At 43.6% G+C, this 576716-nt stretch overlaps 22 protein-coding genes, 1 long non-coding RNA gene, 15 pseudogenes and 3 gene segments (V, D, J or C); 26 read left to right on the top strand and 15 right to left on the bottom strand.

The window, feature by feature from the left end:
* The first annotated feature begins 8756 nt into the window (after positions 1-8756).
* LOC143331887 (Ig lambda-2 chain C region pseudogene) lies at positions 8757-13292 on the top strand (annotated as a pseudogene).
* A 4044-nt stretch (positions 13293-17336) lies between these two features.
* On the top strand, positions 17337-20602 carry LOC143331884 (Ig lambda-2 chain C region pseudogene; annotated as a pseudogene).
* Positions 20603-26995: 6393 nt separating this feature from the next.
* On the top strand, positions 26996-31619 carry LOC143331883 (Ig lambda-2 chain C region pseudogene; annotated as a pseudogene).
* Positions 31620-32244: 625 nt separating this feature from the next.
* LOC143331882 (Ig lambda-2 chain C region pseudogene) lies at positions 32245-34777 on the top strand (annotated as a pseudogene).
* A 693-nt stretch (positions 34778-35470) lies between these two features.
* LOC143331881 (Ig lambda-2 chain C region pseudogene) lies at positions 35471-38154 on the top strand (annotated as a pseudogene).
* A 6599-nt stretch (positions 38155-44753) lies between these two features.
* On the bottom strand, positions 44754-55851 carry LOC143331879 (Ig kappa chain V-III region PC 2154-like). The segment is given in 4 exon segments: positions 44754-44974; positions 48154-48232; positions 55619-55662; positions 55845-55851. Coding segments are annotated over 4 exon segments (351 nt in total).
* Positions 45702-47015, top strand: LOC143331838 (Ig lambda-2 chain C region pseudogene; annotated as a pseudogene).
* Positions 55852-58492: 2641 nt separating the features above from the next.
* Positions 58493-61206, top strand: LOC143331878 (Ig lambda-2 chain C region pseudogene; annotated as a pseudogene).
* Positions 61207-72023: 10817 nt separating this feature from the next.
* Positions 72024-76464, top strand: LOC143331876 (Ig lambda-2 chain C region pseudogene; annotated as a pseudogene).
* Positions 76465-87594: 11130 nt separating this feature from the next.
* Positions 87595-97499, top strand: LOC143331875 (Ig lambda-2 chain C region pseudogene; annotated as a pseudogene).
* A 1033-nt stretch (positions 97500-98532) lies between these two features.
* Positions 98533-106901, top strand: LOC143331874 (Ig lambda-2 chain C region-like). The segment is given in 4 exon segments: positions 98533-98605; positions 98695-98750; positions 105802-105853; positions 106582-106901. Coding segments are annotated over 4 exon segments (501 nt in total).
* Positions 106902-107421: 520 nt separating this feature from the next.
* Positions 107422-116668, top strand: LOC143331873 (Ig lambda-2 chain C region-like). The segment is given in 5 exon segments: positions 107422-107437; positions 107529-107663; positions 107753-107808; positions 115555-115606; positions 116349-116668. Coding segments are annotated over 5 exon segments (579 nt in total).
* Positions 116669-135014: 18346 nt separating this feature from the next.
* On the top strand, positions 135015-146133 carry LOC143331872 (Ig lambda-2 chain C region pseudogene; annotated as a pseudogene).
* A 2679-nt stretch (positions 146134-148812) lies between these two features.
* Positions 148813-152655, top strand: LOC143331871 (Ig lambda-2 chain C region pseudogene; annotated as a pseudogene). The gene is made up of 3 exons (XR_013078164.1): positions 148813-148845; positions 151101-151152; positions 152068-152655. The product of XR_013078164.1 is annotated as an Ig lambda-2 chain C region pseudogene (transcript).
* A 9765-nt stretch (positions 152656-162420) lies between these two features.
* LOC143331870 (Ig lambda-2 chain C region pseudogene) lies at positions 162421-165049 on the top strand (annotated as a pseudogene).
* A 10007-nt stretch (positions 165050-175056) lies between these two features.
* Positions 175057-190771, top strand: LOC143331867 (Ig lambda-2 chain C region pseudogene; annotated as a pseudogene).
* Positions 190772-198427: 7656 nt separating this feature from the next.
* Positions 198428-202252, top strand: LOC143331866 (Ig lambda-2 chain C region pseudogene; annotated as a pseudogene).
* A 3562-nt stretch (positions 202253-205814) lies between these two features.
* Positions 205815-209796, top strand: LOC143331865 (Ig lambda-2 chain C region pseudogene; annotated as a pseudogene).
* A 9214-nt stretch (positions 209797-219010) lies between these two features.
* Positions 219011-230872, bottom strand: LOC143331990 (serine/threonine-protein kinase PAK 2-like). Of its 8 annotated transcripts, none has more exons than XM_076749191.1 (16): positions 230625-230872; positions 230044-230163; positions 225699-225892; positions 225497-225603; positions 224812-224959; positions 224709-224725; positions 224495-224608; positions 224247-224370; positions 224082-224145; positions 223872-223920; positions 223475-223587; positions 223250-223367; positions 222204-222303; positions 221881-222077; positions 221440-221577; positions 219011-221291 (listed from the first exon to the last, which is right to left on the bottom strand). In XM_076749191.1, the coding sequence occupies exons 3-16, from the start codon at positions 225874-225876 to the stop codon at positions 221205-221207; spliced, it is 1554 nt and encodes a 517-aa protein (XP_076605306.1). In that variant the 5' UTR covers positions 225877-225892; positions 230044-230163; positions 230625-230872; the 3' UTR covers positions 219011-221204. The 8 variants fall into 8 exon arrangements, with proteins under 8 accessions (XP_076605306.1, XP_076605307.1, XP_076605305.1 ...); XM_076749192.1 differs by having other exon boundaries at positions 230052-230163; XM_076749190.1 differs by lacking the exon at positions 230044-230163 and having other exon boundaries at positions 230625-230871.
* A 954-nt stretch (positions 230873-231826) lies between these two features.
* Positions 231827-241622, top strand: hltf (helicase-like transcription factor). Of its 3 annotated transcripts, XR_013078132.1 has the most exons (26): positions 231827-231976; positions 232388-232453; positions 232960-233096; positions 233220-233386; positions 233571-233713; positions 233876-233961; positions 234115-234186; positions 235166-235357; positions 235508-235582; positions 235683-235743; positions 235949-236026; positions 236135-236182; positions 236357-236458; positions 236566-236657; positions 236903-237046; positions 237275-237407; positions 237528-237663; positions 238492-238671; positions 238824-238939; positions 239122-239303; positions 239466-239588; positions 240065-240177; positions 240342-240522; positions 240697-240777; positions 240882-241355; positions 241487-241622. XR_013078132.1 is itself a non-coding variant. In XM_076748304.1 (25 exons), exons 2-25 carry the CDS (start codon positions 232393-232395, stop codon positions 241023-241025), a joined length of 2847 nt encoding a protein of 948 aa, XP_076604419.1. In that variant the 5' UTR covers positions 231827-231976; positions 232388-232392; the 3' UTR covers positions 241026-241545. The 3 variants fall into 3 exon arrangements, 2 of the variants coding, with proteins under 2 accessions (XP_076604419.1, XP_076604418.1); XM_076748304.1 differs by having other exon boundaries at positions 240882-241545; XM_076748303.1 differs by lacking the exon at positions 231827-231976 and adding an exon at positions 232023-232101 and having other exon boundaries at positions 240882-241545.
* LOC143331440 (glycogenin-1-like) lies at positions 241613-251308 on the bottom strand. The gene is made up of 7 exons (XM_076748307.1): positions 251167-251308; positions 248375-248510; positions 248120-248294; positions 247736-247898; positions 245974-246100; positions 245151-245388; positions 241613-243701 (listed from the first exon to the last, which is right to left on the bottom strand). The coding sequence occupies exons 1-7, from the start codon at positions 251306-251308 to the stop codon at positions 243537-243539; spliced, it is 1146 nt and encodes a 381-aa protein (XP_076604422.1). The 3' UTR covers positions 241613-243536.
* Positions 251309-254897: 3589 nt separating this feature from the next.
* On the top strand, positions 254898-262873 carry pls1 (plastin 1 (I isoform)). Its single transcript, XM_076748305.1, has 15 exons — positions 254898-254985; positions 256106-256266; positions 256353-256482; positions 257392-257524; positions 257987-258068; positions 259041-259206; positions 259991-260133; positions 260216-260311; positions 260708-260894; positions 261084-261162; positions 261805-261919; positions 262025-262158; positions 262276-262399; positions 262500-262633; positions 262735-262873. The coding sequence occupies exons 1-15, from the start codon at positions 254916-254918 to the stop codon at positions 262871-262873; spliced, it is 1893 nt and encodes a 630-aa protein (XP_076604420.1). The 5' UTR covers positions 254898-254915.
* A 1107-nt stretch (positions 262874-263980) lies between these two features.
* Positions 263981-280441, top strand: atr (ATR checkpoint kinase). The gene is given in 48 exon segments (XM_076749495.1): positions 263981-264137; positions 264313-264404; positions 264940-265092; positions 265199-266112; positions 266202-266344; positions 266674-266844; positions 266929-267092; positions 267258-267410; positions 267540-267738; positions 267825-268081; positions 268195-268391; positions 268570-268670; positions 268828-268999; positions 269312-269467; positions 269621-269736; positions 269738-269804; positions 270238-270333; positions 270429-270518; positions 270627-270722; positions 270863-270993; positions 271115-271352; positions 271497-271622; positions 271746-271952; positions 272148-272261; positions 272370-272485; positions 272613-272733; positions 272898-273035; positions 273119-273290; positions 273453-273619; positions 273842-274006; positions 274184-274275; positions 274479-274570; positions 274690-274867; positions 274978-275163; positions 275420-275579; positions 275779-275958; positions 276123-276265; positions 276378-276475; positions 276646-276875; positions 277130-277264; positions 277752-277952; positions 278068-278211; positions 278495-278645; positions 278731-278887; positions 279137-279290; positions 279454-279605; positions 279702-279807; positions 279935-280441. Coding segments are annotated over 48 exon segments (7818 nt in total). The 5' UTR covers positions 263981-264084; the 3' UTR covers positions 280109-280441.
* A 710-nt stretch (positions 280442-281151) lies between these two features.
* LOC143331711 (endophilin-B1-like) lies at positions 281152-289022 on the top strand. The gene is made up of 10 exons (XM_076748837.1): positions 281152-281757; positions 281929-282070; positions 283212-283340; positions 283453-283586; positions 283753-283845; positions 284012-284095; positions 284200-284223; positions 284468-284557; positions 284823-284923; positions 285601-289022. The coding sequence occupies exons 1-10, from the start codon at positions 281701-281703 to the stop codon at positions 286196-286198; spliced, it is 1452 nt and encodes a 483-aa protein (XP_076604952.1). The 5' UTR covers positions 281152-281700; the 3' UTR covers positions 286199-289022.
* A 2119-nt stretch (positions 289023-291141) lies between these two features.
* On the top strand, positions 291142-293193 carry LOC143331712 (pentraxin-related protein PTX3-like). The gene is made up of 2 exons (XM_076748839.1): positions 291142-291360; positions 292426-293193. Exons 1-2 carry the CDS (start codon positions 291225-291227, stop codon positions 293058-293060), a joined length of 771 nt encoding a protein of 256 aa, XP_076604954.1. The 5' UTR covers positions 291142-291224; the 3' UTR covers positions 293061-293193.
* Positions 293194-295632: 2439 nt separating this feature from the next.
* slc35g2a (solute carrier family 35 member G2a) lies at positions 295633-301208 on the bottom strand. The gene is made up of 2 exons (XM_076749439.1): positions 300773-301208; positions 295633-297216 (listed from the first exon to the last, which is right to left on the bottom strand). Exon 2 carries the CDS (start codon positions 297188-297190, stop codon positions 295835-295837), a length of 1356 nt encoding a protein of 451 aa, XP_076605554.1. The 5' UTR covers positions 297191-297216; positions 300773-301208; the 3' UTR covers positions 295633-295834.
* Positions 301209-309238: 8030 nt separating this feature from the next.
* Positions 309239-350212, top strand: stag1a (STAG1 cohesin complex component a). Its single transcript, XM_076748346.1, has 32 exons — positions 309239-309409; positions 337158-337375; positions 337712-337832; positions 337940-338095; positions 338239-338335; positions 338432-338508; positions 339333-339537; positions 339667-339818; positions 339987-340060; positions 340183-340306; positions 340484-340582; positions 340706-340785; positions 340949-341056; positions 341186-341300; positions 341504-341621; positions 341894-341997; positions 342243-342335; positions 342841-343134; positions 343266-343336; positions 343451-343619; positions 344618-344710; positions 344853-345027; positions 345156-345295; positions 345704-345805; positions 345909-346057; positions 346367-346495; positions 346601-346803; positions 346881-347049; positions 347583-347699; positions 347809-347923; positions 348038-348118; positions 348597-350212. The coding sequence occupies exons 2-32, from the start codon at positions 337347-337349 to the stop codon at positions 348618-348620; spliced, it is 3783 nt and encodes a 1260-aa protein (XP_076604461.1). The 5' UTR covers positions 309239-309409; positions 337158-337346; the 3' UTR covers positions 348621-350212.
* A 350-nt stretch (positions 350213-350562) lies between these two features.
* pccb (propionyl-CoA carboxylase subunit beta) lies at positions 350563-357000 on the bottom strand. The gene is made up of 15 exons (XM_076748347.1): positions 356728-357000; positions 355726-355845; positions 355542-355610; positions 355402-355458; positions 355169-355282; positions 354860-354970; positions 354547-354655; positions 354134-354254; positions 353942-354023; positions 353714-353837; positions 353511-353618; positions 352975-353075; positions 352228-352326; positions 352033-352132; positions 350563-351934 (listed from the first exon to the last, which is right to left on the bottom strand). The coding sequence occupies exons 1-15, from the start codon at positions 356971-356973 to the stop codon at positions 351813-351815; spliced, it is 1683 nt and encodes a 560-aa protein (XP_076604462.1). The 5' UTR covers positions 356974-357000; the 3' UTR covers positions 350563-351812.
* Positions 357001-357932: 932 nt separating this feature from the next.
* On the bottom strand, positions 357933-362929 carry golga5 (golgin A5). The gene is made up of 13 exons (XM_076749549.1): positions 362747-362929; positions 361378-362040; positions 361066-361278; positions 360758-360977; positions 360544-360667; positions 360235-360438; positions 359885-360055; positions 359478-359606; positions 359282-359380; positions 358946-359165; positions 358647-358746; positions 358482-358545; positions 357933-358400 (listed from the first exon to the last, which is right to left on the bottom strand). The coding sequence occupies exons 2-13, from the start codon at positions 362030-362032 to the stop codon at positions 358320-358322; spliced, it is 2280 nt and encodes a 759-aa protein (XP_076605664.1). The 5' UTR covers positions 362033-362040; positions 362747-362929; the 3' UTR covers positions 357933-358319.
* Positions 362930-363327: 398 nt separating this feature from the next.
* On the bottom strand, positions 363328-372451 carry rtf1 (RTF1 homolog, Paf1/RNA polymerase II complex component). The gene is made up of 18 exons (XM_076749209.1): positions 372052-372451; positions 370425-370535; positions 370066-370216; positions 368827-369028; positions 368560-368677; positions 368286-368397; positions 368057-368195; positions 367786-367963; positions 367532-367614; positions 366784-366871; positions 366596-366703; positions 366423-366500; positions 366102-366223; positions 365884-365941; positions 365474-365551; positions 365283-365384; positions 364483-364597; positions 363328-364347 (listed from the first exon to the last, which is right to left on the bottom strand). The coding sequence occupies exons 1-18, from the start codon at positions 372133-372135 to the stop codon at positions 364241-364243; spliced, it is 2034 nt and encodes a 677-aa protein (XP_076605324.1). The 5' UTR covers positions 372136-372451; the 3' UTR covers positions 363328-364240.
* A 63-nt stretch (positions 372452-372514) lies between these two features.
* Positions 372515-375355, top strand: ndufaf1 (NADH:ubiquinone oxidoreductase complex assembly factor 1). Its single transcript, XM_076749211.1, has 5 exons — positions 372515-372779; positions 373417-373956; positions 374240-374425; positions 374565-374639; positions 374772-375355. The coding sequence occupies exons 2-5, from the start codon at positions 373441-373443 to the stop codon at positions 374910-374912; spliced, it is 918 nt and encodes a 305-aa protein (XP_076605326.1). The 5' UTR covers positions 372515-372779; positions 373417-373440; the 3' UTR covers positions 374913-375355.
* Positions 375356-375429: 74 nt separating this feature from the next.
* nusap1 (nucleolar and spindle associated protein 1) lies at positions 375430-378976 on the bottom strand. Its single transcript, XM_076749210.1, has 12 exons — positions 378831-378976; positions 378621-378689; positions 378312-378527; positions 377986-378121; positions 377604-377693; positions 377392-377504; positions 377224-377274; positions 376965-377137; positions 376416-376573; positions 376197-376313; positions 376002-376110; positions 375430-375908 (listed from the first exon to the last, which is right to left on the bottom strand). Exons 1-12 carry the CDS (start codon positions 378903-378905, stop codon positions 375821-375823), a joined length of 1395 nt encoding a protein of 464 aa, XP_076605325.1. The 5' UTR covers positions 378906-378976; the 3' UTR covers positions 375430-375820.
* A 395-nt stretch (positions 378977-379371) lies between these two features.
* Positions 379372-381890, top strand: oip5 (opa interacting protein 5). Its single transcript, XM_076749208.1, has 5 exons — positions 379372-379603; positions 380137-380203; positions 380467-380589; positions 380875-380956; positions 381509-381890. The coding sequence occupies exons 1-5, from the start codon at positions 379432-379434 to the stop codon at positions 381590-381592; spliced, it is 528 nt and encodes a 175-aa protein (XP_076605323.1). The 5' UTR covers positions 379372-379431; the 3' UTR covers positions 381593-381890.
* Positions 381891-382327: 437 nt separating this feature from the next.
* On the bottom strand, positions 382328-387194 carry LOC143331998 (uncharacterized). Its single transcript, XR_013078170.1, has 2 exons — positions 386883-387194; positions 382328-386324 (listed from the first exon to the last, which is right to left on the bottom strand). It is a non-coding gene; the product is annotated as an uncharacterized LOC143331998 (long non-coding RNA).
* Positions 387195-388018: 824 nt separating this feature from the next.
* On the bottom strand, positions 388019-393803 carry chp1 (calcineurin-like EF-hand protein 1). The gene is made up of 7 exons (XM_076748988.1): positions 393376-393803; positions 392928-393000; positions 391817-391897; positions 391085-391209; positions 390940-391001; positions 390094-390216; positions 388019-389621 (listed from the first exon to the last, which is right to left on the bottom strand). Exons 1-7 carry the CDS (start codon positions 393440-393442, stop codon positions 389568-389570), a joined length of 585 nt encoding a protein of 194 aa, XP_076605103.1. The 5' UTR covers positions 393443-393803; the 3' UTR covers positions 388019-389567.
* A 2252-nt stretch (positions 393804-396055) lies between these two features.
* lgmn (legumain) lies at positions 396056-406410 on the bottom strand. The gene is made up of 14 exons (XM_076749286.1): positions 406329-406410; positions 405868-406026; positions 405557-405654; positions 403223-403304; positions 403025-403107; positions 402864-402939; positions 402118-402180; positions 401860-401926; positions 401160-401278; positions 399910-399999; positions 399484-399687; positions 399117-399287; positions 397614-397681; positions 396056-396551 (listed from the first exon to the last, which is right to left on the bottom strand). The coding sequence occupies exons 2-14, from the start codon at positions 406003-406005 to the stop codon at positions 396509-396511; spliced, it is 1302 nt and encodes a 433-aa protein (XP_076605401.1). The 5' UTR covers positions 406006-406026; positions 406329-406410; the 3' UTR covers positions 396056-396508.
* Positions 406411-408441: 2031 nt separating this feature from the next.
* Positions 408442-441373, bottom strand: pcnx1 (pecanex 1). 2 transcript variants are annotated; one of them, XM_076748781.1, is made up of 36 exons: positions 441033-441373; positions 439360-439574; positions 436290-436395; positions 434418-434454; positions 433067-433132; positions 431238-432971; positions 428882-429011; positions 426610-426803; positions 424682-424775; positions 424094-424151; positions 423289-423521; positions 422566-422719; positions 422358-422390; positions 421077-421248; positions 420307-420417; positions 420015-420106; positions 419087-419196; positions 418523-418628; positions 418300-418392; positions 417968-418118; positions 417718-417859; positions 416760-416937; positions 416398-416506; positions 416037-416166; positions 415877-415935; positions 415543-415758; positions 414779-415032; positions 413476-413706; positions 413162-413262; positions 412759-412909; positions 412432-412662; positions 412060-412334; positions 411718-411896; positions 410864-411294; positions 410087-410227; positions 408442-409742 (listed from the first exon to the last, which is right to left on the bottom strand). In XM_076748781.1, exons 1-36 carry the CDS (start codon positions 441183-441185, stop codon positions 409602-409604), a joined length of 7011 nt encoding a protein of 2336 aa, XP_076604896.1. In that variant the 5' UTR covers positions 441186-441373; the 3' UTR covers positions 408442-409601. The 2 variants fall into 2 exon arrangements, with proteins under 2 accessions (XP_076604896.1, XP_076604897.1); XM_076748782.1 differs by having other exon boundaries at positions 423289-423506.
* A 1215-nt stretch (positions 441374-442588) lies between these two features.
* Positions 442589-445932, bottom strand: med6 (mediator complex subunit 6). Of its 2 annotated transcripts, XR_013078166.1 has the most exons (9): positions 445894-445922; positions 444917-445076; positions 444523-444614; positions 444119-444201; positions 443888-443996; positions 443631-443746; positions 443470-443497; positions 443100-443307; positions 442918-443026 (listed from the first exon to the last, which is right to left on the bottom strand). XR_013078166.1 is itself a non-coding variant. In XM_076749059.1 (8 exons), exons 1-8 carry the CDS (start codon positions 445913-445915, stop codon positions 443177-443179), a joined length of 741 nt encoding a protein of 246 aa, XP_076605174.1. In that variant the 5' UTR covers positions 445916-445932; the 3' UTR covers positions 442589-443176. The 2 variants fall into 2 exon arrangements, 1 of the variants encoding a protein (XP_076605174.1); XM_076749059.1 differs by having other exon boundaries at positions 442589-443307; positions 445894-445932.
* Positions 445933-447119: 1187 nt separating this feature from the next.
* On the top strand, positions 447120-451416 carry ttc9 (tetratricopeptide repeat domain 9). Its single transcript, XM_076749058.1, has 3 exons — positions 447120-448043; positions 448451-448633; positions 450537-451416. The coding sequence occupies exons 1-3, from the start codon at positions 447554-447556 to the stop codon at positions 450617-450619; spliced, it is 756 nt and encodes a 251-aa protein (XP_076605173.1). The 5' UTR covers positions 447120-447553; the 3' UTR covers positions 450620-451416.
* Positions 451417-452998: 1582 nt separating this feature from the next.
* On the bottom strand, positions 452999-467752 carry map3k9 (mitogen-activated protein kinase kinase kinase 9). Its single transcript, XM_076748897.1, has 11 exons — positions 467099-467752; positions 465345-465758; positions 461386-461566; positions 459479-459627; positions 459000-459175; positions 458619-458859; positions 458365-458487; positions 458084-458225; positions 457772-457884; positions 456597-457349; positions 452999-455906 (listed from the first exon to the last, which is right to left on the bottom strand). The coding sequence occupies exons 1-11, from the start codon at positions 467487-467489 to the stop codon at positions 455452-455454; spliced, it is 3138 nt and encodes a 1045-aa protein (XP_076605012.1). The 5' UTR covers positions 467490-467752; the 3' UTR covers positions 452999-455451.
* A 209-nt stretch (positions 467753-467961) lies between these two features.
* On the bottom strand, positions 467962-576177 carry slc8a3 (solute carrier family 8 member 3). Of its 2 annotated transcripts, XR_013078134.1 has the most exons (8): positions 575301-576163; positions 566263-568129; positions 506290-506396; positions 479223-479347; positions 478719-478818; positions 476355-476624; positions 473619-474385; positions 467962-473375 (listed from the first exon to the last, which is right to left on the bottom strand). XR_013078134.1 is itself a non-coding variant. In XM_076748368.1 (7 exons), exons 2-7 carry the CDS (start codon positions 568041-568043, stop codon positions 474009-474011), a joined length of 2760 nt encoding a protein of 919 aa, XP_076604483.1. In that variant the 5' UTR covers positions 568044-568129; positions 575301-576177; the 3' UTR covers positions 467962-474008. The 2 variants fall into 2 exon arrangements, 1 of the variants encoding a protein (XP_076604483.1); XM_076748368.1 differs by having other exon boundaries at positions 467962-474385; positions 575301-576177.
* Between the last annotated feature and the right edge of the window lie 539 nt (positions 576178-576716).

Below are 576716 nucleotides of genomic sequence, written 5' to 3'. Positions count from 1 at the left end.
GACTATGTGGAATGGTATAGAACTTTGGATTATCCCATAGACTGGGACAGTTTACAAAGGGTATGAAAAAATTTGGAAATGCCACTTTTTGTTCAAATGTAAATAAAAGTTAAGAAATATTTTTTGCCACGATGATGCCTCTTGTACATCGTCTTACTATCTTCGGGGAGACGCCTGTGTCATTTCAATCAAGAAAAACTTGCTGGTTGAATAAAAGTAACTTTAAGTCAAAGCAACATAACATACATGAGATGTTGGTTATAAAAACGATAGTATCACAATTATTAAAATAGGAAAAATATACGAGTGTGAATGTGTAGTTTGTGCTTGGTGAGGTTACTGTCAGCTCTGTGTTCAGTGGTCTGTGTCAGAGTCTCTTCCTCTTCAGCAGCTGCAGTCGGTTCCTGCTGTAACAGCTCAGTGTCTCTGCAGTCTGACTGAGGGAGGTTTTTGTACAGCTACAAATCACTGTGTGAACACTCGAGCACTGTTTATAACGTGGAAACTCTGACAGTAATAAACTGCTGCATCTTCAGTCTGAACTCCACTGATGGTCAAAGTGAAGTCGGACCTGCTTCCACTGCCACTAAACCGAGCTGGTGTTCCTGATTCTCGTGTGCTTGCATATCTTATTAGGAGCTTTGGAAGCTGTCCAGATTTCTGTTGATACCAGTGCATCCAGTCATCTCCATCACTGTCTCTGTAAACAGGTGTGCTGGTTTTACAGGTGACAGTGACAGTGGATCCTGCAGTCGATGTCACTACTGGAGGCTGAGTCACAGTCACCTGACCGCTGCATCCTGCAGACAAAAACAAATCATTCATTGATCAGCAGAAAGAAAAGAGAGAAAAGGCAGCACATCATGTTTGAAATGTTGCTGAGAGAATGAACCTGTGAAACAGCAGCAGGCCAGCGTCCAGATGAGGATGGTGATGAGAGTCATGGTGCTCGTGCTTTCTGCTGTGTTGACTGACAGATGTGAGTCCTGCAGTGTTGAACTCACAGGACTATAAACCTTCTCAGTTCACTGGAGGATCAGCTGACCATGCAAAGCCTCCTCTCTATGGAAATCATCTCTCTGCTCTCAACACGCTCAAGGCAACGTGGGACACAAAATCAGGAGAAATACTGTTTGGATTGACACCATCTATGATCTTAATGGAACACAAGGAAATATTTATATTACAAGTGCAGTTGAGGATTTAAGGAGAAGTTTGTGTCCACTGTGGTTGGTATGATGTGTCTGTTTGTCTGCCTTTCATTTACTGACAGGGTTCACTGCAGATAAATAATGGAATTCACTTCTGCTTATTGTGAGTTTGGAAATTATTATTTTTAAAAAGCATCATGTTCATTCAAACAAGTATCACCTGATAGAAAACTGTGAGAAAAATGACTTTATTACAAGAAGACTGTCGTCGTTTGTCTGTCAGGTGCAGAAAACTAAAGAAAAATGAAAGAAATAAGCTTCATTTATACAATAATTTTAATCCATATCACTTAAAATGCTTTGCAGATTCAGAAACATGTCATTTTATTTTCATCAGAGACTTTTTTCAGTGTATAGATGCTTGTTGACAGTGCAGGAGGTTTTTGTACGGCCACTTCATCAGTTTGTATCACTGTGGTACACTTTTGGTGGAGGAACCAAACTCATCATTGACTGTAAGTATCACAGATTTATCATTTCTACAACATGAAAGATCAAACTTAATTGTGGAAAATGAGCTAATTATATAAGAAATTACTGAAAGAGTTTGAAATGTGTATATTTATTGTTATTTATCAAACTTGTTTGAAATCGCAATTTGGCTTTCATTGTGCAAAGATTCACTTTATTATTGAATTTTTGATAATATTAAGGTTAAATAAATGCCAAATAAGTTACATTTTCTCATATTTTATTTTCAATGTAGTTTTTATTAGACAAAATGTGCTTGTGGAATTGGTCTGAGGAAAAGTTTAATGCTAAAAAATGACACCAAATTTCCTATTTTTTACATTCAAACTGTTATTAAAATGAAATGTAATCTGTTTATAAAACAAATAAGTCAGTTTATATGTTCATGCAGTCCAGCTGTAGTTTGTGTTCACAGTTCGTTAGTTTAAAGTGGTGAAAAGGAAGTGAAACAGACAGATGACAAAGTCTTTAACTGGATACAGACATTACATTTTGAAAAACAAGAAAATCATTGAAGGCATGAATTATTTACTGTCAAACATTATAAATTAGACATGAAGATTTAATTTCTTCATCATTATTCTGAATATTTCTTTATATTTACACTCACAGCTCGTCCACAGTCGTGTTAACCTCTGTCATGTGTGGTCAGTGTGTCGTGTTCAGCTGTGTGTCCTACAGTGGGAGTTAATCTGCTCCTGGTGTGTCTCTGCTCTCCCCTCCAGCTGGCTCCACGGTCAGGCCCTCGGTCTCTCTGCTTCCCCCCTCCTCTGAGCAGCTCTCCGGGGGCTCGGCCACGCTGGCCTGCCTGCTGAGCGGCTACTCTCCTGAGGGAGCCATGGTGAGCTGGGAGGTGGACGGCACGCAGGTGACAGAGGGGGTCCTGAGCAGCTCCGAGGAGGAGAAGAGCGGACGCTACAGCAGCAGCAGCACCCTGAGCCTGAGCAAGGAGCGCTGGATGCAAGGAGAGCTGTACTCCTGCAAGGTCCTCCATAAGGGCCACAGCCAGACCCAGTCCCTCCACAGGAGCCAGTGTCAGGCCTAGAGGGGCTGGCTGGAGCCCAGGACAGGAGCTCTGTGTGTGTGTGTTGGGGGCAGCAGGAGGAACACACCTGCTGCTCTCATCAATATGACTTTTAATGTTTGCAGAGGAAACTAAAGCTTTGTGTGACAGAGAACAACACTGCTGTAAAGTGTTGGACAACAACAACTTAGAGAGAAATGTGTGTAGCTCAGCAGCTGGATGTGAGTGTGCTTCATAACTGTCATGTTGATGGTTGATGTTTGTGCTAATAAAGCTTGAAGTGATGAACAACTTGATGAAGTGTTTGGTCTTTTATCTCATGAAGAGCAGCAAGAAATTAAATGCTTTTAGAACTTCAGCTGATTCCCTCTTGGACCTGTCCCCCCTGGCCTGACCGTCTGCTCAAATGATTGGATCTCTCACATTTGTCTGTGATACTCTGTTGGAAAGATCATTAATCTGATTAAACTCTTCATCACCTCCCACGTCTTTCTCTGAGTCACAGTGTTTGGGTCTGTTTCTTGACAAAAACCTCATAAATTCAGTGATTGTACAGGTTCAACAAACAAAATGCAACATGTGCGTCTCTGAGCTTTAGTGGTGATGTTCAGCTAATTTTTGTACCTTTGATGAAGTGTTTGGTCTTTTATCTCATGAAGAGCAGCAAGAAATTAAATGCTTTTATAACTTCAGCTGATTCTCCTCTCTGTGGAGAATGAAAAGTTTTGGACTGATCTTGTAAATATTCGTCTCTCTAATGTCATTTCTTTTAAATCATAATGAACTCTATACAGTGATAGAAAAATATCAAGAATGCTTGTTTTCATCTTGACAATAAACCCATGAACAACCGATTTTGTGAAAGTATGTTTGTGAAGATCCGTTCGATCTGTCTGCTCCTAGTGTTCTCTGTGTCCCTTTACCCCAGTGTTATGTGTCTGTCTGTCTCAGCTGGGTGTTTCCCTGCACCCAGCTGACTCCGCCTCTCAGGCAGCGCACCTGGAGCACATGAGCCTGATTGGACCTCAGGTACTAATGGAAGAGAAGGAGCTAGAGTGGTTGCCAGATTATCCTGATCTCTCCCATGAGTCATCCAGAACCGAGCTCAGTGAGTACTTCCAGTCTGTGCCCAGTTGCGATCTCTGTTTTCTGCCGGTGGTTTTTCTTGTGTTTCACCTGTGCTTTGTCTGTTCGCAGTGCCTACCAGCCACGTTCAGCCGTTGCCAGGCCTCAGCTTCCCACGTGGAGAAATTGTTCGTTCCTCTCATCGAGTGCACCTTTTGTTTGTTCTCTCCGCTCCTTATGAGTGTGTTTTCTGTTATGCTTATTGTTAATAAATTTGGTTTGGTTTTTTTACTCTTGTCTCCTGGTCTGTACTTTGAGTCCCGTAATTGATAATATGGGCCAGGCCTACCAATGTTGAGGCAACACTTGTCTGCTTTGTAGACAACAAAGCGATTTAATATACTTTTAAGAGAAAACAATTAATTTATGAGTGTGAATGTGTAGTTTGTGCTTGGTGAGGTTACTGTCAGCTCTGTGTTCAGTGGTCTGTGTCAGAGTCTCTTCCTCTTCAGCAACTGCAATCAGTTCCTGTTGTAACAGCTCAGTGTCTCTGCAGTCTGACTGAGGGAGGTTTTTGTACAGCTACAAATCACTGTGTGAACACCCAAGCACTGTTTATAATGTGTGCACTCTGACAGTAATAAACTGCTGCATCTTCAGTCTGAAATCCACTGATGGTCAAAGTGAAGTCGGAGCTGCTTCCACTGCCACTAAACCGAGCTGGTGTTCCTGAAAGTTGTGTGCTTACAAATCTTATTAGAAGCTTTGGAGGCTGTCCAGATTTCTGTTGATACCAGTGCATACCCTCATCACCATCAGACCATCTGTAAACAGGTTTGCTGACTTTACAGGTGACAGTGACAGTGGATCCTGCAGTCGATGTCACTACTGGAGGCTGAGTCACAGTCACCTGACCGCTGCATCCTGCAGACAAAAACAAATCATTCATTGATCAGCAGAAAGAAATGAGAGAAAAGGCAGCACATCATGTTTGAAATGTTGCTGAGAGAATGAACCTGTGAAACAGCAGCAGGCCAGCGTCCAGATGAGGATGGTGATGAGAGTCATGGTGCTCGTGCTTTCTGCTGTGTTGACTGACAGATGTGAGTCCTGCAGTGTTGAACTCACAGGACTATAAACCTTCTCAGTTCACTGGAGGATCAGCTGACCATGCAAAGCCTCCTCTCTATGGAAATCATCTCTCTGCTCTCAACACACTCAAGGCAACGTGGATTTGAATTATTTGAATGTAGATGTAAAAGCAGGTTTTTATGCTTCGTAAAATAAAACTTTTAGTGTCAATAGTGTTGAATGTTTGTGGCATTGAGTGATTATTTTCTAACAACTATTTTGTTGTTGAAATTTAATTCTACATATTTACTTAAAGCAGCATTTTAGAAACTGTCTGTGAGTTTGTTTCAGTTTTATTTAGATTCATTGTGGTTCTGCTTGATGACTTTTGTGTTGTGTTCACTGGACCAGTTATCCTCATCATCAGTCTCTTCATCAACCCTCTGCACCTGCAGCAGGCCGTTTCACTTCAGTCAAACTGAAGGAGGTTTTTGTACGGCTCTGAATCACTGTGTGAACGCTCCACTACCATGGTTGCCGAAACAGTAGTAATCTCCAACATCTTCAGCCTGAACACCACTGATGGTCAGAGTGTAGTGAGAACCAGATTTACTGCCACTGAATCGAGACGGAGTTCCTGAGAAGCGAGTTGAGGCTCTGTATATAAGAAGTTTGGGAGTCTGTCCAGGTTTCTGAAGGTACCAACTGAGATCAGCACCAATATCTGAACTCCCTGTGGCGCTGATGGTCACAGTCCCTCCAAGACTAACAGACTTGAATTTGTCAGTCTGAGTCAGAAAATTGTTGGCAGAAGACTCTGAAATGAGGAAAGAAGAACATGTTTAAAGTCATCTGAAGCAGCAGCTCAGGTTTTAAAAGAAGACAACAACAAACATGTTCAAAGCAAAAGTAAAGACGAGAGAAGCGACTGAATTTACTCTGAACATGTGGAAAATCTCTCACCCTGACTCAGAAAACCCAACATGACAATCAGAGTTATTGGCAACATCATCCTGATGCAGTTTTCAGTGTGAGTGCATGAAAACAGTTCAGACTCTCTGTGACACAAGAACTTAAAGCGTGAGGAGCAGTGATGCATCAAAGTCATGCAAATAAAGTGAAGAAGGCAAACACACATCTGTTCATGTGAAACAGAAAGAGCAGAGGTGAGGTGGAGCCACACTTCATCATCTTGACCATCATTCAGACATTAAAGGTCCATCTAGAAAATGTCGACTTTATTCTTTTCTTTGTGTTTCTTCATTGTTAACAATCTCATTGTCACTTCTTTAACATATCTATAGCACCCCCTGTTGGCAAACTGGATCAACACTAAACTCAATGTGAGATTTCAGTGATGATTTTAAATCTTCACTCAGTCAGTTTTTCTACTTCAGTAATCTCCCACTTCATATCAGGCTGAATGCTGTCTTTCGAGATTTGATTTTCTGCCTCGACTGCAATGATCATCTACCACAAATCAGGATTGACCAAAGAGCCAAAAGGCTAAACACCCCGTTTAAGGGATGGCGACCAATGTTAACTGGTCCTCACAAAGCAAACCTTACCTTTATTTCTCAAATACACTGAAGTGTGTAGAAGTAACTGCATTTCATTTGCACCTGTTTAAAAAAGGGTTTGATGCTGCATTAAGCACCTCAGCAACTCATCACAGCCTACATCTCTTCCTGCACTGATGTGAAACACACTGGTCCATACAGACCTGCTGTTGTGAATCAATTCATCCTGCAAGATGTGGAAGAAACCAATACTATCACAAAGTGGGGGTGTGACTTTTTGAGAAATGACCTATAAGATCAAAAGATATGATCATAACTACAAGCCCCACCCATTTGGATGGCCATGATATGCCTGATCATCTCATGTTTGTATAGTAAATACACTGAACAAAAATCTAAATGCAACACGTTTGTTTTTACTCCAATTTTTCACGAGCTGAACTCAAAGATCTAAAACATTTTCTATATACACACACAAAAAAACATTCCTCTCAAATATTGTTCACAAATCTGTCTCAATCTGTGTTTGTGAGCACTTCTCCTTTGCCAAGATGATCCATCCCACCTCACAGTGTGGCGTATCAAGATGCTGATTAGGCAGCATGATTATTATACAGGGGTGCCTTAGGCTGGCCTCAATAAAAGGCCACTCTGAAATGTTCAGTTTTGCTTTATTGGGGGGGGGGGTCTGGGGGGTCAGAAAACCAGTCAGTATCTGGTGTGACCACCATTTGCCTCACGCAGTGCGACACATCTCCATTGCAGAGAGTTGATCAGGTTGTTGATTGTGGCCTGTTGAATGTTGGTCCACTCCTCTTCAATGGCTGTGCCAAGTTGCTGGATTTTGGCAGGAACTGGAAAACGCTGTCGTATGCGCCCATCCAGAACATCCCAAACATGCTCAATGGGTGACATGTCCGGTGAGTATGCTGGCAATACAAGAACTTGGATGTTTTCAGCTTCCAGGAATTGTGTACAGATCCTTGCAACAGCATTATCGTGCTGCAACATGAGGTGATGGTCATGGATGAATGGCACAACAATGGGCCTCAGGATCTCGTCACGGTGTCTCTGCATTCAAAATGTCATTAATAAAATACACCTGTGTTCGTTGTCCATAACATACGCCTGCCCATACCATAACCCCACCGCCACCATGGGCCACTCCACCCACAACGTTGACATCAGCAAACCGCTCACCCACAAGACACCACACACGCTGTCTTCCATCTGCCCTGAACAGTGAAAACCTGGATTCATCCGTGAAGAGAACACCTCTCCAACGTGCCAGACGACATCGAATGTGAGCATTCGCCCACTCAAGTCGGTTACGACGACGAACTGCAGTCGGGTCGAGACCCCGATGAGGACGACAAACATGCAGACGAGCTTCCCTGAGACGGTTTCTGACAGTTTGTGCAGAAATTCTTTGGTTATGCAAACTGATTGTTGCAGCAGCTGTCCAGGTGGCTGGTCTCAGACGATGTTGGAGGTGAACACGCTGGATCTGAAGGTCTGGGCTGGTGTGGTTACACGTGGTCTGCGGTTTCTGAAACGCCTTTGGAGACGGCTTATGGTAGAGAAATGAACATTCAATTCACGGGCAACAGCTCTGGTGGACATTCCTGCAGTCAGCATGCCAATTGCACGCTCCCTCAGCATGGTGTGTGATAAATCTGAACACTTTAGAGTGGCCTTTTATTGTGTCCAGCCTAAGGCACACCTGTGCAATATTCATGCTGTCTAACCAGCATCTTGATATGCCACACCTGTGAGGTGGGATGGATTATCCCGGCAAAGTAAAAGTGCTCACTAACACAGATTGGCACTACGTTTACACGTAGCCGGCTATTTTCAGAAACGGACATTTCACCCTCTCCGTTTTCAGAATAACTGCGTGCACACGTGTCCGTTTTCAGAAAACTTTTCGTTTACACTAACCCGTGTATGCATGCCGTCGACGCTGTCGGTGACGCGGACTGGCTCTTCGTGTTGGTGGGGGGAGAAGTTGTTGCGAAATTGCTGACCTCCGAGCACTCATTCATCTCTGCTCCTTGATATAATAGAGCAGCTGTATTTACAAATGCAAACATACGAAAAGGGTTTGCACCAACATAAATGCGACTGCTACTCTGAATGCATCCATGATCACCACGGCCAAATGAAAATGTAAACATGGGTCGACCGTTTGGCACAGGTGCAAGTTCTGGCGTTTGATGTGACGTCGGCTACCTAAAACTCTGTTTTTCTCTGTTTTTCTCCGTTTACATGCAAACGTCCTCATCATCAGTCTCTTCATCAACCCTCTGCACCTGCAGCAGGCCGATTTCACTTCAGTCAAACTGAATTAGGTTTTTGTACGACTCTGAATCACTGTGTGAACACTCCACCACCATGGAAGCCAAGACAGTAGTCATCTCGAGCATCTTCAGCCTGAACACCACTGATGGTCAGAGTGTAGTCAGAACCAGATCTACTGCCACTGAATCGAGACGGAGTTCCTGAGACGTGATCTGAGGTTTCGTATATAAGAAGTTTGGGAGCCTGTCCAGGTTTCTGAAGGTACCAACTGAGATCATCACCAATATTTGAACTCCCTGTGGCGCTGATGGTCACAGTCCCTCCAAGACTAACAGACTTGAATTTGTCAGTCTGAGTCATAATCTTGTTGGCAGAAGACTCTGAAGTGAGTCTCATCCTCCTTTCCACCATGGACCCCACTGATTCCACCCTCCCACCCATCACAGAGGCACACCTACTGATCAGCTTATCCGATCTGTTACTGTCTCTAACAGCAATACTGTTCCCCCAACAGAAAGCACCACAGAGGAGAACACTGGCAACCACAGACTGGTAAAAAAAAAAAATGTGCAGCATTTCATTACATACGTCAAAGGACTTGAGTTTCTTTAGAAAGAAAAGTCTGTTCTGCCCTTTTTTGTACAGCGCACTCAAGTGTACAGACCAGTCCAGTTTGCTGTCGAGGTGCACTCCTAGATATCTGTACGAATGAACAACCTCAATGACCTGTCCATCAATTGTGACAGGCAGACGGGGGAGATTCTTCCTGCTGAAGTCCACAAACATCTCCTTGGTCTTTGATGTATTCCGAATGAGAACATTCCTCTTCCTCCAGTCAGTGGATGCAGTGATGAGTCTCCTGTATTCCCCTTCATCCCCCCCTTTCACACATGCCACAACTGCTGTATCATCAGAATATTTCTGAATGTGACACGATGCAGACTTTAGGCAATGTCAGCAGTGTGCAGGGTAAAGAGGAACGGGGATAACACCGTTCCCTGCGGGGCCCCAGTGTTGCTCACCAAAGTCCTGAAGACACTATCACCCGGTCTAACATACTGTGGTCGCTCTGTCAAATAGTTGTGAATCCAGGTGATGAGAATAGGATCCTCTCCCATCCTCTCAAGCTTGCCCTTCAGGATCAGAGGTTGGATGGTATGAAAAGTGCTTGAGAAGTCAAAAAACATCAGCCTCACATACCCACCAGGCCCATCCAAAAATGAAAGAGTCTGATGTAGCATGTACAGGACTGCATCATCCACTCCCATGTTCTCCTGATAGGCAAACTGCAATGGGTCAAGTACCTGCTGTAACTGCGGTCTAAGTAGCTGGAGTAACAGCCTCTCAAAGGTCTTCATAATGACGGATGTGAGGGCCACTGGTCTGTAGTCCTTAACCCCTGCTGGCCTCCCTACTGTAGGAACTGGCACAAGGCAAGATGTTTTCCACCGGACAGGAACCTGCCCAGTTTGAAGACTCCAGTTAAAAATGTTACGCAGAGGCACAGCCAACTCAGATGCACACTCTTTGAGAAGCTTATAGGTGAAATCCATCAGGACCCACTGACTTAGCAGGACGCAGCCTCCTCAGCTCAGCACGCAGCTCATTCTGATTTTCTAACCTCTGGACAGAGCCAGACTAGTTGTTTAACTCTGCTTCCAGTCTTATGACATTTTTAAGCACCAAGAAGCCTGAATGCTAAGCTAAACTAACAGACCACTGGCTGTAGCTTCATGTTTAACAGACTGTGGTGATCCACAGTTTTCCCTCCTTTTTCCCTCTCGTGTCTTGTGTTTGTCCTCTCCCTCTGTCTCCTGTCTGTCTGTCTGGTGTGAGTGTGTTTCCCTGCAGGGTGTGGCTGACAGGTTGGGCTCGGCCTCCTCCTCCCATGGATGCAGCAGCACTCAATCATTCAATCAAGACTCACCTGCAGCCACAGTGAATAAGCACCAGCTTTCCACTTGCTGAAGTGTCTGTTAATTCTTGTGGTAATGACTGAGACTCCTGAAGAAATGCCAAAGTAAATTTCTGCTGTCTTCCCTCACCTGCTTCTCTGCCATCCTGACTCCTGATGTTCCTATGTGCTCAGGTGCATTGCCCTCACCTGTCTCCATAATGCAAGTGATCCTGATGTATTTGGGAAATTAGCATAGTGGGTTCTTGGTAATAACAATGATTGTATCACAGGTCTTGAAATTGGGAAAATGTATGAGTGTGAATGTGTAGTTTGTGCTTGGTGAGGTTACTGTCAGCTCTGTGTTCAGTGGTCTGTGTCAGAGTCTCTTCCTCTTCAGCAGCTGCAGTCGGTTCCTGCTGTAACAGCTCAGTGTCTCTGCAGTCTGACTGAGGGAGGTTTTTGTACAGCTACAAATCACTGTGTGAACACTCGAGCATTGTTTATATAGTGGAGACTCTGACAGTAATAAACTGCTGCATCTTCAGTCTGAACTCCACTGATGGTCAAAGTGAAGTCGGAGCTGCTTCCACTGCCACTAAACCGAGCTGGTGTTCCTGAAAGTCGTGTGCTTGCAAATTTTATTAGGAGCTTTGGAGTCTGCCCAGATTTCTGTTGATACCAGTACATATAGTCTCCACTACTGGTGCTATAAACAGGTTTGCTGACTTTACAGGTGACAGTGACAGTGGATCCTGCAGTCGATGTCACTACTGGAGGCTGAGTCACAGTCACCTGACCGCTGCATCCTGCAGACAAAAACAAATCATTCATTGATCAGCAGAAAGAAATGAGAGAAAAGGCAGCACATCATGTTTGAAATGTTGCTGAGAGAATGAACCTGTGAAACAGCAGCAGGCCAGCGTCCAGATGAGGATGGTGATGAGAGTCATGGTGCTCGTGCTTTCTGCTGTGTCGACTGACAGATGTGAGTCCTGCAGTGTTGAACTCACAGGACTATAAACCTTCTCAGTTCACTGGAGGATCAGCTGACCATGCAAAGCCTCCTCTCTATGGAAATCATCTCTCTGCTCTCAACACGCTCAAGGCAACGTGGGACACAAAATCAGGAGAAATACTGATTGGATTGACACCATCTATGATCTTAATGGAACACAAGGAAATATTTATTTTACAAGTGCAGTTGAGGATTTAAGGAGAAGTTTGTGTCCACTGTGGTTGGTATGATGTGTCTGTTTGTCTGCCTTTCATTAATGACAGGGTTCACTGCAGATAAATAACATTATTCACTTCTGTTAATCAAGATTTTGTAAAAAATCAGAATTAAAAAGCATCATCGTCTTTTAACAAAGTATCAAATGATAGAAAACTGTGAGAAAAATGACTTTATTACAAGAGGACTGTCGTCGTTTGTCTGTCAGGTGCAGAAAACTAAAGAAAAATGAAAGAAATAACCTTCATTTATACAATAATTTCAATCCATATCACTTAAAATGCTTTGCAGATTCAGAAACATGTCATTTTATTTTCATCAGAGACTTTTTTCAGTGTATAGATGCTTGTTGACAGTGCAGGAGGTTTTTGTACGGCCACTTCATCAGTTTGTATCACTGTGGTGGACTTTCGGTGGAGGAACCAAACTCATCATTGACTGTAAGTATCACAGATTTATCATTTCTACAACATGAAAGATCAAACTTAATTGTGTAAAATTAACTAATTATAACAGAAATGATTGAAGGAGTTTGAAATGTGTGTATTTATTGTTATTTATCAAGCTTGGCTGAAATCGCAATTTTGCTTTCACTGTGCAAAGATTCACTTTATTATCGTGTTTCTGATAATATTAAGGTTAAATAAATGCCAAATAAGTTACATTTTGTCATATTTTATTTTCAGTTGGCTTTTTATTAGACAAAATGTGCTTGTGGAATTGGTCTGAGGAAAAGTTTAATGCTAAAAAATGACACCAAATTTCCTATTTTTTACATTAAAACTGTTATTAAAATGAAATGAAATCTGTTTATAAAACAAAAAAGTCAGTTTATATGTTCATGCAGTCCAGCTGTAGTTTGTGTTCACAGTTCGTTAGTTTAAAGTGGTGAAAAGGAAGTGAAACAGACAGATGACAAAGTCTTTAACTGGATACAGACATTACATTTTGAAAAACAAGAAAATCATTGAAGGCATGAATTATTTACTGTCAAACATTATAAATTAGACATGAAGATTTAATTTCTTCATCATTATTCTCAATATTTCTTCATATTTACACTCACAGCTCATCCACAGTCGTGTTAACCTCTGTCATGTGTGGTCAGTGTGTCGTGTTCAGCTGTGTGTCCTACAGTGGGAGTTAATCTGCTCCTGGTGTGTCTCTGCTCTCCCCTCCAGCTGGCTCCACGGTCAGGCCCTCGGTCTCTCTGCTTCCCCCCTCCTCTGAGCAGCTCTCCGGGGGCTCGGCCACGCTGGCCTGCCTGCTGAGCGGCTACTCTCCTGAGGGAGCCGTGGTGAGCTGGGAGGTGGACGGCACGCAGGTGACAGAGGGGGTCCTGAGCAGCTCCGAGGAGGAGAAGAGCGGACGCTACAGCAGCAGCAGCACCCTGAGCCTGAGCAAGGAGCGCTGGATGCAAGGAGAGCTGTACTCCTGCAAGGTCCTCCATAAGGGCCACAGCCAGACCCAGTCCCTCCACAGGAGCCAGTGTCAGGCCTAGAGGGGCTGGCCCAAGCCCAGGACAGGAGCTCTGTGTGTGTGTGTTGGGGTCGGGAGCAGGAGGAACACACCTGCTGCTCTCATCAATATGACTTTTAACGTTTGCAGAGGAAACTAAAGCTTTGTGTGACAGAGAACAACACTGCTGTAAAGTGTTGGACAACAACAACTTAGAGAGAAATGTGTGTAGCTCAGCAGCTGGATGTGAGTGTGCTTCATAACTGTCATGTTGATGGTTGATGTTTGTGCTAATAAAGCTTGAAGTGATCAACAACTTGATGAAGTGTTTGGTCTTTTATCTCCTGAAGAGCAGCAAGAAATTAGATGCTTTTATAACTTCAGCTGATTCCCTCTTGGACCTGTCCCCCCTGGCCTGACCGTCTGCTCAAATGATTGGATCTCTGGCATTTGTCTGTGTTACTCTGTTGGAAAGATCATTAAACTCATTAAACTCTTCATCATCTCCCACCTCTTTCTCTGAGTCACAGTGTTTGGGTCTGTTTCTTGACAAAAACCTCATAAATTCAGTGATTGTACAGGTTCAACAAACAAAATGCAACATGTGCGTCTCTGAGCTTTAGTGGTGATGTTCAGCTGATTTTTGTACCTTTGGATGGAGCCAGGCTCGATGGTTACCAAGACTCCAGTCATCACACAAAGCTAAGCTAAAAGGCCACTGGCTGTAGTCTCATGTTCAATGGTCAGAGATGACAGTGGCATCAGTCAGCAAAAATATGAACCTCTGACAAAGATAAATGTGTTTGTTCAAAGGAATAAATGACATGTTCAGAGTTATGTGGATTGCGGTGTCAGTGTGAAGTGACGGAAAAGCAAATGATACTAATGTGTGGAAAATAAACATGAGATGTTGGTGATTATAAAAATGTTAGTTTTACAGTTGTTGACATGAAACAAAAATGAAAGTATGTAAAAATATAAAACACACAAATGTATGAGTGTGAATGTGTAGTTTGTGCTTGGTGAGGTTACTGTCAGCTCTGTGTTCAGTGGTCTGTGTCAGAGTCTCTTCCTCTTCAGCAGCTGCAGTCGGTTCCTGCTGTAACAGCTCAGTGTCTCTGCAGTCTGACTGAGGGAGGTTTTTGTACAGCTACAAATCACTGTGTGAACACCCAAGCACTGTTTATTTGATGGAGACTCTGACAGTAATAAACTGCTGCATCTTCAGTCTGAAATCCACTGATGGTCAAAGTGAAGTCGGAGCTGCTTCCACTGCCACTAAACCGAGCTGGTATTCCTGATTCTCGTGTGCTTACATATTTTATTAGGAGCTTTGGAGGCTGTCCAGATTTATGTTGATACCAGAACATAGCCTCATCTCCATCATTGTATGTGTAAACAGGTTTGCTGGTTTTACAGGCGACAGTGACAGTGGATCCTGCAGTCGATGTCACTACTGGAGGCTGAGTCACAGTCACCTGACCGCTGCATCCTGCAGACAAAAACAAATCATTCATTGATCAGCAGAAAGAAATGAGAGAAAAGGCAGCACATCATGTTTGAAATGTTGCTGAGAGAATGAACCTGTGAAACAGCAGCAGGCCAGCGTCCAGATGAGGATGGTGATGAGAGTCATGGTGCTCGTGCTTTCTGCTGTGTTGACTGACAGATGTGAGTCCTGCAGTGTTGAACTCACAGGACTATAAACCTTCTCAGTTCACTGGAGGATCAGCTGACCATGCAAAGCCTCCTCTCTATGGAAATCATCTCTCTGCTCTCAGAACACTTTGAATGTTGGTGTTAGAGCAGATTTTTCATGCTGCTGAATGAAAAACTTTTCATGTTCATACTGTTGAATGTTGCTCTCAGTGGATATTTTCTGAACGCAGTTATTTTCTTGAAAAGATTAAATTTAATTCTGCATATTCAACTTAAGGCGGCATTTTGTAAAATGATGGTTTCAGAGGTGTTGTTATGCTTATTTTAGTTTTTTTTGTTTTTTTTTTAACCTCGGGACAGAGCCAGACTAGTTGTTTACCTCTGCTTCCAGTCTCAAGGCATTTTTAAGCACCAAGAAGCCTGAAATGCTAAGCTAATACAAAGTTAAGCTAACAGGCCACGGGCTGTAGCTTCATATTTAACAGACTGTGGTGATCCACAGTTTTCCCTCCTTTTTCCCTTCCATGTTCTGTGTTTGTCCTCTCCCTCTGTCTCCTGTCTGTCTGTCTGTCTGGTGTGAGTGTGTTTCCCTGCAGGGTGTGGCTGACAGGTTGGGCTCGGCCTCCTCCTCCCCTGAACGCAGCTGCACTCAATCATTCAATCAAGACTCACCTGCTGTCACAGTGAATAAACACCAGCTCTCCACTTGCTGAATTGTCTGTTAATCCATGTGGTAATGACTGAGACTCCTGACGATACACCAAATTATATTTCTGTTTTCTTCCCCTGCCTGCTTTCCCATGTTCTCAGGTGTGTTGTCCTCACTTGTCTCCTTAATGGAAATGCAAGTGATACTGATGTACAGTCAAGCCCACAATTATTCATACCCTTCTCAGTAATCAATGGAAAAGCCTTTATTGGCTATTCCAGAAATCAGAGGCTGTGACGAAGGCCTCGTCGCATGACAAAGGTGGCACATGGTGAAGCTAACACTCAGGCTTTCATACATCCCTGGTTCAGAAAACACATAGTTCCCCGCTGTTTCTGTGGTGAGTGCACACACCACATGGGCCTAAAGGTATTAACATCATATACACATTTCCTACAAAAGTATAAAAGAATTACACTACACATCAGCTTAGTTATCTTCAGTTTCTTTATTCAATCATAGGTTACCAGTGCTGCTGCTGCCATGCTGGTGCTCTCTTCCTCTGTGCCTGGGGTTGGAACCACAGCAGCTGAAGCAGCCGCCTTATGTGGTGGGGAAATGGTGCTGGCCATACCATGTTCCTCTGAGTGGAGGGGAGATTTGGGGTCAGAAGGAATATCAAGTTGTGTTGTGGTCAAATAGAGTCAGGGACAATGAGAATTTTTTTTGGCTGTGATGATTTGGGTGTTGGTATTGTGTTAGTGGGGTTAAGGTGGAACCTGTTTATGAATGTGTGGTGGCCAGAAACAGCAGTTTTGGGTGCTAATTGGAAATTGTTTGGGCTTGGGGAGGGGCTTAGTCCTTTTAATGCTCTGACCAACAAAGCACTCGAGGGAGAGGTGATGGGATGCCACACAGTGAACTGTGAAGGGTGCTGCGGTGCCACACGGGTCACTTTTTCTTGTATTTTTTTCCACTGTAAATAAAAGCACGGCTCTTCAGTCCTTGTGACTCCAGCCATCCTTTTTGTGTAATCTAAGAATCCCACATTATGTGACAGACGCTTCCTACAATTGCTGACCAGCTTGTTGCATGTCTCCACTGGTATTTTTGCCCATTCATCTTTAGTGATGAGCTCCATCTCTTTCAGGTTGGAGGGTCTCCTTGCCATCACCCTGATCTTTAGCTCCCTGCACAGATTCTCAATTGGGTTCAAGTCAGGACTCTGGCTGGGCCACTGCAACACGTTAATGGTTTTGTCAGCTAACCATTTCCTCAACACTTTTGCTGTGTGTTTTGGCTCGTTGTCGTGCTGAAATGTCCACAGGTGCCCAAGGCCAAGCTTCTCTGCAGACTGCCTGATGTTGTTGTTGAGATTCTTGATGTATTGCTCTTTTTTCATGGTGCCATTTACTTTGATTAGTTTCCCTGGTCCATTGACTGAAAAACACCCCCAAAGCATTCGGTTCCCACCACCATGTTTGACAGTGGGGATGGTGTTCTTGGGGTTGAAGGCTTCTCCTTTTTTGACGCCAAATGAAGGATACATCATTGCGGCCAAACAATTCAACTTTTGTTTCATCTGACCATAAAACAGAAGACCAGAAGTCTTCTTCATTGTCCAGATGAGCATTTGCAAAGGCCAAGCGGCCTTTTCTGTGCGTTATCTGGAGGAGTGGCGTCCCCCTTGGTCTGCGTCCGTGGAACCCAGCAGTGTGCAGTGTCCGTTGGGCTGTCTGCCTTGAGAAGTTGCCACCAGCAGAGCCCATATTCACCAGGATGGCCTTGGTGGTGATCCTTGGATCCTTTTTCACCTCTATCACTATCCTCCTGGCCAGCACAGGTGTCACTTTGGGCTTCGAACCACATCCTCAGAGATTTTTCACAGTGTGGAACAACATGTATTTTTTAATAATACTTTGCACTGCAGCCACTGGAACCTGAAAACATTTAGATATGGCCTTATAGCCCTTTCCTGACTTGTGAGCAGCCACACTGCGCAGCCGCAGGTCCTCAGTGAGCTCCATTGTCTCAGCCATGACTGTCCACAAACCAACTGCACAGAGCTGCTGTTTCTCACCTTTTGAGTGTATTAAAACAGCTGTTCCCAATGAATCAGGGTAATTCGGAGAGTTTAGAACAGCTTGGACTATGTGGAATGGTATAGAACTTTGGATTATCCCATAGACTGGGACAGTTTACAAAGGGTATGAAAAATTTGGAAATGCCACTTTTTGTTCAAATGTAAATAAAAGTTAAGAAATATTTTTTGCCACGATGATGCCTCTTGTACATCGTCTTACGATCTTCTGGGAGACGCCTGTGTCATTTCAATCAAGAAAAACTTGCTGGTTGAATAAAAGTAACTTTAAGTCAAAGCAACATAACATACATGAGATGTTGGTTATAAAAACGATAGTATCACAGTTTTTGAAAAAGGAAAAATGTACGAGTGTGAATGTGTAGTTTGTGCTTGGTGAGGTTACTGTCAGCTCTGTGTTCAGTGGTCTGTGTCAGAGTCTCTTCCTCTTCAGCAGCTGCAGTCGGTTCCTGCTGTAACAGCTCAGTGTCTCTGCAGTCTGACTGAGGGAGGTTTTTGTACAGCTACAAATCACTGTGTGAACAGAGGAGCACTGTTTATAAAGTGGAAACTCTGACAGTAATAAACTGCTGCGTCTTCAGTCTGAACTCCACTGATGGTCAAAGTGAAGTCAGAGCTGCTTCCACTGCCACTAAACCGAGCTGGTGTTCCTGAATGTCGTGTGCTTGCATATTTTATTAGGAGCTTTGGAGGCTGTCCAGATTTATGTTGATACCAGAACAGAAAGTCTCCATCACTGTTGCTAAAAACAGGTTCACTGGTTTTACAGGTGACAGTGACAGTGGATCCTGCAGTCGATGTCACTACTGGAGGCTGAGTCACAGTCACCTGACCGCTGCATCCTGCAGACAAAAACAAATCATTCATTGATCAGCGGAAAGAAATGAGAGAAAAGGCAGCACATCATGTTTGAAATGTTGCTGAGAGAATGAACCTGTGAAACAGCAGCAGGCCAGCGTCCAGATGAGGATGGTGATGAGAGTCATGGTGCTCGTGCTTTCTGCTGTGTTGACTGACAGATGTGAGTCCTGCAGTGTTGAACTCACAGGACTATAAACCTTCTCAGTTCACTGGAGGATCAGCTGACCATGCAAAGCCTCCTCTCTATGGAAATCATCTCTCTGCTCTCAACACACTCAAGGCAACGTGGGACACAAAATCAGGAGAAATACTGTTTGGATTGACACCATCTATGATCTTAATGGAACACAAGGAAATATTTATATTACAAGTGCAGTTGAGGATTTAAGGAGAAGTTTGTGTCCACTGTGGTTGGTATGATGTGTCTGTTTGTCTGCCTTTCATTTACTGACAGGGTTCACTGCAGATAAATAATGTAATTCACTTCTGCTTATTGTGAGTTTGGAAATTATTATTATTAAAAAGCATCATGTTCATTCAACCAAGTATCACCTGATAGAAAACTGTGAAAAAAAATGACTTTATTACAAGAAGACTGTCGTCGTTTGTCTGTCTGGTGCAGAAAACTAAAGAAAAATGAAAGAAATAAGCTTCATTTATACAATAATTTCAATCGAGATCACTTAAAATGCTTTGCAGATTCAGAAACATGTCATTTTATTTTCATCAGAGACTTTTTTCAGTGTATAGATGCTTGCTGACAGTGCAGGAGGTTTTTGTACGGCCACTTCATCAGTTTGTATCACTGTGGTTGACTTTTGGTGGAGGAACCAAACTCATCATTGACTGTAAGTATCACAGATTTATCATTTCTACAACATGAAAGATCAAACTTAATTGTGTAGATTGAGCTAATTATATAAGAAATTACTGAATGAGTTTGAAATGTGTATATTTATTGTTATTTATCAAACTTGTTTGAAATCGCAAGTTGGCTTTCATTGTGCAAAGATTCACTTTATTATTGTGTTTCTGATAATATTAAGGTTAAAAAAATGCCAAATAAGTTACATTTTGTCATATTTTATTTTCAATTGACTTTTAATTAGACAAAATGTGCTTGTGGAATTGGTCTGAGGAAAAGTTTAATGCTAAAAAATGACACCAAATTTCTTATTTTTTACATTCAAACTGTTATTAAAATGAAATGAAATCTGTCTATAAAACAAATAAGTCACTTTATATCTACAAGCAGTCCAGCTGTAGTTTGTGTTCACAGTTCGTTAGTTTAAAGTGGTGAAAAGGAAGTGAAACAGACAGATGACAAAGTCTTTAACTGGATACAGACATTACATTTTGAAAAACAAGAAAATCATTGAAGGCATGAATTATTTACTGTCAAACATTATAAATTAGACATGAAGATTAAATTTCATGATCATTATTCTCAATATTTCTTTATATTTACTCTTGTGTTGCATATGATTGTCTAATTCTGAGTGATTTGTGATGAGTGCCTCAGTCGAAGATTCATGAGTTTAAATGTCAGAATGAGATCAAGTTTGAGCATTTAGTTTTATTTGTTAGCGCCTCATTTGGTCCCATCTGTCACCTCCTCTCCTCTGTCTGATCACAGTATGGTGCACACAGCTCATCCACAGTCGTGTTAACCTCTGTCATGTGTGGTCAGTGTGTCGTGTTCAGCTGTGTGTCCTACAGTGGGAGTTAATCTGCTCCTGGTGTGTCTCTGCTCTCCCCTCCAGCTGGCTCCACGGTCAGGCCCTCGGTCTCTCTGCTTCCCCCCTCCTCTGAGCAGCTCTCCGGGGGCTCGGCCACGCTGGCCTGCCTGCTGAGCGGCTACTCTCCTGAGGGAGCCGTGGTGAGCTGGGAGGTGGACGGCACGCAGGTGACAGAGGGGGTCCTGAGCAGCTCCGAGGAGGAGAAGAGCGGACGCTACAGCAGCAGCAGCACCCTGAGCCTGAGCAAGGAGCGCTGGATGCAAGGAGAGCTGTACTCCTGCAAGGTCCTCCATAAGGGCCACAGCCAGACCCAGTCCCTCCACAGGAGCCAGTGTCAGGCCTAGAGGGGCTGGCTGGAGCCCACGACAGGAGCTCTGTGTGTGTGTGTTGGGGTCGGGAGCAGGAGGAACACACCTGCTGCTCTCATCAATATGACTTTTAATGTTTGCAGAGGAAACTAAAGCTTTGTGTGACAGAGAACAACACTGCTGTAAAGTGTTGGACAACGACAACTTAGAGAGAAATGTGTGTAGCTCAGCAGCTGGATGTGAGTGTGCTTCATAACTGTCATGTTGATGGTTGGTGTTTGTGCTAATAAAGCTTGAAGTGATGAACAACTTGATGAAGTGTTTGGTCTTTTATCTCATGAAGAGCAGCAAGAAATTAAATGCTTTTATAACTTCAGCTGATTCCCTCTTGGACCTGTCCCCCCTGGCCTGAACGTCTGCTCAAATGATTGGATCTCTGACATTTGTCTGTGTTACTCTGTTGGAAAGATCATTAAACTCATTAAACTCTTCGTCATCTCCCACCTCTTTCTCTGAGTCACAGTGTTTGGGTCTGTTTCTTGACAAAAACCTCACAACTTCAGTGATTGTACAGGTTCAACAAACAAAATGCAACATGTGCGTCTCTGAGCTTTAGTGGTGATGTTCAGCTGATTTTTGTGCCTTTGGATGGAGCCAGGCTCGATGGTTACCAAGACTCCAGTCATCAGATGTTGGTGGTCATACCAATGTTAGTTTCACAGTTGTTGACATGGAATAATAATAAAACTATGTAAAAATATAAATCACACAAATATTTCAGTGTGAATGTGTAGTTTGTGCTTGGTGAGGTTACTGTCAGCTCTGTGTTCAGTGGTCTGTGTCAGAGTCTCTTCCTCTTCAGCAGCTGCAGTCGGTTCCTGCTGTAACAGCTCAGTGTCTCTGCAGTCTGACTGAGGGAGGTTTTTGTACAGCTACAAATCACTGTGTGAACAGATTAGCACTGTTTATATAGTGGAAACTCTGACAGTAATAAACTGCTGCATCTTCAGTCTGAAATCCACTGATGGTCAAAGTGAAGTCGGAGCTGCTTCCACTGCCACTAAACCGAGCTGGTGTTCCTGAAACTCGTGTGCTTGCATATCTTATTAGGAGCTTTGGAGTCTGTCCAGATTTCTGTTGATACCACGACATACAGTCATCACTGCCGGATCTGTAAACAGGTTCACTGGTTTTACAGGTGACAGTGACAGTGGATCCAGCAGTCGTTGTCACTACTGGAGGCTGAGTCACAGTCACCTGACCGCTGCATCCTGCAGACAAAAACAAATCATTCATTGATCAGCAGAAAGAAATGAGAGAAAAGGCAGCACATCATGTTTGAAATGTTGCTGAGAGAATGAACCTGTGAAACAGCAGCAGGCCAGCGTCCAGATGAGGATGGTGATGAGAGTCATGGTGCTCGTGCTTTCTGCTGTGTCGACTGACAGATGTGAGTCCTGCAGTGTTGAACTCACAGGACTATAAACCTTCTCAGTTCACTGGAGGATCAGCTGACCATGCAAAGCCTCCTCTCTATGGAAATCATCTCTCTGCTCTCAACACAGTCAAGGCAACGTGGATTTGAATTATTTGAATGTACCTGTAAAAGCAGATTTTATCCTCTCAATATAAAACTGTTAGTATTAATACTGTTGAATGTTTGTGGCAATCAGTTATTACTTTCTGTTGTTGTTCAAATTTAAACCGCATTTTAACTTGAAGCTGCATCTGAGAAACTGTCTGTGAGTTTGTTTCAGTTTTATTTAGATTGATTGTGGTTCTGCTTGATGCAAGAACTTAAAGTGTGAGGAGCAGTGATGCATCAAAGTCATGCAAATACAGTGAAGGAGGCAAACACACACCTGTTCATGTGAAACAGAAAGAGCAGAGGTGAGGTGGAGCCACACTTCATCATCTTGACCATCATTTAGACATTAAAGGTCCATCTAGATAACGTCGACTTTTTTCTCTTCTTTATGTTTCGTCTTTTCATTGTCAACAATCTCCTTTCACTTCTTCATGTTTTATGTTATCTTCTCCTTCCCCATTAACATATCTATAGCACCCCCTGTTGGCAGACTGATTCTACACTAAACTCAATGTGAGCTGACTGGAGACTTGCGGTGATGATTTTAAAATTTCACTCAGTCAGTTTTTCTACCTCAGTAATCTCCCACTTTATATCAGGCTGAATGCTGTCTTTCGAGATTTTGATGTTTCTGCCTCGACTGCAATGATCATCTACCACAAATCAGGATTATCCAAAGAGCCAACAGGCAAAACACCTGGTTTGAGCGATGGTGACCAACTTTAAGATGTTGATTAGGCAGCATGTTTATTGCACAGTTGTGCCTTAGGCTGGCCTCAATAAAGGGCCACTCTGAAATGTACAGTTTTACTTTATTGGGGGGGGGGGGGGGGGGGGGGGGGGGGGGGCTGGGGGGTCAGAAAACCAGTCAGTATCTGGTGTGACCACCATTTGCCTCACGCAGTGCGACACATCTCCTTTGCATTGAGTTGATCAGGTTGTTGATTGTGGCCTGTTGAATGTTGGTCCACTCCTCTTCAATGGCTGTGCCAAGTTGCTGGATTTTGGCAGGAACTGGAACACGCTGTCGTCGTCGATACGCCGATCCAGAGCATCCCAAACATGCTCAATGGGTGACACGTCCGATGAGTATGCTGGCCATGCAAGAACTGGGATGTTTTCAGCTTCCAGGAATTGTGTACAGATCCTTGCAACAGCATTATCGTGCTGCAACATGAGGTGATGGTCATGGATGAATGGCACAACAATGGGCCTCAGGATCTCATCACGGTATCACTGTGCATTCAAAATGCCATCAATAAAATATACCTGTGTTCGTTGTCCATAACGTACGCCTGCCCATACCATAACCCCACCGCCATCATGGGCCACTCCATCCACAACGTTGACATCAGCAAACCGCTCACCCACAAGACGCCACACACGCTGTCTGCCATCTGCTCTGAACAGTGAAAGCCTGGATTCATCCGTGAAGAGAACACCTCTCCAACGTGCCAGACGACATCGAATGTGACCATTCGCCCACTCAAGTCGGTGATGACAACGAACTGCAGTCGGGTCGAGACCATGATGAGGACGACAAAAATGCAGACGAGCTTCCCTGAGACGGTTTCTGACAGTTTGTGCAGAAATTCTTTGGTTATGCAAACTGATTGTTGCAGCAGCTGTCCGGGTGGCTGGTCTCAGATGATCTTGGAGGTGAACACGCTGGATCTGAAGGTCTGGGCTGGTGTGGTTACACGTGGTCTGCGGTTGTGAGGCCGGTTGGATGTACTGCCAAATTGTCTGAAACGCCTTTGGAGACGGCTTATGGTAGAGAAATGAACATTCAATTCACGGGCAACAGCTCTGGTGGACATTCCTGCAGTCAGCATGACAATTGCACGCTCCCTCAGCATGGTGTGTGATAAAACTGAACATTCTAGAGGGGCCTTTTATTGAGGCCAGCCTAAGGCACACCTGTGCAATATTCATGCTGTCTAACCAGCATCTTGATATGCCACACCTGTGAGGTGGGATGGATTATCCCGGCAAAGTAAAAGTGCTCACTAACACAGATTGGCACTACGTTTACACGTAGCCGGCTATTTTCAGAAACGGACATTTCACCCTCTCCGTTTTCAGAATAACCACGTGCACACGTGTCCGTTTTCAGAAAACTTTTCGTTTACACTAACCCGTGTATGCATGCCGTCGACGCGGGCGGTGACGCGGACTGGCTCTTCATGTTGGTGGGGGGAGAAGTTGTTGCGAAATTGCTGACCTCCGAGCACTCATTCATCTCTGCTCCTTGATATAATAGAGCAGCTGTATTTACAAATGCAAACATACGAAAAGGGTTTGCACCAACATAAATGCGACTGCTACTCTGAATGCATCCATGATCACCACGGCCAAATGAAAATGTAAACATAAGTCGACCTTTTGGCACAGGTGCAAGTTCTGTCGTTTAATGTGACGTCGGCTACCTAAAACTCTGTTTTTCTCTGTTTTTCTCCGTTTACATGCAAACGTGCAACCGAAGTTTTCCAAAATCTCCACTCTGGCCAGAGTTTTGACAAGGCATCATTTTCATTGATTGCGTGTAAACAAAGGGCACAAAGGAAGGGAAACGTCTCCATTTTTCAAAATAACCGTGTGCATGTAAACAGGGCTTCAATAAGCACCAGCTCTCCACTTGCTGAAACGCCAAAGTATATTTCTGCTGCCTTCACTTGTCTGCCTTCCTGAATCTTGATTTTCCTATGAAAATGAACATAACGGGTTGTTGGTTATAACAATGATTGTATCACAGTTCTTGACATTGGAAAAATGCATGAGTGTGAATGTGTAGTTTGTGCTTGGTGAGGTTACTGTCAGCTCTGTGTTCAGTGGTCTGTGTCAGAGTCTCTTCCTCTTCAGCAGCTGCAGTCGGTTCCTGCTGTAACAGCTCAGTGTCTCTGCAGTCTGACTGAGGGAGGTTTTTGTACAGCTACAAATCACTGTGTGAACACCCAAGCACTGTTTATAATGTGTGCACTCTGACAGTAATAAACTGCTGCATCTTCAGTCTGAACTCCACTGATGGTCAAAGTGAAATCAGAGCTGCTTCCACTGCCACTAAACCGAGCTGGTGTTCCTGAAACTCGTGTGCTTGCATGTCTTATTAGGAGCTTTGGAGGCTGTCCAGATTTCTGTTGATACCAGAACATGTAGTTATTACTGTAAACAGGTGTGCTGGTTTTACAGGTGACAGTGACAGTGGATCCTGCAGTCGATGTCACTACTGGAGGCTGAGTCACAGTCACCTGACCGCTGCATCCTGCAGACAAAAACAAATCATTCATTGATCAGCAGAAAGAAATGAGAGAAAAGGCAGCACATCATGTTTGAAATGTTGCTGAGAGAATGAACCTGTGAAACAGCAGCAGGCCAGCGTCCAGATGAGGATGGTGATGAGAGTCATGGTGCTCGTGCTTTCTGCTGTGTTGACTGACAGATGTGAGTCCTGCAGTGTTGAACTCACAGGACTATAAACCTTCTCAGTTCACTGGAGGATCAGCTGACCATGCAAAGCCTCCTCTCTATGGAAATCATCTCTCTGCCCTCAACACACTCAAGACAACATGGATTTGAATTATTTGAATGTAGCTGTAAAAGCAGATTTTTATGCTTCTTAATATCAATATGTTAGTCTTACAGTTTTTCTTTATTGCTAAGACACATTTCTCGAAAGCTGCTCTCCTTTTCTCTAAACTGTGTAAGGGAAATTCTCCTTGTTGCTTGTTGAGAGTTGCTAATTCTCAGAAGAATTACAGACTCGGTGTGATGAATCAGGTCTCTTGAATACATGCAGCATGGAGGGAAGACTCATGCAGAGTGTTCTCTCTAGATCTCCACAATGTCTTGGCATTTATACTGTTCAACAAAAAGACAAATGGTTGTCACATGCACCTGGTAATGATAAAATCTTTCCTTCAAGAACAATGGCAATTTGGGGGAGTTCACTCATCCTGTTCCCTGAGGTTAATACTATACCATAAACTTCTCAGTTGCAATGGATCGCACCCTAAAAACTTCCCCCTTCATCCTGTTCCCCTATTGAATGCTCATCTCACCTTAGTGATCAAAGGCCACAAAGACTTTTACAATTCACAGACTGATTCCCGAGATTAGCAAGTCATCTAATTCCTACAACTGTGAACACAAAACCCAACTTTCAAGCTACATTCACAAAACCTCAGACTCCTCTTGCAAGACCAAACTTTCACCTCAAAACAGTTTAATCCATGTTCAAAACTGCAAAACAAAACAAAAAACCTGTGCATTCAGCACTTTTACATATTTAAAAAAAAAAAAAAAAGGTACAAAAAACAGAAATCTTGTACATTTAGCACTTGTATACAGTAAGCCTATGTAAAAATAAAGTACAAAAATATAGAAATGAGAAGTGCATTACTCAGCCACAGCATCATTTCTCCGTACTGGGTCAGGCCACAGGACTTCATCCACATCACAGGCCACATTTTGTCAACAGGGGAAACAAAGCCCCTGGCATGCCGTATCCAGGCTTGGCATGCCTCCACACCTGTGTCACCTCAGGCTCGTTCCATGGCTTGCACGAGATTCACCCTGGTGTAAGGTTGGCGTTTATATACCTTCCACCGCCAGGGGGAGAAGAATACTTCAATGGGGTTCAGGAAAGGGGAGTACGGTGGAAGGAAAAGATTGATAAAACCTTGGTTCATATTGAACCACTCTCTAACCTGGAGGGCTCTGTGAAAACTCACATTGTCCCAAACAACAACATAGATGGGATCCTGCTGCCCTAACAGAGCATCTCGCATGTGATTGAGGAAAATAGGGAGCTGGTGAGTGTTGTAGTGCCCCCGGTTGGCATGATGGTGGACAACCCCATGATTGCTGATGGCAGCACACAATGTGACATTACCAACATGCTGCCCAGGGACACCAACAATGGCCCGCTGGCCAATCACGCTATGGCGTCTCCTTCTCCTATTGGTGAGATTAAACCCAGCTTCATCCGTGTAGATGTATTCATGGAGTCTTTCCATTGCATCCAGTTGAAAAACTCTCTGTACAAATAGATACAGTTTTGTAAGTGATACAGAAAAAGTGATTTAGGCCGCTACAGTAAATCACTACTTACAGCAATCAACATTGAATGTGTCTGGATATATACCAACCTGTACATACTGGAATCTTTGACTCTGAGTCGCGATCAAAGGACTCTCTGTACAGCTGTTTCATGCGCAGTCTGTTGCGTTTGAGGACACGATCAACAGTAGAGAGGCTGACACTGCTGATACCCTCAAAATTTACATGGTCCTCAATGATCTTCTGCTGAATTTCACGCAGTTTAATGGTGTTGTTCTCACGGACCATATCGACAATTCGGGTCTCTTTGTGTGGGGAGAACATACCTGTCCTCCCACCCCCATGTGACAGTCTTTCAATTCTACAAAAAGAGAACATGCACCTACAAAAATATACATGGAATACTAGGCCTACAACAGTTAGCCTAACCCTCCATTACAATACTACAGTACATTGGCACAGTGATGTACTGAAACATATATTTACTTACAGCATACTGTGGTACAGTATATAGTATAGTCATACAGTAATTGCTGTCAACATTTACATACCATAATGTCAAAAAAGGTAATTACCTGTTCTCTTCTCTAAATCTTGGGATTACGGTGGACACAGTGAATCTACTGATGTTTGGTTGTACCCTTTGTCCGGCCTCCCTCATGCTGATACCATGGACAAGAACATGGTCAATCACAGTTGCTCTGATTTCATCAGATATTACTGTTCTTCGTCTTCACTGACCACCTCGACCTCCTCGACCACCTCTCACACAAACTCCTCCTCTCAGATTTCTATCCATTGTTTTGCCTCACAAATCAGTGCTCTCTGAACTGCCTTATATATGTTCCCTCACATCGTTAGCCACAAGTGTGATCAATGTTGAGTTGTTGTGTTCAACCAGTGACACCTGTGCTTTACTTGCGTTTGACTTTTGCCACCTGTGCTCACCATTATGCAACACAGGTGCATCACAAAAATGAAAATGTGTTGACAAGTTGTGTCTAAACAGGTGAAAAGTGCTTATGGTTTTGCCAAAAGAGTGACTGATTCAATCAGTGGGTTCAGGCAATGGAGCGTTTGGTTCAGACAATAGGGTTTAGTGTTTTAGCAATGGAGAAAAACTGTAAGTGGAACGAGATTATTTCTATCATTAGAATATTTTGGTGGTGTGTGCATGTACATGACAGTGTTTGGATACATTTGTGATTATCATAGATATTTTGTTTGTGAAACGATGAAATATAATGAGCTTCAGAGCTGTTGTTGTGCTTATATTTTTACCTCTGCTTCCAGTCCAAGAAGCCTGAATGCTAGGCTAAGCTAATGCCAAGCTAAGCTAACAGGCCACTGGCTGTAGCTTCATGTTTAACAGACTGTGGTGATCCACAGATTCCCCTACTTTTTCCTTTTTGTGTCTTGTGTTTGTCCTCTCCCTCTGTCTCCTGTCTGTCTGTCTGGTGTGAGTGTGTTTCCCTGCAGGGTGTGGCTGACAGGTTGGGCTCGGCCTCCTCCTCCCCTGAACACAGCTGCACTCAATCATTCAATCAAGACTCACCTGCAGCCACAGCACCAGCTCTCCACTTGCTGAAATGTCTGTTAATCCATGTGGCAATGACTGAGACTCCTGATGAAAGGCCAAAGTATATTTCTACTTTCGTCCCTTGCTTGCTTGCCATCCTGACTCTTGATGTTCCTCCGTTCTCATGTGCATTGCCTTCAACTGTCTCTGTAATGGAAATGCAAGTGATACTGATGTATATGGGAAATTAACAGCATGGGTTGGTGGTAAATTGGAAAAATATATGAGTTGAGTGTGAATATGTGTATTTTGTGCTTGGTGAGGTTACTGTCAGCTCTGTGTTCAGTGGTCTGTGTCAGAGTCTCTTCCTCTTCAGCAGCTGCAGTCGGTTCCTGCTGTAACAGCTCAGTGTCTCTGCAGTCTGACTGAGGGAGGTTTTTGTACAGCTACAAATCACTGTGTGAACACAGGAGCACTGTTTATGTAGTGGTAACTCTGACAGTAATAAACTGCTGCATCTTCAGTCTGAACTCCACTGATGGTCAAAGTGAAGTCGGACCTGCTTCCACTGCCACTAAACCGAGCTGGTGTTCCTGAAACTCGTGTGCTTGCATATGTTATTAGGAGCTTTGGAGGCTGTCCAGATTTCTGTTGATACCAGAACATACCCTCATCACCATCAGACCATCTGTAAACAGGTTTGCTGACTTTACAGGTGACAGTGACAGTGGATCCTGCAGTCGTTGTCACTACTGGAGGCTGAGTCACAGTCACCTGACCGCTGCATCCTGCAGACAAAAACAAATCATTCATTGATCAGCAGAAAGAAATGAGAGAAAAGGCAGCACATCATGTTTGAAATGTTGCTGAGAGAATGAACCTGTGAAACAGCAGCAGGCCAGCGTCCAGATGAGGATGGTGATGAGAGTCATGGTGCTCGTGCTTTCTGCTGTGTTGACTGACAGATGTGAGTCCTGCAGTGTTGAACTCACAGGATTATAAACCTTCTCAGTTCACTGGAGGATCAGCTGACCATGCAAAGCCTCCTCTCTATGGAAATCACCTCTCTGCTCTCAGCACACTCAAGGCAACGTGGGACCCAAAATAAGGAGAAATACTGTTTGGATTGACACCATCTATGATCTTAATGGAACACAAGGAAATATTTATATCACAAGTGCAGTTGAGGATTTAAGGAGAAGTTTGTGTCCACTGTGGTTGGTATGATGTGTCTGTTTGTCTGCCTTTCATTTACTGAGAGGGTTCACTGCAGATAAATAATGTAATTCACTTTTGCTTATTGTGAGTTTGGAAATTATTATTATTAAAAAGCATCATGTTCATTCAACCAAGTGTCAATTGATAGAAAACAGTCAAAGAAATGACTTTATTACAAGAAGACTGTCATCGTTTGTCTGTCAGGTGCAGAAAACTAAAGAAAAATGAAAGAAATAACCTTCATTTATACAATAATTTCAATCCATATCACTTAAAATGCTTTGCAGATTCAGAAACATGTCATTTTATTTTCGTCAGAGTCTTCTTTCAGTGTATAGATGTTTGTTGACAGTGCAGGAGGTTTTTGTACGGCCACTTCATCAGTTTGTATCACTGTGGTACACTTTCGGTGGAGGAACCAAACTCATCATTGACTGTAAGTATCACAGATTTATCATTTCTACAACATGAAAGATCAAACTTCATTGTGCAAAATGAGCTAATTTCATCAGAAATTATTGAAGGAGTTTGAAATGTGTATATTTATTGTTATTTATCAAAATTAGCTGAAATCGCAATTTGGCTTTCATTGTGAAAAGATTCACTTTATTATCGTGTTTCTGATCATATTAAGGTTAAATAAATGCCAAATAAGTTACATTTTCTCATATTTTATTTTCAAGTGACATTTTATTAGACAAAATGTACTTGTGGAATTGGTCTGAGGAAAAGTTTAACGCTAAAAAATGACACCAAATTTCTTATTTTTTACATTCAAACTGTTATTAAAATGAAATGAAATCTGTTTATAAAACAAATAAGTCAGTTTATATGTTCATGCAGTCCAGCTGTAGTTTGTGTTCACAGTTCGTTAGTTTAAAGTGGTGAAAAGGAAGTGAAACAGACAGATGACAAAGTCTTTAACTGGATACAGACATTACATTTTGAAAAACAAGAAAATCACTGAAGGCATGAATTATTTACTGTCAAACATTATAAATTAGACATGAGGTTAAATTTCATGATCATTATTCTGAATATTTCTTTATATTTACACTTGTGCTGCATATGATTTTCTAATTCTAAGTGATTTGTGATGAGTGCCTCAGTCGAAGACTCATTCGTTTAAATGTCAAAATGAGATTAAGTTTGAGCATTTAGTTTTATTTGTTAGCGCCTCATTTGGTCCCATCTGTCACCTCCTCTCCTCTGTCTGATCACAGTATGGTGCACACAGCTCGTCCACAGTCGTGTTAACCTCTGTCATGTGTGGTCAGTGTGTCGTGTTCAGCTGTGTGTCCTACAGTGGGAGTTAATCTGCTCCTGGTGTGTCTCTGCTCTCCCCTCCAGCTGGCTCCACGGTCAGGCCCTCGGTCTCTCTGCTTCCCCCCTCCTCTGAGCAGCTCTCCGGGGGCTCGGCCACGCTGGCCTGCCTGCTGAGCGGCTACTCTCCTGAGGGAGCCGTGGTGAGCTGGGAGGTGGACGGCACGCAGGTGACAGAGGGGGTCCTGAGCAGCTCCGAGGAGGAGAAGAGCGGACGCTACAGCAGCAGCAGCACCCTGAGCCTGAGCAAGGAGCGCTGGATGCAAGGAGAGCTGTACTCCTGCAAGGTCCTCCATAAGGGCCACAGCCAGACCCAGTCCCTCCACAGGAGCCAGTGTCAGGCCTAGAGGGGCTGGCTGGAGCCCACGACAGGAGCTCTGTGTGTGTGTGTTGGGGGGCAGCAGGAGGAACACATCTGCTGCTCTCATCAATATGACTTTTAATGTTTGCAGAGGAAACTAAAGCTTTGTGTGACAGAGAACAACACTGCTGTAAAGTGTTGGACAACAACAACTTAGAGAGAAATGTGTGTAGCTCAGCAGCTGGATGTGAGTGTGCTTCATAACTGTCATGTTGATGGTTGATGTTTGTGCAAATAAAGCTTGAAGTGATGAACAACTTGATGAAGTGTTTGGTCTTTATTCTCATGAAGAGCAGCAAGAAATTAAATGCTTTTAGAACTTCAGCTGATTCCCTCTTGGACCTGTCCCCCCTGGCCTGACCGTCTGCTCAAATGATTGGATCTCTCACATTTGTCTGTGTTACTCTGTTGGAAAGATCATTAAACTCATTAAACTCTTCATCATCTCCCACCTCTTTCTCTGAGTCACAGTGTTTGGGTCTGTTTCTTGACAAAAACCTCACGACTTCAGTGATTGTACAGGTTCAACAAACAAAATGCAACATGTGCGTCTCTGAGCTTTCGTGGTGATGTTCAGCTGATTTTTGTACCTTTGGATGGAGCCAGGCTCGATGGTTACCAAGACTCCAGTCATCAGATGTTGGTGATTATGACAATGTTAGTTTCACAGTTGCTGACATGAAATAACAATAAAACTATGTAAAAATATAAATCACACAAATATGAGTGTGAATGTGTAGTTTGTGCTTGGTGAGGTTACTGTCAGCTCTGTGTTCAGTGGTCTGTGTCAGAGTCTCTTCCTCTTCAGCAGCTGCAGTCGGTTCCTGCTGTAACAGCTCAGTGTCTCTGCAGTCTGACTGAGGGAGGTTTTTGTACAGCTACAAATCACTGTGTGAACAGATAAGCACTGTTTATATAGTGGAAACTCTGACAGTAATAAACTGCTGCATCTTCAGTCTGAACTCCACTGATGGTCAAAGTGAAGTCAGAGCTGCTTCCACTGCCACTAAACCGAGCTGGTGTTCCTGATTCCCGTGTGCTTACAAGTCTTACTAGGAGTTTTGGGGGCTGTCCAGATTTCTGTTGATACCAGAACATATAGTCATTACTACCGTATCTGTGAACAGGTTTGCTGGTTTTACAGGTGACAGTGACAGTGGATCCTGCAGTCGATGTCACTACTGGAGGCTGAGTCACAGTCACCTGACCGCTGCATCCTGCAGACAAAAACAAATCATTCATTGATCAGCAGAAAGAAATGAGAGAAAAGGCAGCACATCATGTTTGAAATGTTGCTGAGAGAATGAACCTGTGAAACAGCAGCAGGCCAGCGTCCAGATGAGGATGGTGATGAGAGTCATGGTGCTCGTGCTTTCTGCTGTGTTGACTGACAGATGTGAGTCCTGCAGTGTTGAACTCACAGGACTATAAACCTTCTCAGTTCACTGGAGGATCAGCTGACCATGCAAAGCCTCCTCTCTATGGAAATCATCTCTCTGCGCTCAACACGCTCAAGGCAACGTGGGACACAAAATCAGGAGAAATACTGTTTGGATTGACACCATCTATGATCTTAATGGAACACAAGGAAATATTTATATTACAAGTGCAGTTGAGGATTTAAGGAGAAGTTTGTGTCCACTGTGGTTGGTATGATGTGTCTGTTTGTCTGCCTTTCATTTACTGACAGGGTTCACTGCAGATAAGTAATGGAATTCACTTCTGTTAATCAAGATTTTGTAAAAAATCAGAATTAAAAAGCATCATGTTCGTTTAACAAAGTATCACCTGATAGAAAACTGTGAGAAAAATGACTTTACTACAAGAAGACTGTCATCGTTTGTCTGTCAGGTGCAGAAAACTAAAGAAAAATGAAAGAAATAACCTTCATTTATACAATAATTTCAATCCAGATCACTTAAAATGCTTTGCAGATTCAGAAACATGTCATTTTATTTTCATCAGAGACTTTTTTCAGTGTATAGATGCTTGTTGACAGTGCAGGAGGTTTTTGTACGGCCACTTCATCAGTTTGTATCACTGTGGTGGACTTTTGGTGGAGGAACCAAACTCATCATTGACTGTAAGTATCACAGATTTATCATTTCTACAACATGAAAGATCAAACTTAGTTGTGTAAAATGAGCTAATTATATAAGAAATGATTGAAGGAGTTTGAAATGTGTATATTTATTGTTATTTATCAAGCTTGGCTGAAATCGCAATTTGGCTTTCATTGTGCAAAGATTCACTTTATGATTGTGTTTCTGATAATATTAAGGTTAAATAAATGCCAAATAAGTTACATTTTGTCTTATTTTACTTGTAACTGAATTTTTATTAGACAAAATGTGCTTGTGGAATTGGTCTGAGGAAAAGTTTAATGCTAAAAAATGACACCAAATTTCTTATTTTTTACATTCAAACTGTTATTAAAATGAAATGAAATCTGTTTATAAAACAAAAAAGTCAGTTTTTATGTTCATGCAGTCCAGCTGTAGTTTGTGTTCACAGTTCGTTAGTTTAAAGTGGTGAAAAGGAAGTGAAACAGACAGATGACAAAGTCTTTAACTGGATACAGACATTACATTTTGAAAAACAAGAAAATCACTGAAGGCATGAATTATTTACTGTCACACATTATAAATTAGACATGAAGATTTAATTTCTTCCTCATTATTCTGAATATTTCTTCATATTTACACTCACAGCTCGTCCACAGTCGTGTTAACCTCTGTCATGTGTGGTCAGTGTGTCGTGTTCAGCTGTGTGTCCTACAGTGGGAGTTAATCTGCTCCTGGTGTGTCTCTGCTCTCCCCTCCAGCTGGCTCCACGGTCAGGCCCTCGGTCTCTCTGCTTCCCCCCTCCTCTGAGCAGCTCTCCGGGGGCTCGGCCACGCTGGCCTGCCTGCTGAGCGGCTACTCTCCTGAGGGAGCCGTGGTGAGCTGGGAGGTGGACGGCACGCAGGTGACAGAGGGGGTCCTGAGCAGCTCCGAGGAGGAGAAGAGCGGACGCTACAGCAGCAGCAGCACCCTGAGCCTGAGCAAGGAGCGCTGGATGCAAGGAGAGCTGTACTCCTGCAAGGTCCTCCATAAGGGCCACAGCCAGACCCAGTCCCTCCACAGGAGCCAGTGTCAGGCCTAGAGGGGCTGGCCCAAGCCCAGGACAGGAGCTCTGTGTGTGTGTGTGTGTTGGGGTCGGGAGCAGGAGGAACACACCTGCTGCTCTCATCAATATGACTTTTAATGTTTGCAGAGGAAACTAAAGCTTTGTGTGACAGAGAACAACACTGCTGTAAAGTGTTGGACAACGACAACTTAGAGAGAAATGTGTGTAGCTCAGCAGCTGGATGTGAGTGTGCTTCATAACTGTCATGTTGATGGTTGATGTTTGTGCTAATAAAGCTTGAAGTGATGAACAACTTGATGAAGTGTTTGGTCTTTTATCTCATGAAGAGCAGCAAGAAATTAAATGCTTTTATAACTTCAGCTGATTCCCTCTTGGACCTGTCCCCCCTGGCCTGACCGTCTGCTCAAATGATTGGATCTCTGGCATTTGTCTGTGTTACTCTGTTGGAAAGATCATTAAACTCATTAAACTCTTCATCATCTCCCACCTCTTTCTCTGAGTCACAGTGTTTGGGTCTGTTTCTTGACAAAAACCTCATAAATTCAGTGATTGTACAGGTTCAACAAACAAAATGCAACATGTGCGTCTCTGAGCTTTAGTGGTGATGTTCAGCTGATTTTTGTACCTTTGGATGGAGCCAGGCTCGATGGTTACCAAGACTGCAGTCATCACACAAAGCTAAGCTAAGAGGCCACTGGCTGTAGTCTCATGTTCAATGGTCAGAGATGAGAGTGGCATCAGTCAGCAAAAATATGAACCTCTGACAAAGATAAATGTGTTTGTTCAAAGGAATAAATGACATGTTCAGAGTTTTGTGGATTACGGTGTCAGTGGAAAGTGATGGAAAAGCAAATGATGCTAATGTGTGGAAAATGAACATGAAATGTTGGTGATTATAAAAATGTTAGTTTTACAGTTGTTGACATGAAACAAAAATAAAACTATGTAAAAATATAAAACACACAAATGTATGAGTGTGAATGTGTAGTTTGTGCTTGGTGAGGTTACTGTCAGCTCTGTGTTCAGTGGTCTGTGTCAGAGTCTCTTCCTCTTCAGCAGCTGCAGTCGGTTCCTGCTGTAACAGCTCAGTGTCTCTGCAGTCTGACTGAGGGAGGTTTTTGTACAGCTACAAATCACTGTGTGAACACCCAAACATTGTTTATATAGTGGAGACTCTGACAGTAATAAACTGCTGCATCTTCAGTCTGAAATCCACTGATGGTCAAAGTGAAGTCGGAGCTGCTTCCACTGCCACTAAACCGAGCTGGTGTTCCTGATTCTCGTGTGCTTACAAGTCTTATTAGGAGTTTTGGAGGCTGTCCAGATTTATGTTGATACCAGTGCAAATAGTCTCCATTACTGTCTCTGTAAACAGGTTTGCTGGTTTTACAGGTGACAGTGACAGTGGATCCTGCAGTCGATGTCACTACTGGAGGCTGAGTCACAGTCACCTGACCGCTGCATCCTGCAGACAAAAACAAATCATTCATTGATCAGCAGAAAGAAATGAGAGAAAAGGCAGCACATCATGTTTGAAATGTTGCTGAGAGAATGAACCTGTGAAACAGCAGCAGGCCAGCGTCCAGATGAGGATGGTGATGAGAGTCATGGTGCTCGTGCTTTCTGCTGTGTTGACTGACAGATGTGAGTCCTGCAGTGTTGAACTCACAGGACTATAAACCTTCTCAGTTCACTGGAGGATCAGCTGACCATGCAAAGCCTCCTCTCTATGGAAATCATCTCTCTGCTCTCAACACACTCAAGGCAACGTGGGACACAAAATCAGGAGAAATACTGTTTGGATTGACACCATCTATGATCTTAATGGAACACAAGGAAATATTTATATTACAAGTGCAGTTGAGGATTTAAGGAGAAGTTTGTGTCCACTGTGGTTGGTATGATGTGTCTGTTTGTCTGCCTTTCATTTACTGACAGGGTTCACTGCAGATAAATAATGTAATGCACTTCTGCTTATTGTGAGTTTGGAAATTATTAATATTAAAAAGCATCATGTTCATTCAAACAAGTATCACCTGATAGAAAACTGTGAGAGAAATGACTTTATTCCAAGAAGACTGTCGTCGTTTGTCTGTCTGGTACAGAAAACTAAAGAAAAATGAAAGAAATAACCTTCATTTATACAATAATTTCAATCCATATCACTTAAAATGCTTTGCAGATTCAGAAACATGTCATTTTATTTTCATCAGAGACTTTTTTCAGTGTATAGATGCTTGTTGACAGTGCAGGAGGTTTTTGTACGGCCACTTCATCAGTTTGTATCACTGTGGTGGACTTTTGGTGGAGGAACCAAACTCATCATTGACTGTAAGTATCACAGATTTATCATTTCTACAACATGAAAGATCAACTTTAATTGTGTAAAATAAACTAATTATAACAGAAATGATTGAAGGAGTTTGAAATGTGTATATTTATTGTTATTTATCAAGCTTGGCTGAAATCGCAATTTGGCTTTCATTGTGCAAAGATTCACTTTATTATTGTGTTTCTGATAATATTAAGGTTAAATAAATGCCAAATAAGTTACATTTTCTCATATTTTATTTTCAATTGACTTTTTATTAGACAAAATGTGCTTGTGGAATTGGTCTGAGGAAAAGTTTCATGTTAAAAAATGGCACTAAATTTCTTATTTTTTACATTCAAACTGTTATTAAAATGAAATGAAACCTGTTTATAAAACAAATAAGTGAGTTTATATGTTCATGCAGTCCAGCTGTAGTTTGTGTTCACAGTTCGTTAGTTTAAAGTGGTGAAAAGGAAGTGAAACAGACAGATGACAAAGTCTCTAACTGGATACAGACATTACATTTTGAAAAACAAGAAAATCATTGAAGGCATGAATTATTTACTGTCAAACATTATAAATTAGACATGAAGATTAAATTTCTTCATCATTATTCTCAATATTTCTTTATATTTACACTCACAGCTCGTCCACAGTCGTGTTAACCTCTGTCATGTGTGGTCAGTGTGTCGTGTTCAGCTGTGTGTCCTACAGTGGGAGTTAATCTGCTCCTGGTGTGTCTCTGCTCTCCCCTCCAGCTGGCTCCACGGTCAGGCCCTCGGTCTCTCTGCTTCCCCCCTCCTCTGAGCAGCTCTCCGGGGGCTCGGCCACGCTGGCCTGCCTGCTGAGCGGCTACTCTCCTGAGGGAGCCGTGGTGAGCTGGGAGGTGGACGGCACGCAGGTGACAGAGGGGGTCCTGAGCAGCTCCGAGGAGGAGAAGAGCGGACGCTACAGCAGCAGCAGCACCCTGAGCCTGAGCAAGGAGCGCTGGATGCAAGGAGAGCTGTACTCCTGCAAGGTCCTCCATAAGGGCCACAGCCAGACCCAGTCCCTCCACAGGAGCCAGTGTCAGGCCTAGAGGGGCTGGCCCAAGCCCAGGACAGGAGCTCTGTGTGTGTGTGTTGGGGGGCAGCAGGAGGAACACACCTGCTGCTCTCATCAATATGACTTTTAACGTTTGCAGAGGAAACTAAAGCTTTGTGTGACAGAGAACAACACTGCTGTAAAGTGTTGGACAACAACAACTTAGAGAGAAATGTGTGTAGCTCAGCAGCTGGATGTGAGTGTGCTTCATAACTGTCATGTTGATGGTTGATGTTTGTGCTAATAAAGCTTGAAGTGATGAACAACTTGATGAAGTGTTTGGTCTTTTATCTCATGAAGAGCAGCAAGAAATTAAATGCTTTTATAACTTCAGCTGATTCCCTCTTGGACCTGTCCCCCCTGGCCTGACCGTCTGCTCAAATGATTGGATCTCTGACATTTGTCTGTGTTACTCTGTTGGAAAGATCATTAATCTGATTAAACTCTTCATCATCACCCACCTCTTTCTCTGAGTCACAGTGTTTGGGTCTGATTCTTGACAAAAGCCTCATAAATTCAGTGATTGTACAGGTTCAACAAACAAAATGCAACATGTGCGTCTCTGAGCTTTAGTGGTGATGTTCAGCTGATTTTTGTACCTTTGGATGGAGCCAGGCTTGATGGTTACCAAGACTCCAGTCATCACACAAAGCTAAGCTAAGAGGCCACTGGCTGTAGTCTCATGTTCAATGGTCAGAGATGAGAGTGGCATCAGTCAGCAAAATATGAACCTCTGACAAAGATAAATGTGTTTGCTCAAAGGAATAAATGACATGTTCAGAGTTTTGTGGATTACGGTGTCAGTGGATAGTGACGGAAAAGCAAATGATACTAATGTGTGGAAAATAAATATGAGATGTTGGTGATCAAAACAATGTTAGTTTCACAGTTTTTGATATGGAATAAAAATAAAACTATGGAAAAATATAAATCACACAAATATATGAGTGTGAATGTGTAGTTTGTGCTTGGTGAGGTTACTGTCAGCTCTGTGTTCAGTGGTCTGTGTCAGAGTCTCTTCCTCTTCAGCAGCTGCAGTCGGTTCCTGCTGTAACAGCTCAGTGTCTCTGCAGTCTGACTGAGGGAGGTTTTTGTACAGCTACAAATCACTGTGTGAACACTCCACCACTGTGGTAACTCTGACAGTAATAAACTGCTGCATCTTCAGTCTGAACTCCACTGATGGTCAAAGTGAAGTCGGACCTGCTTCCACTGCCACTAAACCGAGCTGGTGTTCCTGATTCTCGTGTGCTTACAAATTTTATAAGGGGCTTTGGAGGCTGTCCAGATTTCTGTTGATACCAGAACATACCCTCGTTACCATCAGACCATCTGTGAACAGGTTTGCTGGTTTTACAGGTGACAGTGACAGTGGATCCTGCAGTCGTTGTCACTACTGGAGGCTGAGTCACAGTCACCTGACCGCTGCATCCTGCAGACAAAAACAAATCATTCATTGATCAGCAGAAAGAAATGAGAGAAAAGGCAGCACATCATGTTTGAAATGTTGCTGAGAGAATGAACCTGTGAAACAGCAGCAGGCCAGCGTCCAGATGAGGATGGTGATGAGAGTCATGGTGCTCGTGCTTTCTGCTGTGTTGACTGACAGATGTGAGTCCTGCAGTGTTGAACTCACAGGACTATAAACCTTCTCAGTTCACTGGAGGATCAGCTGACCATGCAAAGCCTCCTCTCTATGGAAATCATCTCTCTGCTCTCAACACACTCAAGGCAAAGTGGATTTGAATTATTTGAATGTAGCTGTAAAAGCAGATTTTATCCTCTTAATATAAAACTGTTAGTATTAATACTGTTGAAAGTTTGTGGCAATCAGAGATTATTTTCGAACAACTGTTTTGTTGTTGAAATTTAATTCTGCTTTTTTTCTCTCTGTGACACAAGAACGATGTTGCATTTCTGCCATCTTCTCGTTTCACTCTCCATCTTTATCCATGAAAGGCTGATACTGTGTCATGTCCCTAGATCCATCTGTCCAGTCCATCATTCTTTGACAACGGGAAATCCATTTCCTCCCCTGCTCAATGTCGCCACGCTCTAATATATTTCTAATGTTGTCCTCCACCTGCCCTATTGTCCATCACTGTGTCATCATAACTCGTCTCTCGTGTGTAAATTTCCTGCATGACCTGAAAATATGTTCTACAGTCTCAGCCTCGTGACACTGATTGCAAAGGCCTGTTGGATTTTTTTCCCATGATGAAAGTGTGCTGTTAAGGTTGCTTTTGACCAACTCTCAGTCTGCTTAGTGTGACTTGTTCCTTCCTCTTGTGTACTTCTTGTTATACTCACTCTGTTTTGTATTGCATGTCGATGTCTCCCTTTTGCTGCATTGTCTTGTTCTCTTGTTGAATCCTACTTTGTAACTGGGCACAGCAACCGCAGACCGTGTTGCGTTTGTTTGAGGATCCTTTGATCCATCTGGAAAAATCTGAACCCATTCTTTATATTTCTGGTCTGTGTAACTATAATATTCAACAATGAATTCGGATTACTGTGCTGAATCCTGAGCATTTCTAGGTCAACACAAGGGTTTTCTGATATCCAGACAGGTCTAACTGGCCACACAACAGTATCATCAATCTTCTGATCATACACTCCCCCATCTCTTTTGACTTGATTTCCCGTCGAGCTGAAACTTTCTTTGTATGTTGTGTCCTTCTCCAAACATATCTGCAGCATCTGTTTTGTAGGATGGCTCTCTCCATGTCCTCTCCCTCTGTCTCCTGTCTGTCTGTCTGGTGTGAGTGTGTTTCCCTGCAGGGTGTGGCTGACAGGTTGGGCTCGTCCTCCTCCTCCCCTTAACACAGCTGCACTCAATCATTCAATCAAGACTCACCTGCAGCCACAGTAAATGAGCAAGTAACTGAGACTCCAGAACAAACGACCAAGTGTAAATCAGCTGTCCTCCCTTTCCTGCTTGTCTGCCGTCCAGATTCTTGCTTTCCTTTGTGCTCAGGTGTGTTGCCCTGACTTGTCTCCGTCATGACCTGTTAGTCTGCATCCTTGGAAAGGACTGGATCTACATTTATCTTGTCTACTCCCCCTCAACTCCTCCCCAAGCTTGGAAACTCATTGACTCAATCAGTTTGCTTCTGTTCTCAGTCACAATGAAAGACTTTAAACCTTTCTAACCTCATGATGGAAATGCAAGTGATACTGATGTATGTGGAAAATGAACATAATGGGTTTTTGGTTATTACAATGATTGTATTATAGTTTTTGAAATAGGAAAAATGTATGAGTGTGAATGTGTAGTTTGTGCTTGGTGAGGTTACTGTCAGCTCTGTGTTCAGTGGTCTGTGTCAGAGTCTCTTCCTCTTCAGCAGCTGCAGTCGGTTCCTGCTGCAACAGCTCAGTGTCTCTGCAGTCTGACTGAGGGAGGTTTTTGTACAGCTACAAATCACTGTGTGAACACTCCACCACTGTGTGCACTCTGACAGTAATAAACTGCTGCATCTTCAGTCTGAAATCCACTGATGGTCAAAGTGAAGTCAGAGCTGCTTCCACTGCCACTAAACCGAGCTGGTGTTCCTGAAACTCGTGTGCTTGCAAATTTTATTAGGAGCTTTGGAGGCTGTCCAGATTTCTGTTGATACCAGAACAGAAAGTCTCCACTACTGGTGCTATAAACAGGTTTGCTGGTTTTGCAGGTGACAGTGACAGTGGATCCTGCAGTCGATGTCACTACTGGAGGCTGAGTCACAGTCACCTGACCGCTGCATCCTGCAGACAAAAACAAATCATTCATTGATCAGCAGAAAGGAATGAGAGAAAAGGCAGCACATCATGGTGCTCGTGCTTTCTGCTGTGTCGACTGACAGATGTGAGTCCTGCAGTGTTGAACTCACAGGACTATAAACCTTCTCAGTTCACTGGAGGATCAGCTGACCATGCAAAGCCTCCTCTCTATGGAAATCATCTCTCTGCTCTCAACACAGTCAGGGCAACATGGATTTGAATTATTTGAATGTAGATGTCAGAGCAAACTATATATATATACGAAGAACTATTTGTGTTAATACTGTTGAACATTTGTTGCAATCACTGATTATTTCCTAACAACTGTTTTGTTGTTGAACTTTAATTCTGCTTTTTTACTCTCTGTGACACAAGAACTTAAAGTGTGAGGAGCAGTAATGCATCAAAGTCATGCAAATATAGTGAAGAAGGCAAACACACACCTGTTCATGTGAAACAGAAAGAGCAGAGGTGAGGTGGAGCCACACTTCATCATCTTGCTGATCATTCAGACATTAAAGGTCTTGTCTCTTGTCTGTCTCTCCCTGTCAGTCAAGTCTGTGTCTGTGTGGCTGACAGGTTGGGCTCAGCCTCCTCCTCCCCTGAACAGCTGCACTCAATCATTCAATCAAGACTCATCTGCAGCCACAGTAAATAAGCACCAGCTCTCCACTCACTGAACTGTCTGTTTATCCATGTGGTAATGACTCAGACTCCAGGGGATTTTCCAGGTAGGAGGTTCAACAAACTCTGAGTCTATTGCTGAACTTACTCTGAGACGGGAAACTCTGAGTATCCGGTTCCAGAACAGCCGATCTGAGTTAGTTCAATCAACTCTGAGTATGTTCACCTTCAGTTGCGCGCGTGCACAACCACTATTAAAAAAAGCCATCATCAATGGAGTCCCGATACCACGAGTCACCATGACAACTGACAAAAAAAGATCAAGTTATTTTACCCCCGATGGAGTTGGAGTTCATATTGCAGTCCTATGGGGAGTATGAACATCATTCAAAAAGGTAAGGTATATTTTGCAAGGCCATGATTGTACCTCACATTGATTTTAATTTGATTTGTTTTAATTGACCGAGGCTATTAAACAAAGTAAATATTAATGCAGTGGCTACTTCAAGTAGTAATTTAAAGCCCTAACATGTTGTTTTAACACGTCATCTCATTCAATACCCCACTGAGTAGATTAACACTTGATACAATGTTTACACATTTTTATTTTACACGTATTGAAGTCATTTAAAATGTGACGATGTGTACACGAACACTCAATAAAATACTAATTTAAAAGAGATTAACATTTGAGTTCTGCACAGCCAACAGAAAGAAGGCAGAGGCCCGAAAAACGCGTGGAGGGCCACCTCCACCACCTCTGACAGAGGCGGAGGAGCTGGCCCTCAGCCAAAACCGTGACCGACGGTGGCTGAAGGCATCCGCAGGGGAAGCTCATCTGAGCCTGTCACCCCCAAGGACACAAGTGCTTCCATCAGATGCAAGTATTTGTGTCTTTTTAAAAAATAAAACTTACATATAAAACTTATTATATTCAAAACTATATAAAAAATAGGGTTAGGGTGAAATATGTTAATGGTTGGAACTATATTACAAATCCTAACTAATCCTAATAATCCTAAGAAATTATACCATTTGATGAAAAGCGGTAGCGTTCGAACAGATATTCCTCTGGAAATGACAGGACGTCTAATCTGGGTCGGAAGATTCTCTCGAGACGTAAAGCATTTCGAATCAGCTGGGCTTCGATATCAATCCGATTGGAAATGAACGAGCAATCGATGTCTAGCAGCTTTCTTCATGTGGGAGGAGACAGGTAGAAACTCAGGGTTTCTCATAGCAAACCTGTCAGCGAGCAGGTTATGTTGTTACCATGGTGACTGACTGAGAGTTTCAGTTAACTCTCTCTCCCTCATCTCAGGGTTAAGTTACTCTGAGTTTTCACATAACCTGCTTTCTGGATTACCCCCCAGAGGCTGTTGTCCTGGGCAAAGTGCTTCGTAGTTGATGGAGATTTTAATACAAGAGCCTCAAATGAGTTGAATTTGATATCAAGTTTGGAGGTTAAACTGAAAAAAGGCTTGAAGAATAAAGCGACACCTCAACTTGTTTAGTGGCTGCAGCATCATGGGCTTTGGTATAGTGAGGTGGCGAAGCTTCATTTAATGGTGAGAAAACATTTGATTTCATCCAGTTTGATATAAAACAGTCACATCCAGACCATGATGAAGAATCAGTGTTTGCTCAATTGTCTGTTCATCCATATTGTAGCGACTGAGACTCCTGAACAAATGGCAAAGTATGTTTCCGCTATCTTGCCTGCTTACCTGTTTTCCTCATTCTTGATTTTCCTATGTGCTCAGGTACCTTGTCCTCACCTGTCTCTGTCCATGCCCTGTCAGTCCACATCCTTGGAAAGGATGTGAAACAACAGTCGTCTGACTGACTCCCCCTCAAGTCCTCCTGAAGCTTGAAAACTCATTGACTCAAGTTACTCCTGTTCTCAGTCACAATGAAAGACTTTGAACCTTTCTGACCTCATGATGGAAAAGCAAGTGATACTGATGTAGGTGGAAAATGAACATAATGCGTTTTTAGGTTGAACAATGATTGTATCACAGTTCTTGAAACGGGGAAAAAATGCATGTATGAGTGTGAATGTGTAGTTTGTGCTTGGTGAGGTTACTGTCAGCTCTGTGCTCAGTGGTCTGTGTCAGAGTCTCTTCCTCTTCAGCAGCTGCAGTCGGTTCCTGCTGTAACAGCTCAGTGTCTCTGCAGTCTGACTGAGGGAGGTTTTTGTACAGCTACAAATCACTGTGTGAACACCCAAGCACTGTTTATTTGATGGAGACTCTGACAGTAATAAACTGCTGCATCTTCAGTCTGAACTCCACTGATGGTCAAAGTGAAGTCAGAGTCTTTTCCACTGCCACTAAACCGAGCTGGTGTTCCTGACTGAAGTTTTTTTGCATATCTTATTAGGAGCTTTGGAGGCTGTCCAGGTTTCTGTTGATACCAGTGCATCCAGTCATCTCCATCACTGTCTCTGTTAACAGCAGGGTTGATTTTACAGGTGACAGTGACAGTGGATCCTGCAGTCGATGTCACTACTGGAGGCTGAGTCACAGTCACCTGACCGCTGCATCCTGCAGACAAAAACAAATCATTGATTGATCAGCAGAAAGAAATGAGAGAAAAGGCAGCACATCATGTTTGAAATGTTGCTGAGAGAATGAACCTGTGAAACAGCAGCAGGCCAGCGTCCAGATGAGGATGGTGATGAGAGTCATGGTGCTCGTGCTTTCTGCTGTGTCGACTGACAGATGTGAGTCCTGCAGTGTTGAACTCACAGGACTATAAACCTTCTCAGTTCACTGGAGGATCAGCTGACCATGCAAAGCCTCCTCTCTATGGAAATCATCTCTCTGCTCTCAACACACTCAAGGCAACGTGGGACACAAAATCAGGAGAAATACTGTTTGGATTGACACCATCTATGATCTTAATGGAACACAAGGAAATATTTATATTACAAGTGCAGTTGAGGATTTAAGGAGAAGTTTGTGTCCACTGTGGTTGGTATGATGTGTCTGTTTGTCTGCCTTTCATTTACTGACAGGGTTCACTGCAGATCAATAATGTAATTCACTTCTGCTTACTGTGAGTTTGGAAATTATTATTATTAAAAAGCATCATGTTCATTCAAACAAGTATCACCTGAAAGAAAACTGTGAGAAAAATGACTTTATTACAAGAAGAATGTCGTCGTTTGTCTGTCAGGTGCAGAAAACTAAAGAAAAATGAAAGAAATAACCTTCATTTATACAATAATTTCAATCCATATCACTTAAAATGCTTTGCAGATTCAGAAACATGTCATTTTATTTTCATCAGAGACTTTTTTCAGTGTATAGATGCTTGTTGACAGTGCAGGAGGTTTTTGTACGGCCACTTCATCAGTTTGTATCACTGTGGTTGACTTTTGGTGGAGGAACCAAACTCATCATCGACTGTAAGTATCACAGATTTATCATTTCTACAACATGAAAGATCAAACTTAATTGCGTAAAGTCAGCTAATTTCATCAGAGATTATTGAAGGAGTTTCAAATGTGTGTATTTATTGTTATTTATCAAGCTTGGCTGAAATCGCAATTTGGCTTTCATTGTGCAAAGATTCACTTTATTATTGTGTTTCTGATAATATTAAGGTTAAATAAATGCCAAATAAGTTACATTTTGTCATATTTTATTTTAAATTGGCTTTTTATTAGACAAAATGTGCTTGTGGAATTGGTCTGAGGAAAAGTTTAATGCTAAAAAATGACACTAAATTTCTTATTTTTTACATTCAAACTGTTATTAAAATGAAATGTAATCTGTTTATAAAACAAAAAAGTCAGTTTATATGTTCATGCAGTCCAGCTGTAGTTTGTGTTCACAGTTCGTTAGTTTAAAGTGGTGAAAAGGAAGTGAAACAGACAGATGACAAAGTCTTTAACTGGATACAGACATTACATTTTGAAAAACAAGAAAATCACTGAAGGCATGAATTATTTGCTGTCAAACATTATAAATTAGACATGAAGATTAAATTTCTTCATCATTATTCTCAATATTTCTTTATATTTACACTCACAGCTCGTCCACAGTCGTGTTAACCTCTGTCGTGTGTGGTCAGTGTGTCGTGTTCAGCTGTGTGTCCTACAGTGGGAGTTAATCTGCTCCTGGTGTGTCTCTGCTCTCCCCTCCAGCTGGCTCCACGGTCAGGCCCTCGGTCTCTCTGCTTCCCCCCTCCTCTGAGCAGCTCTCCGGGGGCTCGGCCACGCTGGCCTGCCTGCTGAGCGGCTACTCTCCTGAGGGAGCCGTGGTGAGCTGGGAGGTGGACGGCACGCAGGTGACAGAGGGGGTCCTGAGCAGCTCCGAGGAGGAGAAGAGCGGACGCTACAGCAGCAGCAGCACCCTGAGCCTGAGCAAGGAGCGCTGGATGCAAGGAGAGCTGTACTCCTGCAAGGTCCTCCATAAGGGCCACAGCCAGACCCAGTCCCTCCACAGGAGCCAGTGTCAGGCCTAGAGGGGCTGGCTGGAGCCCACGACAGGAGCTCTGTGTGTGTGTGTGTGTGTTGGGGGGCAGCAGGAGGAACACACCTGCTGCTCTCATCAATATGACTTTTAATGTTTGCAGAGGAAACTAAAGCTTTGTGTGACAGAGAACAACACTGCTGTAAAGTGTTGGACAACAACAACTTAGAGAGAAATGTGTGTAGCTCAGCAGCTGGATGTGAGTGTGCTTCATAACTGTCATGTTGATGGTTGATGTTTGTGCTAATAAAGCTTGAAGTGATGAACAACTTGATGAAGTGTTTGGTCTTTTATCTCATAAAGAGCAGCAAGAAATTAAATGCTTTTAGAACTTCAGCTGATTCCCTCTTGGACCTGTCCCCCCTGGCCTGACCGTCTGCTCAAATGATTGGATCTCTGACATTTGTCTGTGTTACTCTGTTGGAAAGATCATTAAACTCATTAAACTCTTCATCATCTCCCACCTCTTTCTCTGAGTCACAGTGTTTGGGTCTGTATCTTGACAAAAACCTCATGAAGTCACTGATTGTACAGGTTCAACAAACAAAATGCAACATGTGCGTCTCTGAGCTTTAGTGGTGATGTTCAGCTGATTTTTGTACCTTTGGATGGAGCCAGGCTCGATGGTTACCAAGACTCCAGTCATCAGATGTTGGTGATCATACCAATGCTAGTCTAACAGTTGTTGACAAGGAATAAAAATAAAACTATGTAAAAATATAAATCACACAAATGTATGAGTGTGAATGTGTAGTTTGTGCTTGGTGAGGTTACTGTCAGCTCTGTGTTCAGTGGTCTGTGTCAGAGTCTCTTCCTCTTCAGCAGCTGCAGTCGGTTCCTGCTGTAACAGCTCAGTGTCTCTGCAGTCTGACTGAGGGAGGTTTTTGTACAGCTACAAATCATATGTGTGAACATATCAGCACTATTTATTTCGTGGAGACTCTGACAGTAATAAACTGCTGCATCTTCAGTCTGAACTCCACTGATGGTCAAAGTGAAGTCGGAGCTGCTTCCACTGCCACTAAACCGAGCTGGTGTTCCTGATTCTGGTGTGCTTACATATTTTATTAGGAGCTTTGGAGGCTGTCCAGATTTATGTTGATACCAGTGCATATAGTCATCTTCATCACTGTCTCTGTAAACAGGTTTGCTGACTTTACAGGTGACAGTGACAGTGGATCCTGCAGTCGATGTCACTACTGGAGGCTGAGTCACAGTCACCTGACCGCTGCATCCTGCAGACAAAAACAAATCATTCATTGATCAGCAGAAAGAAATGAGAGAAAAGGCAGCACATCATGTTTGAAATGTTGCTGAGAGAATGAACCTGTGAAACAGCAGCAGGCCAGCGTCCAGATGAGGATGGTGATGAGAGTCATGGTGCTCGTGCTTTCTGCTGTGTTGACTGACAGATGTGAGTCCTGCAGTGTTGAACTCACAGGACTATAAACCTTCTCAGTTCACTGGAGGATCAGCTGACCATGCAAAGCCTCCTCTCTATGGAAATCATCTCTCTGCTCTCAGCACACTCAAGGCAATGTGGATTTGAATTATTTGAATGGAGGTGTTACAGCAGATTTTTATGCTTTTTCATTTAAAACTGTTATTGTCAATACTGTTGAATGTTTGTGGCAATCAGTGATTACTTTCTAACAACTGTTTTGTTGTTTAAATTAAATTCTGCATTTTCACTTGAAGCTGCATTTTAGAAACTGTCTGTGAGTTTGTTTCAATTTTATTTAGATTCATTGTGATTCTGCTTGATGACTCTTGTGTTCACTGGACCAGTTATCCTCATCATCAGTCTCTTCATCAACCCTCTGCACCTGCAGCAGGCCGTTTTCACTTCAGTCAAACTGAAGGAGGTTTTTGTACGGCTCTGAATCACTGTGTGAACTCTCCACCACCATGGAAGCCAAGACAGTAGTAATCTCCAACATCTTCAGCCTGAACACCACTGATGGTCAGAGTGTAGTGAGATCCAGATCTACTGCCACTGAATCGAGACAGAGTCCCTGAGAAGCGAGTTGAGGCTTTGTATATAAGAAGTTTGGGAGCCTGTCCAGGTTTCTGAAGGTACCAACTGAGATCAGCGCCAACATCTGAACTCCCTGTGGCGCTGATGGTCACAGTCCCTCCAAGACTAACAGACTTGAATTTGTCAGTCTGAGTCAGAAAATTGTTGCAGAAGACTCTGAAGTGAGTCTCATCCTCCTTTCCACCATGGACCCCACTGATTCCACCCTCCCACCCATCACAGAGGCACACCTACTGATCAGCTTATCCGACCTGTTACTGTTTCTAACAGCCATACTGCTCCCCCAACAGACAGCACCACAGAGGAGAACACTAGCAACCACAGACTGGTAAAAAAAAAAAAAAAAAGTGCAGCATTTCATTACATACGTCAAAGGACTTGAGTTTCTTTAGAAAGAAAAGTCTGTTCTGCTCTTTTTTGTACAGCGCACTCAAGTGTACAGACCAGTCCAGTTTGCTGTCGAGGTGCACTCGTAGATATCTGTACGAGTGAACAACCTCAATGACCTGTCCATCAATTGTGACAGGCAGACGGGGGAGATTCTTCCTGCCGAAGTCCACAATCATCTCCTTGGTCTTTGATGTATTCTGAATGAGAACATTCCTCTTACTCCAGTCAGTGGATGCAGTGATGAGTCTCCTTTATTCCCCTTCATCCTCCCCTTTCACACATGCCACAACTGCTGTATCATCAGAATATTTCTGAATGTCACACGATGCAGACTTTAGGCAAAGTCAGCAGTGTGCAGGTTAAAGAGGAACGGGGATAACACCGTTCCCTGTGGGGCCCCATTGTTGCTCACCAAAGTCCTGAAGACACTATCACCCAGTCTAACATACTGTGGTCGCTCTGTCAAATAGTTGTGAATCCAGGTGATGAGAATAGGATCCACTCCCATCTTCTCAAGCTTGCCCCTCAGGATCAGAGGTTGGATGGTATGAAAAGTGCTTGAGAAGTCAAAAAACATCAGCCTCACATACCCACCAGGCCCATCCAAAAATGAAAGAGTCTGATGTAGCATGTACAGGACTGCATCATCCACTCCCATGTTCTCCTGATAGGCGAACTGCAATGGGTCAAGTACCTGCTGTAACTGTAGTCTAAGCAGCTGGAGTAACAGCCTCTCAAAGGTCTTCATAGTGACGGATGTGAGGGCCACTGGTCTGTAGTCCTTAACCCCTGCTGGCCTCCCTACTGTAGGAACTGGCACAAGGCAAGATGTTTTCCACCGGACAGGAACATGCCCAGTTTGAAGACTCCAGTTAAAAATGTTACGCAGAGGCACAGCCAACTCAGATGCACACTCTTTGAGAAGCTTATATGTGAAATTCCATCAGGACCCACTGACTTAGCAGGACGCAGCCTCCTCAGCTCAGCACGCACCACGTGCTGATTTTCTGACCTCTGGACAGAGCCAGACTAGTTGTTTACCTCTGCTTCCAGTCTTAAGGCATTTTTAAGAACCAAGAAGCCTGAATGCTAAGCTGAACTAACAGACCACTGGCTGTAGCTTCATATTTAACAGACTGTGGTGATCCACAGTTTCCCCTCCTTCTTCCCTCTTGAGTCTTGTGTTTGTCCTCTCCCTCTGTCTCCTGTCTGTCTGTCTGGTGTGAGTGTGTTTCCCTGCAGGGTGTGGCTGACAGGTTGGGCTCGGCCTCCTCCTCCCCTGAACGCAGCTGTACTCAATCATTCAATCAAGACTCGCCTGCAGCCACAGTGAATAAACACCAGCTCTCCACTTACTGAATTGTCTGTTAATCCACGAGGAAGTAACTGAGACTCCAGAAGAAACGGCAAAGTATATTTCAGCTTTCCTCCCTTTCCTGCTTACCTGCCGTCCTGATTCTTCCTGGTGTGTTGCCCTCACCTGTCTCCGTCCCTGCCCTGTCAGTCTGCGTCCATGGAAAGGGCTGGATCTACATTTATCTTGCCAACTCCCACTCAACTCCTCCTCATGCTTGAAAACGAATTCACTCAATCAGTTTGCGGCCAATGAACATACAGGGGTATTGGTTAAAACAATGATAGTATCACAATTTTTGAAATGGGGAAAATGAGTTGAATTTAATATCAAGTTTGGAGGTTAAACTGAAAAAAGACTTGAAGAATAAAGCAACACCTCAACTTGTTTAGTGGCTGCAGCATCATGGGCTTTGGTATAGTGAGGTGGCGAAGCTTCATTTAATGGCGAGAAAACATTTGATTGCTCAATTGTCTGTTCATCCATATTGTAATGACTGAGACTCCTGAAGAAATGGCAAAGTATGTTTCTGCCATCTTGCCTGCTTACCTGTTTTCCTCATTCTTGATTTTCCTATGTGCTCAGGTACCTTGTCCTCAACTGTCTCTGTCCATGCCCTGTCTGTCCACATCCTTGGAAAGGATGTGAACCAACATTCGTCTGACTGACTCCCCCTCAAGTCCTCCTGAAGCTTGAAAACTCATTGACTCAAGTTCCTCCTGTTCTCCTTCACAATGAAAGACTTTGAACCTTTCTGACCTCATGATGGAAAAGCAAGTGATACTGATGTAGGTGGAAAATGAACATAATGCGTTTTTAGTTTGAACAATGATTGTATCACAGTTCTTGAAACGGGGAAAAAATGCATGTATGAGTGTGAATGTGTAGTTTGTGCTTGGTGAGGTTACTGTCAGCTCTGTGTTCAGTGGTCTGTGTCAGAGTCTCTTCCTCTTCAGCAGCTGCAGTCGGTTCCTGCTGTAACAGCTCAGTGTCTCTGCAGTCTGACTGAGGGAGGTTTTTGTACAGCTACAAATCACTGTGTGAACACTCCACCACTGTGGTAACTCTGACAGTAATAAACTGCTGCATCTTCAGTCTGAACTCCACTGATGGCCAAAGTGAAGTCGGAGCTGCTTCCACTGCCACTAAACCGAGCTGGTGTTCCTGAAACTCGTGTGCTTGCATATGTTATTAGGAGCTTTGGAGGCTGTCCAGATTTATGTTGATACCAGAACATATTCTCATTGCCATTAGACCATCTGTTAACAGGTACACTGGTTTTACAGGTGACAGTGACAGTGGATCCTGCAGTCGATGTCACTACTGCAGGCTGAGTCACAGTCACCTGACCGCTGCATCCTGCAGACAAAAACAAATCATTCATTGATCAGCAGAAAGAAATGAGAGAAAAGGCAGCACATCATGTTTGAAATGTTGCTGAGAGAATGAACCTGTGAAACAGCAGCAGGCCAGCGTCCAGATGAGGATGGTGATGAGAGTCATGGTGCTCGTGCTTTCTGCTGTGTCGACTGACAGATGTGAGTCCTGCAGTGTTGAACTCACAGGACTATAAACCTTCTCAGTTCACTGGAGGATCAGCTGACCATGCAAAGCCTCCTCTCTATGGAAATCATCTCTCTGCTCTCAACACACTCAAGGCAACGTGGATTTGAATGATTTGAATGTAGATGTCAAACTATATATATATGAAGAAGTATTTGTGTTAATACTGTTGAACATTTGTTGCAATCACTGATTATTTTCTAACAACTGTTTTGTTGTTGAAATTTAATTCTGCTTTTTTACTCTCTGTGACACAAGAACTTAAAGTGTGAGGAGCATGATGCATCAAAGTCATGCAAATAAAGTGAAGAAGGTAAACAAACACCTGTTCATGTGAAACAGAAAGAGCAGAGGTGAGGTGGAGCCACACTTCAACATCTTGCTGATCATTCAGACATTAAAGGTCTTGTCTCTTGTCTGTCTGTCCCTTGTCGGTCAAGTCTGTGTCTGTGTTGCTGCAGGGCGTGGCCGGCAGGTTGGGTTCGGCCTCCTGAACACACCTGTACGCAATCATCAATCAAGACCCACCTGTTCACTCAGTATATAAGCACCCGGGTTCCAATCACTACTCTTCGTATCATCTGTCTTGCTGCGTGGTATCGACCAGCCTGAACATCATATTCTATACTCTTGTCACTGTTTTGTCTTGCCTTCCTGACTGTTTGTTGTCTGTTTGTGCTCAGGTGCCTGGCCCTCATCTGTTACCACTCTTGGACCTGTCGGCACTCAAGCTCAGGACAACAGACTCTGCCTCATCTGAACTCATTCTTTACTGAAGTTGTTTACCTCTGCTTCTAGTCTTAAGGCCTTTTCAAGCACCAAGGAGACTGAATGCTAAGCTAAACTAATGCAAAGCTAAACTAACAGGCCACGGGCTGTAGCTTCATATTTAACAGACTGTCGTGATCCACAGTTTTCCCTCCTTTTTCCCTCTCGTGTCTTGTGTTTGTCCTCTCCCTCTGTCTCCTGTCTGTCTGTCTGGTGTGAGTGTGTTTCCCTGCAGGGTGTGGCTGACAGGTTGGGCTCGGCCTCCTCCTCCCCTGAACGCAGCTGCACTCAATTATTCAATCAAGACTCACCTGCTGCCACAGTGAATAAGCACCAGCTCTGCACTTACTGAATTGTCACAGTTTTTGCCCATTGCTTGAACACTATTGACACATTCTTAGACCAAACAAACAAAACTTGAAGTTTTTCTCACTTTACTTTAAACACAGTGTGGCCATACCTTCAGCAGAAGTGCTGCTTTGCACTTTAGTTGCAATTCTGCAACACACTTGCTCCTGCACACTACACACTATTTCATACAACAGACACTTCGTTCATAAATGAAAACTCAGGGAACCATCGGGAAAACACATTTATTCAAAATACAAAACACATTGGTTAACTGGAAATACTATTGACACACACCTGAATGTACTTACTTACAAAACTGAACACCTATCAGCCACAAATAGGCCTCAGCTGAACAACAGTTGGCTAACGCTCCATTTGCAACAAAAATTGGTAATTCTGTGAAATATAAAGTACAGTATAGTACATAATACTGTACCATTGAGAAGTTACAGTACTGTGTAAGTATACAGTACAGTACTGTAAATACAATAAAGTTCTGTGAAACACGCAGTGATTCCATTGAGATGTTTCAGTACTGTGTATGGTATATACAGTAAAGTACAGTATATACATTACTGTAAAAAATAACCAAACCAATAACAATTCGTGGTTGTATTTTCCTACAGAATGGCGAGAAGACCTTGTGGGGGTGGACAGCAACGCCTGTTCACCCAACAGCAGAAACTTGCCATTGTAGAAATAGTCAGAGCAAACAATGCAATCCGTCTCCACCAGCTACGACCACAAATACTTGCAGAAAGGCAAGTGTTCATCAACATAAAGCGAGCGAACGTTATTAGGGTAAGGGTTACTGTTTTATTTTCTCTTTACTGAATGTACTGTACTGTAAAGTACAGTACTGTAATGCACATTATTGAGTTGATGTATTTGTGTCCTGACAGTAATTCTATTACATTACTTTCATTCTTGGTTGTTGTGAAAACCTTTGTTGGGAAAAAACTTAAGAACTGTGTAACAAACAGTGTTGCATTGAGCTTCAAAGAATGCTCTGAGAAACTGAATAAAAACATTGAAAATGAAACACTGCAGTGTTTTATATAAGGTACACTAGTGTGTTGCCTCTAATCTGAAAGTGTATTTGGATGATACAAGTATGCATCATTGTGTTATCAGAGTGACATTTTGACAAAGGATTGTTAGGTTTTGATAGCAGAGTGTCAGCTTGACATAGATGTGAATGCTTTATTTCCCAGTGTTGTGTCTTATTTGCTTGTGTGTAGAGTTTTGACACAGTGAGCCAAGTTTGGCAAAAAGTGTTCAAGCGACGAGCAAAAACTGTAATCCACGTGGTAATGATTGAGTCTCCTGAAGAAACGCCAAAGTATATTTCTGCTTTCTTCCCCTGTCTGCTTGCCTGACTCTTGATTTTCCTATGTGCTCAGGTGCGTTGCCCTCACCTGTCTCCACAATGGAAATGCAAGTGATACTGATTTATTTGGGAAATGAACATCATGGGTTGGTGGTTAAAACAATGATTGTATCACAGTTCTTGACATTGGAAAAATGTATGAGTGTGAATGTGTAGTTTGTGCTTGGTGAGGTTACTGTCAGCTCTGTGTTCAGTGGTCTGTGTCAGAGTCTCTTCCTCTTCAGCAGCTGCAGTCGGTTCCTGCTGTAACAGCTCAGTGTCTCTGCAGTCTGACTGAGGGAGGTTTTTGTACAGCTACAAATCACTGTGTGAACACTGGGCCACTGTGGACACTCTGACAGTAATAAACTGCTGCATCTTCAGTCTGAACTCCACTGATGGTCAAAGTGAAGTCGGAGCTGCTTCCACTGCCACTAAACCGAGCTGGTGTTCCTGAATTTCGTATGCTTGCATATATTATTAGGAGCTTTGGAGGCTGTCCAGATTTCTGTTGATACCAGAACATATACTCTCCAACACCATCTCTGTGAACAGGTTTGCTGGTTTTACAGGTGACAGTGACAGTGGATCCTGCAGTCGATGTCACTACTGGAGGCTGAGTCACAGTCACCTGACCGCTGCATCCTGCAGACAAAAACAAATCATTCATTGATCAGCAGAAAGAAATGAGAGAAAAGGCAGCACATCATGTTTGAAATGTTGCTGAGAGAATGAACCTGTGAAACAGCAGCAGGCCAGCGTCCAGATGAGGATGGTGATGAGAGTCATGGTGCTCGTGCCTTCTGCTGTGTTGACTGACAGATGTGAGTCCTGCAGTGTTGAACTCACAGGACTATAAACCTTCTCAGTTCACTGGAGGATCAGCTGACCATGCAAAGCCTCCTCTCTATGGAAATCATCTCTCTGCTCTCAACACACTTTGAATGTTGGTTTTAGAGCAGATTTTTTATGCTGCTGAATGAAAAACTTTTCATGTTCATACTGTTGAATGTTGCTCTCAGTGGATATTTTCTGAAAGCAGTTCTTTTCTGGAAAAGATTAAATTTAATTCTGCATATTCAACTTAAGACGGCATTTTGTAAAACGATGGAATATAATGAGCTTCAGAGGTGTTGTTATGCTTATTTTATTTTATTTTATTTATTATTTTTTTTTTAACCTCAGGAATAGAGCCAGACTAGTTGTTTACCTCTGCTTCCAGTCTAAAGGCATTTTTAAGCACCAAGAAGCCTGAAATGCTAAGCTAATGCAAAGCTAAGCTAACAGGCCACTGACTGTAGCTTCATATTTAACAGACTGTGGTGATCTGCAGTTTCCCCTCCTTTTCCCCTTACGTGTCTTATGTTTGTCCTCTCCCTCTGTCTCCTGTCTGTCTGTCTGGTGTGAGTGTGTTTCCCTGCAGGGTGTGGCTGACAGGTTGGGCTCGGCCTCCTCCTCCCCTGAACGCAGCTGCACTCAATCATTCAATCAAAACTCACCTGCAGCCAAAGTGAATAAACACCAGCTCTCCACTTGCTGAATTGTCTGTTAATCCATGTGGTAATGACTGAGACTCCTGACGATACACCAAATTATATTTCTGTTTTCTTCCCCTGCCTGCTTGCCTGCCTTCCTGACTCTTGATTTTCCCATGTTCTCAGGTGTGTTGTCCTCACTTGTCTCCTTAATGGAAATGCAAGTGATACTGATGTACAGTCAAGCCCACAATTATTCATACCCTTCTCAATAATCAATGGAAAAGCCTTTATTGGCTATTCCAGAAATCAGATGCTGTGACGAAGGCCTCGTCACATGACAAAGGTGGCACATGGTGAAGCTAACACTCAGGCTTTCATACATCCCCGGTTCAGAAAACACATAGTTCCCCGCTGTTTCTGTGGTGAGTGCACGCCCCACATGGGCCTAAAGGTATTAACATCATATACACATTTCCTACAAAAGTATAAAAGAATTACACTACACATCAGCTTAGTTATCTTCAGTTTCTTTATTCAATCATAGGTTACCAGTGCTGCTGCTGCCATGCTGGTGCTCTCTTCCTCTGTGCCTGGGGTTGGAACCAGAGCAGCTGAAGCAGCCGCCTTATGTGGTGGGGAAATGGTGCTGGCCATACCATGTTCCTCTGAGTGGAGGGGAGATTTGGGGTCAGAAGGAATATCAAGTTGTGTTGTGGTCAAATAGAGTCAGGGACAATGAGAATTTTTTTTGGCTGTGATGATTTGGGTGTTGGTATTTTGTTAGTGGGGTTAAGGTGGAACCTGTTTATGAATGTGTGGTGGCCAGAAATAGCAGTTTTGGGTGCTAATTGGAAATTGTTTGGACTTGGGGAGGGGCTTAGTCCATTTAATGCTCTGACCAACAAAGCACTCGAGGGAGAGGTGATGGGATGCCACACAGTGAACTGTGAAGGGTGCTGCGGTGCCACACGGGTCACTTTTTCTTGTTTTTTTTTTCCACTGTAAATAAAAGCACGGCTCTTCAGTCCTTGTGACTCCAGCCATCCTTTTTGTGTAATCGAAGAATCCCACATTTTGTGCCAGACGCTTCCTACAATTGCTGACCAGCTTTTTGCATGTCTCCACTGGTATTTTTGCCCATTCATCTTTAGCGATGAGCTCCATCTCTTTCAGGTTGGAGGGTCTCCTTGCCATCACCCTGATCTTTAGCTCCTTCCACAGATTCTCAATTGGGTTCAAGTCAGGACTCTGGCTGGGCCACTGCAACACGTTAATGTTTTTGTCAGCTAACCATTTCCTCAACACTTTTGCTGTGTGTTTTGGGTCGTTGTCGTGCTGAAATGTCCACAGGTGCCCAAGGCCAAGCTTCTCTGCAGACTGCCTGATGTTGTTGTTGAGAATCTTGATGTATTGCTCTTTTTTCATGGTGTCAGTTACTTTGATTAGTTTCCCTGGTCCATTGACTGAAAAACACCCCCAAAGCATTCGGTTCCCACCACCATGTTTGACAGTGGGGATGGTGTTCTTGGGTTGAAGGCTTCTCCTTTTTGACGCCAAATGAAGGATACATCATTGCGGCCAAACAATTCAACTTTTGTTCTTTGTTCTTTTGAAGTGTTCTTCATTGTCCAGATGAGCATTTGCAAAGGCCAAGCGGCCTTTTCTGTGCGTTATCTGGAGGAGTGGCGTCCTCCTTGGTCTGCGTCCGTGGAACCCAGCAGTGTGCAGTGTCCATTGGAATGTCTGCCTTGAGACGTTGCCACCAGCAGAGCCCATATTCACCAGGATGGCCTTGGTGGTGATCCTTGGATCCTTTTTCACCTCTATCACTATCCTCCTGGCCAGCACAGGTGTCACTTTGGGCTTCGAACCACATCCTCTGAGATTTTCCACAGTGTGGAACATCATGTATTCTTTAATAATACTTCGCACTGCAGCCACTGGAACCTGAAAACATTTAGATATGGCCTTATAGCCCTTTCCTGACTTGTGAGCAGCCACACTGCGCAGCCGCAGGTCCTCAGTGAGCTCCATTGTCTCAGCCATGACTGTCCACAAACCAACTGCAGAGAGCTGCTGTTTCTCACCTTTTGAATGTATTAAAACAGCTGTTCCCAATGAATCAGGGTAATTAGGATAGTTTAGAACAGCTTGGACTATGTGGAATGGTATAGAACTTTGGATTATCCCATAGACTGGGACAGTTTACAAAGGGTATGAAAAATTTGGAAATGCCACTTTTTGTTCAAATGTAAATACAAGTTAAGAAATATTTTTTGCCACGATGATGCCTCTTGTACATCGTCTTACTATCTTCTGGGAGACGCCTGTGTCATTTCAATCAAGAAAAACTTGCTGGTTGAATAAAAGTAACATTAAGTCAAAGCAACATAACATACATGAGATGTTGGTTATAAAAACGATAGTATCACAGTTATTAAAATAGGAAAAATATACGAGTGTGAATGTGTAGTTTGTGCTTGGTGAGGTTACTGTCAGCTCTGTGTTCAGTGGTCTGTGTCAGAGTCTCTTCCTCTTCAGCAGCTGCAGTCGGTTCCTGCTGTAACAGCTCAGTGTCTCTGCAGTCTGACTGAGGGAGGTTTTTGTACAGCTACAAATCACTGTGTGAACACCCAAGCACTGTTTATTAAATGTTGACTCTGACAGTAATAAACTGCTGCGTCTTCAGTCTGAACTCCACTGATGGTCAAAGTGAAGTCGGAGCTGCTTCCACTGCCACGAAACCGAGCTGGTGTTCCTGATTGTCGTGTGCTTGCATATCTTATTAGGAGCTTTGGAGACTGTCCAGATTTCTGTTGATACCAGAACATGAAGTTATTCCTGTAAACAGGTTTGGCTGGTTTTACAGGTGACAGTGACAGTGACAGTGGATCCTGCAGTCGATGTCACTACTGGAGGCTGAGTCACAGTCACCTGACCGCTGCATCCTGCAGACAAAAACAAATCATTCATTGATCAGCAGAGAGAAATGAGAGAAAAGGCAGCACATCATGTTTGAAATGTTGCTGAGAGAATGAACCTGTGAAACAGCAGCAGGCCAGCGTCCAGATGAGGATGGTGATGAGAGTCATGGTGCTCGTGCTTTCTGCTGTGTTGACTGACAGATGTGAGTCCTGCAGTGTTGAACTCACAGGACTATAAACCTTCTCAGTTCACTGGAGGATCAGCTGACCATGCAAAGCCTCCTCTCTATGGAAATCATCTCTCTGCTCTCAACACACTCAAGGCAACGTGGGACACAAAATCAGGAGAAATACTGTTTGGATTGACACCATCTATGATCTTAATGGAACACAAGGAAATATTTATATTACAAGTGCAGTTGAGGATTTAAGGAGAAGTTTGTGTCCACTGTGGTTGGTATGATGTGTCTGTTTGTCTGCCTTTCATTTACTGACAGGGTTCACTGCAGATAAATAATGTAATGCACTTCTGCTTATTGTGAGTTTGGAAATTATTATTATTAAAAAGCATCATATTCATTAAACAAAGTATCACCTGATAGAAAACTGTGAGAGAAATGACTTTATTCCAAGAAGACTGTCGTCGTTTGTCTGTCTGGTGCAGAAAACTAAAGAAAAATGAAAGAAATAAGCTTCATTTATACAATAATTTCAATCCATATCACTTAAAATGCTTTGCAGATTCAGAAACATGTCATTTTATTTTCATCAGAGACTTTTTTCAGTGTATAGATGCTTGTTGACAGTGCAGGAGGTTTTTGTACGGCCACTTCATCAGTTTGTATCACTGTGGAACACTTTTGGTGGAGGAACCAAACTCATCATTGACTGTAAGTATCACAGATTTATCATTTCTACAACATGAAAGATCAAACTTAATTGTGGAAAATGAGCTAAATACATGAGAAATTATTGACGGAGTTTCAAATGTGTATATTTATTGTTATTTATTGAGCTTGGCTGAAATCGCAATTTCGCTTTCACTGTGCAAAGATTCACTTTATTATTGTGTTTCTGATAATATTAAGGTTAAATAAATGCCAAATAAGTTACATTTTGTCATATTTTATTTTCAATTGGCTTTTTCTTAGACAAAATGTGCTTGTGGAATTGGTCTGAGGAAAAGTTTAATGCTAAAAAATAACATCAGATGTCTTATTTTTTTTACATTCAAACTGTTATTAAAATGAAATCTGTTTATAAAACAAATAAGTCAGTTTATATGTTCATGCAGTCCAGCTGTAGTTTGTGTTCACAGTTCGTTAGTTTAAAGTGGTGAAAAGGAAGTGAAACAGACAGATGACAAAGTCTTTAACTGGATACAGACATTACATTTTGAAAAACAAGAAAATCATTGAAGGCATGAATTATTTACTGTCACACATTATAAATTAGACATGAAGATTAAATTTCTTCATCATTATTCTCAATTTTTCTTTATATTTACACTCACAGCTGGTCCACAGTCGTGTTAACCTCTGTCATGTGTGGTCAGTGTGTCGTGTTCAGCTGTGTGTCCTACAGTGGGAGTTAATCTGCTCCTGGTGTGTCTCTGCTCTCCCCTCCAGCTGGCTCCACGGTCAGGCCCTCGGTCTCTCTGCTTCCCCCCTCCTCTGAGCAGCTCTCCGGGGGCTCGGCCACGCTGGCCTGCCTGCTGAGCGGCTACTCTCCTGAGGGAGCCGTGGTGAGCTGGGAGGTGGACGGCACGCAGGTGACAGAGGGGGTCCTGAGCAGCTCCGAGGAGGAGAAGAGCGGACGCTACAGCAGCAGCAGCACCCTGAGCCTGAGCAAGGAGCGCTGGATGCAAGGAGAGCTGTACTCCTGCAAGGTCCTCCATAAGGGCCACAGCCAGACCCAGTCCCTCCACAGGAGCCAGTGTCAGGCCTAGAGGGGCTGGCCCAAGCCCAGGACAGGAGCTCTGTGTGTGTGTGTGTGTTGGGGTCGGGAGCAGGAGGAACACACCTGCTGCTCTCATCAATATGACTTTTAATGTTTGCAGAGGAAACTAAAGCTTTGTGTGACAGAGAACAACACTGCTGTAAAGTGTTGGACAACAACAACTTAGAGAGAAATGTGTGTAGCTCAGCAGCTGGATGTGAGTGTGCTTCATAACTGTCATGTTGATGGTTGATGTTTGTGCTAATAAAGCTTGAAGTGATGAACAACTTGATGAAGTGTTTGGTCTTTTATCTCATGAAGAGCAGCAAGAAATTAAATGCTTTTAGAACTTCAGCTGATTCCCTCTTGGACCTGTCCCCCCTGGCCTGACCGTCTGCTCAAATGATTGGATCTCTGACATTTGTCTGTGTTACTCTGTTGGAAAGATCATTTAAATGATTAAACTCTTCATCATCTCCCACCTCTTTCTCTGAGTCACAGTGTTTGGGTCTGTTCCTTGACACGAAAGTAATAAATTCAGTGATTGTACAGGTTCAACAAACAAAATGCAACATGTGCATCTCTGAGCTTTAGTGGTGATGTTCAGCTGATTTTTGTACCTTTGGATGGAGCCAGGCTCGATGGTTACCAAGACTCCAGTCATCAGATGTTGGTGATCATACCAATGTTAGTCTAACAGTTGTTGACATGGAATAATAATAAAACTATGTAAAAATATAAATCACACAAATATTTGAGTGTGAATGTGTAGTTTGTGCTTGGTGAGGTTACTGTCAGCTCTGTGTTCAGTGGTCTGTGTCAGAGTCTCTTCCTCTTCAGCAGCTGCAGTCGGTTCCTGCTGTAACAGCTCAGTGTCTCTGCAGTCTGACTGAGGGAGGTTTTTGTACAGCTACAAATCACTGTGTGAACACTGGGCCACTGTGGAAACTCTGACAGTAATAAACTGCTGCATCTTCAGTCTGAAATCCACTGATGGTCAAAGTGAAGTCGGAGCTGCTTCCACTGCCACTAAACCGAGCTGGTGTTCCTGAAAGTCGTGTGCTTGCATATTTTATTAGGAGCTTTGGAGGCTGTCCAGATTTCTGTTGATACCAGAATATATAGTCTCCATTACTGTTGCTATAAACAGGTTCGCTGGTTTTACAGGTGACAGTGACAGTGGATCCTGCAGTCGATGTCACTACTGGAGGCTGAGTCACAGTCACCTGACCGCTGCATCCTGCAGACAAAAACAAATCATTCATTGATCAGCAGAAAGAAATGAGAGAAAAGGCAGCACATCATGTTTGAAATGTTGCTGAGAGAATGAACCTGTGAAACAGCAGCAGGCCAGCGTCCAGATGAGGATGGTGATGAGAGTCATGGTGCTCGTGCTTTCTGCTGTGTTGACTGACAGATGTGAGTCCTGCAGTGTTGAACTCACAGGACTATAAACCTTCTCAGTTCACTGGAGGATCAGCTGACCATGCAAAGCCTCCTCTCTATGGAAATCATCTCTCTGCTCTCAACACGCTCAAGGCAACGTGGATTTGAATTATTTGAATGTAGGTGTAAAAGCAGATTTTATCCTCTTCATATAAAACTGTTAGTATTAATACTGTTGAATGTTTGTGGCAATCAGTGATTACTTTCTTTTGTTGTTTAAATTTAATTCTGCATTTTAACTTGAAGCTGCGTCTGAGAAACTGTCTGTGAGTTTGTTTCAGTTTTATTTAGATTGATTGTGGTTCTGCTTGATACAAGAACTTAAAGTGTGAGGAGCAGTGATGCATCAAAGTCATGCAAATACAGTGAAGGAGGCAAACACACACCTGTTCATGTGAAACAGAAAGAGCAGAGGTGAGGTGGAGCCACACTTCATCATCTTGACCATCATTCAGACATTAAAGGTCTTGTCTCTTGTCTGTCTCTCCCTGTCGGTCAAGTCTGTGTCTGTGTGGCTGACAGGTTGGGCTCGGCCTCCTCCTCCCCTGAACGCAGCTGCACTCAATCATTCAATCAAGACTCACCTGCAGCCACAGTGAATAAACACCAGCTCTCCACTTGCTGAATTGTCTGTTAATCCATGTGGTGATGACTGAGACTCCTGACGATACACCAAATTATATTTCTGTTTTCTTCCCCTGCCTGCTTGCCTGCCTTCCTGACTCTTGATTTTCCTATGTGCTCAGGTGTGTTGTCCTCACTTGTCTCCTTAATGGAAATGCAAGTGATACTGATGTACAGTCAAGCCCACAATTATTCATACCCTTCTCAATAATCAATGGAAAAGCCTTTATTGGCTATTCCAGAAATCAGACGCTGTGACGAAGACCTCGTCGCATGACAAAGGTGGCACATGGTGAAGCTAACACTCAGGCTTTCATACATCCCCGGTTCAGAAAACACATAGTTCCCCGCTGTTTCTGTGGTGCGTGCACGCCCCACATTGGCCTAAAGGTATTAACATCATATACACATTTCCTACAAAAGTATAAAAGAATTACACTACACATCAGCTTAGTTATCTTCAGTTTCTTTATTCAATCATAGGTTACCAGTGCTGCTGGTGCCATGCTGGTGCTCTCTTCCTCTGTGCCTGGGGTTGGAACCAGAGCAGCTGAAGCAGCCGCCTTATGTGGTGGGGAAATGGTGCTGGCCATACCATGTTCCTCTGAGTGGAGGGGAGATTTGGGGTCAGAAGGAATATCAAGTTGTGTTGTGGTCAAATAGAGTCAGGGACAATGAGAATTTTTTTTGGCTGTGATGATTTGGGTGTTGGTATTGTGTTAGTGGGGTTAAGGTGGAACCTGTTTATGAATGTGTGGTGGCCAGAAACAGCAGTTTTGGGTGCTAATTGGAAATTGTTTGGGCTTGGGGAGGGGCTTAGTCCTTTTAATGCTCTGACCAAGAGGTGATGGGATGCCACACAGTGAACTGTGAAGGGTGCTGCGGTGCCACACGGGTCACTTTTTCTTGTTTTTTTTTCCACTGTAAATAAAAGCACGGCTCTTCACTCCTTGTGACTCCAGCCATCCTTTTTGTGTAATCGAAGAATCCCACATTTTGTGACAGACGCTTCCGATAATTGCTGACCAGCTTTTTGCATGTCTCCACTGGTATTTTTGCCCATTCATCTTTAGCGATGAGCTCCATCTCTTTCAGGTTGGAGGGTCTCCTTGCCATCACCCTGATCTTTAGCTCCTTCCACAGATTCTCAATTGGGTTCAAGTCAGGACTCTGGCTGGGCCACTGCAACACGTCAATGTTTTTGTCAGCTAACCATTTCCTCAACACTTTTGCTGTGTGTTTTGGGTCGTTGTCGTGCTGAAATGTCCACAGGTGCCCAAGGCCAAGCTTCTCTGCAGACTGCCTCATGTTGTTGTTGACAATCTTGATGTATTGCTCTTTTTTCATGGTGTCAGTTACTTTGATGAGTTTCCCTGGTCCATTGACTGAAAAACACCCCCAAAGCATTCGGTTCCCACCACCATGTTTGACAGTGGGGATGGTGTTCTTGGGGTTGAAGGCTTCTCCTTTTTGACGCCAAATGAAGGATACATCATTGTGGCCAAACAATTCAACTTTTGTTTCATCTGACCATAAAACTGAAGACCAGAAGTGTTCTTCATTGTCCAGATGAGCATTTGCAAAGTCCAAGCGGCCTTTTGTGTGCCTTATCTGGAGGAGTGGCGTCCTCCTTGGTCTGCGTCCGTGGAACCCAGCAGTGTGCAGTGTCCGTTGGACTGTCTGCCTTGAGACGTTGCCACCAGCAGAGCCCATATTCACCAGGATGGCCTTGGTGGTGATCCTTGAATCCTTTTTCACCTCTATCACTATCCTCCTGGCCAGCACAGGTGTCACTTTGGGCTTCGAACCACCTCCTCTGAGATTTTCCACAGTGTGGAACATCATGTATTTTTTAATAATACTTTGCACTGCAGCCACTGGAACCTGAAAACATTTAGATATGGCCTTATAGCCCTTTCCTGACTTGTGAGCAGCCACACTGCGCAGCCGCAGGTCCTCAGTGAGCTCCATTGTCTCAGCCATGACTGTCCACAAACCAGGTACACAGAGCTGCTGTTTCTCACCTTTTGAATATATTAAAACAGCTGTTCCCAATGAATCAGGGTAATTAGGATAGTTTAGAACAGCTTGGACTATGTGGAATGGTATAGAACTTTGCATTATCCCATAGACTGGGACAGTTTACAAAGGGTATGAAAAATTTGGAAATGCCACTTTTTGTTCAAATGTAAATAAAAGTTAAGAAATATTTTTTGCCACGATGATGCCTCTTGTACATCGTCTTACTCTCTTCTGGGAGACGCCTGTGTCATTTCAATCAAGAAAAACTTGCTGGTTGAATAAAAGTAACTTTAAGTCAAAGCAACATAACATACATAAGATGTTGGTTATAACAACGATAGTATCACAGTTATTGAAATAGGAAAAATATACAAGTGTGAATGTGTAGTTTGTGCTTGGTGAGGTTACTGTCAGCTCTGTGTTCAGTGGTCTGTGTCAGAGTCTCTTCCTCTTCAGCAGCTGCAGTTGGTTCCTGCTGTAACAGCTCAGTGTCTCTGCAGTCTGACTGAGGGAGGTTTTTGTACAGCTACAAATCACTGTGTGAACAGATAAGCACTGTTTATAGAGTGGAAACTCTGACAGTAATAAACTGCTGCATCTTCAGTCTGAAATCCACTGATGGTCAAAGTGAAGTCAGAGCTGCTTCCACTGCCACTAAACCGAGCTGGTGTTCCTGAATGTCGTGTGCTTACAGATTTAATTAAGAGCTTTGGAGGCTGTCCAGATTTCTGTTGATACCAGTGCAAACAATCACCATTACACCATGAAGTAACAGGTTTGCTGGTTTTACAGGTGACAGTGACAGTGGATCCTGCAGTCGATGTCACTGCTGGAGGCTGAGTCACAGTCACCTGACCGCTGCATCCTGCAGACAAAAACAAATCATTCATTGATCAGCAGAAAGAAATGAGAGAAAAGGCAGCACATCATGTTTGAAATGTTGCTGAGAGAATGAACCTGTGAAACAGCAGCAGGCCAGCGTCCAGATGAGGATGGTGATGAGAGTCATGGTGCTCGTGCTTTCTGCTGTGTTGACTGACAGATGTGAGTCCTGCAGTGTTGAACTCACAGGACTATAAACCTTCTCAGTTCACTGGAGGATCAGCTGACCATGCAAAGCCTCCTCTCTATGGAAATCATCTCTCTGCTCTCAACACACTCAAGGCAACGTGGATTTGAATTATTTGAATGTAGATGTAAAATCAGATTTTTATGCTTCTTAATATAAATCTGTTAGTATTCCAGTTTTTCTTGATTGCTAAGACACATTTCTTGAAAGCTGCTCTCCTTTTCTCTAAACTGTGAACACAAAACCCAATTTTCAAACTACATTCACAAAACCTCAGACTCCTCTTGCAAGACCAAACTTTCACCTCAAAACAGTTTAATCTGTGCTCAAAACCGAAACAAAGACAATTTCTAAAATGGTGCTACTGAGCAGTCACTAAACACTACATAGAAAACTCAATGCTCAGGACATGAAGCTGTAGAAAGAAATGTTTCTTGTTCACTGTAGACTAAATGTATGTTGCAAAACAAAAACCTGTACATTGAGCACTTTTACATAGTAAAAAAAAAAAAAAGAGCAAGAAACAGAAATCTTGAAATCAGACAAAAATAAAGCACAAAAATATTTAAATGAGAAGTGCATTACTCAGCCACAGCATCATTTCTCCGTACTGGGTCAGGCCACAGGACTTCATCCACATCACAGGCCACATTTTGTCTGGCCAGGCAACGGGGGAAAAAGTCCCTGGCATGCTGTATCCAGGCTTGGCATGCCTCCACACCTGTGTCACCACAGGCTCGTTCCATGGCTTGCAGGAGATTCACCCTGGTGTCAGGTTGGCGTTTATATACCTTTCACTGCCATGAGGAGAAGAATTCTTCAGTGGGGTTCAGGAAAGGGGAGTACGGTGGAAGGAAAAGCTACTGAGCAGTCACTAAACACTACATAGAAAACTCGGTGGAAGGAAAAGATTGATAAAACCTTGGTTCATATTGAACCACTCTCTAACCTGGAGGGCTCTGTGAAAACTCACATTGTCCCAAACAACAACATAGATGGGATCCTGCTGCCTTAACAGAGCCTCTCACATCTGACTGAGGAAAATAAGGAGCTGGTGAGTGTTGTAGGGCCCCAGGTTGGCATGATGGTGGACAACCCCATGACTGCTGATGGCAGCACACAATGTGACGTTGCCACCACGCTGCCCAGGGACACCAACAATGGCCCGCTGGCCAATCACGCCACGGCCTCTCTTTCTCCTATTGGTGAGATTAAACCCAGCTGCATCCGTGTAGATGTATTCATGGGGTCTTTCCATTGCATCCAGTTGAAAAACTCTCTGTACAAATAGATACAGTTTTGTAAGTGATACAGAAAAAGTGATTTAGGCCGCTACAGTAAATCACTACTTACAGCAATCAACATTGAATGTGTCTAGATATATACCAACCTGTACATACTGGAATCTTTGACTCTGTCTGAGTCGCGATCAAAGGGCTCTCTGTACAGCTGTTTCATGCGCAGTCTGTTGCGTTTGAGGACACGATCAACAGTAGAGAGGCTGACACTGCTGATACCCTCAACATTTACATGGTCCTCAATGATCTTCTGCTGAATTTCACGCAGTTTAATGGTGTTGTTCTCACGGACCATATCGACAATTAGGGTCTCTTTGTGTGGGGAGAACATACCTGTCCTCCCACCCCCATGTGACAGTCTTTCAATTCTCCAAAAAGAGAACTTGCACTCACAAAAATATACATGGAATACTAGGCCTACAAACAGTTCGCCTAACCCTCCATTACAATACTACAGTACATTGGCACAGTGATGTACTGAAACATATATTTACTTACAGCATACTGTGGTACAGTATATAGTATAGTCATACAGTAATTGCTGTCAACATTTACATACTATAATGTCAAAAAAGGTAATTACCTGTTCTCCTCTCTAAATCTTGGGATTACGGTGGACACAGTGAATCTACTGATGTTTGGTTGTACCCTTTGTCCGGCCTCCCTCATGCTGATACCATGGACAAGAACATGGTCCATCACAGTTGCTCTGAGTTCATCAGATATTACTGTTCTTTGTCTTCGCTGACCACCTCGACCACCTCGATCTCCTCGACCACCTCTCACACAAACTCCTCCTCTCAGATTTCTATCCATTGTAGTGCCTCACGAACCAGTGCTCTCTGAACTGGCTTATATATGTTCCCTCACATCGTTAGCCACAAGTGTGATCAATGTTGAGTTGTTGTGTTCAACCAGAGACACCTGTGCTTTACTTGCGTTTGACTTTTGCCACCTGTGCTCACCATTATGCAACACAGGTGCATCACAAAAATGAAAATGTGTCGACAAGTTGTGTCTAAACAGGTGAAAAGTGCTTATGGTTTTGCCAAAAGAGTGACTGATTCAATCAGTGGGTTCAGGCAATGGAGCGTTTGGTTCAGACAATAGGGTTTAGTGTTTTAGCAATGGAGAAAAACTGTAAGTGGAACGAGATTATTTCTATCATTAGAACATTTTGGTGGTGTGTACATGTACATGACAGTGTTTGGATACATTTGTGATTATCATAGATATTCATTCATTCATTCATTCATCTTCTATACCCGCGTATCCCTTTCGGGGTTGCGGGGGGCTGGAGCCTATCCCAGATGGCAATGGGCAAGAGGCGGGGTACACCCTGAACCGGTCGCCATCCGATTGCAGGGCAGCATAGACAGACATACAACCATTCACACTCACACTCACACCTATGGACAATTTAGAGTCACCAATTAACCTAATGAGCATGTTTTTGGTCTGTGGGAGGAAGCTGGAGTGCCCGGACAGAACCGACACATGCACGGGATGAACATGCAAACTTCACACAGAAAGGCCCTGCCCAACCCAGGGATCGGACCAGCCACCTCCTTGCTGTAAGGCACGCGCGCTACCTGCTGTGCCACCGTGCCGCCCCTATCATAGATATTTTGTTTGTGAAACGATGGAACATAATGAGCTTCAGAGCTGTTGTTGTGCTTATATTTTTACCTCTGGACAGGGTAGTTGTTTACCTCTGCTTCCAGTCCAAGAAGCCTGAATGCTAGGCTAAGCTAATGCTAAGCTAAGCTAACAGGCCACTGGCTGTAGCTTCATATTCAACAGACTGTGGTGATCCACAGATTCCCCTACTTTTTCCATTTCGTGTCTTGTGTTTGTCCTCTCCCTCTGTCTCCTGTCTGTCTGTCTGGTGTGAGTGTGTTTCCCTGCAGGGTGTGGCTGACAGGTTGGGCTCGGCCTCCTCCTCCCATGAACGCAGCTGCACTCAATCATTCAATCAAGACTCACCTGCTGCCACAGTAAATGAGCACCAGCTCTGCACTTGCTGAAGTGTCTGTTAATCCATGTGGTAATGACTGAGACACCTGAAGAAACACCAAAGTATATTTCAGCTTTCTTCCCTCGCTTGCTTGTCTGCCATCCTGAATGTTGATTTTCCTATGTGCTCACGTGCATTGCCCTCACCTGTCTCCGTAATGGAAATGCAAGTGATACTGATGTACATGGGAAATGAACATCATGGGTTGGTGGTTATAACGATGATAGTTTCTCAGTTTTTGAAATTGGAAAAATATATGAGTGTGAATGTGTAGTTTGTGCTTGGTGAGGTTACTGTCAGCTCTGTGTTCAGTGGTCTGTGTCAGAGTCTCTTCCTCTTCAGCAGTTGCAGTCGGTTCCTGCTGTAACAGCTCAGTGTCTCTGCAGTCTGACTGAGGGAGGTTTTTGTACAGCTACAAATCACTGTGTGAACACCCAAGCACTGTTTATAGAGTGGAAACTCTGACAGTAATAAACTGCTGCATCTTCAGTCTGAACTCCACTGATGGTCAAAGTGAAGTCGGAGCTGCTTCCACTGCCACTAAACCGAGCTGGTGTTCCTGATTCTCGTGTGCTTGCATATTTTATTAGGAGCTTCGGAGTCTGTCCAGATTTCTGTTGATACCAGAACAGAAAGTCTCCACGACTGTCTCTGTAAACAGGTTGGCTGGTTTTACAGGTGACAGTGACAGTGGATCCTGCAGTCGATGTCACTACTGGAGGCTGAGTCACAGTCACCTGACCGCTGCATCCTGCAGACAAAAACAAATCATTCATTGATCAGCAGAAAGAAAAGAGAGAAAAGGCAGCACATCATGTTTGAAATGTTGCTGAGAGAATGAACCTGTGAAACAGCAGCAGGCCAGCGTCCAGATGAGGATGGTGATGAGAGTCATGGTGCTCGTGCTTTCTGCTGTGTTGACTGACAGATGTGAGTCCTGCAGTGTTGAACTCACAGGACTATAAACCTTCTCAGTTCACTGGAGGATCAGCTGACCATGCAAAGCCTCCTCTCTATGGAAATCATCTCTCTGCCCTCAACACACTCAAGACAACGTGGATTTGAATTATTTGAATGTAGCTGTAAAAGCAGATTTTTATGCTTCTTAATATCAATATGTTAGTCTTACAGTTTTTCTTGATTGCTAAGACACATTTCTCGAAAGCTGCTCTCCTTTTCTCTAAACTGTGTAAGGGAAATTCTCCTTGTTGCTTGTTGAGAGTTGCTAATTCTCAGAAGAATTACAGACTCGGTGTGATGAATCAGGTCTCTTTAATACATGCAGCATGGAGGGAAGACTCATGCAGAGTGTTCTCTCTAGATCTCCACAATGTCTTGGCATTTATACTGTTCAACAAAAAGACAAATGGTTGTCACATGCACCTGGTAATGATAAAATCTTTCCTTCAAGAACAATGACAATTTGGGGGAGTTCACTCATCCTGTTCCCTGAGGTTAATACTATACCATAAACTTCTCAGTTGCAATGGATCGCACCCTAAAAACTTCCCCCTTCATCCTGTTCCCCTATTGAATGCTCATCTCACCTTAGTGATCAAAGGCCACAAAGACTTTTACAATTCACAGACTGATTCCCGAGATTAGCAAGTCATCTAATTCCTACAACTGTGAACACAAAACCCAACTTTCAAGCTACATTCACAAAACCTCAGACTCCTCTTGCAAGACCAAACTTTCACCTCAAAACAGTTTAATCCATGTTCAAAACTGCAAAACAAAACAAAAAACCTGTGCATTCAGCACTTTTACATATTTAAAAAAAAAAAAAAAAAAAAAAAAAAAAAGGTACAAAAAACAGAAATCTTGTACATTTAGCACTTGTATACAGTAAGCCTATGTAAAAAAAAAAAGCACAAAAATATAGAAATGAGAAGTGCATTACTCAGCCACAGCATCATTTCTCCGTACTGGGTCAGGCCACAGGACTTCATCCACATCACAGGCCACATTTTGTCAACAGGGGAAACAAAGCCCCTGGCATGCCGTATCCAGGCTTGGCATGCCTCCACACCTGTGTCACCTCAGGCTCGTTCCATGGCTTGCACGAGATTTACCCTGGTGTAAGGTTGGCGTTTATATACCTTCCACCGCCAGGGGGAGAAGAATACTTCAATGGGGTTCAGGAAAGGGGAGTACGGTGGAAGGAAAAGATTGATAAAACCTTGGTTCATATTGAACCACTCTCTAACCTGGAGGGCTCTGTGAAAACTCACATTGTCCCAAACAACAACATAGATGGGATGCTCATCCTGCTGCTCTAACAGAGCATCTCGCATGTGATTGAGGAAAATAGGGAGCTGGTGAGTGTTGTAGTGCCCCAGGTTGGCATGATGGTGGACAACCCCATGATTGCTGATGGCAGCACACAATGTGACATTACCAACACGCTGCCCAGGGACACCAACAATGGCCCGTTGGCCAATCACGCTACGGCGTCTCCTTCTCCTACTGGTGAGATTAAACCCAGCTTCATCCGTGTAGATGTATTCATGGAGTCTTTCCATTGCATCCAGTTGAAAAACTCTCTGTACAAATAGATACAGTTTTGTAAGTGATACAGAAAAAGTGATTTAGGCCGCTACAGTAAATCACTACTTACAGCAATCAACATTGAATGTGTCTGGATATATACCAACCTGTACATACTGGAATCTTTGACTCTGTCTGAGTTGCGATCAAAGGGCTCTCTGTACAGCTGTTTCATGCGCAGTCTGTTGCGTTTGAGGACACGATCAACAGTAGAGAGGCTGACACTGCTGATACCCTCAAAATTTACATGGTCCTCAATGATCTTCTGCTGAATTTCACGCAGTTTAATGGTGTTGTTCTCACGGACCATATCGACAATTAGGGTCTCTTTGTGTGGGGAGAACATACCTGTCCTCCCACCCCCATGTGACAGTCTTTCAATTCTCCAAAAAGAGAACATGCACCTACAAAAATATACATGGAATACTAGGCCTACAACAGTTAGCCTAACCCTCCATTACAATACTACAGTACATTGGCACAGTGATGTACTGAAACATATATTTACTTACAGCATACTGTGGTACAGTATATAGTATAGTCATACAGTAATTGCTGTCAACATTTACATACTATAATGTCAAAAAAGGTAATTACCTGTTCTCTTCTCTAAATCTTGGGATTACGGTGGACACAGTGAATCTACTGATGTTTGGTTGTACCCTTTGTCCGGCCTCCCTCATGCTGATACCATGGACAAGAACATGGTCCATCACAGTTGCTCTGATTTCATCAGATATTACTGTTCTTTGTCTTCGCTGACCACCTCGACCACCTCGATCTCCTCGACCTCCTCTCACACAAACTCCTCCTCTCAGATTTCTATCCATTGTAGTGCCTCACAAACCAGTGCTCTCTGAACTGCCTTATATATGTTCCCTCACATCGTTAGCCACAAGTGTGATCAATGTTGAGTTGTTGTGTTTAACCAGTGACACCTGTGCTTTGCTTGCGTTTGACTTTTGCCACCTGTGCTCACCGTTATGCAACACAGGTGCATCACAAAAATGAAAATGTGTCGGCAAGTTGTGTCTAAACAGGTGAAAAGTGCTTATGGTTTTGCCAAAAGAGTGACTGATTCAATCAGTGGGTTCAGGCAATGGAGCGTTTGGTTCAGACGATAGGGTTTAGTGTTTTAGCAATGGAGAAAAACTGTAAGTGGAACAAGATTATTTCTATCATTAGAATATTTTGGTGGTGTGTGCATGTACATGACAGTGTTTGGATACATTTGTGATTATCATAGATATTTTGTTTGTGAAACGATGGAATATAATGAGCTTCAAAGGTGTTGTTGTGCTTATATTTTTACCTCTGGACAGGATGGTTGTTTACCTCAGCTAAACTAATGCCAAGCTAAACAAACAGGCCACTGGCTGGAGCTTCATATTTAACAGACTGTGGTGATCCACAGTTTCCCCTCCTTTTTCCCTTTAGTGTCTTGTGTGAGTGTGTTTCCCTGCAGGGTGTGGCTGACAGTTTGGGCTCGGCCTCCTCCTCACCTGAACGCAGCTGCACTCAATCATTCAATCAAGACTCACCTGCAGCCACAGTAAATGAGCACCAGCTCTCCACTTGCTGAAATGTCTGTTAATCCATGTGGTAATGACTGAGACTCCTGATGAAACGCCAAAGTATATTTCAGCTTTCTTTCCTTACCTGCTTCTCTGCCATCCTGACTCCTGATTTTCCTATGTGCTCAGGTGCACTGCTCTCACCTGTCTCCACAATGGAAATGCAAGTGATACTGATGTACATGGGAAATGAACATCATGGGTTGGTGGTTATAACGATGATAGTTTCCCAGTTTTTGAAATTGGAAAAATGTATGAGTGTGAATGTGTAGTTTGTGCTTGGTGAGGTTACTGTCAGCTCTGTGTTCAGTGGTCTGTGTCAGAGTCTCTTCCTCTTCAGCAGCTGCAGTCGGTTCCTGCTGTAACAGCTCAGTGTCTCTGCAGTCTGACTGAGGGAGGTTTTTGTACAGCTACAAATCACTGTGTGAACACTGGGCCACTGTGTGCACTCTGACAGTAATAAACTGCTGCGTCTTCAGTCTGAACTCCACTGATGGTCAAAGTGAAGTCGGAGCTGCTTCCACTGCCACTAAACCGAGCTGGTGTTCCTGAATTTCGTGTGCTTACAAGTTGTATTAGGAGCTTTGGAGGCTGTCCAGATTTCTGTTGATACCAGTACATATCCTCAGCTCCACTACTGTATCTGTAAACAGGCTTGCTGGTTTTACAGGTGACAGTGACAGTGGATCCTGCAGTCGATGTCACTACTGGAGGCTGAGTCACAGTCACCTGACCGCTGCATCCTGCAGACAAAAACAAATCATTCATTGATCAGCAGAAAGAAATGAGAGAAAAGGCAGCACATCATGTTTGAAATGTTGCTGAGAGAATGAACCTGTGAAACAGCAGCAGGCCAGCGTCCAGATGAGGATGGTGATGAGAGTCATGGTGCTCGTGCTTTCTGCTGTGTTGACTGACAGATGTGAGTCCTGCAGTGTTGAACTCACAGGACTATAAACCTTCTCAGTTCACTGGAGGATCAGCTGACCATGCAAAGCCTCCTCTCTATGGAAATCATCTCTCTGCTCTCAACACGCTCAAGGCAACGTGGGACACAAAATCAGGAGAAATACTGTTTGGATTGACACCATCTATGATCTTAATGGAACACAAGGAAATATTTATATTACAAGTGCAGTTGAGGATTTAAGGAGAAGTTTGTGTCCACTGTGGTTGGTATGATGTGTCTGTTTGTCTGCCTTTCATTTACTGACAGGGTTCACTGCAGATAAATAATGGAACTGACTTCTGTTAATCAAGATTTTGTAAAAAATCATAATTAAACAGCATCATGTTCATTAAACCAAGTATCACCTGATCGAAAACTGTGAAAAAAAATGACTTTATTACAAGAAGACTGTCGTCGTTTGTCTGTCTGGTGCAGAAAACTAAAGAAAAATGAAAGAAATAACCTTCATTTATACAATAATTTCAATCCATACCATTTGAAGTGCTTTGCAGATTCAGAAACATGTCATTTTATTTTCATAAGAGACTTTTTTCAGTGTATAGATGCTTGTTGACAGTGCAGGAGGTTTTTGTACGGCCACTTCATCAGTTTGTATCACTGTGGTGGACTTTTGGTGGAGGAACCAAACTCATCATTGACTGTAAGTATCACAGATTTATCATTTCTACAACATGAAAGATCAAAAGTAATTGTATAAATTGAGCTAATTATATAAGAAATTATTTAAGGAGTTTGAAATGTGTATATTTATTGTTATTTATCAAACTTGGTTGAAATCGCAATTTGGCTTTCATTGTGCAAAGATTCACTTTATTATTGTGTTTCTGATAATATTAAGGTTAAATAAATGCCAAATAAGTTACATTTTGTCATTTTATTTTCAGTTGGCTTTTTCTTAGACAAAATGTGCTTGTGGAATTGGTCTGAGGAAAAGTTTAATGCTAAAAAATGACACCAAATTTCTTATTTTTTACATTCAAACTGTTATTAAAATGAAATGAAATCTGTTTATAAAACAAATAAGTCAGTTTATATGTTCATGCAGTCCAGCTGTAGTTTGTGTTCACAGTTCGTTAGTTTAAAGTGGTGAAAAGGAAGTGAAACAGACAGATGACAAAGTCTGTAACTGGATACAGACATTACATTTTGAAAAACAAGAAAATCATTGAAGGCATGAATTATTTACTGTCAAACATTATAAATTAGACATGAGGTTAAATTTCATGATCATTATTCTGAATATTTCTTTATATTTACACTCACAGCTCGTCCACAGTCGTGTTAACCTCTGTCATGTGTGGTCAGTGTGTCGTGTTCAGCTGTGTGTCCTACAGTGGGAGTTAATCTGCTCCTGGTGTGTCTCTGCTCTCCCCTCCAGCTGGCTCCACGGTCAGGCCCTCGGTCTCTCTGCTTCCCCCCTCCTCTGAGCAGCTCTCCGGGGGCTCGGCCACGCTGGCCTGCCTGCTGAGCGGCTACTCTCCTGAGGGAGCCGTGGTGAGCTGGGAGGTGGACGGCACGCAGGTGACAGAGGGGGTCCTGAGCAGCTCCGAGGAGGAGAAGAGCGGACGCTACAGCAGCAGCAGCACCCTGAGCCTGAGCAAGGAGCGCTGGATGCAAGGAGAGCTGTACTCCTGCAAGGTCCTCCATAAGGGCCACAGCCAGACCCAGTCCCTCCACAGGAGCCAGTGTCAGGCCTAGAGGGGCTGGCTGGAGCCCACGACAGGAGCTCTGTGTGTGTGTGTTGGGGGGCAGCAGGAGGAACACACCTGCTGCTCTCATCAATATGACTTTTAACGTTTGCAGAGGAAACTAAAGCTTTGTGTGACAGAGAACAACACTGCTGTAAAGTGTTGGACAACAACAACTTAGAGAGAAATGTGTGTAGCTCAGCAGCTGGATGTGAGTGTGCTTCATAACTGTCATGTTGATGGTTGATGTTTGTGCTAATAAAGCTTGAAGTGATGAACAACTTGATGAAGTGTTTGGTCTTTTATCTCATGAAGAGCAGCAAGAAATTAAATGCTTTTAGAACTTCAGCTGATTCCCTCTTGGACCTGTCCCCCCTGGTCTGACCGTCTGCTCAAATGATTGGATCTCTCACATTTGTCTGTGTTACTCTGTTGGAAAGATCATTAAACTCATTAAACTCTTCGTCATCTTCCACCTCTTTCTCTGAGTCACAGTGTTTGGGTCTGTTTCTTGACATAAACCTCATAAATTCAGTGATTGTACAGGTTCAACAAACAAAATGCAACATGTGCGTCTCTGAGCTTTAGTGGTGATGTTCAGTTGATTTTTGTACCTTTGGATGGAGCCAGGCTCGATGGTTATCAAGACTCCAGTCATCACACAAAGCTAAGCTAAGAGGCCACTGGCTGTAGTCTCATGTTCAATGGTCAGAGATGAGAGTGGCATCAGTCAGCAAAAATATGAACAACCTCTGACAAAGATAAATGTGTTTGCTCAAAGGAATAAATGACATATTCAGAGTTTTGTGGATTACGGTGTCAGTGGAAAGTGACGGAAAAGCAAATGATACTAATGTGTGGAAAATAAATATGAGATGTTGGTGATCATAACAATGTTAGTTTCACAGTTTTTGACATGGAATAAAAATAAAACTATGGAAAAATATAAATCACACAAATATATGAGTGTGATTGTATAGTTTGTGCTTGGTGAGGTTACTGTCAGCTCTGTGTTCAGTGGTCTGTGTCAGAGTCTCTTCCTCTTCAGCAGCTGCAGTCGGTTCCTGCTGTAACAGCTCAGTGTCTCTGCAGTCTGACTGAGGGAGGTTTTTGTACAGCTACAAATCACTGTGTGAACACTCCACCACTGTGGTAACTCTGACAGTAATAAACTGCTGCATCTTCAGTCTGAACTCCACTGATGGTCAAAGTGAAGTCGGAGCTGCTTCCACTGCCACTAAACCGAGCTGGTGTTCCTGAAACTTGTGTGCTTGCAAATTTTATTAGGAGCTTTGGAGGCTGTCCAGATTTCTGTTGATACCAGAACAGAAAGTCTCCAGCACTGTCTCTGTAAACAGGTTTGCTGACTTTACAGGTGACAGTGACAGTGGATCCTGCAGTCGATGTCACTACTGGAGGCTGAGTCACAGTCACCTGACCGCTGCATCCTGCAGACAAAAACAAATCATTCATTGATCAGCAGAAAGAAATGAGAGAAAAGGCAGCACATCATGTTTGAAATGTTGCTGAGAGAATGAACCTGTGAAACAGCAGCAGGCCAGCGTCCAGATGAGGATGGTGATGAGAGTCATGGTGCTCGTGCTTTCTGCTGTGTCGACTGACAGATGTGAGTCCTGCAGTGTTGAACTCACAGGACTATAAACCTTCTCAGTTCACTGGAGGATCAGCTGACCATGCAAAGCCTCCTCTCTATGGAAATCATCTCTCTGCTCTCAACACGCTCAAGGCAACGTGGATTTGAATGATTTGAATGTAGATGTCAGAGCAAACTATATATATACGAAGAAGTATTTGTGTTAATACTGTTGAACATTTGTTGCAATCACTGATTATTCTCTAACAAGTGTTTTGTTGTTGAAATTTAATTCTGCTTTTTTACTCTCTGTGACACAAGAACTTAAAGTGTGAGGAGCATGATGCATCAACACCTGTTCATGTGAAACAGAAAAAGCAGAGGTGAGGTGGAGCCACACTTCATCATCTTGACGATCATTCAGACATTAAAGGTCTTGTCTCTTGTCTGTCTGTCCCTTGTGGCTCAAGTCTGTGTCTGTGTTGCTGCAGGGCGTGGCCAGCAGGTTGGGCTCGGCCTCTTGAACACACCTGTATGCAATCATCAATCAAGACCCACCTGCTCACTCAGTATATAAGCACCTGGGTTCCAATCACTACTCTTCGTATCATCTGTCTTGCTGCGTGTTATCGATCGGACCTGAACATCGTGTTCAGTACTCCTGTCAGTGTTTTGTCTCGCCTTCCTGACTGTTTGTTTCCTGTTTGTGCTCAGGTGCCTGGCCCTCACCTGTTACCACCCTTGGACCTGTTCACACTCAAGCTCAGGACAACAGACTCTGCCTCATCTGAACTCATTCATTGACCTGAGGTGTTAACCGAAATGCAAATATGCTCATTTTGAGCTCAGCAGTCTGATGACCTGGGGGGAAAAAGCTGTTGCAGAACCTGGTGGTCCTGCACTGAATACTGCAGAACAGACCATGGTGGGGGTGTGGGGAGTCACTGATGATGTTTCTGCCACGGGACATGCAGCATTTAGGTGTGATGTCCTAAATGTAGGGGAGAGAAGACCCAATGATTGTTTCATTCCACCGCTATGCTGATGACACACAGCTCTATGTAAATGCCACAGCTGCAACCCCACCTTCACAGTCATCCCCATCAAAACTCACCACCTGTCTGGAGGAGATAAAGGTATGGATGGAGCACAACTTCCTCCAACTCAACAGCTCCAAAACCGAAGCCATTCTGGTTGGTACCCCTCACCAGACCAAATCATCATCCATAACCAGCATCTTTCTGGATCCAACATCCCCCTTTCATCAACAGTCACAAATCTTGGTGTAAAAATGGACTCCCAACTCACCTTTGAAGCTCATATAAATCACCTCTGCAAGACCTCCTTCTACCATCTCCGCAACATTTCCGAACTCCGCCCCATTCTCTCCCTCTCAGACGCTGAAAAGCTGGTTCATGCCTTTTTCTCCTCCAGGCCGGACTACCGTAACGCACTTCTCATTGGGATCCCTGCCAAGAGTCTCCAGAGGCTTCAGTATATCCAAAACTCTGCAGCTAGGATCCTGATGAGAGTGCAGAAACATGAGCACATTACCCCCATTCTCCACTCATTCCACTGGCTTTCCGACTCCACGAGGATTGAGTACAAGGTCTCCCTCCTCACGCACCAATGCATTAATGGACTTGGCCCCCTGCCCCCCCACCTCAAAGAACTTATCATCCCACAAAACACAACACACTCCCTCCGCTCCACTCACTCAAACCTCCTCCACATACCCAGAACCAGACTCAAGACCATGGGGGATAGAGCCTTCTGTGCTGCTGCTCCACATCTGTGGAATGCCCTCCCTGACACCTTGAGGCACCACAACCCACTGACTGTTTTAAAAAAGGTCTGAAAACATTTCTCTTTAGCAAAGATTTTGGCCCCTTTAAGAAGTTTTTTTTGTTTTTTAAGCAGCTCATCTTTTTTTCTTTTGTTTTTAATCTGTACCACTTTGAGATCGATGATGAAAAGGGCATTACAAATAAAATGTATTATTATTATTATTATTATTATTATTGTCCCTGAAGTTTCATCTATGTTACATCCATTAAAGTGGAATTGGCTGATTTAGGACCCCAGACCATGCTGAGGAATCAGGTCATTTTTCAGTACAGCTTTGGCCTGTAGAGTTACCAGTCGATGAAGTATTAAGTGGAACAAGATTATTTCTATCACTACAATATTTTGGTGGTCTGTGCATCTACATGACAGTGTTTGGATACATTTGAGATTATCATAGATATTTTGTTTGTGAAACAATGGAATATAATGAGCTGATTATATTTTTACCTCTGGACAGGGTAGTTGTTTAACTCTGCTTCCAGTCCAAAAAGCCTCAAGGCTAAGCTAAGCTAATGCCAAGCTAAGCTAACAGGCCACTGGCTGTAGCTTCATATTGAACAGACTGTGGTGATCCGCAGTTTCCACTCCTTTTCCCCTTTCGTGTCTTGTGTTTGTCCTCTCCCTCTGTCTCCTGTCTGTCTGTCTGGTCTGACTGTGTTTCCCTGCAGGGTGTGGCTGACAGGTTGGGCTCGGCCTCCTCCTCACCTGAACGCAGCTGCACTCAATCATTCAATCAAGACTCACCTGCAGCCACAGTAAATGAGCACCAGCTCTCCACTTGCTGAATTGTCTGTTAATCCATGTAGTAATGACTGAGACTCCTGAAGAAACGCCAAAGTATATTTCAGCTTTCTTCCCTCACTTGCTTGTCTGCCATCCTGAATCTTGATTTTCCTATGTGCTCAGGTGGGTTGCCCTCACCTGTCTCCGTAATGGAAATGTGATACTGATGTACATGGGAAATGAACATCATGGGTTGGTGGTTATAACGATGATAGTTTCACAGTTTTTGAAATTAGAAAAATGTATGATGTGAATGTGTAGTTTGTGCTTGGTGAGGTTACTGTCAGCTCTGTGTTCAGTGGTCTGTGTCAGAGTCTCTTCCTCTTCAGCAGCTGCAGTCGGTTCCTGCTGTAACAGCTCAGTGTCTCTGCAGTCTGACTGAGGGAGGTTTTTGTACGGCTACAAATCACTGTGTGAACACATCAGCACTGTTTATATCGTGGTAACTCTGACAGTAATAAACTGCTGCATCTTCAGTCTGAACTCCACTGATGGTCAAAGTGAAGTCGGAGCTGCTTCCACTGCCACTAAACCGAGCTAGTATTCCTGATTCTCATGTGCTTGCATATTTTATTAGGAGCTTTGGAGGCTGTCCAGATTTCTGTTGATACCAGAACATAGCCTCATCTCCATCATCGTATGTGTAAACAGGTTGGCTGGTTTTACAGGTGACAGTGACAGTGGATCCTGCAGTCGTTGTCACTACTGGAGGCTGAGTCACAGTCACCTGACCGCTGCATCCTGCAGACAAAAACAAATCATTCATTGATCAGCAGAAAGAAATGAGAGAAAAGGCAGCACATCATGTTTGAAATGTTGCTGAGAGAATGAACCTGTGAAACAGCAGCAGGCCAGCGTCCAGACGAGGATGGTGATGAGAGTCATGGTGCTCGTGCTTTCTGCTGTGTCGACTGACAGATGTGAGTCCTGCAGTGTTGAACTCACAGGACTATAAACCTTCTCAGTTCACTGGAGGATCAGCTGACCATGCAAAGCCTCCTCTCTATGGAAATCATCTCTCTGCTCTCAACACACTCAAGGCAACCTGGGACACAAAATCAGGAGAAATACTGTTTGGATTGACACCATCTATGATCTTAATGGAACACAAGGAAATATTTATATTACAAGTGCAGTTGAGGATTTAAGGAGAAGTTTGTGTCCACTGTGGTTGGTATGATGTGTCTGTATGTCTTCCTTTCATTTACTGACAGGGTTCACTGCAGATAAATAATGTAACTGACTTCTGTTAATCAAGATTTTGTAAAAAATCAGAATTAAAAAGCATCACCGACTTTTAACAAAGTATCAACTGATAGAAAACTGTGAAAAAAATGACTTTATTACAAGAAGACTGTCATCGTTTGTCTGTCAGGTGCAGAAAACTAGAGAAAAATGAAAGAAATAACCTTCATTTATACAATAATTTCAATCCATACCATTTGAAATGCTTTGCAGATTCAGAAACATGTCATTTTATTTTCATCAGAGACTTTTTTCAGTGTATAGATGCTTGTTGACAGTGCAGGAGGTTTTTGTACGGCCACTTCATCAGTTTGTATCACTGTGGAACACTTTTGGTGGAGGAACCAAACTCATCATTGACTGTAAGTATCACAGATTTATCATTTCTACAACATGAAAGATCAAACTTAATTGTGTAAAATGAGCTAATTTCATGAGAAATTATTGAAGGAGTTTGAAATGTGTATATTTATTGTTATTTATCAAGCTTGGCTGAAATCGCAATTTTGGCTTTCATTGTGCAAAGATTCACTTTATTATTGTGTTTCTGATAATATTAAGGTTAAATAAATGACAAATAATTTACATTTTGTCATATTTTATTTTCAATTGGCTTTTTATTAGACAAAATGTGCTTGTGGAATTGGTCTGAGGAAAAGTTTAATGCTAAAAAATGACACTAAATTTCTTATTTTTTACATTCAAACTGTTATTAAAATGAAATGTAATCTGTTTATAAAACAAAAAAGTCAGTTTATATGTTCATGCAGTCCAGCTGTAGTTTGTGTTCACAGTTCGTTAGTTTAAAGTGGTGAAAAGGAAGTGAAACAGACAGATGACAAAGTCTTTAACTGGATACAGACATTACATTTTGAAAAACAAGAAAATCATTGAAGGCATGAATTATTTACTGTCAAACATTATAAATTAGACATGAAGATTAAATTTCATCATCATTATTCTCAATATTTCTTTATATTTACACTCACGCTCATCCACAGTCGTGTTAACCTCTGTCATGTGTGGTCAGTGTGTCGTGTTCAGCTGTGTGTCCTACAGTGGGAGTTAATCTGCTCCTGGTGTGTCTCTGCTCTCCCCTCCAGCTGGCTCCACGGTCAGGCCCTCGGTCTCTCTGCTTCCCCCCTCCTCTGAGCAGCTCTCCGGGGGCTCGGCCACGCTGGCCTGCCTGCTGAGCGGCTACTCTCCTGAGGGAGCCGTGGTGAGCTGGGAGGTGGACGGCACGCAGGTGACAGAGGGGGTCCTGAGCAGCTCCGAGGAGGAGAAGAGCGGACGCTACAGCAGCAGCAGCACCCTGAGCCTGAGCAAGGAGCGCTGGATGCAAGGAGAGCTGTACTCCTGCAAGGTCCTCCATAAGGGCCACAGCCAGACCCAGTCCCTCCACAGGAGCCAGTGTCAGGCCTAGAGGGGCTGGCTGGAGCCCACGACAGGAGCTCTGTGTGTGTGTGTGTTGGGGGGCAGCAGGAGGAACACACCTGCTGCTCTCATCAATATGACTTTTAATGTTTGCAGAGGAAACTAAAGCTTTGTGTGACAGAGAACAACACTGCTGTAAAGTGTTGGACAACAACAACTTAGAGAGAAATGTGTGTAGCTCAGCAGCTGGATGTGAGTGTGCTTCATAACTGTCATGTTGATGGTTGATGTTTGTGCTAATAAAGCTTGAAGTGATGAACAACTTGATTAAGTGTTTGGTCTTTTATCTCATGAAGAGCAGCAAGAAATTAAATGCTTTTAGAACTTCAGCTGATTCCCTCTTGGACCTGTCCCCCCTGGCCTGACCGTCTGCTCAAATGATTGGATCTCTCACATTTGTCTGTGTTACTCTGTTGGAAAGATCATTAATCTGATGAAACTCTTCATCATCTCTCACCTCTTTCTCTGAGTCACAGTGTTTGGGTCTGTATCTTGACAAAAACCTCATAAATTCAGTGATTGTACAGGTTCAACAAACAAAATGCAACATGTGCGTCTCTGAGCTTTAGTGGTGATGTTCAGCTGATTTTTGTACCTTTGGATGGAGCCAGGCTCGATGGTTACCAAGACTCCAGTCATCAGATGTTGGTGATCATACCAATGTTAGTCTAACAGTTGTTGACATGGAATAAAAATAAAACTATGTAAAAATATAAATCACACAAATGTATGAGTGTGAATGTGTAGTTTGTGCTTGGTGAGGTTACTGTCAGCTCTGTGTTCAGTGGTCTGTGTCAGAGTCTCTTCCTCTTCAGCAGCTGCAGTCGGTTCCTGCTGTAACAGCTCAGTGTCTCTGCAGTCTGACTGAGGGAGGTTTTTGTACAGCTACAAATCACTGTGTGAACACCCAAGCACTGTTTATGTAATGTGCACTCTGACAGTAATAAACTGCTGCATCTTCAGTCTGAAATCCACTGATGGTCAAAGTGAAGTCGGAGCTGCTTCCACTGCCACTAAACCGAGCTGGTGTTCCTGATTCTCGTGTGCTTACAAGTCTTATTAGAAGCTTTGGAGGCTGTCCAGGTTTCTGTTGATACCAGGACATACGGTCTCCATAACTGTCTCTGTAAACAGGTTTGCTGGTTTTACAGGTGACAGTGACAGTGGATCCTGCAGTCGATGTCACTACTGGAGGCTGAGTCACAGTCACCTGACCGCTGCATCCTGCAGACAAAAACAAATCATTCATTGATCAGCAGAAAGAAATGAGAGAAAAGGCAGCACATCATGATTGAAATGTTGCTGAGAGAATGAACCTGTGAAACAGCAGCAGGCCAGCGTCCAGATGAGGATGGTGATGAGAGTCATGGTGCTCGTGCTTTCTGCTGTGTTGACTGACAGATGTGAGTCCTGCAGTGTTGAACTCACAGGACTATAAACCTTCTCAGTTCACTGGAGGATCAGCTGACCATGCAAAGCCTCCTCTCTATGGAAATCATCTCTCTGCTCTCAACACACTTTGAATGTAGGTGTTAGAGCAGATTTTTTATGCTGCTGAATGAAAAACTATTCATGTTAATACTGTTGAGTGTTGCTCTCAGTGGATATTTTCTGAAAGCAGTTTTTTTCTTGAAAAGATTAAATTTAATTCTGAATATTCAACTTAAAGCAGCATTTTGGAAAACGATGGAATATAATGAGTTTCAGAGGTGTTGTTATGCTTATTTTAGTTTTTTCTTTTTTCTTTTTTTTTTTTAATCTCAGGACAGAGCCAGTTTTTTACCTCTGCTTCCAGTCTAAAGGCATTTTTAAGCACCAAGAAGCCTGAAATGCTAAGCTAATGCAAAGCTAAGCTAACAGGCCACGGGCTGTAGCTTCATATTTAACAGACTGTGGTGATCCACAGTTTTCCCTCCTTTTTCCCTCTCGAGTCTTGTGTTTGTCCTCTCCCTCTGTCTCCTGTCTGTCTGTCTGGTCTGAGTGTGTTTCCCTGCAGGGTGTGGCTGACAGGTTGGGCTCGGCCTCCTCCTCCCCTGAACGCAGCTGCACTCAATCATTCAACAAAGACTCACCTGCAGCCACAGTGAATAAGCACCAGCTCTCCACTTACTGAATTGTCTGTTAATCCACGAGGAAGTAACTGAGACTCCAGAAGAAACGGCAAAGTATATTTCAGCTGTCCTCCCTTTTCTGCTTACCTGCCGTCCCGATTCTTCCTTTCCTTTGTGCTCAGGTGTGTTGCCCTCACCTGTCTCCGTCCCTGCCCTGTCAGTCTGCGTCCATGGAAAAGACTGGATCTACATTTATCTTGCCAACTCCCACTCAACTCCTCCTCAAGCTTGGACACTCATTGACTCAATCAGTTTGCGTGAAATGAAAGTGATACCGATGTATGTGGCCAATGAACATACAGGGGTTTTGGTTAAAACAATGATAGTATCACAATTTTTGAAATGGGGAAAATGAGTTGAATTTAATATCAAGTTTGGAGGTTAAACTGAAAAAAGACTTGAAGAATAAAGCGACACCTCAACTTGTTTAGTGGCTGCAGCATCATGGGCTTTGGTATAGTGAGGTGGCAAAGCTTCATTTAATGGCGAGAAAACATTTGATTTCATCCAGTTTGATATAAAACAGTCACATCCAGACCATGATGAAGAATCAGTGTTTGCTCAATTGTCTGTTCATCCATATTGTAATGACTGAGACTCCTGAAGAAATGGCAAAGTATGTTTCTGCTATCTTGCCTGCTTACCTGTTTTCCTCATTCTTGATTTTCCTATGTGCTCAGGTACATTGTTGTCAACTGTCTCTGTCCATGCCCTGTCAGTCCACATCCTTGGAAAGGATGTGAACCTACATTCGTCTGACCGACTCCCCCTCAACTCCTCCTCAAGCTTGGAAACTCATTGACTCAATCAGTTTGCTTCTGTTCTCAGTCACAATGAAATACTTTAAACCTTTCTGACCTCATGATGGAAATGCAAGTGATACTGATGTATGTGGAAAATGAACATAAAGGGGTTTTGGTTATAACAATGATAGTATCACAGCTTTGAAATAGGAAAAATGTGTGAGTGTGAATGTGTAGTTTGTGCTTGGTGAGGTTACTGTCAGCTCTGTGTTCAGTGGTCTGTGTCAGAGTCTCTTCCTCTTCAGCAGCTGCAGTCGGTTCCTGCTGTAACAGCTCAGTGTCTCTGCAGTCTGACTGAGGGAGGTTTTTGTACAGCTACAAATCACTGTGTGAACACATCAGCACTGTCTATAATGTGGAGACTCTTACAGTAATAAACCGCTGCGTCTTCAGTCTGAAATCCAATGATGGTCAAAGTGAAGTCGGAGCTGCTTCCACTGCCACTAAACCGAGCTGGTGTTCCTGAAACTCGTGTGCTTGCAAATTTTATTAGGAGCTTTGGAGGCTGTCCAGATTTCTGTTGATACCAGAATATATAGTCTCCATTACTGTTGCTATAAACAGGTTCGCTGGTTTTACAGGTGACAGTGACAGTGGATCCTGCAGTCGATGTCACTACTGGAGGCTGAGTCACAGTCACCTGACCGCTGCATCCTGCAGACAAAAACAAATCATTCATTGATCAGCAGAAAGAAATGAGAGAAAAGGCAGCACATCATGTTTGAAATGTTGCTGAGAGAATGAACCTGTGAAACAGCAGCAGGCCAGCGTCCAGATGAGGATGGTGATGAGAGTCATGGTGCTCGTGCTTTCTGCTGTGTCGACTGACAGATGTGAGTCCTGCAGTGTTGAACTCACAGGACTATAAACCTTCTCAGTTCACTGGAGGATCAGCTGACCATGCAAAGCCTCCTCTCTATGGAAATCACCTCTCTGCTCTCAGCACACTCAAGGCAACGTGGATTTGAATTATTTGAATGTAGTTGTAAAAGCAGATTTTTATGCTTCTTCATTTAAAACTGTTAGTATTAATACTGTTGAATGTTTGTGGCAATCAGTGATTACTTTCTAACAACTGTTTTGTTGTTTCAATTTAATTCAGCATATTAACATTAAGCTGCACTTCAGGAACTGGGAATTTGTTGGAGTTTATGTAGATTCATTGTGGTTCTGCTTGATGACTCTTGTGTTCACTGGACCAGTTATCCTCATCATCAGTCTCTTCATCATTCCTCTGCACCTGCAGCAGGCCGTTTTCACTTCACTCAAACTGAAGGAGGTTTTTGTACGGCTCTGAATCACTGTGTGAACACTCCACCACCATGGGCACCAAGACAGTAGTAATCTCCAGCATCTTCAGTCTGAACACCACTGATGGTCAGAGTGTAGTGAGAACCAGAACTACTGCCACTGAATCGAGACGGAGTTCCTGAGACGCGATTTGAGGTTGTGTATATAAGAAGTTTGGGAGTCTGTCCAGCTTTCTGAAGGTACCAACTGAGATCATCTTCAATATCTGAACTCCCTGTGGCGCTGATGGTCACAGTCCCTCCAAGAGTAACAGACTTGGATTTGTCAGTCTGAGTCAGAAAATTGTTTGCAGAAGACTCTGAAATGAGGAAAGAAAAACATGTTTAAAGTCATCTGAAGCAGCAGCTCAGGTTTTAAAAGAAGACAACGACAAACATGTTCAAAGCAAAAGTGAAGACGAGAGAAGCGACTGAATTTACTCTGAACATGTTGAAAATCTCTCACCCTGACTCAGAAAACCCAACATGACAATCAGAGTTATTGGCAACATCATCCTGATGCAGTTTTCAGTGTGAGTGCATGAAAACAGTTCAGACTCTCTGTGACACAAGAACTTAAAGTGTGAGGAGCAGTGATGCATCAAAGTCATGCAAATAAAGTGAAGAAGGCAAACACACACCTGTTCATGTGAAACAGAAAGAGCAGAGGTGAGGTGGAGCCACACTTCATCATCTTGACGATCATTCAGCCTTTTATTCAGACAAGGTCACTCCTAAAGTTTGGAATTCAGGACTTTTTAAGTTTTTTCTCTTCAATGTTCCTGTTTTACGTTTGTCCCACATGTCTTTGGGTTCATTAACAGACGAATGGCGTCCCCTGCTGGCAAACTGCATCAGTTCATCATCTTGGCCATCACTCAGACATTAAAGGTCTTGTCTCTTGTCTGTCTGTCCCTTGTGGGTCAAGTCTGTGGTCGTTTCTCAATACCAAGTACACCAAGTTCGGACTTACGAACTTGGCAGTTCGGACTTAGCAAGTTCGACCTGGGAGTACAGTCTCTCCAGGACGGGAGGACGCAGGACGGTCATTCTGCAATAGGGACGGCAGCGTACTTGATGACGTCACCATTGCAGCTCGTCTGCCAGTTATCTCCAAAAACTTTGGAGCAAATTTTAAACTACGCGCTATCGTAATGAATCGACCACAGATTTTAAGTTTTAACATCCACTTTCTCACATGAAATAATCTTAAAACCACATTCCGTACTACTAAAACAGTAGTATTTCGAAACTTGTAACTTTACAGTTGTGAGTCCTCTCCTCCGCTATCATTGCTACGAAATGCATTCTGGGATACGTGGCTGCCCCAAGTCCACGCAAGTCACCACCCGATGCATCCTGGATAAAATGGGAGGGGCAAGAACACATCCGGGTATTTGACTGTACTTGGCGAGATGCGGACTTTTGAATTGGAACAGTACTTGGACTGAGACTGATGACGTTTCTCAAGTACACAAGAACACAAGTACAGAGAAGAACGCATATTGAGAAAGGCCCTGTGTCTGTGTTGCTGCAGGGCGTGGTCGGCAGGTTGGGCTCGGCCTCTGGAACACACCTGTATGCAATCATCAATCAAGACCCACCTGCTCACTCAGTATATAAGCACCCGGGTTCCAATCACTAATCATCGTATCATCTGTCTTGCTGCGTGGTAATGAGCAGACCTGAACATCATGTTCTGTACTCTTGTCACTGTTCTTTCTTGCCTTCCTGACTGTTTGTTGTCTGTTTGTGCTCAGGTGCTTGGCCCTCATCTGTTACCACTCTTGGACCTGTTCACACTCAAGCTCAGGACAACAGACTCTACCTCGTCTGAACTCATTCTTTGCTCAAGTTGTTTACCTCTGCTTCTAGTCTTAAGGCCTTTTCAAGCACCAAGAAGCTTGAATGCTAAGCTAAGCTAATGCAAAGCTAAGCTAACAGGCCACAGGCTGTTGCTTCATGTTTAACAGACTGTGGTGATCCACAGTTTTCCCTCCTTTTTCCCTTTTGTGTCTTGTGTTTGTCCTCTCCCTCTGTCTCCTGTCTGTCTGTCTGTCTGGTGTGAGTGTGTTTCCCTGCAGGGTGTGGCTGACAGGTTGGGCTCGGCCTCCTCCTCCCCTGAACACAGCTGCACTCAATCATTCAATCAAGACTCACCTGCAGCCACAGTGAATAAGCACCAGCTCTCCGCTTGCTGAATTGTCACAGTTTTTGCACACTGCTTGAACACTATTGACACATGCTTAGACCAAACAAACAAAACTTGAAGTTTTTCTTACTTTACTTTAAACACAGTGTGGCCATACCTTCAACAGAAGTGCCGCTTTGCACTTTAGTTGCAATTCTGCAACACACTTGTTCCTGCACACTACACACTATTTCATACAACAGACACTTCGTTCATCAATGAAATCTCAGGGAACCATTGGGAAAACACATCCATTCAAAATACAAAACACATTGGTTAATTGGAAATACTGTGACACACACCTGAATATACTTACTTACAAAACTGAACACCTATCAGCCACAAATAGGCCTCAGCTGAACAATAGTTGGCTAACGCTCCATTTGCTACAAAAATTTTATATTTCTGTGAAATTTAGAGTACAGTATTGTACATAATACTGTACCATAGAGAAGTTACAGTACTGTGTAAGTATACAGTACAGTACTGTAAATACAATAAAGTTCTGTGAAACACGCAGTGATTACATTGAGATGTTTCAGTACTGTGTATGGTATATACAGTAAAGTACAGTATATACATTACTGTAAAAAATAACCAAACCAATAACAATTCGTGGTTGTATTTTCCTACAGAATGGCGAGAAGACCTTGTGGGGGTGGACAGCAACGCCTGTTCACCCAACAGCAGGAAACTGCCACTGTAGAAATAGTCAGAGCAAACAATGCAATCCGTCTCCACCAGCTACGACCACAAATACTTGCAGATAGGCAAGAGTTCATCAACACAAATCGAGCGAACGTTATTAGGGTAAAGGTTACTGTTTTAGTTTATCTTTACTGAATGTACTGTACTGTAAAGTACAGTACTGTAATGCACATTATTGAGTTGATGTAATTTGTATCCTGACAGTAATTCTATTACATTACTTTCATTCTTGGTTGTTGTGAAAACCTTCGTTGAGAAAAAACTTAAGAACTGTGTAACAAACAGTGTTGCATTGAGCTTCAAAGAATGCTCTGAGAAACTGAATAAAAACATTGAAAATGAAAGACTGCAGTGTTTTACATAAGGTACACTAGTGTGTTGCCTCTAATCTAAAAGTGTATTTGGATGATACAAGTATGCATCATTGTGTTATCAGAGTGACATTTTGACAAAGGATTGTTAGGTTTTGATAGCAGAGTGTCAGCTTGACATAGATGTGAATGCTTTATTTCCCAGTGTTGTGTCTTATTTGCTTGTGTGTAGAGTTTTGACACAGTGAGCCAAGTTTGGCAAAAAGTGTTCAAGCGACGAGCAAAAACTGTAATCCACGTGGTAATGATTGAGTCTCCTGAAGAAACGCCAAAGTATATTTCTGCTTTCTTCCCCTGTCTGCTTGCCTGACTCTTGATTTTCCTATGTGCTCAGGTTCGTTGCCCTCACCTGTGTCCACAATGGAAATGCAAGTGATACTGATTTATTTGGGAAATGAACATCATGGGTTGGTGGTTAAAACAACGATTGTATCACAGTTCTTGACATTGGAAAAATGTATGAGTGTGAATGTGTAGTTTGTGCTTGGTGAGGTTACTGTCAGCTCTGTGTTCAGTGGTCTGTGTCAGAGTCTCTTCCTCTTCAGCAGCTGCAGTCGGTTCCTGCTGTAACAGCTCAGTGTCTCTGCAGTCTGACTGAGGGAGGTTTTTGTACAGCTACAAATCACTGTGTGAACACTGGGTCACTGTGGACACTCTGACAGTAATAAACTGCTGCATCTTCAGTCTGAACTCCACTGATGGTCAAAGTGAAGTCGGAGCTGCTTCCACTGCCACTAAACCGAGCTGGTGTTCCTGAATTTCGTATGCTTGCATATATTATTAGGAGCTTTGGAGGCTGTCCAGATTTCTGTTGATACCAGAACATATACTCTCCAACACCATCTCTGTGAACAGGTTTGCTGGTTTTACAGGTGACAGTGACAGTGGATCCTGCAGTCGATGTCACTACTGGAGGCTGAGTCACAGTCACCTGACCGCTGCATCCTGCAGACAAAAACAAATCATTCATTGATCAGCAGAAAGAAATGAGAGAAAAGGCAGCACATCATGTTTGAAATGTTGCTGAGAGAATGAACCTGTGAAACAGCAGCAGGCCAGCGTCCAGATGAGGATGGTGATGAGAGTCATGGTGCTCGTGCTTTCTGCTGTGTTGACTGACAGATGTGAGTCCTGCAGTGTTGAACTCACAGGACTATAAACCTTCTCAGTTCACTGGAGGATCAGCTGACCATGCAAAGCCTCCTCTCTATGGAAATCATCTCTCTGCTCTCAACACACTTTGAATGTGGGTGTTAGAGCAGATCTTTTATGCTGCTGAATGAACAACTATTCATGTTAATACTGTTGAATGTTGCTCTCAGTGGATATTTTCTGAAAGCAGTTCTTTTCTGGAAAAGATTAAATTTAATTCTGCATATTCAACTTAAGGCGGCATTTTGTAAAACGATGGAATATAATGAGCTTCAGAGGTGTTGTTATACTTATTTTATTTTATTTTATTTTATTTTATTTTATTTTATTTTATTTTATTTTTTTAACCTCAGGAATAGAGCCAGACTAGTTGTTTACCTCTGCTTCCAGTCTAAAGGCATTTTTAAGCACCAAGAAGCCTGAAATGCTAAGCTAATGCAAAGCTAAGCTAACAGGCCACTGACTGTAGCTTCATATTTAACAGACTGTGGTGATCTGCAGTTTTCCCTCCTTTTTCTCTTCCATGTTCTGTGTTTGTCCTCTCCCTCTGTCTCCTGTCTGTCTGTCTGGTGTGAGTGTGTTTCCCTGCAGGGTGTGGCTGACAGGTTGGGCTCGGCCTCCTCCTCCCCTGAACGCAGCTGCACTCAATCATTCAATCAAAACTCACCTGCAGCCACAGTGAATAAGCACCAGCTCTCCACTTGCTGAATTGTCTGTTAATCCATGTGGTAATGACTGAGACTCCTGACGATACACCAAATTATATTTCTGTTTTCTTCCCCTGCCTGCTTGCCTGCCTTCCTGACTCTTGATTTTCCCATGTTCTCAGGTGTGTTGTCCTCACTTGTCTCCTTAATGGAAATGCAAGTGATACTGATGTACAGTCAAGCCCACAATTATTCATACCCTTCTCAATAATCAATGGAAAAGCCTTTATTGGCTATTCCAGAAATCAGATGCTGTGACGAAGGCCTCGTCACATGACAAAGGTGGCACATGGTGAAGCTAACACTCAGGCTTTCATACATCCCCGGTTCAGAAAACACATAGTTCCTCGCTGTTTCTGTGGTGAGTGCACACACCACATGGGCCTAAAGGTATTAACATCATATACACATTTCCTACAAAAGAATTACACTACACATCAGCTTAGTTATCTTCAGTTTCTTTATTCAATCATAGGTTACCAGTGCTGCTGGTGCCATGCTGGTGCTCTCTTCCTCTGTGCCTGGGGTTGGAACCAGAGCAGCTGAAGCAGCCGCCTTATGTGGTGGGGAAATGGTGCTGGCCATACCATGTTCCTCTGAGTGGAGGGGAGATTTGGGGTCAGAAGGAATATCAAGTTGTGTTGTGGTCAAATAGAGTCAGGGACAATGAGAATTTTTTTTTGCTGTGATGATTTGGGTGTTGGTATTGTGTTAGTGGGGTTAAGGTGGAACCTGTTTATGAATGTGTGGTGGCCAGAAATAGCAGTTTTGGGTGCTAATTGGAAATTGTTTGGGCTTGGGGAGGGGCTTAGTCCTTTTAATGCTCTGACCAACAAAGCACTCGAGGGAGAGGTGATGGGATGCCACACAGTGAACTGTGAAGGGTGCTGCGGTGCCACACGGGTCACTTTTTCTTGTTTTTTTTTTCACTGTAAATAAAAGCACGGCTCTTCAGTCCTTGTGACTCCAGCCATCCTTTTTGTGTAATCTAAGAATCCCACATTATGTGACAGACGCTTCCTATAATTGCTGACCAGCTTTTTGCATGTCTCCACTGGTATTTTTGACCATTCATCTTTAGCGATGAGCTCCATCTCTTTCAGGTTGGAGGGTCTCCTTGCCATCACCCTGATCTTTAGCTCCTTCCACAGATTCTCAATTGGGTTCAAGTCAGGACTCTGGCTGGGCCACTGCAACACGTTAATGTTTTTGTCAGCTAACCATTTCCTCAACACTTTTGCTGTGTGTTTTGGGTCGTTGTTGTGCTGAAATGTCCACAGGTGCCCAAGGCCAAGCTTCTCAGCAGACTGCCTGATGTTGTTGTTGAGAATCTTGATGTATTGCTCTTTTTTCATGGTGTCAGTTACTTTGATTAGTTTCCCTGCTCCATTGACTGAAAAACACCCCCAAAGCATTCGGTTCCCACCAATATGTTTGACAGTGGGGATGGTGTTCTTAGGGTTGAAGGCTTCTCCTTTTTGACATCAAATGAAGGATACATCATTGCGGCCAAACAATTCAACTTTTGTTTCATCTGACCATAAAGCAGAAGACCAGAAGTCTTCTTCATTGTCCAGATGAGCATTTGCAAAGGCCAAGCGGCCTTTTATGTGTGTTATCTGGAGGAGTGGCGTCCTCCTTGGTCTGCGTCCGTGAAACCCAGCAGTGTGCAGTGTCCGTTGGACTGTCTGCCTTGAGACGTTGCCACCAGCAGAGCCCATATTCACCAGGATGGCCTTGGTGGTGATCCTTGGATCCTTTTTCACCTCTATCACTATCCTCCTGGCCAGCACAGGTGTCACTTTGGGCTTCCGACCACGTCCTCAGAGATTTTTCACAGTGTGGAACAACATGTATTTTTTAATAATACTTTGCACTGCAGCCACTGGAACCTGAAAACATTTAGATATGGCCTTATAGCCCTTTCCTGACTTGTGAGGAGCCACACTGCATAGCCGCAGGTCCTCAGTGAGCTCCATTGTCTCAGCCATGACTGTCCACAAACCAACTGCAGAGAGCTGCTGTTTCTCACCTTTTGAGTGTATTAAAACAGCTGTTCCCAATGAATCAGGGTAATTAGGATAGTTTAGAACAGCTTGGACCATGTGGAATGGTATAGAACTTTGGATTATCCCATAGACTGGGACAGTTTACAAAGGGTATGAAAAATTTGGAAATGCCACTTTTTGTTCAAATGTAAATAAAAGTTAAGAAATATTTTTTGCCACGATGATGCCTCTTGTACATCGTCTTACTATCTTCTGGGAGACGCCTGTGTCATTTCAATCAAGAAAAACTTGCTGGTTGGATAAAAGTAATTTTAAGTCAAAGCAACATAACATACATGAGATGTTGGTTATAAAAACGATAGTATCACAGTTTTTGAAAAAGGAAAAATGTATGAGTGTGAATGTGTAGTTTGTGCTTGGTGAGGTTACTGTCAGCTCTGTGTTCAGTGGTCTGTGTCAGAGTCTCTTCCTCTTCAGCAGCTGCAGTCGGTTCCTGCTGTAACAGCTCAGTGTCTCTGCAGTCTGACTGAGGGAGGTTTTTGTACAACTACAAATCACTGTGTGAACAGAGCAGCACTGTTTATGGAGTGGAAACTCTGACAGTAATAAACTGCTGCATCTTCAGTCTGAAATCCACTGATGGTCAAAGTGAAGTCGGAGCTGCTTCCACTGCCACTAAACCGAGCTGGTGTTCCTGAATGTCGTGTGCTTGCATATCTTATTATGAGCTTTGGAGGTTGTCCAGATTTCTGTTGATACCAGGACATACAGTCATAACTACCGTATCTGTAAACAGGTTGGCTGGTTTTACAGGTGACAGTGACAGTGGATCCTGCAGTCGTTGTCACTACTGGAGGCTGAGTCACAGTCACCTGACCGCTGCATCCTGCAGACAAAAACAAATCATTCATTGATCAGCAGAAAGAAATGAGAGAAAAGGCAGCACATCATGTTTGAAATGTTGCTGAGAGAATGAACCTGTGAAACAGCAGCAGGCCAGCGTCCAGATGAGGATGGTGATGAGAGTCATGGTGCTCGTGCTTTCTGCTGTGTCGACTGACAGATGTGAGTCCTGCAGTGTTGAACTCACAGGACTATAAACCTTCTCAGTTCACTGGAGGATCAGCTGACCATGCAAAGCCTCCTCTCTATGGAAATCATCTCTCTGCTCTCAACACACTCAAGGCAACGTGGGACACAAAATCAGGAGAAATACTGTTTGGATTGACACCATCTATGATCTTAATGGAACACAAGGATATATTTATATGACAAGTGCAGTTGAGGATTTAAGGAGAAGTTTGTGTCCACTGTGGTTGGTATGATGTGTCTGTTTGTCTGCCTTTCATTTACTGACAGGGTTCACTGCAGATAACTTCAGCTTATTATGAATTTGAAAATGATCATAATTAAAAAGCATCATGTTCATTAAACCAAGTATCACCTGATAGAAAACTGTGAAAAAAATGACTTTATTACAAGAAGACTGTTGTCGTTTGTCTGTCAGGTGCAGAAAACTAAAGAAAAATGAAAGAAATAACTTTCATTTATACAATAATTTCAATCCATATCACTTAAAATGCTTTGCAGATTCAGAAACATGTCATTTTAGTTTCATCAGAGACTTTTTTCAGTGTATAGATGCTTGTTGACAGTGCAGGAGGTTTTTGTACGGCCACTTCATCAGTTTGTATCACTGTGGTACACTTTTGGTGGAGGAACCAAACTCATCATTGACTGTAAGTATCACAGATTTATCATTTCTACAACATGAAAGATCAAACTTAATTGTGGAAAATGAGCTAATTATATAAGAAATTACTGAAAGAGTTTGAAATGTGTATATTTATTGTTATTTATCAAACTTGTTTGAAATCGCAAGTTGGCTTTCATTGTGCAAAGATTCACTTTATTATTGTGTTTCTGATCATATTAAGGTTAAATAAATGCCAAATAAGTTACATTTTGTCATATTTTATTTTCAATTGACTTTTTATTAGACAAAATGTGCTTGTGGAATTGGTCTGAGGAAAAGTTTAATGCTAAAAAATCACACCAAATTTCTTATTTTTTACATTCAAACTGTTATTAAAATGAAATGAAATCTGTTTATAAAACAAATAAGTGAGTTTATATGTTCATGCAGTCCAGCTGTAGTTTGTGTTCACAGTTCGTTAGTTTAAAGTGGTGAAAAGGAAGTGAAACAGACAGATGACAAAGTCTTTAACTGGATACAGACATTACATTTTGAAAAACAAGAAAATCATTGAAGGCATGAATTATTTACTGTCACACATTATAAATTAGACATGAAGATTAAATCTCATGATCATTATTCTGAATATTTCTTTATATTTACACTCACAGCTCGTCCACAGTCGTGTTAACCTCTGTCATGTGTGGTCAGTGTGTCGTGTTCAGCTGTGTGTCCTACAGTGGGAGTTAATCTGCTCCTGGTGTGTCTCTGCTCTCCCCTCCAGCTGGCTCCACGGTCAGGCCCTCGGTCTCTCTGCTTCCCCCCTCCTCTGAGCAGCTCTCCGGGGGCTCGGCCACGCTGGCCTGCCTGCTGAGCGGCTACTCTCCTGAGGGAGCCGTGGTGAGCTGGGAGGTGGACGGCACGCAGGTGACAGAGGGGGTCCTGAGCAGCTCCGAGGAGGAGAAGAGCGGACGCTACAGCAGCAGCAGCACCCTGAGCCTGAGCAAGGAGCGCTGGATGCAAGGAGAGCTGTACTCCTGCAAGGTCCTCCATAAGGGCCACAGCCAGACCCAGTCCCTCCACAGGAGCCAGTGTCAGGCCTAGAGGGGCTGGCCCAAGCCCAGGACAGGAGCTCTGTGTGTGTGTGTGTGTGTGTGTGTGTGTGTTGGGGGGCAGCAGGAGGAACACACCTGCTGCTCTCATCAATATGACTTTTAATGTTTGCAGAGGAAACTAAAGCTTTGTGTGACAGAGAACAACACTGCTGTAAAGTGTTGGACAACAACAACTTAGAGAGAAATGTGTGTAGCTCAGCAGCTGGATGTGAGTGTGCTTCATAACTGTCATGTTGATGGTTGATGTTTGTGCTAATAAAGCTTGAAGTGATGAACAACTTGATGAAGTGTTTGGTCTTTTATCTCATGAAGAGCAGCAAGAAATTAAATGCTTTTATAACGTCAGCTGATTCCCTCTTGGACCTGTCCCCCCTGGCCTGACCGTCTGCTCAAATGATTGGATCTCTGACATTTGTCTGTGTTACTCTGTTGGAAAGATCATTAATCTGATTAAACTCTTCATCACCTCCCACGTCTTTCTCTGAGTCACAGTGTTTGGGTCTGTTTCTTGACAAAAACCTCATAAATTCAGTGATTGTACAGGTTCAACAAACAAAATGCAACATGTGCGTCTCTGAGCTTTAGTGGTGATGTTCAGCTAATTTTTGTACCTTTGATGAAGTGTTTGGTCTTTTATCTCATGAAGAGCAGCAAGAAATTAAATGCTTTTAGAACTTCAGCTGATTCTCCTCTCTGTGGAGAATGAAAAGTTTTGGACTGATCTTGTAAATATTCGTCTCTCTAATGTCATTTCTTTTAAATCATAATGAACACTATACAGTGATAGAAAAATATCAAAAATGCTTGTTTTCATCTTGACAATAAACCCATGAACAACCGATTTTGTGAAAGTATGTTTGTGAAGATCCGTTCGATCTGTCTGCTCCTAGTGTTCTCTGTGTCCCTTTACCCCAGTGTTATGTGTCTGTCTGTCTCAGCTGGGTGTTTCCCTGCACCCAGCTGACTCCGCCTCTCAGGCAGCGCACCTGGAGCACATGAGCCTGATTGGACCTCAGGTACTAATGGAAGAGAAGGAGCTAGAGTGGTTGCCCGATTATCCTGATCTCTCCCATGAGTCATCCAGAACCGAGCTCAGTGAGTACTTCCAGTCTGTGCCCAGTTGCGATCTCTGTCTTTTGCCGGTGGTTTTTCTTGTGTTTCACCTGTGCTTTGTCTGTTCGCAGTGCCTACCAGCCACGTTCAGCCGTTGCCAGGCCTCAGCTTCCCACGTGGAGAAATTGTTCGTTCCTCTCATCGAGTGCACCTTTTGTTTGTTCTCTCCGCTCCTTATGAGTGTGTTTTCTGTTATGCATATTGTTAATAAATTTGGTTTGGTTTTTTTACTCTTGTCTCCTGGTCTGTACTTTGAGTCCCGTAATTGATAATATGGGCCAGGCCTACCAATGTTGAGGCAACACTTGTCTGCTTTGTAGACAACAAAGCGATTTAAAATACTTTTAAGAGAAAACAATTAATTTATGAGTGTGAATGTGTAGTTTGTGCTTGGTGAGGTTACTGTCAGCTCTGTGTTCAGTGGTCTGTGTCAGAGTCTCTTCCTCTTCAGCAGCTGCAATCAGTTCCTGTTGTAACAGCTCAGTGTCTCTGCAGTCTGACTGAGGGAGGTTTTTGTACAGCTACAAATCACTGTGTGAACACCCAAGCACTGTTTATAATGTGTGCACTCTGACAGTAATAAACTGCTGCATCTTCAGTCTGAAATCCACTGATGGTCAAAGTGAAGTCGGAGCTGCTTCCACTGCCACTAAACCGAGCTGGTGTTCCTGAAAGTTGTGTGCTTACAAATCTTATTAGAAGCTTTGGAGGCTGTCCAGATTTCTGTTGATACCAGTGCATACCCTCATCACCATCAGACCATCTGTAAACAGGTTTGCTGACTTTACAGGTGACAGTGACAGTGGATCCTGCAGTCGATGTCACTACTGGAGGCTGAGTCACAGTCACCTGACCGCTGCATCCTGCAGACAAAAACAAATCATTCATTGATCAGCAGAAAGAAATGAGAGAAAAGGCAGCACATCATGTTTGAAATGTTGCTGAGAGAATGAACCTGTGAAACAGCAGCAGGCCAGCGTCCAGATGAGGATGGTGATGAGAGTCATGGTGCTCGTGCTTTCTGCTGTGTTGACTGACAGATGTGAGTCCTGCAGTGTTGAACTCACAGGACTATAAACCTTCTCAGTTCACTGGAGGATCAGCTGACCATGCAAAGCCTCCTCTCTATGGAAATCATCTCTCTGCTCTCAACACACTCAAGGAAACGTGGATTTGAATTATTTTAATGTAGATGTCAGAGCAAACTATATATATACTAAAAACTATTCATGTTAATACTGTTGAACATTTGTTGCAACCACTGATTATTTTCTAACAACTGTTTTGTTGTTGAAATTTAATTCTGCTTTTTTTACTCTCTGTAACACAAGAACTTAAAGTGTGAGGAGCAGTGATGCATCAAAGTCATGCAAATATAGTGAAGAAGGCAAACACACACCTGTTCATGTGAAACAGAAAGAGCAGAGGTGAGGTGGAGCCACACTTCATCATCTTGAAGATCATTCAGACTTTAATGGTCCATCTAGAAAATGTCGACTTTATTCTCTTCTTTATGTTTCGTCTCTTCGTTGTCAACAATCTCCTTGTCTCTTCTTTTTGTTCTCCTCATTAACATATCTATAGCACCCCCTGTTGGCGGACTGGACTGACACTTAACTCAATGTGAGCTGACTGGAGATTTGCGGTGATGATTTTAAAACTTCACTCTATCAGTTTTTCTACCTCAGTCATCTCCCATTTTATATTTGGCTGAATACCGTATTTCAAGACTTTGATGTTTCTGCTTCGACTGCAATGATCATCTACCACAGATCAGGATTAGCTGAGGTGCCAAAAGGCTAAACGCCTGGGGCCCGTTGCACAAAACTAGGATAAGGGATTAAGCCGGGATGTGTTGGTTATCCTGGCTCAACTTATCCGTGATCCGGTTCCACAAAAGCAGGATAGTGGAAAGTGGGACATGTTATGGGATAAATTACCATGGAGATTTAATCTGTGGAGCTAGCCTGCTCCAGACCAGGCTAAGTTCCAGGATCTATTTAATCTCATCCCTTATCTCAGTCAGCAGTCATCACAAACAGAAACCAATAGTTATTCCACTGCCCATCACACATTGTTATCACATTCAACTCGATCCACTGTCATTATTTAAACATTAACACAAAACATAAGCGTCATTAATTTCAATTTTAATTAATTTCAATCATTGTAGATAAATGATGATTTTAGATGATGTTGCAATCATTAGATAGACAGTTTCCCATAGACTACATATAAAATACACATCCAATAGAAATATAAATGCACATCAAAGAGTAACATGATGTTCCTTTATTGAATAAGGATAAATCAAAGCATCAGTTCCTTTCAAAACTGAAGTCACACAGTGACTCTGCAAGATAGAAAGCACAGAATCAAAGCATATTATACAACACAAGAATAAATACATATTCAATGGTCTGTATATAATACACCCCACATGTCTGCACACTGAAATAAATGCAGGACAAATCCGTACACAACAAATGAACAGACAAATGAATGGATGCAGTAGCCTCCCTGCAAGCTTGTATACACACAGTATACAGCAAAAACATAAGAGGCCAAATCAATCTAAATTAAAAAAAAAAAAAAAAAAAAAAACCACACAAATTCCTCTGCCAATGTGGTCCCTGACCAGCCGACCACTGTCGTCATCAGTGAAGATGGCAGGATTGTCCCAGTCCATGTGTGATGGCACTCTGGGGGCCCTCTCCTTCCTCAGGCAGGCCACATTGTGGAGGACAGCACAGGCCACAGTGATGTCACATGCCCTCAAAGGGCTGACCTGTAAGTCATGAAGACAATGAAAGTGTGCCTTCAGGAGGCCAAAGGTCATTTCAATCCTGGCCCTCGTCCTGGCATGGGGGTATGTGTACGGCGTCAGGAGAAAAGGCTGGCTGGTGTTGCCTTTCTTTTTAAATGGTCCTTCACCTCCTCATAAGCCTCCATGAGGATTTCTGCCTCCAACGGGGAAAAGTACGCCGCTCTAGTTGCCATGGTGAATCGGTGAATCTGTGATCGATGGTGGGGTCTATTTGAGGAAGCACATACTTATCCAGGATAGGTTTCACCTGGCTTGATGAATCCGTGTCTGATCATCCTGGCTTGGTCTTTGTGCAACCAATTAAGCCTGTGAGCTCATGTTTTGGATTGGTTGAGCTCAGCTCAGTCACTTATCCTGGATGTCTTAATCCTACTTTTGTGCAACGGGCCCCTGGTTTGAGGGATGGCGACCAACTTTAACTGGTCCTCACAAAACAAACATACCTGTATTCCTCAAATACACTGAGGTGTGTAGAAGTAACTGCATTTCATTTGCACCTGTTTGAAAAATGGTTTGATGCTGCATTAACCACCTCAACTCATCACAGCTTACATCTCTTCCTGCACTGATGTGAAACACACTGGTCCATACAGACCTGCTGTTGTGAATCATTCCATCCTGCAAGATGTAGAAGAAACCAATACTATCAGGAAGTGGGGGTGTGACTTTTTGAGAAATTACCTATAAGATCAAAAGATATGATCATAACTACAAGCCCCACCAGCTTGGATGGCCATGATCTGCCTGATCATCTCATGTTTGTATAGTAAATACACTGAACAAAAATCTAAATGCAATACATTTGTTCTTACTCCAATTTTTCATGAGCTGAACTCAAAGATCTAAAACATTTTCTATATACACACACAAAAAAACATTCCTCTCAAATATTGTTCACAAATCTGTCTCAATCTGTGTTTGTGAGCACTTCTCCTTTGCCGAGATGATCCATCCCACCTCACAGTGTGGCGTATCAAGATGCTGATTAGGCAGCATGATTATTATACAGGGGTGCCTTAGGCTGGCCTCAATAAAAGGCCACTCTGAAATGTTCAGTTTTGCTTTATTGGGGGGGGTCTGGGGGGTCAGAAAACCAGTCAGTACCCGGTGTGACCACCATTTGCCTCACGCAGTGCGACACATCTCCTTTGCAGAGAGTTGATCAGGTTGTTGATTGTGGCCTGTTGAATGTTGGTCCACTCCTCTTCAATGGCTGTGCCAAGTTGCTGGATTTTGGCAGGAACTGGAACACGCTGTCGTATGCGCCCATCCAGAACATCCCAAACATGCTCAATGGGTGACGCGTCCGATGAGTATGCTGGCCATACAAGTACTGGGATGTTTTCAGCTTCCAGGAATTGTGTACAGATCCTTGCAACAGCATTATCGTGCTGCAACATGAGGTGATGGTCATGGATGAATGGCACAACAATGGGCCTCAGGATCTCGTCACGGTGTCTCTGCATTCAAAATGCCATCAATAAAATACACCTGTGTTCATTGTCCATAAAGTACGCCTGCCCATATCAAAACCCCACCGCCACCATGGGCCACTCGATCCACAACGTTGACATCAGCAAACCGCTCACCCACAAGACGCCACACACGCTGTCTGCCATCTGCCCTGAACAGTGAAAACCTGGATTCATCCGTGAAGAGAACACCTCTCCAACGTGCCAGACGACATCGAATGTGAGCATTCGCCCACTCAAGTCAGTTGCAACGACGACGAACTCAAGACCCCGATGAGGACGACAAACATGCAGACGAGCTTCCCTGAGACGGTTTCTGACAGTTTGTGCAGAAATTCTTTGGTTATGCAAACCGACTGTTGCAGCAGCTGTCCAGGTGGCTGGTCTCAGATGATCTTGGAGGTGAACACGCTGGATCTGAAGGTCCTGGGCTGGTGTGGTTACACATGGTCTGCGGTTGTGAGGCCGGTTGGATGTACTGCCAAATTGTCTGAAACGCCTTTGGAGACGGCTTATGGCAGAGAAATGAACATTCAATTCACGGGCAACAGCTCTGGTGGACATTCCTGCAGTCAGCATGACAATTGCACGCTCCCTCAGCATGGTGTGTGATAAATCTGAACATTCTAGAGTGGCCTTTTATTGTGTCCAGCCTAAGGCACACCTGTGCAATGTTCATGCTGTCTAACCAGCATCTTGATATGCCACACCTGTGAGGTGGGATGGATTATCCCGGCAAAGTAAAAGTGCTCACTAACACAGGTTGGCACTACGTTTACACGTAGCCGGCTATTTTCAGAAACGGACATTTCACCCTCTCCGTGCACACGTGTCCGTTTTCAGAAAACTTTTCGTTTACACTAACCCGTGTATGCATGCCGTCGACGCTGGCGGTGACGCGGACTGGCTCTTCGTGTTGGTGGGGGGAGAAGTTGTTGCGAAATTGCTGACCTCCGAGCACTCATTCATCTCTGCTCCTTGATATAATAGAGCAGCTGTATTTACAAATGCAAACATACAAAAAGGGTTTGCACCAACATAAATGCGACTGATACTCTGAATGCATCCATGATCACCACAGCCAAATGAAAATGTAAACATAGGTCAACCTTTTGGCACAGGTGCAAGTTCTGGTGTATAATGTGACGTCGGCTACCTAAAACTCTGTTTTTCTCTGTTTTTCTCCGTTTACATGCAAACGTGCAACCAAAGTTTTCCAAAATCTCCACTCTGGCCAGAGTTTTGAGAGGGCATCGTTTTCATTGATTGCGTGTAAACGAAGGGCACAAAGGCAGGGAAATGTCTCCGTTCTTCAAAATAACCATGTACGTGTAAACAGGGCTTCAATAAGCACCAGCTCTCCACTTACTGAAACGCCAAAGTATATTTCTGCTGTTTTCACTTGCCTGCCATTCTGAATCTTGATTTTCCTACGTGCTCAGGTGCGTTGCCCTCACCTGTCTCTGTAATGGAAATGCAAGTGATACTGATGTATATGGGAAATGAACATCATGCGTTGGTGGTTCTAACAATGATTGTATCACAGTTCTTGACATTGGAAAAATGCATGAGTGTGAATGTGTAGTTTGTGCTTGGTGAGGTTACTGTCAGCTCTGTGTTCAGTGGTCTGTGTCAGAGTCTCTTCCTCTTCAGCAGCTGCAGTCGGTTCCTGCTGTAACAGCTCAGTGTCTCTGCAGTCTGACTGAGGGAGGTTTTTGTACAGCTACAAATCACTGTGTGAACAGAGGAGCACTGCTTATTTCATGGTAACTCTGACAGTAATAAACTGCTGCATCTTCAGTCTTTAATCCACTGATGGTCAAAGTGAAGTCAGAGCTGCTTCCACTGCCACTAAACCGAGCTGGTGTTCCTGATTCTCGTGTGCTTGCAAATTCTATTAGGAGCTTTGGAGGCTGTCCAGGTTTCTGTTGATACCAGAACATAGCCTCAGTTCCACTAAACCATCTGTAAACAGGTTGGCTGGTTTTACAGGTGACAGTGACAGTGGATCCTGCAGTCGATGTCACTACTGGAGGCTGAGTCACAGTCACCTGACCGCTGCATCCTGCAGACAAAAACAAATCATTCATTGATCAGCAGAAAGAAATGAGAGAAAAGGCAGCACATCATGTTTGAAATGTTGCTGAGAGAATGAACCTGTGAAACAGCAGCAGGCCAGCGTCCAGATGAGGATGGTGATGAGAGTCATGGTGCTCGTGCTTTCTGCTGTGTTGACTGACAGATGTGAGTCCTGCAGTGTTGAACTCACAGGACTATAAACCTTCTCAGTTCACTGGAGGATCAGCTGACCATGCAAAGCCTCCTCTCTATGGAAATCATCTCTCTGCCCTCAACACACTCAAGGCAACGTGGGACACAAAATCAGGAGAAATACTGTTTGGATTGACACCATCTATGATCTTAATGGAACACAAGGAAATATTTATATTACAAGTGCAGTTGAGGATTTAAGGAGAAGTTTGTGTCCACTGTGGTTGGTATGATGTGTCTGTTTGTCTGCCTTTCATTTACTGACAGGGTTCACTGCAGATAAATAATGGAATTCACTTTTGCTCATTGTGAGTTTGGAAATTATTATTTTTAAAAAGCATCATGTTCATTCAAACAAGTATCACCTGATAGAAAACTGTGAGAAAAATGACTTTATTCCAAGAAGACTGTCATCATTTGTCTGTCTGGTGCAGAAAACTAAAGAAAAATGAAAGAAATAACCTTCATTTATACAATAATTTCAATCCATACCATTTGAAATGCTTTGCAGATTCAGAAACATGTCATTTTATTTTCATCAGAGACTTTTTTCAGTGTATAGATGCTTGTTGACAGTGCAGGAGGTTTTTGTACGGCCACTTCATCAGTTTGTATCACTGTGGTGGACTTTTGGTGGAGGAACCAAACTCATCATTGACTGTAAGTATCACAGATTTATCATTTCTACAACATGAAAGATCAAACGGAATTGTGTAGATTGAGCTAATTATATAAGAAATTACTGAATGAGTTTGAAATGTGCATATTTATTGTTATTTATCAAACTTGTTGGCTTTCATTGTGCAAAGATTCACTTTATTATTGAATTTTTGATCATATTAAGGTTAAATAAATACCAAATAAGTTACATTTTGTCATATTTTATTTTCAATTGACTTTTTATTAGACAAAATGTGCTTGTGGAATTGGTCTGAGGAAAAGTTTAATGCTAAAAATGACATCAAATTCCTTATTTTTTTTACATTCAAACTGTTATTAAAATGAAATGAAATCTGTTTATAAAACAAATAAGTGAGTTTATATGTTCATGCAGTCCAGCTGTAGTTTGTGTTCACAGTTCGTTAGTTTAAAGTGGTGAAAAGGAAGTGAAACAGACAGATGACAAAGTCTTTAACTGGATACAGACATTACATTTTGAAAAACAAGAAAATCATTGAAGGCATGAATTATTTACTGTCAAACATTATAAATTAGACATGAAGATTAAATCTCATAATCATTATTCTGAAAATTTCTTTATATTTACACTCACAGCTCGTCCACAGTCGTGTTAACCTCTGTCATGTGTGGTCAGTGTGTCGTGTTCAGCTGTGTGTCCTACAGTGGGAGTTAATCTGCTCCTGGTGTGTCTCTGCTCTCCCCTCCAGCTGGCTCCACGGTCAGGCCCTCGGTCTCTCTGCTTCCCCCCTCCTCTGAGCAGCTCTCCGGGGGCTCGGCCACGCTGGCCTGCCTGCTGAGCGGCTACTCTCCTGAGGGAGCCGTGGTGAGCTGGGAGGTGGACGGCACGCAGGTGACAGAGGGGGTCCTGAGCAGCTCCGAGGAGGAGAAGAGCGGACGCTACAGCAGCAGCAGCACCCTGAGCCTGAGCAAGGAGCGCTGGATGCAAGGAGAGCTGTACTCCTGCAAGGTCCTCCATAAGGGCCACAGCCAGACCCAGTCCCTCCACAGGAGCCAGTGTCAGGCCTAGAGGGGCTGGCTGGAGCCCAGGACAGGAGCTCTGTGTGTGTGTGTGTGTGTGTTGGGGGGCAGCAGGAGGAACACACCTGCTGCTCTCATCAATATGACTTTTAATGTTTGCAGAGGAAACTAAAGCTTTGTGTGACAGAGAACAACACTGCTGTAAAGTGTTGGACAACAACAACTTAGAGAGAAATGTGTGTAGCTCAGCAGCTGGATGTGAGCGTGCTTCATAACTGACATGTTGATGGTTGATGTTTGTGCAAATAAAGCTTGAAGTGATGAACAACTTGATGAAGTGTTTGGTCTTTTATCTCATGAAGAGCAGCAAGAAATTAAATGCTTTTAGAACTTCAGCTGATTCTCCTCTCTGTGGAGAATGAAAAGTTTTGGACTGATCTTGTAAATATTCGTGTCTCTAATGTAATTTCTTTTAAATCATAATGAACGTGATACAGTGACAGAAAAATATCAAGAATGCTTGTTTTCATCTTGACAATAAACCCATGAACAACCGATTTTGTGAAAGTATGTTGGTGAAGATCGGTTCGATCTGTCTGCTCCTAGTGTTCTCTGTGTCCCTTTACCCCAGTGTTATGTGTCTGTCTGTCTCAGCTGGGTGTTTCTCTGCACCCAGCTGACTCCGCCTCTCAGGCAGTGCACCTGGAGCACATGAGCCTGATTCGAGTTCAGGTACTAATGGAAGAGGCGGAGCTAGAGTGGTTACCTGATTATCCTGATCTCTCCCACGAGTCATCCAGAACCGAGCTCAGTGAGTACTTCCAGTCTCTGCCTAGTTGCGATCTCTGTCTTTAGCTGGTGGTTTTTCTTGTGTTTCACCTGTGCTTTGTCTGTTCGCAGTGCCTACCAGCCACGTTCAGCCGTTGCCAGGCCTCAGCTTCCCACGTGGAGAAATTGTTTGTTCCTCTCATCGAGTGCACCTTTTGTTTGTTCTCTCCGCTCCTTATGAGTGTGTTTTCTGTTATGCTTATTGTTAATAAATTTGGTTTGGTTTCTTACTCTTGTCTCCTGGTCTGTACTTTGAGTCCCGTAATTGATAATATGGGCCAGGCCTACCAATGTTGAGGCAACACTTGTCTGCTTTGTAGACAACAAAGCGATTTAAAATACTTTTGAGAGAAAACAATTAATTTATGAGTGTGAATGTGTAGTTTGTGCTTGGTGAGGTTACTGTCAGCTCTGTGTTCAGTGGTCTGTGTCAGAGTCTCTTCCTCTTCAGCAGCTGCAGTCGGTTCCTGCTGTAACAGCTCAGTGTCTCTGCAGTCTGACTGAGGGAGGTTTTTGTACAGCTACAAATCACTGTGTGAACACTCCACCACTGTGGTAACTCTGACAGTAATAAACTGCTGCGTCTTCAGTCTGAACTCCACTGATGGTCAAAGTGAAGTCGGAGCTGCTTCCACTGCCACTAAACCGAGCTGGTATTCCTGAATTTCGTGTGCTTACAAGTTTTATTAGGAGCTTTGGAGGCTGTCCAGATTTCTGTTGATACCAGGACATATCCTCAGCTCCACTACTGTATCTGTAAACAGGCTTGCTGGTTTTACAGGTGACAGTGACAGTGGATCCTGCGGTCGATGTCACTACTGGAGGCTGAGTCACAGTCACCTGACCGCTGCATCCTGCAGACAAAAACAAATCATTCATTGATCAGCAGAAAGAAATGAGAGAAAAGGCAGCACATCATGTTTGAAATGTTGCTGAGAGAATGAACCTGTGAAACAGCAGCAGGCCAGCGTCCAGATGAGGATGGTGATGAGAGTCATGGTGCTCGTGCTTTCTGCTGTGTTGACTGACAGATGTGAGTCCTGCAGTGTTGAACTCACAGGACTATAAACCTTCTCAGTTCACTGGAGGATCAGCTGACCATGCAAAGCCTCCTCTCTATGGAAATCATCTCTCTGCTCTCAACACACTCAAGGCAACGTGGATTTGAATCTTTTCAATGTAGGTGTAAAAGCTAAATTTTTATGCTGCTAAATGTAAAACTATTAGTGTTAATACTGTTGAACATTTTTTGCAATCACTGTTTACTTTCTAACATATATTTCTGCATATTAATTTTCAGCTGCACTTCAGCAACTGGGAATTTGTTGGAGTTTATTAAGATTCATTGTGGTTCTGCTTGATGACTCTTGTGTTCACTGGACCAGTTATCCTCATCATCAGTCTCTTCATCAACCCTCTGCACCTGCAGCAGGCCGTTTCACTTCAGTCAAACTGAAGGAGGTTTTTGTACGGCTCTGAATCGCTGTGTGAACGTTCCATCAGTATGGTAGCCAGCACAGTAGTAATCTCCAGCATCTTCAGCCTGAACACCACTGATGGTCAGAGTGTAGTCAGAACCAGATCTACTGCCACTGAATCGAGACGGAGTTCCTGAGAAGCGATTTGAGGTTGTGTATAAAAGAAGTTTGGTAGCCTGTCCAGGTTTCTGAAGGTACCAACTGAGATCATCTTCAATATCTGAACTCCCTGTGGCGCTGATGGTCACAGTCCCTCCAAGACTGACAGACTTGAATTTGTCAGTCTGAGTCAGAAAATTGTTGGCAGAAGACTCTGAAATGAGGAAAGAAAAACATGTTTAAAGTCATCTGAAGCAGCAGCTCAGGCTTTAAAAGAAGACAACAACAAACATGTTCAAAGCAAAAGTCAAGACGAGGGAAGCGACTGAATTTACTCTGAACATGTTGAAAATCTCTCACCCTGACTCAGAAAACCCAACATGACGATCAGAGTTATTGGCAACATCATCCTGATCCAGTTTTCAGTGTGAGTGCATGAAAACAGTTCAGACTCTCTGTGACACAAGAACTTAAAGTGTGAGGAGCAGTGATGCATCAAAGTCATGCAAATAAAGTGAAGAAGGCAAACACACACCTGTTCATGTGAAACAGAAAGAGCAGAGTTGAGGTGGAGCCACACTTCATCATCTTGACCATCATTCAGCCTTTTATCCAGACAAGGTCGCTCCTTAAGTTTGGAATTCTCAAGTTGTTTCTCTTCAGCGTTCCTGTTTTACGTTTGTCCCACATGACTTTGGGTTCATTAACAGACAAATGGCGTCCCCTGCTGGCAAACTGCATCAGTTCATCATCTTGATCATCACTCAGACATTAAAGGTCTTGTCTCTTGTCTGTCTGTCCCTTGTGGGTCAAGTCTGTGTCTGTGTTGCTGCAGGGCGTGGCTGGCAGGTTGGGCTCGGCCTCTTGAACACACCTGTATGCAATCATCAATCAAGACCCACCTGCTCACTCAGTATATAAGCACCCGGGTTCCAATCACTACTCTTCGTACCATCTGTCTTGCTGCGTGGTATCGATCGGACCTGATCATCATGTTCTGTACTCTTGTCACTGTTTTGTCTTGCCTTCCTGACTGTTTGTTTCCTGTTTGTACTCAGGTGCCTGGCCCTCACCTGTTACCACCCTTGGACCTGTTCACACTCAAGCTCAGGACAACAGACTCTGCCTCATCTGAACTCATTCATTGACCTGAGGTGTTAACAGAAATGCAAATATGCTCATTTTGAGCTCAGCAGTCTGATGACCTGGGGGGAAAAAGCTGTTGCAGAACCTGGTGGTCCTGCACTGAATACTGCAGAACAGACCATGGTGGGGGTGTGGGGAGTCACTGATGATGTTTCTGGCACGGGACATGCAGCATTTAGGTGTGATGTCCTAAATGTAGGGGAGAGAAGACCCAATGATTGTTTCATTCCACCGCTATGCTGATGACACACAGCTCTATGTAAATGCCACAGCTGCAATCCCACCTTCACAGTCATCCCCATCAAAACTCACCACCTGTCTGGAGGAGATAAAGGTATGGATGGAGCACAACTTCCTCCAACTCAACAGCTCCAAAGCCGAAGCCATTCTGGTTGGTACCCCTCACCAGACCACATCATCATCCATAACCAGCATCTTTCTGGATCCAACATCCCCCTCTCATCAACAGTCACAAATCTTGGTGTAAAAATGGACTCCCAACTCACCTTTGAAGCTCATATAAATCAGAATCAGAATCAGAATCAGAATCAGAAAAAGCTTTATTGCCAAGAATGCTTTTACACATACGAGGAATTTTTTCTGGTGAAATTGGTGCATGACACATCTACTAAAATATGACACATCTACTAAAATAAGAGCATAAAAAATAACAATTTAAATATATATACACAAGTCTGTTATTGTTAGAAACACAGTTCTGTTTTTCAGAAAGAGTTCCAAGTTGAGCGTTAATGTAACGCATAGAGTTATATTTATATCACTCAATGTGACAGAATGAGTCCGAGGTGGAATGTGAAGAGTGTCAGGGGGGGTTCCGGGCCTTGTTGGTAAGGCTGACAGCAGACGGGAAAAAACTGTTCTTGTGGCGTGAGGTTTTGGTCCTGATGGACCGCAGCCTCCTGCCAGAGGGGAGTGGCTCAAAGAGTTTGTGTCCGGGGTGAGAGGGATCAGCCACAATCTTTTCTGCACGCCTCAGGGTCCTGGAGGCGTACAGGTCCTGAAGAGATGGTAGATTGCAGCCAATCACCTTCTCTGCAGACCGAATGACACGCTGCAGTCTGCCCTTGTCCTTGGCGGTGGCAGCAGCATACCAGATGGTGATGGAGGAGGTGAGGATGGACTCGATGATGGCTGTGTAGAAGTGCACCATCATTGTCTTTGGCAGGCTGAATTTCTTCAGCTGCCGTAGGAAGTACATCCTCTGCTGTGCTTTCCTGATGAGGGAGCTGATGTTCGGCTCCCACTTGAGGTCCTGGGAGATGATAGTTCCCAGGAAGCAGAAAGACTCCACAGTGTCAATAGTGGAGTCACAGAGGGTGATGGGGGCGGGTGAGGCTGAGTTCTTCCTGTAGTCCACAACCATCTCCACTGTCTTTAGAGCATTTAGCTCCAGGTTGTTCTGATTGCACCAGGTCACCAGATGGTCAACCTCCCACCTGTAGGCGGACTCGTCGCCATCAGAGATGAGTCCGATGAGGGTGGTGTCGTCCGCAAACTTCAGGAGCTTGACAGACTGGTGACTGGAGGTGCAGCTGTTCGTGTACAGGGAAAAGAGCAGAGGAGAAAGAACACAGCCCTGGGGGGATCCGGTGCTGATGGTCTTAGCGTCGGAGAGGTGTTTCCCCAGCTTCACGCACTGTTTCCTGTCAGACAGGAAGTCTGTGATCCACCTGCAGGTGGAGTCAGGCACGCTCAGCTGGGAGAGCTTCTCCTGAAGCAGAGTTGGGACGATGGTGTTGAAGGCAGAACTGAAATCCACAAACAGGATCCTAGCGTAGGTTCCTGCGGAGTCCAGGTGCTGGAGGATGAAGTGGAGGGCCAAGTTGACTGCATCGTCTACAGACCTGTTGGCTCTGTAGGCAAACTGCAGGGGGTCCAGGAGAGGGTCAGTGATGTCTCTGATGTGTGAGAGCACAAGGCGCTCAAAGGACTTCATGACCACAGAGGTCAGGGCGACGGGTCTGAAGTCATTAAGTCCCGTGGTCCTTGGCTTCTTGGGAACAGGGATGATGGTTGAAGACTTGAAGCAGGCTGGCACGTGACATGTCTCCAGTGAGGTGTTAAAAATGTCTGTGAACACTGGGGACAGCTGATCAGCGCAGTGCTTCAAGGCAGATGGGGAGACAGAATCCGGTCCAGCTGCTTTCCGGGGGTTCTGTCTCCTGAAGAGTCTGTTGACGTCCCTTTCATGGATGGAAAGAGTCGTCACTGAGGTGGGTGGGGAGGGGGAGGGGGGGCCTTTAAGGTGGGCATTGGTGGAGGTGACTGGAGCTGGAGCTGTTCAGAGGTGTCGTGGGGGATGGTTGCTGGACTGTCCCTTTGTCTTTCAAAGCGGCAGTAGAACTGGTTCAGGTCGTTGGCTAGGCGTCGATCGTTGATGGAGTGGGGGGCTTTAGGCTTGAAGTTAGTGATCTGCCTGAGCCCTTTCCAGACAGACGCAGAGTCGTTAGCTGAGAATTGGTGTTGGAGCTTCTCAGAGTACAGTCGTTTAGCCTCTTTCACCGCCTTGCTAAACTTGTACTTCGACTCTTTGTATCTGTCTTTGTCCCCACTCCTGAAGGTTTCTTCCTTTGCCAACCTTAGCTGCCTGAGTTGGGCTGTGAACCAGGGTTTGTCATTGTTGTAACTCACCCTGGTGCGTGATGGAACACAGCAGTCCTCACAGAAGCTGATGTAGGACGTCACAGTCTCCGTGTACTCATCCAGACTGTTGGTAGCAGTCCTGAACACATCCCAGTCAGTAGAGTCCAAACACGCCTGGAGATCCTCCACAGCCTCACTGGTCCACTTCCTTGATGTCCTCACTACAGGTTTGCAGAGCTTTAGTTTCTGCCTGTACGCAGGAATCACCTCTGCAAGACCTCCTTCTACCATCTCCGCAACATTTCCAAACTCCGCCCCATTCTCTCCCTCTCAGATGCCGAAAAGCTGTTTCATGCCTTTTTCTCCTCCAGGCCGGACTACCATAACACACTTCTCATTGGGATCCCTACCAAGAGTCTCCAGAGGCTTCAGTATATCCAAAACTCTGCAGCTAGGATCCTGATGAGAGTGCAGAAACATGAGCACATTACCCCCATTCTCCACTCACTCCACTGGCTTTCCGACTCCACTAGGATTGAGTACAAGGTCTCCCTCCTCACACACCAATGCATCCATGGACATTTGTGATTATCATAGATATTTTGTTTGTGAAACGATGGAATATAATGTGCTGATTATATTTTTACCTCTGGACAGGGTAGTTGTTTACCTCTGCTTCCAGTCCAAAAAGCCTGAATGCGAGGCTAAGCTAATGCCAAGCTAAGCTAACAGGCCACGGGCTGTAGCTTCATATTTAACAGACTGTGGTGATCCACAGTTTCCCCTCCTTTTCCCCTGATGTGTCCTGTGTTTGTCCTCTCCCTCTGTCTCCTGTCTGTCTGTCTGTCTGGTCTGAGTGTGTTTCCCTGCAGGGTGTGGCTGACAGGTTGGACTCGGCCTCCTCCTCCCCTGAACGCAGCTGCACTCAATCATTCAATCAAGACTCACCTGCAGCCACAGTGAATAAGCACCAGCTCTCCACTTGCTGAATTGTCCGTTAATCCATGTGGTAATGACTGAGACTCTTGAAGAAACGTCAAAGTATATTTCAGCTTTCTTCCCTCGCTTGCTTGTCTGCCATCCTGAATCTTGATTTTCCTATGTGCTCAGGTGCGTTGCCCTCACCTGTCTCTGTAATGGAAATGCAAGTGATACTGATGTACATGGGAAATGAACATCATGGGTTGGTGGTTATAACGATGATAGTTTCACAGTTTTTGACATCGGAAAAATATATGAGTGTGAATGTGTAGTTTGTGCTTGGTGAGGTTACTGTCAGCTCTGTGTTCAGTGGTCTGTGTCAGAGTCTCTTCCTCTTCAGCAGCTGCAGTCGGTTCCTGCTGTAACAGCTCAGTGTCTCTGCAGTCTGACTGAGGGAGGTTTTTGTACGGCTACAAATCACTGTGTGAACACCCAAGCACTGTTTATGTCATGTGTACTCTTACAGTAATAAACTGCTGCATCTTCAGTCTGAAATCCACTGATGGTCAAAGTGAAGTCGGAGCTGCTTCCACTGCCACTAAACCGAGCTGGTGTTCCTGATTCTCGTGTGCTTGCAAATGTTATCAGGAGCTTTGGTCGCTGTCCAGATTTCTGTTGATACCAGTGCATCTCCTCATTGCCATTACCCCATCTGTAAACAGGTTTGCTGGTTTTACAGGTGACAGTGACAGTGGATCCTGCAGTCGATGTCACTACTGGAGGCTGAGTCACAGTCACCTGACCGCTGCATCCTGCAGACAAAAACAAATCATTCATTGATCAGCAGAAAGAAATGAGAGAAAAGGCAGCACATCATGTTTGAAATGTTGCTGAGAGAATGAACCTGTGAAACAGCAGCAGGCCAGCGTCCAGATGAGGATGGTGATGAGAGTCATGGTGCTCGTGCTTTCTGCTGTGTTGACTGACAGATGTGAGTCCTGCAGTGTTGAACTCACAGGACTATAAACCTTCTCAGTTCACTGGAGGATCAGCTGACCATGCAAAGCCTCCTCTCTATGGAAATCATCTCTCTGCTCTCAACACACTCAAGGCAACGTGGGACACAAAATCAGGAGAAATACTGTTTGGATTGACACCATCTATGATCTTAATGGAACACAAGGAAATATTTATATTACAAGTGCAGTTGAGGATTTAAGGAGAAGTTTGTGTCCACTGTGGTTGGTATGATGTGTCTGTTTGTCTGCCTTTCATTTACTGACAGGGTTCACTGCAGATAAATAATGGAATTCACTTTTGCTCATTGTGAGTTTGGAAATTATTATTTTTAAAAAGCATCATGGTCATTAAACCAAGTATCACCTGATCGAAAACTGTGAGAAAAATGACTTTATTACAAGAAGACTGTCATCATTTGTCTGTCTGGTGCAGAAAACTAAAGAAAAATGAAAGAAATAACCTTCATTTATACAATAATTTCAATCCATATCATTTGAAATGCTTTGCAGATTCAGAAACATGTCATTTTATTTTCATCAGAGACTTTTTTCAGTGTATAGATGCTTGTTGACAGTGCAGGAGGTTTTTGTACGGCCACTTCATCAGTTTGTATCACTGTGGTGGACTTTTGGTGGAGGAACCAAACTCATCATTGACTGTAAGTATCACAGATTTATCATTTCTACAACATGAAAGATCAAACGTAATTGTGTAAAATGAGCTTATTACATAAGAAATGAATGAAGGAGTTTGAAATATTGTATATATTTATTGTTATTTCTTGAGCTCTGCTGAAATCACAATTTGGCTTTCATTGTGCAAAGATTCACTTTATTTTTGTGTTTCTGATAATATTAAGGTTAAATAAATGCCAAATAAGTTACATTTTGTCATGTTTTATTTTCAATTGGCTTTTTCTTAGACAAAATGTGCTTGTGGAATTGGTCTGAGGAAAAGTTTAATGCTAAAAAATAACATCAGATGTCTTATTTTTTTTACATTCAAACTGTTATTAAAATGAAATCTGTTTATAAAACAAATAAGTGAGTTTTATATGTTCATGCAGTCCAGCTGTAGTTTGTGTTCACAGTTCGTTAGTTTAAAGTGGTGAAAAGGAAGTGAAACAGACAGATGACAAAGTCTTTAACTGGATACAGACATTACATTTTGAAAAACAAGAAAATCATTGAAGGCATGAATTATTTACTGTCAAACATTATAAATTAGACATGAAGATTTAATTTCTTCATCATTATTCTCAATATTTCTTTATATTTACACTCACAGCTCGTCCACAGTCGTGTTAACCTCTGTCATGTGTGGTCAGTGTGTCGTGTTCAGCTGTGTGTCTTACAGTGGGAGTTAATCTGCTCCTGGTGTGTCTCTGCTCTCCCCTCCAGCTGGCTCCACGGTCAGGCCCTCGGTCTCTCTGCTTCCCCCCTCCTCTGAGCAGCTCTCCGGGGGCTCGGCCACGCTGGCCTGCTTGCTGAGCGGCTACTCTCCTGAGGGAGCCGTGGTGAGCTGGGAGGTGGACGGCACGCAGGTGACAGAGGGGGTCCTGAGCAGCTCCGAGGAGGAGAAGAGCGGACGCTACAGCAGCAGCAGCACCCTGAGCCTGAGCAAGGAGCGCTGGATGCAAGGAGAGCTGTACTCCTGCAAGGTCCTCCATAAGGGCCACAGCCAGACCCAGTCCCTCCACAGGAGCCAGTGTCAGGCCTAGAGGGGCTGGCTGGAGCCCACGACAGGAGCTCTGTGTGTGTGTGTGTGTGTGTTGGGGGGCAGCAGGAGGAACACACCTGCTGCTCTCATCAATATGACTTTTAATGTTTGCAGAGGAAACTAAAGCTTTGTGTGACAGAGAACAACACTGCTGTAAAGTGTTGGACAACAACAACTTAGAGAGAAATGTGTGTAGCTCAGCAGCTGGATGTGAGTGTGCTTCATAACTGTCATGTTGATGGTTGATGTTTGTGCTAATAAAGCTTGAAGTGATGAACAACTTGATGAAGTGTTTGGTCTTTTATCTCATGAAGAGCAGCAAGAAATTAAATGCTTTTATAACTTCAGCTGATTCCCTCTTGGACCTGTCCCCCCTGGCCTGACCGTCTGCTCAAATGATTGGATCTCTCACATTCGTCTGTGTTACTCTGTTGGAAAGATCATTAAACTCATTAAACTCAACAAACAAAATGCAACATGTGCGTCTCTGAGCTTTAGTGGTGATGTTCAGCTGATTTTTGTACCTTTGGATGGAGCCAGGCTCCATGGTTACCAAGACTCCAGTCATCACACAAAGCTAAGCTAAGAGGCCACTGGCTGTAGTCTCATGTTCAATGGTCAGAGATGAGAGTGGCATCAGTCAGCAACATATGAACAACCTCTGACAAAGATTAATGTGTTTGTTCAAAGGAATAAATGATATGTTCAGAGTTCAGAGTGGATTAGGATGTCAGTGGAAAGTGATGGAAAAGCAAATGATACTAATGTGTGGAAAATGAACATAAGATGTTGGTTATTATAACAATGTTAGTTTCACAGTTTTTGATATGGAATAAAAATAAAACTATGGAAAAATATAAATCACACAAATATATGAGTGTGATTGTATAGTTTGTGCTTGGTGAGGTTACTGTCAGCTCTGTGTTCAGTGGTCTGTGTCAGAGTCTCTTCCTCTTCAGCAGCTGCAGTCGGTTCCTGCTGTAACAGCTCAGTGTCTCTGCAGTCTGACTGAGGGAGGTTTTTGTACAGCTACAAATCACTGTGTGAACAGAGGAGCACTGTTTATGTAGTGGTAACTCTGACAGTAATAAACTGCTGCATCTTCAGTCTGAACTCCACTGATGGTCAAAGTGAAGTCGGAGCTGCTTCCACTGCCACTAAACCGAGCTGGTGTTCCTGAAACTCGTGTGCTTGCATATTTTATTAGGACCTTTGGAGTCTGTCCAGATTTCTGTTGATACCAGGAGAGAAGATGTAAATTACTGGTGCTATAAACAGGTTTGCTGGTTTTACAGGTGACAGTGACAGTGGATCCTGCAGTCGATGTCACTACTGGAGGCTGAGTCACAGTCACCTGACCGCTGCATCCTGCAGACAAAAACAAATCATTCATTGATCAGCAGAAAGAAATGAGAGAAAAGGCAGCACATCATGTTTGAAATGTTGCTGAGAGAATGAACCTGTGAAACAGCAGCAGGCCAGCGTCCAGATGAGGATGGTGATGAGAGTCATGGTGCTCGTGCTTTCTGCTGTGTTGACTGACAGATGTGAGTCCTGCAGTGTTGAACTCACAGGACTATAAACCTTCTCAGTTCACTGGAGGATCAGCTGACCATGCAAAGCCTCCTCTCTATGGAAATCATCTCTCTGCTCTCAACACACTCAAGGCAACGGTGATTTGAATTATTTGAATGTCGGTGTAAAAGCAGATTTTATCCTCTTAATATAAAACTGTTAGTATTAATCCTGTTGAATGTTTGTGGCAATCAGTGATTACTTTCTTTTGTTGTTTAAATTTAATTCTGCATTTTAATTTGAAGCTGCATCTGAGAAACTGTCTGTGAGTTTGTTTCAGTTTTATTTAGATTGATTGTGGTTCTGCTTGATACAAGAACTTAAAGTGTGAGGAGCAGTGATGCATCAAAGTCATGCAAATACAGTGAAGAAGGCAAACACACACCTGTTCATGTGAAACAGAAAGAGCAGAGGTGAGGTGGAGCCACACTTCATCATCTTGACCATCATTCAGACATTAAAGGTCCATCTAGATAACGTCGACTTTTTTCTCTTCTTTATGTTTTGTCTTTTCATTGCCAACAGTCTCCTTTCACTTCTTCATGTTTTATGTTATCTTCTCCTTCCCCATTAACATATCTATAGCACCCCCTGTTGGCAGACTGGTTCAACACTAAACTCAATGTGAGCTAACTGGAGATTTGCGGTGATGATTTTAAAATTTCACTCAATCAGTTTTTCTACCTCAGTAATCTCCCACTTTATATGAGGCTGAATGCTGTCTTTCGAGATTTTGATTTTCTGCCTCGACTGTAATGATCATCTCATCAGCAAATCAGCAAATCAGGATTATCCAAAGAGCCAACAGGCGAAACACTTGGTTTGAGGGATGGTGACCAACTTTAAGATGCTGATTAGACAACATGATTATTGCACAGGTGTGCCTTAGGCTGGCCTCAATAAAAGGTCACTCTGAAATGTGCAGTTTTGCTTTATTGGGGGGGGGGGGTCTAGGGGGTCAGAATACCAGTCAGTATCTGGTGTGACCACCATTTGCCTCACGCAGTGTGACACATCTCCTTCGCATGGAGTTGATCAGGTTGTTGATTGTGGCCTGTTGAATGTTGGTCCACTCCTCTTCAATGGCTGTGCCAAGTTGCTGGATTTTGGCAGGAACTGGAACACGCTGTCGTCGTCGATACGCCGATCCAGAGCATCCCAATGGGTGACATGTCTGGTGAGTATGCTGGCCATGCAAGAACTGGGATGTTTTCAGCTTCCAGGAATTGTGTACAGATCCTTGCATCATGGGGCCGTGCATTGTCATGCTGCAACATGAGGTGATGGTCATGGATGAATGGCACAACAATGGGCCTCAGGATCTCATCGTGGTATCTCTGTGCATTCAAAATGGCATGAATAAAATATACCTGTGTTCGTTGTCCATAACGTACGTCTGCCCATACCATAACCCCACCGCCACCATGGGCCACTCCACCCACAACGTTGACATCAGCAAACCGCTCACCCACAAGACACCACACACGCTGTCTGCCATCTGCTCTGAACAGTGAAAACCTGGATTCATCCGTGAAGAGAACACCTCTCCAACGTGCCAGACGACATCGAATGTGAGCATTCGCCCACTCAAGTCGGTGACGACGATGAACTGCAGTCGGGTCGAGACCCCGATGAGGACGACAAACATGCAGACGAGCTTCCCTGAGACGGTTTCTGACAGTTTGTGCAGAAATCCTTCGGTTATGCAAACTGATTGTTGCAGCAGCTGTCCGGGTAGCTGGTCTCAGACGATTTTGGAGGTGAACATGCTGGATCTGAAGGTCTGGGCTGGTGTGGTTACACATGGTCTGTGGTTGTGAGGCCGGTTGGATGTAGTGCCAAATTGTCTGAAACGCCTTTGGAGACGGCTTATGGTAGAGAAATGAACATTCAATTCACGGGCAACAGCTGTGGTGGACATTCCTGCAGTCAGCATGACAATTGCACGCTCCCTCAGCATGGTGTGTGATAAAACTGAACATTCTAGAGTGGCCTTTTATTGAGGCCAGCCTAAGGCACACCTATGCAATATTCTTCATATGCCACACCTGTGAGGTGGGATGGATTATCTTTGGAAAGGAGAAGTGCTCACTAACACAGACTTAGACAGATTTCTGAACAATATGTGAGAGAGAATGGTCTTTTATGTATATAGAAAATGTTTTAGATCTTTGAGTTCAGCTCATGACAAATGGGAGCAAAAACAAAAGTGTTGAGTTGATATTTTTGTTTAGTGTAGTTTGTGCTTGGTGAGGTTACTGTCAGCTCTGTGTTCAGTGGTCTGTGTCAGAGTCTCTTCCTCTTCAGCGGCTGCAGTCGGTTCCTGCTGTAACAGCTCAGTGTCTCTGCAGTCTGACTGAGGGAGGTTTTTGTACAGCTACAAATCACTGTGTGAACACTGCACCACTGTTTGTAATGTGGAGACTCTGACAGTAATAAACTGCTGCATCTTCAGTCTGAACTCCACTGATGGTCAAAGTGAAGTCGGAGCTGCTTCCACTGCCACTAAACCGAGCTGGTGTTCCTGATTCTCGTGTGCTTGCATATTTTATTAGCAGCTTTGGAGGCTGTCCAGATTTATGTTGATACCAGAACATATCGTCTCCATCACTGTCACTGTTAACAGGTTCGCTGGTTTTACAGGTGACAGTGACAGTGGATCCTGCAGTCGTTGTCACTACTGGAGGCTGAGTCACAGTCACCTGACCGCTGCATCCTGCAGACAAAAACAAATCATTCATTGATCAGCAGAAAGAAATGAGAGAAAAGGCAGCACATCATGTTTGAAATGTTGCTGAGAGAATGAACCTGTGAAACAGCAGCAGGCCAGCGTCCAGATGAGGATGGTGATGAGAGTCATGGTGCTCGTGCTTTCTGCTGTGTCGACTGACAGATGTGAGTCCTGCAGTGTTGAACTCACAGGACTATAAACCTTCTCAGTTCACTGGAGGATCAGCTGACCATGCAAAGCCTCCTCTCTATGGAAATCATCTCTCTGCTCTCAACACACTCAAGGCAACGTGGATTTGAATTATTTGAGTGTAGATGTCACAGCAAACTATATATATATGTACTAAGAACTATTTGTCTTAATACTGTTGAACATTTGTTGCAATCACTGATTATTTTCTAACAACTATTTTCTGATTGAAATTTAATTCTGTTTTTTTACTCTCTGTGACACAAGAACTTAAAGTGTGAGGAGCAGTGATGCATCAAAGTCATGCAAATATAGTGAAGAAGGCAAACACACACCTGTTCATGTGAAACAGAAAGAGTAGAGGTGAGGTGGAGCCACACTTAATCATCTTGACGATCATTTACTCCTTAAGTTTGGAATTCATACCATACTTGCATGACATGAAAATATGCTCTACAGCAGGGGTCACTAACAGGCGGACCGCGGTCCGAGTCCGGACCCAGACACCGTCCTATACGGACCCGGACCTATATCCAGTAAATTATTAAGGGACTTCAAATTTTGACGGGACACTTATATTTTAACCGGCGCAACTTTTCTAGTCTTTACGGCACCGGTTTAGCGGCTCAGGAAACGCACAAACCAATTGCATGCGAGTTAAGCCATCCCACGTGATGCTACCCAGCCAGTCGCATCTCTGCATTGCGGACGATAAACATAGCAACTCTGACTGCAGTCAGATGAGGAGTGAGAAGCGAACGGAGAAACGATAGAAAATTAGAAAGTTAGAAAGAACAACAAAAAGTGTGGAGAGTGGGAAAAGCGGGAAAGAAAGAGAAACTGTGTAACTGTTCAGCTGTTATTTTCAAATTCGTTGAGACTGTTAAGATGTGAAAGTTAACAAAGAAAAAGGAATATTCAAGCTGTTGCTTCACTTTTACTTTTTCTAAAATTAAACACTTTCTTTTATAATGCACAATTTTTCAAAAAACATTTTATTTTCTCTATTTCATTTTTAAATTCAAATCTGCCTGGTTTAATGTTAAGTGACAATAAATACTGTCGAAATGTTTTTGAATTGTACTTTCTTTATTTGATCAGATGTTGATTACATGCAGATGTTGATACAACTACTAGGCTACTTCAGTATATATATCACACATATCATAACGTTATGACATTATGATGTTCCGGACCTTTGCTTTAGGAAATTTTCTCTAACCGGACCTCTTTGAATTTTAGTTGAATACCCCTGCTCTACAGTCTCAGCCTCATGACACTGATCACAAAGGCCTGTTGGATTTTTTTTCCCATGATGAAAAGTGCGCTGTTAAGGTTGCTTTTGGCCAACTCTCAGTCTGCTTAGTGTGACTTGTTCCTTCCTCTTGTGTACTTCTTGTTATACTCACTCTGTTTTGTATTGCATGTAGATGTCTCCCTTTTGCTGCATTGTCTTGTTCTCTTGTTGAATCCTACTTTGTAACTGGGCACAGCAACCGCAGACCGTGTTGCGTTTGTTTGAGGATCCTTTGATCCATTTGTAAAAATCTGAACCCATTCTTTAATTTCTGGTCTGTGTAACTATAATATTCATCAATGAAATCAGCATTCTTATTACTGTGCTTAATTCTGAGCAGTTCAAGGTCAACACAAGGGTTTTCTGATATCCAGACAGGTCGAACTGGCCACACAACAGTATCGTCAATCTTCTGATCATACACTCCCCCATCTCTTGTAACTTGATTTCCCGTCTAGCTGAAACTTTCTTTGTATGTTGTGTCCTTGTCCAAACATATCTGCAGCATCTGTTTTGTAGGATGGCTCTCTCCATGTCCTCTCCCTCCGTCTCCTGTCTGTCTGTCTGGTGTGAGTGTGTTTCCCTGCAGGGTGTGGCTGACAGGTTGGGCTCGGCCTCCTCCTCCCCTGGACGCAGCTGCACCCAATCATTCAATCAAGACTCACCTGCAGCCACAGTGAATAAGCACCAGGTCTCCACTTGCTGAATTGTCTGTTAATCCACAAGGAAGTAACTGAGACTCCATAAGAAACGGCAAAGTATATTTCAGCTGTCCTCCCTTTCCTGCTTGCCTGCCGTCCTGGTTCTTGCTTTCCTTTGTGCTCAGGTGTGTTGCCCTCACTTGTCTCCGTCATGCCCTGTCAGTCTGCGTCCTTGGAAAGGACTGGATCTACATTTATCTTGCCTACTCCCCCTCAACTCCTCCTCAAGCTTGGAAACTCATTGGGCTCTATTGTCGTTTCCGCCACTGGCGCGGCGCAAAGTCAGGTGCGCTTCGCCGATGGGGCGTGGCGGCACACATTTTGGTATTTTCGTGCACTGCTGCAGGCGCATCTACTCCCCGTTCTCATCTCAGTCCCACGCAGCGGTGCAACTCGGAAGGGGGGAAGGGAGAAGGCGTGGAGTGGGTCTGACACCGCCCAGTCCAATCTTCATCAATCACATCAGCTCCTCGCCTCACCTTTATAAACGCTGCTAGCGAGGTGCATGGCAAGTTTCGAGGATGACTGAGCCCACGCAGGAAACTGTCCGTCGCCCAAACTTCTCCCAGGAGGAGACTGACATACTGGTCCGGAAGGTCCAGGCTCGCAGTGGCCTTTGTAGATAACTTTAAGCATTACAATGATAACATTTGTATTTGGAATGGAATGATGTGGGTCATAGCGGACAACGATCATCACTTCCATTTTCCTGTGTGTCTGTCTCTCTCTGTCTCTCGAGTGCTCTGAGATAGATGCGGAATATATGCTCTGTAGGATGTCAGGGCTGTTTCTGGTTGGCACAGCGACGTTAATTGATTAGTTTGCATCCCTGTTTCACCTGTGTACATTCGGTCAGGTTGAGTGACCATTACGCGTGCCGAAGGCGCTTGCGATGCGGTCAGATGAGATACTGATCATTCATTCATTCATTCATTCATCTTCTATACCCGCGTATCCCTTTCGGGGTTGTGGGGTGCTGGAGCCTATCCCAGCTGGCAATGGGCGAGAGGCGGGGTACACCCTGAACCGGTCGCCAGCCGATTGCAGGGCAACATAGACAGACAAACAACCATTCACACTCACACCTATGGACAATTTAGAGTCACCAATTAACCTAATGAGCATGTTTCTGGTCTGTGTGAGGAAGCCGGAGTGCCCGGAGAGAACCGACACATGCACGGGATGAACATGCAAACTTCACACAGAAAGGCCCTGACCCCGACCCGGGGATCGAACCAGCGACCATCTTGCTGTGCAGCACGTGATCAGTATCTGCGGCACGGTGGCGCCGCAGATACTGATCAAAATATAGAAATTTAGGTCTGACTGTATGTGCTGACTCCGACAATTGCTTGAATCGTGGCTGTTGCTAATTGTTGATCGCAGTGAAATGCCAGACACTGTGGACAATTGCATGTGAGGTATTGGTGGGCGAACGACTGCCAGTTTACGAAAATACACTTGCCCAGCAGCACGCCGCTTGCGCACAGAGTTGACCAAGTCTGGGGTGGCGAGCTTTCAGCGCACTTTTACACCGCCGGCGGGGACGGAAATGGAAAGCTGATCCTGCCGACACCTCCCCTTACTGCGCCACAACGCCCATTCTGGAGGACCTCTGTGCGCCTCGATTTACCAAAATACTTAATAAGTAATAAATACGTGCACCCCTCTGCGCGCCCCTCTGTGCTGAGCGAAAATACCACTGCGCAGGGTGCGCACCCTGTGCTTCTCCAGCGGCGGGGACGAAAGTAGAGCCCAATGACTCAATCAGTTTGCTTCTGTTCACAGTCACAATGAAAGACTTTAAACCTTTCTGATCTCATGATGGAAATGCAAATGTTACTGATTTATGTGGAAAATGAACATAATGGGGATTTGGTTATAACAATGATAGCGTGACAATTTTTGAAATGGGGGGGAAAAAATGCACGAGTGTGAATGTGTAGTTTGTGCTTGGTGAGGTTACTGTCAGCTCTGTGTTCAGTGGTCTGTGTCAGAGTCTCTTCCTCTTCAGCAGCTGCAGTCGGTTCCTGCTGTAACAGCTCAGTGTCTCTGCAGTCTGACTGAGGGAGGTTTTTGTACAGCTACAAATCACTGTGTGAACACTGGGTCACTGTGGTAACTCTGACAGTAATAAACTGCTGCATCTTCAGTCTGAACTCCACTGATGGTCAAAGTGAAGTCGGAGCTGCTTCCACTGCCACTAAACCGAGCTGGTGTTCCTGAATGAAGTTTGCTTGCATATTCTATTAGGAGCTTTGGAGGCTGTCCAGATTTCTGTTGATACCAGTGCATATAGTCTACATTACTGTATCTAAAAACAGGTGTGCTGGTTTTACAGGTGACAGTGACAGTGGATCCTGCAGTCGATGTCACTACTGGAGGCTGAGTCACAGTCACCTGACCGCTGCATCCTGCAGACAAAAACAAATCATTCATTGATCAGCAGAAAGAAATGAGAGAAAAGGCAGCACATCATGTTTGAAATGTTGCTGAGAGAATGAACCTGTGAAACAGCAGCAGGCCAGCGTCCAGATGAGGATGGTGATGAGAGTCATGGTGCTCGTGCTTTCTGCTGTGTTGACTGACAGATGTGAGTCCTGCAGTGTTGAACTCACAGGACTATAAACCTTCTCAGTTCACTGGAGGATCAGCTGACCATGCAAAGCCTCCTCTCTATGGAAATCACCTCTCTGCTCTCAACACACTTTGAATGTTGGTTTTAGAGCAGATTTTTTATGCTGCTGAATGAAAAACTTTTCATGTTCATACTGTTGAATGTTGCTCTCAGTGGATATTTTCTGAAAGCAGTTCTTTTCTTGAAAAGATTAAATTTAATTCTGCATATTCAACTTAAGGCGGCATTTTGTAAAACGATGGAATATAATGAGCTTCAGAGGTGTTGTTATGCTTATTTTAGTTTTTGTTTTTTTTTGTTTTTTTTTTAACCTCAGGAATAGAGCCAGACTAGTTGTTTACCTCTGCTTCCAGTCTAAAGGCATTTTTAAGCACCAAGAAGCCTGAAATGCTAAGCTAATGCCAAGCTAAGCTAACAGGCCACTGGCCGTAGCTTCATATTTAACAGACTGTGGTGATCTGCAGTTTTCCCTCCTTTTTCTCTTCCATGTTCTGTGTTTGTCCTCTCCCTCTGTCTCCTGTCTGTCTTTCTGGTGTGAGTGTGTTTCCCTGCAGGGTGTGGCTGACAGGTTGGGCTCGGCCTCCTCCTCCCCTGAACGCATCTGCACTCAATCATTCAATCAAGACTCACCTGCAGCCACAGTGAATAAACACCAGCTCTCCACTTGCTGAATTGTCTGTTAATCCATGTGGTAATGACTGAGACTCCTGACGATACACCAAATTGTATTTCTGTTTTCTTCCCCTGCCTGCTTTCCCATGTTCTCAGGTGTGTTGTCCTCACTTGTCTCCTTAATGGAAATGCAAGTGATACTGATGTATAGTCAAGCCCACAATTATTCATACCCTTCTCAATAATCAATGGAAAAGCCTTTATTGGCTATTCCAGAAATCAGACGCTGTGACGAAGGCCTCGTCGCATGACAAAGGTGGCACATGGTGAAGCTAACACTCAGGCTTTCATACATCCCCGGTTCAGAAAACACATAGTTCCCCGCTGTTTCTGTGGTGAGTGCACACACCACATGGGCCTAAAGGTATTAACATCATATACACATTTCCTACAAAAGTATAAAAGAATTACACTACACATCAGCTTAGTTATCTTCAGTTTCTTTATTCAATCATAGGTTACCAGTGCTGCTGCTGCCATGCTGGTGCTCTCTTCCTCTGTGCCTGGGGTTGGAACCAGAGCAGCTGAAGCAGCCGCCTTATGTGGTGGGGAAATGGTGCTGGCCATACCATGTTCCTCTGAGTGGAGGGGAGATTTGGGGTCAGAAGGAATATCAAGTTGTGTTGTGGTCAAATAGAGTCAGGGACAATGAGAATTTTTTTTTTTGGCTGTGATGATTTGGGTGTTGGTATTGTGTTAGTGGGGTTAAGGTGGAACCTGTTTATGAATGTGTGGTGGCCAGAAACAGCAGTTTTGGGTGCTAATTGGAAATTGTTTGGGCTTGGGGAGGGGCTTAGTCCTTTTAATGCTCTGACCAACAAAGCACTCGAGGGAGAGGTGATGGGATGCCACACAGTGAACTGTGAAGGGTGCTGCGGTGCCACACGGGTCACTTTTTCTTGTTTTTTTTTTCACTGTAAATAAAAGCACGGCTCTTCAGTCCTTGTGACTCCAGCCATCCTTTTTGTGTAATCTAAGAATCCCACATTATGTGACAGACACTTCCTACAATTGCTGACCAGCTTTTTGCATGTCTCCAATGGTATTTTTGCCCATTCATGTTTAGCGATGAGCTCCATCTCTTTCAGGTTGGAGGGTCTCCTTGCCATCACCCTGATCTTTAGCTCCCTGCACAGATTCTCAATTGGGTTCAAGTCAGGACTCTGGCTGGGCCACTGCAACACGTTAATGTTTTTGTCAGCTAACCATTTCCTCAACACTTTTGCTGTGTGTTTTGGCTCGTTGTCGTGCTGAAATGTCCACAGGTGCCCAAGGCCAAGCTTCTCTGCAGACTGCCTGATGTTGTTGTTGAGAATCTTGATGTATTGCTCTTTTTTCATGGTGTCATTTACTTTGATTAGTTTCCCTGGTCCATTGACTGAAAAACACCCCCAAAGCATTCGGTTCCCACCACCATGTTTGACAGTGGGGATGGTGTTCTTGGGGTTGAAGGCTTAACCCGTTTTGACATCAAATGAAGGATACATCATTGTGGCCAAACAATTCAATTTTTGTTTCATCTGACCATAAAAGAGAAGACCAGAAGTCTTCTTCATTGTCCAGATTAGCATTTGCAAAGGCCAAGCGGCCTTTTGTGTGCGTTATCTGGAGGAGTGGCGTCCTCCTTGGTCTGCGTCCGTGGAACCCAGCAGTGTGCAGTGTCCGTTGGACTGTCTGCCTTGAGACGTTGCCACCAGCAGAGCCCATATTCACCAGGATGGCCTTGGTGGTGATCCTTGGATCCTTTTTCACCTCTATCACTATCCTCCTGGCCAGCACAGGTGTCACTTTGGGCTTCCAACAACATCATCTGAGATTTTGCACAGTGCGGAACATCATGTATTTTTTAATAATACTTTGCACTGCAGCCACTGGAACCTGAAAACATTTAGATATGGCCTTATAGCCCTTTCCTGACTTGTGAGCAGCCACACTGCGCAGCCGCAGGTCCTCAGTGAGCTCCATTGTCTCATCCATGACTGTCCACAAACCAACTGCAGAGAGCTGCTGTTTCTCACCTTTTGAGTGTATTAAAACAGCTGTTCCCAATGAATCAGGGGAATTAGGATGCTTTAGAACAGCTTGGACTATGTGGAATGGTATAGAACTTTGGATTATCCCATAGACTGGGACAGTTTGCAAAGGGTGTAGATAATTTTGGAAATGCCACTTTTTGTTCAAATGTAAATAAAAGTTAAGAAATATTTTTTGCCACGATGATGCCTCTTGTACATCGTCTTACTATCTTCTGGGAGACGCCTGTGTCATTTCAATCAAGAACAACTTGCTGGTTGAATAAAAGTAACTTTAAGTCAAAACAACATAACATACATGAGATGTTGGTTATAAAAACGATAGTATCACAGTTATTAAAATAGGAAAAATATATGAGTGTGAATGTGTAGTTTGTGCTTGGTGAGGTTACTGTCAGCTCTGTGTTCAGTGGTCTGTGTCAGAGTCTCTTCCTCTTCAGCAGCTGCAGTCGGTTCCTGCTGTAACAGCTCAGTGTCTCTGCAGTCTGACTGAGGGAGGTTTTTGTACAGCTACAAATTACTGTGTGAACACATAACCACTGTGGTAACTCTGACAGTAATAAACTGCTGCATCTTCAGTCTGAAATCCACTGATGGTCAAAGTGAAGTCGGAGCTGCTTCCACTGCCACTAAACCGAGCTGGTGTTCCTGATTCTCGTGTGCTTGCATATCTTATTAGGAGCTTTGGAGGCTGTCCAGATTTCTGTTGATACCAGAACATGTAGTTATTACTGTAAACAGGTTTGCTGGTTTTACAGGTGACAGTGACAGTGGATCCTGCAGTCGATGTCACTACTGGAGGCTGAGTCACAGTCACCTGACCGCTGCATCCTGCAGACAAAAACAAATCATTCATTGATCAGCAGAAAGAAATGAGAGAAAAGGCAGCACATCATGTTTGAAATGTTGCTGAGAGAATGAACCTGTGAAACAGCAGCAGGCCAGCGTCCAGATGAGGATGGTGATGAGAGTCATGGTGCTCGTGCTTTCTGCTGTGTTGACTGACAGATGTGAGTCCTGCAGTGTTGAACTCACAGGACTATAAACCTTCTCAGTTCACTGGAGGATCAGCTGACCATGCAAAGCCTCCTCTCTATGGAAATCATCTCTCTGCTCTCAACACACTCAAGACAACGTGGATTTGAATTATTTGAATGGAGGTGTAAAATCACATTTTTATGCTTCTTAATATCAAACTGTCAATGTCAATATAGTTGAATGTTTGTGGCAATCAGTGATTACTTTCTTTTGTTGTTTAAATTTAATTCTGCATATTAACTTGAAGCTGCATTTTAGAAACTATCTGTATTTGTTTCAGTTTTATTTAGATTCATTGTGGTTCTGCTTGATGACTCTTGTGTTCACTGGACCAGTTATCCTCATCATCAGTCTCTTCATCAACCCTCTGCACCTGCAGCAGGCCGTTTTCATTTCAGTCAAACTGAAGGAGGTTTTTGTACGGCTCTGAATCACTGTGTGAACACTCCACCACCATGGTCGCCAAGACAGTAGTAAGCTCCAGCATCTTCAGCCTGAACACCACTGATGGTCAGAGTGTATTGAGAACCAGATCTGCTGCCTCTGAATCGAGACGGAGTTCCTGAGAAGCGATTTGAGGTTGTGTATATAAGAAGTTTCGTAGCCTGTCCAGGTTTCTGAAGGTACCAACTGAGATCAGCACCAATATTTGAACTCCCTGTGGCGCTGATGGTCACAGTCCCTCCAAGACTAACAGACTTGAATTTGTCAGTCTGAGTCAGAAAATTGTTGGCAGAAGACTCTGAAATGAGGAAAGAAGAACATGTTTAAAGTCATCTGAAGCAGCAGCTCAGGTTTTAAAAGAAGACAACAACAAACATGTTCAAAGCAAAAGTGAAGACGAGAGAAGCGACTGAATTTACTCTGAACATGTTGAAAATCTCTCACCCTGACTCAGAAAACCCAACATGACGATCAGAGTTATTGGCAACATCATCCTGATGCAGTTTTCAGTCTGAGTGCATGAAAACAGTTCAGACTCTCTGTGACACAAGAACTTAAAGTGTGAGGAGCAGTGATGCATCAAAGTCATGCAAATACAGTGAAGAAGGCAAACACACACCTGTTCATGTGAAACAGAAACAGCAGAGTTGAGGTGGAGCCACACTTCATCATCTTGACGATCATTCAGCCTTTTATTAAGACAAGGTCGCTCCTTAAGTTTGGAATTCAGGACTTTTAAGTTGTTTCTCTTCAACTTTCATGTTTTACGTTTGTCCCACATGACTTTGGGTTTATTAACAGACGAATGGCGTCCCCTGCTGGTAAACTGCATCAGTTCATCATCTTGACCATCACTCAGACATTAAAGGTCTTGTCTCTTGTCTGTCTGTCCCTTGTGGGTCAAGTCTGTGTCTGTGTTGCTGCAGGGCGTGGCCAGCAGGTTGGGCTCGGCCTCTTGAACACACCTGTATGCAATCATCAATCAAGACCCACCTGCTCACTCAGTATATAAGCACCTGGGTTCCAATCACTACTCTTCGTATCATCTGTCTTGCTGCGTGGTAACGACCGGACCTGAACATCGTGTTCAGTACTCCTGTCAGTGTTTTGTCTTGCCTTCCTGACTGTTTGTTTCCTGTTTGTGCTCAGGTGCCTGGCCCTCACCTGTTACCACCCTTGGACCTGTTCACACTCAAGCTCAGGACAACAGACTCTGCCTCATCTGAACTCATTCATTGACCTGAGGTGTTAACCGAAATGCAAATATGCTCATTTTGAGCTCAGCAGTCTGATGACCTGGGGGGAAAAAGCTGTTGCAGAACCTGGTGGTCCTGCACTGAATACTGCAGAACAGACCATGGTGGGGGTGTGGGGAGTCACTGATGATGTTTCTGGCACGGGACATGCAGCATTTAGGTGTGATGTCCTGAATGTAGGGGAGAGAAGACCCAATGATTGTTTCATTCCACTGCTATGCCGATGACACACAGCTCTATGTAAATGCCACAGCTGCAATCCCACCTTCACAGTCATCCCCATCAAAACTCACCACCTGTCTGGAGGAGATAAAGGTATGGATGGAGCACAACTTCCTCCAACTCAACAGCTCCAAAACCGAAGCCATTCTGGTTGGTACCCCTCACCAGACCAAATCATCATCCATAACCAGCATCTTTCTGGATCCAACATCCTCCTTTCATCAACAGTCACAAATCTTGGTGTAAAAATGGACTCCCAACTCACCTTTGAAGCTCATATAAATCACCTCCGCAAGACCTCCTTCTACCATCTCCGCAACATTTCCAAACTCCGCCCCATTCTCTCCCTCTCAGATGCTGAAAAGCTGGTTCATGCCTTTTTCTCCTCCAGGCCGGACTACCGTAACGCACTTCTCATTGGGATCCTTACCAAGAGTCTCCAGAGGCTTCAGTATATCCAAAACTCTGAAGCTAGGATCCTGATGAGAGTGCAGAAACATGAGCACATTACCCCCATTCTCCACTCACTCCACTGGCTTTCCGACTCCACTAGGATTGAGTACAAGGTCTCCCTCCTCACGCACCAATGCATCCATGGACTTGCCCCCCCCCCCACCCACCCACCCACCTCAAAGAACTTATCATCCCACAAAACACAAAACACTCCCTCCGCTCCACTCACTCAAACCTCCTCCACATACCCAGAACCAGACTCAAGACCATGGGGGATAGAGCCTTCTGTGCTGCTGCTCCACGTCTGTGGAATGCCCTCCCTGACACCTTGAGGCACCACAACCCAGTGACTGTTTTAAAAAAGGTCTGAAGACATTTCTTTTTAGCAAAGGTTTTGGCCCCTTTAAGAAATCTTTTTTTCTTTTGTTTTTAATCTGTAGCACTTTGAGATCGATGATGAAAAGGGCATTACAAATAAAATGTATGATTATTATTATTATAATTATTGTCCCTGATGTTTCTTCCATGTTATATCCATTAAAGTGGAATGGGCTGATTTAGGACCCCAGACCACGCTGAGGAATCAGGTCATTTTTCAGTACATCTTTGGCCTATAGAGTTACCAGTCGATGAAGTATTAAGTGGAACAAGATTATTTCTATCATTAGAATATTTTGGTGGTGTGCGCATCTACATGACAGTGTTTGGATACATTTGTGATTATCATAGATATTTTGTTTGTGAAACGATGGAATATAATGAGCTGATTATATTTTTACCTCTGGACAGGGTAGTTGTTTACCTCTGCTTCCAGTCCAAAAAGCCTGAATGCTAAGCTAAGCTAAAGCCAAGCTAAGCTAACAGGCCACTGGCTGTAGCTTCATATTGAACAGACTGGTGATCGACAGTTTCCCCTCCTTTTCCCCTTACGTGTCTTGTGTTTGTCCTCTCCCTCTGTCTCCTGTCTGTCTGTCTGGTGTGAGTGTGTTTCCCTGCAGGGTGTGGCTGACAGGTTGGGCTCGGCCTCCTCCTCCCATGAACGCAGCTGCACTCAATCATTCAATCAAGACTCACCTGCTGCCACAGTGAATAAACACCAGCTCTCCACTTGCTGAATTGTCTGTTAATCCATGTGGTAATGACTGAGACTCCTGAAGAAACGCCAAAGTAAATTACAGCTTTCTTCCCTCGCTTGCTTGTCTGCCATCCTGAATCTCGATTTTCCTATGTGCTCAGGTGCATTGCCCTCACCTGTCTCCATAATGGGAATGCAAGTGATACTGATGTACATGGGAAATGAACATCATGGGTTGGTGGTTATAACGATGATAGTTTCAAAGTTTTTGAAATTGGAAAAATTTATGAGTGTGAATGTGTAGTTTGTGCTTGGTGAGGTTACTGTCAGCTCTGTGTTCAGTGGTCTGTGTCAGAGTCTCTTCCTCTTCAGCAGCTGCAGTCGGTTCCTGCTGTAACAGCTCAGTGTCTCTGCAGTCTGACTGAGGGAGGTTTTTGTACAGCTACAAATCACTGTGTGAACACCCAAGCACTGTTTATGTAATGTGCACTCTGACAGTAATAAACTGCTGCATCTTCAGTCTGAACTCCACTGATGGATAAAGTGAAGTCGGAGCTGCTTCCACTGCCACTAAACCGAGCTGGTGTTCCTGAATGTCGTGAGCTTACAAGTGCTATGAGGAGCTTTGGAGGCTGTCCAGATTTATGTTGATACCAGGACAAAGCCTCAGCTCCACTACTGTATCTGTAAGCAGGTTTGCTGGTTTTACAGGTGACAGTGACAGTGGATCCTGCAGTCGATGTCACTACTGGAGGCTGAGTCACAGTCACCTGACCGCTGCATCCTGCAGACAAAAACAAATCATTCATTGGTCAGCAGAAAGAAATGAGAGAAAAGGCAGCACATCATGTTTGAAATGTTGCTGAGAGAATGAACCTGTGAAACAGCAGCAGGCCAGCGTCCAGATGAGGATGGTGATGAGAGTCATGGTGCTCGTGCTTTCTGCTGTGTTGACTGACAGATGTGAGTCCTGCAGTGTTGAACTCACAGGACTATAAACCTTCTCAGTTCACTGGAGGATCAGCTGACCATGCAAAGCCTCCTCTCTATGGAAATCATCTCTCTGCTCTCAACACACTCAAGGCAACGTGGATTTGAATTATTTGAATGTAGCTGTAAAAGCAGATTTTATCCTCTTAATATAAATCTGTTAGTATTACAGTTTTTTTTGATTGCTAAGACACATTTCTCGAAAGCTGCTCTCCTTTTCTTTTAACTGTGAACACAAAACCCAATTTTCAAGCTACATTCACAAAACCTCAGACTCCTCTTGCAAGACCAAACTTTCACCTCAAAACAGTTTAATCCGTGCTCAAAACCGAAACAAAGACAGACAGTTTCTAAAATGCTGCTACTGAGCAGTCACTAAACACTACATAGAAAACTCAATGCTCAGGACATGAAGCTGGAGAAATAAATGTTTATTGTTCACTGTAGACTAAATGTATGTTGCAAAACAAAAAAACTGTGCATTTAGCACTTATACATAGTAAACAAAAAAAAAGTGCAAGAAACAGAAATCTTGAAATCAGAAAAATATAAAGTACAAAAATATACAAATGAGAAGTGCATTACTCAGCCACAGCATCATTTCTCCGTACTGGGTCAGGCCACAGGACTTCATCCACATCACAGGCCACAGTTTGTCTGGCCAGGCAACGGGGGAAAAGTCCCTGGCATGCCGTATCCAGGCTTGGCATGCCTCCACACCTGTGTCACCACAGGCTCGTTCCATGGCTTGCACGAGATTTACCCTGGTGTAAGGTTGGCGTTTATATACCTTCCACCGCCATGAGGAGAAGAATTCTTCAATGGGGTTCAGGAAAGGGGAGTACGGTGGAAGGAAAAGATTGATAAAACCTTGGTTCATATTGAACCACTCTCTAACCTGGAGGGCTCTGTGAAAACTCACATTGTCCCAAACAACAACATAGATGGGATCCTGCTGTCCTAACAGAGTATCTCACATGTGATTGAGGAAAAGCAGGAGCTGGTGAGTGTTGTAGGGCCCCAGGTTGGCATGATGGTGGACAACCCCATCATTGCTGATGGCAGCACACAATGTGACATTGCCACCACGCTGCCCAGGGACACCAACAATGGCCCATTGGCCAATCACGCTACGGCGTCTCCTTCTCCTACTGGTGAGATTAAACCCAGCTGCATCCGTGTAGATGTATTCATGGGGTCTTTCCATTGCATCCAGTTGAAAAACTCTCTGTACAAATAGATACAGTTTTGTAAGTGATACAGAAAAAGTGATTTAGGCTGCTACAGTAAATCACTACTTACAGCAATCAACATTGAATGTGTCTGGATATATACCAACCTGTACATACTGGAATCTTTGACTCTGAGTTGCGATCAAAGGGCTCTTTGTACAGCTGTTTCATGCGCAGTCTGTTGCGCTTGAGGACACGATCAACAGTAGAGAGACTGACACTGTTGATCCCCTCAAAATTTACATGGTCCTCAATGATCTTAATGGTGTTGTTCTCACGGACCATATCGACAATTAGGGTCTCTTTGTGTGGGGAGAACATACCTGTCCTCCCACCCCCATGTGACAGTCTTTCAATTCTCCAAAAAGAGAACATGCACCTACAAAAATATACATGGAATACTAGGCCTACAAACAGTTCGCCTAACCCTCCATTACAATACTACAGTACATTGGCACAGTGATGTACTGAAACATATATTTACTTACAGCATACTGTGGTACAGTATATAGTATAGTCATACAGTAATTGCTGTCAACATTTACATACTATAATGTCAAAAAAGGTAATTACCTGTTGTCTTCTCTAAATCTTGGGATTACGGTGGACACAGTGAATCTGCTGATGTTTGGTTGTACCCTTTGTCCGGCCTCCCTCATGCTGATACCATGGACAAGAACATGGTCAATCACAGTTGCTCTGATTTCATCAGATATTACTGTTCTTCGTCTTCACTGACCACCTCGACCTTCTCGACCTCCTCGACCTCCTCTCACACGAACTCCTCCTCTCAGATTTCTATCCATTGTAGTGCCTCACAAACCAGTGCTCTCTGAACTGCCTTATATATGTTCCCTCACATCGTTAGCCACAAGTGTGATCAATGTTGAGTTGTTGTGTTCAACCAGTGACACCTGTGCTTTACTTGCGTTTGACTATTGCCACCTGTGCTCACCATTATGCAACACAGGTGCATCACAAAAATGAAAATGTGTTGGCAAGTTGTGTCTAAACAGGTGAAAAGTGCTTATGGTTTTGCCAAAAGAGTGACTGATTCAATCAGTGGGTTCAGGCAATGGAGCGTTTGGTTCAGACAATAGGGTTTAGTGTTTTAGCAATGGAGAAAAACTGTAAGTGGAACGAGATTATTTCTATCATTAGAACATTTTGGTGGTGTGTGCATGTACATGACAGTGTTTGGATACATTGTGATTATCATAGATATTCATTCATTCATTCATTCATCTTCTATACCCGCGTATCCCTTTCGGGGTTGCGGGGGGCTGGAGCCTATTCCAGCTGGCAATGGGCGAGAGGCGGGGTACACCCTGAACCGGTCGCCAGCCGATTGCAGGGCAACATACCCTGCTGAAAAAAGTCAGAGAAACCATTAGGCACATTCTATTGGTTTTGTAATGGTTTCTAATGGTTTCTAATGGCTACTTATGTTGCCCTAATGGTTCGGTTTGTTTTTCTAATGGGATTGTATTATCTCCTACACAAATCTACAGAACTTCAACTGGTCCCTCCTAATGGTTCCTACAGGAGTCTAATGGTTCCTACAGGAGTCTTAATGGTTCCCACAGGAGTCTAATGGTTCCTACAGGAGTCTAATGGTTCCTACAGGAGTCTTAATGGTTCCTACAGGAGTCTAATGGTCCCTACAGGAGTCTTAATGGTTCCCACAGGAGTCTAATGGTTCCTACAGGAGTCTTAATGGTTCCTACAGGAGTCTTAATGGTTCCCACAGGAGTCTAATGGTTCCTACAGGAGTCTTAATGGTTCCTACAGAAGTCTTAATGGTTCCTACAGGCGTTTCTATACCAGTCTAATGGTCACTATACAGTGGTCTAGTGGTCACTACAGGGTGTAGTGGTCTCTAATGGTTCCTAATGTGATGGAGGAACATGGATGTTATAGCGTTCTTTGGCGATCACATCTGTGATTTCTAGTGGGTCCTTGTGTAAGCTATACAGTATGTTTGTAGATTGCAGTGTTCAGTGATTTCATTTAATACATTCCAAGATCACCTTTGGCCTTTTGAGATTAAATTTGTGATTAAATCATATTTGGTCTTTTGTGATTAAATCACTGTTCATGACTCATCCATCCAAGAGGAGGGAAAAGAACACAACCTGATGGAGGTGCTAACTATGTCAAGAGAAAGATACTAGCACACTCCCAACTTCTTTAAAATGCAGGTTAGGTTAGGTTAGGTAAGAATCGCAGGGCTTGGAGTAACTGTCTGCTGTCCCTGCAGACTGTCAGATCTTCATCTCCCTCCAGGGACGCTGGAGGGTTTTTTAATGGGGTCGGGGTGCTTGTTTTAGTGCTGTGCTGTCTACACCCCAATTCCCGTGTCCCTGTCTCCTTCCCATATTTGTGTTTTTCTATTTGTTCAGTATGTTTTCAAGATTTTGCTTGGTTCATGTTCTGAAAAAAATGAATTAATATCACAAAGTGCAATGAGTTGTCATGCCCCATATGTCCTGTTCCCAATTCGGAGGGGAAAATATCCGAATACATACACAATTACACATATGTGTAGACACGTCTCGAGGGCCCAGTGTTAGGACTCTGCTATAATTTCTGTTGCAGCAGTAGGTTTCTAATTGTTTCCAAGTAGGTTTCTCAGTATGCTTTTCTAATAGTTTTAGATCCTAATGGGACCAGTTTTCTAATGGTTTTAGCTCCTAATGGAACCAGTAGCTTTCTAATGGTATTACGTTCTAATGGGACCACTAGGTTTCTAATGGTTTAACATCCTAATGGGACCATTAGGTTCCTAATGGTTTAACATCCTAATGGGACCATTAGGTTCCTAATGGTTTCTTCTAATGGTTCCTAATGGGGTTCCAATTCCCATTAGACCATTAGAAATGTTTTTTTTAAAAGGTATTCTACTGGATTTTTCAGCAGCGTAGACAGATAGACAACCATTCACACTCACACTCACACCTATGGACAATTTAGAGTCACCAATTAATCTAATGAGCATGTTTTTGGGAGGAAGCTGGAGTGCCCAGAGACGGGAAGAACATGCAAACTTCACACAGACAGAAAGGCCCCGACCCGGGGGATTGAACCAGCGACCTCCTTGCTGTGAGGCACGCACACTAACTGTTGCGCCACCGTGCCGCCCCTATCATAGATATTTTGTTTGTGAAACGATGGAACATAATGAGCTTCAGAGCTGTTGTTTTGCTCATATTTTTACCTCTGGACAGGGTAGTTGTTGACCTCTGCTTCCAGTCCAAGAAGCCTAAGCTAATGCCAAGCTAAGCTAACAGGCCACTGGCTGTAGCTTCATATTCAACAGACTGTGGTGATCCACAGATTCCCCTCCTTTTTCCATTTTGTGTCTTGTGTTTGTCCTCTCCCTCTGTCTCCTGTCTGTCTGTCTGGTGTGAGTGTGTTTCCCTGCAGGGTGTGGCTGACAGGTTGGACTCGGCCTCCTCCTCCCCTGAACAAAGCTGCACTCAATCATTCAATCAAGACTCACCTGCAGCCACAGTGAATGAGCACCAGCTCTGCACTTGCTGAATTGTCTGTTAATCCATGTGGTAATGACTGAGACTCCTGAAGAAACGCCAAAGTATATTTCAGCTTTCTTCCCTCGCTTGCTTGTCTGCCATCCTGAATCTTGATTTTCCTATGTGCTCAGGTGCATTGCCCTCACCTGTCTCTGTAATGGAAACACAAGTGATACTGATGTACATGGGAAATGAACATCATGGGTTGGTGGTTATAACGATGATAGTTTCACAGTTTTTGAAATGGGAAAAATGTATGATGTGAATGTGTAGTTTGTGCTTGGTGAGGTTACTGTCAGCTCTGTGTTCAGTGGTCTGTGTCAGAGTCTCTTCCTCTTCAGCAGCTGCAGTCGGTTCCTGCTGTAACAGCTCAGTGTCTCTGCAGTCTGACTGAGGGAGGTTTTTGTACAGCTACAAATCACTGTGTGAACACCCAAGCACTGTTTATGTAATGTGCACTCTGACAGTAATAAACTGCTGCATCTTCAGTCTGAAATCCACTGATGGTCAAAGTGAAGTCAGAGCTGCTTCCACTGCCACTAAACCGAGCTGGTGTTCCTGATTCTCGTGTGCTTACATATTTTATTAGGAGCTTTGGAGACTGTCCAGATTTCTGTTGATACCAATGCAAACAGTCTCCATAACTGCTGCTGCTATAAACAGGTTTGCTGGTTTTACAGGTGACAGTGACAGTGGATCCTGCAGTCGATGTCACTACTGGAGGCTGAGTCACAGTCACCTGACCGCTGCATCCTGCAGACAAAAACAAATCATTCATTGATCAGCAGAAAGAAATGAGAGAAAAGGCAGCACATCATGTTTGAAATGTTGCTGAGAGAATGAACCTGTGAAACAGCAGCAGGCCAGCGTCCAGATGAGGATGGTGATGAGAGTCATGGTGCTCGTGCTTTCTGCTGTGTTGACTGACAGATGTGAGTCCTGCAGTGTTGAACTCACAGGACTATAAACCTTCTCAGTTCACTGGAGGATCAGCTGACCATGCAAAGCCTCCTCTCTATGGAAATCATCTCTCTGCTCTCAACACACTCAAGGCAACGTGGATTTGAATCTTTTCAATGGAGGTGTAAAAGCTAAATTTTTATGCTGCTAAATGTAAAACTATTAGTGTCAATACTGTTGAACATTTGTTGCAATCACTGTTTACTTTCTAACATATATTTCTGCATATTAATTTTCAGCTGCACTTCAGCAACTGGGAATTTGTTGGAGTTTATTAAGATTCATTGTGGTTCTGCTTGATGACTCTTGTGTTCACTGGACCAGTTATCCTCATCATCAGTCTCTTCATCAACCCTTTGCACCTGCAGCAGGCCGTTTTCACTTCAGTCAAACTGAAGGAGGTTTTTGTACGGCTCTGAATCACTGTGTGAACGCTCCACCATGGTCGCCAAGACAGTAGTAATCTCCAGCATCTTCAGCCTGAACACCACTGATGGTCAGAGTGTAGTGAGAACCAGATTTACTGCCACTGAATCGAGACGGAGTCCCTGAGAAGCGATTTGAGGTTGTGTATATAAGAAGTTTGGGAGCTTGTCCAGGTTTCTGAAGGTACCAACTGAGATCATTGCCAATATTTGAACTCCCTGTGGCGCTGATGGTCACAGTCCCTCCAAGACTAACAGACTTGAATTTGTCAGTCTGAGTCAGAAAATTGTTGGCAGAAGACTCTGAAATGAGGAAAGAAAAACATGTTTAAAGTCATCTGAAGCAGCAGCTCAGGTTTTAAAAGAAGACAACAACAAACATGTTCAAAGCAGAAGTCAAGACGAGAGAAGTGACTGAATTTACTCTGAACATGTTGAAAAAACCCAACATGACAAACAGAGTTATTGGCAACATCATCCTGATGCAGTTTTCAGTGTGAGTGCACGAAAACAGTTCAGACTCTCTGTGACACAAGAACTTAAAGTGTGAGGAGCAGTGATGCATCAAAGTCATGCAAATATAGTGAAGAAGGCAAACACACACCTGTTCATGTGAAACAGAAAGAGCAGAGTTGAGGTGGAGCCACACTTCATCATCTTGACCATCATTCAGACATTAAAGGTCCATCTAGAAAATGTCGACTTTATTCTTTTCTTTATGTTTCTTCATTGTTAACAATCTCATTGTCACTTCTTTAACATATCTATAGCACCCCCTGTTGGCAAACTGGATCAACACTAAACTCAATGTGAGATTTGTGGTGATGATTTTAAATCTTCACTCAGTTTTTCTACTTCAGTAATCTCCCACTTCATATCAGGCTGAATGCTGTCTTTCGAGATTTGATTTCCTGCCTCGACTGCAATGATCATCTACCACAAATCAGGATTAACCAAAGAGCCAAAAGGCTAAACACCGCGTTTAAGGGATGGCGACCAATGTTAACTGGTCCTCACAAAACAAACCTTACCTTTATTTCTCAAATACACTGAAGTGTGTAGAAGTAACTGCATTTCATTTGCACCTGTTTAAAAAAAGGGTTTTATGTTGCATTAAGCACCTCAGCAACTCATCACAGCCTACATCTCCTCCTGCACTGATGTGAAACACACTGGTCCATACAGACCTGCTGTTGTGAATCATTTCATCCTGCAAGATGTAGAAGAAACCAATACTATCACAAAGTGGGGGTGTGACTTTTTGAGAAATGACCTATAAGATCAAAAGATATGATCATAACTACAAGCCCCACCAGCTTGGATGGCCATGATCTGTCTGATCATCTCATGTTTGTATAGTAAATACACTGAACAAAAATTTAAATGCAACACATTTGTTCTTACTCCAATTTTTCATGAGCTGAACTCAAAGATCTAAAACATTTTCTATATACACAAAAAAAAACATTCCTCTCAAATATTGTTCACAAATCTGTCTCAATCTGTGTTCGTGAGCACTTCTCCTTTGCCGAGATGATCCATCCCACCTCACAGTGTGGCGTATCAAGATGCTGATTAGACAGCATGATTATTACACAGGTGTGCCTTAGGCTGGCCTCAATAAAAGGCCACTCTGAAATGTTCAGTTTTGCTTTATTGGGGGGGTCTGGGGGGGTCAGAAAACCAGTCAGTACCTGGTGTGACCACCATTTGCCTCACGCAGTGCGACACATCTCCTTCGCATAGAGTCGATCAGGTTGTTGATTGTGGCCTGTTGAATGTTGGTCCACTCCTCTTCAATGGCTGTGCCAAGTTGCTGGATTTTGGCAGGAACTGGAACACGCTGTCGTCGTCGATACGCCGATCCAGAGCATCCCAATGGGTGACATGTCTGGTGAGTATGCTGGCCATGCAAGAACTGGGATGTTTTCAGCTTCCAGGAATTGTGTACAGATCCTTGCAACAGCATTATCGTGCTGCAACATGAGGTGATGGTCATGGATGAATGGCACAACAATGGGCCTCAGGATCTCGTCACGGTATCTCTGTGCATTCAAAATGCCATCAATAAAATACACCTGTGTTCGTTGTCCATAACATACGCCTGCCCATACCATAACCCCACCGCCACCATGGGCCACTCGATCCACAACGTTGACATCAGCAAACCGCTCACCCACAAGACGCCACACACGCTGCCATCTGCCCTGAACAGTGAAAACCTGGATTCATCCGTGAAGAGAACACCTCTCCAACGTGCCAGACGACATCGAATGTGAGCATTCGCCCACTCAAGTCGGTGACGACGACAAACTGCAGTCGGGTCGAGACCCCGATGAGGACGACAAACATGCAGACGAGCTTCCCTGAGACGGTTTCTGACAGTTTGTGCAGAAATTCTTTGGTTATGCAAGCCTGTTGCAGCAGCTGTCCAGGTAGCTGGTCGCAGACGATCTTGGAGGTGAACATGCTGGTTGTGGAGGTCCTGGGCTGGTGTGGTTACATGTGGTCTGCGGTTGTGAGGCCGGTTGGATGTACTGCCAAATTGTCTGAAACACCTTTGGAGACGGCTTATGGTAGAGAAATGAACATTCAATTCACGGGCAACAGCTCTGGTGGACATTCCTGCAGTCAGCATGACAATTGCACGCTCCCTCAGCATGGTGTGTGATAAAACTGAACATTCTAGAGTGGCCTTTTATTGTGTCCAGCCTAAGGCACACCTGTGCAATGTTCATGCTGTCTAACCAGCATCTTGATATGCCACACCTGTGAGGTGGGATGGATTATCCCGGCAAAGTAAAAGTGCTCACTAACACAGATTGGCACTACGTTTACACGTAGCCGGCTATTTTCAGAAACAGACATTTCACCCTCTCCGTTTTCAGAATAATCGCGTGCACACGTGTCCGTTTTCAGAAAACCTTTCGTTTACACGAACCCGTGGATGCATGCCGTCGACGCTGGCGGTGACGCGGACTGGCTCTTCATGTTGGTGGGGGGAGAAGTTGTTGCAAAATTGCTGACCTCCGAGCACTCATTCATCTCTGCTCCTTGATATAATAGAGCAGCTGTATTTACAAATGCAAACATACGAAAAGGGTTTGCACCAACATAAATGCGACTGCTACTCTGAATGCATCCATGATCACCACGGCCAAATGAAAATGTAAACATGGGTCGACCGTTTGGCACAGGTGCAAGTTCTGGCGTTTAATGTGACGTCGGCTACCTAAAACTCTGTTTTTCTCTGTTTTTCTCCGTTTACATGCAAACGTGCAACCGAAGTTTTCCAAAATCTCCACTCTGGCCAGAGTTTTGACAAGGCATCATTTTCATTGATTGCGTGTAAACAAAGGGCACAAAGGAAGGGAAACGTCTACATTTTTCAAAATAACCGTGTGCATGTAAACAGGGCTTCAATAAGCACCAGCTCTCCACTTGCTGAAACGCCAAAGTATATTTCTGCTGCCTTCACTTGTCTGCCTTCCTGAATCTTGATTTTCCTATGAAAATGAACATAACGGGTTGTTGGTTATAACAATGATTGTATCACAGTTCTTGACATTGGAAAAATGTATGAGTGTGAATGTGTAGTTTGTGCTTGGTGAGGTTACTGTCAGCTCTGTGTTCAGTGGTCTGTGTCAGAGTCTCTTCCTCTTCAGCAGCTGCAGTCGGTCCCTGCTGTAACAGCTCAGTGTCTCTGCAGTCTGACTGAGGGAGGTTTTTGTACAGCTACAAATCACTGTGTGAACACCCAAGCACTGTTTATAATGTGTGCACTCTGACAGTAATAAACTGCTGCATCTTCAGTCTGAACTCCACTGATGGTCAAAGTGAAATCAGAGCTGCTTCCACTGCCACTAAACCGAGCTGGTGTTCCTGAAACTTGTGTGCTTGCAAATTTTATTAGGAGCTTTGGAGGCTGTCCAGATTTCTGTTGATACCAGAACATACGGTCTCCATAACTGTCTGTGTAAACAGGTTGGCTGGTTTTACAGGTGACAGTGACAGTGGATCCAGCAGTCGTTGTCACTACTGGAGGCTGAGTCACAGTCACCTGACCGCTGCATCCTGCAGACAAAAACAAATCATTCATTGATCAGCAGAAAGAAATGAGAGAAAAGGCAGCACATCATGTTTGAAATGTTGCTGAGAGAATGAACCTGTGAAACAGCAGCAGGCCAGCGTCCAGATGAGGATGGTGATGAGAGTCATGGTGCTCGTGCTTTCTGCTGTGTTGACTGACAGATGTGAGTCCTGCAGTGTTGAACTCACAGGACTATAAACCTTCTCAGTTCACTGGAGGATCAGCTGACCATGCAAAGCCTCCTCTCTATGGAAATCATCTCTCTGCTCTCAACACAGTCAGGGCAACGTGGGACACAAAATCAGGAGAAATACTGTTTGGATTGACACCATCTATGATCTTAATGGAACACAAGGAAATATTTATTTTACAAGTGCAGTTGAGGATTTAAGGAGAAGTTTGTGTCCACTGTGGTTGGTATGATGTGTCTGTATGTCTTCCTTTCATTTACTGACAGGGTTCACTGCAGATAAATAATGTAACTGACTTCTGTTAATCAAGATTTTGTAAAAAATCAGAATTAAAAAGCATCACCGACTTTTAACAAAGTATCAACTGATAGAAAACTGTGAAAAAAATGACTTTATTACAAGAAGACTGTCATCGTTTGTCTGTCAGGTGCAGAAAACTAAAGAAAAATGAAAGAAATAACCTTCATTTATACAATAATTTCAATCCAGATCACTTAAAATGCTTTGCAGATTCAGAAACATGTCATTTTATTTTCATCAGAGACTTTTTTCAGTGTATAGATGCTTGTTGACAGTGCAGGAGGTTTTTGTACGGCCACTTCATCAGTTTGTATCACTGTGGTTGATTTTTGGTGGAGGAACCAAACTCATCATTGACTGTAAGTATCACAGATTTATCATTTCTACAACATGAAAGATCAAACTTAATTGTGTAAAATGAGCTAAATACATGAGAAATTATTGAAGGAGTTTGAAATGTGTATATTTATTGTTATTTATCAAGCTTGGCTGAAATCGCAATTTTGGCTTTCATTGTGCAAAGATTCACTTTATTATTGTGTTTCTGATAATATTAAGGTTAAATAAATGCCAAATAAGTTACATTTTGTCATATTTTATTTTCAATTGCCTTTTTCTTAGACAAAATGTGCTTGTGGAATTGGTCTGAGGAAAAGTTTAATGCTAAAAAATGACACCAAATTTCCTATTTTTTACATTCAAACTGTTATTAAAATCAAATGAAATCTGTTCATAAAACAATTAAGTGAGTTTATATGTTCATGCAGTCCAGCTGTAGTTTGTGTTCACAGTTCATTAGTTTAAAGTGGTGAAAAGGAAGTGAAACAGACAGATGACAAAGTCTTTAACTGGATACAGACATTACATTTTGAAAAACAAGAAAATCATTGAAGGCATGAATTATTTACTGTCAAACATTATAAATTTGACATGAAGATTAAATGTCATGATCGTTATTCTGAATATTTCTTTATATTTACACTCACAGCTCGTCCACAGTCGTGTTAACCTCTGTCATGTGTGGTCAGTGTGTCGTGTTCAGCTGTGTGTCCTACAGTGGGAGTTAATCTGCTCCTGGTGTGTCTCTGCTCTCCCCTCCAGCTGGCTCCACGGTCAGGCCCTCGGTCTCTCTGCTTCCCCCCTCCTCTGAGCAGCTCTCCGGGGGCTCGGCCACGCTGGCCTGCCTGCTGAGCGGCTACTCTCCTGAGGGAGCCGTGGTGAGCTGGGAGGTGGACGGCACGCAGGTGACAGAGGGGGTCCTGAGCAGCTCCGAGGAGGAGAAGAGCGGACGCTACAGCAGCAGCAGCACCCTGAGCCTGAGCAAGGAGCGCTGGATGCAAGGAGAGCTGTACTCCTGCAAGGTCCTCCATAAGGGCCACAGCCAGACCCAGTCCCTCCACAGGAGCCAGTGTCAGGCCTAGAGGGGCTGGCTGGAGCCCACGACAGGAGCTCTGTGTGTGTGTGTGTGTCGGGGGCAGCAGGAGGAACACACCTGCTGCTCTCATCAATATGACTTTTAATGTTTGCAGAGGAAACTAAAGCTTTGTGTGACAGAGAACAACACTGCTGTAAAGTGTTGGACAACAACAACTTAGAGAGAAATGTGTGTAGCTCAGCAGCTGGATGTGAGTGTGCTTCATAACTGTCATGTTGATGGTTGATGTTTGTGCTAATAAAGCTTGAAGTGATGAACAACTTGATGAAGTGTTTGGTCTTTTATCTCATGAAGAGCAGCAAGAAATTAAATGCTTTTATAACTTCAGCTGATTCCCTCTTGGACCTGTCCCCCCTGGCCTGACCGTCTGCTCAAATGATTGGATCTCTCACATTTGTCTGTGTTACTCTGTTGGAAAGATCATTAAACTCATTAAACTCTTCATCATCTCCCACCTCTTTCTCTGAGTCACAGTGTTTGGGTCTGTTTCTTGACAAAAAACTCACAACTTCAGTGATTGTACAGGTTCAACAAACAAAATGCAACATGTGCGTCTCTGAGCTTTAGTGGTGATGTTCAGCTGATTTTTGTACCTTTGGATGGAGCCAGGCTCGATGGTTACCAAGACTCCAGTCATCAGATGTTGGTGATCATACCAATGTTAGTTTAACAGGTGTTGACATGAAACAAAAATAAAACTATGTAAAAATATAAATCACACAAATATATGAGTGTGAATGTGTAGTTTGTGCTTGGTGAGGTTACTGTCAGCTCTGTGTTCAGTGGTCTGTGTCAGAGTCTCTTCCTCTTCAGCAGCTGCAGTCGGTTCCTGCTGTAACAGCTCAGTGTCTCTGCAGTCTGACTGAGGGAGGTTTTTGTACAGCTACAAATCACTGTGTGAACACTCCACCACTGTGGTAACTCTGACAGTAATAAACTGCTGCATCTTCAGTCTGAACTCCACTGATGGTCAAAGTGAAGTCGGAGCTGCTTCCACTGCCACTAAACCGAGCTGGTGTTCCTGATTCTCGTGTGCTTGCAAATTTTATTAGGAGCTTTGGAGGCTGTCCAGATTTCTGTTGATACCAATGCAAACAGTCTCCATAACTGCTGCTGCTATAAACAGGTTTGCTGGTTTTACAGGTGACAGTGACAGTGGATCCTGCAGTCGTTGTCACTACTGGAGGCTGAGTCACAGTCACCTGACCGCTGCATCCTGCAGACAAAAACAAATCATTCATTGATCAGCAGAAAGAAATGAGAGAAAAGGCAGCACATCATGTTTGAAATGTTGCTGAGAGAATGAACCTGTGAAACAGCAGCAGGCCAGCGTCCAGATGAGGATGGTGATGAGAGTCATGGTGCTCTTGCTTTCTGCTGTGTTGACTGACAGATGTGAGTCCTGCAGTGTTGAACTCACAGGACTATAAACCTTCTCAGTTCACTGGAGGATCAGCTGACCATGCAAAGCCTCCTCTCTATGGAAATCATCTCTCTGCTCTCAACACACTCAAGGCAACGTGGATTTGAATTATTTGAATGTAGCTGTAAAAGCAGATTTTTATGCTTCTTAATTTAAAACTGTTAGTATTAATCCTGTTGAATGTTTGTGGCAATCAGTGATTACTTTCTGTTGTTGTTCAAATTTAATTCTGCATTTTAACTTGAAGCTGCATCTGAGAAACTGTCTGTGAGTTTGTTTCAGTTTTATTTAGATTGATTGTGGTTCTGCTTGATGCAAGAACTTAAAGTGTGAGGAGCAGTGATGCATCAAAGTCATGCAAATACAGTGAAGGAGGCAAACACATACCTGTTCATGTGAAACAGAAAGAGCAGAGGTGAGGTGGAGCCACACTTCATCATCTTGACCATCATTCAGACATTAAAGGTCCATCTAGATAACGTCGACTTTTTTCTCTTCTTTGTGTTTCGTCTTTTCATTGTCAACAATCTCCTTTTACTTCTTCATGTTTTATGTTATCTTCTCCTTCCCCATTAACATATCTATGGCACCCCCTGTTGGCAGACTGGTTCAACACTAAACTCAATGTGAGCTGACTGGAGATTTGCGGTGATGATTTTAAAATTTCACTCAATCAGTTTTTCTACCTCAGTAATCTCCCACTTTATATGAGGCTGAATGCTGTCTTTCGAGATTTTGATGTTTCTGCCTCGACTGTAATGATCATCTACAGCAAATCAGGATTATCCAAAGAGCCAACAGGTGAAACACCTGGTTTGAGGGATGGTGACCAACTTTAAGATGCTGATTAGACAACATGATTATTGCACAGGTGTGCCTTAGGCTGGCCTCAATAAAAGGCCACTCTGAAATGTGCAGTTTTGCTTTATGGGGGGGGGGGGTCTGGGGGGGGGTCAGAAAACCAGTCAGTATCTGGTGTGACCACCATTTGCCTCACGCAGTGTGACACATCTCCTTCGCATGGAGTTGATCAGGTTGTTGATTGTGGCCTGTTGAATGTTGGTCCACTCCTCTTCAATGGCTGTGCCAAGTTGCTGGATTTTGGCAGGAACTGGAACACGCTGTCGTCGTCGATACGCCGATCCAGAGCATCCCAATGGGTGACATGTCTGGTGAGTATGCTGGCCATGCAAGAACTGGGATGTTTTCAGCTTCCAGGAATTGTGTACAGATCCTTGCATCATGGGGCCGTGCATTGTCATGCTGCAACATGAGGTGATGGTCATGGATGAATGGCACAACAATGGGCCTCAGGATCTCGTCACGGTATCTCTGTGCATTCAAAATGCCATCAATAAAATATACCTGTGTTCGTTGTCCATAACATATGCCTGCCCATACCATAACTCCACCGCCACCATGGGCCACTCCATCCACAACGCTGACATCAGCAAACCGCTCACCCACAAGACACCACACACGCTGTCTGCCATCTGCCCTGAACAGTGAAAACCTGGATTCATCCGTGAAGAGAACACCTCTCCAACGTGCCAGACGACATCGAATGTGAGCATTCGCCCACTCAAGTCGGTGACGACGACGAACTGCAGTCGGGTCGAGACCCCGATGAGGACGACAAACATGCAGACGAGCTTCCCTGAGACGGTTTCTGACAGTTTGTGCAGAAATTCTTTGGTTATGCAAACTGATTGTTGCAGCAGCTGTCCAGGTGGCTGGTCTCAGACGATCTTGGAGGTGAACATGCTGTATGTGGAGGTCCTGGGCTGCTGTGGTTACACGTGGTCTGTGGTTGTGAGGCCGGTTGGATGTACTGCCAAATTGTCTGAAACGCCTTTGGAGACGGCTTATGGTAGAGAAATGAACATTCAATTCACGGGCAACAGCTGTGGTGGACATTCCTGCAGTCAGCATGACAATTACACACTCCCTCAGCATGGTGTGTGATAAATCTGAACATTCTAGAGAGGCCTTTTATTGAGGCCAGCCTAAGGCACACCTGTGCAATATTCTTCATATGCCACACCTGTGAGGTGGGATGGATTATCTTTGGAAAGGAGAAGTGCTCACTAACACAGACTTAGACAGATTTGTGAACAATATGTGAGAGAAAATGGTCTTTTATGTATATAGAAAATGTTTTAGATCTTTGAGTTCAGCTCATGACAAATGGGAGCAAAAACAAAAGTGCTGAGTTGATATTTTTGTTTAGTGTAGTTTGTGCTTGGTGAGGTTACTGTCAGCTCTGTGTTCAGTGGTCTGTGTCAGAGTCTCTTCCTCTTCAGCAGCTGCAGTCGGTTCCTGCTGTAACAGCTCAGTGTCTCTGCAGTCTGACTGAGGGAGGTTTTTGTACAGCTACAAATCACTGTGTGAACACCCAAGCACTGTTTATAATGTGGGAACTCTGACAGTAATAAACTGCTGCATCTTCAGTCTGAACTCCACTGATGGTCAAAGTGAAGTCAGAGCTGCTTCCACTGCCACTAAACCGAGCTGGTGTTCCTGAAACTCGTGTGCTTGCATATTTTATTAGGAGCTTTGGAGGCTGTCCAGATTTCTGTTGATACCAGTGCATCTCCTCATTGCCATCTGACCATCTGTAAACAGGTTTGCTGGTTTTACAGGTGACAGTGACAGTGGATCCTGCAGTCGATGTCACTACTGGAGGCTGAGTCACAGTCACCTGACCGCTGCATCCTGCAGACAAAAACAAATCATTCATTGATCAGCAGAAAGAAATGAGAGAAAAGGCAGCACATCATGTTTGAAATGTTGCTGAGAGAATGAACCTGTGAAACAGCAGCAGGCCAGCGTCCAGATGAGGATGGTGATGAGAGTCATGGTGCTCGTGCTTTCTGCTGTGTTGACTGACAGATGTGAGTCCTGCAGTGTTGAACTCACAGGACTATAAACCTTCTCAGTTCACTGGAGGATCAGCTGACCATGCAAAGCCTCCTCTCTATGGAAATCATCTCTCTGCCCTCAACACACTCAAGGCAACGTGGGACACAAAATCAGGAGAAATACTGTTTGGATTGACACCATCTATGATCTTAATGGAACACAAGGAAATATTTATATTACAAGTGCAGTTGAGGATTTAAGGAGAAGTTTGTGTCCACTGTGGTTGGTATGATGTGTCTGTTTGTCTGCCTTTCATTTACTGACAGGGTTCACTGCAGATAAATAATGGAATTCACTTCAGCTTATTGTGAGTTTGGAAATTATTATTATTAAAAAGCATCATGTTCATTCAACCAAGTATCACCTGATAGAAAACTGTCAAAAAAAATGACTTTATTACAAGAAGACTGTCGTTGTTTGTCTGTCTGGTGCAGAAAACTAAAGAAAAATGAAAGAAATAAGCTTCATTTATACAATAATTTCAATCCATATCACTTAAAATGCTTTGCAGATTCAGAAACATGTCATTTTATTTTCGTCAGAGACTTTTTTCAGTGTATAGATGCTTGTTGACAGTGCAGGAGGTTTTTGTACGGCCACTTCATCAGTTTGTATCACTGTGGAACACTTTTGGTGGAGGAACCAAACTCATCATTGACTGTAAGTATCACAGATTTATCATTTCTACAACATGAAAGATCAAACTTAATTTCGTAAAGTCAACTAATTTAATCAGAAATTATTGAAGGAGTTTCAAATGTGTGTATTTATTGTTATTTATCAAGCTTGGCTGAAATCGCAATTTGGCTTTCATTGTGCAAAGATTCACTTTATTTTTGTGTTTCTGATAATATTAAGGTTAAATAAATGCCAAATAAGTTACATTTTCTCTTATTTTATTTTCAATTGACTTTTTATGAGACAAAATGTGCTTGTGGAATTGGTCTGAGGAAAAGTTTAATGCTAAAAAATGACACCAAATTTCTTATTTTTTACATTCAAACTGTTATTAAAATGAAATAAAATCTGTTTATAAAACAAATAAGTCAGTTTATATGTTCATGCAGTCCAGCTGTAGTTTGTGTTCACAGTTCGTTAGTTTAAAGTGGTGAAAAGGAAGTGAAACAGACAGATGACAAAGTCTTTAACTGGATACAGACATTACATTTTGACAAACAAGAAAATCATTGAAGGCATGAATTATTTACTGTCAAACATTATAAATTAGACATGAAGATTAAATTTCATGATCATTATTCTGAATATTTCTTTATATTTACACTCGTGTTGCATATGATTGTCTTGTTCTGAGTGATTTGTGATGAGTGCCTCAGTCGAAAATTCATGAGTTTAAATGTCAAAATGAGATTAAGTTTGAGCATTTAGTTTTATTTGTTAGCGCCTCATTTGGTCCCATCTGTCACCTCCTCTCCTCTGTCTGATCACAGTATGGTGCACACAGCTCGTCCACAGTCGTGTTAACCTCTGTCATGTGTGGTCAGTGTGTCGTGTTCAGCTGTGTGTCCTACAGTGGGAGTTAATCTGCTCCTGGTGTGTCTCTGCTCTCCCCTCCAGCTGGCTCCACGGTCAGGCCCTCGGTCTCTCTGCTTCCCCCCTCCTCTGAGCAGCTCTCCGGGGGCTCGGCCACGCTGGCCTGCCTGCTGAGCGGCTACTCTCCTGAGGGAGCCGTGGTGAGCTGGGAGGTGGACGGCACGCAGGTGACAGAGGGGGTCCTGAGCAGCTCCGAGGAGGAGAAGAGCGGACGCTACAGCAGCAGCAGCACCCTGAGCCTGAGCAAGGAGCGCTGGATGCAGGGAGAGCTGTACTCCTGCAAGGTCCTCCATAAGGGCCACAGCCAGACCCAGTCCCTCCACAGGAGCCAGTGTCAGGCCTAGAGGGGCTGGCTGGAGCCCAGGACAGGAGCTCTGTGTGTGTGTGTGTTGGGGGGCAGCAGGAGGAACACACCTGCTGCTCTCATCAATATGACTTTTAATGTTTGCAGAGGAAACTAAAGCTTTGTGTGACAGAGAACAACACTGCTGTAAAGTGTTGGACAACAACAACTTAGAGAGAAATGTGTGTAGCTCAGCAGCTGGATGTGAGTGTGCTTCATAACTGTCATGTTGATGGTTGATGTTTGTGCTAATAAAGCTTGAAGTGATGAACAACTTGATGAAGTGTTTGGTCTTTTATCTCATGAAGAGCAGCAAGAAATTAAATGCTTTTAGAACTTCAGCTGATTCTCCTCTCTGTGGAGAATGAAAAGTTTTGGACTGATGTTGTAAATATTCGTGTCTCTAATGTCATTTCTTTTAAATCATAATGAACTCTATTCAGTGATAGAAAAATATCAAAAATGCTTGTTTTCATCTTGACAATAAACCCATGAACAACCGATTTTGTGAAAGTATGTTGGTGAAGATCGGTTCAATCTGTCTGCTCCTAGTGTTCTCTGTGTCCCTTTACCCCAGTGTTATGTGTCTGTCTGTCTCAGCTGGGTGTTTCCCTGCACCCAGCTGACTCCGCCTCTCAGGCAGCACACCTGGAGCACATGAACCTGATTCGAGTTCAGGTACTAATGGAAGAGACGGAGCTAGAGTGGTTGCCAGATTATCCTGATCTCTCCCATGAGTCATCCAGAACCGAGCTCAGTGAGTACTTCCAGTCTGTGCCTAGTTGCGATCTCTGTCTTTTGCCGGTGGTTTTTCTTGTGTTTCACCTGTGCTTTGTCTGTTCGCAGTGCCTACCAGCCACGTTCAGCCGTTGCCAGGCCTCAGCTTCCCACGTGGAGAAATTGTTTGTTCCTCTCATCGAGTGCACCTTTTGTTTGTTCTCTCCGCTCCTTATGAGTGTGTTTTCTGTTATGCTTATTGTTAATAAATTTGGTTTGGTTTTTTTACTCTTGTCTCCTGGTCTGTACTTTGAGTCCCATAATTGATAATATGGGCCAGGCCTACCAATGTTGAGGCAACACTTGTCTGCTTTGTAGACAGCAGAGCGATTTAAAATACTTTTAAGAGAAAACAATTAATTTATGAGTGTGAATGTGTAGTTTGTGCTTGGTGAGGTTACTGTCAGCTCTGTGTTCAGTGGTCTGTGTCAGAGTCTCTTCCTCTTCAGCAGCTGCAGTCGGTTCCTGCTGTAACAGCTCAGTGTCTCTGCAGTCTGACTGAGGGAGGTTTTTGTACAGCTACAAATCACTGTGTGAACACCCAAGCACTGTTTATGTTATGTTCACTCTTACAGTAATAAACTGCTGCATCTTCAGTCTGAACTCCACTGATGGTCAAAGTGAAGTCGGAGCTGCTTCCACTGCCACTAAACCGAGCTGGTGTTCCTGATTCTCGTGTGCTTACATGTCTTATTAGGAGCTTTGGAGCCTGTCCAGATTTCTGTTGATACCAGAACATATAGTCATTACTACTGTATCTGTAAACAGGTTTGCTGGTTTTACAGGTGACAGTGACAGTGGATCCTGCAGTCGATGTCACTACTGGACGCTGAGTCACAGTCACCTGACCGCTGCATCCTGCAGACGAAAACAAATCATTCATTGATCAGCAGAAAGAAATGAGAGAAAAGGCAGCACATCATGTTTGAAATGTTGCTGAGAGAATGAACCTGTGAAACAGCAGCAGGCCAGCGTCCAGATGAGGATGGTGATGAGAGTCATGGTGCTCGTGCTTTCTGCTGTGTCGACTGACAGATGTGAGTCCTGCAGTGTTGAACTCACAGGACTATAAACCTTCTCAGTTCACTGGAGGATCAGCTGACCATGCAAAGCCTCCTCTCTATGGAAATCATCTCTCTGCTCTCAACACACTCAAGGCAATGGATTTGAATTATTTGAATGTAGCTGTAAAAGCAGATTTTTATGCTTCTTAATATAAATCTGTTAGTATTACAGTTTTTCTTGATTGCTAAGACACATTTCTTGAAAGCTGCTCTCCTTTTCTCTAAACTGTGAACACAAAACCCAATTTTCAAGCTACATTCACAAAACCTCAGACTCCTCTTGCAAGACCAAACTTTCACCTCAAAACAGTTTAATCTGTGCTCAAAACCGAAACAAAGACAGACAGTTTCTAAAATGCTGCTACTGAGCAGTCACTAAACATTACATAGAAAACTCAATGCTCAGGACATGAAGCTCGAGAAATAAATGTTTCTTGTTCATTGTAGGCTAAATGTATGTAGCAAAACAAAAAAACTGTGCATTTAGCACTTATACATAGTAAACAAAAAAAAAAGTGCAAGAAACAGAAATCTTGAAATCAGAAAAAAATAAAGCACAAAAATATTCAAATGAGAAGTGCATTACTCAGCCACAGCATCATTTCTCCGTACTGGGTCAGGCCACAGGACTTCATCCACATCACAGGCCACATTTTGTCTGGCCAGGCAACGGGGGAAAAAGTCCCTGGCATGCCGTATCCAGGCTTGGCATGCCTCCACACCTGTGTCACCACAGGCTCGTTCCATGGCTTGCAGGAGATTCACCCTGGTGTAAGGTTGGCGTTCATAAACCTTCCACCGCCATGAGGAGAAGAATTCTTCATTGGGGTTCAGGAAAGGGGAGGACAGTGGAAGGAAAAGATTGATAAAACCTTGGTTCATATTGAACCACTCTCTAACCTGGAGGGCTCTGTGAAAACTCACATTGTCCCAAACAACAACATAGATGGGATCCTGCTGCCCTAACAGAGCATCTTGCATGTGATTGAGGAACATAAGGAGCTGGTGAGTGTTGTAGGGCCCCAGGTTGGCATGATGGTGGACAACCCCATGATTGCTGATGGCAGCACACAATGTGACGTTGCCACCACGCTGCCCAGGGACACCAACAATGGCCCGCTGGCCAATCACGCTACAGCCTCTCTTTCTCCTATTGGTGAGATTAAACCCAGCTGCATCCGTGTAGATGTATTCATGGGGTCTTTCCATTGCATCCAGTTGAAAAACTCTCTGTACAAACAGAAACAGTTTTGTAAGTGATACAGAAAAAGTGATTTAGGTCGCTACAGTAAATCACTACTTACAGCAATCAACATTGAATGTGTCTGGATATATACCAACCTGTACATACTGGAATCTTTGACTCATTTGAATGTAGATGTAGAAGCAGATTTTTGCTTCTTCTTATAAAACTGTTAGTGTTAATACTGTTGAAAGTTTGTGGCAATCAGAGATTATTTTCGAACAACTGTTTTGTTGTTGAAATTTAATTCTGCTTTTTTTCTCTCTGTGACACAAGAACGATGTTTCATTACTGCCATCTTCTCGTTTCACTCTCCATCTTTATCCATGAAAGGCTGATGCTGTGGCATGTCCCTAGATCCATCTGTCCAGTCCAGTCATTCTTCGACAACGGGAAATCCATTTCCTCCCCTGCTCATTGTCACCACGCTCTAATATATTTCTAATGTTGTCCTCCACCTGCCCTATTGTCCATCACTGTGTCATCATAACTCGTCTCTCGTGTGTAAATTTCCTGCATGACCTGAAAATATGCTCTACAGTCTCAGCCTCATGACACTGATCGCAAAGGCCTGTTGGATTTTTTTCCCTTGATGAAAAGTGTGCTGTTAAGGTTGCTTTTGGCCAACTCTCAGTGTGCTTAGTGTGACTTGTTCCTTCCTCTTGTGTACTTCTTGTTATACTCACTCTGTTTTGTATTGCATGTAGATGTCTCCCTTTTGCTGCATTGTCTTGTTCTCTTGTTGAATCCTACTTTGTAACTGGGCACAGCAACCGCAGACCGTGTTGCGTCTGTTTGAGGATCCTTTGATCCATCTGTAAAAATCTGAACCCATAATTTATATTTCTGGTCTGTGTAACTATAATATTCAACAATGAAATCAGATTACTGTGCTGAATCCTGAGCAGTTCAAGGTCAACACAAGGGTTTTCTGATATCCAGACAGGTCTGACTGGCCACACAACAGTATTGTCAATTTTCTGATCATACACTCCCCCATCTCTTTTGACTTGATTTCCCATCTGGCTGAAACTTTCCTTGTATGTTGTGTCCTTCTCCAAACATATCTGCAGCATCCGTTTTGTAGGATGGCTCTCTCCATGTCCTCTCCCTCCGTCTCCCGTTCTGATTCTTGCTTTCGATTGTGCTAAGGTGTGTTGCCCTCACTTGTCTCCATCCCTGCCCTGTCAGTCTGCATCCTTGGAAAGGATTAGATCTACAGTCGTCTGAAGTACTCCTCGTCAACTCTTCCTCAAGCTTGGAAATTCATTGACTCAATCAGTTTGCTTCTGTTCTCAGTCACAATGAAAGACTTTAAACCTTTCTGATCTCATGATGGAAATATAAATGATACTGATGTATGTGGAAAATGAACATAGTGGGTTTTTGGTTGTAACAATGATTGCATTATAGTTTTTGAAATGGGGAAAAATGTATGAGTGTGAATGTGTAGTTTGTGCTTGGTGAGGTTACTGTCAGCTCTGTGTTCAGTGGTCTGTGTCAGAGTCTCTTCCTCTTCAGCAGCTGCAGTCGGTTCCTGCTGTAACAGCTCAGTGTCTCTGCAGTCTGACTGAGGGAGGTTTTTGTACAGCTACAAATCACTGTGTGAACACATAATCACTGTGTGCACTCTGACAGTAATAAACTGCTGCATCTTCAGTCTGAACTCCACTGATGGTCAAAGTGAAGTCAGAGCTGCTTCCACTGCCACTAAACCGAGCTGGTATTCCTGAATGTCGTGTGCTTGCAAATTGTATTAGGCGCTTTGGAGGCTGTCCAGATTTCTGTTGATACCAGTGCATACCCTCATCACCATTAGACCATCTGAAAACAGGTTTGCTGGTTTTACAGGTGACAGTGACAGTGGATCCTGCAGTCGATGTCACTACTGGAGGCTGAGTCACAGTCACCTGACCGCTGCATCCTGCAGACAAAAACAAATCATTCATTGATCAGCAGAAAGAAATGAGAGAAAAGGCAGCACATCATGTTTGAAATGTTGCTGAGAGAATGAACCTGTGAAACAGCAGCAGGCCAGCGTCCAGATGAGGATGGTGATGAGAGTCATGGTGCTCGTGCTTTCTGCTGTGTCGACTGACAGATGTGAGTCCTGCAGTGTTGAACTCACAGGACTATAAACCTTCTCAGTTCACTGGAGGATCAGCCGACCATGCAAAGCCTCCTCTCTATGGAAATCACCTCTCTGCTCTCAACACGCTCAAGACAACGTGGATTTGAATTATTTGAATGTAGGTCTAAAAGCAGATTTTTATGCTTCTTCATATAAAACTGTTAGAATTAATACTGTTGAATGTTTGTGGCAATGAGTGATTAACTGTTTTGTTGTTGAAATTTAATTCTGCATTTTAACTTAAAGCTGCATTTTAGAAACTGTCTGTGAGTTTGTTTCAGAGTTTCCAGAGTTGTTTTCCACAACCCCATTGAGTTCTTGATGAAGTGTCCTCTAAGTGTCCTGTCGATCTTATACAGGTCTAGGCACTCCAGTATCCGTTTGTGGCATCGAGTCATAGGCCTTCTTGTTGTCAATCCAGGCAGTGCACAGGTTTATACTTCTGGTCTTACAGTCCTGGGTGACTGCCCTGTCAGCCAGTAGTTGGTGTTTGGCTCCTCTGGTGATCCATGTGCCTACTCATCTTAGCTGCTACGATGCCTGACAGGAGCTTCCATGTTGTACTCAGGCAGGTTACAGGCCGGTACTTGGACGGTACCGGGCCCTTCTGTGGGTCCTTCATGATGAGGACTGTACGGCCTTGGGTCAGCCACTCTGGGTGGGTTCCTGATCTTAGCAGCTGATTCATCTGTGCTGCCAGTCGTTCAGTGCGGTTAGCTTTTTGAGCCAGTAGGGGTGGATCATGCTGGGCCCAGGTGCTGTCCAGCTCTTCATCGTGGACACTCTATCTTGGATGTCTGCAGGGGTAATTTCTACTGGTTCCTGTTCTGGGAGGCTACTGCGGTCTGCTTTCAATTCGAGCAACCACTGGGCTTTGGTGTTATGCGATGCCTCCTTCTCCCAGATACTCTTCCAATAGAGCTCATTTTCAGACTTTGGTGGGTCTATCTGGGTCTTCTTATTACCCTGCCATTGATAGTAGACCTTAGCTGGGTTTTTGGAGAACAGTCTATTTATTCTCCTGGTCTCGGCTTCTCTGCTGTATCTCTTAAGGCGGGTAGCCAGAGCTGTGAGCCTCTGCTTGGCAGTCTCCAGAGCTTCATCTATGGACAGCTTGTTGTATCTCCTTGGCACTTCCTTCCTGATCTTTACACCTTTCTGTAGTTCAGTTAGCAAGCTAACCTCCCTCCTTGTTGCCGTGATCTTGCTCTCGAGTCTCCTTTTCCATGGAGGGTTCCCCTGCTCCCTCCGGCCACTGCTGTTCATCTTGTAGCCTAGCATGCACAGGATGACTGTTGCCGCTGCATACATCAGCTGATTGGTCTCAGTGATGGTTTCTGTGGATATAGTCATCAGTGCCATGTTCACGTCTTCCAGTAGAGATTCATCTGGTACTTTGTCTCTTAGCCTTAGCCCTGCTCTATGTATGTCGTGTTCCAGTAGCCAACTTCTCATTAGGGTGTCCTGGTGGGCGTGTGGGGAGTCACTGATGATGTTTCTTCCATGTTATATCCATTAAAGTGGAATGGGCTGATTTAGGACCCCAGACCATGCTGAAGAATCAGGTCATTGTTCAGTACAGCTTTGGCCTGTAGACTTACCCATCGATGAAGTATTAAGTGGAACAAGATTATTTCTATCATTAAAAGAATATCTTGGTGGTCTGCGTATGTACACGACAGTGTTTGGATACATTCGTGATTATCATAGATATTTTGTTTATGAAACGATGGAATATAATGAGCTTCGGAGGTGTTGTTATGCTGATTTATTTTACCTCTGAACAGGCTAGTTGTTTACCTCTGTTTCCAGTCTTAAGGCCTTTTCAAGCACCAAGGAGCCTGAATGTAAAGCTAAGCTAATGCCAAGTTAAGCTAACAGGCCACTGGCTGTAGCTATACTTAACAGACTGGTGATCTACAGTTTCCCCCCCTTTTCCCCTTTCGTGTCTTGTGTTTGTCCTCTCCCTCTGTCTCCTGTCTGTCTGTCTGGTGTGAGTGTGTTTCCCTGCAGGGTGTGGCTGACAGGTTGGGCTCGGCCTCCTCCTCCCCTGAACACAGCTGCACTCAATCATTCATCAAGACTCACCTGCAGCCAAAATGAGCACCAGCTCTCCACTTGCTGAATTGTGCGTTCATCCATGCGGTAATGACTGAGTCTCCTGAAGAAATGCCAAAGTATATTTCTGCTTTCCTCCCTTGCCTGCCTTCCTCACTCTTGATTTTCCTATGTGCTCAGGTGCGTTGCCCTCACCTGTCTCCATAATGGAAATGCTAGTGATACTGATGTATATGGAAATCAACATAATGAGTTGTTGGTTATAACAATGATTGTATCACAGGTCTTGAAATTGGAAAAATGTATGAGTGTGAATGTGTAGTTTGTGCTTGGTGAGGTTACTGTCAGCTCTGTGTTCAGTGGTCTGTGTCAGAGTCTCTTCCTCTTCAGCAGCTGCAGTCAGTTCCTGCTGTAACAGCTCAGTGTCTCTGCAGTCTGACTGAGGGAGGTTTTTGTACAGCTACAAATCACTGTGTGAACACATCAGCACTGTTTATATAGTGGAAACTCTGACAGTAATAAACTGCTGCATCTTCAGTCTGAACTCCACTGATGGTCAAAGTGAAGTCGGACCTGCTTCCACTGCCACTAAACCGAGCTGGTGTTCCTGAAAGTCGTGTGCTTACAAATTTTATTAGGAGCTTTGGAGGCTGTCCAGATTTCTGTTGATACCAGAACATATCCTCAACTCCACTACTGGATCTAAAAACAGGTTTGCTTGTTTTACAGGTGACAGTGACAGTGGATCCTGCAGTCGATGTCACTACTGGAGGCTGAGTCACAGTCACCTGACCGCTGCATCCTGCAGACAAAAACAAATCATTCATTGATCAGCAGAAAGAAATGAGAGAAAAGGCAGCACATCATGTTTGAAATGTTGCCGAGAGAATGAACCTGTGAAACAGCAGCAGGCCAGCGTCCAGATGAGGATGGTGATGAGAGTCATGGTGCTCGTGCTTTCTGCTGTGTCGACTGACAGATGTGAGTCCTGCAGTGTTGAACTCACAGGACTATAAACCTTCTCAGTTCACTGGAGGATCAGCTGACCATGCAAAGCCTCCTCTCTATGGAAATCACCTCTCTGCTCTCAGCACACTCAAGGCAACGTGGATTTGAATCTTTTTTTAAATGTGACCGTTGCAGTGGATTATTTTCTGCTGCTAAATGTAAAACTATTCATGTTAATACTGTTGAATGTTTGTTACTCTCAGTGGATATTTTCTTAAGAAAGCTCTTTTCCAGAAAAGATGAAATTTAATTCTGCATATTTAACTTAAAGCAGCATTTTGTCAGCACTCAAGCTCAGGACAACAGACTCTGCCTCATCTGAACTCATTCTTTGGTTATTTTCATTAATCTGTTAAACTGTTTGCTGCCACTCTCCCTCTCATCTGCTCACCTGCTCAACCAGCACTCTTCACCATTCAACTAGACACACCTGTTCAATCACCTGATGCACACCTGGGATGCATCACCAATCAGTACAATACTTAAGCCGCTCTCTTCCACTCACACATGACTGAGCTCCTCTCCACCATGGAGACCTGGAAAGAGGACAGACTCACAGAGGGAGAGAGAGACAAGAGGACAGGCTGAAGCTCCTGGAGGATGAAGATCTGAATTTAATTAGAAACTGATCTGACACCACATGTGACAGGAGAGACAGTCAGATCAGAGGCTGTTGTCCAGGACAAAGCAAATCAGAGTTGATGGAGATGGTTTTAATACAAGAGCCTCAAATGAGTTGAATTTAATATCAAGTTTGGAGGTTAAACTGAAAAAAGTCTTGAAGAATAAAGCAACACCTCAACTTGTTTAGTAGCTGCAGCATCATGGGCTTTGGTATAGTCAGGTGGCGAAGCTTCATTTAATGGTGAAAAAACATTTGAATTCATCCAGTTTGATATAAAACAGTCACATCCAGACCATGTTGAAGAATCAGGTCATTTATCAGTTCAGCTTTGGTGCAGCAGACAGTGATCTGATGTTCACAAAAACTGAATTCACAGTCTTCCTGAGGCTTCAGTTTTCAGTTATACGGCCTGTAGAGTTACCAGTCGAAGTATTAAGTGGAAAGAGATTATTTCTATCATGAGAAGAATATATTTGTAATCTGCACACGTACACGACAGTGTTTGGATACATTTGTGATGATCACATATGTTGTTTTGTAAGACACTGAAATATAATGAGCTTCAGAGGTTTTGTTATGCTGATTTCTTTTAATTCTGGACAGAGTCAGGCGAGTTGTTTACCTCTACTTCCAGTCTTAAGGCATTTTTAAGTACCAAGAAGCCTGAATAAAAGCTGAGTTAATGCCATGCTAAGCTAACAGACCACTGGCTGTAACTTCATATCCAACAGACTGTGGTGCTCCACTGTTTCCCCTTTCGTGTCTTGTGTTTGTCCTCTCCCTCAGTCTCCTGTCTGTCTGTCTGGTGTGAGTGTGTTTCCCTGCAGGGTGTGGCTGACAGGTTGGGCTCTGCCTCCTCCTCCCCTGAACGCAGCTGCACTCAATCATTCAATCAAAACTCACCTGCAGCCACAGTGAATGAGCACCAGCTCTGCACTTGCTGAATTGTCTGTTAATCCATGTGGTAATGACTGAGACACCTGAAGAAACACCACAGTATATTTCAGCTTTCTTCCCTCGCTTGCTTGTCTGCCATCCTGAATCTTGATTTTCCTATGTGCTCACATGCATTGCCTGTCTCCGTAATGGAAATGCAAGTGATACTGATGTACATGGGAAATGAACATCATGGGTTGGTGGTTGTAACGATGATAGTTTCACAGTTTTTGAAATTAGAAAAATGTATGATGTGAATGTGTAGTTTGTGCTTGGTGAGGTTACTGTCAGCTCTGTGTTCAGTGGTCTGTGTCAGAGTCTCTTCCTCTTCAGCAGCTGCAGTCGGTTCCTGCTGTAACAGCTCAGTGTCTCTGCAGTCTGACTGAGGGAGGTTTTTGTACAGCTACAAATCACTGTGTGAACAGAGGAGCACTGTGGTAACTCTGACAGTAATAAACTGCCGCATCTTCAGTCTGAACTCCACTGATGGTCAAAGTGAAGTCGGAGCTGCTTCCACTGCCACTAAACCGAGCTGGTGTTCCTGAATGTCGTGTGCTTGCATATCTTATTAGGAGCTTTGGAGGCTGTCCAGATTTCTGTTGATACCAGAACATGAAGTTATTACTGTAAACAGGTTGGCTGGTTTTGCAGGTGACAGTGACAGTGGATCCCGCAGTCGATGTCACTACTGGAGGCTGAGTCACAGTCACCTGACCGCTGCATCCTGCAGACAAAAACAAATCATTCATTGATCAGCAGAAAGAAATGAGAGAAAAGGCAGCACATCATGTTTGAAATGTTGCTGAGAGAATGAACCTGTGAAACAGCAGCAGGCCAGCGTCCAGACGAGGATGGTGATGAGAGTCATGGTGCTCGTGCTTTCTGCTGTGTTGACTGACAGATGTGAGTCCTGCAGTGTTGAACTCACAGGACTATAAACCTTCTCAGTTCACTGGAGGATCAGCTGACCATGCAAAGCCTCCTCTCTATGGAAATCATCTCTCTGCTCTCAACACACTCAAGGCAACGTGGGACACAAAATCAGGAGAAATACTGTTTGGATTGACACCATCTATGATCTTAATGGAACACAAGGATATATTTATATGACAAGTGCAGTTGAGGATTTAAGGAGAAGTTTGTGTCCACTGTGGTTGGTATGATGTGTCTGTTTGTCTGCCTTTCATTTACTGACAGGGTTCACTGCAGATAAATAATGGAACTGACTTCTGTTAATCAAGATTTTGTAAAAAATCAGAATTAAACAGCATCATGTTCATTAAACCAAGTATCACCTGATAGAAAACTGTAAAAAAAAAATGACTTTATTACAAGAAGACTGTCATCGTTTGTCTGTCTGGTGCAGAAAACTAAAGAAAAATGAAAGAAATAACCTTCATTTATACAATAATTTCAATCCATATCACTTAAAATGCTTTACAGATTCAGAAACATGTCATTTTATTTTCATCAGAGACTTTTTTCAGTGTATAGATGCTTGTTGACAGTGCAGGAGGTTTTTGTACGGCCACTTCATCAGTTTGTATCACTGTGGTACACTTTCGGTGGAGGAACCAAACTCATCATTGACTGTAAGTATCACAGATTTATCATTTCTACAACATGAAAGATCAAACTTAATTGTGTAAAATGAGCTAATTACATAAGAAATTATTGAAGAAGTTTGAAATGTGTATATTTATTGTTGTTTATCAAACTTGGTTGAAATCGCAATTTGGCTTTCAATGTGCAAAGATTCACTTTATTATCGTGTTTCTGATAATATTAAGGTTAAATAAATGCCAAATAAGTTACATTTTGTCATATTTTATTTTCAATTGACTTTTTATCAGACAAAATGTGCTTGTGGAATTGGTCTGAGGAAATGTTTAATGCTAAAAAATGACACCAAATTTCTTATTTTTTACATTCAAACTGTTATTAAAATGAAATGTGTTTATAAAACAAATAAGTGAGTTGATATGTTCATGCAGTCCAGCTGTAGTTTGTGTTCACAGTTCGTTAGTTTAAAGTGGTGAAAAGGAAGTGAAACAGACAGATGACAAAGTCTTTAACTGGATACAGACATTACATTTTGAAAAACAAGAAAATCATTGAAGGCATGAATTATTTACTGTCAAACATTATAAATTAGACATGAGGTTAAATTTCATGATCATTATTCTGAATATTTCTTTATATTTACACTTGTGTTGCATATGATTTTCTAATTCTAAGTGATTTGTGATGAGTGCCTCAGTCGAAGACTCATTAGTTTAAATGTCAAAATGAGATTAAGTTTGAGCATTTAGTTTTATTTGTTAGCACCTCATTTGGTCCCATCTGTCACCTCCTCTCCTCTGTCTGATCACAGTATGGTGCACACAGCTCATCCACAGTCGTGTTAACCTCTGTCATGTGTGGTCAGTGTGTCGTGTTCAGCTGTGTGTCCTACAGTGGGAGTTAATCTGCTCCTGGTGTGTCTCTGCTCTCCCCTCCAGCTGGCTCCACGGTCAGGCCCTCGGTCTCTCTGCTTCCCCCCTCCTCTGAGCAGCTCTCCGGGGGCTCGGCCACGCTGGCCTGCCTGCTGAGCGGCTACTCTCCTGAGGGAGCCGTGGTGAGCTGGGAGGTGGACGGCACGCAGGTGACAGAGGGGGTCCTGAGCAGCTCCGAGGAGGAGAAGAGCGGACGCTACAGCAGCAGCAGCACCCTGAGCCTGAGCAAGGAGCGCTGGATGCAAGGAGAGCTGTACTCCTGCAAGGTCCTCCATAAGGGCCACAGCCAGACCCAGTCCCTCCACAGGAGCCAGTGTCAGGCCTAGAGGGGCTGGCCCAAGCCCAGGACAGGAGCTCTGTGTGTGTGTGTGTGTTGGGGGGCAGCAGGAGGAACACACCTGCTGCTCTCATCAATATGACTTTTAATGTTTGCAGAGGAAACTAAAGCTTTGTGTGACAGAGAACAACACTGCTGTAAAGTGTTGGACAACAACAACTTAGAGAGAAATGTGTGTAGCTCAGCAGCTGGATGTGAGTGTGCTTCATAACTGTCATGTTGATGGTTGATGTTTGTGCTAATAAAGCTTGAAGTGATGAACAACTTGATGAAGTGTTTGGTCTTTTATCTCATGAAGAGCAGCAAGAAATTAAATGCTTTTATAACTTCAGCTGATTCCCTCTTGGACCTGTCCCCCCTGGCCTGACCGTCTGCTCAAATGATTGGATCTCTGACATTTGTCTGTGTTACTCTGTTGGAAAGATCATTTAAATGATTAAACTCTTCATCATCTCCCACCTCTTTCTCTGAGTCACAGTGTTTGGGTCTGTATCTTGACAAAAACCTCATAAATTCAGTGATTGTACAGGTTCAACAAACAAAATGCAACATGTGCGTCTCTGAGCTTTAGTGGTGATGTTCAGCTGATTTTTGTACCTTTGGATGGAGCCAGGCTCGATGGTTACCAAGACTCCAGTCATCACACAAAGCTAAGCTAAGAGGCCACTGGCTGTAGTCTCATGTTCAATGGTCAGAGATGAGAGTGGCATCAGTCAGCAACATATGAACAACCTCTGACAAAGATAAATGTGTTTGTTCAAAGGAATAAATGACATGTACAGAGTTTTGTGGATTACGGTGTCAGTGGAAAGTGACGGAAAAGCAAATGATACTAATGTGTGGAAAATAAATATGAGATGTTGGTGATCATAACAATGTTAGTTTAACAGTTTTTGACATGGAATAAAAATAAAACTATGGAAAAATATAAATCACAAAAATGTATGAGTGTGAATGTGTAGTTTGTGCTTGGTGAGGTTACTGTCAGCTCTGTGTTCAGTGGTCTGTGTCAGAGTCTCTTCCTCTTCAGCAGCTGCAGTCGGTTCCTGCTGTAACAGCTCAGTGTCTCTGCAGTCTGACTGAGGGAGGTTTTTGTACAGCTACAAATCACTGTGTGAACCCTGAGCCACTGTGGTGACTCTGACAGTAATAAACTGCTGCATCTTCAGTCTGAATTCCACTGATGGTCAAAGTGAAGTCGGAGCTGCTTCCACTGCCACTAAACTGAGCTGGTGTTCCTGAAAGTCGTGTGCTTGCAAATTGTATTAGGAGCTTTGGAGGCTGTCCAGATTTATGTTGATACCAGAACATATATTCTCCATTACTGTTGCTAGTAACAGGTTTGCTGGTTTTACAGGCGACAGTGACAGTGGATCCTGCAGTCGATGTCACTACTGGAGGCTGAGTCACAGTCACCTGACCGCTGCATCCTGCAGACAAAAACAAATCATTCATTGATCAGCAGAAAGAAATGAGAGAAAAGGCAGCACATCATGTTTGAAATGTTGCTGAGAGAATGAACCTGTGAAACAGCAGCAGGCCAGCGTCCAGACGAGGATGGTGATGAGAGTCATGGTGCTCGTGCTTTCTGCTGTGTTGACTGACAGATGTGAGTCCTGCAGTGTTGAACTCACAGGACTATAAACCTTCTCAGTTCACTGGAGGATCAGCTGACCATGCAAAGCCTCCTCTCTATGGAAATCATCTCTCTGCTCTCAACACACTCAAGGCAACGTGGATTTGAATTATTTTAATGTAGATGTCAGAGCAAACTATATATATACTAAAAACTATTTGTGTTAATACTGTTGAACATTTGTTGCAATCACTGATTATTTTCTAACAACTGTTTTGTTGTTGAAATTTAATTCTGCTTTTTTTACTCTCTGTGACACAAGAACTTAAAGTGTGAGGAGCAGTGATGCATCAAAGTCATGCAAATATAGTGAAGAAGGCAAACACACACCTGTTCATGTGAAACAGAGAGAGCAGAGGTGAGGTGGAGCCACACTTCATCATCTTGACCATCATTCAGACATTAAAGGTCCATCTAGAAAATGTCGACTTTATTCTCTTCTTTATGTTTCGTCTCTTCATTGTCAACAACCTCCTTGTCTCTTCTTTATGTTCTCCTCATTAACATATCTATAGCACCCCCTGTTGGCGGACTGGACTGACACTTAACTCAATGTGAGCTGACTGGAGATTTGCGGTGATGATTTTAAAACTTCACTCAATCAGTTTTTCTACCTCAGTCATCTCCCACTTTATATTTGGCTGAATACTGTATTTCAAGACTTTGATGTTTCTGCTTCGACTGCAATGATCATCTACCACAGATCAGGATTAGCTGAGGTGCCAAAAGGCTAAACGCCTGGGGCCCGTTGCACAAAACTAGGATAAGGGATTAAGCCGGGATATGTTGGTTATCCTGGCTCAACTTATCCGTGATCCGGTTCCACAAAAGCAGGATAGTGGAAAGTGGGACATGTTATAGGATAAGTTACCGTGGAGATTTAATCTGTGGAGCTAGACTGCTCCAGACCAGGCTAAGTTCCAGGATCTATTTAATCTCATCCCTTATCTCAGTCAGCAGTCATCACAAACAGAAACCAATAGTTATTCCACTGCCCATCACACATTGTTATCACATTCAACTAGATCCACTGTCATTATTTAAACATTAACACAAAACATAAGCGTCATTAATTTCAATTTTAATTAATTTCAATCATTGTAGATAAATGATGATTTTAGATGATGTTGCAATCATTAGATAGACAGTTTCCCATAGACTATATATAAAATATACATCCAATATAAATATAAATGCACATCAAAGAGTAACATGATGTTCCTTTATTGAATAAGGATAAATCAAAGCATCAGTTCCTTTCAAAACTGAAGTCACACAGTGACTCTACAAGATAGAAAGCACAGAATCAAAGCATATTATACAACACAAGAATAAATACATATTCAATGGTCTGTATATAATACACCCCACGTGTCTGCACACTGAAATAAATGCAGGACAAATCCGTACACAACAAATGAACAGACAAATGAATGGATGCAGTAGCCTCCCTGCAAGCTTGTATACACACAGTATACAGCAAAAACATAAGAGGCCAAATCAATCTAAATTAAAAAAACAAAAAAAACAAATACACAAATTCCTCTGCCAATGTGGTCCCTGACCAGCCGACCACTGTCGTCATCAGTGAAGATGGCAGGATTGTCCCAGTCCATGTGTGATGGCACTCTGGGGGCCCTCTCCTTCCTCAGGCAGGCCACATTGTGGAGGACAGCACAGGCCACAGTGATGTCACATGCCCTCAAAGCGCTGACCCGTAAGTCATGAAGACAATGAAAGTGTGCCTTCAGGAGGCCAAAGGTCATTTCAATCCTGGCCCTCGTCCTGGCATGGGGGTACGTGTACGGCGTCAGGAGAAAAGGCTGGCCGGCATACCGCCTGTCCCTCAGCAAGACACCAGAGAATTCACCTGTCAATACAAAATCTCATCATCACAACCTCATAAACAGAGTGACATTCTTGACACAGTTATGATGTAAAAAGTGGTTATTGTGCATTCTAAAGTATGAGTCAGGGCACTCACCATTCTGCAAGATGTTCTTGTATTTAATCTTGACTTGCTGCCATGTCCCAGTCATGTTTATATACACACACACACACACTTTTACATATGCTAAAACAACATACATGAGATAAGATCAACTTTATTTATCCCAAAGGGAAATTATCAAGGAGTTATACAGTCTGATGGAGTTATATTTACACAATTTCACTCACATCTGCAGTCAATTCCACTTACAATTTCAACTGATTCATAATCAGAGTACAACTACGTTTTCGGAGGTGTTAATGAACTATTTGGATTGTAATTGTGATGGTTTCAGCGGAGCAGTGAGTGTGTATTTGTGCGCTTTTTACGCATTCAGGCAGTCTGCAATACTTTGCCACGCTTCCTCTCGTTGTTTTATAACTGTGGCGGTGTTGCCTTTCTTTTTAAATGGTCCTTCACCTCCTCATAAGCCTCCATGAGGATTTCTGCCTCCGACGGGGAAAAGTACGCCGCTCTAGTTGCCATGGTGAATCGGTGAATCTGTGATCGATGGTGGGGTCTATTTGAGGAAGCACATACTTATCCAGGATAGGTTTCACCTGGCTTGATGAATCCGTGTCTGTTCATCCTGGCTTGGTCTTTGTGCAACCAATTAAGCCTGTGAGCTCATGTTTTGGATTGGTTGAGCTCAGCTCAGTCACTTATCCTGGATGTCTTAATCCTACTTTTGTGCAACGGGCCCCTGGTTTGAGGGATGGCGACCAACTTTAACTGGTCCTCACAAAACAAACATACCTGTATTCCTCAAATACACTGAGGTGTGTAGAAGTAACTGCATTTCATTTGCACCTGTTTGAAAAATGGTTTGATGTTGCATTAAGCACCTCAACTCATCACAGCCTACATCTCTTCCTGCACTGATGTGAAACACACTGGTCCATACAGACCTGCTGTTGTGAATCATTCCATCCTGCAAGATGTGGAAGAAACCAATACCATCAGGAAGTGGGGGTGTGACTTTTTGAGGATTGATCTATAAGATCACAACATATGATCATAACTACAAGCCCCACCAGCTTGGATGACCATGATCTGTCTGATCATGTCATGTTTGTATGGTTAATATGAAGTCAAAGCCAGGAGCCAGTTAGCTTGTCTAAGCATAAAATCTGGAATCGGGGGAGAACAGCTGGCCTGTTGATGGGCAAGTAAATCATCCCATCAACAAATGTCAGTAATTAAGAGATTCCCATTGGGAAGAGTTTGTGACCATTGCACATAGCCAGTCTAGAAGTTTCCCCTTCAATTGATTATTTTACGCTAAACTAAGCTAACGGGTTATTGACTGTAACGTCACATGGAAAGTTTTGTTGTTAATAACGTCAACTGGTACAACAATCTGTGGCCTGCTGGTTATCAAAACAGTGATAACACTTGGTGACATGGAATAAAAATAAAACTATGTAAAAATATAAATCACACAAATGTTTGAGTGTGAATGTGTAGTTTGTGCTTGGTGAGGTTACTGTCAGCTCTGTGTTCAGTGGTCTGTGTCAGAGTCTCTTCCTCTTCAGCAGCTGCAGTCGGTTCCTGCTGTAACAGCTCAGTGTCTCTGCAGTCTGACTGAGGGAGGTTTTTGTACAGCTACAAATCACTGTGTGAACAGATAAGCACTGTTTATAACATGGAAACTCTGACAGTAATAAACTGCTGCATCTTCAGTCTGAAATCCACTGATGGTCAAAGTGAAGTCGGAGCCGCTTCCACTGCCACTAAACCGAGCTGGTGTTCCTGAAACTCGTGTGCTTACAAGTTTTATTAAGAGCTTTGGAGGCTGTCCAGATTTCTGTTGATACCAGTGCATACCCTCATTACCATCAGACCATCTGTGAACAGGTTTGCTGGTTTTACAGGTGACAGTGACAGTGGATCCTGCAGTCGATGTCACTACTGGAGGCTGAGTCACAGTCACCTGACCGCTGCATCCTGCAGACAAAAACAAATCATTCATTGATCAGCAGAAAGAAATGAGAGAAAAGGCAGCACATCATGTTTGAAATGTTGCTGAGAGAATGAACCTGTGAAACAGCAGCAGGCCAGCGTCCAGATGAGGATGGTGATGAGAGTCATGGTGCTCGTGCTTTCTGCTGTGTTGACTGACAGATGTGAGTCCTGCAGTGTTGAACTCACAGGACTATAAACCTTCTCAGTTCACTGGAGGATCAGCTGACCATGCAAAGCCTCCTCTCTATGGAAATCATCTCTCTGCTCTCAACACAGTCAGGGCAACATGGATTTGAATGATTTGAATGTAGATGTCAGAGCAAACTATATATATATGAAGAACTATTTGTGTTAATACTGTTGAACATTTGTTGCAATCACTGATTATTTCCTAACAACTGTTTTGTTGTTGAAATTTAATTCTGCTTTTTTTACTCTCTGTGACACAAGAACTTAAAGTGTGAGGAGCAGTAATGCATCAAAGTCATGCAATTATAGTGAAGAAGGCAAACACACACCTGTTCATGTGAAACAGAAAGAGCAGAGGTGAGGTGGAGCCACACTTCATCATCTTGCTGATCATTCAGACATTAAAGGTCTTGTCTCTTGTCTGTCTCTCCCTGTCGGTCAAGTCTGTGTCTGTGTGGCTGACAGGTTGGACTCGGCCTCCTCCTCCCCTGAACAGCTGCACTCAATCATTCAATCAAGACTCACCTGCAGCCACAGTAAATAAGCACCAGCTCTCCACTTGCTGAATTGTCTGTTAATCCATGTGGTAATGACTCAGACTCCAGGGGATTTTCCAGGTAGGAGGTTCAACAAACTCTGAGTCTATTGCTGAACTTACTCTGAGACGGGAAACTCTGAGTATCCGGTTCCAGAACAGCCGATCTGAGTTAGTTCAATCAACTCTGAGTATGTTCACCTTCAGTTGCGCGCGTGCACAACCACTATTAAAAAAAGCCATCATCAATGGAGTCCCGATACCACGAGTCACCATGACAACTGACAAAAAAAGATCAAGTTATTTTACCCCCGATGGAGTTGGAGTTCATATTGCAGTCCTATGGGGAGTATGAACATCATTCAAAAAGGTAAGGCATGTTTGCAAGGCCATGATTGTACCTCACATTGATTTTAATTTGATTTGTTTTCATTGACTGAGGCTATTAAACAAAGTAAATATTAATGCAGTGGCTACTTCAAGTAGTAATTTAAAGCCCTAACATGTTGTGTTAACACGTCATCTCATTCAATACCCCACTGAGTAGATTAACACTTTATACAATGTTTACACATTTTTATTTTATACGGTTTGAAGTCATTTAAAATGTGACGATGTGTACACGAACACTCAATGAAATACTAATTTAAAAGAGATTAACATTTGAGTTCTGCTCAGCCAACAGAAAGAAGGCAGGGGCCCGAAAAACGCGTGGAGGGCCACCTCCACCACCTCTGACAGAGGCGGAGGAGCTGGCCCTCAGCCAAAACCGTGACCGACGGTGGCTGAAGGCATCCGCAGGGGAAGCTCATCTGAGCCTGTCACCCCCAAGGACACAAGTGCTTCCATCAGATGCAAGTATTTGTGTCTTTTTAAAAAATAAAACTTATATATAAAACTTCTTATATTTAAAACTATATAAAAATAGGGTTAGGGTGAAATATGTTAATGGTTGGAACTATATTACAAATCCTAACTAATCCTAAGAAATTATACCATTTGATGAAAAGCGGTAGCGTTCGAACAGATATTCCTCTGGAAATGACAGGACGTCTAATCTGGGTCGGAAGATTCTCTCGAGACGTAAAGCATTTCGAATCAGCTGGGCTTCGATATCAATCTGATTGGAAATGAACGAGCAATCGATGTCTAACAGCTTTCTTCATGTGGGAGGAGACAGGTAGAAACTCAGGGTTTCTCATAGTAAACCTGTCAGAGCAGGTGATGTTGTTACCATGGTGACTGACTGAGAGTTTCAGTTAACTCTCTCTCCCTCATCTCAGGGTTAAGTTACTCTGAGTTTTCACATAACCTGCTTTCTGGATTACCCCCCAGAGGCTGTTGTCCTGGGCAAAGTGCTTCGTAGTTGATGGAGATTTTAATACAAGAGCCTCAAATGAGTTGAATTTAATATCAAGTTTGGAGGTTAAACTGAAAAAAGGCTTGAAGAATAAAGCGACACCTCAGCTTGTTTAGTGGCCGCAGCATCATGGGCTTTGGTATAGTGAGGTGGCGAAGCTTCATTTAATGGCGAGAAAACATTTGATTTCATCCGGTTTGATGTAAAACAGTCACATCAAGACCATGCTGAAGAATCAGTGTTTGCTCAATTGTCTGTTCATCCATATTGTAACGACTGAGACTCCTAAACAAATGGCAAAGTAAGTTTCTGCTATCTTGCCTGCTTACCTGTTTTCCTCATTCTTGATTTTCCTATGTGCTCAGGTACCTTGTCCTCACCTGTCTCTGTCCATGCCTTGTCAGTCCACATCCTTGGAAAGGATGTGAACCAACATTCGTCTGACCGACTCCCCCTCAAGTCCTCCTGAAGCTTGAAAACTCACTGACTCAAGTTACTCCTGTTCTCAGTCACAGTGAAAGACTTTGAACCATTCTGACCTCATGATGGAAAAGCAAGTGATACTGATGTAGGTGGAAAATGAACATAATGCATTTTCAGTTTGAACAATGATTGTATCACAGTTCTTGAAACGGGGAAAAAAATGCATGTATGAGTGTGAATGTGTAGTTTGTGCTTGGTGAGGTTACTGTCAGCTCTGTGTTCAGTGGTCTGTGTCAGAGTCTCTTCCTCTTCAGCAGCTGCAGTCGGTTCCTGCTGTAACAGCTCAGTGTCTCTGCAGTCTGACTGAGGGAGGTTTTTGTACAGCTACAAATCACTGTGTGAACACTGGGCCACTGTGTGCACTCTGACAGTAATAAACTGCTGCATCTTCAGTCTGAAATCCACTGATGGTCAAAGTGAAGTCGGAGCTGCTTCCACTGCCACTAAACCGAGCTGGTGTTCCTGATTCTCGTGTGCTTACATATTTTATTAGGAGCTTTGGAGGCTGTCCAGATTTATGTTGATACCAGAACATAGCCTCATCTCCATCATTGTATGTGTAAACAGGTTTGCTGGTTTTACAGGTGACAGTGACAGTGGATCCTGCAGTCGATGTCACTACTGGAGGCTGAGTCACAGTCACCTGACCGCTGCATCCTGCAGACAAAAACAAATCATTCATTGATCAGCAGAAAGAAATGAGAGAAAAGGCAGCACATCATGTTTGAAATGTTGCTGAGAGAATGAACCTGTGAAACAGCAGCAGGCCAGCGTCCAGATGAGGATGGTGATGAGAGTCATGGTGCTCGTGCTTTCTGCTGTGTCGACTGACAGATGTGAGTCCTGCAGTGTTGAACTCACAGGACTATAAACCTTCTCAGTTCACTGGAGGATCAGCTGACCATGCAAAGCCTCCTCTCTATGGAAATCATCTCTCTGCTCTCAACACACTCAAGGCAACGTGGATTTGAATTATTTGAATGTAGCTGTAAAAGCAGATTTTTATGCTTCTTAATATAAAACTGTTAGTGTTACAGTTTTCTCGATTGCTAAGACACATTTCTCGAAAACTGCTCTCCTTTTCTCTAAACTGTGAGCACAAACCCAGTTTTCCTCTTGCAAGACCAAACTTTCACCTCAAAACAGTTCAATCTGTGCTCAAAACTGAACTCTGTTGTCAAATTGTGCCCCGAGTCCATCAAAATTAAAAACACTACTGTGCAGTCACTAAACAGTACATAGAAAACTCAATGCTCAGGACATGAAGGTGTAGAAATAAATGTTTATTGTTCACTGCAGACTAAATGCATGTGTGCATTTAGCACTTGTAAACAGTAAGCCTATGTAAAAATAAAGCACAAAAATATTCAAATGAGAAGTGCATTACTCAGCCACAGCATCATTTCTCCATACTGGGTCAGGCCACAGGACTTCATCCACATCACAGGCCACATTTTGTCTGGCCAGGTAACAGGGGAAACAAAGCCCCTGGCATGCCGTATCCAGGCTTGGCATACCTCCACACCTGTGTCACCACAGACTCATTCCATGGCTTGCACGAGATTTACCCTGGTGTAAGGTTGGCGTTTATATATCCACCGCCATGAGAAGAATTCTTCAGTGGGGTTCAGGAAAGGGGAGTACGGTTGAAGGAAAAGATTGATAAAACCTTGGTTCATATTGAACCACTCTCTAACCTGGAGGGCTCTGTGAAAACTCACATTGTCCCAAACAACAACATAGATGAGATGCTCATCCTGCTGCCCTAACTGAGCGTCTCGCATGTGATTGAGGAACATAAGGAGCTGGTGAGTGTTGTAGGGCCCCAGGTTGGCATGATGGTGGACCACCCCATGATTGCTGATGGCAGCACACAATGTGACATTGCCACCACGCTGCCCAGGGACACCAACAATGGCCCGTTGGCCAATCACGCTACGGCGTCTCCTTCTCCTATTGGTGAGATTAAACCCAGCTTCATCCGTGTAGATGTATTCATGGAGTCTTTCCATTGCATCCAGTTGAAAAACTCTCTGTACAAATAGATACAGTTTTGTAAGTGATACAGAAAAAGTGATTTAGGCCGCTACAGTAAATCACAACTTACAGCAATCAACATTGAATGTGTCTGGATATATACCAACCTGTACATACTGGAATCTTTGACTCTGAGTCGCGATCAAAGGGCTCTCTGTACAGCTGTTTCATGCGCAGTCTGTTGCGTTTGAGGACACGATCAACAGTAGAGAGGCTGACACTGCTGATACCCTCACATGGTCCTCAATGATCTTCTGCTGAATTTCACGCAGTTTAATGGTGTTGTTCTCACGGACCATATCGACAATTAGGGTCTCTTTGTGTGGGGAGAACATACCTGTCCTCCCACCCCCATGTGACAGTCTTTTAATTCTCCAAAAAGAGAACATGCACCTACAAAAATATACATGGAATACTAGGCCTACAAACAGTTCGCCTAACCCTCCATTACAATACTACAGTACATTGGCACAGTGATGTACTGAAACATATATTTACTTACAGCATACTGTGGTACAGTATATAGTATAGTCATACAGTAATTGCTGTCAACATTTACATACTATAATGTCAAAAAAGGTAATTACCTGTTCTCCTCTCTAAATCTTGGGATTACGGTGGACACAGTGAATCTCCTGATGTTTGGTTGTACTCTTTGTCCGGCCTCCCTCATGCTGATACCATGGACAAGAACATGGTCAATCACAGTTGCTCTGAGTTCATCAGATATTACTGTTCTTTGTCTTCGCTGACCACCTCGACCACCTCGACCACCTCTCACACAAACTCCTCCACTCAGATTTCTATCCATTGTAGTGCCTCACAAATCAGTGCTCTCTGAACTGCCTTATATATGTTCCCTCACATCGTTAGCCACAAGTGTGATCAATGTTGAGTTGTTGTGTTCAACCAGTGACACCTGTGCTTTACTTGCGTTTGACTTTTGCCACCTGTGCTCACCATTATGCAACACAGGTGCATCACAAAAATGAAAATGTGTCGGCAAGTTGTGTCTAAACAGGTGAAAAGTGCTTATGGTTTTGCCAAAAGAGTGACTGATTCATTCAGTGGGTTCAGGCAATGGAGCGTTTGGTTCAGACAATAGGGTTTAGTGTTTTTAGCAATGGAGAAAAACTGTAAGTGAAACGAGATTATTTCTATCATTAGAATATTTTGGTGGTGTGTGCATGTACATGACAGTGATTGGATACATTTGTGATTATCATAGATATTTTGTTTGCAGAACGATGAAATATAATGAGCTTCAGAGCTGTTGTTGTGCTTATATTTTTACCTCTGCTTCCAGTCCAAGAAGCCTGAATGCTAGGCTAAGCTAATGCAAAGCTAAGCTAAGCTAACAGGCCACTGGCTGTAGCTTCATGTTTAACAGACTGTGGTGATCCACAGTTTTCCCTCCTTTTTCCCTTTCAAGTCTTGTGTTTGTCCTCTCCCTCTGTCTCCTGTCTGTCTGTCTGGTGTGAGTGTGTTTCCCTGCAGGGTGTGGCTGACAGGTTGGACTCGGCCTCCTCCTCCCATGAACAGCTGCACTCAATCATTCAATCAAGACTCACCTGCAGCCACAGCACCAGCTCTCCACTTGCTGAAATGTATGTTAATCCATGTGGTAATGACTGAGACTCCTGAAGAAACGCCAAAGTATATGTCTGCGTTCTTCCCTTGCTTGTTTGCCATCCTGACTCTTGATGTTCCTACGTTCTCATGTGCATTGCCCTCACCTGTCTCTGTAAAGGAAATGCAAGTGATCCTGATGTATATGGGAAATTAACATCATGGGTTGGTGGTAAATTGGAAAAAAAATATGAGTGTGAATGTGTAGTTTGTGCTTGGTGAGGTTACTGTCAGCTCTGTGTTCAGTGGTCTGTGTCAGAGTCTCTTCCTCTTCAGCAGCTGCAGTCGGTTCCTGCTGTAACAGCTCAGTGTCTCTGCAGTCTGACTGAGGGAGGTTTTTGTACAGCTACAAATCACTGTGTGAACACTCCACCACTGTGGTAACTCTGACAGTAATAAACTGCTGCATCTTCAGTCTGAAATCCACTGATGGTCAAAGTGAAGTCGGAGCTGCTTCCACTGCCACTAAACCGAGCTGGTGTTCCTGATTCTCGTGTGCTTACATATCTTATTAGGAGCTTTGGAGGCTGTCCAGATATATGTTGATACCAGAACATACCCTCCTCTCCACCACTGTATCTATAAACTGGTTTGCTGGTTTTACAGGTGACAGTGACAGTGGATCCTGCAGTCGTTGTCACTACTGGAGGCTGAGTCACAGTCACCTGACCGCTGCATCCTGCAGACAAGAACAAATCATTCATTGATCAGCAGAAAGAAATGAGAGAAAAGGCAGCACATCATGTTTGAAATGTTGCTGAGAGAATGAACCTGTGAAACAGCAGCAGGCCAGCGTCCAGATGAGGATGGTGATGAGAGTCATGGTGCTCGTGCTTTCTGCTGTGTTGACTGACAGATGTGAGTCCTGCAGTGTTGAACTCACAGGACTATAAACCTTCTCAGTTCACTGGAGGATCAGCTGACCATGCAAAGCCTCCTCTCTATGGAAATCATCTCTGCTCTCAACACACTCAAGGCAACGTGGATTTGAATTATTTGAATGGAGGTGTAAAAGCAGATTTTATCCTCTTCATATAAAACTGTTAGTATTAATACTGTTGAATGTTTGTGGCAATCAGTGATTACTTTCTTTTGTTGTTTAAATTTAATTCTGCATTTTAACTTGAGGCTGCGTCTGAGAAACTGTCTGTGAGTTTGTTTCAGTTTTATTTAGATTGATTGTGGTTCTGCTTGATACAAGAACTTAAAGTGTGAGGAGCAGTGATGCATCAAAGTCATGCAAATACAGTGAAGGAGGCAAACACACACCTGTTCATGTGAAACAGAGAGAGCAGAGGTGAGGTGGAGCCACACTTCATCATCTTGACCATCATTCAGACATTAAAGGTCTTGTCTCTAGTCTGTCTCTCCCTGTCGGTCAAGTCTGTGTCTGTGTGGCTGACAGGTTGGGCTCGGCCTCCTCCTCCCCTGAACAGCTGCACTCAATCATTCAATCAAGACTCACCTGCAGCCACAGTAAATAAGCACCAGCTCTCCACTTGCTGAATTGTCTGTTAATCCATGTGGTAATGACTCAGACTCCAGGGGATTTTCCAGGTAGGAGGTTCAACAAACTCTGAGTCTATTGCTGAACTTACTCTGAGACGGGAAACTCTGAGTATCCGGTTCCAGAACAGCCGATCTGAGTTAGTTCAATCAACTCTGAGTATGTTCACCTTCAGTTGCACGCGTGCACAACCACTATTAAAAAAAGCCATCATCAATGGAGCCCCGATACTACGAGTCACCATGACAACTGACAAAAAAAGATCAAGTTATTTTACCCCCGATGGAGTTGGAGTTCATATTGCAGTCCTATGGGGAGTATGAACATCATTCAAAAAGGTAAGGCATGTTTGCAAGGCCATGATTGTACCTCACATTTATTTTAATTTGATTTGTTTTCATTGACTGAGGCTATTAAACAAAGTAAATATTAATGCAGTGGCTACTTCAAGTAGTAATTTAAAGCCCTAACATGTTGTTTTAACACGTCATCTCATTCAATACCCCACTGAGTAGATTAACACGTGATACAATGTTTACACATTTTTATTTTACACGTATTGAAGTCATTTAAAATGTGATGATGTGTACACGAACACTCAATAAAATACTAATTTAAAAGAGATTAACATTTGAGTTCTTCTTAGCCAACAGAAAGAAGGCAGAGGCCCGAAAAACGCGTGGAGGGCCACCTCCACCACCTCTGACAGAGGCGGAGGAGCTGGCCCTCAGCCAAAACCGTGACCGACGGTGGCTGAAGGCATCCGCAGGGGAAGCTCATCTGAGCCTGTCACCCCCAAGGACACAAGTGCTTCCATCAGATGCAAGTATTTGTGTCTTTTTAAAAAATAAAACTTACATATAAAACTTATTATATTTAAAACTATATAAAAAATAGGGTTAGGGTGAAATATGTTAATGGTTGGAACTATATTACAAATCCTAACTAATCCTAAGAAATTATACCATTTGATGAAAAGTGGTAGCGTTCGAACAGATATTCCTCTGGAAATGACAGGACGTCTAATCTGGGTCGGAAGATTCTCTCGAGACGTAAAGCATTTCGAATCAGCTGGGCTTCAATATCAATCCGATTGGAAATGAATGAGCAATCGATGTCTAACAGCTTTCTTCATGTGGGAGGAGACAGGTAGAAACTCAGGGTTTCTCATAGTAAACCTGTCAGCGAGCAGGTTATGTTGTTACCATGGTGACTGACTGAGAGTTTCAGTTAACTCTCTTTCTGGAACGGAAAACTCAGAGTTTCCCTCATCTCAGGGTTAAGTTACTCTGAGTTTTCACATATCCTGCTTTCTGGATTACCCCCCAGAGGCTGTTGTCCTGGGCAAAGGAGCTGTACTCCTGCAAGGTCCTCCATAAGGGCCACAGCCAGACCCAGTCCCTCCACAGGAGCCAGTGTCAGGCCTAGAGGGGCTGGCTGGAGCCCACGACAGGAGCTCTGTGTGTGTGTGTTGGGGGGCAGCAGGAGGAACACACCTGCTGCTCTCATCAATATGACTTTTAATGTTTGCAGAGGAAACTAAAGCTTTGTGTGACAGAGAACAACACTGCTGTAAAGTGTTGGACAACAACAACTTAGAGAGAAATGTGTGTAGCTCAGCAGCTGGATGTGAGTGTGCTTCATAACTGTCATGTTGATGGTTGATGTTTGTGCTAATAAAGCTTGAAGTGATGAACAACTTGATGAAGTGTTTGGTCTTTTATCTCATGAAGAGCAGCAAGAAATTAAATGCTTTTATAACTTCAGCTGATTCCCTCTTGGACCTGTCCCCCCTGGCCTGACCGTCTGCTCAAATGATTGGATCTCTGACATTTGTCTGTGTTACTCTGTTGGAAAGATCATTAAACTCATTAAACTCTTCATCATCTCCCACCTCTTTCTCTGAGTCACAGTGTTTGGGTCTGTTTCTTCACACGAAAGTAATAAATTCAATGATTGTACAGGTTCAACAAACAAAATGCAACATGTGCGTCTCTGAGCTTTAGTGGTGATGTTCAGCTGATTTTTGTACCTTTGGATGGAGCCAGGCTCGATGGTTACCAAGACTCCAGTCATCAGATGTTGGTGATCATACCAATGCTAGTCTAACAGTTGTTGACAAGGAATAAAAATAAAACTATGTAAAAATATAAATCACACAAATGTATGAGTGTGAATGTGTAGTTTGTGCTTGGTGAGGTTACTGTCAGCTCTGTGTTCAGTGGTCTGTGTCAGAGTCTCTTCCTCTTCAGCAGCTGCAGTCGGTTCCTGCTGTAACAGCTCAGTGTCTCTGCAGTCTGACTGAGGGAGGTTTTTGTACAGCTACAAATCACTGTGTGAACATATCAGCACTGTTTATTTCGTGGAGACTCTGACAGTAATAAACTGCTGCATCTTCAGTCTGAACTCCACTGATGGTCAAAGTGAAGTCGGAGCTGCTTCCACTGCCACTAAACCGAGCTGGTGTTCCTGATTCTGGTGTGCTTACATATTTTATTAGGAGCTTTGGAGGCTGTCCAGATTTATGTTGATACCAGTGCATATAGTCATCTTCATCACTGTCTCTGTAAACAGGTTTGCTGACTTTACAGGTGACAGTGACAGTGGATCCTGCAGTCGATGTCACTACTGGAGGCTGAGTCACAGTCACCTGACCGCTGCATCCTGCAGACAAAAACAAATCATTCATTGATCAGCAGAAAGAAATGAGAGAAAAGGCAGCACATCATGTTTGAAATGTTGCTGAGAGAATGAACCTGTGAAACAGCAGCAGGCCAGCGTCCAGATGAGGATGGTGATGAGAGTCATGGTGCTCGTGCTTTCTGCTGTGTTGACTGACAGATGTGAGTCCTGCAGTGTTGAACTCACAGGACTATAAACCTTCTCAGTTCACTGGAGGATCAGCTGACCATGCAAAGCCTCCTCTCTATGGAAATCATCTCTCTGCTCTCAATACACTCAAGGAAACGTGGATTTGAATTATTTTAATGTAGATGTCAGAGCAAACTATATATATACTAAAAACTATTCATGTTAATACTGTTGAACATTTGTTGCAACCACTGATTATATTCTAACAACTGTTTTGTTGTTGAAATTTAATTCTGCTTTTTTTACTCTCTGTGACACAAGAACTTAAAGTGTGAGGAGCAGTGATGCATCAAAGTCATGCAAATATAGTGAAGAAGGCAAACACACACCTGTTCATATGAAACAGAAAGAGCAGAGGTGAGGTGGAGCCACACTTCATCATCTTGAAGATCATTCAGACTTTAATGGTCCATCTAGAAAATGTCGACTTTATTCTCTTCTTTATGTTTCGTCTCTTCGTTGTCAACAACCTCCTTGTCTCTTCTTTATGTTCTCCTCATTAACATATCTATAGCACCCCCTGTTGGCGGACTGGACTAACACTTAACTCAATGTGAGCTGACTGGAGATTTGCAGTGATGATTTTAAAACTTCACTCAATCACTTTTTCTACCTCAGTCATCTCCCACTTTATATTTGGCTGAATACTGTATTTCAAGACTTTGATGTTTCTGCCTCGACTGCAATGATCATCTACCACAGATCAGGATTAGCTGAGGTGCCAAAAGGCTAAACGCCTGGGGCCCGTTGCACAAATCTAGGATAAGGGATTAAGCCGGGATATGTTGGTTATCCTGGCTCAACTTATCCGTGATCCGGTTCCACAAAAGCAGGATAGTGGAAAGTGGGACATGTTATAGGATAAGTTACCGTGGAGATTTAATCTGTGGAGCTAGACTGCTCCAGACCAGGCTAAGTTCCAGGATCTACAGAAACCAATAGTTATTCCACTGCCCATCACACATTGTTATCACATTCAACTAGATCCACTGTCATTATTTAAACATTAACACAAAACATAAGCGTCATTAATTTCAATTTTAATTAATTTCAATCATTGTAGATAAATGATGATTTTAGATGATGTTGCAATCATTAGATAGACAGTTTCCCATAGACTATATATAAAATATACATCCAATATAAATATAAATGCACATCAAAGAGTAACATGATGTTCCTTTATTGAATAAGGATAAATCAAAGCATCAGTTCCTTTCAAAACTGAAGTCACACAGTGACTCTACAAGATAGAAAGCACAGAATCAAAGCATATTATACAACACAAGAATAAATACATATTCAATGGTCTGTATATAATACACCCCACGTGTCTGCACACTGAAATAAATGCAGGACAAATCCGTACACAACAAATGAACAGACAAATGAATGGATGCAGTAGCCTCCCTGCAAGCTTGTATACACACAGTATACAGCAAAAACATAAGAGGCCAAATCAATCTAAATTAAAAAAACAAAAAAAACAAATACACAAATTCCTCTGCCAATGTGGTCCCTGACCAGCCGACCACTGTCGTCATCAGTGAAGATGGCAGGATTGTCCCAGTCCATGTGTGATGGCACTCTGGGGGCCCTCTCCTTCCTCAGGCAGGCCACATTGTGGAGGACAGCACAGGCCACAGTGATGTCACATGCCCTCAAAGCGCTGACCCGTAAGTCATGAAGACAATGAAAGTGTGCCTTCAGGAGGCCAAAGGTCATTTCAATCCTGGCCCTCGTCCTGGCATGGGGGTACGTGTACGGCGTCAGGAGAAAAGGCTGGCCGGCATACCGCCTGTCCCTCAGCAAGACACCAGAGAATTCACCTGTCAATACAAAATCTCATCATCACAACCTCATAAACAGAGTGACATTCTTGACACAGTTATGATGTAAAAAGTGGTTATTGTGCATTCTAAAGTATGAGTCAGGGCACTCACCATTCTGCAAGATATTCTTGTATTTAATCTTGACTTGCTGCCATGTCCCAGTCATGTTTATATACACACACACACACACTTTTACATACGCTAAAACAACATACATGAGATAAGATCAACTTTATTTATCCCAAAGGGAAATTATCAAGGAGTTATACAGTCTGATGGAGTTATATTTACACAATTTCACTCACATCTGCAGTCAATTCCACTTACAATTTCAACTGATTCATAATCAGAGTACAACTACGTTTTCGGAGGTGTTAATGAACTATTTGGATTGTAATTGTGATGGTTTCAGCGGAGCAGTGAGTGTGTATTTGTGCGCTTTTTACGCATTCAGGCAGTCTGCAATACTTTGCCACGCTTCCTCTCGTTGTTTTATAACTGTGGCGGTGTTGCCTTTCTTTTTAAATGGTCCTTCACCTCCTCATAAGCCTCCATGAGGATTTCTGCCTCCGACGGGGAAAAGTACGCCGCTCGAGTTGCCATGGTGAATCGGTGAATCTGTGATCGATGGTGGGGTCTATTTGAGGAAGCACATACTTATCCAGGATAGGTTTCACCTGGCTTGATGAATCCGTGTCTGTTCATCCTGGCTTGGTCTTTGTGCAACCAATTAAGCCTGTGAGCTCATGTTTTGGATTGGTTGAGCTCAGCTCAGTCACTTATCCTGGATGTCTTAATCCTACTTTTGTGCAACGGGCCCCTGGTTTGAGGGATGGCGACCAACTTTAACTGGTCCTCACAAAACAAACATACCTGTATTCCTCAAATACACTGAGGTGTGTAGAAGTAACTGCATTTCATTTGCACCTGTTTGAAAAATGGTTTGATGTTGCATTAACCCCCTCAACTCATCACAGCCTACATCTCTTCCTGCACTGATGTGAAACACACTGGTCCATACAGACCTGCTGTTGTGAATCATTCCATCCTGCAAGATGTAGAAGAAACCAATACTATCAGGAAGTGGGGGTGTGACTTTTTGAGGATTGATCTATAAGATCACAACATATGATCATAACTACAAGCCCCACCAGCTTGGATGACCATGATCTGTCTGATCATGTCATGTTTGTATGGTTAATATGAAGCTAAAGCCAGGAGCCAGTTAGCTTGTCTAAGCATAAAATCTGGAATCGGGGGAGAACAGCTGGCCTGTTGATGGGCAAGTAAATCATCCCATCAACAAATGTCAGTAATTAAGAGATTCCCATTGGGAAGAGTTTGTGACCATTGCACATAGCCAGTCTAGAAGTTTCCCCTTCAATTGATTATTTTACGCTAAACTAAGCTAACGGGTTATTGACTGTAACGTCACATGGAAAGTTTTGTTGTTAATAACGTCAACTGGTACAACAATCTGTGGCCTGCTGGTTATCAAAACAGTGATAACACTTGGTGACATGGAATAAAAATAAAACTATGTAAAAATATAAATCACACAAATGTTTGAGTGTGAATGTGTAGTTTGTGCTTGGTGAGGTTACTGTCAGCTCTGTGTTCAGTGGTCTGTGTCAGAGTCTCTTCCTCTTCAGCAGCTGCAGTCGGTTCCTGCTGTAACAGCTCAGTGTCTCTGCAGTCTGACTGAGGGAGGTTTTTGTACAGCTACAAATCACTGTGTGAACAGATAAGCACTGTTTATAACATGGAAACTCTGACAGTAATAAACTGCTGCATCTTCAGTCTGAAATCCACTGATGGTCAAAGTGAAGTCGGAGCCGCTTCCACTGCCACTAAACCGAGCTGGTGTTCCTGAAACTCGTGTGCTTACAAGTTTTATTAAGAGCTTTGGAGGCTGTCCAGATTTCTGTTGATACCAGTGCATACCCTCATTACCATCAGACCATCTGTGAACAGGTTTGCTGGTTTTACATGTGACAGTGACAGTGGATCCTGCAGTCGATGTCACTACTGGAGGCTGAGTCACAGTCACCTGACCGCTGCATCCTGCAGACAAAAACAAATCATTCATTGATCAGCAGAAAGAAATGAGAGAAAAGGCAGCACATCATGTTTGAAATGTTGCTGAGAGAATGAACCTGTGAAACAGCAGCAGGCCAGCGTCCAGATGAGGATGGTGATGAGAGTCATGGTGCTCGTGCTTTCTGCTGTGTTGACTGACAGATGTGAGTCCTGCAGTGTTGAACTCACAGGACTATAAACCTTCTCAGTTCACTGGAGGATCAGCTGACCATGCAAAGCCTCCTCTCTATGGAAATCATCTCTCTGCTCTCAACACAGTCAGGGCAACATGGATTTGAATGATTTGAATGTAGATGTCAGAGCAAACTATATATATACGAAGAACTATTTGTGTTAATACTGTTGAACATTTGTTGCAATCACTGATTATTTCCTAACAACTGTTTTGTTGTTGAAATTTAATTCTGCTTTTTTTACTCTCTGTGACACAAGAACTTAAAGTGTGAGGAGCAGTGATGCATCAAAGTCATGCAAATATAGTGAAGAAGGCAAACACACACCTGTTCATGTGAAACAGAAAGAGCAGAGGTGAGGTGGAGCCACACTTCATCATCTTGCTGATCATTCAGACATTAAAAGTCTTGTCTCTTGTCTGTCTCTCCCTGTCGGTCAAGTCTGTGTCTGTGTGGCTGACAGGTTGGGCTCGGCCTCCTCCTCCCCTGAACAGCTGCACTCAATCATTCAATCAAGACTCACCTGCAGCCACAGTAAATAAGCACCAGCTCTCCACTTGCTGAATTGTCTGTTATTCCATGTGGTAATGACTCAGACTCCAGGGGATATTCCAGGTAGGAGGTTCAACAAACTCTGAGTCTATTGATGAACTTACTCTGAAATGGGAAACTCTGAGTATCCGGTTCCAGAACAGCCGATCTGAGTTAGTTCAATCAACTCTGAGTATGTTCACCTTCAGTTGCGCGCGTGCACAACCACTATTAAAAAAAGCCATCATCAATGGAGTCCCGATACCACGAGTCACCATGACAACTGACAAAAAAAGATCAAGTTGTTTTATCCCCGATGGAGTTGGAGTTCTTATTGCAGTCCTATGGGGAGTATGAACACATATTTCGGCATAAATGTATCACCGCTGCAGCAGCGAAGGAGAAAGAAACAGCATGGAAGAAAATAGCTACCCGAGTCAACGCGTGAGTTTGAATGCACTATTCCACTGACTGAACATTTAACCGTACTTAAGATCATAGCATACAGTTATGAATGGAAATGGGAATAAAATCTGATTTTCATTTCGGTTCAATCCAACAGGGGAGAAACGAACTTGGAAGTAGCTAAAAAGGAAAAATAAAAACATCAATCAAAAAGGTAAGGTATATTTTGCAAGGCCATGATTGTACCTCACCTTGATTTTAATTTGATTTGTTTTAATTGACTGAGGCTATTAAACAAAGTAAATATTAATGCAGTGGCTACTTCAAGTAGTAATTTAAAGCCCTAACATGTTGTTTTAACACGTCATCTCATTCAATACCCCACTGAGTAGATTAACACTTGATACAATGTTTACACATTTTTATTTTATACGGTTTGAAGTCATTTAAAATGTGATGATGTGTACACGAACACTCAATGAAATACTAATTTAAAAGAGATTAACATTTGAGTTCTGCTCAGCCAACAGAAAGAAGGCAGGGGCCCGAAAAACGCGTGGAGGGCCACCTCCACCACCTCTGACAGAGGCGGAGGAGCTGGCCCTCAGCCAAAACCGTGACCGACGGTGGCTGAAGGCATCCGCAGGGGAAGCTCATCTGAGCCTGTCACCCCCAAGGACACAAGTGCTTCCATCAGATGCAAGTATTTGTGTCTTTTTAAAAAATAAAACTTATATATTAAACTTATTATATTTAAAACTATATAAAAAATAGGGTTAGGGTGGAATATGTTAATGGTTGGAACTATATTACAAATCCTAACTAATCCTAATAATCCTAAGAAATTATACCATTTGATGAAAAGCGGTCGCGTTCGAACAGATATTCCTCTGAAAATGACAGGACGTCTAATCTGGGTCGGAAGATTCTCTCGAGACGTAAAGCATTTCGAATCAGCTGGGCTTCGATATCAATCCGATTGGAAATGAACGAGCAATCGATGTCTAGCAGCTTTCTTCATGTGGGAGGAGACAGGTAGAAACTCAGGGTTTCTCATAGCAAACCTGTCAGCGAGCAGGTGATGTTGTTACCATGGTGACTGACTGAGAGTTTCAGTTAACTCTCTCTCCCTCATCTCAGGGTTAAGTTACTCTGAGTTTTCACATAACCTGCTTTCTGGATTACCCCCCAGAGGCTGTTGTCCTGGGCAAAGTGCTTCGTAGTTGATGGAGATTTTAATACAAGAGCCTCAAATGAGTTGAATTTGATATCAAGTTTGGAGGTTAAACTGAAAAAAGACTTGAAGAATAAAGCGACACCTCAGCTTGTTTAGTGGCTGCAGCATCATGGGCTTTGGTATAGTGAGGTGGCGAAGCTTCATTTAATGGCGAGAAAACATTTGATTTCATCCGGTTTGATGTAAAACAGTCACATCCAGACCATGCTGAAGAATCAGTGTTTGCTCAATTGTCTGTTCATCCATATTGTAACGACTGAGACTCCTGAACAAATGGCAAAGTATGTTTCTGCTATCTTGCCTGCTTACCTGTTTTCCTCATTCTTGATTTTCCTATGTGCTCAGGTACCTTGTCCTCACCTGTCTCTGTCCATGCCTTGTCAGTCCACATCCTTGGAAAGGATTTGAACCAACATTCGTCTGACCGACTCCCCCTCAAGTCCTCCTGAAGCTTGAAAACTCATTGACTCAAGTTACTCCTGTTCTCAGTCACAGTGAAAGACTTTGAACCGTTCTGACCTCATGATGGAAAAGCAAGTGATACTGATGTAGGTGGAAAATGAACATAATGCGTTTTTAGTTTGAACAATGATTGTATCACAGTTCTTGAAACGGGGAAAAAAATGCATGTATGAGTGTGAATGTGTAGTTTGTGCTTGGTGAGGTTACTGTCAGCTCTGTGCTCAGTGGTCTGTGTCAGAGTCTCTTCCTCTTCAGCAGCTGCAGTCGGTTCCTGCTGTAACAGCTCAGTGTCTCTGCAGTCTGACTGAGGGAGGTTTTTGTACAGCTACAAATCACTGTGTGAACACCCAAGCACTGTTTATGTAATGTTCACTCTGACAGTAATAAACTGCTGCGTCTTCAGTCTGAACTCCACTGATGGTCAAAGTGAAGTCGGAGCTGCTTCCACTGCCACTAAACCGAGCTGGTGTTCCTGATTCTCGTGTGCTTACAAATTTTATAAGGGGCTTTGGAGGCTGTCCAGATTTCTGTTGATACCAGTGCAAATAGTCTCCATAACTGCTGCTGCTATAAACAGGTTGGCTGGTTTTACAGGTGACAGTGACAGTGGATCCTGCAGTCGATGTCACTACTGGAGGCTGAGTCACAGTCACCTGACCGCTGCATCCTGCAGACAAAAACAAATCATTCATTGATCAGCAGAAAGAAATGAGAGAAAAGGCAGCACATCATGTTTGAAATGTTGCTGAGAGAATGAACCTGTGAAACAGCAGCAGGCCAGCGTCCAGATGAGGATGGTGATGAGAGTCATGGTGCTCGTGCTTTCTGCTGTGTTGACTGACAGATGTGAGTCCTGCAGTGTTGAACTCACAGGACTATAAACCTTCTCAGTTCACTGGAGGATCAGCTGACCATGCAAAGCCTCCTCTCTATGGAAATCATCTCTCTGCTCTCAACACACTCAAGGCAACGTGGGACACAAAATCAGGAGAAATACTGTTTGGATTGACACCATCTATGATCTTAATGGAACACAAGGAAATATTTATATTACAAGTGCAGTTGAGGATTTAAGGAGAAGTTTGTGTCCACTGTGGTTGGTATGATGTGTCTGTTTGTCTGCCTTTCATTTACTGACAGGGTTCACTGCAGATAAATAATGTAATTCACTTCTGCTTATTGTGAGTTTGGAAATTATTATTATTAAAAAGCATCATGTTCATTCAACCAAGTATCACCTGATAGAAAACTGTGAAAAAAAATGACTTCATTACAAGAAGACTGTCGTCGTTTGTCTGTCAGGTGCAGAAAACTAAAGAAAAATGAAAGAAATAACCTTCATTTATACAATGATTTCAATCCAGATCACTTAAAATGCTTTGCAGATTCAGAAACATGTCATTTTATTTTCATCAGAGACTTTTTTCAGTGTATAGATGCTTGTTGACAGTGCAGGAGGTTTTTGTACGGCCACTTCATCAGTTTGTATCACTGTGGTGGACTTTTGGTGGAGGAACCAAACTCATCATTGACTGTAAGTATCACAGATTTATCATTTCTACAACATGAAAGATCAAACTTCATTGTGTAAAATGAGCTAAATACATGAGAAATTATTGAAGGAGTTTGAAATGTGTATATTTATTGTTATTTATCAAACTTGGCTGAAATCGCAATTTGGCTTTCATTGTGCAAAGATTCACTTTATTATTGTGTTTCTGATAATATTAAGGTTAAATAAATGCCAAATAAGTTACATTTTCTCATATTTTATTTTCAATGGAGTTTTTATTAGACAAAATGTGCTTGTGGAATTGGTCTGAGGAAAAGTTTAAAGCTAAAAAATGACATCAAATTTCTTATGATTTACATTCAAACTGTTATTAAAATGAAATGAAATCTGTTTATAAAACAAATAAGTGAGTTTATATGTTCATGCAGTCCAGCTGTAGTTTGTGTTCACAGTTCGTTAGTTTAAAGTGGTGAAAAGGAAGTGAAACAGACAGATGACAAAGTCTTTAACTGGATACAGACATTACATTTTGAAAAACAAGAAAATCATTGAAGGCATGAATTATTTACTGTCACACATTGTAAATTAGACATGAAGAATTAATTTCATGATCATTATTCTGAATATTTCTTTAGATTTACACTCGTGTTGCATATGATTGTCGAATTCTAAGTGATTTGTGATGAGTGCCTCAGTCGAAAATTCATGAGTTTAAATGTCAAAATGAGATTAAGTTTGAGCATTTAGTTTTATTTGTTAGCGCCTCATTTGGTCCCATCTGTCACCTCCTCTCCTCTGTCTGATCACAGTATGGTGCACACAGCTCGTCCACAGTCATGTTAACCTCTGTCATGTGTGGTCAGTGTGTCGTGTTCAGCTGTGTGTCCTACAGTGGGAGTTAATCTGCTCCTGGTGTGTCTCTGCTCTCCCCTCCAGCTGGCTCCACGGTCAGGCCCTCGGTCTCTCTGCTTCCCCCCTCCTCTGAGCAGCTCTCCGGGGGCTCGGCCACGCTGGCCTGCCTGCTGAGCGGCTACTCTCCTGAGGGAGCCGTGGTGAGCTGGGAGGTGGACGGCACGCAGGTGACAGAGGGGGTCCTGAGCAGCTCCGAGGAGGAGAAGAGCGGACGCTACAGCAGCAGCAGCACCCTGAGCCTGAGCAAGGAGCGCTGGATGCAAGGAGAGCTGTACTCCTGCAAGGTCCTCCATAAGGGCCACAGCCAGACCCAGTCCCTCCACAGGAGCCAGTGTCAGGCCTAGAGGGGCTGGCTGGAGCCCACGACAGGAGCTCTGTGTGTGTGTCGGGGGCAGCAGGAGGAACACACCTGCTGCTCTCATCAATATGACTTTTAATGTTTGCAGAGGAAACTAAAGCTTTGTGTGACAGAGAACAACACTGCTGTAAAGTGTTGGACAACAACAACTTAGAGAGAAATGTGTGTAGCTCAGCAGCTGGATGTGAGTGTGCTTCATAACTGTCATGTTGATGGTTGATGTTTGTGCTAATAAAGCTTGAAGTGATGAACAACTTGATGAAGTGTTTGGTCTTTTATCTCTTGAAGAGCAGCAAGAAATTAAATGCTTTTAGAACTTCAGCTGATTCCCTCTTGGACCTGTCCCCCCTGGCCTGACCGTCTGCTCAAATGATTGGATCTCTGACATTTGTCTGTGTTACTCTGTTGGAAAGATCATTAAACTCATTAAACTCTTCATCATCTCCCACCTCTTTCTCTGAGTCACAGTGTTTGGGTCTGTATCTTGACAAAAACCTCATGAAGTCACTGATTGTACAGGTTCAACAAACAAAATGCAACATGTGCGTCTCTGAGCTTTAGTGGTGATGTTCAGCTGATTTTTGTACCTTTGGATGGAGCCAGGCTCGATGGTTCCCAAGACTCCAGTCATCACACAAAGCTAAGGTGAGCGCCCACTGGCTGTAGTCTCATTTTCAATGGTCAGAGATGAGAGTGGCATCAGTCAGCAAAAATATGAACAACCTCTGACAAAGATAAATGTGTTTGTTCAAAGGAATAAATGACATGTTCAGAGTTATGTGGATTACTGTGTCAGTGTAAAGTGACGGAAAAGCAAATGATACTAATGTGTGGAAAATAAACATGAGATGTTGGTGATCATAACAATGTTAGTTTCACAGTTGTTGACATGGAATAAAAATAAAACTATATAAAAATATAAAACACACAAATATATGAGTGTGAATGTGTAGTTTGTGCTTGGTGAGGTTACTGTCAGCTCTGTGTTCAGTGGTCTGTGTCAGAGTCTCTTCCTCTTCAGCAGCTGCAGTCGGTTCCTGCTGTAACAGCTCAGTGTCTCTGCAGTCTGACTGAGGGAGGTTTTTGTACAGCTACAAATCACTGTGTGAACAGATAAGCACTGTTTATATAGTGGAAACTCTGACAGTAATAAACTGCTGCATCTTCAGTCTGAACTCCACTGATGGTCAAAGTGAAGTCGGAGCTGCTTCCACTGCCACTAAACCGAGCTGGTGTTCCTGAAACTCGTGTGCTTGCATATTTTATTAGGAGCTTCGGAGTCTGTCCAGATTTCTGTTGATACCAGAACATACATTCATCACTACCCCATCTATAAACAGGTTTGCTGGTTTTACAGGTGACAGTGACAGTGGATCCTGCAGTCGATGTCACTACTGGAGGCTGAGTCACAGTCACCTGACCGCTGCATCCTGCAGACAAAAACAAATCATTCATTGATCAGCAGAAAGAAATGAGAGAAAAGGCAGCACATCATGATTGAAATGTTGCTGAGAGAATGAACCTGTGAAACAGCAGCAGGCCAGCGTCCAGATGAGGATGGTGATGAGAGTCATGGTGCTCGTGCTTTCTGCTGTGTTGACTGACAGATGTGAGTCCTGCAGTGTTGAACTCACAGGACTATAAACCTTCTCAGTTCACTGGAGGATCAGCTGACCATGCAAAGCCTCCTCTCTATGGAAATCATCTCTCTGCTCTCAACACACTCAAGGCAACGTGGATTTGAATTATTTGAATGTAGATGTAAAAGCAGATTTTATCCTCTCAATATAAAACTGTTATTATTAATACTGTTGAATGTTTGTGGCAATCAGTGATTACTTTCTTTTGTTGTTCAAATTTAAACCGCATTTTAACTTGAAGCTGCATCTGAGAAACTGTGAGTTTGTTTCAGTTTTATTTAGATTGATTGTGGTTCTGCTTGATGCAAGAACTTAAAGTGTGAGGAGCAGTGATGCATCAAAGTCATGCAAATATAGTGAAGAAGGCAAACACACACCTGTTCATGTGAAACAGAAAGAGCAGAGGTGAGGTGGAGCCACACTTCATCATCTTGACCATCATTCAGACATTAAAGGTCCATCTATAAAATGTCGACTTTATTCTTTTCTTTATGTTTCGTCTCTTCATTGTCAACAATCTCCTTGTCACTTCTTTATGATCTCCTCATTAACATATCTATAGCACCCCCTGCTGGCAGACTGGATTAACACTTAACTCAATGTGAGCTGACTGGAGATTTGTGGTGATGATTTTAAAACTTCACTCAATCAGTTTTTCTCCCTCAGTCATCTCCCACTTTATATTCGGATGAACACTTTATTCAGAGATGTTGTTGTTAAGTATTTGTGCAGTTGTGAGTATTGAAAATGACCCAACTGTAATGACTGTATTGTCAAAGACAGCAGGGAGCAGCAAAAGAGACCGAGCTGACCTCACACAGCAGTGTCTCCTCCATTGTCAATAAACACTCAAACTGGGCAGCAGACGTGACTTGTTTTCCAAACTGCTCAGGCTCCTTGAAAGATACATCACCACCAGCCCAAGTACATAAAACCTTTAACCACTCATATAACCAGAGAGAGCAGTAATAGTCAAGGTCAAGATTTTTAATTCCACCTCAACATCTGCCTTCAAGACCACAAAACGAATCCATGACTCTCCTCCAGTTCTCCTCCAGAGTCCTTTCTGCCTCGACTGCAATGATCATCTACCACAAATCAGGATTATTTAAGGAGCCAAAAGGCTAAACACCTGGTTTGAGGGATGGTGACCAACTTTAACTGGTCCTCACAAAACAAACATACCTTTATTTCTCAAATACACTGAAGTGTGTAAAAGTAACTGCATTTCATTTGCACCTGTTTAAAAAAAGGGTTTGATGCTGCATTAAGCACCTCAGCAACTCATCACAGCCTACATCTCTTCCTGCACTGATGTGAAACACACTGGTCCATACAGACCTGCTGTTGTGAATCATTTCATCCTGCAAGATGTAGAAGAAACCAATACTATCACAAAGTGGGGGTGTGACTTTTTGAGAAATGACCTATAAGATCAAAAGATATGATCATAACTACAAGCCCCACCAGCTTGGATGGCCATGATCTGCCTGATCATCTCATGTTTGTATAGTAAATACACTGAACAAAAATCTAAATGCAACACGTTTGTTTTTACTCCAATTTTTCATGAGCTGAACTAAAGATCTAAAACATTTTCTATATACACACAAAAAAAAACATTCCTCTCAAATATTGTTCACAAATCTGTCTAAATGTGTGTTTGTGAGCACTTCTCCTTTGCCGAGATGATCCATCCCACCTCACAGTGTGGCGTATCAAGATGCTGATTAGGCAGCATGATTATTACACAGGTGTGCCTTAGGCTGGCCTCAATAAAAGGCCACTCTGAAATGTTCAGTTTTGCTTTATTGGGGGGGGTCTGGGGGTCAGAAAACCAGTCAGTACCTGGTGTGACCACCATTTGCCTCACGCAGTGTGACACATCTCCTTCGCATGGAGTTGATCAGGTTGTTGATTGTGGCCTGTTGAATGTTGGTCCACTCCTCTTCAATGGCTGTGCCAAGTTGCTGGATTTTGGCAGGAACTGGAACACGCTGTCGTATGCGCCCATCCAGAACATCCCAAACATGCTCAATGGGTGACATGTCCCATGAGTATGCTGGCCATGCAAGAACTAGGATGTTTTCAGCTTCCAGGAATTGTGTACAGATCCTTGCAACAGCATTATCGTGCTGCAACATGAGGTGATGGTCATGGATGAATGGCACAACAATGGGCCTCAGGATCTCGTCACGGTGTCTCTGCATTCAAAATGCCATCAATAAAATACACCTGTGTTCATTGTCCATAACATACGCCTGCCCATATCATAACCCCACCGCCACCATGGGCCACTCCATCCACAACGTTGACATCAGCAAACCGCTCACCCACAAGACGCCACACACGCTGTCTGCCATCTGCCCTGAACAGTGAAAACCTGGATTCATCCGTGAAGAGAACACCTCTCCAACGTGCCAGACGACATCGAATGTGAGCATTCGCCCACTCAAGTCAGTTACGACGACGAACTGCAGTCGGGTCGAGACCCCGATGAGGACGACAAAAATGCAGACGAGCTTCCCTGAGACGGTTTCTGACAGTTTGTGCAGAAATTCTTTGGTTATGCAAACTGATTGTTGCAGCAGCTGTCCGGGTAGCTGGTCTCAGACGATCTTGGAGGTGAACACGCTGGATCTGAAGGTCTGGGCTGGTGTGGTTACATGTGGTCTGCGGTTGTGAGGCCAGTTGGATGTACTGCCAAATTGTCTGAAACGCCTTTGGAGACGGCTTATGGTAGAGAAATGAACATTCAATTCACGGGCAACAGCTCTGGTGGACATTCCTGCAGTCAGCATGCCAATTGCACGCTCCCTCAGCATGGTGTGTGATAAAACTGAACATTCTAGAGGGGCCTTTTATTGAGGCCAGCCTAAGGCACACCTGTGCAATATTCATGCTGTCTAACCAGCATCTTGATATGCCACACCTGTGAGGTGGGATGGGTTATCCCGGCAAAGTAAAAGTGCTCACGAACACAAATTGGCACTACATTTACACGTAGCCGGCTATTTTCAGAAACGGACATTTCACCCTCTCCGTGCACACGTGTCCGTTTTCAGAAAACCTTTCGTTTACACTAACCCGTGGATGCATGCCGTCGACGCTGGCGGTGACGCGGACTGGCTCTTCGTGTTGGTGGGGGGAGAAGTTGTTGCGAAATTGCTGACCTCCGAGCACTCATTCATCTCTGCTCCTTGATATAATAGAGCAGCTGTATTTACAAATGCAAACATACAAAAAGGGTTTGCACCAACATAAATGCGACTGCTACTCTGAATGCATCCATGATCACCACGGCCAAATGAAAATGTAAACATGGGTCGACCTTTTGGCACAGGTGCAAGTTCTGGTGTATAATGTGACGTCGGCTACCTAAAACTCTGTTTTTCTCTGTTTTTCTCCATTTACATGCAAACGTGCAACCGAAGTTTTCCAAAATCTCCACTCTGGCTGGAGTTTTGAGAAGGCATCGTTTTCATTGATTGCGTGTAAACGAAGGGCACAAAGGAAGGGAAATGTCTCAGTTTTTCAAATTAACCGTGTAAACAGGGCTTCAATAAGCACCAGCTCTCCACATGCTGAAACACCAAAGTATATTTCTGCTTTCTTCACTTGTCTGCCATCCTGAATCTTGATTTGGTTATAACAATGATTGTATCACAGTTCTTGACATTGGAAAAATGTATGAGTGTGAATGTGTAGTTTGTGCTTGGTGAGGTTACTGTCAGCTCTGTGTTCAGTGGTCTGTGTCAGAGTCTCTTCCTCTTCAGCAGCTGCAGTCGGTTCCTGCTGTAACAGCTCAGTGTCTCTGCAGTCTGACTGAGGGAGGTTTTTGTACAGCTACAAATCACTGTGTGAACAGATTAGCACTGTTTATATAGTGGTAACTCTGACAGTAATAAACTGCTGCATCTTCAGTCTGAACTCCACTGATGGTCAAAGTGAAGTCGGAGCTGCTTCCACTGCCACTAAACCGAGCTGGTATTCCTGAAAGTCGTGTGCTTACATATTTTATTAGAAGCTTTGGAGGCTGTCCAGATTTCTGTTGATACCAGAACATACCCTCCTCTCCACTACCCCATCTGTAAACAGGTCTGCTGGTTTTACAGGTGACAGTGACAGTGGATCCTGCAGTCGATGTCACTACTGGAGGCTGAGTCACAGTCACCTGACCGCTGCATCCTGCAGACAAAAACAAATCATTCATTGATCAGCAGAAAGAAATGAGAGAAAAGGCAGCACATCATGTTTGAAATGTTGCTGAGAGAATGAACCTGTGAAACAGCAGCAGGCCAGCGTCCAGATGAGGATGGTGATGAGAGTCATGGTGCTCGTGCTTTCTGCTGTGTCGACTGACAGATGTGAGTCCTGCAGTGTTGAACTCACAGGACTATAAACCTTCTCAGTTCACTGGAGGATCAGCTGACCATGCAAAGCCTCCTCTCTATGGAAATCATCTCTCTGCTCTCAACACGCTCAAGGCAACATGGATTTGAATTATTTGAATGTAGATGTAGAAGCAGATTTTTGCTTCTTCATATAAAACTATTAGTGTTAATACTGTTGAAAGTTTGTGGCAATCAGAGATTATTTTCTAACAACTGTTTTGTTGTTGATTTTTAATTCTGCTTTTTTTCTCTCTGTGACACAAGAACGATGTTGCATTACTGCCATCTTCTTGTTTCACTCTCCATCTTTATCCATGAAAGGCTGATACTGTGTCATGTCCCGAGATCTATCTGTCCAGTCCATCATTCTTCGACAACGGGAAATCCATTTTTTTCCCATGATGAAAAGTGTGCTGTTAAGGTTGCTTTTGGCCAACTCTCAGTCTGCTTAGTGTGACTTGTTCCTTCCTCTTGTGTACTTCTTGTTATACTCACTCTGTTTTGTATTGCATGTTGATGTCTCCCTTTTGCTGCATTGTCTTGTTCTCTTGTTGAATCCTACTTTGTAACTGGGCACAGCAACCGCAGACCGTGTTGCGTTTGTTTGAGGATCCTTTGATCCATCTGTAAAAATCTGAACCAATTCTTTATATTTCTGGTTCTTGTAACTATAATATTCAACAATGAAATCAGCATTCTTATTACGGTGCTTAATTCTGAGCAGTTCAAGGTCAACACAAGGGTTTTCTGATATCCAGACAGGTCTAACTGGCCACACAACAGTATCGTCAATCTTCTGATCATACACTCCCCCATCTCTTGCAACTTGATTTCCCGTCTAGCTGAAACTTTCTTTGTATGTTGTGTCCTTGTCCAAACATATCTGCAGCATCTGTTTTGCAGGATGGCTCTCTTCATGTCCTCTCCCTCTGTCTCTCCTGTCTGTCTGTCTGGTGTGAGTGTGTTTCCCTGCAGGGTGTGGCTGACAGGTTGGGCTCGGCCTCCTCCTCCCCTGAACACAGCTGCACTCAATCATTCAATCAAAACTCACCTGCAGCCACAGTGAATAAGCACCAGCTCTCCACTTGCTGAATTGTCTATTAATCCACGAGGAAGTAACTGAGACTCCAGAAGAAACGGCAAAGTATATTTCAGCTTTCCTCCCTTTCCTGCTTGTCTGCCGTCCTGGTTCTTGCTTTCCTTTGTGCTCAGGTGTGTTGCCCTCACTTGTCTCCATCATGCCCTGTCAGTCTGCGTCCTTGGAAAGGACTGGATCTACATTTATCTCGTCTACTCCCCCTCAACTCCTCCTCAAGCTTGGAAACTCATTGGGCTCTATTGTCGTTTCCGCCACTGGCGCGGCGCAAAGTCAGGTGCGCTTCGCCGATGGGGCGTGGCGGCACACATTTTGGTATTTTCGTGCACTGCTGCAGGCGCATCTACTCCCCGTTCTCATCTCAGTCCCACCCAGCGGTGCAACTCGGAAGGGGGGAAGGGAGGAGGCGTGGAGTGGGTCTGACACTGCCCAGTCCAATCTTCACCAATCACATCAGCTCCTCGCCTCACCTTTATAAACGCTGCTAGCGAGGTGCATGGCAAGTTTCGAGGATGACTGAGCCCGCGCAGGAAACTGTCCGTCGCCCAAACTTCTCCCAGGAGGAGACTGACATACTGGTCCGGAAGGTCCAGGCTCGCAGTGGCCTTTGTAGATAACTTTAAGCATTACAATAATAACATTTGTATTTGGAATGGAATGATGTGGGTAATCGCGGACAACGATCATCACTTCCATTTTCCTGTGTGTCTGTCTCTCGAGTGCTCTGAGATAGATGCGGTATATATGCTCTGTAGGATGTCACGGCTGTTTCTGGTTGGCACAGCGACGTTAATTGATTAGTTTGCATCCCTGTTTCACCTGTGTACATTCGGTCAGGTTGAGTGACCATTACGCGTGCCGAAGGCGCTTGCGATGCGGTCAGATGAGATACTGATCATTGATTCATTCATTCATTCATCTTCTATACCCGCGTATCCCTTTCGGGGTTGTGGGGGGCTGGAGCCTATCCCAGCTGGCAATGGGCGAGAGGCAGGGTACACCCTGAACTGGTCGCCAGCCGATTGCAGGGCAACATAGACAGACAAACAACCATTCACACTCACACCTATGGACAATTTCGAGTCACCAATTAACCTAATGAGCATGTTTTTGGTCTGTGTGAGGAAGCCGGAGTGCCCGGAGAGAACCGACACATGCACGGGATGAACATGCAGACTTCACACAGAAAGGCCCTGACCCCGACCCGGGGATCGAACCAGCGACCATCTTGCTGTGCGGCACGTGATCAGTATCTGCGGCGCCACCGTGCCGCAGATACTGATCAAAATGTAGAAATTTAGGTCTGACTGTATGTGCTGACTCCAACAGTTGCTTGAATCGTGGCTGTTGCTAATTGTTGATCGCAGTGAAATGCCAGACACTGTGGACAATTGCATGTGAGGTATTGGTGGGCGCACGACTCTGCCAGTTTACGAAAATCCACTTGCCTAGCAGCGCGCCGCTTGCGTACAGAGTTGACCAGGTCTGGGGTGGCGAGCTTTCAGCGCACTTTTACACCACTGGTGGGGACGGAAATGAGCCGCTGATCCTGCCGACACCTCCCCCTACTGCGCCACAACGCCCATTCTGGAGTACCTCTGTGCGCCTCGATTTACCAAAATACTTAATAAGTAATAAATACGTGCACCCCTCTGCGCGCCCCTCTGCGCTGAGCGAAAATACCACTGCGCAGGGTGCGCACCCCATGCTTCTCCAGCGGCGGGGACGAAAGTAGAGCCCAATGACTCAATCAGTTTGCTTCTGTTCACAGTCACAGTGAAAGACTTTGAACCATTCTGACCTCATGATGGAAAAGCAAGTGATACTGATGGAGGTGGAAAATGAACATAATGCGTTTTTAGGTTGAACAATGATTGTATCACAGTTCTTGAAACGGGGAAAAAATGCATGTATGAGTGTGAATGTGTAGTTTGTGCTTGGTGAGGTTACTGTCAGCTCTGTGTTCAGTGGTCTGTGTCAGAGTCTCTTCCTCTTCAGCAGCTGCAGTCGGTTCCTGCTGTAACAGCTCAGTGTCTCTGCAGTCTGACTGAGGGAGGTTTTTGTACAGCTACAAATCACTGTGTGAACACATCAGCACTGTTTATTGCGTGGAGACTCTGACAGTAATAAACTGCTGCATCTTCAGTCTGAAATCCACTGATGGTCAAAGTGAAGTCGGAGCTGCTTCCACTGCCACTAAACCGAGCTGGTGTTCCTGAATGAAGTTTGCTTGCATATGTTATTAGGAGCTTTGGAGGCTGTCCAGATTTCTGTTGATACCAGAACATACCCTCATCACCATCAGACCATCTGTAAACAGGTTTGCTGACTTTACAGGTGACAGTGACAGTGGATCCTGCAGTCGATGTCACTACTGGAGGCTGAGTCACAGTCACCTGACCGCTGCATCCTGCAGGCAAAAACAATTCATTCATTGATCAGCAGAAAGAAATGAGAGAAAAGGCAGCACATCATGTTTGAAATGTTGCTGAGAGAATGAACCTGTGAAACAGCAGCAGGCCAGCGTCCAGATGAGGATGGTGATGAGAGTCATGGTGCTCGTGCTTTCTGCTGTGTCGACTGACAGATGTGAGTCCTGCAGTGTTGAACTCACAGGACTATAAACCTTCTCAGTTCACTGGAGGATCAGCTGACCATGCAAAGCCTCCTCTCTATGGAAATCATCTCTCTGCTCTCAACACACTCAAGGCAACGTGGGACGCAAAATCAGGAGAAATACTCTTTGGATTGACACCATCTATGATCTTAATTGAACACAAGGAAATATTTATATTACAAGTGCAGTTGAGGATTTAAGGAGAAGTTTGTGTCCACTGTGGTTGGTATGATGTGTCTGTTTGTCTGCCTTTCATTTACTGACAGGGTTCACTGCAGATCAATAATGTAATTCACTTCTGCTTATTGTGAGTTTGGAAATTATTATTATTAAAAAGCATCATGTTCATTCAAACAAGTATCACCTGATAGAAAACTGCGAGAAAAATGACTTTATTACAAGAAGACTGTTGTCGTTTGTCTATCAGGTGCAGAAAACTAAAGCAAAATGAAAGAAATAACCTTCATTTATACAATAATTTCAATCCATATCACTTAAAATGCTTTGCAGATTCAGAAACATGTCATTTTATTTTCATCAGAGACTTTCTTCAGTGTATAGATGCTTGTTGACAGTGCAGGAGGTTTTTGTACGGCCACTTCATCAGTTTGTATCACTGTGGTGGACTTTTGGTGGAGGAACCAAACTCATCATTGACTGTAAGTATCACAGATTTATCATTTCTACAACATGAAAGATCAAACTTAATTGTGGAAAATGAGCTAATTATATAAGAAATTACTGAAAGAGTTTGAAATGTGTATATTTATTGTTATTTATCAAACTTGTTTGAAATCGCAAGTTGGCTTTCATTGAGCAAAGATTCACTTTATTTTTGTGTTTCTGATAATATTAAGGTTAAATAAATGCCAAATAAGTTACATTTTGTCATATTTTATTTTCAATTGACTTTTTATTAGACAAAATGTGCTTGTGGAATTGGTCTGAGGAAAAGTTTAATGCTAAAAAATGACACCAAATTTCTTATTTTTTACATTCAAACTGTTATTAAAATGAAATGTAATCTGTTTATAAAACAAAAAAGTCAGTTTATATGTTCATGCAGTCCAGCTGTAGTTTGTGTTCACAGTTCGTTAGTTTAAAGTGGTGAAAAGGAAGTGAAACAGACAGATGACAAAGTCTTTAACTGGATACAGACATTACATTTTGAAAAACAAGAAAATCATTGAAGGCATGAATTATTCACTGTCAAACATTATAAATTAGACATGAAGATTAAATTTCTTCATCATTATTCTCAATATTTCTTTATATTTACACTCACAGCTCGTCCACAGTCGTGTTAACCTCTGTCATGTGTGGTCAGTGTGTCGTGTTCAGCTGTGTGTCCTACAGTGGGAGTTAATCTGCTCCTGGTGTGTCTCTGCTCTCCCCTCCAGCTGGCTCCACGGTCAGGCCCTCGGTCTCTCTGCTTCCCCCCTCCTCTGAGCAGCTCTCCGGGGGGTCGGCCACGCTGGCCTGCCTGCTGAGCGGCTACTCTCCTGAGGGAGCCGTGGTGAGCTGGGAGGTGGACGGCACGCAGGTGACAGAGGGGGTCCTGAGCAGCTCCGAGGAGGAGAAGAGCGGACGCTACAGCAGCAGCAGCACCCTGAGCCTGAGCAAGGAGCGCTGGATGCAAGGAGAGCTGTACTCCTGCAAGGTCCTCCATAAGGGCCACAGCCAGACCCAGTCCCTCCACAGGAGCCAGTGTCAGGCCTAGAGGGGCTGGCTGGAGCCCAGGACAGGAGCTCTGTGTGTGTGTGTGTGTGTGTGTGTGTGTTGGGGGGCAGCAGGAGGAACACACCTGCTGCTCTCATCAATATGACTTTTAATGTTTGCAGAGGAAACTAAAGCTTTGTGTGACAGAGAACAACACTGCTGTAAAGTGTTGGACAACAACAACTTAGAGAGAAATGTGTGTAGCTCAGCAGCTGGATGTGAGTGTGCTTCATAACTGTCATGTTGATGGTTGATGTTTGTGCTAATAAAGCTTGAAGTGATGAACAACTTGATGAAGTGTTTGGTCTTTTATCTCATGAAGAGCAGCAAGAAATTAAATGCTTTTATAACTTCAGCTGATTCTCCTCTCTGTGGAGAATGAAAAGTTTTGGACTGATGTTGTAAATATTCGTCTCTCTAATGTCATTTCTTTTAAATCATAATGAACTCGATACAGTGATAAAAAAAAATATAAAAAATGCTTGTTTTCATCTTGACAATAAACCCATGAACAACTGATTTTGTGAAAGTATGTTGGTGAAGATCGGTTCGATCTGTCTGCTCCTAGTGTTCTCTGTGTCCCTTTACCCCAGTGTTATGTGTCTGTCTGTCTCAGCTGGGTGTTTCCCTGCACCCAGCTGACTCCGCCTCTCAGGCAGTGCACCTGGAGCACATGAGCCTGATTAGACCTCAGGTACTAATGGAAGAGAAGGAGTTAGAGTGGTTGCCAGATTATCCTGATCTCTCTCATGAGTCATCCAGAACCGAGCTCAGTGAGTACTTCCAGTCTGTGCCCAGTTGCGATCTCTGTCTTTTGCCGGTGGTTTTTCTTGTTTCACCTGTGCTTTGTCTGTTCGCAGTGCCTACCAGCCACGTTCAGCCGTTGCCAGGCCTCAGCTTCCCACATGGAGAAATTGTTTGTTCCTCTCATCGAGTGCGCCTTTTGTTTGTTCTCTCCGCTCCTTATGAGTGTGTTTTCTGTTATGCTTATTGTTAATAAATTTGGTTTGGTTTCTTACTCTTGTCTCCTGGTCTGTACTTTGAGTCCCATAATTGATAATATGGGCCAGGCCTACCAATGTTGAGGCAACATTTGTCTGCTTTGTAGACAGCAGAGCGATTTAATATACTTTTAAGAGAAAACAATTAATGTATGAGTGTGAATGTGTAGTTTGTGCTTGGTGAGGTTACTGTCAGCTCTGTGTTCAGTGGTCTGTGTCAGAGTCTCTTCCTCTTCAGCAGCTGCAGTCGGTTCCTGCTGTAACAGCTCAGTGTCTCTGCAGTCTGACTGAGGGAGGTTTTTGTACAGCTACAAATCACTGTGTGAACAGAGGAGCACTGTTTATGTAGTGGTAACTCTGACAGTAATAAACTGCTGCATCTTCAGTCTGAACTCCACTGATGGTCAAAGTGAAGTCGGAGCTGCTTCCACTGCCACTAAACCGAGCTGGTGTTCCTGAAACTCGTGTGCTTGCATATGTTATTAGGAGCTTCGGAGTCTGTCCAGATTTCTGTTGATACCAGGAGAGAAGATGTAAATTACTGGTGCTATAAACAGGTTTGCTGGTTTTACAGGTGACAGTGACAGTGGATCCTGCAGTCGATGTCACTACTGGAGGCTGAGTCACAGTCACCTGACCGCTGCATCCTGCAGACAAAAACAAATCATTCATTGATCAGCAGAAAGAAATGAGAGAAAAGGCAGCACATCATGTTTGAAATGTTGCTGAGAGAATGAACCTGTGAAACAGCAGCAGGCCAGCGTCCAGATGAGGATGGTGATGAGAGTCATGGTGCTCGTGCTTTCTGCTGTGTCGACTGACAGATGTGAGTCCTGCAGTGTTGAACTCACAGGACTATAAACCTTCTCAGTTCACTGGAGGATCAGCTGACCATGCAAAGCCTCCTCTCTATGGAAATCATCTCTCTGCTCTCAACACACTCAAGGCAACGTGGATTTGAATTGAGTGTAGATGTCACAGCAAACTATATATATATGTACTAAGAACTATTTGTCTTAATACTGTTGAACATTTGCTGCAATCACTGATTATTTTCTAACAACTATTTTCTGATTGAAATTTAATTCTGCTTTTTTACTCTCTGTGACACAAGAACTTAAAGTGTGAGGAGCAGTGATGCATCAAAGTCATGCAAATATAGTGAAGAAGGCAAACACACACCTGTTCATGTGAAACAGAAAGAGTAGAGGTGAGGTGGAGCCACACTTAATCATCTTGACGATCATTTACTCCTTAAGTTTGGAATTCATACCATACTTGCATGACATGAAAATATGCTCTACAGTCTCAGCCTCATGACACTGATCGCAAAGGCCTGATGGATTTTTTTTCCCATGATGAAAAGTGCGCTGTTAAGGTTGCTTTTGGCCAACTCTCAGTCTGCTTAGTGTGACTTGTTCCTTCCTCTTGTGTACTTCTTGTTATACTCACTCTGTTTTGTATTGCATGTTGATGTCTCCCTTTTGCTGCATTGTCTTGTTCTCTTGTTGAATCCTACTTTGTAACTGGGCACAGCAACCACAGACCGTGTTGCGTTTGTTTGAGGATCCTTTGATCCATTTGTAAAAATCTGAACCCATTCTTTAATTTCTGGTCTGTGTAACTATAATATTCATCAATGAAATCAGCATTCTTATTACTGTGCTTAATTCTGAGCAGTTCAAGGTCAACACAAGGGTTTTCTGATATCCAGACAGGTCGAACTGGCCACACAACAGTATCGTCAATCTTCTGATCATACACTCCCCCATCTCTTGCAACTTGATTTCCTGTCTAGCTGAAACTTTCTTTGTATGTTGTGTCCTTGTCCAAACATATCTGCAGCATCTGTTTTGTAGGATGGCTCTCTCCATGTCCTCTCCCTCTGTCTCCTGTCTGTCTGTCTGGTGTGAGTGTGTTTCCCTGCAGGGTGTGGCTGACAGGTTGGACTCGGCCTCCTCCTCCCCTGGACGCAGCTGCACCCAATCATTCAATCAAGACTCACCTGCAGCCACAGTGAATAAGCACCAGCTCTCCACTTGCTGAATTGTCTGTTAATCCACAAGGAAGTAACTGAGACTCCATAAGAAACGGCAAAGTATATTTCAGCTGTCCTCCCTTTCCTGCTTGCCTGCCGTCCTGTTTCTTGCTTTCCTTTGTGCTCAGGTGTGTTGCCCTCACTTGTCTCCGTCATGCCCTGTCAGTCTGCGTCCTTGGAAAGGACTGGATCTACATTTATCTTGCCAACTCCCACTCAACTCCTCCTCAAGCTTGGAAACTCATTGGGCTCTATTGTCGTTTCCGCCACTGGCACGGCGCAAAGTCAGGTGCGCTTCGCCGATGGGGCGTGGCGGCACACATTTTGGTATTTTCGTGCACTGCTGCAGGCGCAACTACTCCCCGTTCTCATCTCAGTCCCACGCAGCGGTGCAACTCGGAAGGGGGGAAGGGAGAAGGCGTGGAGTGGGTCTGACACCGCCCAGTCCAATCTTCATCAATCACATCAGCTCCTCGCCTCACCTTTATAAACGCTGCTAGCGAGGTGCATGGCAAGTTTCGAGGATGACTGAGCCCACGCAGGAAACTGTCCGTCGCCCAAACTTCTCCCAGGAGGAGACTGACATACTGGTCCGGAAGGTCCAGGCTCGCAGTGGCCTTTGTAGATAACTTTAAGCATTACGATGATAACATTTGTATTTGGAATGGAATGATGTGGGTAATCGCGGACAACGATCATCACTTCCATTTTCCTGTGTGTCTGTCTCTCGAGTGCTCTGAGATAGATGCGGTATGTATGTTCTGTAGGATGTCACGGCTGTTTCTGGTTGGCACAGCAACGTTAATTGATCAGTTTGCATCCCTGTTTCACCTGTGTACATTCGGTCAGGTTGAGTGACCATTACGCGTGCCGAAGGCGCTTGCGATGCGGTCAGATGAGATACTGATCCTTCATTCATTCATTCATCTTCTATGCCCGCGTATCCCTTTCGGGGTTGTGGGGGGCTGGAGCCTATTCCAGCTGGCAATGGGCGAGAGGCGGGGTACACCCTGAACCGGTCGCCAGCCGATTGCAGGGCAGCATAGACGGACATACAACCATTCACACTCACACTCACACCTATGGACAATTTAGAGTCACCAATTAACCTAATGAGCATGTTTTTGGTCTGTGTGAGGAAGCCGGAGTGCCCGGAGAGAACCAACACATGCACGGGATGAACATGCAAACTTCACACAGAAAGGCCCTGACCCCGACCCAGGGATCGAACCAGCGACCGTCCTGCTGTGCGGCACGTGCACTATCTGCTGCGTCACCGTGCCGCAGATGCTGATCAAAATATAGAAATTTAGGTCTGACTGTATGTGCTGACTCCGACAGTTGCTTGAATCGTGGCTGTTGCTAATTATTGATCGCAGTGAAATGCCAGACACTGTGGACAATTGCATGTGAGGTATTGGTGGGCGCACGACTCCGCCGGTTTAGGAAAATCCACTTGCCCAGCAGCGCGCCGCTTGCGCACAGAGTTGAACAGGTCTGGGGTGGCGAGCTTTCAGTGCACTTTTACGTCGCGGGCGGGGACCGAACTGGACCGCTGATCCTGCCGACACCTCTCCGTACTGCGGCACAACGCCAATTCTGGCGCAGCTCTGTGCGCCTCGGTTTAGCAAAATACTTAATAAGTAATAAATACGTGCACCCCTCTGTGCGCCCCTCTGTGCTGCGCGAAAATACCACTGCGCAGGGTGCGCACCCCGTGCTTTTCCAGCGGCGGGGACGAAAATTGAGCCCAATGACTCAATCAGTTTGCTTCTGTTCTCGGTCACAATGAAAGACTTTAAACCTTTCTGATCTCATGATGGAAATGCAAGCGATACTGATGTATATAGAAATGAACATAATGGGTTGTTGTTTATAACAATGATAGTATCACAGTTTTTGAAATTGGGAAAAATGCGTGAATGTGAATGTGTAGTTTGTGCTTGGTGAGGTTACTGTCAGCTCTGTGTTCAGTGGTCTGTGTCAGAGTCTCTTCCTCTTCAGCAGCTGCAGTCGGTTCCTGCTGTAACAGCTCAGTGTCTCTGCAGTCTGACTGAGGGAGGTTTTTGTACAGCTACAAATCACTGTGTGAACAGAGGAGCACTGTGGTAACTCTGACAGTAATAAACTGCTGCATCTTCAGTCTGAAATCCACTGATGGTCAAAGTGAAGTCGGAGCTGCTTCCACTGCCACTAAACCGAGCTGGTGTTCCTGAATGTGGTGTCCTTGCAAATTTTATTAGGAGCTTCGGAGGCTGTCCAGATTTCTGTTGATACCAGAACATATAGTCTCCAAGACTGCCTCTATAAACAGGTGTGCTGGTTTTACAGGTGACAGTGACAGTGGATCCTGCAGTCGATGTCACTACTGGACGCTGAGTCACAGTCACCTGACCGCTGCATCCTGCAGACAAAAACAAATCATTCATTGATCAGCAGAAAGAAATGAGAGAAAAGGCAGCACATCATGTTTGAAATGTTGCTGAGAGAATGAACCTGTGAAACAGCAGCAGGCCAGCGTCCAGATGAGGATGGTGATGAGAGTCATGGTGCTCGTGCTTTCTGCTGTGTTGACTGACAGATGTGAGTCCTGCAGTGTTGAACTCACAGGACTATAAACCTTCTCAGTTCACTGGAGGATCAGCTGACCATGCAAAGCCTCCTCTCTATGGAAATCATCTCTCTGCTCTCAACACACTCAAGGCAACGTGGGACACAAAATCAGGAGAAATACTGTTTGGATTGACACCATCTATGATCTTAATGGAACACAAGGAAATATTTATTTTACAAGTGCAGTTGAGGATTTAAGGAGAAGTTTGTGTCCACTGTGGTTGGTATGATGTGTCTGTTTGTCTGCCTTTCATTTACTGACAGGGTTCACTGCAGATAAATAATGTAACTGACTTCTGTTAATCAAGATTTTGTAAAAAATCAGAGTTAAAAAGCATCATGGTCGTTTAACAAAGTATCACCTGATAGAAAACTGTGAGACAAAATGACTTCATTACAAGAAGACTGTCATCGTTTGTCTGTCAGGTGCAGAAAACTAAAGAAAAATGAAAGAAATAACCTTCATTTATACAATAATTTCAATCCAGATCACTTAAAATGCTTTGCAGATTCAGAAACATGTCATTTTATTTTCATCAGAGACTTTTTTCAGTGTATAGATGCTTGTTGACAGTGCAGGAGGTTTTTGTATGGCCACTTCATCAGTTTGTATCACTGTGGTGGACTTTTGGTGGAGGAACCAAACTCATCATTGACTGTAAGTATCACAGATTTATCATTTCTACAACATGAAAGATCAAACTTAATTGTGCAAAATGAGCTAAATACATGAGAAATTATTGAAGGAGTTTGAAATGTGTATATTTATGGTTATTTATCAAACTTGGCTGAAATCGCAATTTGGCTTTCACTGTGCAAAGATTCACTTTATTATTGTGTTTCTGATAATATTAAGGTTAAATAAATGCCAAATAAGTTACATTTTCTCTTATTTTATTTTCAATGTAGTTTTTATTAGACAAAATGTGCTTGTGGAATTGGTCTGAGGAAAAGTTTAATGCTAAAAAATGACACCAAATTTCTTATTTTTTACATTCAAACTGTTATTAAAATGAAATGAAATCTGTTTATAAAACAAATAAGTGAGTTTATATGTTCATGCAGTCCAGCTGCAGTTTGTGTTCACAGTTCGTTAGTTTAAAGTGGTGAAAAGGAAGTGAAACAGACAGATGACAAAGTCTTTAACTGGATACAGACATTACATTTTGAAAAACAAGAAAATCATTGAAGGCATGAATTATTTACTGTCACACATTGTAAATTAGACATGAAGATTAAATTTCATGATCATTATTCTCAATATTTCTTTATATTTACACTCATGTTGCATATGATTGTCTAATTCTGAGTGATTTGTGATGAGTGCCTCAGTCGAAGACTCATGAGTTGAAATGTCAAAATGAGATTAAGTTTGAGCATTTAGTTTTATTTGTTAGCGCCTCATTTGGTCCCATCTGTCACCTCCTCTCCTCTGTCTGATCACAGTATGGTGCACACAGCTCGTCCACAGTCGTGTTAACCTCTGTCATGTGTGGTCAGTGTGTCGTGTTCAGCTGTGTGTCCTACAGCGGGAGTTAATCTGCTCCTGGTGTGTCTCTGCTCTCCCCTCCAGCTGGCTCCACGGTCAGGCCCTCGGTCTCTCTGCTTCCCCCCTCCTCTGAGCAGCTCTCCGGGGGCTCGGCCACGCTGGCCTGCCTGCTGAGCGGCTACTCTCCTGAGGGAGCCGTGGTGAGCTGGGAGGTGGACGGCACGCAGGTGACAGAGGGGGTCCTGAGCAGCTCCGAGGAGGAGAAGAGCGGACGCTACAGCAGCAGCAGCACCCTGAGCCTGAGCAAGGAGCGCTGGATGCAAGGAGAGCTGTACTCCTGCAAGGTCCTCCATAAGGGCCACAGCCAGACCCAGTCCCTCCACAGGAGCCAGTGTCAGGCCTAGAGGGGCTGGCCCAAGCCCAGGACAGGAGCTCTGTGTGTGTGTGTGTGTGTGTTGGGGGGCAGCAGGAGGAACACACCTGCTGCTCTCATCAATATGACTTTTAATGTTTGCAGAGGAAACTAAAGCTTTGTGTGACAGAGAACAACACTGCTGTAAAGTGTTGGACAACAACAACTTAAAGAGAAATGTGTGTAGCTCAGCAGCTGGATGTGAGTGTGCTTCATAACTGTCATGTTGATGGTTGATGTTTGTGCAAATAAAGCTTGAAGTGATGAACAACTTGATGAAGTGTTTGGTCTTTTATCTCATGAAGAGCAGCAAGAAATTAAATGCTTTTATTACGTTAGCTGATTCTCCTCTCTGTGGAGAATGAAAAGTTTTGGACTGATCTTGTAAATATTCGTGTCTCTAATGTCATTTCTTTTGAATCATAATGAACGTGATACAGTGATAGAAAAATATCAAAAATGCTTGTTTTCATCTTGACAATAAACCCATGAACAACCGATTTTGTGAAAGTATGTTGGTGAAGATCCGTTCGATCTGTCTGCTCCTAGTGTTCTCTGTGTCCCTTTACCCCAGTGTTATGTGTCTGTCTGTCTCAGCTGGGTGTTTCCCTGCACCCAGCTGACTCCGCCTCTCAGGCAGCGCACCTGGAGCACATGAGCCTGATTCGAGTTCAGGTACTAATGGAAGAGAAGGAGCTAGAGTGGTTGCCAGATTATCCTGATCTCTCCCATGAGTCATCCAGAACCGAGCTCAGTGAGTACTTCCAGTCTGTGCCCAGTTGCGATCTCTGTCTTTTGCCGGTGGTTTTTCTTGTGTTTCACCTGTGCTTTGTCTGTTCGCAGTGCCTACCAGCCACGTTCAGCCGTTGCCCAGCCTCAGCTTCCCACGTGGAGAAATTGTTTGTTCCTCTCATCGAGTGCACCTTTTGTTTGTTCTCTCCGCTCCTTATGACTGTGTTTTCTGTTATGCTTATTGTTAATAAATTTGGTTTGGTTTCTTACTCTTGTCTCCTGGTCTGTACTTTGAGTCCCGTAATTGATAATATGGGCCAGGCCTACCAATGTTGAGGCAACACTTGTCTGCTTTGTAGACAACAAAGCGATTTAATATACTTTTAAGAGAAAACAATTAATTTATGAGTGTGAATGTGTAGTTTGTGCTTGGTGAGGTTACTGTCAGCTCTGTGTTCAGTGGTCTGTGTCAGAGTCTCTTCCTCTTCAGCAGCTGCAGTCAGTTCCTGTTGTAACAGCTCAGTGTCTCTGCAGTCTGACTGAGGGAGGTTTTTGTACAGCTACAAATTACTGTGTGAACACATCAGCACTGTTTATTGCGTGGAGACTCTGACAGTAATAAACTGCTGCATCTTCAGTCTGAACTCCACTGATGTTCAAAGTGAAGTCGGACCTGCTTCCACTGCCACTAAACCGAGCTGGTGTTCCTGAAACTCGTGTGCTTACATGTCTTATTAGGAGCTTTGGAGGCTGTCCAGATTTCTGTTGGTACCAGTGCAAATAGTCTCCATTACTGTCTCTGTAAACAGGTTTGCTGGTTTTACAGGTGACAGTGACAGTGGATCCTGCAGTCGATGTCACTACTGGAGGCTGAGTCACAGTCACCTGACCGCTGCATCCTGCAGACAAAAACAAATCATTCATTGATCAGCAGAAAGAAATGAGAGAAAAGGCAGCACATCATGTTTGAAATGTTGCTGAGAGAATGAACCTGTGAAACAGCAGCAGGCCAGCGTCCAGATGAGGATGGTGATGAGAGTCATGGTGCTCGTGCTTTCTGCTGTGTTGACTGACAGATGTGAGTCCTGCAGTGTTGAACTCACAGGACTATAAACCTTCTCAGTTCACTGGAGGATCAGCTGACCATGCAAAGCCTCCTCTCTATGGAAATCATCTCTCTGCTCTCAACACACTCAAGGCAACGTGGGACACAAAATCAGGAGAAATACTGTTTGGATTGACACCATCTATGATCTTAATGGAACACAAGGAAATATTTATATTACAAGTGCAGTTGAGGATTTAAGGAGAAGTTTGTGTCCACTGTGGTTGGTATGATGTGTCTGTTTGTCTGCCTTTCATTTACTGACAGGGTTCACTGCAGATAAATAATGTAATTCACTTCTGCTTATTGTGAGTTTGGAAATTATTATTATTAAAAAGCATCATGTTCATTAAACCAAGTATCACCTGATAGAAAACTGTGAAAAAAAATGACTTTATTACAAGAAGACTGTCGTCGTTTGTCTGTCTGGTGCAGAAAACTAAAGAAAAATGAAAGAAATAAGCTTCATTTATACAATAATTTCAATCCATATCACTTAAAATGCTTTGCAGATTCAGAAACATGTCATTTTATTTTCATCAGAGACTTTTTTCAGTGTATAGATGCTTGTTGACAGTGCAGGAGGTTTTTGTACGGCCACTTCATCAGTTTGTATCACTGTGGTGGACTTTCGGTGGAGGAACCAAACTCATCATTGACTGTAAGTCCATCCATCCATCCATTTCCACCCGCTTATCCGGGGCCGGGTCGTGGGGGCAGCAGTCTGAGCAGGGACGCCCAAACTTCCCTCTCCCCGGACACTTCCTCCAGCTCATCCGGGGGGACCCCGAGGCGTTCCCAGGCCAGCTGAGCGACATAGTCACTCCAGCGTGTCCTGGGTCTTCCCCGGGGCCTCCTCCCGGTGCGGCATGCCTGGAACACCTCCCTAGGGAGACGTCCAGGGGGCATCCGGTACAGATGCCCGAGCCACCTCAGCTGACTCCTCTCGATGTGGAGGAGCAGCAACTCTACTCTGAGCGGGTGACAGAGCTCCTCACCCTATCTCTAAGGGAGTGCCCCGCCACCCTGCGGAGGAAACTCATTTCAGCCGCTTGTATCCGGGACCTTGTTCTTTCGGTCATGACCCAAAGTTCATGACCATAGGTGAGGGTAGGAACGTAGATTGACCGGTAAATCGAGAGCTTCGCCTTTCAGCTCAGCTCCTTCTTCACCACGACGGACCGATACAGCGACCGCATTACTGCTGCCGCTGCACCGATCCGCCTGTCAATCTCACGCTCCATTCTTCCCTCACTCGTGAACAAGATCCCAAGATACTTAAACTCCTCCACTTGAGGCAGGATCTCTCCCCCAACCCGGAGGGAGCAAGCCACCTTTTTCCGCTCGAAAACCATGGCCTCGGACTTGGAGGTGCTGACTCTCATCCCAGCTGCTTCACACTCGGCTGCGAACCGTCCCAGTGCACGCTGAAGGTCCTGGCTCGATGGAGCCAACAAGACAACATCATCCGCAAAAAGCAGAGACGAAATCTGCCGGCTCCCGAACCGAATCCCCTCCGGTCCCTGGCTGCACCTAGAAATTCTGTCCATAAAAATAATGAACAGAACCGGTGACAAAGGGCAGCCCTGGCGGAGTCCAACATGCACCGGGAACAGGTCCGACTGCCGGCAGTGCGGACCAAGCTCCTGCTCCGGTTGTACAGGGACTGCACAGCCCTCAGCAGAGGGCCTGCAACCCCATACTCCCGGAGCACCTCCCACAGAATGACGCGAGGGACACGGTCGAATGCCTTATCCAAGTCCACAAAACACATGTGGACTGGTTGGGCAAACTCCCATGAACCCTCAAGCACCCTGTGGAGGGTATAGAGCTGGTCCAGTGTTCCACAGCCGGGACGAAAACCGCATTGTTCCTCCTTAATCCGAGGTTCGACTATCGGCTGGATTCTCCTCTCCAGTACCCTGGAATAGACTTTCCCAGGGAGGCTGAGGAGTGTGATCCCCCGATAGTTGGAACACACCCTCCGGTCCCCCTTTTTAAACAGAGGGACCACCACCCCGGTCTGCCAGTCCAAAGGCACCGTCCCCAACTGCCACGCGATGTTGCAGAGGCGTGTCAACCAGGACAGCCCTGCAACATCCAGTGACTTGAGGTACTCAGGGCGGATCTCGTCCACCCCCGGAGCTTTGCCACCAAGGAGCTTGCAGACTACCTCAGTGACTTCAGCCCGGGTGATGGACGAATCGACCTCCAAGTCCCCAGTCTCTGCTTCCTCTGCAGAAGACATGACAGTGGGATTGAGGAGATCCTCGAAGTATTCCTTCCACCGCCCGACAATATCCCCAGTCGAGGTCAGCAGCTCCCCACCTCCACTGTAAACAGTATTAATGGAGAGCTGCTTCCCCCTCCTGAGGCGCCGAACGGTTTGCCAGAATTTCTTCGAGGCCAACCGGTAGTCCTCCTCCATGGCCTCCCCGAACTCCTCCCAGACCCGAGTTTTTGCTTCTACAACCGCCCGAGCTGCTGCCCGCTTAGCCTGCCGGTACCCGTCAGCTGCCTCAGGAGTCCTATGAGCCAACCAAGCCCGATAGGACTCCTTCTTCAGCTTGACGGCATCCCTTACTTCCGGTGTCCACCACCGGGTTCGGGGATTGCCGCCACGACAGGCACCGGCGACTTTACGGCCACAGCTATGGACGGCTGCATCAACAATGGAAGTGGAGAACATAGTCCATTCAGACTCGATGTCTCCAACCTCCCTCAGAATCTGGTCGAAGCTCTCCCGGAGGTGGGAGTTGAAGACCTCCCTGACAGCGGGTTCCGCCAGACGTTCCCTACAGACCCTCACAGTACGTTTGGGTCTGCCAAGTCTGTCCCGCTTCCTCCCCTGCCAGCGGATCCAACTCACCACCAGGTGGTGATCAGTTGACAGCTCAGCCCCTCTCTTCACCCGAGTGTCCAAGACATACCACCGAAGGTCAGATGATACGACTACAAAGTTGATCATTGACCTCCGACCTAGGGTGTCCTGGTGCCACGTGCACTGATGGACACCCTTATGCTTGAACATGGTGTTCGTTATTGACAAACTATGACTAGCACAGAAGTCCAACAACAGAACACCACTCGGTTTCAGATCGGGGAGGCCGTTCCTCCCAATCACGCCCCTCCAGGTATCACTGTCGCTACCCACGTGGGCATTGAAGTCCCCCAGCAGAACGACGGAGTCCCCGGTTGGAGCACTTTCCAGTACCCCTCCCAGGGACTCCAAGAAGGCCGGGTACTCTGCACTGCCATTTGGCCCATAGGCCGAAACAACAGTGAGAGACCTGTCCCCGACCCGAAGGCGCAGGGAAGCGACCCTCTCGTTCAGCGAGAGGGTCGCTTCCTGGCTGGAGCCCAAGACAGGAGCTCTGTGTGTGTGTGTGTGTGTGTGTGTGTGTGTGTGTGTGTGTGTGTGTGTGTGTGTGTGTGTTGGGGGGCAGCAGGAGGAACACACCTGCTGCTCTCATCAATATGACTTTTAATGTTTGCAGAGGAAACTAAAGCTTTGTGTGACAGAGAACAACACTGCTGTAAAGTGTTGGACAACAACAACTTAGAGAGAAATGTGTGTAGCTCAGCAGCTGGATGTGAGTGTGCTTCATAACTGTCATGTTGATGGTTGATGTTTGTGCTAATAAAGCTTGAAGTGATGAACAACTTGATGAAGTGTTTGGTCTTTTATCTCATGAAGAGCAGCAAGAAATTAAATGCTTTTATAACTTCAGCTGATTCCCTCTTGGACCTGTCCCCCTGGCCTGACCGTCTGCTCAAATGATTGGATCTCTCACATTTGTCTGTGTTACTCTGTTGGAACGATCATTAATCTGATTAAACTCTTCATCATCTCCCACCTCTTTCTCTGAGTCGCAGTGTTTGGGTCTGTTCTTTGACACGAAAGTAATAAATTCAGTGATTGTACAGGTTCAACAAACAAAATGCAACATGTGCGTCTCTGAGCTTTAGTGGTGATGATCAGCTGATTTTTGTACCTTTGGATGGAGCCAGGCTCGATGGTTACCAAGACTGCAGTCATCAGATGTTGGTGATCATACCAATGTTAGTTTAACAGTTGTTGACATGGAATAAAAATAAAACTATGTAAAAATATAAATCACACTAATATATGAGTGTGAATGTGTAGTTTGTGCTTGGTGAGGTTACTGTCAGCTCTGTGTTCAGTGGTCTGTATCAGAGTCTCTTCCTCTTCAGCAGCTGCAGTCGGTTCCTGCTGTAACAGCTCAGTGTCTCTGCAGTCTGACTGAGGGAGGTTTTTGTACAGCTGCAAATCACTGTGTGAACACCCAAGCACTGTTTATGTAATGTTGACTCTGACAGTAATAAACTGCTGCATCTTCAGTCTGAACTCCACTGATGGTCAAAGTGAAGTCAGAGCTGCTTCCACTGCCACTAAACCGAGCTGGTGTTCCTGAAACTCGTGTGCTTGCATATCTTATTAGGAGCTTTGGAGGCTGTCCAGATTTCTGTTGATACCAGAAGAGAAAGTCTCCATTACTGTTGCTAAAAACAGGTTTGCTGGTTTTACAGGTGACAGTGACAGTGGATCCTGCAGTCGATGTCACTACTGGAGGCTGAGTCACAGTCACCTGACCGCTGCATCCTGCAGACAAAAACAAATCATTCATTGATCAGCAGAAAGAAATGAGAGAAAAGGCAGCACATCATGTTTGAAATGTTGCTGAGAGAATGAACCTGTGAAACAGCAGCAGGCCAGCGTCCAGATGAGGATGGTGATGAGAGTCATGGTGCTCGTGCTTTCTGCTGTGTTGACTGACAGATGTGAGTCCTGCAGTGTTGAACTCACAGGACTATAAACCTTCTCAGTTCACTGGAGGATCAGCTGACCATGCAAAGCCTCCTCTCTATGGAAATCATCTCTCTGCTCTCAACACACTCAAGGCAACGTGGATTTGAATCTTTTGAATGTAGCTCTAAAAGCAGATTTTTATGCTGCTTAATATAAAACTATTAATACTGTTGAATGTTTGTGGCAATCAGTGATTATTTTCTAACAACTGTTTTGTTGTTTAAATTTAATTCTGCATTTTAACATTAAGCTGCACTTAAGCAACCGGGAATTTGTTGAAGTTTATTTAGATTCAGTGTGATTCTGCTTGGTGACTCTTGTGTTCACTGGACCAGTTATCCTCATCATCAGTCTCTTCATCAACCCTCTGCACCTGCAGCAGGCCGTTTTCACTTCAGTCAAACTGAAGGAGGTTTTTGTACGGCTCTGAATCACTGTGTGAACGCTCCACCATGGAAGCCAAGACAGTAGTAATCTCCAACATCTTCAACCTGAACACCACTGATGGTCAGAGTGTAGTGAGAACCAGATCTACTGCCACTGAATCGAGACGGAGTTCCTGAGAAGCGAGTTGAGGCTCTGTATATAAGAAGTTTGGGAGTCTGTCCAGGTTTCTGAAGGTACCAACTGAGATCACCACCAATATTTGAACTCCCTGTGGCGCTGAGGGACTAACAGACTTGAATTTGTCAGTCTGAGTCAGAAATTTGTTGGCAGAAGACTCTGAAATGAGGAAAGAAAAACATGTTTAAAGTCATCTGAAGCAGCAGCTCAGGTTTTAAAAGAAGACAACATGTTCAAAGCAAAAGTGAAGACGAGGGAAGCGACTGAATTTACTCTGAACATGTTGAAAATCTCTCACCCTGACTCAGAAAACCCAACATGACAATCAGTTATTGGCAACATCATCCTGATGCAGTTTTCAGTGTGAGTGCATGAAAACAGTTCAGACTCTCTGTGACACAAGAACTTAAAGTTTGAGGAGCAGTGATGCATCAAAGTCATGCAAATATAGTGAAAGAGGCAAACACACACCTGTTCATGTGAAACAGAAACAGCAGAGGTGAGGTGGAGCAACAGTTCATCATCTTTTCAACGTTGTTTCCTTGCAAACTTTCCTCATTTTTACCTCTTGCCTCATCCACACCTCATTAATTGGTATATGGCGTCCCCTGCTGGCAAATGGATTTACACTGAACACAGAAACCGACACTGTTTGACTCAGTCTGATTTCCCTCCTTATTTTCAGAATTTGTTGTCCTGATAAAATGGTTCCAGGTGATACATTTATCAATAATAATAGTACAGTAGCACACAGGCGGGCATGTAAACCCATCTCAGTGTGTTATCTTGTCACATTCGTGGAGGCCTGCTCAGCTCCATCTGGTATAAATCATAGCCTACATGTTATACTGGTTATATTAGGTATTTTATTAAATATTTTATTAAGCCCAAATCCTTGAACCAGACCACTGAGCAGAGATACAAATGCACTACTGACGCACAACAAAGAGAAATCTAACATGCTGTATGTCTGCTCTGAGTCTTGATTTTTGTTAGAAATTTACCTTATTTTAGTATACCCCAGAAATACATCTACCACATCTGCTACATTCATTTCTGATCCAAGCCACCTTTTTTTTCTTTGTGAGAAAGACTGGGTGTATAACTGAACATCTGGATCTGTAAAAGGGAACCAAGCCTGACTGTCAGGGCCATGAGTTTCACTTCCCCTTTAACTGAAGATGAACTTCCTGAAGTCTCTGTAAGTTGCAGTTGTGCTTTGGGTGACTGTGCTGTGTTTAGATGAACAGTGGCACAGCTGAGAATCTCCTACAACAGGTCAGAGCTGCAGCACAGCAATCCATAAGCTGTCTAATTTGACGGAGGTGTTTGTGCAACTTTGTCATTGTTTTGTGTCCCTGTGAGGTCCTTTTAAAGTTGTTTTCTGCCTCTTTAGACTCATTTTGCATCTCTTTGTGGTTGTTTTGCATCTCTTCAACATTGTTTCGTGTCTCTTTGAAGTCTCTTTGGGGTCATTTTGCATCTGTTTGTTATTTTGTGTCTCTTTTTGGTTGTTTTGGTTTTCTCTGTTGCCAATTTGTATCAATTTGTTGTCATTTTGCATCGCAGTTTCATTGTTTTGTTTCTCTTTGAAGTTGTTTTGTCTCTGCAGTCATTCTGCTTCTCTTTGAATTTGTTTCTTGCTTCTGTCGTCGTTTTGCGTCTCTGAAGTTGTATCTCTGTTGTAATTTTGTCTCTCTGAAGTTGTTCTGTGTCTTTTTGTGGTTGTTTTATGTATCTGTGGCAGTTAACAAAGGAGAGAGAAAGCACTGCGTAGCTCTGATGGCTGATCCGATGGGCACTCTTTGGAGGTGCAGGTGTTGGTGATCAATAAAACAAGATCCGAGAAGTCTTGCCTAATATTAACTGGTGCAGACAACCAAAAACCTATGCACTGTGTCTTCAAGTGAAAACATATATATCTTTGATTTTCTGTCTCTTTGTAATAAGGCCCATTCAGTGATACACACACAAGCCTATTCATGTCAATCTTTAATAATAATTTACATACTATATGGCTTTTTTAACACCAGAAGTTTCATGATGAACAACACATTAATTTTGAACGGTGCAATCATCCATATTACACATATAACTGGAATGTGTGTTCTGATCAAAAGTCACGTAACAGTGTATTCCAGCCTGTTAATAGTATTTGCAAGTATTCAGTACTGCTGAGTACCATATGAGTGGGTTTTACTGCATCATATATCTGTTTAAGGCACATTTAATAAAGTTTTTTAACTGCTTTCCAGTGATTGTCTAAACTTGTTGGAGAATTAGGTGTAAACCAATCTCATTTGGTACTTAAAGCAGATTAAAACACACATTAATTTCTAAATACTGCTTGACTCAGGTCTGGCTTGAGTGTCTCAGGCTTATCAATACATTTTATGGTTGGAGTCCATAAATGCACAGTACAGGGAACTGAGGATGAACTGGTACACAAAAACAAGTTGAAAAATTTGTCTTCGGCTGTGTTAGTTACAAATATAAAACAATGATATACATAAAAGCCATTAAAAATACAGGGCATCACGAATACATAATATACAAAAAAATAAGTCTTCCTCCAGTTTAACACATTCAGACAGAAAAATTTATACAGTATTTGTGTTGTACTCGCACCAACACACCAAAAGGCACAGCTAAAGACAAACAGAACATTTAGAAGAAACATCATAGTCATAGAAATGAAGCTTTTAGGTACAGTAAGCAAGAATTCAAGGCAATTTTTGATGCAGAAAACATCAGTGTTCATTTAGGTTTGCATATTTTGCAGAAGAGCCTGCACAGAGAGGTTAACAGCAGAGTTGTATGAAGTGTGACTCAGATAAATGATTGTTTTTGCTGCCTTGTAAAACCCTAAACTTCCACCAGAGGGCTGAAACCCTTAACAGAAAATAGTCTGGAAGTTTTGATATACTGTTAAAAAGTAATTGAAAGTTTCATGTACAAAAACAGACTTAAATACCATTCCTTTGACTGGAATCCCTTAATTTTCAGTAATATAGGGTCAGACAAGGACACTGGTATGGCTTTTTCCACTTAACAAAGACTGTACTGTCTAGTGCTGGGCCACAGTACAGCACTGTACTGGTACACTTACGTCTTCCATGCCAGTTTCAAAACTGTTGGACCCTGTCAGGCTGCACATGTGTAACCATAGTAAATGGCTGGAAAGGTTCCAGTCTCTCCACACACCAAGATCCAAAAATCCTCACGATCTTCCTCTCTCAACATGATCACCTTTGCTCAATTCGTAAATCTTCTCTCTGACACACAAAATTAAAACTACTCAACGATTTCCTCATTTACAAAACATCGTGAGGCTGAAAGTGTCTCCATACTGGACAAGCTAGAACAAACTAAATCGCAGGCTTTGTCTAAAAGGGCTGTGTCTGCCCACACTTTTGCCTAACAGTAATTCACAGAGCAACTCAGCGCTAAAAGTAGCGCACAAGTCTGTGAGAAGTTAAGAGGCAGACCAGAAAACTCCTAAGTAACTACCTGTTGCAAATAATGCACCTTATTTTGATCCAATCAGCTCATCGACAAATCAAAACAATCCAGTAACATCAGAGATGATGGTCTGCATAAACTTGGAAGACCTTATCCTTAATATCTTATTTAACTGCCACAGACCAGTCAAATGTCAACCAATCACTGCAGAGAAAGTAAGTGAGTTCACTCATTAAACATGATGTCATCTATGTCAAAAGGGTCGACCACTGCCCAGCTCTCAGCAGCTTCGTGAACAGGTTTTAAGAGCAGATGCTTAGTTCGCTACTTTTAGTGCCTTTTATGCGGATTCCTGGAGGTAAGAGGAGATTCTCTGTGAATATTGTGTAAAGAGTCTCGAACCTTTGCAAGACCAATTCACCATGCCTGGTTTTCATACTGTGGTAGCCAATGTCAACATCAATAACACACACGTGCCATGACTGCAACAAACAGAAAACACATTATGGCTGTGTGAGGCTTTAGAAAAAGGCACAAAGGTAAGACAGACCAGTGCAGAGACACTGGGAGGAGTGGAGAGGCATTTTGTGGCCCTTTGAAAAAACACAAACACGAGCAGGTTGCTGATGGTCATCGTACGTAGACCGGTAGAAGGTGATGGCTGTTTTGGCTGCCTTTAGCACTTGTGGTCTTCAGAGGCTGGGATTTAGCGGTTGTTCCTCATGGCCTCCTTGGCTGCCAGGATGAGCGGGGTGAGGCTGGACAGAGGCTTGGCCAGCTTCAGGAATGGGTGCTACAGACAGACAGACAGACAGACAGACAGACAGATATATAGTAAGTTTAGGAATGAACCCCATTTTCAGGATCAACTTTGAAGAATATGTGCACATCAGGTTAAATTCCTATATTTGAGGCAGTATGAGTGTGTAGGCCTCTTCTACCTGCAGCAGTTCTCTGCCTGATCCTCGTTTCTCCACATCCATCTCCAGACAGCGGGACAAGAAGGACTTGAAGACAGGGGACAGCTTCTCTGGACTCTGCAGCTCAGGAGTCCCATTGGTGGCGATTAAATACAATGCCTAAGACCAGCACAGCAGCACGTCAGGAAATATAATCTTGAACTCCTCCAACCTGTAGACTCTTGCTACCATCTGATAACAAAACATGTCCAGTGATGTATTTTTTCATGAAACTTGGTCTAAAACGGTTTAGTTTCACATAGTACTGAGACGATTGATCGTTTAAGACATTTATCAAACCAAAAATGTATTTCAAATTACACGTCTCGAATATTGAAGATTTCCGATTCCAAAAATAATCATTACACACTCACAAACACCAAAATAGCTGCATGTCCATTCTGTATACCAGCACACACTCACCCTGAGAGGGTTCTCGTTGAGATATGGAGGCTCTCCTTCCACCATCTCGATGGCCATGATCCCCAGAGACCAAATGTCCACTTTGGGTCCGTAGGCCTTCCTGGTCACCACCTCTGGAGCCATCCAGTACGGGGTCCCCACCATGGTGCTGCGTTTACTCTGCTCTGGGGTGATCTGGGCACAGAAGCCAAAGTCAGCTGTAAAAGAGAGGAGGAAAAACCGGTTGAGATGAGTTTATTCATGGCAAATGAAAGCACGGTGAGGCATTCAGACAAAGTGTACAGTATGTGCCTGAGTGCATGTCTGCGTGTGCTCTCCCTCACTGAGTTTGACTGATCCGTCCATGCCCAGCAGTACGTTGTCACTCTTGATGTCCCTGTGGATGACCTGGTTGGCATGAAGAAACTCCAGAGCCTGGAGGACCTGGGCGCAGAAAGGGAGGAAGTTGAAGGTTAAAGGACTATGCAAACAAGAACTACAGACACATATTTGAAAAAATTGAACAATACACATAGATTTTTGATATTTTTAGATGTTTTGGTAAATGAAAAGAAGTGAGGGACTCAATTCATGGAATTTGTTCATTATAACAAATAGCGGGATGCTTATTCATCAGCTAGCCTGGCAATCAGTCCCTCTTATGTATGTCAGAATCCTTGGAGAGACTCCAGACCTTGGAGTAAAAAGATAAATCTATGAAACTCCTTTCATCTACATTACCACTTCAATAATTGCTGAAATTCAGAAAACAGCAATACTAATAATTGGTAACCTAGTTATACATGATATCCTGCACACGCAACAACTGTGTGCCAAAATTAATAAATAGCTTTAGAGATGCAATGATTAGCTGTTAAAACTAAGGTACTCTGTGGAGTTTTTGACCTGGAGCAGCGCTGTGGAACAACTCAGGCATGAGACCTACAGGTGGCAGTAATGCACAAGAGAACACAGCAATATGTCAACAAAGGCAGGGAGGATGAAAAAGGCTGCAAGCCAGCATTTATGGATGAACGTACACGATGCAGGTTTCAAACATTTAATAAAAATGGGCTTCGGCAGCCTGTGAAGCTGTGCATTATCTGAGCTGCTGCTTTTCTTACTGCTCAAACAGTGTTTATTTACACTCGAAATTCCAACATGTCCAGTCATTGGCCAAGACAATGAATGAAGAAAGTGCTTTTAATTCTACTACTAAACATAGGATGAAAAGTGTGAGTTTGGCCAGTTAAGCCCGTTTTCCGACTCCAACTCTGTGTTCCATTGTTCTATAAAACCACATGGGATCTGCTGAGGCCTTCGTTGGATGTGTGAGACTTGGACTGTGTGACACAGACTGTTTTTCTAAGGTTTTTTTGACTAGCCCTACCTCTCTGCAGACGGCAGCGATCTGAGCCTCGTCCATGCACGTCTCCGTCACAACGTCAGTCAGTGAGCCACCGGCCAGGTACTCCATCACCACGTAAAGCTCGTCTCCTACCAGGAAACTGAAAATGCACACGCACGCAGTCACATCAAAGCAGTCGACTCACAGCTGTTGCTGTGGATACAGACTGTACGTTTCTCTGTACAGTGAGCGTCAGGTCAGTGTTACCTATCTACAAAGTTGACAATGTTGGGGTTCTTCAGCTCCTTCATGACCAGGATCTCATTGATAATTAGCTCCTTCTTTGGCTGCTTCTGCAAGTTGATCTGTTTGATGGCCACCTGCAGAACACAACATCCTGTAAACGCGGTGCCGCCGATACGTGCAATCATCATTCTGGGTAATTACAAGACACAACTAATTAAGTTGCAGTGCTTCTTGTCTATGCTGTTGCATACTTTCAAGTCCCTTAAATTTGGACTGTTAACTTTGGGAGATGTACAGTTTCCAAGAGAAAACATTGATAATTAAATATATTTCAGAAATACTGGTATTGAAATTGACAATTCAGCCCAACCTCATCATAAAGTTGAGGTGGCAGAGACACAAGATGAAGAAACTTTACCTCTTGTCCTGTGGCAACATCTATGGCTGTGTAAACTGTGCCGGATGCCCTGAAAGTGGAAAAACGGTAACGTGAAATAAAGGGCTTTTCCTTATTTTTTGTACTATTGCAACTATTTTTTTTTCACTGTCCATTCTACACGATTAATTATCAGTTTGAACCGGCATCCTGCTGAACAGCCTCCGTCTAGTTCCCTGAATTCTGACTCACCCCTGGCCGATCTTCTCGTAGCGAGTGTATTTCTTCTTAGGATCTCCAATACTGACAATAGTTCCTAAGAGTCACAAAAAAAAACTGTTAAGTCAGCTCAACTGGAGCCAAAAATAGCTGTGGCTGTGCCCGCAATGTGTCACTTCCACTGTGTGTTTCACATACTGAGCTTCTCCATGATCTCCTCATCGGTCATCTTGCCTCCCTTCTTCTTCTGTCTGTCAGCTGCTTTAGAGGCGGCGTCTCCCTCTGGAGCGGGGAGTGGATCTATCACCGACCTCGTGTACACCTGACACATTGAAAAATTAAGTCTACAAGAGGCTAAAAGGAACAAGTAAATGCCTAAAATCATAGTTCCTCGCGCGTTTCCCTGGTTGACATCACACAAACACAGTATTGTTCTGTTGACTCACTGATTTTGTGTGTTCTGGCCGCGGTGCCACAACTGGAGGTGGCGTATCGTCATCGTCGTCATCGTCTCCATCCTTGCTGCCTGACGGGGAGGTCACCGTACCCTGCTTGCCTGGCTGCAACAGCGAGCATACATAGTTTAAACAGAATCTCAGTGAGAAAGTGTTGGATGTAATGTCATGAATGAGAGCAGAGGGGATGAATTAAACTACTCACCGACTGTGAGTCTTTATCTGAAAGAGAGTAAAGACAGAAAGTGTGAGCCTGTGCAGGTACAACATTGGCTTTTCATTTATCTGTTGGCCAAAAGAAAACTGACCCGAGGCAGAAAAACTGAGGTATTTCTGTTTTCCACTGGTGGAGTCGTAGAACTTGAGAATGTCGAGGACGGCCTGAGGATTCTGCTTCTGCTCTGATTTGCTGATGTTGGAGGTTTGAAGGAGACGTGCCCACTGCTCCGGCATGCCCTGGACGAACAAACGCACGCGCACACATTGAAAACATACACAAAGATCTATAAACCACACTCACATATGAAGCTCCTGTGGCTCTCTTATCTGAGAGTGCATCCAATATCCCAACATTAAAAACACATTTTTTAAATTAAAAGCTTTTTGAAGAATGAAACAAAGACTGGCATAAAAAGGGTAAAGCTGCACGTGTGAAAGAATCACAAATGTGTGCTCATGTTTCCTTTCTTGACTCACTAATACAACAGCTGCAATAATCTCATGGTAAAACTAGACCTGCCACTCACAATCAAACAAAAAAACATACATATTTTTTTTGTAAGTGACTCGAAAGTCATCTGAAACATGTTGCACCAGCTTTGCTTGAAGTCAAACTTAGCCGAATTATAACACAAGCGTTCACTAAGTGAAGATTTACACGTCACTACATTAAAACAAGTTGCAGCACACAAGCGAGACAAAACTGACAAAGCTAGCGTTAGCTTGCTAATATGAGACCTGTGAAGAGTGAAGAATAGAAGGTCAGACACTCACAGTGAACTCTCCAGTGACCGCATCAAAACCCACATGGATGGTGTGTTCAAAGTCAGAGGGGGAGGAGATCTCAGGCCTGTCCTTGTCCCGGTCCTTCTTCCTGCCTCCTGCAGGTAAAGGTGAGGGGTGGGTGTGTTGGTCAGCCAGTGTGATGCATGTGGAGGCTTTTTCTGTATGTGTGTCACTTCTTCACATCGCTCACCTTTCTCTGAGGCAAACATGGAGATGATCTTGTTTCTGGACTTTCTCTCCTCAGGTACAGACGGCAGCGGCCGAGAGCTGTGATTGGCTGACTGCGAGTCCTTGGGTCCTCCTCCTTGGCTGCTCATCCTGACAGGGGGGGCGGGGGGCTTGTCCTCACACACTCCGCTGTCACACATCTACACACACGTACACCTGCATGGACAGGATGAGACAAATCACAATGCACACAAGGAACCCAGTCAGTCTGCTGCATGCTCAATCACCGGTTCACTTCTTCCTGTTTTCTCACATTTCACAATGCTAGCCAAAGCTTACCATGTTAGCCAAAAACGCTACTGACTGCAGAGAGACGCAGAGAAGCAAACAACTCAACAACAAATTAAGAACAACTCACACGGACCTAAATAATCCACCCATGGCACAATCTGTGGATCAGCGGCGAGCGTTGGAGCGAAGGGAACAGAGAGTGTGAACAGGAAGCAGCGCTGAGCAGGCGAAGTGACGTGTTGAGTCTCGCTCAACGTTACAAATGAATGAGGAAGGAAAGGAGGCAGAGAGTCAGAGCGAGAGCATGTGAGTGGGTGACCGAGAGTGGTATGGTAACTGGAGTTAAAGGGAGAGAAGAGCCTCAGAAGGAGAAAGAAACCTCAGAGCCATGATTCAGAGTCAAGTACTGGACTGGAAAACACTCGACTTTTTAATGGACCAGATTTATCTGAAAGCTACCAGCTAGTTTTCACATTGTGATTCTCTGATATTTACATAAAAATGTATGGGAGGCTTATAATGTAAAATATATTGTTGTATTAAAGAAGTGGTTTCCAATCTCTCTGACCTGTGACGCCTTACAAAAAAGCACCATTCAGGGTCCCTTTGTCAACACTTCCAAAGACACATTATTTCATCTAGATAATTGTTTGAGGCCCAAAGAGATAAAATCGTCCAGTTTTTCCTAATAATAACAACAACAATTGTGTAGCAGAGCTTTTTCTTCTGTTCTGTTTCCATAAACCATCTCACAACCACTCAGACGTAACTTGTGACCCTTTGGAGGGGTCAGACCCCGAGGACGGGAACACTTTCATGTTACTTAGTTATCGATGCATCAGTATTAATAACCTCATAACACTACATCAATCATAGGATATACTTCTCTTTATATAAACTACTGTTTTTGGATTTGAGTACTTCCTCTACCACGGGATGACACTCTGACTGTTATCCATTACCCTAATATGGTGATAACTGAGATTGTAGACACACACACCAAACCCTCAACCACCAAAGCACCTTTTTGAGACTTGCAGAGCAAGCACTTCGATCGACTGCAGCCTGCATTGTTGGTGACATCACAGACAGGAAACAGGAAGCAAACAAAGGTTTCCTCACCTCCTGCGTCTGCCTGCTGATGACACAGCGCGCGTTAAACCCGGATGACAGACGTGGCTCAGGTAGGTATGCCCGTGACCTCTTTTTCACATACCTGCAACAGCTCTGCTGACCTGACTCAGCTCTCATCCAAAACACTGCTAAATGAATGAAACCAGGCCTGTGAAGATATCCTGACACAACGCGTGAACCAACACACGCAACATCAGTTTATGGAGAGAGCCACTTCACAGAGCCGATTTGTCCCATGTAATAGGGACACAAGCTGAAGACACATCGGCAGGAACTTGGCTCAATGCTGTATTTCCCCTCGACTGCATCATTTCTAAAACACCCACTGCGCTGTGTGTCTGACCCACTGTGATGGAAGCCATCCCAGCTATCACTGCCACTGACTTCACTGTGCATGTAGTTCAACACTGCAAACTGTCCCAATGTGACACCAGTCAGATCATTATCACAACGCAGCCCGATAAGCTAGTCCACCTCCAGAGAACGACACGCTCCTCCAACCCTCTTTGCACCCCCGAGCGCCTTTTCAAAGCCTTCGCCTCGTTCACGTAAGCTGCTAAGTACTCACCTGTTTGTTGCCTCTTCTGCGTCTCACAGAAGACCAGGTAAACAATGAAAACTGCCGTATTCCCAGCCAGTGCACGCAGCTCTCCTCTCCACAGCTCATCTATCCACTTAGCTCTCTCTGAGTCCTGACCCGTCTTTCTCTCTTTTCAGCCTTCTCGGGGCAGGTCTTAGCAGGCTGCCTCATTCCTCAGCAATTTTGGATGGGACAAGTGTATTCTTGCCCCGACAGGATAAAATTAGACCCAGTCCAGCCTTAATGTGCATTTTCAAAGTCGGTGTGTGTGTGTGTGTGTGTGTGTGTGTGTGTGTGTGTGTGTGAGTGTGTGTGTTGGGTGCAGGCTGGCCAAGCAGAGACAAGTTGTCTCTCAGTAGGAATTCCATAGCCACAGGGCTGCAGGGGTTGGGTGTGTTGGGCGTGTGCGCACACACACACACACACACACACACACACACACACACGGTTCTTCCACAAGAAGGCCCCATCACACACACACATTCCCCGGCCTAAAGCACACTCCCTTTGCCAACAGGGCTCCATTGTGAGCACTTGAACATCTTCTCCTGTAGCTTCAAGCCGCGCTAACTGAGCGCAGCAGAAAAAACACTGAGGTGAGCAGGCAGGTGCGCACATCAGCGCCGCCGGCTACACGCTTGTGTGTTTACAGAAGGGCACACTCCCTGTTACTGCTGAAACAATGTGCCCGCATCAACAGACAATTCTGATCGTGTAAGTCATTAATCAAGAACAAACACCAAAGATTTGCTGCAGTTCTTAATTTCATGTTTTTTACCAAGAAAGTGCTGAAAACCTTTACTCTCCCTGCGCAGCACCACATGGCAGACAGGTGCTGTGCTTATTTAGCATCAGAGGAGTCACTGGGGGTCAAAACAGAGCTAGCCGCAGATTTAATGTAGGGCTTACATTCGTCAGGTGGACGCAAACGTGAACTGAAACGAATGCCAATGAATGCATCAGATCTGCTGGACGTGTAAATAAACCAGTGTTTGCTAACAAGTTCACTGCGTCAGCTTTGTAAGGCGATAACGTCAGGTTTGTTTTTATAGCCTGCTGCACTGCCCCCAAGTGGCCAAAAACATCAATTCACGCAGGTTTAAATCCAAAGTAAAGCACACCTGCACGGCTGCTTGTGCGTGGACAGAATTTATCATTTGGGAGTTCCAGCTTTTGGTCTTGTGAAATGAAAAAAGGCGTCTGTGCAGAAATGTGCTGACGTTTCACAAAATAAGGTAACGAGTTAAGTACCATGGTATCAGATCCTAAATTTTTGGTATCCATACCCAACCCTGTTCAAGATTCAATCTGAACTGGGTGAAGGGGTCAAACGTCGACTTTACCTGACCCGAACCAAAAAGACTGAGAAGGACTTCATTATAAAAGAGAGCGAGCAAACATGAGACAATGCTTTTGTTCTGCTAACTTGTCGTGAGGAGAGACAACTAGTGGTTTTTGGCAAATATTTTTACGATTAATCAACTAACCCTTCAGTCCATAAAATTTCATACACAAAAATGCAGCTCACGGGTTCTTGGAGCTTGAGGAGCAACAAAGAAAATTGCTGCTGGTCATTTTCCTGTCAAACAACCAGTCGGCTTATTGACCAACACACTCAGATGTGGATTTCCTTTTCCCTCACATTCCTCACTCTATGCTTTTATTTTTTCTGATCTATTCCCTCCAACTCTGCGTGCCTGTTTACCACACACACTATTTTACATCCAGACGGCGTCAAACTTTCTCCCTCATCTGTTCTCCATTCACAGAGACTCTCTTGTCATGATGGCTGTCCCATCCCTCTCCGCCTCTCATGATTTCTATTCCTCATTCTCCTCGCTCGCTGCATCAGAGCACTTTCTATTCCCTGTGGCTGGCCGCCATCAAGGGAAACCCACTTCCTCATCCTGGAACTCCCCGAGTCCCAGAGGGTCACAGGACCAGGCCGGCCAACCAGAGCGCTGCAAACACAGCCGTCGAGCTGTTTACAGGAAGTGGACAGCAAGCCTTTTGTATTCAGCTTCTATAAAAGGAAATTCTGCGGAGGACTTCCTGGAAGGAGTGATGAAGCTGACACACACACACACACACACACACACACACACACACACTCTATCCCCTTTCACTCACTGACACAGGAACATACAGACACACACACAAACACACTCTGTGCTCTGTGTGTGCACACACACTCACTGGCTCGGCTCACCACCATCTAGTCACTTGACAGATTATTGGTGTGGTGGTGAACGAAGCGTAAACACACACTGCCCAGCTGCACGCCCCCACTGAACACCTTATCCTGTTATTCAAACAGCCGCCTCACCCCTGTGTCAACATTTGGACGAATCAAATCACCAACCTGCCGACCTGAAGTCCCAGAGGTTGACTCTACAGCTTGGACCAGGTACAAAACTCGCCTCGGGACTCACAGTCGAACTCTGTTAGTTCCAGGGTCTTGCGGATGAATGACTCAGTGTACCTGCAGGATTACCAGTCTGGTCTGTCAGAGATTCATGCAGTGATGTATTTACAGGCAAGGAGTCCAAACTCCCTCAATGAAACCAACATTGGCCCATCATATCATCTGCATACATGATGGTCTGCAGGCTTTTTAAAGCCTTTCGTGCTGCCAGGAATACAAATCTGGTGTCCTCATTGGCAGGTAAGCTTCTGCCTTCAGGTATTAGACATTTCTAAGGTAGCAAAAGTGGTTGGTACTTTGGTATAAATTAAAAAGAAGGCAGGCCACAAATCCCAGTAACACCAGGATCTGGATTTCTCCCCTGCTCTACTTTATTTGTATCCCTTTAAGAAACCAGCAGAGGATGTCACTCAGTCTGACTGCTTCCTGTGTCTATAAAAGTCATTAGTAGCCAAACTTTTACTAAATAAGCAACTTATATGTAAGACCGACTGCTGAATGAGCAACTCTAAACTCACCGGTTGCTGTCAACCGCAAAAATATCAACCGCACTCCGGCCAGACTCCCGAAACTCCGCCCCGTCTCCGCTGATATCCTCTCCGCTTAAAGCCCAGATTTGACGCTGAGATTTCACAAACTTCCCCGGAGATGCGAAAAAACGATATTGTCTTATATCATACACACTTTATTCCTCTCTCTTTCTCCGAGCAGCCTCTGTCTGGTTCTTTGCTTGACCCGGGGAGGAGCCTGGCGGAGAGGAAGCGGAACGTCGTAAAATTGAGCGGCGAGGATTCGGAACCTCGCGGCTTCCGTAGCGTTCATTGGGCAGAAGTTAGAAGGCGCGGAAAATGTAGTTGGCTAAAGCTGCAGTAGCTTGTGTGAGCTGCGCGAGCTGTGTATATAAAGGGACACAACACCGGAAACACGGTGACTTTGATTTCAGAATAAAATCAATCTAATCTATAGACCCTATAGTAGAGGATTCCGATAATAGTATTTTTTTTTTTTTTCAGTCAAGAGTAGTGGCAGCAGGTTGTTTTCATGATAAAGTGATTCTTTAATTTGTCAATAAAATGTCCAAAAATTGCCAAAAATACAGATCACAGTTTCCCCGAGTGCAGGATGACATATTCAGATTGCCTGTTTTGTCTGACTAACAGTCAAAAACACAGACATTCAGTTTACAGAGATGTAAACAGACAACAGTACATTTGAAAGCTGCATCCAGCAGCAACTCAAACAATACATCAATGAATTATTGCTAAGTAAGCTCGCCTTTGCTGAATTTTCTGTCGTTCAACTAATTAATAATTCAACAAACTGTAACTCTGTAAGTCGACTGTAGCTCTATAAAACACTAAACTGGTTGTGCAAAGCGCATACACCATGTGTCATCTGGGCTTAATTGTGTCAGTGAGAAATCAGATGATATATCAGCTATTGGACATTAGAATTGTAGTAACTGATTTTTCAACAGATATCAATTAGATATTAGTGTATATCTAATAAAATGTACTGGATACAAGTTGCAGTATAGGCAGCTGTTACATTGAAAAATGTTATAAATCCATATAAACATATACCGCAATTCACTTATTATTTATTTATTTATTTATTTATTCATTTCAAAGTAATAACATGTGTAGACAACAATTTGCTGTGGTGTTATAAAATGTCACAAAAATAAGAGTTTATTTTGGAGGGCACTACCAGAAGTTCTACACTTAGTGCAGCGAAATTGACACTTCCTGATTTACTAAACATCAGAAATAAACGTTAGCACAAACCCCAAAAACAGCAACGCAGGAGACAGTCCTCTCTGAAAAGTCGACAACCGCCGAGGAGAAGGAATTACGAACGTTTAATTACGGTAAATCACACATTATAGATTATATACACACATTACCCGACAAGATAGCGCACGACCAGCAGCTAGCAGTCGAATAATAAGTCAAACCAGCCGTTAGGATTCACGCCAAACAGGTAGCATGAACGGTAATGCTACTTAATTAGCTTTCTTTAACTGCCCAGCTAACATTAAAGTGCAGTGTCGTGTGTTGATGTTATGTAATGAAGTGAAGGGTAGTTTAGTCATTTGGCTAGCTTGCTTATTAGCAACATTTAGTTCAAACAACCTGCACTTCCTTCTCTGTGCACCCTAAGGACAGGGTCTTACGGCTTGTGTTGTCAGTCGAAGCTGTTCTGCACCATGTTAATTTATTTCCTTGTTGCCTGTGTGTGCATGTGTTTTTGCACGTCTCTGTCTGTGCGTGTGCTCCAGGTGCCATGTTTTCCCGCAGGTGGAGGTTCGGCTGGGACCGGTTCAGAGAGGTGAACCTCTTCTTAAGCTTGGTTTAGGCTTCTGCGTCGCGGCGACGCCGTACCTACGGCGTACACCCTACGCCGTCACTGAGCATTCGTAGTTCTGCGTCGACGGAACGCGTTGCTCCGCAATTCACCGCCAAGCCGCTAGGGGGGTGCGGCTGTGTCTTTGTATGGTTTCGGGGGCTCTTGCTGCCGCGAAGAGGAGTTGTAGAGGTGGTCGTACTTGCGTACCTCCTCGATAATTCTTTCTTCGGCTTGGTCCACTTTTTCTTGTAGCTCTCACCACAGAAACTTTGAAAATGGCGGTGTTGTTGTGCTGCGACCATAGGGCTGCGACTGAACCGAAAATTACGTTCTGAACGGACCAATCACAGTCCTCGACGTTCACGTCACTACGCGTCGACGCGACGCGTAGTCAGGATTTTTTGGAGGTGCGCGTCAGGCTACGGCGTAGGGTCCGCGTAGGGGTCTGCGTCGACGGCGTAGGTACGGCGTCGCCGCGACGCAGAAGCCTAAACCAAGCTTCAGACCTGAGTGAGACCAACGCAGAGACTCTCTCTCAGGCCATCCGAGCTGCAGCGTCTGAGGAGCCGGACGCAGACGGCAGCGTGCTGTTTGGCCAGCTGCAGGGCACTGTGGTCGGCCTCAGATATTACACCGGGGTGGTGAGCATCAGTCAGGGTCACCTTTACTCCCCCAGTACACTAATTCACAAAGGAGACATTACAGAACTGCCATGAATTGCTTGACAAAACCTTAAAATCATCTGTGTTTGTCTCTCTGGATAGGTGAATCAAGGGGAAATGGTCGGTTTGGTGCGAGAGCCCCAGAATCCATACGACCCCAACGCAGTGATGGTCGCCAACGTTTACGGCAACCAAGTGGGTCACATCAAGCGGGAGCTGGCATCAGCTATGGCCAGCATCATGGACAGAAATTTGGCTAAAGTAGAGGGGTGAGTACATTGTTATTGGCCTGTCAGAATGAATGTCAGAAAGGCAGAAATGGACGGTGAAGTGAAAGCTTTTCCCCATAAATATCTGTGTTTGATAGATGCATTCAGAGATGCACTCTAGCCCAGTGGGTTGAACGCGATGAGTGATTTTGTGTTTGTGTGTGTCGTCTCGTTCCTGTGTCAGGGTGGTACACTCAGGGACGAAAAACAAGTTCTCCATGCCAGTGATGCTGTCCTTCTGGGGGAAAGAAGAGAACAAAACTACTGTGATTCAGATCATGGCACGTCGCGGATATAAACTGAACACAGGTGGAAAGACAGCAACAGGTACAAACTCGGATGCGCTCAACTGTGTGATCTCACTCTCCTCATGATGGAAAAACTCATTCATCCATGTAGCCCACATTGTTGCATTAAAGAGTTAGTTTTCAGTCGCTAACCTCACTGTTTATGTTGTGCGTGTCTGCACCTGTGTGTGTTTCATTTCAGGCGCAAATCAGAAACCGTATGACCGTCAAGGCGCTTATTCATTGGCTTCTAAAAAAGGTTTAACCATCCCACTAACTCCAGAGGAGGTATATATATATATCTAAATATGTGTAATGTTGTACAATGTTTGTGAGCATGTTGTGGATAATTAATATTTTTATGCTAATTATGTTGAATGTGTACATGTTTGCGGTCATGTCATGCAGTCATTCTTAACCATATACTCTTCTGTCTTTCAGCTTAAGAATGCATTTGACAACCTTTTTGAAGGCTTGATGGAGAGTAAAGATGGAGAGAAAGAAGCAGCCAAGGTATGTATGTGAACTGTCTGTCTTTCTGTTTGTGGTCCACATTTTGTCTTCATGTGTATTTCTTACATCTCTCACAACAAGTATGTTAATAACTAGTGATTTTGCCAGCTGGGGAGTGGGTAAGTGTTTTTACGGCAGGGTTAATTGAATGTAGAAGTATGAAGTGGAGGTTTGTCTTGCAAGGATTTGGATGACTGATTGATTGATTGTTTTCCAGAATTGTCCCACCGGGTAGGCCTGTGGATTTGATGTGAGGTTTGTGTGGGTGGAGTTGTTTGCTTCACCAGCAAAGGGCGGAGATTGTTATTTGCAGCATGTTTATATGTGACTGGAAGGAAGTGATTGCACTGTTGATGTGTCAACAGTGCAATAATACCAATGCATGAGGTCAATGAGGCTCAAAGGCGGTTAAACTGATCAGCCTGGTTTTTTGTTATTGCTGTGAATCTTTTTGTTGTGATGTGTTCAGATAGTAGGTGAAGTCACTGGGATGCTGAGAGGTTTTTCCGGTTGAGTCGAAGTGTTTTGTTGGTGATTGTTAAGGCGATCAAAGGTGGTCGTTCGTAGCTGAGTGGTTGTGACAGAGGGGGAGACTGGAAAGCTGCAACCCCCAACTGCAATTTATGAGTAACAGTTCTCCAGCATGTTGTTTCTTATTGTTTGAATATTTCTTTCTGTCTGCTCAGTGGAGAACAGTGCCCAAAAGTCTGTTCCCCAAGAACATTATCGGAGCCCTTCAGCTTAGAGTCTTTGCTACTGGTCATTTGTAATACTGCTGATTTAGAGACTGAAGCTCATTCTAAAATTGGACTCACTGTCACTCACTGTGGGTTTAAACATCAGATAAAAGTATGTGGCATGAACCATGCCACTGCCCTCTTCATCTTGCGTCTTCTCACCTCTGAGTTGTCACCATCTTGCACTCCAAAAAACCAATGGTGCAGCTTCACGGTGAACACGCAGCCCTTTTTCTCTGCAGGCTGTGGGCACTCCTCTCCTGCCTCACCAGAAGCAGGCGCTGTCCTGGATGTGCGCTCGAGAAAACAAATCTGCGTTGCCGCCCTTCTGGGAGAAGAGAGGCGAGCTGTACTATAACAGCCTCACACACTTCTCTGCCAAAGAAATACCGGAGAGAGTTCGCGGGGGAATACTGGCGGACGACATGGGACTGGTGAGTAACACAGATACAGACTTATATTTTTACATCAGTAAAATGTCAGAACAAAGCTTTTTTTCTCTGTTTATGACAAAAACAGCCCTCACACTGATGTGATCTAAGTAGGTGTGAGTCAACACTAAAAGCCCTGTTTGTGTTTTCCAGGGAAAGACTCTGACAACCATCGCTCTGATCCTCACCAACTTTCACAAAGGAAAGCGTCTGCCCGTGGACAGAAGTGTAAGTGTGTGTGTGCCTGAATGTGGATTCTTCTCAATTGGTGTGTAGTCTGAATGACTCGTGTTCAACCACTATAAAGTGCTTGTTTACATGTGCACAGGAGGAGCAGACTTCACCTGTCAAAGCCAAAACTCAACCACAGGTGGCCTCCAAGCTGGAAGGTACTCTCAACTTTCGATGAAGCAACAGCTGCAGATCTGCTGATTTTTATTTTTCTCTCATGCCTCAGTTTTCCTTTAGTTCTCTTTGTGTGTGTGTGTGTGTGTGTGTGTGTGTGTGTGTGTTGATGGGAAGACCACACATGCTTGTATGCAAGAAAACAAAAAGAGCCGTAAGGGGAGAGGTGATGGGGTGTCTTTGTTTCAGGACACAGCAGTGCAGGACTGAGTGATGCAGCTGCTGATTTGCCAGAAGTAGTGGAGACTGTGGAGAAGTCAGACAAAAGTAAGATGATTGTCACCTCCATGCATATCATTTTTTAACTTCTTCTTCTTCCTCCATGCTTACATGCATTACTTTACATGCATTTTTACCTGACTTCTCCACTTACAGGTACGAGCAAAGGAAAGACGAAAGCCACTAAACGAAAGCCCAGTAAAGGTACAAGCCCAGTGAACTCTTTGTGTTTGCATGTTGAAGTGATTGTGCGACAGGCCACCTTCTTGAAAAGAGCAGTGATTGGTGTTTTGAATTTCATCGGGGTGGTACAACTCAGTGCTCTTGTTATTTGGCTTGTATCCACTAAATGAAGTCAATCATCAATTTTACCGCCAGTATTGCTGGAGGATCTGGACTTTGCTGCAGCGCTGGGTGGCTCAGCATCAGATACAGGATCAAAGAAGAAGAAAACTAGTAAGAAGCCCACTCCCACACTCGGTGAGTTCAAGCAGCACATGTTTGCCTGCTGGTTTCTGGTTGACATACTGTATTAATCTTTGCAGAAGCAATTTTTGAGATGTTTGTCAACCTTTTTGTATGTGCAGATGTGGAATCCCCCATCGCTGAAAGTGCAGAGGACTTATCAGCTAGAACGACCCTCATCATCTCCCCGCTCTCCGTGCTCAGCAACTGGCTGGTAGGAATACAGCGTTACACAACAAAACATACACAAAGACACATCCTGTCACTGAACTTCAGCTACATACTGCCCTGCTTATTAGCTTGATGGCTCTTTTTTCAACGTTTGTATATGCTGTGAGAGAACAAGCCATGTTGGTCATTTTCTAAACATTTGACAAAGGAGATGCCATATTCAGTGCTACCTTTCCATCCCTGGAGTCGGCATGTGTCACGTTTTCCTCCTCTCCTTTGTGTGCGCAGGAGCAGTTTGAGCAGCATGTGCACGCTAACGTGAAGCTAAACGTGTATCTCTATTATGGCTCAGATCGCAACAGGAACAAAGAGTTTCTGTCCTCTCAGGACGTGGTGATCACCACCTACAACGTCCTCTCAGCCGACTTTGGGGTGAGTGCACACGGGTCACATCTGTAGCTGCTAGGTGCGCCAAGGTGGTCTCACAGAAGAGGAACACTGGAGACAGAGTTAGTATGGTGGTGCAGGCTGTGTGGATGAGCAAAATCCTCTGATAGGAGCAAATGAATGTCTGTCCTGAACATGGACTCTATGTTCCATTCAGTTGAGAGATGTACACTTTGTAATTTTTTAGCTACAAAGTGTTTCTTTCATTTTCAGAATAAAAGTCCCCTCCATGGGATCAATTGGCTGAGGGTTGTGCTGGATGAAGGCCACATCATAAGAAACCCCAATGCACAGATGAGTAAGGCTGTCCTCGATCTAAAAGCTCAGCGGCGCTGGATTCTGTCAGGTATTACTGCACCTTATCACACACACACACAGATAGCAGCATATGAATATACAAACATATTTGGGCATGGTGATGAGTCCACCACAAATACTCGTTTTGACCGAGTATCCGTCCATCCAGGTACTCCCATCCAGAACAGTGTGAAGGACCTGTGGATGCTGCTGGCCTTCCTGCGCCTGAAGCCCTTCGATGTGAAGGAGTGGTGGAACAGAGTGATCCAGAGACCTGTTACTCAAGGAGACCGGGCCGGCCTGCAGTGAGTGCTCACAGATACAGTATCATTAACACTACTGCAGTGTCGTAATGATACACCAGAGGGTGCTGTTTGCTGTAAGTGAGCAGTGATGCAACCAGTCTGAGGGAAATTAGTGCTGAAGTGCAGTCATAAACGTACATATTCTTCATGTATACAGTTGTTGCTTTGTCTTATCTGTACATAGATACACCGAGTGCACTTCTCAGTGTTTTTTGTTCCGAATCGAGGGTCTACATTTTTGAGGGTGTAATATGTTGTGCACTCAAGAAAGCTCTGGCTGAACCCATTGTTATTAGGGTGACTTTACATTTTTCAGTGTGTAGGTTGCTATCTTGGAGGTTGTTGTTTCCCCATAGCCGCAGGGGTTTTGAAAACAGTAACACAGAGATAGCAGAGAAGAGGGGAATCCTGCCTGAAAGAGGCGGCCAATGACAGGCTTATTCACACAGTCAGCATCCAGTGAGTCAGACGAGGGCGACCTAAGTAAATCTGACTTGAAGTTAATCACAGTCTTTGGAGATGATGATAGATTTCTTGCTCGTTGCTGTTCCTGCTAACGAACAGAACCAGTTTTATAATCCAAAGTGACTGTGCTGGCTGCCTGTCTGTCAGTTCAGACCTCACAAAGTCTCTGTGCACACTTTCAAATTCTACTTCATATATATGAATAGATGATATGTCAGACATCTGAGTTTGTTGTTTTACAGGGTAACAAGATGTGTCCACAGACTATGCCCCCACTGTAGCAAGTTTGCCATTTTGGTCAATATGCAGGCATTTGTCATATTATACTATTTACAATCAGATATTAATAAATACTGCGTGCAGGAACCTTCAGACCCTGGTGAAGTGCATCACCCTGCGGCGGACCAAGAGCAGCGAGGTGAATGGGCGCCCCCTGGTGTCCCTGCCTGAGAAGATGGTGTGTGTGGAGCAGGTCGAGCTGAGCCAGTCAGAAAGAGAGGAATATGAGTTGGCACGAAAGGAGGGAAGAAACACAATCAGCAGGTATGTGCCATCGTGCGCAAGTACAAGTGCATGCATGTTTGAATGAATCGACAGATTAGGATTAGGACTCAGATCAACTGGGAGTTAGTCAATGATGTTCATAGGTGTCTGTTAGATGTAACAAGGATTTTTTTTTTTTTTTTACTGTTTAGATACGTAGCTGAAGGGACAGTCTTGAGGAATTACGCTGATGTGTTGGCCATCCTGATGAGGCTTCGACAGCACTGCTGCCACCCAGATCTGCTGGCGAAAACATCACCAGACCTGGGTATAGTATAGCTTCTGAACTCTGGGGTCACTTGAAATGCATGTGTTTGTTATGGCCAATTCATGACGAGCACAGAAGTCCAGTAACAACTTACCCTGATATTCTTACCCTAATCCTAACCAATCATTTTCACACTAAGGCATCATTTTCACATGTAATTTTATCAAATATTTTGTCTGTAGGTGCTGCAGCAACGCCTGCAGAGCTGCGGGAGCGTCTGATAGAGAAGCTTCGGTTGGTGTTGGCCAGCGGCTCTGATGAGGAGTGCTCGGTGTGTCTGGACTCTGTCCGCCTGCCAGTTATTACGCACTGCGCCCATGTTTACTGCCGGCCCTGCATCGCCCAGGTTATCAGCAATGAGCAGGTACATGTGCTGCCCACAGCAGGCAGCAGGGGTTTGCGATTTCATTCTCATTTGACAGTTAACTGAAAAGGCAAGTTTGCAATTCTATGTAATCAGTTATTTAGCTGCCACTTATTACAGATCCATTTTTTCTGCATGCTCTGTGTGCATGTCTGTGCATAGGAAGCAGCACGCTGTCCTCTCTGCCGAGCTGAGATCAAGACCAGTGAGCTGGTGGAGTTTCCACAGGAGGAAATCGAGGAGGAGAACGGTACCAGCTCTGAGAAGTGGAGGACAAGCTCGAAGGTACACGGCACGTACACAGGCTGCAGAATGAACCGGGAGATAAAAATAGTAAAAACTCTCTGCAGACCTCTGAAAAATGCACAACACTATTTTTCTAAACCTTAAAAGGAAATGTGCTTGAGTTGGACTTTTGCAAGATGTTCTGCAAAATCTTCCTCACAAATCATTTCAGTGTTCTGTTACATTCATACCTTTGAGTTCTCAATGGAAAATAAAATACACAAATACACAAATACTACCTTGAATTCCATCGTTCCTACTTCTCCCTCAAATGAATCAGGATAACCCCAAAAGGCTTCAAGCATGAGACCTACTGGAATCACTTTAAAGACTCTCAACTTATCTTCTGATCCTGGCGTTTGTGTGACTCTTTCCCTCATTCTTGAATCAGCGTCCTTCATACCGTGACAGTGATGGAAAATGGGCTTGTACGCGTCCACATGTTGGTCCTCTAAAGCTCGTGCTTGTCTCCTCAGGTGCAGGCGCTGATGGGAAACCTGCTCAGGCTGCGATGTGAGGACAGCAGCGTTAAGTGTTTGGTCGTCTCTCAGTTTACTCGCTTCCTCACCATACTGGAGACTCCACTCAGGTAATACACACATTCAAAGCATTCAGAGAGGTCCAGAGATCTGTCAGCACTGCAGCACCAGCAGCTCTTCAGCAGAGTTTTTCTAGATTGAATTCACTTCGTTGTCCGTTCTGTTATTTTGTGGCGTTCCTCTTGGCGTGACTGCCCTCCCTCCTCTTCACCAGGGAGCATGGTTTCCGCTTTGTGCGTTTGGACGGCACCATGAGCCAGAAGAGGAGGACTCAGGTCATCCAGGAGTTTCAGAGCTCTGCAGCAGACAGTCCCACCATCATGCTTCTGTCACTCAAAGCTGGAGGGGTGGGGCTCAACTTGACCGCTGCCTCTCATGTTTTCCTCATGGACCCTGTAAGTACTGATTTTGGCCAGAATCCTACATTCACGCATTCTGTTCGACCACGTGAAGAAACACGCAAACTAACGTTGATCATGAGACAGATGAAATCAAAAAGGGAGAACAGAGATGTTGAAAGATAAAATGTTTTCAGGACTCTCCTGAACTGTAATCACTGTGTGTTTTAGGCATGGAATCCTGCTACTGAGGAGCAGTGCATCGACCGCTGCCACCGTCTGGGACAGAAGAGGAAAGTCTTCGTCACCAAGGTCAGAAAATCAGGAAATCGTAATTGTACTGTTGTTAAAATGATTTTTCAACACTGTCGGGAATATTTTGCTTGTATTTTTATTTTATGTGTGTGTTTCTGCAGTTCATTGTGAAGGACTCCGTGGAGGAGAGCATGGTGAAGATCCAGAGGCAGAAGCAGGACCTGGTGGAGAAGGCCTTCGGCTCCACAGACACCAACAGAAAGACGTCTCGCATTGAAGACATCAAAGCTCTGATGGAGCTGTAGATGTCCGTCAGCGGACCTGCACTCATGCACTGGAAACTACACAAACACTTGAGCCGTCTTTGAACTGTTTTAACAGTTGAACGTTTCCTTTTTAGGCGGTCTCACAGCTCACATATGAAGCGTTACAGAGAATTTTTGTGCACATTGTCAATGTTTTGTTTGATTCCTGCAAAGTTCATATTTTTGTTCTGTAGTTTAATGTTGTAAATTCTGTTTTATTTCTACTTCTGTTAAACGCTTCATCATGAAGATGTTCTGAAAAGCAGGCTACTGACACACATCTATAGTGACTGTACACAGAGCAGCTTGCAGAACTTCAGAGGTTTTCTAGTTGAAGGGAAAAGTTGTCTGTTTATGTGACGATGTGCATCTACTGCAAGATCAGTCAGTTTTGATAAGCATTTGAGTGGTTTTAGAAAGGGCTTAAATGTGAGCATTTGCTGCTTTTCTGTTCGTCACAGGTTGGACAAAAAATGTTAAAAAGGTCTCTCTTTTTGTATTTCGAGACATTTCATTGACTAAATGATGTATTGCTGCCCTACATCCAGTCAGTATTACAGAGTAAAAAAAGTGAAACTCAAGACAGATGGGATGGATAAATGGTGATTTTTTTTTTTTTTTTCCCCCACCAGTTCTTTATTAGCACTTCAACAGGGATGTACAGTTAACAGCTGGGTCAAAGGATGGACCTGCATTAACCAGTGTCACTACGATTATGCTCCACTTCCACGCTCATGCATGTTCAGGATTCAGCAGGCTGACAAGATTAGAAATATTGCATATGGTCTTTTCTCTCAACCCCGTCAGCCTCTTATAGGAGTGTTTGATGGAATGAGGAGAGAATTATTATCATTGTTAGGAGCTATAGATCATAGTTTAAGGGCACACAGATGGAGTGAAGTAAAGGAGGTATTGGCAACAGGAAATGAGCGACTGAGTAAGGTTCAATTTGTGCTACTAGCAGCAGTTACAGTAAGTGAGGTTTTGTAAACAGTAAACGGCAATAAGGCAGCTGGTAACACTACAGACAGGAAGTGATGAAACAGGTCATGGCACAAAGATATACTGATGTGGGTCTGGCAGGAACGTAACATGCAGGGCACGAGTACAGAGAACATGTCTGGGGAGCACAAAAATACATACAAAACTGACTTATCAACATCACTTCAGGATGTGGATGGAAGTGCTTCATTACTGACCCACGTTTTAACTGTGCCATGCAAATACAACACAAAACAGGCCCTGACCCTAACACAATACCAGACGTTACGAAGCTGAAGTCACAGTAAGCTGGTGCATGTCAGAGGCACAGCTAGGGGACATTTATTTATGTACTCCAGTGAGGTGGACACTGATTAAAGCAAGGTTTTCACAACTGGCTGAAAAGAAGAGCAGGGATAGTAAGAGGGAAGTGAGCCAGTTGTTGCATATCAGCTTCAAAGTGGTTTAGAGAGTTATTGCAGGAAAGAAGCTGTGGTAACTGAAAACCCAGAAACAACTTCTAAACTTACTGACTGCCCTCCAGCCACAGGCTTTGCCCACAGCCATTTCCCCCAGTTTCATTGTTGCTAAAAGTTTCCACAGGTTAGGAAGACTGAAAACATGTCCATCAGGTGCACAAGAACACTTCAAGGAATAGTCTGAGATTTTGGGAAGTAACATTATGCTTATTCGCTTTCTCCCTGAGAGCTGGATGAAAAGATTATACCACCTGTGGTTTAAAATTTGCTGTTTTACATGTTTTTACACAAATGTTTTCCTTAGGATGGCGAAGTCATTACCTGCCCAGCTCTGCCTCTGATTGGTTAGTGCCCATTGCCTGTGTTGGTTGGGTTGGTTGGGTTGGTTGGGTTTAGGGGGGAGATTGGGTTCAATTAGGGTAAGAATATTAAGGTGAGCCAATCAGAGGCAGAGTAGGGCAGGTCAGGCCTTCACCATCCTGGTGAAAAAATTAAATATAAACTCAGGCCATTATGAACTTCCTGGCGGCTGAGACTAGTTGCTAAGCAATCATCAGACTCCAGGAAATTAACGTTTTTATTGTTCATACGAGAATCGAGTTGCTGGTGGGAATATTTTAATACCTTTGGCCAGTGCCAGCAAGCAGCTAGTTGGGGAGGGGGTGACCACTTTTATATCCAAGATTGATGGTTTCCAGTGTTTATGCTAAGCTAAATTAGCCAGCTGCTGGTGGTAGCTTCATACTGATCCACCAACATGTGAGTGGTATAGATCTTCTCATCCAACTCTTCAAGAAAGAAAATGAGCGCATTTCCGACAAACGTCAAACTTGTCATTTGAGCGTAGAAAGGTGAACGGTAAGAGAACGGGGGCATTGTGTTAAACTCTCCGTCATTCAAACACACACTGACAGGATGCAGAGAGTGAGGCATTCACCCAGTCACCTGCTAATCAAGCCCCTGCGATTGGCTGAGCAGTGCTTCGACACCCCCCCACACACACACACAGAGCTTCAGCTGGTGCTCTCTGTCACGCTCCCTCGCCTGGCCGCTACTTCAAGAAGGAGTCAAGCTTCCGCTCGATGTTGGCGAAGGAGTCGTCACCCATGTAGTCGATCTGGCCCTCTTCCCAGCGCTGCTTCCTCTCCTCTGATGAAACCTTCTGGGGAGGAGCACAAGGCGCCGGCTGCTCTCTCACCTCCTCATGAGGCTTACGCTGCGTGACAGACAGAGAGAGAATGAATGAATCATTATCACACGAGACAGGAGGAATACTTTATAAGGACAGGTTTCTCCACACCGGCCCTGCTCGGCTGAACACTCTTTTTCTATGCTTAAGACACAATCGGTACACGCAAGTGTTTCGTCAGAAGAGGCAAAGTACAAAGAAGGCATTTTGCAACACGTGGCAGATAAGAGCTGAGTGTGTTTCTAATGCAGAGTAAGAAAGGTTTGGCATCTAACAGTAGAGGTGCACTCAGTAAGACAATACCAGTCAAAACATAATGAGCGTAAGATGAACTAGAATAAAAAAATAAAAGATGCCAGACACACTAAATTCAAGATTAGGATTTTTTTCAGAAAAAGAAAATGTCTCATACTTCAGTGTACTGCAGACTTAAAGCTTCAACATTGCACGAATGAAACTAATGTAATCAGGCAACTGTGATGTCATGAAATCACTCCAACGCATACACGGCTTAAACTCAGATTTAAGGTGAACCAAGAGAAACTTGACGCAGATAAATGTGACTGAAATGAACAAAACCCTCTGCTACCACATGAAGATAAGATGGGATTAAAAAAAAGAAAAACTGAACTTCACAAGCAATAAAACACAAACTTATTTACTGCAGTAAATGCAAACTGCAGTTTGGGAATTTTTACTGCGACAGCCCAGCCTGGTCTAGTATGACCGGTAGCTTAGGGTGGCTACTGTTAGCAAACTTTGGGATGCTCAGCAGAAGTGGGACACTAAGAAATACAAAAAAGTCCTAAATTTCAGGGCTCATTTGGTTTGCAGATTGAAAAAACTTGGTCCAGTGCAAACGTCAGACGTGTCTCCATGAAACCAGGGTGCTGCCTGCATAAACTTGCCAGTGTGACACAACATGGCACGGCTTCAGGCAATTGAGCAAAGCTGCAGGTTTTGGCAGCCAAAACCCGTTTTTGACTGACTGTTTCACTGCCACCCTGTTACAACAGGCATCAAGGCAACTTCCTGCTACAATGTGGAGTTCTGAACAGTTGTTTGAGGCCTGGCACCCTGCAGGTTTCACTGACAACAGCTACTCATTCAGTCATGACACAACAGAAAGGACTGGAAATACCAGCCGCAACCAAGACAACTTCTGGCAACGGATTGGTGCTGAGGAATGTGGAACCAATCGACTTTTCCTCGTTACTGTGACAACTGAAACTTTTATCTGATGCTCAAGAGTCAAAGAAAAAGCTTTGACATGTGGCACTTCCACCACTTGGTAACAGCAAACCATGACAGATTCACGCATTTTAAATACGAGCCAGAGAAAGGAGAGGTCACCTTGTAATTGCAGGTTTTGACACAGTCAGGACTTGCAGATTATGCAACAGGCTAAACACACATTCACACACAGTCACAGCCACCCTCATTTATGTTTCGACACATGCACGGCGGCTGACATACGTCCTCGTTCGCCTCCACAAAGCCGCTGCTGAAGGGCGTGTCCCCGTAGGCCCGCTGCAGTAAGGGCAGCACAGATTTGGCGTACAGCTGCCACCACATGAGCAAGTAGTCGGGGTGCAGCTGGCCCTGGTCGGGTGACAAGGAGTGACCTTTGACCTCGCCCTTCTGAGCGTCGTAAGAGTGGTTCCATGGCTTCACCTTGCCCAGGAAGTGCACCACCTTGGCGTCATGGCCGTAACTGAAAATGCAGCAGACGAAGAGAAAGAGATATTAACTCCCACAGTACTTGCTGATTGCTGTTGCAGGCCACACTGATGCCTGGAGAACATGGTACTGCTAAGTATTCAAGTGTAGCTCCTCTGTTTTTGAGCCAGGCAGAATGTGTGTTGTGCTGTTGTGAGAGGTTTCAGCAGCTTCTTGAAATTCAACACCCAACCACACACAAATACACAACCTTTGAACTAACCCTGGATAAGCTTTATACCACCTAACACACAAGCACCCTGAAGTTTATCAAGGAAATCTACAGAATCGGGACAATAAGTCACCTACATGTGATTGTATGAAGAAACCGTGTGTGTGTATTTTTGTTTTTATATCCCAGCGGGGACTTTGACCTGACTTCACACTTATGAGGACCTTCTGTCCCTGTGGGGCCAAAGCTGAGGTCCTCACAGGTGCAGACTGCCCTTTACAGGGTGAAGACTTGGTTAGGGTTTAGGTTCATTTGTAATGGTTATGGTTAGAGTCTCTGTGTGTGTGTGTGTGTGTGTGTGTGTGTGTGTGTGTGTGTGTGTGTGTGCATGTGTGTGTGTGTACTGACTGTTTGAAAGCGGGCAGGTAGGAGTAGATGGCTATACTGCTGAGGTTGTAGATGAAGGGAAGGTGTTTGGAAATATCTGCCGTCGCCCAGGTGTTGAAGAAACTGTTGAGAACCCCCTGGTCTCCACCTGCAGACACGAACAGCGTGCTCAGAATCATAGTTTTACACATCACTTCCTGGTAAAGTGCATGCAAAGTGACAGACAGCCGAGAGCTCTGTTTTGGCATGTAAAAATAAACAAGGCCACATTCAGGACAGTAGTAGTCATGTGGGAATGATTCTGCGTTTTTGCTATGAGCAAAGGGTCGGGGGGGCAACAGGCTAGTGAATGAACTGAAATGTTATTTTTAATCCAGTTACATTTACCATATCTGGCGTCTCTTCTCTGGCACACTACAGTACATACCTGAATGGTCAACACCACACACACACACACACACACACACACACACACACACACACACACACACACACACACACACACATAGCGTACATTCCTTTCAGCCAAGTATAAATAGAAACTGAAAAGTGGCAACAACGTTGTGAGACGACGGCACAGAAAGTGAATGACGACATATCCAACCACAGCACCAACACCTAACAGCTAACAGCAGACAGTGAGCAGGGGTGAGCTAGCAGTGCAGGAACAAGGTTAGACCAAGTCAGTGTGTGTGGAGAGAGAGAGGAATGTTTGGTGTGGTCTTGTATTTAATTCATGTTCGCACTGTCCAGGGCTTATAAATAAAAGTGGAAGAAAGCCATATACTCAAGAATTCATGTATTCAAATGGCCACGGTCCAACCTCTTATCTTGCAAAGTTAGAGAGTAAAGTGGAAATCCAAGTCTCTGTAACTTTAGTAAAGGAAGATGAACTTTTAGCCATTCTGGTGTTCACATCAGTATTGATGTCAGTGAATTAGCACCTATGGTTCTACTAATGACCAACTATTGAGTCTAACTTCTCATGCAAAATAAGATTTTTAGCCATGACATTTCGTACACTTACACATGTTCCCCTCTGGATGGATTATGATAAAATCCCCTGACAAATTTGCCCAAAAATTTTGTTTATGACCCAACACCATGAAAACATCCCCATCAGCCTCATTTGTACTTTGTGTTTAGTGCTAATTAGCAAACACTAGTATGCTAACATGCTAAATCACAATCAGAAAACACGCATTTAGCAACATTTCTCTAAGTGTGCCAATGTTCTCAACTGCAGTCCCCTGGCGAAATGTTTTGAAACCTACATAGTCATAAATGCTAAATGCTAATGTTAGCATTTTGGGGCAGTGGTGGCTCTGAGGGTTCGATCCCCGGCTCCTCCAGTCTGCATGTGGAAGTGTCCTTGGGAAAGATCCTGAACCCCAAATGACATTAAGGTTCACAGAGGTGTGTGTTTGGAGGTGAGGCTGCCTTGATAGACCTACAAACAGCTTCAGCACTCAGTTGTGATGGTTGTTGCTTGGTTATGTCGAGCAAACAGCTCAAATTTAGACTCTCTTGCTTCTAAAAACTGAAGCTGGTGAGCAGTAAACTGAACCTGCATGCTTCTAAACTCCCTTCAGAAGTCTGTGGTTGCGGTCACACACCATGTTATGCAGATTATACTTGCAACAGTAAGAACCCATCATCACTCATGAAAACACTTCATTTTCCTATGTTTCAAAACTGATATCAGTATCTGTCTCCTATACTTATAAAACCTTTGCTCTCACTTTGAAGGACAGAAAAAAAAATAACAACACTCAGGTCTCACCGTCAAAGCTGCCGTTCTCACTGCAGAACGTGAGCAGCTTCTCGTGCGTTTCATTGGACGGCGTGAAGACGAACACGCCGGAGTTGAAACAGTCCGGCCAACCAGGATCTGGCGCTGCAGATAGTTCCTCTCTCTCAAAGAGTTCATCTATATTTGACAGCACCTGAATGCAGTCACATAAATGTTACTTACTCAGACATGTTGAGTTTCATCGATCATGCTTAAACAATAGTGATTTGAAACTTTGCAGAAGTCTGAGGTCAAAACGCAGCGGAAACATGCATCAGTGCTGAAACATTATATCACTGCATGATCGCAGGTTTACGGGTAAAACCTGGAATAAATGAGAAAAATGTTTTCTGCTATTGTCGGGGTTTTCCTCACCAAAGTGTCTGCGTCCATGAACACACACTTGCTGTAGTGTGTGAGCGTCCAGCAGTGCAGTTTGGTAAACGTCACTCCCAGGTCCGGACGCTTCATCAGGGACAGATGAGCCGCATCGCCCGAGTCCATAACGTCCACCACACACACCTCGTCAAAAATGGAGCGCAGCGCATCCCTACAACACACACACGGTATGACTTATGCGAGTGTGTGTGCTGGATATAATTTGTGCCTGATTAAAGGCTAAAGAGTTACCTGCAAGGTTCTGTAACATGAGGTCCTATGAGCGCGACCAGCTTCCTGGTTGTGTTGTGGTTGTGTAACGATTGGCCGAGAACCATCGCTCCCTTGGCGTAGTTGTCGTTTGTGGCCAGCGTCACAAAAGCCTGGTCTGCATGGAGAAAAACACACACAAACACACACACTCATCAGCCATCAGCACGTTCTCATATCAGTGTCATCACTTCATGCCTCTTCTGTCAAAAACCTTTTCAGGGCCTTTTAAGCCAAGTTTTAGATTTCATTTTGCTCACAAGGACCAGGGTTAATGATGTGTTTACTGATAGCGAGATACACCCGTCGGTTCATGTGCAAAAACCATTTAAGGGTTAATGAAAAGTTCATGGATGATAACTCCTGGTGCTTCCCCAACTCTCATGCACACTGCCTATTTCGTATCGGCTTATATTCTGCACAGTAGTGTTAAAGTAATGAGTGACCTACTAATCATGCTGGTGATTGAGATAAACAGAGTGACGGCAGTTGTGAAAATATTCAATTATCTGTGTATCTTAAAAGATACTGTGCAGCTTTTTTCAAGCATCAGCCGCTGCTCCAGCCCCAGCATGTCTAATCCATCTGCAGGCCTATTGTGTGAAGTTCAGTGTCTGATGAGTCCCCCCATGCATACATTAGCAACAGCAGGGGGCACACTGTGTTGCTCCAGTGAAAGTGGGCCCAGAGCCAGCAGATAGTATTCATCAAGCTGAATGTGTGCCTCGCAAGGGACTTTTGGGAAACTTGATCGGAGAGGCAGCGCTGTACGGTGGCTGAGGGCCGTTTCAAGGAACTTTAAAGTGACTATCAAAAGAGCGTAAGGCCGGTCACGCCTACAAGGCCGTACAGGAAGCATGTGCTGTGTTCCCACACAGTTATAGCATGTGGCTGCATATAAAACTACGACCCACACAGCTCAGGGTCTGACACCTCTCAGAATTAGAAATATTTTTCACATTTCACACATTCTGGCAAATCTGTTTAAAATGTCAGTCAGTGGTGGCAATGGTGAAAGGGTTTTAAAATATAAACGAGTACACTGATGAATAATGTGCAAAATACATTTGTTTATCTTCGTTAGATTTGTAGTTGTTTGCAAAAAAAATGCAGAGATGCATGTAAAGTGTATATTAGAGACATATAGACACCTTTCCTGTATGTAATTTCAGATTAATGTAGAACTCTATTTCATATCGTTACAGTTATCAAAGCTTATTATAAAGTGAGTTTTTTTTTTTCAAGGGGCCATAATAATAGTTAAACACTATAAAAGTGTGACACTATTAGACTTTTATACTATTAAAAAGGCCACACACTGTGCTGCACGTAGGCACCGAGAAACAACTAGTCAAGTTCGTCCAGGACCCCACATTGACCCAGGAAGTTCATAGTGTTTTCTTTAAAAAATAAAAGCATACATGAGTTATGGAATAAAGTTACGTTTGAAGAACTGGGGCAGGTTTAAGATATTTAGAGAACTGACAGAAGTTTTAGTTTTTCAACAGACCATAGCTGTGCATGGACTAGTTAGAGTGAGAAAAATGACAGTTGACATGTGACATCATATGTGGATAAGCAGGGCCTGACTAATCCTTTGGGGTTAAGGTGGCACGTTGAGATTGTCTGTTTCTGTCCAACAAGCTGTCTAAACCTAACAATGATCAATTAGTAACACAAAGGACAAAGAAAACCATCAAATGTTCACATTAGAGAAGCTAATTAATGTTTGACATTTTTTGATTAAGCGCACATTTATTTGGAGATTATGAACCAGCATTTAAGGAAATATGCTTATTCGCTTCCTTGCCAAGAGTGAGAAAATCAATCTCTCATGCAGCTCGCAGTCTTCATGCTAAGCTAAGCTAACCGGCTACAATTTACATGGAGAAATCATCAATGCTGGTAAAGCAATGTCAGTGATTTCCACTTACGCACTTTGTGACACCAGATGTTCAGTGTCACAATCTGCACTTCCACTTTAACCTCACTTTGACTGTGTAAACACTAACCAGACCTCAACATTAGTGCTCAGCCAATATTGTCTTTTTAGATAAACTGATGCTGCTGCAAATGTTGGCCAATAACACAATAGAATTAAATAATACAAGAATATGCAGCAGAGAGTCAGAGACCGACGTTCACCAACCAAGTTTATTTATCAAATGTAAAATGTTCCACCATCTTTGTCACAGTTTTTTTAATAACCACATTTATAGGCATCTTTATCAAAAATGTTTTTTGATGTGTTCGTTCTCAGATTCTTCAATCTATCCCATATTGATATCAGTATCAGCATTAGTTGGGCTAAAATCAAAACTCTCGCACAGAAATGACAAAAATCAATTAAAAATGCGACTTTAAGAGAATATTAAAGTCCTTCTCAACAGAATTCTCCTTCTTTTACATTTTGTGTACCAGCACGAGTTGCATTCAACAAGGTTTAATTTTGAAACATGGAACCGGATGTGCTCCTCTTGTTGATCGGCCGCTTTTCTTTGGTCCAAACCACTGCAGCAACTCATCAAATCAAACCCATCACAACCTTTCAAACATCCACAGCAGTGAGTGCACCATGATCACACCTCACTGCCTCATCTCCGTCCATATCGGTGCAGCAGTGAGCGTTACAGCAGACTTTTCTGCATCGTTTAATAAATTCGCGATATTTCGAGAGAAGAGGGTAGTTCGCGCAGCCCGTCCGGTCCGGAGTGGCCGTGTTCCGGTGTCAGTGTGGCGGCTGCGAGAGTCGGCGGAGCCCCCGAGTGTCTTACCTGACATGGCGCTCTGAGGAGGGTCCGCCGGGGCCGCGGGGGTCGTGATGGGGCAGACGGAGGGTTTGCACTGCGAAGGGCAGAGCTTCAGCAGCTGGGAGCAGTCCAATACAGGAATTAAGCCCCACATTTTCCGGGTCATGTGACCAGTGACAGCTGACACGCCCCCCTGCGTGCTCTCCCCCTCCTCCCCCAGAAATATATGAGTAAAGCCGTCTTTGTTTTGATTAAACTGTACGATATTTATCCACAGTATTTGTATTTATTTCACAGAGCTCCTCTATGTTTTCTTTTAGTTATCATTGCAAAGTTAATATGATCAAACGTGTTTAATCTCATTGTACGAAACTTGAATAAACCTCCAAAAATTCCAAGAAACAAAAGTGGAAAAAACAAGAGAATCATTTCAAATTGACAATAATCCACAAATTTAAATGAATAAATCTAAACATGCTTTACAGTTTGAAAATGCAACCTTTGTTTGTCTCTTTCCTGCACAGCTGCACTGAATTAAGAAATAAAGAGCATCCCAAGAAGAGGTCATGCAGACGACACAATGATACAAACAGTGGTCCTGTTAAGGAAGCTTACAAAGGGTGCGGAAACAAGTTGTTTGCAACAATTCAGCAGCAGGATGACCTTCACTTCTCTGGTCTGTTTTTTTAACAAAAAACCAAACAGGAGAATCCTCTTCACTCCACCATCTTGAGTCAGCACTGCCTCTGAGTGGTGATCACTTCACATTACAGCTCAATGAAGCATCGAGGATGGACGTGCAGGTGGGCGTCAGGGTGGAATCTGCTGAGTGTCACACTCATGTATACAAATGTGCAATCCAAGGAACAGTCCGTTGGAGTTCAGTCACACAAGTAGATCAAGCAAACCTTTCTTCCTGCTCTTATCACAGTGTTTATCATCATGCATTCACTAGCTGCTGCTGGCACTGCATTTTTGTTTATTATAGCACCCAGTAACTCATTCAGCATACATATAGGCATGTGAGTATAGTTTTAAGACAAACTTTAAAAAAAAGAAAAAAGAAAAAAAGGAAGCTTAAAATGACAAATGGATTGAAAAGAGGTCTGCAAAGACAGAGGGCTGCTGGTCTTGACTCCCAGTATTTCTCATATTTGGTCATTAAACATCTGGATTTCCTCTTTTTTTGTTAGCAGAAATTGTTTTAGCTCAACTGAAAAGCAACCTGTGCAACAAGTATTAAAACAATCCTTTATCAACATCATTAAATTGTATAAATTGAGACTATTTAGGCTGTTTTACAGTCTATTTGTGTGCTCGTGTGCTTGTGTGTGTGCTGCATGTCTGTGTTCCTGCGCATGTGCTCTGAGGAGCCACTGAATAATGCAGGAGGCTTATGAGAAAGTCTTTGGCCGGCTTCTAACACTTTTACACCGACAACTGATCCTGGCTCAGGGTCCACAACCCAAACCGCGGCTGGTGCATCAACAGCTGGAGGTGGAGCGCTTGCCTGAGACCGGCGATCAGGAGCAGAGGGTAACCGGAGAGCGCCTCAGACTCACAGAGTGAAACCAGGGTGATCAGGTGTCTGAGGAAGCCCTGGAGCTGTGTGGATTCGGACGCAAAATTAAGACTCTGTGTGACTTTGTAGTGCAAACAGAGAGATATTGCGCACATTGTGTCTTGGTTTCGGCCTGATTATGGGACTGTGTGTGTCTTTTTGAGCAGCACGACACGTGAAAGGAGAGACTGGCCGAGAAAAGAAGGGGAGGTGAAGAAAAGAAAGAGAGTGAAAGGGGTTAATAGAAAAGGAGAGAAATGAGAAAAAGGGCCCAAAAGTGATTCTGCAACAAGCTGATTTTCTGCTTTCGACTGGCCCTGCTCCGGACCGTAAGCTCTTCAGCCGGCCTGGAAGTGAATGTAAGCTCCTTACCTCTGTTGTTTCCTCACATTACATTACATTACATTACAGTTTGACTATTCTTAATTACAGATAAACTTTTCTGCACAGTGTAAAGTTGCCAACCACTACTATACTGTAGCTACAGACGGATGATGCCTGGATGTTTCTTCACTTAAACATACAGGTCAAACAGCACTGATTCAGGATGCAAATAGGGTTGGAGGCAAGAAAGCAAAAAAGCATAATTGCTATGGTTTTAAGGTAATGCCGTGTGTTGAAATAAGGAGTCAACGCTGCAGTAAAGCGTCAGCGTTGCTGTGGCGTGGAGCAGTTGGCTCCGTGCCTCAGGTTACAGGGCATTGTGTGGCAGTGAGGCAAACTATTCAGACCAACACTGGCCTCATGTTTTAAACATGTTTGACAGAGACGCAAAATGTGAACATGTGACCAAAGACTTCACGACACTGGAAAGATCCTTCATCCCAAATATGTTTTTTCTACACAATGCAGCAAGAGGAATGACACGAAAGTAGAGCCAAAGCAGCACCTGCTGCCACTGTACACTGTAGAGTGTGGATTTGCCACAAATGTTATTTAATTGCCCTTTGCTGTGTTTTTCTTTTACTTTATTTAGTAGCTTGATTTTTATTTTTGTCTTCTGTTCCCAGCTGTTTTCCCCACACAATATATTATGCAGCCATTATAGTAACCTAAATTTTCCATGCTGTCTCCACGAAGCCTGTGCACTTCAACTGCAAATCAGCAGCCAGAAGAGACAAACAGATGAAGCTCTCTCTATAGACAACAACACGATGACACAGCTGAGGTGTTAAATGTTAACTGTTAGATACGCCTATCCCAGGACAAAGGTCCACCGGCAGAAGAACTCTCCCGACTGACTCCTCCTCAGAGAGGTAATCAGCTCTCCAGACTCTCCGGGATCCAGCTTCCGCTCTGCCCCGGTCTGCAGCCTTGCGGAGCTCTGGAAGACTCAGGTCGCGTAGCCAGTCCAGCAGGATCTACACCGAGAGGCTCATAACCCAAGACAGGGCTAACAGCAACCACACAGACTCATCTGGAGGTACTTGTCTCTGTCTTGGTCTCATGCTGTCTTTTCTTTGTCTTTCCCAAAGAGATTCTAAGTGAATATGTGTGTTTACCGCATTAAAAGGAAGCCCGCAGGTCCTTTATGTGAGTACACGTAGTGATACAACAATGTGAAAATCAGTTATGATACTATGCAATCATACTTCAGTAAAAGTACAGATGTTTAAGCTGTAAAATGTACTCAAAGTATCAAAAGTAAAAGCACTTAATGTGCAGTAAAATCTCCTGTGTGCCTGATAAAGTGTTTATTATTGGATTGTTAGTACAGATGCATCAGTTTATAGGCATCATTTTACTGTTGTGGCTGTTTGAGGTGATTCCCAACCAAGAGGTCAGGTTTTGAGGTCGCAAACCAAAACGGTTGTGGACCACTGGTTGGTGTATTTTAAACATTTTTCTTATGGCTTTTAATTAACATTATTATTCTCATTCTGTAAAGTAACTAGTACAGCTGTCAGATAAAAGTGCTGGATGAAAAAGTACAATATTTGCCTCTGAAATGATGTGGAATAGAAGTACAAGTGAAATGAAATGGAGATACTCAAGTAAAGTACAAGTACCTCATAATTGTTCTGAAGCACAGTAACTTTCCATAACTTGCTTGCTTCCCTGTTTAGTCGACATATCGCTGAATCTTGCAAAATTCTGCTTTTACTTTGAGTCCTAATCGTGTGTGTCTGTGTGTCTGTGTGTGTGTGTGTGTGTGTGTGTGTGTTTCTGCTGGTGTGTGTCCATGTTTCAGGTATCCAAATCAGAAGCTACTATGTCGAATCATGTCACACATATTTCCCGAGAGGACCTGGATGATCTCAGAGAGGCCTTTAATAAAATTGGTCAGTTTCACACACGCACACACACACACACACACACACACACACACACACCTAACCACTTATATTGACAGGGATTTCTGAGCTCAGTAAGAGTTTTACAGCTGACCATAAAGTATGACTCTTATGTAAGAGATCTTTATGGCTCTGGCTGATGAGCACCGTATGTACTTTGTGTGTGAGGAATTTCCAAAGGTAATTATGAGACCGACAGATTTTATCAGTCAATCATGTGTGTATAATTACAAAAATACACCGATGATACGGAGCAATATAAATAATGTAATGGCCTCACATTTTCATATCACAGTATGATACAGCACAAGATACAAAAGATAAACAGTGGGTGAGATTTTGTTCGCTTTAAAACCATGTGCAACACTTTATTTTACTGGTCCCAGTTAATTTCAAATAAAAGGAAATTCAAAGAAAAGGTCTTTAGAGGCCTATGTAGTTTGCTACTAACTGTAAGTAAAATGAAGACGGGGTTTTATCATGTCATATGTAGTGTTGGGGGAGCAAAGATGGCAAAAATCAGTGAGAGAAATACAATCAAAGTATTTGCATGTGTGTACTACCATTTGTCATTTCTGTCCAGTTTAAATATTTCTGTTTTCACAAGTGTTTACTACTGTTACAACCTTCATTTGCCATTTTAACATGCTAACATTAGCTTATTAGCGCCATGCTAACATTAGCTTAAAAGCGCCATGCTAACATTAGCTTGTTGGCACCAGTATTTACTCATAAACCTGAACATGCGATCAGCTGAAAATTTGTCCACAAGAGTAGACAGAAGACCATGAATTGCGTGAAAATACATCCAATAATGGTCAAGATATTTCTACTGTAAGAAATTACATAAAGGAAAACAAAAAACTAATTAAAATCAAATATTTGTCTTTACTCTTTAATCCCTATTATCAACATCATATTACATATATGGGGAATTCTAAGGAAGTAAAAACCTGTTAATAAAACATTACTAGTCTTTTGTTTGTCCTTGCTTTTATCACCTGTGTATAATATTTACCCATAAATATTGAGCTCATGAGTTTTACACTGATATTTGTGAAGCATCTTGACTCACTGTATCTGTGTATGCACTGCTCTGTGTGTTCAGATATTGATAACAGCGGCTACGTGAGCGACTTTGAGCTCCAGGAGCTGTTCAGGGAGGCCAGCTTCTCCCTGCCGGGCTACAAGGTGCGAGAGATCATCGAGACTTTCGTCACCGGAGACGCCAACAAGGACGAGAAGATCAGCTTCGAGGAATTCGTGTCTGTGAGTTCTGATGCAAGATTGTGCTGCACATATATGAATGCACTCATGCAGCCATGCACGGAGTAACTCGGCCTGTCTGTGCTCAGATCTATCAGGAGCTGAAGAGCAAGGAGTTCAGCGAGACGTTTAGGAAGACCATCACCAGGAGAGATGGGATCCGCTCCTTTGGAGGAATGTCAGGGATCTCCAGCGAGGGAACGCAGCACTCCTACTCTGGTGAGAGAGAGCATGCATCGTGTGTGCTGGTGTGTGTTAGTAACAGGTTCATAATTACTGCCTCTGCAGCTGACACACGTGTGCATATATGACTAGTTTGTACCTTTTATCTGGGCAAAATATTCCATCTTTTGCACGTTTGCCAAGTTGTGTCTCTTTGTCTTGATCCAAACAAAACGCTCTGTGATCCATTAGACTGTGATCTGATTGGGATGTTCAGCGTCTTTGCCACTTCAAACATTTTTATCACTCGTGCTTTAGTTTGTTACCAAACATGATTCCCCCTTAGAATTGAGATTTTGATAGCTGTGATGTGGGTGAACCGAAATTTACGACCCAAACCTGATGACCCTGTTGGGACACTATTTGCCAGTAACTATCAAAATAAAGCATGTGATGAAAACTGCAGTGTTTACAGCAACAACACAGCTGGAGATCACAGAATCTGATGGGTCACAGCGCAGTGTAAGGCAGGCTACCTGGATAGGAAATATACAAGACTTGCAACTTTATTAAAACTTTATTCTGCATGAGGAGGGATATTTTTAAAGGTATTTGTTTTTTAGAAAATCATATGGTAGCTCTGACGCAGTTCACTCTGCACGTACTGTACATATGACAAATAATGAATATTCACTCTGGGGCAGCGCTTTACTTTAACTCCCTATATTTAGCATTCATAAGCAGCAAACATCCAATCAATCCAAACATTTAATAAGGTGTTATAATACAGTGTGATGCAGTTGTAAGCCTGCAGGCACCTGTAAGTGCTGCCTGCTGTATAAACAGATAATAAATGATAATACAGTAAAAAACACAGTTGTCATAATATAAGAAGTAATACTTGTTAACAAATACTGTTTGTGTGTGTGTGTGTGTGTGTGTGTGTGTGTGTGTGTGTGTGCTTAGATGAGGAGAAGGTGGCATTTGTCAACTGGATCAACAAAGCCTTGGCCAAAGATCCGGACTGCCAACATCTGCTGCCAATGAACCCCGACGATGACAGCCTCTTCACCTCTGTCCGTGATGGCATCCTGTTATGGTAACACACGCGCGCACACACACACACACACACACACACACACACACACACACACATTAAGTCCCCTTTCTCTTCTATTCTACTAATTCCTGTAATTCTTTGCAAATAAAAATAGAGAACACCTAAAATGTGACTGAGAAACGAGTAGATTCAAAGCTACTGGACCAGAAATGTAAATTAATTTGTCTTATCTTCTGAACATAACACATTATTGTTGTACACTGAAACATGGAATGACTATGATGGCAACGATTGGTTTAGTCTCTTCTGTGGCAGCAAAGGTTAAAGCAGGAATGCTGTGATTCAGTTTTATTGTGGTTTTTATAGTAGCTCAGGCCTCGTCATTGCTGTTTCACCGCGTGACGGACGGTATTTCACACAGACTGCTGCAGTGAGAATCTGGGGTTGCACACATTGGCCAACATGTTGATTCATCCACTCACACACCTTGTTCTCCAACAGCAAGATGATCAACCAGTCTCAGCCTGACACCATTGACGAAAGAGTCATCAACACTAAGAAACTTACCACCTTCAAAAAGACAGTGAGTAGTCGCATTTCGTAAGACACACACTGCAAATAAGAAGGAATTTCTTGTGCATTGTGCATTTATCTACCTGAAAGGACAGAAGCATCGCATGTGTAGGCTAATAGCCGTATCATCAACAAAAGGAACTGTTTGACATTTGGGTAGATATGCATATTTGTGTTCTCACTGCAGACTGCAAATGAGAAGATCAGCAGCTACTGAGGCAGCTGGTTAGCTTAGCTTAGCATGTACGCCGCAAACGAGGAAACAGTAAGAATGATTCTGTCCAATGGTCACATAATTCAAGGTGCTGGTAGATAGATTTGTATTTTACCTTTGGACAGAGACAGGCTAGCTTTTTCCAACCTGTTTCTTATCTTTATGCTAATATAAGCTACGCTAACTTGCTGCAGCCTCACTTTAAGCTGGCAGATATGAGAATGGTGTCCATCTCCTCATCAAACACTCTGCAAAAGAAGCAAAGCAGCGAATTTCCCCCCCAAATCTTGACCTTGAAACTATTCTCTCACTGAGGAAACTAGCTGACTGGTTGAAAGAGTGGAATTTATTTGGTTTTATTTAGCAGTTAGCCAAAAAATGCCGCGTAACCAATTCTAGTATACTCCACGTACATATGGATGTAAACTAAGACAGTATCAGTCATATGTGCAGATCTGTGCAACAAAATGTGTGGACTCTGCAAAAAGAGCTTGTAATATATTAACTTTTACTACATTTTTTCTCTTTTATATCACTTATGATTCTGTTGTTTGCTCCTCTGTAGAGAAGTAAAGAAAAAAAACCTCAAATCTTTAACCTTTTATTTTTCGGTGGTTGTTTATGCATCCAGTCATCCAGCCTCTAAGAGAAGCGCTCTGCATTTGATTTATTATTATTATTTGGGGGATTCAGATCACAGTCTGGCTGAGCTGTTGTTAAGATATTAAACTGCTGACACTGACCGAAAAATGAATGTGCGGTTTGTAGGAGAACCTGGTCCTCGCTCTGAACTCGGCCTCAGCCATCGGCTGCATGGTGGTGAGCATCGACGCCCATGATCTGATGGCTGGGAAACCCCATCTGGTCCTGGGACTGCTCTGGCAGATTATCAAGGTTGGCCTCTTTGCTGATATAGAAATCAGCAAGAACGAAGGTCAGCACACACACACACACACACACACACACACACACACACACACACACACAGACGCACACACACATTCACACTCACGTTAACCTCAGAGGTACACTATTCTAATCTAACTATCCAATCTAGACAGAATTAGATTCATGTTTTAAGAACTGTGTGTTTTAAGGCAGAATCAACACTTTTTTTAACTATCACTTATCACTCAGATAATAAAGATACTCACAAATAGTATCACTTTAATGCCAGTAATCATTAACTCCCTTTCTTCACTTGCACAACTTACCTTCACTTTGTGAGATTTGTCGCTGTGGGACAGAAATCAAGAAAAAGCATAATGACGCTACACAAAATTGTATAATTCGGGCCTTTATGTCAGACTGGCACATTCACACAAAACAGGAACATCTCACTTTAATCCAACTTCTCACTGATTTCTAGACATCCAACCTGTGAAGAGAGTTTGCAAGGTTGGGATTTGGGACATTTTTTCTTATTTTGGGTAAAACAGAACAAAATACGTGCGAACATGATCATTTGCATTTTGTATGGAAGCTTTTAAATCCAAACAAAAGGAGCAGAGGATGCAGCCACTTCCACACCACCGATGCTTTTTGCGCTTTTAACACATTTGAAACCCTGACAGTGTGTCTTTTTGTTCAGCCTCCACTCCTGTTTAACATATACGTATAACTGACTATTAAATTTCATTCCATTTAATCTGTGTATTCTTGAATATATTTAAAAACTTCAACATTTGATCCTAACATTCGGACACATGTGTCTTTAGGTCTGATTAACCTGCTGATAGACGGGGAACATCTGGACCGCCTGTTGGCTCTCTCCCCTGAAGAGATGCTGCTCCGCTGGGTCAACCATCATCTACAGAACGCAGGAACAGCGACCATCAGCAACTTCAGCCAAGATATTAAGGTCCCCTTCGATACACACTCACACATGAACACAGATACACAAACACATGAGCCTAACACCTTCTCGTACTCGGCCGCTGTAGGACTCGCGAGCCTACTTCCACCTGTTGGACCAGATCACTCTTCACGAAGAGAACGACTACAGCATGAGTGTCAAAATCGACATGAGCGGCCTCCACGTGAGTAGTTTTCACATTATATTCAGCAGAAGTGGAAGAAGTACTCAGATCTTGTACTTAAGTAAAATGTGATCATCAGTTTAATGCTGAAGCTGTTAAAGGTGGTTTAACTACCTTATATGGTTCATCTGCTGGGTAGCTAGTGAGTTTCTCCTCTGGGATCAATAAAGCTTTATCTTAATCTGCAGTATTACATCAGAATTTATTTATTTATTGCATTTTGTGTACTAAACTAAAGCTACAAAGTGACTTGTAGCTAAAGTCATCAAATTAATGTTGCAGCATTACTTGGCTCTGAATTGTAGTGGAGGACAAGTATGAGGTAACTGTACTTTGTGTACACGGAAGTCTGTCCCATGCATGTACATGTGCGTCTGTGTTCACGTGTCTGTGTAGGAGCAAGACTTGGACAACAGGGCTGAGCTGATGCTGCAGCAGGCGGCCCGGCTGGACTGCAGACAGTTTGTTTCTCCTCAAGACGTCACATCTGGAAACAGCAAACTCAACTTGGCCTTTGTGGCCAACCTGTTCAACATGCATCCCGCTCTGCAGAGGGTTCACATAGAGGGCGCACACATAGAGGGTGAGACGCAGACACAACCCAATAAAAAGCCCAGGAAATAAATGTTCCAGAGTGTGACAAGTTATGGCAGCCGTAAATCTGTATGTACTGCATGTGAGCTATAGCTGAAGCGGGAGGATTCGCATCAGCTGACAGTAACTATACAGGAACAGAGAAGCTGATCTTTATCACGTCTTCATGTCTGTCCAGCTGAGACCAAAGAAGAGAAGACATTTAGAAACTGGATGAACTCTCTGGGTGTCTCTCCATATGTCAACCACCTGTACAGGTATGTCATCAGTTACACATTAGACTGGTTAACCTTATCAGGGATCTTTATCATCACACAGCAAACCGTTTGTACTTCCGTGCCCTCTTTCTCCCTTTCTAAACTTGTTTCTGAAAGGTGCCACATAAAGATTATTGTTATTATTTCAATAGTAGTAGTAAAGTATTCTACTGGTAGACAGAGCAGGGTGCCTTGCTCAAGGGTTCAAGCTGAAATGGTATTACGAATTTACCGTTCATGTATTTTTAGATATAAAGCACCAAATCATAACAGAAGTTGTCTCTGGACACTTTCCACAGGGGACAGGTGACGACTCTCTTAATCTACAGAGACACAACATGAGCTAACGCCTGGCAACAGTTTTACAGCTTCTCTTATCAGCCTCCTAATCTACAACCGACCATCAGTTTACTTAAACGAACGGGTTTTTTTCTCTGTAGTAGTAGTGAAATACTGAGGCCATGAGTCTATGTTACCCTGGGAAATCAGATTCTATGTTAATTTATTGATTTTTTTGGCCCAATAGTAATCCAAGTTGAACATATGCCTATCGTAATGTAATCTAACTCTGTCGTGCTCCTTAGAGACGGACTCACTACATATTGCATGTTCCTCACTTTGTCTGTGTTCTGTCCTCTGCAGCGACCTGTGTGATGGTTTGGTGATCCTGCAGCTTTTTGAGAAGATTAATGTGCAGGTGAACTGGAAGAAAGTCAACAACCCGCCATATCCTGTCCTGGGGGCCAATATGAAGAAGGTGTGGATGCTTTGAATGCACAAAATAGGAAGTTAGTGAGCAGAAAATAAACATTTTGAATGGGAAAGTTAAAGCAACATAACACTGTTTTTCTTCACGCCGTAGCTGGAGAATTGTAACTACGCTGTGGAGCTGGGCAGGAATGTCGCTTACTTCTCTCTTGTCGGCATCGGAGGGGAAAACTTGAACGAGGGGAGTCAAATGCACACGCTGGCGCTGGTCTGGCAGCTGATGAGGAGGTACATGCACCATCAGCAGCTTTGGGACATGTCACCAGCTGTAGTTTGTTATTTGGGAAAGACAAAGTGTCCATTTTGAGTCGGTTTCAATTGCCTTTCCTGCTTGTGATCCTTCAGGTACATAGTGAGGGTTTTGTCAGATCTGGGTGATGGAGAGAAGGTTGGAGATCACATCATCCTCAGCTGGGTCAACACTACTTTGAGCCAGAAACACAAGGAGATGCAGATCAGCAGCTTCAAGGTGTGTGTGTGTGTGTGTGTGTGTGTGTCTGTGTGTGTGGTGTATTTGAGTGAACACAAGGCTGCATTTGTATTCTAACCTGTTTCCCTGTTTTCTGCAGGATGACTTGATCAGCACTGGTCTGCCAGTGATTTATCTGATCGACACCATTGCTCCCAGTACCGTCAGGTGGGACATGGTGAGGACAAGCGAGACAGGAGTCCTGAAGAGTGCCGATAAACTCAACAACGCCAAGTAAAAGACAAACTCTCAACGTTTTTACGCCTTCCTGCAGCCTTGTATTTGTCACTAAGTCATCATCTCCTCACTCCGCTTGCTTCCTGTTCCTCTTCCAGGTATGCTATCTCATTGGCTCGTAAGATCGGAGCTCGTGTCTACGCGCTGCCAGACGATTTGGTGGAAGTGAATCCCAAGATGGTGCTAACGCTGTTCGCCAGCCTCATGGGTCATGGTTTGAAAAAGGCCAACCAGTGAAAGAGACCCAAACATCTGGAAACCAAGCAGCGATACACTTTACATCTTTTTCTCATCACTGTAATTTCTTTTCTTTGACGTTTAACCTTTGTGTGATCACCAGGCAGAGCGGGACAAACTGTCATTCTCTGTTATTCATGAAAAGAAAAGCTGCCACTGCAGTTTTATGCTATCTGTGATTTTATGGAGCAATTTTTCTTTGCTATATTATATTTAAGAGGACACTACATCTATTTACTGCTTCTGCGACATGACCAGAAAAAGAGATACGGCAGAGGGAAAAGCAGAATCATACAGACACACTCACTCCTTATGTCTATAAATGTTGTGCATTGAATATTGCTATTTAATTCTTTAAAATTATCTATTAAATGCACTGAACAGGCTTGTGTGTGTTTGTTTTCTGTAGATACAAAGTCTGTTAGAACTTTCATATCTTTAAGCCAAGGAGATTATAACATCTGTCAGTCCACAAGAAGATCACTGAAGCCACTGATGAAGTGACTACACCGCACAATATTTACAAGGGAATTAGGCCATTATTTCCTGTTCAAGTACGAATACTTTAACAGTATTTTAATTTAGTATCAAAATCTACTTGAATGATAATAGACATGAGAATAAAACAAATGTTTATTTGCTTTTAGAAGGTTTGACTTAGACTTGTATGACTGTGTGAGTCATATGACAGTCAGTATCTACAACACACTGTAATGTGATTTTGATATGCTCAACCTTAGCAAAATAAACTTTTGTTTGTTGGCCATAAAAGAGAGTCATTGAATTAATTAATGCATCAATATTTTTTTAAAAAGTAGATTTTTATGATGGTACTTTTTCTATTTTTATTGAAGTAACTTTTTAAACGCATTATTTTGACTTGTAATATAGTATTTCAACACTGTGATACTGCTATGTTTACACAAGTAAAAGGACAGAGTACTGCCACCACTATGTACTGTATATATATGTGAAGAACAAATCCGTCGCCAGGGGGAGCAGTGTACAGTTCGAGTTTCCTCAGAGAGGTCTATTGATCCTTGTTGGCTGCCGTACCAAAACAACTACGTCATTTTGGAGCGAAAGTTTTCGAAAGACTTGATGGGATGGGCCGGGCGTGCAGACGTGTGCTGCTAAAAACTACTTGACAAATGCTTGATATTTTGTTTTGAAGAAATTGTTTAAAAAAACGACACCAAGCTTTTGTAAAAATGGAGGGACTGGAGATGTCTGCGATGATACCGGCTCTTCAGGAGCTAGCTAGGTGAGTTCCGGCTAAAGGTGGCTAAGCTAACCTGTTAGCGTAACTAATGTCAGAGTGAAACTGCTTTAGGTTGCACTAAGACTTTTCTTCTTACGTATAAGCTGCTCAGTGAATGAAAACCTTCGCTGTACGATGTCTCCATGATTAACGTTTAAAAACATGTTGGTATTGGCAGTGCCAGCGCGTCTGAGTACGACCAGGCGGTGCAGAAACCTCGACAGATCCTCTGTCAGTTCATTGACCGGATACTGACGGATGTGGATGTCGGTAAGTCTGACACCTGACAGACCTGCACAGTATAGTGGTAGTATAATTGTTGCTTTGTATCTTGACCTGTACTTAATAGGGCTGTTTCTTTGTTGTTGTTGGTTGTTTTTCTTATGCTCTGGACTCTCCGCAAAGTTCAGTTTATGCCTCCATACTTGACAATATAAGACCAGCAATCCGCTTGGGGTTGTGCCAGCAACTATCTGACACTCTGTTTTACATCTCTGAAATCCCTTGACTAGCATTTACAATCAGATTCTATGAGTTTAAACAATTCCTAGTACCTGCACATCATGTTTTTATATTGATTGACCTGACAAAGGCTCTATGCAGTTAGAGGTTAATGAAACTATTTATTACACCTTGAAGTGAAGTAAAGTAACAACGCAAGTAACGATTATGACCTTGAGCAGTTCAATTAAATAATGATGTTTGGCTCCTCAGATTGAATTGAGTAATTAGTGAGGCCTGAAGATAACAGCAAAGAAAGTTTTATTAATTGGTTAATCTAAGCTGTTGTCTGTGTGTCCTCCAGTTGCTCTTGGTCTGAATAAGAAGTCCAGCTCAGAGCCAGCCTGTGTGATGCTGCTGGACTTTGTACAGCATATAATCAAATCCTCGTCTCTGATGTTCGCCAACCCTGCCTGCCAGCCTGCCGAGTACCCGGACACCACACAGAGCTGCACTGGTACGAGTTGCTCTTCAAAAATCTGATGAAAATCTTAAAAACTCTTTTCCCATCTATATTGCGTGCTTCTCACATCTGATGTTTCCTCTCTCCTCCCTTGATTCAGACTTCAGTAAGTGGGTGGCGGTGCGTTTGCTTCGTGTGGCAGCAGCTCCAGACTGTGACGTCATCCACGGGCGAGTCTCCGCTGTGTTGTGCTCTTTACTTCACACTTTGAGAGCCAGAGCGCCATTCATCTGCAGCCGCCTCACTCAGGACCTCATTTTTTTGGCCGAGGACCTCAGCAACATCCTGTATGCACATATTTCCTCGCTGGCAGGAAAGGGACATAGTCTGGGCGTCAACACGCAGAGCCGATGGCCCGTGACACTCGAGTGCTTCAGGATCTCCCCTCTTTGTGCCGCCTCGTACCTCACCCCCTCTCCCCTTGTCCTCTCCTCACCTGCTGCCCTGGAGTCGCTGACCGCCGTGACCATCAGTGTCATAACTGATGCCCTGAGAGGAGTCGTCTCCCATCGTGACCTCAGTGTGGCCTGGGAGACGGCCTGCTCCTTCCTGGCCAATGGCAACACCAGGCTGAGGAAGATCTCAATGGTGATGCTGAGGCGCCTGGTGGAGCTGGGAGGGTTTCCTGAGATGCAGGGCCAAGAATTCTTCACGGCGTACCTCCATTTGCTGGAGACACACTCTGACACGCACACAGCAAACGCAAACCTAGTTGAGAAACATCCTTATGAAGGAGAGCTGCTCCGCTTGACTCGCTGCGTGTTTCAGTCGTCTGTTGTCTCCCACTCGCACTTTGAGCCCATCTATCTCTCGCAGATGTTCGAGTGTGTTTGTGCTCTTGGAGGGGCCGGTGTCAGGTTGGGGACGGAGGTAACCGAATCACTCTGCTTGCTGTTCGGGTTCTCGCTCTCTGTTGCCATAGTTTATGAAAGTACTGCATTTTTAAGACGGCAGCGAGTCACAGAGGTCTGCAGGACGCTGGCGCGCACCGTTGGAACAGAAAGTCAAGCTGAAGTACGATTCCCTTCTTTTCTTTTAAAAATCTCATAAAACCTTTTCTCTCTCACCCTCTTTATAATATCGGCGGTGCTTGTGTTTTGCAGTGCGCAGAAGGGTTTCTCAAGGCTGCGCTGAAGGCCGAGACTGCGGCGGTGATGCAGAAGTCAGGCGATGGAGAGACCGCTGCCAAGAAATCCTGCAAATCTGCCTCCAAGTCAGTCAGCAAAACAACAAAGACGTCATCAGAGTGAGTCCATAAACATTCACAACTGGGTTCTATTGTACAAGTAGTCCAGTGGTCTGATTTAGTGGTGTAAAAGATGCCTTAGTGCATTGTATCATATCATACAGTGAAATACAACACGGCACACATGATTATCTGTTTGTATTCTCTCATATGTGAAGAAATTCGCCACATAGCGTTGTGTTGAGAAAAGCTGAAGGAATCACGTGTCGTAGAAATGAAACGTTCACTTGCTCACACAGTGGTTTCTAGGAATTGATCGTAAATGTGTGTCATAAATCAATGCAGCAGATTTCCTGTATTGAAATGCTTGTGTGTCTCTGTGTCTTGAGTGAGGTGGACATGCGTGGTCGCAGTGAGGTTTGGGCTGTGGCGAACAGTCGGCTGGAGGAGCTGCTGACCGTTCTGGGCTCCGCTGAACCTGAAAACACACAGACTCTCTCTGCTCTGGAGGGTCTGGCCCTCATCCTCCACCTGGCAGCCCTCTGCTCCTCTCCCACCAGGTAACAGACTGTCACTCTCTTTCTTCAGTGCTTCTGTTTTGCATACTTACTCATTTCTTTGCCTTTCCCTGTCTTTGTTGACAGTCCCTCTCCTCTTCTCTGGGTGTCCACTGAGACTCTGGGCAGGGCCCTGAAGAGCTGTCAGTCAGTGTTAGAAGGAGGTGCTCAACCCGTCTCAAACCAGGACTACTTCCAGTCTGCTGTCAGGACCACTTTGGGGATCCTGGACTCTGTTCTCTACCTCACAAGTAAGGATATAAACACCCACAAAGACACATTATACACGCTCTTCCTGTGTTTTTGTATTTTTTGCTGTGTCATATATTTGCTGTCTGTTTTTCAGAAATCAACCCCAAAACACATCCCTCCACGTACAGTCTATTGATCACGTGTGTCTCTGTGTGAATGTCTAGTGAGCAGCTCCAGAGTGGACGGCCTCCAGCGACAAGTGTGTGCTCTGCTGTCTCTTCCCTGGGTGTGTGAGAACAAGTCTGTCTCAGCCTATCAGAGTGCAGGATTCCCCTCCTGGCTGCCTGCCTTCGCTCACAGACTCAGCTTCTGTTACTGTGAGTATCCTCTGCATCCTTTTTATGAACTCAGGGCCAAAAAAAAGTTTAATAATGGCTATAAAATGATTTTGAGGCCTTTTTCGTTGTGAAAACCTGATTGACATCAAGCTGTGTGTGTTTTCCCAGCACCTCAGATCCAGGCAGACTGCATGTCCCTGCTGGCCCTTCTGCATCGTGGTGTGTGTGAGACTTGGCGCGTGTGTGTGTTTTCTAAAACGCTGCAGAGTCCAGATGAGGTGGTGAGAGCGGCGACAGTCAGGGCCTTCCCTCTTCTTCTTCACCGCCTGGGAAACACACACCACAAGCTCATCGGCACTACTCTGCTGTACGTGCACATATACTTACAAACAGCATGCGCACGATCACAGTCCTTTGTCATCATGTTCATGGTGTGCATGTGACCGTTTGCAGTTCCAGGCTGGAGGACAGCTCGGAGCAGGTGAAGAAGGAGCTCGCCAGGATCATCGGCCAGCTGAGTTGCATCCAATCAGAGCTCTCCCAGCTCAGTGACACCCACGTAGAGTCCAGTTGTCTTCCTGAGATCCTCTGCCACCAACTCAGCCTTGCAGCAGAGCATGCTGGGAGCACTTTTCCATCCCTCAGGGCGACTGTTGTCAAACCCTTCCTGCCCCTGCTCACACAGCAAGCTCCAAGTAGTGTTAAACAAGGTCTTTTTTTTCTTTTTTTCTTTTGCTGCCTTGTTCCATTTTGAGCTTTTGCAACATGCAGACCCTAAAATAGACTGTTGCATTATTTCATCTTGTTTATTTCATGTTCTTAGCTTTTCTAGAAGCTCTGCCTCACCTCTGCCAGCATGTGAACCTGGTTGGTGGAGACAGCGACTCTAGGGCGGTTCTCTGTGCTCTGATTGGTCTAATGGAGGACTCAGATCCAGCGGTCAGAATACGCTTCAGCCAATCAGTGCGTTTCCTGCTTAGAGAGACCACCAGAAACTCAGAGCATAGCTCTCTGAGTGAGGTGAGCAGTTCGAACATCTAAAAACCAACATTTTCATTATAAATGTGTCATTATACGACAGAATGAGCATCAAGTATTCAATAGAGTTTTCTTTAGGTGATTACTGAGCAGAATGTGCATATTTATCTTTTTATAGTTTTTAATATGTCATTTTATATAATTTTATATGTCACCTAAGCTCCTGGTTGCCCGTCTTAAAGAGGCTTTCAACACTGCTAAACTCAGCAGAGATGACGAGCTGCGCAACACTCTCATCCTCACCACAGGAGAGATTGGCAGGTACAGGTGACCCATTGTGTCTTTAGCAAGACATAGATTCTTTTTAACTCACGTCTTTCATCTCTTATTGCCACTGAAATTTTCATGAATGAAGAAAGGTTGTAGAGTTTAGTAGAAAAAACAGTGTTTTGGTTGAAGTTCTCTCCTCTCCTGTCAGAGCGTCTCAGGGCAGTTTGGTGTCGTTCTCTCTGCTGCGGCTGCTCCACTGTCTGCTGTCCAAGTCGTCCCCGGTGTCTGTAGCTGCCTACACCCAGATCCGAGCCCTGGCCACTGCCAAGGGTCTTAAACTTCAGACCCTCTTTAGTCAGTACAAGAACCCTATTTGCCAGGTATAAAATCTTTAATGCTGCTGTAATAGACTTGGACTATAAGCCTATTCTCATTTTATTCTTTTTTATATCTGAGATGAAGAAATTTAGGATTCTGTGTCCATGATATTATGAATAAAAAAAGAAATGTTAACAATCCTCACAAATAAAAAATGTGCAGCATGGCTGTCTGTAATGTTTTAGTTTTCACCAGCAGTTCTGTTCATTGTCTCAAACGTCTCGTCTGGATTGCATTAAGATGAATATAGTTTTTAGGATTCAGTGACTTAAAGTCAAACTGGCTTTAATTTCTTCTTCCTTCTGTGTGTTTAGTTCCTGGTGGAGTCGCTGCACTCACGTCACGCGTCGGCCTTGCGGAGCACACCGGATCAGGGCAGCGAGTCAGCCAATCAGAGAGAGCTGGCCCTGGACATCCTGGCACAGATCGCGCACGCTTTTGATTTTCCAGACCTCCACCGCTTCCTCACTGTACGTCATACACGCAAGTACACAAAGCACATTCACACAGTACAGTACACAGTACACACAGTGTGCAGTATGAATGCACACTGAGGCTGTATTATGTTTATGTATGTGTGTCTTTCTAAGCATATACATTTCTGTGCATACTTGTATATGCAGAGGACCCTCCAGGTGCTCCTGCCGTACCTGGCAGCCAAGGCGAGCTCCACTGGCTCCGCCCTCATCCGTACCCTGGCCAATGAGCTGAAAGCAAACAGGAGAGAGATTCTGATCAATCATCTTCAGCCATCTGGTCTGCTCCTGCACCAAGGAGGAGCTGGAGAGAGCTTTCCACTACCTGCAGGTAATTATCATCTGCACATTCAAGCTACAGCAAAGACAACAGAGCAGTTAGCGTTGCACTGTCAACCTGTTTCAGCTCGTGGTTGTTGTGTTGAGCTGTGACCTTAGGTGTCATCATTTCTCAACACCAGCACATTTGCATCTCCAAGTGCTGTGATTCACCACAATCCAAAATAAATGATAGAAATAAAGACGTATTCCAGCCCTAAAGGTCGCCCTCACCAAACTGAATTTAATAACTTGTATGATTGAAAGCACTCAAGTCCATCCACATTGGTAAAAGCAACCTTTGGAGGAAACTGATATTAAGATTGGTTTAAAAAAGTCAGGAGTATTAATCAAATATGAAAACAGTTTGGCTGTGGGGTGATAAAGCGAGTGGCTTAAATGGCTTAGCAGACTGATTTACGTTTGTTTTTCTCATGTTCACCCAGAGCGAGACAGAGATTGAACTGGGCTCTCTGCTGAGGCTGGACTTCCAGGGTCTTCACAACGAGCTGCTGCTGCGCCTGGGAGAACACTACCAGCAGGTCGCCACACACACATTATCAGAAGTATATATCCTCGTTGTGCTTGAGTGCACACGTGTCAGAAATTAATTTGCTTCTGTGGTTTACCATTGTAGGTATTCAATGGTCTGGCAATCCTGGCTTCCTTTGCATCCAATGATGACCCGTACCAGGGTCCCAGAGACATCACCACTCCAGAACGAATGGTACGAGTCAGACTTACCATAGAGTGTAATATTCACCTGCACTGCCTCTAGTGGCACATCATTTTCTCTATTGTCAGATGATTAGCATGAATCTGTGTTTTTCCTCAGGCGGACTACCTGCAGCCGAAGCTGCTGGGAATACTCGCCTTCTTCAACATGCAGCTGCTCAGCTCCAGCGCAGGAGAGAAGGACCGCAAGAAGCTGGTGTGTGATCCACAGCTCAGAGCCCCTTTAATAACTGATATCTGAGGAAGTGTCCTGTCAGTGAGGGAGTTCACAGAGCTTCTGTTTTCAGTGTTACTCAGCATGCGTGGTGTAAAAGTGTCCCCCTGTTGTGTGTGCAGGCACTGATGAGTGTCATGGCTCTGATGCGACTGATGGGCTCCAAACACATCAGCTCCGTCAGGGTGAAGATGATGACGACGCTCCGCACAGGCCTCCGATACCGAGATGACTTCCCTCTGCTCTGCTGCCAGTCAGTGCTCACACTCACACCTTAAGCTCACACAGAAACTGCATGTCAGTGGTATGTTGCTTCTGCTAGCTCAGCCCCATCAATCTGATTCGGTATTAATTCCTTCTTCCTGTTTGGACAGGACGTGGGAGTGTTTTGTGAGGAGCGTGGAGCCGGCACACCTGGGCCCTCTGCTGAGTCATGTTATTGTTGCGCTCCTTCCTCTGATCCCACTGCAGCCCAAAGAGACTGCTGCTATCATACGCTTCCTGATATTGGACAACAGGGAAGAAGTGAACGACTACCTCCATGAGATTTACTTTCTGCCCGACCACCCTGAGCTGAAAGACATCCACACCGTGCTCCAGGACTACAAGAAGGTCAGTATGGTCAAGAGGATTGTCACGACGATGAAGTAAATGAAGCATGCAGATGGAAATGAGGGTCATTATTTGACATCAGCGGTGTTAAGGATAAAAAAAATTACCACTCAATGATAAAATACAACGTCTGGTTCCCCTCAGCTGACAGCCAGCAGCAGTGACCTTGCCGCAGCGCTGCAGCTCTCCATGAGAGCCGTTCAGCATGAAAACGTCGACGTCAGGATTCATGCGCTGACCAGCCTCAGGGACATGATGCACAGCAAGCAGGTACGCACACATTCCATGATAACTCAACTCTGAAAGGACCAGAGCTGTAGTTTACTGACTGTACTTTAACTCAGCACAATGTTCCCATGCGAGAAACATTTCTTTCCGTGCTGTGGACTGCAGGAGTGGCTGCTGCGGCAGGTGTGTGCGAGTGAGGCGGTGGAGCCGGTCATCTCCAGCCTGGTGTCAGTGCTGCTGAAGGGCTGCCAGGACTCGTCCCCAGAGGCCAGGCTCCTCTGCGGGGAGTGTCTGGGGGAGCTGGGGGCTGTGGATCCTGGACGTCTGGACCTGTCGCACACACACACCCATGGCGACCACAACACCTTCGTAGTAAGACAAAGCTGTACATGTATAAAATTATAAACAATATGTAGCTTATAACTATAGCAGTTTGCACACAACTGACAAATTCACAGTTTTAGGCTGAGTAAACACATTGTATTAATTTTACAAAGAAAGAATTGATCATATAAAGTTACTTGACTTCCTGTTTTTGAGGATAAAAGGACATTTTTCTGTGAACAGAGTGGAGTTGATGATCCTAACTTCGCCCATGACCTGCTGACTGAACTGACCAGAACATTTCTGGCTTACGCCGATGACGTGAGAGCGCAGGACTCTGCTGCATATGCAATACAGGTACACACACGTGCTACATACTCACGCTCAACACTGTGTGTGCCTTTCTCTCTTTTTGGCTCATGTCTCATATATAATGCTGTACATGTTTGTGCTGGTGCACCGTAGGAGCTGCTGTCCATCTTTGAGTGTCGTGAGGGTCGAACCGACTCACCAGGGCGCCGTCTGTGGAGGAGATTCCCGGAGCAGATTCAAGAGATACTGGAACCGCACCTCAACAGCAGGTACTCCGGCTTACACACACATACACTCGCAGCACACATATACTCTGATTCTGTCACATATAATTTAGAAGATCACCTCAAGTTATTTTTCTTCTCTCTTTCTTCTCCTGTCCCTCTTTATCTCCAGGTATAAGAGCAGTCAGAAGGAGGTTAACTGGTCGAAGCTGAAGAAGCCGGTGTACTTGAGTAAGAGAGGCAGCAAATTCTCTGATTGGTCAGCCACCTGGGCCGGATACCTCATCAGCAAGGTTAGCTGATTTATTTTTAGCTTTTGCAGAGCCAAACTGATGGATCATGCAAAGGTTTCAAGTAAACTGAGACCTTTCAAGGCAAAAGATGCATTTGGTCTTGACAGTGGTATTTATTTTTCTTTCAAATCAGAGGTTTTAGGTCCTGGTATTATGTGTTTTAGGTGAGACATGAGCTGGCCAGCAGAGTGTTTACCTGCTGCAGCTTCATCATCAAACATGACTACAAGGTCACCATCTACCTGCTGCCTCATATTCTGCTCTACATGCTGCTGGGCTGCACACCTGCAGAGCAACAGGAGGTGAGAACACATCTGCATCATTACACAAGGAGTCAATGCAGCTGTTTGGGGGTTTTTTCGGTAATAAAAACACCTGCTTCCAGGTAACGGAGGAGATGCTGGCCGTGCTAACGGAGGGTGATGGACGAGGAGGGGGGCCTTGTCAGGAGACGGCCTCCAGCCTATCACAGCTCAGCATTCAGACAGTGTTCAGCATGTTGTCTCATCTCACACAGTGGAGCCGCCACATCCTCTACTCCAAACCCAAAAGCAACGGTTAGTCAAAAGACAGTAGACAATTATTCACATGAACACGTATGACAGTTAATGATTCGTTTAGAAGTATTTACGCCTCAGTTTCACTTTAGTAAAGGCATGTATCCTTGTTGTTCAGTAACCTGCATGATTAACTGAGGCTTCTAACATGTCTCACTGCAGAGAGTGGGGACTATCAGCGTGTGGTGGCCTTCCTGAAGGGTATTCCACAGGACGTTCTGGCCAAGGCCTCTCTGCGATCCAGAGCGTACACTCGTGCCCTCATGCACTTTGAAGCATACATCTTAGAAAACAAAGAGAACATCCAGGACCATCTCACCTTCCTGCAGGTCACAATCGATCAATATGGCTGAAATCTAAACCACATTGTTATATTTTGTGTATTTCTTCTGATTTATCATTGATAATGCGGCAAATACAGTCAGACTGAAGTTCAGAGCAGTGGAATATGCTCCACATCACATTGTGATGCTGCTAAAAGTCAAGAAACAATAATATTGAATTACCACCTTGCCCTTGTCAAAGCTCTCTCTCGTGATTGGCTGTTGCAGACGCTGTACGCTGCGATGCATGAGCCCGATGGAGTGAGGGGGGTCAACGCCCTGAGGAGGGAGGAGCCGTCGCTACGGGAACAGATACTGGAGCATGAGAGCATCGGCCTGCTCCGAGACGCAACCGCCTGCTACGACCGGGCCATACAGCTGGAGTCAGACCAGGTCGACACACGCACACGCGCACACACACTATATAGAGCTTTGCTATATCTATGTACAAACAATGAAAACGTCTAAAACTATAAAAACTCTAGAAACTTATTAAAATCACTTTCCAAAATGTCCTCATGATTCATGTATAAACTGTAGAATGTTTCACCTTTGTCCCTGTGCATGTAGATCGGTCACTATCATGGGGTGATGACTTCAATGCTCGGTCTGGGACAGCTGTCAACAGTCATCACTCAGGTCAATGGAGTGCTGGCCAACAAGTGAGAGGCGCGCACACACACACACACACATTATGGTCCATCTCATTCTCACTAAAGGTGCTTTTTAATGTAAGATAAACACACTTTAACCAGAGCCGTAGAAGGAAGAAGACTTATACATGTTAATCTTATGATTTGAGCTCTGGATGTTTTCCTAAGTCAGTTATGGTCCACTGAACTTGACTTCATATGTGCTCACTCAGGCATCAGTGGAAGTCGGAGCTGAACACCTACAGAGTGGAGGCAGCCTGGAAGCTCGGACAGTGGGACCTGCTGGAAGATTACTTGAGCTCAGGTAATAAAATACACAGATGATCCTTGAAAGCTGCAACATCTTGAACCATTGGTGGTAAAATATGGCAGCAGTATATAACTGCTTAATGACTAAATTTTGCACTGCCGTCGTGTCTCCAGACCGTCAGTCCAGTACTTGGGGTGTGCGGCTCGGCCAGTTGCTGCTGTCGGCTAAGAAGCAGGATGCAGAGGCTTTCTACGAGAAGCTGAAGCTGGTGAGGAAGGAACAGGTCGTCCCTCTGTCTGCCGCCAGTTATGAGTGTGGAACCTACCAGAGAGGATATGAGTACATCGTCAGGTCTGTGTGTCTGCGTATTCTTGGATTTTTCTTTCTTTTGTTGGTACAGTTGATTCCTGCTTGTCAGTCGCAATAACTGTGAATCTGTGTGTCTGTGTCTGTCTGATTAGGCTCCACATGCTCAGCGAGCTGGAGCACACGTTCACTGAGCTGCAGAAACAGAGGGAATACTCCACCCCCAGCCTCAGCCAGCTGCCTCCTCATTGGTCAGATCGGCTGGAGATGACCCAGAATTCCTTCAGGGCCAAAGAGCCAATCCTGGCCCTCCGCCGGGCCCTTTTCAGCGTGGGACCACAGTAAGGATGCAGAAACACCCGCAGCCAAACAGCCACACACACAGTCTCACTATATTTTTATTAGTAACTTAATCTGAAATAGCTTCTGTGCACATTATCCCACCATGAAATCAGCGACAGTACAATGATCATCTCTCTCTAGTGCATTAATTCAGGCCACTGTGTTTGTCTGTTGTGTTTCCTGTTGATTAAAAGCCATCTGAGCTCCTGATTAAAATGCAAATCTGAAACAAAAGGCCTCGTGTTTGCTCTGCAGGCCTATGAGCAAGGAGCTGGTAGGGGAGTGCTGGCTGCAAAGTGCCCGGGTGGCCAGAAAGGCAGGACACCACCAGACTGCCTTCAATGCACTGCTGAACGCGGAGAACACACACCGGGCCGAGCTGGTCACAGAGAAGGCCAAGTGGCTTTGGTCCAAGGTAAAACCAACCTGTAAATTCAGCCAATGAATACCTATATGCAATGCATATGGATGTCAGCTGATGCACGTTGGAAATGCCAGATTATTCACCTTCACCTTCTCTTTAAAATACAGTTATTTTGGACGGAAACTATTATTTTTACACACACAAACACAAACAGCGACACCAGTAAAACCTTCTGTTGGTTCGTCATCAGGGCGACGTGCACCAGGCCCTCATCGTCCTGCAGAAGGGCGTCGCCCAGTGTTTCCCTGATGATCAGCCCCTGACGGACCCTCGCAGTCTGCAGACCAAAGGCAAGGCCATGCTGCTGGTGGGACGCTTCATGGAGGAGACAGCCAACTTCGAGTCCAACGCCATCATGAAGGCATACAAGGTAACCGCCCTGATTTCTGGAGAAGGAATAAACCACTGCAGGGAAATGAATGTTAACCTTAGTCTTTGTTTGTCACTGCCTTCAAAGTCGAGGTGAAAAGATTAGTCAGGCATGATCGGCTGTTAGCTGTAGCCCTGCTTTAAATGTGTGTGTGTGTTTTTTAGGACGTGACCAACCTTCTGCCTGAGTGGGAAGATGGAAACTTCTACCTGGCCAAGTACTACGACAAAGTGATGCCAATGGTGACAGATAACAAGCTGGAGAAACAGGGAAACCTCATCCGATACATTGTCACGTACTTTGGAAAGTAAGTTGTCTCTGCTGATATTCAGAGCTGAGATCGAGCTGCTTCACTCCACCAAAGACTCATTAGATTCATCATCTGCCATTTCAGCTAATTTTGGCTGTTTCCCTTCCAGAGCTTTGCAGTTTGGAAACCAGTACATCTACCAGGCCATGCCTCGCATGCTGTCTCTCTGGCTGGATTTTGGAGCCAAAGTGTGTGAGTGTGAGAAAGGTGGGTGGCCAGGAGTGTAAAATAAAGATGGGCACACACACGCACACACACACACTGGCCACTGGTGTTTGGCTAACTCACCAGTGGCTCAGCTTTTTATGAGTTGTTAACAGTAAAAAGGAAAACATGTAAACACAGTCAGATACTACGTACGTCTCCCTCCACCACAGCCGGGCGAGCAGACAGACAGATGCGACAGGAGCTGGGGAAAATCAACACGGCGGTGAGCGAGCACTGTGCCAACCTGGCACCGTACCAGTTCCTGACCGCCTTCTCCCAGCTCATCTCCAGGGTGTGTCACTCCAGCGACGAGGTCTTCGCCGTCCTCATGACCATCGTGGCCAAAGTCTTCCTTGCGTACCCCCAACAGGCCATGTGGCTGATGACTGCTGTCTCCAAGGTGTGTGCGTGGTGTGGTCAGTGACTCTCTCTAGCTAATCTACCGTGCAGGTTCATATACTGCATGTATGCCGCTGTGTGTGAACTCTGACTTATGTGTTTATTTCCTTCCCTTAACAGTGATTTTTGTTGTTTAACAGATCAGTTCCCTTTACAGACATTACAAATCCTTTCTACTATATTTTATGCGATTGAATGACCAGATGTCTTTTCAATGGTTCAGCCCTCCTCCTGACTGTTCTGTCTTGTTTTCAGTCTTCTTACCCCATGCGTATGAACCGCTGTAATCAGATCCTTAAGAAGGCCATCAGTCTTAAACAGTCTCTGGAGAAATTCATCGGCGATGCCAACAGGCTGACTGACAAGCTGCTGGAGCTCTGCAACAAGCCGGTACATGCAGACACACACACATTATATAACGTTATGTAACACATTATACATTACATGAAGTTTACAATTCCAGCCTCTAGTAATTTTACCCTTATCAAGGTTGCCTAAGATGACAAATCTTTTATAATTGTCAGTATGGATTACTCTTTATGAGTTCATCATGAAAGTAGAAAAGTGTGTGTTCTTCTGTATTTCATGGCACACTCAGTTTTATGGTCCTAACCTTTTGATGAATGCATGTTGTGTCATGATCAGTGGAGTGTGGAGCCATAACATAAAAAAATAGTGGTTCATATATATCAGAGGCTCGCTAGAAAATCCTCTGAAGTGAATCTGGACCAATACATTTTATTGCTAGGCAAGATTAGATTAGGTCAATTAAACAGTTATTGATCCCCTCAGGAGCAGCGGTGCTTGCAGTAGGGACACATAAAAAGAAAATAGCAGCAAGAAGGTAGCAGTCTGTGTGTGTTCATGTGTTTTTCAGGTGGATGGTAACAGCACCACCCTCAGCATGAGCGTTCACTTCAAGCAGCTGAAACGTCTGGTGGAGGAGCCCACCTTCAGCCAGATCCTGATCCCGCTGCAGTCCGTCCTCATTCCCACGCTCCCCTCTACTGGCGGGGCGAACACACAGCACGACGCCTTCCCCGGACACTGGGCGTACCTGGACGGCTTTGAAGACAGCGTAAGAGAAAAGAGAAAAAGGCGGATGATTGTTGCTTCTGTCTGTCATCTTGAGGTGGTACAAGCCTCGTAAGCCTAACCTGCATATGTGTGTGTGTGTGTGTATGTGTGTGTAGGTGGAGATCTTGGCCTCCTTACAGAAGCCTAAGAAGATAAGTCTGAAGGGTTCAGATGGGCGGAGTTACACCATGATGTGTAAACCTAAAGATGACCTGAGGAAGGACTGCAGACTCATGGAGTTCAACTGCCTCATCAACAAGGTGTGTGACGAGCCTGATTTATGGGAATACAGGGTGTATTTGAGGTCTTTCATTGGATTACACTACTGGTATATTGAGAGGAATCTGTTCCTTCATGCATATAATAGACATTTAATTTAATATTAGTAACCATGTCAGTATTATACAACACCACCAATTATTGTAGGCTCGTATTTACTATATAAACAACAATAATTCAACAATAATTAACAAAATGTATACATGCTTTCTCTTTGTGCATGTGTGTGTGTGTGTGTGTGTGTGTGCGTGTATGTGTGTGTAGTGCCTGCGTAAAGATGCTGAGTCAAGGCGGAGGGAGCTACATATCTGTACCTACGCTGTGATTCCCCTCAACGAGGAGTGCGGCATCATCGAATGGGTCAACAACACCTCCGGGCTTCGGCACATTCTCACCAAGCTGTATAAGGAGAGAGGTATCATCCAGACGAAGAGGAAACAAACTGACGGCTTAGTCAGTGTGGTGAAGTCATTTCATTTACTCATATTTGTGTGTTCAAGGTATCTACCTGTCGGGCAAAGAGCTCAGGAAGCTCATGCTGCCAAAGACGGCTCCCTTTGAGGAGAAGCTGCGAATCCACAAGGAGGTGCTGTGTGCTCGACACCCCCCTGTGTTCCACGAGTGGTTCCTCCGGACCTTCCCTGACCCCACATCATGGTACGACCCTACCTACAGCTCTCCTACAATTACATTTATGAGGCCACTGTCTCACGTGCAGTATCAGTAATCTAATGTTGTTCTCTGTGTGTGTGTGTGTGTGTGTGTGTGTGTGTGTTACTGCATGTGAGATTCATCTCTGGATTTAAAACGTTTCTGGATGGTTATGAAAATTTTAAAGTTGAGGTTTAAAGTTACTTTTATGGTGAAGTAATATTCACAGATGAGACTGTCATTGCGTGTTCACAGGTACAGCAGCCGCTCTGCGTACTGTCGCTCCACCGCCGTGATGTCCATGGTGGGCTACATCCTGGGTCTGGGAGACCGCCACGGAGAAAACATCCTCTTTGACTCTTTAACCGGAGAATGTGTTCATGTCGACTTCAACTGCCTCTTCAACAAGGTTTGTGTCACTTGTCTTAAAATATTAACTAATTAGGAGTAATTTATATTATAAACCTCCCAATAGAAATCATGGAAACTGTTCTGTATAATGTTTTCATGTACTATTTTTTCTCTCGCCCCCCTTTTCTCACACATTTGATCCTTCTGTCCCTCTCCACTAGGGGGAGACGTTTGATGTGCCTGAGGTGGTTCCCTTCCGCCTGACCCAGAATATGGTCCACGCCATGGGGCCCATGGGCACTGAGGGTCTCTTCAGACAGGCCTGTGAGGTCACCCTGAGACTAATGAGAGACCAGAGAGAACCGCTCATGAGGTACACGCACATAAATGCTTTATAGAGTAATGATTATATATCTGGTGACTGTGCTCGCAGGCAAATTCATATTGTGTTTTTCTCTGTTTGCAAAAGTGTCCTTAAGACTTTCCTTCATGACCCGCTGGTGGAGTGGAGCAAACAAGCCAAAGGACTTTGTAAAACTCAGGCCAACGAGACAGGGGAGATAGTTAATGAAAAGGTGTGTGCATCTCTTGGATTTCGCCTCTTGAAGTATATTTCCGTCCATTCGGAGCAGCAAACATGTCTAACACAAGCTATAAATGTCACATTTGATCATCTCGTCTTTCTCCCTCCCCCTCTGCCAGGCTAAAACCCACGTGTGCGACATCGAGCAGCGTCTGCTGGGAGTAATAAAGAGCAGGAATAAAGTGCTGGGTTTACCGCTGTCCATAGAGGGACACGTCCACTACCTCATACAGGAAGCCACAGACGACAAGTTGCTCTGTCAGATGTATCTGGGCTGGGGGCCTTACCTGTAGAACACACACCTGTGTTTTAAAAAGAAAGGCAGTCAGCTCGGGAGACTTTTACATGCTCTCCTGTGAAGAATACTTAAACAAGACAACTTCCAGTGCCCTGATGTGGTTCCAAGCATGGATGGCAAGTGCAAAGAAATATTTGCACGAGGCTGTAATAATGCAAAAACTTCTCCTTCACTGCTGGCTGTTTGTTGAAAAGCTCTTTGTAATGCCTTTTTTTTTTGTTCTAGCACTTCCATCATTGTTTAGTTTCCTGTTTTCTGGGAACACGAGATATTTATTGCATCGTTGCACATTCTCTTGTAATAAAGGAAGTGTTTTGATTTTGTAGGTAAATGTGTCTGTGTTAAGTGTGTCTTCTAATCTCTTAACCCTCCTTAGGTTGTTTTAATCCCTTCTGTGTGTGTTTGTCTCCTCGTGCACACATCCACTGGTCCAATCAGCTCACCTTTTTTCACAGGAGCACCAACTGGAGCAAAGTGTGCGCTTATGAAAGCCTTAAGAGGCTGAAGAAGACTGGGTGAGGATGGTAGTATGAAGTAAGTGAGCAACAGTTTTCTTGTCCAGTCATGCATTCAGACACTCAGAAGGTTACTGTGTTTTTCATCATTACTTTTCTCATTTTTGTCAATGCATGGCTGCTGTTGCAGCTTTTTTTGGATTCAAGCCTTTAATATTTCTTTGAAGTCAATAAGAGCTTTTCAAATCAGCATTGGATACCTGCATTTTTTTTGAGGACGTCTATGAGTGACTTTTGTATTTTTACATTATGCAGCATGGCAAGATTATCTCTGCAGGACTGTGCTGGAGCGTCTCTTTGGGAAAACAACAAGCAGACTGCAATGATTAGTGAACTGCACAGTGTTCATTTATGTCAAAATGAACTGCAATCGTTTTTTATTAGAATAGTTAGTACAGAAAAGAACCAAATGTTGAGTTCTATTTTGCGGTTAATGTCTTGTTTTTTTATGTGTGTTTAGTCATTGAGTCGCCTATGTGTGTTGAGATTATGCTTTTATTATGAAAGTCGCTACAGGAAGTATGTAACGGTATATTCTACCGTTATGATGCCTTCAGTTATATTTTTGTCCGTGTTTTCACCCGGTTAAAGATCGCTACCAAAGCCAGTATGTGCACAGCTAATTAGCTGTCTAACGGACTAGTATTTTCAGGTTTCCGTCACACGGTGCAGTGATGTTAGCGGTTGAGGCAGCAAATTCAAAACCCTTCAAGAAAACGGAGATAACCGCATAAATGAACACACGCTGATTTACTGAATGTCCGCCGTTACAGTCAAACCGAGGGTGTAACGTTAGACCAGCTGTACTTGTTGGAGGGAGCGCTCAGCATGGCCGGAGGATAGACTGTCAGCATCTCACGCAGGTGCTTCCGTCGTCTTCATGTGCTCGGCCGGTCGGTGTTAACGGACCGTAATCTGGCCAACAGAGTGGTGGTAAACAGTTGAGGCCATGACGAGGTTAGCTGGCTTTAGTTGGTCACTGTGCTTCTTCTAGCTAACGCTAACGTTAGCTTCGGACTGGTGACGTTCTGTCGGAGCAGCGGGGACAGCGCGCGACCTTGGAGACGTTGCCATGGATTTGACGCGGTTGGCTGTGGATGCCGGTCAGTTTATCAACCGGGCTGTTCAGGTAAAAAGACCACCAGAAAAACACATGCGATAAGTTAATTAGTCAAAAATCAACATGTCGTCAGCGATGTACTGTTATTGAACTGTACTGTACCGTAGTTCTTTCAGAAGATTATGAAGTAATAGCGGGGGGGTTTTTTTAAGTAGTTGTGGTGTTGTTCTTCCACGGCAGTACACGGAGGAGAGTCTTGGCCAGGCGGACAAGACAGAGTTGGACCCCGGGCTAGAGGAGCTCCTGGCCCGGGCAGACGCAACCAAGATCTGGACGGACAAGATAATCTCCCAGACTGAGGTTTTACTGCAGCCCAACCCCGGTGAGAGGCAGAAAATGGTTTATTTATTCGTACTTATTTGTAGAAGTGGTCCGCAAGTACCACATTTATGAAGTCTCAGTTTAGACATTACCACCAAATTGTACCCTGTTAATTGATAAAGTCACTAATACACAGTACATTCCTTACATCCCTGATAAAACGCGTGTTCTACCACAGGCAAACACAAGTCCATTATACTTACCTCTTTTGTACGTGGAGAGAAATGATCTACCTGTATTTATGTATAAGAAGTCATTAAATGTGTTGGTGTGATTTCAATGAGAACTCACGTCAGCTTCCTGCATGTGTTACTTGTACATTCAGTGCGTTGCACTGCACGTCCAGATAAACTGACGTCAACATTTTGTTCCGATAAAGCCACCATCATCATGTTCATCATCATCAAAACACAACCAGCTGCAGACATCAGCAACAAGTGGGCTCCAGGCCGGCCATTATGGTCTCCTTAAAAGCGCTGAATGATGACTGAGGCTTTACCTCTGGGACCCGGTGTTTCAGCTCCATTTGCCTTCCTACAGTCTGCGCTCTTCTGTTTGCTTTGACTGTAATTGGCCTGTTCAGATGAGTCGGGATGGTCTTTCTTTTGCCTGTTTGAATCCAATTACCTCGGATAATGGAATTACCAGTGGATGTGGTCTGTAACCTATCAAATAAAGGGGCCATTCAGCTGCCAGAAATAATAATCTCATATGTTTATTCGTCAGGAATATATTTGCAGATCATGTCATGTTTATGGACCTTTTAGGGCTTTTAGTCTCGTTGAAGAATAATTGCTGTTTTCCTGAGGTTTACCTCATGGGCTTATGGAAAGCAACTGCCTACTGATCAAGCAGCCTTTAGTGATATTTAACGGGGCGCTTTGACTGTTACTGTCCGTCTAAAGTGCCCTATCCTGACACCTGCTTTTGACACCAGTCGTAAGGGGTTTCATGAGGTTTTGTCACAGCCTGTTTACCCCTGGTATTAACATGCATCTTTTTCAGACATAGCATTTGCATTCACACCTGTACTTCAAGCTGTCCACTTGTGATCAGATCACTCAAGATGCAGGTTAATGTCAAGTGTAAACAGGGCCCCAAAACCCTGGAACCTGAATTGAGCTCTGATCCACGATGAACAGGAGCACGGTTAGAGGACCGGCTGTACGAGCATCTGGACTGGAGCGTCCCACCACGGCCTCGTGCACATGAGGTGCTGTGTGACCAAATGACCCAGGCTGGTCTGGAGATGGGGTCCAACACACCCTATGGTGAGTACACGTTAATGTGGACAGTGTTCGTCTGAATGATATGGTTTACATCACATCAGGGAATACGTTGCAGAGATGCTGGGTAACAATAATGCACAATTAATGTGTTCAGGAATGGCTCTGCTCAGGTGTGGAGAGGCTCATAAGCGGTTTGGCGAGGCGGAGAGGAACTTTGTCCAAAGCACTAACATCCACTTTCTCACCCCTCTGAGGAGTTTCACTGAGGAGGAGTACAGAACCATACAGGTAACACACACAAAACACATGTACACACCCTACACCACTGTGACTGAAGCTCTTAATTGCAGATTTTGGATGTCTCACTCTCAGTTGCTTCTTCTCGATTCTGTGTTTTAAATTGTTTGTATCCATGTTTTTTAATAAGTGTGTGTGTGTGTGTGTGTTGTCATAGAATGAGAGCCGGATGTTGGTGAATAAGCGTCTGGACTTGGACATAGCACAGACCAGACTGAGGAAAGCCCACGAGGCCGACAGAGAGGCCAGAGTGAGTTATCGTGTCTTGACCTTCACTTGATTAGAAACACAGGCTTTAAATACATATCAGTTATCTTCAGTGTGTTGATCATACCTGTACAATCCAAAAACACACCAAAAATCTAATATAATATCTGTTCATTGCACTTTCCTGCTTTTTCACATCACATCGTCAGAACCTGAATGCAAACCCACTGGACGATGACTACTTGTCTCAAGTCTCCTACATGTTCAGCTTCCTGCGTGTTAAATGGCTAAAGGTCAGTGATGCTAAAGGGACATGAACATTGATGAGCACAGCCAAGCTTTCAGTTTGGTCTTTGAGTAAGTAATTTGTCCTCTTCTGTCTCTCTCATCCAATCAGATATGGGCTCAGGAAATCTCTCAGGTAAGTTCATGTTAATCTTTGCATGCATGCAGGATCCAGCAGTTCTAGAATTATATAGCACATCGTGTTGTCCAATAGCAGTTTTCTCTCTATTGTTTAGTTCATTTAGACTTAAGCCCTTCAGGGATTTGGATTTTGCTAATGGGAAATCTTCGGGAAAAAAAGCTCAGCATAATTAGGAAGACCATAAAATGGTTATTTTGTGTGTGTGTGTGTGTGTGTGTGTGTGTGTGTGTGTGTGTAGGCAGAGATGGAGCTGAGGATCTTTCAGAGTCTGTTCGATCGGCAGTCAGAAATGACAAGACGAGTCGTGGAAGGAATCAGCAACACTCACGTATGTGTATAAATGTATATAATATAAATTATAACATAAGCTGTATACACGTACATTAAATACACAACAAAATAACCAGTGCTCAACAAAACTCTGTTGTTTTCTGTTTTAGGAAATAGAAATTCACTGTAGTGTGCCAATCAATATCTCCTCCTCACATAGAGAGAATCCGTTCTGTTAAAATGTCAGTTTCAACAGATTGTTTTAACTCTTCATGTCCATCATCTGTCTTGTTGTTTTTGTGTCTTGTGTTGTTGTTTTCCAGACCAACCACATGCGGAGCCTCATGGACTTTGTGGAGGCTCAGGCCTGTTACTTCGACCAGTGTAACCAACACGCTCAGGAGCTTCAGAGACAGCTGGCCAGGTCTGTACCGCTGGTTTTCAACCCGAGGACTAAATCTTTATATGGCAAAACTAAAGCGTGGAAGTCCCACGTTGCTTTGGAAACACCAACATGAGTTTAAAGTTTAGAAGTTTTCTAACAGTTTTTTCACACAACCCAGTGTAAACCATGTGCCTCCCATTATGAAGATTTTAATGAAGCATTCCTGAATGGGTCGAGAAAAAATATTATTTCTTAATCTTTATAAAAAGAAAATAATAATAATAATAATAATAATAATAATAAAAACCTTTTGGATCATCTGAGAAACTGCAAACATTGCTTTTTTCTGAAGCTCATAAAAGTTAATATTTTTGAGATATGGGGTTTTCATAGGGAACTGACAAACTGCACTCTGAATGAGCATTCATCAAGGTCTCAGGACAGAAGGAAAAGCTATTTTCAACAGAAACGGCCAATTCAGAAGCTAAATACCACTGCAAAATGTGCATCTTTAGTACAACATGGGGTGCAATCCGTTCTTTGTTTTATTGTTATTCAAAGCTGTAACCCAGTTGGCAAAGAAGATGCCCGACTTCGCTAGAAAGATGTATTTGCCGGAGCCAGGACATCTGGTCTCCCGAAGAACACAAGACTACTGAGAGTCATTTTTAAAGCAAATTCATTTTGGTTGCTTGTGATTTTGCTTCTCCTTACAGCATTCCAGCTGTCCTCTGCTCCAACAACTGGCAGTCAGCAGTCAGTAATGCAGTTAATCAGCCATCAGCAAGCAACCACGAAGCCAATGAGCCAGTCGGGTTAAATCAAGTCACTCCAGTTCCCGTAGTCGTCCACCAACTTCCAGAATTCGACCAGGACTCGTGGACCTTAAGTTCACCGCCCGGAACTGAAACCTCTGTGACCTCACAGCTCCCCCATCAGACAAATAACAACAATAACAACACCCTGTCCACTGCTGGTCAGGCAGCCGGCCAACGTTCAGTCATTGACCCAACAGACCAGATCTCGACACCCAGCAGAACGACTGACGGAGCAGCAGCTGCAGTGAGCAATGGTGCAGGTAGTCTGACAACAGCTGGCCCGCCTTCCGAACTCAGCGCAACCTCAGATGAGACTCACGCCGCAAACGCAGTAGCTAGTGAGACCTTAACAACCGACGAGGTGGTTGTAGAGACCCTGACAACCAATGGCATCGCAGCTGAGCCCCAAGCAACCAATGAAACAGTAGAGCTACCCGCCATTAATGGTGAAGATGTCCTGGAGTCATCATCAGACAGTCAGGCTGTGGTTCAGTAGAGACTGATGTCTAGCGGAGTGAGCTGGGATGGACTTTGATCAGGGCTCCAGCTGAGTTCGTCCGGCGGTAAATGGGATCGGAGATCCAAGAGTACGGACTGTGTTAGAAAGGAACAGATGCACAATCATTGTAACATGTGGTACGTTAAAACAAACTTTAATTAATCCCATAGGCAAGATTATGTGAAGTGGTTGTAAAAGTGCTTATTTTTCTAAACGTGATATAGTGCCACAATAATTGTAGCCTTTAGCCATAGTCATATATTATTCATGTTGTGTGAAAACGTTGACTGCCGAGTATCAGTCTCTCAGTGGATGTGTAATACTTCCTCGCCTCTGGCCGGGAGACGAGGTCTGACTGTTATATTTGTCGTGCGCGATTGTAAAACGTCAGTCTGTGAAACTAAATCCTCATTTTTTACATGTAGCTAAAATGAGAGAACTAACGACGCTTTGTGCCAAGTGTATGTGTGCGTCTCCACATGTGAGTGTCTCCGTGTCCACGTCTGCCAGTGACCCGTGTTTACGGCTTCCCCAAACCTGTGACACCTTTAAAGAGAGGTGTGTGTGTGTGTATACGTACGTGACTCGGCCACCTCCTGACTCATTTCGGTACAAGTTGAGGTCATTTTCCATACGAACCTTGTTACTTGTGCGTGTGTGTTGGGAAGTCCAGAGAGGTGACAAAACACCAAGCTGAACGGGACCTTTATGCTGCGGTATAAAATATTTTCCCTATACATAGTGTGGGTGCTTTCCCCCCCAACACACACGCTCAATCACATATTCACTTTTACCCCCTTAAATCCCTCACTAGGTGAAACGGGTAGAACTTTCCATGTCCAGATGTTGTTCATTTTCTTTGTGAGGGCAGGCTCGCTCTGCTGTGGTGTGGGTCTGCTCTGGGGACCCTGGATGGAAACACACCAAATGTAGCTCTGGTCCTACTGATGTAATCGCCCTCCAGCTCTAAGCTCTACGCTTTTGTCCCAATACGTAAAGATGTGTGTGTGTGTGTGTTTGTATGGATAGCTGCAGTATTCTCCATCCTAGCTGCTGCCAGTTTTGAAGCGTGTAAACGCAGTCGTAATTCAGTCACATGTACATCGAGCTGATGTCAGTGCGAGGCTGGAGTTTTCTCTTGATCCATGTGAAGCTGTGGAAATAAATATGCAAACTCTGAGGTCGCGTCAGTCAAAATCGAGTGTGTATCCTGTCTTTGTTCTGCTGTCGAGGTGTTTCTGTTGTTAAATCCCCGTTCAGATCTGCTGCTGGCCTCTCGCTCATGTATTCTGGTGCACCAGCCAAAGCTCTTGACCTACATTCACACATACACACACACACGGCCATGTCTAGGTTGAGGTCTTGATCAGGCCTCCCAGGGCAAGTCCAGTAATATTTCAAATCATGTTTACACACCATGAAGCTTGCAGTAATGCTTTGCTTGCTTCACTGACTGTAGTATTATTCAAAATTTTAACATGCACACACACACGCCAAAAACATGTGATGTGTATGTGCATCTATTTTGCTCCCTCTTCTTCACCTCTTTCCAGTCTGAGGCAGATAAGATCGATTAAGCTCAGGTTACGCGATATTGATCTGAGTACAGTCAGGAGGCCTGCAGTTCAATAACACCATAAAGACTTAGATTACAGCACTACATCAGCTCTGTATGTCCGAGGGGCCTCACAGGAGGCGCAGCCAGCACTTAAAAACAGATTCAATCGTGTTTTGGTCCTGCAGCTTTCCCATGACTCAGCACAAGGAGAGCAGAAGAGTGCTTTTCAGCCACACTGATACAGCAATTTCCTGGTACGTTTCCAGCTTGTTTTTATAATTTCCGGTATGAGCCCTGTTTGTCAGCACCTCTCTGATTTTCTGCTCGTGATACAGGAAGGAAGCGGACGCTGAAATGTTGTTTTGCAGGTCGGGTTAACATGAGTGAGTTATGAAATCAGATAAAGGAAATTGGGATGTTTCTAATTATATTTGGCTTGGGCCTTTCCTCTACCTGAGGAGCACAGACCGACTGTTTGTATGTAGAGTCGTGTACCATACACTTTTCACTACACTGGTTTTGAATTCTGTCAGAAATGCCAGATTTATCCATTTGAATTGTTTTTCCAGACTATTCCACGTGCCTGGAGCAGAACACAGGACGGCTTTGGTTGGTTTTGATTTGGTGACAAATCAAATGTGCTGCAATGTCCAGAGTCCAACATGCAGAAATACTGTGCTGATACATTCATGTACAACTAACGACTATAATTAAGAACCAGTAAAAGGATGATGGCAACCTGCTTCCTCTTAGCTTGAATTATTTATGTAAAGAAGAATTAAAAGTGGGCCAAGTACAACGTCTTGAGGTACTCCACTTCAGACAGTAAGCCAGTTTGAACTGTGCCCGTTGACTCTGACGCAGTCCTACCTGAGCGATCATATAACCCTGTGTGAAACAACCTCAGCCTCAGCAGGCCATGTTCCACAGTGTTAAAGGCTTGTTTTAGCTCAGATATCTAGTATTTTGAGTCCTAACCGTGTCTGTCACTGCACTGTTTTTAGAAATCATTAAGCTAGAACATAATCATCAACTAATACACTCCTTTTAACATTACTCATTATTATAAGTGGGCTATATTCATACAATGGCTCTATTGTTTTACAGCATACTGTATTTCAGTCATATCTCCATGGTTTCCTCTCCTTCCTACATATTGGGGATAAAAACAGGATACACCCAGTTCTCGTAAAACTGGCCTGTGTTGGCTGACTTTGCTGTTAGTCCGTGGTTTGTTCATCATTAAAGTCCTGCTGCTGTTTTAAACCGTCTGTTTTTAGCTAATGTGAGCTCTGCTGACACCACCCGTTGTCCCATTTTCCTCTGCATCTCTAGTTTTTGTCAGGACAACCCAGACGACAGGATCTGCTCCTCTTCCTCTTTAAATCCAACATGCATCGTCCGTCCCTCTGTCATTTTCCCTTTCCATCCTCTTCATCTCTCATCACTCCTCCCCCTCACTGCCAGCTGGGAGTGTTTTGTGTGACAGCTAAGCTGTAGGTGTGGTGTGCAGGTGGGGGTGGTAAGCAGCGTCTGGTGGCTGCTGATAAATGTAGCTCCCTCTTTTATGGAGTCATGATGACCTAAATAGAAAGATGACCTATAGAGAGAAATAAAAGGCGGAGGCCTCAGGTGGGCATCAACGGGGAGAAGATGACATCACCAGCTGATTCAGACATGTATACACACTGAGTTTCCAATCACATGTGTGAGGTCTAGCATATAAATTTAATGCTCTCCTGATGGGATCCTAATGACTTTCATTTTCATGAAACTGGGCCAGGGAAATGCACACCTTTGCTCACAGTGAGGTATTTTTGCTGCAATGAGGAAAGGAAAAATCCTACAAATTTCCTGTGTCCTTCTGTAGTTTTCCTCACCAACTGTCCACCTCTCGCTTTCTGTCCACCTCTTCCTCTGCAGGTTCTCTCTTTTCCTGAGATAAACCTGCCTGCTCCCACCCCAATTAGTCCCTCTGCTACAATTAGAGCCCACCAGACAGGGAAAATCAAACATAGCCACTGGCAGACATGCTGACATCTGCGGGGGGAGCTCAGTCTGGACGTCTGCAGAGAGTAGAGAGGTCAAGGCTTTTCCTCTGACCTTGACATGTCCTACTTCTGCTTCTTAACACCTGTTGACCAGAGCCCTCTGTCTTTAAGAGAGCGGTCATCTGGCCATGCCAAGAGTCCAATAACTCCTAATTCTTCCTCCTGCAATGTTTAATTGACAAAGTAACCAGGCAACAAAATGCAATCACAGCCAGTGTTGCTGAGCAGCAAAGTTTTATTTTAACTGGTAAAAACAAGCTAATTGAAAGCTTAAAATATAACACAGACTTTTTTTTGGTTAAGGGATTTGGTGTCAATGCACAGAGTGAGGAGTGAAAGAGGCCGACAGACCTTAGAGAGACAGCGAGGACTGAAATGTCCTGTGTGCACAGTGTAAATATGGCTGTAGAGGATTTAAGAATGAAGCCCATCATAATGGTGTCCTTCTTTTATTGATGAAAGATGATCTATTTTTAGGGATCATTAGATTTTGGTCAAGTTTGGCTACTGTAAAAGAAGAAATCAGTTCATATTGTACATATTGCCCGTTTTTAATGCAGGTATATACATAAATGGAAGTTTCCTTTAAAAATATAGTATTTTTTCTTTCATTATTACCACTGCTGAGGTGTTTCCTTCTATGTTCTCTACTTCTAATTAGATTTCTTAAGCCATTTATGCCATTTCTGAAGCATGAAGGAGGCAACACCTACATTTCAATGAATGACAATGAAGCTGAACCTCAACTGATTTGAAGACTCAAATCTTTAATAATATAGAAACATTGAAGTGAAGACACTTACATTTGTCTGAAAGAGATTTTACGTAGTACGATTATGACCTCACACAGGCAGCTTGAAAATGAAAATTGCAGGATAATGCTAAATGCTAAAACCCAGACCTGACCTCTACGTGAGGCTGTACAGTAGCAGGTGACGGATGTTCCTAAAATGTCATATAGTCTTGTTTTAAAGTTCTTTCAAGCATCTGAAACATACATGTTCAAACAGTTTTTCTTCTACCTGGTGGGTCTTCCTTTCACCCCGCTTCACTCCTCTGTTGCTCTCCTCCCTCCATCCTTTTCTTTTAAGCCTAGCATTCCCCACACTCCTGTAACTCCCCCTCTCTTTCCCCATAATGCCCCTATTTCCCACTCACTTTGACTTTTGACACATTACCTCCACTGAAGCATTACTCAACCCAACCTCCATAGCACCCCCCACCTCCGTCCCACCCTCCTTAACTCCCCTCCTTCCTCCCTGGCTATAAACTCAGCACCCGCAGCAGTTGGCTCAGTGCGGGGAGCTTTAAAGGGGGTGAAGAAAAGAGGAGAGAGAGCAGCTGGAAAACTGGGTGACAAACACCTGATCTTACCAGATATTTCTGTGAAAAGCAGCACGTTCAGAGCTGCATCATGCATGTGTCGACGACCTGGCGGGTGCTGTGTGTGCTTGGCCTCCTGGGTGCATCCTTGTGTGTGAATGAGGCTGAGTATGAAGGGAACTACGCTGACAACTACGACAACGAGATCTCTCAGGCCCAGCGGGAGGGTGAGTTCTGTTTATCTATCCTTTTGTTCCTTTCTTGTTTGGACAGATGGCTCATTGTGAAGAATTTGGTCCCCAGCTGCCGTGCCTGATTTCATTAAGCCAATAAAATCATTCTTAGGCGTTTTGATTAAAAATTCATCAACACACACTGATTTATTCGTCTAGATTAGCTAAGTAAACAAGTACTGCAAGGGTCTACTGTTGGTCCACTTCACTACATGCACTGACAAGAACATTCCTGTCAGTCCACATTATCATGTGCATTTTTATACAGATGATGCCATCTTTAGCCGTCATAGAAGAAGTGTAACGTCAGGTCGGTCACAGGTCATTCTGAGTTTAGCTTTCATGTGTTCAAACAGAGAGAAATCTGGTTCTAAACACTTATGTTAGAAATTGAAATCGCTCAATTTCTACCAACATTTAACATGTAATGTTTATGTAATTGTAACATGTAATGTTTCCTTTAATGTGGAACCACTGTGGTGTGTATGGAAATTGTATGTTTGGTCAGTAACACTTAGCAGCACAGCCAAATAACACAGTAAAACTGGTTCCTGGTACTTTAAGGATGGCACTGTGGGAGAAATCAACTGGGCGTGTTATAAGAGTGAAATTACAAAGTGCATTTTGTGTTCTTTATTGTTTATTGCAGCTGTATTGTGAGCATACATTAAAGCTGGTCGGGACTCTTCTTTTTAACAGCTATATCGCCGGCTTTTATCAGGTGGGCGCCCAATTTTCTGGCAGGGAAACCTCAACTAATAGCTGCCATAAGCAAAGGGCAAACCGGAGTTTAATGTACTTAATTCATAAGGAGCAGCACTTACGTGTAGTCAGTCCAAAAAACATAAGGCTTTGGACTGGGCAAGTGTTTAACCTTTTAAATCCACTATACTAAGCCATTGCACTTCATAAATGATTGACAGGTCCAAGTGGAACCAGATATAATAAATGAAATAAATGTTGATATTTTGGATGTGTTTGGTTCATGTTAATGTTAATAACTTATCAGCTGACAGTGGGGCTGTATACTTGATGCATCCCTGTGGTTGTTGTTTACAGGAGAAACTCCAACAACACCATGCCAGACTGCAGAGTTCTCTCGCTGGGACAAGCTTTTCATCGCTCTGGAGGACTCCCACATGAGGCAGACCATGCTGCTGGAGTCTCTGGAGCAGTGCTGTAGAGGAATGGTCTCTCTCAGGGCCCAGGTGGACAAGCTTGCTAAGGGGACAGGCCAGCAGTGTCTACCCAGCCTGGAGTCAGCATGCAGGGCGCAAGCAGAGCAGGTGAGAGTCAGGCTGCAACAAGGCTTGGCGGAGCTCGGGGAGGAGGAAGCAGAGAGGGAGAGGAGGTTAAACGCTACCTTGCAGCACCTCCTGCACAGCAGCCATGAGGGGAATGCCCGTCTGAAGCGGCTGGAGGAAGGTAGAGGCCACAGAGAGGTGCCATCAGGAGCAGCAGACAGCAGAATGGGGCAGCAACCAACATTTGAAGGTTTAGGAGCAGCATCTGGCTTGGGGATGAAGCCATCCCCATCTGTCCTGAAGGAACAGGAAGTGAGTCCACCTCTGGACATGGCCACAATGGAAAGAGCCCTGGTTGCCCTCGTAACGGAGCTGCAGAAGGTTCACCTGCAGCTGAACAGAGTGATAGAGCAGGAAGGAACATTGAGGAAGGACAGGGGAGACACATGAATTGTCCAGAGGGAAAGAAAAATACATGATTGACTGGGGACACTCCAGTGATGATGATTTTGCACATACTCGTTTTTTTTAATTCACTCTTAAAGCGCCTTTTCTACAATAAAGCTTGTTTATTTCTGGTGACAATGAATTTAAATGTACCATAAATGTTGTGGGTTGACTATAATGAATAAAAACGTATTAAACAACCTAATCAGCCTCATGGAAAGGTTTCCTCCCTCCTCCCACATAGTAATCAACTCATTTTCATGTGTTTATGCACATGCCTACACTTTCATTTGTCTGAGTCAGTGCATGCGCTCCATCCGGGCACGTGCCAGACTTTGCACCACTACCTCAGTGCTTGTGTAGTTGTGGCGATGTCTGCAAATACCCACAACCACAAAAAAGTGTGTGAAAGGTTTTGGATCGTGATTAATTCTGGGCAAACCTCACCCTCTCATTAGCTGCTTTAAGAGTCTGTATGCTAAGAGGCCGCGACTTAACGATGCTCCGAGTGTTTTTGATTTATGAAGCCTGCCACAGCTGTTACACTGCAGCCCATCCCTCCCGCAGCCGCACACACACACACACACACACACACACGTTCATTGTTTTATACCATGCAGTGGCTGGTGGTGACTGAAGGTACTTTCCATGTATTTTATAGTTTCGGTCTTTAATCCCAGATCACCTCTTCATTCATTTTTAAAATATTTATGCTTTAGTTTTGTGGATTTTTACTAGAGCTACAGAGGAAACTGAGCAAACAAGGAAGCAGAGAGAAAGGGCGAATACTTCTTCAGTGATGGAAGAAGTATTCAGATCCTTAACTTACAGCTCCAGTGTGTGGGATTTAGGAGAATCTATTTGCAGAAAAGGATTATATAAGTATGTTTTCATAAGCGTACCATTGCCTGAAAATCTGTTTTTGTAACCTCAGAATGAGCTCTTTATTTCTGCAGATGGAGCAGGTCTTCTTCCACGGAGTCCGCCATGTTTCTACAGTAGCCCAGAACGGACAGACCAAACACTGGCTCCTGAGAGGGCCTCGAGTTTCCACAAGTTTCATGGCCACCGCAGGTTCTCCTACAGGCTTGGAACAGGAGGGGCGAAGCGACAGGTAAATCTATTGCAATCTGCAACTTCACTGCGAGATGCCACTAAATCCTACATGCTGGTCCTTTAAGTAAAAGTAAAAAGTACCACAATGTCAAAATACTGCACTAAAAGTATTATCTGCAAAATTTGCCAAAGGTTTTCTGCAGTAGAAAGACTCCAGTCAGTGATATATTATTACATATCATGCAGATAGAATTATTATATTCACCTGTAAGCAGCATTTCAGTGTGCGAGCTAGTTTGAAATACTTTATTCAGTCTATATTTAGGGAGTTTAGCATCATACTTTACAAAATGGTAATAGATTGTTTGTAAAATCTTAACCAGCAGAGTAAAAAAAGTGCAATATTTTCCTCTAAAATGTAGTAGTAGTAGCAGTATGGAGTAGCATAAAATGAAAGTACACACGTTAGATACAAGTACTTGATGATTGTGTCACTAAATGTATGTAGTCACAGTCCAGCTCTGGGCAACAAAGAACATTTGAACCATATGTGCGTTTAATTAGGCCAGCAGGCTGACATCACATGAGTATTTTCACTAATGAAACGCTCACAACCGTGGCATGAATGCATACTTGTGTCTGTGCCCCTGTGTATGTGTGTGTGCGCGCACCTTTCCTTGTAAATCTGCAGCTTTGTGGAGAATACCAGGCAAGATCTTAAGCCTTTTTTTCTTCTGGCCTATTTCTTAAACATCACAACTGGCAAAAATCAGAGGAGCGTCAAGGTGGAGTAACAAGGATAGCAGTTATACCTCATGTCCAGACCTGTTCCAGCATCATATCCAGCATTCACACACACACACACGGGTCTGTTCAGTGCAGCGGCACTTGTTGTCATTAAAAGTCTTCTTCTGTGTGGTTTGTGTGGGGATTTCAGTGAATGGAAGATTTGTCATATTTCATGTTGCAGCTTCATTCATCTGGAAAACAGAGAAAAAGAGACACAGGGGGAAAAAAGGAAAGCAGGAGGCTGATGATGAGGGAAGAAAAGCAGAGTGACGGTGCTTGAGTGTCTGACAGGTCGCTCTTAGACATAACAACTGTTCCTCACTCATAGACCAATGTTTTTATCAGCCAGCTGGCCAGACACAGCACAATACCCAGCCGCCATCAGCCTCGCTCTCTGCCCTGGCTTCCTTCTCTTTCATCTCCGTTTCGTCATCTGCCGTCACTCTCCTTTCTCTCCTGCTTCTTATCTGTATGCCAATCCCATCATCCTGTCCCTCTCTACCCCCCATTTATCTTCTCGCACTTCTCTCTTCCCTCCCATTTCCTGTCTTTTCTCTCTCTCTCTCTTGCCAGCAGCCAAATAAATGGCATCAGTCCTTGGCTACCCCTCAGCTGGCTGGTAAAAGCGACTGACATTACAGTCTTGTGAAATGTAGCCAATATACGCAAACACACACGCAAACACTCTTAAGGAGGCGAGATACTGATTACAAGGGGCTTCAGGAATGGGTTGTGTTCATCAGAGAGATTTTAATGTCACGTCACATAGTCACTATAACACACAACACAATATTGGCACTTTCCCAAAAGCAAAAAGGACAATACAAAATAGATAAAGCTCCGATAAACATTTAACAGTCTCTTATGTACAACGGAACTGATGTCATGAAGGAGGGAGTGAGGGGAAGAGACGGTGTGCAGAGGAGAGTTGTCTATTTGATGGGTGAGTCCAGAATCTCCTCGTACTCCTCCCTTTGGCGGCGCCCTCCCCCGCGAGAGGGTAGCAGCTTCATCGCCACCAGCCAACCGACGCTCAGTATGACCATCACGTTCCCAACGACTTCTGGCGCAGTGGGAGCCAATGGCAGCACGGCCAGATGCAGCAGCATGGCAACAGGTACCTCCAGGCTCTGAGAGGCGGAAACCAGAGCCGGGTGGAGTCGGGTGAGGGCGTGCGTCATTCCCAGAAAAGCTGCCACCGAGCAGGCGACCAGGCCCAGGACCACGCCCCAGGCCGGTGCGCTCACAGGCCAGGACCATCCCTCCTGGAGCAGAACCAAGGAGGCCGGGGCAAGCAGGCAGCCCGTCCAGCTTACGGTGAACAAAGCTGTGCCCACTCCCACCCTCTCCTTCAGGGACCGATACCCGACCAGCGCCAGAGCCATCCACAGCCCCGCGAGGGCCGACAGAGACCAGCCGAACGCACCCCGCCAGAACGCAACCGGGTCAGTCGGTGCATCTGAGTTGCTCTCGTCGTCTGTGGGAAGCAACACAAGCCCCAAACCACACAGTCCTGCAGCTATGGTGATCCCGTCAGCCAGTCCCAGCCTCTCCTCCAGGAGCAGGAAGGCCAGGGTCGCCGACAGCGCCGTGGTCGCCAGACGCCAGGTCGTCATGCCGTTTCCAGGAGAGACGAAGGTCAGGGAGGAGTAGGCGCAGCAGAGAGAGAGAGAGTAGGCGATGCCGTAGCAGAGCAGACGCAGACGATACCCCTCCGGTCCGAATGGGTTCTCCTCCCTGTGCAGTGGTACAGCCACAGAGAGCAGCTGGACGATGGACCGAACCAAGAGCAGAAACAGGGGGCCCAGGCTGAAGTGTTCGGAGGCCAGGCGGGTCAGAACGATCAAACAGCCGTGAGCCAGCGCCGCACCGACCAGCCCCACCCAGGTGAGCCGAGACGCAGACACAGAAGCCTCCCCAAAACTGGCCAGCTGTTCCCCTACCCCTCTCCCTGACCCCTTTGCTGCTCTGGCTCCCCCCTCGCTCCCATCTCCTCCCCCAGCAGCCTGAGGTTTGGTGGTGGCGTCTCTGTCTTTGGAGCCAAACAGAGTCAAAGGCCACCTCTTGCCCTCCGTCAGCTGCTTCCTGTCGGACGTCTCTTCCAGAAAAGAGCCAAAGTCCTCAAAAGACGGTGCATCATCGTAGCCTTCATCCCCGGGCTGGGGGAAGTGTGTGTGTACCCCAGGTTGAGGCGAGTAGGGGGTGTGCGTGGCGTATTTGGCTGTGACAGTGTGAGGGTGGATCTTTACTCTCTTCTTAGAGCTGCCCAGGAGGTGAGTGGACTCCATTTTAAAACTTTAATGAAGACAGACACCTACGAGAGAAGAGAAAGGACACATTTAGAGTCACATAAAATATATTTACACACACGCACTCGTTTTTCTCCCTCATGCTGCCTCTCCCCGGGATACGGCATGATATCTCATATATCTTTAATATCCCGGATAACCATAGCAGTGACTCACATCTTCCCATGTGCCCCCCGTGTTTGGCAGCGAATGTACGTAAGCTCTGCCCGTCTGAGCAATCACCACTTTAATTGTTTTTCCTGTGTGATTAGAGTTCACATAAAGTTCATATTAGCAGAATCGTGCAGCACCATAATGGCAGATTAGCACAGCTATTATCGCTCCTTTTAGTCTTCTTGGACGACATGACCTTCAAGGGTAGTTAGAGATTGTTGCCAATGACAGTTACGTAAGCAAGTGCTTCTTGTCTCATTTGTCTTTTATCTCTCTCTGTCTACTTTTTCTGTCTCTCTCTTTCCCTTCCCCACATGCAGGGGAAATATAGAAGTATTGTTCACATCAGTTCTCTGTCTGTAAAAATATTAGATGCGCCAGATTTTACAGAAATAACAGGCATACAAATCATGCATCCCATGCCTCACCCCCCTTTCTTTTCTCCGTCTCTGTAACTTTTCCCTTCAAGGTCCTGCTCCACGGGTGATTAACCTATAACTGATGTAGTAATATGTCTCTGCAGCAGAACAATACAGTCATGCAGGTGCTGTACAGCACATACCCACTGCTGCATTTCAGGTTGTAAAATGCTCAGCAGCCCCCTGGTTTCATTGGAAACGTGGAATATTTGTTCATGCAGAGGCATATGGAGCATAGAGCACAGTTTCCTGGAGTTGCAAAGTATTAATCAAAAATAATTTGGCTTCTTGTCTTCGTTGTATACAAAGGAATTTCATACATGTGCAAGTATACAAGCATGTACACCGCCAGTACTTCTTGCACTCTGTAGAACTGCTATTAAAAAAACATGTTACATAAACAATATTCAGATGAATAAAGCAGAATAATAAAAAAAGTGCTGTTTTTCTTGTGATATTTCTTATGAAGAGTTTACAAGCTGTTATTTGCAATGAACTGAATGTCACATTATCGCAGCAAGTGAAACACACCTTCACTGTGCACACACTCAACCTAAGTGGCAATTCAGTCACAACATGTGATTTAGCAACAAGGCTAACCGTCTGCAGCCATGCTCTCTGTGTGGCTCCACTTAGGCACAGCGGTGATTTGAGCTAAATGCTAATGTTTACCAGGTATAATGTTTACCATGTTCGCTATCTTACTTTAAAATGTTAGCATGCTAAATTAGGACAGCGCCAAACACTTAAAAGAATACATGAGAATAGTGGCAATGTGCAACATGGATAAAATCCTTGATCACTGTGTAGAAAATGTTACAAATGATATTGATGTTTATCATGAACATTTTCTGGAAACGGTTTATGGATAAAATGACTCAACATAAAGGTCTGTTTGTGGCTAATCTATTGAAGCAAATTAAACAGCTGACAAACTAGGCTAGGTCATCACATTAATTGAAAAATCATAAATATAAAGATAAAAAACAAACATCGCCACAGGCAGTCCTGTACACTGATTGCCCGCAATGACCTTATGCATGCTACCATAGAACCTGTATGACCAAATCTCTGACAGAAAAATGTATAACCCCTCTTCACGTCACCCAATCCTAACCACTACCACACTGTGCACTGTGCATCAGGCTCTTAACAGCATTTCAGTTTCATTGTATTCTCCTGAGTTTAAAGGTCAGGATGAATGATCTGGCTGCAGCAGGCAGAGTAAAGCCAGCAGTTCTGGCAGCTTGCTGCTGTTGCTCACACCCTTGGTGTTGCAGTCCTTTTGATTTGGTAGTAGCATGGGGAGCCGGTGAATTTGTGGCTGCCTGCAAGGCCTTTACTCTCCCTGGAGATATTGAGCTTTCCCACGGATCAGCCTGAACTGCCCTGTTACAAATTACAACAGCTCGGAGGGTCATGGTGCGAGTGCTGGCTTCAGCTGTGTGCTTCTCTCTGGCTGATGGCAAAAATTGCTCTGAAATATGAGTTTTGAGGAAATGGTACTACAGACTTGAAAGTGAATTATTCTTCCAACTGTTCAGCCTCAATTAACTCTGTCTCAAATCAGCTCAACTTGTAAATCTGCTCTGCACTAAAATGATGGTGCTTCAGTCTGGATTGACTGAAACTGTGGCTTGGTTTCACAACTCCACAGCCCGCTGAATAAAGTAAAAAAAATAACCACAGGGATGAGTTTTCACTGATGACACTCGAGGAGATGTCATCATTTACTCTCACTGAATGGTAGATAGAAAGATGGAAACCTGATCTGCTGCTCTGTGAAACCACAAAGAGCCAAAAGAGATCAGGATGTTCCTGTCTGACTCTTCTCAGTCAGTAATATTTACTGTTCTGGATGATGCAGCCTACCTCTGCAGTGCTGCTGCTGCTGCTGCTGCTGCCGCCGCCACTGCTGCTGCTCTCCAAAGCTTGTTTCACACCTTACACAACCCTAAACTGAGCCGCTACGAGCCGACACCAAACCTGCACAAAGTGCGACCGGCAGCAGGTAAAGCTTTGATTGCTGAATCAGACAGGAAAAAAAAAAAACAGTTCACTGTCCTCCTGGTGTGTTTATGTGCATCTTCTATAGTCTTACACGCTTTTAAAAGCAATAACATCTTTGATATGGACTATTAATAGGACAATCACTTTATGAATGGCCCTCCAACATTAATAGTTGAACAGCCTGAAAGCATGATGCAGATGTCATTGCTTATTCATTCAAAGTAAGACTGATGACATCTAATATATTGCATAACATATCACTTGATGTAAATATATATGTAATATATGTGGGTGTGTGTCCTTTGCTTAAGGCTATTATATTTATTGTGTAAATCCATGTGTATATGTGTTTTTAAGTGAGTGGGTGTGTATAGTTAACATCTCTCTCTAAGAGAGACGTTATTCTCAAGGTTATCTCGGTTCCTCGGTGATGCGCCCCTGTGACGCCAGAGGGTTGACACACACACACACACTCACAGAGACACGCGCACACACACGCTCACAGACACACATGCACGCGCACACACACGGTGGGGAACAGGAGCGTTGTGCTGTATGTGTTGTGAGTCAATTTAACAGTGGTTTAACATCGACAAAACATCACATCTCTGCTGGAGCCGACTGTTCGGCTGTTCGATCCCGCCGCTGGCACACTATGAGGGGTTTTTTTTTCAGCATCCATCAAACAGCATGTCTGTATTATGTTGTGACCGGCAATGACAGCCCGACCCGTGACCCATGACGAATTCTTGAATGGCGAGAAGCGCGCGCTCGCTCACGCTCTGCATGCGCCCGCAGATTGGCACGCGGCAGCTCGGTCAATCAATGGACCCCGGCGGAGTCCGCAGATTGTTTCCCAATTAGTGTTCTGCTGCAATTTCGCGTTATTGCATAACGTGGTCCGATCAATAAACCAGCAGGTGGGTTATTTACAGCGTTCACTCAGTGTTTTAAAAAAAAATGCCTCATCTAAACTCACCTGCTCTCCCGCAAACCAGCGGATCCCGCCGGGTTCAACTTCAATCTCGGTCAGCCTCAGTCATTCACCGAGCATCTCCATCTCCATCACCTCTCCTCGGCCATTTGTTCTTCCTCTTCTCTTGCCACCACCCTCTCCTCCTCTCTGTCCTGCGGCAAGTCTCCTCAAGGGCACCGCGACGCGACTCAGCCCGGCCAGACCGCGGCACCTGCGGCCACCTTCACTTCACTCTGCGGGGGGGAAATGTGGGTTTTGTGGCGACCTGCTGCCGCACGTCCATCCCTCTGAGCGCTGATACAGATGCTCCTCCTCGGCTTGGTCAAAGAGCGAGCGAGAGAGAGAGAGAGAGAGAGAGAGAGAGAGAGAGAAGGGGGGGGACTAATCATAACGTCTGAGCATGCGTGACACCAGCACTATATCTTCCTGATCTTTGTATATTATCTGTCATCCCACTCTGTGTGTGTGTGTCAGAGAGAGAGAGAGAGACCCGTATTTGTATGTGTTGAAGCTGGAGGGGCCCATAGACCATAAGCACTCAACACTACTTTGTAACTTGTGCGTGTGTGTGTTTTAAGAACAGAAATAGATTTTTTCTTATCTCCCCCTTATTCAAATGAGGTATTTTTTTTGGCATCCTGCCTTGGGACTCTTATATCAGCTCTCCCAAAAGTCCAGTTTTTTAATGTGTATGTATGTGGCAATTTGATTAATTGTTAATTAGTTCGGGAATATGCACCATTAAATCACAATAGCGGGGCCTTTACACCCTTTACACACAGGCCCATATTTGCAGAGAGGCCAAACACTCATTATTTAAGACTGCACTGTGCTCAAATGGATATTATAAGCAGATTTCTAGACAACAGTGTGCTTCCAGCTTTGGTGACAGCCTTTGGGATGGCAGAAGTTCAGTGAATTGGGACTTGCCTTGGCACTTGGAAATGTAGGGTGGGTTAGGGTTCACCTCCTGGGTACTGCTGAGGTGCTGCTGATCTCAATCTGACATCTCTCCATACATTAATGCATGTGCATAAATCCTGTTAGTGTATGTGTGTATGTCAGGCCTGTGTGTGTAAAAATAAAACTGAATTTCCCCTTGAGGGATTAATAAAATATGCCTCCTTCTTCTTCAGAGAAGAATGCGTCTTATTTCTTGTTCCACCTTGATAATGCCCTTGCACACAAAGCCAGATCCATATGGAAACCAATTTGCTGTGGAACAACTTGACTGGCCTGCACAGAGCCCTGACCTCAACCCCATCCAGCACCTTTGGGATATGACGACTGCAAGCCGGCCTTATCATCATTGGACGACCTCGCTTATGCTCTTATGGCTGAATGGGAGCAAATCCCTGCAGCCATGTTCCAAAATCTTGTGGAAAGCCTTCACAGAAATAAGACTGGAATAACACATCAACATTTACAGGTGGGTGTAAAGTTTGGGTGTCTGTCTGCATAATCAGCTGTACATTGTAGTTTAAATCTGAATGTAACGCAACTGCAGTGTGCATGTTATCATGTCTCTCTCTCCCTCTGAGGGTGAAAGCTGTGCTGCCTCCTCTGTGTTTGTGTGTCCTCCTTCCTCCTTCGAGGTCCCCGTGGTTGGGAGGAGGTCTCGTGGCTCAGGTTCTGCTTGGTGACACCTCAAGCCGCTCAGTCTTCCTCCTGGATCCACGTTCTTCACATAGGAACACATAGATTTGTGATTTTGGGCTAAATAAATAAAATTTGACTTGACTCTGTAATGCCGTAGCAGTGGTGAGAAGAGATTAGATAAAGAGGAGGCAGATCTTGAAGGAGCTCAGTGCAGTTTCTTTCCTCCACTTGACCCACAAACACTGCAGAACCTCACGCACTTTCATCTATTTGCAAGCTGACAGTAATTGCTTTGACATTCTGCTGCCGCAACACCTGCGCGCACCGCTTCGTTTCGAGCTGTATTAACCTTTGCCAAATGCAGCTGTGTTCACTCTCAGGTTGGACCATCATTCTGTAAGAAGCCTCCAGCTGCTGCTACTCTTTTCGCTGGCCGACTTCTCCACTGGGATGATGGGAGATGCACAGCGGTCAGTATCAAGATCAAATACAGTGTGCACCCAGCAAATGATGGGAAGTCAAATATGTCTCTCCATCTTCACTAATTGCCGCAGATATTTGGATTGTGGAGGTAACACAGCCAATAAATATCAGCAGCGATTGATGGAACAAAGTCTCTGTGCGACATGCTTTGATTTTTCTGTATCTGCAGTGTCCATCGGTGTGTCCAATTACTGGTGATTTCACTAAGCTTGCTCTTTCGTCCATGATGAGGATATAACATAGATATCATTGTCAACAGCGCCATTTGATATTTAAAACAATTAATGGATCATCTGTACTGCAAACTAGTGACTACTGCTGCAATTAAGTACAATTAAGTACTAAGTAGACATAAAACAATACCAGAATTCATCAAATCACGTCTGTGGCCAACCAACAAATGAAAGTCCGATATTAATTTCCCTCTGCTGAGCAGGTAGGGCAAAGCAGAGACTGCATTAAACATGGACATACTGTCTATAATGTCCCCCATAGGTTTCTGAAGAGCCACTGTTAACCTCAGCATCAGTGGCTCCAGCCATCGCCATCTTGGCACCCCCGACCTCGCCAAACTCCCAGCTAATCCAAGAAATGGGCGAAGAGGTGGAGCCCATGAGTAGAGACCAAAACAGTTTTTTATGTACCGAGCTGTAAACGTGTTTATTTCTGCTGTATGGTTGAGCATTTTAAAATGGGGGTCTATGGGAATTGACTCACTTTTGGAGCCATTCTCAAATGGCCATTCGAAGAACTGCACTTTTTGGTGTTGTCTTCATTTTTCAGCCCTGGATTTTGCCCTTTGGTGCACAGTGGGTTTTTTTTTTGGTTTCTTTATAACTTTCACCCTAAACACAGCTGCCTGTTGCTGCTGAAAATGAGGTTGACAAATGTGGTGAGACAGGACCCAAAGAGTTACATTGGCGGGCCATAAAACCAAAACAATGAGCTGATGTTAGAGTTGCTAAAATGCTCCATATAGAGATATATGGTAGATAGATCAACCCCACCCACATTACTCATAATCATTTGAACCATTATTGATTTTTTTAAAAAGCGCACCGTTAAGTCGCATAAGCATGCAAGGATGCCATTTTTAAATCAGTTCCATGTCATTGAGAAATGCCAGTTTCATTGCAGTGCAGCTTTGAAACTTGGATTTTCTCTTCAAAGGTTCACTGCAACTCTGTAAACACTGATCTCATCTTAATTAGATGACACCTCCAATTTAAAGACCATTACCAACGTTTTACCTTGCAGCAGTGCTTCCAGAATCTGGGCTCTTGTTGGAATAGAACAGGGATCATGGATGCTCATAAACTACCCTGCCTCATCTCATTCAGAAGACAGCATTCGAGTTTACTCCCAGGAGCCCTGTTCTCCTTAAAAATCACAAACAGCATTATGTAAATCAGGGATGTCAGACTCTAAACTTGGACTCTTTTATTTGTCTAACACAGCTGGCATGATGTTTTCACATAGCTGCCCCTGAAATGCTGTCTCGACTGGTGAAATGACTTCAATATAGACAAATGGAGCGCAGGTAGAAGAAGTTTATTTACTTGTGTGCTGCTCCTGGGCCTATTTCTGTAGTGGCAAGGCTCCTCAGAGAGATGCATGGTGGTCCAGAATTTAACTGACATTTCTTTATCTTTCTTTCCTTTTCTCCTCCATGGATTTGCTTTCAGCTGTTTCTCTGAGGATGAGGAGGAATATCTAGTGTTTCCATGGTTACAGTGAATAAGAGACACATCGGACCCAGCTATTTAGGGCACTGTTCAAATTCAATCGACTGCTCCGCGGCCAGGTTTTTGGGAATAGGTTCATCATATACGCACTCGGAGGTGCAGGCTTCGGGGAGGGGATGGCGACTTGCTGTGATAAGAATATGCTAAGTGAGGCTGAGATGAGCTGACAGCAGGGAGGCAGTGGAGAGGGAGGGAGGGAGGGAGGGGAGATGAGGGAGGCGATGGAGGGATGCAGAGAGGCAGGATCCAGCAGCTCTCTGTGCTGTCTGCCTCTCTTGCTCCATGCCTGGTCATGATGAAATGAATTATAGAGCATGGTGGAGGACAGAGTGGCAGCTGGAAGAGAGACTTTGAGTGCGCTAAATTTGGGTTTTTCATTTAGTGTCTCTGCTGCAACCTCAGCTATGTGGGACTCTTTCCTCCTCAGTCTTCCTCTCGAACAAACATCCATGTCTGCTTCTCACTTCAGCACACGTAGGCTGGGACGTTTCTCTGCCAGTTTCACACTTTTTGGACGCATCATGATTCTCAGTCTGTCAGTCAGATCACTCAAGGACATTAAAATTATTATTTATTTGACAGTTTAATTAACAGTCTGGTGCTTTCTATGACAAATAAACAATCACTGGTGTAGATTTTAAATCAGCATCAGTCAATATTCCTCACGGTACTACCCTTCACTCTGTCTCGGGGGAATTAAGTGGGTCTGCATGTGGTGTTGATGAACAATAAACAGGATGTCATTATTCAAAGCCAGGGTCCTTGGATGTCTGAACGCTTGTTCTCATTACAGCAGGACCTGATGAGAGCAGAAATAAGCGAACCGCAACCAAAGACAGGACACATTCATCACCGGGCCTCCACGGTGGAGGTGAGGAACGAGGGAGGTAAGAAAGAAAAGTGGACAAAACACCCCTGATGAGATTAAGATGGGGATTAAAATGAGGCTTTATGGAAATTAGGAGCCTGGGCAGGTGTTGTACGACACAAACACACACAAAGCAGCAAAGACAAACAAACCCTCGGCTCTGTCCGTGATATGTGTGTGTCCAGTGAGGGAGGCGGACGTGACGGCCCGGTTCACGAGTGAGGTTTGTGATAGACTGTAATGTTTTTTCCAGCTAATATAGCACTCTGCCTCTCATACATTTTGCATTACCACAGCGGTGAAAGGAAGAGAGAGGGGATGTGGAAGGAGGGTAAGAGCAGGAAGAGGCAGAGGGGAGGCAAAATGTGAAGAGAGTCAGAAACAGGGTGTCAGAGAGGTTGCAGGCAAAAAAAAAAAAGCCTCAGGAGTAAAAACGCTGCGGGCGAGGTCAGAGGAAATTAAAAATAGAGCAGGCGCACCGACGTAAAGCAGCCACGTAAATCTTCTGTTAGTCAGCAGCCCCAGCAGAGATGAGACAGAGCCGAGAATAAAACAGGCCTTTATTACAAAGCTCTCAATGCGTCAAATGAGCGAGTTTCAGCATCAGTGAAGAGGGAAGGTTTGAAATGAGACGTCACATGTTTGGAGATGTCAGTCCTCTTGGCTGCCGGAGTGATAACCTGCGATTACCTTGACGGTCTAAAAGCCTCTGCTGCGCCGATGCCGCACCAGACAGCCTCTGTTGCCATGGTTACAGCCCTGAGATAAGTTTTTGGACTGTGGAGGACGCTCTCGTTGAGCGCGTTGCGTGTGTGCAGTCCAAGCACGGCCATGTTTGCCACAGTTTCTCAAAAATCTGCGTCAAAACTCAAAACTGGGGCAAAGGGATCCAGACGTTGTGATGCAGGCGCCGTGGAAGTCTGCTGGTTATGTGACTCAACACTGCACCATAAAGTGCTTAAAAAGTAAGGCGTAGTCTGAGTGAAACACCTACAAAGGCTAAAATACTGAGAGGATTTGAATCAGATTAAGCTGGGAAAGTGTCTGCAGAACAAGTTGAACTGTTGAGGATTTTGCCCGAAGGAAAACCAGCGCAATGCACTGCAACACCCCGCACAGACAGCATCCTCTCGTCTGACTTTGTCTGAGCATGAACTGAAAAAACAAAATGTACAAGACAAGAGGATAATCAGCCAGACAAGTGGTGTATGCAGTGTTTGTGTGCTCAGTGCCTGTTCTGAGCCATGATTGTGTAATCCAGTGGAAATATAACTGCTTACATGTGGACATCTTTAAATCAGTGTACGCAATTACAGCAGCCAGAGGGTACAATAATGTTACTGCTGGGGTCAAAATATATATGATATGTTACCATAGAGGTACATGCATTAATGTATGTTCAGAGATTTGAACCAAGGTCGAGAAAAAATTTCTGCACCTGCTGTATAATATTGGCAGAATTGCATGCAAAGGATTGCTGCAGATCACAGATGATACAAAGATATTTTGCCGTCCCTCCAGCGATGCTCTGACATGCAGCTGATCCTTCTCCTGCTTTACAATATGGCACTGATGTCATTCATGTTCGTGTTTTTTTTTTTTTCATGGACAAAGACATCATGGCAACCCCTGCTGTTCTGACCCACTTCTTACGTCTTTGACTAATGCTGGTGATGTCTGAACAGACTGTACCTTTGCTCCAGAGAAGGACAACAGAAGCATTTGAGTATTAGAGAAGAATCATTTTGAATATTTTCCAGCTTTAATGAATTGTATAACCTGATAAATAAACGTAAACAGGCTACGGGTAAGCAGATCATCCACCATGAAAGACTCAGACCTGCTGAAGCGCTCAGGGATCAAAAACACTGAATACCTGCATTGGTGCTTTTCTGCAGCTGACCTTTGACCTCTCGGTAAAACAGGGGAATGAGAGAAGATTTTCTTTATCAACACACATGTGAGTCATTCCACTGGTTTGGGTCTCCCGAACAGCTGAGGAGACGCAGATGAGGCGTTCCCTGAAGTGGCCTTCAGCGAGGCGCTCGTGTGGAACTACACAAAAAATGATGATTATTATATTCATATATCGTTCACACACTGACAGACTTTAAATGTTAATTCATTCATGTGTAGGGTTATTGGAAATAACATAAACAATGAAGGTTTTACATCTTTTTTTTCCCATTCGGTTTGTCAGAGCGCACACATAATGTGACAAAATGTTTCACGGAGGATTATTTCAAAGGAATTACGAAAAGGGCGGCTTCATTAGTGCTTTTCACTCTTTTCAGTGCATTTGGCACCTGTGGAATGCCTCGCCACACCAACCATGAGACAATAATAATGTCTGAATATGTGTGTGTGTGAGAGAGAGAGTGTGTGTGTTTGTGTTTGTGAAATAACCCTGAGGGGTGGATCTGGCTGCAGCTTTTATGAGGAAGACGTGCTGTTGCTATGGCAAACAACAGGGCGTCCGTCAAATGAAACACTGCATTTGCGTGTGTATTTGTGTGTTTGTGTGTGTGAGACACTGCCTCATGTATTGCTAGGGTTTAAAAAAAAAAAAAATCCTCTCTATTTGTCTCAGGCGCGCACACACACTCACACATATATACGTAATGCAGGTGTTTGATATCCACTTAATGACTCTCAAATGGGACTAATATAATTAAGTGAAGTCTCCATCTCTGCCTTTGTGGCAGTATCAGGCCATAGTGAGCAGGAGTGAGCGATGTGCACGCATCCAGGCTCTGTAATTGGGTTTACGTTCATCCAATTCCAGCAAAAAGACCTCGCGGAGACAAATGGCATAGAAGTTAAGCCGCTGGCACACCCTCTCCTTTCTCTCTCTCCATCTGAGGTGGAGAGGCAGAGGTGGAAAAACACAGAGACAGAAGTGGAGAAGGCGTCAAACGTAACCCCAGGTCAAAGGTCATTAATGCGCCGACGTGTGCTTTTCAAGCTGGGTGATTTTGGTGCTGTTTTGCTCAATTTTGGAAACATCCCCCTTAATGTCTTGGTGCACACATGTGCTCCGCAGCGCATTTAGCTGGAAGGATTACCCGATCGCAAATTAAAAATTAATCTGCAACTCTTTTGATGAATAATACATCGTTTCAGTCATTTTCAAGCAAAAATACCAAACGTTTACTGGTTCCAGCTCCTCCTGTGTGATGCCTTGCTGCTTTTCTTTGTCACAGATGACGGTAAATTACATTTCTCTGGGTTTTGTATTGTTGGTCAGACAAAACAAGACATTTGAAGACCACATGTTGGGCTCTGGGGAAACGTGACAGGTGTTTTTCACTACTTTTTGGCATTTCATACAGTAAATGATGAAAATTGACAGTTATCATTATTTAAGTCACATGGGCTCCATCGTATTATATCAGTATATCTCCTATGATATTCATCAGTGATCCTGTGATGTTTTTATAATCATGGTCGTTGTAAATATTAATATCTTGCTGTAATGTGTGTTTACAAACAAATCATTAATATCTGTGAGTTGTCTTGGGGGATTCCCGCCCTTTATAGAGTGCTTTATATGTGGTAATTTAATTAGACAGTTTTGTCAAATTAATCATTGAACTAAGAGAAAAAGGGGAGTCTCTGTGCTCCAGTGCGCGTCCCCGTGAGTGTTGTGTTGGCGGGGTCTTGCGGTCCCTCCCTTCCCATGCTCGCCCTCCCGGAGGCGCGTGTCCGCCGCGGCCCGGTGTGTCCGCCAGGGGGCAGCTGTGTCTCGGTCTGAGGCTGCGCCGCTCCCGCTGCATCACAGAGAGGAAAATACCACCAGATGGCGGTTTAGGATTGCTGCTCTTCTCTCAAGGCGCGGTTCCGCTCGCACGGCCAATTTTCAATATTAAAATACGCACAATATTAAAACGAAAATCGATTTATTATTTCGGAAGGCGATAATCGATTCGGGGATGGTCGCTAAAGGTGAGTGTCTTGTGTTTTTGTCGTGTTTTGTGCGGTGGGAAGGGAGACGGAGCACAGATTAAAGATGGTGGACACAGACAGGGAAGACTGGTTGGTTGGGGGATGGGCGTTAGCGGCTAACGGAGGTGAATGTGCTTTCTCTCTCTTCCTCAGTTACATTATAGCCTAGCAGAGCCGTTAGCTTGCGAGCTAGCCCCCAAAATTTCGGCAAGACAACTTGCTAGAGGGGCAAGTGGTTGCCGCAGCGCCGGCCTGTTTTGCCACCAATTTCCACCCGGCGCTGGAGTTTGGCTTGTCAACAAATAAAGAGCCATGCGGTGTGACGTGCTTTCGTGCTCTTTACAGGCAGGATTCAGAGCATCACCTTCCCTCATTTGCTCAGCCGTATTATGATTGTACGTTACAGTATTGCCCTCCTGCCGTGCGGTGCTTTGGTTTGTCATCAACGCCACGTTGTCGGTGACTTAGTTGTCACCGACCTCTGGCAGTTTTGCTTTTTGCATACTCAGATGTGAACAATGTGAGATATGAACGTTTTTCCTTGTTGGTACTTTTTTTTCCCCCCTTGTGTCAACCTCAGCATCCCAGCTCCCTTCCTGCCTTCAAGTTTTCAGAGTAGTGGTGACTTTCCACGCGGCTGATAAACATGTTGCTTTTTTTTAATGAATGACAGCACGTGATTGCTCTTAAATGTAGTGTTTGCAGGCTGGACTCGCGCATGTTTCACAACATTATTATGGCGCTTCTCTCCCCTTCCCGCCCCCTTCTGTGCGGGAAGCAGGCAACACTGAGCGGGGAAACATGAGTCACATTAGGGGGGATGGGTTCCACCAGCCGTCCCCTCAGGTCTGAATGGGCTCCACTGGCCGTCCCTCCCCTCCCACGCTGACCTGTGTGCGGCTCACCCTGTGCAGTGCAGCTAGGGATAGTTCACAGTGGGTCAGAGTGCCTGCTGGCAGCCTGCATAAATCTCAGATTGTTGCATAACTGCTTTGTTTACAGTCAGCCATGTGATTTTTTTCTCATCCAAGCTGTCTTGGATTGCTATCTGGGACCGGCTTGCCTGCCAACTTGTCTTCCATTATGGCTCAGTGTTTCCACCCCTTACTGCACAAGCCATATTTCACTTATCCTGCAGAACAAGTTGAGCAGTACATGTCAAACAGTGTAATACCGCATTTGTATATTTTGATGAGATAAATGATGCCCCTCGTACACAGCGCTGCTCTCTGGATACAGTTTTCGTGCTGTTTTTGACATTTATTTTTTTCAAATGAATGGCAGGCAGATGAAAATATAATATGAATGAGTGTCGTCTGCAAGGTACAATTATTGGTAGCAAACATCTCCATATCCACATTCTGAATGTGCATGTGAAATGTAATCTTTCTATGATTGTATGGCATGAAATAGTTGCTTAGCAGAGTCATGATATATGGAACTGATATCACGATATAATATCACGATAAAGATATTCTTTGCTTCATCACTTGAGGAAATAAATGTCAGTTTTTGATAATTTAAATACCTAACTGATGACTTAATGAGCTGTTGAAGGGAAAATAGCTACCATGGACTAAACGGTATGGCAAAATGTTTGAGGGTTGATACATTTATACTGTCTTTCATTTGAAATGATCATATTTCCCAGCCTGCGGGAAGTGGAAGTGAATGTAAGTCGAAACTGTTGAATGGCTGAAAACATCCTGGGAGCTCTTTCATTGCGTCATCAGGATCCTTTGGTGTGATACTTATAATTTTGAGGTCCTCCCCTCCCACACACAACACACACTGTGACCTTTGCTCCTCTTCCATGTGCAGCAGGCCTCATGTTTTGATCTCTAGAGCAAGTAGTAATCAGATTACACCGCAGAGGTTTTTTACTTTTTCAGCAAAGAACACACATGGGCTGTTGTCTGTTGCTGTAGTGCTTGGACTCACTAAAACACACCATTACACTTGTATTATAGACAGCGACCATTAAGGAATACACACATTATTTGGCTCCTAAATTGTTGGTTTAGACGTATCAGCAATAAGAGTAGTGCTCTGTGCTTTGGCTTGATAAAACAACATAATCATAACTGGCTTTTATCCCTGAAGATTAAAAGCACAGCGCCTCAGAACATCCACACAGTTTTCATTTCAGATTGTGGAAGAACGTGATAAATATTCAGTCGAACACCTGCCTGTCATTGCCTCTGATTTGGGAATGGAACTGTTTGAAGCTGACATTCAGTGTCTGATGTGAAGAGCATGTCATTGTATAAACCTTTAGATAACATTGAGGGTTAACAGAAATAGTGACTAATCCCTCCTCCTTCCTCTTTCCCTTGAATTGCTTGGCTCTTTGCCCTGGCCTATAAAAGACAGATCCCCATAATGGTTGTTATCAGTTGTATATACACATACTGGAGTTTGTTGTTGTCGTGTAAATGGTAATAGTGGGTTGTAGGGAATATGTAATGGGTATTTGTTTTGAAGAGAATTGGTTCAGGCAGCTGCTGTTAAGAAAAGCAAATGGCTTGTACATATGCCACAAAGAAAATGGAGTTCGAAGCTCTAGAGCTTCGTTCATAAAGTTAACATTTTAAATCAACATTTCACTGCTGCAGGCTTTTTTATTATTATTATTTTACTTGTATTCATTCTGTTTAAAGCCGGTATTCCTGCACAGTTGCAGATAAAGATGAGGCTGCACTAATATTATTAACATTGCACTTTTTGCAGTTTTAGATTCCAGTGGTGGTCATGTAAGATTGTTTCTGACTCGTGTGATCCAATTTCCAATAACTCCAGAGCGCTGTGAAGTCCAGAAGTCAAAATCTGTTGAAAAAGCATTCAGTCATTTCCAAAGTTCACAACATCTTTTTATGTCATGAAATTGAATGCTTGAATCCACGCTTGTTGGCATTTAGCCGTTCAAAAACAACATTTTCACCGCAGTTAAAAAAGTGCCTGCTCTCCCTCTTGCTGCACACAAAGGGAGGCAGGCGCCTGTGTTAACGTGGCGGTCCAGCAGCAATCTAACGGCAGCATAATTACATTTACACAGAAAGAAAAATCTCTTTCAGGTCTAACGCTATTCAAGTAAATTACTTCCGTTGTTACCAAAACAAGATATTAGGTGTCTGCATTATTGCCATTTCTTTACTGTTTCATCATTATTTTCTGCCTTTATTGGATTAGCCTGCAGCCTGCTTGCGTTTATGATGATGAATCTGACAAGTTATAGTCATTAAACAAAGCTGATTTCATAAGAAAAGAATCTCATTTAATCTGATGAATCACTTTATTCAAACTGAGCATTGTTTTTATTTGTATGACGTCATAAGATATGACAAAGCTTCATTTGAAAACCTCAGTAGACGCCTCAAATGTAGAAAAATTATTAACAGTTATTACCGAGTATTGTTAAAGACAATGAATCAAATTGAATGGAGCAGGCCTGGCTTCCTTCTAATGAGTTGAGCCACATAATAGTTACCAAGCCAGAGGCTCCCACCACTCAACTGCAGTGCACTTTTTGTGCGAGCCATATGCTTATAATGACACAGCTGAGTAGTGTGTGTAACGGGTTTGACATTTGTCAGAGCCTATTACACGGTGACCTCAATTCAAGATGTTGGCTATAGAAAGAACAGTACTTCCTGCTCCTATTGTCCAGCCTTTGGCGCTTTTTAGCACAGTCAGAGGAATGTCAAAGAAAAACCTATTATTGCTGCCATCATACAACACATCTTTAACCAGTGACTGAGAAGAAGCACACCGATTTTAGATAGTTGCACTCAATATGATACAGTTTTCTTCATAATTATGTGTGATAATAATACAAAAAGGCTTATATACAATACTTAGGTGCATTGGTTCAGTGTTATAGAAGCATTTAACATAACAGGAAGCCCAGAGGTCTCTCTGTAATTCAGTGCTTTGATGGTGATGGTGCATACATTGTATGCTAGAATGACACAAGCATATGCATTTTACAGCTTATTTTCTAACTGATGTGATGGTGCTACATGAGTGTGAGTATTATAAGCCCTGAAGTCTGCTCATGTCAATGTGAAAACACACCTGTGTGAAGCTTTCTAAAATAGTTTTGTCACCCCTGGCTGGTTTGAGGCGTTCCTTGTTGTGTGGTTTCCTGTTATGTAATTAGCTGCGTTACTGTTGTCTGTCACTTTTTTCTTTTTTTTGTGTGTGTGCAGAGCAGCTCAGGTCAAGTCAGCAGTAAGATAGCTTTAAAGCCAAGATGAATTTGTTTTCTTAACTTTAAGCAACTGAAATGAGGTCCAGGCAGCAGGAGTTCGGAGCATTTTCTCCTTTTATATTCATCCCTAGTTGTAGAGAAGCAGCATCATAGGCAAAATGAAAAATCTTATTAGATGGATTATATAAAAAATGAATGAAAATGCCAACTTCTTTTTGAACACCAAGCCTAACTTGCACATGCAGAAGCTGGACAGATTGAATTGCTGCCATTAATAATGGTAATATCTTTAACAGCAGCAGGTTTCTGTGGGTTAACTTAATAGTTTCTGTATGTTTTCACACTTATTGCCTCAACAGAATTTGTAGATTCATTGGCTTCACATCCATAGCCTCATTACACAGACATTAGAGCGATGTCACCTATTTGCGCTGACCTTTTTAAAGCCATTACACAGAAAACTCAAGCACCATTAAGTTAAATATTGATTGTTTGGAAATGTTATGCGCCGCAGATTGCCATCGTCAATGCCAAAATGTAAAGAGCTTCTGGCCAAGAAATGCATTTCATTAAGTGCCTATTTGTGGGTGTGATCTTTGGCAACATATGGCATTAATTGTTCATACACAAGTGCTTATCTGTCGTAGTGATCGCCTCGATTAGTCTGTCAGTGCTCATGCACAGGGTGGACGCATATATATATAAAAAAAGCTGCATTTAAGTACAGTTATCAAGCCCTCCGTAACTCAAAAAAGGACAACAAGGTTACAGAAGCAGCTGGTGACCACAGCGTGCGCACTGGCTGGGAAGGTTTCCCCTGTAGATGTTTACGCACACATCAAAATGCATTACATGGATTTCTGGCTTGTATTCAAAGCGATAATGCTGTGCTGTGCAGATGGCCGCAGCTCGTCTTTAACCACACTACCAGTGGTGTAATAATGCAAAGCACCACTAAGTCAACTTTGCTGGGCCGATCGGGAAGGAAATTGTTGTATTGTCTGACAGCGCAGTAATGCAGTGTTGACATAATGACGGGTCAGATAACCAGATGACAGCCGGCTCTATTTCAGCGCCATAAGAGAGGTAGACTCTGTAGTCAGGGGGGTGTTTGTTAAGGTAATCCCATTCAGCTGTCAGGTTGAGCAGTAATGAGATGAGGTGCGTCATGTCATGTGTGGATATGTGTGCGTGTGTGTTTCAGAGGTGTGTGATGTCTCCCTGGTGTTCCTCCATGGCTCAGTGGTTGCTAGGCTGAGCAAGCTGCTTTTACCTGCAGCTAAAGCACAAGTGTGTTTGCTGATGCAGGCAAGCTACCAGCTGGCACTGGCTATTACTAGATGTATAAAGAGTCAAAGATGGGAAAACAATACCAAGGCCTCACTTTCTGACGTCAGCTTGTTTCTTTTTAAGTCCATATTAAAAAAAAAAAACCCATCCTTTGACTGAAATACTTGCAGTTAGCTTCATAAGTGGATTCTTGGTTTCTTGTACAGCTTCTTTTCATGTATAATATTGCAAACTTCAATACTGAGTCTGATTTAAGTTGTTTTTTCTTTGAACAAATCCTCCTACTTTGGCTGATCTAACTCCCCTGACCTTGAAAATCTGTGCGTTAGCCAGCTTCACTCTGATCTCTCTTAATAGATGTGAAGATGTAAAGTAACACTTCAAGTCCAACTTGAATTGCATTTTATTTTGTCTGCTACAGCATACATATCTCATCTCATAGGTTTGCATCCATTCAGGATGAATTTAGCTCTCTGTCTACATAGATGGAGACCTTTTATTTCAGTACAGCCAGTGAAATCTTGCCGACAGCAGCAGCATCAGCGTTCTATCATAGGCAGATTAGACAGTCACAGTGAGCCAGACAGCAGCTACACAGACTCTGAACAACAAGCCACATTAGCTCTCCTGCTAAAGTCTTAACTAATTAGTCTTAACCACTGTCAGTTCGCAGGCTAGATGGCTCATTAGCTGCTCAGCTGCAAGATGCTCAACAGCATGTAAGTGCAGCAAATGTGGAAATGTCACGATTGTCCGGTTAGGTTCCTGATATTATTCAAAAGCTGCAACCTATGCTCATAAACGAGGTGCTGTTGGAGGTTAAACTGCAGCGGTAGTTCTGAAGTGAAAAGTATTTGCATATTCATAGAGTCTGGGGTTTTCAGCGAAGGAGAAACAGAGGACTAAATGTAATTTAAGAATTTTAAACCAGATAATTCATCTTTTTTTTGTGGAAAACCCACGTCAGCCACAAGTTACTACTCACAGCAGAGTATTTTTAGACAAAATTTTGGACTTTTACAGTTATTGCAGTAAGTAGCTTATCAGTGGAGTTTTGCTACTTGTGTTTAGGTACATGTATTTTCTCCACCGTTGTCTGTGCACTCACAGCAGCCTCCAACTCCATGGTAACACAACACAAAAATAAACATTATAATTGCTGTAATTTTGAATGGTGCGAACACGATAATGTGTTAATTCGGTGTCTTTTGATCTCGTTCAAGCACAAACTTTCCTCTCATCGGCAGCATAATCCGTGAAACATTTCCATCACTTGAAAAACATCCAATTAAAATACCAAAGCAGTGGTTTGTTTCCCATTACAGTTCAGTGTATATGAAAGGGTGAAATCAGAGCTACTGTTAGCCCAGGAGCGTCAGAAATGTGAAGGTGAAAACAGGTAGTGCAGAAATATTCATCAGCTAATATTTGATGACATAAAATAAATCACATCAGATGGTGAAATGATTGACAATGAAGTATTTTGGCTTTCATAGGGAAAAAAGTCTAGTTCCCCACTTTGAAACAGGATGTTTAGATGGATGTTTTGGTTTGTCTCATCTGCCTTCTGCTGCTAGGACGGCGAGGAAGTGTTGCGCCCGCCTGTGTTTGGATTGCCTGCTCTGTTGAGACTGACAGCAGTTCATTTTTACATCAGCGCTGTAAAGTGGAGCTTTGTAGACTGGAACACCTTATTAAAGACTGAGCCTCAGACAGATGGCTCAAAGAAAAGGCTGCCACCAGTGCTTCACTCACACTGAACGCTGGGTAGAGTTTAAGGTGGTGCGAACAGGGAGCCTTTGTGTGGAGACGCAAGTCTGTGTACATGATGTTCAGTGTAATACTTTTAATGCAGTAAGAAATGCACAAGATTACAGACATTGAGCATAAAAATGTCAATATTCAGCATTTATAAGATGATGGTTCAGAACACATAACGTGGTTGAAAATGTTTATTAATGTCTTTATGGCATCCACGAGTGGAGCTGGTGTCTGAATGAATCATGAATGATAATATGGTAAAACACAGCTGTAGTTGGGTTTTGGAGGATATGTTAAAATGTTCCAGATATTGCAGATATATTCGAACATTATGGACCTATTCACACCCCCCAACCCCCTCAGCTTCAGTTGGAGATGTGTGCGAGCGTTGAGTTTGCTATATTCAAATAAAATAAACTCACAAAAACCTCAATAAGGAAATATTCATGTACCTGTTTTTGTTATTAAACTCGTTCTTTGGAGGCGTTAACCAAATTACCAAAGTAAAACGACAGAAGTTGCCCAAAACAAAACAATCAGCGATGAGCCCAGCCATATTTTACCAATCGTCCAAGGATGCAGAGTCTTTATAGGAGCTACGCTTGCTGATAAATACTATAGAACTCCATTATAGTGCATTATTAAATGTTAATATAATCCTTATCTATGCTCAAATGGGAGGGGTGTTAATGCATTTTGGTTATCACTGACGTCTGAAGTAGCATATTCAGTCAATCAAACTATATTTGTATAGCACCTTTAATACAGGTTAGTGTCTTTCCAAGCGCTAAACTGCAAAGTAATATGAGTTTACTGCACACATCACATATAGTGATAAAAATAAAATAGTAAAATAGGTAAAAGTAACAAATAAGACGGAAAAGAGGGAATACGAAGCATGAATACAAGTTAAAGAGCTGCTCTCAGAGCATCTGGCAGGCTGTTCCAGCATGAAAACCGAACGCCAGCTCACCAAATACTGTTCATTTGTCAGTTTCCTAATTCCTGGGTGGAAAGAATTTATTTTGGAGCTCTGGCCAGCAGCATGGTCATGAAGAGAAAGTCCTGGATTTGCATAAACATTGATTGAGATATGTGAGTTGTGTCTGTAATCCTAGGGGAGAACAGTCCTTAATAAATATGTGTATATATAAATGGAAAAGCGAGGTTATGATACACTATTGATCTCTCTGTGGGTCATTGACGAGTGCCTCCGCATTCAAAGACAGTTTGACACGTTGCACGCTGCATACAAACATGATGTTTCAGGGGCTAAGTCAAGTTCTCACCTTGAGTTTTGGAGGGTTTTGTCTTTGGACTTTGCATTTACGTTTGTCAGAGCAGCCAGATCTAAATTTGGCAACGGACCAGACCCGCAAATCCTCCATGTGTCATTTATACAGGCGAGGTTAACAAGCAGCTTCAAGCACCAGCGAATACCACCTCCTCAGCATCAGCTGTGGCAGTGTGTGTCTCAGCGGTCAGTGTTATTTGTACACACTCTTATTTAATATTGATTCACTGGTCTGTGCCAAGCCAGTTCTGTGGTTGCACAGAGTGGAAATGAAGTGGTTGCAAGAAGAATGGAAATTTCAGCAAAGTGAGCTTCAAGGCAGAGTTTTCTCACAGGTCTGGAAACTGTAATGTTACAGTTAAATACACATTTTCATTGGTATTGCAGACAGACGTCGTGAAACCTGGTCACATGAGTCTCTGCAGAGGAGCTGAGGTCTGGGAAAGTAATTTAGAGAAGAAAAAGGGACTCAAGGCTCGAAAGTTGGTTTGATTTTGGGACTGTGCCATCAAAACTGTGTTGTCTAGTGTACACATTTCCGTGGATTTAAGATGAATCCCTTTGAGGTCTCATGCCAGTGGCTGGATTTCCTCACAGCACTGCCCTGAGACATCACTACTTTGCATCAGTCAGACCCCATCTGCTCTTTCAGCCTGTGTACAGAGGATTAAGGGGTTTCCCTGCCCATACTGGCTGACTCCAACAGATTATTTACCCGTAAACCTCCTTCCTTATTCCCCACTGACTCACTGACTGCATATTATCCTGCCAGCATTGTCCAAGTGTAAACCAAACAGTCTGACACAGTAGCAGACAAACCTGCTGCAAACAGCTTCCAGTAGCAGTTGACAGTTGCAGATGCTGGCCTTGTGCACAGTGTCTGATCTACACCAAGAGTGTCCAGACATAATTACTAATTGACTAATGTGATACATTTAGTCATCTGTGCAGTTTTTGTCAGATTTGTAGTAGATAAAGTCAAAACATTCAATGACCAGTTCCTTCCTCTCTCATAGATGATGAGTGCATGTTCATCATGGTACCACTGATACTGTAGACTAGGATTGCATCTAAAAATCATCATGCATGAAGCCTATGAAATGTCAAATAAATTGCCCCGAGGAGACGTGGGGACACCTTGAAATGTCTTGTTTTGTCTGACCAGCAGTCTGAAACTAAAAGTTATTGAATATAAAACACGGACATGCAGCAAATCTTCACATTTAAGACTATTCTTGTTTGATTAACAATTAATCGATGATCAGGATCATTGTGGGATTTCTGTCCCTCAACTAAGTGTTGCATCTTTATCATGGACACGGTGTTATGATAGCATCTTATCGTGATTCACATCGCTCATCTGCAGTCATGATTTACCTGCAGTACATACTAATTTTCTGCTCGGGATTGACTGATTGGTCTCTCCTGCTCGACTCTCTGTGCTCGTAGCCCAGCCAGGCCTGTCAACCCCCAAAAAACTGCCAAGGTCTCAATGGTGCAAGCTGTAGGGCTGCAGCTAACAATAATTTCAATACCGTTTCATACTGTTAACGTGCTTATTATTAGGATTAATGAACTAGATTAATCACTAAGTTTGTAAAATTGTGGAAAAAAGCCCAAGGCGACATGTTCAAACAGCTAGTTTTGAACTAACAAACCCAAAGATATTCAATTTAGAAATGACTCAAACGATTAATCACTGATCAGAATATGCGCCTGCTGATTTCATGTCGATCGACTAATTAAATTTCCTTATCCTTCAGCTCTAGGTCAAACTGTCCATGATTTATTAATGTAATGTCTCTCTTTATCTCTTTGTTGTGTCTGAAGCGCTCAGATAGCAGGCAAAACTGTTGCGTGTCCCTCAGCGTGAAGAGACGTTCATCTGAAGACATTACGGCTGTGAATCCAACATGTTGCTGCTGTCTTTGCTCCTTCTCCTGCTCTTTGTGTCACACACCTGCCGGGGATTTACATAGTCGACCTCCTTGAAGCATTGTTTTAAATCAGCCATCTGGTTCATTCAGAGCTCGCTAACAGCATTTTCATTTCATTTATTTTTCTCTGCTTTGACGTCTGCCGGCTCAGATTAGCAGGCTTCTCCCGCTCCTGTGAAATCTTCGACGTGCCGCTAGATCATTTGGAAGTAATAATGGGTGTGAGGACTAATGGCCTCCGCGAGGGCTGTGTGTGAGTCTGTGTGTGAGTCTGTGTGTGTGTTTATGAGTGTGTGTTCGTAGCCCCCCCCCCCCCCCCCCCCTCTCCCCCTCTATTAGAAGTGAATGCGAGGCAGACTCAGAATCAGGGCCAAGGTGAGAGAGGGAGCCCAGACAGATGAGAGAAGAACAAATGAGTCTGTTTCTCTTTTTCTGCTCGACACTCTCTCCTGCTGCTCTTCCCCTCTGTGCTGCTGTCACACTTTCTCCCTCTCTTTCCCCACCTTACCCCTCCTCCCATTTGCCCCTTCACTCTCCATACCCCCCCCCCCCCACCCCCCGTCCCTCCTTGCTCTTGCGGCTCCATTTTGCGTCAGCTGCAGCCAAGCAGGCAGCCATTGCACAGAGAGGGGTGGGGGGGGGACATCCGTTGCCTCTTCTGTCTCTTTTATGTCGTTCCATAGCCTTGCACTTTTTTTTTCCCTCTTATGATCTATTTATCCTTTATTCACAGAGGTAGTTCTCAGGAGATTGGAGGGGAAAAAAAATCTATTTTTCAGCAGAGATCTTATCAGTTTGTGCAGTTCACAGAGCATCCTTCCCCTCCCCTCCTCTTTGCTAAGATCAGGCTTTGTGTGCTGCAGAGAATGAGCATACAGTAGTTTGTGGCAATAACAGATGGCTGTGCATTGCTTGTGTGTGTGCGTGCATGTGTGTGTGTGTGTGTGTGTGCGTGCAGGAACATGACGATGTGTCTGAGTCCGTGACTCTCTGTGTCGGATGGGTAATCTCCCGTGTGACATAATCATAATCTGGTTAAACCAGACGGCCACAGTTGGCCTCAAGGCTGTTCCACATTATAAGGCCAAGGCTCTTTGGTCTCCCTATGTATGAAGGCTGGCAGCATGATAAAGTGCAATTATTGTCTTGGTGGTTCAGCTCGTAGCAGTGGCCCAGAGGGACCGACCGTGGTTCAAGCTCTCAAGTCAGGCTCTGGTCGGCCTTCATTGTGCGAGGTTTCAGAAGCATGACCGCTTGCTGATTATTTTTATTCTTTCTTTGTAGCAGTTCAGGGTTTTATGACCGTCCTGCGGTTTGTTTTCACTTCGGCTTGAGATTCCAGGTGGTTTCACGCTTCGGTTCATCACAAGAAGAAATTGACTTGGTATATTCACCAGGGCTGCAAACGATTATTTTATCTGTCGTTTAATCTTACTTTCTTGATAATTGCTTGGACAAGGGGTCCAAATGGACGTTTTTTAAGTACCATGATCTAATTCTCATAGCAGTGTTTTTGGCTGCAGCAGACAGCTGTTTTCATTGAAAAACCCACTATACGCTACTTGCTCAGCACCAAAGGGCAGAAAGACAGAAAGTCAGCAACTGGATGCTGAATATAGTGCAGCATTTAGTAGCTAAGTAGCCAGATATTTCCCTGAGGAGTTTATGGAGACCAAAAACAGCTAAAATGAGAGTTAAAATTGGACTTAACATTTGCTAGGTGGCAAGCAAACACAACGCCAAACAAATACAAATGTTGCTCTGCTATATGCTCGCTTTGTAAAGAAGCTACTGTTTGCTAGCAGGTTAGCCATATCAACTGCTGCCCAACTGCTGTGACTTTGTGTCTTCACATGTTTCTCGGCCTTGTAAGTGATGTACATTCTTGTTTTTCACTCTTTAAATGCCTGAAGATCAGTGATGGCACGCTCTCCGCTTCCAGCTTCACACGTCCGGCTGTAAACACATTGAGTGTTACATATTTTCCAGGGATGAGCAGAGAGCAGAATGCATTTGTGGCAGCACGGACATTTCAGTACTGTCTTTAATGTGACATTTACTGAGGCACCCTTAATGAGAAACACTGAGTGCATACCATATAATTTAAAAGCAGTATGGATGATTGACAGTAGTAGCCATTACCTTATGTTTGCCTTGTACCAGCTTTAACTGCATGTTTTTGAATTAAGCAGAAGTGAAGGACACGTTTTTCAATTATTTGCCCTGGGTTGTGAAGGCTTTAACATCGCTTTATTACCATTTTAATTTGAGCTGGCAGGTGCGAGATTGAATGCATCGCCAGACCAAGCTGGAGCTCTGCCTGTCTGCAGTTGACAGCACTTAATTTCTGCAACCTCAGAGAGCCTTGGTGAGAAAGTATGCAAGGCGTCATGCAGTTTAGGTTGAGAAGTGCGTATGAATTAAAGGTATTTCTAGTGTGTGACATATGCCTTTGGTCTGCTGAATTGCACAGGAGAACTTCCTGTTTGTAGTTGGTTATTGGTGCAGCATACAGATCATGCAGGTTACTCCCTGCTGTTGTCATCTTCTGCTTCTGCTCCTTTTTCACAGGTTGTCTGATCTTTCAGTGTATCTATACCTGTTTGTGTCACATCTGCCTCGATATTTCTTACCTGGTTGCTTCTCTGTCTCTGCCTGGAATGCTTTGTGCTTACTGATCTGAAGCAGTTTTCCAGTTGTTGTCCACACATTGACAGTGGCCAGTGAGCACAAAGGGGTATGAGCTCAAAGCCTGTTTCAGACATGCACCCCTGGACATTATTTTGATGGCAATTTAACATGTTTGTCTCATGTCTAAAAAAAACATCCTGGCCACATTCATATAGAAGTCACGATGGCAGTCTTACTACACTGTCCACATGGCACAAGTCAGAACTGAATGCAGTTAGATGAACGTAAATCCTGCAGCAGCACAAGGTAAAGCATGCAGAGAGAGATGAAAAGCACGTCTTGTGCCGCTTTGTAAAATGACTGTAATAACGGTATTATCTCAATTGTCTCTTATCTATAAAAGCAGTGGAATAAACCAGAAAACACAGTGAAAAGGGCCAATTTTAAGGAGTTGAGGAGATCGATCTTCCCTATCGATCTACAGTTTTCTGCTCATGGTGGAGTAACTGGAGTAGCAGAGGTTAAAAACCCTCTCACAATAATAATCAGACCAGCAGTCTGTCGATGTATCTACAGGTTTATCCACGCAAACACACAGACGCTTTACGTACAGCAAATGGGAACAAATTAACGCCCTGTCATATGATGCTTGAGTACTGTCGGCTATTTTAAAAGAGGCGGCAGAATTCACTGCGAAATAACATCAAATGAGGCATCAGCTGATTTGATTTTTAATGTTAAAGTTTTGATAAACCTACGCAGTCAGTTGAGTGGTTTTCAAGAAAGCTGCAACAGCGGAGGCCAAGCAATTGACCTGTTCTGAACGAGCACATTTTGAACGGGCGCTGCACTAATTCATTACGGCTTTAACTGCAAAATAATGTTTTCTCAGTCAGTGAGGCGGCCTGTGAGGGAACAGTGATGTGTGTGTGTGGATGACACAATCACTTTATGAAGAGGAAGCCAGCAATGTAGCATATTCCATGTCTGAAAAGGGCTCAAGGCATGGCGTACTATACATTACAAGATGCAGTTGGACTGATGGTGCATATGTAAAAATCATGTGTGTTCTGCACACTTCCTGTCAGACGCAAAGTAGGATTTTGAAAGCATTTAATTTAGTCAAGAAAATATTACACAACATTACGCATCTTCCCCAGTCTTTAGTTGCTCCTGTCCCAACCTGTTTGAAACGTGTTGCTGCATCAAATTCAGAATAGGCAGATATATACAAAAATCAGTGAAGTTGATGAGGTCAAACATTAAATATATTAGAGCTGCAACAGTTAATCGATTAGATGTCAACTGCTAAATTGAATTGAAAATGAAAAAGAATGGTTTGTGTAATTTTTTAAGACAAACAAAATCAAAATTCTTTGATTCCAACTTCTTAAATGTGAATATTTTGTGGTTTCTTTACTCCTCTGTGACAGTGAATGGAATATTTTTGGGTTGTGGACAGAAAGGCATTTGAGCCTAAACCAAATGTACATTCAGACTTGAAACCTGACGTAAACCAGTCCTTTCTGCCCACAGTCAGTTTGCTTCATTTCCACTGTTGAATCTGTGATAATTAAATTAAGGCTCTGCTCTGGCTATAAAAAGCATTGCTCCATTAACACGTTTAGGATGTTGGGGTTTTTTTTCTCTAGTTTCATGCTGTGGTTTGAATTCACACACATGCTCCAGAAAGGTCAGTCAAGCCTTCTCCCACCACTCCACCTAATAGGACTTGTGTTAAACACTGTGTATATTCATCACCATGAACAAAGACTCTGCTCTTTCGATTTCCTTCTCTTACTTTGTAGTCGAAATGAGGCTTTTCTTGCAGACTGCCACACACCTTTAACCCAAACTGTACCATGGATCAAGGCTGAGTCTTTTGGCCTTTGCTGCACGTCATCCCCTCTTTCTTTCCCCCCTTCCTTTCCTGTCTCTTTCCAGCTGTCACCATCACAAATGCAGCAGAAAAGCCAGGAATCTTTAAAAACCCCCCAACAAATCATGTAATATCAGGCAGTTGGAGAAATTAGGGTGCTGTGAACCATAAAGGCTTTAATCGCACTATGATCTGTGTGTGGTTAGTCATTATGTCCGGGTGCGTGTCAGCTGGCTCAGTTATCACTGAACGTTAAACAATAAAAAGCAGTTAGTGAAAATGTCTTTATCTCGCTAATTTGTTCCCTCTGAGAGTATTACAGTCTCTTTCCGCACATTTGAAAGAGGCTCACGCTCTTCTATCAGTATTTGTCCCACTGTTAGAGCGCCATGAAGTCTCTTTTAATTTTTGTGCTGTGGAAAAAAAAAAATGCTTTTAAAGGTTGTGAAACCCTGATGCTTCTAAATTATATGCACATTTTGGAAAATTTCCACAATATTCTGCATTTTTCACTTGAGTCCTGCGATTTTGTCCGTGTTTTCTGCCTTTGTGGACTCATAGGGCCCCGCATGATTTTTTTCCCCTTTGATGTATTTTGCAGATCTGAACTGTGGAACCGGCGCTCTGTTGCAATCAGATACCAACATGTAGAATGAGCGCTACCCTATCTGATGCAGCAGGACTCCTGGCTGAAGCATTTTCAGTAAAAAAAAAAAAACGTAGCCAGTGCTCAGTATGACAAGCAGAACGGGGCTGGGATGACTGAAATATTTAAAGGTGGCATGTTTTACTAATCACACCGTTTCGTGGACCTCGTCGGCCCTGCAGCCCCAGAATGTTAAAACTGAGCAGCGGCTTATTCAGAGTCGAACTGCTGACTGGATGTTGGCGTCTCGCCAGAGTTTCTGTAGCACAGAAAAGTCCTCAGATTTACCAGTTTTCCCCAGGTGGTTTGCGATGACAGGCACTATACTATGATATTTAATTGCAGAAGTACATCATATGGCAGTTACAGCCACTGGGCGCCTAGTCACCTGCGAGTGCTTCTGCTTTAATTTATGTAGCACCTCAAAGCTTCTCACTGAGTCTTGCAGGGACGATGCATACGACCTTGGCCAGTTTATCTCATGAAAGCTATAATATACAGTATGACCTGAGTCTACTGTAGCTGTTGCAAGCAGGCAGAAAAATTAGTTTTTGATGTGATTTTTGAATTTTTTGGCAGCGATGTACCAGCTTTTGTACGCCCATGAAACCGATTAATTTCAATTCTGTCATTGGCACGGACTCATCTTTGATTACATGGGCTGCTTGATGTAATTAATGATCAGCCAATGCAATTACTCAATGGCCTTTGACTAGAGTTTGGTATTTATTATCAGTCCTTTGTTAAATATTGCGAGTACATGTACAAGTACATGCACTTGCATCTGCTGGAAACATTGCATGACCCCAACAACTGGAAGCTGAAATGTGTATTGAATACAACATTAAGATTAAAATTCACTGGAGAGATATATCAGAATAACAGTGCCCTAAGTAGCGTGAAGTTTGATGGCAGATGTTTCGCTCTAAGAACAATCGCCCTTTTTGCCGTTACATGCAAAAAATGTGAGGTGGCTCAGTGTTTTATTGTCAGAGGCAGTGGTACAGTGGTGAAATTGTCTGTTCCTGTTCTGCAGCTCAGAATTACACATGCAGCTGTCGGGCGTGATTGCAGGCTATTTGTCTTACTTTCAGCTGCTGTGATGTATTTTACAACACATGCTGAAGATGTCTGGAGGGCTGTGTGACAACTAGCCAGGTGGCTCCTCTGGCATTTGTAGGAAACAACTCATTCAGCTCTGGCAGACAGCATTTTATTCACTTAAATAGATTGATGATTTCCTCCTTTATCATTTCCTCTTTTTTTCCATCACCTTCTATCATTTCATGCAGTCTTATTATCCTTGAAACTCAAGAACACTTACACAAACGTATACCATGCATACCGTCAGATGGTCAAAGCACGGCGTGAGGCTTTGCTGCGTTCTTGGTGCTTTCAGGGCGCTGTGTCACTTGGACCTGCTGTCTGGTGGATTGACCCTCTCATTTTCCAGTAATGGGATGATCCCTCAGGCCAGCAGGTCAGCCAAGATTCAAGTGAGTTGAATCCGTTCAAATCCATCCTGGTTAAACTAGTCCACTGGCCTCGAGCGCCCAGCGTTCACCCCTGACACCGCTGCACTTCTCGTCAGGGATAAACCCCACATGAGTAGGGACACCTGACTCGGCCTCTTCCCCCTTACAACACGTTAACGCCGTCACAAAGTGGTGGTGGTGAAAGTACATGGAGGAGACCACAGTGTGAGGCGATAACGCAGCGCAGTTTACAGTTACAGGTAACAGCCCAGGCTGATTTAGGTTCAATTCTCCGCAAGCCGAAGGTGTCAAGATAGACCGATTTTGAGAAAATAATGGAAGTGGTAAACGGCCATCGAGCAGAAACTGACTTGAGGTCTGTTCTGACTATGTTGCTACGGAAACCAACCTTGTGAAGATGAGTGCTTTGCAAAGGGTTAACATCCAACATCCGTTCAATCTTTTTTTTTTTTTTAAACAAATGAGTGGGCCAAATTACGGCACAGATGACGTTCGAATGTCGAGCGAGAGAAAGAGGCATAAAAGTTAATCCTCGTCAGCTGGGTGTAACATCAGCTCAGCAAGCGAGCAGCAGCTGTATGGAGAGACAAAGTTAAGCAGCTTTAGTCCGTTTGAGCTCTACGTCTGCTGGGCCTATGGCTGTGATACGATGACAGAATAAAACCGTCTCAGTGTCTTCAACTTGAATTGTCTTCAGTCTGACCCATCAGCAGTTCATTAAGTAATGAAGTGGGTACTTTCCTCTTAAGTGGCCTTTACTCTTGCCAGGCTTCTGCTTCCTTAAAGGACACTGATATGACTCTGATACTGAATATTTGTCTGGAGTCATGCTTTATAATCTCCCTAAATATCTTTTTTAATGGCACATTAACTTTACCCTTTTGCCTGCCTGTGTGAGGAGCTGAGGAGGTATTGAGGAAACACACTTCCCTGTGGCATTCAGTTGTGCTGCTATCTGTGTGTGACTGTGCTCTTTACTTTAAGAGGCCCGTAGGAGTAGAATTATTTTGCAGATATGTTGAGTAGTGGAAGCAATGATGCATGGCATTGTGGTAGAAGGGGAATTGCTTCTTAGCTGTACGGAAATGTTTTTTTTTTCGTCCGTTACACAAGCATCTGAGAAATCGTTAAAGGAATAAGTGTGGGGTTTAAGTTTGAGTATGGGACACCGATTGAGTAAAAAGAGTGTGCCTCTGCGAAGGGTTACTAAAACAGACAATAATGTCATGTCATGTGGGAACCAGTCAAGAATGTACCTGGTTTTGGACCATCTGATCTCACGTGGATGCGTCACAGATGATCGTTTTCAGCGAATTTTTAGCCACCTTGCTTGAAGTGATCAGGTCCATTCCTGGAGAAACCCAGACTCTGAGAGCACTCCTGTCCTGCCCTGCAACTCTGCAGCTGGTTGTCATTTGGTTTTTGGGGAATCTTTTTTTTTTTAATCAAGGAAAACCAATTTTTCACCAGTCTGAGTCATTACATGAGCTGGACAGACACAGAATGACATGTGAAAATGATTATGACTTCCTTCCTAATCCTGATTTACGAATGTCGTTCGCTCTTCTTCAGTTTCAAGTTCCTCTGCAGCATTTGTTTCCGCTGAAATGTCTGTATGTCTCTGTATGTTAGTTATGTGCGCCTCCTGCATTTGTACTGAACTTGTTGAGAGTCCTGTTGACACCTCTTGTGGAGCTTGAATCTCTTTGTGCTTTCAGCGGTGGCACACTTTAATGTTTTGCTTTGTTCCAGCTACCTACCTTAGGCCACACAAACACTGGAAAAAACAGGCAAATTATGTATTGTAGCTTAATTACCATGACAATAAATGCAGTGACTTGGAAAAAAGCTGGTAACTGTGTGACACAACACAACAAGCAAGCTTTTCTGTTTGGCCTTTACGTGCCAGCACAGTGAATGAGATGAATATTTCTTTGTGGATTTCACAGCATTAGGATGCATTTATCTCTGTCAGTTTGTTTTGAGTCGTTTTGCAAGTCATTTCCATATAAATGACCAACATATTACACAAAGATTACATTTGTTCTGGCTTATTCTCCAAAATAATTTGTTCAGTTTCCCATTATTTGTTGGTTTCATTTTGCCTGCTGTTCTGCTCTAATCGTGTTTCATAATTGCACATGTTCCCCTCATAGGTGGCCCCGGTGGGAAGTGTTATTGCCGAGCTTTACTCACCAATGCAGGATCACAGTCTCACAAAAACAACAATAGAAAATCTGATTTATAATCACACTGTCATTAAGACAAAAAGATTTTAATGATACTTGTATGAGCCTCTCACACACATTAGCACGTAAAGAACAATGTAAAGCTGATCTGGCAGCTCTGCACTGTAAAATGTAAAGTTTGTGTTCGATGCAGCACTCCAGGTGTGACAGAACCAGAGGGCATATACAGAACATTTCCCTGAAATAGCAATGTCCTTTCCCATCTTGGAGACAGTCTAATCAATCTGGTCAAGCCAAGACACTAAGTTATCTCATTTAAAACCCAGTGAGTTGGTTTTAGTGAGCTTCTCAACTAATATCCCATTGATGGTTGAGTGCAGTGGCATCAGTTGGCTTCATTGGTACACATACAGGCCAACATGTACAGAGTGCTTTTTTTTTTTTATTAGTGGTGAATCCAGTCTTGGGTTTTTCTTTCTCAAACGCAGAACAATTGTAGCCCACAGTGCTGGAAACAGGGGCTCCGTCTCTAGAGATAACGGCCAATTATAGCAGATGCAGTGCAGGTTATAGCTGTCAGAAGAATCGGCCAGCAGGGACCATGACAGCAAGGAGGTGTGTGTGCGCGCGTGTGTGTGTGTGTGTTAACTGAGATTTCAGAGAGATATTTGCAAGATCAGCTATTTCCACAATCACCACCTTATTGTTATGACCTGTTAAGCCTCATTTGTGGCGCTTTAAGACATTTAAATAGTTAAAGGGAACGGTTAGTATCAAGTGCAGCTCAGTGCTTCAAGTATTTTATGTCAGACTGCGAATCTACCTGTAATGAAAATGTTGAGCCCCCACCGCTACTGGCATCCACCTTGCTGAAGTGTCACCGTTACAAGTGATGCTGTGTCGTTAAAAGCTGCTGTAGCACTGTAGTGCAATTGACCCTGCACTCTGTGATCTGCCTGCAGAAGGAGGGAGATAAGTTTCCTTTGGGGATCAGTGAAATAACACAAAATGATAAGCTGTGCACTCTTTTCTTCCCTGTTGCCATAATGGCGTAGCTGTTGTTACAGTACAGAGCTGTTACTATGTGCTGTGAAAGTGCCATTTCGCTAATTGCTATATTGCCTTTATGCTGTTTTTATATTTGCCTAGAAGCATGAGTGGTATTTTACAGGTAAGAAATGATAAAGCCAGATTATTCAATACTATTTCCAGTCCAAAAAAAAGAAAATCTCTTCCTCAGTTGAGGGATGTGACAATGAAAGACATTAGCTGTGGTGAGAAGCACTTTGTAAAACCAGATTTATGACTTTCCGTCAAGGTCTTTTGGCTGCGTCACCGTACAAGCCTCTGGCACTCGAATTGATATATTACTTTGAGTAGGATTTCACCCGTTTACTGTCACAGCACCACCGCATTGCTGGCTGGATGCGTCATACATAATCAGGTTGTGTCATGCATTTATTATACCCGTAGCATATTTCTGTAAGCTCTATCATTAGCTTAGCGGTGAAGCCTGAGGGCAGAGGTTTGCCTCGGGAAATTATTTTGCCTACTTGAACACAAACTGTAAGTTTGGCTGGCTGTTAGAAAAGGATCCTGTTGCCATGCAGTCATTCTATAGCCAAAGTAATCCTGTTTCTTACTTCGTTTCTTAATGCTGGCACAGCTGATGAAAAACTCTGCACTGGAAATGGCTTTGCAGGATCACATAATACGAATATGTGCAGCGTCGCTGAGCCTATTTTCAACTTGCTCCTTGTCTTGTGCGCCATCAATAACTTTTTCTCCTTCTGCTCATACCTTAGCGGAGCTATCGAGCTTATCCACATAGCCATTGAAACACCCTGATGCAGAAGTTGTTCAGAAAATAGTCCTGCATTGAAGAAATACAAAGGGCTGCATTGATTGGGGGGGCTGTTGTTTCAGGTACTGGCGACAGGATGATATACACTCGAGGAAGGCGGGTGTGAGTAATAGATCTATTGGTTGGAAGGCTTATCACATGCCAAAACCAAGGCTCTGTTACTTTATTCTCTTGCACCCTCTATGAACCCTCTGCGTCGAGGCCTCATTGAAATTAATGAGGGAGCTGTGTGGTTATTTGCAATGAAACTGTGTTTACTGACACAGTTATACAAAGTGTTCCAGAGCTCATGTATTAATCTCCTTTATACAATCATGTGTTCACAAAGTGGTGAACCTCGCTCCAACCTCGCTTGTGAGCGACTGAGCCTTTCCAGGATGCCCCTTTCATACCCAATCACGATACTATCACCTGTTACCAATGGACCTGTTTACCTGAGGAATGTTCCAAACAGGTGTTTTTGGAGCATTCCACATCTTTCCCAGCCTTTAGATGCTCCTGTCCCAACGTGTTTGAAACATTTTGCTGCATCAGATTCAGGATAAGCAGATATTTACAAAATGAATTAAAAAATGAATGCATAATTATTAGCAGTATTAGCAAATGATCACATTCTGTTTCACACAACCTCCCAGCTGTTTTTGGAAGACGAGTTTGAGTAATAGATGATTGAGTTTGAAGGTGGTCACGGTGGTTTTGAATGTGCACTGCTTACGTTACAAAGTAATCTACCAGAAATGTGCACTTCAGTGACATTGGCCACGTTGCACTGAGGCAAAAGTTTTTTCGTTGGGGCAGTTCTTTTGGGGTTTTTTTGGCCCTTTTTTTGACGCGCCTGTTTTCATTTTACCGATAAATCTCCTCCATGGATTGTGTGACTGCGCTGTTTTGAGGCAAAGATTTCTTGCAAAGGTTTAACTGTGTCATGAATGGTGTCTGTAAGGAAGTGAACAGCAGGCTAACTCAAGTTAGCTGTGTGTGAACATCTTCAGATTTGTTTCATGGAGAGAGAAACTCATCTGAAATAACTTTCCGCAGCACTGGAGGAGTCCTGTAAGTCAGATTTCATGGAGTGCTGATTGGATCTGTAACTGGTCCCGTTCTGTCCCCCCCCCCCCCACCATGGTCCCTCCTGTCTCCACTCAGCCAATCAAATATGCCGTCACCGCCGGGCTTATGACCCACACCAGTTGCTATAGCAACGCCGGCCTGCCTCCCAGAGAACATGTCACGCATGTTAAGTGGTTCAGATGCTCGCTCGTTGTCTCTCTGTCTTACACTCTCGTCTCTCATAAACACACACGCGCGCGCACACACACACACACACACACACACACACACACACACAGATTATGAAGTGACTGCAGACCACAGATAGTTAACATGAGGGTTTGTTTTAGTGCCTCTGAAGCAGCACTTATAACTGCACCGCCTAACCCCCAGTGTTTCTCTTTAAGCATGAGTGGCTCCAGCTTAGTGCTGAATATCTCAACGCTAAATTAATTTCTTACCATGAAAAAGATACAGTGCTATAAAAGTTTAGTGTATAAAACTGGACTGAAACTTGCTTGACGTGTGCAGGTGTCAGTCGTGCAGCATTTGTTGCGCACTGTTTAAAAGTTTGCACTGTTCTTGAACATCTCAGCAAAATACTTGAACTGCTTTACCGTCTGTGTCAACCTAAAGCCTGTGAAGCAAATGTGTTCAGTTTTTGGACTCGCTCGCACCTCAGCGTCAAAGCACACTTCATGACTTGCTCCAAAGTCCATATTACATTTTATAAGGCTATTAGCTCCTAATGTTTCCCCGTAAACTGTACCTGCTGACCTGGTTTTGTGGTTGAAGTGGCTGCGTGAAGTTTTATTACTCTAACCGGGCTGTGATTTATGTTATTTATTTTGGGGTTTGTAGTAGCTTTAGTCCAGGTGAGGTTACTGGGGACTTTTCAAGCTCCCCTGATCCTCTTTGACACTCCTTGAGAAGAAATGTGCAGACACAAACACAGTCTGTCACACCACCTGGTACGTCGGGGCAAATGTTTTGACCAACCAGCGACCAGCCGTACGTCTGTCTGCATTCCTGTGGCCAGACCTAAAATCCTCTACTGGCAGGGTTTTAAGTCACTGTGTGTGCCTTTTTTGCACTATTTGATATAAATTGTTAAGTTTTCTTCATTCCTTAATGCTGCATGTCAAGGCATTTGGGATATCTACGAGCAGCACGAGTGGTTTTTAATATTGCAGGATGTGCACGTCCTCAGACATCAAGGCTACATTTACGCAAGATACAGTTTGCACACGATCGATGGGGGCAGTGTGGGGATGGAAGCAGATGGCCGTTAAAGCGGATGGTAATGGCGAGCCGCCCTGCTGAACCGACCGACTCACTGTGTGTGTTGTGTGTCCATTAGAAAATACTGGCGGAGTTTCTCATTGTCAGTTTCTCGCATCTTTGCCACGATGTGCTTGATACCTGTCCGTTTTTCTGCCACGAGCTCCCAAAAGAGTAACCTCCTTGAGTTTTGTAATTTTTATTGTTTACATCATGCAAATATGGAAGTGAATCTGAGTTCTCTGCTTCGCCCTCTAGTGGTGTCCTCCAGTAACGGTCCTGCATAGGCAAGTATGTGAACAGTTGCGGTCACGGCAAAGGCTACATGTCTGTGGTTAAAAAGGAAGCATATCTCTGGCCTTATTATTCTATGATAATAAATTACACCTTGAGGGTTTTGGGCAGCAAGTCTGACAAAACAAGACATCTGAACTAGGATTTCCCCTCTAAGCTTGCGTGACCACATGTTGATCAGTTAACAGAGACAAACAAAGCTCAGCTCAGGGCCGGGACTGTCACAGCGCCGCCAAAACGTACTTAACAGAGTGAAGTAGAAAGTGGCTTTACATGTATTATTCATTATTCTCCTCTGGTAGTAACCGTTATTTTAAAATTAGGGTTTATTTATTGGGAGAGTTTGTTTGCATCCATGCCATTAGAGTCAATGATATTGAACGGATAAAAAGGGCGAGGGGTGCAGAGTGAATGCACATTATAGCTTCCATCCTGTCCTCTGAAATTGAGGAACAGTTCAGGAGACTCACTGCAAATTATTCATAGCCTCCTGTTGAAAGCTGCTACAGTCTCTGTGTGTGTGTGTGTGTGTGTGTGTGTGTGTGTGTGTGTGTGTGTGTGTTTGTTTGTGCGGGTGTGAGGAAGCCAGAGAGAGTAACAGCGTGGTGAGAAAATGAGGAAAACCAATGTGCATCGAGGATTATTTAGTTGTTGGTCGATAATGGGTCAGGCAGGCTCTCTCTCTCTCTCTCTCTCTCTCTCTCTCTCTCTCTCTCTCTCTCTCTCTCTCTCTCTCTCTCTCACACACACACACACACGCACACACACCCTTTCCCAGTTCCTCTAATTCTGTGTATTTCAGGGCCGAGGAAATAACGTGACACAAGGACTGACTCAAATGAAGTGTGCTTCTGTCCCTTCGGAGAACGATAATCTGATGATGAAAGGGACTCGGAGGAACGTCGGGGTAAAAAAATAAGAGCAAGCAGCTGAGATACAACAGTCTGAAGTAGAGAGGGATGAGGGTGGAGGTGGGGGTGGGGGTGGGGGTGGCGTCTCCGGCAGTGGAGGGAAGAGTTAGCAGATGGGACAGTGGTGAAATTACATAATAAGAGCAGGCCCGCCTTGGCTGTTTCGTGCTCTGAAGCTGCACGTCTGCGGCTTTAAACCAGTTGTGCCTCATTATTAATTAGTTCTAACCAGTCTCAAGTGTGTGTGATTGGAGGAGAGATGGCATTTCACTGTGCGTGTGCTGTCTTGTATCTACATCTTGATTACTTCCAGCCACAGCTGCCTCTCTTATTGATGTGCGAAGTGTTTTAGTGGGATTCACTCGCAAATCAAAATCACTCAAGGTGATTAGATGAGATTAAATGAGGTGATGATTCATTAACGGCAGCGTGTTCGGTCATTGCTCCGTCAACTGCAGACAGACACGGATAGTCTAGACCCTCAGGTGTTTCCTGTGTGTCGCTTTCTCCACTTTGTTTACCTCCGCCGGGCACAGTTGACACATGGTTTTTAGCAGCCATGTGAGTTTTGTTTTCTCATGTGTTCAGGTGGGATATCTGTTATCTAAATGAAGGGTCTCGCTGTCTGTTAGCATATTTTAATTCTTAAATTTAGTGTTGAAAATATTGTAGTGTTTGACGAGTATGAAAACTTATATCGTATACAGTGTTTTATTAAAGGTTAATGGTCGTTTTACTTTCTTTTAAAATGTTTTATAGTCAATTAGGGGCTTGTTATTCTTTCTTAGGGGTCATTTAAACAAGTTTTTAAAAGTTTTAAATCTGTTTGAATATAAAAAGGAGAGAAAAAAGCTTTGCACGCTGCATGTACTTCAGGGTCGGAGGTGTAAGATGAACACAGCACTGAGGGGTTTTTTTCCTCTTTATTCGCCTGTTTATATGCTGATGAATCTTGTACTTTTATTCCAGTATTCTGTGTCTGTTTCTCTGCCCCTTTTTCTCTGATCACGTCAGCATCTAAATAAAATTTTGCACCAAAGACTTTTACTGAAAACTCAGCTGACTTGCAGGATCGCCTCCGAGTTTTCATTTTATTCAGTTTGTTTTCCCAGATGTCAGCCTTTGCACATTTCATGCTCCCTAACATATCATTAAGTATCCTCATAATGCTGACACAGAGCTGATGTGTGCGGAGGGAGAAACACGCTCGGGTAACACACACTGATTTTAGAAAGCAGGTGGATTTGTCATCTCTGTTATGGCATTTTATGCAAAGTGACTCGTCCATCCAAGTTTTTGCATGCTGTGCCTCAGACGGCCGCGATTATTTCCCTCAACATTTATGTGTGCAGCCGTGTCAGCAGATTCGGTCCCCTTTATCCTTTTGTAGGTTTAATATCAGTGCAGCAGGAATATTAAACACCAAAATCGATCGAAGGCTTACGTGCATGCGAGCAGGTCAAACCCCAGCCTGTGGGCCCGGCCTGTTGAAGTCTGAAAAAGGCCATATTTGATTTTATTAAATATTAACTAGACGCCACACTGGAGTAGTGACTTTACGAACAGATTCTGTGGTTGTAAAGATTAAAATCCTGTCTTCACCTTCACTGTGACTCTCACTGCGTTGCTGATCAGATGACAGCCTGACTGTGTGAGAACAGTGAGCCAGACAGATGACTGTGTGTGTGTGTGTGTGTGTGTGTGTGTGTGTGTGTGTGTGTGTGTGTGTGTGTGTGTGAGTGTGTGCAGTTCAGTGTGGTGAAACAGAGGGCTCTCCTGCCAATGCTATTCCTCAGTACAAACACTGTGTGGAAGACTGTATTTAAATACACACTCTCTTAGCCTGCCCCCTACTGTTGCCCAGACCTACTTTCAAACACACATGTATACACTCACACACACTCTGGGGAAAATAATACCCTTAAAACACTTTGCAGATGACCAGAACTGGACTGGAACTGAGCTGTGAGTTAAATGAGTGTTAAATGATTTTTCGAAGCCCACTTGTCCCAGTTAAAACTCTATTAAGCACTTTGGAGATAGACTTTGGGCAGAGGACTTTGTGGATCATACTGCCTCTTGTGGTGAAGAGCGGCATTACTCCTCCTTTGCTCTTTGCTCTCATTAGCATATGAACAGGTCAATAACTAATATTATAATTAACTTCGCCGTCAGTCTTCTGGATGGGAATTTACCCTCACTGTTAGCTGTGGCTGCAAGACATTTTGGGGTGGTTTCATTGAGTTTGCATTGTTTGTGGCACCTTTCACAAATTTTCACAACTAACTAATAGGACTCCTGGAAATTATATTTATCTCCAACTTTTGTCTAACAAAGGCTTATTTTATTATTATTTATATTTTTATATATGACAAGGATTTGATTGTACTTTCACAGAGTTTAAAATGGTGTAATGTCACACTTTAAGCTCATCTTACTCTTAATTTGATAAAGGAAACTTGCTTAGTTTCTGCATTCTGGTAAAATTCTAACACTTTTCAGGCGTATTTCTCAGATTGTTGAACAACAACACCCCTGTGTACAATTCCTCACTATATCCAGCAATATTTTGCAGTTGTAGTTCTCAAAGTGGCCAGTTGGTGTCCTCCTCTCCCCATTTCCACCTCCCCAGCCTCATCGACCAGAGTGAAAGATTGGACTGTCTCTGCTTTCAGTGACATTTTACAGTTTTAACACCGTAGACGTTCAGCCTTCACACATCACAGAACCTGTCAGGTGTTAACTAATGTTAAAAACAACTCGAAGCAGCTATTTGTCACAGTTTCCTTTTAGAAATCATCAGTGATTTGAGGCAGTCACTTCATTACCTCCTTAAAAACTCAACTCCTTTAATATCTAAATCAGGTTTCTGTTGATGAGCACATGTTTCTCTGTTGTGCAGGCATATCTGCAACAGAGCGCATGTACCATTCATGGTTATTACTGGTTGCATTTGTTTTGAAATGAATGGTTAAATAATCATTTTCTCTCTTTCTCTGTGTTTTTTCTTTCCAGGAGCTGAAGAGAGTTAAGTGCCAGCAAGTTGAGTGCAGCCCGTCCTGGAGCCTCTCCTCCCTACCCTTTCCTGAACTTTCCCCCATCCGAGCTGCGTTCTTGTGCCTCCATCTTTGGACCTGAAACACACTCAGTCCTGAGGACACACATAAGAGTTACACACCTCACCTCCACCCCCACTTTACCAGCATGATCACGTCGGAGCTTCCCGTCCTCCAGTGAGTCAAACACACAGAAAGAGAAAATTGCATGCGTTTACAGCGCTGTAGAAAAAAACAACTTTGAATCCCCATTTGCAAAAAAATGGTGCTCTTGATGCTTAAACCTTTGTTTTAAACTTGTGACTGACTCATTTGTTGCTGCATAAACATATGGCCTTTACACAGTATGTGAAAACACAATTGACTGTTTCAGTATTTACACTTCACTAAAACAAGCAGTTTGGTTTGATCTTCGCATTGTCTGTCATTTTGGAAGTGAGCATTCCCTCTCCTCTGTGGATGAATAAAAGCTTTCGAGTTCACGTGAGTCATATGTGAGTTTTGCTCTTTTAGGGACTCATCCAATGAGTCTGGGGCAACAGACGCAGTGGGCTTAAGTATGAGCATGAGTGAGATGGAAGATCCAGAGCTGAAAGGCAAGAAGAAGAGAGGGAGGCCTGGAAAACAAGCCCCGGTACGAGTCTGTGTCACTGGAGTGTTGTGTGTGTACCTGACTGTTCATATGTCTGCTTCTTGTGTGAATGAGTGTTTTCCTGTCTCATGACACCTCTGTGCCCACAGACATCCAATAAGAAGCCTCGGAAGTCACCGACGGACAAAGCCGTGGGCGTAACAAGAGGGCGGGGGAAAGCCAACGGTGTGGCTCAGCATAATGGAGACGGTGGAGACCCTGTCACCCTGTTCGAAGTGGTCAAACTGGGAAAGAGTGCCATGCAGGTGAGTGAAAGATGTGTCCAGACTGAAAATGCAGATAAATTCGGTTGTTGCTTATATCTCACAAGCTGTTTTTGTGGAAAAATAATTTTTCTAATGGAGAAGACATTTTAAAATCTCACTGTTGTGTGACTGTGTGTGTGCAGTCCGTGGTGGACGAGTGGATCGAGTCATATAAACAGGACAGAGACTTGGCGTTGCTGGACCTCATTAATTTTTTCATCCAGTGCTCAGGATGCAAAGGTAGGACTAGCAAAGCCGCCGGATCTTAATGAAATCAGTGGTTCTGTGCACGTGTGTCAAATAACTGGATTAAACCCTGTTATTGTTCGTAACCAGGCACCGTGAGGATTGAGATGTTCAGGAACATGCAGAATGCAGAGATCATCCGCAAGATGACTGAAGAGTTTGATGAGGTAAGTGCCCGCTTCAGTCAGAGATGTTAGTGCTCAATGTTAAAGGTTTACTGTGCAGGGGTAACATCTAAACGTGTCCCCGCTGCCTGTACGTACACTGCAAGCTACTATTATAGGAACATTACATTTGTTGTAATGGAAAAAGTCAATACGTTAGCAGGCTAAGTAGGCTAACTGCTGGCACCTACCCGCTCAGCAGAAAACAGGCCAACTCTGCATGGCTCTGCATCCTCATCCTTGCCAGCAGGGGAAAGCCAACCCCACATTCACTCTCATTTTGGAACTAGCTTTGACCGCTTGGCGTTTGGCCCTAGCACCTGGTCGCCACCTCTTTATAAAGTCCTCATCTCACTTGCTTGCTGTTATTGGCTGGAGCCACACACCCGCTGCCTAAAGGTTGCAGTCCAGCAACATCCCAAAAACAAAAAGAAAATAAGGAAATACAGGCAAAGGGCAGGGTCTCTGCAGATAAATGCACCACCACACACTCCTAGTAGGTCATAACTGATGATTTGTATGAGTGTAGACATTGTTATGTCGTGTAATTGGTTGCAGGGATGTGGTGTTGTATTTATTAGCAGGGCAAATGTGTCACTATTCTCGAGCTATGGCACAGTGTGCGCCAGAATAATCCTGAGTTTGTCCGCTGTCTGAGCAGAAGAGGGCCGATATTTCTTTAGCTCTTACACTGAGTGAATGATGAGACAGTCTGTTGCTTTCACTGCCTGCAGGGAAATTGTTCGTCTCGCCCTACAGAGCACAGAGGCTTGAACCAGACCACTCTGATAATCGATAACGAAGCCTCTGTATGTTTGTGTCAACAGGACAGCGGGGATTACCCTCTCACCATGCCAGGGCCCATGTGGAAGAAGTTCCGCTACAACTTCTGCGAGTTCATCAGCGTTTTGATCCGCCAGTGTCAGTACAGCATCATCTACGACGAGTACATGATGGACACGGTGATCTCCCTCCTCACCGGGCTGTCCGACTCTCAAGTGCGAGCCTTCAGACACACGTCCACGCTAGCAGGTAATGACACCGGCTTCATTAAAAATAAGTAAGATTAATAGTAGAAAATGTCCCACGAGGAAAGGCCTGAAGCGTTTGAGTGTGTATTCAGCACTCAGCCTTGTTGTGTGCATTGGTGTGTCTGCGTAGCGATGAAGCTGATGACAGCGCTGGTGAACGTGGCGCTGAACCTGAGCATTCACCAGGACAACACCCAGAGACAGTACGAGGCCGAGAGGAACAAGATAGCCGGCAAACGAGCCAACGAGAAGCTGGAACTGCTGCTACAGAAGAGGAAGGAGGTCGGTCAGATTTGATATTTAAAGGCAGATCTCTAAGTGTAGTGCTGAGTCCAGAGCTGTATGTGCAGAATTTCATGCATAGCCAGAATGGAAACTTTAGCTGTGCGGATCAAAATGTCCACAGGCTCTCGTGTCTGTAACTTTGTTTTTTTTTTTCTCTCTTTACAGCTTCAGGAAAACCAAGATGAAATAGAAAATATGATGAACTCCATCTTCAAGGGAATCTTTGTGCATCGCTACAGGTACGGTTGTCGTTCATGATGTGTGTTGTTGTCTGTCATAGCAGTTCAGAGCCTCAGTGGTCTGAATAACGATGATGATGATGATGATGATGGTGATGGTGATTGTACGCTTTATTTTCCAGGGATGCGATTGCTGAAATCCGAGCCATCTGTATCGAGGAGATCGGGGTGTGGATGAAGATGTACAGCGATGCTTTTCTTAACGACAGTTACCTGAAATATGTCGGTTGGACACTACACGACAGAGTAAGAGCTCCGTCGCACCTGTTTTTCTCACGTTCCTTCAAGACTTGGCTGATGCTCTCTTGATGTTTTGATGCAACACTGCTGAGCTGATTCAGTGGGTCGGATGATGGAGCCCTCCAGGATCTACTACTCTTTGAGAGGTTTTGAACTGTCTCTCTCTCTCTCCGTCTTTATCAGCAAGGAGAGGTGCGTCTGAAGTGCCTGAAAGCTCTGCAGAACCTGTACACAAACAGAGAGCTGTTCCCCAAGTTGGAGCTTTTCACCAACCGCTTCAAGGTAACAGCTGAAAACAAGAACATTTAAGACACCCAACAGCAGGACTGAGATGTCATGTTTTCTGCTTTGTGCTCTGCTCGTTTATCCCAGCTCCTTCCCTGTTAATGATCTCTGTTTTGACAGGACCGTATAGTATCAATGACACTGGATAAGGAGTACGATGTGGCTGTGGAGGCCATCAGACTGGTCACACTCATCCTGCAGTGAGCAACATTCATGCTTTTCACTTTATCTCCTTATGCGTTTAATACATTCAGTTTCATGTAACTCTTATCATTATTTTTTATTCCCGTACTGTGAGGAGACACTGAGATCGATTTTTAAGTCGGAGTGTTGACTGTGACTCCCTTTGATGATCCGCCGCAGGGGCAGTGAAGACGCCTTGTCCAATGAGGACTGCGAGAACGTCTACCACCTGGTTTACTCCGCCCACCGACCCGTGGCCGTCGCTGCTGGAGAGTTTCTGCACAGGAAGTGAGTTCATCCTGAGGTTTCTCCCAATTTATCTGAAACTAATTTTGACTTCAAAATAATGTCCAGCTGTACTTTCAGTTGGATCTTATTTGTCATTCAATACTGAGTTTCTAATGTTTCTGTATTCAGGTTGTTCAGTCGTCATGACCCGCAGGCAGAAGAAGCGCTGGCTAAGCGCAGAGGCAGGAGCAGTCCCAACGGGAATCTCATCCGCATGCTGGTGCTCTTCTTTCTGGAGAGCGAGGTAACACTGGTGCATTTATATAATTGAAGACATTGCTAAGAGAATAAAAGGAGAAAATGATGAGCATCATGATCCTTCCCTGGTTGACAGTTGAAATAAATATTTATTAACTTTACTGGCACAATAATGTGAATGACATGTTAAATTTTTACACCATGCCTGCAAAGCTTGATCATGCGCTACGGTTCTTTCTGTGTGTTTAGCTCCATGAGCACGCAGCCTACCTGGTGGACTCATTGTGGGAAAGCTCTCAGGAGCTGCTGAAAGACTGGGAGTGTATGACTGAGCTTCTGCTGGAGGAGCCTGTGCAGGGAGAGGAGGGTGTGTTTCACAAACACACGCACACACACTCACACATTGTTCTTATTCTCTTACTGTTAAAGCCTATGACACAGCGTAAGGCTACCTCACGTCATCTCGGCCGAAAACCAGCCAGGAGAGATGATGCAATGAAGCCTTTTTCCTTGAAACTTTTCGTGTTTCCGACCTTCTCTGACGATCTGACTCTCTCTCTCATCTCCCCATTGTGTTTCTCTCTCTTCTCTATCTGTCTCTCTCTCCTTTGCCCTGAATCCGTCTGTCTGTCTCTGCAGTGTTGTCAGACAGACAGGAGAGTGCTCTGATAGAGCTGATGGTGTGCACCATCCGACAGGCGGCGGAGGCACACCCACCTGTCGGCAGAGGCACCGGCAAACGGGTAGGTCAAGTAAACACACTGGACACCGGCACCGCTCTTTCAGCATTCACCTTGAATTGTATGTGAGATGAGTTGAAGGTGAGACTGATGAGATGAGAGAGCAGGCGAATATACCTGGTTAGTCACATTCAGAGGGCAAAATACTCCACCCAACAAAAGAAAATCATGGTTTTATGACCCTTTTCCTGCCTGTTTTTTACACCCGCTGCTTCATTTGACCTGAAGTTTTGTGTCTGCATGTCCAGGTCCTGACAGCGAAGGAGAGGAAGACCCAGATAGACGATAAGAACAAACTGACAGAGCACTTCATCATGGCTCTGCCCATGCTCCTGTCCAAGGTGAGACCGTCCTGAAAGCCAGGCTGCACAGGGCCAGCGACAGACAGGCTGGTGACACTCATTAATGACTGGGCCGGGTGACTGATCTGTTTGTCGAAGTTATTGATCGCTTATGTAGTCATGGGAAGTGTTATTAAATGTACGCCACTCTGGACAAATGTGCTGGCTAAATACTTAAAGATCCCCTCCAGACATGTTTTAAGACAATATAAAACACTGCACTTGTGTTTTTTCCAGAAAAAAGGGCTATAATCTTGTTAAAATTCTTAAAATTGCACCACTGGCTTCATGCTTGTAGGCCCCTCCCTTTAAAACTGGATGTTCAGTGAACACAGAGAAACTTTCCACTTTCAGCAGATGAACGTTAAACAGCCTTCTAGTGTCAAACTGCACAGTATCAGGTGTTGATTGAATGGCTCGCTCTGTCTCTTTTCTGCCTCTGTATGTCTGCATGTCACTTTATTTATTCATCGTATTCCCCCTGATCCGTCTCCTTCCTCCACAGTACCAGGCAGACTCGGAGAAAGTAGCCAACCTGCTGCAGATCCCTCAGTACTTTGACCTGGACGTGTACAGCGCCGGGCGCATGGAGAAGCACCTGGACGCCCTGCTGAAGCAGATCCGGCTGGTGGTGGAGAAGCACATCGAGACAGACGTGCTGGAGGCCTGCAGTAAGACCTACAGCATCCTCTGCTCTGAGGAGTACACCATCATGAACCGCGTGGACATCGCCCGCTCACAGCTCATCGACGAGATGACCGACCGCTTCGCGCACTCTGTGGAGGAGCTGCTGCAGGAGGTATGAGGGAAAAGGACAGGAAAAATATCTCTTACACAGGCTACATGTCAGTGTTTTCTCTTATTTATTCTGTGTGTTTTGGTGAGTAGCGAAGAGTCTTTGTGCGCTGACAGGTGTTTGTTATTCTGCAGGCTGAAGAGGCCGATGACGACGATATCTACAATGTTTTATCTACTCTTAAGAGACTCACAGCCTTCCACAAGTAAGACTCTCTTTACTTCTTACTTTCCATTGATCTAATAATTAGTATTTTCCTAAAGCCCAACATGAAATAGCCTTTTCTCTCCGACTTACACTCCACTGTTTCCCTCCTCAGTGCCCACGACTTGACACGGTGGGATTTATTTGGGAACTGCTACCGGCTGCTGAAGGCGGGCATCGAGCAGGGCTCCATGCCGGAGCAGATAGCCGTCCAGGCCCTGCAGTGCTCCCACTACTCCATCCTGTGGCAGCTGGTCAAGATCACAGAGGGAGCTCCCAGCAAGGTGCTGCACTCACCTCATTTACAGGGCTTTAACACCGCACACTCACAGATCCCAGGTTTATCCTCAATCAGGGGCTCAGAGATAAGCCTGCAGGGGGACAGGAGCTTATCTGTATTTCTGCACCCCTGATGCGGGGCCTTTACCCCCAGTCTATCTCATTTTAACACTTAAACACAGCACAGAGGCATCAGATCCTAAGGCTGTTATTATGTGGTGGACTGAAGCCCGAACCTCCAAGACAGTTTCACCTCTATTCTGTTGCTGGGGAATAGCCTACAGCACAGCTGAAGGACGGCCTTTTTAGCTCAAGTTCAATAGTTCTGCACTCCGACCAACAGCAGCTAATGCAGGATAATGATTTCCCATTTGCTTCGATTATATGTCTGTCGAGCTGCAGCTGAAGATTTGGTCAATAATTGTGAAGTTTAAGCCTAAAAGAATTAACAAATATTCACAATGAGAAGCTGGAACTGGCTCGTGACTTCTGCTAAAAGAAAAGGACTTAAATGATCAATGGGTTGTCAGATTTATTGCTGATTAACGTTAAACCCTTTAAAACGATTAAAACTTGAATTTATGATCCTGCAGAGTGAGTGAGCCCACTTTTGAAACAAGGAGCCAATATAACTATAAAATGCAGCTGACACCTGTCGTTACAACACATACTGTTTGCTGCATTATAAGTGCATTAGTGACCCGGACTGGCAGAGAGTCATGAAAAAAAAAAGAAAACTTGATCTTCATTAGCTGATTGGTCTGCCACGTCTCGCTGTGCTCTGTGAGCCTTTAACAGACTCCACCACGGCAACACAGAGCGTATCGACTCCTCTGCCTCAGGGAGCGAGCCGATGATTTATTGAAATCATTAAAGTTCGATTACTTCATTGGAGCAGTTAGCTGGGTCGAGACGTTTAGCCTGATTGATGCTGCTGTTTAATATCGATCTCTGTTAAAGTGTGGCTAATGTTGTGTCTGTGTGTGTGTGTGTGTGCGTGCAGGATGACCTGGTGGCTCTCAGGAGAGTCGTGAAGTCTTTCCTGGCTGTGTGCCAGCAGTGCCTGTCCAACGTCAACACACCAGTCAAAGAACAGGTAAGAACACACACCTGACACGTGCCTCAGTGTGTGATGTGTTAACAGCTGGAGTGATGAAACAGTTTCTGGGGCTTCCATTTCATCCTGGAGATTATAGAAAAATGTACATCTTAGCTCTTCGTTTGTGCCTCTCGCTCAGGCCTTCATGCTTCTCTGCGACCTGCTGATGATCTTCAGTCACCAGCTGATTTCCGGCGGCAGGGAGGGCCTGCAGCCGCTGGTCTTTAACCCGGACAGCACTCTGCAGAACGAGCTGCTCAACTTCGTCCTGGACCACGTCTTCATCGACCAGGACGACGAGAGTCAGAGCATGGGTGAGAGGGCGCCCTGTGTGGGGTCCATGCTTGTTGTTTTAGGAATAACACAAGGTTGAGATAAGCTTGAAGTTAGTTTGAAATATCAACAAAACGCCTCCCCTTCACGCCTCTCTGTCTGCCTGCAGAGGGAGACGAGGAGGACGAAGCCAACAAGATCGAGGCTCTCCACAAGAGGAGGAATCTCCTCGCGGCTTTCTGCAAGCTCATCATCTACGACATTGTAGACATGCCCGCTGCCGCCGACATCTTTAAACACTACATGAAGGTGGCTGTGCTTCTGCACCTGACACAGTGACACAGTGACATGATTTAAAATGCAGTTCTCATTTTCCTGAGTCTAGATTGTGGAACAAATTCTGCAGCAATTTCTCATCACAGTAGCTTTGAAGTTTGTGCTTGTTACATGAGAAAATGAGACTTCTGCAGGATGTCACACATTCATCAGTAAGATGAGGCAGAGAAGTGAACTGACAATAAGTGAAGAAGTGCAATGAAATAGAGAAGGAAATAACTGCTTAATGGGGGAAAAGATTGGAAAAACAAGGAGCTTTGGAAGATTTAGATTTTTTTTTTTGTTTTTTTTAAGTTGTTGTGATGTCAGATTTTATGAACACATACTGTACTAAACTGTGTCCTCTTGCACGTTTTTAATTGTTTTGTTTCTCTGCCGCAGTACTACAATGATTATGGCGACATCATCAAGGAGACTCTCAGTAAAACCAGACAGACGGACAAGATTCTCTGTGCAAAGACCCTCATCCTCAGTCTGCAGCAGGTGAGCCACTGATGACTGGCTCGTGTTTTCTTGGGTACTGCATGTCAGAAACAGGAAGAGAGAGCGCTTTCCTCACAAACGCTTTTCCTTGCGGGTGTTGCAGCTGTTCAACGAGCTGCTGCAGGACCAGGGGCCCAACCTGGACCGAACGTCGTCTCACGTCAGCGGCATCAAGGAGCTGGCCCGCCGCTTCGCCCTCACCTTTGGCCTGGATCAGATCAAGACCAGAGAGGCTGTTGCCACGCTGCACAAGTAAGACTATGAGTGCTGTGTTCTCTAAGGGGGGCGCTAGACGGGACTCAGAGCTGTAAGTTAAGGAAGCTTAAGCTGAGGTTAAAGTTAGTTTAAATGGTTTAGACAGTCTGCAGATGACTGAGCTCCATCTGAATGATGCTGATTTGAGTCTGGACACGGGATGCTGGAAATAGAAGTGGACATTTTTAGATTTTAAGTAAACAGTCAGATATTTTCTTCTATCGAAGTCGAAGAAGTCAATAATTTTTTTTATTTAATTGCCTTTCCTCACTTCTCTGTTTCTCCCTCTGTCTCGTTTCCTATCAGGGATGGAATAGAGTTTGCATTTAAGTACCAGAATCCTCGAGGACCAGAGTTTCCTCCCATTAACCTGGCCTTCCTGGAGGTTCTGAGCGAATTTTCCTCCAAGCTAATCCGCCAAGACAAAAAGACGGTGTAAGTACTCCATTCCAGCTTTTTTCCATCGCGGCCTGTCACCTAAAGCTTTCATGTCATTTCAGAATCAATGAGTTTATGCCAAAATGCCGTATGTCCCGTCAGCCACTCGTACCTGGAGAAGTTCATGTCAGAGTCGATGTCGGAGCGTCGGGAGGACGTGTGGCTGCCGCTCATCTCCTACAGGAACAGCCTGCTGACGGGCGGAGACGAGGACCACATGTCCGTCACGTCGGGCTCCAGCAGCAAGACCGGCTCGGTCCGCAGCAAGAAGGGGCGACCGCCGCTACACAAGAAACGCATCGAGGGTGAGGAGGCGACGCAAAGATGAGCGAGACTCGGGTCATTTGGGACTGAACTGAACTTTCCGTGTGTTCGTTTTCAGAGGAGAGCAGCGTTGAGGGCTCGTGGATGATGCGTAATGACACTCTTCAAACACCGGGAGCGCTGCAGACTCCTCAGCTCACCTCCACAGTCCTCAGAGAGAACAGACCAGCAGAACACATGCCAGACCCGGACTCAGAACCCGGATCGGAGAACGACTACGTACACAAGTGAGTGTGTCCACATCAGGAAAGCTGATTTTCATTCGTCAAAGAGTGACAGTGGTGGAAGAAGAGCTTCGATCTTTTTACTTCAGAGTAAAAATACTCTCTCTGTAGAAGTCCTGCATTCAAGTTTTTACTCGCTAGCGCCAAAGTGCTACCATCAAAATATACTTACAAGTACCCAAAGTAAAAGTACTCATTATGCAGACATACATTATATTACTGGATTTAATTAGTGGTGCATTAATGTGTACATCACTGTAGTATTGAAGCTGGAAGGTGGAGCTACTTTGAAGTACTCTATGTACTTTGGGTAACTGGTGAATTTCCACTGATGATCAATACCAAGTCTTAACTGATAATAATACATCATATATATTTTTTTGATAATATTTTGTATAATTAATCTGAGTCGGCAAAGTAAATGGTACTTAGTTACTTTCCACCATTGGTGAAAGACAGACGAGGTTAGTCTCAGTCATCGTCTTCCATCGGCTTACGAACACATATTGAACTGAACTCCGTCTGTCTGTCCTCAGTCCTCAGATGCAGATGTCGTGGCTCGGCCAGCAGAAGATGGAGGAGGTGAACAGAAAGGACCGGACGGGCATGAACTACATCAAGTCACGCAGCAATCAGGGCGTCCGGCAGACTGTGTAAGCGTGCTGGAGAGGAAGGAAGAGCAAACAAGAAGGAAGAGGACACACAGACGGACACACGGCTGCTCTTCTGATTGTGTCGTTTTGTCTCGCTCTCTCCCGTCAGGCGCGGGTTGATGGAGGATGATGCGGAGCCCATCTTCGAGGACGTGATGATGTCATCGCGGGGCCAGCTGGAGGACATGAACGAGGAGTTTGAAGACACTATGGTGATCGACCTGGTGAGCGAAGTCGTTTGCTTTGTGAAGTTCCACAGAAAGGCGTGAGGATACGTCAGGATTCATTGTCTGAATTCAGTAATTAAATGTCTGAATGTTGGCGTTTGTCCTTCCCAGCCGCCATCGAGGAACAGACGTGAAAGAGCGGAATTAAGACCGGACTTCTTTGACTCTGCAGCGATGATCGAGGACGAGTCGGTATGTAAAACCAGAAATGAACAGAGTAGTCAGTTAATTGATTAGTCAATTAATCTGCGGCTATTTTGCATTTTTTTGATCGAAAAAGTAAAAATTCTCAGCTTTCGGCCTCTGAAATGCGTTTCTTTAAAATGTATTCAATACTTGTAAGATGTAACATCAGGCTCTGGCGAGTTAGCTCCATTATTTTCTGACCAAACGATTAACTGAGAAAATGATCTGAAGGCTAACCTACAATGTAACCGTCATCGTTAGCTAGTTGCAGCCCTTTGTTTAAATCAGTAACTCAAACTACAACTAGACTTGTTCACGTCAGATCTTAAAGCCACCCTACGTAGATTTGAACTTTTCGGCTCTGGCGCCCCCTTGTGGTCACCAGAGAAGACGCCGTGGCAGATAGCGAGGCGTGCTGCGTCCTGCAGGGTCGCAGCCGGACGTTTTCTTGCCTAAACAGTCGCTCTCCTCTCCGTTGTTCCAGGGTTTCAGCATGCCCATGTTCTGATCCGGGAAAAGGCGAAGATCCTGAGCTCAGGATCCTTATCAGGAGTAAACTCACGTGAGGGGGGGGTGGGATGTCACACCCTCATAACCTGCCAATCAGACTCTTAAGAAGAAGAAAAAAACATTGTTGAAGTACTTTTCTCTTTCTGTAAGACGTGATGGAGGGATGTTTGTCAGGCCCAGCTGCTGATGGATCCCGCCTCGGCTGGATCTCACCTGGAAGCGCGAAGCCGACGATCCAGAATATTCTCCAGAGTCTTGTTCGGAATACTCAAGAGCTCCGTCATGCTCCTAATCTTCCTCCTCCTCTTCTTCCTCTCCTGCCTGTTGGTTTAGCTTGTTAGCTCTGATGGCACTCCGACTGCCGGCCGATGAGTACTCGCAGTTTTTACGGTCCCCCTGGCACACGGATGTACAGTCGTTTGCTCCCGATCGGCAGCACAGAGCAGCGTGACACTCTGTACAGCCCCCCCACCCCACTCCACCCTACCCTACCCCACCCCACCCCCTTCTTTTGGTGTCGCACTTCAGTCCGTCTGGTTAAATCCAACATAGAGAGGATCTCAATACTAAATGTTCTATATCTTTGCTCTTGTTACCACCCACCGACCCCCCCCCCCCCCCCCCTCTCTCATCCGAGTCCTTGTGTGCGGTGGTGCTGGTGTGTGTGATGTGTGTGTAAAGTGTTGGTGGTGATGATGACGGTGGAGTACACGCACGCCGCCGAGGTCGGCAGCAGCAGACCGACCTGGAGGAAGTGATGTAACTGTCCGTGTGTGACGTCAAAGCTAAGCCAGTGTTGTCATTTGACGGGGAAGCCACACAAACCCACCCCCCCTCCCCTTGGACAGAAGCCCCCCACCCCCTCAGATCTCGGACATGTTCTGCACACACCCGCCCTCGAATAAACGGCTTTTTGAAGTTAAAAGTTTTAAAAAAAAAAAGACAGTAAACATATTTTGAACTCTGTAGCTTTAGTACTAAAGTTTTAAATCGAGTGTGTTTTTGTTTTTGTCTGATGTTTGTACAGGTTTTTCTTGAATATGTATCTTGTTTGTTGCCAAACTGTGGCCTACATCCTTGCGGTATACTCCGGCCCCTCCCCCGACACCTGTGGCTCATATCTAACGGTCGGCTCGGATCGTCGCTGTGGGATCGCGGCTTTTTAAGCGCCGTACGGTCTGATTGTAATCGTTCCACAGTTCAGTATTACAGCAGATTATCTGTTAGGTTTGTTCATTTAAACAGGTCAGGTCACGTTGCGTTTTGGACACATGCCTCGAGTGTTGATTCAAGAGTTGTCGTTATCATATCCAGTGCAGTGATGGTTCTCTGTCTGACAGGTTTGTTTGAATGTGTTTCGAATGTTTCCGGCCATATCGTCGTTCACCCACCGTCTGTCGATCAATCGTTGCCCCTCGGCTGGCTTGCAGTCCTCCTGTAAATATCAGAGACAATTGGATCTTTTCTGCAGTGCAGTTGACATCAGTCGCCCTTAAAATGCTCTAAAAAGCCTGTTTTTGTTTTGTTTTTTTGTTGTTTTTTTTTTCTGTGAACCTAAATTCTTTTTAATAAAATAAAATCTGTAATCGATTTATGGAGCAGCGTTTGCGTGTGCGCCTTTGTTTCACGTTAAAACAGTTGATTTGAACACCTCGGCTTGAGGCTCAGTTTCTCGCTCGTTCTGGAGCTTTCAGTGGTTTCACATCATCTTCTTCAGCAGTGATGAGACTGCAGATGTTCAAACTTTCCATGACTTTCAGCTCCTGTTATTCTTCTCGTCCACGTTGACTTCATGAGGTCGAAAGCTCCAGAACAAGCAGGTCAGTGAACGTTGAGCTGATGTTTTATCGAATGTAATAAAACCAGTATTATAGCAGAGATTAGCCTGTGGATTCATCTGAGGTGAGATGAAGTTAATGACACGAGTATCCTTCACTTATCTCAGCAGCACCTGATGTCAAACTTTATTTTCCTGTAAGATCAAGAACTTCACAGCTGAACTGAAACAAAACAAGGAAATGTTCTTAATTCTTTGTGAATGTCCAAATTCAGTTTGTTATATAACCACGATTCCATAAAAGTAGGACACTGCGATCACCTGCAAACAAGCTGTTTACCAACAACAGTTTCCTGAAGTGTTCCAGAGCTCGTGCACTAACACCCCTTATCCAATCATGACACTGTCACCTGTTACCTGTGGAATGATCCAAACAGGTGTTTTTGGAGCATTCCACATCTTTCCCAGAATAAGCAGATATTTACAAAAATCAGTGATGTTCATGAGTTAAAAACAAATGTGTATATGTTAAAAAAAAAAAAAAAAAGACGATCACATGGTGTTAGTATGGCAGCTTTTTTGGAATCAGGGTTGCACCTTGAATTCTCTCACACACAGTGGATCAGTGGATAAATCACTGCCTTATTTCAATCCATGTCACTTTATTAATTTAAAACCAATACTACAGGGATTACATCCACATATATATATATCTGTCATATCTTTTGAAAAACACTAAATTGTCTACAAATAGAAACGACCGCATTGCTAAAAGTAAACAAAAGGCATGTTTTGAGTCCATGATTTATTTTACAAACGGCAGAGCAGAGCCCGCCGGACAGAGAAAGGCACAGGTCCAGGATGTCAGGGTGACTTTTTTTTTTTTTTTTTTTTTTTTTTTTCTTCTTGACCTTAACGGAGGACGTGAAACACAGGGAGTGTGTCTGAAAGAGCAAACTACTACACAAATCAGAACCCTTCAGAACTACATACAGTACTTGAACAACTTTGGGAGCTCACGTGACATCAGACTATAGTATGTTCGCATTTTCCACTAAAACCATCATGTTGACAGTCGCCTGTTTTTTTCAGCGCTGATACATAATCTGCCCTTTCAGACACAGTCTTGTTCTCAAAATGTTAAATCGTACCAACAACAGCGACCAATATGGCCGCTGCTGACGTGACGATGACCTTAAATGTGTGTGTGTGTGTGTGTGACAGCTGTAGTGCACTGTTCAGGTAAAACGTGTGTGGGATCGTCCTGTTAACATGTTGCATATCAGTGGTAAAGATGTAAAGATACACGCGCTGGCGTCACGGCGTCCCACCGCAGTCCATCTGAGCGTGACGTCAGTGTCAGGAGAATCCCACAGCGAGATGGCGCTGATGTGGAAACGGCTCGCCTGCGTTTCACAGAGGAATGTTGGCGTGTTTCTTCCAGGGGTTGACCTGCTTCTTGCTGGCCAGCACCTCCAGATCACTGCAGATCCTCTTGCGAGTGACCGACGGCTCGATGATGTCGTCCACAAAGCCTGAAAACAAGCGTTTGGCCGGTGAGAAAGCGTCTAATGCGTCGGTACTGTTTGAATTTGTTTAAGTGTGGATGAGAGCGAGAAGCGAGAGAGCTCACCTCTGACAGCGGCTGGGAAAGGGTTGGCAAACTTCTCCACGTACTCGGCCTCTGCCTCGGCCTGGTTCTCCTTCCCTCTGAAGATGATCTGCACAGCACCCTGAGACAGCAGGAAGAGAAACAGATCAACACGCCGTCGAATCAAAGAGGACGGACAGAGAGAGAAAACCTGAAAAACACATGGTGTGTTCGTACCTTAGCACCCATGACGGCGACCTCAGCTGTGGGCCAGGCGTAGTTCACATCTCCTCTCAAGTGTTTGGAGCTCATCACGTCGTAGGCTCCTCCATAAGCCTGGAAAACACACACACACACACACACACACACACACACACACACACACACACACACACACACACGGTATGTTTTCATCACTTTTGGGGACATTACATAGATTAAATCATTTCCTGGAGACTAACCATAACCACTACTTGTCTTACCTTAACCTTAACCCCAGTCTTCACCCTAAAATTTAATGATTTACATTGTGGGGATTTTGTCACCACTATGTGACTGTGTAAACAGATTTATGTCCCCACAACATGAGTAATACATGGACACACACACACACACACGTCACATTTCATATGTATGTACACAGTGTACAACATTTGTTCTGCCTTTTTACCCATTCGTTTTTATACCTGTACTATAACATTACTTCTGTAACCCTGCACACCTGAAGGACACCCACATATTTTTTTTAAATTTAACATGAAAAATAACCCTGCATTGAAGAGCAGGCAGCATTTTTCAGAAAAATTCAGGAAGTTGGTCTAAATCTGCATATGAACAATTTTGTGACGTTGATCAGTTTTACTTCAGGAGGAGCTGCAGGTGCTTATCAAAGCTCCGACACAGTCAAGGTAAGCAGCACCTGACTGGTACCGTAACATCGTTAAACTGGTCCCAGATCAGCCTCATGGTTTTGTTCACACACACCTTTCTGGTGATGACGGTGATTTTCGGGACGGTGGCCTCTGCAAACGCATACAGCAGTTTGGCTCCGTGTCGGATGATGCCTCCGTACTCCTGAGCGGTACCTGTTGACCACCATCACAGCACTTATGAAAAATGGGTGTGATGTGAAGTGACAGATGTGACATTTTAATGCAAGGAAAACTTCTGTTTACATGTAAATGAATCCAGTTTTTGCCTTGTGTGTGTATAGATAATAATGTGGCCAGATTAGCCATCTGTTACTGTCTGTAATCTGTAATCTATTTACTCTAACTGTGAGCTTCTTATTTACGTTCCCTGAGCTGGAAGCAAAATATCTCCAGCTTTTTGTGCAGGTGGATTGTTCCATCTGTACACAAGCCTTAACAGGAAAAACATTCAGCTCCCTGTATTATTCACAGCAGCAGGTAGATTCACTGGAGAATCGAAGGTCAACATCTAAACTTGACTAATATAAATTATGAGTGTGTGTGTAAATGCAGCGAGTGTGTGCGCACACGGAGACTTTCAAAGAATACCTGGCAGGAAGCCCGGCACATCCACAAAGGTGATGATGGGAATATTGAAAGCATCACAGAAGCGTACAAAGCGGGCTCCCTTCACTGAGGAGTTGATGTCCAGACAACCTGATGAATGACACAGAAATGAAGGAGACTGAAGACACACCAGACGAGATTATTAATCCACAAATGGTTCTGATAATTTACCTCTTCTTACTTACCGGAGGCCACTTTTGGCTGGTTACCCACGATGCCTACAGTGCGCCCGTTCATGCGGGCGAATCCCACCACAATGTTTTTGGCGTAGTTGGGCATGATCTCGAAGAAGTCCCTCTCATCCGCTATCTGAAGACATGATGAAAGGAAAGGTTTACTACTTGCAGATATTAAATGATGATGTTGCCCATATTAGTATGTGTTTGTGTGTGTGCGTGCGTGTGTGCACATACTGCGTGAATGATGTCCAGCATGTCGTAGGCTTTAGTGGACTCAAACGGGACGATGGTGTCCAATGACGGCACCAGACGATCGCTGAAAAGAGAACATGATATCAGACATGAGTTGGAGTAGAAACAGATGACTGAGGTGAATGAAGAGGTGATTGGCTGTTCTGTAAAGTGGAGGTAAAGGTGATTGGTCACCTAGGGTCGTGGCACTCCCTGATGGGGGCGGGATCCTGATTGCTCAGCGGCAGGAAGTTGAAGAACTCTCGCATTTTGAGCAAGGCCTCGATGTCATTCTCAAACGCGTCATGAGCCACTCCTGAGGGCAGGACAGGAGACGCTTTTTACACCATGAAGACAATCTTTCAACTCGAGTCTCTTACAGTTGTTGCACAGTGTTGATGTTGATGTGATCCTGGATCACCTCTCACATACTCAAAGTTTGAGAAATGTGGCTGCTGGGATGCGACAGAGCCGCTGGCTACTACCGCTGAACGTTTCCAGCAGCCTGAGTTTGAGTTTGGAAGTGAAGACATTCGACAAAACTCCTCAGCAAAGCACAACGAGTAAGTCAGGAGTGATGAAAAGCTTTCAGAGTCAGACTAACTCACCAGACACGGTGGTGTGAGTTTTGGCTCCACCGAGCTCCTCTTGAGTCACGTCTTCGTTGGTAACAGACTTCACGACATCAGGTCCTGTGATGAACAGGTATGACGTGTCCTAAACACACACACACACACACACACATGCACACAGATGTCAGGCTACAGTGTGTGAGAATACGATCTTGGAAACTTAATTGCATGATTAATTTATACTGCAACTTTTGTGTCCACAATTAGCTAAAATTAGCTGAATGCTAACACTTTAAAAACACTGAAACGTTTGATTTGTCTGTGGCACAAGTGAAATTAAGCTCCTTACCTTCACCATGAAGGTGAAGTCTGTCAGGGCGGGGGAGTACACAGCTCCTCCTGCACAGGGACCCATGATGAGGGAGATCTGAGGGATGACTCCTGAGGCCAACACATTCCTCTGGAAAAGGAGGAAGTTTTGTTTTTACTTCTTAATCTATGGCGTCCTTACACCCCTCCAGCCAACATCGGGAATATGTTAAAAACAATCAGTGTGAGGTGCCTTCAGTGCGAGCCACACACTCACAGCTCCACGAGTTGGATTTTGATATTAAGATTTCAGTCAAAGAGCGGTGATGTGCAGAGGCTCTTTACAAACCAGGAATATATCTGCATATCCAGCCAGAGACTCCACTCCTTCCTGGATCCGAGCTCCTCCAGAGTCGTTCAGCCCGATGACGGGAGCTCCGACCGTCATGGCCTGGTCCATAATCTGAGCACAGAACGTTTAAATGAGCGTGTGGAAAGTCTGAGATCACACAGGAAGAAGTGACACTCAGCGGCGACAAACACGGTCACAGAGGTCTCGGTCAGTATCTCAGATTTGTTTACCTTGCAGATCTTCTGTGCGTGAGCTCCTGACAGACTGCCACCAAACACTGTGAAGTCCTGAGAGAAACACACAGAATATGACACAGGCTGCCGTGTACTGACACTATGAAGGATTCTTACAGCGTAATCACACATCGTACCTGACTGAAAACATACACCAGCCGGCCACTGATCCTGCCTCGGCCTGTCACCACGCTGTCACCCGGGAACTACGACAACCAGAGACAAAGACATGACCACAAAGATTTCAAACCCCAGAAGAGGGAGCGCTTTCTCCTCCTCAGCGGGTGAAGCATGATGTCGCTGAGTTGAGCGACCTCTTACCTTGTTACTGTCCTGCTCCATGCCAAAGTCGGAGCAGCGATGCTCCACGAACATGTCCGTCTCCACGAAGGAGTCGGGGTCCAGCAGGAGCTCCACTCGCTCCCTTGCTGTCAGCTTACCCTGCAACACATAACGGCAAGACACCACAAGTTCAAGAGAGACACACATGAAAGAACACTGTGTTTGTGTGTTATGCAGATACAAACCATGACGCAGCACAAATTTATCAACCGTGCAGATGCTGACCTTTTAATATCTCTGGTTGCGTTGGTCACTGTGACCAACGTTGTGCACCATCATCACTTTTTTTTAATGAGTTTTTCCAGTTGTTTAATTTGCTGGATTAGCCAAAAACAGTACTGGATACTGTTTTTATAACCTGAAATGATTTCTCCACCGTTTTCGTGCAAATCTGATGACATCACCATATATATTTTTGATAAAATAATACCAAATTACGTATGTCTACATAGTTTTATCACCTACTTCTATAGTGCACTCACTACATTCATGGATTTCACTGAGCAAAACAGGAAAAACATCAGCTGTCAAGTTAACTTAAGACAGAAAATCAGAGCCCATAAACATGACTGTCACACTGTAATATGTCACAGTATGGAAAGCCTGAGCGTCAGACACACTGGACAGTGGAAATCTGTGCCTGTGGGAATAGTTTTGGATTATCGACATTAAACCTGCCAACTAAACCTTCTTCCTGGAGTGGGCAGGATTTGCTCAAGGGCACTGGAGCTCAGCAAGATGGGTTACCCGGTAACAGCTAACCCTCGGCGGGCTAGAAAGTTGGATTTAAAGGTCACTTAAAAGTGTGTGAGGAGAAAGATAAACACTCAAGCAGCAATCATTGATTTAGAGCCCTTGAGACAGACATTTTACACGACTACTCCAGCTCTCTGTGTATTTACAGCTTCACGTTACGGACACCTGCTAGCGTAAAATCAAGTTAGCATAAAAAGACAGAAAGTCACTGTTAGCTAACTTTACCCTTTTGTGTTGAGCATCTATTCTCTTCTGACCTCCCCCGACGAGCGCCGCCTTCCGTTTCTTGTCAATCCTCTCCTTGACGGACAGGTGGCTGACACAGTACCAGCGACAGTCCCGTGCAAGGTTCGTCTGCGGCACTGCGGCGGCGACTGCGCCATTTTTCACCGGCGCTAAACTCCTGAAAGATGCCCTCAACCCGTTCAACAGCCCGCAGCTGCTTCGGGCCACACTGAGCGCCGCCATCATTGCCCTGCGTGTTCTCTGCAGACAGCGGGCGGAAATGAAAGAGAGAGATTTGAGCCAATAGCGAACGGGGGGCGAATTCTCACAGCCAATAAGGAAGAAGAATTTCGTAGCAGGGCGGACAGGCGGGACCTGGAGGGTATCAGGTTTTCCTGTGTTCATCGTGGCCTGTGACCGGGAAAGTTAATGCAGAAGATTTCTTCGCCCTGAGTTTCGCTTGTCAGGAAGATCTTCCACTAAGATTATGACCTCTCTCTAATTTCCAGTTCTCAATTCCAAACACTACCCGAACCCTGGACAATTTACATGGGACTATCGCAAGGTGAGCTGTCGAGCTTGCTGGGGATCCTGGGTAAGGGCTGCCTGACAGGTTAAACCCAGGGAAAAAAATTACATGGTAAGCATTAAATTACTTTGGCAGTGCTCAATGAGGGTAATTGTAGAGCCTGATGTAAATCGTGTTAATTTTGACTCACACAGACGTGTTTGTATTTAGATGAGGTTATAAAAGCAGGACATACATTGTCACCAATGAGAAACGTTGTTCTAAAACACTGTACTTAAAATTAACTTTGTTCTGAGGAACAATTCAGTTTTCTGGTATTAGCAGGATGTCACTGAAATAAACACTTACTAATGTTTATGTAGTAAATAAATTGTAAGTCTTATTTTATTGCATGTATTATATTTAAGTTATTTACATTGTACTACACAAAGGTCTTAAGAAGTAAGCTGTTTTAACATATTTACTACATGGAAGGACATGTCAGTGATGTTTGTTAGGGCAGCTTTGAGTGTCTGAAGTTGTGTTAGTTATGAATCATGACTGTCCAGATGCAAATCTTACCCACAATGCAACAATAAAAATAATAATAAACTGGCTTCTATGTGAAAAACTGGTGAAGTTCCCCTTTACCTTGTTTTGTGGCTCAGATCATCTTTCAGAAAAGGGTCCAGCTGTGTTGTTTCTTCTAACTCGTTTATTAAAAGATTCTTTTTTACATAGTGTTAAATACAATCTCTCAAGAGAACAGAGGTCTGAAAGCAGATGATGTGAAAAACAGATGTGAGATCATGTTTGATTTCATGTCCTTTCAGCAGTCCACCAGTACAATAAACCTCTCCCTTTGTAATAATTTTAAAACTCAATGCAGCTGTCAGCTACCAATCTTCAGGTGGAAACAGAAAAAGAGTAAGTCAGAGGAAATGTCTTGAATTTGTCGCATTTCTGTGCAAAATGGAGAGAGTAAGGACCAGGAGCCCATATTCTAGCAGCTTGTGTTGTCATCCTTACACTGAAGGCCGTAGAACAAACATCTTTTAACACCCAACTGCAAAATCCAAGCGTCCTATCGTCCATCGGGATGACCGTGGTGCATTTCTGGTGTGTACGTCAGGAGAACAATCATGACCCATAAGTGCAGTACCGCCTGTAAACAGAAGTTGACATGTGAATTTCTTTGATTAAACAGTATTCAAACATGGAAAAACAACATTTTCCAAACACTCACCATGTACAGGATAACGAAAACTCTGGCCATAGGGTAGCGCCGTAAGAAGATGCCCAATCTGATGCTGAAATGACAACACTTGAGGATCACGTCTCACGCAGGAAAATAGTGGAATTATAGTCATGATGAGGAGGGAGAAAGAGGAACACTGCAGCGAAACCTTACCTGAAACGGTCGATGGTGCTGGCTGCCTTGCGTACTTTGCCGTACACCCCCGGACTGTCGTGATCACTGAAAAGGATTGGTGCGTTTCTTTGTCGTGCCACTGAAAACACAACAGGCACAAAACGAGTCATGAAATCTGGAGAACTACTAAGCTGAATGAACCACAGAAAGACAAAACAAAAGCATGTCTGTTTAGAAATGTGTTGTTTTGGCATTTATAGAAATGTATATATATAAAATGTAGAATCATCTGCGTTTTAAATACAAAACCCTGTGAGCCTCATCCAAACGTCTCCTACCTGGTCCTTCCAGACCGCTCATGTTGATGGCTGGACCTCCACTCTCTCCTCCCTGAGCGTTCTTCAGCTGCTGCTCCAGACGCTCCAGCTGGAAGACCAGGGAGCTTTTTTCTGTGCCCAGAGCCTCCAGCATCGTCTGCTTCTGGATCAGGGTCTCCGTCAGCTGGTGGAGACGATTCTCCAGCTCTGTTTGGCTGTTGCTAATTGTCTTGTTGGTCAGCTGGAAGAGCACATCATCAAGGCTGTTTGTCAAACGGGTGAATTTATAAGCGTTTCTCGTGTGCCGTGCGTCTTTCTGTCCCATAACGAGCCCTGAATAATTAGAAAGTGACTGACCTGATTCCTGAGTTTTTGAATTTCGTCTTCCCGGTCCTTGATTCTGCTCTGCAGAGTAGCTTTGGCTCGATGTTGCTCTTCCTCTAAGTACTGCAGCTCCTATGATAAATTATTAATGTAGTTAGGAAAAACAAGTCAGTGACAGTTTGTATTTTTCTACAGCTACCATTTCAAGAAATCCTCTCTCTCTTCTCACCTGCTTGTAGCGCTCCACCTCAGCCTCCACCTCCTGCTTAGCTCTGTTCTGCACGGCCAGTTGCTCCTCAAACTGCACCTGCTGCTCCCGCCATGTCTCTGCCTCTGTCAGCACCTGATTCTCCAAATCCTGGGAGAGAAAAACATTTTTCACCCTGTCCAGCTCAATCAATAACACTCCAGCTGCAGATGCAGCAGCTATATACAAAAAAACAAGCTACTGACACAGACAGACTACAAACATGATGTGATGGTACACAGCACCTCACATCACGCAGACAGGCACATTTACAAACCTCCCAGTGGAGCCATCAACCAGGATTTTTCACACAGGGATCAATACAGTATCAGATTACTTTGGATCTACACCTCCTCTGCTCATCCTTTCTGCCAATCACAGCATCTCACCTGTATTTCTGTCCGAAGCGAGTGCACTTGCCCCTGTAGTTTTTGGATCTCCTCCCTCTGCAGTTCCTTCTCATGACGCAGATCCTCCAGCTCCAGAGCCATGGCCCCACTGCCGTCCAGAGTGTCCAGACCAGATCCCTCCTTCAGACTGCTGATCAACTTCTCTTTGGACTACAAGACGATTTAAAACATGATCAAAGCACGTTACAGCTTAAGCGTATCAGAAGAGGCCGACTAAAAAAATGAGAGGCAGAGTGGAAAAATTACAGAAAAAACAGGAAAACACATGAAACGATGGTAACTGTTTAATAAATGCCGATGCTTCGTGTGAAAAAAACAGCAAGTCTTACTTGAAGGATGCGCGAAGCTTTGTGCTTGTAGTCCTGTAACTCCTGTTTGGCCGTCTCAGCTGCAGCTTTGGCACTTTTCATCTGCTGTTGGAGGTCATCAACCCTGAGCTTCTCCTCTCCACCTCGCCGCTCTGCTGCAGCCACCACCTCTGCGAGGGTCTGCCTCTCAGCCTCCACTTTGGACAGGCGGGCAGAATACTCACTCTGCACAAGAACAGAAGAATTTAGAAGAGGAGTCCAAAAATTTCTATGTTTGTAGCCAAGACCTAACTATCGTATACACAGAAAGATGAACGGCATCATGTGCACCTGCATCTGCCTGTAGCTGTCCTGTTCCCTCCTGAGAGCTGTTTCAGCCTCTCGCAGCCTCGCCTGTATCGTTTCAAGAGCTTGGGACTGCATGCTGCTCCCTTCTGTGAGGTCTTGCATAATTCTAAAAACCCAACAAGGAAAATAATATCTAAACCAACTCGTGAAAAGCTGGATCTGATCTCTACTTCAAAAGGTGTTCACAGGAGCGTACCTTGACTTTTCCTTCTGGGCCTCATCTAACGCAGCGCTGCGGGACTTCAGCAGCTGATCGGCTTCATCGAGTCTGATTTTCAGGACTGCGAGTTGACTGTCTTTGGCGGAAAGGGCTTCTGTCAGGTCATCAACATGTGACCGAAGTTCCCGTAACATCCGGTCAGTCTGAGACTGCTCTGAGTTCCATTTGTCAGCACGGAGACGCGTCTGGTTCAGTTCTACATGAGAAGAAAACCACTTCATCAATACAGAGGGAGAGGTACAGAAATGTAGGCCATCATTGTCCTATCTTGTCTCATCTCTTACCATCCTGTAAGTCTTTTGCTCTCTGGATGACTGAAGCCATCTCCCGGTTGAGGGAGGCCACCTCACTGTGCAGCAGCTGGTTCTCCAGACGTAGACTGGACATGATCTGGCTCTGTGGCTCCTCTGTGGGAGGAGGAGGAGGAAGAGGGGGAGGCTCCTGGCTGCTGGACTCCTGAGGGGCAGCCAAGCCTGAATCTGAACTCTCAGGTGTGTCTGTGGTAGCCAAGAACACACAAAAACATCATTCAGATATAACAGAAACAGGAACAGAAAACATATTACCTGTAATCTGTGGGGTCTCATTAATTATACCTTGGCTTTGTTCTTTCGCAGAACTCTCCTCTGACGTTTTGATGCTGTGAGCAGACAGTGAGCTCATGCTTGACGCCCTGGATACACCCCTGGTTGAGGGGGGCGTCGATGGGGCTGAGGGGATGGTGTGGGGAGTGGTGGAAAGAGGAGGTGTTGGGTTTTGGGCCTCTGTAACTGGAACTGCCACTTTCACAGGTTCTCTTCTCGAATCCCTCCTGTTGCTGACCGGAGGGTCCGAGCTGTTCAGAAAGTCAAACAGCATGTCATCGTCCACATGCTCCTCGCTCTTTTTGGGCCTCACAAAGCCAGATGAGGTCTTGGCAGAGTTAGCAGCACCGCTGCTAGAACCAGATGGGCTACTGGCTACGCTGGCAGTACCAGCCAGCAGGGCTGCATTGGATCTCTTGATGTTGCCAGCAGCTGCAGAGATGAAGCTCGGTGCATCACCAGAGGATGCATAGGTGTGATGTGTCACAGCTGCATTGGTCTTGTACCCTGCAGTATTGTATTCATCTTTGACAGTTGACTCTCCTCCATAGGATGACGAGAAGGAGGATGTTCTTGTCTGGCCTTTGGTCAGGGCAGTGGCAGCGCCCTGGTCCACTTTATTCAGGAAGTCTTCAGCTTTCCCGGCCAAGTCAGCAAACCAAGACATTTTGTATCCTAATGGCAGAAACGTAACTGCACATTACCACCACTGGGTAAATTTACAGTACATAGTCTGATAAAAAAAATAATACGTAAACATGCACAAATATAGGCAACATCGGGTAACGTGAAGGTGGGAAATCTGTATTGTAAATACTTAGATTCTGTATTTACCGGCTGTGTCTGGGGCCTCTGCATCAGTACATCGGTTTTTATGCATCTAATTTTACATTACATTCATTTAACAGTTGATTTTGTCCTAACTGTTCCCCAGAAATTGCATTCTCACCATGCAAGAGCTAAATATCATCCACCATTGGGCGTGTAACCCTTTGAAACAAACAGGACGGGAACAGCAAGTCACAGACGTTTAAAGTCAAGATAACGTTTAGGCCACTGCTGAGGATAACGCTCCTGCAGCCTTTATGAGCAGCCTGAGAGACTCCACTCAGGACCGAAATTCCCCACTAAACACATACAATTTCTGCAAAGCTAGCATGGTAGCTCAAAAACTCAACAGTCAAAACTAATCTAACAGCTGATTATTATTACGACACCGCATTTTTGTGGTAAAGATACGCGGACATGAAAGCTCTTACAAGAGCCATTAGCTGCTGGGCTTGCGTTATCATAAAACGAGTGTAAACAACACAGCATTAAAGTCCATCTAAAGCTAAAGCTAACAGGCTAGCTGACTCCTCAAAGAAAGCTTCTAACGTACCGTTTGAAACGACGTCCAAATGTCAAAATGTCTCAGGTCACCAGGCTACCGCCGGGGTCTAACTGGTGCACATGAAAGACAAATATTGTTTGGATTAACACGGTCAAATGTCATTATATGTCAAAGAGGATATGGGTGATCTTCTCAATACGTGGACCCGGAAGCGCTGCAAGAAAGGACCCCACAACAGAGCGACCTCAGAAACGCCTGATCAAAAAGGACCACTGAGGTTTCCGCTGCGCAGCAACCAAGATGGGCTGCTTTAGTTTTAAGTGCATTTTTTATCACATAACAAGCAAATACTTTAAAAATCCAGTTTTAAATGGAAACAGCAGCAGACTGAACAGTACACTTTCTGCTGTTTCAGAAGCAAAAACACGTTAAAATTGAGGAAAAAAGAAAAGTTAAAAAAACAGAAGGTAGTTATTTACATTAGAAATTACATAGAAATCAGGCCATTTCCGTCTTGTTAATTAAATTCCATGTTTTCAGCTTATTACAAAGACAAAAATAACCTCAGCAGGTGTCTTGTGTCAACGCAGCCTCACCTCCAGATCAGAAAAGACAGGCTGACACAGATGTTATGAAACAGTGCCTCTTTATTTTTTCCGCACTCACTCCAAAATGCATATTTACATGGCATGCCACATCAATACAGGAACTGACTATGGACACAATCGATAACACATAGAATCTGCTCTGGGAGTTAAGGGCAGGGGAGTAATTCCGTGAACAACCAACCAAGAGATAACAGAAATGAAGCAACACTTTTATTACCAGGCCAGCCATAGAAAATGGTTCCTCTTAAATTGGGTTGTTCCAAAGACTTAAAAAGTGGAAAATGTCCAGTTGACATGTACCGAACACGTCACATCTGTCACAAAGGGCCGGCGTCGCGGTCAAGTCAGACATGGTGGTCATCTACACTCACGAGGCTGTTAAAAATAAGGATGGATTTACACCAGTAATCATTATTGTGAGGCCAGGCTGGTCAGCTCCATCAGATATCCAGTCCAGTCATATCAAGATGCCTCAAAAGTCTAAGACTCTTGAGATAGTGTCCTTCTTCAAAGTAACAATCCTGAAGCGCTGTGTCCTTTCAGAAAAAAAAACAACAAAAAAACAAAAAAGGAGTGGGGTCCAGAGGATCCAGAAGAGGGGCGAAAGAAGTTAAATACATTAAAAAAAAACACAACTCAGTATACGAGTATGTGTGTGATTATGCAAAAATAACAAAACAACAAATATCTGGACAAGTTTTTTTTTTCCAAGAGAGATCCTTTGAGAAAAATGTTGTCTTTGCTCAATCAGTATTTCCTCTGTGTTTGGATAAACAGTCTGTTGTATCAACATTCAAACACACACCCTCTGGGAATCACTCACTCTCACTCACTCACTCACACACTCTCATACACACTCTCAAACACTCACACACTCACTCTTGCACAGCCAACTACACATGCAATGTGGATTCTGAATGGTGGACAGGCCGCATCAGATCAGCCCCCTCCTCTTCTTGTAGTCTTCCAGGTTGAGGGACCTCCGGGGGGCGCCGTCCTTCACCGGCAGCGCATTGGAGCTCACAGACAGTGACTTTGCTTCTGCAGAACGAGAACAACATCAACACGCCTTGTCTCTGAAGTGGTTAATATGAACAACAACCTCCGTGTTACAGCCAAGGAAAGCGCACATCCAGGCTGAGCGAGTGAAATACTGCACTGGAAAGATCGTCTCACCTGCATTGGGAACCTGTAGGTCAATCTTAACGTCAAAATCGTGGACTTTAAACAAGTCCTCTGAGAGGTCAGTGGTTGGCTTGGGGACATCTTTGTCTTTCGTGTTTGCTTGACCCTACAAACAGAGCGCAAATCACAAGTTTAGATACTTTAAATAAAAGAATACTTCCTCCTGCCAAAGTATAAAGTTATTTTCCGCGTGGCATGTATGCATTCCCTTCACTTTACATTAAATAAGAAGCGGTTTCCACCGTTAAAAATGTATTTATTCACACAACATCACTGATATTGAAGTTTTATCTGCTGAGGCCTTCAAATATCTTGTTGTCCACCAGGCCAAAAGAAGTCCAAAAAGGACTGCATTTAGTTCTGATTAAATTTAGATACAGAACAAGTCACAGCTGGTGCAACAGGCCTGCAGTTTCCTGTTTGCACAACATAACGCTTGCAAAAAGGTAACAACCGGGGTTTGGCATTGACAAACAAGTGAAAGAGGTAAACACGGCAGCGTTCACTCTCCAAACATCTTATATGAAAGCCCTGGGAGTGTCTCTTGGACTTTGTTCAGACTGCACGCAAGCCAGATTTTTTTCTCAAATCCGATCTTGAAGACAGATTGTCTGCTCTGTTTTTTTTGCAGATGATCAGGTTGGATTTGTGTGTCCAGCGTCACCGATGCATCTGCATGGGTCGACTCGGCACATCATATTTCATGTGGTTTGTAGTTGTCCGGACTTTCTAAAATCAATGCAGATACAATCAGTCAGTCTGAACGAGACCCTGTTAGCTGCTCTGCTTACCAGTTTGTTCTTCTCTGCGCTGGAAGGATCTGCCGCTGACCCCGAGCCGTACTTCTGATTCAGGTGAGCAAGAATAGCTGCGTGGACTGACGGGTCTCTGGCCTGAAGAACCAAAATGAACACCGTGACAAAGTTAGACTTCGTGTTCACTACACTGTTCATACAGAACATGTTCTGAGAGATAATCTTACATTAGACACCATCGTGGGTTTGCACTGTCTCCGTGTGAAAGGGTCCATTTGTTGGTTTTTGGAATTCTGTCCTTCAGCCTGAGAGGACAAACAAGAAACAGGTTATTTTGAAAGATGCTAAAGAAGTCATGATGATCAAATGTGCAGTAACATCAATAGGTTCAAGAATTGTTTTCATACACACACCAACAGGTGAGGAAACCACACAGCTTAGCGATGTGCTAAGCTAACAATATTATGGGCACATCCAGGTGCTCATGTTACAGTAGGACACACAGAACTCTGGTCCACACACACACACACACACACACACACACACACACACACACTGCTGTGAGTGCCCTTCAGTGAATCACAGCCTCAACATTAAAAATCAATATAGTCAAACAAGCATGAATGCGGACACTTACCACAAGAGCCTTCTCAGATTCAACGATGTTCCAGCTTCTGTTCCTCTGATTGATGTAGCTGAATGACAAAAAACAAAAAACAAAAAAAAAATAGAATTTAAGAGTCAACAGCAATTCTGTCTCAAAACACAGTCAGCTCCAAATCAAAGATCCTCCGATCTGAACATTAAATGCCCCTTCAGCCTGGAGCATTTCACTGGAAAGAGTAGTTTGTGTACCTGATTGCAGAGATGTTCTTGGTCCTCTGTCTGTCAAGTGCTTCTGCCCTTTCCTCCAGCTCATTCAGCTCATCCTGGATCACTTTCACTTTCTCGCCGTCTCCGCTCTCTTCTGCCATGGCCTTCAATCGAAACGAATACAAATGAGTAACGAACGGCAGTCGGACAGCCACAGAGCGACGATGGATCTGTGAGCGGTGCAGCTGGTGTCGGTGTGTATGTTCAGCTTTGGTTGGCTGGGACAGCTGCTCATCATGTGGATTAACATATAAAAGATCATCATGAACAAACTACATCTTCAATATAACTTTTTTCCTTCACCTTATCTTTCAGTAACTGTGTTTTCTTCATGGCGTAATTCGGAGGTGCTTTTCGGAATCGGTCCTTCTCTTTAACAATCTGACAAAAGACCAAAAAAAAAAAAAAAGGTTTTGTTATGCTGCATAATGCATGAAGCTACAGGAATCAACCAACAGCCAGAGAAACAGACTCACATCCTCTATGTCTTTGTCATTGAACTTGTAGTTCAGAGCTTCTTTGATGGACTGCTCCTTTCGGGTGATTTCATCAAGAGTCGGTACTTGCATTCCAGCAACAATCATCTGGAAAAAAAAAAACCCTGAATTTGTACCATCTGTGACATTACAGATGACACGTGTTTGCTGTATCAAAACTCACTTACCGCCTCTTTCCACTTCATGAACTCGCTTTCTGTAAACTCCTGATTTGATACGAACTCGAGCCTGAACACCCGCGTGTCACCGCCGTGCCTGAGGAAGACACACAATCACCGTCCAGTGAAAATCAAGCTTTTAAGCTCAACGTGTCCAGACGGTGTTTGTTATATGCTACCGGACATATCATGGGTGAAATAAGCAGAGCGCTGTTATGACATTAAACTTATACTGAAGCTCGACGCTGCTCCATCCATTCGTCCTGGAGACACAGCGAGTATGAGCTAACATGGTTTATTTTTTCTTGTTTTTTTTTTTATCTGCTGACTGTGTCCAAATAAATCTGCAGCGTGCTAGACAATGTTAGCCGATGCTAACCTGCCGAGTCACATGATGACTCATGTCAAACGCTGACAGGACATTCTGTATGGCTCAGGGGTGTTGATGAAGAAAGTTACAGCAAATATTACTCAGAACAGTTTGACAGACAGCTAAGCCGCTGATGAGGTGTGTGTTTGACGAGCAGAGCCAAAGCTGCAGACGAGAGGTGGAGGGGTGGGTGGAGACAGCGGCGGGGGCTGTTTGGATCCGTGCATCTAAGCCGAGGTCAGGCATGAAGGGAGTTTCTCATGGAAAAACTTCTAAATATGTAATATTGGTTGGCACAGAGGAGTTTTTATGGGTTTAATCAATGTCTGAGGATGAACTCTGCATCTTGATTTACTATGTGTAAAGCATCTGTAACTGTGAACTCACCTTAACTGTAATCCCTTGTTTGTTCGCGTTGATCCCAGTTGGTAAACCTTCGCCGTCTCTACCACATCCACGATTTCAGCAACCTTTCAACAACGAAGGCAGACTAAAATTAAACCAAAGCCCGCTAACCTGACTTTATTTAACTAAATCGTTTGTTCTCAAGAGTCCCAGATCACCATCGCCGTTACACAAGAGCACAATGCTGTCCAATAATGACCAGTGTGCAAGAAATGTTACCTGGAAGCCAAGCTTACCCTATAAACTGGTTTACTGCTGCTGTTCCCAATCCCTATCCTCACAAAGCAGCCAGTCACAGTCTTAGCAAAGAAAGGCATGTGGCACCAGCGCTCCAGCTTGTGTCTGGACAGACGGACCCTGTTGAGCTCATCCGGTAGAGAAACAGGCTGCGACTTCGGCGGAGTTTCTTCTTTTCTGTTAGCGGAACACAGCAGAGACATTACTTTAAATCAGGAGAACAGGCGATGAACGTACTGCTGAAAACACAAGGAGCAGAATCAGACTTACTCGTCGTCATCATAAGACGATGAGCGCGAACTCCGGTCACTTTTGACTGACGACTTGTCATCGTCCTCCTCCTCTTCCTCCTCGTCGTCAGAGTAAACCTCGCTCGTCTTCAGGGGCTGCCGTTTGGCCAGCAGTTCCGCTGCTCGCCAAAAAAGATGAAGCGTCAGCTTTTGGACCTGACTGACATATCACAATAATCGTGCCACAGAAGACATAAAATCACACCAACCCGTTTTGTTTTTCTTCTTCTCTCGTTCGGCTTTGAGTTCTTCCATGGCCTGGGACTTTTTGTCAAGTTTCTCGTCACGTTTGGATCGTCGCTCCTTGTTGTGTGACATGACCTGCGGGGGGGGGGGGGGGTATCACAATCACATCCTGGATAAAGCAAAGGTGTGATGCTGCTACAACATTAGCCTGACGCCTTTTACACGGCGTGCCAGCTTTTTTGGAGTCAGGGTTGTACAATGTCTGCCTAATATTGTTTAAAATGTCCCTGAACTCACCACTTGTGTGTCTTGAACCTGAGATAGCTTTCGTTTTTCTTGCTCTTCCTCCTGTTTCTTCTTCTTCTCCTCTTTCTCCTTCTTCTTTGCCGTCTTCAGCTTCTTCTTAATTTCGAAACTGTCAAAGCAAACAAACATAGTCTTGAATAATGAGACACATCCAACAATATCAAAATGCCACACTCTGTTCCAACTCTGTGTCCACATCTTTTCATATGTCCCACAGCGAACTTCTTGCTGCTCCTCGCTCACATCACCTCCACTCACCGTCTCTTTAGCACCTCTCGCTTCTCAATTCTGTTGAACAGCTCTTGCTCTCTCTCCTTCTCCGTCATCTGCTCCAGCCGAGCTCTGTCCTCCGCATCTCCCATCAAGTCATCGTCGTAACCGTCCCTGAACACCTCGTCCTCAGAGGAGTCCGAGTCGGAGCTGGAGGACGAACTGTTGCTCTCTGAATCGGACACCTCGCCTAAAGATAAAGAGCGATTCGTTGGCACAAATGGAAATCGTTCAGCTGACCTCAGTCCTGCAGAGTGCGGTAACACCAACACGACACTACAGAGTAGTGGTGTCCTCATCAGTATTAGCTCCATTAGGCCCAACCAAATTCTAATTCTTTACTTCACCTCATTGTGCTCTGTCTATGATACTTCTTGACATCTCCTTAAAGATTTCATGGACTACTTTTGGCAGTGAGACATAATTTTTAAACAGTTAACGAGTGGCTGAAATGGTACTGATGTCAAACTGCTATTAAACTGGAAAGTGAAGGCAGCATCACAGCTGCTTTCTATGCTAACAATGACTAAGTTTCTTGAAGTGGAAAAACAGCTTTTTTCAACATGACTCATATGATAAAAGCATCAATATGAAGTACAAACTGAAGGTGATTTAAATATCATCCTCTTTGTTTATGCGTCAGGGCTACTATTTTACAGTTCGTTTCCTTTGTTATTTTGTTAAAACTAACTTAATTAATTAAAGAGATATGGGTTATGTCTTCTTGCAAACACATCTTAATCATCTTGAATACTTAAACTGGCTTTTGACCAAATTTCCAGAAAATTTTCTCAAAGATTTTTCCAGGTTTTCCATGTCCACATCAACCCAGTTTATCGCAGAACAATGCAACTGAAACAACAGCTTTGATATTACACTGCGTGCCAGTTGAGATAAAGAGGATGAGTGAGTGAGTCACCTAATCTCAGCCACCTGAAATACCTGTGGACATGGCACCCTGGTGATATGTTTAATCCACACTTCAGAATATGTTCCACCAGTGTGTGCTTTGTACTCGTGCTAACGTAACACATCATTAACCTGAGGACACGTGTGCGAGCTGTCAACTGACATCTGAACAACTGCCACCACAACATGCTCGGCTTTTATCGTACCTGGCCACTGACACGATTGTGGTAACTCTGAAATAAAGTGATCACCCCCAGAAGAAATGAAGTAAACCCGGGAGCACAGAATATGTTTTCCCGACAAAGGCTGAAGACATACCCTCCTCTGGTGCTGAGCTCTCTGCTGAACTGTCTCCATCTGAGCTGCCAGACGCCGTTGCTTTATTAACCTTCTTCTTCGTAGCGTTCTTCTTGTCAGACCCTTTCCCTTGCTTAACCTTCTTTTTGCCTTTGGTGCCACCCACAGTCCACTAGACAAAAAGAGTGAGAAATTAATGTTTGGTTATGAACTAGTACTAACTGACAAAGAACCGTGGTCTATTCTTTTGAAGAGAATGTATTGATGAGAAAGTGCTTGATAACTATATAAGAAGTGTGACATGGTTAAACTGTACTTTCAATGTTTGATTATGCCCCAAACTGAAAAGTCTTTGAGAGCAAAAACTAAGACAGTCATACCTCATCGTCACTGTCAGATGTCTCGGAGTCTGTAGAAGCTGCAGGTTTGCTAACTGGTTCTTCTTGCTCACCTGAGTCAACCCTCTTCCTCTTGGCCAAAGACAAGAGCTCCTAAAAATAAGATCAAGGTGATGAGATTCAGAAAGAGAACCCAGTAAAACTGTAAACTGTCAAGCCACATTCAGAGGTGAGATCCATACAGCTGCATATATAGAGTGAAGGCGCCCCTGATTATATTTTAATACTGCGTAGTCAACTTTGCAATTTGCATGTAGCAGGAAAATCTTCCAAAACACATCTGGTTTGCCAAGACACTGGTTTGACAGCTTACTGACTAGCTGAGCGGGCAGGAGCAAATCAGTATTTTTGTTTCACAGCGGTCAGTTTCTCACAGGTAAAATAACATATGAGCAAGGAAGCAAAATCCAGTCACAGGTGGTCATCAAAACACACTGTGATGGCAGGCGTGAGCAGCAATTTGTCTCAAGCGGATTTATGCAGAACAATGATCATGATACTAACTGTCAAGATGGCCTGAATACATCTGAAAATGATGATAGACAAAAGCAAGAATGTTAAGATAAATAACAAAGCCCATAAAAAGTATGTGCAAAAAGTGAGCACTCAGATCAGTGTTGTGTATCAGCTGCGAGAAACTCATCACTCCAAGCAGTTACACGTATTCATTACTGCAAACATCTGATCTGCATATGCATCTCAAAACACAACTGCAGGGCGCCAAAATGCTCTTTAAGAGAACAAACCTATTGATGATTGAGCAACCACGCTCCAACAAAGCTGACTGAACTTCTCTCAATTCCTGTGGCCATTTGTTTTTCACTGCCTGCGTCTGGGCTGTCTCTGAGCACCAGCTATTAGGTAGTGTACTTTCACCTGTCACCTGAGGCCACAGTGTACTGCCAGGTGATATACATGGGGGTTTAATTGGGATCAGATTCATTGAGACAGCGGTCCTGCACGGCTCTTCAGCTCGACATGTTAGACTGGAGCTCTTCCGTCAGTTTGCCAACGCTTGTTTGACAACAACACCGAAATAGAACTTCAGCTCTGCGCCCATGACGTCATTCAGCAGATAAGGTTCTTCGAGCTAAACCAAGTGCGACTCCACTACGGCTTCAGTCCGTGCAAACATGTCCCGTTCTCGTGCAGTCTGAGAGCTAACAATCAAATTCCCCAACAATCCACGGCTGTAGTCAAGCAGCTTATACTCGAAACCAGTAAAAGGCCTTTGGCGCGGAATTTTCGTGGCAACATAACACTGCATGATTGCTAGCGCTGAGTGCACCTCTCGGAATGTAACCTTAACGTTAGCATAACTTAGCTTGTTTATGCTAAGACACTGTTTTCTTTACAACCTCAAACATTTTCCTCGGTCTTGAGTACCTCTCAGAGATCCTTGAGAAAACCTAACCATTTATTTAACTTTGAGAACGGCGTGTTTAATGACAGAGGAAGCAAAGATTGTAAATAAGACGGGCTCACTCTCAGCTTGTTCAAGCGAGGCCAAACACAGCGCAATCGGTTAGCATACATTAGCTTCACCTTAAACTGTTGACAACTTAATAAGCAGTTCCGTTGAAACAGAACAAGAAAAGAGAGCACCTACCTGATCTAGATTATCGTCGCTAGCACTGTCTTCAGAGTCAGAGTCAATCACGACCCGACCTTTCCGTTTCTTTACATTCACCATGATTAGCTGCACGGCTAACCTGCTAGCTACCTCTGTGTCGTCTAAATGTTTGAGGCTAGCCGTTGCTACCTAGCTAGTTGGCTCTGCAGTCAACCACACAAAGGCAGTACTGAGCATGCGCGCTCGTATTACTACCATGGTTGCAGCTAGATTTTATGTCTCTGTCTGTGAAATAAAATGTATATTTATGCTTGTGCTTTTCATATTAATTCATAATGGAATTTAAATCAAGAAAAACGTTGAGCGTGGACGAGAGGACATTGACAATTAGCCGAGAGCAGAACTACATATTGACAGCGAGTGCGTCAGTCAGGACAGGAATCTTTGGTGCACCAGAGCCGCATTCAAGATCCATGGTAATTTAACGTTGCACCGTTGTAAATCTGGTCTCGCATGCTGTTGATCGCCTCTGCATTACATTTTTGTCTGTATGTATACTGAACGCAGCACAAGTGTTTCCGCTGGCTCTCCGGTGTGGATTCGAACAACCTTGGAATTGCAAACGAGTGCACGCGATCAGTTAATGAATTGGTCCAACCCATAATCGTGTTTGAAAGAGCAAACTTGATGGTTTAGTCAAACTAAAACAAGAGCCGAAGTCGGTGAAACATCCATCGTTCCCCTTCTGGTACAACATGGCCAGAGTGAGTAGTGACAGATTAAGCTAACAGTGTGTTCACTGTCACATTAACTGTTTGGTGTGCGTAACATTAGCTATAAGTTATATATGTTTAAATGTTGAAATGGTTTCAAAATGTGGTTTAATATGGCCGTAACTGACGGTTGTTATTATTATTATCATTCAATAATTGTGTAACTGTAATGTTTAAAGCTCAGACCGGCTAATGGTTTGCACATCTTTTATATGTGAATAGAATTACAGTGATCAGTGCTCAGCTTTTCGGCAAAAACACGCATAGGTAACTTATCACCAGTGGGGAAATTGATTTGTACAATCAAAAGCAAAGAGACACAAGTCAGACACCCAATACATGACTAACACGCAATGTTACACATATTTCAGGAGATAATAGTGAAGCTAAACCGTCTGCTAAGCCATTAAGTCAAAAATTAAACAATAAAAACATTTTGATCAGTTACCAAGAGTCCAATCAGAAATGACGCAAGTGTGATCAGGGCCAATAAAATAAGCAGATCATTGACAGGCAGAGCACTTTAAACCAAATCATAATGTAAGGACTTGACATGATCATCACAACCAATACCACCCTGTATCTCGAGTGTACTGACCCTACTTTTCTACGTGATGTGTCCCTGCAGTGATTCGTCCGTATCACCTCTGAAATGTCTCTGACGAACATCACGCGTCTCCCCTCAGCGAGGCTGCTGAGCTCCATCCTCCAGCGCCAGCAGCTGCTCCTCTCCCCCGTCACTCCTCTCACTGTGCCCGCAAGAGCTGTGATTCAGGGCGAATACAGACGACCTGGCAAGCCCAAAGAAGACAAGTTCCCATGGCAGAAGATTAATTTTGACTTCTCGAAGGGTTTGGAGGGAATAAAGAAGCATTTCAATCTGCTGACAAAGCAGATTTCTGACCCCTTGGTTGGCCCAGAGGGCAAACCGATCCTTGAGCACATGCTGGAGCAGAACCGAGTGATATGGGAGTTCAGAGGCCCAGAGTGCCTGAAGCAGTGGACGCTGTCCTCAGACCATGAGATAGGAGGACAAAGCGAGGTTTACCTGAAGCTTGGCAAAAACAATAACACCTGTTTCCTGTACGGGACTCTGAACTGTGCTCCTCCACGGGACGGAGAAACACGCTACAGTGGTTACTGCACCATGCGCTCACAGCAGCCGCTGGTTAGTGCTCTGCTTTACTTTTCTTCCTGAAGTTTGTGGAATCTCCCACCAGCCGCTTTGGCATGTAACCAAAACCCAGAGCTGCTATTGATTGTCATTCCCAACACACCAGCTGAATTTACAGAGTACTTCCTCTTCCTCCTCTGTGCTTTACTGGTGTAAGTTTGTATTGGAATGAAACCCGGCCCACACCTGAGGTCTGGAAAGGTCTCAGCTGATCTTCAGTTAGATGATCGCTGCAGCTGCTCTCAAAGTTAACACCCAAACCTTTTCTCTCTCCCAGGCTGCATTTGATAGAAAAAAACACCACGACTGGTCCAGTTTCAACACCCTGCATTTGCGCGTGCGTGGCGATGGCCGTCCGTGGATGATCACCCTTGCGACCGAAACGTACTTCTCTCACCAGAAAGATGACGTGTACTGTTATTTCCTGTACACCAGGGGAGGACCCTACTGGCAAGATGTCAAGGTGAGTGAAAAATTAATTAAAAACAAAAGGTCTTACACGATTCTTACGGCATTCTGTTGCACTTCTAGGAAAAGCTGCATGATATTTGATGGATTTCTGAAAGCAGTCGTTGTAATACTCGGGTGTTCCTCGTTTACAGATACCTTTCTCCAAGTTCTTCCTGACACATCGCGGGAGGATTCAGGACGATCAGCATCCTGTCTGGCTGGACAAGGTGAGAGCAAAGGAAATGGTACATGGCACTGAATACATAAAGAAATGATCTTCTTTAACCTCTAACTGTGTGATTCAAATACATTTTAACTTCTCATGCCCTGTTTATATTTCCTCCTTGTTGTATTTGTAGGTAAACACCATTGGATTTACCTTGGGAGATAAAACTGAAGGTCCCTTCCAGCTGGAGATCGATTTCATTGGCGTCTGCAAAGATTACGCGCACACTGAGGATTTCGCCTATGAGCTGTACAAGAGGAACCCTGAAGTCTGAAAGGCTTTGAGGACAAACTGTTTTTGAATAATAGCTGCTTATACTGAAACTTCCACTTTTCCTGTGTCACTTCCACCCCATCAGTTAATCTTGGTAAGGCTTCCTTACAGTTTATGTCTGGATTCTTGTACTTGTGATTCGTCACTGACTGTGAGCCATTTCTTACCTGCAGAACTTGGCTGAAAACCTTGAAGAAGTTGTGTTTCTGGTCATGAAAATAAGTAATTGTGGTCAATTTATTCATTTAGTCATGGAGTTTATTTTAAGTCGTTATTTTTTTCTTACAAAAACCCATAAATGTAGTTTTATTGCCATTCAAGGATAATTTACTGCTCGTGACATCTTTGACTTTACAATTACAGGAAAATCAAACATTTACTCTTACTCTACTCATGTGACGCATCAACCAACCAGATTTTAATTAACAAACCTATTTTTCATGTGAACTGTCAGTTTTTGTGGGACATGTTTCAACATCAAATCATAATTGGGCACAAATGTTCGAACACAGGGTTTTGGAAAGCTGCAACAACAATTTTAATTTAAAAATGGAGAACGCAGACAAGGAAAATCTTGTACATAAATGTCTTTTAACAGTCTTTCCCAAAAAGAGCAAAAATATAACAAGGACAAAAAATTTTTAAGAACAAAGCACAAGCTTGAAATGCAGCAAAAAGGAGACGTGGACTCTCTACACGTGACAGTAAATGCATCATTCAGAGCTATAAAGTGTTTATTCTAGTGTATGAGTTAAATCTAAAAACACTGCATGGTAGGTTAGACAGCAGAAAATGTGAGCTTCTCTACTTTCCCCAAAAAGAGAGAAATGAACGGGTCAGCTGCAGACGGCCAAATATTTACAGTGGAACAACCGGCTGTACAAACGTCTACAAACAAGAGGCGCATGTTTACATCATGACAAGGCCTCTTCTTGCTCCGAGCAAACTCTCCTTCTTCTGCTTCCTGTCCTCCATGTGTTTTGCCCTCCTATGGCCCCTAAAATAAGACACACACATCCATAAGAGACCAATGCTGAATGAATGATTACGAATGATGATCCTCCAGCATGTGCCTTCATGTTAGACGTACCTTGTCTGGACTTGGTGCTGTTTGTAATTCTTCTGATGCGAGCCGACGGCGCTCAGCGGCTTCTTTTCTGACGTGTTTTCTTTGGTCTCTCCAAACGGCTTCAGTTTACCTATAAAACAAAAAAACATCACAGATTTGTCCGTCTACTGCTGCTGGATTTCCACGAAGCAGAGGAATTAAAAAGCGGCTTTGTACCTGTGTGAGGTTTGTAGGAGAGGGGACGAGACAGACTCGCCTTCAGATCAAAGGTTGACTTCTTCTGTGTTCCGGGGGTGGCTGACATACTCGTGTTGCCGGTGAAGATGAACGGTCCTTTGGAAATTCAGGGGGAAAACAATAAAAACATCACTCACTCTGTTCACATCTTTAGGCAAATTCAGATTTCAGTCCAGGGATCAGAAAGGCAAAAGGTACCTTTTGTGACAAAGAGAGACGGGGTCTTGACACTGTTGGACTTTCCTCCATTAGCGATCTCTTTTTGTGGGGTGCTGGAGGTCACGCAGGGCGACATGCGTGCTGGCGTCTTCACCGTGGACCTCTTGTACTCGTTGTCATGCGTGGCTTCTGAGAACCTGCACGCGGACACATTCGGTTATGAAAGCATCTCACTGAATATTGCATATACACGACCAATAAGAAGCATTCAAGCAGCTTTGGAAGTTTTCAAGCGTTGAATCAAAGGAGATCACATGTGGCTTTTGGGCAACAGACAAAGATTCTTTAATATCAAAGTGAATGTCAGTGTTTGTTATTAATGGAAAATTGAATATGGATCTCTAGAGTGATCTGAATTAAAGGGTGTTTTTCTGTTGACCCGGAAGCAATGCGTCCAATAAGAGCTGCTGAGACGAACGTCAAAACGTTAGCAGTGATGGCTGGTTATTTGTTAAAGCCCCTGGAGGAGCGAGCAGTATCTGGCTATTGAAATGAATTGCTGCCCCGGTGGAAGAAAGAGCGACTCACCGAACGTTGATCCTGCGAGTGGAGAGGACAGACGGTCTGAACGGAACGACTTCCTTCCCTGCAGGTTTGTTTGGAGGAGCTTTGCTGGCCGAGAGCAAAGTGTGTCTGCGTTTGTCCTCCGCCGCTCTCTTATCCACCGGGACGGGGCTGAACATGGAAGCACGATTTGCCTTCTGCAGAATGCACACATTCAGGAGATCATACACTGCAGCTGTGGTGTCTGTACAGTTATGGATGCTCAGCGAGCGGTGATGCTTACCGCTTGAGGTTTGCCGTCAGCTTGCTGCAGTTTAGTTTTGTCTGAAAGATTCTAAAAAATAAAATGGGATGTAAATTTACAAATCCAAAGTAAACATGAAGTTCACTTACAGATGCAACATTTAAATTGTTCTTAATAAAGTCAGACAGATGAAACGTTTTTGAGCACCTTCAGTTCTTTAACTGAACTCCTGTAAGTCTCCATCTGCTTGGTCTTCCGTTGGATATACGAGTCAATCGACTCCATCTTGTTAAAATGTGCCTCGTGGAGCTTTTTGAAGTCTACAAAAGAAAAAAATCATTTTGAGAGTTTTTATAGGGGAAAACACTTTTTTACTGCTCTGAATGGAGATTGAGAGCAACAAAAAAGAAAGAACTTACTGGGAGTGACGGGCTTCAACGCCTTGTTCTTGAGATTGAGCCCTTGGTAACGAGGGATTTTACCAGCTTTGGCCACATTCGGTGCTTTTTCTGGACACAGAGATTTAAAATATATGTAAAATAAAGAGAGAGAACAGGCTCTACAAAGCAGGACGCATTAACCACAACTGCAACAACTAACTTTTTTTTTTTTTACAGTAAAATGTAATAAAAAAAACCCCAAAACCCTCATCTCAATCTCACTGAACCCATCGTGAAGTCTTCAAATGACTTCTTTTGTCCATGACAAAGGAAAGCAGCAAATCCTTTCGATCGACTGATCTTTGCAGCTTTAAAACTAACAGTTGTGAGTTTTCCTCTTTCACCAAACCACACCACTGACCTGCATCTCCAGCCACAGGTGCTTCATCCTTAACGTCAGGCTGCTGTCCTGCGCCAGCGGCCTCGGCTCCACTTTGATGAGAGGACACTTTTCTCTTCTTAGCACCAAGGGATGCAGTGGCCGCTTCAGCATCACCCTTAAAGGAAGAACAGTCATTTAAGCCTTAAATCCATATTTGAATCAATGGAGCAGTGGTGGATACACGTGCACAAAAACATGCAAACTTGGCAAGATGATCTTTTTCCATACAAAGGGAGTTCATTACATGCTATTTAGTTGTAGTTCTGTGAGTGCATTTGTGTGGAGCTTGTCATGATGTGTCATACCTCTGCAGCACTTGGAGGTAACTTGGCGTCACACTCAGTCACCGATTCAGGATCAGAGATCTTTCTCTTGGTACCGTTTCGTTTGCCTCGACGTGTGTTGACAAACACAGCGGGGCTGGAAACTGCTTCCTGACAAGAAGCCTCGTTATTTCCCTGAGTATTGTCTTGGGTCGCATTTTCGTCATCTTGGACAGCATTGACATCCCTCTCCTGTCCCTGGAGAGCAAGACAACACATCGGTTTGAACACATCAGATCTGAACAGACACATACATGGCTGAAGACTGATCAGCTCATTGATCAGGATTACCTGCCCGTCCTCCTCCTTGTTCGTTTCTTCTTGATAATGCTGCTTGATGGCTTTCAGGAGTTTGTCGGCCTGTTTTACAACAAACAATGTCAGGTAGTTTTTACAATATGTCGTTACAGCATCTTCCCGTCACTGTTAGCCTCATCGAAAAGCCGTTCACAGCAAAGAACAGGCATCGCAACGTTCATTTAAAAATGCCGATTCCATTACCTTCATGTTTGCTTTAAGGCCGAGCTCCTTGGCGATGCTTCGCAACTCTGCATATTTCATGGAGTCCAAATCCATGTTTCGTGAAAGTTTAGTCCGTTTCGTGAGGAGAAATCAGCAAACACACGTTCAGATTCTCTCTCGCTCTGTGAGCCGTGTAGGCGCCTGGCCGTTACAACGTCTCCGATTCAAAACATAGCAGCGGGGCTGTTTGATTGGCTTCTGTGTACGACCGGATGTGCCTTACAGCCAATCAGGACGAAGGAGCATTTCTCGCGTTCTGTCCATTGTTAATGTATTGGGCCGTTTTTCCTCAACAGGTTAATGTTTTAGCTTGAATTTTGATGCTTAAGATGAGTAAAAAAAAAAAAAAAAAAAAAGCATAAACTTATTTAGCGCTCACAAGCATTAGCCTGAATACTTGCAACGAAGTTCCTTTGGTAGTATATCGGCGTTTCTGCCATTACGCCAGATGGTGGCAGTGTTACACCGAGCAAACCGACGTCACAGCACACAGATGTACACTAGAAGAAGAAACCTTAGCTTCAAATTCACAAGCGGGGAAATAACGTTAGCAAGCGAGGCTCCGTAAAACATTACTGACATGGAATTTAACGGGAGCCTCTTAATGCAGTTTATGGCCGATGTAAAGATGGTGATACAGACAGAACACCAGCAGCGGATGACTCTCCACTGCCAGCAGTGCAACACGGTTTTGGGGGACTCCATCGGCATATGTGGGGAAATCAAGTGCATGGAGTCCATCATGTGTCTCAGTAAGTTCACTTCATCTGTCATCGATTACTGTGGACGCATTAAGCAAAATATGAGTTGTATGTGTAGTTTAGATATTAAAAAAATCGGCTCATGTCTGTAAATTTATTTGTGTGTCTGTAGTGTAACTTAGTGAGTGGACTGGTGGTGGGCAGGTCAAGATTATGGTGGCCCTGAGGGGCCAAAAAAGCAAATACAAACAATATATAGAAAGTGACGTTTTTCACTAAAAATCTTGATTTTTCTGCATCTTGAATCCACGTCTTATGGTCTTCCTCAGTGGATAGACTTTATTTTAGTGGAGGTAGCTCAGTTAACTGGTGTCTTTTTGCTGAAGTTCTTATTATTTTGTTTTATTATGTTAACCCTATTGCATTTTAACTACTTTATCTTGTGACATGTTTTTTTGTAAATTGTCTTCTGGTATATTCTTTAATTTGTCTTTTCAGGGCTACTGCACCCTCCCCACATTAGTGCTAATCACATTTAATCCCAGTTTCATATTAATCGATACCTGCTGTTTGTCTCCCTTCAGGAGTAACCGATGATGTGGTCGTCAGTGATGCAAAGGAGTCAAGACATAAAGGGGAAATGGCCAATTGGTGAGTGAGGAAAAAATGGGAATCGGTTTTGCAACTTAAAAGCATCGTTACAGTTGACAACTTCTTGGAACTTGTGGGAAAAGTCCTTGGACTTGAGCCCTTGAGCAAGGCACACAGTCACTGGTTGCATGCAGTCACACATAAACCCCCTCTGCTCCGCCGTCAGCTCCAGGTTCCTGACTGTGATTGAGACATGTGTTCCTCTCACTCAGCTTGTTGATGTCTGCGTCCTGCTTGTTTTCACTGCTGTCGTTTCCTTTCAGCATCTACAGTCTCCTAAAATGCCGCGGCTGCAAAGCTGCTGTGGGGAAAGTCATTCACTCGGCCCCGCCGCGTTTGGCCCTGGCGCGCTCCATCTTTCTCCTCAACAAAGCAAACATCAGTTGGTAAGCTCTGCAGCTTCTGTGAGCACACAAAGCATATTGACTTCTTGTGTACAGGCTTACTGCTGTCTGGGGAGGCTAAAATAAACAAGTGCTTTATGAGCGTTGTCCAGTTTGTGACTCGCTTTTTCTAAAGCTCATCTTAGCGATCAAACAGCCGATTTCATCACGATTTTCAGAAGCTGCATAGTTGAGCCGTCCCTCTTTCTTTCTATGGATATGGTTAGTGTGAAGAGATTCTCGGTCACTTGATCCTTCAAATCTCCCCTTTCATATTTTTCTGTGCAGTTACATCCTCAACAGCGGCTCTATGGTGAAAGCATCCACGCTTACATTTGACCTGAAGCCCGTCAGAGAGAGCATTAAAGAGGTGAGACAAGGAAATCTAACACAGTTTATTCTGACGACGAGGATGAATACCCGTATGTACGACTGCGGTGTTTCACTTCCTTCTTCATTGTGGTCTCGTAACCTGAGTACTGCCAGTACGTATGATAAGCACGTACTTGTTCTATAACAGGGTAATTTACCTGCCATGATCTGGCCCCTTTTATGCAACTAATTAAATAATTGTAAATGATGAGTCCTTCAAAAGACTAATTTAGTCCCCCCGAGGAGTACGAGCTGTTGAAGCAGGTAATTAAGTGTGAAAGTTCTGCCTGAGTCTGACACCAGAGCAACATTTTAGGCTGTAACCCATCAGCCTCAGCTGTAATGAAAAAGACCTTTGCTTGGGTGGAAAAACAGCATTCCTGCAAAGCCAGCTCCCTTTGAATTGTACCTGCAGATGTTTTCCTACATGTTCAAAAGTTCACGCCTGACAAAGGACGACCGTGACAGGGAAATAAAGAATGACGTGTGCTTTGGGCAAAGAAATCAAACGCCTTTTACTGAAAGCATAATGTGTCTCTTTCCTCGGCAGGTGAGACAGCAGTTTGACGTGCTGCTGGATCAGATGTCGCACATTAAGAGCAGACTGGCCAACAGGAGTGGAACAAGTCAATAGTGTGCACAAGCAGTCTGGTGCCTGGTGCTGGGGTTAGGGAGCACATGTGTTCTCCAATCCCTCTGCTGGACTAGTTTTCATTGTAAATTATTCTAAGGTAGTTATCTGTATATAAACTGGATATTAGATTCTGGGAGACTTTGTAAAGATGTGATGAGACAATATGTTGGACTGACTCAATGACTGTTCTGTTTGTGTTTGGAGGGATGATTTCAAAGACTGTTCTACATTGTGAAATTGCTTATATTTTTCAGGAAATGTCATTTTCACACCAGCAGGTTTCTGTAAAATCACACAGAACTGCAGCGATTAGTCAAATAAAAGAAAATTAATTTTGATAATTGAATAATTGTTTCATTTTTCAGTCAAAAATCTCAAACATTTGCTGGTTCCAGCTTCTTTAATGGAAAGAAAAGTCCATTGACTATTGGTTGGACAAAAGCAGGAATCTGAAGCGTCACTTTGGGCTCTGGGAATTGTAAAGAGCATTTTTCACAATTTGACTAAATGATAAATCGTTCACAATAAATTGTGAAAATAATTGTCCGATTAATCGATAATGAAAACACTCGTTTGCTGCAGCTCTGTTTGGGCTTCATCAGTGTTGAAAAACAAGCATACCAGCCTCAGATGGGAAGCTACAGACTTTAGCTCCACTGCTCAGATGATTTCCATTATTCCGTCACTCATTCCGTCACAGCACCCAAACTGTAAGGAAACATCAACACGCAGCCATCCAATTGGCACCATGCTGCATTTTATTGCTGAATTTCTGATACAGATTCTTTTTCTTTATTTTTTTTTTTTTTTTAGTTCATACAAAACCAGACAAGAGGCTCACACATAATAAGCATGCCCATTTCCTCCCTCTGGAGTGCATAGTTTCTACACAGTCCACCTCCTCAGTGGAAAAGTTGATCAACAAAGTAATGTCATTAATCATCTTACCTAAGCTTTAGTTACTTATTTTTTCAAGGGAACAAAGGTTGAATGGTGTTTTCCAGCTGCACTGTGGCTGTACTGCCAGGGTGGCGTTTGGCACAACAGAGAGTGAGAGCAGAAACACTTAAAACGCTAATCTCCTCTCCGTTACTTTTTTTTTTTTGGTGCACTTCAGTCAGTAAATCCACAGCTGATGATCAAAGCTACTTCAGCATGCTTGCTGTTGTGTCAAACAACCTTCCCCCAAGTTGTCACCTTGCCACAGAACATCTGATATGAACGTTTCATTAGCCTAATTACACTCATTCACATTACAAAGTTGGATTATTGCATGCAATACAAATCATTCGTTATTCTGCTAAATCATGCATATTTTTTAAACCCATATATTCATGTCGCTAGACGCCTACTTGCTTATAAATTGTGATTATAAATCCCCACAGAGAGCATTACAGGGTTTTTAGAACACAGTATTCAAGACAGGATGGTGATGATGACGGTGCAAGTCAGTACATAGAGAGAAAGTGCTTTTCAGACAAGTGTCGAGTTCCTTCAGTAAGTCCTTTGCAGCCACAGAGTTACTGAAAGTCTACATCTCTACAGGAAAGGTGGGTTTTGATGCGAAAATGCTACAAGAACTGATATTTAAAGCATTTCTCATGTACCGATCGGTTTACATTACTGTTTTGGTGTTCAAGGAATACAAGGCAGGGAAGTTAGTCTGTGAAAAATATACGTATTTAGTTTATCTGTCAGTGTAATAACACAATGCTACAGCTGTCCTCACATGTACGTTGTTCTGCAGGAAGAATCCCAAACCTCCATAAGCGATACTGTATTCTAAAGCCAAACATTATACGACTCCCGAAACAAAAGTGACTAACAGAGAGCTACCATAGGCATAAAAGAGAGGGAGGGAAAATCCTTTCCACGTGACCTTTTAACACTTACACCCTGGCACTAAACTCATGCATTATTGTAGGTTATTGCTTCTAAAACTCTAATCAAATACAATTTTATGGATTAAAATATATCGCTCTGAATCCCCAAAATTATGAGGTATTATGTACAATACAATGTCATGGTGAGATCTGAATTCTAGGACTAAAACACTACGTCGGATCCCGAGCAATACTATCCAAATCTAAGACTGCAGTACTACTCTTAATATAAAGGTTTCTATCATTGTCACATCTGAGACGCCTTTTTTTTGGGGGAGCTTTTTGGCTGTTGCATAATAAATACTTTTGATGCTTGAGAGTGCATGAATACAATTTAGGTCATCTCTTTTTTTTTTTTTCCATAAGTGATCCAAAGAACACGCAGCAGTTCTGCTAGAAAGCGCTTACTTATATCGAGCACATACGCCTGAATGAAACGACTGGAATCAGTACTTACTAACTGCATACCCTGATTGTGTCACACTTTCACTGTAATTCAATCATGCAACTTATTCTACACCCGAGACATGGAACACAAAGGAGATCTTGCATTAGTCTACGATTTTAGGGCAAGGCTGTGTCTAAATGTGGCGTATTTAAAGGCGCAGTACGTCAATCTGCCGCCCTTTCAGTTCACCGAAATGGTTTCTTGCGCTCCAGCTTAGCCTAGAAGTTGATTTCACTATTCTTCATGAAGCAAGCATCACTACTGGTCATGCACGGCTACTATAATGTTGGCACCACAGTCCCGCTAAATAAGCTAATGCACATGAGTCTATACATATCTTAATGGAAGACATTGGTGATTTTGTTGCTTTCAAACAACTTGTCACTTGTTTATACAATATACAGTTTGGTCAACAACATGACAGTTAAGATCAAATATTGCACAAATCCCGGTAAATGTGATTTTTTTTTTCATATAAATCATGTGAAAAGGAACCAAAATGAATGAATGAGACCAGGGTTTCCTTCAGATTAGGACAAATCCACCATAAACTTCAATTAGAGGAATAAAAGCTGCTCTTTCAGCACTCAGCTTACGGGACATGTACAAGCAGCAGGCAGACACAAAGCATGATTTTTTAGATTATTTCGTCTGGAATCAAACGCTTACTTCTGTCTCTGCCTGCAGCATGTAAAGGACGCATGTTAGCGCATTGAAAGGACAGAATGAGAACATATCTGGGGGGAAAGTCTGACTAAAACTATGTAAAGGAGACTGACAAAGACCGAACAAAGAGAATACTGAAGGAGGAAGAGCAAGCTAGACTTTCAAAATAAAAGACTAACTTTAAATACTGTAAACTGCCGAATCTTAGGAATTCAAGGACTGAGTCAGAGGGGAATGCTGCCAAATCTGTCTCTACCTGCATTTTGTGAATAAACCTGCAGACTCGACAAAGGAGATCGCAAGAAACCCAAAGTGCCAAAATTAAAGCATGGACTAAAAACATTACTATCTTCCTTTAGAGCAGATGCATAGGGGACCACAGTTTGAATGAAAAAAAAAAAGCTCTAAAACTAAAGCCAGATTCATCCAGAAATCATGTACGATACGAAACTGCTGTGGCGCTTGACAACCATTCAGCTCCTTGTACTGATCGCGCTCCCTTTCACTCCTGCTGGACTTGTTATGGCGATGAGGTAGTGCAAAAAAATAAAAAATAAAAAAAACACCCTATGCGTCTAATTTAATCACAGGCCTTGATCTTTGCTACAGTATCTTGTGTCTTTACTTTCTTCCCAGGAAACGGGAGCAGTTTGTTCATTATCAACCTGCTTTGATCGAATCAGAGCGTGTGGGGACTTTTTGACTTATTCAGGAAGCGTCAGTGACTACGTTTACATGCAGCTTGATAACAAACTAACCCAAATCTGACTGAAAATGGCCAAATGATGGGAGACTTCCAAACACCTCAGCCTTTCAGATCAAGATGGAAGCGATCTGATCCAGTATCAGTGTCTGGTCCCGATACTGATGTTGTTCACTCATCAGATATTGGACCGATCCAGATTCCTTATAGTTGGCTTACTTGATTGAATTTATTTGATAGTGTAGATGTTTATTTCTCTACACAGAAACAAAGGAGAGTTCAATTCACCATCACGCTCTTGAAATGTTTTGATATGTTTGAACTTTTGAATGCACAGAAATCTACTCAGCAGTAGTGGATGATGCATTGCAGTGCATTTGAGTTGTTGAGTTAAAATCATTGAACGAGCTGCCAAAGCAATTTGCACTCCTACACCTGTTTGTGTGTGATGCTTCCTTAGCCTACAGTTGATATGAATTGCTTGGGAATACATTAAATTTTAATGCATTTTTGTCTATTTTTTGCTCTTTTAGTAAGAGGTGCTGTGTGGTTTACTACCACCAACAGCAATAATAATGAAATTCAAGAGCTCTGGTAGCGGGATCTGCAGAAATGCAAATTCAGGTATTGAAATCAGAATCAGGACTGAAATGAATGGACTGGCGCATCTCTACTTTCAGACAACTTAGTGACAGCAAAGCCAGCGTTTGGCTACATGTAGACGTGGTCAGATTGTGCGTGGTGGAAGTCACATTAGCCCGCCATCTTAGCAGATGTCCTGACGGATAATCGTGCTGCAGAAACAGGCCAGGACAGTGGGGGATTCTGTGGAGGGGAGAGGGCCAGTGTCCCAGCAACAGCAGGAAGGAGGACACCCGTGTCCCAAAAGCCCAAAAGAGGTCATCTTCACAGTGACTCTTCGTTCTTTACCTCCACACGTCTGGGTGGACGTGGAAGTGATCTGTCGTCGGCACTGGGGCTGGTTTGAAGGGGGATCTCCCTCTGGTCTGTGCTTCAGCCGGAAAGTCCATCCTAGAATAAAAATTCATGCATAATTTCTGTATTATTATCCAGTTTTTCAGAGCTGAACAGCTGATAGACAAGACCATATCAATGATCTCATCTATACATCTGCCTATAGTGACAGCTTAAATGTCACAAAATAGTGAAAATACATGTTAAAATTCCCTAAAGCCCCGTGTGACATCTTTAAATGTCTTGTTTAATTAAAAAGAAAAAAAAAAAAAAAGAAATACAGAAAACAGCAAATATCCACAGTGAAGAAGCTGAGAGTAGATGTTTGGTATTTTAGCTTGAAAAATTACTTCAGCTTATCATTTATCAGAAAATGCTAAATCTGTTCAAATAAACGGAGTGTGGGGATATTGACTGACGACAGGCCAAGTTGACGTCCAGCTCAGGATGAGAGTTGTCTTAGGTTAGAGATATCACTGGAATAGCGTCATGTATATTTAATGTAACAGTGAATTTTCCCTTTTAAGTGCGTTGCCAATTCCCAAAATGAGGAAGACGTGCGGGGATATGTGTTAAAGCTGGTCCACAGGTCTGGCATGAGTGAAAAGCACTGACCTTGGTGTGAGCGTTGGTCCGAAACGATGCAGAGGTATTTCCGCTGTGGTTCGAGCCGCAGCGCTCATAATGGTAAACAAAAGCCAGGGGGGATTTCTTCCTCTACGGTGACACATTTAGGTCTCTCACGCTGGACGCATGGCGGCTTTATTCCAGGCAGAGTGGCCGCACGGTGTAAGGACACATTCCGAGAAGAATAAACCGAAAAGCTCCGGGCCCGCTTTCCTCCCTCCTTCCACCCCGGAGAGGAGAGGGTCCCCTCGTCCCCTTCTCCGCACACCCTCCGCTCTACGCCATTTTCGCTCTGTTACTACGAGCTAACGGAAGAGTGCGACGATTGTGTCGGAGAGCTGTCAATCAAAATGAAAGCCCGCCCCGGACGTACCGCTTCTTCTCTCGTGACACTTAATCAATCAACTTTGTGGTGCGTTCACTGCCGCTAACTGTAGTGATAAATGACCGGAAAAACCAACCCGAAGACCAAAAACCATCTATTAATGAAGTTATTTTAAGTGTAGCGCAGGTTTATGTATCAACACAAACATGTTCTTCAGCATTAAAAGCACTAATTCTAAAGAACAGCCGCTGTAAGAGTAAAACATTGATTAAAATATAAGGCTAAACTTTAGCTAGAGGCCTGCCAGTGATATGCTAACTTCGGTGGTCTAGCTGACTGCTAGAAGCGTTTAGACAGAGTATTCGATCGCATAGAAAACTGATTACTCAATTAATCAAGGAGTCAATTGACATAAAATTACACATTAATAATAAATATTTATTTATAAGGCAAAACTGTCCGCAGTTTGCTGTTTGTCACTATACAAATGTAAGAATTTGCTGCTTCATTGCAAATTGAACATCTTGAATCCTCAAAACCTTTCTAAAGTTTTTTTTTTTTTTTTTTAAATCTTAATCATTAATAATGGAAATAACTTTGCAACCCTATTCTAATTCAGTCACATTCTACAAACTCATGGTTTTTAATGCCGCTGAAAGTACCACAGTATCAACATGTTAATTTTGGCTTCTGTTTGCATTTATTGCATGTTTCCATGTCTTCATTGTGCAAGCTGAATTTCTTTCATCTCAAAAATTAAGTGGGCGACTAAGAAAAAAACAGACCCAGCTACAATCAGTGACACAAAGCAAGCATGGCACTTATTTTATTCAAATCAAATTCATGAATCACTTTGATAATACCTTGACCAACGTCACATAACGTGAAACATATCTGACTGATAATCACATAATGATTGATGAACTCGTCAAGCTGTGTTTCCTGCACTCCGCTGCTGGAGGGTGTCCATGTAATGATTTAACAAACTCACATTAAAGATTAAAGGGTCAGACGTTTGCACACCAGTTCATGTACACAGGCCTGTACAGAAAATATATTTTGAATGCATCTGATTCTCTTCAGCATCTAGAATTAGTCAATGGGGGAAGAAATTGAAAGACAAATGTTGTTTAGTGCTTAAATGATCAAACACGTTTTTCTGAGCCACAGGAGACCAATCATATAAATAGAAGGATAGCACGTCATCATGAGTTTACCTGTTTTAAGTCTAGAAACTAACCGCAGGGCCTGACACCATGAGACAGGGTTTTATTAGGATTCAATCAGGTGGAAAAACTTTTTGAAAGTAGCCACGGGCGGAGCTAAAGCCTCATGATACCATGTTGTAAAAGCACTATAGGTACCTGCCAGAACAGGCGCTCGGTAATACACACACACACACTAACCAATAAGATAGCAGCACTTTTTGGGAAATCCTCATTCTTACCACCACAATCTTTAATTTATTCACACATCGGATCAGCAGTGGCTCCAACAGGCCCTGGGTGGTTTCAGGCTTTCAAACAGGGTCAAACTTGCTTTGGTTTCAAGTCCAACAATTGAAACAGATGATTACAATCTATTGGCAGTAGCTTGGTTAACCCATATGAACAAAACTAAACTAAACAAAACACACAGCCATAGGTTCCTGTTTACTGTTCAGATAATAACTTACAAAGGGGAACCAAAGTCATGGCACTTCAGTGAGAAAAACACAAAAATCTGTGGAGCCAGTCCTGCTTTGCTTCAAGGGACAAACTTGCCTGTCTGGCTGCTCTGACTTGCTCTGCCTCAAGCCAAAGAAAAGGAGTCATAAAATCCTGTTAGTATTAAAAACACTGTCTGTCCTCAAGTGGAATCACACACCTTTCAAGTTTCACTTTGAACCATTGCATATGTATAAGGACAAAAAACACACGGCATGTGCTAAATATCCATGGAACAGCAGGAGTAAACTTAGAATGAACTTACTCACTGCAATAGCAAGAAGCCTTAACGTACCGTGCTATGAATGGATTCTTCATGAGGAACGAGAACAGCAGTGGTTCTAAGTGTGACCTTCTAAAAGTTTTCCAATAAATAATGTTCCACACAGTGAAGTGACATTGAATAAAACAACCCAAGGCACGCAACTTTTCCCTTTGTTTACAGAGCAGCGCAAAGGCAGAAACTCAAGATCTATGACATCGTCGACCTAACGCTCAGCCTGACGGCGTGAACTCGTAGTGTGGGCCACAGCAGCCTGCTGACAAGCTGGATGAGGTTGTGTTCTGACACCGACTGCTGTGTTGAAGCTCTACTCAAATTTTAATTTAAAAAAAAGAAGAAGAAGAAGAAGAAGAATCAATTTAGTGCAGGAACCGGATGCTCATTTTCTGCTCCACGTCCACCTTCTCCAACACCTGAGGAGACAAAGCAGAACGCGTTCAGATACGAAGAATCGCTGTTTCTGTAACCTGGAACGACAGCTTTACTGGCAGGTTTAAACAGAAGTCAACAGAATGTGGATCAGTTTCAGTATTTTCATTGATTTGAAACATTTTAACTCGTCAGCCGTTGTTCACAGAAATGAAGAAACCGTGTGCTCAAAGTAATGAAGACCAGAGCTTCATGCACATGCAAAGCCATCCTGTACTGAGTAAAATGCGTCCTTGGAATATTTTTTTTTTCCTTGTCTGTGGCCACTACTGGGCTCTAGTTTATGTCCCACTGGGGCCTCCGACGCTAAAAATGTACAGTATGCGCTCGTGGTCGTGGTACATGGTCAGAGCTTTTCATTAAAAGCATCCTTAGTAGTTTAGTAGAAGCACTAAAAGCAAATAATACAGCAGCATAAACAAGTACACAAGAGGTAACAGATGCCCAAAAACCTGCCTTGATGAATTCATTGAAGGAAATGGAGTTATCTCCATTTGTGTCCGCTTCCTGTATGGTCCTATCAGCAATGCTGCCAAGCTGTTCGTCTGAAATGTTTACACCAACCATCATCCGCAAGACCTGTGAAAGAGCCAACAAAAAGTCCCTTCGTGGTTAATGAACACCAGTGACAAACGCTTCCTGGCAGAGATTAATAGTCAGGTTTGCCCAGACAATACAACAACGTTAGAGCTGAAGCTTTAAGCACTACACAAGATAATTTGTAGTTATTACGGCGAGTAAACAGCAGCCACACTGCAGTGAAGACGCACTTACTGATGAACAACTCTTACGTTGAGTTGCACGTTCAGAGTGTTAAAGGCATCACATGAAGCAGGCCACACGCAAGTGTTTTGCGCAAAACAAGAGATTTGTCTGAGTCATTTAACCTCAGGCTTATAGTAATTATAGGTCACACAATGTCACCAAAACCGAGATGGCTTCACAGAGGGACAACAAATAACACAGAGGGAAGCCAAAATACAGGATATCAGACTGTCTGGGAAAATCGGACTGTAGTTAAGGTGAGATATCTCCTCATCATCAGCACAAGGTCAAAGCCTTCTCATCGACATGGAAATCCCTCACTCTCGTCAGCATTTTGACGGATGCTGCACAAAAGCATTTCTTCCTTTGCTAACCGTGTGACATAACTGAATAGCAAATACTTTCAGAGGTAGAAATAATGGACCTCCGTGAAAAATCAAATTATTCACCATCTGGCTGACTAACTATCATGAGAACCAGTTGTCTCCACAAACCATACTATGACTCACTGTCTTACTGACAAACTGATCCACTCACCTGCAGCAGCTCATCCCGGGAGATTTTGTCATCTCTGTCCAAGTCATACAGACGGAAAGCAACTGGAAAAATGAAACATACATGTGAGCGACTTCATGAAATCCTGTGAATGGTCATGACCCGTGTGAACGAGCTCTACACTCACAGAGCAGCTTGTTTGTCCTGCTGTTGAGTGGCTCGCTGGCAGAGTTCTTGTTCTTCTCATTGTCCTCAATTGGTCTGAAATGAGCCAAAGTCCGCATGAAGCCCCTGAAGTTTACCTGGTCCTCTCTGAAAACCAGAGGCGGAGAATAATATCACCACACAGCACAAGTGATTAACTCAAACTTTCTGGGTAACAGACACAAAAGAAACCATCATTGACTCTTTGTGGCAGCTCAGATTACCTTTATACTCATCAGCTGCGAGAGCAACACAATGAAAACTCACAAGTCGTAACCCAACACCATTTTACAGAGTAAAACGCTCTCCAACTCTATTCCCATGTTGTTCTGAAGCAAGCCAAGCCAAGAGCAGAGCAAAAAGGAACACATCTAAAACCATTAAACGCCGCGGCTAAAATTAAGACGCCTACACATCTGACTTTTTGGGATTTTAATGATACATCTGAAAACATCTGGTTTTCAACTTTCAGACTGATAAAACGGCCAAGCAGCTGCCAAACGCACAGACAGAACCGGCGGTGGTCAAAAACCCCGGGTGACTTTGGCAGCAAAGACTGAGCCTCTCGAGTCGGCAGTCAAGCGGCCACAAGCCTGACGGCCTCGCTCAGCTTTGTGGTGGTTGTGACTCAAACCTATAATGCATACTCCTGTGGAAAAAAAACAACAACAACAAGCTTTCCAAAGACAGCAGACAAATAACAGGAGCAGCTCACCCCTCAGGAAAGAACGCATTGATGATTCTGTCTCCCAGCGGGTTGATGGCCAACTCCGGGATCCTCTGAAAGTCTTCTCGACTGCAGACAGGAGATGTGATCAAAATTAATGGTTTAACATTAATTAACACCAAAAGAGATGTTAATTTAGATCCTTACAACAATTCACCACAGATCTTCAGACTGTGAGCAACTTCGAAAACATAAGACACAGTACAATGCTCATACGGCTTCATCATTATTTAAAACCAGGCTCTTTGGTGCATCAGTGGGACCTGAAGTTGGTCAGTGGAGGTGTAAAATTCACTGTTGTGACACTAAATGAATGATAAGAAAGTCACCTTGGGAAAAATGAGCTTGCTGTTTGCTGTGACTTCAAGCACTGGAGCAAGAACGAGCAGAACCCAGAATGTGTGATGTGTAAACACACCGTCTTTTCAAAGATCTGCAGGGAGATCCTGTTTTTTTAACCCCTGACAGACTGATCTGCAAACGGACTCTTATTGCCAGGCTGAGCCTTAATGATTACTTTTTTCATCACCTATTGCTTGTTCTGCTCAGACGAAGGTTTGAGCAAGAAGTTAATCACAAACCACAGAAATGTCACACTGAGGTTGCAACTGAATGCTCAACATCTGATTTCCCTCAGATAACAAGTGACATGAAAGATCTGTTATCAATCACAGCGAACGCCATGTGAGGATGAATGGTTTGTGGCTGACAATGTTGATCTTATGACAATGTCATCACTCATCTGAATTCCTATTACTATCATAAAATGATCATAAATAAAATTAGTAAACACAGTTCAATTAAAAAACGTTTTGTGCCTGCTGTTTTCTAGCAATTCTGTACCTGCTGATGGCTTCAAAAACACACTCAGAGCCAATATGAGGCGAGAATAACCTGCAGACAATTTCATTTAAAAACAATCTGCAAAGCTGTAAGTGAGGAAATTCATACTTAAAATCTGTTTTAACTTACATAAACTAACTTAAGCCACCTGTCATTTCACCTGGCAGTCTGTCTGTATCAAAATGTCAGGTAAAAGAACCAAACTAATGAGCCACAGCTTCTGAATGGTGTTTAATGTGGTTGTGTTATTGCTTACCTGAGTGTGCCGTTTTCACCTTTATCCAGACTGGTGAAGCGGCTGTACAGGCGAGTGATCTGACTGTGGGAGACTGGAGGGAGGGTACCAGAGACTTTATTACCAGGTGACAGAAGATAACAGGCATACCGTGCTCAAGGCAAGATTACTTTTCACCTAAACACCGGAGCTCATTACACCTCCAGAAGTCGCTGATAATAACTGTCAAATTCAGAGTAAGTTGGTGTGCACTTTATCCTGTTGCACAGCAGCGATGGAAGTAATGTAAGTGCTCATTTTAATCGTGTTACGTGATTCGGGGATTTTACTAAAATAAAAACCTTTAGGTTTCAAATAATTAACCGGCTAGGTGCAGTGAATGGTGGCTAACAGATATTTAACTACAGTCGGCTGCTAATGTGTGAATGTCTTCATCTTCATCACAGGAATTAGCCTGAGCTCCACTTACAGCCAGTCTCTTTCTTGATTTCTTCGATTTCCTCTTCTCGGAGTAACGTCGACGCTCTGGACCCCATTGTGAAATTTGTTCAAGGGTGTTGAAAAACCAGCAGACTTGCCAGTCGTCTTGCGCAACCACACCAGCTGTGAGGTCTCGCTCCGGATCCGTGTTAAAGTTAGCAAACAAGCTAACGTTAACGTCGCGAGCTAAAAAGCTGCTCCGCTCGTATTATTCGATTTTCTGCGAGGCAGCTGGCAACTAACAACGCCGTGACAGCTACAGTTTAATCCAGGCAGCCGTTTACGGTCCTCCTGGTGATGGAGCTCCGTGGGTAGTTTGCTGTGCTAGTCGAGATTTAACGATACTACAGTAGGTCGTGTTTTCATATTAACAATCCAGGTTTCGGTCAGGTTGTCTTCCTGTTTTAAGAGGAGGGCTGGTACGAAAGGGGCCGCCTCCCTACCAGGGCGGTTCCACGGAGTTGGGTAGCAGAGTATTTGCCTGATTAAAATTTGACTATAGCTAGCTATATTTTTTTAATTAAAAGACCATATTATCCACTCTGTTAAACAAATGAAGATGATACTTACAATTGAAATGAGCACTAACCAGCGTCCATTGCAAAGTTCATAGCAGTCATGCTAACGAGAAGCTAGCTGCGGAGTGGGGGACCATCCTGCGGGGGAGACCATTGAAATCATAACCGCGGATCAGACGTTGAGCTCAAATGTTCAACGAAATTCACTCTCCAACAGTTTTTCATCGCATCTAATGATAAAACTCTTGAAATAAAATAAAATAATAAAATAAAAAAAACTGTTGAAATAATCAATTACCTTAAAAACTGAAGGCAAAAAATTCTAGGCAAATTACAAAAATGTCCAGATCCTAATAATAATTTGTCTGTTTTGTTTTTTTCCCCACCACAAAGTTCAATTAACTTTTTAAAATCAATTATTTTAAAAAAAAAATAATATATATATATATATATATATATATATATATATATATATATATATATATATATATATATATATATAATCTATGAATGTGAAACTAATTTTAATAATCGTTTTACAGTAAATGTATACATGCATACATGCATATACTGTGCATAACCACATACTCGTTAACAATTTGTTTGACTTTGCTTTTTGATTATTGTTGCTTTTTATAAATATTTATATACGCAACTGTTTTTTCACATACTTGTATGTGTAGTTTTATGTCTATTTTTTATATGTCTTTGTTCACCTTTGTTGTCCTTGTTTTTAGCTTCTCTACCTATTTCTATTGAAACTATATGCAAGAATGAGAGCAACGAAAAACTGGAGTCAGAGTCCTTAAATAAAGCTGATTCTGAGTATTCTGAGTAACAAAATGATAAATATTCAGGACAAATAATGAAAAGCCAAATATCAACTATTGAATGTTCATATCTAATTATAAAACGTCACATATCAGTTATCAAATACATACTGCAGGTTAAAATAAAAAAAGGGAAACACTGTGGAAACGTTAAAGAAAGAACCTCCACACAATCTCAATACAGCTTCATCCTGTTTTAAAGATATAAGGTGAAGGTCAAAATGTGGTCACTAGATGTCGCTGTTCTATTAGTTCATAAAGGCTTTCATCACCCAGAACAGCATTTGTTTGAAGTGTGTGATGTTGTTCGCCTGTCAATCAAAATCTCCTCAAGCCAGTCAGCCAGATCTGTGGCACAGGAAATAATCACAAAGCAGAGCTGGGAATGCTTTTAGTTTTGCAGCTGTTTGGTCATAAATAACAGTTTAAATCCTAAAAAGTGATTCGACTGATTGAATTTCTGATTTGATGATGTTGCTAGATGAAAACTTAAGGGACTAGCAGCGTTATTACAGTTTATCCTTACAGGGACTGGAATGCATGAACCACATATCATGGCAACCCACCCAGGTGAGACCCACTTCACTCAAAACCACAGACGTGAACCTCATGGTGGCGCTAAAGGGAAAGGCACTCGGTACTCATCCTTTTTGGTGAATATCTGTACAACATTTAATGGCAATCCACCTGAGCCTCTGCTGCACTTTGTGTCTCGAGCAAATCAGCCATTAAAATAAACATTAAAATTCAACACAAGCCTTTTCATATTAATTTGAATCTTATGTATATTGATGGTTATTCACCTTATCATCATGCAATCACAAGAGCAGAAATGTCTTATTTGTCTTGTCTGCCACTTACAACTGTTCACTCTGCTGATTGTTTCCCTCTAAGATGTAATCGAGAAATCATACTGTGTAAAGGGGAAAAGGAGGATATTTCTAACGTGGCTAAGCAGGATTCAGAGTTTGGATCAGGCTTCAGAATCCCTCTGACAGAAGGAAATATCCTGTTAAATATATCAGGTGTTAAAACAAGCTCACAGGAGGCCAAAATCCTCAGAAAGCTGACAGCAGCTGGTGGTATTGGAGGATGTGTGTGGGTCGAACTGTCTGTTGGGTCGAAAAAGGCTTTTAGATCACAGGAAAATAGGCTTAGGTGGAATTATTTGGACACCATACAAATCCTCTTCTGCAGACTTCCTACTGTCACGTGTAAAGAATACAACCGTGCGAAATATCCCCAAAAAATGTGTCACTTTGATATTAAGGAATAATATCAAGCTGAATATCCACAGAGGGAAAAATACAGGAAATATGAGTCATTTTTCAGCAGTTTTGGTCTGATTTATTTCAAGATCCCTGTCTGACAACAAAGTCTCTTGAAGTTCAACAACATTCAGTGTTTATAGTGGTATGTCCTTTACAGGTCAATCAAACATTCATTCATGCTGCGAGCAAAACAAATTTACACGAATACCACGTTGTAATTGTCTATCTTATGGCCCTAAAAACAATCAGAATCAGTAAAACATCATCCACGAGCCCTTCAGCAACAGTGCACCTCATCAGAAAACAGGTTTAAAAAAATCTCAGGAAAATAAAAACAAGTTAAAAAAAACCCCATAAGTGTTAGTGTGCTGATAAAATAACGTCAACTCCACGTCAGATTGATTCTTAAGCAGTGCAACGAGAAGCTCCGTCCTCTCAGGTGTCCCCACACATGGAAGCAGCAGTTTCATGCGAGACTTCTTTCATGGATTTGGAGAAACTCTTTACTTGTGGACATGACACACTGAGTCCATGGACAGCTGGATGCTGCAGAGCGAAACAACAAAACACAGTTAGTTTCTATGAAGTAACAAAAAAAAAGACTTTAAGAGGGGAAAGTTAGTTTAACTGGGGCTGGAACGTATAAAATGCCAGTAAACAGTGAAAAATCACGAATTCCTACAGCCCACGGGGGCATCTTCAAGTGGTTCCTCATGTCTGACCAACAGTAAAAACCAACAGATATTCAGTTTGCAATGGGGTTTAAACAAACAAACAAACAAACAAACAAATAAATAAATACAATTATGGTGGGTTTTAATGCACAAGTTTAAAATTATTTAATTGACTAAACACAATTTTATAGAACCATCAAAGAATCACTGAGATTCTGAGTATCTACATCCATCTGTCCATCTATCTACTGTACTGAACACTTGACAAAAAGCTGCAACGTGTTCGTCCATTTCTCAATACTTTCCAATTCCCCATCACGTTTATAGCTGTCAGCATATTCACGTCCTGTCGAAGATGTACAGCCGCTGTAGGTTTTAGCACATCTATCTCAAAAGACAGTGTTGCTGGGGACTATTTCCAGCGGTGGATTAATACACACCAGCAAGTATTTCACTCAGCAGGATGGTGTATGTGGGCCTGACTCAAAATAAACTACAGCACAGTAGTTCCTTTTGTTAAATAAAGGAATGTGTTACCCAGTATAACAGTGTGGATCACTGGTGTGTTTTTAATAGTTTTTGGACAACAGCGGAGCTCCAGGACACAGACGAACGAGAGACATCAGGCTTAGATACACAGACAATACTGATCCAATCACTGCTGGTTCTGGGCTTTTCATTTATTGACAATAAGGGAAATACTGAATATCACCAGTCTCACCCTTTAAGGTCAAATAATCCAATATCTCGTTACCTCAACTTAAAATTGTATGAAGTTCAACATATATTAAACATATAAAAGTCAAGACAACCTGAAATCTATGTACGCAACACAATCAGAGTGCTGCTATTAAATAACAATCAGAAACCCACAAAGAGAACAGAAATAGGGAAAAAAATGTGGTTTATTAATAGGAAGCAGACCACACTGTACCTGTCTGCAGAGTATCCTCTCTCACACAGGTTCACCAGAGCGTACAGATGTCTCAGAGCGTATTCATACTGAAATCACAAGGAGACGTCACATGAGTTAGAAATGTCCCCACAGTGAGACAGTGACATGTTCATGACCACAGCTCATTTCCCCCTGATGTATTTGTGGCTCTCGAAACGTCAAACACTTTAAGACAAAAGGGAAAATGTTCTTGAATGAACCCAACAGCTGCATGAAAAGACCCATGAAATGTAATCAAGTTACACGATCAAGGAGGTGTTAGCTTTAAGCTAACAGCTAAGATTAAAAAAGAATAAAAACACTCTAACTTTTATACATGTGCATCTCTGTCTGAAACACAGTGGTGGAAAGTAACTAAGTACACATAATTAAGTACTGTAGTTAAGTACAATTTTGAGGTACTTGTACTTCATTTTATGCTACTTTATGCTTATACTCCCCTTAATTTCCAAGGCATACATTGTACTTTTTACTCCCTAGTTATTAGTTATTTTTCAGATCAAGATTTTAGACACAAATCACGAGATAAGTACATAAAATACGACATTCTGTTAAAGATTTAAGTAAAAAGCATTAATATTAGCTACACGTCAACCAGCTATAACATTCAAGTACTGTTTACATGTTAATGCATCATTAATAATGATCCAGTGTTAGAATGATTGGTGATTGATCAGCATCCTGTGAGGATCTACTGGCAGCTACAGGCCTGGTTTAGGTGTGATGACAGCCAGAGAATCAATGGCGGCTCCTGAAGAGGTGAGTGTAGATGCTGCTGTCGCATCAGTTATATCAGAAGTGGAGACTATTTCTTTATTTAAAGAGCAAAGAGCAGCACTGAAGGCTTTTTTCCATGTAAAAATGTCTTCTCCCAACTGACGTTAGCAAGAGTCCTACTTCAACATCACACAGACTGTTGATCTGATTGGCTGAAGTTAGCCAGAGATAGACGGTTCGCCCAATCAGTATTTTTTTTAAGTGTCTGCCCTTTAACAAAAAGTTTCCAAAGACAACTTCCCAGAAAAATAATAATTAAAATGACAAATAAATAAATGAATTAAAGGTTTGTGCAGTTAAGACAGCTTAGTGAATCTGACACAGGTACTTGCAGGAAAAAGTTTAAAATAAGATAAAAAATGTTCTCTCTTACGTGTTAAAGTATTAACACTTAATACTATCATTTCCATGAAGTAGGAACTCCAGCTCATTGTGCACTTGCTGCTGACTGTCGGTCTTCCTGAATTAGAGTCAGCTGAATGCAAACGCAGACAAATGAAGGTCTAATATCTGCTGATGAACAGCATGTGAAACAGATCGGGTGTTTCCTCATTTGAAGCAGAACTAGACCCTCGACACGTGAGTCAGTTTCAACCATAAGCGACAGATGAATCCTGCCAAAACCGTGACTAATCACCCGTCACGAATGAAAGCCAACACTTTCTAAATGTAGACAAAAACGGCTCCGGCCTGCTTTGAATGTACCTGAGTCTTGTGCCAGTTGAAGCAGTTGTGTTTGTAGTGGTTGAGTGCAGCCATGTAGCACCCGTGCTGGGAGAGCTCGGCTCTTTCGTTGAGGACCTCCTCGGCCTTGAGAACGTTGCCGGTCACCTTCTCAACCACTTGGCGCATGGTGTCAGCCAGCATCTCCCTGACCTACACACACACACACAAATGTTCACACGCTGAAATCTGTAGCGTGACGGCTGCCACGGAAAAGGCTCAGTTTGTGCAGTTAAATCTTCCTGATAATCTAATTTGCATGGCATGCCTGAAAGGTCATCTACGGAGGACCTGAAACAAGCAACGTACGGCGACAGTCAGAACAGCAGAGAGCTTTGTCAGTCTTTACCTTAAGGTGGGTGTTGATCTCCATCAGTAGCCCCCTTACAACTGTAATATCATTAGAGGCCATCATCTTCCTCTTGAGGATGGCCAGAGGAACGTCAGGGCTCGGGGTGAGATCCAGATCTGTGACTGGCGGCAGGGTTATTGGAGGAGGGCTGTCTGCTTTGTGGTTGCCCTGAAACGCTATCACCTTCATGTGGGCCATAGTCTGCATAGAAAGGAAGAAACCCAAGCATCAAAATAAGGGCAGAAAAACGGACATTTTTATCTCCTTTTCTCCTCCACATCAACCTTCTGCCAGTCATCTAGACGTCAAATAAAACAGTGGCGCCCGCCGCCCAAACTCACCAGCAACACACATTAAATCACAGGTGCGTAGCTCACAGTGGGAGGTTAACCTGCTGAAGTGTTCGTTCACTCATTCTCTCACCTTGTTTCCGTACTGCTGGACGTGGCTGGTGTTTGTGTGGCTCTTCACGATCTTGAACTGCTTCAGCAAAGTTTCTTTGGTCAGGTCCTCCTGGAAGCACAATGTGAGAAGAATGTTTCATAAAATAAACAATGAAACATAATTAAACAGTGTCTGGTACTTATTTGTTTTCTGTTTTGGGATGCTTGTACTGTATATGACAGGGCCACACGTACCATCACTGCTTATGCAAACCCAGCCAGTTTTCATTGTGCTGGTTAAAAACAAACCCATGTGGCTGCTGTTGGAAACACTCACCACTTCCTTTTCCTGCCTATCTGACAGCAGGTGTTTGGAACATCAAATAGACCTTTAGTGGATTTCATACTGTCTGAGTTGCTGTTGAACTGCTTAATGTCAGTCTGTCACCAGTCAGAGTGGTACAGTTAGCATTCAATCTTAAGAAAACAGGTAACTAGAAAAGAAGGAAGGAAACTGCATTGCTCACTCACTAAAATTGCTGACTTACTTCCGGTACTCATTCATAACAAAATGTATAAAATGTCTTTGCATGCAATGGTAAAGCAATGGAAGGGTCATCTGAGGATGGAGCACTGAAAGCGTTTGAAGTGTCAACTGAGGCTTAAAGAGGCGAATGCAGCTGAAGTCAGCTGGACCGTAACTGCTGAAGATAAATTTGTTTTATCTTGCAGGCAGTCGGTTTGTATTTGAGCAGCGAAAGTAGCTGAACTGATGTCTGATGATTAAGAGCTGAAAGCAGACGAAGTATCAGTTAAACTGTTGCTTAAAAATTGACAGATCAAAGTACTTGAAAGGGAGTTTAACTGTAAATGATGAGAGCAATTCAGCTGTTCAATAATTGTAGGAAAATGAGTTTTTTTTTAGTGAATGTGTCGCTTTCTCTTTACAGTCTACAGTTTCTTTACACATTACAATCATAACAGTTACAATCCTTAATAAAACCCCGTTTTTGATTCTATTTATGCTTTTTTTTCCAGAACAACAGGAGCCACCAACACATTAACTACCTCTTTATATCACAGTTTTCATTTCATGTGAAGCCGTCACAGCAAAATTATTTGCATTAGTCACCGAGGTTAGCAGTGACATGTTAAAGACTGGGATTAATACTATTATAATCCAAGTGAAACCTAAGCAATGACATTTCAATTTTCATTATTTGAACAAGACTGAATACTCTGTATAACAACACACTGTGATTCAAATATGACAGTGGGAACGTCACCCACCACATCAGAGTCCTCCATCCAGTTCACACTGTACCAGTCTCCCAGGTATGTGTCCCTCTTTTCGTCATAGTAGCAGGCGTAAGAGGACTCATGTGGGTTGGCTGCTGTGGTGGCGTACACTGAAAAACACAGACACTCTCATCTTACACTGTGTAATAGGTTGGTAGAAAATTCAGCTTCTCCAGCGGGCAAACCTAAACATGACTCACACATTTAAAGACAACAAACAGAGTGAATATAGTCCAGAAAATAAACTGCAGCTTTACATTTGGACTTCTGGATACCTCGTCACCATTTAAACCACAGAGGGAAGTGTGTGTAAAAACAGACAGAAGAAAACCTGAACCTTGCAGTCCTGTCCTGTCCTGTGCAGGTCCTGTTAGTTTTAATCACATGAGGCCGAGCACATGACAGAGGTGCTGACTTCAGTCAAGTCTCGACACAACAAAGGATGTTAAAAAAAATGAGGTAAAAGCTAAAAAAAAAAAACCACTACACCTCCTTAAAGAAATCCCACGAGGAGATACTGGTGATTCTTGACTGAGTTTTTCCTTCTAGTTGTTTTAAATTCAACCTCAAAGTTCATGTTGTCGAGGGTTTAAGTCCAGTCCATCGATTGACACTTCGTATTGATCGGTCCGGCTTCATTATCTCTTGGTTTTACTGGAAAGTGATTCTGATGAGGTAAAGTTCAACTCACCGTCAATGTCAGCAGGGAGGTGGTTCATCATTGACCCGGACTCACATGCCTCGATGTAGAACACCATCTGTGGATGTGTGTGCGACAGGAAGGATGTTGCATAGTGAAAAAAAAAAAAGACCAAAACATGTTTATTATCTTATCTTTCAGGACAGCTACGCCATAACCTGACTGTATGCATGTCCTTCAGTATGTAGGTCATCAAATCCACATATAGGCCTAAAAAAAAAAACAACACAGCTGCATGTCGCCACGTACCTTTTTGTATTTGTGATTGTCATGCATGTATTTAATGGCGTCCTGCAGGTCTTTAACAGCGAGCTGCAGAGAAAGGACAAAAAAAGAGACATTTAATTGAACAGTGTCAGAGACGGTAAAGCACCATGATGGAAGGTCCTGTATCCGCAGACACATACAAGACATGTAACCGCTGTGCGTGTTGTGATCGACAAAAACAAAACTAAGAGTCGACAGCCATGCTGGCGATGTAATGAGGCTGGTTTGAGCTAAATGCTAATGCAAGCATGCTAACATGTTCACAGAGGCAGTGCTAACATGCTGACGTTAAGCAGGCATCATGTTTACCCTTAGCTTAGTGTGTTAGCCCAAAAAAAGGACAAATTTTGGTATCAGAGACTGTCTTGGTGTCTTATCAAAACAAGACATATTTAAAATGATACCCATGATGTTTCAAAGAATACGTGGGTCTTGATCTTCAACATGGCCACTGTCTGTCCTCTCACTTCCATCATAGTTTCTGGTGTTGTAACTATTTTTGATCAGATGTTAAATGTGTGTCTCCCTACAGTCAGGTATTCAAATATATAACAAGACACATGACTGATTTTGACAGAGATAATCATCCAAAAACACAAACAGAAGTTCAGCAACATGAGAATAGTTAGTTCCTGGTTTATTTTCATGGTTGAAAACTAGCTTATCTATGTGGTGCAGTGAGCTCATGAATAAACAATAGCATTAGCAGGAAGTAGAAAAGCGCTCACGTCATCATTAGGAAAAGCCAGGATACCAGGGCCCCCGTGGTCAGTGAAGTACACAAACACGTGATCGTTGGGGCCACTGCCAAGACAAAGAGATCAAAGTTAGAACCAGATTTTCTGCTGCTCTGGTATCTCTTCAGGAGTTTCCCGACACCGTGTCTTGCCTCTTTAGGACTTTTCCAGAGCCGCCTTTGACCTTTGAGGAGTCACCCTTCAGCACTGCCAGGAAGTTTTCTGGTGTCACATCCTGCAGAAAAAACACCCAGTTTGAAATCAGAAAGTTTGAATGAAACCAGCAGTGCACGATCAGCTTTGAGCTTTGATTTGCACTGCAGTACAAATATTTGCACTGACGCACTCACATCCCCGGTGTAGTCTTTAAGAACTCCCTTGTAGACATCTGTGCCATTCGGCCTGTTGATCACTATCCCAGGGGTTGGGTTCCTGGAAACAAAATATGATTCAGATTTGCAGAGGGAAGTGCAAAAGGCTGACAAAATACTTACAGAACGTCACGCTGACAGGGCAGCACATGAATGATTCACAGATCAGGTGACAGCACCACAACACATCAGGTTTTTCCCCTTTCACAGCACGATCGCTTTCCTTAACTCTCAACAACAACAACAACAACAACCACTGTAATGCGTAAGAAAACTGCTCTGTTACAGTAACTCATGTAGAGCTGAAACTTTTCTTTGTCTCGTGAACAGAACTTGTTTGAGTATCAGGCTGCTAGAGGCTGACACTGGACAAATTGACTGAGGCGCAGCCCGAAACTCATGCTAATTATTTCTATCATACAAAGCATCATTTTGCATTAAATCGATGAAAAACATTTCAGGGAAAACCTGAAAAAGCCTCTGATATTGCTGTAAGCGGTCATTGATTTGCTGAGCTGCACTGCTGCCTGTATTGTTTTAAATACAAGTTAGCCATTAACCACAAAGTCAATACATGTTGACAATCACGTCATGTCGATGAGGCTATAAAACAATAAAGTTACATAAGTTCTCTCTAAAACTTGACCTCCATTTTGTTGATGTAGTTTGATTTATGGACAAATCAGCCAATAATAAAAGAGGGTTAAGAACAGCCGAACAGCCCTATTACTCAGTTTATTATTGATTACTATTAATTTAACCCGCAGCGGAAACAATCTATAATCTGAAGCATCTGTGGACACACAAGCGGATTCCCACCGAAAAACATATTAGTAGATGGGCATTTTTCACTATAGTCTAATCAAGTGACAGACTGATGTATGATGAAAATTGTTGTTAGGTGCAGCTGTAGTTCAGTCTTTGGTGCTAGTTAGCATGCAGATCTAACATCTTTTCCCTCTTGCTTCTGAATTCTACATAAGCCTTGGTCGACACATATAATGAATTACCTTTTTCATTCATATGAGCAGGAATTTACACTACAGGAAAGGTTTAGGTTCATAATACACAGCAGCAAAGTGAAATGTAAAAAGCAAATGACTGAGAGTTAGTCACTAACTGACCGGTGAACTTGTGCATGCCAACACTGGTTCTGCAGAAGTACAATCATTACTGTCTTACTGCATGTCACTGTGTGTTAACAGTCATCCTAATTCTGACAGAAACGGATTAATCGGCTTTCACTGCTGTGCTGCTGTCCAGTCACCATGTCAGTAACAGAAGTCTGAGTTAAAGTCCTGAAGAAGCACTAAAATTAGATCCTTGTGACTCCTCTCAATGGGTCTCTTTAGCAGCTCGTTACTGGTGCCGCCTGGCCTGGCAGTGCACAGGGCTGACATGCCACGGCCACATGAGACATACCAACATGTGTGTGTGATTATTCTGTGGTTTACATATACTGCTGCCATTTTACTATCAACTTATCTGCTGATTTTTTGCTGTTATGTTGTTGTACGGCTCAACACGGTCGGATTGAGTGACACATCTCCTCTCTAGTGGATGGCGTCACATGAGTTTCAGGAATCCAGTTCATCTAGTTACACATTAACTTCTCGTACTGCTAATTAAGCTCATAAAAACATAGATTTGAATCAGGACCTCCAGTATTTGGATCAAGTAGCTCATGGAAAGACAAAGTGTGTCAGATTCAATTGGCTATAGCTCTTACTGAAATGTGTCAGATACATTTAATCAACATTTAAGAGTACAACTATCGGATCAGACTTGGCATCAGCAGATACTCAATATTAAAGGACTCTGGGCCAAAACCATCAAACAATAAACTAAAGATGAATTTATCTAGTTATCAGAGTAGCTACAGATTAATTTCCTGTCAAACTGATTGATTAAACAGTCAGCCATTTTAGCTTCACTTACAGGTGAGTAAATGATATGTGAAATACACATAGCTGACATCATTTTAACAGATAATTTCTAATGATATGACCTTAAAAAAGCTCTTCATCATCCTCATCAACTTCAGTGCTTTGTACTATGCAGCACCTCAGAAACACACACATGGCAGTGTGGAAGGCTTATACAGTAATATAGAATTTAAGGCTGGTGATTAAAAACCTGTAGATCTACTCTTAACTGAGAGTCACACAATTCAGCTGTGCACACATTTAGGAACAATGTCAATAAAACTACTGACAAAACTAAACTAAGGTGGGGTTTTTCTGAAGACTTCAGGGGAAAGAAGAAGTGTCGGTCACAAATGTCTGCTGCACAGAAAGCAAAATGTCAACTCACTCCTCATTCTCTGCCAAGTCATCATACATCATCACCACTATCTGCTCATCCGGGATCCCATTTCTGCGGACGATCTGGTAGGCATGGCAGGCATCGGCCTGACAGATGGAAAACAGCATTAAACTGGAGGTCAGCAGCACATTTTCAGAGGCTGGGAAAAATCAGGGCCTGCATGGCGAAGGGAAGTGGCTTATCTGGATCTTATCATAAACCAGTATAGAAGAAAACAAGTTAGTCATGCACAGTTTGCGCATGATAAGGTGACATTGTGACTACAGTTTCATGTAGTTTCTCTGTTTCACACCTCTCACCTGATGTCTGTAGTTGTACCAGCCATTGGAGCCGGCGACGATAACCACCCAGTTTTTCCCACCGTCTGGCTCCTGGGAGGGAAATGCATTAACAAGCCCAAGACTCAGGCCGAGGACGAAGAAGACCGAACTGTACATGTCCTCGCCTGTGTGGGAGTCCTGTATGGATGACAGGGACAGTTAAAAGCTCACCTTGTCTTAGTATAAAGTTGCTGCTGTCGTTGTTGTTGTTGTTGTTGTTGGACAAATAACGACAGGTAAGCACAAAAATGACACGAACAGGCCACCTGACAGCCTGGATATCACATGATAACATCCATTCTCGGAACCTAGCTAGCTTGTTGGTAGCATAACAAGCTAACAAAGCGATGGCCTTTTTAAAAAAGCCGAAAATGCGACAGAGCTTTTAAAAAATGATCCCAGCAGCATTTTAAACAGACAAAGACACGTTTTTTATTTACCTTATCTCTGCTGTGGTGTATGAAGGAGTCCGCTGTAGAGTAACTACATGAACACGCTCGGCAGAAGTCAATGGGACATTTATATTTGACGTCGGGAAAAACAGTTGATAGGAATTCTCCGGCAGCAGCCAATCAGAGGGCTCGGGAGGCGGTGCTTCACTGTAAACAATCACGTGGTTGGAGAGCCGCAACATGTATGAGGTTACCTGTTTTCTGAGAGCCGTAAAATGCTACTGACACACTAATGCATCACTAATAGTAATCATATAACATATGTAATACAACGCCATCAGATGAGCTTTTTTTTCTGCATAATGAGTTCTTTTATTTGTGATTCTTTACATACATTTTGCAGGCATAACTTTGCTCAAGTAAGCATTTGAATGCAGGACTTTTACCTGTAATGGAGTATTTTTCAGTGTGTTGTTGCTACTTTTACTTAAGTAAAGGATCTGAATACTTCTTTCACCATTGGTCTGGTATATCACATAATATAAGCTATGCTGTCAGTTAGTTGTTAAAGGATAGACTGGCTTTTTGCTATGTTTTTCTTATTGTCAACAAATCCCATGAGAGAGCAGGCATCATTACTGTCCATGTTTCCCACTCTGTTTGTGGAACTCGACCATTGGCCCATTTGTTTCTACTCAAGACTGTTAAAAACAGCTGCATACTGTGCAAATGTTAGTGACACACGAGTAAACGGTGCATTTTTGGGGGACTATTTTCAACCACAGAGTAATCACATTTGGTGCTCTAGTATTTACAGCATGAATCAGGATTTGGATGACTTGTTAGTAGGACCAAGTCTATGTTGGTTTTGGTCTTTACATTGGACATGTTGACATTAAGAAAAACAGAAAATATCTGCAGCCTTACCTTCTTGATATCCTGTGGTGAATGTATCTTGTTTTGCTTAAATCTCAAGAAAGGTAATTGTATACTACTATTCGAAAACACATTAAAGAAACATGTGCCAGTCAAGTGAGAAACGTTTGAGTCTGTATTTTGTTTGATTGTGTTCTGTCCTTATAGAGCTTGACAAGTTTGAAAAAAAAAAAAAAGAGCTGCATTTCCTGGCCTTCTTTAGAGGGTGAAGTTGGTTTGAGATGTGGCCGAAGCTTCTGAAGAAATCTCAGTCTTAATTGGTTGACCTTTACCTTTTGATAAAGCACTAATTGGCAATTATTAGAACTGTACACAGATTTTGGTTTTTAGCACAACAGTGAGGACACTCGGCCGTTATCATGGGCAGCAAATGAGAAACATCCAGAAATCCTCCATCATACAGAAGAGGCTAAACTTCCCTAAAACTTAGGAGAAAGCAGAATACGCATCTCTCTGCGGCGACCTGAGAGAAACTCCTCACTTATTCTTCTGAGTTAAATGAAACCAATTGAGCTTATCTGAAAAGAAATGCCAGCTGCTACTTTCAGGGGAATCAAAGATTGCCTTCCAGAGAAAGTGTCTCTGAGCCCTGCAGCTTCTTACAAAACAGAGAAAACTAAGAAACATCTGCCAACTCATACAAAGCAGTAAGACATACTGTATATACTGTATCGTATGTGTGATATGTACCCGATTACTGTCATCATGACAGATGATTTAAAACCAGTAAATGGCAATGATCTGCATGTCAATTCACTGCTTAAATGTAGTGTGTTCAAAAACATTTGACTGGAGATGCACAGTATTAATATAGATTTCTGGTACCAAAGCATGATAAACTAGTGCGAGCTTAGATGTATTTGTATCCTGAGTTCAAACAATTCAAATTATAAGATGGAAAAAGTAGTAAAATTGGCAGCGTGTTCCACGCTTCCTCATTACCTTTTAAAGTGGACACAATAAAGAAACTCCACATGATTCACATGATGCACCTGTGTGATAAAATATTATAAACCACATCAGGTGACCCATAAAGTCCCTGATCACTGTCACTGCACCTGCTAATCACAAGTTCCATTCTAAACTTTGTCTCTCCTGCAACCAAAAGTCCCTGCTGATGGCTGAGCTCGGCGTGCTCTGCGGTGTCCTTTTCACTTTATTCTGTTGGACTCAGAAAATTCTGACAATGCAGCAAAATTATACATAAACAATCAGAGGAGGCGTATTAAAGATGTCAGCAATAAATCAAACTTTTATTTCTCCATATAGAAAAGAATTAAGTTAAATAGTGAAACAGTCCATCAAAAAATTCGGCATCTTGTTTTCAACCAATGGTCCTTAATACATTATCCTTTGTCCCAAAAAAAAAGTAACAAAGTGTAAATACCATGTTCACAGTAATAAATATTGAAAACAAAATCTTTTATACATTGACATTATATATATATTTGTGTAAATATATATATAGATATAGATATAATCATATACAGTAAAACGTTATTTTCAAGTTTATCAAACATAAAATAGTAAAATAAAAATGGCTGAAAACAGAATGACGATTGCATTTTTTTCATTCCCAAGGCATCGGTAACCATGGCCATTCAGAGTCTGTAATAAATAAAATGTGATATTATCTAAAGAGTGTAGTGCATCGCTGTAACTTAAAAAACAAAAATTATAGTGCAAGTTCTTCTTTTTTCTTTGCGCAAAGTAATCTTGCAAATTTAAAGTAATCCAAACGGAATGACAACAATGAAACAGAGGAGTCTGTTGAGCACAGCGCCGTCAGGTCTCCGACCTCACTCTGTTCTGCACCACAACGTTCTCTGTAGTCTTGGCAGCGAGAAAAATAAAAAAGCTTTCATGTGTATGAGACCATGGCAGATATTCAATACCAGGCTTAATTTGGCAAATTATTTAAAGACAATCAAAAACACAAAAAAAAAAATCTCCACACGCTCTTTTACACTCAGCTCTGTCAGAATTGCCAACATAATAGTCGATGAAATGCATAGAAATTATTTACCAGTAGCAAGAACTAACTTAACTTAAGGGTTGTTTACTGTCATGCAGCATTTCTGAGACGCAAAGCAAGGCAGATACTGTGGATGTGTATTGATGCAGTAAAGGATCTTGAGGATGAATGTATACTCTGCCTCTGCTTGCACTTTTCCCTGGCTTCCTTTCCCCCTCAGCGATAAGGAACAGGGGAGGGGGGAGAGCTCCCATTTCCTGTTTGTCTGCAGGCTCCTGTGTCCTGCTGAAGGCCAGGGAGGTCTGGCTTCGTCTTCACACAAAAGTGTGTGTGTGTCTGTGTGTGTGTGTGTGTCTTTGTGTGTATGAGTGTGTGAGTGTGTGCGTGATGTGTGTGTATGCTTGCTCATCTCAAACCTCTGCACCCAACTCAATGACCCCGGTTTCAATAATGGGCACTAGCTTATCTTCCACCTGTACCAGCAGGATGGTCTTGTCGATATGGGAGCGATTGGCTGGGTCACGGCTACAAGGCACCCACCGGTGAATCACCTGCACAGGGCAACAGAGGAGGCAGCTTTGTGAGAGGAAACATCCAATCAAATTTATGAAGCATTTATGACTGACCAAGTAGGTCACAGAGGGTGTAAAGAGCTAGAAAAACAGGACACGAGTACAAACGAAACAATCGTAACAAAATCACATGTAAAGCATGAGACGTCAGAGAGTGGCAGTGTGTGTGTGTGTGTGTGTGTGTGTGTGTGTGTGTGTGCGTGTGTGAACAGACAAACAACAGCTACATCTGAACAGATCATATTTACTTGTCTGCAAGTCCACAATAAGTAATGGTAAACCTGTTCACACTGATGTGTTTGCAGCAGTTGATAAAGACTTACATGTCCTTCCATGCCCTCTAAGGGGCTCCAGTCCCTCCAGCAGGTCCGTCCTGCCCTCAGTCTCATCGTCTCATCGGGCCACTGCAGCTCCTTCCGCTTCGATAAGTTGATGTTCTCCAGCACATGACCGACGTCCACAATCTGAGCGACATCACAGAAGCACAAGAATGAAATTGACATCACAGCGGAACCGAGGGTAGTTACTCAGAGAGAAGACTGATATGTAAACACATTTTAATAAGATCACAAGTGCAGCTGGTTCATTTTTGGCCTTTATTTGGCATCTTGGGGACATAAGAGGCAAGAGAAAATTGATGGAGAGAGAGATGACGTGAACTCAAGGCAGCAGAATAGAATGGAAGTTGTGCTTCTCGTGACAAAATGCTGATTTCAGTAGTATGACTGTAATTATAGCATGAAGAAGGAAAACAAGCACTAAAATCCAATAAACAAGCAATATCTAAATTACATGAATAACAAGAAGAAAGGTCTACTGTCATACTAGAGGCTCTGTGGGGCTGTACTTGAGCTAAATGCTAACATCAGCATTCTAAAATGCTGATGATGATGTTCGCATGTTGATGTTTAGCAAGAATATTTACTATGTTTGCTGAGTTGGTTTAGTGTCAGACTGCAGCTGAGGATCATGAGGACGAAAATGAAATTCTGACCTCATGGTGTCAGTGGCCTCAAGATCATCAAGTCAGTCTGTGCACCGTCAACATCTGAGATGTTCAAGTTAAAAAACTTAAGCATCTCTACATAATATTAACAAACCTGCACTCTGTAGGAGATGTCATCTCTGCGCACGGTGGAGACGGTGGGGTTGTGCTGTTGCGGGTGGTGATGATGGTGATGATGCTGGCTGAGGGGATCGGTCACGGTGCTGCACAGGCCGTCGTTGCCCAGGAGGCCCACCAGCGTGTGGCGTTTGCAGGGAGGGATGCTGTGGCTGGAGAGGGAGGCGGAGGGGCCGGCGGGGTCAGAGGTGGAGCCCAGCCGGAGCTGCAGGGAGGTGGGGAGCGTGCGCAGAGACAGCTGGCTGGTGGAGGAACGTCGGCAGGGCTCCAGGCCTGTGGTGGAGGTGCGTAGGGAGGAGTGGCGGCTGCTGCTGTAGCGGTAAGAGGATGACTGGCTGGCAACAGAGGCTCGGGCCGGAGAGTGGCGTACCAAACCCGACTGAACAGACTGGGAACTCTGACTGGTGCCTGGACACAGAGAGAGGTTCAGCCAGAGACTGTATGAAATCAGAGGAGGACTCCAGTGATTTAGCTTTCAAACTCATACAGTGTGGGGACTTGCAAGAGACTGATAAGGGCAAAACTGATGGAGCACAGGCCTGGACTGGTCAAGCTCTGGATCCTACATTTCCCATCATGCAACTCAGTGTCTAGTGCCTCTAAAATACCCACACCTTTCAAACTGCACATCCCAAATTCAAAATTCATTAAACTGAGCAGTACTAACCATGACAAGTGATGATCAGCCTTGACGCAAATTTACTTTATGCAAAACTCAAAACAAGTATGTCTAAGTTTATTTTTAATGACGGCTCTGGTGAAATTTAAACCAAAAAGACTTTTGTCGTAGCATTCATAGTGTTAGTGGTTGTCAGGCTCAGCAGTTCTCACCCAGAGTGTGCGGTGGGTATGTGTGTGAGGGGGCGGGGCCAGAGGGACCACCCTGCGACACCGAGCTCTGCTGAGAGTCGCCCCCCGTCCCGTTCCCACTGCCACAGGACAACCCCCCTGCATCTGAATCCTCAATATTCCCTCCACTGTTACAGCCAGCACCACAGCCTTTCCGTAACCTTTGAAAGAAAATTTGAATATCATCTATTAATAAAGATAAAAAAAACACAAAGAAAGAGGAAAACATCAACAGGTCACAGAATGAAAACATTATTTTACGACATTTACCACTTAAGTTTGTGTTTGTATGAGCGCCACACTGAACTACAGAGAGCAACAAACCTGTGCCAGGTGCTGACTACAAAGTTTCTGATGTTCCCGATGCTGATAGGGCCGCCCAGGATGTGTCCGAGCTGGGGGTGCGAGTTGCAGTACGAGGTGGTCAGCGGAGACACGTAGATGGGATATCCGATGGGCTGGTCACAAGAAGAATTGATCATGTTTCGCAGAGCCTGCTTGGCGTTCTGGATGCTCCCACGCTCTGGATTTCTGTTTCTCAGGAACACCAGCTCCTGCTGCTGCCCTGCCCAAAGGCCTCGAACGCATTCTTTATTCACCTGCAGCACAAAGGTCAAGTTCTCAGTAAATATTGTGTTTTACAAACGGAAACAATCGACAAATCAGAGACTAATTTTCATCTGTCGCAGTTCTCACCTTGATGACACGGAAGCTGAGGTATCGTCGATTGAGCATAATGATTTTGTACTCGTTGGTTCCCTCGTCGAGGACGTGGCGCAGGGCGAGGAGCGACGGGGCGTTGGACAGCACAGCGCTTCTCCAGGCCGGGTCGCCCTCGTGAGCGATGACCAGGTTCTGCTGGTGGGTGGAGATGGCTTCGAAAAGAACCGCAGGCTCATCGTACTCATCTGGGGACGTGAAGTGGTCCTAAAAGAGCAACATTTTGTTACAGGTCGAATCTGACACCGAGAATGACGCTAAAGGAGGTTTTTGGCCTCAATCCCAAGATCTGCTGCGTCTCACCTGGTGTAATTTGAGAGACATTCGGATTCCAGGCACCACCACTTTCCTGAGCAGTTCCATGTCTGCGAAGATCCACTCGTCTCGCACTGAGGAGATGCGGAAATCTCCCTTAAATAATGCATGAAGTCCATAAAGGAAAGACTCCAGATTGCTGTGATGGAAAGAAGAGGTCGGAGGGGGACATATAATTTAATCATTACTCATAAGGTTTAAAAAAAAAAACAGTTTACCCAGAGCACAGACAGACTGAAGGAAAGAAAACGTGTGTGTATATGCATGCGTGTATATGTGGTTAAACACAGACAACCATGCATCTGCTTGCTGGCCTACATAAGCGACCTCTCATGCAGCCATTAAAGCGTTTTAAAAGGTTAACTTATGATAATGAAGATTACTAAATAACCTGGACATATGATGGGCCGCTGTTCCCAGAGCTCTCCTTCCCAGCACGCACAGGCCGAAGCAGAGCAGCACCAGAGCCGAGTCTTTCTCACTGTCCAGAGGCTACAAACAAAGAAGAGACGAGACATGACACTCAAATCCCGCCCGGTGCTGATGTTTACCTGAAAATCTAAACAATATTATGAACATCTGTTTATTTTCTTATTCATTTTTTCACTTCACTCTTGAACGTTATATGTTTTAGTGCCGGCGAAACTAACAGACTAAACCACAGCATTCCCTTTGCCACTCGGGGAACAATAGTCCACTAATTACCTTGGCCCTTCGAGAGTTGCAGTACTGGATCCAGCCCAGGTAGACTCCACAGAAACTGTCCCTGGAGATGCCCGCGAGCCGATGGTCATAGTCCTCATCTATATTGGGATTGAAGGTGGGATCCAGGTCGACGTAGTTCCTCTCTCCACATCCCCGCAGGCCATCTTTCATGGTCTCATTAGCCAGCCACTCTTCCAGTTTGGGTGAAGCGATCACATAGTAGATGATACCCTGGGACCAGGAAGGGATAATGCGCTTAGATCATATATAAACAGGGCTCTACACTAACTTTTCCACTGGTAGCACTGGTGCGACCAACTTTCTCAGTTGGTCGCACCAGCACATGATTTTCCTATGAACTGGGCACATGCCTTGTCATTGGCATAGGTTGGGTTCATTCAGCCCGTTTTTTTTTTCATCAGTGCAATCTGGGATTTGAATTGTGTGAACGGGAGTTCCTCTTTCGCTATGTTATAGGCAGTGTTAACTTAATGACCATTTCGTTCTCTTCTGTTGAGCGATTACTCTCATCCATCCACTGAAAAAAAATTGGGAGGGGCTCAGTGTTTCGGGTGATGCATTGGTCCCGACAGGTTTTGAGTTTATGCTGTCGTTGTGCAACTTCCCAGTTTCCAGCTTAAACTGTGTCGACCCCGTAACAAATTTAGTGTTGCCTGCAACAGACGGGCCACACTATCGACACCAGACACACAACATAGTTCCCCCTTGGTACTGCCACCACGGGTACTGTGTCAACCATTGTGGTTGAAAGCAGTACTTTTTTTTTTTTTTTTTTCACCTGCTGCTCGGCCGGTCTCTCCCTGTCCTCCTCATCAACAGTAGGCCCACCGTCTGATTCGGCACCTTTTGCTGGCTCTACCTAACCACCAGTCTCCTCCTCTCTCTCCTTATTTAGTTTTTGGAAAAAATCAGCAATAGACCGCTTCATTTTTGAGAATAGCGAAACGCTAGTCTTGGTGTCTTGAAATTCTGTGCGCTGCGCGTGTACGCGACGGCTTATGTGCACGTGACGGCGCTGTCTCAACAGGAGAGAGTGCAGGTGGAGGCGGCTGACTAAACCAGTGAAAAAAAAGGACGACTTTCAACCACAATGTCTAACACGGAGCAATAAAACTGATGCGCTTGCACGAACGCGACCAGATGAAATTCTTACTCGCAAACTCTAAAAAAAAGGTCGCATATGCGACCATTTTGGTCGCAGTCTCGAGCCCTGTATAAATAAGATGTGATCTATTAAAAAAGTTACACCTTCATTTTGACAGTCTGGCTACATCCCACTGACCTTGACATAATAGGTGGTCAGAATGCGTCGCAGGTCGAACACCTGCAGCATGGAGGCGGCGCTGTTATCGGTGATGCTGTAGCCCTCCAGCACGTATTTGGTGACCAGCACCTCCCAGGCCAGCCAGCGCTGTCCAAAGGCGGCATTAAAGGACAGGATGTGAGGGAGGTGGCCCGGCTCGCAGCAACAGCAGCCCTCGTCTTCCTCCACCCCCTCAGTGATGGCCTCCACTTCCCTCTGCTGGCAGTAGGTTCCTGTGGACAATTATCGACAGATTCATACAGACTGAATACTAAACACAACAAAAGACTCTTATTTCTATAAACTGTACAGCAACTATCTCATATAAAAACTGGTTTAATACAGATGTTGACACAGAAAAATAAAAACTGATTATATTTTCGGTGGAGAAGTTTCTGATGGGCTGGTGATGAAGGTCGTGCTCTGAAGATTGCCTCCAATCCTGCGCTAAGTTCACAGCGTGTCACATGCAGCTGCTTCAGCAGGTTTGTTGTGCAGCATTGGCTGAAGTCATGCTGATAAAGCACACACAGGTGTGTTTAACAGGACGATAAAGCGGAATGCTCATGGCACAAAGGAGAGGCAGCTGGTTAGTGATCCTCATTCTCTTTGAATGAATGAAGAAGCTGCTCTTTAAAATCCAGATCTGAGTCAAGGAGTTAGCTAACAATTTTGGGGAAGGGGGGGGGGGGGGGGGGGAGTTACCAGGTTCTTCCATCTGTGCCACACAAAGACCTTCTCACCTCTGAACTCCAGCCCTCGGAGCTGAAAGGTGACCAGGCCGTTGCCGATTTCGATGAGATGCACCAGGGCGTTTAAGTAGTCGGAGGCCAGGATGAAGCAATCCCCGGTGCTGAAGTTGCCCCATCGGCCCAGGAGCAGGTCTCCACACAGGCTGTGCTGCAGGGAGCGGGTCAGGTGCTCGTAGAAGATGGAGTTCAAATTGTTGTCATCAGAGCCTGTGGAGGGAAAGAATGCAGATAGGTAAAACTACTCATGACTCATGAGCACAGACTCTCCCACAGGTGAAATTCAGGTGTTGATGATGTTTGGCTACTGAAAACGTGATGCCCTCACCTGGATTTCTGTCCAGCTGAGACGCCAGCCGAGTGTTAGAGTGATCCACTCGCTTAGTGCTGCAAACAGAGAAGATTTGAAAAACAAAATTTTGAAGCATATTCACAGAAATAGTATTAGAATTGAACATGGAATAATATTTAAAAATGTTTTTCTCTACTTGTAATCTCTCTCCCAGAACTTGACGGGACGGACGTAGGAGGTGATGAAGATGGCGCTGCCCAGGAAAGGGTTGAGGGGAGTGGAGAAGATTGCTGACACTACAGCCTGTACAAACAGCATCGCAGAGTCTGTAGGGGCTCACGTCAAGGAGCATCTGCTGTCCATATATTGAGGGTGAGCTTGATTAAACAGGCTCTCTAATGATTTGTTAACCCTCGTTTCCATACATGAAGGAGACAACAACACAGGGTCATCAGCTTCACAAAGGCAGGATTGACAGCAGTGCTACTGCGGTGCAGCTCTAGCTAAATAAACGGGTGAGTCAGTGTGCAGTACATGTTGGGGTGGGGAAAGGATACGAGGCACGGCAAAGGGCTGAGCAAAGGCGTGGAAGGCTGAGCCCCATGTGATCTGCCAGGGGGCGATGTAGGTGTAGACGAAGTGCAGCTTGTAGAACAGCTCCCACATCTGTAAAAAAAGAGAAAAAGAAACACAAAAAGTCACATGCATCAGAGAGAGAACACAGTGAACTTCAGTACAGTTAATTATGCTGGTGCACATAAAGCCTTTGACTACAAAAATCCTTTGATTGCATAATAAAAACACTCATGCTTTGCCCTGACTAGTGCAAACCTAAGTGGGCAGTATGAATTACTTGTACGACATTACAATATTTTAGATGACATTAAATACATGCACGATATCTAAATATTCCTCTCACTTTGCTGAAGACGATGGACATGAGGAAGAGGTCGAGCAGCAGCGTCTCGGACAGATGGCGGTAGTCGAAGGTGAAGAAGAGGACGGTGAAGAGGATTGTCACGTACTGGTAGGTTGGACTGCTGTAGGAGGAACGAAGCAGCTTCAGGCCTGCCACGGTGATCATCAGAGCGCCGACCCTGGAGGACGGTTTTGAATAACATCAGTGTGTGGGTGTCGCGTGTGTCATGATGAAAGCATTAAGGCTTACAAATATATTCAAAGCTATTCTGAACTATTTATATACTAGTTGTAAGCTTCTTGTCAATAAGAGCAGTGATTTCCAGCCGTTCTCCTCAAGAGACCCCTTTTCTATCACTGAGTAAACTGACGAAGTGACATATTAACAATAACAGTACAGAACAACTGATAAAGTGAGTGACTTGGAGGAATTTTGAGCTGATTATTTCCTGTGAATATTACATCAGAGACGAGTTTTTCCTCATATTTTTAGGAACTTTTTGGACAGTTCTTTATCTGTCTTAAGTATTTTTTATTTTTTACAATTGTGCATAATTAATAGGCCTCTTTTTTGACAAATTCTATGTTTTCTTCTCTCTGTTGCTTGGCCGTTGTTCTATTAAGGTTGTCTTAACTGCGTATTTTTCTAATGGATATTTGCTGTCTTGATGAGAGTTCGATAAGAAAAACTATACAACTCTCACGTCTGCACAGTAAATACAAAGCCAGAGCCAGCAGTCAGTTAGCTTAGCTTAGCATAGACTGGAAACAGGGGGAAAAAGCGAGCCTAGCAAACTATGCTTTTTGAAAGAGGGAATCTATAATGCAACAACCACATACAAGCAGTGAAGCATGCTAGTGGAGGAGATGATTCACATTTACAGATTATATTAAAGCTATAAAATATGATAAACTCGGAGGAAGATACAACGCTGTATGAAAACAATAACACTTCTCACTCAGTGTCAAGTCTCTTTGGACTGGCGAGCTCTCTGGCACTGCCACTCAGCTCATTAAGGATGACGAGCGGGTAGAGAACATTCTTTTCCACAAACAGCAGCCACACATGAAGCTTTTCAAACCACATCACGTGAGCCGCATCTGACGAGAGAGACGAGAAGTTAACATCACTCTGAGATACCGACAGCAGACATAAAACATGAAAGGAATCGATCTATTTTCATTTGCTTTTCGAAACAAACTGCTTACCCCTGACTTCGAACTGATAGTACTCCTTGGTCTTGAGCAGAGGGTGAGAGAAGCAGTACCAGGGCAGTTGCTTGCGGACTTGAGGCAGCAGGTAGTGGGTGAGCAGGCCCACCGTCCCCAACAGTGCATACAGGACATAACTGAGGAAAGGCTGAGGGAACACGGAGTCGGTGGAAATGAATCCTTTTATACACAATGAACGTAACCATTTGTAACATCACCATGAGCTTTTCTTGTTGTGTAAGTGTCACATCAATAAAATATAACCGAAAGTTTCTATGAAAACAAGAAACTGAGGTCATCCTTTCAATGATAAAGTGTTTTTACTGTACCTGTAGTGCAATGAACACCGTGCTGACATGGATGGCAAAGTACAGGACAGCAATGACCACACAGACGATCAGGTCAGACTGCAGACGCTCATTCTGTGCGTTCAATAACACACACAAAGGAAAAAGAAGCAGCTTTAACAAATGTAACTGCGCAACAGATCCTAGTTCCAGTATAACTGCCCTGTCCTGGCTTTAATTAGACAAATGTTGAAGGTCAACTCACCACCGAGGCCCTCAGCTTCTCAGGTAGAGGGTCCTGCACTTCTGAGAGAGGGTCCTCTGGGTTCTTGTCTTTTAAATTGGGCAAAACCTTTGACTGTATCAGCGAACTACAAAGCAAGAAACAAATATATTAGCTGGCTCAAACAGCACTAATCTCCTGAGGGTGATTTATCTCAGAGGGAATGTAGAATCACTCACTGCTAACACTGCAACAACTGTGCAAAGCAGCTTCAAACGGTTTGAACTGTGCATGTTTGAAATGCTTAGAAAATCCCTGTCTGAGGGAATCCACAGCATTATGTACGAGTAGAAAAGTCCCCATTATTCTTTCTAGCGAACGTGGGTCAAGCAGGTAATGGAAAATACTTTTGATGATCTGTTTTTGCCTGCTTATGTGCCAAAGGGTGACTTCACCACAGCTGAGAATCAGTGGGAGAATTCTGAACACACACTAAGGCAAATACCTGAACATCATTACTTATTTCTCTAGAAAGTCTCCACGATTTAGATACTGCAAACACAGTCCAGGACTATCGAGGAGTGTCGTGCACGGCTGTGAACTTACATGAGGACAGAAGGGTCGCTGCTTTGCCGGCTCAGGTGGTAAGACACTGCCACCAAGAGGCCACAGAAGACAGAAAACAACACAGGGATGTGATGAGGCTCCCAGCTCTCCTGAGAAACACAGAATGACAAGATATTTAATATTTTAATTTCCTATCTTTCTATATATCACAGTGACTGTCGGACTTTACCACGCCAATGTGTTAGAAAATGTGATTAGTCCAAAGAATCACTGTATATATTCACACTCTAAAAAGGCCAAAAAGACCTAATTTTATAAAAACATGTGGCCTGGCATATGACTTAGGATACCTTCAGATTTTTTGAAGAGTAGAATCACTTCTGGAGAAGATAGATAGTGATGTTCTACATGTTACGTATCCCTTTTATCAGCCATGCCAGCGGGTCGGTCATGCTAAAAATCTTAAACTCTCAGTCGTGTTCATATTTTTTGGGAACAGTGTTCCAGTTTGAATAGCTGAGCTTTTGTTTACATCCACAGAACAAAAACTTACTGTACTTTAAAGCAAATACAGCCTGGTGAGCAGAGGCAGCAAGTTTAAGACGATATTGTTGTTTATCATCTCCAATATGTTGGCAGTAAACTGTTGGTATCACTCAAAGGCCCAGCAATCAAAGTGAGGTAAAAGAAAAAACAAATCTTGCTCTCTGCCAAGAATAATTCTTGGCAACAAGTTGCTGCGACATCATTAAAGCAGCAACACTGAGGGAGTTTTGCTGGGTCTTCGAAAACCTTAATTTTACACATGACATAATTAGAGGTCTTCTAATTTTAAAACCTGGAAGTGAAGCGGCGGCTGTAAAAGCCATAATTCTATAGTGCATTTCTACCATAAGATTACCATTTAATTACAGCCGAATGATACATTTGCTCAATGATGTTGCATCTTGGCTGGCTTTGTGCTCACCTTCAGGGCTCCGTAGCAGAAGCCATAAAGCAGAGCGACGGTGACGATGCTGCGCAGGACGCTGTACAGTGCTGACAGAAGGCTTGTGGAGGCTGCAGAGAGCACAGAGGGTACGTCAGCAACGAGGGCACTCAACCTGACAGGCACGAGGCCGGGCAGAATGCAAATCAGCACTCTTCTAAAGCCTGCCATATCATAATATATAAGGCAAGTGTATGGAGTGTTTATTGTCTCGTTCTGTAGAGGTCAAAGTCACTCCTGCAGAGAAGCCGCGCGTCTATAAGTCACTTACCATTGCCCCCGAACACATGGATGTCCAGCTGCTCAAAGAGGTACATGACGAACGTGTTGACCTGTGGCAGCAGCCCGATGAAGAAGATGATGGGAAAACACAGAGTGAAGACTGCGGGGAGACACAGAAAATGACAGTAATGACAGTGTGACGAAATCAAACACACGTTTCCTTTCATTCACAGACATCAGGATTCAGATCCACGCAGAGAACAATGACTTGGTGTTTATAGTTCTGCATTTATGACTGTGAGCTACAAATATTATTGGTTCATATCGGTGCACAGCTGCATGTCTCCAGGGCAACTGCGGCAATTAATGTTGAGTGCGGTTTGATGAAAGGTGGTTTTAATACTCTCAGAACAAAAAAATTTTGGCTCATACACATATTGCACTTTGTGACCATTTTGGTGGACGCACTTCTGATCTTCCACAGCTCGATTTGTCTTTGTGTTGGAAAAACAATGTGAAGGAGTGGATGTGTCATTTTTGTGTTTTCAGCATAAATTCCTACCCATTACCAAACATTTGGAACAATAAATCTCGAGCCAAACTACAAACTCCTCCATATAAAGTAGCATTTCTGCATTAAGTGCTCTTTCTGTGCCCTGTCACTCTTAACTTCTTTGTACTGTCCTTATCCTTTTTGCTATTTTATTGTTTTGGTGTTTTTTTTTTTTCTGTATCACACTTCGTAAAATGCCTTACAAACAAAGGGAGTTGTTATGAATATCATTACTGCACACAAATGCCACAGAGGTGTACACTCACCAATGACAAGGTCCCTGGCAGAGGCGAGTACCAGGGAGCTGGTGAGTGCGACTCCGTACAGGGTGAAGCGGGATGAAGTGGTCCTCAGGCTGCCGTAGTGGAGCAACCAAATGAGGCCACAGCACAGGCAGAAGTAGACAGGCCGGCTGTATGCTATGATACGATTATGGCCCTGCAGTGACATGGGTATGATAACAACAAATGGTTCGTTACAGACGCTGGACTTCCCACTGTGGTCCAGTCCAGATCAATATTCAGAACATTTACAAAAGGGGACAATAACAAACGTCTGTGTTACTTTTTAGACTACAAATCTCTCTCCTCTTTTTTCTGGATCATGACACTGCCAAAATTAGGAGTCACTCCCCACCATGCCCTACAATACCAAAAATGCGTGCCCTCGTGATACACTGTGGATAAAAGCATATCAACAAATAACATCAACTGCACAACTCAATAAAACGATCATTCTAACAAGAACTATGCCTAAAGAAAGAGTCCATTCAATGCTATCAGTGTCATATGAGCCCCGGGACAGTGACACAGGTATAAACAGAAATAGCATCATGTATAAGGTTTCACAAGAGACAGAGGGAGAGAATGAGAGTCTGCAGCGTGCAGGTTTCAGCCCAAGAGGCTAAGAGCTGCCCTGCTTCTTCACCAAAGGGTGTACTGACAAGTTTACACACCAACAATCAGATTAAACAGACCAGGTTTGCTCAAAATGTCTCAACAGTGTCGGGAAAAGGGAAGGAAAGAAGTCCTTGAGGTGAGATCAGGTGAAGGGAAAGGGGACGGCGCGAGGGGAAGGGGAGGAAAGAGGGAGATGCAGACAAAGAGTGAGAGAGTGAGCTGTGGTCTAAACTCTGGCCAGCTATTTAAAGCTTGTGCCTGCAGCTGAGTAGGAGCTGCATTAATAAAAGACGCCGTTTCAGAGCAGGCCACTGACGCAAGGGAGGGGGAACGCACAAGACTCTCAGGGGAAAAGAAACATCGCTGTCAAGAACCAAAACACAAACACAAACAAAATACTGAAGAATAACTACAGGTCACTTTATAGACGGCAGGAAACCGATCCTCTGTTTGTCTACCCTCAGTCTAATGTTGACATTTCAGAATGTTTTGCGCTGTTGACCATCGGCTGTTGACTGTGTGGGCTATCACTAGATCACCGCTCAGAATATCAGCATCAACTTCAGGCCCAAAACGCCCCAAAATAAGATACTTTAATGGCCCCAAAGTGTCGGCATGAAAAATGATTTATGAGTGATAATTACTTACATGTCGAGGGGAAGAGGAGTCTGGTTGAACACTCTGTCAATAAAGAAAGACGCCGGTGAATTCACTAATAATGTTGACTATTTTATACTTACTGTCTGGACATACCTCTAGCAAACATGTGACAAACTGCTTCTTTGACACAACAGTTCTCCTGTTCACTTTCTAGGGGAAAGTTGAACAATGTTGTGCTGCTAAGTCAAGTATTCACCTTTAATAAGGAATACTGGCAACTTGCAATGACGAGGCAGAACTGAAAGACCCAGATGTCAGTGAAGAAGCCGTGGACCAGCAGCACTGAACCCAGGAAGGCCACCAGGACGGCCAGCACGACGGCCAGCACGTTCTCTAAAACCTCACGGTTCCTGTGACACGAAGCAGAAAAGTTAGCCTGTGAGTACACTACAAAGAAGAAGAAGAATGATTGTTAAGTCTAATTCATACAGATGAGTGATTTCTGTTGGCTCACAGCAGCTTTTTAAAGCTTAGACAGAGGTGGACATAACAGCTTATATTATCCATCCTTTACCTCCACTGAACAACCTCCAGAGAAATGTGACATTTAAGGAACCTGTACATATTCATGAGTTTAAAGTACGGTTGGTTAATGTGTCAGGAATCGCTTGCTCTGCGCTGCTGTCTCAGACTTCTCTTTCTTTTGCTTTTCAACAGTCGGAAACTGTGCCGCAGCCATCTTGGACTGTCCTTAATTTCAGTGGGACTGACCTGATTAAATAAATGGCTAGTGTTGTGCCGAAAATAATTTAAATCTGTAGAATCGGTAGATTGCTGTAATTATAAGAAGCATGAATACAAATTTGCATAGGCAATGGTATCTCAATTTTTACCACAAATTGCATTAGTTGTCTCCCAGTGTCACTTAGGCTTAGTAAAACTTAAGTGAAAAACGGTGACGATAGCTGGGCGGTCTTACCTGTCAAATAGTGCCAGCAGGGTAAGCCGGTCAAAGTGCAGGCCGACCCAGAGGAAGGGCAGAAGCCACAAGCGATAGTACTGCCTGGCTTTGCCGGCGGCAGCGGTGGCTCCAGGGTCCTCTTGTCCCAGCGGTGCATCCTGGAGCTCAGGGCTCAGATCTCCGTCCTGCTGCTCCAGGAGCTCTGGGTCCATCGTCAGCAAACGGTTCAGACGGATCTGAGGGAGGGAGATCTGTCTCACGGTCAGTGAAACTTACTTATGCTGCATTTTGATCAGTGATACAACTCAACGTGTTTTGCGAATGTGATTTAAGTAACAACAGCAAACAGAGGTATGAAGAACAGTTAAGACTGGATAAAAAGAGAAGGTATTAGAATGAAATGTCTTCTCTAAATTCCACTGAGGGTGTTTTGGCTGTTACACAGGATAAAGACTGTACCACCACCACCACCCCACCTCCTCCCAGCCATCTGGATTCTGGTTGCAAAATGGTTTAAAAGCAAGCAGAACAGATGATCAAATTCACCTTTCTTGCTCATATAAAATGTATCATGTAAGTATGTAGGTGACAGGTTGTAAAGGCTTTTAAAATTGGTGTAATGTGATTTGTTTTTAGTCTGAGGTAAAATGTCATTGTATGTCCAATGTTTCAGTCCACCGGTCTTCTGTCTCTCTCTGCAAGTCCAGCTCTCTCTCTCTCTCTCTCTCTCTCTCTCTCTCTCTCTCTCTGACACACACACACACAGGCACACACACACACACGCACACAGGCACACACACGCGCTCACTGGTTGGGTACTCACCAGGTCATGAGGGTAGAAGCGAACTGAGGTAGAACTGGAGAGGTGGGAGTCGGTGTCCCTGCAGGGCATTAGACAAAATGAGCACACTGATGAGACAAAAGCACCTGCTGCACTTACTGTATTAAATCATGATTCATTTCCTGGTGACCTCAAACTAAATAGCCAAAAAGCTATTTGCTATGCTTCTGTTCTGTATGGATGTTCTGTTTAAAAAAAGCAATAATAATGGCAAAATATGCAACAACAATCTCTTGAAAAAGTTCAGATAGATTAAAGATTACAGAAAATTACCAGGGGTCTACTACTACCATATTTATTACCAGACATGATTTACATGCCTCTGCAACGATAACGTATAGCTGATCAGATATTATTCTTAGCGATCTAGCAATAGGACGCTATCGCAACATAAAATTACTTGTATTGATGGAATTATCTGTTCCCAGCCAAGAATAATATAGCAGTTAAACATCAGAGGCAGCTGTGTGAAGACAAAACACAACAGGCTTGTTACAGCAGCCAGAGGGTGTGTTTTATCATCTGAAATCTCTCTAAACAAATTAGATGAATTCTCAGTTTGACACTAACCATACATTATTGGAGGCTCGTCTGGTCGCAGGTTCAAAATTGACCAGGGACATGTCACACCCGCCAACCTCATACAAGGGGGGCGTGAGCTTTCCTGGAAAAAAAAAAACAATAGGAGAGAGAGAGAGAGAGCAGCAAAGTCAGTGCACGGAAATCACAAGCAAAGAGTGATTTCGTCTGTGGGAATAATTTAATCAAACTACAGGTTTATATGCAGGGAATTAGATAGCTTTGGTATTACTGCTGTCTTCATCTGAGCTAATGGGATCACTGAGTGGATGGGCCTCCTCCCAAAGAGGCTATAAGCAAGTCAGTCATTTCCTGCTCATCCTGTACAGCAATACGGTCGTTCCCATTGTATTTCTGTTGCTTCAATGGAACTTTATTGTAATTTGTCCTGTGATGAGAGCATGAAAGCAGGGCTGAAATGTAGCAGCCACGAAGCTCAACAGCTATAGTAACTCAAAACACCTTGTTGGAAAGGCTTATTTCAAGTCCACGAATCCTCCACACAGCTCCTCAGAGAGAATAATTGAAGTGACATAACGACCTTCACTGACCTTCACGGACCGATAAGGGTACTACACCTTCAACAACCTGTCTGACTGAACAGAACATCTCTTTTTGAGTTGTCATACAATGCTATTTTTTCCTTTCCAAACTAATGTGCTTATGTGTGTTGCAAGAAACATCTGAAATAGATTCTTAAAATTCCTAATACGCTGCATGATTCCAGGCAGTCCAGGTGGAACGTAAAAAGTTGCGATGGTAACGCTGTTCCCACTCAGTTTAATGAAACCATGAGTGTGATCCAAACTCTTTATGTTGTTCATGTTTTTAATAGTTTGGTCATTACAGAAAAATGACAAAAAGAAGGCTAAGCTGGAATGAAGTGGAGTCTTGAGTTGTGAGATACATAAATAAACCAAGAGAAACTATGCTGAGCAGTCAGTATCATCCCAAAATACTGTCCAGTGTGAATCAACAAATATGATAAGAATCAAAGTAACACAAAAATGTATCTCAAAACAGTCCTTTCCTCCTATCTGTTACTGAAAAAAGAAAAAAAAAAAAAAAAAAAAAAAAAAAAAAGCATACTTCCTTATTTTCATTAGAAAGATGATTGTGCAACTGAAAATGAACTCCGCTGCTTCAGGATGTGGCTATTTGATAAGGACCCAGGTTAAATTTGCACAAGGCATTTTTCTGATGAAGTCATGAGAGAACTACATGCTTAATGCAACCAGGCAGAGGTGTTGAATAGACCCATGTCTGGCATCAGAGTTGCACATAAACTCAGAGCCTGTCAAAGCACCATAATCATATGCAGATAGACAAGAATTATTAATGCTCGGAGATTGCAAGCATAGAAACAAACAGTCCGACCACCAAGTTTCTCACAACAGCAATCTGCTCTGGGTCAAATTATGAGTAGGAGTAGAAATCCATTTACCATTGGCTCAGAGGAAGGATGTAAAAGTTCTTACAAAACCTCTGCCTTTACAACCGTTGACGTCCTAAGAATACCAATAAAACGTAATCAATGCTGTCGGCAGTGGGGATGGGAATGCTGTGACCAAAGGGTAACATCCAAGTGAGGTCAAGTATTAACTACAGACACAATATCAGAGAGATAAATGGAGCATGGATAATTGTGCTCGGCTTTGACTGATTGCGTCAGTCCACTGAGCGTGGATAACTGTGCTCTGCTATGACCGACTGCAACAGCCGTATCTGTGACCAGCTCTCTTCAAGCAATTCCAGACCATCAAAGCTACTGTAGCAACTTTCTAACCAAAGCAGACAGCCAAAAACTGTGAAAAATGTTGGTATGACATATGGATCCATCTCTGCATGAACTACCAATCCAACTTTCTACCCTGAGAAACTCCTGTCTGTTAACATGCCAGCTCTCTTTAGCTCCCTACCGAAGTCATCCTGCAAGCTGGTAGCGCCCACGGTTGAGGCCTTGTCCTGAGAACCCTCCAGGTGTGTGCTTCCATTCCTGGCCAGCAGGGAGGCGCTTGTGCTCAGCACGGTCACCTGGGACGGGGTTCTGGATGGCTGACTTTTCACCTGGGAAGCAGAAGGCTGGGAGGCCTGGCTGAGCGCCTCCTGAAGACTGTAGGAGGAGAAGGGAGAAGGGGAGGAAATGAGAAGTGATGGAGACCAGAGGGGTGCTGCTGATATACAACATTATGACAGGTGGGAGGAGGGTGACGCACATACAGCAAGTTCACAATAGAAGGATTTCAGGGGATGTGATGCACAAGCCTGTGGTCAGAGTGGTGGAGGTCCCCAACACGTGGCTGCTATTTAACAGTCATTATGGCAAATACACCTGATTTGTTCCATGTCTTTTATATCCAGTCATCACTCCCTTGCTTCATACAGTTAACACTAACTTTTTTTTTTTTTTTTCTTGTTCCACATTTACGTGCACACTGCAGGTAGACCTCCATGATGGCACCAGCTATGGACGAGATCTGTGAATCCTGTACATAAAATGTTTAGGAAGACTTTCCTTCCTTAGATTTCTAAAAGCTAGAAAGCAGATGTGACTCTGTGCTTGTGATTTTTCAGAAAAGTCTACCAATAGTGTTTGTACCCTCGGGGTACAGCATGCTAATGCGTGTTTTTGCCAGCCGAGGAACAATGACGTACAGGGTTAAGGAAAGTATTATGTAGCACTTAACACAGGAGAATATAATCAGAGAGAGGAACCACAGGGTCTTAACCGCACCGCTGGCAGATGAGTTAATTGTATGATTACTTAAATTGCTAATATTTTAAATAAGATACATGAATAAACAATTTGATGAAGCCTAAGACGTGCAGTGCACAATTAAGAAAGTACAAAAAGTATTTGGAGTGAAGGGATGGGGGAAGGTGAAGGGATCAGTGGAAGAGGGAACAGTTTTGCATTTTGCAAGTTTATTGACTGCTGGCAAGCTGCACACTTGTTTTCCTTGCTTAACGTTTTTCAAGGCTCAGCGTTTAGAAATGTGACCTTGCTAAATAGATGCAGTAAAACGTAGCTGTTGGCAGTTGTACAACAAACCTGGAGGAGTTATACAGACCTCAGGTACCGATGTATATCCACAGCATAGCACATTCAGCTTTGGTTATTCTATGTCTGTAGAGCTAACAGTGCTTTAACTGCCACTTTACATAATACAGTGAGATACACCTCTGAGGATTTTTATGCTTTGCTGATCTGACAGGAAGCGACACACAAGCTGTTGCCATGACAGAACCTATGACCTTCCAGTTATGACATGGTCTGTCTCATCGGGCTACAACCTCAGGAGTGACAGCTCATTTGAAGTATTCTGTAGGGCAGTGGTCAATCACGTCAGGTCACTGTCATCTTGGACAGCAAGGATTAAAACACAAGTCTGTCCAAAGGTGTTCAAGGTTCGATCCCACATAAAGTTATGACAGGGACTGATAAGGGTAGCACACTAAAAGGATGCAAGTAGGCAGGATACACCCACAATAAAAAAATCAACAAATGAAATTAATGCAACAGGAATGAGATTGGAAACAACAGGAAAAAAAGGTGTTTCACCATTATATATGAGTGCAAATGTATGTTAAACGTAACTGAAAATAATAAATATCTCTCCTGTTCAACTTAGGCAAAATTAATTAAAATCTATTAACGAGCTGCTAAGGACTCTCGACATTAAAAACAAAACAGTATATTCCTGTGGGGAAAGACTTAAAGCTTTGATTTTTAAAATGATCAATATCATCTTCATCTCTCTCTTTAGAAAGGTCGCTCTAAAGGGCAAAGCGATGTGATACAGCAGGACGTCTGTGTTATTGAACAAACCATGCGCAGTTCTGAGGGGAGACGGTATGTCAGCCAAGCAGATTCGTCAGACATTGTGGCCTTGTCCCTCTGAGTTTTGTAAACACTCCATTCTTTGATCCATGCTCAAAATGTGATACTTATGAGATTAGATCATATGATAACAGGATGAAAAAGTGAGGTCTTGAGAAAGAGAGGCCGAAAGACATCACATGCAGAGTGGAGACACCCATCCATTGATAAATGATGTCTTGCTTGAGGTCATGCACTGCAGAAGACGCAAATTGGTGCTGAGGTGGGACAGGAAAGGGCGCCAGCTGGTAACATGCTCATACCAGGCAACACAGCGACAGAAAGGCTTCCCTGCTCCATGCATGGCGTACCTGAGAGGAGATCCAATGAGAGAGGTGGGTGGGGTGGGGTTACTCCCTGCGTTGTGTCGCCGCCGCACCGCCTGCCGACGAAACGTGCTACGCTCACGCCGAAATATGACCGTCTCCTCACTCCCCGGGGCTGTCATGGTGAGACACATCATTGGCCAGTCAGATTGGACGTTTCCTTTCTTTGAGAGCTTTATGTGGACATTAGTGTGAGGTGATATTTCCACGTGTTATGCAGAATTGCAGCGACATTTCAAAAACAAAGCAACAGCAGTTACAAAATCTGCTGCTTGAACTTTAAACCACTAATGATGAGTTTCACTCCAGAAATACGACACACTGCGACATGACTGACACAAAAACACCAAACAGGGTGCACTGTACTGGTGGTTTTGTGGTTGAAATGTGAGCAATAACATCCCCCGATTCCGTTCTAGCTGGGGGGCCTTTGTCACATATCATGCCTTTCGCTCTCTCCCTCATTTCCTGTCTCTGCTGTCACTATCAAATCCCACACAAATAATCTTACAACAATACTGAAACATGTGTCTGAATATGTCTGTGACACATTTTCTGAGATAGATATGTAGCATTTAAAACAAGCTTTATGACTTTTGCTGGACGGCCCTCACTGTGGCCACAATAATGGCACGCTGAATTTCCAAAGATCCTCCTGAGTCAGTTCCTTTAAAGTAAAAAAGAAAGCAGAAATAACCCCTTCTTCCTTTTTCAAATAAAAAGTTGAATTCAGAAGCAACAAAACACACACTATCCCAATTCATTACATACAAGGGTTGAGCTCATGGTGGCTAATGTTAGCAGACTTTAATTAGATATTGCTGTTTAACTGCCATGACTGAATCAGTCTGCTGACCATATGACTCTCTTGTGCTTCTCTTACGCTGAATTTTCATTTAACATTACACTGTAATTGTGACTTGTGGCCACAGTGGCTGATATTCAGCAAACCTTACATAGACTTGCTTTAAAGTATTACCATTGAGCAACCAGGAGGGAGGAGAGCTTCTGGAATGGGACCAAAGGCAGAAGAAGAAATTTATCCTTGTGATAAAAAAACATTTAATATTTCATCTGTGACACGCTAAAGCAGAGGGTAACAGTAGCACATACAGAAAAACTATTAGATGCACCAGAATGACTCAGTAAATGTAAGCTAAAGTTAGCTAACTCTAGCTAAATTTAGCTAATCATAGCTTGGAGTGTGTCAACAGGTCAGGCTCTAGTGACAAAGCTCTCACGGATATTAAATTGACAACTACTGACAACTTCAAGTCCAGTCAAAGACGGTTTTTAACTTATTCCAATGCAATGAATTCCCCTATATGGACCTGACTGTGACCCTGCCGGAGTCAGGTTCATAAAAGCCCAAGCAGCAGGAGTCAAATGAGAATCAAACACTAATTATGATGTTTTCCAGCCAACAGTTGACATGCCTAGGCGTATCCTGCTGCTAATGTTGTTTATCCCAGGAGGTGTACAATCAAGAAAACTTAGAAGCAATCAACAAAAACAATGAAAAATGTCCACAGCACATTCTATAGAAGCCAAAGATCAGGAACCATGTCAAGAACTTGGTAAAAATATAAGAAATGAGTCTGCAAGTTCAAAGAGTGTGGGGGTAGGGAATGTCTGCTTGACTCAGTGTGTATGACACTAATAAGAGAGCTGCTGTTTGTCTAACCTCAGCACAAAGCACACACTGTGCCATCATGCTAATAGTGATATACACAAGGAACGCTATGCTTGGGTCAGAATTGTCACTCCATGGAAACTCACCATGGTTACACTGAATGAGCAAGACAGACAACATCTCTTATGCAGCCCCACATGCACACGCACGCACACACACAGAGGCAGGGCTAATGTCTGGATGACTGCACCAAAAACAATCTCAGTTTTGTCAATTCTGTCATTATGTTCCTGCTAATAGACCAGAAAACAGCTATCCGGTAAAGTGAGCATGATATATGGTTTCCAGCTAAAGTGTGTGCAATACACATCAGAAGCATCATTCAGTTATCACTTAAACAATCCAAATCTGCAAAACAAGCAAAAATAACAAAAGCACACTTATAATAGTGCCTTTATTCTATCTAACACCATATCAGTATAATACAGTTCTGCTGATTATTCACAAAATAGAGTGCATGAGAGTGCACGAGTGGAGTAATCAGTAACGGTAAATGTGTATAGGGTTAAACACAAAATTTCTTGTGATGCATTTCAGAGTCACTAACTTGACATAAACATAAAACGTGGACTAGTCATCAAAGACTCGAAGTAAACGAGACAGAGTGCAATGCGTACAGTATGCTGGAGCGCTGTGTGTGGTACATACCCCGCAGGGAAGCAGCAGTGGCATCCTGAGGCTCAGTGAAAGCTGCCTGGTTGGGCAGACTGTTTCTAGAGCGGGTCACCGACTCCAGCTGGGAGGCCCGACCCAGCAGGGATGCAGCATCCAGGACTTCCCCTTCTTTGGCTTCCAGGTCTGACTTGGAGGTGGTAAGGGGCCGAGGCCCAGCTGGAGCTCCTAGGCGGCTGGGATCATTAAGGCAGGCAGCCGTACCACTGTCCAAACTCAACACTCTGGCATGCGTTTTGGCACTGCCTGTGCTTGGGATGCGGCGGGACGTGCGCCGCTTCCCTCCGGTTCTCTCCCTTCCTGCCTCAGATCCTGCCGCAGCTTTCACTGTGGAGGAGGTGGAGGCTGGGTTGGCTGCAGTGTGCTTGGCTTTCGGGGCCCTGTAGCAGCCCTCTGGTGAGTGGCAGGAGCGGGAGGTGGCGCTAGATGTGCTGTCTGTGCTTAGGTGGTGGGCAGAGTGGAGACTTGAGGCACAGCTAAGTTCACTCTGATCGCTGGAGTCCTCCTCTCCACCTCCAGTAAACACAGCACTACAAGGCTTGGCCATACCACGCAAAGATATGTAGTCCCGGTGACGGCTGGCATCGAAGCTACTTGCCCTTTTCTTGCCGGTGCGCCGGCGTCCACTGCGCCCCGTTGACAGGGAGGAAGTCCTCTGAACAATGTTGGCTGACTTTGGTTGGATGTCAACTTTCACCTGCTCCTGCTCCATGGCAGCTACACCTGTTGAGCCATCAGCACTGGTCCTGATGCCAGGCTCTTCCTGGCACCTGCCAGGTTCTACCAGCTCTTGGGTTGCAGAGGATGGTGTGTCAGCAGGTTGTTTAGCAATCAGCTCATTGGCATGAGGGTTTTTATTGGCTTCCCTGGAGGGAAGGTTACTGAGACCTCGAGAGCTAATACTGCCGAGGCTAGAAGTCCTGCCGCCTGCAGGAGCAGATACAGCATCTCCTCTGTCCCGTGCACGTTCATCTCCTGAAAGCGAGAGTAGGCTCTCCACGTGTGTTGAACTGGTCTGTTCACTGTGAAAGCTGCTGACAGTGCTGTTGGTGTCCCTGTCTGTGCCACTGCAGTAGCTCTCAGTGGAGCCACTACTGCGAGTACTCAGGCTCCTCAGGCTATCAGCACTGCGCTCCCCTCCTTGGGACTTTCCTCCTCCACCAGAGCCCTTCCCCCCACCACCCACCTCCACTTGGTACAGTCCTGAGCTACCTTCCCCTGCCTCCCTGGAGGCCGAACGGGCTACTTTGCGCGGTTCTTTGTGCCTATAACACTCTATCCCAGAGGTGGAGGGCACAGCTTGGTCCTGCTGGTACAGCCGCTCTGCCCCCTCTTGGCCACACAGCCCTGGCCTGTGAGGTCTGGCAGTCTCCAGCTCACACACAGGGTCAAGGCCGCCTCTCCTGGGTGGAGGGTATAGAGCAAAGTCTGGCAGACACGGGTCGGGGAAAGCAGAACCCGCCGAGCTAGATGTCCGAGGCAGGCCCCGAGAACGGAGCTCCTTCCTAAAAGTCTGAGATTGCATGGATGCGTGAGTGGTCACTTCTGTGTCACAGGAGGAGTGTGACAGGCTGAAGTGATAAGCAGCAGAGTTACAGAGATCAGCAGGCTCCCTGGACAGCTCGGAAGGACACAAGGAGGTTGACGGCTGCAAGGAGGCGAAGGAGTCATTGGGAACAAGGCAGTACATCTTTGTGTCTGATAGCAGATCTAAATGGACACAAAGAAAACAAACATTACGATGGTGCAGGAATGTCACAGATGGGAATGATTTCTGTTTGTATGTGAACGCCATGTTGGTTTACCATGATCGTGGCTGCAGCTCTCAACAAGAGTCAAACTGATGTCATCTGAAGTCTTTCCCACATCTCCTGCAAACATTGGGAGAACACATTTAAGGGATGACATGTTTAATCAATTATTAATATATTCACAACCACTAACCCTGGCCTCCACAGAGGATAAAGAAATAGATACCCGTGCCTTCTTCTCAGAATCCCGACTTTGAAGAGGTGCACTAAGTCACATTCGTGGAACAACCAAATATAATGGAAATATAATGCCCTGATGGCTGTACAAGATAACCTTTGAACAAAGATGTAATGGTTTACAATGATGTTCTTTGTAATCACTGCTTCTCAAATCCTGCAAGTCTTGCTTGGTCATACTTCCCAGGAGTCTGTGATGGACAGTCTGAGAGGAAGGAATCCTTGAAGGGAAGAGGATTAAAATGCTAAACCCCAGCAGAGTCCTCGTCCCACTTCAGACCATTTCCTGTCATCCCAAACTGTCAGCTAATTAGAATGGCATCGAACAGACTGACTGAATTATTCAGACGACGCAGTCGCCACACTCTAACACTCGGCACAATAGTCCCAGAGCAAAGCTACAAGTTCATTTATTATCTTCTTCTCTGTATTCCAATAAAGAGTTCCTGTAGAATGACTCCCATGCTGGGTCTTACACTGTGATACTTTTTTTCCTCATCAGCAGTGTCCATCTAAAGCCGTCTCATCTTGGTGTGACTGCTGAGGTCATGATAACGCTGAGTCAGACTACATCTCCCAGGCAGCTGGGGTGATCATGGTCAGGGATGTGGTGATCCCGCAGAAAGGAAATACATCACAGAGTCGCACAGAAGGTTGTAAAGCCAAAAGTGCAACAGCGTAATGTGCCTGTAAAAAGTCAGTTCTTTTCACTCTAAAATGACCGGAGTTACAAAGGCAAGGACAATATCAGACAAAGCTGTCAGCTTCTTCCACTCTGTTTCCATCTTCAGTCTGACATTGCGTCTGCTCTGACTGATTTCCGTGGAGGAGGAGGATTTGATTTTTCCTAACCAATCACCAGAAGCCAACGTATCTGCTGATACTGATGCGTAACAATACGAACACACTGGTTTTGTCAGGATTTTAAGATTGGAGTGAAGTGAAATAAAAACAACAACATGATGGTGGTCCTGACTGCCTTATCTTTAGTCCCCCGCGGCGTTCATTGGATCGTCTGCTTTTTCAGACAAGAAACTGCTGTTTCATCACATGATCCTGGATGAATCAGTCAAATCGGTGGAGCTGGCGGGTTCACAGGTCTGGACCCAGCAAACATACCCACACAGAACAATGATTTAAGTGTACATGACAAGGCAGTCATAGTTACCTTTGGCTACTGTTGCTCTCCCGTGAGTGGATGCAATCTGAAATTTGAATGAAAAGATAAATCAAGCAATTTGTCTTTTGAAACACACAGTCAGGGTATCAAAAGAAAAGTTCTGGAGCAAAACGTTCATGAAGACAAAGTGACTAGGCGAGTGATCATCAGAGAAAACAACATCCAAAGGAAGACACTATTGGTGTATTACAAACAGCCGGCGCCTCTTCAGTGTCAGGGAAAAGTTTTGGCTTCTCTTCCCACTCAGTATACGGCAGCTGAGGAGAACATGCTGGCTGATTAGCGACTCAAGGACACACAGTGCAAAGACGGAGAACACAGCACCCATGGGGATTCAGAGGTTAAATATATCTCACAGAATAAAACAGCGAAATAACTTTGAATATTGAAGGAGATATCAGCTGACAGCAAGTTACGTGAGGGCCATTCTTAAAAGAGAACACACACACACACACACACACACACACACACACACACACACACAGCTCCTTCCTCTAGTCAAGCAATAACAAAAGTGAAATTTTAAACTTGGACTTTACTCGTTAGGTTTGTCTCAGCTGTTTGTGGGCGTTTCTGATTGGTCACAGTCAGCACTAAGGCTGGCGATCATTTCTATTTTCATATCATCCAATCGTGGTAACTCGAAATCGCTGACAGGTGATCTGAACGGGTGGCAGGAGTTGGAGGGGGTGGAGGTAGTTGCGTCACAGCACGGCAGTAGAATGCCAGCATGGATGACTTGGTGTTAGTGTCAAACCAAACCTAGTTTCCTCAAACTTGTCTTCAAAAACATTATGGGTTTTACCTCGATGCCAAAGTCAACCTGAGGACATTATATGGCCTCTCTGCAAGCTATGTGAACGATGCCAGTGAAGTGCAACGATACGACGGCGTCATGTTATCTTATCTTTAATATCACAATCCAAATCATATCCTTAACTCCTCTTATGGAGCGCAGAGCAGAGTTTTGGTGAGCAGGCTCAGAGATGAACGGAGATGCAGGGTGTCAGATTCGTGGAAAAGTGACGGCGAACTGGTTTGTAATTAAGGATTTAAAATTCACTGGGGCTCAGCGGGACATGCCGCTCCACCAGAAACATCTTTAAATGAACAGTAGGGCACAGATTCTTGAATTTTAACATCTTAGTTGTGATAGTGAGTTAAGTTAAAAATCACCCTGATAGAGTCGTACGAAAAACCAGCTGCCGATCATCCGTCTAATCATCGATATGTGACCTGGTCTCCGATAGGAACAAGCCAAATGAGCACAGTACATGTTACACTGAACTCGGAGGCGGTTTACTCTCAGCAGATGATGCTTTTTGTGGGATAATTAAATATTGTTCCCAGTAGTGTGTAGCGGTAGTTTACTGATTATCCTTTGTCACACAAGCCCTGAATCACAGAACAACTTTGTGAACAACCATTCAGCAAGTGAAGCTTTCGGATGATCCAGATGTTCCATTTGAAATACAAACACAATCTCACGACTTAAGGACTCAGTTTCACTTAACCCAAGAATCCTGTTTATGTTCCAGTCACGAAGCAGATCTCGTGTTTGCTTATTAGGCCTGATACAGGACGTCAAAAAACTGCTGACAACTAATTTTCTGTTGAGCAACTAATCAATTAACTGATCATTTCATTTGAAGCAGGGAGTAATTTCAAACACAGACTCACTTTAAGTGCACACAAGATGTACAGTTTGACAGTAAACTGAAAGAGTACACTGACAGTTAACCACAAACAGTTGGCCTGAATATCAGAATGATGCTTGTTTGCCTTGTCATCCGGTGAGACTGATAATAGGGGGAGTCTTATATACACAGCGTGGTATGCACTATGCATAAAGCTGCTTACCTGCTGGTTAGACTCCATCCCAATATAGGAGTTCCTGGAACTGCAGTCCACTGGTGGAGTCTCTTGTCTGATGAAGTCTGCCATCTCGATACCCCCTCCTGGATCCCTGTACAGACACACAAACACATGCACAGACTTGTATCATCAGCACAGGCACAGTGCACTGCCTCCCTTAAAGTGAGAAGTGCCATTCATCTCATTCAGATGATGAGCACAGTAGGTTGAGTTATATGTCATTTATGTCCTGACTCAGTTCAGAGGAAAACTTATGTAACTTTATTAACCAGGCATGCATCTCACATCCTTTTTAAGGGTTTTGAAAAATGAACTGAAGGAGTGAAAACAGATGAAAGGATCCATGTAGATTTTCTCCAGGCCTATATTTAGCCCGGACGTGCTTGTTTAACCAGTTGGTATGTCGAAACAAACAACTTGCCAGGGATTGTCTATAAATCATTTCCATATGCCAAAACCGTTTCATAACGGGTCAAACCACAACACAAACACTCCAAGTAATGAACTACAACACGCCGAGCGGCTGAACAGAGACTGGAAAAAAAGGACCAGTCAGGGGAAAATGAGTGGGCGGCGGTGCACAAACACCTTAATCAACTTCAGCTTGACTTGTCTGCTCTACTGTAAACTCAAACAACCTGGAATGTAACTCCAGATGTGTGGGCAACGCTGCGACTGCGTCTGCCCGTGTGGTCGAGGGCTCTCATTCTTCTCGCTGCCTTTCCCCTCTCTCAGCATCCTGCTAAGCACTCTCCCTGGAATGTGAACATGAGTCACTTCTTCGAGTCATGGGCACTGAAATGCTGGAACCTCCCTGGCTTTTGTTCCTTGTGAATGAGGGCTAAACCTCTTGACTGAAGAAAAGATGAAGGCCTGGCATTCAGAGGTGGGGTAACACATTATGTCGTCCGTTTTTAATAAGGAACAGTACTTGTTACGTAATGGTAACTGATGACATGATTGATGTAAATTGCTTTTTTTAACATGTGTAATTCATTAGCTGCTGATGTTATTGTTCTTCCAGATTGCTTCATTTTTGAGATGAGACACACAACATAAACGAACAACGTCCCACAATACCAAAACTTAACCTATTACACGACTGAAATCCATAATTACCCCAATTAAAGCATTAATTTGCACATATTTCACTGTCACCATACTTGGCTTTCTAAATATATGGGTTGCATATTGAATTCCGTATCTTTGTGCCTTGAGGATTTTCAGTGGCTTTGGAAAAAAAAACAAAAAAAAAAAAAAACAGTCATTCCCAATCTATTAAGGTGCTCCGAAATCTGTTCAGATCATCTACTCTACAAAGAAACTTGTAGCATGAGATCAATAACAAGTTCTATCACGTAATTTTATGAGCCAATATTCATGTGTCTGCACACGCACACGCACACACACGCACACAGACAGACAGACAGACAGACAGACAGACAGACAGACACACACACACACACACACACACACACACACAGGGACATAAAAGACACACATACCACTCTAACAAGGTTAGGTTCTGCATAGCAAGCACCATGGCAGCAGAGCAGAACATTAAAAGAACAAATGAAAAACCAGCAGCATACTGGGTACAACGGAAAGAGAAAGGACCTTAAAGGTGCCCTGTGGAGTTTTCTGACCACTAGAAGTGCTCTGGAGGGATGTTTTTATGAGTGGGCCCCCGTTTTGTTTGTTCGTGCACACAAGCATGTGGGTGACGTGATACACGTTCCCCAACACTGCAGTATATCACTGGCCTACAAGTGGCTGTAACGCACCAGGAAAGACAACAATACACCAGCAAACGCAGACCGCAGGCAAGCAGACACGAATGCAAACAATGCAGCTTTCAAAATTAAGAAGAAATAAAACAAAAAAACAATAAATTGCCTTTGAAAATACTTTATCAAGAAGACAATGCATTCCACTCATTTGTTCAGCCTCAAGGATACAAGTGTGTTTTGGTGAGTAACACTGAATGTAAACAGAAACGCTGTTTACAAGAAAACTCCACAGGGTACTTCATACAAATGAGGCCAGCGTTCGGTGTCAAAGCCAAGCAACAAGACTGTGATGCGTTTTAAAACAAAGCTCAACGACACACTTCCTAGCACAGCCCGTAGTGTTGACAAATGTTTTGAATTTACAGTAATTCAGCAAGGAAATAACTTTCAAAGTCAATTTAGGGGTGCCATCTTGTATGCACTGTTCTTTTGAGGTCTATCCACAGAGGACTGTGAGAGCCATGGCAAAGCCTTTGAGGTGGTCCGGTGTGGATTTTGAGGTGTGTTTAGGGTTGTTATCCTTTTGTAGAGGCCAGTCTCTTTTCAGCAGCAGCTCTTTTTACAGACACAGTGATGTTTGCAGCCACTGTTCGCTGCTATTTAATTCAATCCAATCTTCCCTCAACCACTGAACTGTTCCTCGTGCCACTGGCTGCAACACAAGCCCACAGCATGATCAATCCACGCCCATGCTTAACAGTTGAAGAGGTGTTCCTTTCATGAAATTCTGCACATTTTTTTCCAGATATACCCTGGTAGTTCAGCTTGCATGGTATGTTATCATCTAATAATTTGAACTCAGCCTCGAACATCTGTTGCGTATGATCTCTCTCTCTCTACACACCAAGCAAAGGTGATAAAGGTGAAAGAAAGAAATTAAAATGTTACTAGTTACTTTCCCCAGCACTGCTGCTGTTGCTACTGAAATCCTTTAAAGCAATACATCAATTCTCCACGCAGCACCCTGTGTCTTCTCACGTGTTACCACTTGAAGGCTAAACCTTTGACCTCAACCTCAACAGACATCTCCAGATAACATCACCTTTAAATGAATCAACGCACTCCATAATCGCGCCCCATGTGACTTCTCACCATCACTGATCAAGAAGAATGATGTCGTCCATCTAATAATGCTCCTACACAGACTTCACGGAATACTTTGCCTGCCTCGTCATCTGAGCAGCTTAGTCACACTCGTGGAACGTCTTTGTCCCACATCTCCACATATCAAATCCACCGCTTGGCTGTGTAAGACATGAACTTACCCCGGGCCATTGCTGTCCTCCCCACGGGTGACACCGCCATCATTAGCCCCCTCAGTGCCACCTCTGCTGCCCTGACTCTCCTTGGCCCGGTGCTCCACCACCTCCCCTTCATCCAGGGCATGGTGGAGACGGTAATTCACCGTCTTCAGCAGCAGGAACATGGCAGCAATCACACCACAGTAGATTCCCACTATCACCATGGTTGGCTGCAGGGCCTGGGATTAGAAGAAAGAAGCAGAAGTTAACTTGTGAGGGCTATCTCTAATATCATAACAGAAACTGTACTCACACTGGCAAAATAACCTCTGCTCCCGACAAATGACAACAAAACAGGCAGGCACTTTAATAATGTCTTGTTTGAAGGACACTGGGTCATGACGAGTGGCAGTCGACAGATGAAGCGCACGCAGGAATCAAACCTGTGAAAATGCAACCAACTACTGCATCCAAGTTAGCTCCTCTAAACACAGCTGACCGAAAAATGAAATGCATCATTGCGCCCATTGTGCCAGTTATTTATGACGCACGCTGGCAGCGTTTTAAAAACTACTGCATTCAATTATCATTTTAATGGGGAAGCTGCCAAGGAAGCAGGCTTCATTTTACCACACGGTGTCTGAGCTCCATCTTCTACGCTCTGCTGTCCTTGAGATACCCCGCTGCATCTGTTTGCAGTTATTACAAACAGCGGCACCACTCAAACCTGTGGCTCAATATAAACCACAGAGCTGACCAAATCCAAGAATAGAACTGAAACCACGAACTGATTTGAAACATCAGCTCCTCAATATAGAAGTTAGTATGCCATTTCCTGACCTGAGTAGATTAGAAAAACACAATGACATTTCACTCTCTTCTGTGATGAATCTGGACTTGACAGCCTGATAAAAAGTAATCATCTGACATAAGGAACACACACAAGCGGACTGTAACTTAAACTGATATGTCAAGCCCTGCTGAGTACTTTAGAGGCTATCACAGGAGCAAAAGCAAACACAGAGCAAACCAAACAGGCAAACAAAGACCTCTTGTGGCAAATGGACTGAGCAAATAGCAGCCAGCCAGTCTATTGAGTCTGCTGCTCGGACATTAAAGTTGCCAGATTACTGATACATCCCTGTCAGCTGTGCTCCTGCAGCCACAGCTGGTAGCTACTGAAAACCGGTGACACCGCAAATCACTACCGACAGGAGGAAAACAACCAGATAAGAGGGGGTGGGGGGGATGAATTTCACTCATTAACATTAGAGTCTGACACAGTGTAATCGACTGCTCGTATCCTAACGGATCTTAAACGCATCACTTTGATAAACGCACAGTTTTAACAAAAGAGCATTCTGGTCCAATCTAGTTGGTGGATGGTAAAAGCTGAGGGGGCAGCCATTTAAAGATTATTTTGTTGAATTTGTCCTTTACATGCGGTTAACCTGCTTAGAATTCCGACAAGCTTCTGGTTTTACAAAATATTTTGAGTATAGTTAAAATATTCCGTGTCGTTTCGTTAGTTTAACGGGACGTTACATTGTCTGCGCTCCAGATAATAGACTGAGACCGGCCGTTAGTATCCTGTGGCAGCTAACCTAACGGACACTTGGCAACTTGCGTTGTCAACAGTCATGACAAAAACATAACAAAAGGGACCATAAAGGCATTAAAAAGGCAACACGGCTCACCATGTAAAGTGTGAAGGGGAAACATAGCAGAAACAGCCAGATGTAGAGATGTAAAGCGTTGACGAATGTATTCTGATCGGGGTCGTAGTACCATCCGCCTGTGACTGAAGCCCAGACCCCCTGCCTCAGGATCTGTAGAGTCTGCGACCCCATGTTGTTTTATCCCCTCCGACGAATCCGAGCGGAACCGACCAACGGAACAACCGGGGTGACACGCTGGCTAGTCGTCGTTCAACATGACAAACGGTGCTATGTTTTCAGACACTGGCCTGAGAATCCCCTCTGCAGCCATCTTCTCTGCTGCTAGCCAGCCAGCTGGGGCACTGTTTCCAGTCCTCCACAGAGGAGACTCCTATCCCACCACGCCCTGCGAGAAAGTTCTTCTTCGTGGCATCGGCTGCCACAGTCCACACTGAATATCTATTAAAATATATATGTAACATTGCAATGCGCTTCGCCCTTTATGTCGTCTGCTTAATCTCCTTGGTGAAAACTCTCTTTCCTGCGCGACGGTGGGCGTTTGACCTGAGCTTGACTCCACGCAGTGATTTCAGAGAGCACAAATACATTAAATAAAATGGATTTTTGGGCAATTAGGAGCTTGGGCCAAATATGACCAAATGGCGACACCTGCTGGTCATACTCTCATTTTCTAAATCATTTGATGCGTAATTTATACCCCCTTTGTAAATTTAAAACCAAGACCATAAGTAGTGGAAAAAGTCAGATTAAATAAAACGCACAAATATAAAAACACTCCATTACAAAGTAAAAGCCCTGCATTCAAAAACCTACTTAATTTTTAAAGTTTTGTACCTTTCTCTAATATTTGTCTTTAAATAAAAGAAAAAAGATAAAATAATAGGTTCTTCGCCCACAGCAGGGTATTTCAAAGTGTTACAGCAGCAAAGGGAAAAGTGCAGTAATGAGAGGCATCAGTTAAAAAAACATGACAAATAAGTGAACAATAAAAGTATAAAGTTATTTAAATGAAACCAAGTGAAAGGTTTCAAAGAGAAATGTCTCTTTAATGGTACTGCAAACAACGTATATCCATCAGAAGAATGACAAGGGCACCAACTAGACGCAGCTTTTTCTGTGAGGGGTCACAAGCCAAAAAGCTTGGAAACCACTGAATTAATTTTTAACAATACATTGTTTGTCATGAGAAAGCTTTTCTTTATTTGTAAATTCATGAGTATCTTCAGCAGTCAGGTATTTGTAGAGTAAAAAGTGCACTACTCCCCTCTGGAATATAGTGAAAGTATAAAAGCACATAAAATGGAATTACTCAGGTAAAGTACAAGTACCTCTAAATGGTTTTTAAGTAGAGTAAATGTTACTTTTCACAACTGAGGATCATCATGTTTGGTGAGTGTAGTTAGAAACTCAAGGGTGAATTAACCTCAGATCTGATAGAGATGCCTTCAGTTATGATCTGTTGAGTATGAGTCAGCAACAAATGTATTTTATTTCAGATGGTATTTTGTTTAGATTGTGAGGAAAAACTGTGATCAACAAAGACGTTTGCTTGTCAACAGCCAAACAAATCAGGCCACAGTAGCTGGTACATTTTAATAGAAAAACACACAAAGCAGAGTATTCCTGAAAACAAACAAACAAACAAACAAAACAGATTAAAGTGTTTGTAATTAAAGAGAGGTGCTCAAGTCAAGAAGCTTTTCAGATGAGATAATGCGTTATGACACATCCCCCTGTAAAGCACACTAGAAATTAAACTGTCCTCTGAAGTCACTACAACGCAAATATTATGCTGATGTCAACAGTAAACTGACACTGATGCTGATGTCAGCTTATCATTGAAAAACCTCATCCTTAGCAAATACTGCTAAATGCCTGCTGACATCAAGCAGTTAACCCCTGTCCGTAGTACAGCTGCCTGAAACATCCATGATGCCAAAACTATCAAGTGAGCAAGACTAAGGTTACAGTGTAAAAGTAGTCCTGGCACTCAGACAAGCAACTGCATGAGCCTTTTTGTGGCAGTTCATTCTTAGCATCCTGTAAACTGATCAAGCGAGCAGAGTGGAGAGGGAACAAAAATACTCCCAAGCTGTTCTTTCAGTTAGTGCCGTAGGACTCCACATGCCCTTGCTCCATCTTCCCAGAGTGTGAGAATAATGTCACTGTAGCCTTGCTCTCTTCTCAGGAGGCGGTTTGCTCGGTGGAGCTGGGGCGGAGGACTTTGTGGCTGGTTCCCTTTCCTCTTGTTTTACAGTTTCTGCAGGGGGTTCAGGCTCCTTCTTCACCTCAACTGCAATACCAGAGCATAAAATTAGAGAAAAAGTCATTTATTTTGTGGATATTATGCTACTATCTTCAGACCAGCATCAAAATGTGAACACCATCTACTTCAGATTTCAAATCCAAATAAACTAAATTAACTATTAATAAATTAACAATTTCAAGATCATACCTGGAATCGGCTTCTCACCAGGCTTCGGCTGAAATTGCAGAAAGAAAAACAATATTACCTAGATCCAATCTCATCAGCATAAAATAATTTTAGTTACAGGACATTTGAAGTGAAAAGACTGAGTAGATTTCTGTCGAGTCAGTGTATCAGTAACAGTGTACCTGGTAGAATGTTGGTGGAAATTTGGATCTGAGGTCCAAAAGGAGCGTGTCAACACGGTGCCTCTGAAATAGTGAACTCGGTTCCTCTTTCTTCTTCGACTTGGGCTTGGCCTTTTCTGTAAAGAAGAGTTTTGTTGATCACATTAAACTTGAAGTTACTCTTTTGGTTACATTTTGCTCTGGCTCTTGTCGTGTCGGGATATCAATACAGGAACTATTTCATCTTTAACTTAATTCAATGAACTGCCCACACCAACCTCTCTCCTCATGGTCCTTGAAGTGCCACCAGTATCCTTTGGATGGGTGATAGCGGCAATATGACATGGCCTCATCAAAAGCAGATTGGATTCCGTGGACAGCAGAGAGCTGAAACAGATATGATTGATTGACTCACTCACAATAAAGCTCTTTTCAAGTCCACACAAATCCCTTATAAACAGCCTTTAGGTTCCGAGTGTATTTCACAAGAGAATACGAGAAATTCTCACCGCTCTGGAGCTGATAACTGTTCCCAGATCTGGGGCCTGATACACAACTCCTGCTATGATGTAGTAGTCAGCCATGGGAACCACTGGAGTATGAAAACATACAGCAGAAGTGGCAATAAGCTCCTCACATGCAAGATTGTGTGTGTAACCATTTTGTGACAGTAATGACTATCAGATCATATAATCACAATTCTAATTACTGGTATTCAAATAAAATAACTCAAACTGTTTCAGATTGCTGTACTGTATTGATAATGATAGGGAGGACACCTGCGGTCAGCTGTATCACTGATACGATGCTTATATGGCAATGTCATCTTTGTTAAGCAGTAATACGGATCCACGATGTACACATTTCCACAATTGCAGTTTCTGAAAATTCAATCAGACGTTACAATGCTCACCTTGTGTTGGTGACTGCCTCTGTTGTTTACGGATTATATAAAGAATTGGCTCCTGAGCGTGAAGAAGAATGTACTCCACTCCCACCATCTGACTGAAAATAAGACAGAAACAACGTTTGCTTTCCAATTGTCACTCACTACCACAAAATACATTTGACCTTTAAAACAGAACAAGTCTTAATAACTAAATCTGTGTTTTATTTGGTTTTGTTTATTAGAAGCTCCATGTTAATTAACTGATGAATCCTTCAATGCATTCACTATCTTATTTGAGCTGATACTACTCGTAGTTTAATGTGACACTTGATTACTTTATGTTCAATTTCTTTAAATTTCATTTATGTGCAACTCTATTTGAAGTAACACCAAATTGCACTATGTAGGATAAACTTACTTCAGATGTTCCAGGGTAAGCCGCTGCATCTTCACTACCTCATTGTTACAGGTTCGGTCGTAGAATGGGTTGCTTCTCTCAGAGAAGTAGTCCAATACATTTCCAGGGTTAAGAATTGGTACCCAGCCACTGTCCACCCAGGATATCCCGAGCAGGTTATCTGCAAATTGAATGAAAAACGTAATGAATGTCCTGAACTGATGGCTGGTCAATTTTAATACATTTACAGTGGTTTCATGTGAGGTTCAAAATAATACTAGGGTTATACTGAACACTTTTATGGCATGGCTGGAGGAGGCACTGTTGTTGTACATATCATTATCACAGCCTCAGGTTGTGATGTATGGATCTGTTTAAAACTATAATAAAAACCAGGTCTTAGTTTTTGTTTTAAGTCTGTTATGTATATTTTGCTTACGGTGGAACAAAATCGATCAAATCTTGAATTGCATTCATACATTTCCTAATTCATTTTAAGAATGACATTTTATATTACATTTATTATATTTTATGAACACTTCTGCTGCTGTCGTTACAAACCATCAATTACTATCAACTACCCAGAGTCATTTTACCGAAAAAACTTGCGAAATAAGGTTATTATCATCCGTTGTAAGTAGTTATCAGTAACGGAGCTGTCAGTGACCGTGTTTGTATGATATTATTCATCCTCCTCTCCCGTGAACAATGCTGGAAAATAAAATTTACTAAACAAAACTAACCATTCTAGTAGCCAGCAAGGATTAGCAAAATTAGCCGACATGACAATCAAAGCGGACGAGATGCTAATATCTGCTAACGCTAGCTTTTAGCACTAAAACAATGTGGAACCTGCCAACAGCAAATACACACAGCAGTTTTTATCTCAAGAGTTCAAGTAGAACACGTAAATTACGGGTTTACTGAATGTCACTTCAGGAAAAAACATGACCGTAATGAACGTTCTACCAAATAAATAAAAACGGCGACTTAGCTACCTCTGAAATCCACCGCCGCCATGATGTAAACAAATTGTCTCACATGGAGGACGTCATCTTCACGATGCTTCAGGTCGCACATTGATGACGTAGTCAAGCGTTTTGATTAGTTAAATTGGAATAAGTAGAATAAATAAGAAAAAATATGTACAAAAAAAAGACGCTTTTTAACTATAGTATATAATTATAATCTTTTCGGTCTTTTATATCCCCATTGACACACATGCAATCAGTGTGCTGTTGACACTGATTCAAAATGTCATCATTAATTTAAATGATGTAGTATTTTTTTGTATCTACTATTGCAATATCGTATACGAACTGTCATCTCATATAAAAACCATCAAACTGAATTGCATCCGAGAGATGTTGTGTTATGTTGTGTATCGGCTCTAGAACCCTATTAAAGATCTTGCAAACAAGCATCAGTTGAAACATTACGCAATCGGCCATATGTAATAGCTTTCACGGTTCATGGACTTTATTTCTGATCAGCGGCATTTGCTCCAGAGAGCTGAAATTCCAGAGACACACCCAAACAGTTGTTCACTGCCCTGTGAGTGTGACGGGACAGATGGATTTAAGCATGGTGAACACTCGAGCTTGCAGGCACTCCAGTGTTGTTGATAAAATGGTAGTCGTAATGAGAGGCTCTTTTGTCAGGGCAACAGGGACGACCGTATTCATCACCTCGCTGTCTGCTCCCCCCGTCATAATAGAGGCTCATAACACTATTACCCTGCATAAACCCAGGTTCGAATGACATCATAGCCTGTCATTAGGGACTTTCGCCTGTCATGAATCTGTCCAATGCGAGCGATCAGGGGGAACAGCAGGCTGCTCGAGCAAGAGACGACAGGTTGGATGATCTTTATCTGATTCATCAGAGCAGAGATGACTGCATTCCTCCAATCTGAGATAAGAGGGGGAGACTGGGAGGAATATCTAAGTGGAAGGAGGGGTTGATATTCTCTTACTCTAAGATATTTCGTTCAAGGAAGATGAAATACTGCCAATTTATAAATGAACTCACATGGAAAGCCCAGAGAGACAGAGAGAAATCTGATAAAATGAGTCACTGCCCATTAGTTAAAAAAGGCTTTATGAGCTTTATTTTCCTGTAATAATACAAGACATACAAGATAAGGAGCACAAAATGTAATGATATATATTGAGGCAGGGCTATATTAATTTTCATAATAATAATAAAAAACTCTCATGTGATTTTTTTTGTCAATTCAAAAGAAATAAGCTGAATATATGCTCGCATTTTCCCTTCGTGAATAAAACACAAGGCAAAGTATCTACAAAGAAAACATTATCAGTGCAGTCTGATTTTAAATAAAGCAGTGTTTCCAGTTTGCAAACAAAATGATAATGAAATCATCGCCAAATAAACTGATGATCGTACCTCTCCTCTTCCTGGTGGAGGACCCCCATGGGACCACTGGCCATGAATTTATCGACCAATCGGCTCGTCGGAGGGGGTGAAGAACAGGCTACAACGGAGGAGCGCGCATCGCGCAGGGTTGCGCACAGAGAAGACGTAGCTGCGACACTGGCGAGTCGAAACGGCCGAGAAGATGCAGTGAAGGAGCCTCTACTGAGCTGCTAATTTACAGTCGGGTGTCAGGGCAGCTACAGTCAAATAACGTCGAAAATGAGCGTGATCCAGACCGGGCACGACGGCAGGGTGGACGGCGGCAGAGGCAGCCACACAGACAACAGCGGCGGCTCCCCGAGGCTCCAGCCGTGCGCTCAGCCTCCCAACAGCAGCAGCAGCCGGACCAAAGATGCCAGATACCAGCAGCAGCAGCAGCAGCAGCAGCTCCAGCAGCAGCAGAGGCATCATGGTGGGTCGATGCTGAAACAACCATCTCACGAGCCAGCCGACGTCGTGAGACGGGCGCTGGACTTCAAGTGCCAAGGCACCCAGTGCTACAAGGATAAGAAGTACCGGGAGGCGATTGGCAAGTATCACCGCGCTCTGCTGGAGATTAAGGGGCTGTGCAGGGTGCTGGGGGATCCGGACACAAGCTCAAAGCCCCCGTCCCCCCTCCTGCCGACCATCAGCAAGTCCACCACGCTGACAGATGAGCAGAAGGGGGCCATGGAGAATGCGGAGCTGGAGTGTTACAACAGCTTGGCCGGTAAGAGACGTTTCTGTCACTCACACACACACACACACACACACACACACACACACACACACACTACACTTATCTGTTCTCTTTTCAACGGAGAAAGATACTGGGAATACTCCAGAGCTCATGAATGATTCATATAGAGTATGAGTCATTCTCAGGCTTACCCCACTATCCTCCTCACATCTTTTTATATCCACTTCATATTGATATTACATTTGTTCACCCCATGGCAAATTCAGTCATTATATTTGTTATATATTAAAGAATTAACCAAAGAATCCATCCCATCTTGGTGCCTGACGGGTCAAACATTAGTACTTCTGCTGTACAGTGAAATTCTACCATTGGCTCACGCAGCGTTATCAATAACTTTTTCACCCCTCGTGTCTCCTCATGTTCTCCTACTCAAGCCTGCCTTTTGCAAATGGAGCTGGTGAACTATGAACGAGTGAAGGAATACTGTCTGAAAGTGCTTCACAAGGAAGGAAAGAACTTCAAAGCTCTGTACCGATCCGGCGTGGCCTATTACCACCTCGGAGACTTCCAGAAGGCCCTGTACTACCTGAAGGAGTCACACAAACAGGAACCGTCAGGTCAGGACTGAGCTCCAGAATCATCTGTTTTGGTCCCTGACACAGGTTACAGTGCTGATGCTTATATGATTTGGTTTGTTGAAAGGAATCACATCCGTTTGAGATCTTACTCGTGGACCTGCTTAAGACTCTTATGTTGGCGGTGATTTCATTAGTTAGTGAATTGATAAGTTGATTGCCAGAAAATTAAATAAATTAACTAAAAACACAAGTTGGTTTCTGCACAGATGTGAAGAAGTGCTTGCTTTTACCTATTTTATACCATTATGAACTGAATACTTGTTCAATGCTCAATACTTGTACGTGAAGATGATTACTTTAAATGTAATTTTGAGGTATTTGTACTTTACTTGAATAATTCCATTTTCTAACACTTTCTACTTCAGTGCATTTCAGAGGGAAGTACTGTACATTACTTTTCACAACATTGAATTTATTTGTAGATATAGTTATAGCCAACAAAGACTATTGCTATAAATTAAAGCAACAATCTTTGATTTTCATTATCCTCTTTGGCGGCACCTACGGTGATAAGCAGTAATTGTAGGAGTGTTTTGGACCTCACTTGTTTGAGATTATTGCTTTAAACTGGATATAAGGTAGTTAAATCTAGCTCCACCTAAACCAGCTACAACATTAAAATGGTGCTTTCATCGTTGAAATGCATCAGTAATAATCGTCCAGCAATATAGTATATAATAATACTTTGACGGGAGCTACTTGATAATGAGTACTTTAAGTTTTAATCCTTTAAGCACATTTTGCTGATAATGCAGTATTTTTTATGCTGTTGTATGGCTACTTTTGTATAGAATCTGAATACTTGTTAGAGCACTGTTTTTGGATATTTGACCAAGCATCGTTAAGGTATTACTCTGTGTTCTGGTAGCTTGTGATGGGTGTTAATTATGGGCAAGTAAGTAAAGTAAACAATGACTCAGTAATATGCAGATTTTGGTGGTGGTATCAGTGGATTCCCACGGATCTGACCTGGGGTCACTGAGATGAGCTGGCTGAAAGCATCACTCAGACTGCACCAAATTTAGCTGAGATTGTGTTAAACCAATAGCAAAATTCTACACATAGTGGCTTTAATCAAAGAAAAATATAACAAGACAGGCAAGAGGTCCTACAAGGCAGCAAGAAACTGCTAACTAGAAGGCTGGATGCTAAGACAGAAAGCATTTTGACTGACAGGTGTTACTAATAACATCAGCAATGAATCTGTTCTATTCAAGTGTCCCAGTGATCACTGACAGTGCTACAGTGAGCCGGCATGCACAATACCAGGACCATGAACCTGAAGCAGCTAAATTGAATCTAGCCATAATATATTTTAGGATTTACACCTCTGCTTGACCTGCTGTGACCTGCTGAGGGAAAGGGAAAGGTATATATGGTGGGGAGCTAATTAGGGTATTGGAAACATAATAATCAATGAAACATGATTCAATTTATTCAGAGAAATAGGACTTGGCCTACTCACCTCGTTTTTCAATGTAAAGTTGAATTCATCACCTCGGGAAAAATTCCATAGGGTTAGGACGTTCAAATGGCTTACTGCAGTAATAGAAAACGTACAATAACTGCAGTTTTGGTCATTTTTCACTTGATTTATAATATCATTGTTTGTCAGTGTTGGTCCAGTAAAACACCCTTTCAAAACCACACAGGATAAACCAAAAAAAAAAAAAAAAAAAAATCACAGTGTTGTATCTGGAAACAAGATCATGTTTATTCATAATGACTGAAAAAATATTTCCAAAAACTAGTTCCTGTTGCTACTTCACTATGTCACATGCGCCACTAAGGTCAGTTTAGGTGGAAGATTTAAGAGCACATTGATGCACATTTCCTGCCCAGGCAGGAAATAAATCAGTCTTTTCCTGTCTTTGTTTTCCAGACACCAATGTCATCCGCTACATCCAGCTGACAGAGATGAAGATTCGCCGGAATGCCCAGAGGGATAAGAAAGAGGCAACATAAGCACTTGCTGTCTGATGACTTCTCACCTGTCATAAATTTAAGCCCGACTGTGTGCCACCCAGGCCTTACACACCATGAGTCAGAGGTCTTGGTTTCACACAATATTTGTTTGCTTTGCCTTGCACAGCATCTGGTGGCCAGTTATGTGATTGAACTACATCATTGTGCGCTTGAAGCATTTTTTAAAAATTGTACTTGATACCGAGTTTATGTCTCCAAACCGCCAAATTTATCTATTATGAATCCTGAGTATTTTTTAACCTTTACAAACTGATGCACTGCCAGTCCAAACATTGCACATACAGGCCAACACTTGTGATAGAGACAGGAGCAACAAGATCCTTAGAGTGAATCCAGCATGTCTGCAGGCGAGTGTAACTGTAATTTAGCACATGCCCTCGCACCAGATGTCTTTTCAATGGCATGGAGTAAATGAGTAACAACCACCTACACTTCTGTCACCATACTTTGATTTTGAAAGTACAACAAAAGATAACGATTTTTTTATACTCTCTGATTATATCTGAAGTGACGGTGCTTTCAGTAAGCAGGTTTTGCAAAATGCGCAGGCAAGGACATCACAAGCACATGGTTGCTAATTGCAGTACAGACATAAGAGACATATCACAAAATGTAAATACGCTACTTTATAGGAATCATGGAAAATATAATGGAGAAGCGAGCTATTTGTGTTTATTAATGCCAAAACAAAGCACTACATTTACAGCATTTTCTGTATCAACAAATACTGTATGTTTACTGTATGCGTGTAATAAATGTGTCTATTGATTGAAGTACTTTTGTTGTGCTGCAGCAGTTTCCCTTTCATTTTCCTCCTTTTTTCTTCATGAGCTTAAGTGGATCTATGGAGAAATGCTGATGAAAGCACGAGTAAATAAATAAGTGAAGCTCAGCTGATTGAAATGATTTTACATATGCCTTTTCACCTCGATTTTTTTGGCACCTGGTGGCAGCGGAAACTGGTTGTGAACAAAACAGTATGATAATATCACCATTTAAGTTAATATGACGAACAGTTGCCTTTTAAAACATTGACATGGAACACCATTAGCATTTACCCGGAGTCATGTTTCTGGCCACCCAATGAATGAAAGTCCAATATTCAGTCTTTTAGCTCTATTTTTGGTCTCTATCTACTCCTGAGTGAAATATTTCCTTAGCTGCTAAATGTTTCACTATGCTCACCAGCTAACTGCTAACTCTGTCTGCTCTTTGATGCAATGTAGTTTGTTTCTCTCATGCATTACTCATATTCAAGTCCCAATGGTACCTAACCATTTCTAACTTGTGGGACTTCTGAAGATATTTCTGAATTTGTCAAAGACTCTTCTAATCTTCCATCTGGATGAAAGAATATTCTGTCCACAGCATGATGAAAATGATTTACCTGTTTCACAAGTTGAGATAAAGATGGCAGCCATCCAGATACCTGAAAAGGAAGCATGTAGTTGGAAAATGATTTAGAAGTATTTTTTCATTGAGTAGCAGACTGAGATATATATATATATATATATATATATTTTTTTTTTTTGTTTTTTTCATCCAGATGGTTAAAAAAGTTTTTAGGGATTCTGGCAATACCTTTAGACCAGCTCTAAGTCTGGTTAAACAACCTGCAAGGTTCTTCAAATACCACTGGCTAATTATTGTTCTGACAAATGGACGCATACCTCTGAGACTAAATGTAACGCTGATATTAATGCTAATACTTATGGACAAGAAACATTTGCTAATTTCAACTAACTTCTAAGGGAAATATGAGTCTCTTTCTTTAGCTGCTAGCTAAATGTGCTGCTACAGAATGTTCACTAGCTAACTGCTAAATCTGTCTGCTGCTGGAAGCTGGATAGCCCACCATTTCTATCTACCCAACTGGTCTTGTTAAAACATTGCCCAGTAATTATCTTTCTGAGAAATTCATACATAGCTCTATGTCCAAATGTAATGCTAATGCTAACACACAAGAAACTAATTGCTCCAAGTCTCCACTAACTCCTAAGGGAAACATGCATCTCTTTCATTAGCTGCTAGCTAAATGTTCGACTACAGAACATTCACTTGCTAATGGCTACCTCTGTCTGCTCTTTGGTGCTGTATAGCCTACCCATTTCTCTCTAACAGTGGTAAGTCTTGTTAAAACATTGCCAGGGAATTATCTGTCAGAGAAATGGATGTATAGTTCTGATGCTAATGCTAATACTTACAGAGCACAAACTGTTGTTTGTTGGGTAAATAAAAAAAACAAGCTGAAAGAAACACAAAGGGGAACTACGGAGTAAAAATATAGCGTATAACTACTTTTATATCTATTAATTCAACAAGGAAACACAGGGCGTTATAAAAGAAATGGTGACCCAGTTGGATTGTTTACTATGATTTTACTCAAATCAGTGTGTTCCAGTGCAAATACAAGTCAGTCAGTAAGAGTATTATTCCCAGCGTGAACAACGTCCCTCAGTAACATTAAGATCAGCTTATTCGTGGTAACATTTCAGACAGATAATGATGCCTTGGCTACACCTCAGAGTGAGAGCTTTGTTTCAACCAGCACCCTTAGTTGAAATACTGAGTTTGTACATTGAACATGATCACATTCTGCACAGTCCTCAGAGAGAAAGCATTCACATTTACACGTAGGTTGGGTCACACTTGGAATAAAGACAGGTCAAATCTCAGAGGATCTGGTACTCCAGGCTGAGAGGTCACTTGACATTTGAAAATTAATTCAGAAACAGGCATTGAGACCAGAGTCAGATAGTGTTTTTCAAATAACTGATGATTAATTAGCTCTTTCTTTACCTGCTAGTTTAACGGTTAATAGGTAGGATTTACCACCTCTGACAGCACCAGTAACTTGACACCTGAAATTCCCCCAGTACTGTGAATTTCCTCGTCAAACAGGTTAAAATAACAGTAAATTATTTGAAATTAATATCCAACCCCAGTCTAGGCCAGACAAACACAAGTAAAATATGGAAACAAAAAATAACCAATGTGCACAACCCAGTTTCCATGAATTTGCTCAGTTAAATAACTTTTGACTGTTGGATTTGGGGCTGCAACTAATGAATGAATCGAATAATCTATTCATTTTTTTCTCAATCAATTAATTGTCTTTAAAATTAAGAATCACTCCAAATTTCCTGAAGCCAAAATTGTTGTCATCAGATCGCTTGCTTTCCCAAGACAACTGTTGAAACCTTCCTAAAATTGAGTTTGCTATCAAATATGATAAAGCAGTAAATTACTAGGTGAGATGCTGGAACTAAATCATGTTTGGGATTTTTACTGAAAAGGTGACTTAAGCAAATTGATCTCTTGACTAATCAACTGTTTTAGGTCTAATCGTGTCTGCTTTTGGTCTCTAGTTGGATTGAAACTACTTGCACCCTTGTTAAAGATGTTAGAAAAACCTGCAGCAGAAAAACAAAAAAGCATCCTGAAGATTTTTTAAAATGCATGAAACCAAACATATGAATATGAAGCAAGTCAAATGTGACTGCATTTTGTTGGAAGCCACTTTTGACTCTAAAAACATTCATGGACAAAATTGTCAAAAATCAAGGCAAATACAATGAATTATAAAAATAAACCATCATAACAAATTAATCAATAAATAAAATTAAATAAGTCATTACAAATATAAATATCAGGAGTGAACTTCCACATGCCACCAGGGCCTGCTTCACTTGTGTGCCATTCAACACTCATGCAGTTTGACGCTTACATAATCAAATACATACTTTACACCCCTCATCCTGTCTTGATCAACAATTTATGAGGCAAACAAATTACACAGTTACAAATACAAAGTTCCCTTTTTAGTTTGGAGAAAAGTTCCTCAACTGGCGGGTCGGGATCCAAACAAGCTGCTCTGACAGGGTCACAAACAAAGAATGAACTCGACAGGGAATTAATGAGTTCTTTGATGTATTTGGTTGTGATTTCCTGACAGTGTTTTGATCCCTATTCAAACCTCAGCAGTATTGACATTCTTCTTTTTAGTACAGTTCAGCATACAGGGCTTGATACCGAGTCAGACATTACTGTACTGACACTGTTTCAAGGCTAATGCAAAGGAGTGCTCATATTATACAACATCATCCCCCGTCCCTGGGATATTACTCTGTACAAGTGATTGGTGATGACAGGTGCTCAGTACAAAACAGGAGTCCATCGGCCACTAACAAAGGAGAGTGAATTATACAGATGAGTTCAAATAACACAATGCTTTTTACAGACAAACCCACAAATAATCAGAGACTGTGTTTTTACATGATGGAAAAAACCTGAAGCTTTACATTCATGACGCTTTCCAAAAGTGCACTTCACTAAATGCACAATCTTGAACTCAAGCTTGAAATTAAGAAAAGTACAGAAAGCTTTGTGAAACTGTCAATGCCATTCTGCTATAAAGCCATTAATCCGCTTATTCCCAAAGAAAAAAAAGCCTTTATGTCTTGAATGACAATATCAGGGTTTCTGTAAGTGACAGAAAATCAAAACGGGTTTTTCTGTCCCTCTAATGCATTAACAACCAGACCTGGCTCAAATAAGATTTTCAGCTACTTGATGCCGAATTGGATGATTTTCATCACAAATGGCAATGCAACAAATGTCAGAAAGGTAAAATATTCACAACAACTGTCTTCCTGTAATTTAGTGACAATATTGTACAAGAGGAAAGGTGAACCACCCCCTCTAAGTACTAATTGGCCCAGACCTGTAACAATCCAAAGGCGAGCAGCAGGGACAGTCCCCTTCTTGTGTTGGAAGATGAAGGGCCAGGGCTGTATGCACACGGGGCTGATTTAGGACCAGAATCCAGGTCTGTAGCGGTAAGGTGAGTCTCTGGGAAAGCTGATCTCCGGTCTGCAGAGTGGTACGGTTCCATCCCTGCACTGTCCCTCATCCAGCTGATCCAACAGGTTTTCGTTCCTGCGTGGGGAGTAGGGCGTTGGGGCCTCCATTGGGGTGGGCAGCACTGCCGGGTCTCGACCAAACTCTACAGTTGGAGGAGTCTCTGTGCTGGATGTGTGGGCGGGCGACTCGCTGTTACCCAGGTTTTGTCCATTTCCCCTGGGTCTTGCTTCTGCCCAAAACACATCGCAGCGCGCCCGTGGCGAAGGCCGAGGCCGGGCCACAAAGTCAAGGGTTTTGGGGCGTTCGGGAGCACAGCGGCGACGGGGAGTTGGAGGGAACACAAGATTTGGATCAGGGAGCCGGGGAACCTCAGAACACTCTTCTTTTAAACCTCTGAAGCCACCTGAACATCCAGAGAAAATCCAACATTATAATTCCAAAGAAGTTTTTTAGGTTAGACCAAAATTTTGGCTGGATGTTATTCGGCTAGTACTGGTGATTTAGTCGTGTTTTTCTACTCTTATTTAAAAAATGCTTAATATCTTAGGAAAACTTGTTTTTTTGAAGTTGTCTGTGTTGAGTTGTGTTTTTGACTATTCGGGATTCAATGGAAGGTTCTGGTTTTTGAGGATGGCTTAATGCAGTTTTATTTTTGTTGCTGTTGTTTTTTTGTACATCATCAGTAAAATAAACAGACTGAGACTCTAAAGCCACATTAGCGGATCTGTGAGGCTGTACTTTGGTACAGCGGTTCTTCTAGCTCAATGCTAATGGTAGCTTGGCTACATGTTCACAATGAGAACGCTAACTTGTTGTTTAGGTCTAATGCTTACTATGTTCACCATTTCAGTTTAGCAGGTTAGCATGCTAACATTAGGACAAAACATGAAATACAGTTAAAGCTGATGGGAATGACGCTAGTTGGCATATTCAATTAGTAGTTGCAGAGACGTTTCACTCAAAACCAAAAATATGGCTAAATATGGAAACTGAATATCATCAAACAAACTAAAAAACATCCGTATCAGTATTAACCCTCAAAAACTCACTATGACCGTACGTCTGGATGGAATTAAAGAAGACAAGACTTTACCTGTGTTCTCTAATGCTGCTTTTTCTGGCAATGGCTCCAGATTATTAGGGGGGCAGCTCTTCTTGATGGCCCCGTCTGATGGTGTTCGACGCAGGCTACGTGAGGAACTTGGGGCAGAGGGTACATGTGTGGGTGTGAGAGACTGGCGGGGGTTACGCTTGAAGCTCTCGAGGTGTGTGTTAACCAGTGGGTTCACTGGAGTTGGGATGGCCTGATGCTGTGAAACAGGAGGCGGTGAGGCAGGGCGGCAGACCAACAACTCCTCGCTGTCAGAGCGCAGCAGAGAGCGGGTGGAGTTGCAGTCAGACACTGATGATAAGGATAGCAGCGTGTAAGAGGAGGGCAGGCCTCGCTCGGGTAGCGAGGGCGCTGAGGGTTTCAGCGGACTTTCCCGCCGGAACAGTCTGCGAGTGGGGGGGCTGGTGCTCCGCCTCTGGCCCCCTGTTCTGTGGAAGAAACCCTCCCATCGCGGCTTGATGCTCTCTTCCGGTTGGGCCAAAGTTAGCAGGTTGCAGCCCAGTCCGACGGCAGCCAGCAAAGCTCCACAGCCCAGCAGGACCAGCTCAGACCGCCGGCTCCCACCGGGGCTTTTCCTGCATGGCGGTGTACCTGGTACCTGGCCGCTGGGGCAGTACTCATCTCCATCACCGTCAGCAGCAGCAGCTGTGTGGTCCTCCTTATGGAAGGGGATGCAGAGGTAGGACTGACCAGAAGCACTTCCTGGCTCAGTAGTGAAGCAGCAGTCTTCATTTTCTTTGAACAGGATTAGTCACATTTAGTTATATTTAAATCACATACATAGAAAACCAGTATTTGTAGATGTGTTCACAGGCAGTTCATGCTGCCTTGAATATCAACAATTCCTCTAAAACACAAGGCAGCTTCAGGCCTACTGCGGAATTCTTACTTGAATTCCAACCATCCAAGTTTGGTTTGCTGAGTGTGCTTGATGCTTTTTCAGCAAGTGTGTTTACATTCGCACAGCTACAAACATGCACATCTGTTAGTTTCTCAGGTCAACCACTAAGAGCCATGTGGTGAAATATCTCACACACTCACTTTCCCCTTCCATGTTTTCCCTTCCAGTCTGCCACTTTGCCAACCTCTGGACACAGCTGTTCTCTATGTTATTATATGGAATGACAAAATAGATTTAATAAGCTGGTGCTGCTTACCCATCTCCACAAGGCTTGGCACTCCAGGCACTGCTGGACTGTGTCGGGGGGACCTCCGAAGGTTTGGGGCACTGCAGGACCGCTGCCTGCTGCCTTCATGGGGAGGCTTCACACTGTCAGGTAGACAGGATAAAAAATGAAAAACAGGCTCAGATTTCATTTTGTAAAGGACAGTTTCCATTTTAAAAGCAACTTTGTGTGGAATAACTGTAGGTAAAATATGTCATCTTAATGTGAGCTGAAAACTTCAACAAAGTATTGAGGTTATCTGGAGAAAGTAAGGACTATTTCTAGATCCTCTGGTCACCTTACCTGGCATCAGCGCTGTGCTCCCTGTAGGGGCCACACCCCCGGGTTCTGCCCTTTTTCCTGGACCCCTTCCTCTCGCTCTCCTCTTCATCCTGCTGGAAACCTGTGCTGCGGCCCCAGGCCGTACATCCGTCCCCCGGAGTGACTGCAAAAGGAGACATTTTAAAAAGAATAAATTATGAGAGCCGATATCAAGGGCACACATTAAATAGCTTGTGATGAATAATAAACCGAGTGAATTTAGATGTCCTTGGAAAATACACAAAGTCCTTCATGGTGCTTACGTTGGATGGCTCTGAGGCGGGGCAGCATCGGTGGACTGGTCTGAGGACTGGAGCTGCTGCTGAGCAAACTCCTCCGCCGATCATGTGAGGGAGACGCCTGCACTGTGATTTTGTGCTGAAAATCTAAATCAGGATTTTAAAAAACATGTTCCAGAAAATATTTACCGTCCAAATTCCATCACAATATCCCAAATCTGACTTTGACTGAAAACGTGCACAGTGCTGACTGCATCGTGACCGTGTGTTTGCGGTACCTGAAGGCAGGCTGATCCTGTTCCCATCCTTGAGTTTAAGGCGGTTGCGGCGGAACTTGCCCTGCCGACTCTCCACGTGAGGCTTTTCCTGGTAGAGCTGGTGAATGATGATGTTGAGCTCTCGCTCCAGGATGTGGATCTCCCGCTCGGCGAGCTCCTGTTCGCGCCTCCTCAACGCCTCCTCCTGGCACTTCTGCTGCAGTGCTGCTTGGGTCAGCTCCTCTTCCCACGATCGCAGCTCCTGTAGGAGCAGGAAGAAGAGGTGAAGGAAAAGGTAATGAAACCGGAAGCACAGCTGCGTTGAAGTTCCAGCCTTAAACTTCCTAATAGAGTCCAATGTGTATGTCATTAGAGCACAGCGTGAGGTTCAACCACCGTTACCTTTTCCTTGGTCCTCAGCTGATCAAACATTTCCTGAATCTCCAGTTTCCAGTCATCCTGCAGAGAGTGAAAGGACTCTGCCGGCATCTCAAAAAAGCCTGACTCCTCGATGGCTGTCAGCTGGTCCAGAATAGTTCTGAACTGCGGTCGGGAGTGGGGGTCTGAGCTCCAGCAGTCTGTGGCAAAAGATGAAAAACACTCTCTAAAACTTGTGCCAATTTTGCCTCCGCAAAAAAAATATTTCAGTGCCCTTCAAGTGGTTCCAGAAAGTGAGAACATATTCTGTTTATTTATTTGGTGCTTCTCAGATCTATTTCAGAGGCTTTTCTTGGTGCAGTGGATAAACAAACAAGAATAATAAATGTTCAAAAGTATCTGTCTGGCACATAAACTGACACTTGGTCTGTAATAGCGATGTGATAATTTCCATCCAATTTGGAGGACTCGTCTTGAGTAGAAAATGATTTTGTTCCTCTTACCCTCCATAAGACGTGCAAAGGGCTCAGGACATGTCGAGGGAATGGGCAAAGCCAGTTTGTTCATTGCCACCCCATAAGCCACTGCGAGGCCATCGATACCCCGAAATGGAACTTCTCCCGTCAGCAGCTCCCACAACAGCACGCCATAACTTTGTTGTTCAAACAAAGGAAAGAGAAACATAGGAAATAGGTGCTGAATGAATCTGGAAATAATTATATTTTGCTCATTATATTTTGCTCTCTCATGTAAATACCAAGGTGAGAGAAAAGGTCAAAATAAGAAAGTTTGTGAGTCTTTGTGCAACAGCTGCACACTGATGAACTGAGAGTCAATTACCTGCAACAAATCAAATAAAGCAGGAATGACTGAATATCATGGATTCTGTACTGTTGGCTTGTGGGTTACCGCTTCTGTTATAAACCCATTTACTCAATTCTAGACACTGTATCAGACAGGGATCAAATAATACCTGGAAATTATTTTGTCTTATAATTTGACCAAGTTTTATTCTGCTCTAGTGTAGAAGCCTTGATTACGATGACAAAGTAATTTCCCTCCCTGGTCGGCACACTTCATTCGTCTTTCTGTCGTTAAAACCTAACTTAAAACCTAACAAACGCCACATTCAGTCAGGGGTAGCTGAGCCGTAGCAACTCATCATCAGAGAAAACACATGGCAACAATGCAAACAAACCATGTCATAACATCACTGCACATTGAAAATGAATCACATAAATTACATACTCGCGTTAGATATTCACATATGCTGGGCCATCTTTGCTTTTGTGCTCGACATAACGATATGCTGCACAGAGAAAAAGTGAATTTGTTCCAGTGCGCTTAACATGTCTAATGCAGGTTTATCCTGTGATTAGGGCTGGAACTAATGGTTATTTACATTACTGATTAATCTACTGACTATTCTCTTATTTAATCTGTGGATCATTAGGGCTATAAAAATGTCAAAAAATGTATATCAGGTTCTCAATAATGAGGTCCTACAGTGGCTTTTTTAGCACAACACACAGTCCAAATCTCAATGACATTCTGCGTACTATAATGTGAGACAATCCTAAAATCATGGGCAGTTTTGCTTTAAATATGACTTAATCAAAATAGCTGCTATTTATCTTCTAATCAATCAATTGATAGAGTGGTCAAGCGGTCATAACCATCAGGACTGAAATGAACAAATGCTGAACATATCACATCTTTACAGTCACACTAAATATTAACTGGAAATGAAATCATGTGTGTCTGCAGGTATGAGGGTCACCTCTGCAGAAGTTACACTGTATGTTTTATACAGTGGATCTAAAAATTTCAATTGAATTAAAGCTGTCATCTGTGAGTCCTTTGCACAGCCCTGCACATTTGGATAGTTGCACTTGAGTGTGTACAAATTGTATGAGATCATTAGCCAGCTGTGACAGAACACCGACACTGAGCCAATATACAGCTCAGCATTGTAATGCTTCTGTTACGTATATTTTACATTTTACCGCATTTGATTTTTTAGCTTTATGTTTCAAATTTTTGCTTGTATTATTATTATTCTTTATTGCATACTGGCGCAAGTTGTGTATTACATTGCATTGTGTGTGCTATGTTATGTCCATGTTCAGTCTTTAATAAGTAATAAATAAGATGAGATCCTCTGTAACGATTCGTCACGCTGACGAACACATAGCCCTGTGTTGAATGTACATGTAGTCTTTAGCCTTATCTACTCTCGTACCCGTCTCATGCTACACAGCATTCTGTTCTCCTTCCAATGTGCCAGTCTGCTCTTTGTTACTATGGCAACGGTGGCCCGAGCTGAACTTTTTCGTGTGCATGGTGGAAAAACTGACTCTCATTCTGGCTCTGCAGCCTGTCTGCTGCATAAAGCCGCTCCTCTGCCCACCTCCAAATGTCGCTACCCTTGGAGAACGTAGACGAGCGGATGACTTCGGGAGCCATCCAGGCGTAGGTGCCGGCGGCGCTCATCTTGGTGGTGCGGTGCCACTCTCGAGCCAGTCCAAAGTCTGTGATCTTCAGAGTCTTGTTGCTGAGGTCTTCCATCTCAACCCTCTCAAGAATGAGGACTGGAGTGGTCGGCAATGGTGGAGGTGATGAAGGGATTTCAGTTGCAGGATATGGAGGGGGGGTGGGCAAGTGCAGATTGGCAGGTGGGTTGACGGTAAAGTAAAAGGTTTCAGGTAAGCACCACCAGGATTGTAATGTTGGGAGGGGCAGCAACAGCAGGGGCATCAGACCCATGACAAAACACAATGCATGAGGCAACGCAAAAATTAGACACATGGTGGATGAACAAAACAGGGTGCGGTTGGTGGGAGGCCATGATGAAAGGATTGGAAGGATAAAAGCAGAGAAGAAGAAAAACAGAACAAACAGAGAAACCAAGAAACAGTGAGCCACTACAACAGAGGAAAGCAGAGATGAAAGACAGCAGCCTCATCAATGCTAATGATCTCACTGCGTATTTTTACAACACACTTAAACAAACACTACTACTACACTTCGACTAAAGAAATAGCCTACTATGATGGACCCATTTGCTCTGATAGGGTCTGAAAATCCATTCCCAGCATGCATGAGCAAAGTAATGCTCCTCCTAACCACATGCTCACTCCCCCATTCAGCTCCACGATGCCAGGCCATCTGCTGCGGCTGTGCCCAGTGGAGAGGGTGTGTCGGCTGGCTGCGGTGCACATCAAGCGCCCCTTCATCTGTTGCGCATGTGGCTACAGACGCAGTTTCCAAAGAAACTAAACCCAAACATGTGGCGAAAGCAAATCCCGCCTCTGTGTAGCTCAAGAGGCAGAACACAAAATGAACATGGCTGATTCCCCCTGAGGCCAGTCAAGCTCCAAATGTATGCACTCACCATAATGCACAGTGCTTTAGTGCAGAGTATCTACTAAATGGCATGTCATGTGAGAGGGAGGCAGGAGGGATAGTTGAAAGGTTGAAGGTACAAAGTGATTAGGACTGTCAAATGGCAGACTACTGAGTGGCTTACAAATAAAAACATAAGTCAAGTGTTTGGTTCCATCAAGGAAAGGCTTGCAGAGAACACCTCACCCACCACGGCTTCACAGGTAGCAGCGGAGTACAAACACCAAGAGGTTGTGCACAACTAGGCTTTTAGATCAGGTGCATTTATCGGACTGTCCACAGCCACGGCAGCTGCTCTGTGAGGCTTCACTTATGCTGGGATCAGATTACACGATTTTAGTCTTATTTTGAGACGATTTTGGCCGACCAATTACTAGTGTCATGACCGATCGTGAACGACAATCTGGCGTCTTTACCCGTGTAGTGTGATATGCTAAACGACCTGACATGCAGCGTCTGGGAGGCCCCATGACAACCCGACAAAAAGACTAGCATGTCAGAATTTATTTGTCTTGACATGTCTAGTGTGACATGTCCCACAACATGTTCCTGAGCGTCACGTGCTCTCTCCAGAGCGCAGTCAGGCAACCATGCCGAAGAGGAGGAGGAGGAGGATGTTGGGGTTGATGCTGTCAGGTGGGACAATGAAAGAGAGGAAAAGTTCATTGATCCGTGGCAACAGTACCCCTGTCTATTTGACATTTCCTTGAGGGAGGAGGACGGAGTGAAAAGACAAATGTTTCCGAGAAATAGCGGAAGCACTTCATCAGCCAGGTGAGTAGCTGGCTGCTTTTTTCTTTCTTTTCTTTCGGTACACAAGACCACCAGCACCACACACAATGCAAAGACATGGCAGGAGTTTATGGCACTGTGATCGTTAGATCTGATGCTGTGACCATCATCGAAGACAAAATAATGGTGTAGTCTGATCCTGGCATTGGGCACAGGCTTTGACATTAATGCTAAAGTTAGCATGCTAACATGATTGAAGTGACTATGCTAACATGCTGATGTTTACATCTTCCATGCTCCCCATCTTACTTTAGTGTGTTAGCATGCTACCCTGTGCTAAGTACTGCTGAGGCTAATGGGAATGTCATTAGCTTTGCAGGTATTTGATCATAAACGAAAGTATTGGACAAATTCAAAAGTTGATCTGATGATGGTGCAAGATGAAACATCAAGGGATCACCATAGTTATTGCAAGTAATCAAGTGGGTGACATGGATATGTCAAATTTCATGGCGATTCATCCAATAGCTCTTGAGATGCTTAGCTCGAAACCACAAATGTGGACTTCATGATGATGTTCAGGCCCTTTTTGACACAATGCGATTTGAGCTGTGCTCGCTGTTGATTTTAGTGGTTTGTCCATTCATTCTGAGCGCCATGCTGGGCTGCAGTCGCTGCTCAGCTTGATGCAGTGAAAAGCCATCGTGGTGCAGTGTAAGCCATTGTAAATAATGGGTGTGAGAGCACAGTGGTGCCATTTTTGCTTCCCCTGACAGCAGAAGTACATCCTGAGCTACTTCTGTAACCACCGACTAGACCAGAGTCTCTCACCTGAGTTTGGATTGCACAAGGACCCACTCAACAAGAAGATGGGGTCATGGGAGATTTCTTAAACTGATGCAAATCAAATAGATGTGAAATATATAATAATTTAACTGAATATAATGCCCAAACAACTCCCACAAATAGAGAGTTCTCGTACTTCTTAGACCCTAACTTTGCATGGATCTGTAAGAGATGTATAAGAGAGTAGACTGGTGTTCTGGCTGCTCCTGTCCTGTGACGAGAGCATGGGTTTTCCCCACAGAGCCCAGGATGGCAACTAGTTAGACTGACTTAACACTTTAAAGCAGCCTATTGGAAGTGGAGCGCGTGAGCTGATCACCAGAGAACAGGCCAATGGCAGGCAAGAAGCTGGTTGTATGCATTGTCTGAGCTTCCAATAGGGAGGCTGGGGCAGAGCATTGGGCAAATCCTCAGTAATAGGCTTGGGATTTAGGGGATCCAGTTGGGTAAAATGCAAGATTACAACCGCTTCACAAACATACATGCAAACTCCTTTTGCTTTCTGCTCTCATTTCTGAAGAGTCACAATGTGTCACACTGTGTTTAGCGTGGACTAAACAGGGTGTTGACTCATTTTATGTAATACTGTGAGTTTTCTTGCTGTCCCACAGTTAAAATGGAACCCATCAGTGGGGATTTTAGACCAGTGAGGAAGTCTTTACTTTTCCAGACCCAGGCTTCACAAAACAAACTTTCTGGCCTGTATTTGGTTTGAAAACAACTTTCCCCTCTCGCAATCAGCAATGGAAAAACCTTTTTTATAGACAGAAATGACTGCTATGAGTGTCCATAATTATATTACAGTCCATTACTGGATACAATAAGTTTTGCCAAAAACTGGATGAAGCTGCAAATTCCTAATCCCTCAAAAAACAGTAAATACACTAAGGACTAGGGCTGTAAATAACAATTATTATCAATACTGATCCATCAGTCCATAGTTTCCCTATAATTTGACAAAAATGTTAACAAATGGCCATTAGAAGTTGCTAAAACCCACAGTGGTGTTTTAAAATTGCTTGCTTACGTCTGACTCAAACCAGAAAACTATGCAGCTCGAGCTGAGAGAATTTATTGAGTTGATCTGTTAATCAACAGGGTCTTATATATGTCAAATATTCTTGACTTGTTGCGACTCAAATGTGACAATTTCACTATTTTACAGCCTTTTTAAGAGACAAAATCCTGAAAATAATCACTAAATGGATCAATATTAAAACAATTGTTAGTTGCAGAACTACATGCATTTTTTATTAAAATGATGATTAAAATTGGAGTTGATTAACTAAATTGGCACTAAAAGCGATACTCTTAGCTAATCATTGCAGGAGAACTTCTTTTACATTGTAGAATAACCATGTGTTGACAATAAAGAAGGAATCTTACTGTTGCTGGACTTGAGGTCCCGGTGAATGATGGGGACGATGGCCTGGCTGTGGAGGTAGAGCATGCCCCGGGCGATCTGCACAGCCCAGTCCACCAGCGTGCACGGAGGGATGCGTTTCCCTGCGAGGGCCCGGTTGAGGGGGCCACCCCGGGCGTACTCCATGACCAGACACAGGTTGGGCTCCAGCAGACACACCCCCAGCAGAGCCATGATGTTGGGATGGTTGAGCATGGCGAAAAGTTTGGCCTCTTGACGTACGCTCTCCAGAGTCTGCTCTGCATCCTCATCGGGGTCCCGTCGCGCTGCCTTCACTGCCACCTCTGAGCCCCGCCACACTGCACGGTAAACTTTTCCAAAACCACCCACCCCGATGATTTCCTCAAGGGTCAGCTCTGAGAAATCAATCTCCAGGACTGAGGAGAGATGTAGGAAAAGAGGACACCGGTTTAGAGGCAGATAAAGAAAAAACACAAACTTGTATTCCTCTAAAACAATTACAATATACTGACATCATGTCCTTCTTCAGAGCTGTTACATTTCTGCACACACCCTTTGAAGGACATTTGAGGTCAGGGTCAGCCCGTCTGGAGCTGTGTTACTCTTCAGTAAGGCAAATGCTTGCAAACAAGGATCTGAAAACGAGGTCATTCTGTTAAAGGATGTTTTCACTAAGCCACCCTGCTGCCCCAAATACAGGATCTGGTGGAACTACCCCTCCTGCTATTACACAAGGGTGAGCATCTGTCCTTACATCTGCCTGGGATGTTAGGAGAAGGAAGAAAGGGAGGATGGATGATCCTTTCCACTTGGGGTTTAAATGAAAGGTGCTGTCTGATGATGTAAACAGGAACCTTTGTGTCTGTGGCTGTAAACTCTCGCAGTGTGGATTTCTAACAGCCTATGAAGCAGACTGACCTTGATGAATATTTCAGGTGGGATGGTATGTGAAAGTAGGCCAGCTGCTGCTGAATATGAAGGGATGAAAGACTGAGACAGCCAACAAAGACAGCTGAGGTGGTGTGGCCCACCCGAACTACCGGGGCAGATGTGGGTCATATGGCCTTAAAGCACATCTTTTATTGGCTGTTTATGCTACCATACATTTACTATCTGTGGGGAAAGCTGGTTTTGTTGCTGCAGGGCATCCTTTTGCTCATACAGACTGATAAGAACTAAGAGCTGTCACTGTGCAGTGCACTATAGGTGCTCTTGATTCTGCTTACTGCATCTATCTGAGGCCTTGGCTGCACATTTTGCTGCAGAAGCTTTGTCTCTACAAGCATGTCTTTCTCTCTCGCTGCACAGTTTTGGTGCAAACACCACCAGCCACCATGATATTTAATGCACATTACGCTGATGCATTTCCTCAGAGAGCATAATAAAGGTTTATATAACTATTGATAATCTTGCATGTGCAGGACTCTGATGTCCTGCTCTGTTAAATAATCTTTCTGCTGAGGATGCAGCACACCTTGTGCATTGCAATTTGAGTAATGAGGCAGGGTGCATCACTGACCGCAGCTGGCTGTTTGTTTGACAGGCAGTGTGAGGAAAAATGGTCCTGAAGCTGTGAGGATGCTTGGCCCAGCCTGTTTCTAGGCCAACAGGAGTGCACTGCGCCGACCATGACACAGCACTCTCAACGTGGGTTTCTCTGGCCTTCAGATAAAGCACAAGGGAAGACCTGTGCTGTGTTTTAGTGATAGCACAGTGATTTCATTTGTCCAGGCATGAAGCACAATGGGATACTCACGGTGCAGAGGAGGCACTGAGTACTGCTGCTCTGGGGTGTCCCGTATTTCCTCCGGAATGACATTCCCTTTGCTCACATAATTAGACGGGAAAATGCCAACCCGGTCAGCTATCATACCGGTCCACCAGCCCTCATCTCCCGACACCAGCGAGTCTTTGGACAGGACCTCCACCAGGTCCCCCCTCCGCAGGCTGAGCTCGTCGTCCGCAGTCGCTTCATAGTCGAACACAGCCGTCCAGAAACCCGGCGCGGCGGGTCCCGCATCCGGCGCGGCTCTAATGCCATTCTCCGGTGTGGGCCAGCGAAAAACATCTGCCTCTGCTTCTTCCGATGAGGACACGCACGCCTTGGGACTCAAACTATTGTCCAAAGCGGGTTTGAAGACATCCATGGACGCGATCCATAGGGCCGACCTGGATCACTGCAGGCGCATCCACCTGACGCGGCTGGCTGGCGGCTCGGTGCGCCCTGCGTCTGCACACGCACACACACACACAGAGCTAAGTCGCGGCTAATCCCGCACACAAACACCGCAGGGAACTGGAAGCACCATTCTGCTGCATCGTCTGCCTTTCAGTCCCCGCTGGCTGCTATCAAACGCACAGATCCTGCTTCATGGTTTGCAAAGCACAATCCCTCACCAATCATCGCTGTAACTCCTCGGACGCACTAGTGTTTAATTTAAGCCAATTGTGCCAACGTGCGAGTCATCCGCGGCTTTCTATTGGTTCACAGGCACGTCAGCAACAGTGTCTCTCCCACCCTCCTGTCAGCGTCAAATGCGGGTCATCCGTTTTCTTCCAGCTTTAACCTGCCCTGTTTCAATTAATCACACACAAGGAAGCGTTTGTTTTCTTCAAATTGTCTCTTTTATTTAATTATTGACCCCCTAAAAAAAAAACAAAAAAACCTAAACATAACAAAATACTCAACCTAAGGTTAACTTCCATGCATAATTCCCTGAAATAAAAACATAATCCATAGCAAGGTATAAAACAACATAAACAATCAAATGAACAATCCGCACTACTTCAGTGAAGTGATGAGAGGACAAGGTGTGTGTGCATGTGTGTGTGGTTGAAATCCAAACAATAGTCCCTCCATCTGAAAACTGAAATGATTCAAAAAGTGTCCATTCTGTTTTAACTTGATTAAATTTCAACCTGTTCCAGAAAAGCACAAAACATAAACCATAAATACTGTGTGGCACAGCTTCACCCAGTTCAAGTAGACATAATAACAGTGTTTCACATGTTTAGTCTGCATGAATAAAAATTATCAATAGGCAGAAAAGCACGAGTGAGAAATCAACGAAGACTCCACAGTCAGTTCAGTCCACTTCCTGACATATTTCACCAGGATCTGGTGTTTGAATTTCTATGTATGGATGCAGGATATGATCAGTGTCATCACACAGACGTGTTAAATAAAAAGTGCACTGGGGAAGATGGTGACAGACGAGGTGACATGCGTACGGAAGAAAAAACAGGTCAAAATTTTAGCTTCAGAAGTGAAAATTTTGAGATAGTACAATAAAAACAATGATGAGATTATGGGATAGATTATGAGACTGTGGGTCAAAAGTGTGACTTTAAACATGAGATTTGAAAAACTTAAACTTGACTTAAATTATGACAGTCAAAATATCTGAGTCAAAAAAAAAAAAAATCAAAACTCTGAGATAGAAAGTCTTAATTTTAGCTAAGTGAACATTTTAAGATAGTTGGCTAAGTCAAAATGTACTTTTTATCTCATAGTTTTGAATGACTATTTCATTCTTTTGACTCACGCTGTACATTTTTGTTTTTATGATGACTTTTTTTTTCTTTTTCCTGCAGAAATGTTCTTCCATACATGCAACAGTTGAGGGTTTGTTTTGCTTTTGATTTGACCTTTACTGCGGTGAGCTCCTCAATCAGATATTGTCACAATGGAAGTCATTTTGAAAGGTTGCCTTATTTATCTTCAGGCATCAAATAGAGACTTGAGTAACCTTGTGAGTGCAAGAGAAAGAAAGTGAGAAAGATGAGATCTTTTAATCACCAATTAAGCTTTCATGCACCACAAAATGCCTGAATAAATTACAGACGTTAGCTAAACCAGAGATCTGAGGTTAATTTTCTGCAGCTTATAGGACCATTGCCTCAGTGCTGGTTTGAAAAAAAGTCTCTGAATCTGAGTCTGGAATATTCTGCTGTGTGCAAAATGTAAACAAAGAAGTTCCTCTGCAGACTGTTCTTGGCTACTTTGACAGCATTATGGAAAACACACAAAACCAGAGATAACAGTAGTCTGGATTAACACAACCGGGAGGCTTTGCTTATACTGTTGTAGATAAGCAGTGAAGTGCGATTAACAGACATGGAGATCGTTGATATAAAGATACGAGACAGAGGACTGGTTTCACAGAAAATGAGTAAAAGTATCTGCAAGCTGAGAAAAATGTGTTCTGAATATGAGATGAAAAGCAAGAATCAGGAGTCATTTCCAAATAAACATGTCTCAGTTCATCAATGCCTGGAACCCTGTATCCTAAAAAAAAAAAAAACCTCCACACCTCCATGTGTCCAATTTGGGACAACACACTTGTGCTTTTTTCTCTGCAACATGTACAGACACAAAACATTATTGTTTTAGAAATATCCTGAACACCAAATTTGAGATTTTTATCTTTTATTTTAAAGGATTTTGGTTTGTTTGTGGAAACCTTTCAGAAAACCAATCATGTCACAAGTACAGTGTGGTCAGGCTGTAAACAACATTTCTTCACTCCTGAAAAGTTTATCTGTGAGAATATGATATTATTAACAGAGGACGTTTCAAATTCTACAAGTAGACGCACTGCTGGATTCAAAGACACATTAGTCAGGCCTGATTTAAGTCAGTGCAACCGGTGTTTGCTCATGAGCCAGAAAGCTGCTTTTATTCCACAGCAAAAGAACAAAATGGCTTGATCTCAAAAAAACAACAGCTTTGGAAATTTGCTTTTTTTTTATTTTGACATCTCATTGCAGGCCAGGAAAAACATACCCATCCAGTAAAATGTGCCCCTTTTCTGTTACACAAGAAAAAACAAAGTTAAAAGAACAGTATCATCGAAGCTTTCCTCAGTGTCTCACAACATCATCAACCACAAGTCCAATTACTGAACGGTGACATTTCACTTCCCTCCCGCAGGCTGATGTGTATGATAAATATTTTTCATCTTTTACAGAATTAAGACATGTATTCTTAAGACAAAATGACAGAACCAATTTAGAGCCGTGCCCTTGTGAAGACCAACCACAACAGAGCCTGTGCACACGAGTGCGAAGAGGACACACTGCCTGGCTTCAGCACGGCAACATGCACAGCACACCAACACACACTCGCCGACGTTCCTGCTCAACACATCCCGGCAGATAAGATCAAGAATACAACCAAATAAACAATACAAATAGCCACTAAAGGCCAAGATAAAACTAAGAACACTGGCAATTCCTTGACATCATGAATACCTGCTGAACTCAAGACTGAAAATAGTTCCTGTTGTAGGATTTTAACAAGGGAAAGGGTGACAAATTGAGCCTTGTTGACCCGAAAAATAAAACAATAAAAACTTCACACTTCCACTGACACTGGCTCAGATTAAGCGACTGCAGATAACCTGTAGATGAGATGTGAGTCGTGTTGACATGCTTTCCCACCCCCAGGACACCTATGCTGTGTCTATGTAAACATACACTGAAAATTATGTACATAATGTGGGTTTTGTGTTGCCTCTGAACGGGACAGTCAGCCAAACTGTCCTCCCACTTGTGCAGCAGTGGACCCATCGCTCTCCTCCGAATGTGTGTGTGTTTACATGTAAGAGAGATAGAGAGAGATAGAGGCAGAGTGGGGTGAGCAGGTGCGGTCCAGGGCCGGGGAAGGAGCATCCGACTCAGCCACGAGACGTATTTACAACACTGCTCACCACGAAGAAAGAACACTGAGGAGGAGGAGGAGGAGGAGGAGGAGGAGGAAGAGTGCTGAGGAGAGAAGTAGAAGGGACGACCACAGGGACCGGAGATTGACATCCCCCATGTGGAAATACAGTGTCACTGCCACTTACTGTCACTTCTTCTTTTTTTTTTTTGTTAACTTTTTCTTAATTTTTTAAAACAGATGTTGCATCCCACCTCTTTGGTAATCTCTTGGGTGATTTTTAAATTAGCCAAGAATTGACCGATTATATACTAACATACACTTTTATGCAAATTAAGTAATAAACATATTTTCCGCTGCTTTTGGGAGTTTCAAATCTGTATTTTTTTTTTCTCTCATTTTAAAAACAAAGCACCAGTCGTGTGTTAAACAGCATTCAATTTTGATACCAGCCTGCTTTGGAATTCAACCTGGAGCTATCTGCTGCTCTGACACCCACACCAGGCTCTTGACACAGCCTCTTCACTGAAGAGTTTCCATCCAAAAAGAGCATCACCAACACCTACTCTTTACATAATGACCAAAAGTAAATGTTTTTATGGAAAAACGTGTAATTTGCAAGTCATTTTTTGAAGTGATGCCAGTGAAACACCCACAAATATGATACTAGAAACCTTGATTTTCTGAAAGATTTCACTGTGTTTAAGCTAAACTAATCAATATTTAACTCTGGATGAAATGGCTGCGTGTAATGTGAAAGGTGTTGCTCATAGTTCCAAGCCCAGAGAAGTATCACCCTACTATGCAGTTACGTAAAGTATTTTAGCAATTTTAGCTAACTCCACTCTATGCTACCTGCCTGGCACCAATTAGCAAAAGTTAGCATCTAGCTAGTGTAGCTGATAAAGAGCCAGATCTCTCCATTACAGCTAACAGGCGAGTGAATATTGGAATATGATTGATCAGGTCTTCAAAATAACAACTTGAATGTTACTTTGCATCTACTGGATGTGTAAATAGCAACTGTTTGCTAGCTAGGTAACACACCTTAACAAGTTTATGTAGATCTGAAATTACAGTGGAACTTCTGTGTTCTTTTCCACAAGTGAGAAAACTTACTTCCAAATCATATCAACATTTGCACTGATGTAAATTTTTCTATTTCAGCTGTGGAACATGTCCTAGCTTAGTAGAAGACCTTGGCTGTTCATCCTGCATCTCAAGGCAGGGAGGGTAATTTAAAAAAAAAAAAAAAAATCAACAATATAACGTTTCATTTAATATTTGTGTTTTCATTGGCTTTTAGTGTGCAGTATTTTCCATGAGCCCGAGACCATTGCAGGTTCAACGTCACTAACTTGGATTGAGAATAAGACTAGTGTGACGAGTGGTTTGCTGTAATCAGAACACTGAAGGGTGTAGATGTTTAAAGATGGCTGAAATTGCACCTACAAAGTTGGGAAACGGAAACCAGTTATGATGGCGTGAGCTAACACACTGTAATGTGAGGGAAATTATATATTCTTTAATAAATCCAGATGAAAGAAACCCTCATCTTTGCACTGAGATAAAGAAGCTAGCAGAATAGCAGCTAACAGCTAGCATCAGGATAGTGATTGTGCTGTAAGCTTGTTCTGCTGCCCCCTGGTGACCAAAAATCTATTAATGCAGCTTTAAAGACTTAAAAATGCACCATTTTAGGAAGAAACTCTTCACTTGTTCAGCTGAGCGAAGAGCTCATCGGTGTGGGCAGCAAAGGCCCCTCTCCACAGGCACTCTGTTCAGTCCATAGTGACACCTTTAATATTGGCCTTTTGCACATGTACAAGTAGAAGTCTCCATAAATAGAACTATACAGCAAAGTGCATGGAAGGGACAGTACAAAAATACCTCTGAATTTACCTCTGCAGCAACACGGTTTTTTTTTTTTTAATCTTTTTTTTTCAGATTTCTGATTGAAAAGGTGAAAACTCCAGTGAGACCAAGATATCAGTAAATAAATAAAATACAATGTCATACTTTTACCTAGGCAAGATACATAACTCTTAGAAATGTGAAGACATCGTTCCAGTAAATAGTTTGACCCCCCCTCCCCTCCCGCTTAGCCACAGCGATCCTCTGTTGTTAGAGCAGAAGGTGACCACATTTAAACAAATATTCAAAATATACAGAAAGTATGGAAATATATTATATATAGATACGTATAGAGTACAGAAGTAATGTTCAGGGCAGTTTGACCATGTTCACTGTGTCCACCTCTTCCTCCTCGCCTGTTTGAATGGGGATTCATCTGCCAGTATGAAGTGTCACTGTCGCTCCTCTTCTCCTTCTTTGTGTGATTTCTGAGAACTCTGCAGTGCTCCTTAGGAAACTATGCAAATAAAAATAAATACTATGAATCCATCCCACTGTCACTCAACAACATATTCCCATTTACGATATAATCTTTTGTTATTCCTTAACGTAGATCAGAAAATAGTTCTTTTATTCCTCTTTTTGTGTGTGTGTGTGTGTGTTCATTTTTTTTTTTTGTTTTATTTATTTTTTGCATTTTTATCCCCAAAATACTTTTTAAAAAAAGTCGTTCTCGTCAGATGTTGAGAAAAATATATACCTCTGATTAACTCAACTCTCTCCGGATATAAGAAGCAGTCTCTTCCAGTGGAATGCAGGACCGCCCCGGGATCGGCATCATCTGGACTCGGTGGTAACCCAATCCCAACTGCAAGCACACTAGCACAGGCTCCTATAGCCAAGGCGAACAGGCCTGTCGGCACTAGAGGGCAGTATACACACCTCCAAGCATCCTTACAGAAGGGGTTGAGGGAGAGAGAGAGGGAGAGGGAGGGGGGGTGTCTGGGAAAACCCCGGGTTTACCTCTTCTGTCCTTTTATACCATATAAGACTGACCCAAATTCCACAGTGAGAATTCACTCTTTTACCACTGAAGTTGTACTTTAAACCCCTGTATGTGTGTATTCTCTCACACTGAGGTCTTTTCCATTTAGAAGCCCTCTATATGACAGTAGGCCTCCAGACTGGAGAAGAGGATGTAAAGAAACCAGAGGCCGAAAAAGAAGGCTGTTGTCGCCAGTCTGTGTCCCCGGGGCCCGCCCAGTTCTCCTCCGATGTGGGCCCGGCGCCGGTAAAGCAGCACCGAGATGGCCAGGAAGGCGAAGATGGTGAAGAGAGTGACGGAGAAGGCCAGCGAGCCGGCTTCCACCACGAACGGCTTCCCTTGGATGTGCCAGTAGATGGCCGCCACCGACCAGGCCATGCCGATTCCCAGGAAGACGTTGACGGCGTTGCTGCCAGTCACATTCCCGATGGAGGCGTCTGCGTAGGTGTCCTGGACTGCTGATACCTTACTGGCAAAGGTGTCTGTGGAGAGAGAGGTCATTTATCGCTTCTGTTTCTCTTTGATCAGATTATTTCTAATCTAGATGACAAAACAATGTCACCAAAAGGTCAAAACTTTTCACAGTCAGGCATTTATAATTTGATTGTTCGGGGCTGTTTAATTATCCTCATCGTTATCCACTATGCCCTGAGCAGAAAAGGACAGGATAAGCTTCTCTGTCTTGCAGAGATTGATGTTTTTACACTTCTGCCTTAGTATAGATCAATGAGGTATATCATGTTAATTAAAAGTGCTGGTAGGAGGTTTTTATAATCATTAGACAAACCAGGCTCATTCAAGTTTATTACCTATCCTATCCAGGCTTTATGCTAAGCTAAGCTAACGTACCTGTCTGCTGCCTCCAGCTGCATGTTAATGCTGCTGACACAAAATTGGCATCAATGTCAATCTTGGCAAGAAAGTCTACTGACTACTGCGCTTACTATCTCTGCTGAGAAAGATCATATGATATCATCAAAGCCCCTGAACAGCTTCTTAATGGACCTGGTGGCGAGATAGGCGAGATGCAAAGTAAGGTGCAAGGTACAAAGGGGTTGTATTTAGTCTCTTAATTAATCATAGGCGTGTTTGGGTGCAACATGAGTTAAATGAGTGTCATCTCCAATTCGGTTTGAATCCGCCATTCCTATTAAAATGGCAGATTCTGCAATTTGGAGAAGCGGATCAGCTCATGTGCGATGTGAAAGCATGCGAGCAGACCATCTCCTGGAGCGGCAGGAATCCACCAAAGCCCCCTGAGGTGAAGCAGGCATGGAAGGATCTTACTATCTGAATAATGTGCCCTTTAAATAGCAGGAAAAAACTGCCCATTTCAAGCCAGTAAGAGGAGCTCAGACAAAAGCATAAATATCTCTCCTGTGAAATAACCTGCAGGTTCGACCTCTATCAGGTAACAGTGTTCATGTAGTTCATCACTAAGAGAAAGAAAGGTCTTTAAAGCCACTGTAAAGTTAAATCTTCAGTATGCCCCAATAATATTAAATATTCATGAATATTCAAATGTTCATTTGACTAAATAAGCAGCAGTTAAAATTTGACACGTTTTTACATCGTTAGTAATTTTTCATTAGAGGTTTTAGACTTCAAACTCAGCTGGTGTGCCTCATCAGAACTGTGTGGGTGTGGTTTGATCAGATTTGACTGACAACCAACCCAACAGCTGTCATTACATTTTGATTCAACTGTTGTTAAACTGTGAGATCATCTCCTCCAACCGAGTATCGCCCACTTAAAACCATCGAGAAGAGGACAAACAGAACAAAAACACCCAAAATGTCTCATCAAAAACAACCAAGCTACTCAAACTTTGGCAGAGAGGCTGCATACGGCCCACAGCTGATTGACAAAACCGGTTTACAGGGCCTTTAAACATCACTGTACTCTTGTATAATTCATAGTTTAATTTCCAGAAACAAACCATCAAGAGGATTAGTGCTGTGAGACAACTACTCTCGCATCTCCTCTTACCATTCATCCCTTTCCTACCAGATCTCCATATTTCCCACTTCCTGCCAAACCCACCTGTCGCTCAAAGAATAAACTGTACTGTGAAGACCAGCGGAGGTTGGCAATCTTCTCTGTACTGTATTCTCTGTTTTGTCCAAAATGAATGCTGATTTATTAATGCTGCACGTCGGCCCTTTAATAACAAATATGCTGACGGAGTCAAGGTTTTTGGTGACACATTGTTCCTGCTGGGTGAAAATGTCAGTTTGGAGGAAATGAGAATATCGGCCATCTTGATGACGAAGCATGTTTGCTGTTTGAAAGGGTCTCAAAAGCCGCACATTATTCCGAAAGAAGCACACGATCCATCAACTGACATGAATATGCAAAACTTCAGAAGAGAGATTTTGACATCGCAAACATGAATAGATTGACAATGACGTGCTTTTAGAAAAGGGTCTGTTGGACTGTTCTAGGACTCACCTGGAACAGATGTACCAAGCGCCACAAACACCACAGCGGTGACTGAGTCCTTGAGGCCGATGGTGCAGCCGAAGTGAGACGCCAGATCCCCGATGACGGCCGTGAGCAGGCCGATGATGATGATGGAGACCACGAAACAGGCCCAGCCGTTTAGGTAGTCTGTGGGAGGAACGCAAGCGAAGAGGACCTTCCAGAAGACAGTGAGGAAGTGCATGACATAGTCGAAGCAGGACGGCAGACGTTCTTCCCCTGTGTCCTCTTCGTCCTCATCTTCTGGGCAGAAGTGGGGCAGAGCGGAGGGGGGGGGATGGGAGACAGCGGGGGAGTTGAAGGGTTGAACAGTGGGAGAGATTGGAGAGTAATGGGATGACAGGAGAGAGTGGAGCAGCAGGGAGGACGAAGAGATTTGGGAAAAGATAAAGAGAGGGGGGATGTGGGGAAGTAAATATTAAGAGAAAAAGGCAGAAAGCAAAAAAGACAAAGAGGTGGAAGATGAGAAAGTAAAAAAGAATATGACAGGGGAAGAAAAAAGAAAGACAGATGATGAAGCACAAAGTTGAGAGAGAGCAGAGAGGGTAAAGAGCCAGAGAGGAGTTGGAAGACGTTGGTGAGATACAGGATCGATGAAGGAGATAAGGGATGACAGAGAGGGGAGAGAAGAGAACAATATTCACTTAAAAACGGCACGTTGACTTATTTTTCAGGGTGAGACATCTTATCACAGCCTGAGGTTACTGAGGTACATTCAGCTTTAAATGTGCTACAGATACATAGATTAATATAAAGACTGCAGGGCACGACTCATTTTAATTCATTAAAATGTCTTTTAATTGATGAAGATGACATATACTTAAATTTGCTTTAGTTTGCACTTTAATGTTTCGACCTCATTTGATAATACAGAATCCATCCAGCCTAATTTCTCAAACTCTTCCCATCTAAAAATCCAAAATACAGACTTATTCCACGTATAGTCAAGCCAAACAGTAAACACACTGTAATACATTATTTTTAACTTTAGAGTGAGCTTTTAATGGACACTGCAGTCCCACAATGCACTGCACAAAGGAAATGGAGGAGTGGCTCACAGCTCTGAAAAGCTAGTGATGATTAAACTCCAGAAACATCTTAGAAAACAGAAATAGTATTAAATCTTAGGAAAAACATTTTGATGTGTATTTGTGACTTCACACACTGAACATTGCAGGATGTCATTGTATTTGGAGGGACTGGTTCCCTGGATGGGCAAGTGGTCACAGAGATTTTCTCATAGCCTAAAATCCACAGATTCAATCACTACACCAGCTGTTTGTCCTGTCAAAGTGAGCTTTGAACAGGAAACTGAACCACACTCTTCTGAGCTCCTCTGCAGAACAGCGTCACCCCATAACAGCTAAAAACCTAAATGTAACTGGTCACCCTCCTCAGGTGGAGGAGCAGGGGGGGGGGGGGGGGCTCTGAGTCCCAGCAGCTCACAGGAAACTTAGCAGATCCGGAGGGACGCTGTGCTGATTCAAAGTGTCAGGCCATGTGAGCTGCATGTATTTTTCAGCCACGAGTGGATGATGAAAAAATAAAGAGCACCGCTGGATTAAATATTTCAGGACCAAAGTGACGAACTGAGGCCGGCACGGTGCTCACTACATGGTGGCTGTGACTGCAGCGGACAGGGCAGCAGCGATGCTGCAGGCTGCAGGGTGATCTGATGCTGCTGTCGCCTGACATGATGGATGACTTCTCTCTTACGTACATGAGATCTTTCCAGAGCTTCAAGAGCTTTGCTTTCCGTGGGGATTCCACCAACAGGAGTTTTTGAAGGCTCATACCGACATTGATATTTTTGGGATGAAGTAGGTGATAGACAATATTTTGATATTCAGACATTCAATATGCAAAGAGTCACATAGAAAGTCTGATACCACTCACATAGTCTTCTGTTAAATAAGAAGCTACAGCTAGTAGAAGGCTAGTGTAGCTTAGCATTAAGACTGGGAACAAGGGGAAACAGCTAGCCTGGCTTTATATATCTTTATATCTTGTTTGTTTGATTTGTATAAAAGCTGCTGGTCTTTTTAAGATAAGCTAAAAGGCTGCTGGGAGTACTTTCATTTTTACTGTGCAGGCATGAAAGCATATTTGCATATTTCCCAAAATGCAAAGTTATTCTTTTAAAGAACCTCCAAATTAGCATTAAGTCTGTGGGATAATAAAACCTTGCACAAATGATATTGTATTGGCAAAATGACCTATCACTTATATTCAATAGCAGCAAAGCTGTTTATGGAAGGAAACCCTGAGGAATGATGTCCAGTGAAATTATGTGCAGCCCTGTACAGTCAGAACAGAGGTGTGCTTTTACAGTACCTGCACTGACTGTAATGGCCTCCATGAACTGGTCTCTCCACGAGTTCGTTCCCACCACCAGTGCCAGGTTGGTCTTCTTGATCAGCTTGTCCACTGTGCTCTGTGTGATACAATGCCGACACAAGAATGAAATCCATCCATTATTCATACCCAGAGACTGGAATCTGCATGAGAGGAGGCTGCTTCAAAAAAAAAAAAAAAAGAAATACATGAGCTTCACCACATGATGGCAGTGGCATCAAGTTCCAGGCAGCAGAAACCTCTTTGTCATGAAATTCACACAACAGAGACAAATATGGTGGATGTATTTTTAGTTGAGGAGGTTAGAGGATGCATATGAACCGTATCTCCTCCAGAAATGCTAACATTAGAAAAATGTGGCTGTTTTACTCGTAAGGTGGCAGCTGAAGAAGTTCGTCTATCTGCGTGGCTGCATGGAAAACACTGGTTTCAGCTGTAATGATCAGGCTGCGTTTGCTCTGTTTGAAGAGTAACCTTTCCCACCTTAAACTCGTATGATTCCTCAATAATGACTTCCAGCTTGGAGTGTTCCCCCAGCACCGGTTTTCCCATCTCTGCGATCCGCCTGGCTTCCTCCTCGTCTGATGTCAGCTTCCTGTCTGGTACATCTGAGCGGCGAGGGCGAGACGGAGCAAAACAAAAAGAAATCACAGTGAGAAAAGATAGCAATCAAAATAAGAGGATGCTCAGCTGATTAGCATGCTGTGTTGTACTTCACAGCATACAAACAAAACATCAGAGGGTTGCCTCACTGCTAACAGCTGAAATTTATTCAGCCTTTATTAATGTTCAGGCTTCACAAAGAGACAAGATTTGTTTTATATGCAGTATTTAAGTCACATCTGTCACTCTTGATCAGTGCACAGTGGTACTAGAAAAGTAACTAGCGAACACTTTATAATAAGATACACATATTAACCATTAACTAGTTATTTATGAGCATGCATATATTGGCTCCCTATTGAATAATAAAGAACCAATATGCTACTAATACCCGTGCTAATAAGCAAATAGTTAATGGTGAATATGCGTGCCTTAATACAAGATTTATTGCCGACTAAATAGCTGCTTTTTCAAGTGTCTCGGTGGTCCAGCTTTGTTATGTAAAGGTTGGACAAACTTGCATGCTTGATCAATCGGGCACAAAACACAAACACGGCGAGGGCAAATATTTAGTGCAGATCTATTTCTTTGCTATTTTTATCATTATTCTACTTTGATCTAAAAGTTTTGGAGTTTGTGGTGACTGTCAAGGTCCTACATGTCATAGAGAGCTCCTACTTTAACGACGAGTTCATCAAGCAACGTTGGACTGGAGAATGTCAGATATCTCCAAACCTGTGCAACTAGAACTAAAACTGTCTCCATGGCGACATACAGCTGATGGTCTTCATCAGTGAATGGAGTTTGCTCAGTTGTCATGAAGGTTGACCTGTTGATGAGTTATCAACTTGTAATACGGTTAAAAGCTCTGGAAAAGCAAGTTAGCGGACAAGTCATGACGATTTCTGACTGACCCTTTAAATGCGATATCAACACAGATCACCTTTATAAGGATGTGAAGTGCTGATGTAGAGCTGAATCATAATCGTTAAATTAGGAGCTACAATAACAAATCAAGTACCTTCAAGGCCTTTCAGTCAACGCCAATCCACTTTAAGGCCTTATGCTTTTCTTTGTTGAAATACAAACTGATTTTCAGGGCTTGCATAAGCCCTGATCAGTCCTTCTATCTGCCTATCAGACTTGTCCTGGCTGGCTCTGCTGTAGAGAGAAGCCACAATGCTTCACAGAGCTTCTGAGTGCACTGCACACTACAAAGAGCGCCATAACATCAATTCTGTGCTGTCAAACTCTATCAAGAAGGAGCAGTTGTGCATCCAAAGGCTTCTCATCCCGCTCTGTGTGTGACACCCCCACTGAGCCACCTGGTGCAGGGACCTTGTCATCTTTTATACGAGCCCCGAGTCCCAGCCTGCTGCTCTTTGCTGACAACACGCTTACCATTAAATATTAACGTTGCCATTAAAGATCACAGCCAAGTCCCCTTGATGGGAGGGCGTGTCGGCACGCACATGCACGCACACACACATGCATGCATGCATAATATGCCAGCGAAAGAGTGCCTGCACACACACACACACATGCACACTTTTAAGCTAAATCAATTACACACTCGAGACAGTGTGTACCCTCAAGTCCTGACAGGATTTCTTTTGCTCATGTTTAAAATTTGATTATCCAGCCATTCCTCTGCTCTGTGCTGCACCACTACATGACACAATTTCCTTGACAAGAAAAGGGGGAAAAAAATACTAACACAATCCTGCAAAGGTAATTAAATTTCTAATTTCGGAACTGCAGGTTTTATCTTGATGGTTATCAAGTGTCTGTACCTCGCTCTTGACTGGAGAACATAATTCATGGATTTGTGATTAATTCAGCAGCTGATTAGCGTGAAAATCCATCATTTATGTGTGGGAGAGAGCAGCAAAAGAGCATGTGTTTGTAACAATGACAGAGGAGGAAAACAGCGTTGGCATGCAGTTTATTTATATCAAACCTCTCAAAATGTGAGGTCTGACTCAAAGAAGTAAACTATCTAAACTGTCATCCTCTGAGCGACTTTGACTCCACACCATTCAGCCGAGACCGTCAGATTTACAGCTGGTGTTTAAACCACGGCACACACAGAGGAGGTGATTTTAGTGGAGATGCTTAGAGGAGGGATGGACAACTTACCGTCAGCTAACAACAGGGCTGTGGAACAGAGGCAGGAGGAGGCAGGAGGAGGAGGAGGAGGAGGAGGAGGAGGAGGAGGAGGAGGGGAAGGTGGAAGGCATGGAGAAAACAGAAAAAACGATGAGCAACGGAGGAGGAGAAAAGCAGGTTGATAAGGAGGAGAAAAATGCGATGGCCTCACAGAATGGCTGGGTATTGACCCCGAGGTGTGATATATGTGGCACTGATTAATCAATTTGATGAGGTAGTGGGATGAAGATGGCATTTTGTAGTTTTTTTTATGGGCACAAAGGCATAATCGAGGTTTATTGGGGGAAAAAATGTCCGATAGAAATCAAACAATGTGAGGATATTTTGCGTCATGATCTCCAGCTATGAGCATAACATTAACTCAGAGCTTTATTACTCCCAGCTGTTGTCAGATGACTGAGTTTGGAGGTAATAATTACACATAAAGCCTTATACAGCAAGCTCAGCATAAAAGTAGTGTTGGGTCAATACATGCACTTGCCAGAACTTGGTATTTTAATAATAATAGCAAAGATTCTGAGCTACTTTTATTTCTCATCCATTGTGTCATGATCATGATATGAAAATAAAAAACAGCATAGTGCTTGTATTTAAATGAATAAACCCCTAAATGTCAAAGATGAACAGAAATAGAAAGATAATATTGTAGATACAAACTAATGAATTATGTAAACAAAGTGCAACATCTTGCTCAGCTCTCTTTAAATAACTAGTGATGCAGATTAATTATAGATACAGATCTATCATTATTAATAGACTTAACAGAGTTTCCAAATTCAAGATGGAGCAGCTGTGGAAAATCCGGATTTACAATATGAAACTTTCAGATTGCTGTTGTGTATAAAACAAATGTTAAATTGTGTCTTCTTCTTTACAAAAATCACAATGATTGGGGACATTCACACAGCTTGAAATCTAACAGTTGGTGGGATTCGTATTATGTAAGAGGTTGTGATGCCTCTGTCAATATGGCGGAGGTGAAGATGACAGGATTTCATTTGACACCTTCAGTTGGAGGCCAGCTTATAAACAACAACAAAACCTGCTCCAGCCGGCCAGCCAGCCGAAAAACTGTTAGCATGTTAGAGAGTTTTAGTGTCTCACGGAGCCCGAAATGCTGCTTCTATCCTGTAGATATTTTAAATTATAGACGAAGCAGTGAATCCTTGTATTATTCCAGAATCTTAATAATTATTAGAGACCTTAAAAATACCAGATTCACAAATAAAGAACGATATTAGCTACCGGGAGCAGCCTTCAAAAGTCAATATCAGTAAAAGTACAAAAATGGACTTATTTGCAGCGGGAAGGGACAAACACATTCACACATTTACACAGACGTATTTCACTTGGACTAATTACATCACACGTTTTTAACCAGCTTTTCTGAAGAATGGAACAAACTGCATCAATCCGGGCGCACTGAAGTAGTGAATAAGAATAATAACGATAAGATAAGAGGCCTGTTAAGACATGCATGTGATTTTTGGGCCTTACAAATACTGACTTCATCATTGGAGCACACTGAGGTTGTCATTCAAAGATGCACTTCAATTGTTGTCATTCAGCAAGGGAACAGATTTCTATTCACTCACGTTTCCTCTGTCAGATCTGGTATTCTGACAACCTGCCAGGGGTGATAATCATCCAGCTACAACCAACCATCCACACGTTGTAACATAAAATATGCTGATGATGATGACGGCGCCTCACGCAGATGCTAACAACTATCATGCCCCTTTCTTTACATTTGGATTATGACTCTTGATTCACTTGATTATGCCCGATTGTTAGCAGTCAGCGATGCAGTACAACACGCTCAGACGCCCTCGGCAAAGTGTAAACCATAACTAAATGATATGATTAAGAGTAAAAAGAGGCTCAAAAAGTCATCCGGCGAGGCAGATAATTACATGACAGGATACGAGTGGATGAAGAGAGAGGAGAAAGCCTTCTCATGCCTTTCAGCCTCTGGAGATTCACGCTGACAATGCTTCCTTTTGACGTCTTCATCGTAATTTCTCCTTACATTCATAAAACAAGGACAAAAATTTCACACTCTCGTTAGGATCAGAGGCTCTGAAGGACAAAACGAAGCAGCTCACATCTTCCATGAATGGTCTGGCTCCTTCTGAAGCCTCTTTCACCCAGACATGATACTAATTAACCTGTTTGTGTTCGGAGGCAGCTTATCAACTTCCTAAATCAAATACAGTCCACAGTTAATCATCATTAGTAGCTAAGTGCATTAATTGCTGTGGGCGACTTGCTTCATTATCATTAGTAGTAGCCGAGCCGCGCTGATCTGAAGCCAAGTGTGGTGTAAAACCCAGCTGTGGTGAGCCTGAGTGTCCGTACCCCAGTCAGTGATAACAGAATGTCATTTAATAAAGGCTGGCGAGGGAGCGGCACACACACACACACACAGATTAAGACACACCACACACAGAATACACACATACGTAGGCACAGACAAGCAAATACATACTGATACACATATAATACACATACGCAAACTACCAAGCACAGAAACTCCTGATTGTCCTCATTTTCAATTAATCTGTTATCTTTTCATTAATGTTAAAGGATAAAATAATAAAATCTTCTGACTATGAACGAAGTTTCTTGCTGTTCTGTGGCAAAAAATGAGCCAACTTTATACTTTCTGGCTAGACGATCCTGCACTTCTCTTCTTCTTTTGTTTCATTTTGTTTTGCTGGGTCGCTCTGTGATGGGATGCTGCTGCATCACGGTATGGTATCTCACACAGCTGCAAAAAAAAAAAAAGAAGCTATTTTGGGCTCCTGGTTCTGGAAATAAAAGTCATTCATCATATTTTTTCCCAAGACAATACAACGCACATCAGTGGCTTGAATTGACATGAAAATCTCTCAGTTGGCTCATCAATACAAAAGATTAATAACGGAGAGGAAATATCTTGTTCTTTGATTTAAAGACAAGCCTGTGTACAAAAAAACTGTTAACTACAACTCCCTATGTGCATTTTGGCAAGAAACATCCAATCATAGAGCTAAAAATGTTGTTTAAATGTGCAAGCTGAAGCTATGCTGTGGAGGAGAAGCCAGTCAGGGGTTCTGCTCCAAGCAGCAGAGCATCGTGGCCGAGCTTCATGGGTGTTGTAGTGTTTTGAGCTCTTCCACCAAGCCAAGCCGACAAAACATGATTGATTGTGATGATTGTGGAGTGAACTCCACAGGGTGGCTTCAATTTTCAGTTGATTCAGAATCAATAATCTATTAATCAACTAATAGTTTCAGCTCTACAGGAAAGCGACTGAGACACAGATCAACGCACGCTCATGGATGCAAACAGACTTAACACAAACACTCAAACAACACATAAAACATGAGCAGAGGAACACACACAGAGGTGTTTCAAAAGCAGACTCATAGTACTCATTGCACAGACGGTTGTCATTCTGCCAGCACTACAATTGCGATAAGGAAGATTAACCAAAGGGATGTAATTGGAGGGGTGGAGGAGTGTGTGCATGTGTGTGTGTGTGTGTGTGTGTGTGTGTGTGTGTGTGTGTGTGTGTGTGTGTGTGTGTGTGTGTGTGTGTGTGTGGAGGAATAGGGCGGGAATGTCAGTGTTTAACCGTCGTCATCATCAGCGCGTTCTCCGCCGTGCTCGGCCGAATCAGATCTGTCTCGTTACAAAGGAGTGAGTCCTCCTCTGGCTCTGAGTCACAGCGTCAACACGCCGCTAATGTACGTCTTCTCCCTCCACAGCTCATTAAGACAGATTCATCATTTGACTTATCAGGGCTATTCTGGTCGGATCTGGGCCTGCGCCCGGAGCTGCATGTGTGGAAGCTGGAAGAATGTGGTGGATGCATGAAAGAAGGACTTGGTAGATGGATTTGTGGAGTGATAGAGGAATAGAAACAAGGGTTGATGGGAGGATTGGTGGAGGAGAAGGGTGGCAGATGGAATGGAGGGATAAATATAGGATGCTTGTGGAAAAAAAGAGTAAATATGAAGAGGAAGGGAAGGACAGAGATGAATGGATGGAAGTACTGATCAATATCTGACATGAGGAGTGGATGCATGAACAGAGAGATGGAGAATCTGGTGGATGCAGGAAGGGCATTTATGGAGGGATAGAGAAATGGGCCGAGGGCGTCCGCATCATCTACTGATCAAAAGGTTTGCTGGTTCTTCCTCCAGTCCACCTGCTGAAGTGTCCCTGGGCAAGACACTGACGCCCGGATCACAGTGCATTCCTAACTGCTAGTCCCAATAAACGGGGGGGGGGGGTCTGGTGTAAAGGCCTCTGCTAAATAAGCAGATCATGAGGCATATAGATCTGATTTCCGTAACGGGAGAAACAGACCAGAAGAGAAGAAGAAGAGGAGGAATGGACTGATGGGAGAGCAAGAAGACGTTATGAAACAAGCAAGAATTGAATATAGGAGGAGTATTAAAGGAAGGGTGGATGTGGAGGGATGGAGAGTGGAGCGATGGTAAGCAGATTTATGTGGGAACAGACGGATCGCAACATGGATGGATGGATGATTGAGAGATGGGAGGATGCAGGGATAGGTGGAGGTAGGAGAGGTGATGGAGGAACAATGAGACGGGAAAAGGAAGGAGTTTGAGGAATGGTACATGCACTGCATTTATAGAGTGCTTTTCTACCTAAGCGGACACACACACACACACACACACACACACACACACACACACACACACACACACACCTACAGTATGGCTGCAGAGCCACCATGCACCATAACTATCAGGGGTAGTTTGGGGTTCAGTGTCTTGCTCAAGGACATAAAACCAACAAACCCACGATTAATGGACAATGCACTCACAGAAAGCAAGAAAGGAACATGGAAGGAATATGACAGGATATAGAGGAATAGAGGAATGAAGGAATTGATTGGGATGAAAGGATGGACGGATGGAAGCTTGTAGCGATCCGAAGGATGGACGAGCATAGAAAAGGGGGAATGGAAGAACTGATCTTGCAGGGATTGGTGTTTGGATCGAAGTGGTTGAGAACAAGGGAGACAGCGGATGATGAATAGACTGAAGAGTGGATTGATCCGTGGACACGTAGATGGATGATGGGTGGATAAGAAGGGAGACAGAAGGATGGAAGAATGGACGATGGAAAAAGGAAGGATTTCATATTGTGTGAACATGAAGTGGAATGTGGGAGACACTGGGGGGAAAGAGGAATGAAAACATGGGTGAACTGATAAAAGTTCAGATAGAGCTCAATATGGAAGGATGGAAAGATACAATGTTGACTGTGTTTACCATCTTAGTTTAGCATGTTAGCATGCTAACATTTTCCTAATTAGCACTACACACAAAATACAGCTGAGGCTGATGGAAATGTCAATATGTCAATGTCACTTTGTAAAACTGCTGTTGGAGTCCCAACTTTTTTTGGAATTGGGGTTCAAAGACACCACCACTGACCAACGGTGTCATTCATAGAGCCTGGATCTAATAATGGAGAAGGACATATGTGAGCGTAAAGTGATGGTTGAATGCAATGATGGCGGAGTTCAAAAGGAGGAGCGAATGGATGAGTGTGAATAAATAAAGACACAGGCATCGAGGGATAAGGGATGTTTCTCTGTTTTCTGCAGCTGTCCAATAGTGAAGCTTCATTACAAAGACATAATCTACTGTAGTGATGATGAGTCATCAGGCCTCTTAAGGCAGACACACACACACACACACACACACACACACACACAGATGCATGTTTGAGGATATTTATACCCGTACTGTACATCCACCTACAGACATATTAGCACAAGCTGTGTAGTGAAAACACGCTGTGCTGGGATCTCGGCAGACAATCAGAGTGTTTCCTGCAGCTCGGAGTGATGTGTTAAATAATAACAGTTCAGGATCGCAGCTGAGCGGCCGCGTCGCCGGTCTGCACCGCGACTCATCTCGCACCAAACACACACACTGCGAGAGAAACGAGATGACAGAGACGGATGCTTCAGCTGCCTTTATTATCTTTCAATATGCAGGCTGTGTAACGCGTCCATCATCTTGTTATGCTGTATCCATGTTTCTGACGGCATGGAATCGGAAGGCGTCAAAACGCTGAGTACACGCCATACTTCATCTTCTGAGGCAGCGCTGCTAGACTGAATGAACTGATAATTTAACTGAATGCTGGATGATTTCACTCGAGCATCCCGTTGAAGGTCTTTCACAGCTGAAAAGTCATGTTTTTAATCTTGCTGAGCCAATTAAAGCCGCTACGTGTAGCATTTTGACATCAATAACTCCTTAACACGTTCATTTGGAGATATTAGGGTGATTACTGTAAACAAATACAATCATTGCCAGGAAAATTGGCAGCCTCCACCAGACACAACGCTCTAATTTTATATTGTGCGCCAGAGAGTTGAGTTGGAATCTGGTGGTTTGCTTCACAGGACAAAGCTGGAAAAGGTCACTGTTTGTTCCAGAACAAAGGGAGCTAAAGCTGGATCCACTCTAAAGCTGTTTCCTCATCTGAATTCTGGACAACAGTTTGCAGACGGGAGCACGTGTTGCATCCCTTTTCTGCTGCTGTTTTTGCTCAGCTTTGGCCTCTCTTACGAATTATTTATTATTTTTTCATTATTTTCTTGAGACGAGAAGGTGCCACTCTCACGTCTATCCATTAGATATGTAGCCAGCAGTTGGTTAGCTTAGCTTAGCACAAGTACTGAAAAGAGGGGCGAACAGCTAGCCAGGAAGTCACTGTGCTGGCCAACAGCTACACAATTTCCCTAAGTAACCTCATGTAAAACCACATTTTTAAAAAATTTCTGTGTTTGAACGGGTTAAATAAACAAGACGAGCTTTAAGCTGAGCTTTGAAGATGTTACCTTTGGAGGAAGCCAAGCTAGCTGTTTCCCCCTATTTCCAGTCTGTATGCTAAGCTAAGATAACTGAATGATGCCCGTAGTTTCATATTATAATTAAACATATTTTACAAAACTCCAAACTATCCCATTAAGAGCGACATAAAATGTACCAATAGAAATGAGTTTGCCATTAGATTACATATTTGGTTTTATCTGTCTCTCAGCTCTCTTGGCTGCTCGGGAAAGCCTCCAAAAACCCCAGACACACTCGAGACTCCTAATTGATCCATATGCTGCATTTCACCTGAGACAGTTTCTCATATTAACGAGAGTCTCATTCCTCTCACTTTTCCTGCCTGCTTCTCTGGTGATTCTCCCTCCATGGCCTTTTGTTTCTCCCGGACTCTCTTTCCCAGCCTCTGTCTCATTTCTTTATCTCACGGTAACCCGACGATCTCTCCCGTATCTTTCTGCTCCTCTCCTCATCCCTCTCTTCTCCTGACCTTCTCTCCTTCTGCTCTTTGGCTCTATTTCCTAGTAGCATTGGGTGAAAACAATCACACAGTCATACTCGTAATTATTTTGGTCAATTTTCTCAAATTGGAGACACCGCTCATGTGAAACATCAGGTATCATTCTTTAGAAGAAGAATTCTGGCTGTGGCCCATCTATTCAGTGTTACTCAGGCTGCAACTAGCAATTACTTTCATTATCAATTAATCTGCCGATCATTTTCCAGATTAATCAGTTGTGTTGTTAATTAACAGTCTAAAACCCACAGATATTCAGTTTACAATGATATGAAATGGAGAGAAAGGCAGGAATCATCACAGTGGAATGGGAACAAGCACAATTTGGGCATTTTTGGTTGAAAAATTACTGAAATAATTATTGATCAGAGATCAGCTGACTTAGTGGTTGTCCACAGTTTGACTTGGCAGTCTGTCTGTCATCCTCCTTGATATACAGATACACAATTAATCGGTGGAAAGAAACCAAATTACTTGTGTACTACGTGTTAGTTATTCACCTCTACATTTAAGTTTGTGAGATGATTATATTTTATATAAAAATTGAACAAATTCTGCCACCTCGCCACCATCTCTTCTCTTTTTATAAGCTTTCTGTTTCCTCTCTGCCTCCAGATTTCTCTGTTGGTGTTTATGCATCTCTCCCTCCCTGCTTCCAAGCGTCCGTCTGTCTCCCCCTCTTCTCCTCTCCCTGATTCGTCCAGTCCAGATGTCACGCTGCGCTGTGCGGATCAAGCGGAGACGAGCTCCCTCTACTTGTTAGCAGTCTGTTTATTCTGCAGCCGTATCAGCCTCACTGCTGTGTCAGCAGCAGGCAATTACAGAGCAGATTACCAACCCTGATAATGTCATCAGACCAGGCCTTACACACAAATACACACACGATGAACACACATATACAGTACACACTCAAACAAATAAAGACACGTGTTTACACAGTTCACAGGTTCACTGCTTACTCACCATCACGTACGGTATATTCACACTTACTCACATACTGTATACAGGCCTACACTATTATTCTGCTGGACAGACACAAAGAACTGTGCTTAAGTTCGACTGTAGTGAGTCTGCATGAGATTTTACCTTCAAAACACAGGATCATCTTCGACTGACATCTGAAATGTTTCACTTCCCCAGAAATTTACGACACACTGACTTTCATTACATTATTTCCACAGTTTGACATCCAGCTCTTTGGTAATGTTAATGATTTCAAATTGGGTGAAACAGACGATATATCCAGGAATGTGCACACGTAGAGGCCAGAGTGCCCCTTTGCCCTCTGGACCAGATTACTAAATATATATTATGAGAATATTATATCAGAATAACAACTGTTGCTGCCACTGCTGCCACCATTATTCTGATTATAAGATGCAGTTCAGACAATAATATCAGGTTTCTCTCTGATGCTGTCACACACAGCTGGTTAACGCACTCTGATGTGTGTGTGTGTGTGTGTGACAGGTCTTGGATTATCTGCCCAGCCAAAGCAGCGGAAAAAATAAAACAAAATTGTCCCAGCCCCTCAAAATGTTAAACAATTTACTGAAATCCAGTTGACCATGAAAGACTTTCTGTATTGGCTCGTTTGCTCAAGCAAATGATCTGAAGTCTATACCTTCCACTGGCTATTAGCATCACTATACTTGTGAGGACTTAGCCAGGACCAACAGTCTTATCAAAAATGAAGTTTTGGTATGTTTGTTTTCTCGTATATCTTCTTCTGTGACACACGCAGACAGGCAGGTAAACAGGGGGGGGGTTCTCTCCCCGGAGACGCTGTGCTGGACTTCACCGGGAGGGGAGGCGTCTCTCGGCCGCTCAGCGTGATGTATTGCGGCCACTGCGCTGACATCATTGATGTAACCCTGAGCGCTGATTAACAGCCCTGCTCGGCCGAGGGCGCGCAGACAGAGAGCCACGGCCGCCTCTGAGTCGTCTCATCGGCTTCTCACAGAGGCAGGGCCCCAAGGATCCTTCTGAAGCCCTCAATATCCACTTATCATACGCAACATTAATAACTTCAACATTATTATCCCCTCTCCACAGAGGACTGCAGTGGATGTGTTTCTTTGTTAATACTTTCATGTCTCACCCTCTGGGTACGAGACAGCCTGCATATGAATATTTCATCGTGTGTATTTAAAGAATTTTGTTCCTAAATGGGACATCCTCCAGAATGGCTGTTACCACACAATTAAAACAAATGATTAAGCAATGTAAGTCTTTTGTTGACACAATAATAACCACTTTCATGACATACTCGACTGTTTACTCTAGAAGTATTGAACAATGACTTTCATCTTCTCCAAAAAGGACAAACTCATCCTTTTACCTACTCATTCCTGTCACATTGACAGATTATGAGACAGTGGGCCGCTGTAAAAGCCCCCCACCGCTCCCACATAGGAGCAAGACACTGGAAGAGAGGCAAAATGACTCGTTTCACCACATCACATTCACGCTCCTCATTCAAACAATTGTTTACAGGCTGATGTTTAGCAGGTATAATGGTTCCCATGTTCACTATTATAGTTTTGCACATGCTAATATTTGCTAATTAGTGCTAAAAACAGAATACAGCTAAGGCTGATGGGAACGTCAGGAGACAGCTACTCTTAAACATGGCTGCTCGTATTAAAGTAACACACATAATGGAAAATCAATGAGGCTATTAGCTACCTATTTTTTTTTTTTTAATGATTAAGTTATAATCGTCAAACATGCTCTGTATAGCTCTCTTTTCTCTCATATTGTGAGGTCTAACAAATGTGTTTCCTTCCTGATAAAACATTTACAAAGGAAGTTTTTAAAGTACCTTTAAACCTGCACTGTTTACATCCATGTTTACTTGCGAGCGGCCCTGCTTCTGCTGGTGCTGTTTAACATATCTTGACTTGTTGCTGCCACCTGTGGATCAGTGGATCAGTGTGAAACCATTGTGTGTTGCATTACCCGTGTGCATGTGATAAACAAAATGGCGACCTTCTGACAGAAAACAGCTCCATAGCACTAGAGGAGGTCTAAAAGGAGAGCCTTTAATTTAATTTTCACAAAGTCAAACCCCATTTCTTGATACTATTTGCATCTTATCTGTAAAGGTTTGTGTTAGGTTAAATGTATTTGCATGCAATAACTCCCTCTCTATAGGGTAGGCTTGTTAGTGGCGGAGTCCGCCACTCCCATGCTGGATTCGAATGACCTTCACGCATGAGGAATTCATAAGAGGTATACATGTAGTCCTGTATTATGACTGACAAATGTGATTCTGACGCAGTACTTTTAGCTGAGCTCTGTGACTTTCATTTCAGACTGAGGCTCTGGCTTGTGCCTGTACACCCATTCAATAATCTATCCAGTGCTTTTCAAAGCGACAAACAACCACACACACACACAACCACACACACACGCACTCCAATTCACACCTCGGAGGCAACTGCTGAGCCACCCAGAAATAAACTAAATCAAACCATCACTGGGAGGCGTCCAGCATGAAAGAGATGGACTTCCACCTGTGAGAGAGATGCAAAGCAGCTGACTCGTCCTCCTCTGAGCGCTCGGTGTGTCAGTGTGGAGCGAAGTTGTTATCGGGGGGAGGGGGTTGAGAAGGTCATCACTGACATCGACATTAATGAGAGCCCACATAGAGGGTTAGTGTCCCTGCTGGCCCTCACCTGTGCGTTAAGACAGGCCTGACACTGTGCTGTGCCACCGGCATGGCAGCGGCAGCGCGGCTCATCCATATCTCCGTGCTGAGAACAGCCCCCACACACCTCTCAGGAACAATTACTGCTCTTCCAGCTCCTCATCACAGATGGTGAGGGCTTTCAGAGCGACTCCCCCACCCCTCCTCTCCCTCCTCTCCTCTATCTGCAGCTCATTGTCTCTTTGGTTGACTGTGTCTGTCTCTCTCCACCTCTCTGTCTTTTTTTATGCTCAGACTATTTCCGTCGCGCCCTCCTCCCTCTGTCTCTACAGCCGTCCTCCTCCTTCCCCACCTTCCCCTCTCTGCCGCTCCACCAGCTCCGAATTCAACAGTTCAATTTAAATCCATTACACCTAAGCCCCTGACAGAGTGTGGCATCCATGGTAACCGTTACTAGACAACAATCTCGCTGCGACTCGACGGCGAGGCCGCCGGCGGCAGGGAGGTGCACTGAAGGCATGTGGGGCGTTTTGACGTAAACGCTTGTGTCATTCGCTAAGTGACGGGTCCCGTCCTTCAACTGCGACCTCAATCTGGGAGGGGAAGCGATCGCAGCATAAATCACATTTGGCTGAAGGAATGAAACGTATTTGTTTAAAAGCAGCGTCACGGAGATTCGGAGCACAGGGATGAATCTAATTTGATAACAATACGCCAGCCTTCGATTGCCATTCCCTGTGCACGGCTGCCCCTGTAACCCCCCCTATCTGCTGAAAACACGAGCATGATGCTGAGGAAATGTGGTAAGAATGCAGCAGCAGCAGCAGCAGCAGCAGCAGCAGAGACGGCTGAAATAGCCCTACTTCATGGCTGTCCTTGAAGAAAGAGTAAAGACACATTAAATCACCAACATGTCGTCTCACATCCTACTCTAACTACTGTACAACACCACAGTAATCACAGCAGAGAAAGTCAGCTCTGACCTCTACACTTGGGAGGCGTTGCTGTAAGTCTACACTGCAGTTCCAGCATTGTCTTGATTCGTGGAAAGTTGGGAAAACAATGTACATAAATATGAAGATGCACAACGTCAATATGCAAGGTTATAATCACAATCAGGGATAATTAAGGGGACCATTCATGCAATGCTTCCCACAATAACACTGCATCACCGAATTACCATTTAATTGCATGTTGATACAATCAATGCTGCTTTGACAGTTAGCTCTGCGCTAGCAAAGGGAGAAAAAGCATCCGCAATTTCTTCTCTGCAATAGAGTGACACTGCGAAACAGGACATCTGCCTTTCAAAAAGTGACAATTACTCTTGCAAAATGATTGCTGCCATTAAAGCAGCATGCATAATGAAATACTGTTGAGGTTATAATATTTTCATGAAACCAATCCCCATTTTGATGCTATTTTAAGGCGATTTCTTCATAGCCATTTAGTGACTCACTTTATATAGTAGTTCTCATAGTTAGTGGAGGAGTCCACTATTCCTGTGCTGATTCAAAAAGCCTTGCATGAAGGAGTCACAGGAAATGAGGCATGCATGTAATCCAGCCTAGCTTAATCTATTGATTTTAGCGTTCGCCCTCTTTAAACCATATCAGAGCTGTATTACGTTATTACTAATGCTTATGCAGCTGTACAGTAAAAGCACACACCTGGAGGCTAATAACTGAATGTGGGCAGGAGTCTGGGGTACTAATAACTCCTATCAGTATAATGATAACAGGTACAATGATATATAAAATTTGATAGCTCTCTTGTCTCACACTGTACTACAGCAGAGCTAAAATAATACAGCTATGTGTGCATTAACAAGAAGAAGTGAAGCCGACAATTAAAAGTAAGACAAAAGTTACTTTCCCTCCTAACTAATTACTTTTATATGTAGTAACTGGTGAAGTAATTCTTAAGTAATTACTTTGAGCGAAATAACTGGCAACTGTAACTAATTACTAATTTTCATTAGCTTGCACAACACCGCTTTTAAATGAGTCGTTTTCAATCAAAGGAAGTCCAGTAATGTAGAAAGAGCATTAACTCTTCATAACCTTCATTATCATGTCACACCCTGCCTCTGACATTCCTCCCCGTGACCCCAGGAAGAAGTGGAGCTTTAATGAAGTCGGGGTCTGCGAATGCATGAATAGCGCTGGGCCCCCATTTGAATTAAATCTATTCATCCGTGCCAGTGTGATTTCTCTGTGGTACCGAGGCAACCGAAGGCCCTCTGAGTCGTGACATTTGCGCCATGGCTGGTGGAGCAGGCAGGGAGGTGAACACCCATCTGCCTATATCCCTGACCACCGACTCCAAAGCCAGTGCAAAACGTGAGCTTCGACTGGGAAAGATAAGAGGTGAAAGAAAAGCAGACAGTGTAAGTGAGATGTGTTTGTCACTTATCTACACTTGTTTCCTATTAGGAAGAGTGAAAAGAGGAACATACACCTCTAGATTTTGCAATTAAACACATGAGCAAACACAGACACATACACAAACAAACCTGAATCCAGATCAGCGACTCACTGACTGAATCCTGCAGGTCACCTGTGACACACAGGCCTCCGGGCGCATATTTTACGATTGCATAATAATTGCATAATCTTTACTTAAATCCATTTCTCGCGTGGGGAGTAGTTTCACTGTCACACCGTTCTAATTTCGGAAGTCTCTTGACATATTAAGGTAATCCCTCTCAGATTTGAGTATTAATTGTGTCATCTGTATTCAAAGAGAGCCCTGTGCACTTTGAAAATAAGCCGAGAACGAACCCGGAGACTCTGCTGACAACAGAGAAGAGATTTAACAGATTTTAGACTGGGAGCAAACTGCTAACCCCCCACCAGGAATGACGCAAGTTCATGAGGCAGGTGTGCAACGCTCAACACGGATCCCTGGCAATTACGACAAGAGAAAATAGTTCGTCAGAGATGTTCTCTAAGCTCAAATGTCAAAGTAGTGATTTGGAGAAAGACAAAATATTCAAAGAACTGAATTGCATTTCCTTCAGAGTTAATTGACTCAATTTTAAGAGCTACCTCTGCACTGTTCCTTAAAACTGCATTTTTTAATAGAAATAAGGCATGTGTCACCCAGATATGCAGAAGGCAAGTGAACCTTTTTACCCCTTTATGGACAACGGTGACACAATTTATATGCATCCTTCTTCCTCCAGTCTTAAACCTCTCGATGCAGTCTATCACTCTGCCCTTAAGTTCATAACTGGGGATGGCTTTTAGAGCACACTGTTGTTTATTGTATGAGAAAGATGGCAGTCGTTGGCAGTGAGAGAACAGCTCTGCATTCTATTTATTTACAAAGCACTTCTTGGCAAACTACCTGAGTACCTTACATGTCTTTTTAACTATAGATCAAGTTTGCGCCGCACAGTGTCCCCAGACAATCTGGTGCCTGAAAACCAAAATTTTTAATACTCAGATTGGGAAACTGGCTTTTAAATATTATGCGACCAGCTCCAGAGTGAACAGCAACTAAAGGCTTCAGTCACACCGCAGACCTTTACATGTTATTCCAAATTGCAGCTCATAGCCATTTAATTGAAGGTCTGCTCGTGTTAATTTGTATCTGAAGTCAGATTTGACACCAATTTGTAGCAAGATAATGGTGAGAAGACAGACATACACATAGCAGCAATGACGAGACATTCAGTTTTCCATCAGCAGCTGCTTCTAAATTATTTTAAATAAGAAAAAAAAAACTCCTTCAAGAACTCTAAATCAAACTATTCCTTTAAGTCGGTAACTTCCTGTTGATGAGCTTTTGAGAAAAAGGATCTTGAAGTTTGTTTTCAGGAAGCTAACTAAGCTACCCGGCTGTTGGCTGTGATCTTGATATGAAAGTGGCGTCAATCTTCTCAGTGCATTTCCCCAAAATGTCAAACTTTAGCTTGAAGCAATCAAATACAAGCTGCCTTCAGTGCTGCACTTCTGCATGGTCCACATTAAACTGAAAACACAATTCCACAGAGAAGAATGTTATATCTGAAAAAATCTGGTAAAATATTGCTCAACTTTCCAGATATCTTCTGAAGTCTTCATTGTCAGCCCAAAGTCACTGTCCACCCACCATCCCATTCTCTGCTCTTCCTAAACTGAGCTGTGGTCTCAAAAGCAGGCCGAGGTCTTGGGGTCACGTCCCTGAACCGTCCGCCGGCAGGCGGCGAGGTCGCTGCTCCTGCAGGGAGCGACAGCTGTTCCCCATCGCTCACTCACCGAGGTGTCACTGCTTCTGCCGTCAGTTGACGAAACAAGGGCAGAACTCGCTGAACCTCTGGAAACTGATGGTAAAAGCACCAGGGGACTGACAAAACGGCAGGTTCGAGCAGATGAGTGGCTCCGGTGCCATTAGCTCAGGTAATAATGGATTGCTTTGCGGGAGGTTCTGTTGTGCAATGATGCTAAGCCCTCGTTAAAAGGCCCTATACTGAATACAGTGAGACCCACGTAAAATGTGTCATTTGATCAGCAAATGACATTTAATCCACAGATCTTCAGATTACCACTTCCTGTCTGTCTTTGTGAGCAGCTTGTTCGCTCCATGTCTGTTCAAACGGCAGAAATCCTCAATCTACATACCTTTCCCACGGGATGCAGGGTAACAGATGTGTCCTTACACGCTGGCACTGCTGTGGGAGGTTCCACTGTACCATCAAGTAAATGGTACTGTAATCCAACCCACACACACACTTATCCGGTACACAGGACGCTACAGTCGAGGTCTCGTTTTTTAATCAGAATGAGCTTATAAAAACACAAAAAGAAGGGAGCACAGAAGTACTTTGTGGAAAATCTACAGCAGACATCGTCCTCCAGACCACCTGTCCTCCAGACAAACTGACTGAGGTCAACATGAATTAATCCAGCGTTTGTTGTCCTGTGCTACTTCGCTGCCTCAACATTTCTACACTGTGAAGTGTTTTAAGCTGATTGAAAATGTCCCCGCTACCTTAAAAATGAGAGTTAACTGAACAAAAGTGAAAGAATTAGTTCAAAGTTGGAAACATGAAACTGGGCAAACGCTGACCTTCATCACGGTTAGCTTTCATTATGAAACAAAACAACCACGAGGAGAGCTGGAGAGTTTAAACTCTCCGACACTACATGCCGGCAAGTCTGCTAATATTGAACAGTGTTGATATTAGAAAAACATATATATTTAAGTTAATGACAAAAGTTTAGTTGATTCCACTGTTTTCCAGTGCATACTTACTCCTTCTTGGCTTACAGTGAGGTTGCCGAGAGCAGCTTCACTATGACCCACTGGTACATCCACTGGGAGATCCCCAGTGCCATCTGTAATGGCTGGTGGGACCGGTGATAAGGAAATGGAGTCTTTATCTCAGCCCAATTAGGCAGCTAATTGATTCAATACCAGTCATTTAGAGTTCCTCCAGGCCCAGGATTGAGCACTTCAGCCCTTTGAACAGACATGAGTTCCCCGGAGGGCAGCAACCAGGGAGGGAGGGTGTTCGACCCCACAAAGGCTGCAGATTATAATCCAGATGGAAAGAGTCTTAATGACTTCATAAATTACATCAGGGATAAATCTGACTAGAAAGTTAAAAGCAGCTGATAGTTACAGAAATGTGTCACCCAATCACATAGTTCATTTAATGAACAATTCCACAGGGGTGGCTGGTGTTATGATATATACAAAGAGTTATTTTCTAAATCAACTGACTGATTGTCAAGTCTACAAAGCATCTAAAAAACAACTTCTCAGAACCCAAAATAAGGCCCAAAACCCAAAGACATTCAGTTGCTGTGATGATGTTCCTTAATTTTCTGATAATTAAAGCTAAAAACCTCTATCCATGGGTACCCTGAACTTTACACACTTTGCAATTTTTTAAATAAATCTCCTCGATGTTTCCTCCATTAGTAAAAATGAAAAATGGATTTTAGTACAACAAAAAATAAACACGCAGTTCTGAGACAGTAAATTTACTAAAAATTCTAATCAGTGGAAGAATTTTGTTAAAAGCTAAAATCTGACTCTAACTTAAACCCAATGAAGCGTTTATTTAATATCATTAACTTTACTTTCCATATACAGTGGCGGCACGCTTGCCTGCAGACACATCTGTCATTGTTGCATGTTCAGCTGACCTGCTGTGCACCCACTAAAACACTCTCTTGGTTGTACTATATCATTTAATTTCAATTAATTAACTGGAAGTGTGCCAGCTGAACACTGTCTCCGCTTCTTACTGTAATTAGCACCAAAGTCCAGATCACCAAATATCTCATATATCCAGGAACCTTCCCAAGAATTCAGATCAACATATCAGTTTCTTGGCAATTAATAGGAAACTACGGGATCCAAAAAATAAAGTTTTACTACGTTTATTGAATATTTTCCAGTGATGGGAAATATCAAAATGCATTTACAAGTACTGTACTTAAACGAATAATTTTCTGTCTTTATCAGAGAAAATCAATTCAGGCAGAAATATTGATCTATTGGCAAATTTGTCCAGATCCAAATCTTAAGAAAACCCCTCTAAAACCAACTAATTATTGATGTATTGAAGCTTTATTTGCAACCACAGGAGCAGCAGTATTTACAGTGGAGGAGGTGGCCTTGCACTTAACATGGTGCTAATCCTACACCACCTCTAACTTTCCATTTCTCTGTTCTGAGGAAGCAAACAGCACTTTTCCTTGACACGGACACAAGGCTGAAAGGGGGAGATTCATTGGAGGTCAAATTGGGGTTGACTGCTAACAAAGGGCTGATAAACTTGACTTTTAAAGCAACACAAAGGGCAGGTTCATGAAGCTCTCTGAGTCATAGAGATTTATGCACCCCGTGACCCCGACAAAAAGGGAAGGTAATGAGCTCTAAGCTCAGGCGTGGTCCGCTCCTGGTCCAATCACGTCGGAGAGGGCAGACATCATTCATAAGCTGATGAGCTGGAGGAGAGCGTGTGGAGGCTCACATGAAACCTCCAGCGGTTACTTGAGGGTGTGAGAGTAAACCAAACCTCAGAGGCATGCTTCTTTAAAATCTAATCAATATTTAATACTGAGATGTTGTGGTGTTGAGCCTTCCCCGTCTACACATACACGCACTTACTCATGCATGTGGTGATTTCAGGCAGCGGCCGCATGAAGGCGCCGTCTCTGGCTCCCCGGGGGGGAATCTCCTGAATCGGTTTCACTTTATGGGATTTTCTGGTTATAAATTGATTTAATTGACAAGATCAACACCAAACATTCACTGAAATCAATTATCTGCTCACTTGTGAGGCCTTCCATCGCAGAAATACAACTAATACATCTACTACTACTGCTGTGTGTGTGTGTGTGTGTGTGTGTGTGTGTGTGTGTGTGTTCTGAATGGGGAATTCTGCATATTGAATTCTTACTGAACTTTAAGTATATTTTGATCCAGTACTTTTGTACTTTTACTTGAGTAATATTTCAAATGCAGGACTTTTACTTGTCAGTATTGTACTTAAGTAAAATATCTGAATATTTCTTCCACCGCTGACTGCTGTTTATTAGTCTGGAGACAGTTTACCGGGAATAGATTGAAGCAGTCGTATCTGAAACCTGCGCCAATTAGTGAACGATGGCTGTTGGTGTAGATGATGATGACAATGAGCAGCGCTGTCATTTAAACATTTCGGTGAGTGCTGAATTGCAGTCGTGGCTCTGGGTGATTGAAGGCCGATCTAATTTCCTGCAGAGTCATTTTGGTCTACACCCACTATAATGACCCCAAACCCATTCAAATGCCTATTGAACACCTATTTTTACCCCACAGGAGGTTCTGTAATGAAGGCATCATCTGAATCATTTCACTGTCTTACGGTGTGTTTTTTCAGGATGAATTCAAACTTCATCAGTCCTGGAGTTCAGAGTTGCTTTGGCTTAGCATCCCAATCTCCCACAATATGACTCACGGCTCATTTAGAGGTAATGAGTGTGTGTGTGTGTGTGAGAGAGAGAGAGAGAGGGATGGAGAGGACTGGGACAAGGACCCGGCTGAGCTCAAACAACAGCATGAGAAGTGCCCTTAGTTGCCACGAGAGCTCACTCTGAGCGAGGGGCCTGACGGGTGGCACATTTCCCCACGCTAGGCATGACTTGAATGGAAAGTGGCAGGGTGGGAGATGGATTACTGCAGGGGGGAGAGGGGCATTAATCCTACAGCCACGCACGCATGCACAAACACACTGACACATGCAGACACACGCACATGATAATATAATACCTCCAAACACTCACACCGGTGCACAGAAGACTCACTTTAGTGGTGCACGAGAACCACACAGCACAGTGTTAACACACCACCGTGCATGAATGATGACGCTGCCAACGACTGCTTTGTAGCACACTTTTTGCAGTGTCATATGAAGGTCCTACATCTCCAAGCCTACCCAATGCTCCCCCCCCCCCCACCCCCCACCCCCGGTCCCCTCCCCTCATCTCCTGATGTGTTTGGACACTGTAGAGCATCTCTCTCCTCTGTCCTTTCTTTGCTCTTTTTCTCAATCTGTCCATTCTTATCATGTTTTCAGCACGACTGTGTGTACCTCAGACCTCGCCATGACAGTTTTCATCCGCAGGAAGAGGACTCTCATCATTTATTTACTGCATCTTATTCTACTTAATATTGCCTGCTCATAACAAACTAGAACAATAAATGACGGTCATTCAGGACGTTTTAATCTCGGCTGCTAAAAAGATTAGTCGATCAGTTGATTGGTTGATCCTTTATCAAGCAGAAATGCCAAACAGTCACTCGGTTCAGCTTTAAAATGTGAAGATTTGCAGTTTTTCCTGTTCTTATACCATTCTGAGTTAACCATGGGTGACAGGTGGTGGTAATTTCTCAATATTTCACATTTTATCAATTCAACAATTAATGCTATAATGACTCTACTACATTTTAAGCCACATTGCTCACGCAGCTATTGAATATTCATCGATTTCTCTGAAGGGTAATTTTGTTTTTGTCCAATAGAGGTCACAGTCAGACACAGAGCAGTACCCCTGCAGGGTCCACTGACTTGCTTGAGGGCACTACAGCAGTATAGATAGTTGCTGACACGTGGGCACGAACCCTGTTTGTCTGGTTCAACGATAATCCTCAATGGTGCCGCTCTGTATTAAATACATGTAAAATAACATACCGTCTGTGTATGTATGAGGTCTTGTCCTGTTGTCCTTGCACTTAATGTGTCAGGCTTAGTTTGGATTAAAGTAAAATCAAAGCCACACTTTGCTTCCCTTTGTCCACACTATAATCCCAGCGGTTAGTTTGTTTGCATGTTGGCCAAATCTGGTTAAAACTGGCCCCCAACAAGAAAACCACAGTTTGTTGTAACTATGACAAGGCCTCAAAGATCATTTTGGTGACCCCTCGATGGAAGTTTGGTCACAAAAAGTATGAAAGCAGAGTTAAACTCTACTTATGTGGTTTGAGTGTTGTTTGAATTTACTTATTTAGTATTCACACCAGTTAAAAACTCCTTCAGACTTTGCTAAATACAAGAACCACTGCAGGCTGCAATTTGTGCTCAGTTCAACTGTAATGCTACGCTTTCTAGGCACGAGTTACTGCTGGCTACCAGATGTCAACATCACTCTTTTGTACGAACAAAATGTGCTTTGGATTTATTTTATGCAGTTGGCTCAGATTATATTGTCCCTCCATAATACACTGCACCACAGTTTGCTCAGAACTCATTTTCAGGCAGTCTTAGTTTAGCTGGTGCCAAATGGAAATGTTGTCACCTGTCCAAATTAACCAAGAGAATAAAATCAATGTCTCATGAATAAAACACCCAAAACATATCTGGCATGAGCATCAACATGTCCCAGAGTCACCACAATAAAGTCCTATAATGTCACGTCCAGACTTGGCAGTGGCTCTTATTGTGACTCCTCAGCAGCGGCAGTGGCGGAGCAGCTCGCCTGGCCACCTCACCAGAGGTGCTAATGGTATTGACCACTTCAGTGTAAGTTAGAGAAGGGCATAGATGGAGCCGACAGTAAACAACTCCAGACTGACATGTCAGGGTGACTGTTGGCTTGATTGCTTTCATTACTCAAACAGTGTCCACAGTCAGACCTGCCAGCTTAGGACTTGCTCACATCTGCCAGGTTTCTGCTGTTAGCGTCCCATGAACAAATCCAGAAAAGCTGCAATGAATGATGCAACTGCTGGTAATGAGTAAAAAGACCACATAGTTAAAATGAGCCCTGACAGTTGTTTTTGTGTTCCTATAATAGGGAAATAATAGGTAAAGAAAGAATTTTCTTTGGTTGCAAAGTATCATTGGTGGAAAGGCTGCATAGGAAAATGGAGCAAGGCTGTTGCATATGAAAAAAAGGCAAACAAAACAAAGACTCTCATGGAATATTCATCAATTCTGCTCCTCCACTCCGGCTTTAATAAGGAGAAAAACAAACCCAATCAGCCCCACATCAGCGGTTATGAACAACAACATAATCGCCACATTATATATGAAAAGTGAGAAATTATCATATCATTCACATCACTGCGATCCAGCAGCACCTACTGTGGCAACGGGACTATATCTGTAACCCTCGTGCTCAACACAGACTCGTGTTTTTCTCTAATTTTGAATCGACGCGATTTCATCAGAGCATTCATAAAAGATGATCCTGCACGGGAAAAAATACAGAATAGCTTTATCATTAGCTCCTCATCATATATAGATCAAACATTTATTACCCTTGATCAAACATTCATTACCTCCTGCATTAAAAAAAAGTAAGTGGACGTATTATTCATTGTCAACACTGGCTGCACCTTCATTAGAGGCACTGTTGTGTTTCTTCCTTCTAGTATCAGACTGAGCAACATTTTAATCAGTTTATGCAGTAAATATACATAATTATACCAAGGTGCAAAGGTGTATCACTATGTTAGCTGGATGTGGTTTGAAATCCAGCGTTTCATAGGAATCATAGCATCGTCCGAGCTCCCACAGCCAAAAACACACACACAAGGTTTCACTTTCTTTCCCCTGTCAGTGTATGACCCAAACAAAGCAGCTGTTTTGATCTGTTCAGACTAAACCTGGCCATTGGCATGTGTCTTCCTTAGCTCCAGCTGTCGTTACCTATCTTCATCTCTCCCTCCGTCTGAGCAGAGATCTCTCTCTTCCTGCACTTCCTCTACACCTTTCCTGTCTGCAACAATCCTGACTTGTGTTCGGTGCACTGAACTCAACAATCCCGCTGCAGAAACCTCGATCGCTGCAAGAAATGAAGGGCGCTCATGAAGAATGCTGCGCTTGTTGATGCTGTATGGCTCTTTTTTTTTTTTTTTTTTTGTTGTCTTGATATGATTGTTTCACTTTTTGATTGGAAAAAATGATTTCTGGAGCATTTCAGGGTTACTGAAGAGACACTGCAGACCTAATCAATCAGTAACAACTGCATCTAAGTTCTCACACTCTTCTAAGAGTGTGGAAGTGAATACATTTTGCTTTACAACAGCCCCTGTGGCCACAAATGGCAATTATGTGACACAAATTGGCATGAGATGTGTACTTCTTGTTTAAGTATTGTGATAAAACTACTGAAATGCTTATCTGTGACACACTAAGCATAAGCAAGGAGTGAAAAAGACAGAAAAATAACTCAGTAATGTGAGTCACACAGCAGAAGCATCAGCAAGCTACTCATCATACCAGACCAAGAGAGGCTGTAGCATCAAACGGTGTGTTTCAGTAATTATTAATTCAACATTTCATTTGTAGAGGAGAGATTGTGTTTTTTCAAGCAAGGTCCTGTAACTTTTCTGTAACTTTCGCTCAGCGACCACTGTGAGAATTAGCCCATGACATAATGATAATTTCTAAAATGTAGTTTAACAGCAGCACAAATTAAGTGTAAAATAAAGTCAGTAAACAGACTCAGTAATCGAGTACACAGCATGTATCTGTCTTAAGTTTGCAAGCATTGGCTAACATAAGCCACCATAAGCTACTGGTCATACCAAACCAAGTACAACCAAGTAGGTAAGGTAACCCTGACTGTGGTGTGAGCTGAACAAAGGCATGCTTTCTTTTTCTATTATGAATTCAACGTTTCATATTCAGGAGCAGGAGAGTCTTTAAGTCATGGGGAGTGCTACAGTTAATTGAGATTAAAGACTTGGCATTAAGGTTATGATCAGATTAAAATTAAAGTTTAGGCCAAGGTTAGCGACATTTTGGAAAATATTGTTATTTTGCTTTCTGGTAGAGAGTTAGATGAGAAGTCTGAACTAAAGCCAGAGATCAGTTAAGAGGGGAAACAGCTTGCCTTTCCTTTAAGGCTACAGGTAGTTGTTTGGGGATGGACATATAGTGGCCAATAAGGAACCGCAGAGTAAAACAATATGAACGCATTTATACGTGATTATATTTACACCTGTTGAACTTAGATTTAGATCAGAGACGTGAACAACAAATGCGACTAAGTTTTCTACTCTCGCACGAATTCAGACTTTGCTGATATTACAAAGAGAAGTGTGACAGACAGTTTGTGTGTTTGTTTATCAGCATGCGTGTGGGTAAAACCTGCACCAACACAGGCAGAGAATGAAAAACACAAGAAGCATCACAGAGCAGCGGAGGAGTGTTCGGAGTGATGCAGCCGTCACTCATAAAGACCTGCATAGTAGCTGCTCTTCATCATGACTCTGAGAACACGGGGAGCCGGCACTAGTCAGACAGCGCTGCCAGACCCAATAACGTAAACATAATGAGCTGTAATGTTTGGAGGCAAAAGCCAAGTGTTAGATTCTGCACCCTCCGCACCAGCTTGTGAGCCTCTCCCATCCCCTGGCCTTGAGCATGGTTAGATAACACTGCATTAGATAACCGTGCAGAAATCTTAAGAAAATGCCTGTTGGGTTCTTTCAGCAGACATTACCAACGACAAGCTGGAAACAAGAAAACAAACAAAACTTATGATTAAAACTTGCTCTGATTTGAATGCTTCTACGTCCTACTTTTATTTTTGTATTCACCTAGCTGGAAAAAAAAAAAAAAAAAAAAAGCCTAAAGACAAGCTTGTTGTGCAGAGGAATAATCTTGCAGTGAGTAACATGGCCCCTACCACAGAACACATGACCTCAATATGAGCTGCACACAAGATAACATCAGAAAAAGAGGTTCACAAAGTTAGACTTTCATATGAACTATTTAATTCAAACGAGGCGAGCAAAAAATAAACCAATAATCGCATTTCACTAACAGCAATTTGCTTGAATTTTTCACCCAGGAAGGCGCACGTACTTAAAAATAGCTACTAGACTCTGCATTTAGGTAAAAAAGTGTCTTATCTTATATAATAACGGCTACTTGCTCCATGGAGATGGCAAATCACAGCAGCTCCTCGACTCCCTGTTGTCTTTTTATGCAGATGACAGCATCACCTGGGAATTAAGACGGGACTGGAGTGTTTGTGGCTTGATTGTGCAGGACGTCTGGGTGTGATATGAAAACATGGCTGTGAGATGTATAAAGTCCCTGGATGCACAGCGGTGTGTAAAAGTAGAGGGAGGCAGGCGCAGGTGGACAAGATACAGCAGAGTGAACGTTCAGGTGAAGGAACTGGGCAAAGAGGAGCCCTGGGGAGAGTCGGAGGCTACTAACAGCGAGAGAAAAGACAGTGACACCGTGTGAGGGCGAGAGACAAAGACAGAAGAGAGAGAGAAACAGGTTCACTACTGCACCTTTCTGCAGACTCATGTCTACCATGCGAGGCTCGGCCAGCTCCAGGAAGAAGTTCTTGTTTTTCTCATACTCCTCATCGTCAATAATTTTCACGTGAATAACTTTGCTGCAAGAGGGAGAACAACAGGGGAGGAAAAGGAAGGGAAGGGGCGTGAAAGGAAAGGGGGAAGAGGGAGAGAGAGAAGAAGAGAAAGGTTAATTTGTGATGGAGGGACACAGGAAGTGCACTGTAAGTATAATCAGCATGGAAGAAAGGTTAGGAGGTGAAAGGTCAGCTTGCTGTGGGCCGGCCCGTCTGTCACCGGCTGGACTCGACACGCTCGCGGGTTCCAGTGAGCTCATTGGCTGCCACGGGTGTCATGACAACCACATTTATCACAGCGTCTGATACAAGCGAAACGGAGGGTGAAAGGCGCTCCATGGCAGGGAGGATAAAAGAACACAATGAGGTGAAAACAGCAGCATGTAATCAATCAGGTTGTAAAATGTGTAAACGGACATTTCACAAGGGCAAAAAGGTGAGCGAACGATAAATGAAAGAAAGTGTCGCTATCTAAATCGATTTTTATGGCTCGATGTTTCAGTCAGAACACTTTCAATGAGACGGCTGGCTGGACACCGCGAGGACTCCCCCTCCCCACCCCCTCCACTCGAGGCACAGACGAGGCAGATAAGAGAGAGGCAGCTTATTGCCGAGTTTATTGCTCCGGTTTGAGGAGAACACCCCTTTAATGAAGTCAAATGTCTGGAGGGGTGAGGCTCTTTCTCTGGAAAGGAGCTGCATGTGACATCATCTCACAGCAACAGCTCAATATGGCACCTCGGCCCCGGCGGCGTTCTCGCCACTGATCGCCCTAATTGATCTTTTTAAAGAGTTATTGACGAGTGCAGGCAGTTAAGTGGTCAGTAGGTACCCAGATGCCTCCGCGCCTCGCCATATCACAGTGGGAACTCCTCGAGGAATAGCTTTGCTGAATTCAATTGGATTCATGCAAACGAAAACAAGCCGACAAAGCTCAAGACATCGCCGCATCCGCTCTCTTAGGCCTCAGAAAGCATTCCCTGCGAGCGGCAGACAAGGCAACAATAGTCGACAGGGGCGCAGCTAGGCCTGAAATGGGGATGACATACTTTGTTATGCATCTGACATCTCATGGGAAGGCGCTTTCCCCTTCATCCGAGCAAAAACACCATTTTTCCGCATGTTATTTTGGGGGGGGGGGGCGTTTGGAAAGCAGGACTTCTGCTAATAAGATAAGTGGCACGGCAGCATTCATTATGGATAGCTGCTCATGTATCATGTATCGAGTCAAAAAGCAGCTCGTTCCCTGACATCGCGCTGATGTACTTCCAGCTCCGTGACATATAGCGTGGCCGGTGTCAGTCAAAGCACTGACACACACTTTCCCACACATGCAAAAGCACAATCTCTCAGACACCCACACAAACTCAAACACGGATATTTATACGCATGCACGCTCACACCGCACACACCATGCAAATAATACTATTAATCCAAGCATCTCTAGAGAAATTAAAATGTATTTCTATTGCTGCTGTAATGCATAGTTAAATCCCTTTCTCTGGCCGGTGTACATGTAGTTCTGGATATGAATCGTGCTCGCTGAGGGGGAGGTCGACTATCTGAGATCATGTTAGCACACTGCACCCAGCAGAGCAATCCATCTCTCTTTCTCTGTCTTCACATCCCACCGGCAGGGCTTTCCTAAGATTGCTGGGCGAGATGTCTGCAGTGCTCATCGGGACTGAGAAGAGGAAGCACTGGAGGCTAATGGACAAGTGGGACCTGGCAAACGCTCACCGCCTGGCTGCAGCGAGGAACGGCGCTCTCGCCTGACATGCATGTGGGCACGGAGGAACCGCAAATCTAGCATCACACGATCACTGTACCGCCGTACACACATGCAAAAAGCAGGCATACACTTAACTACATGGCTGATTAACCTGCTAGAGGCGCCCTGGGGAAAAGATGAACTGCTGGGCCTTTATTAACGGTTCCTTCCCCTTTCTGCGCAATGTGTATGTGTATGCCTTCGCTGTATTTGATTGAACATAGTAATAGCAAATAAGCATTCAGAGGTGAGCATGCGGGCTCTTCACACATCCAGCAGATACAGAACAACAGTGGCATAAATTTGGGGTTGTTTTTGGATCCACCAGACAAATCTAAGTGCAACTCGCTCTCCTTTTAGCTCTGTTGTTGGTCTCTGTTATATAGATATTTTGCACTTCAGCTGCTAAATGCTCCACTATATTCACTAGCTAGTTGCTAACCAGGCAGGCAGTGACCGCTGGCTTTTTATCAAAGCTTTTCACTGAAACCAGCAGCCTCCTCCCGATGAGAGCGAGAGTGCACCAAACCAGTAAATCTGTGGGCCACAAAACCAAAACAATGAGCTGAAAGATGCTATAACGATACATAGAGTTTGGAAGTGCTCTCTTTCACATAATACTTAATACGCTGTCAATATCAAATATTGATTAGAGTAGCTTTAAGACAAGGCTTCAAGATAGAGTAATAAAGCAGAACCTACTGTGCACCAATTATCATGTCAGCTGATATTTGTGTAATCGTGATGCACATAAACTTTGCATTAAATTAGCACAAACCAATTGACTCAGGCTTTTTGAGTTCCTCGAGTTCAGGGACCCCGGGGCAACAATATCTTCAACACCATAAAAGGCCAATTAGATCTGATTCTGTTCTGCAGTTTGGTGATGTTGGCCTAATTTAACAGGGGGGCTCATAGAAGTCAATACAAAACAATGGTGTAATAATCAACAGGCATGTTGGTGTCATGGATACATGAAAGCAGCTGCAGAGTTCACCAGTGTGCTGCACCTTTGTGTGATGTTTCTCTGGAGCCTGACAACATAAATTAACTTGCCACCTACATTTTACACTCCGGTGTTCCACTTCAACAAGACCGAGCTACCTGTAGCTTGTCCCCATGATGTACAGAAAGCTAACGGAGCTGCTGTGGAAAAGCGTTTCTGTAATTCTAACTGACTGTGACAGATTACAGTGATAGAAAAAAATCCAACGACATGACACAAGTGCTTATTTTGTTTCTGTCTGACGCCGCAAAGTTTGATTTGCCATCCATTTGAGTGCATGTGTGAGAGAGAAAGTCGAGAGAGGACTTAAATCTCATGCACAAATACAAAAACCCAAGCTGTTGGGGAATATTTGTATACCTGCAGCTACTGATTATTTTCACTCTGGATTAATCTGCTGATTACTTTCTCCATTAATTGATAGATCGTTTGATTTGTGAAACTTCTGAAAATAGTAAGAAATGCTGTCGCAATTACCCAGAGCCCAAAGTGACGCATTCACAAATCTTGTTTTGTCCAACCAACAGCCCAAACCTCAGAATTAATACAAATGAATAAGAAAAAATATTAAAAAAAGGTAAAAACAGCAAATCCTCACATTTAAGAAGCTGGAACCATGACATGATTTTACATGAAAAATGACAAACGATTATCAAAATAGTTGGCAATTAATGTTACGCCAATCAACTTAATCATTCATGGACTGATTATTTGAGTAATGGACTAATTGTTTCTTTCATTAATGGAGTAATTGTTTGAGCTGTGCTTGTATTAACTGTTGGGTAGTTACATTTACAACAAAACATCATATTCACACAATCTTCATATGTTTGTGTGAAAATCTTAATCTGAAAAGTAACTGGGAAATAAAGATGTCAGATAAATGCAGTGGAGGAAAAAGACATTATTTCCCTCTGAGGTGTCGAGCAGCAGAAGTATGAAGCAGCATGAAAAGAAAAGACTACAAGTACCTCAAATTTGTACTTAAGCACAGGACTTGAGTAAATGTACTCAGTTAGATTCCAACACTGGTGGTCCCACGCACACACACACGCAGGTTATGCGCTGTATTTGTCAAGTACATCTGTACCTCATGAAGAGTCAACATGAACACAACATGAACGTGACCACTCACAAACCGCCCGTGATCACACACACTCAGCAAACATGGCCACACACGTGGAACAGCGCGTGGGGAACATTAAGCAACATTTGCATTTGTCTGTGACGAACATCAATAATTCATCCATCCATCCCAACATCTGGCATCAGCCGCTGTGGAAGCTGCAGAAAGCCACTCTGAGCATGTGTGTGTGTGTGTGTGTGTGTGTGTGTGTGTGTGTGGAGTGATAGGGATACAATCAAACACCTGCTGTTCACACAAACACAAATCACAGTGCAGTGTTTACAGGGACTGTCTCGCTGCTGCTGCGGTGCATGGTAGCGTACTACGAATGGTTTCACTGTGGTGTGTTGACAGAAAAGACACAGAGGGTGTGACAGCGTGCAGCAGATGGCGTGCTCATATATGCTCACACGGGCTCACAGGTGTACACACAGGTCTCCACTGCACTGTTTTTGTTTACGGCGTCTTGATATTCTTTATTTTTTAGCTATGTGCCTGAGCTGCTGTGATATTGGTTCTATCAGAGGCGTAACAGTTTCAGGGACAAAATGGGGAAAAATGGCCCCTCTCAGGGGTAAGGAGAGGTAGAGGAGGGTATGGTGGAGGAGCTACATACTCCAATCTGTTATTTTAGCTAAATGGTATCAGGAGGGCATCCCCTCCTCAGCCAGGTGGACACAGGCGTTACAATATGAGGAGAAAAGGCTGTTTTGATTGGATATGTGGAACCAGGAGCATAGCTGAGCATAAAGTTAGGAGAGTTCGGGGTCTAAAGTTCACTAATTAACAACTAGCTTGCTTAATCCACACTGAGGCAGAAATGTATGCTTTTTTTTTTACACCAGGCTAACGGTTTCCCCCTGCTTCCAGTCTTTATGCTAAGCTACACTAGCCAACTTCAGCTCCGCACCAGACAGAGTGGTATCAATCATCTCATCTAACTCTCAGCAAGAACGTCAATAAGAGCATTTCCCAAAATGTCCAGCTGTTCCTTTGTGGATGCTACGTGTAGCATTTTTTGAGAACCGAGGACAGAAGTCCCATTAGCTCTTGTTGCAGAGAAGATGTTGCATCCCCATTTCTCTTCGTGTCTGGTAAGTGTGTTTACTTTGAAGGGTAAAATATAATATGAACCAGTAAAACTCCAATATGAAATTGAACACAAGAAGCAAACACAAGGCTGAAACTAAAATCTTTGGTGGCATGAGGCAGTCGCCCTCTGTGCTGTGAGGAAATTCAGCAGACTACTGAAAAATCCCACAAAATCCGACCTGCAGCAGAGAAAAAAGCGAGCACAAAGAAGCTCAAAGGATGTCAGTCTTCTCATTTGTTAAACCGAATTACACTAATGTGTCAAAATGAACGTGCTAATGATTTATTGATGCTAACATGCTAGACATAGCACCCTTAAGTTGAGCATTAGTGTGGGAAGAGCCACTGGGTAATGACAGGCGATTAGAGGGTTCACACCTCCGCTGCACTGGGCTGCCTGCAGCCAGCGGCCTCTGCCTTCTCCAAGTCCAGAGCAGAAGGAGGAGGAAGAAGAGACGAAAACAGCGGAGGGAGTGAGACATGAAAGTGGAGGTGGTGCAGGAGAGAGATGGAGAGGCAGATGCAGAGTGTCTCTTTCTCCCTCTGTTCTGCGGCCAAAAACCACACTGCGGCTGAAATTTGCTTTAGCTCCTCGCCTCCTCTCCATTTTCCGCTGCCTCTTCTTCGACAGCAGATTTACTGTTTTGGTCTCCTCTCCGGCTTTCTTTCCACAAACACTAAATAATACTGTGTAACCGCTAGAAGTGTGAAACCACTGTGGTGGAGTAACACATCCGAGGAAGTGATATGTGTTGTATCCAATCTCCACTTGAAAATGTTGTCTTCTCTGTTGGTGACCCTAAAATCGCTCAGCTTTCGCTCTGCAAAGCCTTTCCTTTTTGTGAGGATTTGCACAAAAAACTAGGAGGACTTATGTACTCCAGGCTAGAGTAGGAGCAGCAGCTGAAAGTGCTGCAATTAAATATGACCTTTCTTTTCTCTCTTGCTGGTCGTCTGTAGGAAACACCTGCTGCCGCTGACCCGGGCCCTGGGCTTTCTGTTTTGAACTAAGCACAACCTTTTCAAATTCTCTTGAAAGTTTCCTCTGCCTCCGTCTCCTTTCTTAATCTACTGAGGGCTTTTCAGTTGCTTTTCACTCTCACGCAAGACTGCATTTAACCGCTGCTGAAGCACGTGTGGAGGGACTGAAGCATGGGTTTTAAACAGCACGCGTTACTTTCACTTCACCGCAGCAAGGAGGTCTTGATGGCGACAGGATTACGAGGAGTTCTGTTCCTCAAAAGTTTTAGTAGAAAACATCACCTGCATCCTGCTGGAAGTGAACCGGCCTGAGCAGAAGCCAGGAAGGAGTTACAGAAAAGAAAACGTTGTGGCGTAAAACAGTACGAGAATCATGAGCTTCGCAACCACTCAATCTCAAACCATTTCAGCCCAGTCAGATCATGGCAACGACTCCACTCAAAATCCCGAATAAAGTCAAGCCAATAAAGACGGGAAGAGGACAAGGGGAAAAAAAAGGCCCCAGTGCCTCGTGGGAAATCAGTGCCTTAATTAAGCAGGCCTGGTTTCTGTCACCAAGCGCAGGGATTATGTGCCTCGCTCATTATAGTCCTGATTATTGCTTTTCCCCAGCAATCACAGAAAAAAGCCAGTAAACACATTTGTCAATGATTTCTTGCCAATCTGATGACAAACTCACATCAGATTTAATATTCCACACCCACAAGGCCTGCACGCCGCTTCTTCCCCTCGCCCTCGTCTTCTTTCTCTCCATATCTAACAAATCAAAGCACACTTGACCAACTGACAAAGAGCTAAAACTTTCAACACGGGGAAGTAAAATCCCCGTCAAGGCGGTGGCCGACCTGCTGAAGTCGGACATCAATATTACATAAACCAAACGAAAATGAGTCACGCAATCACACAAAACCCTCCGCTTGGCCACTTGCAAATTTGATGGCCAAGCTTGAGCCAGATGCGATAGCTGTGATTACGAGTTGTCTAAGGCGAAAAGAACGAGCGTTAGTGCAGAGGCGCCAGATGCTGTTTGAATAATACATGTCTGCCAAAGCGAGTTCCAGTTTGGACGCTCAACCCAGAGAGAGAACGCAGCAAACGTATGCACTGTGATCACAAATTTACCAATATTCAAGACCCGATTTAAGATTCCCTTGTTATGTTGAGTCACACTGAGGCGGCGGGGTGGCCTTGCACTGAAAGAGGCGATCTCTCATCCAGAGCGCCCGAATTCAGGCCCCCGCTTTGGCAAGCATCCTCCCTGCTGAAGTGTCCTTGAGCAGCTCGTGAAGGGCGCGATCACATTGGGAGTGTTTTTTTTTTTTTTTTTATTTTCTTTAGAGCGATTGATTTGCGAGCTGTCTCTGCGTCTGGAGTCTGAAGAAATGAATCGATTCACAATCACTCACGGTTTTGTATCTACTGTCCAATCAGATCAGGCGACAGATGGGGCTCGTGGTGATTCTGAAATAAGAAAAATGGCTCTCCGACAGTTGCTGTTAATGATGATTCATTAGAGACATGAACATTAATTTAACTAAACACAAAGCCTTCACCTCATGGCGTTATTAAGCAGAGTTGCTGTGAAAGAGAAAACAGCAGCAACAGCAGTGATGTCATAGGTAATATTTAGTCATTAGAATTAAGCTAATATAACCTTTGAATGATTCATGTTAACAGTATTTAATGTTTAATGTTATTAGCCGACTTCATGGAGTTCTTTGCATATATTGTTTGATGAATATTTTTTAATATTTTTAACTTGTTGTTCAGTCGTTTTCGCCTTGTTTTTGTCCTCATTGAGCTGTATGTCCTTTTTATCTGTGCAAGTCCACTGAGAGAAATCTTTAAGCTGGAGTCAGACTTCTTGTACGTGCACACATACTTAAACGCTCAATTAAGGGGTAAACTTTCATTTCCTGAAAGTCAACTTTCTGCCTTACTGTATGTGAGGCACACTACTTCCTGTTTTGGATCATGGGGTGCAGATATGGATGTAATACCTGGGAGTTTATTTGTACAGTCCCTTTGAACAATGAGGCAATTCAAAGATCTTTACATAAGACATGAAAGGCGCACCTGGTTGGATAAAACAAGCGATTTAAAGGTGTCATCTTGGGTGACTGTGATTGGCATTTTTGACTCACTTCTGACATGTTAACTGATAATGAAAATAATCTTCAGCTGCAGCCCCACGTTGAGCTGGATTCACTCCCTCTCCTCTGCCTCTGATCTTGGCTTCGTTCTGCCTGTTTTGGCTCCCAAAAAGCGACGATAAATACAGTCTGTCGGCTTCAAAACAATCAGTTAGAAACCAGTGGTTGATGTCACATTCACCTCTTCCACTATTATTTACTGTCAGTGGCTTCAACAACAACAACAGCAAAAAAAAAAAAAAAAAACCTGCTGTGTGTTCAGCCTTCAGCCTGAGCAATCGACCCCTAAATCGCTACGAGCTCAAGGGACACAGAGCTGTAGTTGACTCTGGAGGAAGGGTGAGGGGTCACGGCAACAGATTGATCAATAAAGTATTATATGACTTTACAATATCAGTTAGAGGACACAGGCGGTGGGTGTCTCATCGGGGTTACAACGGTGGCAGAGACGCACATAAACACGCAGATACACACCAGCAGATGGAAAGGTGAAGCCTCGCTGAGAGGCGCGTGCTCCTGCTACTGACAGACGAGTAGCTCACGATGAGAGCTCACAGCGAGGTTTATTAATACTGCTGCGAAGAGGAACCATGGGTCGTCACGAAGCTGGACAAGGAATCAAATTATCCGAATTCCAAGGCAGGACTGCAGCTGTCCCTCCTCAGCCCATCTCACCTCCTTCAACCCAGCCGCGTGGTCTGACACGACCTGCATCCATCTCTGTGGGAACAGTAAATCTCTCATTTATCTTAGCGAGTGGGCAGCCGCTCAGATTACAGTGTGGGTTAGATTTAGGAGAGGAGGAGCATGATCGAATGTGCCCTCAGTGACAAGATACCCCCCTGATCCCGCGGATCTCTCACATTCTCAGGTCTGGGGCTCAGGTTTCTAACGCAGCCGACCCGCTCCCATTTGCTGCTCTCGCTCCCTCACTTGTTGTCATGGATACAAAACCCCTTTCACCAGCCCCGCTCCCTCTCTAAATGCGACACATGACACACGACGACTTTCCGTAAAACTTCAACCTTTTCCATTCATTTCTATTCATTCGGCTGCACCGAGCTAAACAGCACAATGAAACTGTCCCTGGAGGGAATAAAGCGTCCTAACAGGTTTACCTCTGCCTGCTGACGCACAGTCTATTACTTCATCTGCACACTCCTCTGACAAACCCACGCACACACACACACACACACACACACACACACACACACACACACACACACACACACACACACACATAAACCTGGTGCAGGCGGAGGAAGGGACGACCGAGGAGATCACACCGTGGCAGCTCGCTTCCTGTGTCCTGTCACATTACACAGTGGTACTCCAGGCCTTAAAGCCATTGTCCAAACACGCCAATAACACTGGAGAACGGCTGTGCATATCCCGCCTTTGTGCTGCGACTGTAACTCTCTCATTGTCCAACAGGGACGTCCCTTTCACCCCAGGGATTCATAACACAGTGAACAACAAGGGGATGCAGAGGATAAAGCCCTCTCAGCCTATTTTTTTTGCATTAATCAGGAGGAGTTTAATTCATCCCAGCTTCTCAAGTATGAGGATTTGCTGCTTTTCCCTTCTTTATAGTAGCTTTGTTAAGTGAATCTTTTTGGGTTTTAGGCAGCTGAAAGAAAAGAATTTGAAGATGCCACCTTGGCTTCTGAGAAAACGGTCACTTGTTCATTGTATCGCAATATCATGTAATGCTCTTTTACGGATCAAAAAACACTGAAAGATTAATCAGTGGTGAAAATGACTTTACATCGTTGAGTTTTTGGCCGCTTGTAATGCTGAACAGCAACGTTTACCTGAGTGTTTGTCCTGTACACATGCACATGCACCTGCAAATATGACCTACTGTTAAATTTATCATACTGTTAAATCTCTTATCATACTGTTAAATGTCATTCATCACACTGTTAAATGTCATTTATCATACTGATAATGCCTCTTCTGCACTATACTATTTACTATTTACTATTTACCATTTGCTATTTATTCTTTTTCTAGCACAGCACCACCAGAGTTGTCTTAAATCTCGTTGTACACCACGTATAATGACAATAAAGGCATTCTATTCTATTCTATTCTATTCTATTCTATGAAGACATGAAGGTACATGGGTGATACAATACACATTTCTACCAGCGGTTTTACATCACTTGACAGATCAACAGGTGGCAGTAACACAGCAAAGCGACGACAAAAGGCAGGGAAGATGGCTGCTGGCAAATAAACACGGATGTAAACAATGCAGCTTTCAAAATAGCTTTGCGAATGTTGGAAGGAAATGTAAGCCACACCTCAAGGATACACAGAGTGTGTTTTGATGAGAAACATTGAATGTAAACATAAACTTGTGTATAAGAAAACCCAACAGAGTGCCTATTAATTAAAGCTGTTTATAACAAGGACGTTGAGAGAAAATTGATTGACATCTATTTTGATGATGGAAAAGTTTTAATAATTTTAAAGGAAAATGGCCAAACAGCTTCTTCTCTTTTGCCATATACATCCGCAATTACATGCCACATATGACTGTGAATATCTTGAATGGAGTGAATAATCATTGGAATGATCCATAATGAAATAACTGCTACTAGCAGCCTTTGATCACATTTGTGTGATTCCCGTGGCTCCGGTCTTAAAACTCATCCCCTCACGCTTTGTGGCAAATGCCTCCCATCTGAGATGAAACAGGTTGATTCATACAATAATAATTATTTTCCAATACAAAAGAGAAAGAAGACCAGAGAAAGAATTTTGGACAGAAAGCAGAGACACAGAGAGCTCTGTGAAACCCGGAATACTAAAGACATGGGGGGCATGGCTGAGAATAAAATCTACTTTCTAGAGAGGCAAGAGACTGTCACTGATCTAAACAGAGGGGCCTGACTATGGGGGGGGGGGGGGGGGAGTGGAGTTGGTTGGTTTCACTTGTCATGCACCCTTGCAACACAGTCTCCATAAAAACATACTGGCTGCCTGTGCTGAAGGAGAAAAAGACAAAAGGAGAAGATGAAAAAACGGAGAGGACACTCAAAGGTACGCGAGAGGACGGGGGAGCAATTGAAAAAACAGACAGCCATGATCCATATTTTCTGAGCCAAGAGCAAGGCGAGCAGGAGGAGGTGGAAAAAAGTGAGCTATATTTTTTTGGATGTCTGGAGCGAGCCCAAAGGTCCTCCTCTACAAGGACACAATGCAATAAAACACTCAGAGATGAAGTGTCTGATAGGGGGCGACAAGGGAGGGAGAGGAGGAAGAGAGGGAAGTAATAGAGGATGCAGTCAGGCCTCCAGAATGAAAGCCAGAGTACAACCCTGGTGAGGCCAAAAGAGATGGTCGGGCTATTCTGGGTGTCGAGAGCCGGCGCTGGCCAAGTCAAACCGCCTGCAGCCAAATGACGAACGCCATCATACTGTATATGAATGACTTTAGAGAACAACAAGCTCCCCTAGAAATGTAATAACTAGACTTGGAGACTATTTTTACAGAGGAGCACAGAGGACTGATAGAGGGCTTCATCACATAGAGCAACAACAATCACCTGAAGCTCAACAGCAGCTAAACCAATCAGCTTGTGGTGGACTACAACGCTTCAAATATGGACGTCAATGCAAAGAAGCTACAGATTGTAAAATGTGGATGCTTCACACACATCTTCAACCCGGCAGCACAGGAGATCTCTACAATTTCAAGGTGGACGCCCACAACTAGTGTCACCTATTCAGTATCTGACCAAATGTGAAATATGGCCACAATCTTCCCTTCTGTTCCTGAGTTACAGTTAAATAATGGGCAGAAAATTGTATTTGCAGGACATTATGATGTCACAGTGACATTGGCCTTTATCCTATGAGACACTGCTGTGAAATTTTGTCACAATAATCACATGAGTTCTTGAGACCTTTAACCTTTGACCACCAAAATCTAATCAGCTCATCCCGGAGTCCAAGTGGATGTTAGTGCCAGATGTAATGAAATTCCCTCCAGGCGTTTCAGAAATATAATAAAATAGATAAAATGATGAAACACAATTCTTCTTGTCATGTATAGAAACAAGGCGAACGATTGAAGCTCCAGAAATAGAGAGCTGGCTGTGGGTCTGTGGTTCTACATGAAGGTTTATGTTTCTTTCCTTCTCTTCTTAAGCATAGCTGTAAGGTTAGCCTTGTTAGTTAAAGAGTTCGAATCGAGATTAAAACTTCACCAAATTAATAAAGGCTGGTCCACACAATAGTTCTTACATAGAGATTAGCTGTGATTGAATATTTACCACGAGTAACCAACAGGTGTATGAGCTGCATAGCTAGCTAGCTAGTTGCTAGCTTTTAGTGGCACCTAAACCTGCTATTTTTGACTGCTATGCTGCAGCTAGTGATGCTAAAAGGACTTCTTGCTCTCCAAGTAGTTGGTTGCTTATTAAAGACATTCCTTAGGTTTTACGGTGTAACCTGATTTCAGTAAATCACTGTGAAACTAGCAAGTAGTTACTCAGGATCTATCTAATTTATGCATGCAAAAACAGTTAATATATATATCTTATAACACATCATGAGGGCTGGCTGAAGCTAAAACGCTGTAGTTTCTTTGAGGAGTTGCTCGACCTCACTGGAAGGCAAAAGTGTTTTGAGAAGTTTCACTGGAAGATGGGCGTCTCAGAGAGGGAGAGAGACGCGATAATCATTTAAAAATGAACATAACAGACAGACTTTCCTGGAGGATATTCATAGTGTTGCACTGTGATATCTCTTTTCAGACTTAAGTTCTTCAGAACTTTATTTCTTCTTCTTCATTTCCAACAGAGGAGTGAATTAAACTTTATGTGTGGCTTGAGGTCTGAAGTCTAGAACCTCCTGCATGATTTATAAATCATATATACCCCATATATATGTCACTCTGTCCTACAAGCTCTATTTGAAGAGTAATAACTCTAATATATTCTCACCATTCATTAGCCTTGAAGCCCTATCAGCTCTCATGGACTTAATTCTTTCTACGCTTTTCATGTAAAGATACAGCAGTGCTCTACACCATGTTACACCATGGCTGAAGAAGCAGCGTTTTTTCACTCCACCGAAATTTTACAGTGGCTGATTTCACTAATTAATTACTTTTTTTTCTGGTTGAAGGTGTGGTAAGAAGTTAAATGAGCTGCTGAAGTGTTTGGTTGGAATATAAATTTGCAGGCCATTGAGCGCCAATTCCACTTGATTGAGAATCACTTCTCCACACTGTCGTGGTCAGTACCACAGTTGTCACACCAGATAAAAGGCAACATGTTGTCTCAGTCTTCATTCTGGGCCCCAATTTTTCATTGAAATTGACCATAACTGTCTATAAAACATTACTGCACCAACATATTTGACCTCAGTTGCACAAATTGTAATTTATAAAGCAAATATAAAGGTCATGATACTGCCCAGAGGGGCTAAATGTGATACATTATTGATGCCTGTGCAGAAATACTCTTTTCACACAGTCAGAGCGATGACTTGCTCAAGGACACTTAAGATGTTTTTTCTGCAAAGCGCATTGTTTTGTTTTTAAAAATAGGTTGACATTTTCACCCAGATTGTGTGTCCACACAAACCCAGAAGTTATGCTTCCTGTTGCAAGAAGACACTGATCATACTCGCTACGTACTGAGCAAAATTATGTACAATCCTGAGTAGAAATATTAGCATGTTCCTGGCGTGCTTAGATACTGTACATACAGTAGGTCACCAACTAGCTCTGCCAGTGGCCCCTATTGCTGCAAAGCCTCAGTTTTCGTGAGGATGCTCAGATGAACTTCGCTGTCCCCCTTTCTGGATTTTAAAAATAAAAACCAAAGCAATGAGCCCTAAATCTGGGTCATTAAGTTAAAATACTAGTTTCTAGGTCACCCTGTCACTGCGAAAAACTATAATAAGTGTACATATTCTGTCTGAATTAGAGCTTACAGTCCTATCGCAGTCTGTAATAGTGACCTCTCTGTGGCTGTTTTGCTCTCCACAGGACCCGGGCAGCTGACCAAGCCACAGCACATGTTTCACGCATTCGACGGCCCTTCTGATCTGCTCTGCACATTGGTGTTTCTACACATGCTTCTATTATTTCTGCAGGGGAACAGGAAAAATAAATAAATAAATAACACAGCGCCACGCCTCAGTGAATCTCTAATCAAGCAACAGAAAGCACATTCATGAGTGTGAGTATGTGTGAGTTTGTGCAAATGTTCTTGTGCATTATGTCTTTTTGTGCATTTGGCCGATGTCACCACTTTTACAGTTACAGTGGAGGCAGCAGATGGGGGAGGGGTTGGAGAGTGCGTTACTGTGTGTGTTTGCATGTGTGCTACTGTACTTTTTAAGGGTAAGGAAGTGCCTGAAAACCAAACAGACATGGATGCCTCACATCACCCAAAGTCCATGCAAATACAAATAAAAGTGATGGATAAAGGTCTATCAGCATTTCAGATGCTCAAACTCTCTTAAGTTGCCTCACAATGTGAACACTTGAGTCTTTCCCCTCTCTATCATCCATCCCATAGGATATACTGTAAATGTGACATAAGACTTAAGGTTATGGCTTGAGGCCATCTTCAGCTCAATGCGAGCGCTGCTCCTCGGCTGCAGCCTCCTCATGTTTTTCATTGAGGCCACTAAGGTTGCAGCAAGGGTCTTGATACAGCAACTCGTCCAGCGAAAAAGTTGAACTTTCGCTGCAATGTCATCAAATATGTGCACTACTTGCCATTCGTACCATGAACGGTGTATTTCTACTCTATCACGCTGTATGTCACTTTCAGTTTAACCTCCATCTACAGGACATTAGTTCCCTGCTTAGGTGTTGGGACCATCACGAGGGCTGAGAAATAAGAAGGAAGAAACGTTCTACGACACAAAATTGTGTTTAATTTTCAGACATTTCTAAAATCTTTTTTTCCTCCTTAAAATATTTGATAGTTTTACCTCTGCAGGCCTCGGTTGGCGGCTGATGTAGACATAACATTATATGAAGTGGTCACAGGCGAAAAAGGTTGGGAACCACTATTAGCAAACACATTAAGGTCCTCATTGGAATTGTGTAGAATTGTGTGTGTCAGTGTATGTGTATATGTGCACGTGTGATTGGTCGGCTGTGGGGGGTGCATTTGATTTGCTGCAGAGACAGAAAGACATCGCTGATTGAGAAGTGGATGGCACAAGGAGGAGACATCCAGTTCTTAAAATAGGCAGGGACATGGATTTTCTCTGGAGGGGGCTGTGAGACTCTGTGTGTGCGTGTGTCTGTTTGTGTGCCTCAACTTCTCCGCCATTTAATGGCTGCACGTATACACACATAATACAGCCACACACATTAAAACACAGTGAAAACACACCATGAAATTATGATCACTATTCACAGCCTGGGGTCCTGTACACACAATGCTCCCATACACGCTCCACAGTACACATACATAACACGCCTACAGCTAGGTTTTACACTGCAATTCTCTACAGTACATCACAGTTTCCCAACCTTCGGGCTGGCAACAAATGTAGTGTCTTCTGATGTTAAAATGGGTCCCTTGATAAATTCCTAATTATACAGAAATGACTGTGGAACGTCTTCCAATGGCCTTTGGGCTGCATAGAAGCACTATAAACGTCACGCGGCTTGCCAATGAATTTCCATTGACCGGCTTATGAGAGCAGTCTCATTTCTGTCCTCTGGAGGATTAAAACACTGCATGAAGTCTCGAGGCACAGCCTAAACATTTTCCTCTATACTCACTGGGGTCACGGGGGGCTCGTGACTGTGTTTTTATACGTAACGTTCCTTTGAAGGGAAATCGATATCTTCTGCATCATGTTAGACACATTATTAGAAAAATACCATATAATTTGGCATCTGTAGAAACAATTCCAGTACAATTTAGGACAGACTTTCGTGTCTTTGAAAATGGTCGGACACGAGTTAAGAAAGATTGCCGAGCTAGTGATGGCGTGCAGCCTGTCAGAGCCTATGGCTGCTCCACCTGTCACGTGGCTTCTGCTGTGCAGGTTGCACCGGCCTCTCGAGAGCATCCCATTAAGAAAGATGACATTTTAAGGGTATAAAAGTGTTTTTTGTAATTTCAGATTAGTGTGTGGTATTTGACATCCAACATCTGACGATGCCCACTTTAAAACATTAAATTAAAATCCCAGTTACAGTCAGAATGCACAGTTTTCGTTAACATGAACAAAAACCACACCATCTGTCTTACTTACTACCAAGTGTCCTCTGTTTAAGTTTATTTATAGTGTGTTAGGTGAAAATACATGCATCAAAACATGCAGAGAAATGTGGAAATTCTGAAGTTTTGTGGTTATTGAGAAGAAATCTGCCCTATGCTGATCACTGTCTTCACTGCATGGCATCACAGCCTGCAGTTTGTTCACTCGCACATCTTCAGTTACCGTCACACATTCATCTTGCATGTTCGCTGTACATCTTACAGCTCCCTTGACACATCACACCTTTCTTTAAAGCAGTGGAGGATGCTGGCACACATGCACACACACACACAGAGGAGACATGACTGCATGGTGTATTCCCAGTTTGCTCGCACAGCTTCAGACCAACACACACGCGCGCACACACACACACACACACACACACACACACACACACACACACACACACACACACACACAGTGACAGGGAAGCGAACGGGGAGGCAGCGGAGTAACGGGAGAGGAGGATGATTTGACATGTAAGGGAGGAACTCTCCTCCATCTCAGTGTATGTCCTCTGGTCTCTGATGAGATTACTGGATGGCTCCTCCCTCCCTCCTGGCCCTCTGCTGTGTTGTCTTAAAAAGATTAACCACACCATTGTCTCCACCAATAATGACAGGATAAAAGGACCACTGCCTCACAGGGAAAGTTGAAATGCTCAGCGCTAATTCCATCCCATGGAGCGTGTTGCCATCATCCGTCCTCCCCAATCCTCATTACCATTAGCTAACAGTGCAGGGGATCGGATTGGATGCTGGAGTCATGCAATCTGTCCACTAAGCACAGACCTAGGGGGTCATTGTGTAGTATTGTACCTCTTTAGGAAAGGCGAGGGCCTTGTAGCTTATCATTATCAGCAGGTGCAAGCAGCTGACAGATGATGGCAATACTGGAAACTGAGGCTGATTAAAAATAATGAGCTGCATGGGCTGATAAGCCACTGATATCATGAGCGTTCATCACAGTTTATCATAATGCCATGTCAAATCAGTAACATTTCAGTTAACCATTGAGATCCATCCAGCTCCAGGCAAACACCTCACATGAGCATGATCTCATCTCGTAATATCACCTCAAAAATTAGAAAACGTGTCCTCAAATAGGATGTTTTTTGTTTAATTCTATTTTTTTTTTTTTTTGGACTGGCAACAACTGAAGTTGGTAGCAATGCAATTTGTTCACCTGCAAAACACTTCACATGGTCCTTTAAAGGACAACTCGGGTCTGTTTCTTGGAGTTTTATCCATCATTTCTACTGGGACCAATAACATTATGTTAACCATATAAATAGCTGAGATCTGGAAGCATGGCTAGATTCAATGGGACTCATGCAAGATGATCCTATTTTTGTCTCCACCCTCACTGGACAGAAAACCAGCGATGATACAAACAGAACAGAAGCAGAGAACAAGATTAGAGGGCTTGCAGTTATTTAATATATTATCCCATCCACTAGACTGACTGGATGCACAAATCATACAGTTTTTAAACAACCCTCAGGTTACCAAAACTTATTTGGTGAACTGTAAAATTATTATCCACATGGTCGATTGAAAATCCAGCTGTAGAACTCCCATGACCCTAAATCCTGGCTTCACTTCACCAGCTGCCCATGAAATATAAAATCACATTCAAGATTCTCCCAATATACCTACAAGGCCCTCTAAAATCAAGCGTCCAGGTAATTTGTGAACTTTCCACTCTAAAGTTCTGTCTCTCCCACAGTCAAAACTCCAAACTCTCGGTCAACTTTGCCCTCTGGTACTTGCTGTAGTTGAGCACACTCACAATTGTCCCGTGCATAGAGGAATTTCTCCCAATATTTTGGATACATTTACTTTCTTCCTCCAGAAATGGTTCATTTACAACCTGTACAATCATCTGACCAGATGTGTTTCTTGCTCTGTTAGATTTGGTTGCAGCAGTGTCTCCATGCTGCCACATCTCACCAGTTTGATGCACAAAAAACAGAAATGACAGCCAAAGCAACAAAAATAAGACCAGAGCTGCAGTAAATCACTATGCTCCTTTAAGAGCATCGGCTAAAAGCAGAATATGAGAAACTAGCACGAAGCCCAGTTGTCCATCTGCTCTATCACTCCTCAAAGCAGATCCACTGCTAATACCTGACCATTAAAGCCTTTCGACAGCCTCCTCTTTGCTTCTGTTAAATGGGAAGTGTACTAAAAGGCTAGATGGTGTGCAGTGAGATATCTAAAACAGTAAGCCATGCAGAAGAAACATGCAAAGGGCAGGGACTCACAGTGGAGGAAGTGAGGGGCAGTGAAGAGGTCTAATGCTGCTCTCCCAGCCGGGGGGAAGAGGGGAGACGCTGATCAGCCGGCAAGTCAGTCAGTCAGTCAGTCAGTCAGTCAGTCAGTCAGTCAGTCAGTCAGTCAGTCAGATGGGCCTCTGGTCTCACAGCGGAGGGGTATTTAGGTTCTCTGGTACAGAGAGGAGAATGGTAGGAGAGGTGGAGGAGGTGGAGGAGGGATCAGTGGGAACTAAAACGATCGATCCTGTCCTCCATCACTCTCCTCATTCCCTGTGACATTTGTTGAAAACCTCTCGGGGAAGAGCTCTACAGCTGTACATGCCTATTCAATTAAGATGCCTGCCTGATCTTTTGCTTTCGTTCACCTCTGTTATTCCTTCAGCATACCCTCTCTTCATCTCTCTATCACTGCATCTTCCACGTTCAAGACTCAGGGACTGCATGCTGGTCCCTTTCTGTGCACTGCTGTTTGTGGTTCTGCTGCATCTGAAGAAACTGTGAAGATTAAGTGAAGTACTGCTTTATTTCTATGAACGACAATAGTGATTCATAATATTGTTATTGTTGTCATTTTTCTTGTGTGGCTCTGATGTGGTAAAAGAGACCTGCAGGAACAGAAACAGGAAGGAGAGATGCCCCGTTTCAGATCGGGTGATGAACTTTTGAGTGATTCTCTTCTGTTTTAGTACATAACCACTTTGAAACATCAGCAAATAAAGCTGTGTTTTATGTTGCTCCCTCTCTCTTGTGTTTCAGAGCAGTTAATGAGTCTACTTTTCAGCTTCCCTTTGAAGAATAATTCAACATTTTGGAAAGTGCATTTATTCATGTTCACTCCAGGAGATTGAAACCTCTCTCATCTCTGTGCGTTAAGTACATGGCTAGAGGAGGGAGCAGATTAGCCTAGCTTAGCATAAAAACTGAAAGCACGGTGAAACAGCTAGTCTGGCTTTCTCCAAGGCTCAAAAATACTCCCAGAGGCCAAAGGAGTTTCCTTGTGTAATTATTTCTTATGAACTATTCACCAAGTAATAATTACAGTGTGTAACACCCACTAGAAGGTGTTGATAGGTGGGTTGTTGTGGCAGGTTTGCTGTTTCCCCTTGCTTCCACTTATCATTATGCTAAGCTAGGCTAATCACCTCCCAGCCCTGAGAGTGGTTTCGCTCCTCTCATCTAACTCAAAAAAAAAAAACATATTTCCCAAAATGCTCAAACTTCAGTTTCTTTAAACATCTATAAACATTAGATAATGCTGTTCCTCGTCCGAATACTGATACCAAACCGGCTGGCAGCAGCCTTGAGGTCTGTATTCAGCATGTTCGGGATGGCCCCCATATTTCCTAGGCCATCACAAAGTAATACCCCTTGTTGACAGACTTACTGTGGGGCAACAAATAAATTTAGGCTGTGTTGTCTCCAGTCGAATACATAGTTCCTGAGGTCTTCTGTGTTCCTGGAAAAACTTCTGAAGTTCAAAAGTGCAATCTGCCTCTTATTGTTTCACTTATAGCATTAGGAGGCTGCTCTCTTCTGCATAAATGTATTCTCATGGTACTCGAGCAGCCTCCCACCCATCGTGCAAGTTGAAGCAAATGCTAAGAAGTTTTTGCAAATACTATCTGACCCAGGCCTGACTCTTTTCCATATTCATACCCCTCCCCTACTGTTTGAGCTAATCCCTCTTTACAGTATGCGTCTTCTTCCTTCCCCTCTTGTTCGTCAAGTTTCTTCTTTGCCCACCCTGCGTGACCGTGCAATTCAGCCTGAACAATACGGCACTGCATCCCGCAGCCGTTGTTCCTCCGCTCCTGTGCTTTTCCCCATGTCCCCCCGACTGTGTTTGTCAGGAACACAGTGTGTCAGTGCCCGGGGAAAGAGGAGGGGTTGGGGGGGGACACAACAGGACGCCTTAACAAGGTGTGGCAGGCACAATCATGGGGGACATGGTATGCCCTATCCAGCTAGCTTCTCCTTTTCCGTCCTCATCCCCCAGTCTCATTTTTCTCCTCTACCTCCTCCTTTCCATTCTCTCATTTTATGTTTATCTTCTGCCCTCCTTCATATCTCTTGCTCTCCAGGCCACCTTTGCGCTCATCACATCCTCTACTTCAGCAAATGCTTCTGCTTTCATTTACTTTATTTTCCTGTCCACCCCCTGTTGGTGACATCGTTATTTTTAGACACTCTTGGCAGTGTGTAGCTATGTTTGCGTGTGTGACTTCGGGATGCTGACCTGATTTCCCAGTCATCTACATGCCAACTTCATTCCCGGCATCTCCTTTAAGTGCGGCCCCTGACAGGGGAATAACACCTGTTCACAGCCCCCTAGGTGTGCCGGCTGGGTCCAATACAGAGGCGGAGAAGGGAGGAGGGAGGGGAAATGTGAGGGCGGAAGAAAGTAGTTGGGAGGAGAAGAAGTGAGGAAGTCAGCCCCCTCCAGCTGCCCCGGCCCCCCACAGGGGAACCTGCCACTCAGCTGGAGATGGCTCATTCAGTGTGCATGCTTGAGGGATTAACCTCTATCAAAAAAGGGTCAATGTCAGAGCCACTGGAACAACGACAAGAGTTGGAAATAAAGGTGTGGAAGTGAGTTTACTCCTGACTGATAGTGCGTCCGCTGCTGCGGTCAAAGTCACTGGCATCACAAGACAAAAATAGTCTGTTTTCAAGACTAAAATTTCTCCCTCAGACATTTTTAATCTGCCGTTATGCAAAAGAGCCTTCACACACATTAATCGTTGGATTCTGAGTGTAACGACAAGGTTTCCTGTATACTGCTGCCAAAGAATACTGGCAAATCAAACAGAATATTTAAGGAATGATTCTGCAAAACCATGGATTACATTTAAAGGCAACTGTCATTGCCAATGCTTTTAGCCACGCTAGTGACTCGCCAATGTCAGTCGTCAGTCGGTTGGTTGTAACACCACTTCAGTCATCCAGCTCAAAACACTGCTGTGCCCATGTACAGCCTCACAGAGCTGCTAACATAGATACGGTCTTCTTAACTAATCACTCCTAAAACACTCAGACACTGCAGTTGCATCATGGTTAAAACTATTTGGTCAAGGTTACCAAAAATCATTGTTAAATGCTAGTAGTAACGAGTGTAATTCATTCATTGTCTTTGCACTTTTGATCCGTTTCATAGTCTTGGAAGCAGGTGGGAATCTTGGACAGATTGCCAGCCCACCACAGGACTAACACAGGCAGTCCCAGCCCCTCCTGACCTGCTGGTCTGTTGTCAAAATTTGTGATGGTATCTGGTAGCTGGTAGCCTTGAAGAAGCCCAAACACCCAGAAAGAAGACAGAACAGGCTCATGTACCTGACCTCTCACCTCTTCCACTCTGCACTGTTTCCTTACCGTCGTCCCAAACCCCTCTTTATTCAGTCACCAGCTGTTCACACATCCAAACCTCCTCCTCCTCCTCTTCCAATCTGCTGGGGAGGTGCACAGACCGCCTGCCTGCTATATCCGTCTGGCATGCAACCGCCGCTTGGATTTTCCACTCCTCGCACACAGACCCTCATTCATTCAATTTGAGCCAAATCCACAGCCAGCCGTCATTAGTTAGTAACTATTAGAGTTATCTGTCTGCCCGTCCGCAGGAAGGCCGCCAGACATATACTGATACAAATCAACACAAACAGGGACGACACGTGACGAGGAGGCAAAGAAATGACATAGGAACATGGCGGGCAAAAAACGTGGCTGGCGGGGAAGAGCAGGCTGACATGTTTTAAATGAGTGTCATCTGATCAGGGCGGAGAGTTTGTCCTTCAAAGTTCTTTCCCTCTTGGACACAACAGCACTATAGATACTGAGCAAACATGTTTAGCCCATTCAGTGAACAATTCTTCCAAAGAATTGTCATTTATTTTAATGAATATCTCTGCAGGGAATCAAACCACAACAATGGCAGCATTGTTACCACACGACACATGAGATACACGACCACACTGGCATAAAACAATGGTATAAAACGCATTTCTTTATATTACATGCGTGTGACTGGGAATATTTTCTTTTTACTGCTGTGTACTGCTGACAGGAAAGGTTGCTGGTCACCTTGAAGTATTTGAATGCTCTCTGTCTTGCTCATGATCACCATAGGTTCGCAAGGTTAAAACAAAGTAAAAAAAATAATTTACATTTGGAATAGAAATCAACTCAACTCAGTCTTTAATGCTAAAGCAACCAGATAACTCTGGCGTTTGTAGTGTTTGCACACATGTTAAAGCATGCTTTCATAGTTCGTCTATGGAACCCAAAAATCCTGCATCCTGTTAACACTGAAATAAGGTGCATCTAAAGAGTGTAAAATTTAGAAATGGTGCAACCTTGCTAACCACAAGGCCACCTTTTCATTATAAAATAACATCAGTGATCATTTATGATTCCTAATGTGAGTTGATTAACAATTTTTGAGGTATTTTCGATATATGGGTGAACCTTTGAGTATATCCCTGGTTCTGTTGGATGAGCTGTCCAAAGCCTCCATATTTTGGCTGTCAGCTGTGTAAGACACAGTGATTGACCGGGCCAGGCCTCTCCAATTCCCACTGTGATGCAGGTTCAGCCAGCTCCATCCACACAGCGCTGCGCAGCCACACACGTTTCAGAAGGCCAACTCCACTCATTCACTCAAACAAGCCTGGTAATTCACTCTCTCTCTAGTCCACACACACACACACACACACACACACACACACACACACACACAGCCCACATTTACTATCGTCAATATTCATGTCAACCTTTTTCAGCCTGAGAAAGCAAAAGAAAAAACCGCTCTGGCATAAATTGTTAATATGACCAACGGGATATGAATGAACATTCACTGGGAGCTTCCCTCTGACAGCTGAACAAACGCTGCTGCCCACATGACCAAGATCTGAGCAAACCACCACGACCACATGGACAGCGGCCCTCTTATCTCTGGCCTCAATGAAACCACCAACAGAACGGCGCCTGGTGAATACATTCAGCAGCACCTTCATGAAATCTGGATTAAATTAGGGGCCAAATCTACATAAAATCTATGTTATGGGCATACACACGGCACCCAACACATTGTCAATTACAGAAAGGCTAAGCAAGTCTGTCCATTCATGTAGAAAAGGCCGCAAAGTTATAAAGTTGGTGTTATCGAGGACTGCGACCCATATGGTGCTTCTATGTCTAATGTATTGTTAACCACATTCTGCTGGTATATCGTGTGTGCTTCAGGGGGTTGGTCATGTGATGGTGGTATTGTATTTCCTTACATTGATGCAGCTATAATAACTTCTGTTACCTAACGTGGATGACGATTAGGAGTTAGCCGTGTAATCTCGGCGCTAATTATATCCATTTCATGCATGCTAGTTTATGGCCCTCGGCTCATCTGTCTCACCACGTCAGATGGAAATATGTCGAGTTCAAAACATGTTCATATTTATTGCTTGTTGTTAGCGCTGTTAAGTGTCTGAACGTTGAGCTAAATACAAAGAGGCTGGTGTCAAGTATTGTTACCTGTGCTGTTATTGAGGCTTCGCTAACTTGGTGACAGAACATAGCATGCCTGTAGGGTTTTCACAATAAAAGCATCCTGCCGGTTCGTCCGCGGGAATATTTAGCACGAGTCATAGACCACAGGAAGTGTTACGTCAACATCAGCAGTAACTTAGAGTGATTGGAGCCAGTTGATTACTTCCTGTGTTTGTAGTTATTGGAGTTCAAGAGACATGCAGTCACATTTGTATCATGCCTGATTATTAATATGTTAATTTTGCTAATGTTGTGCATATTCCTGCATATGGGTGAAATTGGTGTATACATATGTTATCCTTTATTCACTTGTATTTTGTTAGTATTTCTCTTTATATAAAGGCACAACCCAACATAAACACCAAGCTATTATTGCATGACTACCAGAATACCTGTACAGTATATTTGTTACTGTAAAGGGAAAAGTAAACAGCTTCTGTACGGCATATGGGAGCACTGTGCGGTGTAAATATTTGATGTTTTTGACTTTTAAGATAAACTTATCCCTGCTGCCTAAGTCACGCATCACAGTATGTGGGCCACTCACAAAAACAAACCTTATAAACTACGAAAAATTAGCTTTTTTGCTTCTGACCAGCAACAAATCTGGCTTGTGACTGCACACCCTGACTCAGAGAGTGACACAATGTCATGTGACCAACAGCAAAATGGTAAAGAGGAGGAGGAGGGAGAGGAAGGCAAAGAGGAGGAGGAGGAGGTGGATGATGTCACTGCAACTGACTTTTCTATTAACAAACATGAGTAATGAACTATGTATCTGATAATCAGACATCTAAAAAAAAAAAAAAAAAAAAAAAAAAAAAAAAGACTTAGAAGGAAGCTGTGTGGGTGGAGGGGGTGGAGGAAGGGGTGGGGGGTGGACTGTTGTTTCTTTTGACCAAACTGTGTGCAACCACGCGAAAGGTGTGCATGCATGATTATATAAGACTGTCTGCTAAGGCCGACATGTGCATGCACGTATCTTTGCCTGTATACACGTCCAGGTAGGACTTCTTGCTGGACCTAAGGGAAGACAGAGTGGGAGGATGGGTGCGTGTGTGTGTGTGTGTGTGTACGTGTGTGTGTGTGTGTGTGTGTGTGTGTGTGTGCGCGCTCATGCTATATTCACTCCATGTACTCAGTGAGGAGCAGCAGCAGCAGCATTAGAAGGCTCATTAGCATAATGCAGGATGCAGGGAGCGATGCCATGTACTTCATTTGCTTTTGCCTGATCCTGTCTGATGGTATGTGTCACGTACACCCTCCCCTACCCCCCAGCCCCACTGCCACATACACACACACACCCATCCTCCCACTCTGTCTTCCCTTAGGTCCTGTCTCTCCTTTTCCTCTTTTCTTTTCTTTCGTCTCAACTGTCTACCTATCCAATAATGCTGTCCTCCTCCTCTCTCTTGCTGCTTTATTTCCTCTTCCTCCACATTTCCTTCATCACTTCCTCCCTCATGTCCTTCTTCCCACCTTCATTCCCTCCGTCCTTCTGTTTGATACTTCTTTTGTACCCATCATCAACAATTTTGATTTATTAAGTCGTTAATCAAGCAAAAATGCTAACTACCAACAACTACTTCCAATTCATTCATTGTGAGGATTTGCTGTTTCTCAGCTCTGGGAACTTGCACCGGTCATTTTCATGTTTTTGCCACATTATAAAGACTATGAATAGACTAATAAAAGCAAAGTGTTGATGAAAGGACAGTGCAAAAAAGTGCGGTATTTCTCACAGAAACTGAGAGGTTTTTTAAGTACTGTAAAATGAAAGTGCTCACACAGGGTACAGGTTGTGTTTGGTATTGGAGTATATGTTCTTAGTAACTTTCCAGCACTGGTGACAGATTAATCAATAATGAAAATGATCATTGGTTGCAGCTCTAACTTACCTGCCTCTCTCCCTTCCCACCCTCTTGCCTCACCCAGGGACTCTTTCCTCATATAATTTCCCCGCTTCCTCCACTGCCTGTCATGACCCATCTTTGTTATTAAAAATTAAAATGTTGTCTGCCTTTTCGCTCTCATTAGACGGTGCGCGGTGGGGAAAAAGACAAGAGCAAAGGGAGGGACACCGGATGACAAACAGCTATATGAACCTGATTTAAACCTGCATGGCACACACCTCAGCCGGCTGAACTATGAGGACACGCTGTCTAATTTCTGTTGCTTCCTGCACTGGCTTTCGTGGCCTGTCTTCGTTATTAATCCGACACTTTCCTTCCCCCTGAGTCAACACTTTCTCTGCTCGATATTGCCCTGCCTCGCAGTCAGACGAGAGGGGGGAAAAACACACAAATGCGCTTTGAATTTTGACAAAGGATGCCATCCCAGACCACTCACATCCAAAATATTAGGTCAATCCTGTTTGAATGAAAGGACTGAAAGAAAAAAAGACAATGACGTCCTTGTGTAAAAACCAGTGAGAGCAAAGAGAGGCCCGTAGGGAGAGTTGTGCTGTGGTGATAAACTGTCTCTCACATGTTAGCATCAATTTGTTTTAATTTTATGGAATAGTGTGATATTTTGGGAAATATGCTTATTTGCTGTCTTGCTGAGAGTTAGCTGAGGAGATTGATACCACTCTCAAATCTGTCTGGTAAATATGAAGCTGCAGCCAGCAGAGGGTTAGCTTAGCTTAGCACAGAGACAGCTAACAGCGGCTCTGTCCAAAGGCAACAAAATACACCTACCAGCACCACAAAAGCTCTCTAATTAACATTTTACATCTTGTTGGTTTAATATGTGCAAAAATCTAAGCATAAAAACAAAACACTGTGTTTTACTGCAAAGCTATCCACCTCTGTTTCAAGGCCTTTTGCTTAGCTAAGCTAACTAGCTGCTGGAGGTAGCATCATAATTTCCCTACAAACAGAAGACTGACATCAATCTTCTCATTCACCTCGAGTCTTTTTATTTGTGCCTTTTTACATTTTTTTTAGACTTGACAGGGTTTGTCACTTGCGTTGTTAGCCTTCAGCAAGCTAGGAAGCTGTTTGCGTCATGACACCAGCTGAACAGAATTTGCTATCTATCATTTTTATTAACCACAATAAATACAGCATCAGTAAATGTTGTTAGTGGGCCCTTTTAACTAGTCTCATGTATTTAAAGCAAAGCTAGCTTAATTTTAGTTAATATTGACATTTTTGTTTGTTTTTTCCCACCAATTAGCTTGCTCGTCAACCTTATTCGACCCTGAGCTCTGCACCCAGACGAATACCTGGACAAATGGGTGGAGAAACATAACAAATACAGATGCTTCCATACAGATGTAGTGCATAATACAATTAAGCAATTAAAATCCTGTCATGCTCAGTGACATGTATAGAAATGCTGAGCAGGACCAACTGACCTGGATTCTAGATGAAGATGGTGAGAGGAAGGATCAGGTGTTTATAACACTGAAAAGGGTTTGTTATTGGGGTAAACATGGCAGGAGCTTTAGCCATGAAAACTGTGGCAGTCCTCCTAGACAGTCCTCTCCACCGTCATCATCACAACACCAAGTGAGGGAATATCTTTTAAAAGAACGGTGTTCTGCAATGAAACTAAATGTGAAAATGGCAAATAGATTCTGGGATTGGGTTGCTGAGAAAATATGCAGTGTGTGTGTAGACATGGCCAAACCACTCATAGTACACACCAGCATAACAGTGGTGAATGTCAGAGGAGGTATGAACCGAGAAAGTTAATTAAAGAGCAGACAGCACAAGTGCATGATACACATACATGCACACATAGAGCAGCATTCACACACATACCTACATACACATGAACACAAGAACACATGCAGGGAAGTCAGTAGCAGCATAAAAGGTCAATGCTGCTTGCACTGCCTCGAGCAATATGTAACGATGTGTCACTGGGCTGTCAGGCTAAAAACTACAGCCGCTGGAAAACCCTCACTGTGGCTGCATGTCAGTCCCCCAGAAACTGCACAACACCTGCACACACGCAAGTAAACATCCACATTCATGCGTTTCACGTTGCTTTTCACAAGGCAAACCCAACTCATGTATCCATAATGCCTCGATCTCCTATGCATTATACACACCACAACTCCACCTGCAGCTGCCTGTGACAAAACATCACTGTGGAGCAGCCCCTCCATGACGCTCGCTGACTGGCAGTTTACAGCGACTCAGCTGCAACAGTGAACATCAACCGCGGCTTCACACAATGACTGAGCCGGATGAAATAACTGTGTGTACAACAGAGGCCAGAGCAGGACTGCCGTTACCAAAAAGCTGTATCAACAACAACGTGATAGGTCATCGCTCTGCTGCCTCGCTCTGCAATCCAAGATCAACAATAATACTAGACTGCTTTGTCCACGCCTGCCATCGTAATCCCTGGACTGGTGCCAGGTGTAATTTCCTGATTGACCTGAGATAGTTTTGCATATTATCAGATTTGAGAGCTTGTGACAGGCATGCAAGGTCTGTACATTGGGTAAGACAACAATGATGAAAGAGGCAGGCTTCCAAGCCAGCAATGTAGAAGTTTGGCAAAGACACAATCGCTGCGCTGGCTGGGGCTTAAAACCACCTTAACTGAATTGTGTCAAAACAGAAAAATGAAAAACCTGAATTAATGTTCAAAGGAGCAGGACACGTGGTATTTACCTCTCCAAAGACCCAATCCATTAAAGCACGATCCACACTATCTGCATTCAAATACAGACTGTTTCCTGGGCTGCATGAGGCACAACGTGTGATGATTTTCTGGTAAGAAGACGTCTAAAATGAAACTGGACCAAACTATGATTAAAAAATGAATGGTTTTTAGACCTGCTTCGAATTTAAATATTGTCATTTATATGCTGCTGAATCTACAGCTACTATATATGTATGTATGTGTATATTCTATATGTAAAGTATTTATGAACTGGGTAGAGGTACATTTTCTGAACAAAACAGATTTTTGTCCCTCACAGTGAAGATATTGCAGGGACAGTAGTGTATGGGGGATGGCAGCTAGTGGAGGATTCCCTCTGTGCTCTGGTAGCGTTTGGCCGGACCCAACAGCCATTGAGGAAGCGGAGTGAAACGCGCTCCCTAAGGCGCCGACGCATTTCTGTCTCGGATCTGTGAGGTGCTGGGCGAAGCTCACGCAACCTCACATGTAAGCACAAACATGAGTGTACACAGATGTCGGCACACATTCATACAAACTCACTCATGCTGATAGCTGCACACACCTGCAACCACACACAGGGGGATATTTAACGTCTGCACACACACATACACACGTTTGGAAGCAGATCTACAGGTCTTACTAAAATGCATCCATACCTGTTATGACATAATTACAAAAATTCATCTCCCAAATCTTGCCCCATTACACACTTTGAGCTTGTGTTAAGAAGCAGGTGAAAACTCTTTGCACTCATCAGTTGTCGATTCAAACTACTGCAGCAGATTTAGGTAAGTAAAGGCTGTTTAATGGATAAGCGTGATGATATTATATTTTTCTCTTCTTGTCAATGAATCCCATGAAAAGACCCAAAATAATGATTTGATTCTACAGAGTCTGATTTATTTATCCCACTGCGTCTCAGTGAGTGAGCCACACTGTTGCACAGGCTGACCTGTTCCTTCATTACAATGAACACGGTAGTTTTATTTTAAGTCATCCCCACTTATTCCATCCTGCTGCTGCAAATATCTAGGATACACAATAATGAGCAGATGAAAATAGCCCTCAAAACATTCACTATTTACTTCTGTTTACTCAACTACAGCGCCCAGCTGTTTTTGAAAATTAGTGGGCCTTGTTAAAAGATTAAATTATATATTTGTGACTCATTATTAAAGATTTTACGTCTTCAGTAGGAGCCAGTGGGCGGGAGGCTGGGAGCGACAGACCGGCTGGGGGAAGTTGAGAGATTTTCATGGGATTTGCTGACTATAAAAATATATATATAATATTGCCAATCCTGTCCTTTAGCTGAGGAAATTGCTTGTTCAAAAACATGGCTTGCATGGTGGAGAAGCAGAGTGGAGCTGATATTTTAGATCATAAATAAATCAGACCCGTCCAAGAAGCACAGACATCTCTGATTCCCAAAAAGTTGGGATGTTTAAATATATTGCCTTTGTACTCTTTTCAATTGATGTAAAAAAAGGATTAGCAAGTGATGACATTCTCTTTTATTTACCTTTTACACAGCGTCCCAACTGTTTTTGCTAATATATGCTGCGATAACGATCACGATATCTTCTATTACCAAATGCAACTGTATGCAATTTAGCTGTTTTAAATAGCTGCACATCAGCAGATGCTTACGTTTCCCCGACCACAGTGCTCCAGTCACTTCATGGGAGATACTGGCACTACTGTTTGTCAAGCAAAAAGTAATTAGAGGTGATAGCGTAAGCAATTTTCCAGAGCGGCAGTAGGATGTGGTACATATAGTAGAGACTGTTTCTTTTTTGATGACTCCTCAGATGTGGCATTCAGCTTGTGTAGCACTTGATCACATCAAGCACATCATGGCTATATAGTACAGCACGTGTCGGCTATTTCGACGTTAATCCACAGAGAGGCCGTTTGCCAGTGAAGCTGTGATTTTTTTGAATGTAACAGGAGAAAGGCCGAGCGGGTTATTCCCACCGACTTGGCAGCAGTATTCCAGAAGCAAACTCCGCACCGATCCCACTAAGTAATCCTGACATGTCATCTATTCTCAAATTACCTTGAAGAACGGGCCAAGACTGAGGAAGAGGAGGAGGGAGAATAAGAAGAAAAAGAGTGTGGAGCACAGCCCACTTGGGAATCTGAGTCTTTAGGAGCAGCAAGGAATCCTGTTTGAGAAGGTTCCTGCTCTCCTCCTCTGGAAAGAGGAGCTCAGGGGTTCTGTCCCTCTGAACATCCCTCTTTCTCTTCCTGCTGCTGTGTCTCAACCTGTTTTCTCATCAGTCTCTCTTCCTTTCTCTCTGCATCTTTCTTGTCTTTTCTCCTTCTTCTCTGCTCGTCATTCTGTGTACATTTCCCCTCTCTGTCTTTCTGCCCTCCCTCTTTATTTCCCTTCCTCTCGCTGCCATGGCTGCAGAGTGTCATGGCGAAGGGGGATGGAGGTGAGGCTAGAAAAGAGTAAGACAGATGACGGGTGAGGGGAAACAGACAGAGACGCACAAGGAGAGGAGTGGCAAACGGGAAGAGAAGATGTGGAGTCAAATATATAATGAGGCAGGGAGCATCGGGGAGAAGAGACCGACGAAAGAGGGGTGGGGAAACAAGAACATGTAACGGAGGAAAGATAGAAAGCAAGAGAGGGAAAATGTAAAAGAGGGAAAACAGAGAGTGAAAGCGGCAGATAGAGGGTAAAGAAAATGCAAGAGATGTTTTTTCCCCTTCCTTTTATTTCCCCCCAGTGTCACCCTGATTATATAAGTGCCACGTGCTAAAAATAAAGCCTGCAGTACAAACTGTGAATGTGAGGCTGTGTGTGCGCGTATGTGTGTGTGTGTGCACAAGTGTGTATCTCCTTCTCGCACACGCATGCCTGCACTTGACGCTCATAAAAACACACACACACACATACACACACACTCACACACGCACACACACACACCCCGACTGAATGACAGTGACGCATCAGACGGAGGCACACATGCGGCGGGCGATGAGCCGATGTGTTTGCGCAAAACACATTCATGCGTGCACACGTACAGCCCAGCCCGGCGAGCCAGGAGACGGGCGCAGGTTCTCTCCGGTTGCCATGGCGACATAGCCTCCTTCAGATGGAGAGGAGAAGCGGTATGACTTCCTGGAGGGACAGAGCAGAGCAGAGGCGCTCCCACGACCAGCATGCATCACATCATCCTCCCTGCCCTTCTCCTCGCTCTTCAGTCTTTCTCCTCTTTCTGCTCCTCTCTTCTCTCTCAGTCTAATTTCCTCCTCTCATGCCGTCATCAGCGTTTCATTTTCTTTCCTTTTGTGTGTGTTTATTTGATCGCCCCCGCCCCGCTTACTCATAAGTCCCATCATCCGCCCTCTGGAGAGGCCTCGCTGGCTCAGGGCCGGGTGCCACGGGGTGAGGCTGCGATGCCACCGGAGAATTGAAGATGAGGCTGTGAGGCTGCCGCTCAACACCTTCATCAGTAATCGCCTCATGTGGTGCTCGTGCGCTCCCCTCCATCCATCTCTATAAGCGCCTGGCAGGTAGGAGACAAGGGCCTCTTAGAGCCAGTTTCATCTGTTTTAGCAGCGCCACTCCTGCGGCCCAAGACCCCATCACATCGACTTCCATCAGGAGGACGCCTGAGGAAGGTGAGGGTGTGCAGAGGCTGGGTGGGAAGGGTACTGTTACTGGAAACATGTGAACCATCCAGCTGACATTTGGAGCTGTGGCGACAGAGCAGTGACCCAAACACTAGCTGGGTCCCAGGTGATTTTTCTTTTTCCTCCCCAAAATGAGGACACATGCATTCATACAAACACCAACGCTCACATCCGGAAACCACTACCGGTGCTGCTCTGCATGTACGCTCCCCAAAAATAATCGTGAGGCACGTACAGTAGATGCTCTCACACTCTTTTTTCCCCTCTGTCTCACACTCACACACAGCCTATATTTACACACACTCACTTTATAGAGGTTTTGCAGTTACATCACAGATTCCCTAGCAACAACTGCTGCGCTGCTGCCACCACGGAGGTCCACTGGAAAATTGCCTGCGCTCAAAATAATGTCTGAATATATAAAAATATGGCAAGAAAAAGAGGAATCTGTCAATAACTGTTGTTTAAGGTGTAGTTGAAGCGGAGTCTGCTGCTAACTGTTGAGGCTCTGCCAGCTGCCAGAGGGAGCTAATTTAGTGGGAAAGCAACATGCTAAAGGAAAAGTCTGGTGATAATCCACATTTTTTTTACTGAAACAAAAATCCACCAAAAGACCAAAAAACAAAGACATAATCCAATTAACGAGGATTGTCTGTGAAGCCAAAGCCTGATACTCTTCTTCCTCTGTGCCGCAGAGCTCCATTGTTGTCCAAAATCTATTAAAAACACATCAATAAATTACACTGTGGCACAGGTGGACATGTCCACTTGATGCTGAGATGACACATACAACATCCTGCTGCTGTGAATACTAAGAGTATCAAATGCATATTAATCCGCAGATGAAAATAGTCCCAACAAATTCACTGTTTACTCCTGTTTGAGTAATGTTTGATAAAAGCTACTGTGCCCACCTGTTTTTGGAATATAAAGAGCATTTTTTAAAAGAAGGCATTTTCAATTCGTGACTCATTATAATCCACAAAAACCAAGGCTGAAAATAGTCCTCAACAAATGCATAATTTGAAAGATTTAAAGATTTATGCCTTAAGTAGGAAACACTGGGTTGGGCCTCAGAGCAGACTCTTGGCTGGTTTTGGTCTTTTCATGGGACGACTTGTTGACAAAAATAAATCATAGAATAACATCAGCCACATCTTTTTACATCAACATGCCACTTAACCACCACTGAACAAACCCTAGCACTTCTGCAGTGATGCCCTCTACTCGATATAATGGACAGAATCAGATGATCTCAATTGACTAGTTAATAGATAGTTAGCTAACATTGCTAACAGGGTAAAATGGTCAAATCAGCTCTGATGAGATGTGTCAGCAGCAAAATGATAAGCTCCAGGCTAAATTAGCGCAGAAATTAGCCACGTCAAATGCAATTTTCTCCTTAGACAGCCACGTCTTAAGTTAAGTAACACAATCTGACACTGACAGTCACTGTTGGCCCAGACCTTAGGACCCTCACGTCACCAGAGGGGACGTTATATGGCTTAAAAGCCTCCTATAAAGAAATGCAGAAATAAGCAAGTGAGAGAAAAACAGTATTTATTGTGATATAGGCTTCCCCCCAGTATATGAATGCTTTTTTAAACCACGTTTGCTCCCTGCTCACTCTCTGCTCTTTACATACCACAGATGATGTTCGTAGCGTATAATGTATCCTCGGGAGATATGATTAAGCCTCGGCATGAATCCACACTGAGAACTCATCCACATTTGGTCACGGGGCGACTCTGGACGGCTTGTAACCCCATAGCCTCCGAGGCGGCCCCTGGACCACATTTGTGGAATGTGCCGAGTTTACTCCTTCAGCCTGTGGACTCACTTACACTTATGCGGATACAGTTCACAGACAAACACATTGTAGGCATGTCTACATACTCACAGGCCTTCACACACGTATCCTCTTTTTACACACCCTGTAACTGGAACCATGTGGCTCACCTTGCAAAAATCCACTTCATCTCTTGCTGCCAGTAAAAGCCTGCGTGGCACCTCAAAGGCGTTCTCACATGGCCGGCCATCTACACATTTTACTACTCATCCCAAAGTGTCTTCTTCTACAGACTGTTAAATGCTGCCACGGCAGTATGCGCAGACACTCGCAGGCCATCTACCTACTTCTAGGATACAGCGTCTCGTCTCCTTCCATCTAAAGCTATTCATTCAGAGGATTTCACAGCCTGTGAACAATGCAGACAGCCTGTTATGCATAAGTTGACGTGGCTTGTCTGACATCATGACAGGCTGACAAAAATAAAGAAAATAGGCGCTTAGATTTTATTCGCAGATGGTCTAAAAATACCTGATTTGGCATGGAAACTTCAAGCTGAGGAGGAAGCTTGTACCCCACCAGCAGGTCTTATTTTTCCTATCTCTATGTATCTGTGTTCATCTATCACATCACGCATTTGCCTTTCTCTCTCCCTGTGTTTCCCGCTCTGTCACACAAGCTCGTCTCCAAACCAAATCAAGAGTCTGGAGAGTCCCGCGAGCTCTCCCTTGTCGTTCCATCCCTTTTGTCGAGCTCTCCAATTATAGCCACGTTCAAAGACCGGACTCGCACACAAAGAGCACTTTATAGACTTTCATTTTCCATTCATTTTTACCCAAAATGACTTTGAGGCCCGTGAGAATTGACTGGGAGCCTTACATGTTTGTTTTATTCTATTTTTCTGTGTGAAGTGGAGAGAGAGTGGGTGTTCAGAGACAGGAAAAAGAAAAAAGAAATGGCGCATGTCATAATGTATTTTTGTTTGTATGCAAGAGTGTTTATGACAGATGCCACAAATGAGGAAGAAATCATTTCAATTCAACAATGGCACAACATCTTTGAAAACTCTAAATGTCAAAAATAATAAAAAATTTATATTGTTTATATTATTTCTGCTCACAAATAAACAAACACAGGCTGCACTCACCAGTTCAGAATGAATGTGTTAACTCGGGCTGCAGCTAATCATTATTTCCATTCTTGAACGAACTACAACAATTCATTTTTTGGCTATAGCCAAAACTGAGGTCATGTCCTCAATACTTGGGGGGTGTGGGGGTATTAGCATCCTCTTACCATGTTTAAGTTTCAGTTTTGGTGGATAATGATCACTGACCGCATCAAGTTACAAGTTATCAGATTCAATGGCGTCTATGGCTTTATAACTGACTTGACATGGATGCTTTCTTTGCTTTCATGTACACATTATATGTAAGTGTAACATAAAAAGACCTTTTTTTGGAAACGTATGTAGGAACAACCAAATACCATAACTGTAAGCCAACTGGTTATTCTAACAAAATCAAGGCAGAAAGCTCATCTTACTCATAAAAATTGCATGCTGGACTCCACAGCCTTTACCTAGATTTTCCCTGTTTTGTCTGAGTGTCATTCACTATTTTGTCGCTGTCCTGTTAAAACCATGAATATCCAAAATGTCAACTTTTCAAGTGCTAAGACAAGCAGCCTTGTTTTCAGCTTTGTGACAACGCACTTTTCCGCCAACCCACTGGGGTTTTAAATGATTAATTTAACTCAGGAAGTAGGAGAATTTTCTCAAACAAAGGAACACTCTGAACCGTAGACACATGGTTTTCTTGTCACAGATGTCATACCTGTACAGTTCATGCAGTTTATTAAATCCTCCCTGGACATTTACACAACTGCGTCTGCGACAGTTGGAGCAAAAATGATTCCTCCATTTATCAGATAAGTCAACAGAAAATGAATCAATAACTTTGTTCATAATTGATTCATCGTCATTTTACAAGCAAAATGTCAAATATTTTTGGGATTCAGCTTCTCAAAAGTGAGGATTATCTGCCTTTCTCTGTTTTATATCATTGTAAATAGAATATCTTTGACTTTGAAGACCTCTCCTTGGATTCTGGGAAACTGTGATGGGCATTTCATGGACTAAACAATGTATCAATTAACTGAGAAAATACTAGAGAGATTAATCAATAATGAAAATAATCATTACTTGCTGACATAGACCCAGAAATGAAAGTGAAATAAAATGTCGTACCAGTGAACGAGCTGATCTCAAGAGCAAAATGCCTCCACAAATGAACACTTGAGCTAATTCTCATGCATCTGCTGCCGGAGATGAATCGTTGACACTTCAAAAATAGCTTGTGTTTGCAGTTCACAGTGAAGATTAAACCACACCATCACTTTCAGCGCTGACAATGAGATTCATCAGCCGGAGTATTCGTGGGGTGGCAAACACCTGCACTAACCCGGGCCTGAATGATGTCCTCCATCCATTATACGATGATTAAATCATTACCCCCCACTCCCCATCCTTCAGTCACATCACCATTATGAACCAGACATCCATCAAGGCCACATCTCTGATATTCTTTTGGCAAAAAGGTGAGTACTGGGAGACTGAGGGCTGGGAGGAACATCCCTGCCACACTGCCAAACAGCCCCAGAAAGTGGGGCATGATGGGTAAAGACCCAGTGACCCGGCAGGTGTCCGGTCACACACAATGGCCCTGCTGCTGCTGTAGCTGAAGAGGCCAAAACAAGACATGAAAAAAGGAAAAGTCCTTCTACAAAACTATTACAGGCTCAAGTCAAAGCAGGTCACTATTAAGCAAAACATTTCAATGCATTAGAATGAATTAAATTCCATTTGTTGTACTCACAGGATCACAAAAAGGTTTTCACACTTGGCTGAGGTGGAATAGTTAGTGCATCAATAAAAGCAAAATGTGACAAAGAGCGATGGAGACTCAACAAATAAATTATGACGTAGGCTCCATTGTTACTTTTCACTGATTTCTGCATCTGCTTCTTCTTCTGCAATGATTTAATGGCACTGGACTGGAAAAATGGCACCACCAGTTTATCTGGACAAACCAGCTACTAATAACTGCATAACTAGTGGATGGAAATATGCATTAATTTGCCTTTCCTAATTTATACTACATTTTTGTCCTTCATAAAACCAAAAACAAAGAGTGATTGGATTAAACCTTGTCTGTCTGTTTTAATGTAAGCTGCAAACATTAGCATGTCCGGCTAACTAGCTTCCTACCAACAGCAGTGACCAGGCATTACTTCCAAAGCCAAGAGGGGCATGATTAGCTAATACAATATTTATTTATGACTGTTTACAACGCATACGTCCACCTTGTGACCAGTGTTTCTCCACTGTGTGGGAGATGCCACAGTATAGGCTAACATTAGCAGTCCCTCCCTGCTCTTTATTGTATTTGGACCTGTTAACACCTCAGCAACCCCAACAAAAAACATTAAACAAGATAGTGTTAGGTCCCACAAACACAGTGTTTAGTCCTCAATCTAAGAGCCTTTTCTTGTGAGGTTAAAAGTGAAACACTGTTCAAAAAAAAAAGAACAGGAACAATAAAACGTTCAGTAAATCTAGCCTCTGTGTTGCCTCCAGATATGTGAGCTAAAAAGTTAACCTAGGTTACATCACAATGGAATAACAGTCTGATCTTACATTAGCCCTCATGCTTATAAGACTGACTCGACACTACAATAAAAGGACTTTGTCTTGTGTTTGTCTCCACATCTTCATGGTGAAGATGATGGTTTTCTGCCTGGTACCTGTTAGCTTTTAGCACTAGCCTAACTTGTGTATTTAGCCATCGAGTGCATATTTCAAGACTCCTTTTTCAGGGGTCTAGTTTTAGAACAAATCAGCTGGAAACATTGAGAAGTCACTCAATGGTCATTTTTTTCAACAAATCGTGGAGCTAATGTTAGCTTGAATAGCTAGCTAGCTATGATAAAATCCTGCTAGCTACAACTACAGCCAACAACATCAGGTGTCCCCAGGTGAGATGGGAAGCTAGTTCTTGTCCAGCATACCTCTGTGTGAAATCAAGGACCATTGTTTTTAAAATTACTACGAATTTTGAGTGGTAATCACTGTAAACGTGACAGAACGGAAATCATGACAGGCGTAGCTACATTAACTATGAGGGCTGACAGTCATGATGATATGACAGACTTTAATTTGAGCGAATCAACCCTTTCAAGCTTGCAGTCGCTCGTCCTGTGCTTTTAACCGTTGCTGGTGAATTTCAGGTGTTGAGACTTTTTTTTTCCTTCTATAAAACAGCTATACGGCATTTTGGATGAAACCTTTCAGCTGTTCCAGCTCGCTGCCACTCCCATCCTGCCTCTGACAGCAATTAAAGCAGCCAATCTCACTGAGGCTCCTGTTCAATACCGGCTCTTCCACAAGGCGCTGCTTTGAAACTGTCACTTCTGTGTGTGTGCGTCTGTCTGTGTGTAACTGACAAAGACTGAGACAGACAAAGAAAAAAAACCCCTGAAAGACATAAAGACAGGCAGAGAGACATAAAGAGGAGATGAAGGAGAGACAGAGAGTCTAGCCAAAAAGGGAATGATCTCAGACGGAAACAGTTTGCTCGGCTTCACAACGGGGGGACACGGAAATGGAAATGGAGTCTGTGCTCTGCCAAAGGTGAATCCCTATTTATGGGCGGCAATTATCATTACATAAGACCTCAATTATTCAGCTGCAGCTCTTTCAAGCTTTCATCTATTAGTCAGAGGCAAAAGAGCCCTATCAGTTCACACACACACAACCAGTAAACGTCTGAGTTTCCTCCGTGGCCGAGGCCTGTCGGTGTGCTGAATGGTAAACATCAAGGGTGTGTGTGCGCGTGTGTGTGTGTGTGAGTGTGTGTGTGTGTGTGTGTGTGTGTGGGTGGGGGGTTGTATTACTGTTCTTGTGACACAACTCTGTTTCATACCTGCAGCTGGAGGGAGAAAATCTACAGCTTCTTATGAAATCTCATTCCCAGCGAACAATCCCTCATCAATCTATATCTCCCCAAAGTCGGAGCCGGCCCTCCACACCCTTCAGGCACCACAATTGTTCTGTTCTCCTTTTGCTTCGACCAATGCTGCATTCATCAGTAGGCAACAGAAATTCTATACTACTTTTTCCCCCCCTTATTGACATTCTGATGAAATGGCCTGGCCGCAGATGACAGGCAGCAGATTCCCATTAGCCGGGGCTGCCATGCAGGGCGCTGCTTCCTGAAGACAAGATATACCATGTTTAACCAGGACCCATCAAGGAAGGAGCACCTCCACCTCATCCGTCGCACACACACACACACACACACACACATTTCTGTCCACACACTTGTACTCCATCTTTAATCTGGGCTGACTCAGAAGCAGGCCAAACTTCAAACATCACAAGATTAAAAGTGTCTGCTTCTGCCTTTATCTCGACGCCAAATTACCTTGTCAGAGTCCGCTTGGTTGTTCGCTCAAATGAGGAGCCAGAACACTTTAAACTTAACCAAAAGAAAGGCAAAAAAAAAACAGCGTAGGATTACAACTGGTAATTTTGACGGATCGACACTGCAGTAATTGCTCAATTAACAGTTTCATAAATAGTGGCAAACGGAATTAGAGCAATTTTGAGGGCGTGGAAACATCAAAGGATGGATTTTCACAAGAGGGTAGATGAAAAACAAGGCAGGCTTCAAAACGAGCTGTTTTTAATATCTCCGAGGACTGACACTCGCTAACCAGAGCGGTGAAAATCTGGAGGAAACGTGAAGGGTGAAGGGTGAGCGTACCCCCCCCAATATGTGAGAAATGAGAGATGCCTTCACGTCCGCTCACTTTGATCTCAATGTGTAGAAGCAGAAATCGTAGTTTTTATTTTTGGTGCACGAGAAGTAAAATTTGTTTTCCTCTAATTTGGTCCCTGAACAGTAATCATGGAAATGTCTCACAAAAAAAAAAGATTCAGACTTCTCATGTAAAGTTTGAAGTCTAATGAATCATTTAAAATGTCCAGTTTTCACAGAAAACAAATGGCATCATTAGAATAAAGCAGGGTCACTTTTTTTTTTTGCCGTTTGGAAAGTAAATTATCCTCCACTCACAAAATCCTGAAGTTGTAATTATTACAATCAATCTGTACAGAAATGGCTGAGAATGGGGGCATTCATACTTCAGCTCTTTATTGCACTTAAACTGATTTTCATTTTAAAGGAGCAGATGAACATCTACACTCATATTTGTTTTCCAAGTGTTAAATAAGAGGATTGGTACCACTACCATCTATCTGTTGGTTAAATATGAATCACAGCCAGCACGGTTAGCTTAACTTAGAATAAAAACTGGAAACAGGGACGCAGCTAAGTTAACGCAATCCGCCTTCCAGCACCTCTAAATCTCACTAATTAACACGCTACATCTTGTTTCTTTAATCCATACAAAAAAAAAAAAGCTTTTGAGATGGCGCACGGGCGGTTTTGTTCACTGTTTCCAGTCTTTGTGCCAAGCTAAGCTACCCGTCTGCTCGCTATATTTAACGGATAGATACGAGGGTGGTGCACATCCTCTCATCCAAACTCTCCGCCAGAAAGCGAATCAGCAAAATTCCCACAATGTCACACTAATGCTTTAAGAGTCAGGCGCTCAATTGTACAAAGTTTGTTAGGAGAAAAAATGATATGCTAATATTAACAGATCTAGTGTGAGTGGTTCTTTGATGTTGCAAGCATCCTAAGGGGCTCGCTTAAACTGGTAAAAAATGTTGATATATAGTTCTCTGGAAAATTCAACAGAAACGTTTTGAACACATGTTCTTATGAAATCTCTTTCCCGGCAAGAAGCAGACAGATATTGCTCTGATGAAGATGACAATAAAGGAAAAAAGAGACTAGTACAAGAGGAAAAATAGTGGGTTATAGGACAGAAGTACAGAGGGGAATGTGACACTGAAGCCTCTCCGCTGGGACCGTATGGAGAGATCAAAGAGAATTCATAGCATTGGAAGTTTTAATTAGGCCTGTCTAAAGCCTCGCTGCTTTCTCTTTCTGAGGCCTCTGACAATGAGAGGAAGAAACACGTGCTGCCTGTCTATTCCTGCTTTCAAAGACCTGGCTCCTTCCTGACACCCACTTTGGTACGGTCCTGTATAGTTCAATGGGAAGCGCGCCACATTCATTCCCCACCAGAGCCACTTGTGGTACAAATGAATGCACTCACGGTACGACGAGGTGGATGAACGTGTCGACTGCTTCATGTTTGAGTAAACATGCGATGGGTGAGCCGCCGAATCTCACATCCTGATCAGTGTTTGGTGAGAAACAGCAGCCTCGTTTCCTCTTACCGTCATGAAGTTCAGGGGCTAACAGATTAGCATCTTTGCTGCTAGCATTTAGCTCATAACCATTCAAGTATGAAGTAGAACTCTTACCTTGTATTACTTTTTACCTTCACTCTTAAATTATTGTTAATTTACCACATTTGCACAATTGCATTTACCCCTGATACACACACATTTGCACATTTTTACTATTATTAGTACTATTATAGCTACATAACAATTTTTTTTAACCTTTTTAAGTATTTTCATCCTTCTTTCTAACTGTGCGTTGAGCGATTTGTATTGCAACCAGGGTTCTAAATTAACACCCGCCAACCCGCCAAATGCGGGTTAAAATTCATATTGGCGGGTGTAAATAAAAACTTACTAGCCAATTTGGCCGGTAATGCATTAGGCAATCATGTCAGTCAGAGCCGCTCTACAGTTCTTGGTCATTTGTCTCCCGGACAGTCCGTCCTACATTTCCCATGAACACGGTCGTAATGCTACGTGATGACGTACAAGACGCCCATTGGCTGTGCGCAGGCACACTATAGTTTGTAGTGCAACCGGCGCGAGAAACCACGGAAACACAAAGAAGAAGAAGAAGAATGAACGGCGGCGTGTAATAGGAGACTGAGCTAGCTAAAAGTAAAAAGTAAAGTTAAACTAAATGCGTGGTTGGGACAGACGTCTGGGGGGAGAAGAGGAAGGAGGCAGGGGATGAGAATGTCGACAAAGCGTGCGAAACGAAGAAAAGAAAGTTTAACGCTAAATGGCTGACAGGTCGTGAATGACTTGTGTTTGATCACGAAAATGCCGTCATGTTTTGTAACGATTGCCGCATGTACACGAAAGAAAAAAACAAGACGAATAATTTTGTGGTGGGGACTAATAATTTTAAAGTCGAGGCAGTAAAGGACCATGAGAGTGCCCGAAGTCATCAGGAGAGCCTAAGGAGTCTGCAATACTGACTGCTGCACTATTTGTGTTTTCTAGTTGTACATACATATATCAATTTATGACCAATGCAATTTTTTTGCAAGTGTTTAAGTCATGGCTGTTACTTATATATATTTCTTATTAAAGAAGGAAAGCAAAAACACTTTAAGTTGAAAGGAAAAATACATTTTATTAGGAATGTAATGATACTAAATACTTACTGGAAAAATGTCTTTTATAAAATAATAAATCTGACAGCATTTTTTATTTGTATAAATTAAATGTTTGCACTTTCTGTGTATATTTTGTTTCATGTGTTGTACTTTCTGTGCATTTTTCAAAAATGATCAAATGCATTCAGTGGCACTCATAATCTCTCTTATTTTCACCGGGAAAAAATTTGGCTAGTGGAAATTCTGATTGGCTGGTAACTTTAGAAGGTCACCAGCCACATTGGCTGGTGATCAAAAAAGTTAATTTAGAACCCTGATTGCAACAATCAAGTTTTTCTGAATCTGAACCAATCTTTTCTTACCTCTGTACCAAAAAGTCACTCTCTGAACATTATACAGACCTCACAGACTGCAGTGAACCCTTATGAGGAAAATGTTAGAGATGAATCTACATAATCACACTTAAGCCTTAATCCCATCCAGCCATCTCTGCCACAGCTAACCAGAAACTTACCCCAACCCTTAATATAACCATGGGTGGGTAACTAGAATTTGACAGGAAGGATCACTAACACATGTCTTGCCAATACAAAATGATTTGCTCGTTAAAGCCTGCTCATGAAATGCTACATGACTAGCAGCATCGGCAGCCACATGAAGTCAATGACAGTCATAACCTGGGTTGCAGTTTGCCGTGTGCATGCAGGCTTATAGGAGATCATGCAAATGCATAGAGCTCCTCCATAACACAATGAAACAACAGGCAGAGCATCGGCGACTGAAATAGATGTTGTTTCGCAGTGACTCTCTTTGATATGTGTCGCAGCCATCTGAGCGTGTGTGCAGCAGCATACACAAGTTTTGTGCCTGAACTAGCTCAAGGCTTCGTTCCATTTAATCTGTTTATATGTTTTAAAAATATGAACATGCAAAATAAACATGAGCGTTTTTATCTTGTCAACCAAAGGCTTAATTAAGACACTGTCTTTTAAAGTGTTCAGATTTGTGCTTTTAATTATTACATTTGAGTAGGTGGTGATTTTTTTTTTTTTAAATAAAGAATATGGAGCATCAATCTGGTGTTCAGCTTATTGTTTTCTTCCTCTTTTCAGTTTGTTTCAACCAAACAGTCTCCCACACGTTATGCCGCTGATCTCGCACACATATCGGGCCTGACTTCCTCCTCTTATCTCCACGACTGGACATTTTCACGGCGCTGGCCACTATCATCAATGTTTGTCGTGAGGAAATTCAATCCCATCTAGAGTAACCAGGCCCTTCCTCCTCCTCCTCCTCCTCCTCTTCCACACACCTGGTCAAGCCTCATCAAACCTGCCAGCACGCTGCACAGAAATCTGGGGGTCTCATTTTCTCTCTCCCTCCTTATTCACTCGTTCTCACTCTTCTCTTTATCTGACTCCCGCTTGCTCTTTTCCTCTCATTTTCTGGCTCCGTCTCAGATGCCGTTTTTCTCTCTTTAGCCACATTCCTCTCTCTTTTCTCTCCTTCTGTTTTTCTCTGGCTCTCCATCATTATCTTCCTGCACCTTGTTGCCTCTGATGCTTCGTCTTTGCTGCACATCTTCTCTGCCTCACCATCTCCCTCTTCGTCTGCCTCCCTCCCTCTTTATCCATCTCCTCTTGCTCCCTGCATGTCTCATTTCACCTCATCCTCCTCGCTGTCCTGTCGCTGCCTCAGTCGGTGGCATGTTGGGGACGCTGCTACACTGAGCTGGATGAAATCTAACATGACAGGTTCCACGACTGTAATGTAAAGGCAGATGTATTTTCTGGAGTTTACATCTAGAAGTGACACCCTCTCATTTCCGTTGGCGTTGGTATGAAGGTTAGAAAGGTTTTATTCCCTATAAATACCGCCGTTCAAAAATAACTCCAATGTTAGATCGGCTGGGAACAGCCTGCACGACTCACATGTATCCCAGCACATCACATGTGAGCAGCTTTATTTCCTTTAGATCGTAGTCCAAGAAAATTAATATACTTCTAATGTATTTTTTTACCTTATTAATTCCAATCCTTTAATGTGTGTGAGGCAGTTTATTTTTAAGTGCATGTTTTAAAAAGTAAAAAGCTTTACTTGCTCACTGACAGGAAACAGAAACGGGCGAAAGATGCCATATTTAACCCGTTAATGTCCACAGTTTTATAATTTTCCTGACGGCTCTTACAGAACTAGCCGAGCGAATCCACTGAAAGCTCTTCAGTCAAAGTATGAAACAGCAGTGCAAGTTTCTCTTAAAATATATTTTTTTTATATAATGAGTAATGTCATGTGACTAATGTCTAAATATAGCATCATACAGAAACTCCACTGGATTCAATAACATGTGCTGTCCGGTGTCTACCAATTAAACCATGTCAAATATGTGAAATCAAAAATTAGGACTTTGTCACATTTAGCCATGTTTTGACCATTTCCATAGTAAACGTTTGACAGAAAACTCTCTGTGGGGCTTTTCCCTAACATACTAAATACAGCCGTGAGTGATTAACGGGAGTCATTTCCTGTATCTGTGTCACATGGGCTTCACCTCTGCCAGCAGCAGGTCCTGAGTCCATTCATTCCAATGGGAGAAAAGGACGTGAGTGCAGATTATGACATTATTTCACTCCTTGTCACTGGAGCAAATATTGAAGTGGGATCTGGAGCGAGCATCAAAATACGGCGCTAACATTAAATCTGTACTGGCTCTGGTGTTGAATTGTTTTGACACGGACAAGCAACAGACCATCTGTCATAGGCAGCCACACCCACTCAGCAGACAGGGGACGTGTATCATTTCATACCATTGGCACAGCGAGTAATGGGTAATATTTGGTTATAGAGCATTTTTGAAGAAAGTAAGTAAACTTAGCTGAGGCTACGCTAAAGAGCTCTCTTGCTTCAGCAGGTGAAGCTGGCACTCTGGTTTCCTTTTTAGCTGCATTTTTTTCTTTTGAATTATGCGTTTCTATGGCATTGAAAAATTCACATGGAAAAATAAATGTCAAGTCAGATTCTGGTCTTTATTGAATCTCGACTAAATGTGTCATTAATGCATTTTGGCTCACAGGGCAGAGGAGAGTTCTCAGGAAGTTAACCCTTAAGCATGTTTCATAGTTTGAAATGAATCGAGATTCAGGGCAGACGTGCAGCTAACGTCAACATCAACTTCACAGAATGACTAATTTAATTTAAAAATCGAGTAATGTTAGGTCATGGTAAATACTGTGATATCCAAAAGTGAGCTGTAGGACAGGGTCATCCCTAAAATATACAGCAGTACGTGCGTGTTACTGTGATGATGAAACTATCCGTTCTGTCAAGTGTACACGACCAGTTGGAGCCCACAAGTTTGACACCTCAGCCCCGATGCTGTGACACTCTCAATCCAAAGTGCAATTACAGGTTTAGACAGAAGTAGGCCAACATCTATAAAGTGGGGGAAGCACATACGGAGGCACTGCTGAGGGCTTAAATAATAAATATGAAGAGTGGGAGTGGGGGGGGGGGTTGAGAAGAAATGAAATGGAATTAGAACGATTGAAATGAAAAGAAATTACGGCTGAGATAAAGGAGGGGAGGATGGAGAGAAAATAGAAGGCTAAAAATCCACGAAAGGTTGCCTTAAAATAAACTGGGAGAGATAAAGCCAAGACAAAAATGCGACGGGGGTGGGGGGTGGGGGGGGGGCGTGTAGAGTGAAAGCGAGCCAGGAACAAGGGCCCCTGACACGATAAGAGACAGAAGAACATGAAAAGAAGAAAAGGAGAGGGAAATGAAAGGAGCGATAGTGGAGGAGATTAGGTTGAGTGTTGTAAAGAGAAAGAGGTCCCGCAGGCCTTGGCAGAGCTGTGATCCCAGCAGCGTAACCTCTTCATCTTTCGCCAGCTCCCTCGACATGACAGCTCTACCCATCTCTGGACCCCAGAGGGGCAGCGTGGGCACATTTGTTTGCCAAACTGACCCTCTACGACCCTCCTACCCACCCTCCACTTCCATTACCAGGCCGCTGGCATATCTGGCCTTCAAACATACATGTGGCCAAAGGTTGGCCAACACCTAGAAGGAGTCCAGACCAAAACCACAAATGTGTCATAAATGCACTGGAATCTGTCATTTGACATTTATTAAAAGCTAATGTCACACATAGGCACCAACCAAACCTCATTTACTGATTTGACAATTTACCACCAAAGGCACACTGCAAAAAATGCCTTATTTATTAAGTATTTTCATCTTGAATCAAGAGACAGACTGTAAACAATCTTCGACATATTTCCGTATCTCCTTGTCACTTTATAAAAGCTGTTACGGTGAATGTTTTAGCAAACAGCAGTCGCAGAGCAACATAAGCATTCATTCATTCAACATAATCAAAAAAAAGGATTTTGAGGCTGAAGCATGCACAGATTTGCTGTGATAAAGTGTTTTTTTCTGCTGTGCAAGATGCAAATTCAAACTCAAGATGCCAGTTCTTTGTTGACACTGATGCATTTCAGCGTGGCTTGTTTAACACCTGATGCAGGGGAAGAGAAGAATCCAGAGGTCTTGGATTCTTCTGATGTTATATTACTTTAGAAAAAGGCTGCATGGGCAAACTAAAATAACCCAGAGAGCTTAAAAAAAAAGAGGTGGCAAACTGACAAAAACCATCATAAGCAAACAAGAAGCACAACAGATGGGGGACAAACAGACATTTTATCTCTACAGATATACATTCAGTTCCTGTTTCCTGACGACGCTGCGTTCGAAAAAATCCCAAACAGATAAAAAGGGATGTCCAACACCTGCGGCAGGTGAAGCAGATAAAATCTCTGAGGGCTAAGCCGATCTAAGCTGAGACTTTTGGCATCATCCTCTTGTTCTGCAGAGCTCTGGCCTAACCTTTGACCTCAGCTTGATTACACCACCCCGCAGCCTTTGCTCACGTCTTCTGTCAAGACGCCACGAACATCATCCTGTGCTCAACTTCTCCTGCCGTGATTTGCATTGTGCTGTCTGCCAAAAATCCTCCAGGCTTGAAGTTATCAGACAGCCTTCCCCCTGTTGTGAGTGTAAATGGGAGGGATTGCTGCGCTATTACCACATTCATTTTTCAACCTCTTAAGGGATGTGGTGCACTCTGCATAAAGGACCCCTCCTTTTGCACCCACCGCTTTGAGTTTGATGTAAATATGATCATCCAAGAGAGCGTGGAAAGCCCTGAGAGTAACCCTTCCCCTGCTGCAGAGCATAAGTCGCCTAATAAGTCTGCCACTCGAGTATCAACAGGGAGGATTAGGAGGAACACAAAAGACCCATTTCCTCTCCTGAGTGAAGCCTTCACTCCCACCAGCACAGATGCATCAAGGAGAAATAACACACACACACACACACACACACACACAAGCATCCAATATTTGTCGAGCATGCAGCCTGTCTTCAACTCTGTCCTCGAGGCACCGGGGAAAGAGTTTGGCTAGCTTGTGCCTCGAGGACCAGACTTTCCTCTGGGAGGCAAAGTCGAGACAGACGGAGAAAAAAAAAAGTCAAGGATGGAGGAGGGATGCAAAATAAAGATTTCCCTCGACTGATTACAAGCCTCTCTGCTCTGAGATTCATCTGTGTCTGTGCTGCGTTCGCCCTCTTTAAGACACACCATCACACACGCTCATCAAAGCGTCACAAATGGCACTAATCAGCAGCCGGCTTCCAGGATGTTTCTCAGCAAATGCAACGAATCCACAATAAGCTGATCTGAACCAAACAGCCAACCTAAATATAGAAACCACATTGCAAATAAAAGTGGCTTTTTTAAAAAAAAAAAAAAAAATCATGTCAGGATTCCTGCTGGCTCCGTAGAAGTCCTCCTGCAAAGCGAGAGCCTGAGTTCATTTGGCTCTGAAACACAAATCAAGCGTTTTTTCAAAACAGCTGATACATGAATGTTGAGATCCATGCCTGCTTTTGCACCACAGAGGTGCTGCCCCAACAGAAAAATGATGAGAAAGAAAGGAGGAGGAAGAGGAGGCACGGGTAGGGGATGAAGGGCGGGGGTGACACGCAGGAACAGGATAGGGAAGCGTAGCGAGGAACTACTGATGCATTCTGGCGCATTTTCTGCTGCAGCAACCTGGGAATAATGTGGAGAAGCGAGTTCCCCCTGAAGGAGGTCCCCTGAGCTGCCCGCAGAGCATGCTGGTCCGGCCTGACACGCGGCGAGAGAGCAGAGCAGAGGAGAGGAGCAGCCTTGGGACTGTGGAGAGCGCACAGAATGAAACTGGAGTGAGATCACAGCGAGTATCGGCTCAGGGTGTTTCGAGAGAAAGAACACCCCCGCTGCACAGATGGAGGGCAGTGGAGAGAGGAGGCTGCTACAAGGCTGATAATCAAAGACGGGAAATAGAAAAAAAAAAACCTCAAGTGGTACAAGCCCCCCTTGTGATTTAACGCTGAACAAAGCGAGGAGCCGCTGACTCCTTTTCTTTGACTTTCAAACCCTTCTTGTGTCGAGTCCACAAATCATATAAAGAAAAAAAAATGTCACTTTGCAGAGCTGAACGGGGGAGCTTCTTTAAACGCTCCACAAGACGCACCAATGCATGACACTCGTCTGGAGTCAAAGGGCGGACGGAGGAGGGCATCAGCTCCAGGGTTCACAGCACTAATGCACGTCACCCACTGACTGACTGGACCAGAGGAGAGCAGTGATGGATTAGACAGAACCGCAAAGACGGAGAAATATTTTCTATCTAGAAAACGAACGAGGGGTAACTTGACGTCCGTGTCCATGTCCTTTTTTTGTCCCTGTGAGTCTTATAAAGGAATATAAAATGAATTACAAATAAGGCCACAAATGATTATTTCTCCTACTGATTAAATGGTTGATTGTTTTTTATTGTAAATTGCAGATTAATAGTTTAAAATGACAGAAAACACTGAAACATTTTCAGAGGTAACTTAGTCAAGTTAGGCTAACGATCACTTTAATTAGAGATAAATTAGCCGAACGCGCTTGATTCATCAGTTAGACGACTGACAGAAAACCAACAACAATGTTGATACTCGATTAATCATTTAAAAGTATTTTTAAGTAAATCCACCAATTCCAGCTGCTTCATTGAGAGGATTTACTACTTTTCTTTGTGGTATATAACTTTTAAATGAATACCTTTTAATTGCTTGGTCTATTAAAAGTAAAAAACGTCCATCACAAGTTCTCAAAATTGAGAAAAGTTTGAAAAACTCAGACATTTCATTTATTATCATATAACTTGATGAAAAGGAGGAAATCTTCAGATTTCAGAAGGTACAACCAGAAAAACTTTGGAACTGTCACTTTGAAAAATGACTTGAACTAATTAATTTATTATCAGAATTGTTAAATTGCAGCTTAATTTTCTACCAAAACCCAAAATATTCAATTTCCAATGATATAAACAGAGAAAAGCAGTTAATCCCCACACGTGAGAAGCTGGAGCCAGTAAATATTTCACATTTTTGCTCGATGAATGACCTACACTAAAATGTAGAGTGAAAAAGCCGCAGCGATGAGCACTCAGCAGCCTCAGTTTTAAGGGATGACACAGATTAATATTTTACCGAAACGCTCACAGACTTTCATTTAAAAATAAAAATAAAAAAAAAAAACAGAAAAAAGATCCTCATTCGAATTCATTCATTCAGCTTTACTGACTCTCATCCTCCTTCAGGGTTGCTCACTGAAGCATTTTGTATATTGGTCAGGCGTCAAGTGCCATGAGCTGAATTCACACATTCTAATCACCATTCAGCATTTGGAAATTTGCAAACATAACCCCCTGCTCTCATATGCTTTTCTATTATTGTTTCAGGCATGAAAAATAAGACAACAGCAGAGAATAAAAAGCCTAAAAGCCGACAGCGTCTCTCATCTCCCGCAGCCTTTTGCTGAGACCCCCCTCGTGGTACGCTCGGTGCAGCCTCTCGCCGTGAGCTTCATCGATTTCTCGTCCTAATGCTGCTGCACTGTGCATGGAGGAAGGTGCTGTGGAGCGGGACTGACCTTTATCAACGTATGCAGATGCTGGATGTGGGTGCAGGGGCAGGAGGGGCACCTCCACTGGTACCTCAGACTGTCACCCTGGCAGGCAGGGAATGAAATGAGAGCAGCGACCTGTATTGAACGCACCCCTCTTCATCTCTCTTTCAAGTGCGAGCCGAGGTACAACCAAAAAGAACTGCTGTGGATGCGACAGAGACCGGCCTCTTAAAGGCACTTACTCTGGTTAGAGATCCTGATTAACGCTGAGATGATTAGTTAATTACCTAATCAGTCACTTGTCAGACAAATAATCGACAACTATTTTGATTATTTCCTGCTTTTCAAATGACCAGATCGGCTGGTCGAATGTGGTTTTTGACTGTTGATCAGAAAAAATAATAAATTTACAAAGGTCACCTCGGGCTTTAACAACTTATGATCTGTATTTTTCACTATGAGCTGACATTCTGTGGACCGAATAACTGATCGATTAACCGAGAAAACAATGAAAAAAACTGTTATTTGCAGCACTGATCCTGATTTTTTCCAACCTGGGCCTCATTTTAAAACATTTTTCTACCAGGTTGTTCTCAAAAGTAGAACTGGAACAAACAATTATGTCCAGTATAGATTATTTATCTCATCAATCAATTAATCAGTCAGTCACTATCTCACAGAGACCAAAGTAACGTCTTCAAATTCTTTGCTCGGTCCAACCAAAAGTCCAAAAACTAAGCATATTTAGTTTTAGTAGACGCTAAAACAAATTAATTTTTGGCTTTTTTTCAAAAACTTCTAAAACTTTTTTCAATTATCTGAGCATAGAAATTGTTGATTATATTTTTTATCAATCAACTTAATTAATTTACTTATAAATTAATTTTCAAACACACCCCTCAGCTTGAAGGCCAAACCACTGTTTACCATAAATAGCTGTGAATGATCACTTCTATAATCTATCAAAATTTGCTTTTATTTTTGTTGTTTTTTAACTTGTTGCCTCGTCTGAAGCACTTTTTGCTCTAAAACTAAGGAGGGTGTGTTTTTAATCTGCACTTCCATAAAGCCAGGCGACTCACAAGAAACACATTTTAAAGAAGAGTCAAAATCAAAGCAGCAGAGGTCGAGATATCCTGACTTTGAGTCTCCAGAAAGCTCCCAAAATTCTGGAGCCTACATTTTCCATAATGCACCTCAAAAGCATCTCCTGACTAGTGAACACACATGCCCTTCAAACACCACACCTCCAGTTTGTAATACAAGCTTTGTCTTAAAAACGTGCAGCCTCCAAACCAGAACAAATCTGTGGAGCGTCCCTTTAACTGATCATTATGAGTTATTATCATTTCTTCTTCTTTCATTCTGGTTGACGCACTTCTACCATCAAGCTGCAGATATCACAGCCAATGAAAATATCCTACATATCCCACTCATCACCTCTAGGAGGCCGAAACAAAAAGTTTTTCCCAGCAGGCAGTTCCTATTTACAGCACATCTGATATGACTGAAGGCATCATCACAAACCAGCTCACACTAATTAAAGAAGCATTTCTAATATTTTGCTGCATGCTCAGGTTTCAGGCTGCCGATGATCACAACATCTACATTAAGAGTCTGCAGACAAGCTGTAAGGCTGGACTGGACGCTACTGCCAGAATGCTAGCGTAGCATGATAAAAAAGGAACATCCGGTGGAGGCGGGAGTCGAGGAAAACATTAGATTACAGAAAAAGCTTCAGTTCATTCAGTTTGTTCATTCATTTAATCCATAGTGGAGACATGAAAGGAGTTGGAGATCATACGCGGTAGAAAACAAAATTATATAATCAATCAATCCATCTAAATGCCAATGCTCTCATTGTTCTATAGCCGTTTCATTGTGCAATCAGCATTTACTTCATGATGATTAGTTAGATGAAAAAAGCTTGCTTGCTAACATTTGCTAATAATCATTAAACACTAAGTATGGCTGATGGGGACAAACGCTGTCATTAACCAAAGTAATGGACAAATTCATATTTGAGGAAAAGCCATCTAATTTATTTGAATTCATCCCACATGGTGTAAACATGTGTGTCGGAGCCAAATTCCACAGCAATGTATCCGATAAATAAAGCTTTCACTTCAAACAACGCATGAGAACCTTGTGGTTGAAGTGGAGGAAAATTTATGGGACATCAGAGTCAGAAGGATTCATCCTCTGGGGACCATGAAGTAATGTGGGTGAATTTACCTTTTCGTTGTCAAACAATCCAAACTAAAAGCTCTGATTTGACCCACACTGCAGCTTTACATTCCTCCACAGTGAGTCGGTGAGGATAATTCACAACAGCAGGTTGCTTTAAGCCAAATAAACATGTTATAAATAAGTACATTTCTCAATTATTTAAACATTTCTGAACGCTTTAAAAGCAGACTCATACAGTTCAGGCAAAAAGATCCTTAAAATACAACTTCTCTAGAGGATCCAGTCTGTGGAAGTGTTACCATTCTGTCCAGTGACGATTTAAAACAACTCAAACTTACTGAAAGTTTGCACCATTAGTCACTTTGTAAGTCATCTTTTCCAGGATAAAACTGGATTATAAAAGAACACCGTGTTTATTTGTTAAAACACTGGAGCCAAACACTCAAACAGTCAAATGGGTCAAACTGATGCACTTACTTCCATCCTAACTCTATTAGGCTGGAGAGGCTGTCAAAAGTTTGGGGATCCTGAATATATGATCCCCAGTCAGATTTACACACAAACACTCAGGGGGAGGCTCGGAGCTGGCGACATGCCCTGCACTGAATTGTGTTATAAATAAGCTTTAACTTAATTGCATTCCCCCAACTGGGAGGAACAAACGCAGGGCCAGCATATTTATTGCCACTCAACCTGTGTGTGAGTTAGTGCGTGTGTGCGTGTGTGTGTGTGTGTGTGTGTGTGTGTGTGTGTGTGTGTGTGTGTGTTTCTGTACAGTATTTGTAAGCAGGAGCCAAAGTGCAAATGCTACAATAAGTTTGCTGAGATAAGAAATGTTCTCATGAATCTTCCAGTACTGTATGTCTGTGGATGTGTTAGAACCTGTGTGAGACAGTCGGTTTTTTTATGAGTGTGTGTTAACAAACTGATCTCGGGTGATAGCAGAGGGAAAAGTGTTGGTGATACAGAAAACAATTTCATGCCATTTTATGGCCTGTAATTGCCTCTAAGGATGCCTTCGCTTCACTTGTGTGTAGCCCTGGTGGAAGTGCGGCTCCATGGACGAACACTGTGGTCCAGACTGAAATATCTGCTGGATGGGTTGTCATGAAATTTGGTACAGAAATTCATGGTCGATGGAGGATGAATCCCACTGAGTTTGGTGATCCAGTGACTTTTCATCTAGCGCCACCAGCAGGTCAAAGGTCAATCATTTGTTCAGTGAAATCTCAACATCGACAGCATGGACTGAACTTTCATGGTCCGCAGAGGATGAACCTACTCAATGTTAATCCCACGGCCTTTCCTCTAGTTTGAAATACCTCAACAGCTATTGGATGGATTGCTATGAAATCCCAATCATTTTGATGTTTAAGTGACTTTACATCTAGCGCCACCAGCAGGTCAAAGTTGTCATTAGTCCAGTGAAACATCTCAATATCTACAACATGGATTGGCGTCAAATTTTCCCTAGATGCATAAACTATTGACATTCCCATCAGCCTCAGCCGTACCCTGTGTTATTTACTAATTAGCAAATGTTAGCATGCTAACCTCCTAAACTAAGACTGCAAGCTTGGTAAACATAATACCAGGAAAACACCAGCATGCTAGCATGGTAAGATGTTAGCATTTAGCTCAAAGCACCACTATGCCTCATTAGCAAGGCTGTGGAGTCTTAGTCATGTTCGTTACTCATTACATCTTCAGCTTTGCCTCTGTGTGCTCTTCAAAGGTACAAAACTAAAGACAATGTCTGCAAGTCATCAAATCAGTCCATCATGCTTTTCTTCAGTTACACCTGGAGTTTGATTTCTTTTGATCCAAAATGTCAGACCTGATAGGATCACATGTGAGTCAGTATAACATTAGTTTATGAGCTCTGGTTCACTTTAAAATTGATCCAAACTGTCATGAAGCAAACACAAAAAATACTACAAAACAAACTTCACCACATTGCCAAAGAAAACAAAGTGTGGTTGCACCCCGAGGCACAGTAAAAATACAAAGACACATTCCAATTATTGAGAGGACAGAAAGTATGAGGCTTGCATGAATAAAACAACAGAAGTACAGCACTGAATGTGATTAGCTGAGCCTGAGATGATCCTGGATGTGTGTGAGGGCTGGCTGCAGGGTGGTAAGGTAAACCTCATGGGTCTATTCCAGGGTGTCTGGAAAAGTGCTGGCAGGGGGAAAAGCTGTATGGTCAGCAGGACGAGGATCAGCGTGGACATGTGTTCTGTCAGTCATGACGCCCAGAGGGGTGACAGCTACACATTCAAGAGATATTAAGAAAAAAGGTTGAGTGAGGGCGCTGCCTGAGCCGGAGGAGGTGGGGTAGACAGGAGGGGAAAGGGCAAATCCGTGCATCTTACCGTGACCATAATGCAGCGGCCTATGTCACGCTATTTAAAAAAAACATACGGGAGGTTTACGAGCACGGGAGAGTCATGCTCATACAGGCGTGACCGCAGTGGCAATTACTTTAGCTGATTCTGGTCCGTCCGCTGCACACCACTCATTTGTTTACGAATCCATCAGCGCCTAGTTAAACATCCGTCTCTCCAGGGATGGAGCTTCTCCACCTAGCAGCTGTGTTATCGTCACTGGGTCAAAGGAAACAGAAGCCTGCAACCTTCAGCCATTTCACTGTGTCAGAAGCAAACGCGTTCTATACCAGTGGTTCCCAACGTAGGGGTCGGAACCCCCAAAGGGTCACAAGAGGATTACAAAGGGTTTAGTCTGTTAGGGCTGCAAAAAAAGTTATTTTCACCTCTGATTAATCTGCAGATTATTTTCTCGATCGATTCCAATGAAACAAAAGTCGTTTTCTCGAGATAAATTATCTTGCGATCTCAAGAAATCTGCCTTTTGTTTTCTTGAGATAACGAGATATATTAACCCATTATTGCAAGAAAATGAGCTTTGTTATCTCGAGATAACAGCATTTAAAAAAAATCCAAGCACAGCCTTTATTCTGCAGGAGCCACTGCTCTGTACCACCTGAAAATGTGTTCCTGTTAGCCTCGTCTCACCTGCAAGGAGGCACTCTTTAACTTAAGAGCCACTTCACAGCTTTGACCATCAGAAGGTGTACATGTAAGGAGCTCACGGTGAGGTTCACATCCATTAGCTCAGAGAAACAGCACCGCCACCAAGAAACTATTAAACTTCGTGCTGAGAACTATTGTCTGGCTAAGAATTGGAGTGATGTATTCCAGAGCTCCAGATTAGGACTGTAATAAATTTCCACTCTGGTTGATAACAATGGACCAAAAGTGTGTCAAAAGAGATTGAGAGTCAATGCCTCGTAAAACAGGGGGCGAGAGAAAGGGAGAACATGAGGGCTGAAGCATTATGAGGTCTAATTGTCCTAAAGGACATCAAAAAAGCCCCTGCACTTTAACCAGGGAGCACACTCCAGCCTCATTTAACAGTGACTGAGCAGCAAGAAGGAAAACTGTCTTAACCACGTGCCAAGAAGGGAATCCTTCTGTTATTTCAACATCTATGCAAAATGGAAATAAACATAACATTTCCACTGTCAACGTCCATGCACAGCAGAGCTGGAATACCAACGCGAAGGCAATGGAGGCAAATAAATTCAGTGTTTTTACTCGTCGCTAGTGTGAAAACGACCCTGAGGAGAGCTTTCAAGGCAGTGGAAGAAACATCATTGTAATTATGCCTTTAGTGAATATTCTACACATTCATCCCCTTTGTTTTGTGTATGGAAATGTTCTCATGAATCTTCTAGTATGCTTCTGGATGAAGCTGTCACTTCCACTGCTCCTCTTTGTCTTTTTTATGGATGCACACGAAATCTAATTCATCACTATCCGAGTGTAATTATGGAAATTTCTGGAGATTTGTTGGGAGTTCTGTAACAGCAGTCTGCCATTTCTACAAAAGATCCAGAAGTCTCTGAAGGGGGAGGGAAAGATTTTCATATTAATACTCGAGCGTGTTCATGCATATGAACAATTTTCATTGTTTTAACTGCTGAGATGAATAATGTCCTGTATGTTTTGAGAAATCATATAATATTCATCATTACTCTACAGCCAGCGCATTAATCAACACTGACTGTGAGTTTAGTCAATATGCACAGTATGTCTCGTGAGGTCCCTTTGCATGAACAGTCATTCTGTACCCTGTGCCTCAGTGGAGACTATAAAAATGTATATTGTCAATATGACTGCACGTACTATATGTCAACAAGACCATTTGCTTTTATTCCACAGATGGTGATTTTGATTTTGTTTTTCTTTGTAATAACACAGCCTGTGTAATCTCACAGCCTCTTCAATGTCAATGAAAATGTCATGGTTTACATTTACGGCTGATAAAAAAAGCAACACTACAATTTTAGTTCTTGCTAAAAGGATCAAAGGTGAAACATTATGACCTTTGGCCCGGCCCTTAACCTCAGTCTTTCATCCGAACAATCCATTTACATGCTGTACTTTGATTAAATAATAAATCCTCACATCCTCAATGCATAACAGAGCTAAAGGATAGAGCTAGGACATGCCTGCACGCACCTCATACTGATATTCCCTGGATTGAGATGGTTTAAAAGAATAGTTCGGCATGTTGGGAAATGCACTTTTTTGTTGAGAGGCGTATGAGAAGATTGACACCACTCTCATGTCTGCCCGTTAAATATGAAGCCCCAGCGAGCATACGTTTAGCTTAGCTTAGCATAATGACAAATCAACAAAAACTATGCCATTTTTATACTTCTGTTTTCACATTGATTAAACAAACCAGATATAAAGTGTTAATCACTGAGTTTAGAGATGATGATAGGTGGATTTTGTTACCTTCGTACAAAGCCAGGTTAGATGTTACCCCGTGTTTCCAGTCCTTATGCTAAGCTAATATAAGCTAAACACTCCAACTATATTTTTACCATACCAATCGGAGAGTGGTGTCAATCTTCTCATCTAACTCTTGGCAAGAAAGCAAATATTTCCAAAAGTGTCTATTCTTTTAAAGCACTAAGCACTATTTGAATATGCCTTCTGATTCGTCTTCCAGATTACTCGTGTTAACGACTCAGTGTCAGTAATTTTCAAATTTATGAGACGTACGATGACGGAACTGACACGACTCAATAAGGGAGGCAATTAGATTTGTTTAACACAGGTCCCAAGTGTTTTCTGAAATGTTCTAATGTGATAATTATTTGGCCATTAAGTCTGATTCTTCCATCACATCACTGCTGGTACTGATACTAGCGTTTATCAATTCACAGCGTGTCAAGTTGTGCACTCTCACAAAGGAGCGGTGCTGCACTGTAAGAACATCTAACTCGTAGCACGATGTGCAACACAATGAACAGATCAATAGACCAGCATTCCCTCACAATGCCAACAACATCACAGCAGTCTCATAATGATAGTCCTTCTCCACATCTCTCCCCTCGACTCCCCCGGCAGCTGTCAGGCCCGGCCCATAAAGCATCTCTAACATAAATCAAGCAAAACCCTAAGAGCTCAGCAGGCCCCGAGAGCATGCTGATCACCCCGACACTTATTCCCCCGCCGCCGGTCTCCTGGGCTGCCTCAGCCCTCAGAAACCCACACCCTGGAGCACAGACCCTGCCAGTGAGCCACAGCGCGCTGAGAGGGTCCTGATTGGTGAGAGAAGGGGATGTCACAGGCGCATGTCACTTTGATTCAGCGCCTGCAGACCAATGTGTGAGATGCAAGTGGATGCAAGCTGTGAAATAAACAAATCAATATTTCTCAAGAGATATGGTCCCGTGCACATGCCAGTATCCCAGAGCAACTTCCTGACATGCATCGGGCAAAAGGCTGTAGTATCATACAATACACAGCCCTGATCCTATTTGTACTACAGTACAGTATGTTGCTATTACTGCAACACAGCCAAATCTGCCCACTCAGCTGTAAGCCTATGTGTTTTGTTGTGCAGTATTGTACACAGATGGTACAGCTAACAAGGCTACATAACATAACACAATTTACATAAAACTTCACTATTACTCATAGATGCTTACCAACAAACTGCATGTTTTATTAGCATGGCTGCCCCCAAAAGGATTCTTGTCACTCGTCATGATTTGTTCTGCCTACTCAACCTCAGAGACTTGCATGTTCTGATTACTACATGGGCCTGAGCCTGACCTATGACATTTGTTGTGGTAATTTTCTCTCTCTTTCCGTTATCCTGCACCGTCTCCCATACTGCTTTCTTTCAGTTGATGCAGATTTGACACAGAAACAACAAAAAAAGAAGAACAAGAGCAAAAATCCAGAGTTCAACAAAACAAAAGCAGCAGGGATTAAAGAAGCGGGGGGGGGGGTTTACTTCAGGACTTCGTGTTTCCACAGCTGTGTGACGAATCCTAAAGTTGAATCCCAATTGCATGCCACACACACAGGTTTGCACTCTGATGACAGCAAAATCTCTTGACAGGAAAACAAGGGGATATAGAGTGCACGCTCAGATGAGAGGGTACGGTGTCTAACCACATAAAGAAAAAAGCTTTTAAAATTCACAGAGTGATGAGTGCGAACAGCACATGAATAGGTTACCAAAGTATGTTCTAAATTAAATGATGTCAAGAGGGAAAGAAGACAACAGTCTTTGTATCAAAAGCAAATGCTAAATGAGACACATATCTGGCAGATTGCTGACTAGCTTTGAAGCTAGCTATCATATCATATATACTGTAGCTATCGTTTCTTGACAGTTTATCACCATCAAACTGCTACTCAAAAACAAAACACACAGATCAAAGGGATGCAAAAAACAAACACACAAAGAAAAAAAATCTTATTTATGGCTCTAAACTAAATGCACTTCATGTTCAATAACCTTGGTTGACTAAAAATCAGGCAAGAGCCAATAAGAAATCGCGAACGGCACGTTAACAAAAAGGAACTGCCACACAATTATCAGACAAAAAAGCCGTCTTACCAGGTCTCGTCGTTTTTGAACTCCAGCTCTCCGTACGTGTCTTCAAAGTCCTCCCCTCCTCCTTTGGCGAGTCCCTCCATGGTGCGATAAGGCACAATGACCGTCCCCCTTGCTCCGGAAGTCCTCAGCACTTTCACTTCCATTATACCGATGCTCTCACTGACGTGCGCCGAGCCGCTCTCAAAGGTGAAGATGCCCGAATGATCGTCATCCAGAATGGTCACCGTGGCCACGCTGGGGAAGCCCAGCATGGCCTTTGGGTACGGGAGACTGTTGGCGGACAGCACCTCGTCCTCAGTCTCCAGGACACGCAGATTACTGAGCCGCACAAAAAAGTGCTCGTCCTCTTCAAAGATGTCGTCGTCTATGATGCCAATGTTTATTTCCTTGAACATCTCTCCTGGTTTGAACACTACTGTTCCCTCTGTGAACTCATAGTCCGCCCCAGCGTTAGCTGAACCGTCCTCTGTCTTATAATCCACGTAGATCGTCTTGTTGATGTCGCCACCCTTTCTGCCGATGGTCAGTATGGCAGCGCCACAGTTCTCGAGGCACTGGTAGACAGCAGGCTCGAACGCAATTCGAGACACATACTCTTCTGGCTCCTCCACATGCACCTCTTGCACGCTGGTGCTCTTCTTCGCCTGCTCTGCGACGTGCTTCTTCAGGATATTTCCCGCGCCTGTCATCATGCGTGTAGCTTGGATGCGGTAGAAGGCACGGCTCTTTTGCTGGTGCGAGAGAGCGTAGTAGTTTGCCATCTCGACCAGCTGATCCAACTCTTTCTCTGGGTGCTTCTGCTTCAGGTCTTTCAAGATGCGGATCATGTCGCGCCGGGACTCGTCCACCTCTTTGCTCTCGATCAAACCAACAAGATTGCTTGCCGCACCTCCGTCCATGAAGTGGGAGTTGACCATCTTGCCGTCCATCTCAATCCCCTTGGAGCGTTCGGCCTCCGTCTCGATGATGACACCCCTGTGCTTGTCTGTGCGATACTTCTTGTGCATGAACTTGTAGAAGAGCAGTCGTCTGTCTGCTACCCAGGCAAGGAGTACGCATATGGGGAAGAAGGCCAGTGTGAGTAGACCCTCCCAGACCTGGACTACATTGGGAGAAAACACAGCCAGAATCATGTAGAGCCAGATGTAAGCAAAGATGCTCCAGCCTGCAGTGACAAAGAACACTCTGAGGTGTTTGACCTTGCGTACCTCTCCTTGGGGAATGACAGACACGCAGAGGCCAATGATGACAAACATATTGAAGGCTGCACTGCCGACAATTGTGGAGGGCCCGAGCTCACCAGATTTGAACTCGTGTCCACAAAGCTCAATTACTGAGAGCATAATCTCGGGGGCAGATGAGCCCAAGGCCATGAGGGTGAGGTTCGAGACGGTTTCATTCCACACCCGGATGGTGGTGGTGGTTGTTTCTCCATTGGGCCTCTTGATGACAATTTCCCTTTCCTGGGAGGTGATGACCTCAATGGCCGCCATGAAACGGTCAGCGATGATGGACACTCCGAGAAACATGTAGATCATTGCCACAAAATACACAATGACCCGTGCGATCTTGTCTCCCATGGAGGGATCCTCAGGATACCAGATGGGCAGGATGATTCCTTCATGACACTTGGAGTTTCCCGAACAGGTCGCATTGCTGGGGGTTACCGGAGGGCTCGGAGTGGTCCGGGCCTCTGTACAAAGGAAGGCTACAGCCACAGAGACCAGCCCCAACCAGAGGCAGGCTGATGACCCTGGCTTTACAGGCTTTGAACCCTCCATGCACCCTCCTTCGTCTCAAGGGTCCTTACCACACTGACAGTCCCTCTGGGATCCAGCACTGGGCTGTGCTTTTCTCCACCCACCACCTAAACACAGCAGACAGAAGCAGAGATGATAAGGATGTTATATCTTTATGACAAGACACAAAGAGTTCACTCTCATATGATAGATTCAGACAGGGGCGGCAGTGGTAAAACTACTGCATCATGTTGCTTTGTATCTTTTTACTAGATACATAAATGTATCTGTTGCTCGATTAATATTTATTGTATTTATTTAATGCATTACATACTGAACTGTTTTAAAATGCATTCATTTTTAGTCACATAATAATTCAATAATTAATGGAATCACATAATGGTCCAACCTTAGGGTACTTCAACACTGTTTTAAATCCCAAGTTTGAGCACAAGTGTGTAAGACTGTGTGTTTGCATTTCACAGGGAGAAACACACACTGTGTCTGAAGCAAGAGAAGAATTTCTGAGTGCAAGAATGTAAATTATCCCACTGTCCTTCTGTAAGACTTCACTGAGTTCCTGCTGCTGCTTTACAAACAGCATAGTCATGAGACCTTTATGTTATGTACAAGAGGCGGGCCGGAAAATATTTCCCCATGCTCAGAGGTCTGTATACCACTGTGTGAACAATGTAGGTAACAATTATTAAATAAAATCAGAGCCTGTGGGCTCATTTCCTATCATAAAGTTTATTTTCAGTTCAGATGTGGCTATGCGCGCCCAGTAATGTGGATTTGAGCGTGATTGTCTGAAGTCTCGGGGGTAATACACAGCTCTGAACCAAACAGCTCGCTCAGCAGGCGTGCAATGTTGCCAAACTAAGCACTGTCCAAAATGTCGCATTGGCAAAAAAACAGCAGAGGGGAGGCAGGAGACCGTCAAGAGGCAAACTGAAACAAAGGCTACAGATGTCCCGTCCAAATTCATTATATACTGAGCGCTAAATGCACACTTACCACTTCCGCAAGAGAAAGCAGCATTACAATAACAATCCAGACATTGTCCAAAATCATAAAAGCTCAGACTAAGCATCTTACGCACCTCTTCAGCTCTTATGAGACAGGACTTGACAATTCTTTTGATGCTAACAGCTGAGGCCAGAGGCAACGGGAGCGTGAAGCTAACCAGCCCAAACTTTGAAGATGCGAGCTGCTTAAAGACAGAACACAGGGGATTTATTACAGAGGCTCTCTTCTCAGTGGTACCTGTGATTATTCAGTGGTTCAGGAGGACGGGTGGGGCCTCTCTGCAGCCTCCACTACACCTTTGGGCCCCTGAGACGCACAGCCAGTTTAGTCTGAATTAAAATAATATCTTCAGAGAGATACAGAGCGTGTAAGTTAATCATTCTGCCCTGAATTCGCTGGAGAATTGCAATTTTTTATTACTGTCACACTTGTTTCCCTTTGCTTTTATTGAGCTAAGTGTAACTCAAGTCTTTCCACATTTTGTACCTAAAAGTGCATTCCTGTGTTCTGATTTCTGGTTAAAGGGTTGATTACCTCTGCGGCCGCCTGCACTAAAATGTGTACAGTATGCTCTCGTGGCACTTTAAGGCACTTTGGATAAAAGCATCCATTAAATGGCATATGTTATGCTGCGTAATGCAGATTTCTTATTTGATTTAACTCTTATGCACTACACTGGATCTGAAGGCTTAAAATAACTCCAACCACTTGAGCTCCCAGGTGATATTTTTGGAAATGATATCTATCATCCAGACAGACCACTGGCCAGTTTGGATGGCTGACAAAATTTTCAATGGAGGTGTGGATAGTCAAACAGGAGCTGGCATATTTGAAGCCCTCATGCCAATTTAAGTGCCAAATATTGTCAGAGCGGTGTCAACACACACCTAATGTGTGCAGAAAACCTGGCAAAGTTTCTATGAACGTCTTGTGCGCAAATTCAGGCATTAACAAGACCAATTAATCTATTCTGGAATAAGTGATTCCTTATATTTCTAATTTTATGGTTCACAGGTACACATAATTGCATCACTGACAGTATTATTATGATGTCTTTTGAGGGATCACAACCTCAATGACTTTCAGAAAGATATGTCGTTCCAGAAGTGCTTTTCTTAGAGGTGATAAAACTGAAAAATTAAGAATATCTCAGCTTTAAATGAAATTCCTCAGATGTTAAAAAAAGATGTTGATTGCAGAGCAGCACGCTGATGTGGGAGACAGAAAAGGACGACAGCAGAGGCGGGGAGACGAGGAACTTGAATTTAACTGAATCAGCAGAGCCACTTACATGGACAGGAGCCAGCTATACAATCCCTGTGAGAACCAACAGCGCTGAGCACAAACAAAAACAACAGGGAAATAATTGAGTGATAAAGTTGTAACCAAATGAGAGAAAGGTTGAGTCTGAAAACTATGGATTTTGGAGCTGCTTTTTTTTTGGCTTTTGTATCTTGTCTGAAGGTTTAACAAAGACTCTCACCTGCACGAGTAAACTTTTGGGAATGAAGAAAATGTGTGCAGTGCTCAAAATGCAGTCATAAACCTTTATCAATGTACAGTAAATGAGTTTTATTCGAGAAACTGACAGCAGGGATAAGTTTTTGAAGGCACTGGGAGGCAAAGGGAAATGCTCCTTCCTGTTTTAGAATCCGAGCAGCACTGCTGACCTGCTATCTTCTCCCTGTCTTCTTTATTGCATTGTGGCTAGCTGGGCTGGACGGGCAGAAACTGCAATGAGGCAGAAACAGACGAAGCATCCAGAATTTAAAGGCTCGAGAGCCTCTCAGTATGTGTCAACCTGGGGATGGGAATGATTAAATGACTGGTCATCTAATTGTTTGGTGATTTACGAGAGGAAGAGGGTCCTAAATCCATGTGTGGAGTCAAACTCAACTCATGTGTTTTAGACTTGGGTAAATTACATTTGTAAACAGGTTCAAACTCACTATTTTTTGACTGGACATTTAAAAAGCAACATGATTCAGGTTTACTCCATTTGTCATGCAATTACTGCTTTTATTGGCCGACACTGAGATACTATCACTTCATCATACAGCAACATAGCATTGATTTAGAGTCATGCGTGTGTCCTCCTGATGAATGGAAATCCAATATTAACTCTTCCTTTAGCTCTGTTTTGTTCTCCACCTCCTGAGGGAAATATCTGGCTCTTTAGCTGCTAAATGCTACATAATGCTCATCTAGCAATACTTAACTTTGTCCCCCTACTCTTTGATACTGGGAAGGTGGTGTACACTTGTTTTTTAGAGCTGATTTCAGGCTGCAAAGTTCTGTAGAGCTGAGGAGATTTGGTTTCATCACTACAAACCTATTTTACATGCAGGTAGTAATGTGAGGCATTGTTAATAATAAAATATTGGTTACAGCAGCTTTAAATGAGCTGAACTGTCCTATCCTTCCAACACTTCACTGTAATTTCCTGCAGCTTTAATGCAGACAGTTGGAGGCTCTTGTCTCTCAGTGTGTGAATGTGTGTTATCAGAGCATGGAAGGAGGACAGTGATGAAAAAGAGTAAATGAGCTCAGCCAGCCTACGCTGGATAAACAGACGTACAACAAAATGGCAAACAAGCCAAATACCCATAAATCCAAGAGCAAACTACCAGAGTGACACAGAGAATTTTAAAGATATAAGGCCGTACAGTAAAGCTGGACAGAGGGAGTCAATTGCCTCCTAAGTACCCGCTGCCTCGTCCCATTAGACATATAAATTTCACAAGCGGAATAAAATCGTGCTCAGAAAGATTATTTTGTAATTGTCAACTAGTTGTGCTGATTTCTGGGTCTCCTGAAAGAGACGTTTGCATTGTTCTGAGTGGTTTTAATCATTTTTAAAAATGCCAATCCTGGGAATTGAATTTCACCTCAGTGAGACCCCCCCCAAAAAACGGCGAGTACCACTAATTTTCAGCAGCGTGTTTTAAAATAAACATGATGCCATCTTTTTATCAGCATAATGAGGAAATGTTAAGTAGCAGGAAAACATTCTGACAATGTGTTTAATTTTTTGTCCACGACATCCGATACAACTTCTGTTCATAGGAACTAAAGCATTATTTACCTATGCACCGACTTAAAAGCCCCATTTACGCCTGGTACTAACATGTGATCGGTATTGGGACACTTATCTGGATAATGACATTTACACCTGGCATCAGTAAGTGTTCTGTTTTTATCGATTCTGCCCACATTTGATCTCCACATGCAAATTATTCGGGGAGGGCTGACGGAGCTGTCAACAAGCACGCCACGTCCCAGGTGAAGAAAATCGATGCATGTCATTCAGTTTCAATTCACTTTTTGTGAGGACAGACTCTGTAGCGACTGCTACTACAAGCAGGATTTGTTATGCAGCTTAAGGTAGCAGGAGGAGGTGGAGTTAAGCGACCTTTTAACTTACTGGGTGGATTTTTATCTTAAGAGTGAAGTCACGTTGTACAAACTGTATTTATACCAGTCCGCTTCCAGATGTGCTGCAGCCAATCGGTCGCATTCTGACCACAATGCATTCTGCATGCAGAATGGCTTCATCCAGATATGATATCTGGATACGGGTCGCATGTTAATGTAAAATCTGAAGTAGCTAAGCAAACGCTGGAACCTGCAGTTCCCATAATGCAACTGATAACACGGTGCACCTGACCCTCTCTGATTGGCAAATGGCCACTATGCACATCCGTAGTTCCTAACAGAGGATTTATGCTACAAACTCAATCTGAGATAACCCTGATGACATCACTATTACATCATCAGGTTCATTTTCTCTTGACTCCAGAGACAATGAAGACATCACACCACTGTTTTTCCACCAGTACACCATGAGTGGCCCTTTAAGAAAATCTTAATATTACAAAAAACACTGGTAATATCGCCAACGGGGACGGAGTGATTGATTGATTGACTGGTTGATTGATGGATTAGTCGGTTGATGGACTGAGAAACCATTTAAGAGACACAAGCACAGAGTCTTAAGCAATAATGTAAAGCTCATAAAAATAATTACATTGAAGCACTCAGACAGACTGTTCAGGTGTATGACCTCTCAATTGATTTTCCATCTCAACACAAATTGCATCAGGCGCCATCAGGTGATGGAGAGCGAACGATTCCATTTCTCCACGTGTACCAACATTAGAGCCATGACCCCGAAATTAGGCGCTACACAAAGCAATTTGCATACTAATTATTGTTTTAATTATTGTGTTTTGCATTGTGAATGTAGGGGCGGACCGTCGCTGGAGCTATAATTTAGAGTTGTAATCACCAGAAAGCATTAAAATCAACTGACAAAGACAAAGCTGTCGACAAAAACTGCACATGAACTTAGAGCCATATTTCAACTGACATTCCTGAATTAAGGGTGGAGTTCAGCTCTGACATATTCCAATTAAATCCAACACTGACCCCCTCAGCCACAAATAGTTGAGGGTGAACCCACTTAAACTCTATTTACATAACTTTTAACCACTTTTTTTCTTTAGAGAATATAAATAGAACTCACTGATATTACTAAAAATAACAGAATCTTTTCATTTATGTCGCAATATCTAACTATTGAGGATATCGTGTATTATTATCATTATTATTATTATTATAAAGTTAGACTGAAGAAAAATACCAAGTTAAAATATTATGACAGCAAAATATTTTTACTTTCATGCGTTAATCATGATAATGGTGTTTATTAATAAACTGTACCTCCCAGCTAATAAAGTGGAGCAATAAAAAATCATTAATAAAGTGTGACACTGATTTTTTTTAAGGAGAGACTGGGGCAAATATTATTATGTTGAATCTACATCTATTTTGTAACTAATTTCACAATTAAAACATACAAAGATTGTTTTTTTTAATGATGCTTTTCATGAATTTTCATTCCTGTCCAGGTGGGAAATGGCTGAAACATCATTTAGACCATCATCAGCTGACAGTAATATTCTTATTTAAGGCCAAACTGGTTAAACTCCTTTAGTTTTCATTTCACTCTTAGAGCTGGAATAAGCTGATAAATTGATTAATCAATTGATAGAAGATTAATTGGCAACTATATTGATGCCTGATTATTCTTTTAAGTTTTTTTTTGTTTTTTTTTTGTTAAGCAGAGATGACAAAAATTCTCTGGTTCCACCTTGAACATGTTAATATTTCCTGGTTTTCTTCTGATATTAAACAAAATGAACATTATCTGCGGACTCTTGGTCACATCAGTCAAGCCATCTCCACATGTCAACCCTGACATATGAATTTTTACAAATATTTTTGGACATTTAATGGCTCTGATTGATCAATAAAACAATCAGCTGACAGACAGCAGCCGCCCTGACCAGTCTGACTCTGGATGACGGAGGATTGTGAGGAGAAAAGCGCTCAATGATGTCTGATTCCAGCGTCTTGAAGTGGTCACCATGTCCACCCTCCTGCGCTCTCGGACTGATGCAGACAGCGTTATGGCTGAGAGGTGAGCTCTGCTCACACATCACTTTCCTATTTTGGAAAGACGGGTCTTGTTTAAGGAGGCTATTTGAGATGCACGTAAACATGGACTCAGCAGACACACGGAGAGCCTCAGCTGTTGCTGATTAATCATCATTTCGCCGCTCGCTATGCCGATGTCAGAGCTACCTGAGGGGGGAATCCCTGCTGGAGCACCCACAGGCCCGCGCGTTGACTCGACGGGTGCGCACAGGCCTACGTGTAAAGACGCGCACAGAATACACGAGCCTATGTTCTTTAACTAAAAGCCCTCACTGACCTGAGGAAACACTCCAACATCATCTCCAAACAGCCGCGCAGGAGACGCCAGAACACACCAGCAGGGGCGAGAGGCTCGTATAAAAACTGGAAATCCAGGTGTTCAGCCAATCAGCAGCTCGGCAGGCTGTATCCGATACTTGCGTTGACGGACGCCAATTATTTTAATGGCACACCCATTAGACGGTATCACGAATCCATTTCAGCGCGTAGCAATGGATCATATCTGCACAATGCTGAGCGGTGAGCGCGGATAGGGGTTAAACCCTGAGCAGAGCGAAGCGCTCCGGGATGTCAGACCACATTCATTCTGGATTCGCAGCTACATGGATCTGGAAATGCATCTAATATGGTTTCTATCATCTGTCACACATTCACTAGAAAGCCTGTCTGAGTCTTGCTCTTCATCGCTGATGGTGTGCCGGGTTGCATCACTCATTAACACACTGGTTATTTCCTATCACTGAGTTTGCATCATGCGTTATTTTAACCTACCTGGATCTGTATTCTGGAGTTTATGTAGATGCTGCGAAATAGCTCCTGTCCGCCCCCTTTATTATTGTTTTTGCCGTTCAGATCAGCTTGCCAGCAGTCTCAGAATACTCTGGCTGTTTGGATCTCTTTGCTCCTCGAACCAAAATCCCCCGGCGAAGCCACTGTGTCGTCCTCATGTACGGAGAGGCAGGTCCCCAGCCTGCTCGGTATTGGCGATTGGATCAAGCCGGCCAGAGGTGATCGCCTTTCGTCCTCTCCTGCCTTGGCGCCCTCCTCCCCAGATCCTCCCTGTCTGACGGATTGACCGGGTCGCAAAGCTGTCAATGACGAGAGAGGAGGAGGAGGAGGTTAGGAGGGGAGGGGAGGGGGGTCGGTATTTTAAGATAAGAGATGGATCTTCTGAGCCCGTCCGCACGGCTCTCCCTCCTCCTGCAAGCCGTGAATCAGCGCTCTCCTCCTCCCCCTCTGTCCGCCGCGATAGCGCAGGAAATCTATGATGTCGCTCCTGTAGGTAGGCTGCCGTGGAGCTCCTCTTTCCCGGCTGTCCTCTCTGCACAAACGGCACTGCAATCAATGTTAAACACCGCCTCACGCCTGAAACGCGCTCAGCTGTGCATACCGGTTTTTAAGTTACCCAGGCTGTCAGCTGGACTTTGCGCACCATCGGAATGACCAAGACTTGTCTCCTCTGCGCTGACTGCGAGTCGGTTTCTGGAGCTTACAACGATCGCTGGAGATGAGCTGTCATCCTCGGAGAATTATTATTAATTTGAGGCATATTCTCACGCCGGCAGAGGTGTGAAATGGTTGCGCCCTACAGACCTCCGCCTCCCGTTTTTTAAAAGTCACACAGGCTCGGTTAGGCGCGCAACTACGTCACCATCGGCTGAGAGAAGAAACCTGCACCACAAACCATGAATATCATCCAGGCCCACAGCCCACCATGACAACTGCTCACAAGAGGAGGGAGGGAAGGAGGGAGGGAGGGAGGGAGGAGGGGTGAGGAGGAAAAAGCTTGGAATTGAGGTGTCACCCACTATTTTACCTCCATGAGCTGAGGATGCCCTGTTGGCCACACGCTGCTAATTCAAGACACAGAAATAATAAGAGACAGGAGGAAGATGATCACTGAGTCACTGACATTTATTCTGGCCACATGCCACAAATCAATTTCTCTCTCTCTCTCTCTCTCTCTCTCTCTCTCTCACACACACACACACACACACACACACACACACACACACACACACAGAATGCAGGCTTTACAAAAGATGGAGTTCGATGTACGATTGACTGACACCTCTTCTCATGCCAAACTTGTAGTTGCAGTAACAGTCATTATATTGTGTTATTAAAATGTGTGTGTGGTACGCACACACGCAGGTGTATTCTGAGAAACTCTAACCACATGCAAAC

Source organism: Chaetodon auriga, chromosome 14, assembly GCF_051107435.1.
Source record: "Chaetodon auriga isolate fChaAug3 chromosome 14, fChaAug3.hap1, whole genome shotgun sequence".
Taxonomy (NCBI): domain Eukaryota; kingdom Metazoa; phylum Chordata; class Actinopteri; order Chaetodontiformes; family Chaetodontidae; genus Chaetodon; species Chaetodon auriga.
This window is presented reverse-complemented; position numbering and strand designations above follow the sequence as displayed.

Coding starts and splice junctions, on each gene's coding strand:
- LOC143331990 (XM_076749191.1), bottom strand. CDS start 225,876: ATGTGTGACAGCGGAGTGTGTGAGGACAAGCCCCCCGCCCCCCCTGTC. Junction 222,304..223,249: donor TCGCTGCCGTCTGCAGAGAG/GTAGGGCTAGTC, acceptor TTCTGCGCCCAG/GTCCTCCAGGCTCTGGAGTT. Junction 222,078..222,203: donor GGACGGATCAGTCAAACTCA/GTGAGGGAGAGC, acceptor TCTCTTTTACAG/CTGACTTTGGCTTCTGTGCC.
- hltf (XM_076748303.1), top strand. Junction 238,672..238,823: donor GGAAGAAACACAATCAGCAG/GTATGTGCCATC, acceptor TTTACTGTTTAG/ATACGTAGCTGAAGGGACAG. Junction 240,178..240,341: donor ATACTGGAGACTCCACTCAG/GTAATACACACA, acceptor CCTCTTCACCAG/GGAGCATGGTTTCCGCTTTG.
- LOC143331440 (XM_076748307.1), bottom strand. CDS start 251,308: ATGACCCGGAAAATGTGGGGCTTAATTCCTGTATTGGACTGCTCCCAG. Junction 248,511..251,166: donor TCCTCAGAGCGCCATGTCAG/GTAAGACACTCG, acceptor TTCTCCATGCAG/ACCAGGCTTTTGTGACGCTG. Junction 248,295..248,374: donor CATGTTACAGAACCTTGCAG/GTAACTCTTTAG, acceptor TGTGTGTTGTAG/GGATGCGCTGCGCTCCATTT.
- pls1 (XM_076748305.1), top strand. CDS start 254,916: ATGTCGAATCATGTCACACATATTTCCCGAGAGGACCTGGATGATCTC. Junction 256,483..257,391: donor AACGCAGCACTCCTACTCTG/GTGAGAGAGAGC, acceptor GTGTGTGCTTAG/ATGAGGAGAAGGTGGCATTT. Junction 260,895..261,083: donor AGAGGGCGCACACATAGAGG/GTGAGACGCAGA, acceptor ATGTCTGTCCAG/CTGAGACCAAAGAAGAGAAG.
- LOC143331711 (XM_076748837.1), top strand. CDS start 281,701: ATGGATTTGACGCGGTTGGCTGTGGATGCCGGTCAGTTTATCAACCGG. Junction 283,341..283,452: donor GGGGTCCAACACACCCTATG/GTGAGTACACGT, acceptor TAATGTGTTCAG/GAATGGCTCTGCTCAGGTGT. Junction 284,924..285,600: donor CTTCAGAGACAGCTGGCCAG/GTCTGTACCGCT, acceptor TTCTCCTTACAG/CATTCCAGCTGTCCTCTGCT.
- LOC143331712 (XM_076748839.1), top strand. CDS start 291,225: ATGCATGTGTCGACGACCTGGCGGGTGCTGTGTGTGCTTGGCCTCCTG. Junction 291,361..292,425: donor CTCTCAGGCCCAGCGGGAGG/GTGAGTTCTGTT, acceptor TGTTGTTTACAG/GAGAAACTCCAACAACACCA.
- slc35g2a (XM_076749439.1), bottom strand. CDS start 297,190: ATGGAGTCCACTCACCTCCTGGGCAGCTCTAAGAAGAGAGTAAAGATC.
- stag1a (XM_076748346.1), top strand. CDS start 337,347: ATGATCACGTCGGAGCTTCCCGTCCTCCA. Junction 338,096..338,238: donor TGGGAAAGAGTGCCATGCAG/GTGAGTGAAAGA, acceptor GTGTGTGTGCAG/TCCGTGGTGGACGAGTGGAT. Junction 346,804..346,880: donor ACACAAGAAACGCATCGAGG/GTGAGGAGGCGA, acceptor GTTCGTTTTCAG/AGGAGAGCAGCGTTGAGGGC.
- pccb (XM_076748347.1), bottom strand. CDS start 356,973: ATGATGGCGGCGCTCAGTGTGGCCCGAAGCAGCTGCGGGCTGTTGAAC. Junction 353,619..353,713: donor CCAGCCAAAAGTGGCCTCCG/GTAAGTAAGAAG, acceptor GTCATTCATCAG/GTTGTCTGGACATCAACTCC. Junction 351,935..352,032: donor TTTCCCAGCCGCTGTCAGAG/GTGAGCTCTCTC, acceptor GCTTGTTTTCAG/GCTTTGTGGACGACATCATC.
- golga5 (XM_076749549.1), bottom strand. CDS start 362,032: ATGTCTTGGTTTGCTGACTTGGCCGGGAAAGCTGAAGACTTCCTGAAT. Junction 361,279..361,377: donor TGCGAAAGAACAAAGCCAAG/GTATAATTAATG, acceptor TGGCTACCACAG/ACACACCTGAGAGTTCAGAT. Junction 358,546..358,646: donor AGCACCATCGACCGTTTCAG/GTAAGGTTTCGC, acceptor TTGTCATTTCAG/CATCAGATTGGGCATCTTCT.
- rtf1 (XM_076749209.1), bottom strand. CDS start 372,135: ATGGTGAATGTAAAGAAACGGAAAGGTCGGGTCGTGATTGACTCTGAC. Junction 367,964..368,056: donor TCGTCTTATGATGACGACGA/GTAAGTCTGATT, acceptor TTCCGCTAACAG/AAAAGAAGAAACTCCGCCGA. Junction 366,872..367,531: donor AACAAGGGATTACAGTTAAG/GTGAGTTCACAG, acceptor TGTCTTCCTCAG/GCACGGCGGTGACACGCGGG.
- ndufaf1 (XM_076749211.1), top strand. CDS start 373,441: ATGTCTCTGACGAACATCACGCGTCTCCCCTCAGCGAGGCTGCTGAGC. Junction 373,957..374,239: donor TGCGCTCACAGCAGCCGCTG/GTTAGTGCTCTG, acceptor TCTCTCTCCCAG/GCTGCATTTGATAGAAAAAA. Junction 374,640..374,771: donor ATCCTGTCTGGCTGGACAAG/GTGAGAGCAAAG, acceptor TTGTATTTGTAG/GTAAACACCATTGGATTTAC.
- nusap1 (XM_076749210.1), bottom strand. CDS start 378,905: ATGGATTTGGACTCCATGAAATATGCAGAGTTGCGAAGCATCGCCAAG. Junction 377,694..377,985: donor ACCTGTGGCTGGAGATGCAG/GTCAGTGGTGTG, acceptor CTCTGTGTCCAG/AAAAAGCACCGAATGTGGCC. Junction 377,275..377,391: donor GTTCAGTTAAAGAACTGAAG/GTGCTCAAAAAC, acceptor TTTATTTTTTAG/AATCTTTCAGACAAAACTAA.
- oip5 (XM_076749208.1), top strand. CDS start 379,432: ATGGAATTTAACGGGAGCCTCTTAATGCAGTTTATGGCCGATGTAAAG. Junction 379,604..380,136: donor GGAGTCCATCATGTGTCTCA/GTAAGTTCACTT, acceptor GTCTCCCTTCAG/GAGTAACCGATGATGTGGTC. Junction 380,957..381,508: donor TCAGAGAGAGCATTAAAGAG/GTGAGACAAGGA, acceptor TTTCCTCGGCAG/GTGAGACAGCAGTTTGACGT.
- chp1 (XM_076748988.1), bottom strand. CDS start 393,442: ATGGGGTCCAGAGCGTCGACGTTACTCCGAGAAGAGGAAATCGAAGAA. Junction 393,001..393,375: donor AATCAAGAAAGAGACTGGCT/GTAAGTGGAGCT, acceptor CCCTCCCTCCAG/TCTCCCACAGTCAGATCACT. Junction 391,210..391,816: donor AATGCGTTCTTTCCTGAGGG/GTGAGCTGCTCC, acceptor TCTGGTTTTCAG/AGAGGACCAGGTAAACTTCA.
- lgmn (XM_076749286.1), bottom strand. CDS start 406,005: ATGTACAGTTCGGTCTTCTTCGTCCTCGGCCTGAGTCTTGGGCTTGTT. Junction 402,181..402,863: donor TGGCTTTTCCTAATGATGAC/GTGAGCGCTTTT, acceptor CTTTCTCTGCAG/CTCGCTGTTAAAGACCTGCA. Junction 401,279..401,859: donor CCTCCCTGCTGACATTGACG/GTGAGTTGAACT, acceptor TGTGTTTTTCAG/TGTACGCCACCACAGCAGCC.
- pcnx1 (XM_076748781.1), bottom strand. CDS start 441,185: ATGGGGTCGCAGACTCTACAGATCCTGAGGCAGGGGGTCTGGGCTTCA. Junction 419,197..420,014: donor TCTGCTACGGAGCCCTGAAG/GTGAGCACAAAG, acceptor TGTGTTTCTCAG/GAGAGCTGGGAGCCTCATCA. Junction 412,910..413,161: donor GCGGCCCATCATATGTCCAG/GTTATTTAGTAA, acceptor TTTCCATCACAG/CAATCTGGAGTCTTTCCTTT.
- med6 (XM_076749059.1), bottom strand. CDS start 445,915: ATGGCGGCGGTGGATTTCAGAG. Junction 445,077..445,893: donor GGCGGCGGTGGATTTCAGAG/GTAGCTAAGTCG, acceptor TTCAATTTGCAG/ATAACCTGCTCGGGATATCC. Junction 443,498..443,630: donor TTCCACCAACATTCTACCAG/GTACACTGTTAC, acceptor CTGCAATTTCAG/CCGAAGCCTGGTGAGAAGCC.
- ttc9 (XM_076749058.1), top strand. CDS start 447,554: ATGAGCGTGATCCAGACCGGGCACGACGGCAGGGTGGACGGCGGCAGA. Junction 448,044..448,450: donor GTGTTACAACAGCTTGGCCG/GTAAGAGACGTT, acceptor CTCCTACTCAAG/CCTGCCTTTTGCAAATGGAG. Junction 448,634..450,536: donor ACACAAACAGGAACCGTCAG/GTCAGGACTGAG, acceptor TTTGTTTTCCAG/ACACCAATGTCATCCGCTAC.
- map3k9 (XM_076748897.1), bottom strand. CDS start 467,489: ATGGATGTCTTCAAACCCGCTTTGGACAATAGTTTGAGTCCCAAGGCG. Junction 458,860..458,999: donor AGCTGAGGACCAAGGAAAAG/GTAACGGTGGTT, acceptor CTGCTCCTACAG/GAGCTGCGATCGTGGGAAGA. Junction 457,885..458,083: donor GAGCACAGCGCTGATGCCAG/GTAAGGTGACCA, acceptor TCTACCTGACAG/TGTGAAGCCTCCCCATGAAG.
- slc8a3 (XM_076748368.1), bottom strand. CDS start 568,043: ATGGAGGGTTCAAAGCCTGTAAAGCCAGGGTCATCAGCCTGCCTCTGG. Junction 476,625..478,718: donor GGCCATTACAGTCAGTGCAG/GTACTGTAAAAG, acceptor TCTGCCCAGAAG/ATGAGGACGAAGAGGACACA. Junction 474,386..476,354: donor GCTTGGTACATCTGTTCCAG/GTGAGTCCTAGA, acceptor CTCTCTCCACAG/ACACCTTTGCCAGTAAGGTA.